The sequence below is a fragment of the Oncorhynchus mykiss genome, chromosome 4 (genome assembly GCF_057628025.1).
Source record: "Oncorhynchus mykiss isolate SJ-2025 chromosome 4, ASM5762802v1, whole genome shotgun sequence".
NCBI classification, from domain to species: Eukaryota; Metazoa; Chordata; class Actinopteri; order Salmoniformes; family Salmonidae; genus Oncorhynchus; species Oncorhynchus mykiss.
In genome coordinates this window covers 66,200-642,915 of record NC_143025.1, presented here as the reverse complement: position 1 = coordinate 642,915, position 576,716 = coordinate 66,200, and the positions used below count along the sequence as shown (strand labels likewise).

At 46.8% G+C, this 576,716-nt stretch overlaps 9 protein-coding genes and 1 long non-coding RNA gene across 21 annotated transcripts; 6 read left to right on the top strand and 4 right to left on the bottom strand.

Annotated features, from left to right (window-relative positions):
• Window positions 1-33,414: 33,414 nt before the first annotated feature.
• LOC110522680 (beta-1,3-galactosyl-O-glycosyl-glycoprotein beta-1,6-N-acetylglucosaminyltransferase 3-like) lies at window positions 33,415-35,647 on the top strand. The gene has a single exon (XM_036969409.2). The coding sequence runs from the start codon at window positions 33,541-33,543 to the stop codon at window positions 34,864-34,866; it is 1,326 nt and encodes a 441-aa protein (XP_036825304.1). The 5' UTR covers window positions 33,415-33,540; the 3' UTR covers window positions 34,867-35,647.
• Window positions 35,613-38,333, top strand: LOC118945827 (beta-1,3-galactosyl-O-glycosyl-glycoprotein beta-1,6-N-acetylglucosaminyltransferase 3-like). Its single transcript, XM_036969463.2, has one exon. It carries the CDS (start codon window positions 36,224-36,226, stop codon window positions 37,547-37,549), a length of 1,326 nt encoding a protein of 441 aa, XP_036825358.2. The 5' UTR covers window positions 35,613-36,223; the 3' UTR covers window positions 37,550-38,333.
• On the top strand, window positions 38,314-41,018 carry LOC110514559 (beta-1,3-galactosyl-O-glycosyl-glycoprotein beta-1,6-N-acetylglucosaminyltransferase 3-like). Its single transcript, XM_021593898.3, has one exon. It carries the CDS (start codon window positions 38,907-38,909, stop codon window positions 40,230-40,232), a length of 1,326 nt encoding a protein of 441 aa, XP_021449573.3. The 5' UTR covers window positions 38,314-38,906; the 3' UTR covers window positions 40,233-41,018.
• On the top strand, window positions 40,997-44,788 carry LOC110514560 (beta-1,3-galactosyl-O-glycosyl-glycoprotein beta-1,6-N-acetylglucosaminyltransferase 3). Its single transcript, XM_021593899.3, has one exon. The coding sequence runs from the start codon at window positions 41,590-41,592 to the stop codon at window positions 42,913-42,915; it is 1,326 nt and encodes a 441-aa protein (XP_021449574.3). The 5' UTR covers window positions 40,997-41,589; the 3' UTR covers window positions 42,916-44,788.
• On the bottom strand, window positions 44,745-103,462 carry bnip2 (BCL2 interacting protein 2). 3 transcript variants are annotated; one of them, XM_090230801.1, is made up of 10 exons: window positions 102,478-103,462; window positions 88,991-89,086; window positions 87,767-87,846; window positions 81,479-81,673; window positions 70,014-70,196; window positions 69,391-69,493; window positions 63,236-63,367; window positions 59,849-59,935; window positions 59,576-59,674; window positions 44,745-45,784 (listed from the first exon to the last, which is right to left on the bottom strand). In XM_090230801.1, exons 1-10 carry the CDS (start codon window positions 102,873-102,875, stop codon window positions 45,727-45,729), a joined length of 1,431 nt encoding a protein of 476 aa, XP_090086927.1. In that variant the 5' UTR covers window positions 102,876-103,462; the 3' UTR covers window positions 44,745-45,726. The 3 variants fall into 3 exon arrangements, with proteins under 3 accessions (XP_090086927.1, XP_090086928.1, XP_090086929.1); XM_090230802.1 differs by lacking the exons at window positions 44,745-45,784; window positions 59,576-59,674; window positions 59,849-59,935; window positions 63,236-63,367; window positions 69,391-69,493 and adding an exon at window positions 69,733-69,825; XM_090230803.1 differs by lacking the exons at window positions 44,745-45,784; window positions 59,576-59,674; window positions 59,849-59,935; ... (1 more) ...; window positions 69,391-69,493; window positions 70,014-70,196 and adding an exon at window positions 70,736-70,908.
• A 15,250-nt stretch (window positions 103,463-118,712) lies between these two features.
• Window positions 118,713-121,123, bottom strand: LOC149983647 (uncharacterized). The gene is made up of 2 exons (XR_016495569.1): window positions 121,055-121,123; window positions 118,713-119,896 (listed from the first exon to the last, which is right to left on the bottom strand). It is a non-coding gene; the product is annotated as an uncharacterized LOC149983647 (long non-coding RNA).
• Window positions 120,803-132,667, top strand: LOC110521129 (forkhead box protein B1-like). Its single transcript, XM_021598548.3, has 2 exons — window positions 120,803-121,178; window positions 130,588-132,667. Exon 2 carries the CDS (start codon window positions 130,665-130,667, stop codon window positions 131,586-131,588), a length of 924 nt encoding a protein of 307 aa, XP_021454223.2. The 5' UTR covers window positions 120,803-121,178; window positions 130,588-130,664; the 3' UTR covers window positions 131,589-132,667.
• Window positions 132,668-144,325: 11,658 nt separating this feature from the next.
• On the top strand, window positions 144,326-193,004 carry ice2 (interactor of little elongation complex ELL subunit 2). 8 transcript variants are annotated; one of them, XM_036968903.2, is made up of 15 exons: window positions 144,326-144,507; window positions 144,673-144,783; window positions 154,189-154,564; window positions 155,957-156,076; window positions 156,156-156,290; window positions 157,536-157,652; window positions 158,176-158,335; window positions 164,041-164,222; window positions 165,259-166,066; window positions 166,828-166,994; window positions 170,550-170,679; window positions 173,167-173,251; window positions 173,769-173,819; window positions 176,865-177,117; window positions 192,495-193,004. In XM_036968903.2, the coding sequence occupies exons 1-15, from the start codon at window positions 144,494-144,496 to the stop codon at window positions 192,675-192,677; spliced, it is 2,892 nt and encodes a 963-aa protein (XP_036824798.2). In that variant the 5' UTR covers window positions 144,326-144,493; the 3' UTR covers window positions 192,678-193,004. The 8 variants fall into 8 exon arrangements, 3 of the variants coding, with proteins under 3 accessions (XP_036824798.2, XP_090086925.1, XP_036824799.2); XR_016495007.1 differs by having other exon boundaries at window positions 144,327-144,507; window positions 173,769-173,841; XR_016495008.1 differs by having other exon boundaries at window positions 144,327-144,507; window positions 173,117-173,251.
• Window positions 193,005-207,885: 14,881 nt separating this feature from the next.
• On the bottom strand, window positions 207,886-230,409 carry cfap161 (cilia and flagella associated protein 161). Of its 2 annotated transcripts, XM_036969200.2 has the most exons (9): window positions 229,917-230,409; window positions 223,934-224,023; window positions 223,487-223,622; window positions 222,161-222,236; window positions 221,975-222,056; window positions 220,745-220,780; window positions 218,630-218,752; window positions 218,015-218,088; window positions 207,886-208,103 (listed from the first exon to the last, which is right to left on the bottom strand). In XM_036969200.2, the coding sequence occupies exons 1-9, from the start codon at window positions 229,986-229,988 to the stop codon at window positions 207,965-207,967; spliced, it is 828 nt and encodes a 275-aa protein (XP_036825095.2). In that variant the 5' UTR covers window positions 229,989-230,409; the 3' UTR covers window positions 207,886-207,964. The 2 variants fall into 2 exon arrangements, with proteins under 2 accessions (XP_036825095.2, XP_090086924.1); XM_090230798.1 differs by lacking the exons at window positions 207,886-208,103; window positions 218,015-218,088 and adding an exon at window positions 218,166-218,201.
• Window positions 230,410-234,954: 4,545 nt separating this feature from the next.
• On the bottom strand, window positions 234,955-570,332 carry LOC110522685 (anoctamin-1-like). 2 transcript variants are annotated; one of them, XM_090230797.1, is made up of 27 exons: window positions 570,107-570,332; window positions 551,440-551,594; window positions 549,522-549,827; window positions 428,987-429,085; window positions 428,619-428,785; window positions 428,447-428,501; window positions 424,135-424,186; window positions 419,105-419,160; window positions 418,969-419,016; window positions 418,791-418,855; window positions 418,149-418,283; window positions 416,847-417,007; window positions 394,664-394,746; window positions 387,266-387,343; window positions 385,288-385,347; window positions 292,440-292,514; window positions 280,735-280,936; window positions 279,523-279,634; window positions 258,812-258,869; window positions 258,623-258,723; window positions 253,022-253,176; window positions 252,778-252,930; window positions 248,872-248,924; window positions 248,299-248,477; window positions 247,748-247,853; window positions 239,143-239,650; window positions 234,955-236,522 (listed from the first exon to the last, which is right to left on the bottom strand). In XM_090230797.1, exons 1-27 carry the CDS (start codon window positions 570,129-570,131, stop codon window positions 235,903-235,905), a joined length of 3,867 nt encoding a protein of 1,288 aa, XP_090086923.1. In that variant the 5' UTR covers window positions 570,132-570,332; the 3' UTR covers window positions 234,955-235,902. The 2 variants fall into 2 exon arrangements, with proteins under 2 accessions (XP_090086923.1, XP_090086922.1); XM_090230796.1 differs by lacking the exons at window positions 394,664-394,746; window positions 416,847-417,007; window positions 418,149-418,283; ... (8 more) ...; window positions 551,440-551,594; window positions 570,107-570,332 and adding an exon at window positions 393,604-393,743.
• Between the last annotated feature and the right edge of the window lie 6,384 nt (window positions 570,333-576,716).

The following is a 576,716-nucleotide window of genomic DNA, read 5'->3' as shown; positions in this document are numbered from 1 at the left end:
GGTGAGACAGGCCAGGAATGACAGTGAACAGATTACAGGTGTAATCCAAGCACTTCGCTGATCCTCAACACTGGGGCCCCACAATGGTGCATGCTCAGCCCCCTCCTGTACTCCCTGTTCACCCATGACTGCGTGGCCACGCACCCCTCCATCTCAATCATCGAATTTGCAGACAACACAACAGTAGTAGGCCTGATTACCAACAATGACGAGACCGCCTACAAGGAGGAGGTGAGGGCCCTGGGAGTGTGGAGCCAGGAAAATAATCTCTCACTCATCGTCAACAAAAACAAAGGAGATGTTTATGGACTTCAGGAAACAGCAGAGGGATCACCCTCCTATCCACATCGACAGGACGGTAGTGGAGAAGGTGGAAAGTTTTAAGTTCCTCGGCATACACATCACTGACAAACTGAAATGGTCCCCCCACACAGACAGTGTGGTGAAGAAGGTGCAACAGCGCCTCTTCAACCTCAGAAAGCTGAAGAAATTTGGATTGGCATCTAAATCCCTCACAAACTTTTACAGATGCACAATTGAGAGCATCTTTTCGGGCTGTATCACCGACTGGTATGGTAATTGCCATGCCCGCAACCGCAGGGCTCTTCAAAGGGTGGTGCGGTCTGCCCAACGCATCACCGGGGGCAAACTACCTGCCCTCCAGGACACCTACACCACCCGATGTCACAGGAAGGCCAAAAAGATATTCAACCTGTTTTTAATTCTCATTTTCTTTATGAGCGTGTTTGTTAACGATACCACTGAAAATATAAAAAAAAGGTCCAAGCGTCTTTGACAGAGGTGATTATATACCAATTTACACAGGCCAGTTCATGAAGGAAGACTTGCTCATTAAAGTTTTTTTAGCATGCGTCTATGACAAATCAGGACAGGTCGTTTCTCTGAGCAGCCATTACGAACACAGGCTGTAAAACAGTGATCACTATGTTCTTTACAGAAAACACCACATTGATAACTATCAGGATTATTTGTCAGGATAACATCAAAGTAGCCTTTTCTGGGTGTTTGGAGTCATACCTTGTGGGATTGGTAATAATCTGAGAAATATTTAGGGAGTCCCATTGCTTTAGGACTTGGTCAGGTGGTTTCAGCATGTCCCAGTTTGGGTCACCTAGCAGGACAAATTCAGACTTGGTGTAAGGGGCCAGGAGAGAGTTTAGGGCAGGTAGGGTACAGGCTGGCGCTGATGGAGGACGATAGCACCCAGCAACCGTCAACAAAGAGTTATTTGAAAGTTTAATGCGTATAGCCAGCAAATCAAATTGTTTATGGGACAGACTTGGTGGAGACAACTGATCACTAAAGGGGATCCTTGGTAAAGATTGCCACTCCCCCACCTTTGGAAGATCAGTCTTGCTGGAAAAGGTTACAACCAGAAAGGTTAACATCAGTATTCAAAACACTCTTCCTTAACCACGTCTCAGTAATGACCAACACATCTGGATTGGAGCTGTGAACCCACACTTTAAATTGATACATTTTTAGGTAATAAGCATCTAGTGTTAACGTGCAGAAACCCCAGGCTTTTTACGAGAGCAGAAATCAGTGAAGCAGAAATTAGAATTGGGTCTAGCAACAGTACATGGGCCAGGGTGAGCATGGACATTTACAGATGTAATCAGCAGTTATACAATCAGGGCACGGCAGAGGACAGGGAGAGCTCTGCAGTGTTGATTTATAACATTTTAATGTGCATTAGATGGCAACAAGATCATATTGTACAGCAATTTCATCAGGTATCATGAATACAAAGCCAGCGAGAGGAGGTTAGAATAGGATGGGAGGCCAAGAGTCCGTGTAACCAATAGAGAGTCAGAGTCCCGAGTGTGGGATCAAACATAGAGTGTCCCATGGTTGGGTAGACAAGCAAGTTCATTGTCAACAAAGCACCCAGGAGTCATGAGGCAAATTGCATAAAGCACAAGGGAAAAATATAACAACTTGGGGCTAGCCATTGTAAATTCACTCGCCCCAACAGAGTCACTCGCCCCAACAGTGCATGTGTGCTGGAGGAGAGTGAAAGCTCGGGAGAGGTTGTGTGGCGGAGGTACTTCTACCAGACAGGGTGAGACAGGCCAGGAAAGACAGTGAACAGATCACCAGGTGTAATCCAAGCAGCAGTGCAGCAGGCAACGGTCACTTGGGAGCAGCTTTTTTCGGGAGGCAGATTCCTTGTAGAAAATCCCAGCTAGCTAGCTAACATAGCTAGCAAGTCTCTGCCCGTCTTTTCCACGTGGAAAAGGAGGTTGTTAGCTAGCTGTATCTTTTCATTATCGGCGAATGGTTCTTTACGACGTCCAAACAAAGTTGTCCTGTAGCCGTTGTATTTTGGGGATTCTGAGGAGGATATCTTCTCTGCACAGATGGAGGGGGCTTCAAAGGCCTCTGCATTTGAGTGAGGGGGCAGTGAAACTCTCCTGCCATTGTTAGGCTCAAGAGTTCACACCTCTCACTTCACACTTCAGTGCTAATTTCAGTCAGATTCTTTCCTAGCAGCTTGGTATTTTTTAAATATTTATTTATTTTTTTCACCTTTATTTTACCAGGTAGGCTAGTTGAGAACAAGTTCCCTTTATTTAACAAGGTAGGCTAGTTGAGAACAAGTTCCCTTTATTTTACCAGGTAGGCTAGTTGAGAACAAGTTCCCTTTATTTTACCAGGTAGGCTAGTTGAGAACAAGTTCCCTTTATTTAACCAGGTAGGCTAGTTGAGAACAAGTTCCCTTTATTTAACCAGGTAGGCTAGTTGAGAACAAGTTCCCTTTATTTAACCAGGTAGGCTAGTTGAGAACAAGTTCCCTTTATTTTACCAGGTAGGCTAGTTGAGAACAAGTTCCCTTTATTTAACAAGGTAGGCTAGTTGAGAACAAGTTCCCTTTATTTAACCAGGTAGGCTAGTTGAGAACAAGTTCCCTTTATTTAACCAGGTAGGCTAGTTGAGAACAAGTTCCCTTTATTTAACCAGGTAGGCTAGTTGAGAACAAGTTCTCATTTGCTACTGCGACCTGGCCAAGATAAAGTGTAGCAGTTCGACACATACAACAACACAGAGTTACACATGGAATAAACAAAACACACAGTCAATAATACAGTAGAACAAAACAAAACAAAAAGTCTATATACAGTGAGTGCAAATTAGGTAAGTTAAGGAAATAAATAGGCCATGGTGGCGAAGTAATTACAATATAGCAATTAAACACTGGAATGGTAGATGTGCAGAAGATGAATGTGCAAGTTGAGATACTGGGGTGCAAAGGAGCTAAATAAATAAATACCAGTATGGGGATGAGGTAGGTAGATAGATGGGCTGTTTACAGATAGGCTATGAACAGGTGCAGTGATCTGTAAACTGCTCTGACAGCTGGTGCTTAAAGCTAGTGAAGGAGATATGAGTCTCCAGCGTCAGAGATTTTTGCAGTTCATTCCAGTCATTGGCAGCAGAGAACTGGAAGGAAAGACGACCAAAGGAGGAATTGGCTTTGGGGGTGACCAGTGAGATATACCTGCTGGAGCGCGTGCTATGAGTGGGTGCTGTTATGGTGACCAGTGAGCTGAGATAAGGCAGAGCTTTACCTAGCAGAGACTTGTAGATAACCTGGAGCCTGGGTTTGGCGACGAGTATGAAGTGAGGGACAACCAACGAGAGCGTACAGGTCGCAATGGTGGGTAGTGTATGGGGCTTTGGTGACAAAACGGATGGCACTGTGATAGACTACATCCAGTTTGTTGAGCAGAGTGTTGGAGGCTATTTTATGGATGACACCACCGAAGTCGAGGATCGGTAGGATGATCAGTTTTACGAGGGTATGTTTGGCAGCATGAGTGAAGGATGCTTTATTGCGATATAGGAAGGCGATTCTAGCGAATCTAGGCGATTCTCCAATTTTGGATTGGAGATGCTTAATGTCAATCTGGAAGGAGAGTTTACAGAGTCTAACCAGACACCCAGGTATTCGTAGTTGTCCACGTATTCTAAGACAGAGCCGTCCAGAGTAGTGATGCTGGACAGGCAGGCAGGTGCAGGCAGCAATCGATTGAATAGCGTGGATTTAGATGTACTTTAATAATAAGTCAGAACGGTCCAGAGTAGTGATGCTAGTGGGGCGGGCGGGTAAGGGCAGCAGTCGGTTGAAGAGCATGCATTTAGTTTTACTAGCGTTTAAGAGTAGTTGCAGGCCACGGAAGGAGAGTTGTATGGCATTGAAGCTCGTCTGGAGGTTAGTTAACACAGTGTCCAAAGAGGGGCCAGAAGTATACAGAATGGTGTCGTCTGCGTAGAGGTGGATCAGAGCTTAGTAGCTTAGTAGCCTTATTTATGGCTATTTATTTACAAAATTACCTAGAGAATATTGTCTCTTACATTTTGGCTTCAGAAAGTAGGTTCAGACTGAATAGTACTCACTCAGTTTTGTGTTGGATGGTATTTCCAGGATCTGCTGTGTTTCTTCTGCAGGTTTTGGCTTGTTAGAAAGTTTTTTTCTTGACAATCCTCAGTAGTAACAGTACATTCAGGTCATTTTGTCCAAAATCAAGGACTTAGGTTTGGAATTGTGATTTGGAATGGTTTTGACGCTGAGGTTAGTACCCTGTTTAAGTCCTTGCAAGAAAATTCAAGCTTAACAACATTTATCCAACTCTAATTGTATATTTTTTGCAGAAGAACTCAGGAGCCCATGCTCTGGGTCTATTCACTCTCTCTGCTGTAATCACTGCCACAAGTAACAGTTAGACAAGTAGACAATATTGACCTGTGATATAGTAAGAACACTACTCCACTAACCAGAGTTCTACTGGGAAGGGAGACCAGAACACTACTCCTCTAACCAGAGTTCTACTGGGAAGGGAGACCAGAACACACTCCACTAACCAGAGTTCTACTGGGAAGAGAGACCAGAACACACTCCACTAACCAGAGTTCTACTGGGAAGAGAGACCAGAACACACTCCACTAACCAGAGTTCTACTGGGAAGGGAGACCAGAACACACTCCACTAACCAGAGTTCTACTGGGAAGAGAGACCAGAACACACTCCACTAACCAGAGTTCTACTGGGAAGAGAGACCAGAACACACTCCACTAACCAGAGTTCTACTGGGAAGAGAGACCAGAACACTACTCCTCTAACCAGAGTTTTACTGGGAAGAGAGACCAGAACACTACTCCTCTAACCAGAGAGAGAGAGACCAGAACACTACTCCTCTAACCAGAGTTCTACTGGGAAGGGAGACCAGAACACTACTCCACTAACCAGAGTTCTACTGGGAAGGGAGACCAGAACACTACTCCTCTAACCAGAGAGAGAGAGACCAGAACACTACTCCTCTAACCAGAGAGAGAGAGACCAGAACACTACTCCTCTAACCAGAGTTCTACTGGGAAGGGAGACCAGAACACACTCCACTAACCAGAGTTCTACTGGGAAGAGAGACCAGAACACACTCCACTAACCAGAGTTCTACTGGGAAGAGAGACCAGAACACACTCCACTAACCAGAGTTCTACTGGGAAGAGAGACCAGAACACTACTCCTCTAACCAGAGTTTTACTGGGAAGAGAGACCAGAACACTACTCCTCTAACCAGAGAGAGAGAGACCAGAACACTACTCCTCTAACCAGAGTTCTACTGGGAAGGGAGACCAGAACACTACTCCACTAACCAGAGTTCTACTGGGAAGGGAGACCAGAACACTACTCCTCTAACCAGAGAGAGAGAGACCAGAACACTACTCCTCTAACCAGAGAGAGAGAGACCAGAACACTACTCCTCTAACCAGAGTTCTACTGGGAAGGGAGACCAGAACACTACTCCTCTAACCAGAGTTCTACTGGGAAGAGAGACCAGAACACTACTCCTCTAACCAGAGTTCTACTAGGAAGGGAGACCAGAACACTACTCCTCTAACCAGAGTTCTACTGGGAAGGGAGACCAGAACACTACTCCTCTAACCAGAGAGAGAGAGACCAGAACACTACTCCTCTAACCAGAGAGAGAGAGACCAGAACACTACTCCTCTAACCAGAGTTCTACTGGGAAGGGAGACCAGAACACTACTCCACTAACCAGAGTTCTACTGGGAAGGGAGACCAGAACACTACTCCTCTAACCAGAGAGAGAGAGACCAGAACACTACTCCTCTAACCAGAGAGAGAGAGACCAGAACACTACTCCTCTAACCAGAGTTCTACTGGGAAGGGAGACCAGAACACTACTCCTCTAACCAGAGTTCTACTGGGAAGAGAGACCAGAACACTACTCCTCTAACCAGAGTTCTACTAGGAAGGGAGACCAGAACACTACTCCTCTAACCAGAGTTCTACTGGGAAGGGAGACCAGAACACTACTCCTCTAACCAGAGAGAGAGAGACCAGAACACTACTCCTCTAACCAGAGAGAGAGAGACCAGAACACTACTCCTCTAACCAGAGTTCTACTGGGAAGGGAGACCAGAACACTACTCCACTAACCAGAGTTCTACTGGGAAGGGAGACCAGAACACTACTCCTCTAACCAGAGAGAGAGAGACCAGAACACTACTCCTCTAACCAGAGAGAGAGAGACCAGAACACTACTCCTCTAACCAGAGTTCTACTGGGAAGGGAGACCAGAACACTACTCCTCTAACCAGAGTTCTACTGGGAAGAGAGACCAGAACACTACTCCTCTAACCAGAGTTCTACTAGGAAGGGAGACCAGAACACTACTCCTCTAACCAGAGAGAGAGAGACCAGAACACTACTCCTCTAACCAGAGAGAGAGAGACCAGAACACTACTCCTCTAACCAGAGTTCTACTGGGAAGGGAGACCAGAACACTACTCCTCTAACCAGAGTTCTACTGGGAAGAGAGACCAGAACACTACTCCTCTAACCAGAGTTCTACTAGGAAGGGAGACCAGAACACTACTCCTCTAACCAGAGAGAGAGAGACCAGAACACTACTCCTCTAACCAGAGTTCTACTGGGAAGGGAGACCAGAACACTACTCCACTAACCAGAGTTCTACTAGGAAGAGAGACCAGAACACTACTCCTCTAACCAGAGTTCTACTGGGAAGGGAGACCAGAACACTACTCCTCTAACCAGAGAGAGAGAGAGACCAGAACACTACTCCTCTAACCAGAGTTCTACTGGGAAGGGAGACCAGAACACTACTCCACTAACCAGAGTTCTACTGGGAAGGGAGACCAGAACACTACTCCTCTAACCAGAGAGAGAGAGACCAGAACACTACTCCTCTAACCAGAGAGACAGACCAGAACACTACTCCGCTAACCAGAGAGAGAGAGACCAGAACACTACTCCTCTAACCAGAGTTCTACTGGGAAGAGAGACCAGAACACTACTCCTCTAACCAGAGAGAGAGACCAGAACACTACTCCGCTAACCAGAGTTCTACTGGGAAGGGAGACCAGAACACTACTCCTCTAACCAGAGAGAGAGACCAGAACACTACTCCGCTAACCAGAGAGAGAGACCAGAACACTACTCCGCTAACCAGAGAGAGAGACCAGAACACTACTCCTCTAACCAGAGAGAGAGACCAGAACACTACTCCTCTAACCAGAGAGAGAGAGACCAGAACACTACTCCTCTAACCAGAGAGAGAGACCAGAACACTACTCCTCTAACCAGAGAGAGAGACCAGAACACTACTCCTCTAACCAGAGAGAGAGACCAGAACACTACTCCGCTAACCACAGAGAGAGACCAGAACACTACTCCGCTAACCAGAGAGAGAGACCAGAACACTACTCCTCTAACCAGAGAGAGAGACCAGAACACTACTCCTCTAACCAGAGAGAGAGACCAGAACACTACTCCTCTAACCAGAGAGAGAGACCAGAACACTACTCCGCTAACCAGAGTTCTACTGGGAAGGGAGACCAGAACACTACTCCACTAACCAGAGTTCTACTGGGAAGAGAGACCAGAACACTACTCCTCTAACCAGAGAGAGAGACCAGAACTCTACTCCTCTAACCAGAGAGAGAGACCAGAACACTACTCCTCTAACCAGAGAGAGAGAGACCAGAACACTACTCCGCTAACCAGAGTTCTACTGGGAAGAGAGACCAGAACACTACTCCTCTAACCAGAGTTCTACTGGGAAGGGAGACCAGAACACTACTCCTCTAACCAGAGAGAGAGAGACCAGAACACTACTCCTCTAACCAGAGTTCTACTGGGAAGGGAGACCAGAACACTACTCCACTAACCAGAGTTCTACTGGGAAGGGAGACCAGAACACTACTCCTCTAACCAGAGAGAGAGAGACCAGAACACTACTCCTCTAACCAGAGTTCTACTAGGAAGAGAGACCAGAACACTACTCCTCTAACCAGAGTTCTACTAGGAAGAGAGACCAGAACACTACTCCTCTAACCAGAGTTCTACTGGGAAGGGAGACCAGAACACTACTCCTCTAACCAGAGAGAGAGAGACCAGAACACTACTCCTCTAACCAGAGTTCTACTGGGAAGGGAGACCAGAACACTACTCCACTAACCAGAGTTCTACTGGGAAGGGAGACCAGAACACTACTCCTCTAACCAGAGAGAGAGAGACCAGAACACTACTCCTCTAACCAGAGAGACAGACCAGAACACTACTCCGCTAACCAGAGAGAGAGAGACCAGAACACTACTCCGCTAACCAGAGAGAGAGAGACCAGAACACTACTCCTCTAACCAGAGAGACAGACCAGAACACTAGTCCTCTAACCAGAGAGAGAGACCAGAACACTACTCCGCTAACCAGAGTTCTACTGGGAAGGGAGACCAGAACACTACTCCTCTAACCAGAGTTCTACTGGGAAGGGAGACCAGAACACTACTCCACTAACCAGAGTTCTACTGGGAAGAGAGACCAGAACACTACTCCACTAACCAGAGTTCTAGTGGGAAGGGAGACCAGAACACTACTCCTCTAACAAGAGAGAGAGAGACCAGAACACTACTCCTTGAACCAGAGAGAGAGAGACCAGAACACTACTCCTTGAACCAGAGAGAGAGACCAGAACACTACTCCTCTAACCAAAGAGAGAGACCAGAACACTACTCCTCTAACCAGAGTTCTACTGGGAAGGGAGACCAGAACACTACTCCTCTAACAAGAGAGAGAGAGACCAGAACACTACTCATTGAACCAGAGAGAGAGAGACCAGAACACTACTCCTCTAACCAGAGAGAGAGAGACCAGAACACTACTCCGCTAACCAGAGTTCTACTGGGAAGGGAGACCAGAACACTACTCCTCTAACCAGAGTTCTACTGGGAAAAGAGACCAGAACACTACTCCTCTAACAAGAGTTCTACTGGGAAGAGAGACCAGAACACTACTCCACTAACCAGAGTTCTACTGGGAAGACAGACCAGAACACTACTCCTCTAACTAGAGAGAGAGACCAGAACACTACTCCTCTAACCAGAGTTCTACTGGGAAGACAGACCAGAACACTACTCCTCTAACTAGAGAGAGAGACCAGAACACTACTCCTCTAACCAGAGTTCTACTGGGAAGAGAGACCAGAACACTACTCCTCTAAAAAGAGAGAGAGACCAGAACACTACTCCTCTAAACAGAGAGTGAGACCAGAACACTACTCCTCTAACCAGAGTTCTACTGGGAAGACAGACCAGAACACTACTCCTCTAACTAGAGAGAGAGACCAGAACACTACTCCTCTAACCAGAGTTCTACTGGGAAGAGAGACCAGAACACTACTCCTCTAACCAGAGTTCTTCTGGGAAGAGAGACCAGAACACTACTCCACTAACCAGAGAGAGAGACCAGAACACTACTCCTCTAACTAGAGAGAGAGACCAGAACACTACTCCTCTAACCAGAGTACTACTGGGAAGAGAGACCAGAACACTACTCCTCTAACCAGAGTTCTACTGGGAAGAGAGACCAGAACACTACTCCGCTAACCAGAGTTCTACTGGGAAGAGAGACCAGAATACTACTCCACTAACCAGAGTTCTACTGGGAAGAGAGACCAGAACACTACTCCACTAACCAGAGAGAGAGACCAGAACACTACTCCTCTAACCAGAGTTCTACTGGGAAGAGAGACCAGAACACTACTCCACTAACCAGAGAGAGAGACCAGAACACTACTCCTCTAACCAGAGTTCTACTGGGAAGAGAGACCAGAACACTACTCCTCTAACCAGAGAGAGACCAGAACACTACTCCTCTAACCAGAGTTCTACTGTGAAGAGAGACCAGAACACTACTCCACTAACCAGAGTTCTACTGGGAAGAGAGACCAGAACACTACTCCTCTAACCAGAGAGAGAGACCAGAACACTACTCCTCTAACCAGAGATCTACTGGGAAGAGAGACCAGAACACTAATCCTCTAACCAGAGAGAGAGTGACCAGAACACTACTCCACCAACCATAGTTCTACTGGGAAGAGAGACCAGAACACTACTCCGCTAACCAGAGATCTACTGGGAAGATAGACCAGAACACTACTCCACTAACCAGAGTTCTACTGGGAAGAGAGACCAGAACACTACTCCGCTAACCAGAGTTCTACTGGGAAGAGAGACCAGAACACTACTCCGCTAACCAGAGAGAGAGAGACCAGAACACTACTCCACCAACCATAGTTCTACTGGGAAAAGAGACCAGAACACTACTCCTCTAACCAGAGAGAGACCCCAGAACACTACTCCTCTAACCAGAGAGAGACCCCAGAACACTACTCCTCTAACCAGAGAGAGAGAGACCAGAACACTACTCCACTAACCAGAGAGAGAGACCAGAACACTACTCCTCTAACTAGAGAGAGAGACCAGAACACTACTCCTCTAACCAGAGTACTACTGGGAAGAGAGACCAGAACACTACTCCTCTAACCAGAGTTCTACTGGGAAGAGAGACCAGAACACTACTCCGCTAACCAGAGTTCTACTGGGAAGAGAGACCAGAATACTACTCCACTAACCAGAGTTCTACTGGGAAGAGAGACCAGAACACTACTCCACTAACCAGAGAGAGAGACCAGAACACTACTCCTCTAACCAGAGTTCTACTGGGAAGAGAGACCAGAACACTACTCCACTAACCAGAGAGAGAGACCAGAACACTACTCCTCTAACCAGAGTTCTACTGGGAAGAGAGACCAGAACACTACTCCTCTAACCAGAGAGAGACCAGAACACTACTCCTCTAACCAGAGTTCTACTGTGAAGAGAGACCAGAACACTACTCCACTAACCAGAGTTCTACTGGGAAGAGAGACCAGAACACTACTCCTCTAACCAGAGAGAGAGACCAGAACACTACTCCTCTAACCAGAGATCTACTGGGAAGAGAGACCAGAACACTAATCCTCTAACCAGAGAGAGAGTGACCAGAACACTACTCCACCAACCATAGTTCTACTGGGAAGAGAGACCAGAACACTACTCCGCTAACCAGAGATCTACTGGGAAGATAGACCAGAACACTACTCCACTAACCAGAGTTCTACTGGGAAGAGAGACCAGAACACTACTCCGCTAACCAGAGTTCTACTGGGAAGAGAGACCAGAACACTACTCCGCTAACCAGAGAGAGAGAGACCAGAACACTACTCCACCAACCATAGTTCTACTGGGAAAAGAGACCAGAACACTACTCCTCTAACCAGAGAGAGACCCCAGAACACTACTCCTCTAACCAGAGAGAGACCCCAGAACACTACTCCTCTAACCAGAGAGAGAGAGACCAGAACACTACTCCTCTAACCAGAGTTCTACTGGGAAGAGAGACCAGAACACTACTCCTCTAACCAGAGAGAGACCCCAGAACACTACTCCTCTAACCAGAGAGAGAGAGACCAGAACACTACTCCTCTAACCAGAGTTCTACTGGGAAGAGAGACCAGAACACTACTCCGCTAACCAGAGTGCTACTGGGAAGAGAGACCAGAACACTACTCCGCTAACCAGAGAGAGAGACCCCAGAACACTACTCCTCTAACCAGAGAGAGAGAGAACAGAACACTACTCCTTGAACCAGAGAGAGAGACCAGAACACTACTCCTTGAACCAGAGAGAGAGACAAGAACACTACTCTTCTAACCAGAGTTCTACTGGGAAGAGAGACCAGAACACTACTCCTCTAACCAGAGAGAGACCCCAGAACACTAATCCTCTAACCAGAGAGAGAGAGACCAGAACACTACTCCACCAACCATAGTTCTACTGGGAAGAGAGACCAGAACACTACTCCTCTAACCAGAGAGAGACCCCAGAACACTACTCCTCTAACCAGAGAGAGACCCCAGAACACTACTCCTCTAACCAGAGAGAGAGAGACCAGAACACTACTCCTCTAACCAGAGTTCTACTGGGAAGAGAGACCAGAACACTACTCCGCTAACCAGAGTTCTACTGGGAAGAGAGACCAGAACACTACTCCGCTAACCAGAGTTCTACTGGGAAGAGAGACCAGAACACTACTCCTCTAACCAAAGAGACAGACCAGAACACTACTCCTCTAACCAGAGAGACTCCAGAAAACTACTCCTCTAACCAGAGAGAGAGACACCAGAACACTACTCCTCTAACCAAAGAGAGAGACCAGAACACTACTCCGCTAACCAGAGTTCTACTGGGAAGGGAGACCAGAACACTACTCCGCTAACCAGAGTTCTACTGGGAAGAGAACCAGAACACTACTCCACTAACCAGAGTTCTACTGGGAAGAGAGGCGAGAGCACTACACCTCTGACCAGAGAGAGAGAGACCAAAACACTACTCCTCTAACCAGAGAGAGACCAGAACACTACTCCTCTAACCAGAGAGAGAGACCAGAACACTACTCCTCTAACCAAAGAGAGAGACCAGAACACTACTCAACTAACCAGAGTTCTACTGGGAAAAGAGAACAGAACACTACTCCTCTAACCAGAGTTCTACTGGGAAGAGAGACCAGAACACTACTCCTCTAACCAGAGTTCTACTGGGAAGGGAGACCAGAACACTACTCCTCTAACCAGAGAGAGAGAGAGACCAGAACACTACTCCTTGAACCAGAGAGAGAGACCAGAACACTACTCTTCTAACCAGAGAGAGAGACCAGAACACTACTCCTCTAACAAGAGTTCTACTGGGAAGACAGACCAGAAAACTACTCCTCTAACCAGAGAGAGAGACCAGAACACTACTCCTCTAACCAGAGAGAGAGACCAGAAGACTACTCCTCTAACCAGAGTTCTACGGGGAAGACAGACCAGAACACTACTCCTCTAACTAGAGAGAGAGACCAGAACACTACTCCTCTAACCAGAGTTCTACTAGGAAGAGAGACCAGAACACTACTCCACCAACCAGAGTTTTACTGGGAAGAGAGACCAGAACACTACTCCTCTAACCAGAGAGAGAGACCAGAACACTATTCCTCTAACCAGAGAGAGAGAGACCAGAACACTACTCCTCTAACCAGAGATAGAGACCAGAACACTACTCCTCTAACCAGCGTTCTACTGGGAAGAGAGACCAGAACACTACTCCTCTAACCAGAGTTCTACTGGGAAGAGAGACCAGAACACTACTCCTCTAACCAGAGTTCTACTGGGAAGAGAGACCAGAACTCTACTCCTCTAACCAGAGTTCTACTGGGAAGAGAGACCAGAACACTACTCCGCTAACCAGAGATCTACTGGGAAGAGAGACCAGAACACAACTCCTCTAACCAGAGAGAGACCAGAACACTACTCCTCTAACCAGAGTTCTACTGGGAAGAGAGACCAGAACACTACTCCTCTAACCAGAGAGAGACCAGAACACTACTCCTCTAACCAGAGTTCTACTGTGAAGAGAGACCAGAACACAACTCCTCTAACCAGAGAGAGACCAGAACACTACTCCTCTAACCAGAGATCTACTGGGAAGAGAGACCAGAACACTACTCCTCTAACCAGAGTTCTACTGGGAAGAGAGACCAGAACACTACTCCAATTACCAGAGTTCTACTGGGAAGAGAGACCAGAACACTACTCCTCTAACCAGAGTTCTACAGGGAAGAGATACCAGAACACTACTCCTTTAACCAGAGTTCTACTGGGAAGAGAGACCAGAACTCTACTCCTCTAACCAGAGTTCTACTGGGAAGAGAGACCAGAACACTACTCCGCTAACCAGAGTTCTACTGGGAAGAGAGACCAGAACACAACTCCTCTAACCAGAGAGAGACCAGAACACTACTCCTCTAACCAGAGTTCTACTGGGAAGAGAGACCAGAACACAACTCCTCTAACCAGAGAGAGACCAGAACACTACTCCTCTAACCAGAGTTCTACTGGGAAGAGAGACCAGAACACTACTCCTCTAACCAGAGTTCTACTGGGAAGAGAGACCAGAACACTACTCCAATTACCAGAGTTCTACTGGGAAGAGAGACCAGAACACTACTCCTCTAACCAGAGTTCTACTGGGAAGAGAGACCAGAACACTACTCCGCTAACCAGAGTTCTACTGGGAAGAGAGACCAGAACAATACTTCGCTAACCAGAGTTCTACTGGGAAGAGAGACCAGAACTCTACTCCTCTAACCAGAGTTATTCTGGGAAGAGAGACCAGAACACTACTCCTCTAACCAGAGAGAGAGACCAGAACACTACTCCGCTAACCAGAGTTCTACTGGGAAGAGAGACCAGAACACTACTCCTCTAACCAGAGTTCTACTGGGAAGAGAGACCAGAACACTACTCCTCTAACCAGAGAGAGAGACCAGAACACTACTCCACTAACCAGAGTTCTACTGGGAAGAGAGACCAGAACACTACTCCTCTAACCAGAGAGAGAGACCAGAACACTACTCCACTAACCAGAGTTCTACTGGGAAGAGAGACCAGAACACTACTCCAATTACCAGAGTTCTACTGGGAAGAGAGACCAGAACACTACTCCTCTAACCAGAGTTCTACTGGGAAGAGAGACCAGAACACTACTCCGCTAACCAGAGTTCTACTGGGAAGAGAGACCAGAACAATACTTCGCTAACCAGAGTTCTACTGGGAAGAGAGACCAGAACTCTACTCCTCTAACCAGAGTTATTCTGGGAAGAGAGACCAGAACACTACTCCTCTAACCAGAGAGAGAGACCAGAACACTACTCCGCTAACCAGAGTTCTACTGGGAAGGGAGACCAGAACACTACTCCTCTAACCAGAGAGAGAGACCAGAACACTACTCCACTAACCAGAGTTCTACTGGGAAGAGAGACCAGAACACTACTCCTCTAACCAGAGAGAGAGACCAGAACACTACTCCACTAACCAGAGTTCTACTGGGAAGAGAGACCAGAACTCTACTCCTCTAACCAGAGAGAGAGACCAGAACACTACTCCTCTAACCAGAGAGAGAGACCAGAACACTACTCCGCTAACCAGAGTTCTACTGGGAAGAGAGACCAGAACTCTACTCCTCTAACCAGAGAGAGAGACCAGAACACTACTCCTCTAACCAGAGAGAGAGACCAGAACACTACTCCGCTAACCAGAGTTCTACTGGGAAGAGAGACCAGAACACTACTCCTCTAACCAGAGTTCTACTGGGAAGAGAGACCAGAACACTACTCCTCTAACCAGAGTTTTACTGGGAAGAGAGACCAGAACACTACTCCTCTAACCAGAGTTCTACTGGGAAGAGAGACCAGAACACTACTCCACTAACCAGAGTTCTACTGGGAAGAGAGACCAGAACACTACTCCTCTAACCAGAGTTCTACTGGGAAGAGAGACCAGAACACTACTCCACTAACCAGAGTTTTACTGGGAAGAGAGACCAGAACACTACTCCACTAACCAGAGTTCTACTGGGAAGAGAGACCAGAACACTACTCCTCTAACCAGAGTTCTACTGGGAAGAGAGACCAGAACACTACTCCTCTAACCAGAGAGAGAGACCAGAACACTACTCCTCTAACCAGAGTTCTACTGGGAAGAGAGACCAGAACACTACTCCTCTAACCAGAGTTCTACTGGGAAGAGAGACCAGAACACTACTCCTCTAACCAAAGAGACAGACCAGAACACTACTCCTCTAACCAGAGTTCTACTGGGAAGAGAGACCAGAACACTACTCCTCTAACCAGAGAGAGAGACCAGAACACTACTCCACTAACCAGAGTTCTACTGGGAAGAGAGACCAGAACACTACTCCTCTAACCAGAGAGAGAGACCAGAACACTACTCAACTAACCAGAGTTCTACTGGGAAGAGAGACCAGAACACTACTCCTCTAACCAGAGTTCTACTGGGAAGAGAGACCAGAACACTACTCCTCTAACCAGAGAGAGAGACCAGAACACTACTCCTCTAACCAGAGAGAGAGACCAGAACACTACTCCTCTAACCAGAGTTAAGTCACTCTGTTTTTTGTCTTATACATGTTATTACAATTCAATGGTTATACAGTCCCAATACATCAATAATGCTCAATCAATCCTTAATGCGCTATGCTATGCCAAATAATATTGCAAAGGTAAATCGCTTACACACTTCTTTATAACTCTTTAAACAAAGCAAACACCCATATATTTACCTTGAAGCTCTATTCCCTTGGTCCTTCCCGAAACTGGTCTTTATAAGAGTAGTAATATTTTTGCATCCTCTGCTGTTTATACTACTATAATCTTCTTATTTAGTCTGAATTTCCTATGGTTTTTACTGCCTACTGTTTAGATATTGATTCCCTTTTATCGACCCTTGGCTACTACGAGGCTTTAACTATTTCTGGGCTTTTTCAATCATGCCAAACTGCAATTGTCACTGACACACCAAAGATGGAACTTATTGCTCTCAAGAGTTCTCTACGCCTCGCGCTGTTGAGGGGTGAAGTTCTCTCCTACACAATCTTGTTCACTTATTATTTTTATACGGTGTGAGATTCCAGTGTACAACACAATTCTTAAGATATACCAGTCTATAGTTTGCTCGCGCCTTGAGATCAAACTCTATGATGTCCAAATCATATGGGTTGAGGATCATGCCTAGGCACTGATCTCTCCTCCTTTTATACCTCTTTTAGACACTCAGTTTGGGGAAAGATGTTCGGGAGTGCAATCTATCTTAACACCATTACATTACCTATTAAGTAGCACTTAGTCCAATGTTAGTTCCTTCAGCACTGATGCCCATAGGTATTCTTCCGTTGGGGCGAGAGCAGTGACAGTACCTTTATATCAGGGGAGGTAGAACGGGAGCAGTGACAGTACCTCTATATCAGGGGAGGTAGAACGGGAGCAGTGACAGTACCTCTATATCAGGGGAGGTAGAACGGGAGCAGTGACAGTGACAGTACCTCTGTATCAGGGGAGGTAGAACGGGAGCAGTGACAGTACCTCTGTACCAGGGGAGGTAGAATGGGAGCAGTGACAGTGACAGTACCTCTATATCAGGGGAGGTAGAACGGGAGCAGTGAAAGTACCCGTTCTACATCCTCTACCTCCTTACCTCCTCTACTTCCTCCTCTACCTCTACATTCTCCTCTACCTCCTCCTTCTCTACCTCCTTACCTCCTCTACTTCCTCCTCTACCTCTACTTCCTCCTCTACCTCCTCCTTCTCCACCTCCTTACCTCCTCTACCTCCTCCTCTACTTCCTCCTCTACCTCTATATTCTCCTCTAGCTCCTCCTTCTCTACCTCCTTACCTCCTCTACCTCCTCCTCTACTTCCTCCTCTACCTCTACATTCTCCTCTACCTCCTCCTTCTCTACCTCCTTACCTCCTCTACCTCCTCCTCTACCTCTACATTCTCCTCTACCTCCTCCTTCTCTACCTCCTTACCTCTACTTCCTCCTCTACCTCTACATTCTCCTCTACCTCCTCCTTCTCTACCTCCTTACCTCCTCTACTTCCTCCTCTACCTCCTCCTTCTCTACCTCCTTACCTCCTCTACCTCCTCCTCTACCTCTACCTCCTCCTTCTCTACTTCCTTACCTCCTCCTCTACTTCCTCCTCTACCTCTACATCCTCCTCTACCTACTCCTCTACCTCCTAACCTCCTTTACCTCCTCCTCTACCTCCTTACCCCCTCTACCTCTACATCCCCCTCTACCTCCTCCTCCTCTACCTCCTAACCTCCTTTACCTCCTCCTCTACATCCTACTTTACCTCATCCTCTATCTCCTCCTCTTCTATGTCCATCCAAGAGCAAACATTGTCAATGCAGCTGACATCATTTTTTACATAATCTAAAACTCTGAATGATTTTACTGTCTGACTCTAACCCTGACCCTAACCCTGTTTCCTAAATCTGTATGAATCTACCTGCTCCTCCTCCACCTACTCCTCCACCTCCTTTACCTCTTCCTCCTCTAACCCCTTTACCTCTTCCTCCTCCTCTTTCTCCTCCTCCTTTACCTCCTCCTCCTCTACCTTCGTCCTCTACCTCCCTACCTCCTTTTTCTCCTCTGTCTCCCACTGTCCCACTGGGTGAGTCAGTAGCCCTAAACACCATCAGTCCACAAAAGTGTTTGACTATGTGAAAAGACAAACAGAAACGTCACCCACCTACAGTTGAAGTCAGAAGTTTACATATACTTAGGTTGGAGTCATTAAAACTCGTTTTTCAACCACTCCACACATTTCTTGTTAACAAACTATAGTTTTGGCAAGTTGGTTAGGACATCAACTTTGTGCATGACACAAGTAATTTTTCCAACAATTGTTTAGACAGATTATTTCACACACTGTATCACAATTCCAGTGGGTCAGAAGTTTACATACACTAAGTTGACTGTGCCTTTAAACAGCTTGGAAAATTCTAGAAAATTATGTCATGGCTTTAGAAGCTTCTGATAGGCTAATTGACACCATTTGAGTTAATTCGAGGTGTAACTGTGGATGTATTTCAAGGCCTACCTTCAAACTCAGTTCCTCTTTGCTTGACATCATGGGAAAATCAAAAGAAATCAGCCAAATTGATAGACCTCCACAAGTCTGGTTCATCCTTGGGAGCAATTTCCAAACGCCTGAAGGTACCACGTTCAACTGTACAAACAATAGTACGCAAGTATAAACACCATGGGACCACGCAGCCACCATACAGCTCAGGCAGGAGACGCGTTCTGTCTCCTAGAGATGAACGTACTTTGGTGCGAAAAGTGCACATCAATCCCAGAACAACAGCAAAGGACCTTGTGAAGATGCTGGAGGAAACAGGTATAAAAGTATCTAATATCCACAGTAAAACGAGTCCTATATCGACATAACCTGAAAGGCCGCTCAGCAAGGAAGAAGCCACTGCTCCAAAAACGCCATAAAAAAAACAAGACTACTGTGTGCAACTGCACATGGGGACAAAGATCGTACTTTTTGGAGAAATGTCCTCTGGTCTGATGAAACAAAAATAGAGCTTTTTGGCCATAATGACCATCGTAATTTTTGGAGGAAAAAGGGGGAAGCTTGCAAGCTGAAGAACACCATCCCAACCGTGAAGCACGGGAGTTGCAGCATCATGTTGTGGGGGTGATTTGCTGCAGGAGGGACTGGGTGCACTTCACAAAATAATCATGAGGATGGAAAATTATGCAGATATATTGAAACAACATCTCAAGACATCAGTCAGGAAGTTAAAGCTTGGTCGCAAATGGGTCATCCAAATGGACAATGACCCCAAGCATACTTCAAAAGTTGTGGCAAAATGGCTTAAGGACAACAAGGTCAAAGTATTGGAGAGGTCATCACAATGCCCTGACCACAATCCTATGGAAGATTTTTTGGCAGAACTGAAAAAGCATGTGCAAGCAAGGAGGCCTAAAAACCTGACTCAGTTACACCAGCTCTGTCAGGAGGAAGGGGACAAAATTCAACCAACTTATTGTGGGAAGCTTGTGCAAGGCTACCCTAAACGTTTGACCCAAGTCAAACAATTTAAAGGCAATGCTACCAAATACTAATTGAGTGTATGTAAACTTCTGACCCACTGGGAATGTGATGAAAGAAATAAAAGCTGAAATAAATCATTCTCTCTACCATTATTCTGACATTTCACATTCTTAAAATAAAGTGGTTATCCTAACTGACCTAAGACAGGGAATTTTTACTAGGATTAAATGTCGGGAATTGTGATAGACTGAGTTTAAATGTATTTGGCTAAGGTGTATGTAAACTTCCGACTTCAACTGTACCTCTCTCTCCACTGAGCTACATTCCTGGTGTTCCGTATCAGACAGGGAAATCTTTGTTTGGCACCATGCCAGTTAAAATAGTTTTGAAATACTGGAAGAGGTGGACAAACAAGGATATGAGTCAATGTTTGACGGTCTTTGATGGAAAGCGAGAACAATTTTACAACCTTGATTGGCTGATCACCAGGTTACTGTGATCATACATTGTTTATTGAGGATGTCCGCCCTGACTGACGTACTTTGTAACTTAATTTCAACTCCCTCAATCAACTGGCTTTCACTAATTCATTGACATCAACGTGTGCGTTTATAATTATCTGGCAGGGGAGACACCTTCATCACAAAAGAGGTTCACCCAAGGCGAGGCTTGGCCATTACACTCTGGTTGTGCTGACCCCTGTGAAAAAACAATACATTAAATAAATAACTACACAAGGACATTTCCTGAAGGAAATGTGGTGTGATATTAGTAGAAATGGTAGTGATAGTAGTGATAGTAATGGTAGTGTAGTAATATTAGTAGTAATGGTAGTGATAGTAGTAGTAATGGTAGTAATGGTAGTAGTAGTAGTAGTAGTAGTAGTAGGCTTGGCCATTACACTCTGGTTGTGCTGACCCCTGTGAAAAAATAATACATTAAATAAATAACTACACAAGGACAATTCCTGAAGGAAATGTGGTGTGCTTGCTGGTCCTGAAGTAATTATGGACGTAAAATAGTAGTAGTAGTGGTAGTGACAGCAGAGTATTGGTAGTAGTAGTAATAGTAGTAATGGTAGGCCTGATCACTGACAACAACGAGATAGACTATAGGGAGGAGGTCAAAGACCTGGCAGTGTGGTGCCAGGATAACAACTTCTCTCTCAACATGATCAAGACTAAGGTGATGATTGTGGACTACAGGAAAAAAAGGACCGAGCCCCTATTAACATCGACAGGGCGGTAGTGAAGCAGGTTGGGAGATTCAAGTTCCTTGGTGTCCACATCACCAACAAACTAACATGGTCCAGGCACACCAAGACAGTCCTGAAGAGGTCACGACAAAACCTATTCCCCCTCAGGAGACTGAAAAGACTTGTCATGGGTCCTCAGATCCTCAAAATGTTCTACAGCTGCACAATCGAGAGCAACTGGTTGCATCAATGCCTGCCTAGTATGGCAGCTGCTCGGCCTCCGACCGCAAGGCACTACAGAGTGTAGTGCATACGGCCCAGTACATCACTGGGGCCATGCTTTCTGCCGTCCAGGACCTCAATACCAGGCGGTGTCAGAGGAACGCCCTAAACATTGTCAAAGACTCCAGCCACCCTAATCATAGACTGTTCTCTCTGCTATCGCACGGCAAGCGGTACCGGAGCACCAAGTCTAGGTTCAAGAGGCTTCTAAACAGCTTCTACCCCCAAGCCATAAGACATTGTCCTCCCCTTTTTACACTGCTGCTGCTACTCTCTGTTATTATCTATGCATCGTCACTTTAATAACTCTACCTATATGTACATATTACCTCAATTACCTCGACTAACCGGTGCCCCCGCACATTGACTCTGTTACCGGTACCCCCTATATATAACCTCCACATTGACTCTGTTACCGGTACCCCCTATATATAACCTCCACATTGACTCTGTTACCGGTACCCCCTATATATAACCTCCACATTGACTCTGTTACCGGTACCCCCTATATATAACATCCACATTGACTCTGTTACCGGTACCCCCTATATATAACCTCCACATTGACTCTGTTACCGGTACCCCCTATATATAACCTCCACATTGACTCTGTTACCGGTACCCCCTATATATAACCTCCACATTGACTCTGTTACCGGTACCCCCTATATATAACCTCCACATTGACTCTGTTACCGGTACCCCCTATATATAACCTCCACATTGACTCTGTTACCGGTACCCCCTATATATAACCTCCACATTGACTCTGTTACCGGTACCCCCTATATATAACCTCCACATTGACTCTGTTACCGGTACCCCCTATATATAACCTCCACATTGACTCTGTTACCGGTACCCCCTATATATAACCTCCACATTGACTCTGTTACCGGTACCCCCTATATATAACCTCCACATTGACTCTGTTACCGGTACCCCCTATATATAACCTCCACATTGACTCTGTTACCGGTACCCCCTATATATAACCTCCACATTGACTCTGTTACCGGTACCCCCTATATATAACCTCCACATTGACTCTGTTACCGGTACCCCCTATATATAACCTCCACATTGACTCTGTAACCGGTACCCCCTATATATAACCTCCACATTGACTCTGTTACCGGTACCCCCTATATATAACCTCCACATTGACTCTGTTACCGGTACCCCCTATATATAACATCCACATTGACTCTGTTACCGGTACCCCCTATATATAACCTCCACATTGACTCTGTTACCGGTACCCCCTATATATAACCTCCACATTGACTCTGTTACCGGTACCCCCTATATATAACCTCCACATTGACTCTGTTACCGGTACCCCCTATATATAACCTCCACATTGACTCTGTTACCGGTACCCCCTATATATAACCTCCACATTGACTCTGTTACCGGTACCCCCTATATATAACCTCCACATTGACTCTGTTACCGGTACCCCCTATATATAACCTCCACATTGACTCTGTTACCGGTACCCCCTATATATAACCTCCACATTGACTCTGTTACCGGTACCCCCTATATATAACCTCCACATTGACTCTGTTACCGGTACCCCCTATATATTTCCTTGCTATTGTTATTTTATTGCTTTTTTAAGGTATTTTTTAAACTGCATTGTAAGGTCTTACAAGAGCTTGTAAGTAAGCAGTTCACTGTAAGGTCTACTACACCTGTTGTATTCAGCATTTCACTGTAAGGTCTACTACACCTGTTGTATTCAGCAGTTCACTGTAAGGTCTACCACATCTGTTGTATTCAGCATTTCACTGTAAGGTCTACTACACCTATTGTATTCAGCATTTCACTGTAAGGTCTACCACATCTGTTGTATTCAGCATTTCACTGTGAGGTCTACTACACCTGTTGTATTCAGCATTTTACTGTAAGGTCTACTACACCTGTTGTATTCAGCATTTCACTGTGAGGTCTACTACACCTGTTGTATTCAGCATTTCACTGTAAGGTCTACCACATCTGTTGTATTCGGCATTTCACTGTAAGGTCTACTACACCTGTTGTATACAGCATTTCACTGTAAGGTCTACTACACCTGTTGTATTCATCATTTCACTGTAAGGTCTACTACACCTGTTGTATTCAGCATTTCACTGTAAGGTCTACCTACACCTGTTGTATTCAGCATTTCACTGTAAGGTCTACCACATCTGTTGTATTCAGCATTTCACTGTAAGGTCTACTACACCTGTTGTATACAGCATTTCACTGTAAGGTCTACTACACCTGTTGTATTCAGCATTTCACTGTAAGGTCTACTACACCTGTTGTATTCAGCAGTTCACTGTAAGGTCTACTACACCTGTTGTATTCAGCATTTCACTGTGAGGTCTACTACACCTGTTGTATTCAGCATTTCACTGTAAGGTCTACTACACCTGTTGTATTCAGCATTTCACTGTAAGGTCTACTACACCTGTTGTATTCAGCATTTCACTGTGAGGTCTACTACACCTGTTGTATTCAGCATTTCACTGTAAGGTCTACCACACCTGTTGTATTCAGCATTTCACTGTAAGGTCTACTACACCTGTTGTATACAGCATTTCACTGTAAGGTCTACCACATCTGTTGTATTCAGCATTTTACTGTAAGGTCTACTACACCTGTTGTATTCAGCAGTTCACTGTAAGGTCTACCACATCTGTTGTATTCAGCATTTTACTGTAAGGTCTACTACACCTGTTGTATTCAGCAGTTCACTGTGAGGTCTACTACACCTGCTGTATTCAGCATTTCACTGTAAGGTCTACTACACCTGTTGTATTCAGCATTTCACTGTGAGGTCTACCACATCTGTTGTATTCAGCATTTTACTGTAAGGTCTACTACACCTGTTGTATTCAGCATTTCACTGTGAGGTCTACTACACCTGTTGTATTCAGCATTTCACTGTAAGGTCTACCACATCTGTTGTATTCAGCATTTCACTGTAAGGTCTACTACACCTGTTGTATACAGCATTTCACTGTAAGGTCTACTACACCTGTTGTATTCATCATTTCACTGTAAGGTCTACTACACCTGTTGTATTCAGCATTTCACTGTAAGGTCTACCTACACCTGTTGTATTCAGCATTTCACTGTAAGGTCTACCACATCTGTTGTATTCAGCATTTCACTGTAAGGTCTACTACACCTGTTGTATACAGCATTTCACTGTAAGGTCTACTACACCTGTTGTATTCAGCATTTCACTGTAAGGTCTACTACACCTGTTGTATTCAGCATTTCACTGTAAGGTCTACCACACCTGTTGTATTCAGCATTTCACTGTAAGGTCTACTACACCTGTTGTATACAGCATTTCACTGTAAGGTCTACCACATCTGTTGTATTCAGCATTTTACTGTAAGGTCTACTACACCTGTTGTATTCAGCAGTTCACTGTAAGGTCTACCACATCTGTTGTATTCAGCATTTTACTGTAAGGTCTACTACACCTGTTGTATTCAGCAGTTCACTGTAAGGTCTACCACATCTGTTGTATTCAGCATTTTACTGTAAGGTCTACTACACCTGCTGTATTCAGCATTTCACTGTGAGGTCTACTACACCTGTTGTAATCAGCATTTCACTGTAAGGTCTACTACACCTGCTGTATTCAGCATTTCACTGTGAGGTCTACTACACCTGTTGTAATCAGCATTTCACTGTAAGGTCTACTACACCTGTTGTATTCAGCATTTCACTGTAAGGTCTACTACACCTGTTGTATTCAGCAGTTCACTGTAAGGTCTACCACATCTGTTGTATTCAGCATTTTACTGTAAGGTCTACTACACCTGTTGTAATCAGCATTTCACTGTAAGGTCTACTACATCTGTTGTATTCAGCATTTCACTGTAAGGTCTACTACACCTGTTGTATTCATCATTTCACTGTGAGGTCTACTACACATGTTGTAATCAGCATTTCACTGTAAGGTCTACTACATCTGTTGTATTCAGCATTTCACTGTGAGGTCTAAGACACCTGTTGTATTCAGCATTTCACTGTGAGGTCTACTACACCTGTTGTATTCAGCATTTCACTGTAAGGTCTACTACACCTGTTGTATTCAGCAGTTCACTGTAAGGTCTACTACACCTGTTGTATTCAGCATTTCATTGTGAGGTCTACTACATCTGTTGTATTCAGCATTTCACTGTAAGGTCTACCACATCTGTTGTATTCAGCATTTCACTGTAAGGTCTACTACACCTATTGTATTCAGCATTTCACTGTGAGGTCTACTACACCTGTTGTATTCAGCATTTCACTGTAAGGTCTACTACACCTGTTGTATTCAGCATTTCACTGTAAGGTCTACTACACCTGTTGTATTCAGCATTTCACTGTGAGGTCTACTACACCTGTTGTATTCAGCATTTCACTGTAAGGTCTACTACACCTGTTGTATTCATCATTTCACTGTGAGGTCTACTACACCTGTTGTAATCAGCATTTCACTGTAAGGTCTACCACATCTGTTGTATTCAGCATTTCACTGTGAGGTCTACTACACCTGTTGTATTCAGCATTTCATTGTGAGGTCTACTACACCTGTTGTATTCAGCATTTCACTGTAAGGTCTACTACACCTGTTGTATTCAGCAGTTCACTGTAAGGTCTACTACACCTGTTGTATTCAGCATTTCACTGTAAGGTCTACCACATCTGTTGTATTCAGCATTTCACTGTAAGGTCTACTACACCTGTTGTATACAGCATTTCACTGTAAGGTCTACCACATCTGTTGTATTCAGCATTTTACTGTAAGGTCTACTACACCTGTTGTATTCAGCAGTTCACTGTAAGGTCTACCACATCTGTTGTATTCAGCATTTTACTGTAAGGTCTACTACACCTGTTGTATTCAGCAGTTCACTGTAAGGTCTACCACATCTGTTGTATTCAGCATTTTACTGTAAGGTCTACTACACCTGTTATATTCAGCAGTTCACTGTAAGGTCTACCACATCTGTTGTATTCAGCATTTTACTGTAAGGTCTACTACACCTGCTGTATTCAGCATTTCACTGTGAGGTCTACTACACCTGTTGTATTCAGCATTTCACTGTAAGGTCTACTACACCTGTTGTAATCAGCATTTCACTGTAAGGTCTACTACATCCGTTGTATGCAGCATTTCACTGTGAGGTCTACTACACCTGTTGTATTCAGCATTTCACTGTGAGGTCTACTACACCTGTTGTATTCAGCATTTCACTGTAAGGTCTACTACACCTGTTGTATTCAGCAGTTCACTGTAAGGTCTACCACATCTGTTGTATTCAGCATTTTACTGTAAGGTCTACTACACCTGTTGTAATCAGCATTTCACTGTAAGGTCTACTACATCTGTTGTATTCAGCATTTCACTGTAAGGTCTACTACACCTGTTGTATTCATCATTTCACTGTGAGGTCTACTACACCTGTTGTAATCAGCATTTCACTGTAAGGTCTACTACATCTGTTGTATTCAGCATTTCACTGTGAGGTCTACTACACCTGTTGTATTCAGCATTTCACTGTGAGGTCTACTACACCTGTTGTATTCAGCATTTCACTGTAAGGTCTACTACACCTGTTGTATTCAGCAGTTCACTGTAAGGTCTACTACACCTGTTGTATTCAGCATTTCACTGTAAGGTCTTCTACACCTGTTGTATTCAGCATTTCACTGTAAGGTCTACTACACCTGTTGTATTCAGCAGTTCACTGTAAGGTCTACTACACCTGTTGTATTCAGCATTTCATTGTGAGGTCTACTACACCTGTTGTATTCAGCATTTCACTGTAAGGTCTTCTACACCTGTTGTATTCAGCATTTCACTGTGAGGTCTACCACATCTGTTGTATTCAGCATTTCACTGTAAGGTCTACTACACCTATTGTATTCAGCATTTCACTGTGAGGTCTACTACACCTGTTGTATTCAGCATTTCACTGTAAGGTCTACTACACCTGTTGTATTCAGCATTTCACTGTAAGGTCTACTACACCTGTTGTATTCATCATTTCACTGTGAGGTCTACTACACCTGTTGTATTCAGCATTTCACTGTAAGGTCTACTACACCTGTTGTATTCATCATTTCACTGTAAGGTCTACTACACCTGTTGTATTCAGCATTTCATTGTGAGGTCTACTACACCTGTTGTATTCAGCATTTCACTGTAAGGTCTACCACATCTGTTGTATTCAGCATTTCACTGTAAGGTCTACTACACCTGTTGTATTCAGCATTTCACTGTAAGGTCTACTACACATGTTGTATTCAGCATTTCACTGTAAGGTCTACTACACCTATTGTATTCAGCATTTCACTGTGAGGTCTACTACACCTGTTGTATTCAGCATTTCACTGTAAGGTCTACCACATCTGTTGTATTCAGCATTTCACTGTAAGGTCTACTACACCTGTTGTATTCAGCATTTCACTGTAAGGTCTACTACATCTGTTGTATTCAGCATTTCACTGTGAGGTCTACTACACCTGTTGTATTCAACATTTCACTGTAAGGTCTACCACATCTGTTGTATTCAGCATTTCACTGTAAGGTCTACTACACCTGTTGTATTCAGCAGTTCACTGTAAGGTCTACCACATCTGTTGTATTCAGCATTTCACTGTAAGGTCTACTACACCTATTGTATTCAGCATTTCACTGTGAGGTCTACTACACCTGTTGTATTCAGCATTTCACTGTAAGGTCTACTACACCTGTTGTATTCATCATTTCACTGTGAGGTCTACTACACCTGTTGTATTCATCATTTCACTGTAAGGTCTACTACACCTGTTGTATTCAGCATTTCACTGTAAGGTCTACTACACCTGTTGTATTCAGCATTTCACTGTAAGGTCTACTACACCTGTTGTATTCAGCATTTCATTGTGAGGTCTACTACACCTGTTGTATTCAGCATTTCACTGTAAGGTCTACCACATCTGTTGTATTCAGCATTTCACTGTAAGGTCTACTACACCTGTTGTATTCAGCATTTCACTGTAAGGTCTACCACATCTGTTGTATTCAGCATTTCACTGTAAGGTCTACTACACCTGTTGTATTCAGCATTTCACTGTAAGGTCTACCACATCTGTTGTATTCAGCATTTCACTGTAAGGTCTACTACACCTGTTGTATTCAGCATTTCACTGTAAGGTCTACTACACCTGTTGTATTCAGCATTTCACTGTAAGGTCTACTACACATGTTGTATTCAGCATTTCACTGTAAGGTCTACTACATCTGTTGTATTCAGCATTTCACTGTGAGGTCTACTACACCTGTTGTATTCAACATTTCACTGTAAGGTCTACTACACATGTTGTATTCAGCATTTCACTGTAAGGTCTACTACACCTATTGTATTCAGCATTTCACTGTGAGGTCTACTACACCTGTTGTATTCAGCATTTCACTGTAAGGTCTACCACATCTGTTGTATTCAGCATTTCACTGTAAGGTCTACTACACCTGTTGTATTCAGCATTTCACTGTAAGGTCTACTACATCTGTTGTATTCAGCATTTCACTGTGAGGTCTACTACACCTGTTGTATTCAACATTTCACTGTAAGGTCTACCACATCTGTTGTATTCAGCATTTCACTGTAAGGTCTACTACACCTGTTGTATTCAGCAGTTCACTGTAAGGTCTACCACATCTGTTGTATTCAGCATTTCACTGTAAGGTCTACTACACCTATTGTATTCAGCATTTCACTGTGAGGTCTACTACACCTGTTGTATTCAGCATTTCACTGTAAGGTCTACTACACCTGTTGTATTCATCATTTCACTGTGAGGTCTACTACACCTGTTGTATTCATCATTTCACTGTAAGGTCTACTACACCTGTTGTATTCAGCATTTCACTGTGAGGTCTACTACACCTGTTGTATTCAGCATTTCACTGTAAGGTCTACTACACCTGTTGTATTCAGCATTTCACTGTGAGGTCTACTACACCTGTTGTATTCAGCATTTCACTGTAAGGTCTACTACACCTGTTGTATTCAGCATTTCACTGTGAGGTCTACTACACCTGTTGTATTCAGCATTTCACTGTAAGGTCTACTACACCTGTTGTATTCAGCATTTCACTGTGAGGTCTACTACACCTGTTGTATTCAGCATTTCACTGTAAGGTCTACTACACCTGTTGTATTCAGCATTTCACTAAGGTCTACTACACCTGTTGTATTCAGCATTTCACTGTGAGGTCTACTACACCTGTTGTATTCAGCATTTCACTGTAAGGTCTACTACACCTGTTGTATTCAGCATTTCACTGTGAGGTCTACTACACCTGTTGAATTCAGCATTTCACTGTGAGGTCTACTACACCTGTTGTATTCAGCATTTCACTGTGAGGTCTACTACACCTGTTGTATTCAGCATTTCACTGTGAGGTCTACTGCACCTGTTGTATTCAGCATTTCACTGTAAGGTCTACTACACCTGTTGTATTCAGCATTTCACTGTGAGGTCTACTACACCTGTTGAATTCAGCATTTCACTGTGAGGTCTACTACACCTGTTGTATTCAGCATTTCACTGTGAGGTCTACTACACCTGTTGAATTCAGCATTTCACTGTAAGGTCTACTGCACCTGTTGTATTCAGCATTTCACTGTAAGGTCTACTACACCTGTTGTATTCAGCATTTCACTGTAAGGTCTACCACATCTGTTGTATTCGGCGCAAGTGACAAATAAAATTAGATTTGATTTACCCGTATGTTCAGACATCATTTACCCATATGTTCAGACATCATTTACCCATATGTTCAGACATCATTTACCCATATTTACAGACATTTCAAACCATGTGAATTAAGTTAAAAGGAACAATCTAATGCACTCTTCACCATCCTGTCAAACCTGATCGACTGGTTGATCTCCAAAGCATTTAGATCCAATTTCCAAACATTTCTGTTTTGTCTCACACTGTTACTGGTAGATTATTCACCTGTCCTGCGTACCGGGTAGGCAAATTGTTGTCCCATTTTGAACCATTTCATGTGTCTGAAGGTTCTAACGCTGCCTTTCCGGCGAGCCCAGCAAATCCATCTATCGGCCTAACGCTGGCCAATCGGATGGATCAGATGACCGAGTCTGCAGTAATGTAGCAGGTATAAAAGGAAGCTACAGCAAAGTTGATACTGTGAGATTTCAAACCATGACTAGAGAGAGACTGTCAACGAATACAGCCAAGAGCAGCTGGTTTTATGTTTTTCTTACTCAGCACTGTCAACACTTTTATAAGCCTTAAAATGTGCCTTCTTCCTACTTCCACTCGCGCTACAACCAGCACTGTAGCTGTAGTGAATGAGTAGGAAAATGCATCGATAGGCTTGCATTGTTGTTATTAGCGGCATGGGTCTTTTTTAATAGCAAGGAATATTCCTCCTCTCATAGGAACATGAATAAGATGAATTTGTGCATGAGGAGACTCGAGTTTTGCAATCAGTTGGAAGACAGTGTCCCTTTTTGGTCAGTGTCAGTGGAGGAAAGGGAGTGCGAAGGGACGTTGAGAGACGGACCCTCAGTCTGCTGCTCTCTCCCTCCGCTGAGACTGGCCATCAGATGAGGCACCATCAGCCCAGTAAAATAAAAATCTAATTATATAAATGTATGCTCACTCAGCTGTGCCTCACCAGTACTAAAACAACAGATATATTACTGGTGTGATCATAAAGCCTACCTTACATTTCTATAGATTTTTTTTTTTTTTTAAATAGTCCAAACATGGCAATTCTATATGAGGTGACAATGTATTTGCCTATAGATTACTGCACAAACCTCATTGCTACAGTACTGTTTTTAATAGGTTAATGTTGCATAGGCTTACATTTTTTTAATTGTATTTTAAAAAATCTGAGTTTTAGATCTCGACTTGCATTTTATCTCAGAAAGTGATCTTGACCTAGAAAAGGTTGGTGACCGCTGATCTAGTGACTCACCAGACAACTGTGACACGGTAGATTATTGGTATTTAATCTGCTGTTGCTCATGGAAATATTCTTCACTCTCTCATGTATATGTTACCTGTTTATATTATATGTTACCTGTTTATATTATATGTTACATGTTTATATTATATGTTACAAGTTTATATTATATGTTACATGTTTATATTATATGTTACATGTTTATATTATATGCTACATGTTTATATACAGTGGGGAGACCAAGTATTTGGTACACTGCCGATTTTGCAGGTTTTCCTTCTTACAAACCATGTAGAGGTCTGTCATTTTTATCATAGGTACACTTCTGTGAGAGACGGAATCTAAAACAAAAATCCAGAAAATCACATTGTATGATTTTTAAGTAATTAATTTGCATTTTATTGCATGACATAAGTATTTGATCACCTACCAACCAGTAAGAATTCCGGCTCTCACAGACCTGTTAGTTTTTCTTTAAGAAGCCCTCCTGTTCTCCACTCATTACCTGTATTAACTGCACCTGTTTGAACTCGTTACCTGTATAAAAGACACCTGTCCACACACTCAATCAAACAGACTCCAACCTCTCCACAATGGCCAAGACCAGAGAGCTGTGTAAGGACATCAGGGATAAAATTGTAGACCTGCACAAGGCTGGGATGGGCTACAGGACAATAGGCAAGCAGCTTGGTGAGAAGGCAACAACTGTTGGCGCAATTATTAGAAAATGGAAAAAGTTCAAGATGACGGTCAATCACCCTCGGTCTGGGGCTCCATGCAAGATCTCACCTCGTGGGGCATCAATGATCATGAGGAAGGTGAGGGATCAGTCCAGAACTACACGGCAGGACCTGGTCAATGACCTGAAGAGAGCTGGGACCACAGTCTCAAAGAAAACCATCAGTAACACACTACGCCATCATGGATTAAAATCCTGCAGGGCACGCAAGGTCCCCCTGCTCAAGCCAGCGCATGTCGAGGCCCGTCTGAAGTTTGCCAATGACCATTTGGATGATCCAGAGGAGGAATGGGAGAAGGTCATGTGGTCTGATGAGACAAAAATAGAGCTTTTTGGTCTAAACTTTGAAGGAAGAAGAATGATGACTACAACCTCAAGAACACCATCCCAACCGTGAAGCATGGAGGTGGAAACATCATTCTTTGGGGATGCTTTTCTGCAAAGGGGACAGGACGACTGCACCATATTGAGGGGAGAATGGATGGGGCCATGTATCGCAAGATCTTGGCCAAAAAACTCTTTCCCTCAGTAAGAGCATTGAAGATGGGTCGTGGCTGGAAACACACAGCCAGGGTAACTAAGGAGTGGCTCCGTAAGAAGCATCTCAAGGTCCTGGAGTGGCCTAGCCAGTCTCCAGACCTGAACCCAATAGAAAATCTTTGGAGGGAGCTGAAAGTCTGTGTTGCTCAGCGACAGCCCCGAAACCTGAAGGATCTGTAGAAGGTCTGTTTGTAGGCCAAAATCCCTGCTGCAGTGTGTGCAAACCTGGTCAAGAACTACAGGAAACATATGATCTCTGTAATTGCAAACAAAGGTTTCTGTACCAAATATTAAGTTCTGCTTTTCTGATGTATCAAATACTTATGTCATGCAATAAAATGCAAAATAATTACTTAAAAATCATACCAATGTGATTTTCTGGATTTTTGTTTTAGATTCCGTCTCTCACAGTTGAAGTGTACCTATGATAAAAATTACAGACCTCTACATGCTTTGTAAGTAGGAAAACCTGCAAAATCGGCAGTGTTTCAAATACTTGTTCTCCCCACTGTATGTTACATGATTTATTCTCAACCTATTTTTCACTGTTTCTAAACGGGTTCCAGAGAAGTAAGAGGAACTTGATATGTCTGTTTACTTTACACTTTCAGTATCAATGTGCTACTAACGTGTCAAGATGTGGATTAGGAAACTATCCACATACAGGTGCCACAAGTTGAGCCACTCCCCGTGGATACAGTACGTTTCTACCAACTGGTGTATACACCATGCCTATAGACCATGCCCACTAAAGTTAATGATCACACCTCTCCTTTTAAACTGAGGTGTGAGAGATGTGCGTCATTTACTTGAGCTGAGGTCGAGGTGAGACACATTCAGTTGAGCAGTAGTCTTCTTCGTGGTGGTTTCCATTGATACTAATATCAGATAAAGAATACTAACAAGACATCATAGAAAGAGAATACCAGACTAGTAATGGCTGCAGTTTCCTTGTCCAGATCTCAGAGAATGTTCAGGAACTTGTCTCTGATCCTATTGAGTGGATCAGTCTCTCTGCTCCTGTGGATGGCTCTCAGACGTCCGCTGGGCTCAGACAGGGGTCCTCTCCCCGCTACAGACCTCCTCCCCTCGGACTACGCTGCCGACCTGCAGGCCTGCTCAGCCATAATCCGAGGAGACATGGAGGGTCTGGAGAGGGAGCAGCTCAGCCTCCTGCTGAAGACCAAGAAGAAGCAGCAGCTGCTTTCAGAGGAGTTCTACCACAATGTAACTCAGGACTGTCAGAGGTACGTTGCAGACAGAGGGTTCATCACTGTTCCTCTGAGCCAGGAGGAAAAGGAGTTCCCCATCGCCTACTCCATGGTCATCCACGAGAAGATTGAGATGTTTGAGAGGCTCCTGCGTGCTTTGTACACTCCTCAGAACGTCTACTGCGTCCACATCGACCAGAAATCATCAGAGGACTTCAGGAGTGCAGTGAGAGCTATTGTTTCCTGCCTACCCAATGTGTTTGTGGCCAGTAAGATAGAGAGCGTGATCTACGCCTCCTGGTCCAGAGTGCAGGCTGACCTGAACTGTATGGAGGACCTGCTAAAGTCACCTGTCCAGTGGAGGTACCTTCTCAACACCTGTGGAACCGACTTCCCCATTAAGACCAACGCTGAGATGGTTCAGGCCCTCAAGCTGCTGAACGGAAAGAACAGCATGGAGTCAGAGGTCACCAACGACTACAAGAAGGGCAGATGGCTGTTCCACCACAACGTCACCAACACTGTGGTCAGGACAGAGGTTAAGAAGACCCCTCCACCAATCAACACCCCCATGTTCTCTGGCAACGCCTACTTTGTGGTATCCAGAGCCTTCGTCCGTCACGTGATGAAGAGTCAGGAGGTCCGGGTTCTGCTGGAGTGGGAGAAGGACACCTATAGTCCTGATGAACACCTGTGGGCCACTCTGCAGCGCATGCCCGCTGTCCCAGGCTCCAACCCCCCCAACAGTAAGTTCCAGCAGTCTGATATGAACTCCATGGCCAGGGTAGTGAGGTGGAGCTACCTGGCTGGGGATGTGAGGAGCGGAGCCCCCTACCCCCACTGCTCCGGGACCTACAGGAGAGCTGTGTGTGTCTATGGAGCTGGAGACCTGCAGTGGCTCCTAAACCAACACCACCTTATTGCTAACAAGTTTGACCCTGAGGTGGATGATGTGGCGATCAGGTGTCTGGAGTCATACCTGCGCTTTAAAGCAACGTACAGTGTATCAGTAAGGACAGTGGAATCTGGGAATATCTTACAAAAACTATGAAAGGTTGTAAATACAATCGTGTAGCTGTTTTTACCCCTTTAACTCTATTCTCAAACGGCTAGAGCGTGTTTTATTTCTGATTATACTGTATATTTCTGATGTTAATGTAAGAGGGTTGTAAATAAAATGTAGTTTTTCTTAGATGTTGGGGTTGCACTGTATCGTTGTGATTGCTATGAATATTCCAGACATACACCCTCCTGTAGTCTTTAATTAGTACTGCATCTAGTCCAATGACTAGTTTCACTGAACACATCAATTCTGTAACAGTTATACCATCGTTATTACTGTTCTACATGTAGTCAACAATGCCAGGCTATAAAGTTGTAAGTGACGACTGCATCATATTGAGGGGAGAATGGATGGGGCCATGTATCGCAAGATCTTGGCCAAAAAACTATTTCCCTCAGTAAGAGCATTGAAGATGGGTCGTGGCTGGAAACACACAGCCAGGGTAACTAAGGAGTGGCTCCGTAAGAAGCATCTCAAGGTCCTGGAGTGGCCTAGCCAGTCTCCAGACCTGAACCCAATAGAAAATCTTTGGAGGGAGCTGAAAGTCTGTGTTGCCCAGCGACAGCCCCGAAACCTGAAGGATCTGTAGAAGGTCTGTTTGTAGGCCAAAATCCCTGCTGCAGTGTGTGCAAACCTGGTCAAGAACTACAGGAAACATATGATCTCTGTAATTGCAAACAAAGGTTTCTGTACCAAATATTAAGTTCTGCTTTTCTGATGTATCAAATACTTATGTCATGCAATAAAATGCAAAATAATTACTTAAAAATCATACCAATGTGATTTTCTGGATTTTTGTTTTAGATTCCGTCTCTCACAGTTGAAGTGTACCTATGATAAAAATTACAGACCTCTACATGCTTTGTAAGTAGGAAAACCTGCAAAATCGGCAGTGTTTCAAATACTTGTTCTCCCCACTGTATGTTACATGATTTATTCTCAACCTATTTTTCACTGTTTCTAAACGGGTTCCAGAGAAGTAAGAGGAACTTGATATGTCTGTTTACTTTACACTTTCAGTATCAATGTGCTACTAACGTGTCAAGATGTGGATTAGGAAACTATCCACATACAGGTGCCACAAGTTGAGCCACTCCCCGTGGATACAGTACGTTTCTACCAACTGGTGTATACACCATGCCTATAGACCATGCCCACTAAAGTTAATGATCACACCTCTCCTTTTAAACTGAGGTGTGAGAGATGTGCGTCATTTACTTGAGCTGAGGTCGAGGTGAGACACATTCAGTTGAGCAGTAGTCTTCTTCGCGGTGGTTTCCATTGATACTAATATCAGATAAAGAATACTAACAAGACATCATAGAAAGAGAATACCAGACTAGTAATGGCTGCAGTTTCCTTGTCCAGATCTCAGAGAATGTTCAGGAACTTGTCTCTGATCCTATTGAGTGGATCAGTCTCTCTGCTCCTGTGGATGGCTCTCAGACGTCCGCTGGGCTCAGACAGGGGTCCTCTCCCCGCTACAGACCTCCTCCCCTCGGACTACGCTGCCGACCTGCAGGCCTGCTCAGCCATAATCCGAGGAGACATGGAGGGTCTGGAGAGGGAGCAGCTCAGCCTCCTGCTGAAGACCAAGAAGAAGCAGCAGCTGCTTTCAGAGGAGTTCTACCACAATGTAACTCAGGACTGTCAGAGGTACGTTGCAGACAGAGGGTTCATCACCGTTCCTCTGAGCCAGGAGGAAAAGGAGTTCCCCATCGCCTACTCCATGGTCATCCACGAGAAGATTGAGATGTTTGAGAGGCTCCTGCGTGCTTTGTACACTCCTCAGAACGTCTACTGCGTCCACATCGACCAGAAATCATCAGAGGACTTCAGGAGTGCAGTGAGAGCTATTGTTTCCTGCCTACCCAATGTGTTTGTGGCCAGTAAGATAGAGAGCGTGATCTACGCCTCCTGGTCCAGAGTGCAGGCTGACCTGAACTGTATGGAGGACCTGCTAAAGTCACCTGTCCAGTGGAGGTACCTTCTCAACACCTGTGGAACCGACTTCCCCATTAAGACCAACGCTGAGATGGTTCAGGCCCTCAAGCTGCTGAACGGAAAGAACAGCATGGAGTCAGAGGTCACCAACGGCTACAAGAAGGGCAGATGGCTGTTCCACCACAACGTCACCAACACTGTGGTCAGGACAGAGGTTAAGAAGACCCCTCCACCAATCAACACCCCCATGTTCTCTGGCAACGCCTACTTTGTGGTATCCAGAGCCTTCGTCCGTCACGTGATGAAGAGTCAGGAGGTCCGTGTTCTGCTGGAGTGGGAGAAGGACACCTATAGTCCTGATGAACACCTGTGGGCCACTCTGCAGCGCATGCCCGCTGTCCCAGGCTCCAACCCCCCCAACAGTAAGTTCCAGCAGTCTGATATGAACTCCATGGCCAGGGTAGTGAGGTGGAGCTACCTGGCTGGGGATGTGAGGAGCGGAGCCCCCTACCCCCACTGCTCCGGGACCTACAGGAGAGCTGTGTGTGTCTATGGAGCTGGAGACCTGCAGTGGCTCCTAAACCAACACCACCTTATTGCTAACAAGTTTGACCCTGAGGTGGATGATGTGGCGATCAGGTGTCTGGAGTCATACCTGCGCTTTAAAGCAACGTACAGTGTATCAGTAAGGACAGTGGAATCTGGGAATATCTTACAAAAACTATGAAAGGTTGTAAATACAATCGTGTAGCTGTTTTTACCCCTTTAACTCTATTCTCAAACGGCTAGAGCGTGTTTTATTTCTGATTATACTGTATATTTCTGATGTTAATGTAAGAGGGTTGTAAATAAAATGTAGTTTTTCTTAGATGTTGGGGTTGCACTGTATCGTTGTGATTGCTATGAATATTCCAGACATACACCCTCCTGTAGTCTTTAATTAGTACTGCATCTAGTCCAATGACTAGTTTCACTGAACACATCAATTCTGTAACAGTTATACCATCGTTATTACTGTTCTACATGTAGTCAACAATGCCAGGCTATAAAGTTGTAAGTGACGACTGCATCATATTGAGGGGAGAATGGATGGGGCCATGTATCGCAAGATCTTGGCCAAAAAACTCTTTCCCTCAGTAAGAGCATTGAAGATGGGTCGTGGCTGGAAACACACAGCCAGGGTAACTAAGGAGTGGCTCCGTAAGAAGCATCTCAAGGTCCTGGAGTGGCCTAGCCAGTCTCCAGACCTGAACCCAATAGAAAATCTTTGGAGGGAGCTGAAAGTCTGTGTTGCCCAGCGACAGCCCCGAAACCTGAAGGATCTGTAGAAGGTCTGTTTGTAGGCCAAAATCCCTGCTGCAGTGTGTGCAAACCTGGTCAAGAACTACAGGAAACATATGATCTCTGTAATTGCAAACAAAGGTTTCTGTACCAAATATTAAGTTCTGCTTTTCTGATGTATCAAATACTTATGTCATGCAATAAAATGCAAAATAATTACTTAAAAATCATACCAATGTGATTTTCTGGATTTTTGTTTTAGATTCCGTCTCTCACAGTTGAAGTGTACCCATGATAAAAATTACAGACCACTACATGCTTTGTAAGTAGGAAAACCTGCAAAATTGGCAGTGTTTCAAATACTTGTTCTCCCCACTGTATGTTACATGATTTATTCTCAACCTATTTTTCACTGTTTCTAAACGGGTTCCAGAGAAGTAAGAGGAACTTGATATGTCTGTTTACTTTACACTTTCAGTATCAATGTGCTACTAACGTGTCAAGATGTGGATTAGGAAACTATCCACATACAGGTGCCACAAGTTGAGCCACTCCCCGTGGATACAGTACGTTTCTACCAACTGGTGTATACACCATGCCTATAGACCATGCCCACTAAAGTTAATGATCACACCTCTCCTTTTAAACTGAGGTGTGAGAGATGTGCGTCATTTACTTGAGCTGAGGTCGAGGTGAGACACATTCAGTTGAGCAGTAGTCTTCTTCGTGGTGGTTTCCATTGATACTAATATCAGATAAAGAATACTAACAAGACATCATAGAAAGAGAATACCAGACTAGTAATGGCTGCAGTTTCCTTGTCCAGATCTCAGAGAATGTTCAGGAACTTGTCTCTGATCCTATTGAGTGGATCAGTCTCTCTGCTCCTGTGGATGGCTCTCAGACGTCCGCTGGGCTCAGACAGGGGTCCTCTCCCCGCTACAGACCTCCTCCCCTCGGACTACGCTGCCGACCTGCAGGCCTGCTCAGCCATAATCCGAGGAGACATGGAGGGTCTGGAGAGGGAGCAGCTCAGCCTCCTGCTGAAGACCAAGAAGAAGCAGCAGCTGCTTTCAGAGGAGTTCTACCACAATGTAACTCAGGACTGTCAGAGGTACGTTGCAGACAGAGGGTTCATCACCGTTCCTCTGAGCCAGGAGGAAAAGGAGTTCCCCATCGCCTACTCCATGGTCATCCACGAGAAGATTGAGATGTTTGAGAGGCTCCTGCGTGCTTTGTACACTCCTCAGAACGTCTACTGCGTCCACATCGACCAGAAATCATCAGAGGACTTCAGGAGTGCAGTGAGAGCTATTGTTTCCTGCCTACCCAATGTGTTTGTGGCCAGTAAGATAGAGAGCGTGATCTACGCCTCCTGGTCCAGAGTGCAGGCTGACCTGAACTGTATGGAGGACCTGCTAAAGTCACCTGTCCAGTGGAGGTACCTTCTCAACACCTGTGGAACCGACTTCCCCATTAAGACCAACGCTGAGATGGTTCAGGCCCTCAAGCTGCTGAACGGAAAGAACAGCATGGAGTCAGAGGTCACCAACGGCTACAAGAAGGGCAGATGGCTGTTCCACCACAACGTCACCAACACTGTGGTCAGGACAGAGGTTAAGAAGACCCCTCCACCAATCAACACCCCCATGTTCTCTGGCAACGCCTACTTTGTGGTATCCAGAGCCTTCGTCCGTCACGTGATGAAGAGTCAGGAGGTCCGGGTTCTGCTGGAGTGGGAGAAGGACACCTATAGTCCTGATGAACACCTGTGGGCCACTCTGCAGCGCATGCCCGCTGTCCCAGGCTCCAACCCCCCCAACAGTAAGTTCCAGCAGTCTGATATGAACTCCATGGCCAGGGTAGTGAGGTGGAGCTACCTGGCTGGGGATGTGAGGAGCGGAGCCCCCTACCCCCACTGCTCCGGGACCTACAGGAGAGCTGTGTGTGTCTATGGAGCTGGAGACCTGCAGTGGCTCCTAAACCAACACCACCTTATTGCTAACAAGTTTGACCCTGAGGTGGATGATGTGGCGATCAGGTGTCTGGAGTCATACCTGCGCTTTAAAGCAACGTACAGTGTATCAGTAAGGACAGTGGAATCTGGGAATATCTTACAAAAACTATGAAAGGTTGTAAATACAATCGTGTAGCTGTTTTTACCCCTTTAACTCTATTCTCAAACGGCTAGAGCGTGTTTTATTTCTGATTATACTGTATATTTCTGATGTTAATGTAAGAGGGTTGTAAATAAAATGTAGTTTTTCTTAGATGTTGGGGTTGCACTGTATCGTTGTGATTGCTATGAATATTCCAGACATACACCCTCCTGTAGTCTTTAATTAGTACTGCATCTAGTCCAATGACTAGTTTCACTGAACACATCAATTCTGTAACAGTTATACCATCGTTATTACTGTTCTACATGTAGTCAACAATGCCAGGCTATAAAGTTGTAAGTGACGACTGCATCATATTGAGGGGAGAATGGATGGGGCCATGTATCGCAAGATCTTGGCCAAAAAACTCTTTCCCTCAGTAAGAGCATTGAAGATGGGTCGTGGCTGGAAACACACAGCCAGGGTAACTAAGGAGTGGCTCCGTAAGAAGCATCTCAAGGTCCTGGAGTGGCCTAGCCAGTCTCCAGACCTGAACCCAATAGAAAATCTTTGGAGGGAGCTGAAAGTCTGTGTTGCCCAGCGACAGCCCCGAAACCTGAAGGATCTGTAGAAGGTCTGTTTGTAGGCCAAAATCCCTGCTGCAGTGTGTGCAAACCTGGTCAAGAACTACAGGAAACATATGATCTCTGTAATTGCAAACAAAGGTTTCTGTACCAAATATTAAGTTCTGCTTTTCTGATGTATCAAATACTTATGTCATGCAATAAAATGCAAAATAATTACTTAAAAATCATACCAATGTGATTTTCTGGATTTTTGTTTTAGATTCCGTCTCTCACAGTTGAAGTGTACCCATGATAAAAATTACAGACCACTACATGCTTTGTAAGTAGGAAAACCTGCAAAATTGGCAGTGTTTCAAATACTTGTTCTCCCCACTGTATGTTACATGATTTATTCTCAACCTATTTTTCACTGTTTCTAAACGGGTTCCAGAGAAGTAAGAGGAACTTGATATGTCTGTTTACTTTACACTTTCAGTATCAATGTGCTACTAACGTGTCAAGATGTGGATTAGGAAACTATCCACATACAGGTGCCACAAGTTGAGCCACTCCCCGTGGATACAGTACGTTTCTACCAACTGGTGTATACACCATGCCTATAGACCATGCCCACTAAAGTTAATGATCACACCTCTCCTTTTAAACTGAGGTGTGAGAGATGTGCGTCATTTACTTGAGCTGAGGTCGAGGTGAGACACATTCAGTTGAGCAGTAGTCTTCTTCGTGGTGGTTTCCATTGATACTAATATCAGATAAAGAATACTAACAAGACATCATAGAAAGAGAATACCAGACTAGTAATGGCTGCAGTTTCCTTGTCCAGATCTCAGAGAATGTTCAGGAACTTGTCTCTGATCCTATTGAGTGGATCAGTCTCTCTGCTCCTGTGGATGGCTCTCAGACGTCCGCTGGGCTCAGACAGGGGTCCTCTCCCCGCTACAGACCTCCTCCCCTCGGACTACGCTGCCGACCTGCAGGCCTGCTCAGCCATAATCCGAGGAGACATGGAGGGTCTGGAGAGGGAGCAGCTCAGCCTCCTGCTGAAGACCAAGAAGAAGCAGCAGCTGCTTTCAGAGGAGTTCTACCACAATGTAACTCAGGACTGTCAGAGGTACGTTGCAGACAGAGGGTTCATCACCGTTCCTCTGAGCCAGGAGGAAAAGGAGTTCCCCATCGCCTACTCCATGGTCATCCACGAGAAGATTGAGATGTTTGAGAGGCTCCTGCGTGCTTTGTACACTCCTCAGAACGTCTACTGCGTCCACATCGACCAGAAATCATCAGAGGACTTCAGGAGTGCAGTGAGAGCTATTGTTTCCTGCCTACCCAATGTGTTTGTGGCCAGTAAGATAGAGAGCGTGATCTACGCCTCCTGGTCCAGAGTGCAGGCTGACCTGAACTGTATGGAGGACCTGCTAAAGTCACCTGTCCAGTGGAGGTACCTTCTCAACACCTGTGGAACCGACTTCCCCATTAAGACCAACGCTGAGATGGTTCAGGCCCTCAAGCTGCTGAACGGAAAGAACAGCATGGAGTCAGAGGTCACCAACGGCTACAAGAAGGGCAGATGGCTGTTCCACCACAACGTCACCAACACTGTGGTCAGGACAGAGGTTAAGAAGACCCCTCCACCAATCAACACCCCCATGTTCTCTGGCAACGCCTACTTTGTGGTATCCAGAGCCTTCGTCCGTCACGTGATGAAGAGTCAGGAGGTCCGGGTTCTGCTGGAGTGGGAGAAGGACACCTATAGTCCTGATGAACACCTGTGGGCCACTCTGCAGCGCATGCCCGCTGTCCCAGGCTCCAACCCCCCCAACAGTAAGTTCCAGCAGTCTGATATGAACTCCATGGCCAGGGTAGTGAGGTGGAGCTACCTGGCTGGGGATGTGAGGAGCGGAGCCCCCTACCCCCACTGCTCCGGGACCTACAGGAGAGCTGTGTGTGTCTATGGAGCTGGAGACCTGCAGTGGCTCCTAAACCAACACCACCTTATTGCTAACAAGTTTGACCCTGAGGTGGATGATGTGGCGATCAGGTGTCTGGAGTCATACCTGCGCTTTAAAGCAACGTACAGTGTATCAGTAAGGACAGTGGAATCTGGGAATATCTTACAAAAACTATGAAAGGTTGTAAATACAATAGTGTAGCTGTTTTTACCCCTTTAACTCTATTCTCAAACGGCTAGAGCGTGTTTTAGTTCTGATTATACTGTATATTTCTGATGTGTAAGACGGTTGTAAATAAAATGTAGTTTTTCTTAGATGTTGGGGTTGCACTGTATCGTTGTGATTGCTATGAATATTCCAGACATACACCCTCCTGTAGTCTTTAATTAGTACTACATCTAGTCCAATGACTAGTTTCACTGAACACATCAATTCTGTAACAGTTATACCACCGTTATTACTGTTCTACATGTAGTCAACAATGCCATGCTATAAAGTTTTATAACATTATATATACCTACTTGGTGTATGAGGGAATGACAAAACCTATGTGTATATATGACTAGTGTGCCTGGAGTCTTTCATGATTTTTAGGGCCTTCCTCTGCACCACTACCTGCTATGACAACTGCTCGGCCTCCGACCGCAAGGCACTACAGAGGGTAGTGCGTACGGCCCAGTACATCACTGGGGCCAAGCTTCCTGCCATCCAGGACATCTATATCAGGTGGTGTCAGAGGAAGACCATAGACTATTTGCACCCCCCCCATTTACACTGCTGCTACTCTGTTATCTATGCATAGTCACTTTAATAACTCTACCTACATATTACATAAATTACCTTGACTAACCGGTGCCCCGTCTACAGCCTCGCTATTGTTATTTTACTGCTGCTCTTTCATTATTTGTTACTTTTATTTATATTCTTCTTAAAATGGCACTATTGGTTAGCGCCTGTAAGTAAGCATTTCACTGTAAGGTCTACACCTGTTGTATTCGGTGCATGCGACAAATAAAAGCTGATTTGATTTATGTATTTTATATACACACATACACTGAACTATAATTAATATAAAACCAACATGCAACAATTTCAATGATTTTAATATAGTTCATAGAAGAAAATCAGGTTGTGAGGTCTGTTGGAAGTACTTCCACATTCTCTAAAACGACATTGGGAAGCAGCTTGTGGTAGAGAAATTAACATTCAACATTCACTCTGGAAATAGCTCATTCCTGCAGTCAGCATGCCAATTGCACGCTCCCTCAAAACTTGAGACATTTGTGGCATTGTGTTGTGTGACAAAACTGCACATTTTAGAGTGGCCATTTATTGTCCCCAGCACAAGGTGCACCTATGTAATGATCATGCTGTTTAATCAGCTTCTTGATATGCCACACCTGGCAGGTGGATGGATTATCTTGGCAAAGGAGAAATGCTCACTAACAGATGTAAAACTTTGTGCTCACAATTTGAGGGAAATAATATTTTTGTGCGTATGGAAAATGTCTGGGATCTTGTACTTCAGCTCATGAAACCAACACTTTACATGCTGAGTTGATATATTTTGTTCAGTATATTTATATATAGATTGAACAGAAATCTGCCATTCAGCACACGCCTTTATGCAAAGTGGGTTTAGTCAGAAATGTTCTAACTTACTCATTTAGAAGCAGCTCATCTTCTCTGTGTTTTAATTAAAGCCTCTCTAATGTAAAACAATATCTTAAGTAACACCAAGGTATTAAGGCAGCTTTTTCATTTGACTCCTCATTTAAGAGTAGTTTTTTTGTTGGAACCATGCCATTTTTTTTACTGTAGAATACCGAAGACATGATTGTAACTAATTTGAGTCAAACATGAAACTAAACCCAGTCTTACCATGTAATGTATTGTTAGTATAGTATATCATGTATTAACAATATGTTTTGTATGCCAACTACTGTGGTAAGTATGTGTGTTTTTCTGTTGTACTTGAAAAATTCTTCCTAATGAATAAAGACACATTTGGATGTGGATTTTTACTTTAGAGAAATAATGTACAAGAACGTCCCCTCCAAAAACACTTGACAAAAACCAACATCCTGATTGACAGTAAGACTGGTATCACATTTCAGCATCAACCAATATCTCTTTAGGTTCTCGGTTTTCACAACATATACCTTGTTGTCGCTACAGACAGACAGAATCTGGTCCTTCCAGACAGATGACAGTAACTTTTTCATGTAGGATTCTTTCAAAGACATTAGCAGTAAACCGTTTCCAGGTCATGCAAAACCTGCAGTAAAGAGTTTCATGGTGCTGTGAAACCTGCTCTATTTAACATCACTCTGTGGGGTCATGTGACCTAAAATAAGGATAAAAAAAAAAAAACATAAAAATATATATTAATCTTTGTCCTTTCTCACCTGTTGAATATAAATATATATTTAAATGTAATGAAGAACAAGCATCAACCCTCAGTAACAGAGTGCCTTAAATACATTGCAGATACAAAAAGTAACTATGACATCAACATTTCTATGTTTGGCTTGATACATAAAAGGTTACAGAGCACGGTGGAGAGATTGACCAGAGAGAGAGTGGGTTGCAACAATGAGTGGGAGAGAGAAGGTTGCAACAATGAGAGAGGGAGAGAGAGGGTTGCAACAATGAGAGTGGGAGAGAGATGGTTGCAACAATGAGAGAGGGAGAGAGAGGGTTGCAACAATGAGAGTGGGAGAGAGAGGGTTGCAACAATGAGAGAGGGAGAGAGAGGGTCGTAACAATGACAAACGGAGAGTTAGAGGGTTGTAACAAAGTAACAGGGAGAATGGTCTCAGAAAGGTACTTATCTTCTCTTACACCTGGGCTAGCTCTCTAAGTCTCTCAAGTTGCAACACACATTATCAACAGTAAAGGCTGATCAGCTGTGGTTCTGAACATTCGTCATCAGTCTGGAGCTGTGCAGGGCAGACAGAACAGAGCTAGCAAGCCGCCCAGGTAGTCTTACTCTGTCTCTGGCATGGCTGCCATCTCCACTCTGACGGGTTTCTCCTGGTCGAGCCTGTGGAAAGAGAATAATCGTCAGAGCTCTGGGACTGGAACCAAACCCCTAACTGGCCTCCACTATACTAAGTAGAACACCATGAGGACTGGAACCTAACCAACCTCCACTATACTAAGAAGTAAACACGGTCAGGACTGGAACCAAACCCCTAACTGACCCCCACTATACTAAGTAGAACACTGAGTACTGGAACCAAATCCCTAACCGACCTCCACTATACTAAGTAGAACACTGAGTACTGGAACCAAACCCCTAACTGACCCCCACTATACTAAGTATAACACCAAGAGGACTGGAACCAAACCCCTAACTGACATCCACTATACTAAGTATAACACCATGAGGACTGGAACCAAACCCCTAACTGACATCCACTATACTAAGAAGTAGAACACCATGAGGACTGGAACCAAACCCCTAACCGACCTCCACTATACTAAGTAGAACACTGAGTACTGGAACCAAACCCCTAACTGACCCCCACAATACTAAGTATAACACCATGAGTACTGGAACCAAACCCCTAACTGAACCCCACTATACTAAGAAGTAGAACACCGTGGGGACTGGAACCTAACAGTCATGGCCAAAAGTTGTATAAATATAAATTTTCACAAAGTCTGCTGCCTCAGTTTGTATGATGGCAATTTGCATATAGTCCAGAATGTTATGAAGAGTGATCAGATGAATTGCAAAGTCCCTCTGTGCCAATTAAATGAACTGAATCCCCACAAAACATTTCCACTGGATTTCAGCCCTGCCACAAAAGGACCAGCTGACATCATGTCAGTGATTCTCTTGTTAACACAGGTGTGAGTGTTGACGAGGACAAGGCTGGAGATCACTCTGTCATGCTGATTGAGTTCGAATAACAGACTGGAAGCTTCAAATGGAGGGTGGTGCTTGGAATCATTGTTCTTCCTCTGTCAACCATGGTTACCTGCAATGAAACACATGCCGTCATCATTGCTTTGCACAAAAAGGGCTTCACAGGCAAGGATATTGCTGCCAGTAAGATTGCACCTAATTCAACCAATTTATCGGATCATCAAGAACTTCAAGGAGAGCGGTTCAATTGTTGTGAAGAAGGCTTCAGGGTGCCCGAGAAAGTCCAGCAAGCGCTAGGGCTGTCTCCTAAAGTGGATTCAGCTGCGGGATCGGGGCACCACCAGTACAGAGCTTGCTCAGGAATGGCAGCAGGCAGGTGTGAGTGCATCTGCACGCACAGCGAGGTGAAGACTTTTGGAGAATGGCCTGGTGTCAAGAAGGCAGCAAAGAAGCCACTTCTCTCCAGGAAAAACATCAGGGACAGACTGATATTCTGCAAAAGGTACAGGGATTGGACTGCTGAGGAGGTAAAGTCATTTTCTCTGATGAATCCCCTTTCCGATGGTTTGGGACATCCGGAAAAATGCTTGTCCGGAGAAGACAAGGTGAGCGCTACCATCAGTCCTGTCTCATGCCAACAGTAAAGCATCTTGAGACCATTCATGTGTGGGGTTGCTTCTCAGCCAAGGGAGTGGGCTGTCTCACAATTTTGCCTAAGAACACAGCCATGAATAAAGAATGGTACCAACACATCCTCCGAGAGCAACTTCTCCCAACCATCCAGGAACAGTTTGGTGACCAATGCTTTTTCCAGCATGATGGAGCACCTTGCCAGGCAAAAGTGATAAATAAGTGGCTCTGGGAACAAAACATTGATATTTTGGGTGCATGGCCAGGAAACACCCCAGACCTTAATCCCATTGAGAACTTGTGGTCATTCCTCAAGAGGCGGGTGGACAAACAAAAACCCAAGACTCCAAGCAATGACTATGCAAGAATAGGCTGCCATCAGTCAGGTCTTGAAAAAGAGGGGTCAACACTGCAAATATTGACTCTTTGCATCAACTTAATTTAATTGTCAATAAAAGCCTTTGACACTTATGAAATGCTTGTAATTATACTTCAGTATTCCATAGTAACATCTGACAAAAATATCTAAAGACACTGAAGCAGCAAACTTTGTGGAAATTAATATTAGTGTCATTCTCAAAACATTTGGTCATGACTGTAGAGAGAATGATTTATTTCAGCTTTTATTTCTTTCATCACATTCCCAGTGGGTCAGAATTTTACATACACTCAATTAGTATTTGGTAGCATTACCTTTACATTGTTTAATGCAGTCTGTCACAGAGATATACTACATAGACCTACTCTTTAATGCAGTCTGGTATAGAGATATACTACATAGACCTACTCTTTAATGCAGTCTGGAATAGAGATAGACCTACTCTTTAATGCAGTCTGGTATAGAGATATACTACATAGACCTACTCTTTAATGCAGTCTGGTATAGAGATAGACCTACTCTTTAATGCAGTCTGGTATAGAGATATACTACATAGACCTACTCTTTAATGCAGTCTGGTATAGAGATATACCTACTCTTTAATGCAGTCTGGTATAGAGATATACTACATAGACCTACTCTTTAATGCAGTCTGGTATAGAGATAGACCTACTCTTTAATGCAGTCTGGTATAGAGATAGACCTACTCTTTAATGCAGTCTGGTATAGAGATATACTACATAGACCTACTCTTTAATGCAGTCTGGTATAGAGATATACCTACTCTTTAATGCAGTCTGGTATAGAGATAGACCTACTCTTTAATGCAGTCTGGTATAGAGATATACTACATAGACCTACTCTTTAATGCAGTCTGGTATAGAGATAGACCTACTCTTTAATGCAGTCTGGTATAGAGATATACTACATAGACCTACTCTTTAATGCAGTCTGGTATAGAGATAGACCTACTCTTTAATGCAGTCTGGTATAGAGATAGACCTACTCTTTAATGCAGTCTGGTATAGAGATATACTACATAGACCTACTCTTTAATGCAGTCTGGTATAGAGATATACTACATAGACCTACTCTTTAATGCAGTCTGGTATAGAGATATACTACATAGACCTACTCTTTAATGCAGTCTGGTATAGAGATATACTACATAGACCTACTATTTAATGCAGTCTGGTATAGAGATAGACCTACTCTTTAATGCAGTCTGGTATAGAGATATACCTACTCTTTAATGCAGTCTGGTATAGAGATAGACCTACTCTTTAATGCAGTCTGGCATAGAGATAGACCTACTCTTTAATGCAGTCTGGTATAGAGATATACTACATAGACCTACTATTTAATGCAGTCTGGTATAGAGATAGACCTACTCTTTAATGCAGTCTGGTATAGAGATATACTACATAGACCTACTCTTTAATGCAGTCTGGTATAGAGATAGACCTACTCTTTAATGCAGTCTGGTATAGAGATATACTACATAGACCTACTCTTTAATGCAGTCTGGTATAGAGATATACTACATAGACCTACTCTTTAATGCAGTCTGGTATAGAGATAGACCTACTCTTTAATGCAGTCTGGTATAGAGATATACTACATAGACCTACTCTTTAATGCAGTCTGGTATAGAGATAGACCTACTCTTTAATGCAGTCTGGTATAGAGATAGACCTACTCTTTAATGCAGTCTGGTATAGAGATAGACCTACTCTTTAATGCAGTCTGGTATAGAGATATACTACATAGACCTACTCTTTAATGCAGTCTGGTATAGAGATATACTACATAGACCTACTCTTTAATGCAGTCTGGTATAGAGATATACTACATAGACCTACTCTTTAATGCAGTCTGGTATAGAGATATACTACATAGACCTACTCTTTAATGCAGTCTGGTATAGAGATATACTACATAGACCTACTCTTTAATGCAGTCTGGTATAGAGATAGACCTACTCTTTAATGCAGTCTGGTATAGAGATATACTACATAGACCTACTCTTTAATGCAGTCTGGTATAGAGATAGACCTACTCTTTAATGCAGTCTGGTATAGAGATAGACCTACTCTTTAATGCAGTCTGGTATAGAGATATACTACATAGACCTACTCTTTAATGCAGTCTGGTATAGAGATAGACCTACTCTTTAATGCAGTCTGGTATAGAGATAGACCTACTCTTTAATGCAGTCTGGTATAGAGATATACTACATAGACCTACTCTTTAATGCAGTCTGGTATAGAGATATACTACATAGACCTACTCTTTAATGCAGTCTGGTATAGAGATAGACCTACTCTTTAATGCAGTCTGGTATAGAGATATACTACATAGACCTACTCTTTAATGCAGTCTGGTATAGAGATAGACCTACTCTTTAATGCAGTCTGGTATAGAGATAGACCTACTCTTTAATGCAGTCTGGTATAGAGATAGACCTACTCTTTAATGCAGTCTGGTATAGAGATATACTACATAGACCTACTCTTTAATGCAGTCTGGTATAGAGATAGACCTACTCTTTAATGCAGTCTGGTATAGAGATAGACCTACTCTTTAATGCAGTCTGGTATAGAGATAGACCTACTCTTTAATGCAGTCTGGTATAGAGATAGACCTACTCTTTAATGCAGTCTGGTATAGAGATATACTACATAGACCTACTCTTTAATGCAGTCTGGTATAGAGATAGACCTACTCTTTAATGCAGTCTGGTATAGAGATATACTACATAGACCTACTCTTTAATGCAGTCTGGTATAGAGATATACTACATAGACCTACTCTTTAATGCAGTCTGGTATAGAGATAGACCTACTCTTTAATGCAGTCTGGTATAGAGATATACTACATAGACCTACTCTTTAATGCAGTCTGGTATAGAGATATACCTACTCTTTAATGCAGTCTGGTATAGAGATAGACCTACTCTTTAATGCAGTCTGGTATAGAGATATACTACATAGACCTACTCTTTAATGCAGTCTGGTATAGAGATAGACCTACTCTTTAATGCAGTCTGGTATAGAGATATACTACATAGACCTACTCTTTAATGCAGTCTGGTATAGAGATAGACCTACTCTTTAATGCAGTCTGGTATAGAGATAGACCTACTCTTTAATGCAGTCTGGTATAGAGATAGACCTACTCTTTAATGCAGTCTGGTATAGAGATAGACCTACTCTTTAATGCAGTCTGGTATAGAGATAGACCTACTCTTTAATGCAGTCTGGTATAGAGATAGACCTACTCTTTAATGCAGTCTGGTATAGAGATATACTACATAGACCTACTCTTTAATGCAGTCTGGTATAGAGATATACTACATAGACCTACTCTTTAATGCAGTCTGGTATAGAGATAGACCTACTCTTTAATGCAGTCTGGTATAGAGATAGACCTACTCTTTAATGCAGTCTGGTATAGAGATAGACCTACTCTTTAATGCAGTCTGGTATAGAGATAGACCTACTCTTTAATGCAGTCTGGTATAGAGATATACTACATAGACCTATTCTTTAATGCAGTCTGGTATAGAGATATACTACATAGACCTACTCTTTAATGCAGTCTGGTATAGAGATAGACCTATTCTTTAATGCAGTCTGGTATAGAGATATACCTACTCTTTAATGCAGTCTGGTATAGAGATATACTACATAGACCTACTCTTTAATGCAGTCTGGTATAGAGATAGACCTACTCTTTAATGCAGTCTGGTATAGAGATCGACCTACTCTTTAATGCAGTCTGGTATAGAGATAGACCTACTCTTTAATGCAGTCTGGTATAGAGATAGACTTACTCTTTAATGCAGTCTGGTATAGAGATAGACCTACTCTTTAATGCAGTCTGGTATAGAGATATACTACATAGACCTACTCTTTAATGCAGTCTGGTATAGAGATAGACCTACTCTTTAATGCAGTCTGGTATAGAGATAGACCTACTCTTTAATGCAGTCTGGTATAGAGATATACTACATAGACCTACTCTTTAATGCAGTCTGGTATAGAGATAGACCTACTCTTTAATGCAGTCTGGTATAGAGATAGACCTACTCTTTAATGCAGTCTGGTATAGAGATATACTACATAGACCTACTCTTTAATGCAGTCTGGTATAGAGATATACTACATAGACCTACTCTTTAATGCAGTCTGGTATAGAGATAGACCTACTCTTTAATGCAGTCTGGTATAGAGATAGACCTACTCTTTAATGCAGTCTGGTATAGAGATAGACCTACTCTTTAATACAGTCTGGTATAGAGATATACTACATAGACCTACTCTTTAATGCAGTCTGGTATAGAGATAGACCTACTCTTTAATGCAGTCTGGTATAGAGATATACTACATAGACCTACTCTTTAATGCAGTCTGGTATAGAGATATACCTACTCTTTAATGCAGTCTGGTATAGAGATAGACCTACTCTTTAATGCAGTCTGGTATAGAGATAGACCTACTCTTTAATGCAGTCTGTCACAGAGATATACTACATAGACCTACTCTTTAATGCAGTCTGGTATAGAGATATACTACATAGACCTACTCTTTAATGCAGTCTGGTATAGAGATATACTACATAGACCTACTCTTTAATGCAGTCTGGTATAGAGATAGACCTACTCTTTAATGCAGTCTGGTATAGAGATAGACCTACTCTTTAATGCAGTCTGGTATAGAGATAGACCTACTCTTTAATGCAGTCTGGTATAGAGATAGACCTACTCTTTAATGCAGTCTGGTATAGAGATATACTACATAGACCTACTCTTTAATGCAGTCTGGTATAGAGATAGACCTACTCTTTAATGCAGTCTGGTATAGAGATAGACCTACTCTTTAATGCAGTCTGGTATAGAGATAGACCTACTCTTTAATGCAGTCTGGTATAGAGATATACTACATAGACCTACTCTTTAATGCAGTCTGGTATAGAGATAGACCTACTCTTTAATGCAGTCTGGTATAGAGATAGACCTACTCTTTAATGCAGTCTGGTATAGAGATATACTACATAGACCTACTCTTTAATGCAGTCTGGTATAGAGATATACTACATAGACCTACTCTTTAATGCAGTCTGGTATAGAGATATACTACATAGACCTACTCTTTAATGCAGTCTGGTATAGAGATATACTACATAGACCTACTCTTTAATGCAGTCTGGTATAGAGATAGACCTACTCTTTAATGCAGTCTGGTATAGAGATATACTACATAGACCTACTCTTTAATGCAGTCTGGTATAGAGATAGACCTACTCTTTAATGCAGTCTGGTATAGAGATATACTACATAGACCTACTCTTTAATGCAGTCTGGTATAGAGATAGACCTACTCTTTAATTCAGTCTGGTATAGAGATAGACCTACTCTTTAATGCAGTCTGGTATAGAGATAGACCTACTCTTTAATGCAGTCTGGTATAGAGATAGACCTACTCTTTAATGCAGTCTGGTATAGAGATATACTACATAGACCTACTCTTTAATGCAGTCTGGTATAGAGATAGACCTACTCTTTAATGCAGTCTGGTATAGAGATAGACCTACTCTTTAATGCAGTCTGGTATAGAGATAGACCTACTCTTTAATGCAGTCTGGTATAGAGATAGACCTACTCTTTAATGCAGTCTGGTATAGAGATAGACCTACTCTTTAATGCAGTCTGGTATAGAGATATACTACATAGACCTACTCTTTAATGCAGTCTGGTATAGAGATAGACCTACTCTTTAATGCAGTCTGGTATAGAGATAGACCTACTCTTTAATGCAGTCTGGTATAGAGATATACTACATAGACCTACTCTTTAATGCAGTCTGGTATAGAGATAGACCTACTCTTTAATGCAGTCTGGTATAGAGATAGACCTACTCTTTAATGCAGTCTGGTATAGAGATAGACCTACTCTTTAATGCAGTCTGGTATAGAGATATACTACATAGACCTACTCTTTAATGCAGTCTGGTATAGAGATAGACCTACTCTTTAATGCAGTCTGGTATAGAGATATACTACATAGACCTACTCTTTAATGCAGTCTGGTATAGAGATATACTACATAGACCTACTCTTTAATGCAGTCTGGTATAGAGATATACTACATAGACCTACTCTTTAATGCAGTCTGGTATAGAGATAGACCTACTCTTTAATGCAGTCTGGTATAGAGATATACTACATAGACCTACTCTTTAATGCAGTCTGGTATAGAGATAGACCTACTCTTTAATGCAGTCTGGTATAGAGATAGACCTACTCTTTAATGCAGTCTGGTATAGAGATAGACCTACTCTTTAATGCAGTCTGGTATAGAGATAGACCTACTCTTTAATGCAGTCTGGTATAGAGATAGACCTACTCTTTAATGCAGTCTGGTATAGAGATATACTACATAGACCTACTCTTTAATGCAGTCTGGTATAGAGATAGACCTACTCTTTAATGCAGTCTGGTATAGAGATATACTACATAGACCTACTCTTTAATGCAGTCTGGTATAGAGATAGACCTACTCTTTAATGCAGTCTGGTATAGAGATAGACCTACTCTTTAATGCAGTCTGGTATAGAGATATACTACATAGACCTACTCTTTAATGCAGTCTGGTATAGAGATATACTACATAGACCTACTCTTTAATGCAGTCTGGTATAGAGATAGACCTACTCTTTAATGCAGTCTGGTATAGAGATATACCTACTCTTTAATGCAGTCTGGTATAGAGATAGACCTACTCTTTAATGCAGTCTGGTATAGAGATATACTACATAGACCTACTCTTTAATGCAGTCTGGTATAGAGATATACTACATAGACCTACTCTTTAATGCAGTCTCGTATAGAGATATACTACATAGACCTACTCTTTAATGCAGTCTGGTATAGAGATAGACCTACTCTTTAATGCAGTCTGGTATAGAGATATACTACATAGACCTACTCTTTAATGCAGTCTGGTATAGAGATAGACCTACTCTTTAATGCAGTCTGGTATAGAGATAGACCTACTCTTTAATGCAGTCTGGTATAGAGATAGACCTACTCTTTAATGCAGTCTGGTATAGAGATAGACCTACTCTTTAATGCAGTCTGGTATAGAGATAGACCTACTCTTTAATGCAGTCTGGTATAGAGATATACTACATAGACCTACTCTTTAATGCAGTCTGGTATAGAGATATACTACATAGACCTACTCTTTAATGCAGTCTGGTATAGAGATAGACCTACTCTTTAATGCAGTCTGGTATAGAGATAGACCTACTCTTTAATGCAGTCTGGTATAGAGATATACCTACTCTTTAATGCAGTCTGGTATAGAGATAGACCTACTCTTTAATGCAGTCTGGTATAGAGATAGACCTACTCTTTAATGCAGTCTGGTATAGAGATAGACCTACTCTTTAATGCAGTCTGGTATAGAGATATACCTACTCTTTAATGCAGTCTGGTATAGAGATAGACCTACTCTTTAATGCAGTCTGGTATAGAGATAGACCTACTCTTTAATGCAGTCTGGTATAGAGATAGACCTACTCTTTAATGCAGTCTGGTATAGAGATAGACCTACTCTTTAATGCAGTCTGGTATAGAGATATACTACATAGACCTACTCTTTAATGCAGTCTGGTATAGAGATATACTACATAGACCTACTCTTTAATGCAGTCTGGTATAGAGATAGACGTATTCTTTAATGCAGTCTGGTATAGAGATATACTACATAGACCTACTCTTTAATGCAGTCTGGTATAGAGATATACTACATAGACCTACTCTTTAATGCAGTCTGGTATAGAGATAGACCTATTCTTTAATGCAGTCTGGTATAGAGATATACCTACTCTTTAATGCAGTCTGGTATAGAGATATACTACATAGACCTACTCTTTAATGCAGTCTGGTATAGAGATAGACCTACTCTTTAATGCAGTCTGGTATAGAGATCGACCTACTCTTTAATGCAGTCTGGTATAGAGATAGACCTACTCTTTAATGCAGTCTGGTATAGAGATAGACCTACTCCTTAATGCAGTCTGGTATAGAGATAGACCTACTCTTTAATGCAGTCTGGTATAGAGATATACTACATAGACCTACTCTTTAATGCAGTCTGGTATAGAGATAGACCTACTCTTTAATGCAGTCTGGTATAGAGATAGACCTACTCTTTAATGCAGTCTGGTATAGAGATATACTACATAGACCTACTCTTTAATGCAGTCTGGTATAGAGATAGACCTACTCTTTAATGCAGTCTGGTATAGAGATAGACCTACTCTTTAATGCAGTCTGGTATAGAGATATACCTACTCTTTAATGCAGTCTGGTATAGAGATATACTACATAGACCTACTCTTTAATGCAGTCTGGTATAGAGATAGACCTACTCTTTAATGCAGTCTGGTATAGAGATAGACCTACTCTTTAATGCAGTCTGGTATAGAGATATACTACATAGACCTACTCTTTAATGCAGTCTGGTATAGAGATAGACCTACTCTTTAATGCAGTCTGGTATAGAGATAGACCTACTCTTTAATGCAGTCTGGTATAGAGATAGACCTACTCTTTAATACAGTCTGGTATAGAGATATACTACATAGACCTACTCTTTAATGCAGTCTGGTATAGAGATAGACCTACTCTTTAATACAGTCTGGTATAGAGATATACTACATAGACCTACTCTTTAATGCAGTCTGGTATAGAGATATACTACATAGACCTACTCTTTAATGCAGTCTGGTATAGAGATAGACCTACTCTTTAATGCAGTCTGGTATAGAGATATACTACATAGACCTACTCTTTAATGCAGTCTGGTATAGAGATAGACCTACTCTTTAATGCAGTCTGGTATAGAGATATACTACATAGACCTACTCTTTAATGCAGTCTGGTATAGAGATAGACCTACTCTTTAATGCAGTCTGGTATAGAGATAGACCTACTCTTTAATGCAGTCTGGTATAGAGATATACTACATAGACCTACTCTTTAATGCAGTCTGGTATAGAGATAGACCTACTCTTTAATGCAGTCTGGTATAGAGATAGACCTACTCTTTAATGCAGTCTGGTATAGAGATATACTACATAGACCTACTCTTTAATGCAGTCTGGTATAGAGATATACTACATAGACCTACTCTTTAATGCAGTCTGGTATAGAGATAGACCTACTCTTTAATGCAGTCTGGTATAGAGATAGACCTACTCTTTAATACAGTCTGGTATAGAGATATACTACATAGACCTACTCTTTAATGCAGTCTGGTATAGAGATATACTACATAGACCTACTCTTTAATGCAGTCTGGTATAGAGATAGACCTACTCTTTAATGCAGTCTGGTATAGAGATATACTACATAGACCTACTCTTTAATGCAGTCTGGTATAGAGATAGACCTACTCTTTAATGCAGTCTGGTATAGAGATAGACCTACTCTTTAATGCAGTCTGGTATAGAGATAGACCTACTCTTTAATGCAGTCTGTCACAGAGATATACTACATAGACCTACTCTTTAATGCAGTCTGGTATAGAGATATACTACATAGACCTACTCTTTAATGCAGTCTGGTATAGAGATAGACGTATTCTTTAATGCAGTCTGGTATAGAGATATACTACATAGACCTACTCTTTAATGCAGTCTGGTATAGAGATATACTACATAGACCTACTCTTTAATGCAGTCTGGTATAGAGATAGACCTATTCTTTAATGCAGTCTGGTATAGAGATATACCTACTCTTTAATGCAGTCTGGTATAGAGATATACTACATAGACCTACTCTTTAATGCAGTCTGGTATAGAGATAGACCTACTCTTTAATGCAGTCTGGTATAGAGATCGACCTACTCTTTAATGCAGTCTGGTATAGAGATAGACCTACTCTTTAATGCAGTCTGGTATAGAGATAGACCTACTCCTTAATGCAGTCTGGTATAGAGATAGACCTACTCTTTAATGCAGTCTGGTATAGAGATATACTACATAGACCTACTCTTTAATGCAGTCTGGTATAGAGATAGACCTACTCTTTAATGCAGTCTGGTATAGAGATAGACCTACTCTTTAATGCAGTCTGGTATAGAGATATACTACATAGACCTACTCTTTAATGCAGTCTGGTATAGAGATAGACCTACTCTTTAATGCAGTCTGGTATAGAGATAGACCTACTCTTTAATGCAGTCTGGTATAGAGATATACCTACTCTTTAATGCAGTCTGGTATAGAGATATACTACATAGACCTACTCTTTAATGCAGTCTGGTATAGAGATAGACCTACTCTTTAATGCAGTCTGGTATAGAGATAGACCTACTCTTTAATGCAGTCTGGTATAGAGATATACTACATAGACCTACTCTTTAATGCAGTCTGGTATAGAGATAGACCTACTCTTTAATGCAGTCTGGTATAGAGATAGACCTACTCTTTAATGCAGTCTGGTATAGAGATAGACCTACTCTTTAATACAGTCTGGTATAGAGATATACTACATAGACCTACTCTTTAATGCAGTCTGGTATAGAGATAGACCTACTCTTTAATACAGTCTGGTATAGAGATATACTACATAGACCTACTCTTTAATGCAGTCTGGTATAGAGATATACTACATAGACCTACTCTTTAATGCAGTCTGGTATAGAGATAGACCTACTCTTTAATGCAGTCTGGTATAGAGATATACTACATAGACCTACTCTTTAATGCAGTCTGGTATAGAGATAGACCTACTCTTTAATGCAGTCTGGTATAGAGATATACTACATAGACCTACTCTTTAATGCAGTCTGGTATAGAGATAGACCTACTCTTTAATGCAGTCTGGTATAGAGATAGACCTACTCTTTAATGCAGTCTGGTATAGAGATATACTACATAGACCTACTCTTTAATGCAGTCTGGTATAGAGATAGACCTACTCTTTAATGCAGTCTGGTATAGAGATAGACCTACTCTTTAATGCAGTCTGGTATAGAGATATACTACATAGACCTACTCTTTAATGCAGTCTGGTATAGAGATATACTACATAGACCTACTCTTTAATGCAGTCTGGTATAGAGATAGACCTACTCTTTAATGCAGTCTGGTATAGAGATAGACCTACTCTTTAATACAGTCTGGTATAGAGATATACTACATAGACCTACTCTTTAATGCAGTCTGGTATAGAGATATACTACATAGACCTACTCTTTAATGCAGTCTGGTATAGAGATAGACCTACTCTTTAATGCAGTCTGGTATAGAGATATACTACATAGACCTACTCTTTAATGCAGTCTGGTATAGAGATAGACCTACTCTTTAATGCAGTCTGGTATAGAGATAGACCTACTCTTTAATGCAGTCTGGTATAGAGATAGACCTACTCTTTAATGCAGTCTGTCACAGAGATATACTACATAGACCTACTCTTTAATGCAGTCTGGTATAGAGATATACTACATAGACCTACTCTTTAATGCAGTCTGGTATAGAGATATACTACATAGACCTACTCTTTAATGCAGTCTGGTATAGAGATAGACCTACTCTTTAATGCAGTCTGGTATAGAGATAGACCTACTCTTTAATGCAGTCTGGTATAGAGATATACTACATAGACCTACTCTTTAATGCAGTCTGGTATAGAGATATACTACATAGACCTACTCTTTAATGCAGTCTGGTATAGAGATATACCTACTCTTTAATGCAGTCTGGTATAGAGATAGACCTACTCTTTAATGCAGTCTGGTATAGAGATATACTACATAGACTTACTCTTTAATGCAGTCTGGTATAGAGATATACCTACTCTTTAATGCAGTCTGGTATAGAGATAGACCTACTCTTTAATGCAGTCTGGTATAGAGATATACTACATAGACTTACTCTTTAATGCAGTCTGGAATAGAGACGTATTCCATAGGAACCAGTTCAGAAAGGTCTGTCAAGTTGAACACAAATTGGATCTTCTGGCTGAACTTTGAGCTGAAACAAGGAAAGCAGAAGACATTTAGGGAATGATGTGATAGGTCTTTATTTTCCAACATCTTAATTATGAAAACATAGAGGCACCTACTGTACCTTATGAAAGGTTATTACCTACCTCAGGAAGTGTTTGGTGACGGTTATGAAGAAGAGTTATAACACTTGACCACCTACCTTATAAAGGGTTTGGTGAGGGCCAGGAGGGTGCGGATAAACCAGGAGGGGTGGACGATAATCAAAGACTTCAAATTCTTCCTTAACCTGAAAGAGGAGAAAGGGCATGTCCTTAGTGAACATCCAATGGTTCGGCAATGGGCATCCCCGGCTGCTTAGGCAATGGGCATCCCCGGCTGCTTAGGCAATGGGCATCCCCGGCTGCTTAGGCAATGGGCATCCCCGGCTGCTTAGGCAATGGGCATCCCCGGCTGCTTAGGCAATGGGCATCACCAGTTGTTTAGGCAATGGGCATCCCCGGCTGCTTAGGCAATGGGCATCCCCGGCTGCTTGGGCAATGGGCATCCCCGGCTGCTTAGGCAATGGGCTCCCCGGCTGCTTAGGCAATGGGCATCCCCGGCTGCTTAGGCAATGGGCATCCCCGGCTGCTTAGGCAATGGGCATCCCCGGCTGCTTAGGCAATGGGCATCCCCGGCTGCTTAGGCAATGGGCATCACCAGTTGTTTAGGCAATGGGCATCCCCGGCTGCTTGGGCAATGGGCATCCCCGGCTGCTTGGGCAATGGGCATCCCCGGCTGCTTGGGCAATGGGCATCCCCGGCTGCTTGGGCAATGGGCATCCCCGGCTGCTTAGGCAATGGGCATCCCCGGCTGCTTAGGCAATGGGCATCCCCGGCTGCTTAGGCAATGGGCATCCCCGGCTGCTTAGGCAATGGGCATCCCCGGCTGCTTAGGCAATGGGCATCACCAGTTGCTTAGGCAATGGGCATCACCAGTTGTTTAGGCAATGGGCATCATAAATAGGCCATAGTGGTGAAAATAATTACAATTTAGCAATTAAACACGGGAGTGATAGATGTGCAGAAGATGTGCAAGTAGAGATACTGGGGTGCAAAAGAGCAAGAACCTAAATAACAATATGGGGATGAGGTAGTTGGGTGGGTTATTTACAGATTGGCTGTGTACAGGTACAGTGATCGGTAAGCTTCTCTGATAGCTGATGCTTAAAGTTAGAGAGGGAGATGTAAGTCTCCAGCTTCAGTGATTTTTGCAATTCGTTCCAGTCATTGGCAGCAGAGAACTGGAAGGAAAGGCAGCCAAAGGAAGTGTTGGCTTTGGGGGTGACCAGTAAAATACACCTGCCGCAGCGCATACTACAGGTGGGTGTTGCTATGGTGACCAGTGAGCTGAGATAAGGCGGTATCTTTACCTAGCAAAGACTTGTAGAAGACCTGGAGCCAGTGGGCTTGGCGACGAATATGTAGCGAGAGCCAGCCAACGAGAGCATACAGGTCACAGTGTATACAGGTAATTCGTAGTATATGGGGCTTTGGTGACAAAACGGATGGCACTGTGATAGACTACATCCAGTTTGCTGAGTAGAGTGTTGGAGGATATTTTGTAAATGACATCGCAGAAGTCAAGGATTGGTAGGATAGTCAGTTTTACGAGGGTATGTTTGGCAGCATGAGTGAAGGAGGCTTTGTTGCGAAATAGGAAGCCGATTCTAGATTTAATTTTGGATTGGAGATGTTTAATGTGAGTCTGGATGGAGAGTTTACAGTCTAACCAGACACCTAGGTATTTGTAGTTGTCCACATATTCTAAGTCAGAACGGTCCAGAGTAGTGATGCTAGTGGGGCGGGCGGGTAAGGGCAGCAGTCGGTTGAAGAGCATGCATTTAGTTTTACTAGCGTTTAAGAGTAGTTGGAGGCCACGGAAGGAGAGTTGTATGGCATTGAAGCTCGTTTGGAGGTTAGTTAACACAGTGTCCAAAGAAGGGCCAGAAGAATACAGAATGCTGTCGTCTACGTAGAGGTGGATCAGAGAATTACCAGCGGCAAGAGCGACATCATTGATGTATACAGAGAAAAAGTCAGCCTGAGAATTGAACCCTGTGGCACCTCCATAGAGACTGCCAGAGGTCCGGACAACAGGCCCTCTGATTTGACACACTGAACTCTATTTGATAAGAAGTTGGTGAACATGGCGAGGCAGTCATTTGAGAAAGGATATTGTGTACGCCGATAAGAATACGGTGATTGACAGAGTCGAAAGCCTTGGCCAGGTTGATGAAGACGGCTGCACAGTACTGTCTTTTATCGATGGCGGTTATGATATTGTTTAGGACCTTGAGCGTGGCTGATGTGCACCCATGACCAGTTCGGAAACCACATTGCATAGTGGAGAAGGACCGGTGGGATTCGAAATGGTTGGTGATCTGTTTTTTAACTTGGCTTTCAAAGATTTTAGAAAGGCAGGGTAGGATAGATAGATATAGGTCTGTAGCAGTTTGGGTCTAGAGTGTCTCCAACATTGAAGAGGGGAATGACCGCGGCAGCGTTCCAATCTCAGGCAATATGAAAGAGTTTGAACAGGCTAGTAATAGGGGTTGCAACAATGGACTTTACACACATACACCACTTATCTTAACGGTGTATGTTGTGGTAGAGTAGTGTGTTGTATTGTAGATATGTTGTGGTAGAGCAGTGTGTTGTAATGTAGATACAGTTGAAGTCAGAAGTTTACATACACTTAGTATGGAGTCATTAAAACTCATTTTTCAACCACTCCACAGATTTCTTGTTAACCTCTCTGCGCACGGTACCCGGTAGAGGGATGAAATTCGACAACATACGGTGATCGCTACATAAATAGTAATCTTGCTAATCCAACTGCGTTGTCAGATTTAAAAAAGGATTTGCTGCGAAAGAATACGGTGCGATTATCTGAGGATAGAGCACCATAAAAAACAACTATTTCAACCAGCACAGGCGTAACAAAATCACAAACTGTAATAAAATAAATGGTTTACCTTTGACGATCTTCCTCTGTTTGCAATCCCAATGCTCATTGTTACACAATGAATTGTCTATTGTTTGATCAAATCCGTTTTTATAGCCTAACACGAAACATTTTGTGAACCGCTTGTGTAGTGAATTCCGTCTCATTCCATTTGACGACACATTCCAGGTAAATCACCCACACAGAACGTGACTTTTCCAGTCATGTTTGGTTTCACTGCAATCAACTGGTTTGTTTGTAACACAATCAAACCTGATGGGCCATTTCGCGGGACGTATTGACTGAAAGAAACCGATTTGAAGACAACAAGTAATGACATCACAAAGCACCAATGATATGACCACTGTTTGGTTGATTGACAGTATTTTAACCCAATGACCACTGATCGTCTTGAAATCTAGCTGGGTAGATAGCCAATGAGCCGAGGTAAATGTTAATATGCAACGGTTGTGTTGGAAGACCAACCCATGTCGTAAACTCCGTAACTGGTCTACTGCGCAACAGGTACCATGGTAACAAAATAACTGGGCTACTGGGTAACAGGTCTACTGGGTACCAGAGTAACTGTGATACTATGTCTCACCTGCGGTCGATCTGCTGATAGCACTTCCTGAGCCAGCCCACACTGGGCATCTTCTTCCTGGACGTGGCGCCGTTCAGATACACTATCATATAGTTCTCTGCTACCAAGAGCTCCAAAGTGCCGATCACATACCTGATAACACACAACAACAGAGAGGGGTGAGGGTTAGGTTACAGAGAGGGGTGAGGGTTAGGTTACAGAGAGGGGTGAGGGTTAGGTTAAAGAGAGAGGTGAGGGCTAGGTTAAAGAGAGGGGTGAGGGTTAGGTTAAAGAGAGGGGTGAGGGTTAGGTTAAAGAGAGGGGTGGGGGCTAGGTTAAAGAGAGGGGTGAGGGTTGGGATAAAGAGAGGGGTGAGGGTTAGGATAAAGAGAGGGGTGAGGGTTAGGATAAAGAGAGGGGTGAGGGTTAGGATAAAGAGAGGGGTGAGGGTTAGGTTAAAGAGAGGGGTGAGGGCTAGGTGACAGAGAGGGGTGAGGGTTAGGTTAAAGAGTGGGGTGAGGGTTAGGTGACAGAGAGGGGTGAGGGTCAGGTGACAGAGAGGGGTGAGGGTTAGGATAAAGAGAGGGGTGAGGGTTAGGATAAAGAGAGGGGTGAGGGTTAGGTGACAGAGAGGGGTGAGGGTTAGGTGGCAGAGAGGGGTGAGGGTTAGGTGGCAGAGAGGGGTGAGGGTTAGGTTAAAGAGAGGGGTGAGGGTTAGGTTAAAGAGAGGGGTGGGGGCTAGGTGACAGAGAGGGGTGAGGGTTAGGATAAAGAGAGGGGTGAGGGTTAGGATAAAGAGAGGGGTGAGGGTTAGGATAAAGAGAGGGGTGAGGGTTAGGTTAAAGAGAGGGGTGAGGGCTAGGTGACAGAGAGGGGTGAGGGTTAGGTTAAAGAGAGGGGTGAGGGTTAGGTGACAGAGGGGTGAGGGCTAGGTGACAGAGGGGTGAGGGCTAGGTGACAGAGAGGGGTGAGGGTTAGGTGACAGAGAGGGGTGAGGGTTAGGTGACAGAGGGGTGAGGGTTAGGTGACAGAGAGGGGTGAGGGTTAGGTGACAGAGAGGGGTGAGGGTTAGGTGACAGAGGGGTGAGGGTTAGGTGACAGAGGGGTGAGGGCTAGGTGACAGAGGGGTGAGGGCTAGGTGACAGAGAGGGGTGAGGGTTAGGTGACAGAGAGGGGTGAGGGTTAGGTGACAGAGAGGGGTGAGGGTTAGGTGAGAGAGAGGGGTGAGGGTTAGGTGAGAGAGAGGGGTGAGGGCTAGGTGACAGAGAGGGGTGAGGGCTAGGTGACAGAGAGGGGTGAGGGTTAGGTGACAGAGAGGGGTGAGGGTTAGGTGACAGAGAGGGGTGAGGGTTAGGTGACAGAGAGGGGTGAGGGTTAGGTGACAGAGAGGGGTGAGGGTTAGGTGACAGAGAGGGGTGAGGGTTAGGTGACAGAGAGGGGTGAGGGTTAGGTGACAGAGAGGGGTGAGGGTTAGGTGACAGAGAGGGGTGAGGGTTAGGTGACAGAGAGGGGTGAGGGTTAGGTGACAGAGAGGGGTGAGGGTTAGGTGACAGAGAGGGGTGAGGGTTAGGTTACAGAGGGGTGAGGGTTAGGTTACAGAGAGGGGCGAGGGTCAGGTTACAGAGAGGGGCGAGGGTTAGGTTACAGAGAGGGGCGAGGGTTAGGTTACAGAGAGGGGCGAGGGTTAGGTTACAGAGAGGGGTGAGGGTTAGGTTACAGAGAGGGGTGAGGGTTAGGTTACAGAGGGGTGAGGGTTAGGTTACAGAGAGGGGCGAGGGTCAGGTTACAGAGAGGGGCGAGGGTTAGGTTACAGAGAGGGGCGAGGGTTAGGTTACAGAGAGGGGCGAGGGTTAGGTTACAGAGAGGGGTGAGGGTTAGGTTACAGAGAGGGGTGAGGGTTAAGTTATAGAGATAATTGTCCACATCTGTTCAGCTGTAGGAGACGTGAGCGTAAAATGCGTCAGGTAATTGACTGAATATAGGCCTATAGCACTAGGGATCCACTGCATATTAAATATATACATAGGCTACTACTACTACTAATAATAATATACAGATACAGGCTACTACTACTACTACTACTACTATACAGATACAGGCTACTACTACTACTACTACTACTACTACTACTACTACTACTACTACTACACAGATACAGGCTACTACTACCACTACTACTACACAGATACAGGCTACTACTACCACTACTACTACTACTACTACTACTATACAGATACACGCTACTACTACTACTACTACTACTACTATACAGACACAGGCTACTACTACACAGATACAGGCTACTACTACTACACAGATACAGGCTACTACTACTACTACTACTACTACACAGATACAGGCTACTACTACTACTACTACACAGATACAGACTACTACTACTACACAGATACAGGCTACTACTACTACTACTACACAGATACAGGCTACTACTGTTACTACTACACAGATACAGGCTACTACTACTACTACTACACAGATACAGGCTACTACTACTACTACTACTACACAGATACAGGCTACTACTACTACTACTACTACTACACAGATACAGGCTACTACTACTACTACTACACAGATACAGGCTACTACTACTACTACACAGATACAGGCTACTACTACTACTACTACACAGATACAGGCTACTACTACACAGATACAGGCTACTACTACTACTACTACACAGATACAGGCTACTACTACTACTACTACTACTACACAGATACAGGCTACTACTACTACTACTACACAGATACAGACTACTACTACTACACAGATACAGGCTACTACTACTACTACTACACAGATACAGGCTACTACTGTTACTACTACACAGATACAGGCTACTACTACTACTACACAGATACAGGCTACTACTACTACTACTACACAGATACAGGCTACTACTACTACTACTACTACACAGATACAGGCTACTACTACTACTACTACACAGATACAGGCTACTACTACTACTACACAGATACAGGCTACTACTACTACTACTACACAGATACAGGCTACTACTACACAGATACAGGCTACTACTACTACTACTACACAGATACAGGCTACTACTACTACTACTACTACTACTACACATATACAGGCTACTACTACACAGATACAGGCTACTACTACTACTACACAGATACAGGCTACTACTACTACTACACAGATACAGGCTGCTACTACTACTACTACTACACAGATACAGGCTACTACTACTACACAGATACAGGCTACTACTACTACTACTACTACACAGATACAGGCTACTACTACTACTACTACTACTACTACACAGATACAGGCTACTACCAATACTATACAGATATAGGCTCCTACTACTACACAGATACAGGCTACTACCAATACTATACAGATATAGGCTACTACTACTACTACTACTACTATACAGATATAGGCGTACAGAATGAGACTAATTTGTTAACTTTCTATCATAATATATTTTTTATAACGATAAGCATTATATAGTTAAATTAAAGTGGTAACTCTGGTTGGCCAAAAACAATCTTCCTCACCTCCAGTCCAACTGTCTGAGTCAGTTGGAGCACTGGTACGCACTGCCTTCCTAGGCCTGCATAGCTAAGCCTAATAATAGCAGGGCGGTGGTCACTGCCTTCCTAGGCCTGCATAGCTAAGCCTAATAATAGCCAGGCGGTGGTCACTGCCTTCATAGGCCTGCATAGCTAAGCCTAATAATAGCAGGGCGGTGGTCACTGCCTTCCTAGGCCTGCATAGCTAAGCCTAATAATAGCCAGTCGGTGGTCACTGCCTTCATAGCTAAGCCTAATGCCAGCCGGTGGTCACTGCCTTCCTAGGCCTGCATAGCTAAGCCTAATAATAGCCAGGCGGTGGTCACTGCCTTCATAGGCCTGCATAGCTAAGCCTAATGCCAGCCGGTGGTCACTGCCTTCATAGGCCTTCATAGCTAAGCCTAATGCCAGCCGGTGGTCACTGCCTTCCTAGGCCTGCTTAGCTAAGCCTAATAATAGCCAGTCGGTGGTCACTGCCTTCATAGGCCTGCATAGCTAAGCCTAATAATGGCCAGTCGGTGGTCACTGCCTTCATAGGCCTGCATAGCTAAGCCTAATGCCAGCCGGTGGTCACTGCCTTCATAGGCCTTCATAGCTAAGCCTAATGCCAGCCGGTGGTCACTGCCTTCCTAGGCCTGCTTAGCTAAGCCTAATAATAGCCAGTCGGTGGTCACTGCCTTCATAGGCCTGCATAGCTAAGCCTAATAATGGCCAGTCGGTGGTCACTGCCTTCATAGGCCTGCATAGCTAAGCCTAATAATAGCCAGTCGGTGGTCACTGCCTTCCTAGGCCTGCATAGCTAAGCCTAATGCCAGCCGGTGGTCACTGCCTTCATAGGCCTGCATAGCTAAGCCTAATAATGGCCAGTCGGTGGTCACTGCCTTCATAGGCCTGCATAGCTAAGCCTAATAATAGCCAGGCGGTGGTCACTGCCTTCATAGGCCTGCATAGCTAAGCCTAATAATGGCCAGTCGGTGGTCACTGCCTTCATAGGCCTGCATAGCTAAGCCTAATAATAGCCAGTCGGTGGTCACTGCCTTCCTAGGCCTGCATAGCTAAGCCTAATGCCAGCCGGTGGTCACTGCCTTCATAGGCCTGCATAGCTAAGCCTAATAATGGCCAGTCGGTGGTCACTGCCTTCATAGGCCTGCATAGCTAAGCCTAATGCCAGCCGGTGGTCACTGCCTTCCTAGGCCTGCATAGCTAAGCCTAATAATAGCCAGTCGGTGGTCACTGCCTTCCTAGGCCTGCATAGCTAAGCCTAATAATAGCCAGGCGGTGGTCACTGCCTTCATAGGCCTGCATAGCTAAGCCTAATAATAGCCAGGCGGTGGTCACTGCCTTCATAGGCCTGCATAGCTAAGCCTAATAATAGCCAGTCGGTGGTCACTGCCTTCCAAGGCCTGCATAGCTAAGCCTAATAATGGCCAGTCGGTGGTCACTGCCTTCATAGGCCTGCATATCTAAGCCTAATAATAGCCAGGCGGTGGTCACTGCCTTCATAGGCCTGCATAGCTAAGCCTAATAATAGCCAGGCGGTGGTCACTACCTTCATAGGCCTGCATAGCTAAGGCTAATAATGGCCAGTCGGTGGTCACTGCCTTCATAGGCCTGCATAGCTAAGCCTAATAATGGCCAGTCGGTGGTCACTGCCTTCCTAGGCCTGCATAGCTAAGCCTAATAAGGGCCAGTCGGTGGTCACTGCCTTCATAGGCCTGCATAGCTAAGCCTAATAATGGCCAGTCGGTGGTCACTGCCTTCATAGGTCTGCATAGCTAAGCCTAATAATAGCCAGGCGGTGGTCACTGCCTTCATAGGCCTGCATAGCTAAGCCTAATAATAGCCAGGCGGTGGTCACTGCCTTCATAGGCCTGCATAGCTAAGCCTAATAATAGCCAGCCGGTGGTCACTGCCTTCCTAGGCCTGCATAGCTAAGCCTAATAATAGCCAGGCGGTGGTCACTGCCTTCATAGGCCTGCATAGCTAAGCCTAATAATAGCCAGGCGGTGGTCACTGCCTTCATAGGCCTGCATAGCTAAGCCTAATAATAGCCAGGCGGTGGTCACTGCCTTCATAGGCCTGCATAGCTAAGGCTAATAATGGCCAGTCGGTGGTCACTGCCTTCATAGGCCTGCATAGCTAAGCCTAATAATGGCCAGTCGGTGGTCACTGCCTTCATAGGCCTGCATAGCTAAGCCTAATAATAGCCAGGCGGTGGTCACTGCCTTCATAGGCCTGCATAGCTAAGCCTAATAATAGCCAGTCGGTGGTCACTGCCTTCCTAGGCCTGCATAGCTAAGCCTAATAATAGCCAGGCGGTGGTCACTGCCTTCATAGGCCTGCATAGCTAAGCCTAATAATAGCCAGGCGGTGGTCACTGCCTTCATAGGCCTGCATAGCTAAGGCTAATAATGGCCAGTCGGTGGTCACTGCCTAAAATATAAAAATACCAGGTTACACAGGAGAAAAGTGATTTATTCTCGGGATTGAACATTTGTAAAATAGTGGGAAAATATTAAATATAATTTTAGCATTGGTGTCCAAAAACCAATGCAAGTCAATATTCCGTTTCACAGGGTTTGCACCAGTAGGACTCACTTGAAGAGGTTGTCCATGATGTAGCGGTAGTTGGGTTGGTTGCTCTCAGGCATGTAACACACGGCAAACACGATGATGGCATTCAGGCCATCTCCATAGTAACCTGGAACACATCAGAGGTTCAAACACGCCACAACACAACCTGCTCTGCATGGGGCATTGTTACTGTAAAAATGTTTATATAATTGGTCCAATACCCTCTTGAAGGAATAGGGTTATGTGTTAGGGTCTGGGGTCAGGGGTTACCTCCGTGGTTGATAACCCAAGTCCTACAAGAGGGTCATGAGTTAGGGTCTGGGGTCAGGGGTTACCTCCGTGGTTGATGACCCTCTTGTAAGACTAGGGTTATGTGTTAGGGTCTGGGGTCAGGGGTTACCTCTGTGGTTGATGACCCTCTTGTAGGACGAGGGTTATGGGTTAGGGGTCAGGGGTTACCTCCGTGGTTGATAACCCAAGTCCTACAAGAGGGTCATGAGTTAGGGTCTGGGGTCAGGGGTTACCTCCGTGGTTGATGACCCTCTTGTAGGACTAGGGTTATGTGTTAGGGTCTGGGGTTACCTCCGTGGTTGATAACCCAAGTCCTACAAGAGGGTCATGAGTTAGGGTCTGGGGTCAGGGGTTACCTCCGTGGTTGATGACCCTCTTGTAGGGTTCTATTGCCTTCATGTCGACTTTGTGTTCCTGGTCTCCTATACGGAACACTCTCCAGCGCCGCCCCTCCTCCCGCTCCTCGGAGGCCGAGTACACCTGGACCGACTCCACCCCCTTCTGCAGAACTTCCGTGGTCTTGGGCTTCGGCAGGTCGTCTGAGAAGAGAAGGTTCTTTAACTCTTTTCCTACCTTCCCTTTATCCAATAACACTCCATTTATATTTGAAATGCTTCATATTGTGGGGAATTATGACATGCTGAGTGCAACAAATAACCATTTAAATATAATATATGCCCCTGATCAACAGTAATGGCCAATCAGACGAACGATTCAGACAGTGATCATACGAATGGTACATCAAACATGCAACAATCAAAACGGAAATAATATGGAGGATTTGGTCTTCACATTGTGGACAGACAATGACATGGCATTGGTGCTCAACACTTAAGAAACACCTCACTACAGAATAGACTGCCTTTTATTTAAAGCCCTGTCTAAAGCGGGGGTATATGAAACATATAAAAAAATATAGAATTTACCCTAACCCTATTAGCCCAAACAAACACATTGAATAACAGATTGAGGTTTTCCTTTTAATATGTCACATCATAGAAACATAGCTAAATAAGAATAAGAACATGCTTGTACATGACCAACAATGTACACAAAAACGACTCAAAACAGAAGAAATTTCCCTTGATTTGTTCACGGTAAAACAGAAGAAATATCCCTTGATTTGTTCACATAGTTGATGCAAAGAAGCAAAAGTATATTTGGTTGATTGACCAGGCAGTATGTCCATGAGACCTTACCACACTTGTTGTTGACCTGGGAACTGTTGCCAAGACAACAAGGGTAACAGTCCTTCCAGATGACAGAGGCCGGCAGCAGAGCGGAAACACAGAAACAACACAACACCATTTAAACCTGAACCATTTAACTACAGTTAACTGGCCCCATACAACTGCCAGGGTTAGGTTCAACCATTTAAACCTTATTGGACTTAACTGGCCCCAGAACTATTGAACCAGGCTTAGTGGAGTCAGCTCCTAGGAAAGACCAGTGTCCTGTCCTGGGATAGACTATGTCCTGTCTTGGTGTATGTACCCAGGCAGTTAGCTGGATAGGTTCATGTACCCAGGCAGTTAGCTGGATAGGTTAATGTACCCAGGCAGTTAGCTGGATAGGTTGATGTACCCAGGCAGTTAGCTGGATAGGTTAATGTACCCAGGCAGTTAGCTGGATAGGTTAATGTACCCAGGCAGTTAGCTGGATAGGTTCATGTACCCAGGCAGTTAGCTGGATAGGTTGATGTACCCAGGCAGTTAGCTGGATAGGTTAATGTACCCAGGCAGTTAGCTGGATAGGTTGATGTACCCAGGCAGTTAGCTGGATAGGTTCATGTACCAAGGCAGTTAGCTGGATAGGTTCATGTACCCAGGCAGTTAGCTGGATAGGTTAATGTACCCAGGCAGTTAGCTGGATAGGTTCATGTACCCAGGCAGTTAGCTGGATAGGTTCATGTACCAAGGCAGTTAGCTGGATAGGTTCATGTACCAAGGCAGTTAGCTGTATAGGTTGATGTACCCAGGCAGTTAGCTGGATAGGTTCATGTACCCAGGCAGTTAGCTGGATAGGTTCATGTACCAAGGCAGTTAGCTGGATAGGTTAATGTACCCAGGCAGTTAGCTGGATAGGTTGATGTACCCAGGCAGTTAGCTGGATAGGTTCATGTACCCAGGCAGTTAGCTGGATAGGTTCATGTACCCAGGCAGTTAGCTGGATAGGTTCATGTACCAAGGCAGTTAGCTGGATAGGTTCATGTACCCAGGCAGTTAGCTGGATAGGTTGATGTACCCAGGCAGTTAGCTGGATAGGTTCATGTACCCAGGCAGTTAGCTGGATAGGTTGATGTACCCAGGCAGTTAGCTGGATAGGTTCATGTACCAAGGCAGTTAGCTGGATAGGTTCATGTACCCAGGCAGTTAGCTGGATAGGTTCATGTACCCAGGCAGTTAGCTGGATAGGTTCATGTACCCAGGCAGTTAGCTGGATAGGTTGATGTACCCAGGCAGTTAGCTGGATAGGTTCATGTACCCAGGCAGTTAGCTGGATAGGTTCATGTACCCAGGCAGTTAGCTGGATAGGTTAATGTACCCAGGCAGTTAGCTGGATAGGTTGATGTACCCAGGCAGTTAGCTGGATAGGTTCATGTACCAAGGCAGTTAGCTGGATAGGTTCATGTACCCAGGCAGTTAGCTGGATAGGTTCATGTATCCAGGCAGTTAGCTGGATAGGTTCATATACCCAGGCAGTTAGCTGGATAGGTTCATGTACCCAGGCAGTTAGCTGGATAGGTTCATGTACCCAGGCAGTTAGCTGGATTGGTTCATGTACCCAGGCAGTTAGCTGGATAGGTTCATATACCCAGGCAGTTAGCTGGATAGGTTCATGTACCCAGGCAGTTAGCTGGATAGGTTCATGTACCCAGGCAGTTAGCTGGATAGGTTCATGTACCCAGGCAGTTAGCTGGATAGGTTCATGTACCCAGGCAGTTAGCTGGATAGGTTCATGTACCCAGGCAGTTAGCTGGATAGGTTCATGTACCCAGGCAGTTAGCTGGATAGGTTTACAGTGGGGAAACAAGTATTTGATACACTGCCAATTTTGCAGGTTTTCCTACTTACAAAGCATGTAGAGGGCTGTAATTTTTTATCAAAAAAATTTGAGTTGTGCCGTGGCGGAGGTCTTTGTGGGCTATACTCAGCCTTGTCTCAGGATGGTATGTTGGTGGTTGAAGATATCCCTCTAGTGGTGTGGGGGCTGTGCTTTGGCAAAGTGGGTGGGGTTATATCCTTCCTGTTTGGCCCTGTCCGGGGGTGTCCTCGGAGTGGGCCACAGTGTCTCCTGACCCCTCCTGTCTCAGCCTCCAGTATTTATGCTGCAGTAGTTTGTGTCGGGGGGCTAGGGTCAGTTTGTTATATCTGGAGTACTTCTCCTGTCCTATTCGGTGTCCTGTGTGAATCTAAGTGTGCGTTCTCTAATTCTCTCCTTCTCTCTTTCTCTCTCTCGGAGGACCTGAGCCCTAGGACCATGCCCCAGGACTACCTGACATGATGACTCCTTGCTGTCCCCAGTCCACCTGGCTGTGCTGCTGCTCCAGTTTCAACTGTTCTGCCTTATTATTATTCGACCATGCTGATCATTTATGAACATTTGAACATCTTGGCCATGTTCTGTTATAATCTCCACCCGGCACAGCCAGAAGAGGACTGGCCATCCCACATATGCTCTCTCTAATTCTCTCTTTCTTTCTCTCTCTCGGAGGACCTGAGCCCTAGGACCATGCCCCAGGAATACCTGACATGATGACTCCTTGCTGTCCCCAGTCCACCTGACTGTGCTGCTGCTCCAGTTTCAACTATTCTGCCTTATTATTATTCGACCATGCTGGTCATTTATGAACATTTGAACATCTTGACCATGTTTTGTTATAATCTCCACCCGGCACAGCCAGAAGAGGACTGGCCACCCCACATAGCCTGGTTCCTCTCTAGGTTTCTTCCTAGGTTTTGGCCTTTCTAGGGAGTTTTTCCTAGCCACCGTGCTTCTTCACCTGCATTGCTTGCTGTTTGGGGTTTTAGGCTGGGTTTCTGTACAGCACTTTGAGATATCAGCTGATGTACAAAGGGCTATATAAAATAAATTTGATTGATTGATTGATCAAAGGTTGACTTCAACTGTGAGAGACGGAATCTAAAACAAAAATCCAGAAAATCACATTGTATGATTTAAGTAATTAATTAGCATTTTATTGCATGACATAAGTATTTGATACATCAGAAAAGCAGAACTTAATATTTGGTACAGAAACTTTTGTTTGCAATTATAGAGATCATACGTTTCCTTTAGTTCTTGACCAGGTTTGCAAACACTGCAAATGAATTACTTAAAAATCATACAATGAGACTTTCTGGATTTTTGTTTTAGATTCCGTCTCTCACAGTTGAAGTGTACCTATGATAAACATTACAGACCTGTACATGTTTTGTAAGTACGAAAACCTGAAAATCGGCAATGTATCAAATACTTGTTCTCTCCACTGTATGTACCCAGAGAATAAGTTGGATAGATAATTTTAACATGGCAGTTAGCGGGAGGGCCTTTTTCAACTCTAATGGCTAGGGTTGGATCCTCTGGAGTCCTAAAGCTGAGGGAGAACTTCACTGAGACTCACACACTACTACTATTTTCCCAGGTTAGGACATACAAAGTTAATTTACTGTTTAACAGATTTATTTACTTTTAATTGAGGCGAGCAAGTAATTTTTATATTTTTTAAGCATTATTAAAAATAAAAAAATGTGGACCCCTTGTAAAAAAAATACTGAACAACCGTATTACCACGCCTAGCGACCTTACCAAGAGATTTGAGCTTTTTTATAATGATTTTGAAATTACCAGTTTCAAATCAAATTGCTATTTGTCACATGCACCGAATACAACAGTGAAATGCTACTTACGAAGCCTTAACCAACAATGCAGTTAAAAAGTAAGATAAAACTAAATAAAAAGGAAATAGGAACACAAAAACAATAACGATGCTACTGAACAAAAATATAAAATGTAACAATTTCAAACATGTCACTGAGTTACAGATCATAAGGAAATCAGCCAATGTAAATGCATTCATAAGGCCCTAATCTATGGATTTTACAAGACTGGGAACACAGATATGCATGTCTTTAATGACTTGGATCAGAAAACAAGTCAGTATCTGCTGTGACCACCACTTGCCTCATGCAGCGTGACATCTTCGCATAGCGTTGATCAAGCTGTTGATTGTGGCCTGTGGAATGTTGTCCCACTCTTCAATGGCTGTGCAAAGTTGCTGGATATTGGCCGGAACTGGAACACGCTGTCGTACACGTCAATCCAGAGCATCCCAAACATGCTTAATGGGTGACATGCAGGCCATGGAAGAACTAGGTCATTTTCAGCTTCCAGGAAATGTGTACATGCAGTCATTGTAAATATGAATTTGTTCTTAACTGACTTGCCTAGTTAAATAAATACATGAAAATAATCATTATCATGCTGAAACATGAGGTGATGGAGGTGGATGAATGGCACGACAATGGGCCTCAGGGTCGTCACGGTATCTCTGTTCATTCAAATTGCCATCGTTAAAATGCAATTGTGTTAGTTGTCCGTAGCTTATGCCTGCCCATACCATAACCCCACAGCCACCATTGGGGTACTCTGTTCAAATCGTTGACATCAGCAAGCCTACACGACGCCATCTGCCCGGTAGAGTTGAGAGAACAGTTTATGAATTGGGTGGTTGGAGTCTAACAATTTTTGGGGCCATCCTCTGACACAGCCTGGTATAGAGGTCCTGGATGGCAGGAAGCTTGGCCCCAGTGATGTACTGGGCCGTACTCACTACCCTCTGTAGCACCTTCTGGTCGGATGCCGAGCAGTTGCCATACCAGGCAGCCAGTCAAGATGCTCATGATGGTGCAGCTGTAGAACTTTGAGGGTCCATGCCAAATCTTTTCAGCATCCGGAGGGGGAAGAGGAGTTGTCGTGCCCTCTTCACAACTGTGCTTGTCTGCTTGGACCATGGTAGATCCTTAGTGATGTGGACACAGAGGAACTTGAAGCTCTCAACCCACTCCATTACAGCCTCGTCAATGTGAAAGGGGGCGTGTTTGGCCCTCCTTTTCCTGAAGTCCACAATCATCTCCTTTGTCTTGCTCACGTTGAGGGAGAGGTTGTTGTTCTGGCACCACACTTCCAGGTCTCTGACCTCCTCCCTATAGGCTGTCTCATCGTCATCGGTGGTCAGGCCCACCACCGTTGTGTCGTCTGCAAACTTAATGATGGTGTTGGAGTCGTGTGCGGCCAGGGAGTACAGGAAGGGACTGAGCACACCCCCCCCCCCCCCCCCCCCGAGAGGCACCCGTGTTGAGGGTCAGCGTGGGGGATGTGCTGTTGTCTACCCTGTCCACCTGGGGGGCTTTGCACATGGTGATCTTAGGCTTGTGTGCGGCTGCTTGGCCAAGGAAACCTATTTCATGAAGCTCCCAACTAGCAGTTCTTGTGCTGAAGTTGATTCCAGAGGCAGTTTGGAACTCGGAAGTGAGTGTTGCAACCGAGGACAGACGATTTTTACGCGCTACACACTTCAGCACTCCCGAGCAATTACAATTGACCGGGGAAGCTCTAACAGGGCAGAAATTTGACCAACTTTTTGAAAAGGTAGCATCCTACGACAATGAAACTTTGAAAGTCTATGTGCTCTTCAGTAAGACCATTCTACTGCCAATGTTTGTCTATGGAGATTGAATGGCTGTATGCTCAACTTCATACACCTGTCAGCAATGGGGATGGCTGAAATAGCCAAATCCATTAATCTGAAGGTGTGTCCACATACTTTTGTATATATAGTGTACTTTGAACAAGGTTTCAGTTTCAATTAATCGAAAATGTGAAAAGGCAATCTGCATAAAGGCAAAGGGGCATTTTGAGCGTTCCTTTAATCTACTTGTGTATAAGTGAAGCTTTTAGAGAGAGGTTTAGTGCTTTTATATTTAATAATCTCAACCCACCCAGTTCATATTCATTATATAGATGGGCTGGTTTAGCATCCCAGATAAAGTGAAACAAAATGGAGCTCATGATTTGAAAAGCAAATCAGTAGTAGGCAGTAAGTGGGTAAACCAGTAGGCAGTAAGTGGGTAAAAAGATACGCGGTAGGCAGTAAGTGGGTAAACCAGTAGGCAGTAAGTGGGTAAACCGATACGCGGTAGGCAGTAAGTGGGTAAACCAGTAGGCAGTAAGTGGGTAAAAAGATACGCGGTAGGCAGTAAGTGGGTAAACCAGTAGGCAGTAAGTGGGTAAACCGATACGCGGTAGGCAGTAAGTGGGTAAACCAGTAGGCAGTAAGTGGGTAAACCGATACGTGGTAGGCAGTAAGTGGGTAAACCAGTAGGCAGTAAGTGGGTAAAAAGATACGCGGTAGGCAGTAAGTGGGTAAACCAGTAGGCAGTAAGTGGGTAAACCGATACGCGGTAGGCAGTAAGTGGGTAACCGGTATGCGGTAGGCAGTAAGTGGGTAAACCAGTAGGCAGTAAGTGGGTAAACCGATATGCGGTAGGCAGTAAGTGGGTAAACCGGTAGGCAGTAAGTGGGTAAACCAGTAGGCAGTAAGTGGGTAAACCAATACGGGGTAGGCAGTAAGTGGGTAAACCAGTAGGCAGTAAGTGGGTAAACCAATATGCGGTAGGCAGTAAGTGGGTAAACCGGTAGGCAGTAAGTGGGTAAACCAGTAGGCAGTAAGTGGGTAAACCAGTAGGCAGTAAGTAAGTAAACCGATATGCGGTAGGCAGTAAGTAGGTAAACCAGTAGGCAGTAAGTGGGTAAACCAGTAGGCAGTAAGTGGGTAAACCAGTAAGCAGTAAGTGGGTAAACCAGTAGGCAGTAAGTGGGTAAACCGATATGCGGTAGGCAGTAAGTGGGTAAACCGATACGCGGTAGGCAGTAAGTGGGTAAACTGATATGCGGTAGGCAGTAAGTGGGTAAACCAGTAGGCAGTAAGTGGGTAAACCGATACGCGGTAGGCAGTAAGTGGGTAAACCGGTAGACAGTAAGTGGGTAAACCGGTAGGCAGTAAGTGGGTAAACCGGTAGGCAGTAAGTGGGTAAACCAGTAGGCAGTAAGTAAGTAAACCGATATGCGGTAGGCAGTAAGTGGGTAAACCAGTAGGCAGTAAGTGGGTAAACCAGTAGGCAGTAAGTGGGTAAACCAGTAAGCAGTAAGTGGGTAAACCAGTAGGCAGTAAGTGGGTAAACCGATATGTGGTAGGCAGTAAGTGGGTAAACCGATACGTGGTAGGCAGTAAGTAGGTAAACTGATATGCGGTAGGCAGTAAGTGGGTAAACCAGTAGGCAGTAAGTGGGTAAACCGATACGCGGTAGGCAGTAAGTGGGTAAACCGGTAGACAGTAAGTGGGTAAACCGATACGCGGTAGGCAGTAAGTAGGTAAACCGGTAGGCAGTAAGTGGGTAAACCGGTAGGCAGTAAGTGGGTAAACCAGTAGGCAGTAAGTGGGTAAACCAGTAGGCAGTAAGTGGGTAAACCAGTAGGCAGTAAGTGGTAAACCGGTAGGCAGTAAGTGGGTAAACCGGTAGGCAGTAAGTGGGTAAACCGGTAGGCAGTAAGTGGGTAAACCGGTAGGCAGTAAGTGGGTAAACCGGTAGGCAGTAAGTGGGTAAACCAATATGCGGTAGGCAGTAAGTGGGTAAACCGATATGCGGTAGGCAGTAAGTGGGTAAACCGATATGCGGTAGGCAGTAAGTGGGTAAACCGATATGCGGTAGGCAGTAAGTGGGTAAACCGATATGCGGTAGGCAGTAGGTGGGTAAACTGATATGCGGTAGGCAGTAGGTGGGTAAACCGATATGACTATGGAGTTAATCGGTGTAATTGTTCTATAAATAAACCGGTATTTACCTCTCCGTGGTTGCAGGATGTCTATTTTTACTAGCTCATTTATATATATTTTGCAGTGGTGTAAAGTACTTAAGTAAAAATACTTTAAAGTACTACTTAAGTAGTGTTTTGGGGTGTGTGTACTTTACTATTTATAGTTTTGACTACTTTTACTTGACTACATTCCTAAGGAAATTATGTACTTTTTACTCCATACATGTTACCTGACACCCAAAAGTACTCGATACATTTTGAATGCTTAGCAGGACAGGAAAATGGACTGATTCACGGACTTATCAAGGCAACACACGGTCTTCCCTTCTGCTTGGCGGACTCACTAAACACAAACGCATCTTTTGTCAATGATGTCTGAGTGTTGGAGTGTGCCCCTGGCTATCCATACATTTTAAAAACAAGAAAAATCTGCTTTACTTTTGATACTTAAGAATATTTTAGCAATTACATTTACTTTTGATAAAGTACACTTAGAACCGAATACTTTTAGACTTACTCAAGTAGTATTTTACTGGGTGACTTTCACTTGAGAAACTTTCTATTAAAAAGGTATGTATACTTTTACTCAAGTATGACAATTGGGTACTTTTTCCACCACTGATCTTTTGGGATATGATTATCAAGTACAGTGCATTCAGAAATTATTCAGACCCCTTGACGTTTTCCACATTGTTATGTTACAGCCTTATTTAAATTATATATTTTTTTAACTCAATTTACACACAATACCCCCATAAAGACAAAGGGAAAACAGGTTTTATGAAATTTTTGGAAATGTATTAATAAAAACACCAAAATATCTTCCTTATATAAGTATTCAGTATCCCTTTGCCATGAGACTTGAAATTGAGCTCAGGTGCATCGTTTCCATTGATCAATCTTGAGATGTTTTTACAACTGGATTGGAGTCCACCTGTGGTAAATTCAATTGATTGGACATGATTTGGAAAGGCACACACCTGTCTATATAAAGGTACCACAGTTGACAGTGTATGTCAGAGCAAAAACCAAGCCATGAGGTCGAAGGAATTGACCGTAGAGCTCCGAGACAGGATTCTGTTGAGGCACAGATCTGGGGAAGGGTACCAAGAACACTGTGGCCTCCATCATTCTTAAATGGAAGAAGTTTAGAAGCACCAAGACTCTTCCTTGAGCTGGCCACCCGGACAAACTGAGCAATTGGGGGAGAAGGGCCTTGGTCAGGGAGGTGACCAAGAATCCGATGGTAACTCTGTGGAGATGGGAGAACCTTCCAGAGGGACAACCAGCTCTGCAGCACTCCACCAATCAGGCCTTTATGGAAGAGTGGCAAGACGGAGGTCACTCCTCAGTAAAAGGCATGACAGCCCGCTTGGAGTTTGCCAAAAGGCATCTAAACGACTCTCAGACCATGAGAAACAAGTTTCTCTGGTCTGATTAAACCAAGATTGAACTCTTTGGCCTGAATGCCAAGTGTCACATGGTGGTGGCAGCCTCATGCTGTGGGGATGTTTCTCAGCGGCAGGGACTGGGAGACTAGTCAGGATTGAGGGAAAGATGAAGAGAGCAAAGTTCAGAAAGATCCTTGATGAAAACTGTCTCCAGAGCACTCAGGATCTCTGGGGTGGGGCGAAGGTTCACCTTCCAACAGAACAACGACACTAAGCACACAGCCAAGACAATGCAGGAATGGCTTCAGGACAAGTCCCTGAATGTCCTTGAGTGGCCCAGCCAGAGCCTGGACTTGAAACCGATCGGACATCTCTGGAGACCTGAAAATAACTGTGCAGCAACGCTCCCCATCCAACCTGAGAGCTTGAGATGATCTGCAAGGAAGTATGGGAGAAACTCCCCAAATACAGGTGTGCTAAGCTTGTAGCGTCATACCAAAGAAGACTTGAGGCTGTAATCACTGCCAAAGGTACTTCAACAAAAGTACAGAGTAAAGGGTCTTGATACTTATGTAAATGTAATAAAATGCATTTTTATAGAGAGGAGAGAGAGGAGTCCGTGTTGGTCTGACATATAGCACGTTTCTGTCTATTTGAGCTGGTTAGTATGTGTAGTATGTCTAACATAGCTTTTTTTATTTTTATATATATAAAAATGTTAAAAAGCTATATATTGTTTAGAAGAACTGCACTTTCTGGAGAACCGAGTTAGGAAATCTGTGGAATTAGAGTATGATGAGAAAACACAAGGATCTGGATTACATCTTCAAACTAAGGGCAACCATGGCTTACGTGACAGGGAGAAGTGTCCAACCATGATGTATATGGGTAAGATGGTCTAGCTAGCTACATTTTCAGATATTACACAATTCTAATTTTGACAAAGTTGTTTCCTTTCCAAGTTAAAGTGTGCTGTTAGCTAGCTAGCTAACGTTAGTTGGCTGGCTCGCTAGCTAACGTTAAGTGTATGATCTTATTATTCGTATCTCAGAGGCATTTGCTTGGCTAGTTAAAGCCTGATGTTAGCTAGCTACATTGAACCTGATTGGTTATGCAAGTAACCATTTCGGGTACGTTTGTAATTCAGCCATGTACTTCAGAGCACTCTCGTCTGAGTGTGCCAGAGTGCAGAATAACTGATACATTTACGAATGCTGAATAACCATTAAATATGTCCAGTGTCAGTAAACATCGACAAAATAGCGTTAACAAAATGTTGCCAGCAGCACAGTTAGTCACAAACGCCCTGGATAACATGAAAACAGCCTAACCAGCTCTGCTAGGGCAGGTAAAATGGTCAGAGTGGGGTGTTCTCTCATTTGAGTCTAGCTAGCTAGCCAATTAGCTTGGGTGCTTGACTGCTGTTGGGAGGTCAGAACGTTCGGATCACCCCTACACAAAAAGGCCAGGGTTGGGTGGCACCATACTGGAGCATTCACATTATGTTACAAGTACCTAATGTTATACAAGTACATCATGTTACAGGTCCATACCTTCCCATTCAAACTCATTACTGTTGTCAGATGGTGTGTCTATATCATCCAGGTCTAGCTCTGTACTCTCCTCCTCCAGCTCATCAGACAGCAGAGATCCTTCACTCCGATCCAGAGTCAGGCTGATGTCTGGGGCAGCCAGCTTCTTCTTAGTCTTCTTACCACCACTCAGAGCAGAATAGCCCCCTGCAGAAGCTGGGAGGGGAGAGAGAAGTTAGATATAGGCTAGCCAAGATACCTTACCCCTCAGAAGCTAGAGAAAATATATACACATTACATAGCCTGCAGAAGCTGGAGAAAATAAACTCAGCAAAAAAAGAAACGTCCCCTTTTCAGGACCCTGTCTTTCAAAGAATTCACAAATCTTCATTGTAAAGGGTGTAACACTTTTTCCCATGCTTGTTCAATTAACCATAAACAATTAATAAACATGCACCTGTGGAACGGTCGTTAAGACAATAACAGCTTACAGACGGCCTTTCTATTGACACACACAAAAAAAAAATGCCCAGGATCCCTGCTCTTCTGCGTGAACGTGCCTTAGGCATGCTGCAAGGAGGCATGAAGACTGCAGATGTGGCCAGGGCAATAAACTGCAATGTCCGTACTGTGAGACGCCTAAGACAGCGCTACAGGGAGACAGGACGGACAGCAGATCGTCCTTGCAGCGGCAGACCACATGTAACAACACCTGCACAGGATCAGTATTTCTGAACATCACACCTGCGGGACAGGTACAGGATGGCAACAACACCTGCCTGAGTTACACCAAGAACGCACAATCCCTCCATCAGTGCCCCGACTGTCCGCAATAGGCTGGGAGAAGCTGGACTGAGGGGTTGTATGCCTGTTGTAAGGCAGGTCCTCACCAGACATCACCGGCAACAACGTTGCCTATGGGCACAAACTCACCGTCACTGACAAGTCGCGGTTTTGTCTCACCAGGGTTGATGGTCGGATTCGCGTTTATCGTCAAAGGAATGAGCGTTACACCGAGGCCTGTTCTCCAGAGCGGGATCGATTTGGAGGTGGAGGGTCCGTCATGGTCTGGGGTGGTGTGTCACAGCATCATCGGACTGCACTTGTTGTCATTGCAGGCAATCTCAACGCTGTGCGTTACAGGGAAGACATCCTCCTCCCTCATGTGGTACACTTCCTGCAGGCTCATACTGACATCACCCTCCAGCTTGACAACGCTACCAGCCATACAGCTCGTTCTGTGTATGATTTCCTGCAAGGTGGGAATGTCAGTCTTCTGGCATGGCCAGCGAAGAGCCCGGATCTCAATCCCAGTGAGCACATCTGAGACCTGTTGGATCAGAGGGTGAGGGCTAGGGCCATTTCTGCCAGAAATGTCTGGAACTTTCAGGTGCCTTGGTAGAAGAGTGGGGTAACATCTCACAGCAAGAACTGGGAAATCTGGTGCAGTCCATGAGGAGATGCACTGCAGTACTTAATGCAGCTGGTGACCACACCAGATACTGACTGTTACTTTTGATTTTGACCCCCCCTTTGTTCAGGGACACCTCATTCCATTTCTGTTAGTCACATGTCTGTGGAACTGGTTCAGTTTATGTCTCAGTTGTTGAATCTTGCTATGTTCATGTAAATATTTACACATGTTAAGTTTGCTGAAAACAAACGCCTCTGACAGTGAGAGGACGTTTCTGTTTTTGCTGTTTATTTCCTGTTTAAATTTAGTTAATATTGGTCTTACTTTTTAACTCTGCATTGTTGTGAACGGGCTCATAAGTAGCATTTCACGTAAAGGTCTACACCTAACATTTGATTCAATGTATTATTTGATTACATAGCCTGCAGAAGCTGGAGATAAAATATACATGACCATAAGTATGTGGACACCTGCTGGTCAAACACCTCATTCCAAAATCATGGGCATCAATATGGAGTTGGTGCCCCCTTTGCTGCTATAACAGCCTCCACTCTTCTGGGAAGGCTTTCCACTAGATGTTGGAACATTGCTGCTGTAACAGCCTCCACTCTTCTGGGAAGGCTTTCCACTAGATGTAGGAACATTGCTGCTACAACAGCCTCCACCCTCCTGGGAAGGCTTTCCACTAGATGTTGGAACATTGCTGCTATTCCATTCAGCCACAAGAGCGTTAGTCAGGTTGGGCACTGAGTTGTTGGGCCTGCCTCGCAGTCAGCTTTCCAATTTATTCCAAAGGTGTTCGATGGGGTTGAGGTCAGGGCTCTGTGCAGGCCAGTCAAGTTATTCCACACCAATCTCAACAAAAATATTTCTTCACATTTACAAACAGTCCATTTATATTTTCCAGTGGGGATATACATCTGGGTGAGTTTTTTTTCCTCGCCCGAGTAGCCTCGTTTCACTGCCAAAAATACAATGAAACCATCTAGTGTTCAGTGAAATAACAACACAATGCCAAATACAGGAAGCCTAGTCAAATAATTAACATCCAATCACATTAACCATTACTCTCTCGCGGGAATTCCACTAACGGTCTGCATGTAGCCAAACGTAGCTGCTGCTCATTCCATTTGCTCTAAAATTGATAAAATGGTTAAAAATAAGTAAGGCCCGCGTCCATCGAGACACATACCAGCTCTACTGGTACTACTGCTACTACCAGCAGTACGACACCTGCACCTATTGATGACAAGTTGTTCTGCTTCCACGAGCACATCCAATGCTAGCATCAGTAAATCTACATTTGTTGTAGCCCAGCTAGCATGGACACTGACAGTTGTGAATCTGATGCAGCCGAAGAGCTACTGCCCCCCTTACCCAGGAAAGCCCCGAACAACAGACAGGGACATTGGACCATCGAAGAGGCACAAATATGATGAGAACTACATTGACTTGGGGTTCACTTAGATTGGGAGTAGTGCCTTTCCTCAGCCAGAGCGTTTTATATGTGCAAAAGTACTATCTCACAACTCTTGCACAGACATTTAAAAACACATGGCAATTCGAAAAATAAAAATAAACCACAGGAGTTTTTTGAGCAATAATTAAGACGACTTTCGAGTAGTAAGACATGTATAAAAGCAACAGATATCATTAGTAAGAAGGGGCTAGAAGTGTTTTATATGGTGAGCTACGGAGTGGCTAGGACACGCAATCCCCATACTATTGTGGAGGACTTAATTCTTAATTATTCCTGCTGCCGAGAATATGGCAGGGGAAAAGGTCCAAAAAACTATACAGACAAACACTGTTTCACAATGCATCAGTGACATGGCAGGAGATGTTTTGAAACAATACTTTGCATGCAAGCCAGTGAATTGGCAGGCCTGGCACAGCTCCTGGTATATGTCCGTTACGTTTATGGGGGGTTAGTTAAGGAAGACATCCTCTTCTGCAAACCACAACAACAGGAGAGGATATTTTTTTAAGTACTGGACAGCTTTGTGACATCAAATGGACATTGGTGGTCAAGATGTGTTGGTATCTGTACTGATGGGGCAAAAGCCATGACAGGGAGACATAGTGGAGTGGTAACGTGTGTGCAAGCAGTTGCTCCCAACGCCCCTTGGGTACACTGCAACAACCATCGAGAGGCTCTTGCTGCCAAGGGAATGCCTGACAGCTTGAAAGACGTTTTGGACCCTACAGTGAAAATGGTTAACTTTCTTAAAGCAAGGCCCCTGAACTCTCGTGTATTTTCTGCATTATGCACTGATATGGGCAGGGACCATGTAACACTTTTACAACATACAGAAGGTTGCGCTGGTTATCAAGGGGCAAAGTATTGACACGTATTTTGGAATTGAGAGACGAGCTTAAAGTTCTCTTTACTGACCATCATTTTCACTTGTCTGAGCGCTTGATGATGACGAGTTTCTCACAGGACTGGCCTATCCGGGTGATGTTTTCTCTTGCCTGAATGATCCGAATCTAGGATTACAGGGACTCTCCGCAACTATATTCAATGTGTAGGACAAAATTGAGGCTATGATTTAGAAGCTGGAGCTCGTTGTCTGCATTAACAAGGACAACACACAGGTCTTTCCAACAGTGTATGATTTTTGTGTGCAAATGAACTCAAGCTTACAGACATGTCAAATGTGATACAGCGAAGCACCTGGGCGAGTTGGGTGCGCAATTACGCAGGTACTTTCCCAAAACGGATGACACAACAACTGGATTCGTTATCCCTTTCCTGCCCTGCCTCCAGTACACTTACCGATATCTGGACAAGAGAGCCTCATCAAAATTGCAACAAGTGGTTCTGTGAAAATTGAATTTAAATCAGAAGCCACTGGCAGATTTCTGGATTAGGCTGCGCTCAGAGTATCCTGCCTTGGCAGATCGTGCTGCTAAAACACTGATGCCCTTTGCAACCACGTACCTATGCGAGAGTGGATTCTCGGCCCTCACTAGCATAAAAACTAAATACAGGCACAGACTGTGTGTGGAAAATTATTTAAGACAGACTCTCTCCAATACAACCCAACATTGTAGAGTTATCTGCATCCTTTCAAGCACACCCTTCTCATTAACCTGTGGTGAGTTATTCACAATTTTCTATGAACAAATAAGGATTTATAAGCAAAATTATTGATTATTATTATATTATTATTTGTGCCCGGGTCCTATAAGAGCTCTTTGTCACTTCCCACGAGCCGGGTTGTGACAAAAACTCACTCATTCTAATATTTAATGAATGTATCATATAGTGTGTGTGTGGCAGGCTTACAATGACGGCAAAAAACAACATTTGAGAGTGTGCTGACCCTGGTGCTAGAGGGGGTACACTGACCCTGGTGCTAGAGGGGGTACGCTGACCCTGGTGCTAGAGGGGGTACAGCTGACCCTGGTGCTAGAGGGGGTACAGCTGGCCCTGGTGCTAGAGGGGGTACAGCTGACCCTGGTGCTAGAGGGGGTACAGCTGGCCCTGGTGCTAGAGGGGGTACAGCTGACCCTGGTGCTAGAGGGGGTACAGCTGACCCTGGTGCTAGAGGGGGTACGCAGCTGGAGGTTGAATGTTTGAAGGGGTACGGGACTATAAAAAGTTTGGGAACCACTGCTCTCCGGACGAACAGTTCTTGTGCTGATGTTGCTTCCACAGGCAGTTTGGAACTTGGTAGTGAGTGTTGCAACCAAGGACAGGCGAGTTTCATTTGAAGGGCTGGCCACATACAATATATAAACAAAAATATATACACATTACATAGCCTGTAGAAAATATACACACATTACATAGCCTGTAGAGCTGGAGATGAGATATAGGCCTGACATCACATACATTAGCTTGAAGAGGCTGGGATACGGCACATAACCTAGAGATGTGGCGGCACATAACCTAGAGATGTGGCGGCACATAACCTAGAGATGTGGCGGCACATAACCTAGAGATGTGGCGGCACATAACCTAGAGATGAGGCGGCACATAACCTAGAGATGAGGCGGCACATAACCTAGAGATGAGGCGGCACATAACCTAGAGATGAGGCGGCACATAACCTAGAGATGAGGCGGCACATAACCTAGAGATGAGGCGGCACATAACCTAGTGATGTGGCGGCACATAACCTAGAGATGAGGCGGCACATAACCTAGTGATGTGGCGGCACATAACCTAGTGATGTGGCGGCACATAACCTAGAGATGAGGCGGCACATAACCTAGAGATGAGGCGGCACATAACCTAGTGATGTGGCGGCACATAACCTAGTGATGTAGCAGCACATAACCTAGTGATGTAGCAGCACATAACCTAGTGATGTAGCAGCACATAACCTAGTGATGAGGCAGCACATAACCTAGTGATGAGGCAGCACATAACCTAGTGATGTGGCAGCACATAACCTAGTGATGTGGCAGCACATAACCTAGTGATGTGGCAGCACATAACCTAGTGATGTGGCAGCACATAACCTAGAGATGTAGCAGCACATAACCTAGAGATGTAGCAGCACATAACCTAGTGATGAGGCAGCACATAACCTAGTGATGTGGCAGCACATAACCTAGTGATGTGGCAGCACATAACCTAGAGATGTAGCAGCACATAACCTAGTGATGAGGCAGCACATAACCTAGAGATGTGGCAGCACATAACCTAGAGATGTGGCAGCACATAACCTAGAGATGTAGCAGCACATAACCTAGTGATGAGGCAGCACATAACCTAGTGATGTGGCAGCACATAACCTAGAGATGTAGCAGCACATAACCTAGTGATGAGGCAGCACATAACCTAGTGATGTGGCAGCACAGCCAAATGATGACATGAACAACATGCAACATCTGAGGTTTGGCAGATACTGATGAGCAGAGATACTGAATGGCTTTCTTACCAGACTGTCCTTCTCCAGAGGGTCCAGTGAAGAGATCTTCACCCAGCTGAATGTCCTCCTCTTCCTCCTCAGGTAGGGGCCTACAGACACACAACAGGTCATATATAACCCTTGCCCCGCACACAACAACAGTAGAGGATATAGCTGCTATTACCACTACTAACTGCTCGTTCAGTGTTGAAAGCATTATAATAACATATACACTACAAGTATGTGGACACCCCTTCAAATTAGTGGATTTGTCTAGCATTGGGAGTATAATGGCCTTACTGAAGAGCTCGTGACTTTTCAAATGTATACCCTGGTCAACTGTGTTGTTATTGTGGAAACGTCTAGCAGCAACAACGGCTCAGCCGCAAAGTAGTAGGCCTCACAAGCTCACAGAATGGGACCGCCGAGTGCTGAAGCGTGTAGCGTGTAAAAACCCTCCGTCCTCGGTTGCAACACTCACTTCAGTGTTCCAAACTGCCTCTGGAAGCAACGGCAGTACAATAACGTTTTGTCGCCCTTTAGTTCCAGTGAAGGGAAATCTTAACGCTACAGCATACAATGATGACCTTCTAGACAATTTTGTGCTTCCAACTTAGTGGAAGGCCCTTTCATATTTCAGCATGACAATGCCACAGTGCACAAAGCGAGGTCAATACATAAATGGTTTGTTGAGATCGGTGTGGAAGAACTTGACTGGCCTGCACAGAGCCCTGACCTCAACCCCATCAAACACCTTTGGGATGAATTGGAACGCTGACTGCGAGCTAGTCCTAATCATCCCAACGTCAGTGCCTCACTAATGCTCTGGTGGCTGAATGGAAGCAAGTCCACCTGCAGCAATGTTCCAACATCTAGTGGAAAGCCTTCCCAGAAGAGTGGATGCTGTTATAGCAGCAATGTTCCAACATCTAGTGGAAAGCCTTCCCAGAAGAGTGGAGGCTGTTATAGCAGCAATGTTCCAACATCTAGTGGAAAGCCTTCCCAGAAGACTAGAGGTTGTTATAGCAACAAAGAAGGGACCAACTCCATATTAATGGCCATGATTTTGGAATTATATGTTGGACGAGCAGGTGGCCACATACTTTTGGTCATGTAGTGTGCAAGACTACTACCCAGAAAAGAGAATACTACCTGGAGATCAGAGGGTTTATGAGTATTGACTGAGGTGCCTCTAATTACCACAGCTCAAGTCAGGTTGTTAGGTATGCCTGGTTGTCGGAAGACGCGTGTTACCTGGGGAAGTCCTCGTCCTGCCACTCCTCTTTAAGTTCCACCCCCTCCATGCGGAGACGAGCCTCTGTGGTCGCAACAGACTCCTGGCGCTCCAGACTGCAGAGAGAGAGACAGGTCAGTTTAATGCTACAGACTGCAGAGAGAGACAGGTCAGTTTAATGTTACAGACTGCAGAGAGAGAGACAGGTCAGAACAGTTTAATGCTACAGACTGCAGAGAGAGAGAGACAGGTCAGAACAGTTTAGTGTTACAGACTGCAGAGTCAAAGCAGTTTAATGCTACAGACTGCAGAGAGAGAGAGAGAGAGAGAGAGAGAGAGAGAGAAAGAGACAGGTCAAAACAGTTTAATGCTACAGACTACAGAGAGAGAGAGAGAGAGAGAGAGAGAGAGAGAGAGAGAGAGACAGGTCAAAACAGTTTAATGCTACAGACTACAGAGAGAGAGAGAGAGAGACAGGTCAAAACAGTTTAATGCTACAGACTGCAGAGAGAGAGAGGCAGGTCAGAACAGTTTAATGATACAGACTGCAGAGAGAGAGAGACAGGTCAGAACAGTTTAATGATACAGACTGCAGAGAGAGAGAGACAGGTCAGAACAGTTTAATGCTACAGACTGCAGAGAGAGAGAGACAGACAAGTCAAAACAGTTTAATGTTACAGACTGCAGAGAGAGAGACAGGTCAGAACAGTTTAGTGTTACAGACTGCAGAGAGAGAGAGAGGCAGGTCAAAACAGTTTAATGCTACAGACTGCAGAGAGACAGAACAGTTTAATGTTACAGACTGCAGGGAGACAGTCAGAACAGTTTGTTCCAGACCACAGAGAGAGACAGTCAGAACAGTTTGTTCCAGACTGCAGAGAGAAAGTCAGAACAGTTTGTTCCAGACCACAGAGAGAGACAGTCAGAACAGTTTAATGTTACAGACTGCAGAGAGACAGAACAGTTTAATGCTACAGACTGCAGGGAGACAGAACAGTTTAATGCTACAGACTGCAGAGAAAGAGTGGCAGAACAGTTTAATGCTACAGACTGCAGAGAGACAGTCAGAACAGTTTAATGCTACAGACTGCAGAGAGACAGTCAGAACAGTTTAATGCTACAGACTGCAGAGAGACAGTCAGAACAGTTTAATGTTCCAGACTGCAGGGAGAGTCAGAACAGTTTGTTCCAGACCACAGAGAGAGACAGAACAGTTTGTTCCAGACCACAGAGAGAGACAGAACAGTTTGTTCCAGACCACAGAGAGAGACAGTCAGAACAGTTTAATGTTACAGACTGCAGGGAGAGAAAGCGGGTCATCATGTTTTAGAAAGGAAGCACACCAGTACTATGAACGGTTCCAGACTGCAGGATAAGACACAGGTCATCCCAGTTGAATATCCTTTCAAAAGACCTCTCTGTGTTCCAGTCAGTGAACAGCAGCAAGCCAAGGAGTCAGAGATAATCTGACACAGAAAGCGGAACAAGACAATCATTTATCTGTACTGTGACTGGTAGCTCAATATCCTAGACATGACGGCAGTTCTCAGTTCATCCTACAACAGACGGAAATAAGAGATCCTCCACCCAACTGCCGCAACTGACCCTCAATAGATGGTTTGTGTACTTGGCTGTGCGTGTGGCTGTGTGCGTGTGGCTCTGCGTGTGGCCATGCTAATGCTAATCAAAAGTATTCATACAGTCTGAGTAAAAATGTATTAAAATACCATTTTATTCTCACATCTACACACAATACCCCATAAAGAAAAAGTGAAAACATGTTTTTTTTATGTTTGCAAATGTATTGAAAATGACAGAAATATCTCATTTACATAAGTATTGACACCCCTGAGTCGATACATTGTAGAAACACCTTTGGCAGTGATTACAGCTGTGAGTCTTTCCTGGGGAAGTCTAAGAGCTTTGCACACCTGGATTGTGCAATATTTGCCCATTATTCCTTTTCGAATTCTTCAAGCTCAGTCAAATTGGTTGTTGATCATTGCTAGACAACCATTTTTCAGGTCTTGCCATAGATTTAAGTCGGACACTTATGAACACTCAGACTCTTCTTGGTAAGCAACTCCTTTGTATGCATCGCGGAAGTTAGAGTAGCAATGATCCAGAATACTCTGATAAAATTTAGGGAGCCTTGTTTTCAGATTAGCTTTGTTAAAATCCCCAGCTACAATAAATGCAGCCTCAGGATAGTCCAATGAAGTTCTTTCAGGGCCGTCGAGGTGTCTGCTTGAGGGGGATATACACAGGTGTGATTATGATCAAAGAGAATTCTCTTGGTAGATAATGCGGTCGGCATTTGATTGTGAGCAATTCTAGGTCAGGTGAACAAAAGGACTTGAGTTCCTGTATGTTGTTATGATCACACCACGACTCGTTAATCATAAGGCATACACCCCCGCCCTTCTTCTTACCAGAGGGATGTTTGTTTCTGACGGCACGATGCGTGAAGAAGCCAGGTGGATGTACCGACTCTGATAACGTATCCCGAGTGAGCCATGTTTCCGTGAAACAAAGAACGTTACAATCTCTGATGTCTCTCTGGAAGACAACCCTTGCTCGGATTTCATCAAACTTGTTGTCAAGTGACTGGACATTGGCGAGTAGTATACTCGGGAGCGGTGAGCCCGTCTACGGAGCCTGACCAGAAGACCGCTCCGTCTGCCCCTTATGCGGCGCCGTTATTTTGGGTCGCCGACTGGGATCCGATCCATTGCCCTGGGTGGTGGACCAAACAGAGGATCCGCTTCGGGAAAGTCGTATTCCTGGTCGTAATGTTGGTGAATTGACGTTGTTCTTATATCCAATAGTTCCTCCCAGCTGTATGTAATACAACTTCAGATTTCCTGGGGTAAGAAATAAAAAATGTTTAAAAAAAATACTGCATAGTTTCCTAGGAATGCGAAGTGAGGCTGCCATCTCGTTCAGCGCTATCCCCGTCGTTACAAGCAGTGACAGCCATGGCTAGCGGAGGAGCTGAAGAACTAGAAAAGCCTCCCGCTTCATTTAAGTCTCATGGAGCATTTTGGCTTCCCTGTCAAATATGATGATGGAAGAAGGGTGGTGAACAACATCACTACGGTGTGTAGGCATTGTGCCACAAGAAAGCCGTATGATCATGGAAATACATCGAGCATGCCCACACATTTAAAGCGTCATCACCCTGGTGTGTTAGTGACGGGAGCCAAAAGACAACAACTTCTCATAGCGGCATTTAAGACGCCCTTTGCTGCAGAATCAGACCGGGCTAAATCCATCACCAAATCTATTGGGATGTTTATCTCTATAGACATGAGGCCATACTCTGTTGTGGAAAACAAAGGGTTTAAACATATGGTGAAAGTGCTTGAGCCACGCTAGGAAAGCAGATTGGAAGCTAGAGAGGCCCAATAGCAATATCCCAGCCAAGAACCATGTAAATGCAGTGATAAAGGACTGGGGCCACAGAAAGCTTGCTTTGCACTTGTGATCAATTTAGCATCTCAAAGGGGAATCTCAGTGAAGCAGATGGACCGCCTCCTTGGGAGGATCAGGAAGGTAGTTCATTTTTTCCACCGAAGCACAACAGCTGCTCACGTGCTTAAGACCAAGCAAGAAATGTTACAGCTACCGACCCACAAGCTCATACACCATGTCACAACAACATGGAACTCCACTTATGACATGTTGGAGAGCTATCTTGAGCAGCAGGCAGCTGTATACTCTGCACTAGAGGTCGACAGATTATGATTTTTCAACGCCGACACCGATTATTGGAGGAACAAAAAAAGCAGATACCGATTAATCGGCTGATTATATTTGTAATAACGCCTCTGTCCCAAAGCAAGCATCAGCTAGCCACGAGCTAGACCCATATACCAGCTAATTCTAGGGCTACAATACCTCCTTTGCCAATTGGCCTGGACCCTTTATTGTCAACAAGGAGCCCCGCCGATCCATCCCAACTGGACTGCCGACATGATCGCGCGATGTGTTCTCAACAGGCTATTCTGTTAAGATGTCGCCGAAGAACCATCTCCTAGCCCCAGCCTGCTAGCTTTTCTGAACACTGTGTCCCCTGCTCGCCTAGTGTAGTAGTGACTACCGAACGGCATCCTGACTCACCTAGCGTAGTAGTGATTACCGAACGGCACCCTGACTCACCTAGTGTAGTAGTGACTACCGAACGGCATCCTGACTCACCTAGTGTAGTAGTGATTACCGAACGGCATCCTGACTCACCTAGTGTAGTAGTGACTACCGAACGGCATCCTGACTCAAAATGCCTTAAATAGCTCTTTCGTCCCACCCCACACACCTGCGGTCACCTCACCTGACTTAACTGGTGCCTCCAGAGACAAAACCGCTCTCATCATCACTCAACGCCTAGGTTTACCTCCACTGTACTCACATCCTACCATACCATTGTCTGTACATTATGCCCTGAATCTATTCTACCACGCCCAGAAATCTGCTCCTCTTATTCTCTGTTCCCAACACACTGGACAGCCAGTCCTTATAGCCTTTAGCCGTACCCTCATCAAACTCCTCCTCTGGTGATGTAGAGGTTAACCCAGGCCCTGCAGCCCACAGTTCCACTCCAAAGGCTAGCTTTTTCAAACAGAAATTTGCATCCTGTTGCACAAACTCCAAAAAGTACTGGGACACTGTAAAGTCCATGGAGAATAAGAGCACCTCCTCCCAGCTGTCCACTGCACTGAGGCTAGGAAACTCTGTCACCACAGATAAATCTACGATAATCGAGAATTTCAATAAGCATTTTTCTACAGCTGGCCATGCCTTCCACCTGGCTACCCCTACCCCAGGCAACAGCTCTGCATCCCCCACAGCAACTTGCCCAAGACTTCCCCATTTCTCCTTCACCCAAATCCAGACAGCTGATGTTCTGAAAGAGCTGCAAAACCTGGACCTGTACAATCAAGCTGGGCTAAACAATCTGGACCATCTCTAAAATTATCCGCTGAAATTGTTGCAACCCCTATTACTAGCCTGTTTGACCTCTCATATCGTCTGAGATTGGAAAGCTGCCGCGGTCATCCCCCGCTTCAAATGGGGAGACACTCTAGACCCAAACTGTTACAGATCTATCCTACCCTGCCTTTCTAAAGTCTTCGAAAGCCAAGTTAACAAACAGATCACCGACCATTTCGAATCCCACTGTACCTTCTCCACTATGCAATCTGGTTTCTGAGCTCAGCCACGCTCAAGGTCCTAAACGATATCATAACCTCCATCGATAAAAGACAGTACTGTGCAGCCGTCTTCAACCTGGCTAACATGCTGACCAGACCGGACACGTCGCGTGCGCAAGTGGCACAAAATAAAGTTTGAAATCCAATTGAAATATCCAATTATTGCACCAACGAGCGTCTGTGATGCCAAGGGCTAAAATAGAACTCCTATTTCTGACGCAGATCACGCTAAAAGTCCTGCCTCTCCCATCTCCTCATTGGTTTATAGAAGCAGGTATCCACGCGCCATCTCCTCATTGGTTATACCCACGTGGGTGATTGAAAGACAAACTGTTTTGCCGGCCGTCGTGGTAATACTATGAAAGTTTAGATGCCGATCACCATATAAGTTCAAAGGTGAAAAAGCCTGGAAGGAGGAGAGATGACTAGAAACGATTCGGTTGGCCGTTTTATGTGTGGGTTAATTGTCGGATTAGAGGACCTTGTTCATTTCAGGTAAAATAACAACTCAATGTTTATATCCCAGGACAAATTAGCTAGCAAGTGCAAGCTAACTAGCTAAATTGCCATACGTGTTTCATGTTTAATGCTTTTCGACCTGTCCCCAAATGAATGTCATTGGTTCAGAGTTTGTGTTGACATTTTAACCTGCGTGTCATGATCATGTTTGGTGTAGGGAAACAAAATAAATGTGGTGCACGCGCACAGCTGGTTTGGGTTCCGTGTATAAGGCTTTCGACTCGGTCAATCACCGCATTGTTATTGGAAGACTCAATATCAAATCAAATCAAATTTATTTATATAGCCCTTTGTACATCAGCTGATATCTCAAAGTGCTGTACAGAAACCCAGCCTAAAACCCCAAACAGCAAGCAATGCAGGTGTAGAAGCACGGTGGATAGGAAAAACTCCCTAGAAAGGCCAAAACCTAGGAAGAAACCTAGAGAGGAACCAGGCTATGTGGGGTGGCCAGTCCTCTTCTGGCTGTGCCGGGTGGAGATTATAACAGAACATGGCCAAGATGTTCAAATGTTCATAAATGACCAGCATGGTCGAATAATAATAAGGCAGAACAGTTGAAACTGGAACAGTAGCACGGTCAGGTGGACTGGCGACAGCAAGGAGTCATCATGTCAGGTATTCCTGGGGCATGGTCCAAGGGCTCAGGTCCTCCGAGAGAGAGAAAGAAAGAGAGAATTAGAGAGAGCATATGTGGGATGGCCAGTCCTCTTCTGGCTGTGCCGGGTGGAGATTATAACAGAACATGGCCAAGATGTTCAAATGTTCATAAATGACCAGCATAGCCTTCACTTCTCAAATGACTGCCTCGCCTGGTTCACCAACTACTTCTCAAATAGAGTTCAAATCAGAGGGCCTGTTGTCCGGACCTCTGACAGTCTCTATGGGGGTGCCACAGGGCTCAATTCTCGGGTCGACTCTTTTCTCTGTATACATCAATGTCGCTCTTGCTGCGGGTGATTCTCTGATCCACCTTTACGCAGATGACACCATTCTGTATACTTCTGGCCATTCTTTGGACACTGTGTTAACAAACCTCAAGACCAGCTTCAATGCCATACAACTCTCCTTCCGTGGCCTCCAGCTGCTCTTAAATGCAAGTAAAACTAATTGCATGCTCTTCAACCAATCGCTGCCCGCACCCGCCTGCCCGTCTAGCATCACTACTCTGGACGGTTCTGACTTAGAATATGTGGACAACTACAAATACCTAGATGTCTGTTTAGACTGTAAACTCTCCCTCCAGGCTCACATTAAGCATCTCCAATCCAAAGTTAAATCTAGATTTGGCTTCCTATTTCGCAACAAAGCATCCTTCACTCATGCTGCCAAACATACCCTCGTAAAACTGACTATCCTTTCGATCCTTGACTTCGGCGATGTCATTTTCAAAATACTCTCCAACACTCTACTCAGCAAATGTAGTCTATGGATGTAGTCTATCACAGTACCATCCCATATACTACCCACCACTGGAACCTGTATGCTCTCGTTGGCTGGCCCTCGCTTCATATTCATCACCAAACCCACTGGCTCCAGGTCATCTATAATTCTTTGCTAGGTAAAGCCCCGCCTTATCTCAGCACCCAACCATAGTACGCGCTCCAGCAGATATATTTCACTGGTCATCCCCAAAACCAACTCCTCCTTTGGCCGCATTCTCTGCTGCCGATGACTGGAACGAATTGCAAAAATGACTGAAGCTGGAGACTTACATCTCCCTCTCTAACTTTTAAGCATCAGCTGTCAGAGCAACTTACCGATCATTGCACCTGTACACAGCCCATCTGTAAATAGCCCACCCAACTACCTCATCCCTATATTGTTGTTTTCTTTTTTGCTCCTTTGCACCCCAGTATTTCTACTTGCATTCATCTTCTGCACATCTGTCACTCCAGTGTTTAATTGCTAAATTGTAATTATTTTCACCACTATGGCCTATTTATTGCCTTACCTCCCCAATCTTACTACATTTGCACACACTGTATATAGATTTTTCTATTGTGTTGACTGTATGTTTGTTTATTCCATGTGTAACTCTGTGTTGTTGTTTGTGTCGCACTGCTTTGCTTTATCTTGGCCAGGTCACAGTTTTAAATGAGAACTTGTTCTCAACTGGCCTATCTGGTTAAATAAGGGTGAAATAAAAATATTTTTAAAAAATGACAATACTGAACGAACACTTATTTTAACTTAATATAATACATCGATAAAATAAATGTAGTTTCAAATAAATAATGAAACATGTTCAATTTGGTTTAAATAATGCATAAACAGTGTTGGAGAAGTAAAAGTGCAATATGTGCCATGTAAAAAAGCTAACGTTTCAGTTCCTTGCTCAGAACATGAGAACATATGAAAGCTGGTGGTTCCTTTTAACATGAGTCTTCAATATTCCCAGGTAAGAAGTTTTAGGTTGCAGTTATTCTCTCTATACCATTTGCATTTCATATACCTTTGACTATTGGATGTTCTTATAGGCACTATAGTATTTCCAGCCTAATCTCGGAAGTTGATAGGCTTGAAGTCATAAACAGCGCTGTGCTTCAAGCATTGCTAAGAGCTGCTGGCAAACGCAGTAAAGTGCTGTTTGAATGAATGCTGACGAGCCTGCTGCTGCCTACCACCGCTCAGTCAGACTGCTCTATCAAATAATGGAGTTAATTATAACATAATAAACACACAGAAATACGAGCCTTTGGTCATGAATATGGTCAAATCCGGAAACTATGATTTCTAAAATAAAACTTATTTTTTCTGTGAAATACGGAATCGTTACGTATTTTATCAAATGGGTGGCAACCCTAAGTCTAAATGTTGCTGTTACATTGGGTGGCAACCCTAAGTCTAAATGTTGCTGTTACATTGGGTGGCAACCCTAAGTCTAAATATTGCTGTTACATTGGGTGGCATCCATAAGTCTAAATATTGCTGTTACATTGGGTGGCATCCATAAGTCTAAATATTGCTGTTACATTGGGTGGCATCCATAAGTCTAAATATTGCGGTTACAATGGGTGGCAACCCTAAGTCTAAATATTGCTGTTACAATGGGTGGCATCCATAAGTCTAAATATTGCTGTTACAATGGGTGGCAACCCTAAGTCTAAATATTGCTGTTACATTGGGGGGCAACCCTAAGTCTAAATATTGCTGTTACAATGGGTGGCATCCATAAGTCTAAATATTGCTGTTACATTGGGGGGCAACCCTAAGTCTAAATATTGCTGTTACATTGCACAACGTTCAATGTTATGTCATAATTATGTAAAATTCTGGCAAATTAATTAAGGTCTTTGTTAGGAAGAAATGGTCTACACACAGTTCGCAAAGAGTCATGCAGCCCAAACTGCTGCATATACCGTGACTCTGCTTGCACTGAACGCAAGAGAAGTGACACAATTCCCGCAGTTAATATTGCCTGCTAACATTTATTATTTTATTTTAACTAGATATGCAGGTTTTAAAGAATATACTTCTGTGTACTGATTTTAAGAAAGGCATTGATGTTTATGGTTAGGTACATTTGCGCAATGTTTGTACTTTTGTGAAATCGTCACCCGTTTGGCGAAGTTGAAAAAGGCTGTGATTCGATGGTAAATTAACAGGCACCACATTGATTACATGCAACGCAGGACAAGCTAGATAAACTAGTAATATCATCAACCATGTGTAGTTAACTAGTGATTATGTGAAGATTGTTTTTTATAATATAAGTTTAAGTAATAAAAAAAAAATTATATATATTTTTTTTATTTCACCTTTATTTAACCAGGTAGGCAAGTTGAGAACAAGTTCTCACTTACAATTAGCCAAGATAAAGCAAAGCAGATTCGACACATACAACAGAGTTACACATGGAATAAACAAAACATACAGTCAATAATACAGTAGAAAAATAAGTCTAGATACAATGTGAGCAAGTGAGGTGAGATAAGGGAGGTAGAGGCAATAAATATTTAAAAAATAAATACAAATAAATACAATATAGCAAGTACACTGGAATGGTAGATTTGCAGTGGAAGAATGTGCAAAGTAGAGATATAATTAATGGGGAGCAAAATAAATCAATAAATCCAGTAATAAATAAGTAATAAATGGAAAGAAAAGCAATATTTGTTAAAGAGGCAGAATCAGGAGACAGGAGATGCAGAAAGGAGTAGACAGGAGGGAGAAGGATTTAGCAGAAGGTAGAGATGATAGGATAGAAGAGGAGAGAGTAGTGGGAGAGAGAGAGCGAAGATTGCGACTGCGCATGACCATCTGGGTAAGAGTGGCTAGGGTTGGCGGAATGCTAATATTATATTTTTCTAAATACACAAACAATTTCAGAACTTAAGAAAGTGCTGAAATGACATGGAATGACCCATATGCTACTGTTCTCCCCAAACAAAATTTTGAATCAATAACTTTTCAAGAGGGCACCTCACCTTGAGCTCCAATAAAACAGTGTTTTCTAGTGTTTCTCTCTCAACAGGGGAGGTGACAGAAGACAATAGTTTGGTTAAACAGTAGAAATACAACTTACGCAGATCGATCAAGAAACATATAGGAACAAAGTTGAGGAGCAATTCAGCGGGTCGTACACAAGGCGTAAGTGGCAGGGGCTCCTAAAGAGAATGGATTACAAAAAGAAAGCCAACCACATCGCGGTCACTAACGACACCCTACCGGAGGAGCTAAAAGACCATATCACCTCCTCCCTCCCAACACACTCAACCTTCAACCCGCCTACCGCACTGACAGATCCATGGATGACGCAATCACCACTGCACTGCACACGGCCCTTACCCACCTGGACAAAAGGAATGCATATGTGAGGATGCTGTTCATCGACTACAGCTCAGCCTTATCCATATTTTTATTTTACCAGGTATGTTGACTGAGAACACATTCTCATTTACAGCAACAACCTGGGGGATAGTTACGGTGGAGAGGAAGGGTGATGAATGAGCCAATTGTAAACTGGGGATGATTAGGTGACCATGATATACCCAGATTGGGTATTTAGTCAGGACATCAGGGTTAACACCCCTACTCTTACGATAAGTGACATGGGATCTTTAGTGACCACAGAAAGTCAGGACACCGAAAGACAGTACCCTACACAGTGCAACGTCCTCAATCACTGCCCTGGGGCAATGGGATAATTTTTTTAGACCAGAGGAAAGGGTGCCTCCTACTGGCCCTCCAACACCACTTCCTGCAGCATCTGGTCTCACATCCAGGGACCGACCAGGACCAACCCTCCATAGCTTCTGAAGCAAGCCAGCAGTGGGATGCAGGGTGGTATGCTGTTAGCCTTCAATACCATAGTGCCATATAAGCTCATTATAAAGCTCAAGCACTGGGTCTGAACTCCCCCTACGCAACTGGGTCCTGGACATCCTGACGGACCACCCCAGGTGGTGAAGGTAGGCAACATTACCGCCTCGACATTGATTCTCAAAACAGGGGCCCAACAAGGGTGCGTCCTCAGTCCCCTAATGTATTCCCTGTATACTCACGACTATACAGGGAATATAGTAGTACAGTTCGCTGTCGACAACAGTAGTAGACCTGATTACCAACAACAACGAGACAGCCTACAGGGAGGAGCTAGGCACTCTGTGTTGTGCCAGGTAAACAACCTCTCGCTCAACGTTAGCAAAACTAAGGAGCTGATTGTGGAGTTTAGGAGCAACCAGGCTGGACTCAACCCATCAACGCGGCCGCCAAGGAGCGTCAATAACTTCCAAATTCCTCAGCATATACATCTTAGAGAAGCTGAAATGGTCTAACCACACGGACACCGTGGTGAAGAAGGCAGATCAGCGACTCTTCCATCTCAGGATGCTGAAGAAATTGGGTGCACAATGCCTGCCCTTCAACACCAGTCACAGGAAGGCCATGAAGATCAACAGGGACCCCAGCCATGTCCTGTTCTCCCCGTTTCCATCACTCAGACGCGTTCAGTACAGGAGCATCATGGCAAAAACTGTCAAGACTGGCCAATAGCTTCTACCCTCAAACCATCAGGCAGCTTAATAGCCATCACTAGTCTGATACCTGCCCCCCTGTCACTCCCCCATGGACATTTCCCCCCACACCCCCTCAACAGTCACTTACTTTACCTGCTGCTCCCCCTACGGTCATTCCCCCACAACGGTCACACTGCTCCCCCTACGGTCATTCCCCCACAACGGTCACACTGCTCCACCTACGGTCACTCCCCCACAACAGTCACACTGCTCCCCCTACGGTCATTCCCCCACAACGGTCACACTGCTCCCCCTACGGTCATTCCCCCACAACGGTCACACTGCTCCCCCTACGGTCATTCCCCCACAACGGTCACACTGCTCCCCCTACGGTCATTCCCCCACAACGGTCACACTGCTCCCCTACGGTCATTCCCCCACAACGGTCACACTGCTCCCCCTACGGTCATTCCCCCACAACGGTCACACTGCTCCCCCTACGGTCATTCCCCCCTCAACGGTCATTCCCCCTCAACAGTCATTCCCCCTCAACAGTCATTCCCCCTCAACAGTCATTCCCCCTCAACAGTCATTCCCCCTCAACAGTCATTCCCCCTCAACAGTCATTCCCCCTCAACAGTCATTCCCCCTCAACAGTCATTCCCCCTCAACAGTCATTCCCCCTCAACAGTCATTCCCCCTCAACAGTCATTCCCCCTCAACAGTCATTCCCCCTCAACAGTCATTCCCCCTCAACAGTCATTCCCCCTCAACAGTCATTCCCCCTCAACAGTCATTCCCCCCCAACAGTCATTCCCCCCCAACAGTCATTCCCCCCCAACAGTCATTCCCCCCCAACAGTCATTCCCCCCCAACAGTCATTCCCCCTCAACAGTCATTCTCCCTCAACAGTCATTCTCCCTCAACAGTCATTCTCCCTCAACAGTCATTCTCCCTCTTTATTCTGCCTCCACCCCAATGTATTTATTAATCACTGCTACAGTTAGTGCTCTTTCTGTTCATACTGTTGGGTTTTTAATTACCATTTTCATTAGTTAATTTAACTTAGTCCTGCAAGTTGGAGCTCGGAGCATAAGATTTTCACTGTACCCTGCAACCATACCTGCAACCCTGTACACGTGACTATTAAACACTGAATCTGAAATCGCCACAGGAAGAGATGGACTCAACCATGACAGCCTCTAATGTGATTCTCTAAAACTAACTGTATAAATGCTGAGTAAATGACAGTTCAGTCTGCCAATTAATGAACTAAACTTAATGAAGTCAGAGACCTGTTTATTCAGCAGGCCTAATGTTATACACAGCAAGAGAAATCAGTGGTAGACAGAGTAAACTGATGCTGTCCACCGTGGTAGTATGTAGTAGTGTTGCTCATTGTGTGTGTGTGGTCTTGTTCTTCTATCCTCATAGGGAAATGAAATCCCCAAAGGTCCCCACAAGGATAGTTAAACAAGGAAAATCATCCCTGTGGGGTTGGGTTTAGGGTTACAATTAGGGTTAGAGTTTGGGGTTGGGTTTAGGAGTTAGGTTTTGGGGAAAATAGGATTTTGAATGGATGTGTGTTGGTATTTGTCAGGTTTGTGTTGTTGCAATTTCCTGGGATACCTGGCTGCGATATCAGGAACATGCATAATATTGATGCCATCACGCTGACAATAAAGGACATTAGCACAATAACATTGACAATAAGCAGCTCTAGGCAGACTGCAGTCTTCCTGTATAGGTATTGACATAAAACTGTTCTAACTAAAGTGTACAAGATAGCACAGTGGTGAGAAAGAAGTGAGCGCATACCTTCCATTATGTCCAGAGGTTGAGTATGTCTGGGGCATTCTGACGGGAGTGGAGCATGGCACCACCTCCACCCCTTCCTCCTGTTTTTCTCCATTGTCTGGAGTCACCGTTTCCTGCGCCGGACCTCCTGTTTGGGTTGGCCTCTGTAGCGCTGCTCCTGCGGCCTCTTCGCCATTTTCCAATGAAAGCTCTGTGCTGCTGTTTTGCAGGTCTTCTAAATCTTCTTCCTCTTCTCCTCCTGACACTGCCGAAGACGAAGGGCTCGGAGTGTCCCTGATATCTCCTCCCAGGCTCTCATAAATCCTGGGTGTGTCTAGGTCTGGGCTATTGTTCAGACTCATATCGTTATCACCCGCAGCCTTCAGCACTACCTCACTCTCGATCATATCCGTAGCCATCACAGCTGATCTGCTGCTGCCTTTCCAACAGGGTCTGGATCAAATGATTCAAACCCCAAAGCAACCGTTTATGAATATGATAATCTTGCTGGTTTGTTAGCTGATAGCTCTAGTAGTAGCTAAATACAACAAAAAAAGTCATACATTCACAATTATTTTCTTTGAAGTTAGTTGTCAAACTGAATGAGTCAGGTATAAAGAAACAACGTAACTAAGTTAGCTAAGTTACTAGCTAACAGCCCGCTAGCCGAGCAGTGCGTCAACTGTTCCCCTTCCTTCCTCCGTTGAGCAAAAAGATAATGCTAACCACAATGCTAACTAGTTAGCCAACTGTCCTTAGCAGCGCCAACTTAGATAAAGTGGATTTTGACGATGTCTTACGAGCCATGAAGACCGAATCAAACACATTCAATCGCTTTCCGTTAGATGTTTAGCATGATACACTTTGATGTCTGACGGTTCATAATGAATCTCTTGTCGTTTGAAAGTCCAATCCGTCTTCTCTCCCCGTTATTAAGATACACGTCGTCATCCCCCTCTCCCCCTCAGAGCTGACACATTCTCCCACAATGCCCTCTGTTGGTTATGGCCAGTGTTTCACAAAACTCCCCGAGTAGGCTACCCCTGCAAGTCTAATTATTTTATTTTTTCAATTTACATGTATTTTTATTTTAGTCATTTAGTAGACGCTCTAGGAGTATGATTTATAATACCCATACAACCTAGTGGTCAAACTCGGAAATGGTTCCAATCGTTTTTCCACACCATTATTTTTCCCCAAAGGGGATTTTAGAAACACTTCCATGTACTGTATGATTTGTTATTTTGATTTCCGAGTCAAAACGGAGAATGGAAAAACGACACATTTTTCATTTTCTGTTTCTAAATTTGAAAAACAACCCTTACAAAAATGTCCCACAGGATTCCTGTATGATTCTTCTGCAGGAGTCCTTCAGGAAATCCCACAGGATTCCTGCATGATTCTTCTGCAGGAGTCCTTCAGGAAATCCCACAGGATTTTTGTGATCATTTTCCTGTCAGACAACCATCAGGATTCCTGCAGGAATGGTTTTGCAGGACCAATCCTTCACGATTCTTACAATTCCTGCAGGATTCCTACACATAATTCTTGCAGGAAGTCCCTCAGAATTTAGTTTAGATGATTTCTGCAGGAATGGTTTTGCAGGACCAATTCTGCACGAGTCTTACTGTTCCTACAGGAATCATACACATAATACCTGCATTCTAATAATTTTTCTCGTAGGACTAACCTACAGGAGCAATACTGCACAATAATTTTATTTCTGCAGGATTGAAACTCAAATGTTTCCGCCTCTACCAAGGATCACATCACCTCTACCTTACCTGACACCCTAGACCCAATTCAATTTGCATACCACCCTATAGATCCACAGATGATGCAATCACCATCGCACTGCACACTGCCCTATCCAATATGAACAAGAGGAATACCTATGTAAGAATGCTGTTCATTGACTATAGCTCAGCCTTCAACACCATAGTATCCTCCAAGCTCATCTTTAAGCCCGGGGCCCTGGGTCTGAACCCCGCCCCATGCAACTGCGTCCTGGACTTCCTGACGGGCCGCCCCAGCTGCTGATGGTAGGAAACAACACCTCCACTTTGCTGATCCTCAACACAGGGGCCCCACAAGGGTGCGTGCTCAGCCCCCTCCTGTGCTCCCTGTTCACCCATGACTGCGTGGTCACGCACGCCTCCAACTCAATCATTAAGTTTGCAGATGGCACAACAGTAGTAGGCCTGATTACCAACAATGATGAGGGCCCTGGTGCCAGGAAAATAACCTCTCCCTTATTGTCAACAAAATGAAGGAGCTCATTGTGGACTTCAGGAAACAGCAGCGGGAGCACGTCCCTTTCCACATCAACGGGACTGCAGTGAAGAAGGTGAAAAGCTTCAAGTTCCTCGACGTCCACATCACAGACAATCTGAAATGTTCCAACCACACAGACAGTGTGGTGAAGAAGGCGCAACAGCCCCTCTCCAACCTCAGAGGGCTGAAGAAATTTGGCTTGACCTGTCAGGCTGTTTCACCGCCTGGTACGGCAACTGCACCGCCCTCAACCGCAGGGCTCTCCTGAGGGTGGTGAGGTCTGCTGAACGCATCACTGGGGGCACACTGCCAGCCCTCCAGGACACCTACAGCACCCGATGTCACAGGAAGGCCAAAAAGATCACCAAGGACATCAACCACCCGAACCACGGCCTGTTCACCCCGATGGCATCCAGAAAGCGAGGTCAGTACAGGTGCATTAAAGCTGGGACAGACAGGGAGACTGAAAAACAGCTTCTATCGCAAGGCCATCAGACTGTTAAATAGCCATCACTAGCTGGCTACCACCCGGTTACTCAACCCTGCACCCCATTGAATCACTGGTCACTTTAATAATGTTTACATACTGCTTTACTAATTTCATATGTGCATACTGTATTCTATTCTACTGTATTTTAGTCAATGCCACTCTGGCATTGCTCGTCCTAATATTTGTATATTTCTTAATTCCATTCTTTTACTTTTAGATGTGTGTATTGTTGTGAATTGTTAGATATTACTGCACTGTTGATGCTAGGAACACAAGCATTTCACTACAACCGCAATAACATCTGCTAAATATGTGTATGTGACAAATACAATTTGATTTTATTTTGTAATTCCTGCAGTAGGCCTATACGGTATATATATACTTTATATAGATAGGGAAAAAAGACAACACATCAAAAGTCAGATTAATGACGGCAACTTAATTAAATCAGCTAATTCAACGTGTGTATGAGTGCTTGTCCACCAACCATCCAGTCACGTAGCACAGCAGTTGCTAGGAGACAAAAAAAACTGCATCAGGAAAATGGGATATTGGTATTATGGCCTTGATCAAAAAAAAATTAAAGTGTAAAAAAATATATATTTTAAAGCAGCAATTCCCGATTAATCATCCCTTGTCTATATTTCATGATGTCACAAAAGTACATTTTAATGATGTATCACTTATCTTTAAGATTCAATGTCCAGACAAATATCCCCAACAGAGTCCTCTGTTATGAGGATCTCCTGGTGAAGAAATATAAGATCATTCATTTGTATTCAAACTAAAAGATAGGCTATCCAAATAGGGTCCATGATAAATAAACACCACATATTTTCATCATTGGGCAGAGTCATAATGACATTTAACGTGTTCTCTACCTGAGCTTGAAGTGGGCAGAGCTGGTTTTTGTGATGTTGTGGGGGAACCTCTGGTAGTGTCGAGGTATTGCTATGTGGAATACTGGGGGCAAATACACAATAAAAAGAAAACTCCATAAATCAACTGACAAAAGGAATTGATTAGATTTACTTATTATTTTGACACGCGTTTACATTTCATCCAAGATCTCACATCCAATTAGATCTGAATCCAATCAACCATGATCACAACACACTCACCTCGAGGGAGGGGTCAGTCCTTTTCCTCCGTATGCTCGAGAACAACCTTCTGGAGTTGCTTGGTCTCCATATTACCAGAGAGGTCTGTCAAACAGTTGATGGAGAGCAGAGGGAGTGTGAATGGAATCATATAAACACGTGTGTTCTTTTGTGGGGATTTTAGGCGAAGTGCAGGTCTATCACAAGTGGTGCATGTTAGGAACTAGGATAGTGGGAAAGGTCATTAAAGACCGTGTGTTTTTCCACCCAAGGGTTTTAAATAAGAAAGGAAGAAGATATACAGTGCCTTGCGAAAGTATTCGGCCCCCTTGAACTTTGCGACCTTTTGCCACATTTCAGGCTTCAAACATAAAGATATAAAACTGTATTTTTTTGTGAAGAATCAACAACAAGTGGGACACAATCATGAAGTGGAACGACATTTATTGGATATTTCAAACTTTTTTAACAAATCAAAAACTGAAAAATTGGGCGTGCAAAATTATTCAGCCCCCTTAAGTTAATACTTTGTAGCGCCACCTTTTGCTGCGATTACAGCTGTAAGTCGCTTGGGGTATGTCTCTATCAGTTTTGCACATCGAGAGACTGAATTTTTTCCCATTCCTCCTTGCAAAACAGCTCGAGCTCAGTGAGGTTGGATGGAGAGCATTTGTGAACAGCAGTTTTCAGTTCTTTCCACAGATTCTCGATTGGATTCAGGTCTGGACTTTGACTTGGCCATTCTAACACCTGGATATGTTTATTTTTGAACCATTCCATTGTAGATTTTGCTTTATGTTTTGGATCATTGTCTTGTTGGAAGACAAATCTCCGTCCCAGTCTCAGGTCTTTTGCAGACTCCATCAGGTTTTCTTCCAGAATGGTCCTGTATTTGGCTCCATCCATCTTCCCATCAATTTTAACCATCTTCCCTGTCCCTGCTGAAGAAAAGCAGGCCCAAACCATGATGCTGCCACCACCATGTTTGACAGTGGGGATGGTGTGTTCAGCTGTGTTGCTTTTACGCCAAACATAACGTTTTGCATTGTTGCCAAAAAGTTCAATTTTGGTTTCATCTGACCAGAGCACCTTCTTCCACGTTTGGTGTGTCTCCCAGGTGGCTTGTGAGAAACTTTAAACTACACTTTTTATGGATATCTTTAAGAAATGGCTTTCTTGCCACTCTTCCATAAAGGCCAGATTTGTGCAATATACGACTGATTGTTGTCCTATGGACAGAGTCTCCCACCTCAGCTGTAGATCTCTGCAGTTCATCCAGAGTGATCATGGGCCTCTTGGCTGCATCTCTGATCAGTCTTCTCCTTGTATGAGCTGAAAGTTTAGAGGGACGGCCAGGTCTTGGTAGATTTGCAGGGGTCTGATACTCCTTCCATTTCAATATTATCGCTTGCACAGTGCTCCTTGGGATGTTTAAAGCTTGGGAAATCTTTTTGTATCCAAATCCGGCTTTAAACTTCTTCACAACAGTATCTCGGACCTGCCTGGTGTGTTCCTTGTTCTTCATGATGCTCTCTGCGCTTTTAACGGACCTCTGAGACTATCACAGTGCAGGTGCATTTATACGGAGACTTGATTACACACAGGTGGATTGTATTTATCATCATTAGTCATTTAGGTCAACATTGGATCATTCAGAGATCCTCACTGAACTTCTGGAGAGAGTTTGCTGCACTGAAAGTGAAGGGGCTGAATAATTTTGCACGCCCAATTTTTCAGTTTTTGATTTGTTAAAAAAGTTTGAAATATCCAATAAATGTCGTTCCACTTCATGATTGTGTCCCACTTGTTGTTGATTCTTCACAAAAAAATACAGTTTTATATCTTTATGTTTGAAGCCTGAAATGTGGCAAAAGGTTGCAAAGTTCAAGGGGGCCGAATACTTTCGCAAGGCACTGTATTTTATATTAAAGAATTGATATTTAGTGTTGTATCATGATATATTCTATGTCTAATGTTGAGTGGATGTCTATGGTCCTATAGCAGCAATATAAACCCAATGTCTCTGTTCTTTAGTAGAGCAGTGAATTGACATGGCAGCGCCATAACAGTTTAATGTCTTCCTATTGGTTGAGTGGCTCTGAGCACACCAGCGTGCATAATTACCAGCGAATGCGACGTCCCCCGAGTCAGCCTGTCGTCTTTATTAGCTAGTTGTAATGCTGCAATGTTTTAATTGGCCGCTTTATTGTTGACCAAATTAGAGAACATGATATGCTAGGAAAAAAATTCCCCATGACCTGTTAATATTGTAAATAAAAGCCTCAGAGAGGTGAGCACCAGAACATCCTGTCTGTCTCCTCACTGTCCAATCCGCCACACCAGAACATCCTGTCTGTCTCCTCACTGTCCAATCCGCCGCACCAGAACATCCTGTCTCTCTCCTCACTGTCCAATCCACCGCACCAGAAAATCCTGTCTGTCTCCTCACTGTCCAATCCGCCACCCCAGAAAATCCTGTCTCTCTCCTCACTGTCCAATCCACCGCACCAGAAAATCCTGTCTGTCTCCTCACTGTCCAATCCACAGCATTGGTTTCTTCTTCACACACTGTACACCGAGACAGTCCTGTCTATGATTGTAGAAGCAGTACCTCTGTACACCGAGACAGTCCTGTCTATGGTTGTAGTAGCAGTACACCGAGACAGTCCTGTCCATGGTTGTAGTAGCAGTACACCAAGACAGTCCTGTCTATGGTTGTAGTAGTAGTACCACTGTACACCGAGACAGTCCTGTCTATGGTTGTAGTAGTAGTACCACTGTACACCGAGACAGTCCTGTCTATGGTTGTAGTAGCAGTGCCACTGTATATCGAGACAGTCCTGTCTATGGTTGTAGTAGCAGTACACCGAGACAGTCCTGTCTATGGTTGTAGTACCACTGTACACCGAGACAGTCCTGTCTATGGTTGTAGTAGTAGTACCACTGTACACCGAGACAGTCCTGTCTATGGTTGTAGTAGCAGTACACCGAGACAGTCCTGTCTATGGTGGTAGTAGCAGTACACCGAGACAGTCCTATCTATGGTTGTAGTAGTAGTACCACTGTACACCGAGACAGTCCTGTCTATGGTTGTAGTAGCAGTACACCGAGACAGTCCTGTCTATGGTTGTAGTAGCAGTACCACTGTACACCAAGACAGTCCTGTCTATGGTTGTAGTAGTAGTACCACTGTACACCAAGACAGTCCTGTCTATGGTTGTGTAGTAGTAGTACCACTGTACACCAAGACAGTCCTGTCTATGGTTGTAGTAGCAGTACACCGAGAAAGTCCTGTCTATGGTTGTAGTAGCAGTACACCGAGACAGTCCTGTCTATGGTTGTAGTAGCAGTACACCGAGACAGTCCTGTCTATGGTTGTAGTATCAGTACACCGAGACAGTCCTGTCTATGGTTGTAGTAGCAGTACACCGAGACAGTCCTGTCTATGGTTGTAGTAGCAGTACACCGAGACAGTCCTGTCTATGGTTGTAGTAGCAGTACACCGAGACAGTCCTGTCTATGGTTGTAGTAGCAGTACACCGAGACAGTCCTGTCTATAGTTGTAGTAGCAGTACACCGAGACAGTCCTGTCTATGGTTGTAGTATCAGTACACCGAGACAGTCCTGTCTATGGTTGTAGTAGCAGTACACCGAGACAGTCCTGTCTATGGTTGTAGTAGCAGTACACCGAGACAGTCCTGTCTATGGTTGTAGTAGCAGTACACCGAGACAGTCCTGTCTATGGTTGTAGTATCAGTACACCGAGACAGTCCTGTCTATGGTTGTAGTAGCAGTACACCGAGACAGTCCTGTCTATGGTTGTAGTAGCAGTACACCGAGACAGTCCTGTCTATAGTTGTAGTATCAGTACACCGAGACAGTCCTGTCTATGGTTGTAGTAGCAGTACCACTGTACACAGAGACAGTCCTGTCTATGGTTGTAGTAGCAGTACCACTGTACACCGAGACAGTACTGTCTATGGTTGTAGTAGTAGTAGTACCACTCTGTGTTCCACAGTAAAGTAGCTGGAGGTGATGATGACTCTGAGTGTCTGGGATTCTCAAGGACATGCTCTTTTCCCAGATCAAACAACATTCAGTCTGGCCCGCTAATATCCTGCTCTGCCTGGCTTTTTCCCCAATCCTCATTCCAACCACCTTTACTCCACACACAGAGATGAGTAAAAAGCTCTCCTGAACCCTCCATTTGGCAAATCTGACCATAATTCTATCCTCCTGATTCCTGCTTACAAGCAAAAATTAAAGCAGGAAGCACCAATGACTCAGTCAATAAAAAATTGGTCAGATGAAGCAGATGCTAAGCTACCGGACTGTTTTGCTAGCACAGACTGGAATATGTTCCGGGATTCTTCTGATGTCATTGAGGAGTACATCACATCATTCACTGGCTTCATCACTAAGTGCATCGATGAAATGGTCCCCACAGTGACCGTACGTACATACCCCAACCAGAAACCATGGATTACAGGCAACATCCGCACTGAGCTAAAGGGTAGAGCTGCCGCTTTCAAGGAACGGGACTCTAACTTGGAAGCTTATAAGAAATCCCGCTATGCACTCCGATGAACCATCAAACAGTCAAAGCATCAAAACAGGACTAAGATCGAATCATACTACACCGGCTCCAATGCTCGTCGGATGTGGCAGGGCTTGCAACCTATTACAGACTACAATGGGAAGCACAGAGCTGCCCAGTGACACGAGCCTACCAGATGAGCTAAATTACTTCTATGCTCACTTCGAGACAAGTAACACCAAAACATGCATGAGAGCACCAGTTGTTCCGGAAGACTGTGTGATCACGCTCTCCACAGCTGATGTGAGTAAAACCTTTAACCTCTCTCGTACAAGTGGAAATAGCGATTAAATTAATCATTAACCTTTGATGATCTTCATCAGATGGCACTCATAGGACTTCATGTTACACAATACATGTATGTTTTGTTCGATAAAGTTCATATTTATATCCAAAAATCTCAGTTTACATTGGCACGTTATGTTCAGAAATGCATTGTCTCAAACAAACATCCTGTGAAAGTGCAGAGAGCCACATCAAATTACAGAAATATTCATCACAAACATTGATCTAAGATACAAGTGTTTACTATACGATTAAAGATAAACTTTTCCTTAATGCAACCGTTGTGTCAGATTTCAAAAAGGCTTTATGGCAAAAGCACACCATGCGATTATGTTAGGTCAGCGCCTAGCCACAGAAAACCATACAGCCCTTTTCCAACCAAAGCGAGGTGTCACAAAAGTCAGAAATAGAGTTCAAATCAATCACTTACCTTTGATGATCATCATCTGATGGCACTCCCAGGTCTCCATGTTAAACAACCTTTTTTCGTTTTGTTCGATAAAGTTAATCTTTATGTCCAAATACCTCCTTTTTGTTCGCGAGTTTAGTCCAGTAATCCAAATGCACAAGGTGCGAGCACAAAGTCTAGACGAAAGGTCAAAAAAGTTCCATTACAGTTTGTAGAAACATGTCAAATGATGTTAAGAATCAATCTTTAGGATGTTTATATCATAAATCTTCAATGATATTCCAACCAGACAATTCCTTTGTCTTTAGAAATGAAAGGGAACGGAGCTCGTGCTCACAGCCGTGCGTGTGACTAAACTAAAGGCTTTCAGCCAGACCACTGGCTCAAACAGCTCTTATTCACTCCCCCTTCACAGTAGAAGCCTGTAACAACGTTCTAAAGACTGTTGACATCTAGTGGAAGCCGTAGGAAGTGCAATCTGACCCCATAGACACAGTATATTGGATATGCAATCACTTGAAACCCTAGTCATAGACTGTTCTCTCTGCTACAGCACGGCAAGCGATACCGCAGTGCCAAATCTAGGTCCAAAAGGCTTCTTAACAGCTTCTTCCCCCAAGACATAAGACTGCTGAAAACCTAATCAAATGGCTTACCGGACTATTTGCATTGAACCCCCCCTCCCTTTTTTTTATGTTGCTGCTACTCCCTGTTTAATTTCTCTGCATAGTCACTTTACCCCTACCCATATGTAAATATTACCTTAATTATCTCGACTAACCTGTACCTCCGCACATTGACTCTGTACCGGTACCCTCTGTATATAGCCTCATTACTAACCTGTACCTCCTGTATATAGCCTCATTACTAACCTGTACCCCCTGTATATAGCCTCATTATTAACCTGTACCCCCTGTATATAGCCTCATTACTAACCTGTACCCCCTGTATATAGCCTCATTATTAACCTGTACCCCTGTATATAGCCTCATTACTAACCTGTACCCCCTGTATATAGCCTCATTACTAACCTGTACCTCCGCACATTGACGCTGTACCGGTACCCTCTGTATATAGCCTCATCACTAACCTGCACCTCCGCACATTGACTCGGTAACGGTACCCCCAGTATATAGCCTCATTACTAACCTGTACCCTCTGTATATAGCCTCATTACTAACCTGTACCTCCGCACATTGACTCGGTAACGGTACCCCCAGTATATAACCTCCACATTGACTCTGTACCGGTACCCCCAGTATATAGCCTCATCACTAACCTGTACCTCCGCACATTGACTCGGTAACGGTACCCCCAGTATATAGCCTCCACATTGACTCGGTAACGGTACCCCCAGTATATAGCCTCCACATTGACTCGGTAACGGTACCCCCAGTATATAGCCTCCACATTGACTCGGTAACGGTACCCCCAGTATAGAGCCTCCACATTGACTCGGTACCGGTACCCCCTGTATATAGCCTCCACATTGACTCTGTACCGGTACCCCCTGTATATAGCCTCCACATTGACTCGGTAACGGTACCCCCTGTATATAGCCTCCACATTGACTCGGTAATGGTACCCCCAGTATATAGCCTCCACATTGACTCGGTAACGGTACCCCCTGTATATAGCCTCCACATTGACTCTGTACCGGTACCCCCTGTATATAGCCTCCACATTGACTCGGTAATGGTACCCCCAGTATATAGCCTCCACATTGACTCTGTACCGGTACTCCCTGTATATAGCCTCCACATTGACTCTGTACCGGTACCCCCTGTATATAGCCTCCACATTGACTCTGTACCGGTACCCCCTGTATATAGCCTCCACATTGACTCTGTACCGGTGCCCCCTGTATATAGCCTCCACATTGACTCTGTACCGGTACCCCCTGTATATAGCCTCCACATTGACTCTGTACCGGTACCCCCTGTATATAGCCTCCACATTGACTCTGTACCGGTACCCCCTGTATATAGCCTCCACATTGACTCTGTACCGGTACTCCCTGTATATAGCCTCCACATTGACTCTGTACCGGTAGTATATAGCCTCGTTATTGTTATTTTTATTGTGTTACTTTTGATTATTATTTTACTATTTCTACTTTAGTTTATTTAGTAAATATTTATCTTAACTCTTTCGTGAACTGCATTGTTGGTTTAGGGTTTGTAAGAAAACATTCCACGGTAAGGTCTACACCTGCATGTGACAAATAACTATTGATTTAATTTGATAATCCTGATCTACATGTTAAAACCTCTTCATCCAAACTCACTAATCTGGATCTACATGTTAAAATCTCACTAATCCTGATCTACATGTTAAAACCTCACTAATCCTGATCTGCATGTTAAAACCTCACTAATCTGGATCTACATGTTAAAACCTCTTCATCTAAGATCACTAATCCAGATCTACATGTTAAAACTTCACTAATCCTGATCTACATGTTGAAGCCTCACTAATCCTGAGCTACATATTAAAACCTCTTCATCCAAACTCACTAATCCTGATCTACATGTTAAAACCTCTTCATACAACCTCACTAATCCTGATCTACATGTTAAAACCTCACTAATCCTGATCTACATGTTAAAACCTCAATAATCCTGATCTACATGTTAAAACCTCACTAATCCTGATCTACATGTTAAAACCTCTTCATCTAAACTCACTAATCCTGATCTACATGTTAAAACCTCACTAATCCGGATCTACATGTTAAAACCTCACTAATCCGGATCTACATGTTAAAACCTCACTAATCCTGATCTACATGTTAAAACCTCACTAATCCTGATCTACATGTTAAAACCTCTTCATCTAAAATCACTAATCCTGATCTACATGTTGAAACCTCACTAATCCTGAGCTACATATTAAAACCTCTTCATCCAAACTCACTAATCCTGATCTACATGTTAAAACCTCTTCATACAACCTCACTAATCCTGATCTACATGTTAAAACCTCACTAATCCTGATCTACATGTTAAAACCTCAATAATCCTGATCTACATGTTAAAACCTCACTAATCCTGATCTACATGTTAAAACCTCTTCATCTAAACTCACTAATCCTGATCTACATGTTAAAACCTCACTAATCCGGATCTACATGTTAAAACCTCACTAATCCGGATCTACATGTTAAAACCTCACTAATCCTGATCTACATGTTAAAACCTCACTAATCCTGATCTACATGTTAAAACCTCTTCATCTAAAATCACTAATCCTGATCTACATGTTAAAACCTCACTAATCCAGAGCTATATATTAAAACCTCTTCATCCAAACTCACTAATCTTGATCTACATGTTAAAACCTCACTAATCCTGATCTACATGTTAAAACCTCACTAATCCAGATCTACATGTTAAAACTTCACTAATCCTGATCTACATGTTAAAATCTCACTAATCCTGATCTACATGTTGAAACCTTTTCATCCAAACTCACTAATCCTGATCTACATGTTAAAACCTCACTAATCCTGATCTACATGTTAAAACCTCTTCATCTAAGATCACTAATCCGTATCTACATGTTAAAACCTCACTAATCCTGATCTACATGTTAAAAACTCACTAATCCTGATCTACATGTTGAAACCTTTTCATCCAAACTCACTAATCCTGATCTACATGTTAAAATCTCACTAATCCTGATCTACATGTGAAAACCTCTTCATCTAAGCTCACTAATCCTGATCTACATGTTAAAACCTCACTAATCCTGATCTACATGTTAAAATCTCACTAATCCTGATCTACATGTTTAAACCTCACTAATCCTGATCTACATGTTGAAACCTCTTCATCCAAACTCACTAATCCTGATCTACATGTTAAAACCTCACTAATCCTGATCTACATGTTAAAACCTCACTAATCCTGATCTACATGTTAAAACCTCACTAATCCTGATCTACATGTTAAAACCTCTTCATCTAAACTCACTAATCCTGATCTACATGTTGAAACCTCTGCCAATCTCTGATGCCTTTTAACGAAATAGAGACATTAAACTGGGACTTTTTACAAGATTAACTCAATAAATCTGAATAAATTAACAAGGCATTACTAAAAATTTTACATAACATTTGCATAGTGTGTTTAATGAATATGCAACAGCAAGTGAAAAGGTCTGCTACTGTGAACCCTGTGAATTATCATAACTCCTTCCAGCATGTTCCTTAAATAATGCTCTCATTTGCACGTCATTGAGTTGGCTAATTCTAACTCTAGTAATAGTAACTCTAGTAATTAAGACTCAAGGTTTCATTTTTAATTACGTTTGTGTTACATCCATCCTGACAGTAACAAGGAGGCTCCTAATAATTAAATTGACTAACCAGTTAGAGGGATAATAACTCCTGGGGAGATGTTACATGACTCATTATTAATTCAACTGGCTCACTTAACTACTGTCCTGCTGCTGGGCAGAATAATGTCTCTGACTAGGCGAGAGTCCCAAAATGGCACCCTATTCCCTATGTAGTGTACTACGTTTGACCAGAGCTCTATGGGGAAACAGGGTACCATTTTTTGGAGGCATCCTTGAAGGTGTCAGTTTAGTTTTGTGTTAGATTAATCATGATGACACCTATGATGCGTCTTATTGGTGTGTCTTTATTGGTCTGTACTACATGAGTGCGTTTGTGGCCTGGAGAAGTTCATAGATGGGGTTGAGGGACGTAAACATAGTGATGATTGAACAGCACAAATATTATTTTCACATCAGAGGAGTTGTATAATGTAGCAGAGCCGAGTTAGGGCATTACCTCTCAGTAAAGATTTTTTTTAAACACTTGCAGCATTAAACACTTTTTTGTTAAACGGATCGAGAAAACCCCTTTGATAATGGATAATGAAACACATTTTATAATGGATAATGGAAACTCCTTTGATAATGGATCATGAAACCCCTTTGATAATGGATAATGGAAACCCCTTTTATAATGAATAATGGAAACCCCTTCACACAAACAAAAATACCTTCGGTCTGCTTTAGGACCATGCGGACGCCTCAGAGCGGTCGGGATGGCAGTTTGGCTGTTTTAACTGGTGGATTTAGGAACTGCCTGACACCACAGAACATGCAGGTAGGCAGTGTGAAGGCAAAGCTTCTGAAGTTGTAAAAGCAAGCAAATCAGAAATTGGCTGCTCTTAATTTGACTGACGTAGCTGGCAAGGTAACTGCTGTTTGACTTAACATAATGTTAGTTGTGTAACTGAGCTAGTAGTGTACCTGAGCTAGTAGTGGAACTGAGCTAGTAGTGTAACTGAGCTAATAGTGGAACTGAGCTAGTAGTGTACCTGAGCTAGTAGTGTAAATGAGCTAGTAGTGTAACTGAGCTAGTAGTGGAACTGAGCTAGTAGTGTAACTGAGCTAGTAGTGTACCTGAGCTAGTAGTGTAACTGAGCTAGTAGTGGAACTGAGATAGTAGTGGAACTGAGCTAGTAGTGGAACTGAGCTAGTAGTGTAACTGAGCTAGTAGTGCACCTGAGCTAGTAGTGTAACTGAGCTAGTAGTGTAACTGAGCTAGTAGTGGAACTGAGCTAGTAGTGTAACTGAGCTAGTAGTGCACCTGAGCTAGTAGTGTAACTGAGCTAGTAGTGTAACTGAGCTAGTAGTGTAACTGAGCTAGTAGTGTAACTGAGCTAGTAGTGTAACTGAGCTAGTAGTGGAACTGAGCTAGTAGTGTACCTGAGCTAGTAGTGTACCTGAGCTAGTAGTGTAACTGAGCTAGTAGTGGAACTGAGATAGTAGTGGAACTGAGCTAGTAGTGGAACTGAGCTAGGAGTGGAACTGAGCTAGTAGTGTACCTGAGCTAGTAGTGGAACTGAGCTAGTAGTGTAACTGAGCTAGTAGTGTAACCGAGCTAGTAGTTTAACTGAGCTAGTAGTGTAACTGAGCTAGTAGTGTAACTGAGCTAGTAGTGCACCTGAGCTAGTAGTGGAACTGAGCTAGTAGTGGAACTGAGCTAGTAGTGGAACTGAGCTAGTAGTGTACCTGAGCTAGTAGTGGAACTGAGCTAGTCGTGTACCTGAGCTAGTAGTGTAACTGAGCTAGTAGTGTACCTGAGCTAGTAGTGTACCTGAGCTAGTAGTGGAACTGAGCTAGTAGTGGAACTGAGCTAGTAGTGTAACTGAGCTAGTAGTGTAATTGAGCTAGTAGTGGAACTGAGCTAGTAGTGGAACTGAGCTAGTAGTGGAACTGAGCTAGTAGTGTAACTGAGCTAGTAGTGTAATTGAGATAGTAGTGTAACTGAGCTAGTAGTGTAGTGGTGGTGAAACTGAGCTAGTAGTGTACCTGAGCTAGTAGTGTACCTGAGCTAGTAGTGGAACTGAGCTAGTAGTGTAACTGAGCTAGTAGTGTAACTGAGCTAGTAGTGTAATTGAGCTAGTAGTGGAACTGAGCTAGTAGTGGAACTGAGCTAGTAGTGGATCTGAGCTAGTAGTGGATCTGAGCTAGTAGTGGAACTGAGCTAGTAGTGGAACTGAGCTAGTAGTGTACCTGAGCTAGTAGTGTAACTGAGCTAGTAGTGTAGTGGTGGTGGAACTGAGCTAGTAGTGTACCTGAGCTAGTAGTGTACCTGAGCTAGTAGTGTAACTGAGCTAGTAGTGTACTTGAGCTAGTAGTGTAACTGAGATAGTAGTGTAACTGAGCTAGTAGTGTACCTGAGCTAGTAGTGTACCTGAGCTAGTAGTGGAACTGAGCTAGTAGTGGAACTGAGCTAGTAGTTGACCTGAGCTAGTAGTGTAACGGAGCTAGTAGTGGAACTGAGCTAGTAGTGGAACTGACATGTAATGTTAGCTAATGTTCCATCCCCTCTCGACGGACGTTTTGTCTGAAGAGAATTAGCATGTAGCAGTATCTAACAGCTGTATGGAAATGTTTTGTGGCCTTTTTTGTCCGATTTCAACAGAAGTAAATGAACTTGGCTAGTTTTCGCCAGTTGATATACCATCAGAGCTAGCAAAAAATGGTAGCTAGCTAGCTCACAAACCTTTGTTCCATCACACTAGACCTAAATCAAACTATGAAACCAGCGGCCAAACGATTGATGACTGATATTCAGAATTTTTTTGACAACACAATGTGCATTTTTATTAGTCAGTATAGCAATGTAAAGTTATGTCAGTTTCCCTAACTAATTCCCTACTTTTCATACTGACACAGTATAAACAGCTCTACAGGCTACACTGTCATGGTGCAGTCAGTACAAAACACAGGATCATATGGTGACAGGTGTCCCAGCAGGGTCAGACAGCCAGGGAAGACCAGTCTGGTGAATTTTGCAGTATATAATAACAATTAGTGAATGGATACAAAACTCCATCTTGATTTGATGGGTACAGTCTGGGAATAATGGTCATTTCAATTATTGAACTATTAACTATATTCACGGATAATATAATGTATAAATGTACTCCTTGGTAATTCTTTGTCATGCCTCATCTGAGCAGGTTCAGATGGCAGGGGTCTCAGCAGGACCAGGGAAGGCCAGTCTGTGAGGGCGCTGAGGTGAACTTCTGCAGATACAACACTTTATTATATCTGTGCAGTGAACACTGGACAAGAGAGCATTTATTTAGTATTGGGGGAGAAGGGCCTTGGTCAGGGAGGTGACCAAGAAACCGATGGTCACTCTGACAGAGCTCTAGAGTTACTCTGAGATGGGAGAACCTTCCAGAAGGAAAACCATCTCTGCAGCACTTCACCAATCAGGCCTTTATGATAGAGTGGCCAGATGGAAGCCACTCCTCAGTAAAAGGTACATGACAGCCCGCTTGGAGTTTGCCAAAAGGCACCTAAAGAAACAAGATTCTCTGGTCTGAAGAAATTAAGATTTAACTCTTTGGCCTAAATGCCAAGCATCACATCTGGAGGAAACATGTCACCATCCCTACAGTGAAGCATGGTGGTGGCAGCATCACGCTGTGGGTATGTTTTTCAGCGTCAGGGACTGGGAGACTAGTCAGGATCGAGGCACAGATGAACAGAGCAATGTACAGAGAGATCCTTGATGAAAACCTGTTCCAGAGCGCTCAGGACCTCAGACGGGGGCGAATGTTCACCTTCCAACAGGACACGGCCCTAAGCACACAGCCAAGACAACGCAGGAGTTGCTTCGGGACAAGTCTCTATGTCCTTGAGTGGTCCAGCCAGAGTCCTGACTTGAACCCGATCAGACATCTCTGGAGAGACCTGAAAATAGCTGTGCAGCAACGCTCCCCATCCAAACTGACAGAGCTTTAGAGGATCTGCAAAGAATGGGAGAATCTCCTTAAATACAGGTGTGTAGCAACATACCCAAGAAGACTGTCACGTAGAGTAGGCTAAACTGGAAAACCTAACCTCTATCACGTAGAGTAGGCCAGAAGGTACTGGAAAACCTAACCTCTATCACGTAGAGTAGGCCAGAAGGTACTGGAAAACCTAACCTCTATCACGTAGAGTAGGCCAGAAGGTACTGGAAAACCTAACCTCTATCACGTAGAGTAGGCCAGAAGGTACTGGAAAACCTAACCTCTATCACGTAGAGTAGGCCAGAAGGTACTGGAAAACCTAACCTCTATCACGTAGAGTAGGCCAGAAGGTACTGGGAAACCTAACCTCTATCACGTAGAGCAGGCCAGAAGGCTAAACTGGAGAACCTAACCTCTATCACGTAGAGTAGGCCAGAAGGCTAAACTGGAAAACCTAACCTCTATCACGTAGAGTAGGCCAGAAGGCTAAACTGGAAAACCTAACCTCTCACGTAGAGTAGGCCAGAAGGCTAAACTGGAAAACCTAACCTCTATCAAAATAAAAATATGGCGGCACCGCAAAAGTTCTTCTGTGCTTCAGGGTGTTTATTAACATAGTGATTCCTGAACAAAAACAACAGTACTGCCATCAAACATATACCTTATGGGACAGTGAAAAACAATGCCCCATTCACAGCTCAATCCAAAATGGCCTCTTCATGAACTGAAAGAGAGGCTCCTTTTGTAGGGCTAGCCCCCCCTCAGAACAATTAACACCAATTAATTAAGCAATTAACTCGTCAAACCTACATTTTCCATATAACTAAACATACTAAAGTATATACATTGCAACATGTTTATGAAACAATATCACCACATAACATTTACAAAATGACTACTGACAATGTCTTTCAATATGCACATTGACATTAATGAGCCATTTGGGACAGGCACTACAAAGTCCGCCCAATTCCCTTAGCTCGGGTCCTTATCCAGCATACCCGGAAGCTACAGAGATAGAGAGAGGAACAGAACAAACAAACAAACAATGCGCTCATCAACAACATAGATAAGTATAATACATATTACTTATATTACAAATGAACACTGACAAGTGTGAAATGTATGTACTAAGACAGAGAAGTTAACTTGTGTGTCAACCCACATTGTTACCTTATCTGATAACGGAGCAGGGAGGAGTGATGAATGTGTGCCTGTGTTAAAGAACCAAATGCTGCCTGTGGCCAGTGACGGACTTCTACGTCACAAAGACTCGAGGCTGTACTCGCTGCCAAAGGTACTTCAACAAAGTAATGATTAAAGGGTCTGAATACTTATGTAAATGTGGTATTTTAGATATTTTTAAATAAATAAGCAACACATTTTTTTTTTTGCTTTGTCATTATGGGCTATTGTGGAGATTGATGAGGGAAGAAAACTATTTTATCAAATTTAGAATAAGGCTGTAACCTAAAAAAGTGTGGAAAAAGTAGAGGGGTCTGAATACTTTCCGAAGGCACTGTATTACAATAGGCATTTACCATCACAAATTGGACATGCTGTTACATTCCTGAAATGCCCAATTGTCTGCCTAGCAGGGATAGTGGTTCCTCTCACTCGCTCGTTGGTGTTGATTTCAGCCTGTCCATTTGGTGATGGTAAATCAATGCTTAAATATATTTGAAATGGACAGTGTCCAATTGGAGTATGAAATGTTGGCACTGGCAAAATATCATATGACCAATGGACACTTTCCATTAGCGATATACTGTATTACAATGGACATTCACCATCACAAATTGGCCATGCTGTTACATTGCTGAGATACCCAATTGTCTGGCTTGCTGAACCCGGGATGGCCTAGCAGTGATACTGGTTCCTCTCACTCACTCGTTGGTGTTGATTTCAGCCTGTCCATTTGGTGATGGTAAATCCCTAATTAAATGTATGTGTCCATTTGTAATATAACATATGGACAATGCCAATTTATCATACTGCAATTGGACAGTCAGCCATCAAGTCAGCCATCAATCAATATGATATCATATTGATACCAAACTAATAGATAATGACACCAAACTGACTTTGTCCAACTTGTTTAGAAGCCAACTATCACATATGTCAAAGCCAGGCTGAAATTCATAGCACATTCTTTTAAAACTTAAAAAATCCTTAACACATAGTTACATTCAAGCTCCAGGTCCAGTTCTGACATTATATGTAGGCCTAGCTGAGGCGACCCTGAATCCTGAGTTTCGGTTTGATAGGACATCCACTTTGTGCCAGGAGAGATTGACATGCATATTATTAATATTAGCTCTCTGTGTACATCCAAGGGCCAGCCATGCTGCCCTGTTATGATTCAATTGCAAGTCCTTTTTTGTGGCACCTGACCACACGACTGAACAGCAGTCAAGGTGCGACAAAACTAGGGCCTGTAGGACCTGCTTTGTTGATAATGCCATTAAGAAGGCAGAGCAGCGTTTTATTATGGACAGACTTCTCCCCATCTTCTCCCCAGTATCTCTACTTGCACATTCATCTTCTGCACATCTATCACTCCAGTGTTTAATTGCTAAATTGTAATTATTTCGCCACTATGGCCTATTTATTGCCTTTCCTCCCTAATCTTACTACATTTGCACACAGTGTATAGACATTTCTATTGTGTTATTGACTGTACATTTGTTAATTCCATGAGTAACTCTGTGTTTGTGTCGCACTGCTTTGCTTTATCTTGGCCAGGTCGCAGTTGTAAATGAGAACTTGATCTCAACTGGCCGACCTGGTTAAATAAAGGTGTTCTCAACTGGCCTACCTGGTTAAATAAAGGTGTTCTCAACTGGCCTCCCTGGTTAAATAAAGGTGTTCTCAACTGGCCTCCCTGGTTAAATAAAGGTGAAATAAAATTAAATAAACATCTTAGCTGCTGTTGTATCAATATGTTTTGATCAGATTACAACCCAGGGTTACTCCAAGCAGTTTAGTCACCTCAACTTGCTCAATTTCCACATTATTTACTACAATATTTAGTTGAGGTTTAGGGTTTAGTGAATGATTTGTCCCAAATACAATGCTTTTAGTTTTATAAATATTTAGGGCTAACTTATTCCTTGCCACTCACTCTGAAACTAAATGCATCTCTATGTTAAGTGTTGCAGTCATTTCAGTCACTGTAGTAGCTGTGTCAATCCCTGACCTTAGTATTCTTTGTTTTCTTTATTGTTTTGGTTAGGTCAGGGTGTGCCATGGGTGATGTATGTGTTTTAATACTGTCTAGGGGTTTTGTAGGTTTATGGGGTTGTTTACCATCTAGGTGTTTATGTATATCTATGGTTGTCTAGATTGTTCCTCAATTAGAGGCAGCTGTTTATCGTTGTCTCTGATTGGGAACCATATTTAGGCAGACATCTTCTTTGGGTATTTTTTGGGTTATTGTCTGTGTTAGTTGCCTGTGTCTGCACTTATCATATATAGCGTCACGTTGTTTTTGTAAGTTTGTTTAGTGTCCGTCTTCATTAAAAGTAACATGTATTCACATCACATCACATCTCCTCCGTACAACGAACGTGACAAGCTGACTTATATAGTGTTGAGTCAACCACATTTATAGACACTCTGGCTTTACTCAGTCAGTGGCATGTCGTTAGTAAAATTGAAAAAAAGCAAGGGGCCTAAACAGCTACCCTGGGGAAATCCTGATTCTACCTGGATTATATTTGAGAGGCTTCCATTGAAGAACACCCTCTGTGTTTCTGTTAGACAATTAGCTCTTTATCCACAATATAGCAGGGGGTGTAAAGCCATAACACATTACGTTTTTCCAGCATTAGACTATGATTGATAATGTCAAAAGCTGTAATGAAGTCTAACAAGACAGACCCCACAACAATTTGATCATCAATTTCTCTCAGCCAATCATCAGTCATTTGTGTAAGTGCTGTGCTTGTTGAGTGTCCTTCCCTATAAGCGTGCTGAAAGTCTGTTGTCAGTTTATTTACAGTGAAATTGCATTGTTTCTGGTCAAACACAATTTTTTCCAGAAGTTTACTAAGGGTTGGTATCAGGCTAATTGGTCGGCTATTTGAGCCAGTAAAGGGTGCTTTGATATTCTTAGGTAGCGGAATGACTTTAGCTTCCCTCCAGGCCCGAGGGCACACTTTCAAGTAGGCTTAAATTGAAGATGTAGAAAATAGGAGTGGCAATATCGTCTGCTATTATCCTCAGTATTTTTCTATCTAGATTGTCCGACCCTATTGGCTTGTCATTGTTGATAGACAACAATACTTTTTTTTTCACCTCTTCCACACTAACTTTACGGAACTCAAAAGTACAATGCTTGTTCTTCATAATTTGGTCAGATATACTTGGATGTGTAGTGTCAGTGTTTGTTGCTGGTATGTCATCCCTAAGTTTGCCAATGAAAAAGTAATTAAAGTAGTTGGCAATATCAGTGGGCTTTGTGATGAATAAGCCATCTGATTCAATGAATGAGGGAGCTGAATTGACATTTTTATGTGTTTTATATTGCCTATGATATTGTCTCTTACATCCTTAGTGAATAACATGAAGATGCTGCTAATTATGTCTAATCGATTAGGCTTAACGCATCATATGTTTTATAACATCAAAACATAATGCAAAGAAAAAGATTATCCCTGTATAATAGTTATTAGATGGTTACTTGTTTGTATATGTAACATCTCTATTTTCCACGGTGGTTCTGTCATCATATTTGATATATTATCTCTATTTTCCATGGTGGTTCTGTCATCATATTTGATATATTATCTCTATTTTCCATGGTGTGGTTCTGTCATCATATTTGATATATTATCTCTATTTTCCATGGTGGTTCTGTCATCATATTTGATATATTATCTCTATTTTCCACGGTGGTTCTGTCATCATATTTGATATATTATCTCTATTTTCCATGGTGGTTCTGTCATCATATTTTATATATTATCTCTATTTTCCACGGTGGTTCTGTCATCATATTGTAGGGTCTGGGTGGCAGCCGCATACCCCGAGTTGGTTCAGGCTGACAATATTGTGTGGCTATAATTTGCTGCTTTACAATGAATGGATTCAGTCCTCTTTTAACAACATTTGTTTCCTATTGTGAATCTCAGCATCAGCGGACTGATGACGTGTGACAGTGACAGTTTGATTCTCTTTTTCATCCGCGTGACCCTGGCTTTGTCCTGTGCGGCCCTGGGAATGTTCCGCCTCTCTACTCGACCAAGAGATGCTTCAGAACGGCCCTTTGTCTTCTTCCCTTTTTAGGCTCTAGGCTCCTTAGATATATTACTATACTATAGAGGACACTTCAGACTGGGGCTCAGTTCACAAGTGCAATGCAATTTGGCTTAGCGCAACCTTTGTTCGGCGTGTACAAATGACTCAGCATCTCATACATTACAGCTGATCTACTGCCGCTGGAACCCAGGAGTTTGGGAGCAGCAGGACCGGCGACGGCATCCTTTCAGAGACAGAGTCATGGTGGCATTTTCATTGAGGCTGAAACTACAATAGCCAAAGTTAGCATATTGTAGGCGGGGAAGTGGCACACATCTTCACAGAGATCTAACAAGCACTGCTCCTCCCAGCTCAATTCAGTTGGTTAACTGTTAACTCCGGTAACATCAGGATCATTTGCAGCTGGACGGGGACTTTATCCTTGTGGTGTTTAATGTGGTTGGGGGGAGATAGACTATATATGCAAACCCCTTCAAATGAGTGGATTCGGCAATCTCCATAGACAAACATTGGCAGTAGGATGGCCTTACTGAAGAGCTCAGTGAATTTTAATGTGGCACCGTCATAGGATGCCACCTTTCCAACAAGTCATTTTGTCAAATTTCTGCCCTGCTAGAGCTGTGCCGGTCAACTGTAAGTGCTGTTATTGTGAAGTGGAAACGTCTAGGAGCAACAACGGCTCAGCCATTCACATAATGAGACCGCTGAGTGCTGAAACATGTAGCACGTAAAAATCGTCTGTCCTCGGATGCAACACTCACTACCTAGTTCCAAACTGCTTCTGGAAGCAACATCAGCACAAGAACTGCTCGTTGGGAGCTTCATGAAATGGGTTTCCATTGCCAAGCAGCCTCACACAAGCCTAAGATCACCATGCGCAAAGCGTTGGCTGGAGTGGTCCAAAGCTCGCCGCCATTGGACTCTGGAGCAGTGGAAACGCTTCCTCTGGATTGATGAATCACACTTCACCAAATCCGGGATTGGCGGATGCCAGGAGAATGCTACCTGCCTAAATGCATAGTGCCAACTGTAAAGTTTGGTAGAGGAGGAATAATGGTCTGGGGCTGTTTTTCATAGTTCGGCCCCTTAGTTCCAGTGAAGGGAAATTTTAGCTCCACAGCATACAATGACATTCTAGTCGATTCTTGCTTCCAACTTTGTAGCAACAGTTTGGGGAGGCCCTTTCCTGTTTCAGCACGACAATGACCCTGTCACAAAGCGATGTCCATACAGAAATGGTTTGTTAAAATCGGTGTGATAGAACTTGACTGGCATGCACAAAGCCCTGACCTCAACACCACCGAACACCTTTGGGATGAATTGGAACGCTGACTGGGGGCCAGGCCTAATTGCCCAACATCAGTGCTTGACCTCACTAATGCTCTTGTGACTGAATGGAAGCAAGTCCCCACAGCAATGTTCCAACATCTAGTGGAAAGCCTTCCCAGAAGAGTGGAGGCTGTTTTTAATTTTTTTTTATTTCACCTTTATTTAACCAGGTAGGCTAGTTGAGAACAAGTTCTCATTTACAACTGTGCCCTGGCCAAGATAAAGCAAAGCAGTGCGACACAAACAACAACACAGAATTACACAAACAAACATAGTCAATAACGCAATAGAAAAAAGTATATATACAGTGTGTGCAAATTAGGTAAGATGAGGTAAGGCAATAAATAGGCCATAGTGGCGAAATAATTACAACATAGCAATTAAACACAGGAGTGAAAGATGTGCAGAAGATGAATGTGCAAGTTGAGATACTGGAGTGCAAAAAAATAGATTACATTATGGGGATGAGGTATTTGGATGGGCTATTTACAGATGGGCTATGTACAGGTGCAGTGATCTGTGAGTTGTTCTGACAGCTGGTGCTTAAAGTTAGTGAGGGAGATATGAATCTCCAGCTTCAGTGATTTTCGGGGCTTTAGTAACAAAACGGATGCCACTGTGATCGACTGCATCCAATTTGCTGAGTAGAGTGTTGGAGGCTATTTTGTAAATGACATCGCCGAAGTCAAGGATAGGTAGGATAGTCAGTTTTACAGGGGTATGTTTGGCAGCATGAGTAAAGGATGCTTATTTGCGAAATAGGAAGCAGATTCTAGATTTAATTTTGGATTGGAGATGTTTAATGTGAGTCTGGATGGAGAGTTTACAGTTAACCAGACACCTAGGTATTTGTAGATGTCCACATATTCTAAGTCAGAACCGTCCAGAGTGCAGGCAGGTGCTGGTAGCAATCGGTTGAAGAGCATGCATTTAGTTTTGCTTGCATTTAAGAGCAGTTGGAGGCCATGGAAGGATAGTTGTATGGCATTGACGCTCGTGTCCAAAGAAGTGCCAGAAGTATACAGAATGGTGTCGTCTGCATAGAGGTGGATCAGAGAATCACCAGCAGCCAGAGCGACATCATTGATATATACAGAGAAAATAGTCGGCCCGAGAATTTAACACTGTGGCACCCCTATAGAGACCGCCAGAGGGCCGGACAACACACCCTGTTATTGCAGCAAAGGGGGGACCAACGTCATAATAATGGGCATGATTTTGGAATGAAAGTTTGACTAGCAGGTGTCCACATACTTATGGTCATGTAGTGTATTTGGTCTGGTTGGGGTGGAGACATGTGGTCTGATTGGGGTGGAGACATGTGGTCTGATTGGGGTGGAGACATGTGGTCTGATTGGGGTGGAGACATGTGGTCTGATTGGGGTGGAGACATTTGGTCTGATTGGGGTGGAGACATTTGGTCTGATTGGGGTGGAGACATGTGGTCTGATTGGGGTGGAGACATGTGGTCTGACTGGGGTGGAGACATGTGGTCTGATTGGGGTGGAGTTACGCGGTCTGATTGGGGTGGAGTTACGCGGTCTGATTGGGGTGGAGTTACGCGGTCTGATTGGGGTGGAGTTACGCGGTCTGATTGGGGTGGAGTTACGCGGTCTGATTGGGGTGGAGTTACGCGGTCTGATTGGGGTGGAGTTACGCGGTCTGATTGGGGTGGAGTTACGTGGTCTGATTGGGGTGGAGTTACGTGGTCTGATTGAGGTGGTCTTCCTTCAGGTTTCTACTGTGTCTTTCTGATCATAGTAAACTGTGATAACATCCCAGAATGATTAGCCTGTAGAGTGAGCGCGCACTTTCGAGCCCACAATATGTCTGGAATTAGAATGCGTAACATTTTATATTATAGCCAGCCAAATATCAATGTGTCAATTGTGTTATAGGTCTGGATTTGTGGTTAAAAATAAAATAACATAAAAACAGTTTCGATCCATTATATTTCAGGGGAACCTCGGGGACAAGAAGACTGTTGTTAATTTGATCACCTCTCAGTGGGGAAGATAAAGAGGAAGACCAGTGAAAGATGTGTCAGGCAATCAGAGTGGCAGGTTTATGTGTGAATACTGTTGTCATAAAGGATCCTCATGGACCCGGGGCGCTCCAAGGCTCCCAGACAGATCACACTCCTTTCTGCCGATCACCAATAGAGGAATGACAAGTTAAAAGAAGCTTTTCACGCGGAATAAAACCCCATGGAAATAAAAAGCTGCTTCCATGCGCAGCGTGGAACTGATTTCCTAAAGTCTATTTTCTGTGGCAACCAAGGAAACCTAACAGTTTGGTTGGTACTTTTATTAACAACTTGGAGAGGATTGTTTTATAACCATAGTTTCCTCGAGTTCTTGATTTCCTACAGTAGTCGACAGGCCCATAACTGTGACCAGAGTCTTCCTTCCAGACCAGATTCTATTGCTAATCCGTCAGTCTGATGATGGACTGTATTGTGGAATTATGGAGCCTCATTAGCATAAATTATCACCAAATCCGCGTGCGCGTGTGTGGTCCCTGGCATTGGGAACCCGTCAAGCGGAAACGTGCTCCGTGGTGTGCCTGGTAAATAGTTTGAATGGCCATGTCTCAAAATTATATAATTTTGAGACATATAATTGACTTAACTATTTTATACAGTTTTCACCACGTTAGGTCAAAGGCTTTATTTGCATTTCTGAAGTACTTTTCGAATTTGTTTTACAAATACTAGTCACTTGCCTTATGAAATTTCAGTTTAAACCCGCGTTCGTTGCTTTGTGGAAATACTTACCCGTTTTCATAGACCACACTCCATCTCCTCTCATGTCCTGGACACGCAGAAAATGGAGTAGGTTGAGGCAGGTTCAAGTTTCATAACATTTTAGGTTTATTCATGAATTACTATAAATCAATGATGGTGGTTATTTTTTGGTTCAGTGAAGCATAATTGTGTAGGTCTATGGCATATTGCGATGATGATTTTATTTATAGTGCATTAATTAAATGGATGCAACATTTAATAGCAATATAATAATTTATTCGATATATTTGCAAGTGCTAAGTGTGTCTGCTAATTTGAAACGATTATTTTCCTGTCTGATTGTGGGTGGAAAAATGTACAGTTTCGCGTTTAAGCGGCATTACTCACCAATGTAAACCTTTACACACCTGCCTGAATGAATTGAACCCAGATTATCAGAACAGATCAGGTTGATAATATTCACACCGACTCACACTGAATACATTTATAGACGAATAGAAATACAAAACACATGTCTTCAAATTGTAAAACATATTGTTTTATAAAGAGCAAAATGATGGTCATTTAGCAGCAGGTTTTTAACATCCAACGTGATTTACAGAACTGTCAACATTGACAGTAGCATACAAAACAAAGGGAAAGTGATGTCATGAAACATTCTAACTGTAACTCTAACCCAAACAGCCAATTTCCATGTCAAACATCCCATAGCTCAGGAGCTCTAATTGTAGTGTGAATTGACGACTTTAAGCCCCCTGCGGAAAGGTTAGCGAATACCTCCACACTGTTCGCTACGTAGTGCCCTCGCGGTTCAATTCAGGGTCCCGAGACTTTTTCCCTTTGTACTATCTTCAGATGGAAAAGATTGGCCCAAGGTGTCCATGTAAATACAGTAGGTGTCAATGAAAACAGATTATGCATTTATCCCCCTCCTCCCTGAGTGACTGTCATGTGATATGAGGTGACACATTAGTGGAGCTGCTCTTGGGGGGGGGGGGGGGGGGGGGGTCTATTATACTGCTGTCCAGCTGCTATAACCACAACCCACTATCCCACGGCACCACAACCCACTATCACACGGCAGTGAGAGGAGGACATGGAAGTATTGCTGCTACTTAGCTCATCCGGACGGGATAAAACGGGGAGATGAGATCCGTTCCATTTAGCTTTCACGGAGAGAAAAGTTGACTGCCACTTTACTAAAGTCAAGACCACAGCTCACAGCTCGGCCAAGACAACCAGGCTGACTTTCCCAGGAAGAGAGAGCTGCAGCACAGTGTTCTGGAGAATGGATCGATATACCGCAACTTTCAAACGTTAAACTTTGTGTTTTTGATTTTATACATGTATAATATTTATTTTCATGCAGAGTGCTGAGAAGTGTTCACCACCGAGCCAAGCTAAGCGGAACGAGTTATTTGAAGTGTGTGAAAGAACACTGTCAGGATGCCCCGACCAGGGAGGAACACGTACAGCGACCAGAAACCTCCCTATTCCTACATCTCCCTCACCGCCATGGCCATCCAGTCCTGCCCGGAGAAGATGCTCCCTCTCAGCGAGATCTACAAGTTCATCATGGACAGGTTCCCTTACTACAGAGATAACACCCAGCGATGGCAGAACTCCTTACGGCACAACCTGTCCTTCAACGACTGTTTCATCAAGATCCCGCGGCGTCCGGACCAGCCCGGGAAGGGTAGCTTCTGGGCTCTGCACCCCAGCTGCGGGGACATGTTCGAGAACGGGAGTTTCTTGCGGCGCCGAAAACGGTTCAAGGTGATGATGATCATGGCGGCGCAGGAGCACCTGGCTCAGTCCAAGCTGTCTGACGCGGCCCATTACCTCCAACAGCAGGCTAAGCTCAGGCTTAGCGCCCTGGCTGCCACCAGCACACACCTCCCTCAGATCTCCAGCTATAACTTGGGAGTGTCGCAGCCATCAACTTTTAAACACCCATTTGCTATAGAGAACATCATTGCCAGAGAGTTTAAGGTGCCTGGGAGTCCGTCCATGTCTGCAGGCTACCCGATGCACAACCAGCTGACTGCGGCCTGGCCTCACATGTACAACACTATGGTGGACTCTGTTTCTCCTATCTCTATGCGCGGTGACTATGGGGCCTTCAGCATGCCCCTTAAATCAGTGTGTCACGGAGGACAGACCCTACCGGCCATCCCAGTGCCCATCAAACCCACCCCTACCCTGGTGGCTCTCCCGGGGGGGCTGACGCCCCACATCCCCGCCTTCCTCTCCAACTCTTACCAGTCTCTGAGCCCCACTTCCCCGCAGACAGCCACCAGCAGAAGCAGCCCCTCCACTCCCGGGGAGACTCACACCAACCCCACAGTGCAGTCCGTGGTGGTGCATTGACCAACAGAGGTATACTGAACCCTTTATGAATGAGACCAGCAGGCTCAGACCAAATCCTCAGTTTATTTTGACTCTTGCTGCTGACATCTTGTGCCGAGAATCACTACGATCAAGACAACATAGTCCCGTGTAGCAGTGTAGAGCCTACTTTGTGTATTTGCTTTGAATGCTCATTGTCTTATAACATGGGTCCAACAGAGTTATAGTGAAATATTGCTCTTCAGCTTATAAAGTATCTGTGTTTACAGTTTTGTCCGAGTTGTAAAGGAGTGAGGCACTGCAAACAGAGGCTCAGTCAGAAGAATGAGAGATAGTTACTTTTCTTTAGAAACATTATTCCATTTGTATCTGGGCTTCCAATACTTTAATTGCACCTGACAAACTATGGTTACATTAGGTAGGTCATGTCAGACTTTTTTTACTACATTATTGCAGTTATTATCAAGGACCTCGAAGTTAGTTATAGTGATTATAACTGAACAATGCAACGCCCCTCTGAACTACAACCTGACAATGACATATCTGATGACAACAAACACTTGATTAGAATGTCAATGTGTGTCAAGCAGATGAACCTCTGAATTTATCAATTGTTTTTAACAGATTGTTATTTTTGATAGTGGGTTGGTGGTTTCTGAATAACAAGCATTTTTTTCAACGGTCTCTGTAAAAACAAACGGACAGAATTATTACACTTTTTTCAATCTTAAAAAATAGTAATGTTAAGGGAACTATAGGGTTATAGGGTCCTTGATAAATGCAAAATAAATATGCGATTAAATGTGAATAATTGCGAATAAGTTGAAATGACAATGTTGTAAAACGCACTTTTAAACTGTTCTGTGAAGCGTTTAATTGAAAGCCCTGGTGACTAGTGGATTAAACGCTGTAAATGTATTTTTTTCTGTGTTAAAGGGACAGCATGCACAACCCTAAACTGTGTTTTTCTGACAGCATGCTCAACCCTAAACTGTGTTTTTCTGACAGCATGCGTGCGTTATAAACATTTGCATATAATCTGCATTGAATTAAAAACATGGTCATCGAAATATTTTCTCATTAAAATGGTGTAAACTTTATTGTAATGGTTGGTGTATTCTGTGATGGTTAACAACTGGTATAATACAGTCATGCAGTTATTCATAAAAAAAAGACTTCCAGACAAACAACATAATAACAGGTTAATTATAATAAAATAAGATGAATTATTATTACTAGTATTACTAGTATTACATCAAATGCCTTCATGTTCGAATATACCTATTTAATTTCAAGGTATATTGCTGTGTCTATCAGAGTACAGAACGTTGTGTACGGTGTCTCGGGTATATTGCTGTGTCTATCAGAGTACAGAACGCTGTGTACAGTGTGTGGCTACACCAGAACCCACAGTGAGAGAGGATCTTCCTCATGTCGCTCCCACAGGAGCAGTCATAACAGAATGAACAGAGAACAGAACGAAGGAACGGCTGAATCAGAATCACAATGCGGGTGCTTAGAATGCGTGGAGTTACTGCCATAGTCACAGCGCAGACAACCAGCCTCATTCATTCAGCTACACACTAATAGACACGTAGAGAAGAAAAACATTAACGCGAAGAGGAAACTACCTTAGGCTAATACTTAGTTATAACAACTTGAGATTTTGCTTAGAACTTCCCCAAAATATCAATCACAAACAGAGTAGGCCTAGCTCGTAATTATCGTAATGGTCATTTTAAGACATTTTAGAATCTCATAACGTTTTAGTGTTTTGCACTGACATAACTGCTACCAGTTAATTTAAGTTTCACTTTAAGGGCTATTTAGTAAGCCATCTCATAGCCTTTACAACACTGATATTATGGATTAGGTGGCAAGCAGATAACAAGTGAACTCTCCTTGATGCACTATCAACGTGATGTGTGAGGCCGGATTCCCAGCCACGGTGCTTCTACACCTGCATTGCTTGCTGTTTGGGGTTTTAGGCTGGGTTTCTGTATAGCACTTTGTGACATCAGCTGATGTGAAAAGGGCTTTATAAATACATTTGATTGATTTATGTGTCTCTGCATATCTATGTTTTCACAATGCAATAATCAAAGTAGATTATTAAACATTTTAAATATATTTAAATTACTAAAATAGACAAGTATTTCATATGTATTGTGTATATTCCTATTTATAAACAAACTGTTCTAGTGTGGTACATGTATATCTTGGTGTACTAAGGGGTAGCTAGCCCCCTGGGGTAACTGCCCCACCTGTAATTCACTGTACACAGAAGACACCATTCTGTATACACCTGGCCCTTCTTTGGACACTGTGCTAACAAACCTCCAAATGAGCTTCAATGCCATACAACTGCTTTTAAATGCAAGTAAAACTAAATGCATGCTCTTCAACCGACCGCTGCCCGCACCCTCCGCCCGATTAGCATCACTACTCTGGACGGTTCTGACTTAGAATATGTGCACAATTACAAATACCTAGGTGTCTGGTTAGACTGTAAACTCTTCTTTCAGACTCACATTAAGCATCTCCAGTCCAAAATTAAATCTAGAATCAGCTTCCTATTTCGCAACAAAGCCTCCTTCACTCATGCTGCCAAACATACCCTCGTAAAACTGACTATCCTACCGATCCTTGACTTCAGTGATGTCATTTAGAAAATAGCCTCCAACACTCTACTCCGCAAATTGGATGTAGTCTATCACAGTGCCATCTGTTTTGTTACCAAAGCCCCATATATCACCCACCACTGCGACCTGTATGCTCTCATTGGCTGGCCCTCGCTTCATACTCGTTGCCAAACCCACTGGCTCCAGGTAATCTATAAGTCTCTGCTAGGTAAAGCCCCACCTTATCTCAGCTCACTGGTCACCATAGCAACACCCACCTGTAGCACCCGCCCCCAAAGCCAATTCCTGCTTTGGCCGTCTTTCATTCCACTTCTCTGCTGCCAATGACTGGAATTACTTACCCTCTTACCCTCTTGCTTTTTTGCACCCCAGTATCTCTACTTGCACATCATCATCTGCTCATCTATTACTCCAGTATTAATGCTACATTGTAATTATTTTTGCCTGTAGGGCCTATTTATTGCCTTACCCCACTACTCTTCTACATTTGAACACACTGTACATATGTATTTTTTCTAATGTATTATTGACGGTACATTTGTTCATCCCATGTGTAACTCTGTGTTATTGTTTGTGTCGCACTGCTTTGCTTTATCTTGGCCAGGTCACAGTTGTAAATGAGAACTTGATCTCAACTGGCCTACCTGGTTAAATAAAGGTGGAATAAAATTAAAATAAAGACCAAAAGATGCCACCAAATTATTTTCCCAACACTTTCCCTGGCTGCCACTGTTCTTGCTCAAAAAATGTCCTCTGTGTCATAACACGTTTTGGAGATGTTTCAACAAATGATTTTGTGGTAAATTAATCCCCCAAAAATGTATGTTTTAAAAAGTTGTAGATATATTCCAATGAAGTTAGATCTATAATAGTTTTTTTTTAAATATACAAGTAGGAAAACATTTAGATAAATAATCCACTTGTTTAGAGTTAAAAATCTAGATAATTTTTGAGTAAAGTAGAAATATGTTGGATGAGTGTGTTTGGGGGCAACCTAATTGTAGTTGTAAATGTTTCCACTAGCGACTGATAGCCTTTCAGTTAATGTTACTTTAGAGCCTTTTAGATATTTTACACAGCATTTTATGTCATATTGCTGGATAGCTAGCTACGTTTTTATGAGAGATCTTTTCAGTCACAGGTGGTGGGGACAGGATTAGGTGTGAGCAGTGCAGGAGGTGGGCTCATGAGTTGTGCTTTATTTGTGACCTATGTACAAATTAAAATTGTGCAATAGCAGAGCGTCAGAGATTTGCCACATCAATGTTACACTGAATGTTATATTCCAATATTATTTAATGTTATTAGCTATATTCCATTCTAATTTTATATTCCAATTAATGTTTTTTTATGAATTAAAAACAATTGAAAACACTGCTCCTGAATGTCATTTTAAAAACTGCTGGGATTTAAACTCTTGCATTATTCATATACTATTTGGTGCAATTGGACATAATGGATTGTATGGAAAAGGAACAACAAAGAAAGAACAAAGAAAATGAATTTGCAGGTGAGTTAAAAAGAGGGACTTTGCATCACATCTCCTCATAGTGCTGATATTAATGGTGACATGTGCAACACCATTTCCCCCCCATATTTTTTAAAAAATAATTCAAATTAGACAGCTAGACTTAGCTTTTAAGTATTACTTACTAAAGAATTTCTAGATAAAACTGATCAAATGGATTTTAACACAGTTGTGTGAAACTAAGAAACGGGCTAGGAGACCTAACCCTAATGTCTGACTAGGAAACTAGGAAACGGGCTAGGAGACCTAACCCTAATGTCTGACTGGGAAACTAGGAAACGGGCTAGGAGACCTAACTCTAATGTCTGACTGGGAAACGGGCTAGGAGACCTAACCCTAATGTCTGACTGGGAAACTAGGAAACGGGCTAGGAGACCTAACTCTAATGTCTGCCTGGGAAACTAGGAAACGGGCTAGGAGACCTAACCCTAATGTCTGACTAGGAAACAGGCTAGGAGACCTAACCCTAATGTCTGACTGGGAAACGGGCTAGGAGACCTAACCCTAATGTCTGACTGGGAAACTAGGAAACAGGCTAGGAGACCTAACCCTAATGTCTGACTAGGAAACGGGCTAGGAGACCTAACCCTAATGTCTGACTGGGAAACGGGCTAGGAGACCTAACCCTAATGTCTGACTAGGAAACGGGCTAGGAGACCTAACCCTAATGTCTGACTAGGAAATGGGCTAGGAGACCTAACTCTAATGTCTGACTGGGAAACTAGGAAACGGGCTAGGAGACCTAACCCTAATGTCTGACTAGGAAACGGGCTAGGAGACCTAACCCTAATGTCTGACTAGGAAACAGGCTAGGAGACCCCTTTGGAATTTAATTCCACCCCTCCCCTCCCCCTGACACCCTGTTTGCCCAACAGTGCACAGGGTTTCCTGTTCTGGCATTGTGGATACACATTCATGTTTATTGAAACACAAGCAGTGAATTCCTAATTTTCTGTTTGCAATCTATTTGGCTGCGTTGACACAGGAGGCCCAATTCTGATATTTTGCCGAAGTATTGGCAAAATAGCTGATCTGATTGGTCAAAAAACAATTACTGGAAAAATCATAAGATTTGGGCTGCCTTTGTAAATGCAGCCTACACTATATTAATTGAATCTATTCACTCTTTATATTGAGTTCTATTTGCTGTCAGTGTAACGGTCGTCGGTGGAAGAAGTTGAGGACCAAAGCACAGCGTGGTACTTGTTCATGTTATTTATTTAAACAACATCTAACAAAGAAACACAACCGAAACAGCTCCGTCAGGTGCACCACACACTAAACAGAAAGTATAATCACCCACAACTCAAGGGTGAAAACAGGCTGCCTAAGTATGGTTCTCAATCAGGGACAACGATTGACAGCTGCCTCTGATTGACAACCATACCAGGCCAAACACAGAAATACCAAATCATAGAAAAAGGAACATAGACAACCCACCCAACTCACGCCCTGACCATACTAAAACAAAGACATAGCAAAAGAACTAAGGTCAGAACGTGTCCGTCAGTTCTCTATCCTAGCCAGTCAATTCCCAACCTCATCTCATCTACTATTACAACTGCCAATTTGTTTCTTGCTTTCTACTGCAGTACATGAAAGATGAGTTAACATGTAAACCGGTTTAGAGTTGTACAGTATAGCCTATCTTACTCAGCCTCTGCCATGCTAATATAACGGTTTACATTAGATTGCTGTTCCCACCAATTCACTCCCAGTTTATTTCTATCTGAAATAATGTTTAGAGAGGGATTATAATAAAAATATATTTGTATCCTGTCCAACTCACACACCTGTACACGTGTCCTGCTGATGTGTTTCCCGAAGAGTCTCTGTTTCTCAATTTATATCAGATGCTGGTTTTGTACTCAGATTCTAACTGTCTATTTTATGTTATTTCTAATCCTAGTTTAGATTTCTAATCCTAGTTTAGATTTCTAATCCCAGTTTAGCCTGTAGTGAGAGCTTCTGTCACTGTATTAGCTACAACATGAACTGCTGTCTTAATTGCATGCCACATACGTCAGAGAGAAGAAGGTCATGTTATATTATAGAGGATGAAATATAGACCACACACTTTACTAAACCACCACGTTGTCCTTAATTAACTAAGATAATTAATTAACGTGGAGCCCAATGCTAATAAGCATGTATAGTATAGGACGGTGTTAATGCAAGCAGGCGGCTCTGTGAGGCTCTAATGGCCTCCGTCATAAACTCAAGCAGGCGGCTCTGTGAGGCTCTAATGGCCTCCGTCATAAACTCAACTTAACCTCCGCTATAACAGACAGACAGACAGGCTGTCGCTGATTTTTTCTTTGTGTTTACTATGGGTTGTTGTTATTTACTGCCTGTTTACTATGGGTTGTTGTTATTTACTGCCTGTTTACTATGGGCTGTTGTTATTTAATGCCTGTTTACTATGGGTTGTTGTTATTTACTGCCTGTTTACTATGGGTTGTTGTTATTTACTGCCTGTTTACTATGGGTTGTTGTTATTTACTGCCTGTTTACTATGGGTTGTTGTTATTTACTGCCTGTTTACTATGGGTTGTTGTTATTTACTGCCTGTTTACTATGGGCTGTTGTTATTTACTGCCTGTTTACTATGGGCTGTTGTTATTTACTGCCTGTTTACTATGGGTTGTTGTTATTTACTGCCTGTTTACTATGGGTTGTTGTTATTTACTGCCTGTTTACTATGGTATGTTTTTTCAATTAAAATCAAACATTATTTGTCACATGAGCCAACAAGTGTAGGTAGACCTTACCATGAAATGCTGAATACAACAGGTGTAGGTAGACCTTACCGTGAAATGCTGAATACAACAGGTGTAGGTAGATCTTACCGTGAAATGCTGAATACAACAGGTGTAGGTAGACCTTACCGTGAAATGCTGAATACAACAGGTGTAGGTAGACCTTACCGTGAAATGCTGAATACAACAGGTGTAGGTAGACCTTACAGTGAAATGCTGAATACAACAGGTGTAGGTAGACCTTACAGTGAAATGCTGAATACAACAGGTGTAGGTAGACCTTACCGTGAAATGCTGAATACAACAGGTGTAGGTAGACCTTACAGTGAAATGCTGAATACAGCAGGTGTAGTAGACCTTACAGTGAAATGCTGAATACAACAGGTGTAGTAGACCTCACAGTGAAATGCTGAATACAACAGGTGTAGTAGACCTTACAGTGAAATGCTGAATACAGCAGGTGTAGTAGACCTCACAGTGAAATGCTGAATACAACAGGTGTAGTAGACCTTACAGTGAAATGATGAATACAACAGGTGTAGTAGACCTTACAATGAAATGCTGAATACAACAGGTGTAGTAGACCTTACAGTGAAATGCCAAATACAACAGGTGTAGTAGACCTTACAGTGAAATGCTGAATACAACAGGTGTAGTAGACCTCACAGTGAAATGCTGAATACAACAGGTGTAGTAGACCTTAAAGTGAAATTCTGAATACAACAGGTGTAGTAGACCTTACAGTGAAATGCTGAATACAACAGGTGTAGTAGACCTTACAGTGAAATGCTGAATACAACAGGTGTAGTAGACCTCACAGTGAAATGCTGAATACAACAGGTGTAGTAGACCTTACAGTGAAATGCTGAATACAACAGGTGTAGTAGACCTTAAAGTGAAATGCTGAATACAACAGGTGTAGTAGACCTTACAGTGAAATGCTGAATACAACAGGTGTAGTAGACCTTACAGTGAAATGCTGAATACAACAGGTGTAGTAGACCTCACAGTGAAATGCTGAATACAACAGGTGTAGTAGACCTTACAGTGAAATGCTGAATACAACAGGTGTAGTAGACCTCACAGTGAAATGCTGAATACAACAGGTGTAGTAGACCTTACAGTGAAATGCTGAATACAACAGGTGTAGTAGACCTCACAGTGAAATGCTGAATACAACAGGTGTAGTAGACCTCACAGTGAAATGCTGAATACAACAGGTGTAGTAGACCTCACAGTGAAATGCTGAATACAACAGGTGTAGTAGACCTTACAGTGAAATGCTGAATACAACAGGTGTAGTAGACCTTAAAGTGAAATGCTTAATACAACAGGTGTAGTAGACCTTACAGTGAAATGCTGAATACAACAGGTGTAGTAGACCTTACAGTGAAATGCTGAATACAACAGGTGTAGTAGACCTCACAGTGAAATGCTGAATACAACAGGTGTAGTAGACCTCACAGTGAAATGCTGAATACAACAGGTGTAGTAGACCTCACAGTGAAATGCTGAATACAACAGGTGTAGTAGACCTTACAGTGAAATGCTGAATACAACAGATGTGGTAGACCTTACAGTGAAATGCTGAATACAACAGGTGTAGTAGACCTCACAGTGAAATGCTGAATACAACAGATGTGGTAGACCTTACAGTGAAATGCTGAATACAACAGGTGTAGTAGACCTCACAGTGAAATGCTGAATACAACAGGTGTAGTAGACCTCACAGTGAAATGCTGAATACAACAGGTGTAGTAGACCTCACAGTGACATGCTGAATACAACAGGTGTAGTAGACCTGACAGTGAAATGCTGAATACAACAGGTGTAGTAGACCTCACAGTGAAATGCTGAATTAACCAAAAATCCAGTTCAAGAAATAAACCAAATTAACTAAAGTAAAAATAATAATAAAAAGAAACACAATAAAATAACAATAACTAGGCTATACAGGGGTACCAACCTCTGTCCAGGTAGCTCTGGTCCAGTACTATACCTATAATGTATTAAAACCAACAATGTGTTTATATTTGTAGTGAACTATTTGTACTTACATTGTATTTTGTAAAACTGATAGCAATCACATAAGAGAACAGTTAGTATCTGTAATTTGCAGGCAACAGATAGCATACATCCAGTGCATTCGGGAATCATTCAGACCCCTTCACTTTTTCCATATTTTGTTACGTTAGAGCCTTATTCTAAAAAAATAAAAATTCCCCAATCTACACAAACCTGTTTTTTAGCATTGTTTGCAAAAACTAAATACACAAAATATCACATTTACATTAGTATTCAGACCCTTTACTCAGTACTTTGTTGAAGCACCTTTGGAAGCGATTACATCCTTGAGTGTTCTTGGGTGTGAAGCTACAAGCTTGGCACACCTGTATTTCTAGAATGCTCTTCGAACCAACCAATAGTCATTTAAAACATTAACAAATGTCTACACTGTATTTCTGATAAATTTGATGTTATTTTAATGGACAAAAAAAACATGCTTTTCTTTCAAAAACAAGGACATTTCTAAGTGACCCCAAACTTTTGAACGGTAGTGTAAGTGTGATACGTGCTACTTTATTCTGGACCAACTGCAATTTACCGATGTCCTTCTTTTCCGCAAGTGACCGTTGGGCAGTATTCCAGGTGCAACAAAACTAGGGCCAGTAGGACCTGTCTTGTCGACTGAGATGTCAAGAAGGCAGAGCAAAGCCCTATCATGGACATAACTCTTCCCATTTTTAGCAACCACTGAGTCTACATATTTTGACCATGAAAGCTTGCTATCTAGGGTTACACCTAGCAGTGTAGTCTCCTCAATTTGCTCAATAACCACATTATTCAATAATAGATCTAAACGAGGTTTAGCGTTGAGTGAGTGATTTGTCCCAAAAATGATGCCTTTAGTTTTTGAGATATTTAGCACAAGCCTATTGCTAGTTAGCCATTCTAAAACTGACTGGAGCTCTGTGTTAAGTGTCTCAGTTATTTATTTGATTGTTGCAGCTGACGTGTTGAGCCGTCAGCGTACATAGACACACAAGCTATAGTCTCTAGAATGCAGACGCAATCTTCCTAGTAGGACTCTGCAATAATGAAATGGTGTGTACATGTGTGCGCATCCGTTTCAGCATGTTTTGGGAGTCAAGCAAGAGTCGACTCCTACAACTCCAACCACAGGAGTCGGACTCAACTCCAAAAATACAGGAGTCGGACTCAACTCTAAAAATACAGGAGTCGGACTCGACTCCAAAAATACAGGAGTCAGACTCGACTCCAAAAATACAGGACCCGTGTATCACTAGCAGCTGTGTTGTTGCCGACAAACCAACCCGTTGTTAGAACCCCGAGCTTAGGCTAAAATATATGTTAGCATTGTCAGAAACACACAATCCACAGGTAGGCTATGCCTTGTTATGGGACAACACGCAATCCACAGGTAGGCTACGCCTTGTTATGGGACAACACACAATCCACAGGTAGGCTATGCCTTGTTATGGGACAACACACAATCCACAGGTCCACAATCCACCACTAACACTGAGTGGCTGCTGCCAACACACTGACACTGACTCAACTCCAGCCACTTTAATAATGGGAATTGATGGGAAATGATGTAAATATATCACTAGCCACTTTAAACAATGCTACCTTATATAATGTTACTTACCCTACATTATTCATCTCATATGCATACGTATATACTGTACTCTATATCATTGACTGTATCCTTATGTAATACATGTATCACTAGCCACTTTAAACTATGCCACTTTGTTTACATACTCATCTCATTTGTACATACTGTACTCGATACCATCTACTGTATCTTGCCTATGCTGCTCTGTACCATCACTCATTCATATATCCTTATGTACATATTCTTTATCCCCTTACACTGTGTACAAGACAGTAGTTTTGGAATTGTTAGTTAGATTACTTGTTATTACTGCATTGTCGGAACTAGAAGCACAAGCATTTCGCTACACTCGCATTAACATCTGCTAACCATGTGTATGTGACAAATAAAATTTGATTTGATTTGATTTAGGTAGGCTATGCCTTGTTATGGGACAACACACAATCCACATGTAGGCCTTTTTTTTTTAAAGATATTGATCCTCTGTGGCTAAATCATAAGCCCACTGGTCTAGTATTCTGAATTATGGTCTAGTATTCTGAATTATTACATTTCTTTCAGAAAGGCTGGTAGGTAGCCTAGTAGTTAGATGAGGCAGGTAGCCTAGTTGTCACGACCGTCGTATAAATAATTAGACCAAGGCGCAGCGTGAGTAGAGTTCCACATTTTAATGATAGTGAAACTTCCAAAACAACAAAGATATAATGATCGTGAAATACGTAACCCTGAGGGCTCTCTATCGTCAGGGCTTGACACTAGTGGTTAGAGGTGGCAGGTAGCCTAGTGGTTAGACGGCAGGTAGCCTTGTGGTTAGAGGCGGCAGGTAGCCTCGTGGTTAGAGGCGGCAGGTAGCCTAGTGGTTAGAGGTGGTAGGTAGCCTTGTGGTTAGACATACATAACATACATAAGCCCATCAAATTGAGTGCACTGAGTTCTATCAGACAGATAGTTAGAAAACCATGCAACTGCATGCTCCGAAAGACCTACACTCGACAATCTCTGCCTTAGTATAGCATGATCAACTGTATCAAAAGCCTTAGAGAGATCAATAAAAAGTGAGACAGTGCTGTTTTTAGTCAATGGCTTCGGTGATATCATTTAAAACCTTCATGGCTGCTGTAATTGTGCTATGCTTCTTCCTGAAGCCCGATTGGTACATTGATAAAATAGAGTTAGTAAATAAAAACTCTTTGAGCTGTCCACTCACAAGGGTTTCAAGTATTTTCACCAGGGGTGACAGCTTTGAGATTGGCCTATAATTATATAAAAGAGTTGGATCTCCCCCTTTTAAAAGTGGTAGGATAAATGCTGATTTCCAGATCTTTGGAATTTCATTACATTCCAGGGTTAGATTGAACAGATATGTAAGTGGTTCAGCGATGAAATCAGCTGCCAGATTTAAAAAGCAGGGATCAAAAAGATCAGGACCTGCAGGCTTTCTCTGATCTAAGGATTTCAGGGCTTTATGTACCACCTGTACTGAGAATGGCAAAAAGCTAAAAGTTTGACCAGCTCTCACTGGTTCATCCACACAGGGTTGTACAGAGACAGAGGACACTGAATCAAACAGCCTACCAGATGATACAAAGTGCTCATTGAAACAATTCAACATTTCAGTTTTGTCATATATAGCTTACACCCAGAGAACCCCTGTTTTACTGTGACACAAAGAATAGATAATTGTGTACGGTGCAATAAATGTTAAGAACACACAAAAAGCATACAAAAAGCAATTACTTATCTTATAGCAATACTTTTAATTATTATTTGTATGATAACCAGTATAAAATATAATTTTTGCAGTAATTATTCACCAGCAAGTGGTACTGGAGCGTCTAGGACCGAAAGGCTCTGACCCCCAAGCCATCAGACTTCTGAATAATTAATAAAATGTCCCCCCCCATTGTTTTGTACACTACTGCTACTAGCTGTTTATTATCTATGCATGGTCACTTCACCCCTACCTACATGTACAAATTACCTTGACTAACCTGTACCACCATTGAATCTGTAGCGGTACCCCCTGTATATAGCCTCATTTTGTTTTGTTGTGCTAATTTTGTATATTTTAAACTTTTGTTTATTTGGTGAATATTTTCTACACATGTTGTATTCAGCGCATGTGTCAAATAAAGTTTGATTTGATTTTGATACAGGACATTTATTCTGAAGGATTCCAAAAGTCCTGACCCGGAAGCACTTAGTAGTTCTTGGCTGTATCACAGCGGTTTCAGGTTGAAGCTCACATCAATGCCATTCAATGCCATAACTGGCTACTAGTTAACTATTTATAGTTGTATTATCCTCAGCTACATCTTATCTCATAACCACGCCAACCTAAAACAGCGGTACATATGGAGCTGACATGGTGAGCTTGGTTTGTGATTAACCAGTTGGCGAAAATGTTTGGGGACATTTGGCGCTTAACTAACGATATTTAAACTATGTCAAGTTTGAGGTTTGCTAGCTGTAGAGATGTTAACGCTAGTTGTAACATAATCCTGATGAAACGCTGTTCCCTATCTCCTCGTAGGGAGGACGTCCCGCTCCCAGCCCCAGACGGTCTATTATTTAACAAAGACCTATATGATAAGTACTCCCTGGCGCCGACCATCAAGGGACTGTGGGCTATCGCTGTTGTAAGGTACAGTATGCAGCTAGCGTCAGTGGCTACCTAACGTAGCGTCAGTGGCTACCTAACGTAGCGTCAGTGGCTACCTAACGTAGCGTCAGTGGCTACCTAACGTAGCGTCAGTGGCTACCTAAGGTAGCGTCAGTGGCTACCTAACTTGGAGTCAGTGGCTACCTAACTTGGAGTCAGTGGCTACCTAACTTGGAGTCAGTGGCTACCTAACTTGGAGTCAGTAGCTACCTAACTTGGAGTCAGTAGCTACATAACTTGGAGTCAGTGGCTACCTAACTTGGAGTCAGTGGCTACCTAACTTGGAGTCAGTAGCTACCTAACTTGGAGTCAGTAGCTACATAACTTGGAGTCAGTAGCTACCTAACTTGGAGTCAGTAGCTACCTAACTTGGAGTCAGTGGCTACCTAACTTGGAGTCAGTGGCTACCTAACTTGGAGTCAGTAGCTACCTAACTTGGAGTCAGTAGCTACATAACTTGGAGTCAGTAGCTACCTAACGTGGCGTCAGTGGCTGCCTAACGTGGCGTCAGTGGCTACCTAACGTGGCGTCAGTGGCTACTGATAGTGTTCAAAAACTGGAGAGTTGAGACCAAATCACGGACGCTGGACAGAGTGGATTTCAGTTGTAACAAAAGACAGGTTTAATGAGTCAGAGATATCTTGTCCCGCAGTTTTACGTGCACGGACCTAGTTCACATAACTCGGCAAGGAGCCAGGTGAAAAAGAGGCCTTATACTACGGTTACATTCATTTTTATACATAGAATAAAGTAGGTGGAGTCTTGTCGTTTCGGTCTTCTTGACTGGTCGGAGGGTTGGAGGCGGGCCTTGCTCTAGCCAGAGCAGAAGCCCCATTGGTGCACAGCAGAGCCTTATCCTGAGCATCCGACCAATAGAGGGGGTCAGTCTTGTGGCTGGGTGTATGTGTTCTTACGACGGAATGTCTTTGTTTATGAGCTATGTGTATGAATACTTATATAACAAATCCCTCTCTTCACGTCTATTAGACGTGAAAACTATAGCAGAAAGGTGGCGGTTGCAATCGTGGGTATACATAAGGTGGTGCTCCTAACCTTGTCTGGTTTGCATGGTGGGTCTGTAGGTGTAGTGCTACGTTTGGGATGGGAGTGATTGGAGGGAGTGATATCAGGAAAAGAGTTAGGGACATGTGTAGGGGTTGGTGTACGTGATGTGGCAGGGTGAAATAGTTGTTCAATTAACCATGTGAAAGTCCTAGGGTTACTCCACATATCAGTAGGAATATCACAAATAAGGGACCAGATATCCCCAGCCTCACCCAGAGAGGGAGAAATTTCCCTCTAACTGGGCGAGGTTCCCTTCTCAGGGGAGGCAGAGTTTGATGCCGCATCACCTGAGGAAGGAGTGTCTTCATTTGGAATCGAATTTAGGCCGCTCAAATCAGCTCTGACTTCAGTCAGTGTTCTAGAAGGAATTGGGGCTGGGGTGCAATGTGTAAGGCGGTGCCAAGGTGTGCCTGATTTACCTTTGACCTGGACTGAGTGTGAAGTAACCTCCTTCACTTCGTACGGTCCAGTCCACCTGGGTTCCAGCCACTTTCTCTTGTGGACTGTAACCCTCACCCCGTCACCAACCTTTACCTTCAGTAGTGGCGTGTCCCCCGGCAGCTCCCCCTCCTGGACCTTGTGAACCTGGGTAGAGAGTGCTGCAGAGAGAACCGTCAGTTTTTTCACATAATTAGACATTACAATTTGTTGTACATCAAGGGCGGGCATATGACCTCCCTCCCTTGGTGGACCATGCATGACTCTACCAGTCATTATCCCATGAGGCACATACTTTAGCTATCTTAGCTTTTGCTTTTGGTTTGACGTTCCACCAGATTTTGGGATTGGGGCCTGTACTTAGATCCAAATCTGTGGGTTATGCCAAATCTTTCTTCCACCTGTCTCAGGTGTTTGTTAAATGTAAGCCATTTGTCAAATTTGATTCGTCTTGGGATGCCATACCTGGGTATTAGTTTGGTTTGTAGCCACTCAAAGACTGACCTAGCATCCTCCCCTTTTGTTATTATTGCCTCTACCCATTTGGAGAACCTATCTACTATGACTAGGAGATAGAGTTTGCCTTTAGATAAATTTTCGGGGCCCATGTCGGTGTAGTCTATACTAATATCCTGAAAACATGCATTAGGTATTAAGTATGAGCCCATTGGTGTTCGATATGGTTTCTTTGGGTTGTGTCTGTCACAACCATTGCATTCGTCACAAAATAAATCATCGTCATAAAATAAGTCAGTCATATTTTTTATGTGAGGGTGCCACCAGATGTGCGAGGCCTTTTTGGAGGGTCTTTAGTTTGCCTTCGTGTGTGGGGCCATGTGTTTCTCATAAAAGTTCTGGGTCCATCAGTGTGGCCTGCTTCATGGGCATGGGCTGAGTCTGTATAGATATTCAGTCTTTTCTTTTCCTCTGATGAGGACCTGCGTCAATCCGATGATTTCAGCTAATTTGGCCGATGCTGGTTGAGGGATGATGGCTGATTGAAGGGTGACATCACGAGGTGAGCTGTTTTTTCAATAGCTTTTGCTACTGCAGCAACGTATCTGGAGCATGTTGACTGTCCTACCTCAATGTGGTCAAGTTTGAAGAGTAGTACATCAAGACCCTTCTCTCCCCCTCTTGTTTCTGGAATAGGACGGATGAGGTGAATCCTTCCCTTTCAGAAACATCCAAATGGAACTTGTTCTTGTAGTCAGGTGCAGTCAGAGCTGCTGCCGCTGATAGATCTGTTTTCAGGAGTGCTATGGCTGTTGATGCTTCAGCCGTCCAGGCCAGGGGTGCATGGAGGTTCCTTGATCGTAGGATGACCGGTGCTGCCACCCCCTCTGGGCCACACCCAATGGTACAACACCTGATAGGTGGGGTCAGGTGCATCATGTCTTCGTCCCAGTCTGCAGTGTAGAGGCAGTCATCAGTTTCTGTTGCATTGAGTGTGCAATGGATCTCAGCTTGGGGAGTCTTATATGGGTGCAGAGTGTAGATTTGAGCTTTCAGTTGGTTGAACTTAAACTGGATGTGAGGGGTGGCAGGCCCTGTGGGTAGGCATTTTAGCCAGTACACTTCTTGGGCTTCAGACAGTGTGGTCATCGGCAGGAGTGGCATCCTCATCATTCTTACTGGGTGATCAGGTGTTGAAGTGGGAGGGTTGGTTGTAATGCTGCTCCTGCTGCATGTGGCTAGATTCTGGGTGGTTGTATGCTGGCTGTTGCTGATGCATGGGTGTGGGTCCTGGTTGCTGATGTTGCAGAGGTGGGTTTCCCCCACTTCCTCTTGCTCTCCATTGCTGTTGCTGCGGGGAGAGTGGTTTCATGCAATCTCTGGCAAAATGACCGGGAATTCCGCAGTTAAAACACTGGTAGTTTCCCCCTCTGTGTTGTCCAGTGTAGGGACCCCGTCGAGCCCATACTGGGTGTTGTTGTTGCAGGATATACTGCTGCGGGGGAGGGTATTGGGGTGGTTGGGCCCCCCTAGTGGCCGTGAGTGAGGCTGCCTGCTGTTGGATCATCTGAGCGACAGTCTGGGCCACTATTTGGGAGATGTCTGTTTTGGTTCCCGGCTCCTTCGTTTCTTCCGCCACCATCTGTTTCTTAGGTTTTTCTCCTTGTTGTGCTTCCTTCAATTGGAGTTTCAGGAGTTGTACCTGGAGGGACTGCACCTGGCTCTCAGCACCCCCTCTTTCCTTGTTGTGCTGGGTCACATGGTGGTGCACATGCGTATTGAATTGGGTCAGAGGAAGTGCAATCAACCCTACCGTTCCGAGTTTGGTTTTAACATCTCCAGGACACCCGTTGACCACCATTTCCTTCCACATGCTGAGTGTGGTATCAGTGTGATCGAATGGTTCTTCGTGGACCGATCTCCATGTGGTCTTAGCCCTGTCCAGGTATGCTGCAGGTTGCTCACCTGGGTTGATTGTGAAGGAGGATAAGGTGGCATGGTTTCTTTCTGTAGGGTATGCTCTCCGTAGAACTTCCCATAATCTGGTACGGAAGTGGTCTATGGGCAGTGTTGGGGCCCGCCATCCAAGGTCAGCTGCTGTCATGAGGGCCTCCATGGTACCGTGGTCGGTGGCTCTTGCTAGAAGTGCTTTCATGTCTCCTAGGCAGAGTTGCAGGCCTGACGTAAGTGTCTGCAGTTGAAGTAGCCACGCTGAAGCTCCTCCATGTAGGCTAGGCATCTGTCCCATCAGTGTTGTTAAATCAGTCATTTTCCAGGGCTGGTACTCCACAGTGTGTGCATCACCTGGTGTCGGTCGCAGGGGGTACTGTCCTGCCATCTCCTGCTCTCGCTCTCTTCTATCAGCAATTCTGGAGGACTGACGGAGTGTTTCGGACCCCATTGATTCGGTAACTTTGGTTACTGTTCCTCTCATTATGCCTTCCACACGGTAGGCTCCCTCTCTGTTGTTATCTTGGTTAGCTATTAGCTCCCTGAGTTCCTTAGCTCGAGCTATTGATGATTTCAGCAGCTCCTGCATCTTAGTCACGTTTGGAGCTCCCATCGGAGCTGGGGTGAGCACCATGTCAATTTCTTCTTCGTTTTCGATATCCATGTTCTGATGACAGTCCTCCCTATCCGTCTGATAGAAGTGGTTTGAATCTAATCTTGTTTGTAGGTGTCCTCTGGTTTCAGAGGTGAGAGAGTTCACAGAGGAGCATTGCGGCCTCCGTTCCTGGGGGAGGTCTCCTGCTCCTGGAATCCCAGTTTCGAACTGTTCACATACCATATGGCCAGCCGTTATCCCCAGGGTAATTTCCCCTTTTAACTCCCCTTGGTCTATTCTCAGAACTGGAGCCTGTATTGTGGGAGGTGCCCTGGGCAGGAATGGGTTGTGTGATGGGCTCCGGTGATTTTGTCCCTTTGAGTATGGCGGGGGCTGCACTGCCTCCATTGTCAATTGTGGATATAGTGAGGGAGAAACGGCTACAGGGGGAGCCGTGGGCAAGTTCTCAGGCGGAGCTTTAACATCCCCCGACGCCACAATAGCCACGCACATCATGTCTGGTGTGTTTTTTGGTAGTACCCTCCTACTCTCCTGTATGGCCCATGTACCTATCTTGAGCTCCCCCTCCACTCTCTCTCTCTCTCTCTTGTACCTACTTTTTTGAACCTGTGTATCTTGTTTCTCTCCGCCTCACTCGCTTTTGCATGCTCTACTGCGTCCTCTAATTCTGTCTGCATATCTTGGAGTTTCCCCCCTGTAGGTGGTCCTCCGCTAAAATAACCTGCTTGTGTCCATCTTATCCGTAATCCTTTCCACACTTTCTCCACTTTCCCATACTGTTCTTTACCTCCCGCTCTATCAATCATATTCTGATCTAAATATTTATTGAATTTTAGTTTGGGCGTGGTAGCTGCAGACATTTTATCTAGTTCGTCTGATAATGTGTATAATGCGTTATTTAGGTATATTCAATCCTTACTATGTGGTGTTTATTTCTATCGTTGTATGCTTAGATATACTGCTGTACTGGCAATGGCTTATCTCTTCTACCCCCACCCTCGCATACAAAGGGGGTTATCAGTATGTGACGCCCGCCACGTGTCTGTTTCTCCGGTATTTTATTTGAATTTGTTCAGCGATTCGTTTAGGTATTTTCTAAAAATGATTCGGCGATTTCCTTTTGGAACAATATATCAGTGAATATATGCGGTTCTATAACAATTTTCAGAGTAATTCTAGCTCTTTAGGAAATATAGATAGAATTTCTAGACAACTAAGAGTTGTTCAGTGAATTATTTAAATACTTTCTGTAAACAATTCGGTAAATTCCTTTATGAACTTATATCAGTAAATTCGAGCGATTCTATAGCAATTGTCAGAATAATTCTATATCTTTAGGAAATATGGATAGAATAGAAAAACCCAAAAATCAGTGTGTAGCTTTTAGCGTCTGTCAAAGTCTGTACTAAGCTCGGCGGCTTATTTAAATACTTTCTAGAAACAATTCAGTAAGTTCCTTTATGAACTTATATCAGTAAATTCCAGCGATTCTATAGCAATTGTCAGAATAATTTTAAACTTTAGGCAATATCAACAGGAATGAAAAAAGCGAAAATCAGTATTCCAGCCCGGCTGCTGTCAATCAAAGTTGCACGGCCATTCGATACTAAGGTGGCTTTGTCTATCAGCACGTGTGCCTAATAGCCCAGTTACGTATCCCAACCTACTCCGCGACAAACGTTTCTTTCAATTTAATTTCCCCCATCTCCAAATCATGGAATGTCAACTCTGGTTCATATTATGTTTATTGTTTGATGTGCAATAGCCACCTCATTCCCGATCTCTGTCTTGTGGAACGCCAAACTTACATATCCTGTATCTACTCGACTACACCTCTTACAAAACCTATTAAATAATACACAGCTTTTTTAATAGGGCATTTTTCATGCAGATTCATTCAATCCAACCACACCTCCACAAGACCTATTCGATGTTATATGTATCAACAGGAGATTTTACTTGCAGATCCGGTTCATCCATAATTCAACTATAACCACACCTCCACAAGACCTTTATTCGATAGTACAGAACGTATCAAAATAGGACATTTTTACTTGCAGATTCGGTTCATCTATAATTCAACTATAACCACACCTCCACAAGACCTTATTCGATAGTACAGAACGTATCAAAATAGGACATTTTTACTTGCAGATTCGGTTCATCTATAACCACACCTCCACAAGACCTTATTCGATAGTACAGAACGTATCAAAATAGGACATTTTTACTTGCAGATTCGATTCATCTATAACCAACTATAACCACACCTCCACAAGACCTTATTCGATAGTATAGAACGTATCAAAATAGGACATTTTTACTTGCAGATTCGGTTCATCTATCATTCATTCATTCGTATGAAATTCTCATTGAATTTCCAACATCCATAATTGTGTCCTTTACGTGTTAAAACACAGCCACTATTTAACGTCACCTCTATACACAACCCAATACATATATAATTAGGACAGTTTTCTATGCAGATTTCAGAACAAATAGGGTCCCTGGAGGAATTTAACACATTGGTCAATCACAATTCACACATTCCTATTAAAATAACTGAGTATAGGCCCATTAATAAGAATATATATATATATATATATATATATATATATATATATATATATATATATATATATATATATATATATATATATATATATATATATATATATATATATATATATATATATATTTATTTATTTATTTATTTATTTTTTTACAAAACAAGATATCTTTAATCAATGTCTTAGGTTCTTATGTAAAAAATTTGGGCACCGATTCATACTCACGCCCAGTACTTTCTGATCAAAATTTGGTTTAGGCTATAATACAATATGCAGATTTCGATATAACGGGCTCTGCTCACCTTTATATAGAGCGCTCCGATCAGATTTCCTGAGGCAAGATGAATGGCTGGGGAAGTCACTCTTCCGTCTGATTTTTTTAGCCGTGATCAGTCTCGTCCTCTCACACTAACTTATAATAGATCGAATTCAAGAACAACCAAACTCTGCTACCAAGTTCTGTTAGTGTTCAAATACTGGAGAGTTGAGACCAAATCACGGACGCTGGACAGAGTGGATTTCAGTTGTAACAAAAGACAGGTTTAATGAGTCAGAGATATCTTGTCCCGCAGTTTTACGTGCACGGACCTAGTTCACATAACTCGGCAAGGAGCCAGGTGAAAAAGAGGCCTTATACAACGGTTACATTCATTTTTATACATAGAATAAAGTAGGTGGAGTCTTGTCGTTTCGGTCTTCTTGACTGGTCGGAGGGTTGGAGGCGGGCCTTGCTCTAGCCAGAGCGGGCCCCATTGGTGCACAGCAAAAGTTCTTTGCTCTTGGGACCGGCCAGTTAGAGGGAGATGAGATGTGTGTTTATATAAGGAAGAGGGGGTCAGTCTTATGGCTGGGTGTATGTGTTCTTACGACGGAATGTCTTTGTTTATATGAGCTATGTGTATGAATATTTATATAACACTACCTAACGTGGCATCAGTGGCTACCTAACGTGGCGTCAGTGGCTGCCTAACGTGGCGTCAGTGGCTACCTAACGTGGCGTCAGTGGCTACCTAACGTGGCGTCAGTGGACAGCAGATTGAGGGGAGTTTTATCTCATTGTTAGAACTGGTAACCATTAGAACTGGTAACCATTAGATTGTTGAACTGGTAACCATTAGATTGTTGAACTGGTAACCATTAGATTGTTGAACTGGTAACCATTAGAATGATGAACTGGTAACCATTAGCACTGGTAACCATTAGAACTGGTAACCATTAGAATGTTGAACTGGTAACCATTAGAACTGGTAACCATTAGAACTGGTAACCATTAGAACTGGTAACCATTAGAACTGGTAACCATCAGAACTGGTAACCATTAGAATGATGAACTGGTAACCATTAGAACTGGTAACCATTAGAATGATGAACTGGTAACCATTAGAACTGGTAACCATTAGATTGTTGAACTGGTAACCATTAGAACTGGTAACCAATAGAATGATGAACTGGTAACCATTAGAACTGGTAACAATTAGCACTGGTAACCATTAGCACTGGTAACCATTAGAACTGGTAACCATTAGAACTGGTAACCATTAGAACTGGTAACCATTAGAATGTTGAACTGGTAACCATTAGAACTGGTAACCATTAGATTGATGACCTGGTAACCATTAGAACTGGTAACCATTAGAACTGGTAACCATTAGAATGTTGAACTGGTAACCATTAGAACTGGTAACCATTAGAATGATGAACTGGTAACCATTAGAACTGGTAACCATTAGAATGTTGAACTGGTAACCATTAGAACTGGTATACATTAGAACTGGTATACATTAGAATGTTGAACTGGTGACCATTAGAACTGGTAACCATTAGAACTGGTAACCATTAGAATGTTGAACTGGTAACCATTAGAACTGGTAACCATTAGAATGATGAACTGGTAACCATTAGAACTGGTAACCATTAGAACTGGTAACCATTAGCACTGGTAACCATTAGAACTGGTAACCATTAGAACTGGTGACCATTAGAACTGGTGACCATTAGAACTGGTGACCATTAGAATGTTGAACTGGTAACCATTAGAACTGGTAACCATTAGAATGATGAACTGGTAACCATTATAACTGGTAACCATTATAACTGGTAACCATTAGAACTGGTAACCATTAGAATGATGAACTGGTAACCATTAGAATGATGAACTGGTAACCATTAGAACTGGTAACCATTAGAATGATGAACTAGTAACCATTAGAACTGGTAACCATTAGAATGTTGAACTGGTAACCATTAGAACTGGTAACCATTAGAATGATGAGGAGTTGTTGTGGTATCCAGTCCCACAGTAAAGGTTGACGTGAAGGAGGAGTTAGAGGACACAACAGGACCAGCCAAGCACCCCTCTACACAGAACCAGTCAAACAGCAACAGTAACATAAATAATGAGAGGAGTGCCACCGGAGAACCCTGTTCTGACAGTCAGGATGAACACGGTGACCGTAAAGATGATCACCCGCCTGCTGGAGAGGGAGTCTCCAGACAGGAACTTAGTCACCCTAGGCCCTCCGGCCAGGACCCCAGCCTTCCCAGCCAGGTACCAGAGTTGTTCCCAGAGCCCAGGATTCCATACCCCTGTTTCTCCAGACTCACCAGTAAAGACCAGCTGACATATCTCCATGTGCTGACCAGCAAACAGCCCAGAGAGGCTTCTCAGGTAGGCTACCAACTGGCTCTTAACATTACCAATACAATACATTTGTATACAATACAAACAGAGAAGCTCCTCGTGCACATAATGCTCTCAACACTACTCTATGCTTTTGTCACACTGTGGCTGTTCCTGTTGGGTCAGAGCCTGTGACTGTGCCTGTAAGGTCAGAGCCTGTGACTGTGCCTGTAGGGTCAGAGCCTGTGACTGTGCCTGTAGGGTCAGAGCCTGTGACTGTGCCTGTAGGGTCAGAGCCTGTGACTGTGCCTGTAGGGTCAGAGCCTCTGACTGTGCCTGTAAGGTCAGAGCCTGTGACTGCCTGTAGGGTCAGAGCCTGTGACTGCCTTTAGGGTCAGAGCCTGTGACTGTGACTGTAGGGTCAGAGCCTGTGCCTGTAAGGTCAGAGCCTGTGACTGTGACTGTAGGGTCAGAGCCTGTGACTAAGGTCAGAGCCTGTGACTGTAGGGTCAGAGCCTGTGCCTGTAGGGTCAGAGCCTGTGACTGTGCCTGTAGGGTCAGAGCCTGTGACTGTGCCTGTAGGGTCAGAGCCTGTGACTGTGCCTGTAAGGTCAGAGCCTGTGCCTGTAAGGTCAGAGCCTGTGACTGTGCCTGTAAGGTCAGAGCCTGTGCCTGTAAGGTCAGAGCCTGTGACTGTGCCTGTAGGGTCAGAGCCTGTGACTGTGCCTGTAAGGTCAGAGCCTGTGACTGTGCCTGTAAGGTCAGAGCCTGTGACTGTGCCTGTAAGGTCAGAGCCTGTGCCTGTAAGGTCAGAGCCTGTGACTGTGCCTGTAGGGTCAGAGCCTGTGACTGTGCCTGTAGGGTCAGAGCCTGTGACTGTGCCTGTAGGGTCAGAGCCTGTGACTGTGCCTGTAGGGTCAGAGCCTGTGACTGTGCCTGTAAGGTCAGAGCCTGTGACTGTGCCTGTAAGGTCAGAGCCTGTGACTGTGCCTGTAAGGTCAGAGCCTGTGACTGTGCCTGTAAGGTCAGAGCCTGTGACTGTGCCTGTAAGGTCAGAGCCTGTGACTGTGCCTGTAAGGTCAGAGCCTGTGACTGTGCCTGTAAGGTCAGAGCCTGTGACTGTGCCTGTAAGGTCAGAGCCTGTGACTGTGCCTGTAAGGTCAGAGCCTGTGACTGTGCCTGTAAGGTCAGAGCCTGTGCCTGTAAGGTCAGAGCCTGTGACTGTGCCTGTAAGGTCAGAGCCTGTGCCTGTAAGGTCAGAGCCTGTTACTGTGCCTGTCGGGTCAGAGCCTTGGCATTCGGTCATTGTACTTAAAACATGCATTGACATTGACAGAACTCAATGTTGTGACCTGTGCCTCCCTCCTTGTCAGATTCTAATCGCAGCTTGCCTTCACCCTACCCGACCTAGCACTAACCCTGTTTATCTATGCCGATCAGACTCTGTTGCTGCATGTGAACAGTGAGAGGTCAGAGTTCATGAGGTACCTGCAGGAAGTGGCCAGGATGTGTCCCAACGACTACAACTACATATCCCAGGGGGCCGCTCTCTACTCAGAGGTAATGCACTGTTACTTCCTGGTTACTAGTCTGATGATGATACAACTCTGTATGGTACTCTCATCCTTTTCTGTTCCAGGAGTACCTGAGAGCCTGTCTAGACCAAATGAGGATGTATCCCCAACTCTATCAGATCCATGAGATAACCAGCCTCACAGGAGGAAACTTCTCTTCTAGCCTCCAGCTCAACTTTGAGAAACAGCTGCTCACTATGGTGAGATATACTAGAATAATGTATTCTATATAACAGTAATACTATGGTGAGATATACTAGAATAATGTATTCTATATAACAGTAATACTATGGTGAGATATACTAGAATAATGTATTCTATATAACAGTAATACTATGGTGAGATATACTAGAATAATGTATTCTATATAACAATAATACTATGGTGAGATATACTAGAATAATGTATTCTATATAACAGTAATACTATGGTGAGATATACTAGAATAATGTATTCTATATAACAATAATACTATGGTGAGATATACTAGAATAATGTATTCTATATAACAGTAATACTATGGTGAGATATACTAGAATAATGTATTCTATATAACAGTAATACTATGGTGAGATATACTAGAATAATGTATTCTATATAACAGTAATACTATGGTGAGATATACTAGGATAATGTATTCTATATAACAGTAATACTATGGTGAGATATACTAGAATAATGTATTCTATATAACAGTAATACTATGGTGAGATATTCTAAAATAATGTATTATATATAACAGTAATACTATGGTGAGATACTATGGTGAGATATACTAAAATAATGTATTATATATAACAGTAATACTATGGTGAGATACTATGGTGAGATATACTAGAATAATGTATTCTATATAACAGTAATACTATGGTGAGATATACTAAAATAATGTATTCCATATAACAGTAATACTATGGTGAGATATACTAGAATAATGTATTATATATAACAGTAATATTATGGTGAGATATACTAGAATAATGTATTCTATATAACAGTAATACTATGGTTAGATACTATGGTGAGATATACTAGAATAATGTATTCTATATAACAGTAATACTATGGTGAGATATACTAGAATGTATTATATATAACAGTAATACTATGGTGAGATATACTAGAATAATGTATTATATATAACAGTAATACTATGGTGAGATATACTAGAATAATGTATTCTATATAACAGTAATACTATGGTGAGATATACTAGAATAATGTATTATATATAACAGTAATACTATGGTGAGATATACTAGAATAATGTATTATATATAACAGTAATACTATGGTGAGATATACTAGAATAATGTATTATATATAACAGTAATACTATGGTGAGATATACTAGAATAATGTATTCTCTATAATAGTAGTACTATAAACTGTTATCCTTTGTACTTGTCACAGAACCTCTCTTCTCCTCCTGTGTGTGCCTGCAGGGCGAGGTGGTGATCACAGACCACAAAGTGGTGCCTAATGAAGCACAGTTGGCATTTGACTACGAGACTGTTTCATCAGATATTCCTCCAGTCAAGAAAGCAAAGCTCTCACACTCTGTAAGAATGATGCGTTACTTCTTAATTACTACAACAAAAAGAGACATCATTGGTTATTGTCAGGTTGGAACTCAGTCTTTGGGAGGCCTTTGTATTAGAGGTCGACCGATTATGATTTTTCAACGCCGATATCGATTATTGGAGGACCAAAGAAAGCTGATGCCGATTTATTTATTTGTAATAATGACAATTACAACAATACTGAATGAACACTTTTATTTTAACTTAATATAATACATCAATAAAATCTATTTAGCCTCAAATAAGTAATGAAACATGTTCAATTTGGTTTAAATAATGCAAAAACATGATCGGTGTCTAAAAATGCCAATTACCGATTATGAAAACTTGAAATCGGCCCCAATTAATCGGCCATTCCGATGAATCGGTCGACCTCTACTTTGTATATGAACTCAACTATTAAACACACTCCAGCAGCACTCTTCCGTTGATGTTTCTAAACAGTGTTATGACTTAGAATCCTCATTTTATACACTAATGTTGGTGTTTGTGTCACGTTTAGGGCGTCAGTACTGACAGTAATGCAGAGAAGCTGAGTGGTCGGTATGAACCCCATGTTGTCCTGAGTAGAGAAAGTCTGGTCAGACTGCTGGACAACCACGGTCCGGACTTCACTGATCCCTGGGAGTTACCTGTAGTGGTCAAAACCAACCCTGGGAGAGGTAGGATATCACCTAAGCCCTGACCTCTCATCCTGACCCTAACCCAGGGAGAGGTAGGATATAACCTAACCCCTCATCCTGACCCCTAACCCCTCATCCTGACCCCTAACCCCTCATCCTGACCCTAACCCAGGGAGAGGTAGGATATCACCTAAGCCCCCCTCGCTTTCTCATCCATTTGAGGTGGAGATGAAGCCCCGAGGAGCATGCAATGGAGTTATTCCAAATATCAACCGTGGGAGAGGACATTACCCTGAACCCTAACCAGGGCTCCCCAGATAGCATATAATATCGAAATGTGTAGAATGTCCGGAAATTTGCTTTACAACAGTTTCTCTCAGCCTCATGGCAAAATGTTAAGAATAGCATTATAAAACTGCAATTTTTTTCAAAACAACGTGTTGAAATCAATAATGTGCAGTTTATAAACCCTGGATGGATGATGCTTTGTATTGGCAAATGAGAGGCTTTAAAGCCGCCGGTCGGCAATATTGTCAAAGCAAATTTTATTTGTCACAAATACAACAGGTCAACGGGCGGGGGGTACCCGGCGCCGAGGCAACGGGCGGGGGGTACCGGATAATGACATGGCTGTATACAGGGAGTACCAGTACTGTCAGAGGTACTAGGTAATAACATGGCTGTATACAGGGAGTACCAGTACTGTCAGAGGTACTAGGTAATAACATGGCTGTATACAGGGAGTACCAGTACTGTCAGAGGTACTAGGTAATAACATGGCTACAGTGTGTTCGGGAAGTATTCAGACCCCTTTTCCACATTTTGTTAGGTTACAGCCTTACTCTAAGATGGATTCAATACTTTTTTTCTCTCATCAATTTACATACAATACCTCATCATTTCAAAGCAAAAACAGGTTTTTAGAAATGTTTGCAAATATATTAAAAATAAAAAACAGATACCTTATTTACATAAGTATTTATACCCTTTGCTATGAAACTCGAAATTGAGCTCAGGTGCATCCTGTTATCATTAATCATCCTTGAGATATTTTTACTTGATTGGAGTTCACCTGTGGTAAATTCAATTGATTGGACATGATTTGGAAAGGCACACACCTCTCTATATAAGGTCCCACACTTGACAGTGCATGTACGAGCAAAAACCAAGCCATGAGGTCGACATAATTTTTGTTTCGAGGTACAGACCTGGGTAAGGGTACCAAAACATTTGTGACTCATTTTTGGAAACTGGGCGTATGTTGCACGTCACTACTTCACAGGAGAGGCATTTGAACGTAAACTTTTTTTTAAAATCAAAATGTGTTTTTTGGCAGAATTGTCTTCTGGAACACGTGAACTTTCATGAGTCTTAATTACAAACGTGTATGCTATCTGTAAATACCAATACAGTTGTTAAATTACGAGCCTAGTTGGATTAGCCACGGAAAAATATGGCAACCTTCCCGCTAGCCATGATTGGCTGGGATAATGAATGGGTTGGACAAGCCAAGAGATGAGTTCGGATTGGTCTGCCATGTAGCGTGCATCTGTCTATAACATGAGCTGGTCAGTTTATGTAGGTAATCCTTTCGAATGCGGCTTTTTTGAAGGATATCATGTAGTAGAACTGCATAAGTGTTGCTCTCCACTTTCTGGAGGACCGAGTTTTGAAGTCAGTGGAATTAGAGTATGATAGCTGAGGGAGTCGAAAATACAACACACAGAAGGCTGTTGTAATCTGGAGACAGGTGTTTTATACATCTTCAAACTAAGGGCAACCATGGCATCCGTGACGGAGGGAGTAGCATCCATCCTTGTATACGGATAAGAGAATCTAGCTAGCTACATTTTCAGATATTACACGTTTCTAATTTTGTCAGTTTTTGTTTCAAGTTAGTGTGCTGCTGGCTAGCTAGCTAACGTTACGTGTATGATCTGTGTCGTAATATTATTTGTATCTCAGAGCCATTTGCATTGCTAGTTATAGCCTAATGTTAGCTAGCTAACATTGAACCTGGTTGGTTAGCTACCTGCAGATTCATGCAGGGTAGTGACGTTATGAGTTGGGATTATGGTTCGTTAGCTACATGTCTAAACAAAAGCCTCCATTATGCAATTAACTATTTCAATAGAATGTTTGATGTCACTGCCACAACTGTTGATAGACGTAGCTGGTAAATTCGCTCCGGCTATCTACTGCGATTTCAGAGCACTCTTGTCTGAGTGTGCCAGAGCGCAGAATAACTGACTCATTTACGAATGCTCAACACCCGTTGAATATGGCCGGTGTCAGTAAACATTGGCTTGAAAAGCGAAATAGCTATCCAGCTAGCCAACATTAGCCAGTTATCTTGGTTGCTTGACTGCTGTTGTTAGGTCAGAATGCTCGGATCATCCTTACTCCTCTGCCAGATCGTCCAGTGTGCGCTCTGAATGCTTCCGAGAGCGAAACGCTCTGAATTTACGATCTGACAATCTGACAACGCTCAGAGTTTATTGTGAGTAATTGGGCGTCACTCTAAAGCCGGAAGGTGGAATAAACGAGTCAGGAGTAGGTTTTCTTGATTGAACACAGTTCTCTATTGAGGGCATTGGGTCAACACAAACACTCCAACATAATCAATGAAAATCTTCCAAGGAAAAACATACATCTTCTTCTCCAGATGAAACAGGAACACAATAGGATTATCTTTAAACTACAACAAAAGTCACGGGATTGTCACCGTCTTAGTGGTTCTTCCTGGATAGCTCCTCTGTCTCGGGGGCCATCTTCCAGAGATAGTTTCTCTCTCCCCCCCCCTCTGCTGGTTCCATTCTCTCTCTTATAGGGGAAGGAGAGTATGTCATTAGTACCGTCAGCTGTGCTTAATTGCCTCTGGTTACCTTGTCTCCCATGCCTTGTTGGGCTACTATCCGTGAGCCCAGCCTGCCCTCTGGTGGTCCTTCCACATTATGAACTGACAATCTGACAACGCTTAGAGTTTATGAACGCCCAGAGCACACTCTGGCACTCCAGATAATATTCACAAACACACCCGTAGTATAAACTAGCCTTCAGCCTTGAAAATCTTTGGTTGTTTAGTACATAGCCTCACATGTGAATGCTGAGAGATGGGTGGTGCTAAAGCTTAGCTGGGTGTGAACGATGCTGAATGGGTGTCGACAAAGAAGAGCTGTCCACCATTTTCTCAAAAGTGAGGTTACAAGTTTGTCAACTTTCAAAGCAGAATTACTTTTCCATTGTTCCTCGACTGTTGTGTATGATATACCAATTTCTAGCTCTGAGTCTCTACTTTTATCCAATGTAAAAAATCACAATTTCAAATTTTGCTACATAAGACCGAATCGAGCCGGTCAGTTACATTTCTGCAGCATTGAAGAACAGTGAGTTGGTGTTCCATCATTCTTAAATGGAAGAGGTTTGGATCCCCCGAGACTCTTCCTAGAATTGCTTATTTGAGCTGTTCTTGCCATAATATGGACTTGGTCTTTTACCAAATAGGGCTATGTTCTGTATACCACCCCTACCTGGTCACAACACAATTGATTGGCTCAAACGCATTAAGAAAATAAATTGCACAAATTAACTTTTAACAAGGCACACCTTTTAATTGAAACGCATTCCAGGTGACAACGTCATGAAGCTGGTTGAGAGAATGCCAAGAGTGTGCAAAGCTGTCATCAAGGCAAATGGTGGCTACTTTGAAGAATTGTTTAACACATTTTTGGTTACTACATGATTCCATATGTTATTTCATAGTTTCAACACACCTGATTCTCTTTTTGTATTTATTTCTCGTATTATTATGTTTTCTATTATTTCAAAACATTTCTCTCTGCATTGTGTGGAAGGGCCCATAATTAAGCATTTCATTATTAGTCTACACCTGTTGTTTACGAAGCATGGGGCTAATAACATTTGATTTGACAGTGTATGAACAGAAAGGTGTGTACAGCACTAGTTACATTGGATGAGCCTTCACTAGAATACAGTATATACCTATAACGTGGGTAAAACAGTATGTAAACATTATTACATTGACCTTTGTTCAATGATTCTATGTACGTAGGGCAACATTCTCTAGGGTGCTGGGTAGAGTACTGGGTGGTAGCCGGCTAGTGACAGTGACTAAGGTTCAGGGTAGAGTACCGGGTGGTAGCCAGCTAGTGACAGTGACTAAGGTTCAGGGTAGAGTACCGGGTGGGAGCCGGCTAGTGACAGATGGTCTCAATGATGCATCTGTAGAATGGTCTTAGGGGCCAAGACACATTTTCTTTCTGGTGGTGTGAAGGGAACATTTCAGGTCCTCAGTGATGTGCATGCCGAGGAACTTGACGCTTTGACCCACTCCACATCAACGGCCAGCAATGGATGGGGACGTGCTCTCGCTGCTGTCTCCTGTAGTCCACAATCAGCTCCAGGGGACAGGAAGTTCAGGACCCAGTTCCACAGGGAGGAGTTCAGACCCAGACTACAGACCCAGCTTAGTGATGAGCTTGTCGGGCACTACAGTGTTGAAGGCTAATCTGTAGTCAATGAACAGCATTCTTACATATGTATTCCTCTTGTCCAGGTGGGAAAGGGCTTTGCAAAGGCGATTGCGTTGCCTGTGGATCTGTTGCAGTATGCAAATTGTAATGGATCTAGGGTGGCGTGTAAGGTGGAGCTGATGTGATCCTTAACTAGCCTTTTAAAGCAATTTGTTATGACAGAAGTGAGTGTTACAGGGCAACAGTCATTTAGTTCAGTTTCCTTTGCTTTCTTGGGAATAGAAACAATGGTGGATATCTTGAAGAAATTGGGGATAACAGACTGGTATTTGGAGAGATTGAATATGTCAATAAACACTCTAGCCAGTTGGTCTGCATATGCTCTGAGGACGCGGCTTTGAATGCCGTCTGGGCCAGCAGCCTTGCGATGGTTAACACGCTTAAATCACATACTCACGTCAGCGACAGAGATCGGTAGCACACAGTCTTCATGAGAGGCGGGGCCTGCGTTGGTGGCTCGGTGGTGTTTTCCTCAAAATTCCTCAAAATTCAAAATTTTGCATTTTGAATGCTGCCATCTATCCACATTTTTAGGTTTGGGTAAGTTTTAATCATCACAGTCGTAACAACATCCTCTATGCACTTCCTGGTGAACCCAGTCACAGTCAAAACAACATCCTCTATGTACTTCCTGGTGAACCCAGTCACAGTAGTAAGAACATCCTCTATGCACTTCCTGGTGAACCCAGTCACAGTCGTAACAACATCCTCTATGTACTTCCTGGTGAACCCAGTCACGGTAGTAACAACATCCTCTATGCACTTCCTGGTGAACCCAGTCACGGTAGTAACAACATCCTCTATGCACTTCCTGGTGAACCCAGTCACGGTAGTAACAACATCCTCTATGCACTTCCTGGTGAACCCAGTCACGATAGTAACAACATCCTCTATGCACTTCCTGGTGAACCCAGTCACGGTAGTAACAACATCCTCTATGCACTTCCTGGTGAACCCAGTCACAGAGTCAGTGTATATGTCCATACTATTCCCAGAGGTGACCCGGAACATTTCCCAGTCCAGGTGATCAAAACTGTTTTGAAGCATAGATTCCAATTGGTCAGACCAGTGTTGAACAGTCCAATGAGAGATCTACAATGTTCAGACCTGCCATAAAGTCAACATCTGTTTAATAAACTTGTTTTCGTGATGTGAACCAGCAGACCTGTAAGTAATGTGTCTGTATTGCAGGCAGTAGCCAGAGTAAGACGGTGTACATCGACCCTCCACTGCTGCAGACAGAGATGACTGTGAGAGAGAGGAGTCTGCTGTTCCATGAGGAGAGCATGAAGCTGTCAGTCAACAAGACTGGAACCAAGAATGTCTTCCACCTCATGACTGAGACTCCAGCTATGAACAAACAACTACCCGCTGTATGTAGCCTAACCCTGACCTTAACCCTACATCTCCTAGCTGTCTGTAGCCTAACCCTGACCTTAACCCTACATCTCCTAGCTGTCTGTACCCTAAACCCTAACCCTGACCTTAACCCTATATCTCCTAGCTGTCTGTAGCCTAACCCTGACCTTAACCCTACATCTCCTAGCTGTCTGTAGCCTAACCCTGACCTTAACCCTACATCTCCTAGCTGTCTGTAGCCTAACCCTGGCCTTAACCCTACATCTCCTAGCTGTCTGTACCCTAACCCTGGCCTTAACCCTACATCTCCTAGCTGTATGTACCCTAACCCCTAACCCTGACCATAACCCTACATCTCCTAGCTGTCTGTACCCTAACCCTGACCTTAACCCTACATCTCCTAGCTGTCTGTACCCTAACCCCTAACCCTGACCTTAACCCTACATCTCCTAGCTGTCTGTACCCTAACCCTGACCTTAACCCTACATCTCCTAGCTGTCTGTACCCTAACCCTGACCATAACCCTACATCTCCTAGCTGTCTGTACCCTAACCCTGACCTTAACCCTACATCTCCTTGCTGTATGTACCCTAACCCCTAACCCTGACCTTAACCCTACATCTCCTAGCTGTCTGTACCCTAACCCTGACCATAACCCTACATCTCCTAGCTGTCTGTACCCTAACCCCTAACCCTGACCTTAACCCTACATCTCCTAGCTGTCTGTACCCTAACCCCTAACCCTGACCTTAACCCTACATCTCCTAGCTGTATGTAGCCTAACCCTTAATTTGGTTTCATAGCAGATTTTTTGTAATTGTTTCCCTTGCTAGAGTAAATTTGGTTTCTAACTCAGTGTGCGCTCTACAGGAGAGCTCTAACTCAGTGTGCGCTCTACAGGAGAGCTCTAACTCAGTGTGCGCTCTACAGGAGAGCTCTAACTCAGTGTGCGCTCTACAGGAGAGCTCTAACTCAGTGTGCGCTCTACAGGAGAGCTCTAACTCAGTGTGCGCTCTACAGGAGAGCTCTAACTCAGTGTGTGTTCTACAGGAGAGCTCCCAGAGGAGGCTGGCCTCGTTTGAGACCTCTGGTCTGGACTTTGGACTTGATCTCACAGACTTAGAAACGTTTGGAGAAACGACTCAGTCCCCCAAGAGGCTGAAGACCCATAATCTACAGAAAGACTTGTTCAGTCAGCCTAAAACCAAGTCTAAACAGTACAGCAGAACTCAGGATGAAGAGGTGAACTTATTATGGACAAACACGAAGGTGGTTTCAGAGACAGAGGGGAGAGAGCTAAGAGAGCAGAGCTGTACTGAACAATCATTGGCTGCTACTGTCCCTTCAGCCAATCAGCTGAAACCTGGCTCTGTACAGGACTCTGAGGAACAGTTATCCTCAGGTGGAGACTCAGAAGACGAGCGCCTGGTGATTGATGACCCTGTATCCCCAGTCTCCACCACCAACAGGTTACCCCCAACCACAGCGACCCAACTCTCCCCAACACATCAACAGGACACCCCCCGATCCCCCTCTGCCTCCTCACCACCACCCCTCGCCACCGGGACAAGGAGAGTGGCCAGGAAGGCTAAGGTACCAGGGGGCTGTGACCAGCTGGGTCAGATCCTAGCCATGCAGAAGGCCATGCTCAAACCCAAACCCTCTAACAACCAGACCCAGGACCCAGCCAGACCCTGCTCCTCCCATCCCGCAGAACCCCTCTCCAACCCAAACCCCCAGTCGCTGGTGAAGCCATGTGTGTCCAACTACCTGGAGAGTACCCAGGATGGAGAGACGTATGTCGACGCCCCTTCTCAATCTGGACCAATAGACAACAGGAAGACTGTACAACAAAAACGTTAGTATTAACCATCAACATGGACAGATATAAATATATTCAGTATGTGAGACTGTAGCATGGTATGTGTGTAATGATTATAGCTGTGGTTGTGTTACATGTTAATGTGTCGTCCCGCAGGGCTGATGTGTTACATGTTAATGTGTCCCCCCCAGGGCGGATGTGTTACATGTTAATGTGTCCCCCAGGGCTGATGTGTTAAATGTAATGTGTCCCCCCCCCCAGGGCTGATGTGTTACATGTTAATGTGTTCCCCCCAGGGCGGATGTGTTACATGTTAATGTGTCCCCCAGGGCTGATGTGTTAAATGTAATGTGTCCCCCCCCCCAGGGCTGATGTTACATGTTAATGTGTCCCCCCCAGTGTTGCTGTGTTATATGTGAATGTGCCTCCCCCCTACCCAGAGCTGCTGTGTTACATGTTAATGTGTCCCCCCCCCTCCCAGGGCTTCTGTGTTACATGTTAATGTGTCCCCCCCCCTCCCAGGGCTTCTGTGTTACATGTTAATGTGTCCCTCCCCAGGGCTGATGTTACATGTTAATGTGTCCCTCCCCAGGGCTGATGTAAATGTGCCTCCCCCCTACCCAGAGCTGCTGTGTTACATGTTAATGTGTGTGTCCCCCCAGGGCTGATGTGTTACATGTTAATGTGTTACATGTTAACGTGTCCCCCCCCAGGGCTGCTGTGTTACATGTTAATGTCACCCCCATGGCTGCTGTGTTAAATGTTAATGCCCCCCCCCCCCCCCCCCCCCCCCCCAGGGCTGCTGTGTGATGATCTCATGGGGGGGGCTGAGGATGAGGAGGACTATTCCTCTCCAGAGGAAGGAAACCTGCTGTATAAACTGTACAGTCTACAGGACCTGCTGCTGCTGGTGCGGAGTGACATCTGTCTGGCACACACTCGCAGGCTGGGCACCAGCAACAAGGTCTGGAACACACACACACACACACACACACACACACACACACACACACACACACACTCGCAGGCTGGGCACCAGCAACAAGGTCTGGAACACAGATACACACGCAGGCTGGGCACCACAACCAGGTCTGGAACACCTTCACAGCCTTCAGAAAGTATTCACACCCCTTTACCTTTTCCACGTTTTGTTATTACAAGGTGGAATTCAAATCTAATTGTCATTTTTTTTGGTCAAGGATCTACACAAAATACTTGTTAATGTCAAAGTGGAAGAAACATTTGTGAATAATAAAACTAATATATCTTAAATACATAAGTATTCAACCCCCTGAGTCAACCCACCTGGCAGCGAGTCTTCTGGGTAAGTTGCTAAGAGATTTGCACACCTGGAATGTACAATATTTGTACTAAGACATACAGCTCGTTGAGTGCAAAGGCCGTAAGCTAACAAGAACATGCTCATCCAGAAGCAGCGCTCCTAGTGGCCGGGGGCTTTAATGCAGGAAAACTGTAGTCTGTTTTACCTCATTTCTACCAGCATGTCACATGTTCAATCAGAGGGGGGAAAAACTCTAGACCACCTTTACTCCACACACAGAGATGTGTACAAAGCTCTCCCTCACCCTCCATAATTCTATCATCCTGATTCCTGCTTACAAGCTAGAACTACAGCAGGAAGTACCAGCGACTCGCTCAGTATGGAAGTGGTCAGATGACGTGGATGCTAAGCTACAGGACTGTTTTGCTAGTACAGACTGGAATATGTTCCGGGATTCCTCCGATGGCATTGAGGAGTACACCACCACAGACATTGGCTTCATCAATAAGTGCATCGATGACGTCGTCCCCACGGTGACCATACGTACATACCCCAACCAGAAGCCATGGATTACAGGCAACATTCACACTGAGCTAAAGGCTAGAGCTGCCGCTTTCAAGGAGCTAATCCGGACGCCTATAAGAAATCCCGTTTCGGGAAAGCTCGTTTCGAGGAAAGCAACAAGGAAGCATGCATTAGAGCACCAGCTGTTACGGACGACTGTGTGATAATGCTCTCTGTAGCCGATGTGAGTAAGACCTTTAAACAGGTCAACATTCACAAGGCTGCAGGGCCAGGTGTATTACCAGGACGTCTACTCTAAGGTAACCTGCCTAAATGACTACCGCCCCGCAGCACTCACGTCGGTAGCCATGAAGTGCTTTGAAAGGCTGGTCATTACTCACATTACAACACCATCATCCCAGAAACCCGAGACCCACTCCAATTCACATACCGTCCCAACAAATCAACAGATGACACAATCTCAATCGCACTCCACACTGCCCTTTCCTACCTGGACAAAAGGAACAGATATGTGTGAATGCTATTCATTGACTACAGCTCAGCATTCAACACTATAGTGCCCTCAAAGCTCATCACTAAGCTAAGGACCCTGGGACTAAACCCCTCCCTCTGCAACTGGATCATGGACTTCCTGACAGGCCACCCCCAGGTGGTAAGGGTAGGCAACAACACATCTGCCACGCTGATCCTCAACACTGGAGTCCCTCAGGGGTGCGTGCTTTGTCCCCTCCTCCTGTACTCCCTAAGTTTTCTGACAACACAACGGTGGTAGGCCTGTTCAACGATGAGACAACCTTAAGTAGGAGGTCAGGTGTGGTGACAGGACATCAACGACCATCAGGATACAACCGAGTCCTGCCCCTATATGGCTATAGACCAGATCTACACCACAGATGGAGTTGATGGAGATCAGTGAAGACCAGAACTACTCCACAGATGGAGCTGACAGAGAGAGAGATCAGTGAAGACCAGAACTACACCACAGATGGAGCTGACAGAGAGAGAGATCAGTGAAGACCAGAACTACTCCACAGATGGAGCTGACAGAGCGAGAGATCAGTGAAGACCAGAACTACACCACAGATGGAGCTGATTGAGATCAGTGAAGACCAGAAATACACAACAGATGGAGCTGACGGAGATCAGTGAAGACCAGAACTACACCACAGATGGAGCTGATTGAGATCAGTGAAGACCAGAAATACACAACAGATGGAGCTGACGGAGATCAGTGAAGACCAGAACTACACCACAGATGGAGCTGACAGAGAGAGAGATCAGTGAAGACCAGAACTACTCCACAGATGGAGCTGACAGAGAGAGAGATCAGTGAAGACCAGAACTACACCACAGATGGAGCTGATTGAGATCAGTGAAGACCAGAAATACACAACAGATGGAGCTGACGGAGATCAGTGAAGACCAGAAATACACACCAGATGGAGCTGACGGAGATCAGTGAAGACCAGAACTAGCATGGTAACCTATAGGTCCTGTAGAGAGGAAGCATGGTAACCTATAGGCCCTGTAGAGAGGAAGCATGGTAACCTATAGGTCCTGTAGAGAGGAAGCATGGTAACCTATAGGTCCTGTCTGAACCCAATATAGTTTGTTAATATCTGAATATAGAGAGGAATCATGGTAACCTATAGGCCCTGTAGAGAGGAAGCATGGCAACCTATAGGCCCTGTAGAGAGGAAGCAAGGTAACCTATAGGCCCTGTAGAGAGGAAGCATGGTAACCTATAGGCCCTGTAGAGAGGAAGCATGGTAACCTATAGGTCCTGTAGAGAGGAAGCATGGTAACCTATAGGTCCTGTAGAGAGGAAGCATGGTAACCTATAGGTCCTGTCTGAACCCAATATAGTTTGTTAATATCTGAATATAGAGAGGAATCATGGTAACCTATAGGTCCTGTAGAGCGGAAGCATGGTAACCTATAGGTCCTGTAGAGAGGAAGCATGGTAACTTATAGGCCCTGTAGAGAGGAATCAAGGTAACCTATAGGTCCTGTAGAGAGGAATCATGGTAACCTATAGGTCCTGTAGAGAGGAAGCATGGTAACTTATAGGCCCTGTAGAGAGGAATCATGGTAACCTATAGGTCCTGTAGAGAGGAATCATGGTAACCTATAGGTCCTGTAGAGAGGAAGCATGGTAACCTATAGGTCCTGTAGAGAGGAAGCATGGTAACCTATAGGCCCTGTAGAGAGGAAGCATGGTAACCTATAGGCCCTGTAGAGAGGAAGCATGGTAACCTATAGGTCCTGTAGAGAGGAAGCATGGTAACCTATAGGTCCTGTAGAGAGGAAGCATGGTAACCTATAGGTCCTGTAGAGAGGAAGCATGGTAACCTATAGGTCCTGTAGAGAGGAAGCATGGTAACCTGTAGGTCCTGTAGAGAGGAAGCATGGTAACCTATAGGTCCTGTCTGAACCCAATATAGTCTGTTGTGTGAGTACATCTGTTGTTGCAGTACAGTAGATCAATAAAGGGACAGTAGTTGAGCTGCTGAAAAGCCTAGTTAGTGCGTAGGTCAAATTATCTTTTGAATTTCATGTGTTTTTCGGGCTTCAGACAAAAACTAATATTTCAACCAAAACAGTTTTTTGTTTTTAATATACTCCTTCTTTGTACACATGTACCACACATCTGGTATATGCTGTTCACTGTGTTGAGTAAACCCTTAGTAAACCTGCGTGTGTGTCCTGCAGGTGGTCCCTGTCTATGTCCTGTCCAAGATGGAGTACCAGCTTTCTTATGGAGTGGAGAGTCTAACTAAGACTGAGGCCTGCCGGCTGTGGGCCGAGACACTACTACACTCCAGCACTGTCCCCTATATAGGTAATATACTAGTATACTCCAGCACTGTCCCCTATATAGGTAAGATACTACTACACTGTCCCCTATATAGGTAAGATACTACTACACTAGAGCACTGTCCCCTATATATAGGTAAGATACTACTACACTAGAGCACTGTCCCCTATATAGGTAAGATACTACTACACTGTCCCCTATATAGGTAAGATACTACTACACTAGAGCACTGTCCCCTATATAGGTAAGATACTACTACACTGTCCCCTATATATAGATTAGATACTACACTGTTAGATACTAAGAGTGTAAGACACTACACTCCAGCGCTGTCCCCTATCTATAGGTAAAATACTACTACACTGTCCCCTATCTATAGGTAAAATACCACTACACTGTCCCCTATATATAGGTAACATACTACTACACTGTCCCCTATATATAGGTAAACTACTACTACACTCCAGCGCTGTCCCCTATATAGGCAAGATACTACTACACTGTCCCTTATATATAGGTAAGATACTACTACACTCCAGCGCTGTCCCCTATATATATTGGTAAGATACTACTACACTAGAGTACTGTCCCCTATATATAGGTAAGATACTACTGCACTAGAGCACTGTCCCCTATATAGGTAAGATACTACTACACTAGAGCACTGCCCCCTATATAGGTAAGATACTACTACACTAGAGCACTGTCCCCTATATAGGTAAGATACTACTACACTGTCCCCTATACAGTGGGGCAAAAAAATATTTAGTCAGCCACTAATTAGTCAGGTACACTTCAACTATGACAGACAAAATGAGAAAAAAAATCCTGAAAATCACATTGTAGGATTTTTAATGAATTTATTTGCAAATTATGGTGGAAAATAAGTATTTGGTCGCCTACAAACAAGCAAGATTTCTGGCTCTCACAGACCTGTACCTTCTTCTTTAAGAGGCTGCTCTGTCCTCCACTCATTACCTGTATTAATGGCACCTGTTTGAACTTGTTATCAGTATAAAAGACACATGTCCACAACCTCAAACAGTCACACTCCAAACTCCACTATGGCCAAGACCAAAGAGCTGTCAAAGGACACCAGAAACAAAATTGTAGACCTGCACCAGGCTGGGAAGACTGAATCTGCAATAGGTAAGCAGCTTGGTTTGAAGAAATCAACTGTGGGAGCAATTATTAGGAAATGGAAGACATACAAGACCACTGATAATCTCCCTCGATCTGGGACTCCACGCAAGATCTCACCCCGTGGGGTCAAAATGATCACAAGAACGGTGAGAAAAATCCCAGAACCACACTGGGGGACCTAGTGAATGACCTGCAGAGAGCTGGGACCAAAGTAACAAAGCCTACCATCAGTAACACACTACGCCGCCAGGGACTCAAATCCTGCAGTGCCAGACGTGTCCCCCTGCTTAAGCCAGTACATGTCCAGGCCCGTCTAGTTTGCTAGAGAGCATTTGGATGATCCAGAAGAAGATTGGGAGAATGTCATATGGTCAGATCAAACCAAAATAGAACCTTTTGGTAAAAACTCAACTCGTCCTGTTTGGAGGACAAAGAATGCTGAGTTGCATCCAAAGAACACCATACCTACTGTGAAGTATGGGGGTGGAAACATCATGCTTTGGGGCTGTTTTTCTGCAAAGGGACCAGGACAACTGATCCGTGTAAAGGAAAGGATGAATGGGGCCATGTATCGTGAGATTTTGAGTGAAAACTTGCTTCCATCAGCAAGGGCACTGAAGATGAAACGTGGCTAGGTCTTTCAGCATGACAATGATCCCAAACACACCGCCCGGGCAACGAAGGAGTGGCTTCGTAAGAAGTATTTCAAGGTCCTGGAGTGTATATATATATGTATATATATGTGTGTGTATAATATATATATAAATATGGCTGGTATGTATAATTGTGTTTGTTCTTCACTGGTTGCCCTTTTCTTCTGGCAAAAGGTCACATCTTGCTGCTGTGATGGCACACTGTGGTAATTCACCCAGTAGATATGGGAATTTATCAAAATAGATTTTTTCTAATTATTTTTGGATCTGTTTAATAGGAGGGTAATATGTGTATCTAATATGGTCATACATTTGGCAGGAGGTTAGGAAGTGCAGCTCAGTTTCCACCTAATTTTGTGGGCAGTGTGCACGGAGCCTGACTTCTCGAGAGCCAGGTCCGCCTACTGCGGCCTTTCTCAATAGCAAGGCTATGCTCACTGAGTCTGTACATAGTCACAGCTTTCCTTAAGTTTAGGTCAGTCATAGTGGTCAGGTATTCTGCCACTGTGTACTCTCTGTTTAGGGCCAAATAGCATTCTAGTTTTCTCTGTTTTTTTGTTAATTATTTCCAATGTGTCAAGTAATTATTTCTTTGTTTCCTCATGATTTGCTTGGGTCTAATTGTGTTGCTGTCCTGGGGCTCTGTGGGGTCTGTTTGTGAACAGAGCCCCAGGACCAGCTTGCTGAGGGGTCTCTTCTCCCTCTCTCTCTCTAGGTCATATCAGCGCCCACACTTCAAAGGTAGCTCTGCTCAGGAAGCTGCCAGAAAACTGGAAACCCAACGCTTCCTGTGACTTCAAGTGAGTGTCCTTAAGGACAGGAGAGCCATGCTACAGAAATGCATCTAATCATCACTAGCTGTCCTCAGTGATGTATGTTAGAATTAATTATCTCATGTCTATCGTCCTCAGTCCAACCTGATGTTGATCTATTCTCTCTACTCTGCTCTCTCTCTTATCCTCTATTATCCTCTACTCTCTCTTTCTCCTCTCTACTCTCTTCTGTCTCCTGTCTCTTCTCTCCTCTCCTACTCTACTCTGGTTTCCTCTTCAACTCTACTCTCCTGTCTCCTCTTTTCTCTCTCTCTAATCTTGTCTCTCTCCTCTCTCTCTCCTGTCCTCTACTCTACTCTCCACTCTCTCTAATCTTCTGTCTCTCCTCTCTCTCCTGTCCTCTCTACTCTACTCTCTCTAATCTTCCTCCTCTACTCTCGCCTATCTACTCATCTCTCTCTACTCTACTCTTCTCTCTCCTTGGTCTTCTCTCTCCTCTGTCTTCTCTCCTCTGTCTCCGCTCTCCTCTGTCTCTACCCTGCAGACCAGCCAAGTCCCTCAACATACTGCATCATCTGCTGAAGAAGATCACTGGGTGAGTTGACTTCCTCTTACTGGTGAGTTGACTTCCTCTTACTGGTGAGTTGACTTCCTCTTACTGGTGAGTTGACTTGCTAAAGATGTAAAGGTGGTGTATTTGTTGTAGTGTATTTATTGTGTAACATTCATTTTATTTTGTCACACACCGGATAGATGCAGTGAAATATATGGTTTTACAGGGTCAGCCATAGTAGTACGGTGTCCCTGGAGCAAATTAGGGTTCAGTGACTTGTTCAAGGGCACAGCAACAGATTATTCACCTTGGCGTCGCGGGTATTGGAACCAGCGATCTTTCGCTTACTGCCTCATCACCTAGTGTAGTTTTAGGGATGGGCATTTGAAATTATTTCAATATTCAATTAATATCATGATACAGTGCCTCAAGTCTTCACACCCCTTGACTTTTCCCCCCAAATGTTGTGTTATAGCCTGAATTTAAAATGGGTTGAATTGGGATTGTGTTTTCCTGGCCAACACACAGTAATACCCCATAATGTCAAAGTGGAATTAGATTTTTAAATTTATTTTTACAATTAATAAAAAAATCTAAATAAAGCTGAACTGTCTTAAGTCAATAAGTATTCAACCCTTTTGTTATGGCAAGTCTAAATAAGTTCAGGAGTAAAAATGTACCTCACAATATAATTTAAATGAGGCCTAACTGAATGATGAGGGAGAAGAGGTTGATTACTGCATACAATAGCTATGGGATCAGCAGTGGCATTCAGATGGACATAAATTAGGTTACTTACATTGTATCTTCCAATGCCCCTGGGATAATGTACAGTGCCTTGCGAAAGTATTCGGCCCCCTTGAACTTGGCGACCTTTTGCCACATTTCAGGCTTCAAACATAAAGATATAAAACTGTATTTTTTTGTGAAGAATCAACAACAAGTGGGACACAATCATGAAGTGGAACAACATTTATTGGATATTTCAAACTTTTTTAACAAATCAAAAACTTAAAAATTGGGCGTGCAAAATTATTCAGCCCCCTTAAGTTAATACTTTGTAGCGCCACCTTTTGCTGCGATTACAGCTGTAAGTCGCTTGGGGTATGTCTCTATCAGTTTTGCACATCGAGAGACTGACATTTTTTCCCATTCCTCCTTGCAAAACAGCTCGAGCTCAGTGAGGTTGGATGGAGAGCATTTGTGAACAGCAGTTTTCAGTTCTTTCCACAGATTCTCGATTGGATTCAGGTCTGGACTTTGACTTGGCCATTCTAACACCTGGATATGTTTATTTTTGAACCATTCCATTGTAGATTTTGCTTTATGTTTTGGATCATTGTCTTGTTGGAAGACAAATCTCCGTCCCAGTCTCAGGTCTTTTGCAGACTCCATCAGGTTTTCTTCCAGAATGGTCCTGTATTTGGCTCCATCCATCTTCCCATCAATTTTAACCATCTTCCCTGTCCCTGCTGAAGAAAAGCAGGCCCAAACCATGATGCTGCCACCACCATGTTTGACAGTGGGGATGGTGTGTTCAGCTGTGTTGCTTTTACGCCAAACATAACGTTTTGCATTGTTGCCAAAAAGTTCAATTTTGGTTTCATCTGACCAGAGCACCTTCTTCCACATGTTTGGTGTGTCTCCCAGGTGGCTTGTGGCAAACTTTAAACAACATTTTTTATGGATATTTTTAAGAAATGGCTTTCTTCTTGCCACTCTTCCATAAAGGCCAGATTTGTGCAATATACGACTGATTGTTGTCCTATGGACAGAGTCTCCCACCTCAGCTGTAGATCTCTGCAGTTCATCCAGAGTGATCATGGGCCTCTTGGCTGCATCTCTGATCAGTCTTCTCCTTGTATGAGCTGAAAGTTTAGAGGGACGGCCAGGTCTTGGTAGATTTGCAGTGGTCTGATACTCCTTCCATTTCAATATTATCGCTTGCACAGTGCTCCTTGGGATGTTTAAAGCTTGGGAAATCTTTTTGTATCCAAATCCGGCTTTAAACTTCTTCACAACAGTATCTCGGACCTGCCTGGTGTGTTCCTTGTTCTTCATGATGCTCTCTGCGCTTTTAACGGACCTCTGAGACTATCACAGTGCAGGTGCATTTATACGGAGACTTGATTACACACAGGTGGATTGTATTTATCATCATTAGTCATTTAGGTCAACATTGGATCATTCAGAGATCCTCACTGAACTTCTGGAGAAAGTTTGCTGCACTGAAAGTAAAGGGGCTGAATAATTTTGCACACCCAATTTTTCAGTTTTTGATTTGTTAAAAAAGTTTGAAATATCCAATAAATGTCGTTCCACTTCATGATTGTGTCCCACTTATGGTTGATTCTTCACAAAAAAATACAGTTTTATATCTTTATGTTTGAAGCCTGAAATGTGTCAAAAGGTCGCAAAGTTAAAGGGGGCCGAATACTTTCGCAAGGCACTGTACATTTGCTGAAGCATTATGACAACTCAGCAACACAATGGTAGGGAGTAACTGAGCTGTGCTTGGGTCATTGATAAGTCATTGTCGTAACGCAGAACTATAATGCTGTGAAAGGATCCAGGAACCCAAGTGATTTGTTTGGATCCCATCCTCCTTAGAAAATGAGCTTTGTTTCCAGAAGGTATCAGAATTGTCAATAAATGTCACACCCACAGAGCTGTAATAGTCTGGTAGTCAGTTATGGAGGGCTGAAAGTCTGCTGAACCGTTCAATACCACGATTTAGGGAGGGCAGAGGGACCGATATTATGGGGCATTTGTGGGTGTCAAGCACAGACCCAATCAGTTCTTTAAAATACATCTTCAGCTGTTCCGAGCTGCCCTTCATAATGTCTTTGAATCCCACATGAACTATCATGGCCTCACTTTCCTGGTGCTGTTAAAAATGTTTGGGAGCAGCTTATTGATGCCCTGTACTGTAAAGTTTTTGCTTTAGGGACTGAGGCATTTCTCACCATTCAACTGCCCAATACAACGGCCTGAAAAGGGAATGGAGAAATCCTCCCATTCCTACCCCTCACACAATTGTGTCTTTAGGTTATCTGAGGGCCACTATCTGATCTGTGTGTCTAATAGGTTATCTGAGGGTCACTATCTGATTGGTCATAAGGCAGGGGAGCCCTTCGTAACCATCTTCAAGGCGGCGGAGGGGCGGAGGATTGTCCGAGAGGCCTATAACCTGCACCAGACCCATAGCAGCGTGCCCCCTCCCTCTGCCCTCGGCCCTGTACCCTGGGTACCGCTAGACCCCACGCTGGTCCTACCCTTCCACCAGAAACACAGCCGGCCACCCTGTACCTTCCCCCCTCCAGACCTGCAACAACACAAGGTAACCTTAACCACTAACCAGACCTGCAGCAACACAAGGTAACCTTAACCCTTAATCTTAACCCCTAACCAGACCTGCAGCAACACAAGGTAATCTTAACCACTAACCAGACCTGCAGCAACACAAGGTAACCTTAACCCTTAATCTTAACCCCTAACCAGACCTGCAGCAACACAAGGTAATCTTAACCCCTAACCAGACCTGCAGCAACACAAGGTAACCTTAACCCTTAATCTTAACCCCTAACCAGACCTGCAGCAATACAAGGTAACCTTAACCCCTAATCTTAACCCCTAACCAGACCTGCAGCAACACAAGGTAACCTTAACCCCTAATCTTAACCCCTAACCAGACCTGCAGCAACACAAGGTAATCTTAACCCCTAACCAGACCTGCAGCAACACAAGGTAATCTTAACCCCTAAACAGACTTGCAAGCAACACGAGGTAACCTTAACCCCTAATCTTAACCCCCAACCAGACCTGCCGCATAGACAGAAGGTACAACAGATGTGAGAGGGGGAAAAAATGTTACATATCGCAATATTATACCAATACCAAGTATCAATTAATACAAATTAAAAAAACATGTCATCCTATAGCTTAACCCTAACCCCAACCCAAACCCTAACCCTATAGCTTGTTCTCCAGCTTCTTTTTAAATAGTGAGCCAACATGTTTTTGGCACTTATTTCCATGACTGATCAATATGCTCTGTCTCTCTTCAACAGACATATTTTTATTTTATTTTATTGAACCCTTATTTCACCAGGTGAGTTGACTGAGAACACAGTCTCATTTAGAGCAATGACCTGGGGAATAGTTACAGGGGAGAGGAGGAATGAGCAATATGTTTGGAACATCAAATTGCAATAAAATCACAGTAACGAATCAGTATACAAATAGAATCGTCAAAATGGCAACACAGTGCATTCGGAAACTATTCAGACCCCTTGACTCGTTTCACATTTTGTTACGCTACAGCCTTAGTCTAAGATTGATGAGGGAAAAAACTATTTAATCCAACTACACACAATACCCCATAATGACAAAGCAAAAACAGATTTTTTGAAATTGTTGCAAATAAAAAATGTATAATGTATTACAAATAAAAAACGATCACATTTGCATACAGCACCAGTCAAAAGTTGACACACCTACTCATTCCAGGGTTTTTCCTTTATTTTTACTGTTTTCTACATTGTCGAATAATAGCAAAGACATCAAAACTATGAAGTAACCAAAAAAGTGTTAACTTCACTAGGGTAGGGGGCACCATTTTCACCTCCGGATGAAAAGGGTGCCCAAAGTAAACTGCCTGCTACTCAGGCCCAGAAGCTAGGATATGCATATAATTGGTAGATTTGGATAGAAAACACTATTTGAACAGTTTTGTAAACTTTAATGTCTGTGAGTATAACAGAACTGATTTGGCAGGTGAAAACCTGAGAAAAATCCATCCAAGAAGTGGGATTTTTTTATGTTTGTAGTTTTCTATTGAATGCCATTACAGTATCCATTGACTTAGGACTCAAATTGCACTTCCTATGGCCTCCATTATATGTAAACAGTCTTTAGACTGTTTTTATTCTGAAAAATGAGAGAGTAAGACCACTCAATGAGTGGACCCTACAGTGTCCCAGAGATTTTTCATGCGTGCGACCGAGAGAGTGCCTTTCTTGTTTACCTTTTATTATGACGATGTTATTGTCCGGTTGAAATATTATCGATTATTTAGGCTAAAAACAACCTGAGGATTGATTATAAACATCATTTGACATGTTTCTACGAACTTTACGGATACTATTTAGATTTTTCGTCTGCCTGTTGTGACTGTGTTTGAGCCTGTGGATTAGTGAACACAACACGTTTTTTTTATATAAAGAGGGACTTTATCAAACAAAACAAACATTTATTGAGTAAATGGGAGTCTTGTGAGTGCAACCATATGAAGATCATCAAAGGTAAGTGATTCATTTTATTGCTATTTCTGACTTGTGTAACTCCTCTACTTGGCTGGTAACTGTTTGTAATGATTTGTCTGCTGGGCGCTGTTCTCAGATAATCGCATGGTATGCTTTTGCTGTAAAGCCTTTTTGAAATCTGACACCATGGTTGGATTAACAACAAGTTAATCTTTAAACCGATGTATAACACTTGTATGTTTTATGAATTTTTATAATAAGTACTTCTGTTTTTGAATTTGGCACTCTGCAATTTCACTGGATGTTGGCCAGGTGGGACGCTACCGTCCCACGTCCCCTAGTGAGGTTAACCTGTCTAGGACTGGGGTTCCGTCCCGCAACAGCTAGTGAAAGTGCTGTGCGCCAAATTCAAAACAACAAAAATCTCATAATTACAATACCTCAAGCATACAAGTATTTTACACCATTTTAAAGATACAATTCTCGTTAATCTAGCCACAGTGTCTGATTTCAAAAATAATTTACAGTGAAAGCACCACAAACCACCAAGCCACAGAAAAACACAGCTATTTTTTCCAGCCAAAGAGAGGAGTCACAAAAAGCAGAAATAGAGATAAAATCAGATGACACTGAAATCTTCATCAGATGACACTTCATGTTACACAATAATAATGTTTGATAAAGTTCATATTTTTTTCAACAAATCTGAGTTTACATTGGCGCGTTACGTTCAGTAGTTCTAAAACATGCAGTGATATTGCAGAGAGCCACATCAATTTACAGAAATACTCATAATAAACATTGATAAAGATACGACTATTATACATGGAACTTTAGATAAACTTCTCCTTAATGCAACCGCTGTGTCAGAGCGTTGCCATGCAATAATCTGAGTACAGCCTTTAGACAACAAAGCAGCCAAAATGATACCCGCCATATTGAGTAGTCAACATTACTCATATGAGTTCTGTTATACCCAGACATCATTCAAACAGTTTTAGAAACTTCAGAGTGTTTTTTTATCCAGTACGAATAATAATATGCATATATTAGCATCTGGGACAGAGTAGGAGGCAGTTCACTCTGGGCACGCTATTCATCCAAAAATGAAAAAAAAGTTCAAAGTTAAACAAATCAAACAAATCAAATATATTTTAGATTTTTGATTCTTCGAAGTAGTCACCCTTTGCACATTCTTGGCATTCTCTCAACCAGCTTTATGAGTTAGTCACCTGGAATGCATTTCAATTAACAGGTGTGCCTTGTTAAAAGTTCATTTGTGGAATTTCTTTCCTTCATTTGTTTGAGCCAATCAGGTGTTGTACAGAAGATAGCACTATTAAAGACCAAGTCCATATTATGGCAAGAACAGCTCAAATAAGCAAAGGGAAACGACAGTCCATCATTACTTTAAGAACTTTGAGTGCAGTTGCAAAAACCATCAAGTGCTATGATAAAACTGTCTCTCATGAGGACTGCCACAGGAAAGGAAGACCCAGAGTTACCTCTGCTGCAGAGGATAAGTTCATTAGAGTTACCAGCCTCAGAAATTGCAGCCCAAATAAATGCTTCAGAGTTCAAGTAACAAACACATCTCAACATCAACTGTTCAGAGGAGACTGCATGAGTTACTGCAAAGAAACCACTTTGCAGTAAAGGACACCAATAATAAGAAGAGACTTGCTTGGGCCAAGAAACATTAGACCGGTAGAAAACAATCCATTGGTCTGATGAATCCAAATGTCAGATTTTTGGTTCCAACCGCTGTCTCTTTGTGAGACGCAGAGTAGGTGAGCGGATGATCTCTGCATGTGTGGTTCCCACTGTGAGCATGGAAAAGTTGTGGGGGTGCTTTGCTGGTGACACTGTCAGTGATTTATTTAGAAGTCAAGGCACACTTAACCAGCATGGCTACCACAGCATTCTGCAACAATACCATCTCATCTGTTTTGGGTTTAGTGGGGTCATCATTTGTTTTTCAACAGGAAAATAACCCAACACACCTCCAGGCTGTGTAAGGGCTATTTGACCAAGAAGGAGAGTGATTGAGTGCTGCATCAGATGACCTGGCCTCCACAATCACCCGACCTCAACCCAATTGAGATTGTTTGGGATGAGAGTGTTTGTTTGGACCGCAGGATGAAGGAAAAACAGCCAACAAGTGCTCAGCATATGTGGAAACTCCTTCAAGACTGTTGGAAAAGCATTCCAGGTGAAGCTGGTTGAGTGAATGCCGAGAGTGTGCAAAGCTGCCATCAAGGCAAAGGATGGCTAATTTGAAGAATCTAAAATATATTTTGATTTGTTTAACACATGATGTATGTGTTATTTTATAGTTTTGATGTCTTCACTACTATTATTAGAAAATTGCCAAAGTAAAGGAAACCCCTTGAATGAGTAGGTGTGTCCAAACTTTTGACTGGTACTGTTCAGACCCTTTACTTAGTACTTTGTTGAAGCACCTTTTGGCAGTGATTACAAGTCTTCTTGGGTGTGACGCTACTAGCTTGGCACACCTTTATATGCAGAGTTTTCCCATTCTTCTCTGCAAATCCTCTCAAGCTTTGTCAGGTTGGATGGGGAGCTTCGCTGCACAGCTGTTTTCAGGTCTCTCCAGAGATGTTGGATCCGATCCAGGCTTTTACTGGGCCACTCATGGACATTGATACTTGCCTCGAAGCCACTGCGTTGTCTTGGCTGTGTGCTTAGAGTCATTGTCCAGTTGGAAGATGAACTAGACTAGTCTCCCAATCCCTGCCACTGAAAAACATCCCCACAGAATGATGCAGCCACCACCATGCTTCATGGTGTCAGGTTTCCTACAGACGTGACACTTGACATTCAGTCCAAAGAGTTCAATCTTGGTTTCATTAGACCAGAGAGTCTTTAGGTACCTTTACGGAAAAATCCAAGTGGGCTGTCATGCTCCTTTTACTAAGGAGTGACTTCCATCTTTCCACTTTAGCATAAAGGCCTGATTGGTGGAATGCTGCAGAGATTTGGTATTTTATTAGGATCCCCATTAGCTGTTGCAAAAACAAATTAACTAGGAAGTCGGGGCACCTAGGAAAAATATTCAGATTACAAAGTTAACAGTTCCTAAAATAACTTTTCAGATATTTTATCTGATCAATTAGTCTTCGAATTAATGAATTATTTACTGTTAGTCTCATTCCAAACGTCGTAAATTGTTGGTTATCTGCACGAACCCAGTCTTCACTATGAGTCATCCATACATCAATTGTCTTAAATCATTTATTTATTACTAAGTAATTCACAGAAATGCATAAACAAACAAACATGATAAATATGGTTACATGAAATGATAGGAGAATGTGCCCTAGTGGCTGAACCGGCATGGTGGCTTGTTAGACAAGAGGGGGAGTGGGGGTCGACTAAAGTCACTACAGTTAATGATTATAACAATTGAAATGCTAATCCTTTACACAAGAACGCTCACTCATTCGGGAACAATTGCAATCAATATATATATTACGCTCAGTGTGTCGTCTTGATCGCTGGTGAAAAGTTTGTGTCTTTGGTAGAATTGTCCGTCTCTCTACCTCCCTCTCTCTCTCGGTTGTGGTTAGAGGGGATAGTTCAAAATGACATTCATTAATTTGTTATAGAATGGATGTTTCGGCAGTTGTCGTTCTTCGCGTTCAATGATACCGAATTCCTAGCTGCAGACTAGTAATCAATATCAAAGACTTGTTCTTATTCTGTCGTTATCGATAGTCTAAGAGTTTAACCACGTGGTATGGTTAAAAGATTCAGGTCTACAACCTTTGTCCTCCTAATGGAGAAAAACATGGTCTGCAACCTTTAGCCATCTCGTAATTGAGGTAAGCTTAGTCTGGTGATAATTTCTCAAAGTTGGGTTTTATTCAGAATGGCAGAAAAGGGCTGTCCCAGGATGTCTGACCCTAACTGGGCTCAGGGGCGGTCCTCTGATTTAGTTCAAATCCAATTCCCTTTTTGAGTTTTCCTTCATTAAACAGTCCAAAATCACATTGTAAAATTGTGTGAACAGTATCATACTCACTCATTCATCTTATACAACAATTAGATGTAAACCTTATATCTGGGGCTATTATATAAACAGCGTTATGGTAATGTGGCCACACCGTCTCCCATGAGCTTTCTCAAGTTTTGAAAAACGGACCAGTTCGTAGCTGGATTCTTCGCCGATCTTTTATACTTTCTCCAGAACGTGAAATTTGTTCGTACCTCAAGTTCTGTGAGGTGGAAGGATTTCCTTTGTTCTCCATGAAAAACGACTCTCTATAACTGTGTGTCCATGAGGTCTTCTCAGGAATTTACGACCTCTGACCACAGCAGCCTAGTTGAAGGAGGCAAGGGGGAGGCAGGGAGAGGGGGATGGGCTTGCTATACCCAAAGAGGCCAACGTCATGACACATAATACAGAATGACATAAAAAAAACTCCTTTGCACCCCAGTATCTCTACTTGCACATTCATCTTCTGCACATCTATCACTCCAGTGTTTAAATTGCTAAATTGTAATTATTTCGCCACTATGGCCTATTTATTGCCTTACCTCCTTTGCACACACTGTACATAGACTTTAAAAAAAAATTATATTGCGTTATTGACTGTGTGTTTGTTTATTCCATGTGTAACTCTGTGTTGTTTGTGTCGCACTGCTTTGCTTTATCTTGGCCAGGTCACAGTTGTAAATGAGAACTTGTTCTCAACTAGCCTACCTGGTGAAATAAATAAATAAATAATACAGAACATCATTAGACAAGAACAGAACTACATACATTTTTTAAAAGGCAAACGTAGCCTACATATCAATGCATACACACAAACTATCTAGGTCAAACAGGGGAGAGGTGTTGTGCCGCGAGGTGTTGCTTTATCTGTTTTTTGAAACCAGGTTCGCTGTTTATTTGAGATGAAAGGAAGTTCCATGCAATAAGGTCTAGATACAGTGGCTTGCGAAAGTATTCACCCCTTGGTATTTTTCCTATTTTGTTGCCTTACAATCTGGAATTAAAATAGATTTTGGGGGGGATTGTATCATTTGATTTACACAACATGCCTACCACTTTGAAGATGCTAAATATTTTTTATTGTGAAACAAACAAGAAATAATGAAAAACTTGAGTGTGCATAACTATTCACCCCCTCAAAGTCAATACTATGTACCTTTTGCAGCAATTACAGCTGCAAGTCTCTTGGGGTATGTCTCTATAAGCTTGGCACAACTAGCCACTGGGATTTTTGCCCATTCTTCAAGGCAAACTGCTCCGGCTCCATCAAGTTGGATGGGTTCCGCTGGTGTACAGCAATCTTTAAGTCATACCACAGATTGTCAATTGGATTGAGGTTTGGGCTTTGATTAGGCCATTCCAAGACATTTAAATGTTTCCCTTTAAACCACTTGAGTGTTGCTTTAGCAGTATGCTTAGGGTCATTGTCCTGCTGGAAGGTGAAGGTCCCATTCTCAAATCTCTGGAAGGCTGAAACAGGTTTCCCTCAAGAATATCCTTGTATTTAGCGCCATCCTTCAATTCTGACCAGTGTCCCAGTCCCTGCCGATGAACAACATCCCCACAGCATGATGCTGCCACCACCATGCTTCACTGTGGGGATGGTATTATTGGGGTGATGAGAGGTGTTGGGTTTGAGCCAGACATAGCATTTTCCTTGATGACCAAAAAGCTAAATTTTTGTCTCATCTGACCAGAGTACCTTCTTCCATATGTTTGGGGAGTCTCTCACATGCTCTTTGACGAGCAGCAAACGTGTTTGCTTATTTCATTGTTTGCAATTGCTTTTTTCTGGCCACTCTTCCGTTAAGCCCAGCTCTGTGGAGTGTATGGCTTAAAGTGGTCCTATGGACAGATTCTCCAATCTCCGTTGTGGAGCTTTGCAGCTCCTTCAGGGGTATCTTTGTTGCCTCTCTGATTAATGCCCTCCTTGCCTGGTCCATGAGTTTTGGTGGGCGGCCCTCTCTTGGCAGGTTTGCTGTGGTGCCAAATTCTTTCCATTTTTTAAATAATGGATTTAATGGTGCTCCGTGGGATGTTGAAAGTTTTGGATATTTTTTTATAACCCAACCCTCATCTGTACTTCTCCACAACTTCATCCCTGACCTGTTTGGAGAGCTCCTTTTGTCTTCATGGTGCCGCTTGCTTGGTTGTGCCCCAGACTCTGGGGCCTTTCAGAACAGGTGTATGTATATACAGTGCCTTGCGAAAGTATTCGGCCCCCTTGAACTTTGCGACCTTTTGCCACATTTCAGGCTTCAAACATAAAGATATAAAACTGTATTTTTTTGTGAAGAATCAACAAGTGGGACACAATCATGAAGTGGAACGACATTTATTGGATATTTAAAACTTTTTTAACAAATCAAAAACTTAAAAATTGGGCGTGCAAAATTATTCAGCCCCTTTACTTTCAGTGCAGCAAACTCTCTCCAGAAGTTCAGTGAGGATCTCTGAATGATCCAATGTTGACCTAAATGACTAATGATACAATCCACCTGTGTGTAATCAAGTCTCCGTATAAATGCACCTGCACTGTGATAGTCTCAGAGGTCCGTTAAAAGCGCAGAGAGGAATTAAATGTATTGATCACATCTTTACTAATGCTGCAGAAATTTGCTTGAAAGCAGTATACAGATCCATCGGATGTAGTGATCATAATATAGTAACCATATCTTGAAAAACAACATTTTAAGGCTGGATCAAATATAGTGTATAAGAGGTAATATAAGAAGTTTTGTGGTGATTCCTGTTGTTGATGTGAAGAATGCATTGGTCCATGGTGTGTAATGAGGAGCAAACAGATGCTGCACTGGACACATTTATGTAATTGCTTATTCCAGTTACTAATAAGCATGCACGAAAATGACTGTAAAAACTGTTAAATTCCTGTGGATTGAGGAGGATTTGAAAAATTGTATGGAGAGGGATGAGGCAAAATGAATGGCAAATAAGTCTGCACAACCGATTGGCAAAATTATTGCAAATTGAGAAATCATGCGACTAAACTGAATGAAAATAAGAAACTACACTATGAAAGAAAGAAAGTATATGAAGAATGACAGTAAAAAGCTTTGGAGCCCCTTAAATGGCATTTTGGGGAAAAAGGCAAACTCAGCTCCATCATTAATTGAATCAGATGGCTCATTCATCACAAAACCAACTGATATTCCTAACTACTTTAATTTGTTTTTCATTGGCAAGATAAGCAAACTTAGGCATGACAAGCCAGCAACAAATGCTGACACTACACATCCAATTATGTTTGACCAAATTATTAAAGACAAGAATTGTAATTTTGAATTCCGTAAAGTGAGTGAAAGAGGTGATTTTGTTGTTGTCTATCAATAATGACAAGCCACCGGGGTCTGACTACTTGGATGGAAAATTACTGAGGATAATAATGGATGAAATTGCCACTTTTATTTGCCATATTGTCAATTTAAGCCTACTAGAAAGTGCATGCCCCCAGGCTTGGAGGGAAGCAAAAGTAATTCCGCTACCTAAAAATAGTAAAGCCCCTTTTACTGGCTCAAAAAGCCGACCAATCAGCCTGTTACCAACCCTTAGTAAACTTTTTGAAAAAATAGTTTGACCTGATACAATGCTATTTTACTGTAAACAAATTGACAACAAACTTTCAGCATCCATATAGGGAAGAACAAGTGTAGCACTTACACAAATGACTGATGATTGGCTTGATGATAAGATTCTGGGGTCTTTTTTGTTAGACTGAAGTGCGGCTTTTGATTATCAATCATAGTCTGCTGCTGGAAAAACATATGTGTTATGGCTTTACACCACCTGCTAAATTGTGGATAGTGTTACCTGTCTAACAGAACACAGAGGTTGTTCTTTAATGGAATCTTCTCCAACATAATCCAGATAGAATCTAGAATGCCCCAGGGCAGTTGTCCAGGCCCCTTACTTTTTTCAATCTTTACTAATAACATGCCACTCGCTTTGAGTAAAGCCAGTGTGTCTATGTTAGCGAATGACTGATTTATACGTCAGCTACTACAGCAACTGAAATGACTGCAACACTTAATTAACAAAGAGCTGCAGTTAGTTTCAGAGTGGGTGGCAAGGAATGTTAATCCTACATTTTTCTAAAACTAACAGCATTGTATTTGGGACAAGTCGTTAACTAATTCTTGTAATAAGTAATGTGAAAATTGAGCAAGTTGAGGTGACTAAGCTGCTTGGAGTAACCCTGGATTGTAAACTGTCATGGTAAAAACATATTGATACAACAATAGCTAAAATGGGGAAAAGTCTGTCCATAATAAAGCCCTTGGATGTACAGTACACAGATAACTAATATTAATAATATGCATGTCAATCTCTCCTGGCTCAAAGTGGAAGAGAGATTGAGTTCATCACTACTTGTATTTATGAGAGGTATTGACATGTTGAATTCACCGAGCTGTCTGTTTGAACTACTGACGCACAGCTCAGACACCCATGCATACCCCACAAGACATGTCACCAGAGGTCTCTTCACAGTCCCCAAGTCCAGAACAGGCTATGGAAGGCACACAGTACTACATAGAGCCATGACTGCATGGAACTCTATTCCACAGTACAACAGAGCCATGACTACATGGAACTCTATTCCACAGTACTACATAGAGACATGACTGCATGGAACTCTATTCCACAGTACTACATAGAGCCATGACTACATGGAACTCTATTCCACAGTACTACATAGAGCCATGACTACATGGAACTCTATTCCACAGTACTACATAGAGACATGACTGCATGGAACTCTATTCCACAGTACTACATAGAGCCATGACTACATGGAACTCTATTCCACAGTACTACATAGAGCCATGACTACATGGAACTCTATTCCACAGTACTACATAGAGCCATGACTACATGGAACTCTATTCCACAGTACTACATAGAGCCATGACTACATGGAACTCTATTCCACAGTACTACATAGAGCCATGACTACATGGAACTCTATTCCACAGTACTACATAGAGCCATGACTACATGGAACTCTATTCCACAGTACTACATAGAGCCATGACTACATGGAACTCTATTCCACAGTACTACATAGAGACATGACTACATGGAACTCTATTCCACAGTACTACATAGAGACATGACTGCATGGAACTCTATTCCACAGTACTACATAGAGCCATGACTACATGGAACTCTATTCCACAGTACTACATAGAGCCATGACTGCATGGAACTCTATTCCACAGTACAACATAGAGCCATGACTACATGGAACTCTATTCCACAGTACTACATAGAGACATGACTGCATGGAACTCTATTCCACAGTACTACATAGAGCCATGACTACATGGAACTCTATTCCACAGTACTACATAGAGCCATGACTACATGGAACTCTATTCCACAGTACTACATAGAGACATAACTGCTTGGAACTCTATTCCACAGTACTACATAGAGCCATGACTACATGGAACTCTATTCCACAGTACTACATAGAGCCATGACTACATGGAACTCTATTCCACAGTACTACATAGAGCCATGACTACATGGAACTCTATTCCACAGTACTACATAGAGCCATGACTACATGGAACTCTATTCCACAGTACTACATAGAGCCATGACTACATGGAACTCTATTCCACAGTACTACATAGAGCCATGACTACATGGAACTCTATTCCACAGTACTACATAGAGCCATGACTACATGGAACTCTATTCCACAGTACTACATAGAGACATGACTACATGGAACTCTATTCCACAGTACTACATAGAGACATGACTGCATGGAACTCTATTCCACAGTACTACATAGAGCCATGACTACATGGAACTCTATTCCACAGTACTACATAGAGCCATGACTACATGGAACTCTATTCCACAGTACTACATAGAGCCATGACTACATGGAACTCTATTCCACAGTACTACATAGAGCCATGACTACATGGAACTCTATTCCACAGTACTACATAGAGCCCTGACTACATGGAACTCTATTCCACAGTACTACATAGAGCCATGACTACATGGAACTCGATTCCACAGTACTACATAGAGCCATGACTACATGGAACTCTATTCCACAGTACTACATAGAAACATGACTACATGGAACTCTATTCCACAGTACTACATAGAGCCATGACTACATGGAACTCTATTCCACAGTACTACATAGAAACATGACTACATGGAACTCTATTCCACAGTACTACATAGAGCCATGACTACATGGAACTCTATTCCACAGTACTACATAGAGCCATGACTACATGGAACTCTATTCCACAGTACTACATAGAGCCATGACTACATGGAACTCTATTCCACAGTACTACATAGAGCCATGACTACATGGAACTCTATTCCACAGTACTACATAGAGCCATGACTACATGGAACTCTATTCCACAGTACTACATAGAGCCCTGACTACATGGAACTCTATTCCACAGTACTACATAGAGCCATGACTACATGGAACTCTATTCCACAGTACTACATAGAGCCATGACTACATGGAACTCTATTCCACAGTACTACATAGAGCCATGACTACATGGAACTCTATTCCACAGTACTACATAGAGCCATGACTACATGGAACTCTATTCCACAGTACTACATAGAGCCATGACTACATGGAACTCTATTCCACAGTACTACATAGAGCCATGACTACATGGAACTCTATTCCACAGTACTACATAGAGACATGACTACATGGAACTCTATTCCACAGTACTACATAGAGACATGACTGCATGGAACTCTATTCCACAGTACTACATAGAGCCATGACTACATGGAACTCTATTCCACAGTACTACATAGAGCCATGACTACATGGAACTCTATTCCACAGTACTACATAGAGCCATGACTACATGGAACTCTATTCCACAGTACTACATAGAGCCATGACTACATGGAACTCTATTCCACAGTACTACATAGAGCCCTGACTACATGGAACTCTATTCCACAGTACTACATAGAGCCATGACTACATGGAACTCGATTCCACAGTACTACATAGAGCCATGACTACATGGAACTCTATTCCACAGTACTACATAGAAACATGACTACATGGAACTCTATTCCACAGTACTACATAGAGCCATGACTACATGGAACTCTATTCCACAGTACTACATAGAAACATGACTACATGGAACTCTATTCCACAGTACTACATAGAGCCATGACTACATGGAACTCTATTCCACAGTACTACATAGAGCCATGACTACATGGAACTCTATTCCACAGTACTACATAGAGCCATGACTACATGGAACTCTATTCCACAGTACTACATAGAGCCATGACTACATGGAACTCTATTCCACAGTACTACATAGAGCCATGACTACATGGAACTCTATTCCACAGTACTACATAGAGCCCTGACTACATGGAACTCTATTCCACAGTACTACATAGAGCCATGACTACATGGAACTCTATTCCACAGTACTACATAGAGCCATGACTACATGGAACTCTATTCCACAGTACTACATAGAAACATGACTACATGGAACTCTATTCCACAGTACTACATAGAGCCATGACTACATGGAACTCTATTCCACAGTACTACATAGAAACATGACTACATGGAACTCTATTCCACAGTACTACATAGAGCCATGACTACATGGAACTCTATTCCACAGTACTACATAGAGCCATGACTACATGGAACTCTATTCCACAGTACTACATAGAGCCATGACTACATGGAACTCTATTCCACATCAAGTACCTGATGCAGCAGTAATATTATATTTAAAAAACAGATAAAAATATACCTTATGGAACAGCGGGGACTGTGAGGCAGCACAAACATTGGCATAGACACACACGATAACATACGCACTCTACACACACGTACACAGAGATTTTGTACTGTAGATATGTGGTGGAGTAGGGGCATGAGGGCACACCGTGTGTTGTGACATCTGTGAATGTATTTTAATGTTTTTTAAATGGTATAACTGCCTTCATTTTGCGGGAAGAGAAGCTGCTGGCTTGATGAGGATCCATAATAAATACAAATACCCAAGACTCAAGGCTGTAATCGCTGCCAAAGGTGCTTCAACAAAGTACTGAGTAAAGAGTCTGAATACTTATGTAAATGTAATATTCAATTTTTTTTTATTTTTATACATTTGCAAACATTTCTAAATACCTGTTTTTGCTTTGTCATTAGGGGGTATTGTGATGTCATTAGGGGGTATTGTGATGTCATTAGGGGGTATTGTGATGTCATTAGGGGGTATTGTGTGTAGATTGTGGGGGGGGGGACAATTTAATCCATTGTAGAATAAGGCTGTAACGTAACAAAATGTGGAAAAAGTCAAGGGCTCTGAATACTATACTTTTACTTTATTGTTACTAGCTTTTGAAATATTAATGGGAAAAATATATATGTTTCCTGGTTGCTAAAATTCGAATAGTTCGCCTACTTTCAGTTTGTGACAGCAAGCAAGTATAGTGTAGAGAATGTTTGTTCAAAAAAATGTAGGGGGTGGATCAACTTTAACATTGCATATAGATTGTGGCTTCCATCAATGTAATTGTTTGCATTTCCAATCCCCTTAAAATATATATTATGAATAATTTCCTTTATTATTTTCCCCTAACCGTACCATTTAGTAAACTAATGGACAACAACTCTTAGTATGTATAAGCTGGAAGTAGAAGCCTATGTATACACAGTATATTTTACAATAGTTATCGTTTGTTTGTAGTCCCATCCTTCAGCTACCCTCAACACCTCCCAGTTTTTATTTCTATTTGTCATATTTTTCAACTCTGCTGTGATGTTTCACACAAGTTCTGAACCTTTCTATTCTTGTAGTTTCTACAGATTGTAAATTTTAAAAAACATTTTTGCTTAGAGTGAAATTGACTGACTTTTTAGATTACCCAGCAGTACTATCTGCAGAGCTAGCTCCAGGTAAATGTTTCAATTCTTCTGTCATTCCTGGACCTTCGACCAAAAGCCGAAAATAAAATACGGAAAAACAAAACTTAAGAACGAGTGCATTGAAATAGCGCACATAGAACAGATCAACCCATTCTTAGACTCCCTTTCAATAAGAATATCAAAACTATTACTGACATTTCTGTGAATTTGGTCAGGTCGCCCAAAAAGTTGCTTTAATAAGTAGCTGTAGAACTCAACAGCAGGAAGGGTATCATCATGGTGGAAAGATGGAATCTGAAACATTCTATTCACCCTCAGAGTTTTCTGTTGTGCTGCTACAGGCCTTCAGGGTAACACCCTCTAACACACCCTAACATGTCTGTCATAACACACCCCTCTCATACAACACACCCTCTCATACAGCTAGTCTGCCCCCAGCAGCTCCCATAGCAGTTACTCTCTCCTCTCTCCTGTCCTCCCAGGCAAGGAAGGGCGGGGCTGGAGAACCAGGGACGCCAAAACCAAGTAAGGGGAAGGTAGGGCCAGCTAACCCCGCCTCCAGCCGGGGAGCGAAGAAGAAGAAGAATAAAGGGAAGAGAACACAGAGGCGAGACAAGTGGATGAAGAGGCAGATCCAACGCTCTATCCAGCAGAACAGCCCTTAGGACCACCTACAGAACCATCTATAAATCAAATGTTATTGGTCGCATACACATGTTTAGTAGATGTTATTGCGGGTGTAGCGAAATGCTTGTGTTTCTAGCTCCAACAGTGCAGTAATATTTAACAAATAATATTTAACAATTTCACAAGTGTTAGATATGCATGTATAGAACCATTATAGCATGGCGCTTGCAATGCCAGGTGTGTGGGTTCGATTGTCATGAGGGACCAGTACGAAAATGTATGCTCTGGATGAAAGCGTCTGCTAAAATCTTGAGTGGGGTTGGTGTACTTATTGTATTATTCAGATTAAAGAGTATAATAGTCACCTGTACAGGGTTGCAGGTGTTATTACAGGGTACAGTGTTTAATAGTCACATGTACAGGGTTACAGGTGTTATTACAGGGTTTAATAGTCACATGTACAGGGTTACAGGTGTTATTACAGGGTTTAATAGTCACATGTACAGGGTTACAGGTGTTATTACAGGGTTTAATAGTCACATGTACAGGGTTACAGGTGTTATTACAGGGTTTAATAGTCACATGTACAGGGTTACAGGTGTTATTACATTGTAATAGTCACCTGTACAGGGTTGCAGGTGTTATTACAGGGTTTAATACTCACATGTACAGGGTTACAGGTGTTATTACAGGGTTTAATAGTCACATGTACAGGGTTACAGGTGTTATTACAGGGTTTAATAGTCACATGTACAGGGTTACAGGTGTTATTACATTGTAATAGTCACATGTACAGGGTTGCAGGTGTTATTACAGGGTACAGTGTTTAATAGTCACATGTACAGGGTTACAGGTGTTATGACAGGGTACAGTGTTTAATAGTCACATGTACAGGGTTACAGGTGTTATTACAGTGTTTAATAGTCACATGTACACGGTAGCAGGTGTGATTACAGTGTTTAATAGTCACATGTACAGGGTTACAGGTGTTATGACAGGGTACAGTGTTTAATAGTCACATGTACAGGGTTACAGGTGTTATTACAGGGTTTAATAGTCACATGTACAGGGTTACAGGTGTTATTACATTGTAATAGTCACATGTACAGGGTTGCAGGTGTTATTACAGGGTACAGTGTTTAATAGTCACATGTACAGGGTTGCAGGTGTTATTACAGGGTTTAATAGTCACCTGTACAGGGTTACAGGTGTTATTACAGGGTTTAATAGTCACATGTACAGGGTTACAGGTGTTATTACAGGGTTTAATAGTCACATGTACAGGGTTACAGGTGTGATTACAGGGTTTAATAGTCACATGTACAGGGTTGTAGGTGTTATTACAGGGTTTAATAGTCACATGTACAGGGTTGCAGGTGTTATTACAGGGTTTAATAGTCACATGTACAGGGTTACAGGTGTTATTACAGGGTTTAATAGTCACATGTACAAGGTAGCAGGTGTTATTACAGTGTTTAATAGTCACATGTACAGGGTTACAGGTGTTATTACAGTGTAATAGTCACATGTACATGGTTGCAGGTGTTATTACAGGGTTTAATAGTCACATGTACAGGGTTGCAGGTGTTATTACAGGGTTTAATAGTCACATGTACAGGGTTACAGGTGTTATTACAGTGTTTAATAGTCACATGTACAGGGTTACAGGTGTTATTACAGGGTTTAATAGTCACATGTACAGGGTTACAGGTGTTATTACAGGGTTTAATAGTCACATGTACAGGGTTACAGGTGTGATTACAGGGTTTAATAGTCACATGTACAGGGTTGTAGGTGTTATTACAGGGTTTAATAGTCACATGTACAGGGTTGCAGGTGTTATTACAGGGTTTAATAGTCACATGTACAGGGTTACAGGTGTTATTACAGGGTTTAATAGTCACATGTACAAGGTAGCAGGTGTTATTACAGTGTTTAATAGTCACATGTACAGGGTTACAGGTGTTATTACAGGGTTTAATAGTCACATGTACAGGGTTACAGGTGTTATTACAGGGTTTAATAGTCACATGTACAGGGTTACAGGTGTTATTACAGGGTTTAATAGTCACATGTACAGGGTTGCAGGTGTTATTACAGGGTTTAATAGTCACATGTACAGGGTTACAGGTGTGATTACAGGGTTTAATAGTCACATGTACAGGGTTACAGGTGTTATTACAGGGTACAGTGTTTAATAGTCACATGTACAGGGTTGCAGGTGTTATTACAGGGTACAGGGTTTAATAGTCACATGTACAGGGTTACAGGTGTTATTACAGGGTACAGGGTTTAATAGTCACATGTACAGGGTTACAGGTGTTATTACAGGGTACAGGGTTTAATAGTCACATGTACAGGGTTGCAGGTGTTATTACAGGGTACAGTGTTTAATAGTCACATGTACAGGGTTGCAGGTGTTATTACAGGGTTTAATAGTCACATGTACAGGGTTACAGGTGTTATTACAGGGTTTAATAGTCACATGTACATGGTTGCAGGTGTTATTACAGTGTTTAATAGTCACATGTACAGGGTTACAGGTGTTATTACAGGGTTTAATAGTCACATGTACAGGGTTACAGGTGTTATTACATTGTAATAGTCACCTGTACAGGGTTGCAGGTGTTATTACAGGGTACAGTGTTTAATAGTCACATGTACAGGGTTATAGGTGTGATTACAGTGTTTAATAGTCACATGTACAAGGTAGCAGGTGTTATTACAGTGTAATAGTCACATGTACAGGGTTATAGGTGTGATTACAGTGTTTAATAGTCACATGTACAGGGTTGCAGGTGTTATTACAGGGTACAGTGTTTAATAGTCACATGTACAAGGTAGCAGGTGTTATTACAGTGTTTAATAGTCACATGTACAGGGTTACAGGTGTTATTACAGGGTTTAATAGTCACATGTACAGGGTTGTAGGTGTTATTACAGTGTTTAATAGTCACATGTACAGGGTTACAGGTGTTATTACAGGGTTTAATAGTCACATGTACAGGTTTACAGGTGTTATTACAGGGTTTAATAGTCACATGTACAGGGTTATAGGTGTTATTACAGTGTTTAATAGTCACATGTACAGGGTTACAGGTGTTATTACAGTGTTTAATAGTCACCTGTACAGGGTTGCAGGTGTTATTACATTGTAATAGTCACATGTACAGGGTTGCAGGTGTTATTACAGGGTACAGTGTTTAATAGTCACATGTACAGGGTTACAGGTGTTATTACAGGGTTTAATAGTCACATGTACAGGGTTACAGGTGTTATTACAGGGTTTAATAGTCACATGTACAAGGTAGCAGGTGTTATTACAGGGTTTAATAGTCACCTGTACAGGGTTGCAGGTGTTATTACATTGTAATAGTCACATGTACAGGGTTGCAGGTGTTATTACAGGGTACAGTGTTTAATAGTCACATGTACAGGGTTACAGGTGTTATTACAGGGTTTAATAGTCACATGTACAGGGTTACAGGTGTTATTACAGTGTTTAATAGTCACATGTACAGGGTTACAGGTGTTATTACAGGGTTTAATAGTCACATGTACAGGGTTGCAGGTGTTATTACAGGGTACAGTGTTTAATAGTCACATGTACAGGGTTACAGGTGTTATTACAGGGTACAGTGTTTAATAGTCACATGTACAGGGTTGCAGGTGTTATTACATTGTAATAGTCACATGTACAGGGTTACAGGTGTTATTACAGGGTACAGTGTTTAATAGTCACATGTACAGGGTTACAGGTGTGATTAGTGTTTAATAGTCACATGTGCAGGGTTACAGGTGTTATTACAGTGTAATAGTCACATGTACAGGGTTACAGGTGTGATTACAGTGTTTAATAGTCACATGTACAGGGTTGTAGGTGTTATTACAGTGTTTAATAGTCACATGTACAGGGTTACAGGTGTTATTACAGGGTTTAATAGTCACATGTACAGGGTTACAGGTGTGATTACAGTGTTTAATAGTCACATGTACAGGGTTGCAGGTGTTATTACAGGGTTTAATAGTCACACGTACAGGGTTGCAGGTGTGATTAGAGTACAGTGAAATTCTTGAGCTCCAATATATATATATATACACACACACACACATTAACTATCAAAATCATATATATATGTACCTTAAATGTCAAAATAATAATTTGATATACTTATACATGAACTGTGGCAATGAATAGGAACATTTAAAAACCTACAATGTTTTGAAGAACTTGAGGCGAGACGCCCCCCTTTGTAGTGAAAATACAGAAAGATAAACTATTGAATATTACATTTTGTTATGCTTTGGAGAAGCTCAATAGCATATGACTTTCAATATATTTTGATCGAATAAGAGCTTAAACGGTGTACCTTTTCCTTGGGAAAAGTCAAGAAGTGTGGTGGCTAGTCCTTGGGCCAGGGCTGGTCTGACTCAGAGGTGGAGACTAGTGGCAGAGTTTTATTATAGGCCCTAGACATTACATTTAGAAACATCCCTGTGGTATTTAAGCACTACAACCCTTCCAGTACAACACCACAGCTCAGCTCGCTTCAGTACAGTCAGGTAAGGTGCCAATTCCTTTACATGTCACTACAATAGATTTACCTACATAATGGATGCGAGTGGCATTTCCCGTATAGTTGATGAGAATCTCCCTCTTGCAAATGTATGGTCCCTTATTATACGCCTGCGGATGTTATTAAAATAGTCCTACGGCCCCAGATCGTCCCCCAGGGCCCGGAAAAAAAGTATCTCGGGCATTTGGTTTCGGCGTTGTAAAGTTTTCAAATTTTTCCGCTGTACTGGAAAATTCCACCAGATGGCAACTGCCTTTCTGCTGACTCTGAAAAACACCAAAAGAAAGATGCCCATGGTCCCTGCTCACCTGCGTGAATGTGCCTTATGCATGCTGCAAGGAGGCATGAGAACTACAGATGTGGCCAGGGCAATAAATTGCAATGTCCGTACTACAGAGAGACAGGACGACAGCTGATCGTCCTCGCAGTGTCAGACCACGTGTAACAACACCTGCATATGATCGGTGCATCCGAACATCACACCTGCGGGACAGGTACAGGATGGCAACAACTGCCCGAGCTACACCAGGACAATCCCTCCATCAGTGCTCAGACTGTCCGCAATAGGCTGAGAGAGGCTGGACTGAGGGCTTGTAGGCCTGTTGTAAGGCAGGTCCTCACCAGACATCACTGGCAACAACATCGCCTATGGGCACAAATCCACCATCACTGGACCAGACAGGACTGGCAAAAAGTGCTCTTCACTGACGAGTCGTGGTTTGGTCTCAACAGGGGTGATGGTTGGATTCGTGTTTATCGTCAAAGGAATGAGCATTACACCGATGCCTGTACTCTGGATTTGGAGGAGGAGGTTTGGATTTGGAGGCGGAGGTTCCGTCATGGTCTGGGGCGGTGTGTCACAGCATCATTGGACTGAGCTTGTTGTCATTGCAGGCAATCTCAACGCTGTGTGTTACAGGGAAGACATCCTCCTCCCTCATGTGGTACCTTTCCTGCAGGCTCATCCTGACATGACAATGGCACCAGCAATACTGCTCGTTCTGTGCCTGATTTCCTGCAAGACAAGAATGTCAGTGTTCTGCTATGGCCAGCGAAGAGCCCGGATCTCAATCCCATTGAGCACGTCTGGGACCTGTTGGATCGGAGGGTGTTGGCTAGGGCCATTCCCCCCAGAAATGTCTGGGAACTTGCAGGTGCCTTGGTGGAAGAGTGGGATAACATCTCACAGCAAGAACGGGAAAATCTGGTGCAGTCCATGAGGAGGAGATGCAATGCAGTGCTTAATGCAGCTGGTGGCCACATCAGATACTGTCTGTTACTTTTAACCCCCCCTTTGTTCAGGGACACATTATTCAATTTCTTTAAGTCACATGTCTGTGGAACTTGTTCAGTTTTTGTCTGTTGTTGAATCTTGTTATGTTCATACAAATATTTACACATGTTAAATTTGCCGAAAATAAACGCAGTTGACAGTGAGAGGAGTTTATGTGCATTGAGACCATCTCGGCCCATAGAGACAGACCCTAAAGTTTCTGTAGCAATGTAACTTGTGTTTTTGAAGGTTTTTATGGTTTTAAAAGAAGGCGCTATGAATTGTGGGCAGGCTCTGAAATATGTGATAGTTAATGAGGGATTTACCATCACCAAATGGACAGGCTGAAATCAACACCAACGAGCGATGGAGAGGAACCACTATCACTGCTCAACCATCCCGAGTTCAACGGGCCAGTCAATTGGGCATTTCTGCAGTATATTAGAGCATGTCCAATTCGTGATGGTAAATGCCCATTGTAAGACATTACAAATGGACAGCGTGCACCTGGTAATTGAACAGGTATTTTTAATATGGCTCTAAATTGCTTCAGGGGGGTTCCAGGGGTCCATGGCCGGGTAGGGAGCACACCCCCACCCGGGTCCAACCAACAGGGGGCGCCCCTGGTCATTTTTAACGTTTTCAACCACCAGCACCTGGGAACCCAATGTAAGTCAATGACAGAGCCGTGCACCTGGTGATTGAACAGGTTACCAGGAGTGTATTTTTAATATGGCTCTAAATGGCTTCAGGGGGAGCTAGGGGTCCATGACCGGGTAGGGAGCAACCCCCACCAGGTCCAACCAACATTCGTGATGGTAAATGCCCATTGTAAGACCTTGCAAATGGACAGTTTACATTTGTCCATTTCCAATGTATTTATTGAGGGATTTTCCATCACCAAATGGACAGGCTGAAATCAACACCAATGAGCGATTGTACAGTGTCCATCATACATATGCTAAATTGACAGTGTGAACATGCTCTTCTGCAAGTTGACAGTGTCCATTGCCAATGTATATCCAATAAGACTTTCCATTACAAAATGGACATGCTGAATCAACATCCGATGATCAAACATGACAAGTAGACCTTCTTGGTTGATTCAGGGCTTAACATATATCATTTGATCAGTATATATATGCCATTTGGATATTTCTTATGCCATTTGTACATGGTTCATTGACTTTTGGGTTCGGAAGCTGACTTCCTATGATCATATATGCAAATGGACAAAACATAGGCCTTATGGACAAACTCAATAAAATAAGAGAAATGTATGTCCATACAGTTATTACACGTAAAATTGACCAAAAAATAAATAAAAAAATGGTCCAAAAAGCACTTTTTATGAGGTTTTAAAATTGAGGGAAAAAATGATATTTCACCCTTGGGACCTGAAAGGGTGACCATTTGCCATATGAAAATCTACAGTGGAGCGTGCTCGCTATCTTTGGGATTTATGCAGTATGACACTTGGTATTTGCAATATGGTTTTGATGAACTGCTGTCCATTTGAGTAGTATTTGCGCATGTGTGTATGGTTCGCCCAATGCCAATAAATTGCCATTCATTTTTGCCCATTTCATGGCAATGACTTTGTAATCTTTCTATCATATGTAAAAACTACCAGTGAGGTTTGGCGTGTAGGGGAATAAACCCAAGTTAGATTCATAATGTTATTATTCATTGTGTCAGTTTATCTTGTGATTTATTCTGTCTGATAGAATTTCTAGATGTTCAAAATGCAGTCTTCTCTCTGTATGATCCGTCCTGATAAGGCAGTGATTCAGCTGTATTGAGGTAATTTGCTGCCAGCTCCAGGGTATGTCTGTGCTATAGTCCTGTAGCTGGGTTAAGGCATGTGTCGAACTCATTCCACAGAGGGACAAGTGTCTGTGGGGTTTCCTCCTTTGTACTTGATTGATAAATTAAGGTCAATAATTAGTAAAGAACTCCCCTCACCTGGTTGTCTAGGGCTGAGTGTGACACCCCTGAGATAGGGTTTAGAGGTTAGTTCTCTGTGCTAGATACTGTTTCATCAGGATGTGTCTAGATTGGTTAGGGTGTAGTAGTAGAGTTAATAGCCACTTGTCGTCGGATCCTCACAAGGCACCCTGATTTCTTTCCACTATATCTTTTCCATCTTTTTCTCCTGCGAATAATGGGGATGAGAGCGTCTTGAGTAAATCCCTCTCGTCCATTTCATTAAAGATACATTTTGGGCCTAGTCTCGAGTTTCAGGACTAGCCTCGAGTATATCCTTCGCGTCGAACTCATTAAATAAAAAATATTGTCCAGTTCGAGGTGAGTAATCACTGTTATGATGTCCAGAAGCTCTTTTCGGTCATAAAAGATGGTAGCAGCAACATTATGTACAAAATAAGTTCCAAACAATGCGAAAAAACAAACAAAATAGCAGTTGGTTAGGATCCCTACTGCGTGTCTACTGAGTGTGAATGATGGAAGAATATTGCCCCAGCTGTTGGTCTATTTGAGTGTGTGGTCACTTAACCCTTGTGTGATGTTTTTGTTATTCACCAAATGTTCGTGGGTCTGATGGACCCACAACAATATTGTATTTTTAAAACAACACAGCCATAACAATTTACATAAAAATACTTAATACTTAGATGTTGATATATCGATTACAAGCAATATAGACAGTATATATGGTTAATATTTGCCATTTACCTCTACTAGATCACATTTATCAATAAAAGCACTACTCCGATACACAGCGTGCGGGAGGCGATACCGTGTGCTGGCTAGTTTGATAGTTAGCTAGCTAGCACACAGTGTCAGTCCTGCTTGCTGTGTAACGGAGTCCTCCTTACGACTAGCTGGCTAAGCTAGCACACAGTGTTCTTTGCTCCCGCCTGCCGAAAACCTGCCCTCGTCGTCGTTAACAGCGCTAAGGGAAAACAGTGCCTGACAGGCAGGGGCGAAGGACGCTCTACCGGTGTGTGCTAACTATAGCTATCTACCGTTGTCGCCTTTTCTTCTTCTGTGGGGGTTTATCGGCGGTTGGCATTACCTCCATCTACAGTATTGGAGCGCTCCTGCCTCCTGCCTTTGTACTGGAGTCATATCTTAAAAATGGACCAATAGAAGTATAAAGAGGGGTTCCTGCAGATGCACTCTTCTAGCTTAAACAGGGAGTAGGGGAGATGCCGTGCGGTATGCTTCTGAGTAAAGAGGGGAGCAGGGAGGGGGACAGACCCGCGCTGGTAGACTAACTTATTGTTAGTTATTTATCATCTCATCTGATTACATAGTAACTGTCTTGACTGCATAAAACTGAGAGAAGCTAGTTAAGCTAGCCAGCTAGCTAGCTAACATTAGCTAGGTACATTTTTGACAATTAATCAAATTCAATCAAATGTATTTATAAATCCCTTTTTTACATCAACAAATGTCACAAAGTGCTATACAGAAACCCAGCCTAAAACCACAAATTGCAAGCAATGCAGATGTAGAAGCACGGTGGCTAGGAAAAACTCCCTAGAAAGGCCAAAACCTAGGAAGAAATGTAGAGAGGAACCAGGCTCTGAGGGGTGGCCAGTCCTCTTCTGGCCGTGCCGGGTGGAGATTATAAGAGTACATGGCCATTAAGGCCAGATTGTTCTTCAAGATGTTTGAATGTTCATAGATGACCAGCAGGGTCAAATAATAATCTGTGGTTGTAGAGGGTGCAACAAGTCAGTACCTCAGAAGTAAATGTCAGTTGGCTTTTCATAGCCGAGCATTCAGAGGTTGAGACAGCAGGTGCGGAACAGAGAGAGAGAGAGTCGAACACAGCAGGTCCGGGACAAGGTAGCACGTCCGGTGAACAGGTCAGGGTTCCATTGCTGCAGGAAGAAACTGGAGCAGCAGCATGACCAGGTGGACTGGGGAATGGTCCTAGGGCTCAGGTTCTCTGGGAGGGGAGGGAGAGAGAGAATTACAGGGAGCATAATTACATTTACACTTGACACCAGATAAGACAGGATGATTACACCAAATATAACAGACTGACCCTAGCCGTCTGCCACATAGACTATTGCAGCATAGATACTGGAGGCTGAGACAGGGGCTGGTCGGGGACACTGTGGCCTCGTACAACTATACCCCCGGACAGGGCCAACCAGACAGGATATAACACCACCCACGTTGCCAAAGCACAGTCCCCATACCACAAGAGGGATATCAACAGACCACCAAATTACTACCCTGAGACAAGGCTGCATATAGTCCACAAAGATCTCCGCCTGAGGAGCAAAAACAGACAGGAAGATCACGTCAGTGACTAAACCCACTCAAGTGACGCCCCCCTTCCTAGGGACGTTACTATTATTATTATTACTATTATTATTACTATTGGATAGAGAACACTCTGAAGTTTTTAAAACTGTTTAAATTATGTCTGTGAGTATAACAGAACTCATAGGGCAGGCAAACTTCCAAACAGGAAGTGAAATTCTGGGGCTGGTTGATTTTCAACTCATCGCCTATTCACATCCAAATAAGATTTGGATCTGTTCACACTTCCTACGCCTTCCACTAGATGTCAACAGTCAGTAGAACGTGGAATGAAGCCTCTACTGTGATGTGGGACTGGATGGCAGCTATTTGAGTCACTGGTCTGACAGAATGCCAGTTCCTGGTTATGCTCAGTAGTCACGCCTTGCGTTCCATTACTCTGTAGACAAAAACGAATGCACCGGTTGGAACGTTATTGGATATATATGATAATAGCATCCGGAAGATTGCTTAGTTTGACCAGTTTATTCGACCTGGAATATAACTTTTTGAAGTTTTCGTCCGAGTTCGCCTGGACCAGCACCAGCTTTTGGACATGTGAACTAAACGTGGTAGCAAAAGTAGCTAATTGGACACTAGTAATGGACATTATGGAACAAAACAATGATTTATTGCGGAACTAGGATTCCTTGCACTGCATTCTGATTAAAGATCATCAAAGGTAAGGAAATATTTATGATGGAATTTCGTATTTCTGTTGACTCCAACATGGCAGAGAAATATATTTACTTCTGAGCACCGTCTCAGATTATTGCATGGTATTCTTTTTTCGTAACGTTTAAAAAAAATCTGACACAGCGGTTGCATTAACAACCAGTGTATCTTTAATTATATGTAAAACATGTATCTTTCGTCAAAGTTTATGATGAGTATTTCTGTTATATGACATGGCTCTCTGTAATTACTCTGGATATTTTGGAGGCATTTCTGAACATGGCGCCAATGTAAACCGAGATTTGTGGATATAAATATGCATATTATTATCGAACAAAACATAAATGTATTGTGTAACATGATGTCATATGAGTGTCATCTGATGAAGATTATCAAAGGTTAGTGATTAATTTTTATCTCTAATTCTGCTTTTGTGATTATCTTTGGCTGGGAAAAATGGCTGTGTGTTTTTTTGGATTTGGTGGTGATCTAACATAAATATATTGTAACGGTTTTCTTTAGGTGAAGGAGAGGCGGACCAAAATGCTGCGTGGTTATGATACATGTTTAATAAAGAAGAAACACGAACAGTACAAAAAACAATAAATTAAAACCTATACAACCTATACAGCCTATCTGGTGCAAACTAACACAGAGACAGGAACAATCACCCACGAAACACTCAAAGAATATGGCTGCCTAAATATGGTTCCCAATCAGAGACAACGATAAACACCTGCCTCTGATTGAGAACCACTCCAGACAGCCATAGACTATGCTAGAAACCCCTACTGTAATACAAACCCAATACCTAACAAAAACCCCAAGACAAAACACACCACATACAAAACCCATGTCACACCCTGGCCTGAACAAATTAATAAAGAAAACACAAAATACTAAGACCAGGGCGTGACAGAACCCCCCCCCCCCCCCCCCCCCCCCCCAAGGTGCGGACTCCCGACCGCACAACTAAACCCATAGGGGAGGGTCCGGGTGGGCGTCTGTCCATGGTGGCGGCTCCGGCGCGGGACGTGGACCCCACTCCAACAAAGTCTTAGTCCCTTTACCTTGCGTCCTTAGATAGGCGATCCTCTCCACCGACCTTGGCCTAGTAGTCCTCACCAAGGACCCCACTGGACTGAGGGGCAGCTCGGGACTGAGGTAGCACGGGACTGAGGGGTAGCTCGGGACTGAGGGGTAGCTCGGGACTGAGAGGAAGCTCAGCACTGAGAGGAAGCTCAGGCAGGTAGTTGGCTCTGGCAGATCCTGGCTGGCTGGCAGTTCTGGCAGATCCTGGCTGACTGGCGGATCCTGGCTGAATGGCGGATGCTGGCTGAATAGCGGATCCTGGCTGACTGGCGGATCTGGAAGATCCTGGCTGACTGGCAGCTCTGGCTGCTCCATGCTGACTGGCAGCTCTGGCTGCTCCATGCTGACTGGCTGCTCTGGCTGCTCCATGCTGACTGGCTGCTCTGGCTGCTCCATGCTGACTGGCTGCTCCATGCTGACTGGCGGCTCTGGCTGCTCCATGCTGACTGGCGGCTCTGGCTGCTCCATGCTGACTGGCGGCTCTGGCTGCTCCATGCTGACTGGCGGCTCTGGCTGCTCCATGCTGACTGGCGGCTCTGGCTGCTCCATGCTGACTGGCGGCTCTGGCTGCTCCATGCTGACTGGCGGCTCTGGCTGCTCCATGCTGACTGGCGGCTCTGGCGAATCCATGCTGACTGGCGGCTCTGGCGAATCCATGCTGACTGGCGGCTCTGGCGAATCCATGCTGACTGGCGGCTCTGGCGAATCCATGCTGACTGGCGGCTCTGGCGGCTCCTTGCAGACTGGCAGCTCTGGCGGCTCCTTGCAGACTGGCAGCTCCTTGCAGACTGGCAGCTCCTTGCAGACTGGCAGCTCTGAACAGGCAGGAGACTCCGGCAACGCTGTAGAGGCGGAAGGCTCTGGCAGCGCTAAACAGGCGGGAGACTCCGACAGCGCTGTAGAGGAGGAAGGCTCTGACTGCGCTGAACAGGCGGGAGACTCCGGCAGCGCTGTAGAGGAGGAAGGCTCTGGCAGCGCTGTAGAGGAGGAAGGCTCTGATTGCGCTGAACAGGCGGGAGACTCCGGCAGCGCTGGAGAGGAGGAAGGCTCTGGAAGCGCTGGACAGGCGAGGCGCACTGTAGGCCTGATGCGTGGTGCTGGCACTGGTGGTACTGGGCCGAGAACACGCACAGGAAGCCTGGTGCGGGGAGCTGCCACCGGAGGGCTGGTGCGTGGAGGTGGTACTGGGTAGACCGGACCGTGCAGGCACACTGGAGCTCTTGAGCACCGAGCCTGCCCAACCTTACCTGGTTGAATGCTCCCGGTCGCCCTGCCAGTGCGGCGAGGTGGAATAGCCCGCACTGGGCTATGCAGGCGAACCGGAGACACCGAGCACAAGGCTGGTGCCATGTAAGCCGGCCCAAGGATGGCACTTGGCTCATGGCACTTGGCTCGATGCTCACTCTAGCCCGGCCGATACGCGGAGCTGGAATGTACCGCACCGGGCTATGCACCCGCACTGGAGACACCGTGCGCACCACAGCATAACACGGTGCCTGTCCGGTCTCTCTAGCCCCCCGGTAAGCACAGGAAGTTTACGCAGGTCTCCTACCTGGCGTAGCCATACTACCTGTGAGCCTCCCCCCAATACATTTTTGGGGCTGACTCTCGGGCTTCCATCCGTGTCGCCGTGCTGCCTCCTCATACCAGCGCCTCTCCGCTTTCGCCGCCTCCAGTTCTTCTTTGGGGCGGCGATATTCTCCAGGCTGAGCTCCAGTTCTTCTTTGGGGCGGCGATATTCTCCAGGCTGAGCCCAGAGTCCTTCTCCGTCCAATTCGTCCTCCCATGTCCATTCCTCTCGCTGCTCCTGCTGCCGTTTCTCCTGCTGCACCTTGGGGCGGCGACACTCCCCTGGCTTTGCCCAGGGTCCTCTCCCGTCGAGGATTTCTTCCCAAGTCCAGAAATCCTTATTACGCTGCTCCTGCTGCTGCCCGTTACCACGCCGCTTGGTCCTGTTGTGGTGGGTGATTCTGTAACGGTTTTCTTTAGGTGAAGGAGAGGCGGACCAAAATGCGGCGTGGTTATTCTGATACAGTTTTAATAAAAAAGAAACACGAACAGTACGAAAAACAACAAACGTAACGTGAAAACCTATACAGCTTATCTGGTGCAAACTAACACAGAGACAGGAACAATCACCCACGAAACACTCAAAGAATATGGCTGCTTAAATATGGTTCCCAATCAGAGACAACGATAAACACCTGCCTCTGATTGAGAACCACTCCAGACAGCCATAGACTATGCTAGAAACCCCTACTATAATACAAACCCAATACCTAACAAAAACCCCAAGACAAAACACATCACATACAAAACCCATGTCACACCCTGGCCTGACCAAATTATTAATGAAAACACAAAATACTAAGACCAGGACATTTTAAAAATTGTGTATATATAATAATAATGTGTGAAAGTTTAATATTTCTACAAAATATTTTTGAATTTCCCGCGCTGCCTTTTGGAATGTTGGGGGGGACATTCCGTTAGCGGAACCTGTGTCCTAGACAGGTTAAATGTTAGTAACACCTCCGCCTTTGTGGGATGCAGGTGGGATATGGTCACAAGTGTAACCAGGAGGTGAGGCCTCATTTAACACAGTAAATTCATCAGACTTAAGCCATATTTCAGTCAGGCCAATCACATCAAGATTATGAATAGTGATTAGTTCATTGACTATAACTGCCTTGGAAGTGAGGGATCTAACATTAAATAGCCCTATTTTGAGATGTGCAACATCATAATCTCTTTCAGTAATGACAGGAATGGAGGAGGTCTTTATTCCAGTGAGATTACTAAGGCGAACACCGGATTGTTTAGTTTTGCCCAACCTAGCACAGACCTGGTCTCAATGGGGATAGCTGAGCTGACTAAACTGCCTGTACTAGTGGCAGACTCCACTAAGCTGGCAGGCTGGTTAGCTAACACTGTACTAACCCAGTAACCCTTTACACTGTACTAACCCAGTAACCCTTTACACTGTACTAACCCAGTAACCCGTTACATTGTACTAACCCAGTAACCCTTTACACTGTACTAACCCAGTAATGCTTTACACTGTACTAACCCAGTAACCCTTTACAATGTACTAACCCAGTAACCCTTTACACTGTACTAACCCAGTAACCCTTTACACTGTACTAACCCAGTAACCCTTTACACTGTACTAACCCAGTAACCCGGTACACTGTACTAACCCAGTAACCCTTTACACTGTACTAACCCAGTAACCCTTTACACTGTACTAACCCAGTAACCCGGTACACTGTACTATGATGACTGTGGTGGTGATGATGATGGTGGTGACGTTCCCACTTTCTGAGAGCAGTAATAAAAACGAGATGATCAGAATCAAACCTTTATTGAGACTGTGCCACTTAATTTAATATTCCCTTGTGTGTGTGTGTTAAGTGCCATTGTGTGTCTATGGGTGGTCCAGTAGAGTAAGCCCGGCCCCTGCAGGGTCAGCGGTCAGCAGCAGCCAATGGTTGATGTCTCGCTCGGCCTTATGGGAGTCCAGGAAGGTGTGGGCTGTCACCTCATATTCTTTACCATACGGAGTCCTGCAGGAATATACAGTATAATATTACTTCTACACTATTACAATACTACTACTACTACAATAGTACTAATACTACACTATTACAATACTACTACTACTACAATAGTACTAATACTACACTATTACAATACTACTACTACTACAATAGTACTAATACTACACTATTACAATACTACTACTACTACAATAGTACTAATACTACACTATTACAATACTACTACTACTACAATAGTACTACTACTACACTATTACAATACTACTACTACTACAATAGTACTACTACTACACTATTACAATACTACTACTACTGCCACCTCGTATTATTTGCCATACAGAGTCCTGCAACAATATATAATATTACTACTACATCAATACCACTACTACTACACTATGACTATTGTCACATCATATTCTTTACCATGCAGAGTCCTGTTAGAGACAATAATACTAGCACTACTACTACACTACTGCCACCTCATATTCTTTACCATACGGAGTCATGTCAGACACAGTTATACACAATATTACTACTATACTGCTACAATCCCGTGCCTCTAAATTGAAGATGCTTTTCATAATTTGACGACATTCAGAAACAAATTCACCAATGGAAAGACGGTTCATATTTTTTTCCAATCTCAAAGCAGACAGATTTTAACAGTAAATTATCAACACATTGAAAGGGTGGCCTCTTATCTTGGTATCTGGATAGATTAAAAATGTCGTTTTAAACAGCACATACAATTTGTATCTCAAAAGTTGGGTTTTATTTCAGGAATAAATCTTGTTTCTTTATGTGTCAGGAAAGACCTAATATAGTTTACATGTGTCATGACGTGGCCCTTTCTGGGTATAGATCATGGCTTCCCCCTCTCTCACTCTCTCCTACACCCAGGTTCTGTTATCTCAGGTCGTAAATTCCTGGCGGAGACTCTCTCCCCCTGGCCATGCAGAGAGAGAGACCACAGAGTGAACACAGGATTTCACGTGGACGAACTCCTAAATCCCCAAAATGGGAAAAGTAAACTATATGTCCACTTGTAAGAATGTGGGAAGGGTCCGTGGACACTTAAGGGACAGCTATGTTGAGTGTGTTTCATTTGGTGACCTCACGAAGGACAGAATACCACGTGGAGCATTGCCCACACGGCTGGAAATGGTTAAACTCCGAGACTATCGATTCCTTCAGAATAAGAGCAAATCTTAGATACTAATTACTAGTCTGCAGCTAAAAATGAGGTAACCCTGGGATGCGAATACCGACAACCGCCGAAACACCTAGTCTATGAGATCATTTCTGAATGGTTCTCTGAAGTATCCATTCTAACCACGAAATACTTTGATCTTCAGGGAAACAGAAAGAAAGACTTGGATGAACTCTCCAGCAGACGGACTGGATTCCAAAAGAGAAGACAACAATGACATACACCATAAATATGTACTTGCAATTATTCCCGAATGAGCGGCCGTTCACGTGTGAAGGATTAGCATTTCAATGTATATAATTATAGACTGTGTAATGAATCCATTTTTGTCTTTCCCGCTCTTTCTCAGTCCCACCCCCTTCCCTTTGTCCACCAAGCCGTCATATCAGTTTAGCCCACTAGGGAATCTTCTCTATCATTTTTAGTAACCAATATCTACTGTTTGTGCATTTCTGTGATTATTTAGTTAGTAAATAAATGATTAAGCCAACTGGTGTATGGATGATTTAGAGTAAAGGCTGGGTTCATGCAGATAACCAACAATTTACGACATTCAGATGAGACTGATATAATAATTCATTAATAGAAGACTAATAATAATTCATTAATAGAAGACTAATTGATCAGATATTAAAATATCTGAAGAGTTATATTCGGAAAAGCATAACTGTAATCTGAAGATTGTCCGTGGTGCCCCGACTTCCTAGTTAATAAAATGTACATTATTAGTTAAATCACGTAATAATAATAATAATAATAATAATAATAATAATTTCAGAGAATCGATTTGATAAAATAAGTCTTCACTTTTAATGATGCCAAAGACAAGACACATGCAAACCTCAGCCAGCATCCTTCAGATACTGGGCACTGTGTATCACAAGTCACTTAGATTTAGAACTAATGCAAGACCACACACCCATCACTGTGATCTACAGAACATGGTGAGGTGGCCCTACCCTCCAACAAGAAGCCTGAAACACTGAAACATCTTTTGTGCTTGGATTATTGCCTACTTATCTGTGCTCCTCACTTACAAAGTCATTGACTTTCCCGAAGTGGATCCAGTGTTTTGCCCACCACCCAGGACAATGGATCAGATCCCAGCCGGCGAACCAAAACAACGATGCCGTAAAAGGGGCAGACGAAGCAGTCTTCTGGTCAGGCTCCGGAGACGGGCACAAAGCGCACCACTCCTGAGCATACTACTTGCCAATGTCCAGTCTCTTGACAACAAGGTTGGTGAAATCCGAGCAAGGGTTGTCTTCCAGAGAGACATAAGAGACTGTAACGTTCTATGCTTCACGGAAACATGGCTCACTCGAGACACGCAATCGGAGTCGGGACAGCCAGCTGGTTTCTTCACGCATTGCGCCGACAGAAACAAGCATCTTTCTGGTAAGAAGAGGGGCGGGGGGGGGGGGTATGCCTTATGATTAACAAGACGTGGTGTGATCATAACAACATACAGGAACTCAAGTCCTTCTGTTCACCTGACTTCACAATCAAATGTCGACCGCATTATCTACCAAGAGAATTCTCTTCGATTATAATCACAGCCGCATATATTCTCCCCCAAGCAGACACATCGATGGCAGAGACTAAAACAGGAAGCTCTCACGCTCAGGTCTGATCAACGCTGGTCCGACCATTCTGATTCCACGCTTCAAGATTGCTTCGATCACGTGGATTGGGATATGTTCCGCATTAAGTCAAACAACAACATTGATGAATACACTGATTCGGTGAGCGAGTTTATTAGCAAGTGCACCGGCGATGTCGTACCCACAACAAACATTAAAACATTCCCAAACCAGAAACCGCGGATTGACCGCGGATTCGCGCGAAACTGAAAGCACGAACCACTGCTTTTAATCAGGGCAAGGTGACCGGAAACATGACCGAATACAAACAGTGTAGCTATTCCCTCCGCAAGGCAATCAAACAAGCTGAGCGTCAGTATAGAGACAAAGTAGAGTCGCAATTCAAAGGCTCAGACACAAGAGGTATGTGGCAGGGTTTACAGTCAATCACAGACTACAAAAAGAAAACCAGCCCCGTCACGGACCAGGATTTTGCTCCCAGACGGACTGAACAACTTCTTTGCTCGCTTTGAGGACAATACAGTGCCACCGCTACCAAAACCTGCGGACTCTCCTTCACTGCAGCCAACGTGAGTAAAACATTTAAACATGTTAACCCTCGCAAGGCTGCAGGCCCCGACGGCATCCCCAGCTGCATCCTCAGGGCATGCGCAGACCAGCTGGCTGGTGTGTCTACGGACATATTCAATCAATCCTTATCCCAGTCTGCTGTTCCCACATGCTTCAAGAGGGCCACCATTGTTCCTGTTCTCAAGAAAGCTAAGGTAACTGAGCTAAATGACTACCACCCCGTAGCACTCACTTCCGTCATCATGAAGTGCTTTGAGAGACTAGTCAAGGAACATATCACCTCCACCCTACCTGACACCCTAGACCCACTCCAATTTGCTTACCGCCCCAATAGGTCTACAGACGACACAATCACAATCACACTGCCCTAACCCATCTGAACAAGAGGAATACCTATGTAAGTATGCTGTTCATCGACTACAGCTCAGCATTTAACACCATAGTACCTTCCATACTCATCATTAAGCTCGAGACCCTGGGTCCTGGAGTTCCTGACGGGTCGCCCCCAGGTGGTGAGGGTAGGTAACAACATCTTCACCCCGCTGATCCTCAACACTGGGGCACCACAAGGGTGCGTTCTGAGCCCTCTCCTGTACTCCCTTGTTCACCTATGACCGTGTGGCCATGCACGCCTCCAACACAATCATCAAGTTTGCAGACGACACCACAGTGGTATGCTTGATTACCAACAACGACGAGACGGCCTACAGGGAGGAGGTGAGGGCCCTCGGAGTGTGGTGTCAGGAAAATAACCTCACACTCAATGTCAGCAAAACAAAGGAGATGATCGTGGACTTCAGGAAACAGCAGAGGGAGCAGCCCCCTATCCACATTGATGGGACAGTAGTGGAGAAGGTGGAAAGTTTTGAAGTTCCTCTGTGTACACATCACGGACAAACTGAAATCATCCACCCACACAGACAGCGTTGTGAAGAAGGGACAGCAGCAGCGATTATGGCGGAATACAGCTCATTCAATGCTGTCTTAGTGCCAGCTGTGTCATGTTCTGACTTATTCCTTTGTTTTGTTTTTATTTAGTATGGTCAGGGCGTGAGTTGGGGTGGGCAGTCTATGTTAGTTTTTCTATGTTTGGTTTCTGTTTCGGCCTAGTATGGTTCTCAATCAGAGGCAGGTGTTGTTAGTTGTCTCTGATTGAGAATCATACTTAGGTAGCCTGGGTTTCACTGTTGGGGTGGGTGGTTCTGGTCCGATCCTTACTCCTCTTCAGACGACGAGGAGATCTGCCGTTACAGAACCACCCACCAACAAAGGACCAAGCAGCGTGGTAACGGGCAGCAGCAGGAGAGGACTTGGGAGGAGATTCTGGACGGCAAAGGACCCTGGACTCAGCCAGGGGAATATCGCCGTCCCAAAGCAGAACTGGAGGCAGCAAAAGCAGAGAGGCGCCGGTATGAGGAGGCAGCACGGCAGCGCGGCTGGAAGCCCGAGAGGCAGCCCCAAAAATGTATTGGGGGAGGCACATGGGGAGTGTGGCGAGTTCAGGTAGGAGACCTGCGCCAACTTCCCGTGCTTACCGGAGAGCGAGAGGGACCGTGCAGGCACCGTGTTATGCGGTGGAGCGCACGGTCCCCGGTGCGTGTGCATAGCCCGGTGCGGTACATTCCAGCTCCTCGTATCGGCCGGGCTAGAGTGGGCATCGAGCCAGGTGCCATGAAGCCAGCTCTACGCATCTGGTCTCCAGTGCGTCTCCTCGGGCCGGCATACATGGCACCAGCCTTATGCATGGTGTCCCCGGTTCGCCAGCACAGCACAGTGCGGGCTATTCCACCTCTCCGCACTGGCCTGGCTACGGGGAGCATTCAAACAGGTAAGGTTGGGCAGGCTCGGTGCTTAAGAGCTCCAGTGCGCCTGCATGCTCCGGTCTATCCGGTGCCACCTCCACGCACCAGCCCTCCGGCGGCAGCCCCCCGCACCAGGCTGTCTCTCCGTCTTCTCCCTACAGGTGCTCCCGCCTGTCCTGAGCCGCCAGAGTCTACCGTCTGTCCTGAGCCGCCACAGTCTCCCGTCTGTCCTGAGCCGCCACAGTCTCCCGTCTGTCCTGAGCCGCCACAGCCTCCCGTCTGTCCTGAGCCGCCAGAGCCTCCCGTCTGTCCTGAGCCGCCAGAGCCTCCTGTCTGTCCTGAGCCGCCAGAGCCGCCAGTCTGTCCTGAGCCGCCAGAGCCGCCAGTCTGTCCTGAGCCGCCAGAGCCGCCAGTCTGTCCTGAGCCGCCAGAGCCACCAGTCTGTCCTGAGAGGCCAGTCAGCCAGGAGCTGTGATCTACAGAACATGGTGAGGTGGCCCTACCCTCCAACAAGAAGCCTGAAACACTGAAACATCTTTTGTGCTTGGATTATTGCCTACTTATCTGTGCTCCTCACTTACAAAGTCATTGACTTTCCCGAAGTGGATCCAGTGTTTTGCCCACCACCCAGGACAATGGATCAGATCCCAGCCGGCGAACCAAAACAACGATGCCGTAAAAGGGGCAGACGAAGCAGTCTTCTGGTCAGGCTCCGGAGACGGGCACAAAGCGCACCACTCCTGAGCATACTACTTGCCAATGTCCAGTCTCTTGACAACAAGGTTGGTGAAATCCGAGCAAGGGTTGTCTTCCAGAGAGACATAAGAGACTGTAACGTTCTATGCTTCACGGAAACATGGCTCACTCGAGACACGCAATCGGAGTCGGGACAGCCAGCTGGTTTCTTCACGCATTGCGCCGACAGAAACAAGCATCTTTCTGGTAAGAAGAGGGGCGGGGGGGGGGGGTATGCCTTATGATTAACAAGACGTGGTGTGATCATAACAACATACAGGAACTCAAGTCCTTCTGTTCACCTGACTTCACAATCAAATGTCGACCGCATTATCTACCAAGAGAATTCTCTTCGATTATAATCACAGCCGCATATATTCTCCCCCAAGCAGACACATCGATGGCAGAGACTAAAACAGGAAGCTCTCACGCTCAGGTCTGATCAACGCTGGTCCGACCATTCTGATTCCACGCTTCAAGATTGCTTCGATCACGTGGATTGGGATATGTTCCGCATTAAGTCAAACAACAACATTGATGAATACACTGATTCGGTGAGCGAGTTTATTAGCAAGTGCACCGGCGATGTCGTACCCACAACAAACATTAAAACATTCCCAAACCAGAAACCGCGGATTGACCGCGGATTCGCGCGAAACTGAAAGCACGAACCACTGCTTTTAATCAGGGCAAGGTGACCGGAAACATGACCGAATACAAACAGTGTAGCTATCTTCTCCCTACAGGTGCTCCCGCCTGTCCTGAGCCGCCAGAGTCTACCGTCTGTCCTGAGCCGCCACAGTCTCCCGTCTGTCCTGAGCCGCCACAGTCTCCCGTCTGTCCTGAGCCGCCAGAGCCGTCAGCCAGCCAGGAGCTGCCAGAGCCGTCAGCCAGCCAGGAGCTGCCAGAGCCGTCAGCCAGCCAGGAGCTGCCAGAGCCGTCCTTCACTCCGTCCTTCACTCCGGAGTCTCCCGTCTGTCCGGTGCTGCCGGAATCTCCCGTCCATTCGGTCGGCGGCGAGGGTCGCCGCTCATAATAGGCCACAGGGGCGGTGGAGGAGGCGGACAAAAACTGTGGTGAAGTGCCGCGCCAGAGCCGCCACCACGGACAAACGCCCACTCAGACCCTCCCCTATAGGTTCAGGTTTTGCGGCCGGAGTCCGCACCTTTGAGGGGGGGGGGGGGGGGGTACTGTCACGTTCTGACCTTTATTCCTTTGTTTGGACTTTATTAAGTATGGTCAGGGTGTGAGTTGGGGTGGGCAGTCTGTTAGTTTTTCTATATTTTCTATTTCTGTGTTTGGCTGATATGGTTCTCAATCAGAGGCAGCTGTCTATCGTTGTCCCTGATTGAGAACCATATTTAGGTAGCCTGTTTTCCTTTGTGTTTTGTGGGTGGTTATTTTCAGTCTTTGTGTGTCTGCACCAGATAGAACTGTTTCGGTTTTCACTTTGTTGTTTTGTATTTTGAAGTGTTCAGTTTCATTAAAAAAAGATGAACACTTACCACGCTGCGCTTTGGTCCTCTCTTTCCACCGATGACAACCGTTACAAGCTGACTGTGGTGGTATGTAAACAGTTACGAAAAATACAGATGAAAACTCTCTAGGTAGACAGTGTGGTCTACAGCTTATCATGAGATAGTCTTCCTCAGGCGAGCAAAACCTTGAGACTTCCTTAGATATCGTGCACCAGCTGTTGTTTACAAAAATACATAGTCCGCCGCTGTTCTATCCTGCCGATGTGGCGTATAACCAGCCAGCTGTATGTTGATAGTGTCGTCGTTCAGCCACGACTCCGTGAAGGATAAGATACAGTTTTGAATGACCTGTTTAGTTTATTAATTCAACCATTTTAAAAAACAAGCACACATTAAACTTAAAAGCCATACATGCACATGAATAAAATCATTGAGGATAACACACAATAAAGTCTGGGACTTTTTTCCATTGTGGTCCTCTTGAGACAAGATCGAACACAGTATGGCAGTGAAATAATAAAACAAGAACATCTATCTCGTCATTCCAGTTACATCATAGGGGTTATTTATATGGGCATAGAAGACATCAAACATATTTTTTACTTTACTTTTAAAGCTGTCCAGAGAGAACGTTGTTTTTATTGGCAGAGGCAACTCATTCCATTCTGAGGCTCCAGTATACAAGAAAGTACCTTGGTAGTTTAATCTTCCACGTAGGTCCTCTTTTTCTCCGCCTTCTCTTCACGCAAATCACGGGGATCTGGGCCTGTTCCTGAGAAAGCAGTATATAGTACGCGTTGTCCCCGTCAGACTCGTTAAAGGAAGTCCGTGGTGAGTAATTGCAGTCCTGATGTCCAGAAGTTATTTTCGGTCATAAGAGACGGTAGCGGCAACATTATGTACAAAATAAGTAAAAAACAACGCAGATAAATGAACAAAAAAACACAATAGGTTGGGGGCATGTAAAACATCTGCCTTCTTCTCCGGCGCCATTTTAGGGATTACTACTACTTCTGCTGTCTCGTATTCTTTACCATATGGAGCCCTGTTAGCCACAATAATCCACAATATTACTACTGTAGTACTACTACTTACTACTACTACAAAAATACTACTACTATTACTGCTACTACTACCAGTGTAATCTTTACCATATGGAGCCCTGTTAGACACAATAATACACAATATTACTACTATAATACTGCTTTTACTACTGCTACTACAACACTAATTCTACTAATAAAATACTAATACTACTAATTCTACTACTAGATACTGCTACTACTATAGTAAAACTACTACTACTACAGTAAAACTAGACTACTACTACTACTGCCACCTTATATTCTTTACCATACAGAGTCCTGTTAGACACAATATATTACTACTGTAGTACTACTAGCTACTCCAACACTACTACTGCCACCTCGTATTCTTTTCCATACATAGTTATGCTAGACACATTAATACACAATATTACAACTGTAGTACTACTAGCTACTACTACAACACTATTGTCACCTCATATTCTTTACCATATGGACTCCTGTTAGGTACAATAATAAACAATAATACAACTGTAGTACTACTAGCTACAACTACAACTACACCTGCATTGCTTGCTGTTTGGGGTTTTAGGCTGGGTTTCTGTACAGCACTTTGAGATATCAGCTGATGTACGAAGGGCTATATAAATAAATTTGATTTGATTTGATTAGATTTAATAATACTACAACTACAACTACTAGGGTTGGGCTCCCGAGTGGCAAAGTGTTCTAAGGCACTACATCTCAGTGCTTGAGACGTCACTACAGACACCCTGGTTCGAATCCAGGCTGTATCACAATCGGCCGTGATTGGGAGTCCCATAGGGTGGCTGGCGCACAATTGGCCCAGGTTTGGCCGGTGTAGGCCGTCATTGTAAATAAGAATTTGTTCTTAACTGACTTGCCTAGTTAAATAAAGGTTAAATTAAAAAAATACTACCATACTTACTACTACTACTATCCCTCATATGGAGTTCTGATGAAATAATACACTATATAACTAATACTACTACTGTCACCTCATATTCTTTACCAAATGGAGTTTTGTAAAAACAAAATACACAATGTAACTACTATACTACTAACGCTTCATATTCTTTACCATATGGAGTTATGTTGAAATAATACACTAACTACTAATATTACTACTACTAGTAGTAGTACTGTTTTCACCTCATATTATTTACCATATGGAGTTATGTTGAAATAATACACTATATAACTAATACTACTACTACTACTGTCACCTCATATTCTTTACCAAATGGAGTCCTGCATTATATACTATTACTACGCTACTACCACTACTAATACTACTACATTCTTTACCATACAGAGTCCTGCAGGAATATGTTTAATATTAGATACTAGTAGTGCTATTACTACTACAAAATACAACATAGACTACTGCTGATTCTATCCTGTGTAACTTTACAGGGTTCTCTAATGTGAAATGTCAAGTAAAGTTTTACCACAGGATGTGTTGTCCTAGAACAGCCAGAGCCTGGTTGGTCTTGCAGTGGGAGATGAGCACTTTACTGTTGGCCTGTAGAGACACAGAGTTACATCACTTTACTGTTGGCCTGTAGAGAGACACAGAGTTACATCACTTTACTGTTGGCCTGTAGAGACACAGATTTACATAACTTTACTGTTGGCCTGTAGAGAGACAGATCAGAAGTTCCTGACCGCACCTGGAGGTAGACAGGGGCCCATTGTGTCTGGAAATCTAACAAGTGTAAACAGATCTGGATGGTCAAACCATCATTATAGTGCCCTCAAATCATTGACAGGTGGCACCATTGACATATAGCATCAATAAGTGTCTTAAATTAAAAAAAACATATTTTCAAAGAATATCTGTCAAATGATTTGCATATAGAGAGGGACCAGGAAGTCTGGTCACAAGGTGGACACAGTAGACAGAAAAGGGACACATTTTACAACAAAGGGTAGACACGTCAAATGTTGATCAGATAGTGATTGGATAATGTTGATCGGATCACAAATACCCCATGCTACCACAAGGTATAAACTGGTCTACTGATAACAGAACTGTGTGTGTGTGTGTTGTTTTCTTTACGTACAGGAACAGGCAGCCCCTCATGCTCCAGTCTTTCCTGAGGGTCATTGTGTAGAACCTTCCACCAGGACAGGAAGTTAGCCTGATGCTCCATGATCACTTCCTGGAGGCGGGACTTCTTGGCACACTTCAAATCACAGCAAAGCATATTTCATAACCTAGCTAAAATATACCTCACAGAAACGATAAGAAAGAAAACTGAGATAAAAATAAAGTAAGAAAAAAATGAAGATTAAGTGAAGAATGCCTGAACACAATCCAGGAGACATGAATGAAGCAGTCCTTCAATGAAAGAAAGAGTTACATGTCTGTTAGGGGTCAGGGATACATGTCTGTTAGGGGTCAGGGATACATGTCTGTTAGGGGTCGGGGATACATGTCTGTTAGGGGTCAGAGATACATGTCTGTTAGGGGTCAGGGATACATGTCTGTTAGGGGTCAGAGATACATGTCTGTTAGGGGTCAGGGATACATGTCTGTTAGGGGTCAGGGGTCAGGGATACATGTCTGTCAGGGGTCTGGGATACATGTCTGTCAGGGGTCGGGGATACATGTCTGTCAGGGGTCGGAGATACATGTCTGTTAGGGGTCAGAGACACATGTCTGTTAAGGGTCAGGGATACATGTATGTCAGGGGTCAGGGATACATGTCTGTTGGGGGTCAGGGGTCCGGGATACAAGTCTGTTAGGGGTCAGGGATACATGTCTGTTAGGGGTCAGGGATACAAGTCTGTTAGGGGTCAGGGAGACATGTCTGTCAGGGGTCAGGGATACATGTCTGTTAGGGGTCAGAGATACATGTCTGTTAGGGGTCAGGGATACATGTCTGTTAGGGGTCAGGGGTCAGGGATACATGTCTGTCAGGGGTCAGGGATACATGTCTGTCAGGGGTCGGGGATACATGTCTGTCAGGGGTCGGAGATACATGTCTGTTAGGGGTCAGAGATACATGTCTGTCAGGGGTCAGGGATACATGTCTGTTAGGGGTCAGGGGTCAGGGATACATGTCTGTCAGGGGTCAGGGATACATGTCTGTCAGGGGTCGGGGATACATGTCTGTTAGGGGTCAGAGATACATGTCTGTTAGGGGTCGGGGATACATGTCTGTTAGGGGTCAGAGATCCATGTCTGTTAGGGGTCAGGGATACATGTCTGTCAGGGGTCAGGGATACATGTCTGTCAGGGGTCGGGGATACATGTCTGTCAGGGGTCGGAGATACATGTCTGTTAGGGGTCAGAGATACATGTCTGTCAGGGGTCAGGGATACATGTCTGTTAGGGGTCAGGGGTCAGGGATACATGTCTGTCAGGGGTCAGGGATACATGTCTGTCAGGGGTCGGGGATACATGTCTGTTAGGGGTCAGAGATACATGTCTGTTAGGGGTCGGGGATACATGTCTGTTAGGGGTCAGAGATCCATGTCTGTTAGGGGTCAGGGATACATGTCTGTCAGGGGTCGGGGATACATGTCTGTCAGTGGTCGGGGATACATGTCTGTCAGGGGTCGGGGATACATGTCTGTTAGGGGTCGGGGATACATGTCTGTCAGGGGTCAGGGATCCATGTCTGTTAGGGGTCAGAGATCCATGTCTGTTAGGGGTCAGGGGTCAGGGATACATGTCTGTCAGGGGTCAGGGATACATATCTGTTAGGGGTCGGGGATACATGTCTGTTAGGGGTCAGAGATCCATGTCTGTTAAGGGTCAGGGATACATGTCTGTCAGGGGTCAGGGATACATGTCTGTTAAGGGTCAGGGATACATGTCTGTCAGGGGTCAGGGATACATGTCTGTTAGGGGTCAGAGATCCATGTCTGTTAGGGGTCAGGGATACATGTCTGTTAGGGGTCAGAGATCCATGTCTGTTAAGGGTCAGGGATACATGTCTGTCAGGGGTCAGGGATACATGTCTGTTAGGGGTCAGAGATCCATGTCTGTTAGGGGTCAGAGATACATGTCTGTCAGGGGTCAGGGATACATGTCTGTTAGGGGTCAGAGATCCATGTCTGTTAAGGGTCAGGGATACATGTCTGTTAAGGGTCAGGGATACATGTCTGTTAAGGGTCAGGGATACATGTCTGTTAAGGGTCAGTCCTTCAATGAAAAAAAAAGCAATCACCTTCTGGAAGGTCTTGTGGTCACTCGTCAGATACAACTGTAAAACACACACACACATTCAGTAAGCATAGTATTAAAGCTGGTGCTTTCTCTAGTTCCATGGTACGAGTTTGTTAGGGGTTAGGGGTCAGACAAACATGTATTTTAAGGGTTAGGGGTCAGGGATACATGTCGGTTAGGGTTAGGGGTCAGGGTTACATGTCGGTTAGGGTTAGGGGTCAGGGATACATGTCGGTTAGGGTTAGGGGTCAGGGTTACATGTCTGTTAGGGGTCAGGGATACATGTTTGTTAGGGGTCAGGGATACATGTCGGTTAGGGTTAGGGGTCAGGGATACATGTCTGTTTGGGGTCAGGGGTCAGGGATACATGTCTGTTTGTGGTCAGGGATACATGTCTGTTAGGGGTCAGGGTTACATGCCTGTAAGGGGTCAGGGATACATGTCGGTTAGGGTTAGGGTTACATGTCTGTTAGGGGTTAAGGGTCAGGGTTACATGTCTGTTAGGGGTCAGGGATACATGTCTGTAAGGGGTTAGGGGTCAGGGATACATGTCTGTAAGGGGTTAGGGGTCAGGGTTACATGTCTGTTAGGGGTTAGGGGTCAGGAATACATGCCTGTTAGGGGTCAGGGGTACAAGTCTGTTAGGGGTCAGGGAGACATGTCTGTCAGGGGTCAGGGATACATGTCGGTTAGGGTTAGGGTTACATGTCTGTTAGGGGTTAAGGGTCAGGTTTACATGTCTGTTAGGGGTCAGGGATACATGTCTGTAAGGGGTTAGGGGTCAGGGATACATGTCTGTAAGGGGTTAGGGGTCAGGGTTACATGTCTGTTAGGGGTTAGGGGTCAGGAATACATGCCTGTTAGGGGTCAGGGGTACATGTCTGTTAGAGGTTAGGGGTACTCTCCCACAGAGATCATATTAAAGATAATTTAAATGTATGTACTGTATATTAGAGTTCTAATTGTATATTAGAGTTCTAATATGTAATTCTATGGGTTAGGTTAAATGTATACATTATATTATAGAGGTACAATATGTAGTTCTATGGATTGGGGTTATGTATTATATTATAGAGGTACAATATGTAGTTCTATGGATTGGGGTTATGTATTATATTATAGAGGTATATAATGTAGTTCTATGGGTTACGGTTAGGTTCATGTATTTTTCTTATAGAGGTCTAATATGTATAGTGTTAGATGTTTATGTGTGTGTGTCTCTGGAACTCACCCCTCCAGCAAAGCCACTAGTTGTTCTGAGGGCGAAACTCTGATTATAGCGCAGAGGCTCTCCCTCTGCACTGCCATCCACACTGGACACACACCGCAATGTTAAAAAACACCTATTCCTGTGTGTGTGTGTGTGTGTGTGTGTGTGTGTGTGTGTGTGTGTGTGTGTGTGTGTGTGTGTGTGTACCTGCTGATGATGAATGCGTTGCGTGTGCATGGCTGCAGACTCCTCCCCCCACTGACCCCACAGGGAGCCTGAATGGCTAAAGAGACAAACAGGGTTTATATTATCATCATCACCACCATCATTATCATCATCACTATCATCATCATCGTCACTGTCATCACCACTATCATCATCATCACCATCATCGTCACTATCGTCACTATCATCATTGTCACTATCATCATTGCTATCATTGCTATCATCATTATCATCACTATCAATATCATCAGCATCACTATCATCATTGCTATCATCGCTGTCATCACTGCTATCAATACTGTCATCACTAGCATCATCACTATCATGGTCATCATCACAATCATCACTATCAATATCATCACTATCACCATCATCAGCATCACTATCATTATCCCTATCATCACTATCATCATCATCACCACTATCATCACCATCATCATCACTATCACCACTATCATCATCATCATCATCACCATCATATTCATCATCACTATCATCATCATCACTATCAACACGGTCATCATCGTCGCCACTATCATCACCATTACTATCACCACTATCATCATCATCATCATCACTATCATCATCATCACCACTATCATCATCATCATCATCATCATCATCATCATCATCACCACTATCACCAGCATCACTATCATCATCATCACTATCATCATCATCATCATCACCACTATCACCACTATCATCATCACCACTAGCATCATCATCATCATCACCACTATCACCACTATCATCATCATCACCATCACTATCATCATCACTATCACCACTATCATCATCATCATCATCATCACTATCATCATCATCATCACCACTATCATCATAATCACTATCACCACTATCATCATCATCACTATCACCACTATCATCATCATCATCATCATCACTATCATCATCATCACTATCATCATCATCATCACCACTATCATCATCATCACTATCATCATCACTATCACCACTATCATCACTATCATCATCATCACTATCACCACTATGATCATCATCACTATCATCATTACCACTATCATCATCATCATCATCATCATCATCATCATCATCATCATCATCATCACTATCACCACTATCATCATCACTATCACCACTATCATCATCACTGTCATCACTATTACTACTATCATCATCATCACTATCATCATCATCATCACTATCATTGGACAGTATCCACATTGGTGACATGGATGAAGCTTGTCTTTTGAAAATCCTAAATATTACTTCTGGCTTAGTGACTTTCCCTCAGGGATAGAGTTATGGCACACGTGTGTGTACCTGGACTAGGCCCCTCCCCCACGTTGGTCAGGTCAGCGTAGATGCTGACTGAGCAGCTGTTGTCTCCGCACACATTCACCAGCATCACAACATCACCAAAACACACTGCACCTCCCACAGAAACAGACAGGTTAACCTAAACACACACACACACACACACACACACACACACACACACACACACACACACACACACACACACACACACACACACACACACACACACATTACATTACATTTGAGTTATTTAGCAGAAACTTATCCAGAGTGATACAGATTAATGCATTCATCTAGATGGAACAACTACATATCTCAGTCATAGTAAGTACATTTGTCCTCAATAAAGTAGCTTTCAGAAATGTCAGCTAGTAGGAAAAGACAAGTGGGGACGTGGGACGGGGACGGGGGGTATAAGACTGACTGATGTCTTATTTAAGATACTCTGACCTGTTTGAGGATGTTTTGTTTGAGGAACCCAGTTTTCTGCACCATCAGCTCTCCCCTCTCCTTCCTATCCAAGAAGTCCTTCAGTGTGTCCTGTGTGGAGAGACACAGCTCAGTGTGTGTGTGTGTGTGTGTGTGTGTGGAGAGACACAGCTCAGTGTGTGTGTGTGTGTGTGTGCGTGCGTGCGTGCGTGCGTGTGTGTGTGTGCGCGCCAAGGACAGAGACATCAGTGAAGTCCCCAAACAAAAATAATATTGTATAAAAACTAGACGGTAACTTTACAAGTAAAGTTGTAAGTTGTAATGAAAGTTGGTGGAGCTAGCTAAAGCTCTTTACAAGTAAAGTTGTAAGTTGTAATGAAAGTCGGTGGAGCTAGCTAAAGCTCTTTACAAGTAAAGTTGTAAGTTGTAATGAAAGTCGGTGGAGCTAGCTAAAGCTCTTTACAAGTAAAGTTGTAAGTTGTAATGAAAGTCGGTGGAGCTAGCTAAAGCTCTTTACAAGTAAAGTTGTAAGTTGTAATGAAAGTTGGTGGAGCTAGCTAAAGCTCTTTACAAGTAAAGTTGTAAGTTGTAATGAAAGTTGGTGGAGCTAGCTAAAGCTCTTTACAAGTAAAGTTGTAAGTTGTAATGAAAGTTGGTGGAGCTAGCTAAAGCTCTTTATACGTTTGTTTGTGAAAGTGAAAGAAGTGTAAAAATGTCATTTTTAAATACCATCGAAATTCATTTGATTTAGTCAGAAGTTGTGGTCGGTAGTTTGGATATGGTCAATAGTTAAATGTGTGGTTGTGGTATGTAATTGTGTGGTTGTTGTCACTAGATATGGTAAGCAGTTGTGTGGTTGCTGTCAGATTGTTGTATGTGGTTGTGGTCAAAACGGCAGCTGTTTGGGAAAGTTTGAAAAACATGTGGTAATGCAGTTACAAAAACAACTGTACCATAAGTTCCGTATTGAATATTTTGATTCCGTAGACGAATAGCCCATACACTAACTTTTCGTGGTAGTGGTCAAAATTGACGTTGTTTGCAAAAATGTTACAGAAAATGTTGATGTGGTTACTTAAATTGCTGTAAATATTGATCCGAATGTTAAGTTTGGTCCAAACGCCAGATTTGAGTAGCAGAGAAGTATACGAAGCTGGTAAGCTTGGAATATTTTGTCTAAGTGGTTGCAAATTAGGAATAATTAGCTGATTTGGGTCAAAAGTTGCATGAGAAAATGACGGTTGGAAGTGATGTCACAATAGGAAGCCTTAGAATCTTAATGAAATGCCATGAAAGCGGATGGGGGGGGGCAACAAAATGGATTCCATAAAACCTACAGCAGACATAAAACATTTACCACACATCATAAAACCTATAGCACACATCATAAAACCTATAGCACACATCATAAAACCTATACCACACATCATAAATCCTATACCACACATCATAAAACCTATAGCACACATCATAAAACCTATACCACACATCATAAATCCTATACCACACATCATAAATCCTATACCACACATCATAAAACCTATAGCACACATCATAAAACCTTTACCACACATCATAAAACCTATAGCACACATCATAAAACCTATAGCACACATCATAAAACCTATACCACACATCATAAAACCTATACCACACATCATAAAACCTATACCACACATCATAAAACCTATACCACACATCATAAAACCTATACCACACATCATAAAACCTATACCACACATCATAAAACCTATACCACACATCATAAAACCTATACCACGCATCATAAAACCTATACCACACATCATAAAACCTATACCACACATCATAAAACCTATACCACACATCATAAAACCTATACCACACATCATAAAACCTATACCACACATCATAAAACCTATACCACACATCATAAAACCTATACCACACATCATAAAACCTATAGCACACATCATAAAATCTATAGCACACATAAAACCTATACCACACATCATAAAACCTATACCACACATCATAAAACCTATACCACACATCATAAAACCTATACCACGCATCATAAAACCTATACCACACATAAAACCTATACCACACATCATAAAACCTATAGCACACATCATAAAACCTATACCACGCATCATAAAACCTATACCACACATCATAAAACCTATACCACACATCATAAATCCTATACCACACATCATAAAACCTATACCACACATCATAAAACCTATAGCACACATCATAAAACCTATACCACACATCATAAAACCTATAGCACACATAAAACCTTTACCACGCATCATAAAACCTATACCACACATCATAAAACCTATACCACACATCATAAAACCTATAGCACACATCATAAAACCTATACCACACATCATAAAACCTATACCACACATCATAAATCCTATACCACACATCATAAATCCTATACCACACATCATAAAACCTATACCACACATCATAAAACCTATAGCACACATCATAAAACCTATACCACACATCATAAAACCTATAGCACACATAAAACCTTTACCACGCATCATAAAACCTATACCACACATCATAAAACCTATACCACACATCATAAAACCTATACCACACATCATAAAACCTATAGCACACATCATAAAACCTATACCACACATCATAAAACCTATACCACACATCATAAAACCTATACCACACATCATAAAACCTATACCACACATCATAAAACCTATAGCACACATCATAAAACCTATACCACACATCATAAAACCTATACCACACATCATAAAACCTATACCACACATCATAAAACCTATACCACACATCATAAAACCTATACCACACATCATAAAACCTATACCACACATCATAAAACCTATAGCACACATCATAAAACCTATACCACACATCATAAAACCTATACCACACATCATAAAACCTATAGCACACATCATAAAACCTATAGCACGCATCATAAAACCTATAGCACACATAAAACCTATACCACACATCATAAAACCTATACCACACATCATAAAACCTATACCACACATCATAAAACCTATACCACACATCATAAAACCTATAGCACACATCATAAAACCTATACCACACATCATAAAACCTATACCACACATCATAAAACCTATAGCACACATCATAAAACATATACCACACATCATAAAACCTATAGCACACATCATAAAACATATACCACACATCATAAAACCTATACCACACATCATAAAACCTATACCACACATCATAAAACCTATACCACACATCATAAAACCTATAGCACACATCATCAAACCTATACCACACATCATAAAACCTATACCACACATCATAAAACCTATACCACACATCATAAAACCTATACCACACATCATAAAACCTATACCACACATCATAAAACCTATACCACACATCATAAAACCTATACCACACATCATAAAACCTATACCACACATCATAAAACCTATAGCACACATCATAAAACCTATACCACACATCATAAAACCTATAGCACACATAAAACCTTTACCACGCATCATAAAACCTATACCACGCATCATAAAACCTATACCACACATCATAAAACCTATAGCACACATAAAACCTATAGCACGCATCATAAAACCTATACCACGCATCATAAAACCTATACCACACATCATAAAACCTATACCACGCATCATAAAACCTATACCACGCATCATAAAACCTATACCACACATCATAAAACCTATACCACACATCATAAAACCTATAGCACACATCATAAAACCTATACCACGCATCATAAAACCTATACCACGCATCATAAAACCTATACCACACATCATAAAACCTATAGCACACATAAAACCTTTACCACGCATCATAAAACCTATACCACGCATCATAAAACCTATAGCACGCATCATAAAACCTATACCACGCATAAAACCTATACCACGCATCATAAAACCTATAGCACACATAAAACCTATACCACGCATCATAAAACCTATACCACGCATCATAAAACCTATACCACGCATAAAACCTATACCACGCATCATAAAACCTATACCACGCATCATAAAACCTATAGCACACATAAAACCTTTACCACGCATCATAAAACCTATACCACACATCATAAAACCTATACCACGCATAAAACCTATAGCACACATCATAAAACCTATACCACACATCATAAAACCTATAGCACACATCATAAAACCTATAGCACGCATCATAAAACCTATAGCACACATAAAACCTATACCACACATCATAAAACCTATACCACACATCATAAAACCTATACCACACATCATAAAACCTATACCACACATCATAAAACCTATAGCACACATCATAAAACCTATACCACACATCATAAAACCTATACCACACATCATAAAACCTATAGCACACATCATAAAACATATACCACACATCATAAAACCTATAGCACACATCATAAAACATATACCACACATCATAAAACCTATACCACACATCATAAAACCTATACCACACATCATAAAACCTATACCACACATCATAAAACCTATAGCACACATCATCAAACCTATACCACACATCATAAAACCTATACCACACATCATAAAACCTATACCACACATCATAAAACCTATACCACACATCATAAAACCTATACCACACATCATAAAACCTATACCACACATCATAAAACCTATACCACACATCATAAAACCTATACCACACATCATAAAACCTATAGCACACATCATAAAACCTATACCACACATCATAAAACCTATAGCACACATAAAACCTTTACCACGCATCATAAAACCTATACCACACATCATAAAACCTATAGCACACATAAAACCTATAGCACACATAAAACCTATAGCACGCATCATAAAACCTATAGCACACATAAAACCTATACCACACATCATAAAACCTATACCACGCATCATAAAACCTATACCACACATCATAAAACCTATACCATGCATCAAACCTATAGCACACATCATAAAACCTATAGCACACATAAAACCTATACCACACATCATAAAACCTATAGCACACATCATAAAACCTATAGCACACATAAAACCTATAGCACGCATCATAAAACCTATACCACGCATCATAAAACCTATACCACACATCATAAAACCTATAGCACACATAAAACCTATAGCACGCATCATAAAACCTATACCACGCATCATAAAACCTATACCACACATCATAAAACCTATACCACGCATCATAAAACCTATACCACGCATCATAAAACCTATACCACACATCATAAAACCTATACCACACATCATAAAACCTATAGCACACATCATAAAACCTATACCACGCATCATAAAACCTATACCACGCATCATAAAACCTATACCACACATCATAAAACCTATAGCACACATAAAACCTTTACCACGCATCATAAAACCTATACCACGCATCATAAAACCTATAGCACGCATCATAAAACCTATACCACGCATAAAACCTATACCACGCATCATAAAACCTATAGCACACATAAAACCTATACCACGCATCATAAAACCTATACCACGCATCATAAAACCTATAGCACACATAAAACCTTTACCACGCATCATAAAACCTATACCACACATCATAAAACCTATAGCACACATAAAACCTTTACCACGCATCATAAAACCTATACCACGCATCAAAAAGTGGTATACAAGCAACTCGATCCAAACCATTCCGCACCTTCTGAAGTTAGAATGGCGTTTCTAGCATAAAGGCTGTAGGAGGCGCTGGAATAATAATAATAATAATAATAATAAGTAGTATGTCGAATATCTAAGCACCAACTAATATTGCTTTAACGCCAACTTCACATTGTGCCAATATATATACCCGTGCCAATATATCCTTCCAACACCGGCTTCTCTGGCATCATCATTTAATTAGCTAGCCATGCCCGTAGCAACTGTGCTCTTCTGGAGACACTCACCTCCTCCAATGTAACGTCCTCCCTCCAGTTTCCAACACGGACGTCTGGTCTGTATGTCCTAACGTGAGCCATGGTGGTGCAGATGCTTGTTATGTTTGTGTACTTATTGTAAGTTAGCTAGGTAACTGGCTAGTATTTATCCTCTAGCTAGCCAAGCTCTCCAACCAAAACAACTAGACAAGCTTTGTTGAGTGGTCTCCACGGTAACTGTAATGCGGTGACAGTTACGCTGTAGTCCACCAGGGGGTGGACTCTTACCGGGAGATCTGGACCTGGAGCGCCAGCGGTGTTTGACTTGTCTATGTGGTGACTTTACACATTACATTTACAGTAAAAGAGACACAAATACATCAAAAACACTCTTTAAAATGTCAGTGTTCCCTCACCTCCCGTTTAGCAACATTTGGAAGACATGGAAGGTGTCAGGATGAACTATACTTGTTCTCTTTTAAAAGGCAGTTGTCAACAGTGTTGGGGAGTGTGGAACTATGTTACCCACTACTTTTTCTGTAAAAAGAAAGGAAAATATGGGTGAAGGAGGCGATAATTTCCTTTCTGTTTTGGCATCAGACGTTCCTTATTTTCACTTTAAACATCATTTTTGTTTATCGGCTGAATTACACATTCTGACTCCAGAGTGATCCATTCTTATAATTTGTAGTCTACGATATTTCATATGATACATTTTCACAAAGTAGTTTGTATATAGTGAACTGCTTTTTCAAAGTAACTTCAGTTAAGTAAACAATATTTTTCTTAAGGGTAGCTTTAGTGTAGCTACTTCTTCTAGTGTGGCATAATTGGTAGTTTGGTAAACCACATTTTCAGAGTAGTTTCCCCAACACTGGTTGTCAGATATATTCAAAAGCTATACCAGTACTGGACCTTGGTTGTTGACAAGAGAAAACTCATAACAAAAATGTTTTTTTTTTAATAGATTTTTTTCTTATGAACAAAAGTAATGATTTTCATATTATCAAAATGTCACAGTTGTAATATAATAAATCTACAAGCATAGCTCTGTTATTACTGTTGATCTAAATACTAAATAGAGGGTCTACTGGGAGTAGATGGCACCCTATTGCCCTATATAGTGTAGTTATTTTGGCCAGAGCCTGATAGGGAATAGGGTGCCATTTTAGATTGGCCCTGTGTCTTCTGGGGGAGGGGAGCTGGCTCTGTCTGGTGTGGTCTTGTTTGGTCTGGTCCAGTTCAGCCCGGTTTGGTCCAGTTTCGTCTGGCAGTAACAATACAGTGTGAGCGGCAGCAGTGTCTTCTTATTGGCTGAGAGAGTTAGAACACTGGGACATTCTCAGTCTGAGGCCTTAAAGGTCGTTATCAACAAAATGTCTCAATAAGGTGCAGAGCGTTCGATTTGCCTGCTGAGGGAGCAAGGTCCACTAAAACCATTGACAACTGCGTGCCGTTTGAAAGGGATTGTTATTTGAATGTTAACTATTTGGTTGTAATATCATCACCTCTTGAAGAGCATAGTCAGATCTACACATTTCAGACTATTCCATGCAAAACAATTTAGCACATTTAGCTCTATCAGAGTTATACAGCAGGTATCTGCATGTTTTTAATGATCATTAAACATCAATTGATCATGTAATTTCAGCTACGTCAGGGTAGCCTCACGATATCTCTCAATATTGACCACCATTAATTGGATATTTGAGTGATATAATATACAGTGCCTTGCGAAAGTATTCAGCCCCCTTGAACTTTGTGACCTTTTGCCACATTTCAGGCATCAAACATAAAGATATAAAACTGTATTTTTTGTGAAGAATCAACAACAAGTGGGACACAACCATGAAGTGGAACGACATTTATTGGATATTTCAAACTTTTTTAACAAATCAAAAACTGAAAAATTGGGCGTGCAAAATTATTCAGCCCCCTTAAGTTACCTTAAGTTACCTTAAGTTACCCTTAAGTTGCTACGATTACAGCTGTAAGTCGCTTGGGGTATGTCTCTATCAGTTTTGCACATCGAGAGACTGACATTTTTTCCCATTCCTCCTTGCAAAACAGCTCGAGCTCAGTGAGGTTGGATGGAGAGCATTTGTGAACAGCAGTTTTCAGTTCTTTCCACAGATTCTCGATTGGATTCAGGTCTGGACTTTGACTTGGCCATTCTAACACCTGGATATGTTTATTTTTGAACCATTCCATTGTAGATTTTACTTTATGTTTTGGATCATTGTCTTGTTGGAAGACAAATCTCCGTCCCAGTCTCAGGTCTTTTGCAGACTCCATCAGGTTTTCTTCCAGAATGGTCCTGTATTTGGCTCCATCCATCTTCCCATCAATTTTAACCATCTTCCCTGTCCCTGCTGAAGAAAAGCAGGCCCAAACCATGATGCTGCCACCACCATGTTTGACAGTGGGGATGGTGTGTTCAGCTGTGTTGCTTTTACGCCAAACATAACGTTTTGCATTGTTGCCAAAAAGTTCAATTTTGGTTTCATCTGACCAGAGCACCTTCTTCCACATGTTTGGTGTGTCTCCCAGGTGGCTTGTGGCAAACTTTAAACAACACTTTTTATGGATGTCTTTAAGAAATGGCTTTCTTCTTGCCACTCTTCCATAAAGGCCAGATTTGTGCAATATACGACTGATTGTTGTCCTATGGACAGAGTCTCCCACCTCAGCTGTAGATCTCTGCAGTTCATCCAGAGTGATCATGGGCCTCTTGGCTGCATCTCTGATCAGTCTTCTCCTTGTATGAGCTGAAAGTTTAGAGGGACGGCCAGGTCTTGGTAGATTTGCAGTGGTCTGATACTCCTTCCATTTCAATATTATCGCTTGCACAGTGCTCCTTGGGATGTTTAAAGCTTGGGAAATCTTTTTGTATCCAAATCCGGCTTTAAACTTCTTCACAACAGTATCTCGGACCTGCCTGGTGTGTTCCTTGTTCTTCATGATGCTCTCTGCGCTTTTAACGGACCTCTGAGACTATCACAGTGCAGGTGCATTTATACGGAGACTTGATTACACACAGGTGGATTGTATTTATCATCATTAGTCATTTAGGTCAACATTGGATCATTCAGAGATCCTCACTGAACTTCCGGAGAGAGTTTGCTGCACTGAAAGTAAAGGGGCTGAATAATTTTGCACGCCCAATTTTTCAGTTTTTGATTTGTTAAAAAAGTTTGAAATATCCAATAAATGTCGTTCCACTTCATGATTGTGTCCCACTTGTTGTTCATTCTTCACAAAAAAATACAGTTTTATATCTTTATGTTTGAAGCCTGAAATGTGGCAAAAGGTCGCAAAGTTCAAGGGGGCCGAATACTTTCGCAAGGCACTGTAACTATACCTGACAAGTATGAGTGGTTAAGGTTCATTTCCCATCCTTTGTGGGGTCTGGCTGTCAAGCAGCAGAAGGGCCCATATGCCAATGTAACATTACTGTTAGCTGATAATGTTTACTTTTCTAGCTACCGGTAGACCTAGTGTACTTTTTTCTCCAACCAACGTAGGCCTACTTAGCAAACTTAGCTAACATTATCCCCTTTTCAACATTGTTTTTAAGAGTGTTTAATCCCAATTGCTGCTGACAGACATGATATTGATGGACCACATCAAATTGGCTAGCTAGCTAACAACAGATCACAGAAATATGGCTAGTTAACAAGCTAATAACAGATCACAGCAATATGGCTAGTTAACAAGCCAACTTTCAGGGGATAAACTAGTTGGCTAAATCCAAATATTGTTTAATTTGCTTGACATCTATAGTGGTGATGACAGTAGTCCGACTGACAATGTAAAACTCTTTCCAAAACCCTAATCTCTGATGAAGCAGGCTAAATGACACGTTGTCTGCTTTAGCTAGCTAGCTACATACCAAATGAATCTGGCTACCTTCACATAGCTGAAAAAACATGATCAATTGATGTTTACCGATTGCTGTAAAACTCTGATGGAGCTAAATGGGGAATAATAGTTAACATTTATTTAACAATCCCTTGAAAACAGCATATTGTTGTCAATGGTTTTAGCAGAGCTGCGGATCACCTTGCCCCCCAGCAGCAAAATCAAATTATATTGTGACATTTTATCGATAACGAACTGTTGTCTCAGAATCACCAAAACCTGTTCTCCTTTATTCTCCTTTATTCTCATTTATCCTAATTTATTTTCCTTTATCCTGGTTTATTCTCCTTTATTCTCATTTTGTCACGACTTCCGCCGAATTCGGTTCCTCTCCTTGTTCGGGTGGCGTTCGGCGGTCGACGTCACTGGTCTTCTAGCCATCGCCGATCCACCTTTCATTTTCCATTTGTTTTGTCTTGTTTTCCCACACACCTGGTTTACATTCCCTCATTACGTGACGTGTATAATACCCTCTGTTCCCCCTATGTATGTGTGTGGAATTGTTTGTTGTAAAATGTGTGTGCATTATAGACTGGTTTGCGACAGGTTATTTAGTCGGTTTTTCCTCATTAAACTGCTCCGGTTATTACCCAGTTCTGCTCTCCTGCGCCTGACTTCCCTGCAGCCCGTTACGAACCTCTTACACATTTATCCTTGTTTATTGTCATTTGTTCTGGTTTATTCTCATTTATCCTGGATTTTTGCATCCTTTATTCTCATTTGTCCATTGTCCTGGGTTTTTCTCTTTTATTATCCTTTAATCTCCTTTATTATACTTGAATGTACTTTATTCTCATTTATCCTGGTTTAATCTCCTTTAATGTACTTTATTCTCCTTTATCCTGGTTTATACTCCTCTATTCTTCTTTGTTCTGGTTTATTCTCCTTTATCCTGGTTTGTTCTCCTTTAGTCTCCTTTATCCTGGTTTGTTCTCCTTTGTTCTCCTTTATTCTCCTTTATCCTGGTTTGTTCTCCTTTAGTCTCCTTTATCCTGGTTTGTTCTCCTTTATTCCCCCTTTATCCGGGTTTATACTCCTCTATTCTTCTTTGTTCTGGTTTATTCTCCTTTATCCTGGTTTGTTCTCCTTTATTCTCCTTTATCCTGGTTTATACTCCTCTATTCTTCTTTGTTCTGGTTTATTCTCCTTTATCCTGGTTTATACTCCTCTATTCTTCTTTGTTCTGGTTTATTCTCCTTTATCCTGGTTTGTTCTCCTTTAGTCTCCTTTATCCTGGTTTGTTCTCCTTTATTCTCCTTTATCCTGGTTTATACTCCTCTATTCTTCTTTGTTCTGGTTTATTCTCCTTTATCCTGGTTTGTTCTCCTTTAGTCTCCTTTATCCTGGTTTGTTCTCCTTTGTTATTTTTTGTTGTGGTTTATTCTCCGTTGTCCCGGTATATTTAAGCAATAATACACACGGAGGTGTGGTATATGGCCAATATACCACAGCTAAGGGCTGTTCTTTTGCAAGACGCAACGAGGAGTGCCTGAATATAGCCCTTAGCCATGGTATATTGGCCACATACCACAAACCCCTGAGTTGCCTTATTGCTATTATAAACTGGTTACCAACGTAATTAGAGCTGTAAAAATATATGTTTTGTCATACCCGTAGTATACGGTCTGATATACCATGGCTGTCAGCCAATCAGCATTCAGGGCTCGAACCACCCAGTTTATAATCTCCTTAATTCTCATTTATCCTGGTTTATTCTCCTTTATTCTAATTTATTTTGGTTTATTATACTTTATTCCCCATTATTCTTGTTTATTCTCCTTCATTCTATTTTAGTCTCTTTTATTTTTCTTTATTATCCTTTAATACATTTTATTATGCTTTATTCTCCTCTACTCTCTTTTATCCTGGTTTATTCCGCTTCATTCTCCTTTATAAACCCAGTGAATCGACCTGAGCTATTAACTGATGCGTTAGAAGAAGAACAGGTTCATTTGGTTTCTACAACCAAGTCAGTGTTGCATCTGAGCTGTCATATGAGATGGGTGGATGAAGACGGAGAGATGGACGGATCAATTTCTCTGATGATGAGACTCAGCTGTCCCTCTCTAATCCTCCCCCTCTATTTCCCCTCTCCTCACACCGGGGTGTCTTGTTTTAGTTCACTGGGGGATGGGGGGATACGGTCTTCCTGCCGGGTGAAGCTGGAAGAATGGCTCGGTCTGGACGAGCTCTCCCCAGCCTCCGGACCTCGCTGGCGGGCAGGCAGAGTGGAGCAGCGCCCCTTAGCACTGGAGCCTCCTGGTTCTCTTCTGGGAGGCCCCTTCAGCATGAACAGTTCACTGTGAGACAGGGGCTTGGGAGGGGGTGACTGAGGGGTGTTTGTAGGGGAAGGTGAGGGGGCCAGAGGAGGTAGAGGTGGAAGGTGGAACTTCGTGAGACTGGTTGAGTGGCTGGGTCGGGGCCGGCTGTGCCCTGGCTCAGGCCCTCTCTGTTTGGGAGGCAGGGTGGAGCAGCGGCCCTTGGTCCTGGAGTATGCTGAATCTATGAGGGGAGGGCCTCTGGAGAACAGCCTGCTGTCTGCAGCCTTCAGGCCTGCTGGGTGGGTCTTGGCCAGGGGCGTCTCGGGGGAGGCTGTGTCCCCTACTGGGGCAGCTGGAGGGCTGTCTGGGCCTGGTGGCTCGTCCTCCTGCTCCAGTCGGGCAGCTCCAGAGACAGGCAGCTCCATGTCAGCTAGGCTCTGGGACGGCTCTGGGTCTGCAGCAAATCAAATCCAAATGTATTTAAGTTACACTGTACAACAACATAGACATATTAATACAAGTGAAGAGAAAAGTAAAGGATAGACTCTTAGCACCTTTTTTCCTATCAATAACCTAAAAGGGTTCTTTGGCTTTCCCCATAGGAGAACCCTTTGAAGAACCATTTTTGATTCCAGATAGAACCCCTTTTAATTCCATGTTGAACCTTTTCTACAGAGGGTTCTACATGGAACCCAAAGGGATTCTACCTGGAACCAAAAAGGGCTCTGAATGGAACCAAAAAGGATTATCCTATGGAGACAGGAGTAGAACCCTTTTGGAACCCTTTTTTCCTAAGAGTATAGATTTGAAACCAATGAGTGTTTTAAGAAGATGAAACTAGAAAACATGCTCATCATAGGTACCTGACAGATTCAGCAGGTAACTAGGGATTAGGGGTCAGGGTTTAGTGTTATTACCTGACAGATTCAGCAGGTAACTATGGATTAGGGGTTAGTGTTATTACCTGACAGATTCAGCAGGTAACTAGGGATTACGGGTTAGTGTTATTACCTGACAGATTCAGCAGGTAACTAGGGATTAGGGGTCAGGGGTTAGTGTTATTTCCTGACAGATTCAGCAGGTAACTAGGGATTAGTGGTCAGGGGTTAGTGTTATTTCCTGACAGATTCAGAAGGTAACTAGGGATTAGGGGTCAGGGGTTAGTGTTATTTCCTGACAGACACAGCAGGTAACTAGGGATTAGGGGTCAGGGGTTAGTGTTATTACTTGACAGATTCAGCAGGTAACTAGGGATTAGGGGTCAGGGGTTAGTGGTATTACCTGACAGACACAGCAGGTAACTAGGGATTAGGGGTCGGGGGTTAGTGTTATTACTTGACAGATTCAGCAGGTAACTAGGGATTAGGGGTCAGGGGTTAGTGTTATTTCCTGACAGATTCAGCAGGTAACTAGGGATTAGGGGTTAGTGTTATTTCCTGACAGATTCAGCAAGTAACTAGGGATTAGGGGTCAGGGGTTAGTGGTATTACCTGACAGACACAGCAGGTAACTAGGGGTTAAGGGTTAGTGGTATTACCTGACAGACACAACAGGTAACTAGGGATTAGGGGTCAGGGGTTAGTGTTATTACCTGACAGATTCAGCAGGTAACTAGGGATTAGGGGTCAGGGGTTAGTGTTATTTCCTGACAGACACAGCAGGTAACTAGGGATTAGGGGTCAGGGGTTAGTGTTATTACCTGACAGATTCAGCAGGTAACTATGGATTAGGGGTTAGGGTTTAGTGTTATTACCTGACAGATTCAGCAGGTAACTATGGATTAGGGGTTAGTGTTATTACCTGACAGATTCAGCAGGTAACTAGGGATTAGGGGTCAGGGTTTAGTGTTATTTCCTGACAGACACAGCAGGTAACTAGGGATTAGGGGTCAGGGGTTAGTGTTATTTCCTGACAGATTCAGCAGGTAACTAGGGATTAGGGGTCAGGGGTTAGTGTTATTTCCTGACAGATTCAGCAGGTAACTAGGGATTAGGGGTCAGGGGTTAGTGTTATTTCCTGACAGACACAGCAGGTAACTAGGGATTAGGGGTCAGGGGTTAGTGTTATTACTTGACAGACACAGCAGGTAACTAGGGATTAGGGGTCGGGGGTTAGTGTTATTACTTGACTGATTCAGCAGGTAACTAGGGATTAGGGGTCAGGGGTTAGTGTTATTTCCTGACAGATTCAGCAGGTAACTAGGGATTGGGGGTCAGGGGTTAGTGGTATTACCTGACAGACACAGCAGGTAACTAGGGGTTAAGGGTTAGTGGTATTACCTGACAGACACAACAGGTAACTAGGGATTAGGGGTCAGGGGTTAGTGTTATTACCTGACAGATTCAGCAGGTAACTATGGATTAGGGGTTAGTGTTATTACCTGACAGATTCAGCAGGTAACTAGGGATTAGGGGTCAGGGGTTAGTGTTATTTCCTGACAGATTCAGCAGGTAACTAGGGATTAGGGGTCAGGGGTTAGTGTTATTTCCTGACAGATTCAGCAGGTAACTAGGGATTAGGGGTCAGGGGTTAGTGTTATTTCCTGACAGACACAGCAGGTAACTAGGGATTAGGGGTCAGGGGTTAGTGTTATTACTTGACAGATTCAGCAGGTAACTAGGGATTAGGGGTCAGGGGTTAGTGTTATTACCTGACAGACACAGCAGGTAACTAGGGATTAGGGGTCGGGGGTTAGTGTTATTACTTGACAGATTCAGCAGGTAACTAGGGATTAGGGGTCAGGGGTTAGTGGTATTTCCTGACAGATTCAGCAGGTAACTAGGGATTAGGGGTCAGGGGTTAGTGGTATTACCTGACAGACACAGCAGGTAACTAGGGGTTAAGGGTTAGTGGTATTACCTGACAGACACAACAGGTAACTAGGGATTAGGGGTCAGGGGTTAGTGTTATTACCTGACAGATTCAGCAGGTAACTAGGGGTTAAGGGTCAGGGTTTAGTGTTATTACCTCACAGATTCAGCAGGTAACTAGGGATTAGGGTCAGGGGTTAGTGTTATTACCTGACAGATTCAGCAGGTAACTAGGGGTTAAGGGTCAGGGTTTAGTGTTATTACCTGGCAGATACAGCTGGTCCATAACAGAGTCCAGATCCACAACGGAGACTTCCTCCTGGTCTGGCCCTTCTCCTTCTCTGTCTCCTTCTGCTCCTTCTCTCCCGTCTTCTCCTCCTTCTCCCACTCCTTCGCTCTGCTCTTCTGACTCTTCTTCTTTCCCCTCTTCTCCTCTCCCATCTTTTCCCCCTCCTTCTTCTCCTCCTTCTGCTGGGTCAGTGCTATCTGGGCTCTCCAGGGTTTGTCCTGATCTGTCCATATTCTCCTCCTCCGCCCCCTCTTCTCCCACTGACCCCTCCACCACTATGTCAATGTGTGAGTGTATGTTATGTGTTTGTGCAGGTTGTCGTGTGGGGGAGCGGTGTGGAAGTCTGGAGCGTAGGGCCTCCTGTTCATCCTGAACAAGGAACTCCATCAGCAACATGTTCTCTTTCCTGACCTGTTCTCTAAGAGAACGAGGAACATCAGGGATCAACCAGGCCACCAGCATGCTCAGGAACATCGCCAGGTTCTACAACAGAAAGGGTCTACATTAGATCCATTACCATAGGTTCTTCATAAAATACAACAGAAAGGTTCTACATGAAATACAACAGAAAGGTTCTACATGAAATACAACAGAAATGTTCTACATGAAATACAGCAGAAAGGTTCTACATGAAATACAACAGAAAGGTTCTACATGAAATACAACAGAAAGGTTCTACATTAGATCCAACAGAAAGGTTCTACATTAGATCCATCAAAAAGGTTCTACATTAGATACAACAGAAAGGTAGATACAACAGAAAGGTTGTTTCTTTGTGTTCTGGAACGCAGCCCTGTTTCTTTGTGTTCTGGAACGTAGACCTGTTTCCTTGTGTTCTGGAACGTAGTCCTGTTTCTTTGTGTTCTGGAACGTAGCCCTGTTTCTTTGTGTTCTGGAACTTAGTCCTGTTTCTTTGTGTTCTGGAACGTAGCCCTGTTTCTTTGTGTTCTGGAACGTAGCCCGGTTTCTTTGTGTTCTGGAACGTAGCCCTGGTTCTTTGTGTTCTGGAACGTAGCCCTGTTTCTTTGTGTTCTGGAACGTAGCCCTGTTTCTTTGTGTTCTGGAACGTAGCCCTGTTTCTTTGTGTTCTGGAACGTAGCCCTGTTTCTTTGTGTTCTGGAACGTAGCCCTGTTTCTTTGTGTTCTGGAACGTAGCCCTGTTTCTATGTGTTCTTGAAGGTAGCCCTGTCTTTCATTTTTGTTCATTGATTTCACCTGTGTTTGTTTCTCACCTGGTCTCATCAGCTCCTTATTTAGTTCAGGCATTGTTTGTTTGACCATTGCCTGCCTGTGTTTGACCATTGCCTGCCAGTGTTTGACCATTTCCTGCCTGTGGTTGACCATTGCCTGCCTGTGGTTGACCATTGCCTACCTGTGGTTGACCATTGCCTGCCTTCTGCAAAGGCTTAAAAATCTGCCGTGTTCTGCTCACATTTTTCTCCCCGAGTAGTGAATCTACACCCTTTTCTCCCCGAGTAGTGAATCTACACCCTGTTCTCCCCGAGTAATGAATCTACACCCTGTTTTCCCCGAGTAGTGAATCTACACCTTGTTCTCCCCGAGTAGTGAATCTACACCATGTTCTCCCCGAGTAATGAATCTACACCTTGTTCTCCCCGAGTAGTGAATCTACACCTTGTTCTCCCCGAGTAGTGAATCTACACCCTGTTCTCCCATAGTAGTGAATCTACACCCTGTTCTCCCGATTAATGAATCTACACCCTGTTCTCCCCGACTAGTGAATCTACACCCTGTTCTCCCCGAGTAGTGAATCTACACCCTGTTCTCCCCGAGTAATGAATCTACACCCTGTTCTCCCCGAGTAGTGAATCTACACCCTGTTCTCCCCGAGTAGTGAATCTACACCCTGTTCTCACCGAGTAGTAAATCTATACCCTGTTCTCCCCGAGTAGTGAATCTACACCCTGTTCTCCCCGAGTAATGAATCTACACCCTGTTCTCCCCGAGTAATGAATCTACACCATGTTCTCCCCGAGTAATGAATCTACACCCTGTTCTCCCCGAGTAGTGAATCTACACCCTGTTCTCCCCGAGTAGTGAATCTACACTCTGTTCTCCCCGGGTAGAGAATCTACACCCTGTTCTCCCCGAGTAGTGAATCTACACCCTGTTCTCCCCGAGTAATGAATCTACACCCTGTTCTCCCCGAGTAATGAATCTACACCCTGTTCTCCCCGAGTAATGAATCTACACCCTGTTCTCCCCGAGTAATGAATCTACACCCTGTTCTCCCCGAGTAATGAATCTACACCCTGTTCTCCCCGAGTAGTGAATCTACACCCTGTTCTCCCCGAGTAGTGAATCTACACCCTGTTCTCCCCGAGTAGTGAATTTACACCCTGTTCTCCCCGAGTAATGAATCTACACCTTGTTTTCCCCGAGTAATGAATCTACACCCCTGTTCTCCCCTTTGACTTCCGGCGCCGACAGAGATGGCCGCCTCGCTTCGCGTTCCTAGGAAACTATGCAGTTTTTTGTTTTTTTACGTGTTATTTCTTACATTAGTACCCCAGGTCATCTTAGGTTTCATTACATACAGTCGAGAAGAACTACTGAATATAAGATCAGCATCAACTCACCATCAGTACTACCAAGAATATGTTTTTCGCGACGCGGATCCTGTGTTCTGCCTTACAAACAGGACAACGGAGTGGATTCCATGCAGCGACCCAAAAAAAAAACAACTCCGAAAAAGAGGGAAACGAGGCGGTCTTCTGGTCAGACTCCGGAGACGGGCACACCGTGCACCACTCCCTAGCATTCTTCTTGCCAATGTCCAGTCTCTTGACAACAAGGTTGATGAAATCCGAGCAAGGGTAGCATTCCAGAGGGACATCAGAGACTGTAACGTTCTTTGCTTCACGGAAACGTGGCTCACTGGAGAGACTCTATCCGAAGCGGTGCAGCCAGCGGGTTTCTCCACGCATCGCGCAGACAGAAACAAACATCTTTCTGGTAAGTAGAGGGGCGGGGGCGTATGCCTTATGACTAACGTGACATGGTGTGATGAAAGAAACATACAGGAACTCAAATCCTTCTGTTCACCTGATTTAGAATTCCTCACAATCAAATGTAGACCGCATTATCTACCAAGAGAATTCTCTTCGATTATAATCACAGCCGTATATATCCCCCCCCCAAGCAGACACATCGATGGCTCTGAACGAACTTTATTTAACTCTTTGCAAACTGGAAACCATTCATCCGGAGGCTGCATTCATTGTAGCTGGGTATTTTAACAAGGTTAATCTGAAAACAAGACTCCCTAAATTTTATCAGCATATCGATTGCGCAACCAGGGGTGGAAAGACCTTGGATCATTGTTACTCTAACTTCCGCGACGCATATAAGGCCCTGCCCCGCCCCCCTTTCGGAAAAGCTGACCACGACTCCATTTTGTTGATCCCTGCCTACAGACAGAAACTAAAACAAGAGGCTCCCACGCTGAGGTCTGTCCAACGCTGGTCCGACCAAGCTGACTCCACACTCCAAGACTGCTTCCACCACGTGGACTGGGACATGTTTCGTATTGCGTCAGACAACAACATTGACGAATACGCTGATTCGGTGTGTGAGTTCATTAGAACGTGCGTTGAAGATGTCGTTCCCATAGCAACGATTAAAACATTCCCTAACCAGAAACCGTGGATTGATGGCAGCATTCGCGTGAAACTGAAAGCGCGAACCACTGCTTTTAATCAGGGCAAGGTGTCTGGTAACATGACCGAATACAAACAGTGCAGCTATTCCCTCCGCAAGGCTATCAAACAAGCTAAGCGTCAGTACAGAGACAAAGTAGAATCTCAATTCAACGGCTCAGACACAAGAGGCATGTGGCAGGGTCTACAGTCAATCACGGACTACAGGAAGAAATCCAGCCCAGTCACGGACCAGGATGTCCTGCTCCCAGGCAGACTAAATAACTTTTTTGCCCGCTTTGAGGACAATACAGTGCCACTGACACGGCCTGCTACGAAAACATGCGGTCTCTCCTTCACTGCAGCCGAGGTGAGTAAGACATTTAAACGTGTTAACCCTCGCAAGGCTGCAGGCCCAGACGGCATCCCCAGCCGCGCCCTCAGAGCATGCGCAGACCAGCTGGCCGGTGTGTTTACGGACATATTCAATCAATCCCTATACCAGTCTGCTGTTCCCACATGCTTCAAGAGGGCCACCATTGTTCCTGTTCCCAAGAAAGCTAAGGTAACTGAGCTAAACGACTACCGCCCCGTAGCACTCACTTCCGTCATCATGAAGTGCTTTGAGAGACTAGTCAAGGACCATATCACCTCCACCCTACCTGACACCCTAGACCCACTCCAATTTGCTTACCGCCCAAATAGGTCCACAGACAATGCAATCTCAACCACACTGCACACCGCCCTAACCCATCTGGACAAGAGGAATACCTATGTGAGAATGCTGTTCATTGACTACAGCTCGGCATTCAACACCATAGTACCCTCCAAGCTCGTCATCAAGCTCGAGACCCTGGGTCTCGACCACGCCCTGTGCAACTGGGTACTGGACTTCCTGACGGGCCGCCCCCAGGTGGTGAGGGTAGGCAACAACATCTCCTCCCCGCTGATCCTCAACACTGGGGCCCCACAAGGGTGCGTTCTGAGCCCTCTCCTGTACTCCCTGTTCACCCACGACTGCGTGGCCACGCACGCCTCCAACTCAATCATCAAGTTTGCGGACGACACAACAGTGGTAGGCTTGATTACCAACAACGACGAGACGGCCTACAGGGAGGAGGTGAGGGCCCTCGGAGTGTGGTGTCAGGAAAATAACCTCACACTCAACGTCAACAAAACTAAGGAGATGATTGTGGACTTCAGGAAACAGCAGAGGGAACACCCCCCTATCCACATCGATGGAACAGTAGTGGAGAGGGTAGCAAGTTTTAAGTTCCTCGGCATACACATCACAGACAAACTGAATTGGTCCACTCACACAGACAGCATTGTGAAGAAGGCGCAGCAGCGCCTCTTCAACCTCAGGAGGCTGAAGAAATTCGGCTTGTCACCAAAAGCACTCACAAACTTCTACAGATGCACAATCGAGAGCATCCTGGCGGGCTGTATCACCGCCTGGTACGGCAACTGCTCCGCCCTCAACCGTAAGGCTCTCCAGAGGGTGGTGAGGTCTGCACAACGCATCACCGGGGGCAAACTACCTGCCCTCCAGGACACCTACACCACCCGATGTCACAGGAAGGCCATAAAGATCATCAAGGACATCAACCACCCGAGCCACTGCCTGTTCACCCCGCTATCATCCAGAAGGCGAGGTCGGTACAGGTGCATCAAAGCTGGGACCGAGAGACTGAAAAACAGCTTCTATCTCAAGGCCATCAGACTGTTAAACAGCCACCACTAACATTGAGTGGCTGCTGCCAACACACTGACACTGACTCAACTCCAGCCACTTTAATAATGGGAATTGATGGGAAATGATGTAAATGTATCACTAGCCACTTTAAACAATGCTACCTTATATAATGTTACTTACCTTACATTATTCATCTCATATGCATATGTATATACTGTACTCTATATCATTGACTGTATCCTTATGTAATACATGTATCACTAGCCACTTTAACTATGCCACTTTGTTTACATACTCATCTCATATGTATATACTGTACTCGATACCATCTACTGTATCTTGGCTATGCTGCTCTGTACCATCACTCATTCATATATCCTTATGTACATATTCTTTATCCCCTTACACTGTGTACAAGACAGTAGTTTTGGAATTGTTAGTTAGATTACTTGTTGGTTATTACTGCATTGTCGGAACTAGAAGCACAAGCATTTCGCTACACTCGCATTAACATCTGCTAACCATGTGTATGTGACAAATAAAATTTGATTTGATTTGATTTGATTTAATGAATCTACACCCTGTTCTCCCCGAGTAATGAATCTACACCCTGTTCTCCCCGAGTAGTGAATCTACACCCTGTTCTCCCCGAGTAGTGAATCTACACCCTGTTCTCCCCGGGTAGAGAATCTACACCCTGTTCTCCCCGAGTAGTGAATCTACACCATGTTCTCCCCGAGTAGTGAATCTACACCCTGTTCTCCCCGAGTAGTGAATCTACACCCTGTTCTCCCCGAGTAGTGAATCTACACCATGTTCTCCCCGAGTAGTGAATCTACACCCTGTTCTCCCCGAGTAGTGAATCTACACCCTGTTCTCCCCGAGTAGTGAATCTACACCATGTTCTCCCCGAGTAGTGAATCTACACCCTGTTCTCCCCGAGTAGTGAATCTACACCTTGTTCTCCCCGAGTAGTGAATCTACACCTTGTTCTCCCCGAGTAGTGAATCTACACCCTGTTCTCCCCGAGTAGTGAATCTACACCTTGTTCTCCCCGAGTAGTGAATCTACACCTTGTTCTCCCCGAGTAGTGAATCTACACCTTGTTCTCCCCGATTAGTGAATCTACACCCTGTCCTCCCCGAGTAGTGAATCTACACCTTGTTCTCCCCGAGTAGTGAATCTACACCTTGTTCTCCCCGAGTAGTGAATCTACACCTTTTTCTCCCCGAGTAGTGAATCTACACCTTGTTCTCCCCGAGTAGTGAATCTACACCTTGTTCTCCCCGAGTAGTGAATCTACACCTTGTTCTCCCCGAGTAGTGAATCTACACCTTGTTCTCCCCGAGTAGTGAATCTACACCATGTTCTCCCCGAGTAGTGAATCTACACCATGTTCTCCCCGAGTAGTGAATCTACACCATGTTCTCCCCGAGTAGTGAATCTACACCATGTTCTCCCCGAGTAGTGAATCTACACCTTGTTCTCCCCGAGTAGTGAATCTACACCTTGTTCTCCCCGAGTAATGAATCTACATCCTGTTCTCCCCGAGTAGTGAATCTACACCTTGTTCTCCCCGAGTAGTGAATCTACACCTTGTTCTCCCCGAGTAATGAATCTACATCCTGTTCTCCCCGAGTAGTGAATCTACACCTTGTTCTCCCCGAGTAGTGAATCTACACCCTGTTCTCCCCGAGTAGTGAATCTACACCTTGTTCTCCCCGAGTAATGAATCTACACCCTGTTCTCCCCGAGTAATGAATCTACACCCTGTTCTCCCCGAGTAGTGAATCTACACCCTGTTCTCCCCGAGTAGTGAATCTACACCATGTTCTCCCCGAGTAGTGAATCTACACCATGTTCTCCCCGAGTAGTGAATCTACACCTTGTTCTCCCCGAGTAGTGAATCTACACCATGTTCTCCCCGAGTAGTGAATCTACACCCTGTTCTCCCCGAGTAGTGAATCTACACCCTGTTCTCCCCGAGTAGTGAATCTACACCATGTTCTCCCCGAGTAGTGAATCTACACCCTGTTCTCCCCGAGTAGTGAATCTACACCCTGTTCTCCCCGAGTAGTGAATCTACACCCTGTTCTCCCCGAGTAGTGAATCTACACCCTGTTCTCCCCGAGTAGTGAATCTACACCCTGTTCTCCCCGAGTAGTGAATCTACACCCTGTTCTCCCCGAGTAGTGAATCTACACCCTGTTCTCCCCGAGTAGTGAATCTACACCCTGTTCTCCCCGAGTAGTGAATCTACACCCTGTTCTCCCCGAGTAGTGAATCTACACCCTGTTCTCCCCGAGTAGTGAATCTACACCTTGTTCTCCCCGAGTAGTGAATCTACACCCTGTTCTCCCCGAGTAGTGAATCTACACCTTGTTCTCCCCGAGTAGTGAATCTACACCCTGTTCTCCCCGAGTAGTGAATCTACACCATGTTCTCCCCGAGTAGTGAATCTACACCTTGTTCTCCCCGAGTAGTGAATCTACACCCTGTTCTCCCCGAGTAGTGAATCTACACCATGTTCTCCCCGAGTAGTGAATCTACACCCTGTTCTCCCCGAGTAGTGAATCTACACCATGTTCTCCCCGAGTAGTGAATCTACACCATGTTCTCCCCGAGTAGTGAATCTACACCCTGTTCTCCCCGAGTAATGAATCTACACCCTGTTCTCCCCGAGTAGTGAATCTACACCCTGTTCTCCCCGAGTAGTGAATCTACACCATGTTCTCCCCGAGTAGTGAATCTACACCTTGTTCTCCCCGAGTAGTGAATCTACACCATGTTCTCCCCGAGTAGTGAATCTACACCCTGTTCTCCCCGAGTAGTGAATCTACACCCTGTTCTCCCCGAGTAGTGAATCTACACCATGTTCTCCCCGAGTAGTGAATCTACACCCTGTTCTCCCCGAGTAATGAATCTACACCCTGTTCTCCCCGAGTAGTGAATCTACACCCTGTTCTCCCCGAGTAGTGAATCTACACCCTGTTCTCCCCGAGTATTCATTACAAAAGGTTTTACATTATGATACAACAGGTTATTTAACAGAAAGGTTCTACATCATCACCACTTTCAGGTTACAGGCTTTGGATTGATGATTAAGTCAGGGATTGGGCTCAGAAGACAGGGCTGGATTGATACTGAGGTCAGGGGTTAGGGTCAGGGGTTAGGGTCAAGGGTTAGGGTCAAGGGTTAGGGTCAGGGGTTAGCAGTGGTCTGTACCTGAAAGAAGATGACAAAGGCCAATCGAGCTGCCAGGACAGACCAGTACTGTTTAGAGAAGGAGTAGGGCTGAGCTCCCCAAGGTGGATCCCTGTAGTCTTTATATCTGAGAGACAAAGGTCAGGGCTAGAGGTTAGAAGCAGTAGGGATGAGCTCCCCAAGGTGGATCCCTGTAGTCTTTATATCTGAGAGACAAAGGTCAGGGTTAGAGGTTAGAAGCAGTAGGGCTGAGCTCCCCAAGGTGGATCCCTGTAGTCTTTACATCTGAGAGACAGAGACATTACAGTTCAGGGTTAGAGAACAGCATTAGAGGTCAGGGTTAGAGAACAGCATTAGAGGTCAGGGTTAGAGAACAGCATTAGAGGTCAGGGTTAGAGAACAGCAATAGAGGTCAGGGTTAGAGGACAGCATTAGAGGTCAGGGAACAGCATTAGAGGTCAGGGTTAGAGAACAGCATTAGAGGTCAGGGTTAGAGAACAGCATTAGAGGTCAGGGTTAGAGAACAGCATTAGAGGTCAGGATTAGAGAACAGCATTAGAGGTTATAGTTACCTGCATATGGTGACTCCAGTAAATAGTGTAGAGGAGGGGGAGGAATCAGCCTCAAAGTTGGACACGTTAAAGTAGGACAGGGAGTGTTCTGTGAATCCGTGCATGCTGCCAGTCTGACTGTACATGTACTGGTACACCGTCCGAGGAATGAAGTCAGAGGTGAACGAGATCACAAAGGCCTGAAGAAGAGAGCAACAAACAGACTGACAAGCTGAATACCAGGTCTCTCTCTCTCTCTCTAAAATTATTTATTGGCATGAGAAATATATGGTGGAACAAATTCAACAGACAATAAACAAGGGAAACATCAGTAAACATTACAATCACAAAGGTTTTAATAAGAAATAGACATTTACAATCTCTCCGTCACACACACACACACACACACACACACACACACACACACACACACACACACACACACACACACACACACAAAGTGAAGGATATCGCATCAAAATAATGAATTATCTACAAAAAACACACACACACACACGTGCACACACACGCGCACACACGTGCACACACACACACACACACACACACACACGCAGACACACACACGAGACTTACATTTGTAATGACAGAAAACTTGCTGATACCAATGAGAATGTTGAACCAAATACCTGGAGAGATGAGAGGGAGAGGAGGAGAGGAGGAGAGAAGGAGAGAAGGAGAGGAGGAGAGAAGGAGAGGAGGAGAGGGAGGATAGAAGGAGAGGAGGAGAGGAGGAGGGGAGGAGAGGAGGAGAGTGACAGAGACCGAAGGAGAGGAGGAATGTGACAGAGACCGAAGGAGAGGAGGAGAGTGACAGACACCAAAGGAGAGGAGGAATGTGACAGAGACCAAAGGAGAGGAGGAATGTGACAGAGACCAAAGGAGAGGAGGAATGTGACAGAGACCGAAGGAGAGGAGAAATGTGACAGAGAAAGTGGAGGAGGAGAAATGTGACAGAGACCGAAGGAGAGGAGGAATGTGACAGAGAAAGAGAGAGAAGGAATGTGACAGAGAAAGAGAAGGAATGTGACAGAGACCGAAGGAGAGGAAGAATGTGACAGAGAAGGAGAGGAGGAATGTGACAGAGAAAGAGAAGGAATGTGACAGAGAAAGAGGAGGAATGTGACAGAGAAGGAGAGAGAAGGAATGTGACAGAGAAGGAGAGGAGGAATGTGATAGAGAGGGAGAGGAGGAATGTGACAGAGAGGGAGAGGAGGAATGTGACAGAAGGAGAGGAAGAATGTGACAGAGAAGGAGAGGAGGAATGTGACAGAGAAGGAGAGGAGGAATGAATGTGACAGAGAAGGAGAGGAAGCATGTGACAGAGAAGGAGAGGAGGAATGTGACAGAGAAGGAGAGGAGGAATGTGACAGAGAAGGAGAGGAAGAATGTGACAGAGAAGGAGAGGAGGAATGTGACAGAGAAGGAGAGGAGGAATGTGACAGAGAAGGAGAGGAGGAATGTGACAGAGAAGGAGAGGAGGAATGTGACAGAGAAGGAGAGGAAGAATGTGACAGAGAAGGAGAGGAAGAATGTGACAGAGAAGGAGAGGAGGAATGTGACAGAGAAGGAGAGGAAGAATGTAACAGAGAAGGAGAGGAGGAATGTGACAGAGAAGGAGAGGAGGAATGTGACAGAGAAGGAGAGGAGGAATGTGACAGAGAAGGAGAGGAAGAATTTGACAGAAAAAGAGAATGAGAGGGGGAATGTGACAGAGACCGAAGGAGAGGAGGAATGTGACAGAGAGGGAGAGGAGGAATGTGACAGAGAAGGAGAGGAAGAATGTGACAGAGAATGAGAGGGGGAATATGACAGAGAGGGAGAGGAGGAATGAATGTGACAGAGAAGGAGAGGAGGAATGTGACAGAGACCGAAGGAGAGGAAGAATGTGACAGAGAGGGAGAGGAGGAATGTGACAGAGAAGGAGAGGAAGAATGTGACAGAGAATGAGAGGGGGAATATGACAGAGAGGGAGAGGAGGAATGAATGTGACAGAGAAGGAGAGGAAGAATGTGACAGAGAAGGAGAGGAAGAATGTGACAGAGAAGGAGAGGAGGAATGTGACAGAGAAGGAGAGGAAGAATGTGACAGAGAAGGAGAGGATGAATGTGACAGAGAAGGAGTGGAAGAATGTGACAGAGAAGGAGAGGAGGAATGTGACAGAGAAGGAGAGGAGGAATGAATGTGACAGAGAAGGAAAGGAAGAATGTGACAGAGAAGGAGAGGATGAATGTGACAGAGAAGGAGAGGAAGAATGTGACAGAGAAGGAGAGGATGAATGTGACAGAGAAGGAGTGGAAGAATGTGACAGAGAAGGAGAGGAGGAATGTGACAGAGAAGGAGAGGAGGAATGAATGTGACAGAGAAGGAGAGGAAGAATGTGACAGAGAAGGAGAGGAAGAATGTGACAGAGAAGGAGAGGAGGAATGTGACAGAGACCGAAGGAGAGGGGGAATATGACAGAGACAGAAGGAGAGGGGGAATATGACAGAGACCGAAGGAGAGGAGGAATGTGACAGAGACCAAAGGAGAGGAGAAATGTGACAGAGAAAGAGGAGGAGGAGAAATGTGACAGAGACCGAAGGAGAGGAGGAATGTGACAGAGAAGGAGAGGAAGAATGTGACAGAGAAGGAGAGGATGAATGTGACAGAGAAGGAGTGGAAGAATGTGACAGAGAAGGAGAGGAGGAATGTGACAGAGAAGGAGAGGAGGAATGAATGTGACAGAGAAGGAGAGGAAGAATGTGACAGAGAAGGAGAGGAAGAATTTGACAGAAAAAGAGAATGAGAGGGGGAATGTGACAGAGACCGAAGGAGAGGAGGAATGTGACAGAGACCGAAGGAGAGGAAGAATGTGACAGAGAAGGAGAGGAGGAATGTGACAGAGAAGGAGAGGAAGAATGTGACAGAGAATGAGAGGGGGAATGTGACAGAGACCGAAGGAGAGGAGGAATGTGACAGAGACCAAAGGAGAGGAGAAATGTGACAGAGAAAGAGGAGGAGGAGGAATGTGACAGAGAAAGAGAGAGAAGGAATGTGACAGAGAAAGAGAAGGAATGTGACAGAGAAATAGAAGGAATGTGAGAGAAATAGAAGGAATGTGACAGAGAAAGAAAGAGAATGAATGTGACAGAGAAAGAGAGAGAAGGAATGTGATAGAGACCGAAGGAGAGGAGGAATGTGACAGAGAAATAGAAGGAATGTGACAGAGAAAGAGAGAGAAGGAATGTGACAGAGAAAGAGAAGGAATGTGACAGAGAAAGAGAGAGAAGGAATGTGATAGAGACCGAAGGAGAGGAGGAATGTGACAGAGAAAGAGAAGGAATGTGACAGAGAAAGAGAGAGAAGGAATGTGACAGAGAAAGAGAAGGAATGTGACAGAGAAAGAGAAGGAATGTGACAGAGAAAGAGAAGGAATGTGACAGAGAAAGAGAGAGAAGGAATGTGACAGAGAAAGAGAAGGAATGTGACAGAGAAAGAGAGAGAAGGAATGTGACAGAGAAAGGGAAGGAATTTGACAGAGAAAGAGAGAGAAGGAATGTGACAGAGAAAGAGAAGGAATGTGACAGAGAAAGAGAGAGAAGGAATGTGACAGAGAAAGAGAAGGAATGTGATAGAGAAAGAGAGAGAAGGAATGTGACAGAGAAAGAGAAGGAATGTGACAGAGAAAGAGAGAGAAGGAATGTGACAGAGAAAGAGAAGGAATGTGACAGAGAAAGAGAGAGAAGGAATGTGACAGAGAAAGAGAAGGAATTTGACAGAGAAAGAGAGAGAAGGAATGTGACAGAGAAAGAGAGGAATGTGACAGAGAAAGAGAAGGAATGTGACAGAGAAAGAGAGAGAAGGAATGTGACAGAGAAAGAGAGAGAAGGAATGTGACAGAGAAAGAGAGAGAAGGAATGTGATAGAGAAAGAGAGAGAAGGAATGTGACAGAGAAGGAGAGGAGGAATTTGACAGAGAAGGAGAGGAGGAATTTGACAGAGAAGGAGAGGAGGAATGTGACAGAGAGGGAGAGGAGGAATGTGACAGAGAGGGAGAGGGGGAATGTGACAGAGAAGGAGAGGAAGAATGTGACAGAGAAGGAGAGGAAGAATTTGACAGAAAAAGAGAATGAGAGGGGGAATGTGACAGAGACAGAAAGAGAGGGGTAATGTGACAGAGAAAGAGAGGAGAGGGGTAATGTGACAGAGAAAGAGAGAAGGAATGTGACAGAGAAGGAGAGGAGGAATGTGACAGAGAAGGAGAGGAGGAATGTGACAGAGAAATAGAATAAGAAGAGGAATGTGAAGGAGAGAGAAGGAGAGGAGGAATGTGACAGAAAAGGAGAGGGGGAATGTGACAGAGAAGGAGAGGAGGAATGTGAGATTGTGTTACAGTTCGAAGTTGTTTGATTGTGGTTCATGTATGGTTACGTCATGATTGTCTTGCAGTTGACTGTGAGGTGGCTGAGGTGGCTGAGGTGGCTGTGTTGTGGTCAGTACCTATGTCTTTGCAGCGCACAGCATCTGGGCGACGGATCTCTGTGGTGAACTTGGCAGCGTCGAGGCGGATCTCAATCACGTTGTTGAGCAGAGCAAAGAGAGGAGCCAGAGGGAACGATGCCACGAAGATGGTGACAAACCCATACTGGATTACTGCACACACACATACACACTGTTTGTTAATTGTTCACTTTCCATGTACACTTTGGTTGCGGGTGCGTGTGTGTGCGCGTGCTTGACTCACTCATCTCCATGTATTCCGGGCTAAGCCCCTCATAGGGATCAAGAGAGAAGTCTTTGTCCCACTGTTGCTTTGGCCTCTTCGTCTCCTCCTCATCCTCATCTTCCTCTCCTCCTTTATCCTTCTCCTTGTATGTTCTGTACATTTTTTTTAGCTTACTGCAGAGAGAGAAAGTGATAGAGACAGAGAGAGAATTAAAGTAGTTATACAGTGCAGTAGACATTACAGTGCATTCAGACAGTATTCAGACCATGACTTTTTGTTACGTTACAGCCTTATTCTAAAATTAATTAAATTGTTTTAATTTACACACAATACCCCATAATGACATCACAATACCCCATAATGACATCACAATACCCCATAATGACATCACAATACCCCATAATGACATCACAATACCCCATAATGACAAAGAAAAAACAGGTTTAAGAAATGTTTGCAAATGTAAAAAGAAAAAAATGAAATATCACATTTACATAAGTATTCAGACCCTTTACTCAGTACCTCTGGCAGCGATTACGGCCTCGAGTCTTCATGGGTATGACGCTACAAACTTGGCACAGCTGTATTTGGGGAGTTTCTCCCATTCTTCTCTGCAGATCCTCTCAAGCTCTGTCAGGTTGGATGGGGATGCGTCGCTGCACAGCTATTTTCAGATCTCTCCAGAGATGTTCGATTGGGTTCAAGTCCAGGTTCTGGGTGGGCAACTCAAGGACATTCAGAGAATTGTCCCGAAGCCACTCCTGCGTTGTGGCTTCGGCTGTGTGCTGAGGGTTGTTTTCCAGTTGGAAGATGAACCTTTGGCCCAGTCTGAGGTCCTGAGCACTCTGAAGCAGGTTTTCATCAAGGATCTCTCTGTACTTTGCTTTGTTCATCTTTCCCTCGATCCTGACTAGTCTCCCAGTCCCTGCTGCTGATTAGTGCCTTTTGTCCAGCTCTATACCATAAAGGCCTGATTGGTGGAGTGCTGCAGAGATGGTTTTCCTTCTGGAACGTTCTCCGATCTCCCCAGAGGAATTCTGGAACTCTGTCAGCGTGACCATTGGGTTCTTCAACTCCCTGACCAAGGCCCTTCTCCCCGATTGCTGAGTTTGGCTGGGTCGCCAGCTCTAGGAAGGGTCTTGGTGCTTCCAAACTTCTTCCATTTAAGAATGATGGAGGCCACTGTGTTCTGGGGACCTTCAATGCTGCAGAAATGTTTTGGTACCCTTCCCCAGATCTGTGCCTCGACTCCTTCCTGTCTCAGAGCTCTACGGACAACTCCTTTGACCCCATTGCTTGGTTTTTGCTCTGACATGCACTGTCAACTCTGAGACCTTATATAGACAGGTGTGTGCCTTTCCAAATCATGTCCAATCAATTGAATGTACCACAGGTGGACTCCTATGAAGTTGTAGAAACCTCTCAAGGATGATCAATGGAAACAGGATGATTCCCGAGCTCAATTTCCAGTCTCATAGCAAAGGCTCTGAATATGTAAATAATGTATTTCTGTTTAAAAAATAAAAAATAAAAAGTGTTTTTGCTTTTACATTATGGGGTATTGTGAGGAAAAATGATTATTTATTCAATTAAGGCTGGAAGGTAACAACATCTGGAATAAGGGAAGGGGTCTGAATACTTTTCGAATGCCCTGTATATATTTTTTTAGCTGTAAGCTGTATTTACTTTGGGTTATGTAGGGTATATATATGTATATATATATATATATATATATAGGGTTATGCAGGGTATATATATGTATATATATGTATATATATATATATATATAGGGTTATGTAGAGTATATATATATATATATATATATATATATATATAGGGTTATGTAGAGTATATATATATATATATATATAGGGTTATGTAGGGTATATATGTGTATATATATATATATATATATAGGGTTATATATGTATATATATATATATATATATATATATAGGGTTATGCAGGGTATATATATGTATATATATATATAGGGTTATGTAGAGTATATATATATATATATATGTATATATATAGGGTTATGTAGGGTATATATATGTATATATATAGGGTTATATAGGGTATATATGTGTATATATATATATATATATAGGGTTATATATGTATATATATATATATATATATATATATATATATATATATAGGGATATGTAGGGTATATATATGTATATACACTGCTCAAAAAAATAAAGGGAACACTAAAATAACACATCCTAGATCTGAACGAATGAAATATTCTTATTAAATACTTTTTTTTTCTTTACATATTTGAATGTGCTGACAACAAAATCACACAAAATTATCAACGGAAATCAAATTTATCAACCCATGGAGGTCTGGATTTGGAGTCACACTCAAAATTAAAGTGGAAAACCACACTACAGGCTGATCCAAATTTGATGTAATGTCCTTAAAACAAGTCAAAATGAGGTTCAGTAGTGTGTGTGGCCTCCACGTGCCTGTATGACCTCCCTACAACGCCTGGGCATGCTCCTGATGAGGTGGCGGATGGTCTCCTGAGGGATCTCCTCCCAGACCTGTACTAAAGCATCCGCCAACTCCTGGACAGTCTGTGGTGCAACGTGGCGTTGATGGATGGAGCGAGACATGATGTCCCAGATGTGCTCAATTGGATTCAGGTCTGGGGAACGGGCGGGCCAGTCCATAGCATCAATGCCGTCCTCTTGCAGGAACTGCTGACACACTCCAGCCACATGAGGTCTAGCATTGTCTTGCATTAGGAGGAACCCAGGGCCAACCGCACCAGCATATGGTCTCACAAAGGGTCTGAGGATCTCATCTCGGTACCTAATGGCAGTCAGGCTACCTCTGGCGAACACATGGAGGGCGGTGCGGCCCCCCAAAGAAATGCCACCCCACACCATGACTGACCCATCGCCAAACCGGTCATGCTGGAGGATGTTGCAGGCAGCAGAACGTTCTCCACGGAGTCTCCAGACTCTGTCACGTCTGTCACATGTGCTCAGTGTGAACCTGCTTTCATCTGTGAAGAGCACAGGGCGCCAGTGGCGAATTTGCCAATCTTGGTGTTCTCTGGCAAATGCCAAACGTCTTGCACAGTGTTGGGCTGTAAGCACAACCCCCACCTGTGGACGTTGGGCCCTCATTACCACCCTCATGGAGTCTGTTTCTGACCGTTTGAGCAGACACATGCACATTTGTGGCCTGCTGGAGATAATTTTGCAGGGCTCCGGCAGTGGTCCTCCTGCTCCTCCTTGCACAAAGGCGGAGGTAGCGGTCCTGCTGCTGGGTTGTTGCCCTCCTCCACGTCTCCTGATGTACTGGCCTGTCTCCTGGTAGCGCCTCCATGCTCTGGACACTACGCTGACAGACACAGCAAACCTTCTTGCCACAGCTCGCATTGATGTGCCATCCTGGATGAGCTGCACTACCTGAGCCACTTGTGTGGGTTGTAGACTCCATCTCATGCTACCACTAGAGTGAAAGCACCGCCAGCATTCAAAAGTGACCAAAACATCATGCCAGGAAGCATAGGAACTGAGAAGTGGTCTGTGGTCACCACCTGCAGAACCACTCCTTTATTGGGGGTGTCTTGCTAATTGCCTATAATTTCCACCTGTTGTCTATTCCATTTGCACAACATCATGTGAAATTTATTGTCAATCAGTGTTGCTTCCTAAGTGGACAGTTTGATTTCACAGAAGTGTAATTGACTTGGAGTTACATTGTGTTGTTTAAGTGTTCCCTTTATTTTTTTGAGTAGTGTATATATAGGGTTATGTAGGGTATATATACAGTGGGGCAAGAAAGTATTTAGTCAGCCACCAATTGTGCAAGTTCTCCCACTTAAAAAGATGAGAGAGGCCTGTAATTTTCATCATAGGTACACTTCAACTATAACAGACTAAATGAGAAAAAAAATCCAGAAAATCACATTGTAGGATTTTTAATGAATTTATTTGCAAATTATGGTGGAAAATAAGTATTTGGTCACCTACAAACAAGCAAGATTTCTGGCTCTGTGGATCTGTTGGGGCGGTATGCAAATTGGAGTGGTTCTAGAGTTTCTGGGATAATGGTGTTGATGTGAGCCATGACCAGCCTTTCAAAGCATTTCATGGCTAGAGACGTGAGTGCTAAGGTTGGTAGTCATTTATGCAGGTTAGCTTAGTGTTCTTGGGCACAGGGACTATGGTGGTCTGCTTGAAACATGTTGGTATTACAGACTCGGATAGGGAGAGGTTGAAAATGTCAGTGAAGACACTTGCCAGTTGGTCAGCGCATGCTCGCGGTACACGTCCTGGTAATCCGTCTGGCCCTGCAGCCTTGTGAATGTTGACCTGTTTAAAGGGCTTACTCACATCGGCTGTGGAGAGCATGATCACACAGTGGTCCGGAACAGCTGATGCTCTCATGCATGTTTCAATGTTCCTTGCCTCGAATCGAGCATAGAAGCTATTTAGCTTGTCTGGTTGGCTTGTGTCACTGGGTAGCTCTCAGCTGTGCTTCCCTTTGTAGTCTGTAATAGTTTGCAAGCTCTACCACATCCGACGAGAGTCAGAGCCGGCTATAGTACGATTCGATCTAAGTCCTGTATTGAAGCTTCTGGGTTAGAGTCCCGCTCCTTGAAAGTGGCAGCTCTACCCTTTAGCTCAGTGCAAATGTTGCCTGTAATCCACTGCTTCTGGTTGGGGTATGTACGTATGGTCACTGTGGGGACGATGTCATCAATGCACTTATTGATGAAGTCAGTACTGATGCGGTATACTACTCAATGCCATCGGAAGAATTCCGGAACATATTCCAGTCTGTGATAGCAAAACAGTCCTGTAGCATAGCATCTGCTTCATCTGACCACTTTTTTATAGACTGAGTCACTGGTGCTTCCTGCTTTAATTTTTGCTTGTAAGCAAGAATCAGGAGGATACAATAATGGTCAGATTTGCCAAATGGAGGGCGAGGGAGAGCTTTGTACGCATCTCTGTGTGTGGAGTAAAGGAGGTCTAGATTTTTCCCCTCTGGTTGCACATTTAACATGCTGATAGAGATGAAGTAAAACTGATTTAAGTTTCCCTGCATTAAAGTCCCCGGCCACTAGGTGCGCCGCCTCTGGATGAGCGTTGTCCTGTTTGCTTAAGCCCTATACAGCTCATTGAGTGCGTTCTTAGTGCCAGCATCGGTCTGTGGTGGTATGTAGACAGCTACAAAAAATACAGATGAAATCTCTCTCGGTAAATATTGTGGTCTATAACTTATCATGAGATCCTCTACCTCAGGCGAGCAAAACCCTGAGACTTCCTTAGATATCGTGCACCAGCTGTTGTTTACAAATATGCATAGGCCCCCGCCCCATGTCTTACCAGAGGCTGCTGTTGTATGCTGCCGATAGTGTATAACCCGCCAGCTGTTTGTTCTTAATGTCGCCGTTCAGCCATTTTAAGATAGTTATATATTTACAGATATGAACTAGCTAACTACTAATGTAGTAACCTAGGTAACGTCTAGGTAACCTAATCTAGGTAACGTTAAAGCTACCTCTCAGACTGCTCCAAACTGTAATTGACATAAGCGATAGTATGTGTGTGTGTGTTTGTGTGTGTGTGTGTATATACATACGGTATAACAATCTCGAACACGTTGTTCTGGATGAGTTGTTTTCCCAACATGATCATACTAAGCTGGATACACAGCTCTATCAGACAGCCTGGTGGGGCACACTGTGGAGAAAATACGCACACACGCAAACAACATTAGTGTGTGTGTGTTTGTGTGCACATGTGTGTGTGTGTGTTGTAGTGAACCCACCTCCTCCATGCGGAAGTGGCCAAACAAGTAGACATAGTCCCCTGGAGGTCCAGCAAACCTACAGAGCAAGAGGGAGGAGGGGAGAGAGGCACATACAGTGGGAAAGCATTCAGACCCCTTGACTTTTTCCACATTTTGTTTTACGTTACAGCCTTATTCAGACGTATTTACTCAACTTTTACCCTCAATCTAAACACAATACCCCGAACTCATCAATAAGCTAAGAACCCTGGAACTAAACACCTCCCTCTGCAACTGGATCCTGGACTTCCTGAAGGGCCGCCCCCAGGTGGTAAGGGTAGGTTACAACACATCCGCAATGTTGATCCTCACACAATACTCCACAATGACAAAGCAAAAACAGGTTTTAATAAATGTTGCAAATGTATAAAAAAAATAAAAAATGAAATAACTTATTTACATAAGTAATCAGACCCTTTGTTATGAGACTCAAAATTGAGCTCAGGTGCATCCTGTTTCCATTGATCATCCTTGAGATGTTTCTACAACTTGATTGGAGTCCACCTGTGGTAAATTCAATTGATTGGACATGATTTGGAAAGACACACACCTGTCTATATAAGGTCCCACAGTGCATGTTGACAGTGCATGTCAGAGCAAAAACCAAGCAATGAAGTCGAAGGAATTGTCAAGGCACAGATCTAGAGAATGGTACCAAAAGATTTTTGCTGCATTGAATGTCCCCAAGAACACAGTGGCCTCCATCATTCTCATTCTAGAGCTGGCCACCCGGCCAAACTAAGCAATTGGGTGAGAAGGGCCTTGGTCAGAGAGGTGACCAAGAACCTGATGGTCATTCTGACAGAGCGCCAGTGTTCCTCTGTGGAGTTGGGAGAACCTGCCAGAAGGACAACCATCTCTGCAGCACTCTATCAATGAAGCCTTTATGGTAGAGTGGCCAGACGGAAGCTACTCCTCAGTAAAAGGCACATGACAAGATTGAACACTTTGGCCTTAATGCCAAGCATCACATCTGGCATCATCCCTACATTTGACGCATGGGGGTGCCAGCATCATGGTGTAATTATGTTTTTCAGCAGCAGGGACTAGGAGGCTAGTCAGGATCGAGGGAAGATGAATGGAGCAAAGTACGGAGAGATCCTTGATGAAAACCTTCTCCAGAGCGCTCAGGACCTCAGACTGGGGCGAAGGTTCACCTTCCAACAGGACAACGACCCTAAGCAAACATTCAAGACAACGCAGGCATGGCTTCGGGACAAGTCTCTGAATGTCCTTGAGTGGCCCAGCCAGAACCCAGACTTGAACCCGATCTAACATCTCTGGAGAGACCTGAAAATAGCTGTGCAGCAACACTCCCCATCCAACCTGACAGAGATTGAGGATCTGCAGAGAAGAATGGGAGAAACTCCCCAAAATACAGGTGTGCCAGGCTGCAATCGCTGCCAAATGTGCTTGAGTAAAGGGTCTAAATACTTACTTAAATGTGAAATTTCCGTTTTATTTCAGAAATTAGCCAAAATAAACAACTGTTTTTGGTTTGTCATTATGGGGTATTGTGTGTAGATTGATGAAAAAAAAAAACATTTTAATACATTTTAGAAGAAGTTGTAATGTAACAAAATGTGGAAAAACTCAAGGGGTCTGAATACTTTCTGAAGGCAATGTAATTAGGTACCTAGCTAAGTAAACAACATGCATAATTTAGCCTGTTTCATCAGCTTTTGGAAAGAGTTTGGCATTGTCAGCTGGTCCACTTTCATCACCACTATAGCTGTCAAGCAAATGAAACAATATTTGGATTTAGTCCCAAACACAATGCTTTTAGTTTTTAAAAATATTTAGAACAAATGTATTCCTTGCCATCCACGCAGTCATTTCAGTCGCTGTAGTAGCTGACTTATATACTATATACATAAATAGACACTCTGGCTTTACTCACAGTCAGTGGCATGTCGTTAGTAAAGACTTAAAAAGTAAGGGGTGTAGACAGCTACCTTGGGGAATTCCTGATTCTACCTGGATTATGTTGGAGAGGCTTCCATTGAAGAACACCCTCTGTGTTTCTGTTAGACAGGTAACTCTTTAGCAGGGGGTCTAGAGCCATAATGTTTTTCCAGCAGCAGACTATGACCAGCACCGAAGTCTAACAGCCCCCATAATCTTTTCATCATCAACTTCTCTCAGCCAATTATCAGTAATTTGTGTAAGTGCTGTGCGTGTTGAATGTCCTTCCCTATAAATGTGCTGAAAATCTGTTTTAAATTATTTTAATGTAAAATAGCATTGTATCTGGTCAAATACAATTTTTTCCAAAAGTTATCAAAAAAGGGTTAGTAACAGGTTGATTGGTTGACTATTTGAGCCAGTAAAGGGGGCTTTACTATTCTTAGGTAGCAGAATGAAAGGGCACACACGTTCTAGTAGGCTTAAATTGAAAATATGGCAAATAGGAGTGGCAATATAGTCTGCTATTATCCTCAGTAATTTTCCATCCAATTTGTCAGACCCTGGTCATTGTTTTTTTTGTTTTTATTTTACTGTTTTTTAAACTTTTTATTATATCCAAGCCGCACTGCTTCTTGACACACTGCCCGCTTAACCCGGAAGCCAGCCGCACCAATGTGTTGGAGGAAACACTGTACAACTGGCAACCATGTCAGCATGCATGCGCCCGGCCCGCCACAGTAATTGATAGAGCGCGAAATAACAAGGACATCCCGGCCGGCCAATTTATTATTATAATTTTATTTCACCTTTATTTAACCAAGTAGGCCAGTTGAGAACAAGTTCTCATTTACAACTGCGACCTGGCCAAGATAAAGCAAAGCAGTGCGACAAAAACAAGAGATTTACACATGGGATAAACAAACGTACAGTCAATAACACAATAGAAAATCTGTATACAGTGTGTGCAAATGAAGTAAGGAGATAAGGCAATAAATAGGCCATAGTGGCGAAGAAATTATAATTTAGCAATTAACACTGGAGTGATAGATGTGCAGATGAGGATGTGCAAGTAGAAATACTGGTGCGCAAAAGAGCAGAAAAAAAAACAAATATGGGGATGAGGTAGGCAGTTGGTTGGATGGGCTATTTACAGATGGGCTGTGTACAGCTGCAGTGATCGGTAAGCTGCTCTGACAGCCGATGCTAGAAGTTAGTGAGGGAGATACAGTGGGGCAAAAAAGTATTTAGTCAGCCACCAATTGTGCAAGTTCTCCCACTTAAAAAGATGAGAGAGGCCTGTAATTTTCATCATAGGTACAGTTCAACTATGACAGACAAAATGAGAGAAATCACATTGTAGGATTTTTAATGAATTTAATTGCAAATTATGGTGGAAAATAAGTATTTGGTCAATAACAAAAGTTTATCTCAATACTTTGTTATATACCCTTTGTTGGCAATGACAGAGGTCAAACGTTTTCTGTAAGTCTTCACAAGGTTTTCACACACTGTTGCTGGTATTTTGGCCCATTCCTCCATGCAGATCTCCTCTAGAGCAGTGAAGTTTTGGGGCTGTTGCTGGGCAACACGGACTTTCAACTCCCTCCAAAGATTTTCTATGGGGTTGAGATCTGGAGACAGGCTAGGCCACTCCAGGACCTTGAAATGCTTCTTACGAAGCCACTCCTTCGTAGCCTGGGCGGTGTGTTTGGGATCATTGTCATGCTGAAAGACCCAGCCATGTTTCATCTTCAATGCCCTTGCTGATGGAAGGAGGTTTTCACTCAAAATCTCACGATACATGGCCCCATTCATTCTTTCCTTTACACGGATCAGTCGTCCTGGTCCCGTTGCAGAAAAACAGCCCCAAAGCATGATGTTTCCACCCCCATGCTTCACAGTAGGTATGGTGTTCTTTGGATGCAACTCAGCATTCTTTGTCCTGCAAACACGAAGAGTTGAGTTTTTACCAAAAAGTTATATTTTCGTTTCATCTGACCATATGACATTCTCCCAATCTTCTTCTGGATCATCCAAATGCTCTCTAGCAAACTTCAGACAGGACTGGACATGTACTGGCTTAAGCAGGGGGACACGTCTGGCACTGCAGGATTTGAGTCCCTGGCGGCGTAGTGTGTTACTGATGGTAGGCTTTGTTACTTTGGTCCCAGCTCTCTGCAGGTCATTCACTAGGTCCCCCCGTGTGGTTCTGTGATTTTTGCTCACCGTTGTTGTAATCATTTTGACCCCACGGGGTGAGATCTTGCATGGAGGCCCAGACCGAGGGAGATTATCAGTGGTCTTGTATGTCTTCCATTTCCTAATAATTGCTCCCACAGTTGATTTCTTCAAACCAAGCTGCTTACCTATTGCAGATTCGGTCTTCCCAGCCTGGTGCAGGTCTACAATTTTGTTTCTGGTGTCCTTTGACAGCTCTTTGGTCTTGGCCATAGTGGAGCTTGGAGTGTGACTGTTTGAGGTTGTGGACAGGTGTCTTTTATTCTGATAACAAGTTCAAACAGGTGCCATTAATACAGGTAACGAGTGGAGGACAGAGGAGCCTCTTAAAGAAGAAGTTACAGGTCTGTGAGAGCCAGAAATCTTGCTTGTTTGTAGGAGACCAAATACTTATTTTCCACCATAATTTGCAAATAAATTCATTAAAGATCCTACAATGTGATTTTCTGGATTTTTTTCTCTCATTTTGTCTGTCATAGTTGAAGTGTACCTATGATGAAAATTACAGGCCTCTCATCTTTTTAAGTGGGAGAACATGCACAATTGGTGGCTGACTAAATACTTTTTTGCCCCACTGTATAAGTCTCCAACTTCAGTGATTTTTGCAATTTGTTCCAGTCATTGTCAGCAGAGAACTGGAAGGAAAGGCGGCCAATTTGAGGAGTTGGCTTTGGGTATGACCAGTGAAATATACCTGCTAAAACGCGTGTTATGGGTGGGTGTTGCTATGGTGACCAGTGAGCTGAGATATGGCAGAGCTTTACCTAGCAAAGCCTTATAGATGACCTGGAGCCAGTGGGTTTGGTGACGAATATGTAGCGAGGACAAGCCAATGAGAGCATACAGGTCGCAATGGTGGGTAGTGTATGGGGCTTTGGTGACAAAACGGATGGCACTGTGATAGACTGCATCCAATTTGCTGAGTAGCGTGTTGGAGGCTATTTTGTAAATGACAGCGCTGAAGTTTAGGATCGGTAGGATAATCAGTTTTACGAGGGCATGTTTGGCAGCATGAGTAAAGGAGGCTTTGTTGTGAAATAGGAAGTGTTCTATGGCATTGAAGCGTTGTTTGGTGGTTGGTTAACCCAGTGTCCAAAGAAGTGCCAGATGTATACATAATGGTGTCGTCTGCGTAGAGGTGAATCAAAGAATCACCAGTAGCAAGAGTGACATCATTAATATATACAGAGAAAAGAGTTGGCCGAGAATTGAACCCTGTGGCACCCCCATAGAGATTACCAGAGGTCCGGGAAACAGGCCCTCAGATTTGACACACTGAACTCTATTTGAGAAGTAGTTAGTGAACCAGACGAGGTAGTCATTAGAGAAACCAAGGCTATTGAGTCTGCCTATAAGAATACGGTGATTGACAGAGTCGAAAGCCTTGACCAGGTTGATGAAGATGGCTGCACAGTACTGTTTTTATCGATGGTGGTTATGATATCGTTTAGGACCTTGAGCACGGCTGAGGTATACTCATGACCAGCTCGGAAACGGGATTGCATAGCGGAGAAGATACGGTGGGATTCGAGATGGTCGGTGATCTGTTTGTTCACTTGGCTTTCAAAGACTTTAGAAAGGCAGCGCAGGATGGATGATATTTCTGTATCAGTTTGGGTCTAGATTGTCTCCCACTTTGAAGAGGGGGATGACCTCGGCCGCTTTCAAATCTTTAAGAATATCAGACGATACGAAAGAGAGGTTTAACAGATTAGTAATAGGGGTTGCAACAATTTGGGTTGATAATTTTAGGAAGAGACCATCCAGAATGTCTAGCCCAACTGTTTTGTAGGGATACAGATTTTGCAGCTCTTTCAGAACATCAGCTGTCTGGATTTGGGTGAAGGAGAAATGGGGGAGGCTTGGGCCAGTTGCTGCGGGGGGTGTAGAGCTGTTGGCCCAGGGTTGGGGTTTCCAGGTGGAAAGCGTGGCCAGCCGTAGCAAAATTCTTATTGAAATTCTCGATCATAGTGGATTTATCGGAGTTTCCTAGCCTCAGTGCAGTGGGCAGCTGGGAGGAGGTGCTCTTATTTTCCATGGACTTTACAGTTTCCCAAAACTTTCTGGAATTTGTGCTGCAGGATGCAAATATCTGTTTGAAAAAGCTAGCCTTTGCTTTCCTAACGGACTGTGTATATTGGTTCCTGACTTCCCTGAAAAGTTGCATATCGCGGGGACTATTAGTGCAGTGAGCCACAGGATGTTTTTGTGCTGGTCAAGGGCAGTCAAGTCTGGAGTGAACCAAGGGCTATATCTATTCTTAGTTCATTTTTGGAATGGGGCATGCTTATTTAAGAATAATGCACTTTTGAAGAATAACCAGGCATCCTCTACTGACAGAATGAGGTCAATATCCTTCCAGGATACCCGGGCCAGGTCGATTAGAAAGGCCTGCTTGCTGAAGTGTTTTAGGGAGCAACTGACAGTGATGAGAGGTGGTTGATTGACTGCAGACCCATTACGGATGCAGGCAATGAGGCAGTGATTGCTGAGATCCTGGTTGAAGACAGCAGAGGTGTCTCTCTTCACGACTGTCTTGTGTTTGGACCATGTTAGTTTATTGGTGACGTGGACACCAAGGAGCTTGAAGCTCGCAACCTGCTCCACTGCAGCCCCGTCGATGAGAATGGGGTGTGCTCGGTCCTCCTTTTCCTGTAGTCCACAATCATCTCCTTAGTCTTGGTTACTTTGAGGGATAGGTTGTTATTCTGGCACCTCCCGGTCAGGTCTCTGACCTCCTCCCTGTAGGCCGTCTCGTCGTTGTCGGTGATCAGGCCTACCACCGTTGTGTCGTCTGCAAATGTAATGATGGTGTTGAGAGTCGTGCCTGGCCATGCGGTCGTGGGTGAACAGGGAGTACAGGAGGGGACTGAGTGTAACAGTACTCGTCTTGCGTTGTGTACAATCAGTCATCGACACGGAACTCCAACATGTAGCACCAGTCATGTAGCTTTATTCTGATAAGAACGACACAAAATTGCACGTCATGCAATGCACGTCTCACCATCCAACTCTGCACTCACGCACGCTGGTTTGGTGCTTGTTCACTGGGACAGTTACCAAAATAATACAATTACAATATAATATATTTAACAATGTACCTGATAAGAACGACACAAAATTGCACGTCATGCAATGCACGTCTCACCATCCAACTCTGCACTCACGCACTGCACAAAATATATGAACCCCCCCCACCAGACACAGTAAGTTTCTAGCTAATACTGGCGGGAATTCTCTACAACAAAATGCACAACAAATATTCTCCAAAAACCGCTGCATCTTATCGAATAACATTTACAAACAATTTGATATAAATTGTACATTTAAATTATCACTTGAGAGTATAAAAATCACTTTTGATGTACAGTGCTTTGCAACCAACAACTTACCGCTGGTTTGGTGCTTGTTCACTGGGACGATTCTAACTGGAACATCCCCCCTCGTAAGCAAGCTACGCAAACCAGCCAATAAGATGCCATGTTGAGTAGGTGAAGGCAAAACAAACTCAAACCAAAAACCCATTGGCTTAACAATAAAGTGGCAAGTGGAATCACCAATATAACCCTGTTACACTCCCCCCTACTGAATTCCACTTGCCAAGAAAAATAACAAAATACAAAACGGCACTGTGCAAACATACCAGATACAGAGACACTCAACATATGTACAGAATAATCCAGAGAAAAAAAAAATATATACTACCTAATAGAGAGAACTAAAAGGTAAAGCTGTGTATATCAAGGATGCAGACCCTGCTTTAAATCAGTCACTAAATATTCCAGTCATTAGACTATTCTCCTTGAGAATTAGAGTGAAAAGCAGTTTATCAAACCCCTTAGCCCTCATAGGTAAACATGCCTGTCACATGTTAAGTACACTCAGTGACTTTAAAACATCCAAGTAATAAAATAAACCACCATAAGAGACTATCATATCCGTCCATTACCATCCTGCAACCTCTAATCATGGTCACAATGATGTAAAAGCAAAACAAATAAAAGATGTCAATACCATTGACCCTCTATTCACATATTTAACCTTCAAGAGCTAACTTTCTGCTGATTCATAATCTCAATCAGTCTTGACACTGGTTTAAATAGCCTTCCTGCCCTTGACCTAATATGACCCCGACTACCTTCCAGCTGCAGTATATCATCCACGGAATCCAAAGGTGAAATATCCTGAGCATCCAAGGATCGCACATCACCCTCCAGGCTTGTGTCACCTGTTCCTTCAGAAGACAACTCTGACACCCACACTCTGGTTCTGTACTCAGCACCATCATCCACTGCAGTGTCCATGGCAGCTGAGACCACAAGGCTGTCATTCATGTCCTCAGACATGTCTGTTCTCTCCTCAACAGCAGCATGGGGAAGAGGAAGAAAGTTGACTGGCATTATCAGGTTGCGATGTACCGTCTTCTCCCGTCCAGTGGAGCTGTTCTGAATCTTAAAAGTGTGACTGACAGCATTCAATCCAGTGACAAGGTAGACAGTATCCTCCCAACGGTCAGCGAGCTTCCGCCGTCCCCGCTCCCCCTTGTTAGCCAGCAATACTCGATCCCCAATCTCCACTGGTGCTCCTCTGACTCTTCTGTCATAAAGGTCAGCATGCCTCTTCAACTGCTTCGCTGCAGATGCCTGTGCTGCATTCATGGCTTCTTTCAGATCTCTCCTCAAAGACTGAACAAACTGGTCATAGTCGACAACTTCTGGGTTCTCTATGACAGAGCCAAAGACTATGTCAACAGGCAGTCTTGGCGTCCTCCCAAACATTAGCAGGAAAGGGGCAAAGCCTGTGGTCTCGTGGATTGTACAATTGTATGCAAACGTAAGGGACTTCAGCGCCTGAGGCCATCTGTGCTTTGCTCTCGTTGGCAGGGCCCGGATCATATTTCCCAAAGTCCTATTCATCCTTTCGCAGGACCCGTTCCCCATCGGATGGTATGGCGTGGTGTGAGACTTCTGAACGCCTGCAACACTCAACAGTTCGGCTATTAAAGCGCTCTCAAAGTTGGCTCCCTGGTCTGAGTGTATACGGCGAGGCATCCCGTAGACACAGAAATAGTTGTTCCACAACTGATGAGCTACTGACTTAGCAGACTGGTTCGGACACAAGAAGGCATGCGCCAATTTGGTAAAGTGGTCAGTAACAACGAGCACATCCAAGGATTTGTTTGAAGAATCTTCTGCAGACCAGAAGTCTATGCACACTAGTTCAAGAGGCTCAGTTGTTATTATGCTCTCAAGAGGAGCTCTTGCTTCCGGATCAGGAGTCTTGCTCACCACGCATCTCCTGCAGCACTTCACATAAGCTTTTACCTCCCTCTCCAGGCCATGCCAGAAGAACCTCTGTCTTGTCAGGTAGACTGTTCTCTGTTGGCCCTGGTGGCCAGCTTCATCATGGACACCCTTCAATACCATTGCTTTCATGGAGGCTGGAACCACATACAGATACATTTTCCTCTTTGTAACCACATTCTTCGAAACACGATACAGTACACCCATCTTCATGGTCAACTTGTCCCAACTTCTGAGAAGATACAAAACCTCAACACTCTCATGGGCACGCTCTCTCCGGGATGGTCTTCTCCCCCTCTCCACAAAGAAGATGACTTTGCTGATCACGTTGTCATCACGCTGCTTACTCATCAGTAAGTCGTGTGGCAGAACATCGACATCGGTCTGCTCTGATGGCATAACAGCCTGTGGGAGCTGTGGCAACAGCAGTGCATGTGAGCCCACTTCACCCACCCAGCACCTGTGTGAATGAAGAACAGCTGCAACTTCATGTCTTGATAAAGCACCAGATGGGGGGTCAACAGTAGCCTGACAGCTAATGACCACTTCGTTGGAGTCAGAGGCTTTGTCAAAGGGGTGGCTGGACCAGCGAAACACATCTTGCACTCTGTCTGTGCGCACAGCGTCGGCTTCAGCTAGTAAGGTCTCGTACGGAACCCTTGTCAGGCGATGGAGTGCACTGGGTCGTACGAAGGGCTCTCTGCTCAAAGCATCTGCAACAACATTTATTTTTCCAGGGATGTACTTGATGTCAAAATCGTACGGTGCCAGCTTGGCGACCCATCTCTGTTCACAAGCATCAAGCTTTGCTTTGGTCAGAATGTATGTCAAGGGATTATTATCCGTCCATACCGTGAACTGCTGTCCCCGTAGCCAGTGGTGGAACTTGTCACAGATAGCCCATTTCATGGCAAAGAACTCGAGCCTGTGCGCAGGATACCTCGACTGTGCATAACTGAGGGACTTGCTCGCGAAGGCTATAGGTCTCGCTGTAGTTCCCGGTTCCTGCACCTGAGATAGCACAGCACCTAAGCCATTGCTGGATGCATCCACCGAGAGTAGAAAGGGTTTTTCGAAGTTGGGGTGGGCCAACAAAACCTGGTCCAGTAAGGCTTGCTTTAGCTGGAATAAGGCCTGTCTGCATTCTGTTGTCCAGTCGGCAGCCGTCAACTTCCTGACAGGTGAGCTTCGCTTCTTTTTCCAGCGTGGAGCCTTGTGTCCAGTAGTCAATCCAAAGAGAGGCTTTGCAATGGTCGAGCAACCTTCAATGAACTGTTGATAATACACCACCATCCCAAGGAATGACCTCAATTTCTTCTGAGATGGAATGTCAGTGCCATCTTTCATCAGATCGGCTTCTGTTACTCCTGTAATGGCCCTCACCTTCTCAGGGTCTGTAGCTACACCATCCGCACTAATGATATGCCCCAGAAACTTCACAGACCTCTGCAGAAAGTTACACTTTTTTGGCGCCAACTTCAGGTTGTGAGCCTTGAGACGCTCAAAAACCATTTCCAGGCGCTGTATAGCCAGATCTTCAGTGGGCGCATAGACCAAGACATCATCAAGGTAACACAGCAGGCTAAGAAAGTTCTGATCCCCAAAGATGTTTAGCATCATCCTCATAAAGGTTGCCGGACTATTACATAACCCCTGTGGCATTCGATTGTATTCGTACAATCCAAATGGTGACGTAAAAGCTGTGAATCTCCGGTCATCCTCATGCACTTCCACATTGTAGTAGCCAGAGGTAAGGTCCATTGTCGAGAAAAAGGCATTTCCACCTAACGCAGCCAGCGCGTCAGCCTGGTGAGGGAGTGGGTGGGCGTCTTTGATGGTGCGAGCATTGAGCAAACGAAAATCAGTACAGAGTCTCAGGTCTCCAGACTTCTTCCATACAAGGACAAGGGGAGAGGCGAACTCACTACTAGACTTCCTTATGATATCACGTTCTTCCATCTCATTCAATGCTTGTTTGAGCTTCTCATAATTATTTGGTGAAAGGCGTCGGTAGGGCATCCGAAAGGGTTTCTCATCACTCAGTTGAATGCGGTGAAGACATCCGGAAGCTTTTCCACAATCCAACTTGTGCCTGGAAAAAATAGACTGATACTCAGCTATGAGCTGGATGAGTTTCTTCTTACCAGCAGGAGACGCTTGACAGGAGGAGACATCAATATCGGTCAAACCTAAGTCACGTAAGACCTCAGGATCGCTTGAACTGTCCGGTCCGTCAGTATCGTGAAGTTGGCTGGAACCGTCAGTCAGTGTCAAGTCATCTTGGCAGTCAGTGAGTATATCAGCCGTTCTCTGCACTTGCTGCTGGAAAGCTGCTGATGAATCATCATTCACACACGAACAGTCAAAGTCCTCTAGAGCCATGCAAGGAAAGACATCGGCTAGAGTGGCGTTTCGTCTCAATGTCACTGTCTTCTGAGAAGGGTTAATCACTCTGACAGGGAGCCACCCATCCCCCCGCAATAGAGCTACTGTCCTCCCTACCAGTATTGACCTTGGTGTTGACCTTGAACTGCTGGGCTCAATGACAACAGCACTGCCAGCTGATAGATTCTGAGTGTTTCGTAGTCTGCCCCAGACTAAGTGCTCCTGCATAGGCTCTAGAGTCACAGCCCCTTTTAGTCTCACAGTTCCAACTTTGTCAGGTACTTCACTGTCTCTCCATCTCTCCACATTAGCCATCATATCGATTAGCTTGCTCTCCTCACCCCCGTCACACACAGGAGTATAAACCCTCTTCCAGAGATCTCCATCCGTCTTCAGGTGGCGAATCAAGTGCTTTAGGAGATTGCTGCCCAAGATGAGGTCATCACTCTGGCCTTCCACCACCAGTGTAGGCACAGCCACTCTACATCCGTACACCTCCATCTCCAGCTCACATACTCCCAAAGGCCTCGTCTTCAACCCACCACAACCAACCAAGACTACCTCTGTAGGACTCAATGATGGACTTTTCAACACTCCTGCATGCAACAGTTCAGGTAAGACCCTAGAGCTCAAGGTACAAGCCATGGATCCACTGTCAAGCATAGCTCTCACTTCTACTTCTCCTCCTATTAACACCTTGGCATAGAATAAATCGTCATACGGGGTAAGTCTCTGTGTGTTCTGCATTATGATACTCTTCTCAGTCTCCATTTCGTCACAAACACTTTTATATACAGACTCCAAATCAACAGCTCTCACTGATGGGGACTCTACAAAAGGCCCAACACTCTCCCCTTCTACATGCAGGCCTACTAGTTTTCCGGAAGCTGAGCAGTTATTACTGTAGGGACTCCACCAGCTGTGCTCAGAGCTGCGGCCTTGGGGCACTGAGAGCGTGCGTGGCCAGCTACATGACAAAGAAAGCAGAGGTGATTGGCCCTGCAGTGAAAGTAAGTATCATGTCCAGCATCCCCGCACACGTTACATGGCCCATTAGACTTCACTTTGCTCCTATTCCCTTTTTGGAACTTATGGTCAGACTGTTGTGGCCTCTGCTCCAGCACACGCTCCAGCATGGCAAGGATACGTTCCATCGGCTCAGCTGAGCCCTGAATAGTCTGGGCTGGGAAAGGCAACGTATTGGGTACTTCCATGTGGGTTCTCACAGCAGGCATGGTGATTGGCATGACAGCACCAACTTCCTGCTTCATTGTTGCGATGGCTGGGGTCAACTTAGATAAGTGAGAGCACCTCCGCTCCCTCCTGTATTCATCCAGCCTCTCATGAACATCTGCAGCAGTCCACTGCTGTAATGGCTTGCACTTAAAGATAAGCGACAGTTCAGCATTAGGGCAATGTCTGATAAACATGACTGTGAGCTCACGAGATGGGTCTTCAACACTTTTTCCCTGTCTCTTTAGACAATCTTCAGCAACCTCCATAGCCCTGTTCAGTCTGAGCCAATATTCAAATGGTTGTTCATCAGTCAGAGATAATGTGGCATAAAAGTCAGCAAGGGGCATGCTTGAAAAAACAGTGTCACTAAAATGTTGTTTCAGTATGTCAAAGATGGGACTCGGGCCTTTAGATAAATCAATGGAGGGATTGCTGCGTATGCCAACTTTAACAACATCGCGGGCCCTTCCCATTAGCCTGCCCATAACCTCAACTGCTTGGTCCATCACAGACACGCCCCTCTTACGCATGTAAACCATTACCATATCCTCCCACTCGTGCACTGTGCACTTTTCAGAGCCATCCCCCCGAAAGTACACCGGTTCCCTGATATCAGACTTCAATACCAGGTTCAGGCCTGACACATCCATACCCCTCGAGCTGCATACACTCCCCATAACATTGTCCCCAACATGCCCAACAATTGCCTTTGACTCCAAACAGGAGGCAATGTTCTCCCCAATGGAATGACCAATCTGCTGTACTAAGTCTGCTATCAAATCCATGGAGACCTCCCCACTCCCTGTATTTGGCAAAACTCTTTCATACACATCCCTGGGCGTGTCCATGGGTAACCTATCATCAAAACCCTCCAATTTGGGCATAGGTGTAGAAGTAACTGGAATTTTGGCTGAACCCCTACCAACAGATGGTGACATATTAAATGACAGGAAACCCCTACCTCTCCCAACACCTTCCATTTTAACAATGGGAAATCAACACCCTAATAAAAATTTAAATAGCAAAACATATATATATATATATATATATATATATATATTTTAAACCTCACATCAAAATCTAACCTATATCTAGTACACTGGTAAAACTCACCCTACTTATATCAGATATACATTAGAATTGCAATTAAACAAGTAACACAAAAGTTCATCAATTTCGATAATAAAACGTTCTAGTGGCGCCCTCTTGTGGCGAAATGCGATATCGCTATAAACTGCACCAGCAACGTCTTATCTGATTCTTCAACAGCAACCACGGCGAAGTTCTGAGATAGAAATCCAGCGAAGGATGATCCGATCCAGAAGAACGGTAACGGCACCACTGTAACAGTACTCGTCTTGCGTTGTGTACAATCAGTCATCGACACGGAACTCCAACATGTAGCACCAGTCATGTAGCTTTATTCTGATAAGAACGACACAAAATTGCACGTCATGCAATGCACGTCTCACCATCCAACTCTGCACTCACGCACGCTGGTTTGGTGCTTGTTCACTGGGACAGTTACCAAAATAATACAATTACAATATAATATATTTAACAATGTACCTGATAAGAACGACACAAAATTGCACGTCATGCAATGCACGTCTCACCATCCAACTCTGCACTCACGCACTGCACAAAATATATGAACCCCCCCCACCAGACACAGTAAGTTGCTAGCTAATACTGGCGGGAATTCTCTACAACAAAATGCACAACAAATATTCTCCAAAAACCGCTGCATCTTATCGAATAACATTTACAAACAATTTGATATAAATTGTACATTTAAATTATCACTTGAGAGTATAAAAATCACTTTTGATGTACAGTGCTTTGCAACCAACAACTTACCGCTGGTTTGGTGCTTGTTCACTGGGACGATTCTAACTGGAACATCCCCCCTCGTAAGCAAGCTACGCAAACCAGCCAATAAGATGCCATGTTGAGTAGGTGAAGGCAAAACAAACTCAAACCAAAAACCCATTGGCTTAACAATAAAGTGGCAAGTGGAATCACCAATATAACCCTGTTACATAAGCATGCACCTCTGTGGAGCTCCAGCGTTGAGGATCAGCACGGCAGATGTGTTGCCACCTACCCTCACCACCTGGGGGCGGCCCGTCAGGAAGTCCAGGATCCAGTTGCAGAGGGAGGTGTTTAGTTCCAGGATCTTTAGCTTAGTGATGAGCTTTGAGGGTATTATGATGTTGAACACTGAGCTATTGTCAATGAATAGCATTCTGACATAAGTGTTACCTTTTGTCCAGGTGGGAAAGGGCAGTGTGGAGGCGGTATGCCCAATCTGTTTGGGCGGTATGCAAATTGGAGTGGGTCTAGGGTTTCTGGGATAATGGTGTTAATGTGAGCCATGACCATCCTTTCAAAGCACTTCATAGTTACGGATGTGAGTTCTACGGTTCTGTAGTCATTTAGGGAGGTTGCCTTTGTGTTCTTGGGCACAGGGACTATGGTGGTCTGCTTGAAACATGTTGGTATTACAGACTCAATCAGGGACATGTTGAAAATGTCAGTGAAGACACCTGCCAGTTGGTCAGCACATGCCCGGAACACATGTCCTGGTAATCCGTCTGGCCCTGCAGCCTTGTGTATGTTGACCTGTTTAAATGTCTTACTCACGTCGGCTACGGAGAGCGTGATCTCACAGTCATCCGGAACAGCTGATGCTCTCATGCATGCCTCAGTGTTGCTTGCTTCAAAGCGAGCATAGAAGTGATTTTGCTCATCTGGTAGGCTCGTGTCACTGGACAGCTCACAGCTGTGCTTCCCTTTGTAGTCTGTAATAGTTTGCAAGCCCTGCCACATAAAATGAGCGTCGGAGCCGGTGTAGTATGATTTTATCTTAGCCCTGTATTGACGCTCTTCCTGTTTGATGGTTCGTCGCAGGGCATAGCGGGATTTCTTGTAAGCTTCCGGGTTAGAGTCCCACACCTTGAAAGCTGCAGCTCTACCCTTTAGCTCAGTGTGAAAGTTGCCTGTAATCCATGGCTTCTGGTTGGGGTATGTACATACAGTCGCTGTGGGAACAACGTCCTCGAAGCACGTATTGATAAAGCCAGTGATGGATGTGGTGTACTCCTCAAGGCCATCGGAAGAATCCCGGAACATGTTCCAGTCTGTGATAGCAAAACAGTCCTGTAGTTTATCATCTGCTTCATCTGACCACTTTTTTAATAGACCGAGTCACTGGTGCTTCCTGCTTAAATTTTTGCTTGTAAGCAGGAAGAAGCAGGAGGATAGAGTTGTGGTCGGATTTACCAAATGGGGGGAGAGGGAGAGCTTTGTTTGTGTCTCTGTGTGTGGAGTAAAGGTGATCAAGAATTGTTTTCCCTCTGGTTGCACATTTAACATGTTGATAGAAATTTGGTAGAACTGATTTAGGTTTCCCTGCATTAAAGTCTCCGGCCACTAGGAGGGCCGCCTCTGGGTGAGTGGTTTCTTGTTTGCTTATTTCCATATACATCTGACTGAGTGCGGTCTTAGTGCCAGAATCTGTCTGTGGTGGTAAATAAACAGCCACGAAAAGTATAGCTGAAAACTCTCTAGGCAAGTAGTGTGGCCTGCAATTTATCACAATATACTCTTCTTCAGGCGAGCAAAATCTAGAGACTTCCATAGATTTTATGCACTAGTTGTTGTTTACAAATATGCACAGACCGATCCCCCCTTGTCTTACCGGAGTGCGATGTTCTATCTTGCTGGTGCAGCGTATATCCCGCTAGCTGAATATCCATGTCGTCATTCAGTCACGATTCCGTGAAACATAGGATATTACAGTTTTTGATGTCCCGTTGGTAGGATATTCGTGATCGTATCTCGTCTAATTTATTGTCCAATGATTGCACGTTGGCGAGTAGTATTGACGGTAACGGCAGCTTTCCCAGTCACCTTCTCTGGATCCTGACCAGGCATCCGGCTCTTCGTCCTCTGTACCTGCGTCACTTCCTCTTGCGAACAACTGGGATGTCGGCCCTGTTGGGTGGTTGGAGAATGTCTTGTGCATCGTCCTTGTTGTAGAAAAAATCTTTGTCTAATCTGAGGTGAGTGATCACTGTCCTGATATCCAGAAGCTCTTATCTGCCTTAAGATACGGTTGTAGAAACATATAAGCTTTATAAGCTGTGTAGCCGAGTGATCATAGGGTCAGGATCATAGGATCATAGGGTCAGAAAAGCAGCAATAGGTGAGTCAGGGTGCCATTCGGTAGTCACTACAATGCTAGGCGAGCAGGGGACACAGCATTCAGAAAAGCGAGCGGGCCGTGGCTAGTAGATGGGTCTTCGGCAACATCATAACAGAATAGCCTGTTGAGACCACATCGGGCCATCACTTCGGCAGTCCAGTCGACAATAATTTGGCCAATTGCCAAAGGAAGTATTTTAGCTCGAGGCTAGCTCAATGTTAGCTGGTGCTTGCTTTGGTACATGGGCGTTAGCTAACAGTAGCCACTCGTTTTCAGCTTGCTAGCTGCGATGATCCGGTGTAATAATCCAGAGCGGCAGGAATCTGGTGATATTGTAGAGAGAAGCAGTCCGATAGTCTCTAGGTTGATATCGAGTTGTGCAGACTGGCAGGTGATGTCCGATCTAAGGCTGGCTGATGACGGGGAAAAAGGCGAAGACCGCTAGCCATGGCCAACAAAGGCTTGTTAGCTGGCTAGCTCCTGATGGAAGTTCCAGTTATAAGGAATAAAAATAGCAGATCCGTACCACATTGGGTGAGGCGGGTTGCAGGAAAGTATATTTAGTTTGTAGATAGAAAGTGATATTAAGATATATATATGAAAAAGACTGGCTATATACACGGGATAAGACACGGGATAAGACAAAGACAGATACACACGTCCTACTGCAACGGCATCTTGGATTTTTCAATTAATGTTGTCTGTTTCTAGCAAGATATTGATTTCATGAACCTTGTTTCTTAGACTACATATGCTAATATGTTAATATGGGCTATTTTTAGCACTTTCCTGGAATGCTTGATCTATTTTTATTGATTTACTGGGAAGCTTATCAGAAGTAGACATGACAATGTTATTTATGTTTCAGCTGATGGGTGAGAACGAGAAAGTTCCAATTTGCGTTTTCCCCAAAAGTCTGTGCAGAATTGAAATTTGCTTGCTAAGGAATGCCACCTCATTCCTGTAATCCTCCATAAGCAAACAATTGCCACATTGGAACTCCAGATTGTCAATATTGTCCCGGACAAGAGCGCAATAAACACAGCTTCTACAGTGCTGGAAAAGTTTGTTAGCTATTCTAGGTTGAAGCGGGATCCATTGCAACCTAGCTGGCTACCTGGCTACTTGGTAGCAGGTTTTGACACAAACACTTATGAAAAAAAATAAAAAATAAAGCAAAATAAAACATCTGAAACAACAGACTGAAACAAAAAGGTTGAGCTGCAGGTTGAGTTTGTGCCTTGTGACTGCCTTGTGACTGCCAATGCCCCTACATTTGCTGCAGAATTATGACAACTCAGCAACACAATGGTAAGGATTATCTGAGATGGGCTTGGGCCATTGATAAGTCATTGTTTGAACGTGGCCTTAAAATGCGTGGACAGAGTCCAGGAGTCAAGATGATTTGGATGGACTCCAATCCTGTAGAGCATCTTCTGTTTCCTGGTTTCAAAGTTATCTATAAAAGTTATTCCAACAGAGCTACAGTAATATTTTAGCCAGGTATCTAATGCCAGAAGCCTGCTGAATCTTTCACGGTACATCGTTGGTACCGGACCTGAAATGATTGGTCGCTTTTTGGAATCTTTAATCTAGAATCAGTTCTTTAAAATTCATTTTCAGGAGTTCCGTGCTAGCCCTCTTAATGTTGTTTGACCCCACATGGTCTACAACAGTGTCAGCACCCGGCATCTGTCGTAGAATGGTAGAAAGCAGCCTTGTAATGTCCTGTATTCGTGTTCCAGGATCGCACAGGGTTTTTGCCCCGGAACCAAAATGTTTCTTACATAGAGCTGCCTATGACGACAGCTGGTGCAATGGCTGAGGAGGTCTTGCCGTTCTTTTGCCTCGAGTGGTTTCGCAAACCCCCCGAGGACCAAAGGGCGGTGGGGCCTGATGGACCCTAGCCAGCTGTGGTATCCATTGTGGATGATGATGAATGGGTCGGAGTCTTAGACAGCCTCACGGTCCGACGAGGGCTGAGCTCTGAGGATCTGAACCCAAGGTAGAAGCCACCGGAGAGGGAGACAAAATAGAGGATGAAGGCGCAGGTACCTCTGTATCCGATCTCAAATCTTAAGCCCCCAGGGAAGGCGGCGCCGTAACCTCTGGAACCAGGGCATCGAAGCCGTTTCTAGTCTGTGTCCGGTCCGGGCTCACCTTCGCCAAGGAGGCCCCCATTGCCAGAGGTCTCTGTTTTCAACTTCCACGGCGAGTGACATGTCTCCATGGCTGGTTGGTAGGATTCAGAATAGGAACATCCTACTAACTCCATTATCCAGGAAAGGGGAAGACCCCTTCTGGGAGGGATCCCTGCAGAGTAACGGCCAGTCGGCTGTAGAGAGCCGACACAGCGGAGACACTTCCACTAGGCCAGAGCGGTATCTGACTACTGGGGTAGAAAACAAAGAAGAAGTAGGCGGGTGTGGATTCCCTAGTAGCTTGTGTACGTTCACTACTTGTTTGCTAAAAGTAGCCACTTTGCACCTGTAGGCCTCCGCAAGCAAATAGCAGCTACATTGGAAGTCCTGGCAGACCACATTGTCCCGGGTAAACCAAACACAGAATTAAACATTTTGTGAAATTTACGTTGTGATAAATGAATGGCGGAGTATTGTAATTCAGGCTAGCAAAACACGTTTCATCAACACACTCACTGACATTGGGGGGCGTGTCGCGCTGATGATATTACATGTGTTGTAGTGATGATATTACAACCAGATAGTTAACATTTATTTAACAATCCCTTGAAAATGGCACGAAGTTGTCAATGATTTAGTGGAGCTGGGGGTCTCCTTGCCCCGGGAATGAAAATGGATTGCTCTGCACCTTGTGATGTTTTATTGATAACGACCTGTAGACACCGTCTGGAACACAATTTTAACCAATCAGCATCCAGGATTAGACCCACCCGTTGTATAAAAGTAATTACATTGCTCTTTTTTCATTCATAAAGCTCTTTTGCAAAAACTCCCTCTGTACCTAACATCATGAATAACCTTTACACGTAGGAGTTACCACACCCGGTGTCAGGGATGGCTAACTCTGGAAATGAATTGGGTCTCTACAGAGTTAGGTAAATCAGATTTTAGTTTTATTGCATTTAACTTGTGGAATAATCTCCAAAAGTAAAAAAAAAAAAAAAAAATGATTTGGTGCCTGTAGAGCAATTCAGATGAATGATTGAGGACCTTTATGCTGAAACATGGGTTAATTTTCTATGATTGTGTATGTGTATCTCTGTTTGGCTTTTCCTAGTGAACTGATGTGTATAATGTTTTATTATTTGGTATTGTGGTGCTATACAGGGCTCATTTGGAAAGGAGACCTTGGTCTCAACATCACTCCCTGTCAATATAAAGGTTCAATAAAAATAAATAAATAAAACACACACACACACACACCCTCACCTGCCCTTGAAGAAAGCCACATAGAAGACGGGAGCAAAGGTGTTCATGGACTTCAACAGAAACGATTTCAGAATCAGACGCTCCTCAAACTCCGCTTCTGTCTTAGGAACCTCTGACAGACAAGACAAGCAGCCAATCACATTATTAGACGTTATCAGAAGTGTGCTAAACAGTTCAGTGAGCCAGACAGTGACAGGTTGAGGGTTAGTGTTAGGGTTAAGGTTAAGGTGAGGGTTAGTGTTACCCAGTTTAGTGAGCCAGACAGCGATAGGGTTAGTGTTAGGGTCAGGGTCAGTGTTAGTGTTACCCAGACAGCGATAGGGTCAGTGTTACCCAGTTTAGTGAGCCAGACAGCGATAGGGTTAGTGTCAGTGTTACCCAGACAGCGATAGGGTCAGTGTTACCCAGTTTAGTGAGCCAGACAGCGATAGGGTCAGTGTTAGGGTCAGGTTAGTGTTACCCAGGTTAGTGTTAGGGTTACCCAGTTTAGTCAGCCAGACAGCGATAGGGTTAGTGTTAGGGTCAGGGTTAGTGTTAACCAGTTCAGTGAGCCAGACAGCAATACGGTTAGTGTTAGGGTGAGGGTCAGTGTTAGGGTCAGTGTTATCCAGTTCAGTTTATTTATTTATTTTTATTTTACCTTTATTTAACTAGGCAAGTCAGTTAAGAACAAATTCTTATTTTCAATGACGGCCTAGAAACAGTGGGTTAACTGCCTGGTCAGGGGCAGAACGACAGATGTGTACCTTGTCAGCTCAGGGATTTGAACTTGCAACCTTCCGGTTACTAGTCCAACGCTCTAACCACTGCCGCCCCGCTCAGTGAGCCAGGCAGTGATAGGGTGAGGGTCAGTGTTAGTATTAGGGTTAGGGTCAGTGTTACCCAGTTCAGTCAGCCAGACAGCGATAGGGTCAGTGTCAGGGTTAGTGTTAGGGTGAGGGTCAGTGTTAGGGTCAGGTTAGTGTTACCCAGTTTAGTGAGCCAGACAGCGATAAGGTCAGTGTTAGTGTTAGGGTGAGGGTCAGTGTTAGGGTCAGGTTAGTGTTACCCAGTTTGGTCAGCCAGACAGCCAGACAGCGATAGGGTGAGGGTCAGTGTTAGGGTGAGGGTCAGTGTTAGGGTCATGTTAGTGTTACCCAGTTTAGTCAGCCACACAGCCAGACAGTGTTAGGGTCAGTGTTAGGGTGAGGGTCAGGTTAGTGTTAGTGTTACCCAGTTTAGTGAGCCAGACAGCGATAGCACCGTAGATCTCATCCAGTATCAATACAACAAGCAGGTTGATGATGATGGCAGTGGTGGTGACGGTCATCCTAACAGAGGCCTTGGCCTCAGGGTCTGGGTTCATGGACCAGATAGACAGCATGGTGATACGATACAGGATCACTCCAAACACTGCGGAAAACGTTACCCCCATCTAACACAAACACACATACAGTAAATTATCAACCAAAATACAGGATAGAGTGATATATAGCTAACTATTGTAATTAGCCTGTATAAGCATTGTTCGCTATCTAATCAAATTAAACTTTATTTGTCAAATGCGCCGAATACAACAAGTGTAGACCTTTTTTATTTTACTTCACCTTTATTTAACCAGGTAGGCTAGTTGAGAACAAGTTCCCTTTATTTAACCAGGTAGGCTAGTTGAGAACAAGTTCCCTTTATTTAACCAGGTAGGCTAGTTGAGAACAAGTTCCCTTTATTTAACCAGGTAGGCTAGTTGAGAACAAGTTCTCTTTATTTAACCAGGTAGGCTAGTTGAGAACAAGTTCCCTTTATTTAACCAGGTAGGCTAGTTGAGAACAAGTTCCCTTTATTTAACCAGGTAGGCTAGTTGAGAACAAGTTCCCTTTATTTAACCAGGTAGGCTAGTTGAGAACAAGTTCCCTTTATTTAACCAGGTAGGCTAGTTGAGAACAAGTTCCCTTTATTTAACCAGGTAGGCTAGTTGAGAACACCTTTATTTAACCAGGTAGGCTAGTTGAGAACACCTTTATTTAACCAGGTAGGCTAGTTGAGAACAAGTTCTCTTTATTTAACCAGGTAGGCTAGTTGAGAACAAGTTCCCTTTATTTAACCAGGTAGGCTAGTTGAGAACAAGTTCCCTTTATTTAACCAGGTAGGCTAGTTGAGAACAAGTTCCCTTTATTTAACCAGGTAGGCTAGTTGAGAACAAGTTCTCATTTGCAACTGCGACCTGGCCAAGATAAAGCGAAGCAGTTCGACACATACAACAACACAGAGTTACACATGGAATAAACAAACATACAATCAATAATAGAGTAGAAAAATCTATAAAGAGCGTGTGCAAATGAGGTAGGATAAGGGGGGTAAGACAATAAATAGGCCATAGTGGCGAAATAATTACAATATAGAAATTAAACACTGGAATAGTAGGATGTGCAGAAGATGAATGTGCAAGTTGAGATACTGGGGTGCAAAGGAGCAAGAAAAATAAATACAGTATGGGGATGAGGTAGTTGGATGGGCTGTTTACAGGTGGGCTATGTACAGGTGCAGAGATCTGTGAGCTGCTCTGACAGCTGGTGCTCAAAGCTAGTAAGGGAGGTAAGAGTCTCCAGCTTCAGAGATTTTTGCAGTTCGTTCCAGTCATTGGCAGCAGAGAACTGGAAGGAGAGGCGGCCAAAGGAAGAATTGGCTTTGGGGGTGACTAGTGAGATATACCTGCTGGAGCTCGTGCTACGGGTGGGTGCTGCTATGGTGACCAGTGAGCTGAGGTAAGGCTGGGCTTTACCTAGCAGAGACTTGTAGATGACACCTTACTGTGAAATGCTTACTTACAAGCTCTTAACCATCAGTGTAGTTCAAGAGTTAAGAAAATATTTACCAAATAAACTAAAGTAAAAAAGAATATAAATTAACACAATAACATAACAATAACGAGGCAATATACAGGTTAGTGTTAGGGTGAGGGTTAGTGTTAAGGTGAGGGTTAGTGTTAAGGTGTGGGTTAGTGTTAAGGTGTGGGTTAGTGTTAAGGTCAGGGTTAGTGTCAGGGTGAGGGTTAGTGTCAGGGTGAGGGTTAGTGTCAGGGTGAGGGTTAGTGTTAAGGTGTGGGTTAGTGTTAAGGTGTGGGTTAGTGTTAAGGTCAGGGTTAGTGTCAGGGTGAGGGTTAGTGTTAAGGTGTGGGTTAGTGTTAAGGTCAGGGTTATTGTCAGGGTGAGGGTTAGTGTTAAGGTGTGGGTTAGTGTTAAGGTCAGGATTAGTGCTAATGTGAGGATGTGTTACACAATTCAGTGAGCCAGGGTTTTGGTTAAAACAAATTGGTGTGGGGTAAATGTAATAGTCCGGTGGCCATCTGATTAATTGTTCAGCAGTCTTATGGCTTGGGGGTAGAAGCTGTAAAGGAGCCTTTTGGTCTTAGACTTAGAGCTCCGGTACCACTTGTCGTGTGGTAGCAGAGAAAACAGTCTATGACTTGGGTGACTGGAGAATTTTATGGGCTTTCCTCTCACACCACCTATTATATAGTTCCTGTCCTGGATTGCAGGAAGCTTGGCCCCGGTGATTTACTGGGCCGTACGCACTACCCTCTGTAGCGCCTTGTGGTCAGATGCCGAGCAGTTGCCATACCAGGTGGTGATGCAACCGGTCAGGATGCTCTCGATGGTGCAGCTACTTCTGAGGATCTGGGGACCCATGCCAAATCTTTTCAGTCTCCCGAGGGGCAAAAGGTTTTGTCATGCTATCTTCATGACTGTCTTGGTTTGTTTGGACCATGATAGTTTGTTGATGATGTGGACACCAAGGAACTTGTACCTCACTCCACTACAGCCCCATTGATGTTAATGGGGGCCTGTTCGGTCCACCTTTTCCTGTCATCCATGATCAGCTCCTTTGTCTTGCTCACATTGAGGGAGAGGTTGTTGTCCTGCACCACACTACCAGTTCTCTGACCTCCTTCCTACAGGCTGTCTCATCATTGTCGGTGATCAGGCCTACCACTGTTGTGTCGTCAACAAACTTAATGGTGTTGGAGTCGTGTTTGGCCACGCAGTTGTGGGTGAACAGGGAGTACAGGAGGGGACTAAGTACAAACCCCTGAGGGGCCCCAGTGTTGAGGATCAGTGTGGCAGATGTGTTGTTGCCTACCCTTACCACATGGGGGTGGCCCCCTCAGGAAGTCCAGGATCCATTTGCAGAGAGAGGTGTTTAGTCCCAGGGTCCTTAGCTTAGTGATGAGCTTCATGGGCACTATGGTGTTGAACTTTGAGCTGTAGTCAATGAACAGAATTCTCACATAGGTGTTCCTTATGTCGCGGTATGCAAATTGGAGATGTTCTAAAGTATCCGGGAGGATGCTGTTGATGTGAGCCATGACCAGCCTTTCAAAGCACTTTATGGCTACTGACGTGAGGGCTATGGGGCGGTAATCATTTAGGCAGGTTACCTTCGCTTCATTGGGCACAGGGACTATGGTGGGTGCTTGAAACATGTAGGTATTACAGACTCAGTCAGGCAAAGGTTGAAAATGTCAGTGAAGACACCTGCCAGTTGGTCCACGCATGTTTTGAGTACACCTCCTGGTAATCCATCTGGCCCCGCGGCTTTGTGAATGACCTGTTTAAAGGTCTTGCTCACATCGGCTACCGAGAGTGTTATCGCACTCTCCTGGTGCTCTCCTGCATGCTTCAGTGTTGCTTGCCTTGAAGCGAGCATAAAAGGCATTTAGCTCGTCTGGTAGGCTCGCGTCTGGGTTTCCCTTTTTAGCCAGTAATAGTTTTCAAGCCCTACCACTTACGACGAGCGTCAGAGCCGGTGTAGTAGTATTCAATCTTAATCCTGTATTGACGCTTTGATGGTTCGTCGGAGGGCATAGTGGGATTTCTTATAGGCGTCTAGATTAGTGTCCCTCTCTTTGAAAGCAGCAGCTCTAGCCTTTAGCTCGATACCGATGTTGCCTGTAATCCATGGCTTCTGGTTGGGATATGTATTTACGGTCATTGTGGGGGGGACGTCGTCGATGCACTTATTGATGAAGCTTGTGATTGAGGTTGTATACTCTTCAATGCCATTGGATGAATCCCGGAACATATTCCAGTCTGCGCTAGCAAAACAATTCTGTAGTGTAGCATCCACATCATCTGACCACTTATTGAGTGAGTCACTGGTACTTCCTGCTTTAGTTTTTGCTTGTAAGCAGGAATCAGGAGGATATCATTATAGTCAGATTTGCCAAGGGAGGGCGGGGGAGAGCTTTGTGCTCATCTCTGTGTGTGGAGTAAAGGTGGTCAAGAGTTTTATTCCTCTGGTTGCACATGTGACATGCTGGCAAAAAACTGGTAAAACTGATTTAAGTTTGACTGCATTAAAGTCCCCGGCCACTAGGAGAGCCACTTCTGGGTGAGCATTTTCTTGTTTGCTTATGGCCTTATAGAGTTGCTTGAGTGCAGTCTTAGTGCCAGCATCGGTCTATGGTGGTAAATAGACGGCTAGGAATAAAATAGATGAGAACTCTTGGTAGACAGTGTGGTCTACAGCTTATCATAAGTTACTCTACCTCAGGCAAGCAATACCTTGAGACTTCTTTAATATTAGACGTCGCGCACCAGCTGTTATTGACAAAAACACACCCCCACCCCTTGTCTTACCAGCAATAGCTTCTCTGTTCTCTCTTTAAAGGAAAGGTTTTCTTCCAGTTCGTGGTGAGTAACCCCAGTTCTGATGTCCAGAAGATATTTTCGGTCATAAGAGATGGTAGCAGCAACATTATGTACAAAATACATTTTTAAAATAATTTACAAACAACGCAAAAAAACAAACAAAATAGCACAATTCGTTACGGGCATGTAAAACGTCAACCTCTTTGGCGCCATCTCATCATTATTAACTTGTATTAGCATTGTTAGCTATCTAACTATTATTACTAGTCGGTATTGTAGATAGGTAACTTGTATTAGCAAATGTCCTGTGGTACTCTGTGATTGTCCAGTGGTATTCATGGGAAATGTAAACCAGAAAGTACCACAAAGATCCATGATTGAGTCTTTGAGTGTTTCAATGAAGAGATTGAGATGAAACTGTCCAGTTTGAGTGTTTGTTGCAGCTTGTTCCAGTCGCTAGCTGCAGAGAACTGAAAAGAGGAATGACCCAGGGATTTTTTTTATTTTTTATTTTTTTATATTTTTTTTTTACCTTTATTTTACTAGGCAAGTCAGTTAAGAACAAATTCTTATTTTCAATGACGGCCTAGGAACAGTGGGTTAACTGCCTGTTCAGGGGCAGAACGACAGATTTGTACCTTGTCAGCTCGGGGATTTGAACTTGCAACCTTTCGGTTACTAGTCCAACACTCTAACCACTAGGCTACGCTGCCGCCCCAGGATGTGTCTGCTTTGAGGACCTTAAACAGAATGTGACTGGCAGAACGGGTGTTGTATGTGGAGGATGAGGGCTGCAGTAGATATCTCAGATAGGGGGGAGTGAGGAGTACTGGGGGGAGTCTGGAGTACTTCTCCTGTCTTATCCGGTGTCCTGTGTGAATTTAAGTATGCTCTCTCTAATTCTCTCTTTCTCTCTTTCTTTCTCTCTCTCGGATGACCTGAGCCGTAGGACCATGCCTCAGGACTACCTGGCATGATGACTCCTTGCTGTCCCCAGTCCACCTGGCCGTGCTGCTGCTCCAGTTTAAACTGTTCTGCCTGCGGCTATGGAATCCTGACCAGTTCACCGGACGGGCTACCTGTCCCAGACCTATTATTTGACCATGCTGGTCATTTTTGAACATTTTAACATCTTGGTCATGTTCTGTTATAATCTCCACCTGGCAGAGCCAGAAGAGGGCTGGCCACCCCTCATAGCCTGGTTCCTCTCTAGGTTTCTTCCTAGGTTTTGGCCTTTCTAGGGAGTTTTTCCTAGCCAACGTGCTTCAACACCTGCATTGCTTGCTGTTTGGGGTTTTAGGCTGGGTTTCTGTACAGCACTTTGAGATGTCAGCTGATGTACGAAGGGCTATATAAATACATTTGATTTGATTTGATTTTGATTTGAGTGAGGCTTAAGAGGGTTTAATAAATAAGCATCAACCAGTGGGTCTTGCAACGGGTACACAGAGATGACCAGTTTACAGAGGAGTATAGAGTGCAGTGATGTGTCCTATAAGGAGCATTGGTGGCAAATCTGATGGCCAAATGGTAAAGTACATCTAGCCGCTCGAGAACACACTTACCTGCCGATCTATAAATTATGTCTCCGTAATCTAGCATGGGAAGAATGGTCATTTGAATCAGGGTTAGTTTGGCAGCTGTTGTGAAAGAGGAGCGATTACGATTGAGGAAACCAAGTCTAGATTTAACTTAAGCCTGCAGCTTTGATATGTGCTGAGAGAAGGACAGTGCACCGTCTAGCCATACTCCCAAGTACTTGCATGAGGTGACTACGTCAAACTCTAAACCCTCAGAGGTAGTAATCACACCTGTGGGGAGAGGGGCATTCTTCTTATCAAACCACATGACCTTTGTTTTGGAGGTGTCAGAACAAGGTTAAGGGTCGAGAAACCTTGTTGGACACTAAGAAAGCTTTGTTGTAGAGCATTTAACACAGAATCCGGGGAGGGGCCAACTGAGTATACGACTGTATCATCTGCATATAAATGGATGAGAGAGCTTCCTACTGCCTGAGCTATGTTGTTGATGTAAATTGAGAAGAGCGTGGGGCCTAGGATGGAGCCTTGGGGTACTCCCTTGGTGACAGGCAGTGGCTGAGGCAGCAGATTTTCTGAGAGGTACCTCAGAGGTAGTTAGCAAACCAGGCCAAAGACACCTCAGAGACACCAATACTCCTTAGCCAGCCCACAAGAACGGAATGGTCTACCGTATCAAAAGCTTTGGCCAAGTCAATAAAAATAGCAGAACAACATTGATTAGAATCAAGGGCAATGATGACATCATTGAGGACCTTTAAGGTTGCAGTGACACATCCATAACCTGAGTGTAAACCAGATTGCATACCATAGAGAATACTATAGACATCAAGAAAGCCAGTCAGTTGATTATTGACACGTTTTTCCAACACGTTTGATAAACAGGGGAAAATAGAAATAAGCCTATAACAGTTAGGATCAGCTTGATCTCCCCCTTTAAATAAAGGACAAACCGTGGCTGCCTTCCAAGCAATGGGAACCTCCTCAGAAAGGAGAGACAGGTTAAACAGGTCAGAGATAGGCTTGGTGATGATAGGGGCAGCAAGTTTCAGGGGCTCCTCTAGCCACATCAGACTCAGTGACTGCCTGCAGGGAGAAACTTTGTAGCGGGGCAGGGGAAAAAGAGAGAGATGCATCGGGGATAGTTGCATTACAAGGGGTGGGAGATGAGGAAATGTTGGCTTTGAAAGTTTAATGCTTAAAACCAGCAAATCAAATTGTTTGGGGACAGACTTGGTGGAGACAACCGATCACTGACGGTGATCCTTGATAAAGATTGCCACTCCCACACCTTTGGAAGATCTGTCTTGCCGAAAAAGGTTATAACCAGAAAGGTTAACATCAGTATTCAAAACACTCTTCCTTAACCACGTCTCAGTAACGACCAACACATCTGGATTGGAGCTGTGAACCCACACTTTCAATTGATCCATTTTAGGTAATAAGCTTCTAGTGTTAACGTGCAGGAAACCCAGGCTTTTACAAGAGCAGAAATCAGTGATATCAGAGCACCAGTCAGAATTGGATCTAGCAACAGTAGATGGGCCAGGGTGAACATGCACATTTCCAGATATCATCAACAGGAATACAATCAAGGCACGGCATAGTACAGGGAGATCTCCGCAGTGCTGATTTATGACATCTGAATGTGCATTAGATGGCAACAAGGTCATATTGTACAGAAATTTCATCAGGTAACATGAATACAAAGCCAGCGAGAGGTGGTTAGAATAGGATGGGAGGCCAAGAGTCTGTGTAACCAATAGAGAATCAGAGTCCCGAGTGTGGGAACAAACAGTCTGTCCCACGGATTGGTAAAGAAAATTCGTAGTCAACAAAGCACCCAGGAGTCATGAGACAAAAAGAAAAACACACAAGAACATTTTAAAATGTATAAAGACATTATAAACCATATAGGGCCAGAGTTTAAAACCTGTGCTGTTTGTAACTACTTGTGATAGAAGTATAGAAGGATGGTGATATATAGAGTGATAATTATCAGTATAGAAGGATAGAATGGTAATTAGAGGAATAAAGGTAAATAGCGATGGAGTGATAGATTGAGGTATAGCAGGATAATTTGAGGTATAGAAGGATAGAGTGATTGACGTATCAAAGATAGTAATAGATAGAAGTACAAAAGGATAGAGAAGGATAGAGGTATAAAAGGATAGATTGATAGATATAGGTATTGATTGAGGTATAGAAGGATAGAGCACTAGATAGAGGTATGAAAGGAAAGCGTAATATTTAGAGGTATAGAGTGATATATACATGTATAGAGTGATGAGGTGTAAAAGGATAGATTGATAAATGTATAAAAAGAGTGATTATAAATGGAGGTATATATTCATGCTTAGAGGTATAGATGGACAGAGTGTTAGATGGAGGTATAGAAGGGTAGAGTGCTAGATGGAGGTATAGAAGGGTAGAGTGCTAGATGGAGGTATAGAAGGATAGTGTGCTAGATGGAGGTATAGAAGGATAGTGTGCTAGATGGGGGTATAGAAGGATAGTGTGCTAGTTGGGGGTATAGAAGGATAGCGTGCTAGATGGGGGTATAGAAGGATATAGTGCTAGATGGAGGTATAGAGGGATATAATGCTAGATGGAGGTATGGAAGGGTAGAGTGCCACAGAGGTATAGATGGACAGTGCTAGATAGAGGTATAAAAGGATAGAATGCTAGATGGAGGTACAGTGCCTTGCGAAAGTATTCGGCCCCCTTGAACTTTGCGACCTTTTGCCACATTTCAGGCTTCAAACATAAAGATATAAAACTGTATTTTTTTGTGAAGAATCAACAAGTGGGACACAATCATGAAGTGGAACGACATTCATTGGATATTTCAAACTTTTTTAACAAATCAAAAACTGAAAAATTGGGCGTGCAAAATTATTCAGCCCCCTTAAGTTAATACTTTGTAGCGCCACCTTTTGCTGCGATTACAGCTGTAAGTCGCTTGGGGTATGTCTCTATCAGTTTTGCACATCGAGAGACTGACATTTTTTCCCATTCCTCCTTGCAAAACAGCTCGAGCTCAGTGAGGTTGGATGGAGAGCATTTGTGAACAGCAGTTTTCAGTTCTTTCCACAGATTCTCGATTGGATTCAGGTCTGGACTTTGACTTGGCCATTCTAACACCTGGATATGTTTATTTTTGAACCATTCCATTGTAGATTTTGCTTTATGTTTTGGATCATTGTCTTGTTGGAAGACAAATCTCCGTCCCAGTCTCAGGTCTTTTGCAGACTCCATCAGGTCTTCTTCCAGAATGGTCCTGTATTTGGCTCCATCCATCTTCCCATCAATTTTAACCATCTTCCCTGTCCCTGCTGAAGAAAAGCAGGCCCAAACCATGATGCTGCCACCACCATGTTTGACAGTGGGGATGGTGTGTTCAGTGTGATGAGCTGTGTTGCTTTTATGCCTAACATAACGTTTTGCATTGTTGCCAAAAAGTTCAATTTTGGTTTCATCTGACCAGAGCACCTTCTTCCACATGTTTGGTGTGTCTCCCAGGTGGCTTGTGGCAAACTTTAAACAACACTTTTTATGGATATCTTTAAGAAATAGCTTTCTTCTTGCCACTCTTCCATAAAGGCCAGATTTGTGCAATATACGACTGATTGTTGTCCTATGGACAGAGTCTCCCACCTCAGCTGTAGATCTCTGCAGTTCATCCAGAGTGATCATGGGCCTCTTGGCTGCATCTCTGATCAGTCTTCTCCTTGTATGAGCTGAAAGTTTAGAGGGACAGCCAGGTCTTGGTAGATTTGCAGTGGTCTGATACTCCTTCCATTTCAATATTATCGCTTGCACAGTGCTCCTTGGGATGTTTAAAGCTTGGGAAATCTTTTTGTATCCAAATCCGGCTTTAAACTTCTTCACAACAGTATCTCGGACCTGCCTGGTGTGTTCCTTGTTCTTCATGATGCTCTCTGCGCTTTTAACGTACCTCTGAGACTATCACAGTGCAGGTGCATTTATACGGAGACTTGATTACACACAGGTGGATTGTATTTATCATCATTAGTCATTTAGGTCAACATTGGATCATTCAGAGATCCTCACTGAACTTCTGGAGAGAGTTTGCTGCACTGAAAGTAAAGAGGCTGAATAATTTTGCACGCCCAATTTTTCAGTTTTTGATTTGTTAAAAAAGTTTGAAATATCCAATAAATGTCGTTCCACTTCATGATTGTGTCCCACTTGTTGTTGATTCTTCACAAAAAATACAGTTTTATATCTTTATGTTTGAAGCCTGAAATGTGGCAAAAGGTCGCAAAGTTCAAGGGGGGCGAATACTTTCGCAAGGTACTGTATAGAAGGATAGCGTGCTAGATGGAGGTATAGAAGGATAGTGTGCTAGATAGAGGTATAGAAGGACAGTGCTAGACAGAGGTATAGAAGGACAGTGCTAGATGGGGGTATTGAAGGACAGTGCTAGGTGGGGTTATAGAAGGATAGTGCTAGATGAGGTTATAGAAGGATATAGTGCTAGATGGAGGTATAGAAGGACAGATTGCTAGATAGAGTTATAGAAGGACAGAGTGCTAGATAGAGGTATAGAGGGATAGAGTGCTAGGTAGAGGTATATAATGCAAGATACAGGTATAGAAGGATATAGTGCTAGATAGAGGTATAGAAGGATATAATGCTAGGTGGAGGTATAGAAGGATATAATTCTAGATAGAGGTATAGAAGGATATAATTCTAGATGTAGGTATAGAAGGATATAGTGCTAGATGGAGGTGTAGACAGATAGAGTGGTAGATAGGAGTATAGAAGGATATAATGCTAGATAGAGGGATATAATTCTAGATGGAGGTATGGAAGGATATAATTCTAGATAGAAGTATAGAAGGATATAATTCTAGATGGAGGTATGGAAAGATATAATTCTAGATGGAGGTATAGAGGGATATAATTCTAGATGGAGGTATAGAGGGATATAATTCTAGATGGAGGTATAGACGGATAGAGTGGTAGATAGGGGTATAGAAGGATATAATGCTAGATAGAGGTATAGAAGGATAGAGCGCTAAATAGAGGTGTAGAGAGATATAATGCTAGATAGAGGTATAGGATATCATTCTAGATGGAGGTATAGAAGGATATCATTCTAGATGGAGGTAGAAGGTTATAATGCTAGATAGAGGTATAGAAGGATATCATTTTAGATAGAGGTATAAAAGGATATAATTCTAGATAGAGGAATAGATGCACAGTGCTAGATATAGGTATAGAAGGACAGAGCGATACTTAGAGGTATAGAGAGATAGAGTGATAAATAGAGGTATAGAGTTATACTTAGAGGTTTTGAATGATAGCGGTATAGAGGTATACAAGGATAGGGTGATATACAGATAGATGTATAGAAGGATAGGGTGATAATTAGAGGTATAGAATGAACTTAGATGTATTGAATGATAGAGGTATAGCTGGATAGTGATAATTAGAGGTATAGAAGGATAGTGATAATTAGAGGTATAGACGGATAGTGATGATTAGAGATATAGACTGGTGGTTATAATTAGAGGTATTGAAGGATAGAGTGATAGAGCTATATGGATAGAGGTATAGAAGGATAGTGATAATTAGAGGTATAGAGTGATAGCTAGTTCTAGAGCTGTGGATAGAGGTATAGAAGGATAGATTGATAGATTGATAATTGGAGGTATAGAATGATAGAAGTATAGAATGATAGTGATGGATAGGGGTAAAAAGGAAAGTGTGATAGTGACAGTACCATCATTAGAACGACGGACACGTTGATCATGTATCCTGGCAACCGATCCTCCAAGGTCAATGACTCTTGCTCCCTCTGCCAGAGGAACACAAACAAACACACAAACACACACACACGTTTAGCAACTACTGTTGTTAATACAGCTAAATCAAAGTAACCATTATGAAAATGTTTAGATTACCATAACTACCACGGTGAATACAGCTAGATCACAGTAACCACGGTGAATACAGTTACATCACAGTAACCATGGTGAATACAGCTACATCACAGTAACCATGGTAAATACAGCTAGATCACAGTAACCATGGTTATTATAGCTAAATCACAGTAACCATTGTGAATACAGCTAGATCACAGTAACCATGGTTATTAAAGCTAAATCCCAGTAACCATGGTGAATACAGCTTCATCACAGTAATCAGGGTGAATATTCAGAAACTGTTTTTCTTCCTGTAAGCATGGCAACACAGGAATTTTGATAGTGCACAGAAGGTTGTGGGTTCGCAGACCACTGTGTACAAGAGTAGGGACGGAAAGATCACCTTTATAGTAAAGCATTGCATGAATCTATCATTGTATTTGCAGTTTCAAGAAAAAACTGCCGTTCATAAGTATTATATGCAGGTCTTGGTTTTAATTTAACAGCCCGTCACTGACAAGGAAGAAGGCTATTTAAAGAGTGCATGGTGGGTGGAGGATTTTTTATTAATTTTATTTTTTATTTCACCTTTCTTTAACCAGGTAGGCTAGTTGAGAACAAGTTCTCATTTACAACTGTGACCTGGCCAAAATAAAGCAAAAACGTGTGACAAAAACAAGAGTTACACATGGGATAAACAAACGTACAGTCAATAACACAATATCAAAATCTATATACAGTGTGTGGAAAGTTAGTAAGATTAGGGAGATAAGGCAATAAATAGGCCAGAGTGGCGAGATAATTCCAATGAAGCATTAACATCTGAATGATAGATGTGCAGATGATGATGTGCAAGTAGAGATACTGGGGTGAAAAAGAGCAAAAATAAATAACAATATGGGGATGAGGTAGTTGGATGGGCTATTTACAGGCGGGCTGTGAACAGGTGCAATGATCAGTAAGCTGCACTTACAGCTGATGTTTGAAGTTAGTGAGGGAGATTTAAGTTTCCAGCTTCAGTGATTTTTGCTATTCGTTCCAGTCATTGGCAGCAGAGAACTGGAAGGAAAGGCTGCCAAAGTACGAGTTGGCGTTGGGGATGACCAGTGAAATATACCTGCTGGAGCAGGTGCTGCGGGTGGGTGTTGTTATGGTGACCAGTGAGCTGAGATAAGGCAGGCCTTTACCTAGCAAAGACTATAGACTATAGATGACCAGGAGGTCGCAGTGGTGGGTAGTATATGGGGCTTTGGAGACAAAATGGAAGTAACTGTGATAGCAAATTGAATGCAGTCTGAGTAGAGTGTTGGAGGCAATTTTGTAAATGACATCGCTAAAGTGAGGGATCGGAAGGATAGTCAGTTTTACGAGGGTATGTTTGGCGGCGTGAGTGAAGGAGGCTTTGTTGCGAAATAGGAAGCCGATTCTAGATTTAATTTTGGACTGGAGATGCTGTGAGTCTGGAAGGAGAGTTTACAGTCTAACCAGACAACTAGGTATTTGTAGTTGTCCACATATTCTAAGTCAGAACCGTCCAGAGCAGTGATGCTAGGCAGGTGGAGGAAGCGATCGGTTGAAGAGCATTCATTTAGTTTTACTTGCAATTAAGAGCAGTTGGAGGCCATGGAAGAGTATTGTATGGCATTGAAGCTCGTCTGGAGGTTTGTTAACAGTGTCCAAAGAAGGGCCAGAAGTATACAGAATGGTATCGTCTGCGTAGAGTTGGATCAGAGAGTCAACAGCAGCAAGAGCGACATCATTGATGTATAGAGAGAAAAGAGTTTAGAATTTAGAGTTTAGAATTTAACCCTCTGGCACCTCCATAGAGACTACCAGAGGTCCGGGCAACAGGCCCTCCAATTTCAGGGTTACGGTTGGAGTCACTGACAGGGTTACGGTTGGACTCACACTGACGGGGTTACGGTTGGAGTCACTGACAGGGTTACTGTTGGAGTCACTGACAGGGTTACGGTTGGACTCGCACTGACAGGGTTATGGTTGGACTCACACTGACAGGGTTACGGTTGGACTCGCACTGACAGGGTTACGGTTGGAGTCACTGACAGGGTTACGGTTGGAGTCACTGACAGGGTTACGGTTGGACTCACACTGACAGGGTTGGACTCGCACTGACAGGGTTGGACTCGCACCGTCAGGGTTAGACTCACACTGACAGGGTTACGGTTGGACTCACACTGACAGGATTACGGTTGGACTCACACTGACAGGATTACGGTTGGACTCACACTGACAGGGTTACGGTTGGACTCACACTGACAGGGTTACGGTTGGACTCACACTGACAGGGTTACGGTTGGAGTCACTGACAGGGTTACGGTTGGAGTCACTGACAGGGTTACGGTTGGAGTCACTGACAGGGTTACGGTTGGAGTCACTGACAGGGTTACGGTTGGAGTCACTGACAGGGTTACGGTTGGAGTTACTGACAGGGTTACGGTTGGACTCACACTGACGGGGTTACGGTTGGAGTCACTGACAGGGTTACGGTTGGAGTCACTGACAGGGTTACGGTTGGACTCACACTGACAGGGTTACGGTTGGACTCACACTGACAGGGTTACGGTTGGACTCGCACTGACGGGGTTATGGTTGGAGTCACTGACAGGGTTACGGTTGGAGTCACTGACAGGGTTACGGTTGGACTCACACTGACAGGGTTATGGTTGGACTCAAACTGACAGGGTTACGGTTGGACTCGCACTGACAGGGTTACGGTTGGACTCGAACTGACAGGGTTACGGTTGGAGTCACTGACAGGGTTAAGGTTGGACTCGCACTGACAGGGTTATGGTTGGACTCAAACTGACAGGGTTACGGTTGGACTCGCACTGAAAGGGTTACGGTTGGACTCGAACTGACAGGGTTACGGTTGGAGTCACTGACAGGGTTACGGTTGGACTCACACTGACAGGGTTAAGGTTGGAGTCACTGACAGGGTTACGGTTGGACTCACACTGACAGGGTTACGGTTGGACTCGCACTGACGGGGTTATGGTTGGAATCACTGACAGGGTTACGGTTGGAGTCACTGACAGGGTTACGGTTGGACTCGCACTGACGGGGTTATGGTTGGAATCACTGACAGGGTTACGGTTGGAGTCACTGACAGGGTTACGGTTGGACTCACACTGACAGGGTTACGGTTGGACTCACACTGACAGGGTTACGGTTGGACTCACACTGACGGGGTTACGGTTGGAGTCACTGACAGGGTTACGGTTTTAGTCACTGACAGGGTTACGGTTGGACTCGCACTGACAGGGTTACGGTTGGACTCGCAATGACAGGGTTACGGTTGGACTCACACTGACAGGGTTACGGTTGGACTCGCACTGACAGGGTTACGGTTGGACTCACACTGACAGGGTTACGGTTGGACTCGCACTGACGGGGTTGTGGTTGGAGTCAAAGACAGTGTTACGGTTGGAGTCACTGACAGGGTTACGGTTGGACTCACATTGACATGGTTACGGTTGGACTCACACTGACAGGGTTACGGTTGGACTCGCACTGACAGGGTTACGGTCACACTAATAGGGTTACGGTTGGACTCACACTGACAGGGTTACGGTTGGACTCACACTGACAGGGTTACGGTTGGACTCACACTGACAGGGTTACGGTTGGACTCGCACTGACGGGGTTGTGGTTGGAGTCAAAGACAGTGTTACGGTTGGAGTCACTGACAGGGTTACGGTTGGACTCACATTGACATGGTTACGGTTGGACTCACACTGACAGGGTTACGGTTGGACTCGCACTGGCGGGGTTATGGTTGGAATCACTGACAGGGTTACGGTTGGAGTCACTGACAGGGTTACGGTTGGAGTCACACTGACAGGGTTACGGTTGGACTCACACTGACGGGGTTACGGTTGGAGTCACTGACAGGGTTACGGTTGGAGTCACTGACAGGGTTACGGTTGGACTCGCACTGACAGGGTTAATGTTGGACTCAAACTGACAGGGTTACGGTTGGACTCGCACTGACAGGGTTACGGTTGGACTCGCACTGAAAGGGTTACGGTTGGACTCACACTGACAGGGTTACGGTTGGACTCACACTGACAGGGTTACGGTTGGACTCACACTGACAGGGTTAAGGTTGGACTCGCACTGACAGGGTTACGGTTGGACTCGCACTGACAGGGTTACGGTTGGACTCACACAGACAGGGTTACGGTTGGACTCACACTGACAGGGTTACGGTTGGACTCGCACTGACGGGGTTGTGGTTGGAGTCAAAGACAGTGTTACGGTTGGAGTCACTGACAGGGTTACGTTTGGACTCACATTGACATGGTTACGGTTGGACTCACACTGACAGGGTTACGGTTGGACTCGCACTGGCGGGGTTATGGTTGGAATCACTGACAGGGTTACGGTTGGAGTCACTGACAGGGTTACGGTTGGAGTCACACTGACAGGGTTACGGTTGGACTCACACTGACGGGGTTACGGTTGGAGTCACTGACAGGGTTACGGTTGGAGTCACTGACAGGGTTACGGTTGGACTCGCACTGACAGGGTTATGGTTGGACTCAAACTGACAGGGTTACGGTTGGACTCGCACTGACAGGGTTACGGTTGGACTCGCACTGAAAGGGTTACGGTTGGACTCGCACTGACAGGGTTACGGTTGGACTCACACAGACAGGGTTACGGTTGGACTCACACTGACAGGGTTACGGTTGGAGTTACTTACAGGGTTACGGTTGGACTCACACTGACAGAGTTATGGTTGGAGGCACTGACAGGGTTACGGTTGGAGTCACTGACAGGGTTAAGGTTGGAGTCACTGACAGGGTTACGGTTGGAGTCGCACTGACAGGGTTATGGTTGGAGTCACTGACAGGGTTACGGTTGGACTCGCACTGACAGGGTTACGGTTGGACTCACACTGACGGGGTTACGGTTGGAGTCACTGACAGGGTTGGACTCGCACCGTCAGGGTTAGACTCACACTGACAGGGTTACGGTTGGACTCACACTGACAGGGTTACGGTTGGAGTTACTTACAGGGTTACGGTTGGACTCACACTGACAGAGTTATGGTTGGAGGCACTGACAGGGTTACGGTTGGAGTCACTGACAGGGTTAAGGTTGGAGTCACTGACAGGGTTACGGTTGGAGTCGCACTGACAGGGTTATGGTTGGAGTCACTGACAGGGTTACGGTTGGACTCACACTGACAGGGTTACGGTTGGACTCACACTGACGGGGTTACGGTTGGAGTCACTGACAGGGTTACGGTTTTAGTCACTGACAGGGTTACGGTTGAACTCGCACTGACAGGGTTACGGTTGGACTCGCAATGACAGGGTTACGGTTGGACTCACACTGACAGGGTTACGGTTGGACTCGCACTGACAGGGTTACGGTTGGACTCACACTGACAGGGTTACGGTTGGACTCGCACTGACGGGGTTGTGGTTGGAGTCAAAGACAGTGTTACGGTTGGAGTCACTGACAGGGTTACGGTTGGACTCACATTGACATGGTTACGGTTGGACTCACACTGACAGGGTTACGGTTGGACTCGCACTGACAGGGTTACGGTCACACTAATAGGGTTACGGTTGGACTCACACTGACAGGGTTACGGTTGGACTCACACTGACAGGGTTACGGTTGGACTCACACTGACAGGGTTACGGTTGGACTCGCACTGACGGGGTTGTGGTTGGAGTCAAAGACAGTGTTACGGTTGGAGTCACTGACAGGGTTACGGTTGGACTCACATTGACATGGTTACGGTTGGACTCACACTGACAGGGTTACGGTTGGACTCGCACTGGCGGGGTTATGGTTGGAATCACTGACAGGGTTACGGTTGGAGTCACTGACAGGGTTACGGTTGGAGTCACACTGACAGGGTTACGGTTGGACTCACACTGAGGGGTTACGGTTGGAGTCACTGACAGGGTTACGGTTGGAGTCACTGACAGGGTTACGGTTGGACTCGCACTGACAGGGTTATGGTTGGACTCAAACTGACAGGGTTACGGTTGGACTCGCACTGACAGGGTTACGGTTGGACTCGCACTGAAAGGGTTACGGTTGGACTCACACTGACAGGGTTACGGTTGGACTCACACTGACAGGGTTACGGTTGGACTCACACTGACAGGGTTAAGGTTGGACTCGCACTGACAGGGTTACGGTTGGACTCGCACTGACAGGGTTACGGTTGGACTCACACAGACAGGGTTACGGTTGGACTCACACTGACAGGGTTACGGTTGGACTCACACTGACAGGGTTGGACTCGCACCGTCAGGGTTAGACTCACACTGACAGGGTTACGGTTGGACTCACACTGACAGGGTTACGGTTGGAGTTACTTACAGGGTTACGGTTGGACTCACACTGACAGAGTTATGGTTGGAGGCACTGACAGGGTTACGGTTGGAGTCACTGACAGGGTTAAGGTTGGAGTCACTGACAGGGTTACGGTTGGAGTCGCACTGACAGGGTTATGGTTGGAGTCACTGACAGGGTTACGGTTGGACTCGCACTGACAGGGTTACGGTTGGAGTTAGTGACAGGGTTACGGTTGGACTCACACTGACAGGGTTACGGTTGGAGTCACTGACAGGGTTACGTTTGGACTCACACTGACAGGGTTAGGGTTGGAGTCACTGACAGGGTTACGGTTGGAGTCACTGACAGGGTTACGGTTGGACTCACACTGACAGGGTTACGGTTGGAGTCACTGACAGGGTTACGGATGGAGTCACTGACAGGGTTACGGTTGGACTCGCACTGACAGGGTTACGGTTGGAGTCACTGACAGGGTTACGGTGGGAATCACACTGACAGGGTTACGGTTGGAGTCACTGAAAGGGTTCAGGTTGGACTCACACTGACAGGGTTACAGTTGGAGTCACTGACAGGGTTATGGTTGGAGTCACTGACAGGGTTACGGTTGGACTCGCACTGACAGGGTTACGGTTGGAGTTAGTGACAGGGTTACGGTTGGACTCACACTGACAGGGTTACGGTTGGAGTCACTGACAGGGTTACGTTTGGACTCACACTGACAGGGTTAGGGTTGGAGTCACTGACAGGGTTACGGTTGGAGTCACTGACAGGGTTACGGTTGGAGTCACTGACAGGGTTACGGATGGAGTCACTGACAGGGTTACGGTTGGACTCGCACTGACAGGGTTACGGTTGGAGTCACTGACAGGGTTATGGTGGGACTCACACTGACAGGGTTACGGTTGGACTCACACTGACAGGGTTACGGTGGGACTCACACTGACAGGGTTACGGTTGGACTCACACTGACAGGGTTACGGTTGGACTCACACTGACAGGATTACGGTTGGACTCACACTGACAGGATTACGGTTGGACTCACACTGACAGGGTTACGGTTGGACTCGCACTGACGGGGTTATGGTTGGAGTCACTGACAGGGTTACGGTTGGAGTCACTGACAGGGTTACGGTTGGACTCACACTGACAGGGTTATGGTTGGACTCAAACTGACAGGGTTACGGTTGGACTCGCACTGACAGGGTTACGGTTGGACTCGAACTGACAGGGTTACGGTTGGAGTCACTGACAGGGTTAAGGTTGGACTCGCACTGACAGGGTTATGGTTGGACTCAAACTGACAGGGTTACGGTTGGACTCGCACTGAAAGGGTTACGGTTGGACTCGAACTGACAGGGTTACGGTTGGAGTCACTGACAGGGTTACGGTTGGACTCACACTGACAGGGTTAAGGTTGGAGTCACTGACAGGGTTACGGTTGGACTCACACTGACAGGGTTACGGTTGGACTCGCACTGACGGGGTTATGGTTGGAATCACTGACAGGGTTACGGTTGGAGTCACTGACAGGGTTACGGTTGGACTCGCACTGACGGGGTTATGGTTGGAATCACTGACAGGGTTACGGTTGGAGTCACTGACAGGGTTACGGTTGGACTCACACTGACAGGGTTACGGTTGGACTCACACTGACAGGGTTACGGTTGGACTCACACTGACGGGGTTACGGTTGGAGTCACTGACAGGGTTACGGTTTTAGTCACTGACAGGGTTACGGTTGGACTCGCACTGACAGGGTTACGGTTGGACTCGCAATGACAGGGTTACGGTTGGACTCACACTGACAGGGTTACGGTTGGACTCGCACTGACAGGGTTACGGTTGGACTCACACTGACAGGGTTACGGTTGGACTCGCACTGACGGGGTTGTGGTTGGAGTCAAAGACAGTGTTACGGTTGGAGTCACTGACAGGGTTACGGTTGGACTCACATTGACATGGTTACGGTTGGACTCACACTGACAGGGTTACGGTTGGACTCGCACTGACAGGGTTACGGTCACACTAATAGGGTTACGGTTGGACTCACACTGACAGGGTTACGGTTGGACTCACACTGACAGGGTTACGGTTGGACTCACACTGACAGGGTTACGGTTGGACTCGCACTGACGGGGTTGTGGTTGGAGTCAAAGACAGTGTTACGGTTGGAGTCACTGACAGGGTTACGGTTGGACTCACATTGACATGGTTACGGTTGGACTCACACTGACAGGGTTACGGTTGGACTCGCACTGGCGGGGTTATGGTTGGAATCACTGACAGGGTTACGGTTGGAGTCACTGACAGGGTTACGGTTGGAGTCACACTGACAGGGTTACGGTTGGACTCACACTGACGGGGTTACGGTTGGAGTCACTGACAGGGTTACGGTTGGAGTCACTGACAGGGTTACGGTTGGACTCGCACTGACAGGGTTATGGTTGGACTCAAACTGACAGGGTTACGGTTGGACTCGCACTGACAGGGTTACGGTTGGACTCGCACTGAAAGGGTTACGGTTGGACTCACACTGACAGGGTTACGGTTGGACTCACACTGACAGGGTTACGGTTGGACTCACACTGACAGGGTTAAGGTTGGACTCGCACTGACAGGGTTACGGTTGGACTCGCACTGACAGGGTTACGGTTGGACTCACACAGACAGGGTTACGGTTGGACTCACACTGACAGGGTTACGGTTGGACTCGCACTGACGGGGTTGTGGTTGGAGTCAAAGACAGTGTTACGGTTGGAGTCACTGACAGGGTTACGGTTGGACTCATATTGACATGGTTACGGTTGGACTCACACTGACAGGGTTACGGTTGGACTCGCACTGGCGGGGTTATGGTTGGAATCACTGACAGGGTTACGGTTGGAGTCACTGACAGGGTTACGGTTGGAGTCACACTGACAGGGTTACGGTTGGACTCACACTGACGGGGTTACGGTTGGAGTCACTGACAGGGTTACGGTTGGAGTCACTGACAGGGTTACGGTTGGACTCGCACTGACAGGGTTATGGTTGGACTCAAACTGACAGGGTTACGGTTGGACTCGCACTGACAGGGTTACGGTTGGACTCGCACTGAAAGGGTTACGGTTGGACTCACACTGACAGGGTTACGGTTGGACTCACACTGACAGGGTTACGGTTGGACTCACACTGACAGGGTTAAGGTTGGACTCGCACTGACAGGGTTACGGTTGGACTCGCACTGACAGGGTTACGGTTGGACTCACACAGACAGGGTTACGGTTGGACTCACACTGACAGGGTTACGGTTGGACTCACACTGACAGGGTTACGGTTGGACTCACACTGACAGGGTTGGACTCGCACCGTCAGGGTTAGACTCACACTGACAGGGTTACGGTTGGACTCACACTGACAGGGTTACGGTTGGAGTTACTTACAGGGTTACGGTTGGACTCACACTGACAGAGTTATGGTTGGAGGCACTGACAGGGTTACGGTTGGAGTCACTGACAGGGTTAAGGTTGGAGTCACTGACAGGGTTACGGTTGGAGTCGCACTGACAGGGTTATGGTTGGAGTCACTGACAGGGTTACGGTTGGACTCGCACTGACAGGGTTACGGTTGGACTCACACTGACGGGGTTACGGTTGGAGTCACTGACAGGGTTACGGTTTTAGTCACTGACAGGGTTACGGTTGAACTCGCACTGACAGGGTTACGGTTGGACTCGCAATGACAGGGTTACGGTTGGACTCACACTGACAGGGTTACGGTTGGACTCGCACTGACAGGGTTACGGTTGGACTCACACTGACAGGGTTACGGTTGGACTCGCACTGACGGGGTTGTGGTTGGAGTCAAAGACAGTGTTACGGTTGGAGTCACTGACAGGGTTACGGTTGGACTCACATTGACATGGTTACGGTTGGACTCACACTGACAGGGTTACGGTTGGACTCGCACTGACAGGGTTACGGTCACACTAATAGGGTTACGGTTGGACTCACACTGACAGGGTTACGGTTGGACTCACACTGACAGGGTTACGGTTGGACTCACACTGACAGGGTTACGGTTGGACTCGCACTGACGGGGTTGTGGTTGGAGTCAAAGACAGTGTTACGGTTGGAGTCACTGACAGGGTTACGGTTGGACTCACATTGACATGGTTACGGTTGGACTCACACTGACAGGGTTACGGTTGGACTCGCACTGGCGGGGTTACGTTTGGACTCACACTGACAGGGTTAGGGTTGGAGTCACTGACAGGGTTACGGTTGGAGTCACTGACAGGGTTACGGTTGGACTCACACTGACAGGGTTACGGTTGGAGTCACTGACAGGGTTACGGATGGAGTCACTGACAGGGTTACGGTTGGACTCGCACTGACAGGGTTACGGTTGGAGTCACTGACAGGGTTACGGTGGGAATCACACTGACAGGGTTACGGTTGGAGTCACTGAAAGGGTTCAGGTTGGACTCACACTGACAGGGTTACAGTTGGAGTCACTGACAGGGTTATGGTTGGAGTCACTGACAGGGTTACGGTTGGACTCGCACTGACAGGGTTACGGTTGGAGTTAGTGACAGGGTTACGGTTGGACTCACACTGACAGGGTTACGGTTGGAGTCACTGACAGGGTTACGTTTGGACTCACACTGACAGGGTTAGGGTTGGAGTCACTGACAGGGTTACGGTTGGAGTCACTGACAGGGTTACGGATGGAGTCACTGACAGGGTTACGGTTGGACTCGCACTGACAGGGTTACGGTTGGAGTCACTGACAGGGTTATGGTGGGACTCACACTGACAGGGTTACGGTTGGACTCACACTGACAGGGTTACGGTGGGACTCACACTGACAGGGTTACGGTTGGACTCACACTGACAGGGTTACGGTTGGACTCACACTGACAGGATTACGGTTGGACTCACACTGACAGGATTACGGTTGGACTCACACTGACAGGGTTACGGTTGGACTCACACTGACAGGGTTACGGTTGGACTCACACTGACAGGGTTACGGTTGGAGTCACTGACAGGGTTACGGTTGGAGTCACTGACAGGGTTACGGTTGGAGTCACTGACAGGGTTACGGTTGGAGTCACTGACAGGGTTACGGTTGGAGTCACTGACAGGGTTACGGTTGGAGTCACTGACAGGGTTACGGTTGGAGTTACTGACAGGGTTACGGTTGGACTCACACTGACGGGGTTACGGTTGGAGTCACTGACAGGGTTACGGTTGGAGTCACTGACAGGGTTACGGTTGGACTCACACTGACAGGGTTACGGTTGGACTCACACTCACAGGGTTACGGTTGGACTCGCACTGACGGGGTTATGGTTGGAGTCACTGACCGGGTTACGGTTGGAGTCACTGACAGGGTTACGGTTGGACTCACACTGACAGGGTTATGGTTGGACTCAAACTGACAGGGTTACGGTTGGACTCGCACTGACAGGGTTACGGTTGGACTCGAACTGACAGGGTTACGGTTGGAGTCACTGACAGGCTTAAGGTTGGACTCGCACTGACAGGGTTATGGTTGGACTCAAACTGACAGGGTTACGGTTGGACTCGCACTGAAAGGGTTACGGTTGGACTCGAACTGACAGGGTTACGGTTGGAGTCACTGACAGGGTTACGGTTGGACTCACACTGACAGGGTTAAGGTTGGAGTCACTGACAGGGTTACGGTTGGACTCACACTGACAGGGTTACGGTTGGACTCGCACTGACGGGGTTATGGTTGGAATCACTGACAGGGTTACGGTTGGAGTCACTGACAGGGTTACGGTTGGACTCGCACTGACGGGGTTATGGTTGGAATCACTGACAGGGTTACGGTTGGAGTCACTGACAGGGTTACGGTTGGACTCAAACTGACAGGGTTACGGTTGGACTCACACTGACAGGGTTACGGTTGGACTCACACTGACGGGGTTACGGTTGGAGACACTGACAGGGTTACGGTTTTAGTCACTGACAGGGTTACGGTTGGACTCGCACTGACAGGGTTACGGTTGGACTCGCAATGACAGGGTTACGGTTGGACTCACACTGACAGGGTTACGGTTGGACTCGCACTGACAGGGTTACGGTTGGACTCGCACTGACAGGGTTACGGTTGGACTCGCACTGACAGGGTTACGGTCACACTAATAGGGTTACGGTTGGACTCACACTGACAGGGTTACGGTTGGACTCACACTGACAGGGTTACGGTTGGACTCACACTGACAGGGTTACGGTTGGACTCGCACTGACGGGGTTGTGGTTGGAGTCAAAGACAGTGTTACGGTTGGAGTCACTGACAGGGTTACGGTTGGACTCGCATTGACATGGTTACGGTTGGACTCACACTGACAGGGTTACGGTTGGACTCGCACTGACGGGGTTATGGTTGGAATCACTGACAGGGTTACGGTTGGAGTCACTGACAGGGTTACGGTTGGAGTCACACTGACAGGGTTACGGTTGGACTCACACTGACGGGGTTACGGTTGGAGTCACTGACAGGGTTACGGTTGGAGTCACTGACAGGGTTACGGTTGGACTCGCACTGACAGGGTTACGGTTGGACTCAAACTGACAGGGTTACGGTTGGACTCGCACTGACAGGGTTACGGTTGGACTCGCACTGAAAGGGTTACGGTTGGACTCACACTGACAGGGTTACGGTTGGACTCACACTGACAGGGTTACGGTTGGACTCACACTGACAGGGTTAAGGTTGGACTCGCACTGACAGGGTTACGGTTGGACTCGCACTGACAGGGTTACGGTTGGACTCACACAGACAGGGTTACGGTTGGACTCACACTGACAGGGTTACGGTTGGACTCACACTGACAGGGTTGGACTCGCACCGTCAGGGTTAGACTCACACTGACAGGGTTACGGTTGGACTCACACTGACAGGGTTACGGTTGGAGTTACTTACAGGGTTACGGTTGGACTCACACTGACAGAGTTATGGTTGGAGTCACTGACAGGGTTACGGTTGGAGTCACTGACAGGGTTAAGGTTGGAGTCACTGACAGGGTTACGGTTGGAGTCGCACTGACAGGGTTATGGTTGGAGTCACTGACAGGGTTACGGTTGGACTCGCACTGACAGGGTTACGGTTGGAGTTAGTGACAGGGTTACGGTTGGACTCACACTGACAGAGTTACGGTTGGAGTCACTGACAGGGTTACGTTTGGACTCACACTGACAGGGTTAGGGTTGGAGTCACTGACAGGGTTACGGTTGGAGTCACTGACAGGGTTACGGTTGGACTCACACTGACAGGGTTACGGTTGGAGTCACTGACAGGGTTACGGATGGAGTCACTGACAGGGTTACGGTTGGACTCGCACTGACAGGGTTACGGTTGGAGTCACTGACAGGGTTACGGTGGGACTCACACTGACAGGGTTACGGTTGGAGTCACTGAAAGGGTTCAGGTTGGACTCACACTGACAGGGTTACAGTTGGAGTCACTGACAGGGTTATGGTTGGAGTCACTGACAGGGTTACGGTTGGACTCGCACTGACAGGGTTACGGTTGGAGTTAGTGACAGGGTTACGGTTGGACTCACACTGACAGGGTTACGGTTGGACTCGCACTGACAGGGTTACGGTTGGAGTTAGTGACAGGGTTACGGTTGGACTCACACTGACAGGGTTACGGTTGCAGTCACTGACAGGGTTACGTTTGGACTCACACTGACAGGGTTAGGGTTGGAGTCACTGACAGGGTTACGGTTGGAGTCACTGACAGGGTTACGGTTGGAGTCACTGACAGGGTTACGGATGGAGTCACTGACAGGGTTACGGTTGGACTCGCACTGACAGGGTTACGGTTGGAGTCACTGACAGGGTTACGGTGGGACTCACACTGACAGGGTTACGGTTGGAGTCACTGAAAGGGTTCAGGTTGGACTCACACTGACAGGGTTACAGTTGGAGTCACTGACAGGGTTATGGTGGGACTCACACTGACAGGGTTACGGTTGGACTCACACTGACAGGGTTACGGTGGGACTCACACTGACAGGGTTACGGTGGGACTCACACTGACAAGGTTACGGTTGGACTCACACTGACAGGATTACGGTTGGACTCACACTGACAGGGTTGGACTCGCACCGTCAGGGTTAGACTCACACTGACAGGGTTACGATTGGAGTTACTGACAGGGTTACGGTTGGAGTCACTGACAGGGTTACGGTTGGACTCACACTGACAGGGTTACGTTTGGAGTCACTGACAGGGTTGGACTCGCACCGTCAGGGTTAGACTCACACTGACAGGGTTACGGTTGGACTCACACAGACAGGGTTACGGTTGGACTCACACAGACAGGGTTACGGTTGGACTCACACTGACAGGGTTACGGTTGGACTCACACTGACAGGGTTGGACTCGCACCGTCAGGGTTAGACTCACACTGACAGGGTTACGGTTGGACTCACACTGACAGGGTAACGGTTGGAGTTACTTACAGGGTTACGGTTGGACTCACACTGACAGGGTTATGGTTAGAGTCACTAACAGGGTTACGGTTGGAGTCACTGACAGGGTTAAGGTTGGAGTCACTGACAGGGTTACGGTTGGAGTCGCACTGACAGGGTTATGGTTGGAGTCACTGACAGGGTTACGGTTGGACTCGCACTGACAGGGTTACGGTTGGAGTTAGTGACAGGGTTACGGTTGGACTCACACTGACAGGGTTACGGTTGGATTCACTGACAGGGTTACGTTTGGACTCACACTGACAGGGTTAGGGTTGGAGTCACTGACAGGGTTAAGGTTGGACTCGCACTGACAGGGTTACGGTTGGACTCGCACTGACAGGGTTACGGTTGGACTCACACAGACAGGGTTACGGTTGGACTCACACTGACAGGGTTACGGTTGGACTCACACTGACAGGGTTGGACTCGCACCGTCAGGGTTAGACTCACACTGACAGGGTTACGGTTGGACTCACACTGACAGGGTTACGGTTGGAGTTACTTACAGGGTTACGGTTGGACTCACACTGACAGAGTTATGGTTGGAGTCACTGACAGGGTTACGGTTGGAGTCACTGACAGGGTTAAGGTTGGAGTCACTGACAGGGTTACGGTTGGAGTCGCACTGACAGGGTTATGGTTGGAGTCACTGACAGGGTTACGGTTGGACTCGCACTGACAGGGTTACGGTTGGAGTTAGTGACAGGGTTACGGTTGGACTCACACTGACAGAGTTACGGTTGGAGTCACTGACAGGGTTACGTTTGGACTCACACTGACAGGGTTAGGGTTGGAGTCACTGACAGGGTTACGGTTGGAGTCACTGACAGGGTTACGGTTGGACTCACACTGACAGGGTTACGGTTGGAGTCACTGACAGGGTTACGGATGGAGTCACTGACAGGGTTACGGTTGGACTCGCACTGACAGGGTTACGGTTGGAGTCACTGACAGGGTTACGGTGGGACTCACACTGACAGGGTTACGGTTGGAGTCACTGAAAGGGTTCAGGTTGGACTCACACTGACAGGGTTACAGTTGGAGTCACTGACAGGGTTATGGTTGGAGTCACTGACAGGGTTACGGTTGGACTCGCACTGACAGGGTTACGGTTGGAGTTAGTGACAGGGTTACGGTTGGACTCACACTGACAGGGTTACGGTTGGACTCGCACTGACAGGGTTACGGTTGGAGTTAGTGACAGGGTTACGGTTGGACTCACACTGACAGGGTTACGGTTGCAGTCACTGACAGGGTTACGTTTGGACTCACACTGACAGGGTTAGGGTTGGAGTCACTGACAGGGTTACGGTTGGAGTCACTGACAGGGTTACGGTTGGAGTCACTGACAGGGTTACGGATGGAGTCACTGACAGGGTTACGGTTGGACTCGCACTGACAGGGTTACGGTTGGAGTCACTGACAGGGTTACGGTGGGACTCACACTGACAGGGTTACGGTTGGAGTCACTGAAAGGGTTCAGGTTGGACTCACACTGACAGGGTTACAGTTGGAGTCACTGACAGGGTTATGGTGGGACTCACACTGACAGGGTTACGGTTGGACTCACACTGACAGGGTTACGGTGGGACTCACACTGACAAGGTTACGGTTGGACTCACACTGACAGGATTACGGTTGGACTCACACTGACAGGGTTGGACTCGCACCGTCAGGGTTAGACTCACACTGACAGGGTTACGATTGGAGTTACTGACAGGGTTACGGTTGGAGTCACTGACAGGGTTACGGTTGGACTCACACTGACAGGGTTACGTTTGGAGTCACTGACAGGGTTGGACTCGCACCGTCAGGGTTAGACTCACACTGACAGGGTTACGGTTGGACTCACACAGACAGGGTTACGGTTGGACTCACACAGACAGGGTTACGGTTGGACTCACACTGACAGGGTTACGGTTGGACTCACACTGACAGGGTTGGACTCGCACCGTCAGGGTTAGACTCACACTGACAGGGTTACGGTTGGACTCACACTGACAGGGTAACGGTTGGAGTTACTTACAGGGTTACGGTTGGACTCACACTGACAGGGTTATGGTTAGAGTCACTAACAGGGTTACGGTTGGAGTCACTGACAGGGTTAAGGTTGGAGTCACTGACAGGGTTACGGTTGGAGTCGCACTGACAGGGTTATGGTTGGAGTCACTGACAGGGTTACGGTTGGACTCGCACTGACAGGGTTACGGTTGGAGTTAGTGACAGGGTTACGGTTGGACTCACACTGACAGGGTTACGGTTGGATTCACTGACAGGGTTACGTTTGGACTCACACTGACAGGGTTAGGGTTGGAGTCACTGACAGGGTTACGGTTGGAGTCACTGACAGGGTTACGGTTGGACTCACACTGACAGGGTTACGGTTGGAGTCACTGACAGGGTTACGGATGGAGTCACTGACAGGGTTACGGTTGGACTCGCACTGACAGGGTTACGGTTGGAGTCACTGACAGGGTTACGGTGGGACTCACACTGACAGGGTTACGGTTGGAGTCACTGAAAGGGTTCAGGTTGGACTCACACTGACAGGGTTACAGTTGGAGTCACTGACAGGGTTATGGTGGGACTCACACTGACAGGGTTACGGTTGGAGTCACACTGACAGGGTTACGGTTGGAGTCACTGACAGGGTTACGGTTGGAGTCACTGACAGGGTTACGGTTGGACTCGCAATGACAGGGTTACGGTTGGACTCAAACTGACAGGTTTACGGTTGGACTCGCACTGACAGGGTTACGGTTGGAGTCACTGATAGGGTTACGGTTGGACTCACACTGACAGGGTTACGGTTGGACACACACTGACAGGGTTACGGTTGGACTCACACTGACAGGGTTACGGTTGGACTCACACTGACAGGGTTACTGTGGGACTCACACTGACAGGGTTACGGTGGGACTCACACTGACAGGGTTACGGTTGGAGTCACTGACAGGGTTACGGTTGGACTCGCACTGACAGGGTTACGGTTGGACTCGCACTGACAGGGTTACGGTTGGACTCGCACTGACAGGGATGAGGTTGGACTCGCACTGACAGGGTTACGGTTGGACTCGCACTGACAGGGTTACGGTTGGACTCGCACTGACAGGGTTACGGTTGGAGTCACTGACAGGGTTACGGTTTTAGTCACTGACAGGGTTACGGTTGGACTCGCACTGACAGGGTTATGGTTGGACTCAAACTGACAGGGTTACGGTTGGACTCGCAATGACAGGGTTACGGTTGGACTCACACTGACAGGGTTACGGTTGGACTCGCACTGACAGGGTTACGGTTGGACTCGCACTGACAGGGTTACGGTTGGACTCGCACTGACAGGGTTACGGTCACACTAATAGGGTTACGGTTGGACTCACACTGACAGGGTTACGGTTGGACTCACACTGACAGGGTTACGGTTGGACTCAAACTGACAGGGTTACGGTTGGACTCGCACTGACGGGGTTGTGGTTGGAGTCACTGACAGTGTTACGGTTGGAGTCACTGACAGGGTTACGGTTGGACTCATATTGACATGGTTACGGTTGGACTCACACTGACAGGGTTACGGTTGGACTCGCACTGACGGGGTTATGGTTGGAATCACTGACAGGGTTACGGTTGGAGTCACTGACAGGGTTACGGTTGGAGTCACACTGACAGGGTTACGGTTGGACTCACACTGACGGGGTTACGGTTGGAGTCACTGACAGGGTTACGGTTGGAGTCACTGACAGGGTTATGGTTGGACTCGCACTGACAGGGTTACGGTTGGACTCGCACTGACAGGGTTACGGTTGGACTCGCACTGAAAGGGTTACGGTTGGACTCGCACTGACAGGGTTACAGTTGGACTCAAACTGACAGGTTTACGGTTGGACTCGCACTGACAGGGTTACGGTTGGAGTCACTGATAGGGTTACGGTTGGACTCACACTGACAGGGTTACGGTTGGACACACACTGACAGGGTTACGGTTGGACTCACACTGACAGGGTTACGGTTGGACTCACACTGACAGGGTTACTGTGGGACTCACACTGACAGGGTTACGGTGGGACTCACACTGACAGGGTTACGGTTGGAGTCACTGACAGGGTTACGGTTGGAGTCACTGATAGGGTTACGGTTGGACTCACACTGACAGGGTTACGGTTGGACACACACTGACAGGGTTACGGTTGGACTCACACTGACAGGGTTACGGTTGGACTCACACTGACAGGGTTACTGTGGGACTCACACTGACAGGGTTACGGTGGGACTCACACTGACAGGGTTACGGTTGGAGTCACTGACAGGGTTACGGTTGGACTCGCACTGACAGGGTTACGGTTGGACTCGCACTGACAGGGTTACGGTTGGACTCGCACTGACAGGGTTGAGGTTGGACTCGCACTGACAGGGTTACGGTTGGACTCGCACTGACAGGGTTACGGTTGGACTCGCACTGACAGGGTTACGGTTGGAGTCACTGACAGGGTTACGGTTTTAGTCACTGACAGGGTTACGGTTGGACTCGCACTGACAGGGTTATGGTTGGACTCAAACTGACAGGGTTACGGTTGGACTCGCAATGACAGGGTTACGGTTGGACTCACACTGACAGGGTTACGGTTGGACTCGCACTGACAGGGTTACGGTTGGACTCGCACTGACAGGGTTACGGTTGGACTCGCACTGACAGGGTTACGGTCACACTAATAGGGTTACGGTTGGACTCACACTGACAGGGTTACGGTTGGACTGACACTGACAGGGTTACGGTTGGACTCGCACTGACGGGGTTGTGGTTGGAGTCACTGACAGTGTTACGGTTGGAGTCACTGACAGGGTTACGGTTGGACTCATATTGACATGGTTACGGTTGGACTCACACTGACAGGGTTACTGTTGGACTCGCACTGACGGGGTTATGGTTGGAATCACTGACAGGGTTACGGTTGGAGTCACTGACAGGGTTACGGTTGGAGTCACACTGACAGGGTTACGGTTGGACTCACACTGACGGGGTTACGGTTGGAGTCACTGACAGGGTTACGGTTGGACTCGCACTGACAGGGTTACGGTTGGACTCACACTGACAGGGTTACGGTTGGACTCGCACTGACAGGGTTACGGTTGGACTCGCACTGACAGGGTTACGGTTGGACTCGCACTGACAGGGTTACGGTTGGACTCGCACTGACAGGGTTACGGTTGGACTCGCACTGACAGGGTTACGGTTGGACTCGCACTGACAGGGTTACGGTTGGAGTCACTGACAGGGTTACGGTTGGACTCGCACTGACAAGGTTACGGTTGGACTCACACTGACAGGGTTACGGGTGGACTCACACTGACAGGGTTGGACTCGCACCGTCAGGGTTAGACTCACACTGACAGGGTTACGGTTGGACTCACACTGACAGGGTTACAGTTGGAGTTACTGACAGGGTTACGGTTGGAGTCACTGACAGGGTTACGGTTGGAGTCACTGACAGGGTTAAGGTTGGACTCGCACTGACAGGGTTACGGTTGGACTCGCACTGACAGGGTTACGGTTGGACTCGCACTGACAGGGTTACGGTTGGACTCGCACTGACAGGGTTACGGTTGGACTCGCACTGACAGGGTTACGGTTGGAGTCAATGACAGGGTTACGGTTGGACTCGCCCTGACAGGGTTACGGTTGGAGTCACTGACAGGGTTACGGTTGGAGTCACACTGACAGGGTTACGGTTGGACTCACACTGACGGGGTTACGGTTGGAGTCACTAACAGGGTTACGGTTGGAGTCACTGACAGGGTTACGGTTGGACTCGCACTGACAGGGTTATGGTTGGACTCAAACTGACAGGGTTACGGTTGGACTCGCACTGACAGGGTTACGGTTGGACTCGCACTGAAAGGGTTACGGTTGGACTCACACTGACAGGGTTACGGTTGGACTCACACTGACAGGGTTACGGTTGGACTCACACTGACAGGGTTAAGGTTGGACTCGCACTGACAGGGTTACGGTTGGACTCGCACTGACAGGGTTACGGTTAGACTCGCACTGACAGGGTTACGGTTGGACTCGCACTGACAGGGTTACGGTTGGAGTCACTGACAGGGTTACGGTTGGACTCGCACTGACAGGGTTACGGTTGGACTCGCACTGACAGGGTTACGGTTGGACTCGCACTGACAGGGTTGAGGTTGGACTCGCACTGACAGGGTTACGGTTGGACTCGCACTGACAGGGTTACGGTTGGACTCGCACTGACAGGGTTACGGTTGGAGTCACTGACAGGGTTTACGGTTTTAGTCACTGACAGGGTTACGGTTGGACTCGCACTGACAGGGTTATGGTTGGACTCAAACTGACAGGGTTACGGTTGGACTCGCAATGACAGGGTTACGGTTGGACTCACACTGACAGGGTTACGGTTGGACTCGCACTGACAGGGTTACGGTTGGACTCGCACTGACAGGGTTACGGTTGGACTCGCACTGACAGGGTTACGGTCACACTAATAGGGTTACGGTTGGACTCACACTGACAGGGTTACGGTTGGACTCACACTGACAGGGTTACGGTTGGACTCACACTGACAGGGTTACGGTTGGACTCGCACTGACGGGGTTGTGGTTGGAGTCACTGACAGTGTTACGGTTGGAGTCACTGACAGGGTTACGGTTGGACTCATATTGACATGGTTACGGTTGGACTCACACTGACAGGGTTACGGTTGGACTCGCACTGACGGGGTTATGGTTGGAATCACTGACAGGGTTACGGTTGGAGTCACTGACAGGGTTACGGTTGGAGTCACACTGACAGGGTTACGGTTGGACTCACACTGACGGGGTTACGGTTGGAGTCACTGACAGGGTTACGGTTGGAGTCACTGACAGGGTTATGGTTGGACTCAAACTGACAGGGTTACGGTTGGACTCGCACTGACAGGGTTACGGTTGGACTCGCACTGAAAGGGTTACGGTTGGACTCGCACTGACAGGGTTACGGTTGGACTCACACTGACAGGGTTACGGTTGGACTCGCACTGACAGGGTTACGGTTGGACTCGCACTGACAGGGTTACGGTTGGACTCGCACTGACAGGGTTACGGTTGGACTCGCACTGACAGGGTTACGGTTGGACTCGCACTGACAGGGTTACGGTTGGACTCGCACTGACAGGGTTACGGTTGGAGTCACTGACAGGGTTACGGTTGGACTCGCACTGACAGGGTTACGGTTGGACTCACACTGACAGGGTTACGGGTGGACTCACACTGACAGGGTTGGACTCGCACCGTCAGGGTTAGACTCACACTGACAGGGTTACGGTTGGACTCACACTGACAGGGTTACAGTTGGAGTTACTGACAGGGTTACGGTTGGAGTCACTGACAGGGTTACGGTTGGAGTCACTGACAGGGTTAAGGTTGGACTCGCACTGACAGGGTTACGGTTGGACTCGCACTGACAGGGTTACGGTTGGACTCGCACTGACAGGGTTACGGTTGGACTCGCACTGACAGGGTTACGGTTGGAGTCAATGACAGGGTTACGGTTGGACTCGCCCTGACAGGGTTACGGTTGGAGTCACTGACAGGGTTACGGTTGGAGTCACACTGACAGGGTTACGGTTGGACTCACACTGACGGGGTTACGGTTGGAGTCACTGACAGGGTTACGGTTGGAGTCACTGACAGGGTTACGGTTGGACTCGCACTGACAGGGTTATGGTTGGACTCAAACTGACAGGGTTACGGTTGGACTCGCACTGACAGGGTTACGGTTGGACTCGCACTGAAAGGGTTACGGTTGGACTCACACTGACAGGGTTACGGTTGGACTCACACTGACAGGGTTACGGTTGGACTCACACTGACAGGGTTAAGGTTGGACTCGCACTGACAGGGTTACGGTTGGACTCGCACTGACAGGGTTACGGTTAGACTCGCACTGACAGGGTTACGGTTGGACTCGCACTGACAGGGTTACGGTTGGAGTCACTGACAGGGTTACGGTTGGACTCGCACTGACAGGGTTACGGTTGGACTCGCACTGACAGGGTTACGGTTGGACTCGCACTGACAGGGTTACGGTTGGAGTCACTGACAGGGTTACGGTTGGACTCGCACTGACAGGGTTACGGTTGGACTCGCACTGACAGGGTTACGGTTGGACTCACACTGACAGGGTTACGGGTGGACTCACACTGACAGGGTTGGACTCGCACCGTCAGGGTTAGACTCACACTGACAGGGTTACGGTTGGACTCACACTGACAGGGTTACAGTTGGAGTTACTGACAGGGTTACGGTTGGAGTCACTGACAGGGTTACGGTTGGAGTCACTGACAGGGTTAAGGTTGGACTCGCACTGACAGGGTTACGGTTGGACTCGCACTGACAGGGTTACGGTTGGACTCGCACTGACAGGGTTACGGTTGGACTCGCACTGACAGGGTTACAGTTGGAGTCAATGACAGGGTTACGGTTGGACTCGCCCTGACAGGGTTACGGTTGGAGTCACTGACAGGGTTACGGTTGGAGTCACACTGACAGGGTTACGGTTGGACTCACACTGACGGGGTTACGGTTGGAGTCACTGACAGGGTTACGGTTGGAGTCACTGACAGGGTTACGGTTGGACTCGCACTGACAGGGTTATGGTTGGACTCAAACTGACAGGGTTACGGTTGGACTCGCACTGACAGGGTTACGGTTGGACTCGCACTGAAAGGGTTACGGTTGGACTCACACTGACAGGGTTACGGTTGGACTCACACTGACAGGGTTAAGGTTGGACTCGCACTGACAGGGTTACGGTTGGACTCGCACTGACAGGGTTACGGTTAGACTCGCACTGACAGGGTTACGGTTGGACTCGCACTGACAGGGTTACGGTTGGAGTCACTGACAGGGTTACGGTTGGACTCGCACTGACAGGGTTACGGTTGGACTCACACTGACAGGGTTACGGGTGGACTCACACTGACAGGGTTACGGTTGGAGTCACTGACAGGGTTACAGTTGGAGTCACTGACAGGGTTACAGTTGGACTCACACTGACAGGGTAACGGTTGGACTCACACTGACAGGGTTGGACTCGCACCGTCAGGGTTAGACTCACACTGACAGGGTTACGGTTGGACTCACACTGACAGGGTTACGGTTGGAGTTACTGACAGGGTTACGGTTGGACTCGCACTGACAGGGTTGAGGTTGGACTCGCACTGACAGGGTTACGGTTGGACTCGCACTGACAGGGTTGAGGTTGGACTCGCACTGACAGGGTTACGGTTGGACTCACACTGACAGGGTTACGGTTGGACTCACACTGACAGGGTTACGGTTGGAGTTACTGACAGGGTTACGGTTGGACTCGCACTGACAGGGTTGAGGTTGGACTCGCACTGACAGGGTTACGGTTGGACTCGCACTGACAGGGTTACGGTTGGAGTCACTGATAGGGTTACGTTTGGACTCACACTGACAGGGTTCTGGTTGGACTCACACTGACAGGGTTACGGTTGGACTCACACTGACAGGGTTTCGGTTGGATTCACACTGACAGGGTTGGACTCGCACCGTCAGGGTTAGACTCACACTGACAGGGTTACGTTTGGACTCACACTGACAGGGTTACGGTTGGAGTTACTGACAGGGTTACGGTTGGAGTCACTGACAGGGTTACGGTTGGACTCACACTGACAGGGTTACGTTTGGAGTCACTGACAGGGTTGGACTCGCACCGTCAGGGTTAGACTCACACTGACAGGGTTACGGTTGGACTCACACAGACAGGGTTACGGTTGGACTCACACAGACAGGGTTACGGTTGGACTCACACTGACAGGGTTACGGTTGGACTCACACTGACAGGGTTACGGTTGGAGTTACTGACAGGGTTACGGTTGGACTCACACTGACAGAGTTACGGTTGGAGTCACTGACAGGGTTACGGTTGGAGTCACTGACAGGGTTACGGTTGGAGTCACTGACAGGGTTAAGGTTGGAGTCACTGACAGGGTTACGGTTGGAGTCGCACTGACAGGGTTATGGTTGGAGTCACTGAAAGGGTTACGGTTGGACTCACACTGACAGGGTTACGGATGGAGTCACTGACAGGGTTACGGTTGGACTCACACTGACAGGGTTACGGATGGAGTCACTGACAGGGTTACGGTTGGATTCGCACTGACAGGGTTACGGATGGAGTCACTGACAGGGTTACGGTTGGACTCGCACTGACAGGGTTACGGTTGGAGTTACTGACAGGGTTACGGTTGGACTCACACTGACAGGGTTAGGGTTGGAGTCACTGACAGGGTTACGGATGGAGTCACTGACAGGGTTACGGTTGGACTCGCACTGACAGGGTTACGGTTGGAGTCACTGACAGGGTTACGGTGGGACTCACACTGACAGGGTTACGGTTGGAGTCACACTGACAGGGTTACGGTTGGACTCACACTGACAGGGTTATGGTTGGACTCACACTGACAGGGTTGGAATCGTACCGTCAGGGTTAGACTCACACTGACAGGGTTACGGTTGGACTCAAACTGACAGGGTTACGGTTGGAGTTACTGACAGGGTTACGGTTGGACTCGCACTGACAGGGTTACGGTTGGAGTCACTGACAGGGTTACGGTTGGACTCACACTGACAGGGTTACGGTTGGACTCACACTGACAGGGTTACGGTTGGACTCACACTGACAGGGTTACGGTTGGACTCACACTGACAGGGTTACGGTTGGACTCGCACTGACAAGGTTACGGTTGGACTCGCACTGACAGGGTTACGGTTGGACTCACACTGACAGGGTTACGGTGGGACTCACACTGACAAGGTTACGGTTGGACTCACACTGACAGGATTACGGTTGGACTCACACTGACAGGGTTGGACTCGCACCGTCAGGGTTAGACTCACACTGACAGGGTTACGGTTGGACTCACACTGACAGGGTTACGGTTGGAGTTACTGACAGGGTTACGGTTGGAGTCACTGACAGGGTTACGGTTGGACTCACACTGACAGGGTTACCTTTGGAGTCACTGACAGGGTTGGACTCGCACCGTCAGGGTTAGACTCACACTGACAGGGTTACGGTTAGACTCACACAGACAGGGTTACGGTTGGACTCACACAGACAGGGTTACGGTTGGACTCACACTGACAGGGTTACGGTTGGACTCACACTGACAGGGTTGGACTCGCACCGTCAGGGTTATGGTTGGAGTTACTGACAGGGTTACGGTTGGACTCACACTGACAGGGTTACGGTTGGAGTCACTGACAGGGTTACGTTTGGACTCACACTGACAGGGTTAGGGTTGGAGTCACTGACAGGGTTACGGTTGGAGTCACTGACAGGGTTGGACTCGCACCGTCAGGGTTAGACTCACACTGACAGGGTTACGGTTGGACTCACACTGACAGGGTTACGGTTGGATTCACACTGACAGGGTTGGACTCGCACCGTCAGGGTTAGACTCACACTGACAGGGTTACGGTTGGACTCACACTGACAGGGTTACGGTTGGAGTTACTGACAGGGTTACGGTTGGAGTCACTGACAGGGTTACGGTTGGACTCACACTGACAGGGTTACGTTTGGAGTCACTGACAGGGTTGGACTCGCACCGTCAGGGTTAGACTCACACTGACAGGGTTACGGTTGGACTCACACAGACAGGGTTACGGTTGGACTCACACAGACAGGGTTACGGTTGGACTCACACTGACAGGGTTACGGTTGGACTCACACTGACAGGGTTACGGTTGGAGTTACTGCCAGGGTTACGGTTGGACTCACACTGACAGAGTTACGGTTGGAGTCACTGACAGGGTTACGGTTGGAGTCACTGACAGGGTTAAGGTTGGAGTCACTGACAGGGTTACGGTTGGAGTCGCACTGACAGGGTTATGGTTGGAGTCACTGACAGGGTTACGGTTGGACTCACACTGACAGGGTTACGGATGGAGTCACTGACAGGGTTACGGTTGGACTCACACTGACAGGGTTACGGATGGAGTCACTGACAGGGTTAAGGTTGGACTCGCACTGACAGGGTTACGGATGGAGTCACTGACAGGGTTACGGTTGGACTCGCACTGACAGGGTTACGGTTGGAGTTACTGACAGGGTTAAGGTTGGACTCACACTGACAGGGTTAGGGTTGGAGTCACTGACAGGGTTACGGATGGAGTCACTGACAGGGTTACGGTTGGACTCGCACTGACAGGGTTACGGTTGGAGTCACTGACAGGGTTACGGTGGGACTCACACTGACAGGGTTACGGTTGGAGTCACACTGACAGGGTTACGGTTGGACTCACACTGACAGGGTTATGGTTGGACTCACACTGACAGGGTTGGAATCGTACCGTCAGGGTTAGACTCACACTGACAGGGTTACGGTTGGACTCACACTGACAGGGTTACGGTTGGAGTTACTGACAGGGTTACGGTTGGACTCGCACTGACATGGTTACGGTTGGAGTCACTGACAGGGTTACGGTTGGACTCACACTGACAGGGTTACGGTTGGACTCACACTAACAGGGTTACGGTTGGACTCACACTGACAGGGTTACGGTTGGAGTTACTGACAGGGTTACGGTTGGAGTCACTGACAGGGTTACGGTTGGACTCACACTGACAGGGTTACCTTTGGAGTCACTGACAGGGTTGGACTCGCACCGTCAGGGTTAGACTCACACTGACAGGGTTACGGTTAGACTCACACAGACAGGGTTACGGTTGGACTCACACAGACAGGGTTACGGTTGGACTCACACTGACAGGGTTACGGTTGGACTCACACTGACAGGGTTGGACTCGCACCGTCAGGGTTATGGTTGGAGTTACTGACAGGGTTACGGTTGGACTCACACTGACAGGGTTACGGTTGGAGTCACTGACAGGGTTACGTTTGGACTCACACTGACAGGGTTAGGGTTGGAGTCACTGACAGGGTTACGGTTGGAGTCACTGACAGGGTTGGACTCGCACCGTCAGGGTTAGACTCACACTGACAGGGTTACGGTTGGACTCACACTGACAGGGTTACGGTTGGATTCACACTGACAGGGTTGGACTCGCACCGTCAGGGTTAGACTCACACTGACAGGGTTACGGTTGGACTCACACTAACAGGGTTACGGTTGGAGTTACTGACAGGGTTACGGTTGGAGTCACTGACAGGGTTACGGTTGGACTCACACTGACAGGGTTACGTTTGGAGACACTGACAGGGTTGGACTCGCACCGTCAGGGTTAGACTCACACTGACAGGGTTACGGTTGGACTCACACAGACAGGGTTACGGTTGGACTCACACAGACAGGGTTACGGTTGGACTCACACTGACAGGGTTACGGTTGGACTCACACTGACAGGGTTACGGTTGGAGTTACTGACAGGGTTACGGTTGGACTCACACTGACAGAGTTACGGTTGGAGTCACTGACAGGGTTACGGTTGGAGTCACTGACAGGGTTAAGGTTGGAGTCACTGACAGGGTTACGGTTGGAGTCGCACTGACAGGGTTATGGTTGGAGTCACTGACAGGGTTACGGTTGGACTCACACTGACAGGGTTACGGATGGAGTCACTGACAGGGTTACGGTTGGACTCACACTGACAGGGTTACGGATGGAGTCACTGACAGGGTTACGGTTGGACTCGCACTGACAGGGTTACGGATGGAGTCACTGACAGGGTTACGGTTGGACTCGCACTGACAGGGTTACGGTTGGAGTTACTGACAGGGTTACGGTTGGACTCACACTGACAGGGTTAGGGTTGGAGTCACTGACAGGGTTACGGATGGAGTCACTGACAGGGTTACGGTTGGACTCGCACTGACAGGGTTACGGTTGGAGTCACTGACAGGGTTACGGTGGGACTCACACTGACAGGGTTACGGTTGGAGTCACACTGACAGGGTTACGGTTGGACTCACACTGACAGGGTTATGGTTGGACTCACACTGACAGGGTTGGAATCGTACCGTCAGGGTTAGACTCACACTGACAGGGTTACGGTTGGACTCACACTGACAGGGTTACGGTTGGAGTTACTGACAGGGTTACGGTTGGACTCGCACTGACATGGTTACGGTTGGAGTCACTGACAGGGTTACGGTTGGACTCACACTGACAGGGTTACGGTTGGACTCACACTAACAGGGTTACGGTTGGACTCTGTCTCACACTGACAGGGTTACGGTTGGAGTTACTGACAGGGTTACGGTTGGACTCACACTGACAGAGTTACGGTTGGAGTCACTGACAGGGTTACGGTTGGAGTCACTGACAGGGTTACGGTTGGAGTCGCACTGACAGGGTTACGGATGGAGTCACTGACAGGGTTACGGTTGGACTCGCACTGACAGGGTTACGGTTGGAGTTACTGACAGTGTTACGGTTGGACTCACACTGACAGGGTTACGGTTGGAGTCACTGACAGGTTTACGTTTGGACTCACACTGACAGGGTTAGGGTTGGAGTCACTGACAGGGTTACGGTTGGACTCACTGACAGGGTTACGGTTGGACTCACACTGACAGGGTTACGGTTGGAGTCACTGACAGGGTTACGGATGGAGTCACTGACGAGGTTACGGTTGGACTCGCACTGACAGGGTTACGGTTGGAGTCACTGACAGGGTTACGGTGGGACTCACACTGACAGGGTTACGGTTGGAGTCACTGACAGGGTTAAGGTTGGACTCACACGGACAGGTTTACAGTTGGAGTCACTGACAGGGTTATGGTGGGACTCACACTGACAGGGTTACGGTTGGAGTCACACTGACAGGGTTACGGTTGGAGTCACTGACAGGGTTACGGTTGGAGTCACTGACAGGGTTACGGTTGGACTCGCACTGACAGGGTTACGGTTGGACTCAAACTGACAGGTTTACGGTTGGACTCGCACTGACAGGGTTACGGTTGGACTCGCACTGACAGGGTTACGGTTGGAGTCACACTGACAGGGTTACGGCTGGAGTCACTGACAGGGTTACGGTTGGAGTCACTGACAGGGTTACGGTTGGACTCGCATTGACAGGGTTACAGTTGGACTCAAACTGACAGGCTTACGGTTGGACTCACACTGACAGGGTTACGGTTGGACTCGCACTGACAGGGTTACGGTTGGACTCGCACTTACAGGGTTACGGTTGGACTCGCACTGACAGGGTTGAGGTTGGACTCGCACTGACAGGGTTACGGTTGGACTCGAACTGACAGGGTTACGGATGGAGTCACTGACAGGGTTACGGTTGGACTCACACTGACAGGGTTACGGTTGGACTCAAACTGACAGGTTTACAGTTGGACTCGCACTGACAGGGTTACGGTTGGACTCACACTGACAGGGTTACGGTTGGACTCACACTGACAGGGTTACGGTTGGACTCAAACTGACAGGTTTACGGTTGGACTCGCACTGACAGGGTTACGGTTGGACTCGCACTGACAGGGTTACGGTTGGACTCGCACTTACAGGGTTACGGTTGGACTCGCACTGACAGGGTTACGGTTGGAGTTACTGACAGTGTTACGGTTGGACTCACACTGACAGGGTTACGGTTGGAGTCACTGACAGGGTTACGTTTGGACTCACACTGACAGGGTTAGGGTTGGAGTCACTGACAGGGTTACGGTTGGACTCACTGACAGGGTTACGGTTGGACTCACACTGACAGGGTTACGGTTGGAGTCACTGACAGGGTTACGGATGGAGTCACTGACGAGGTTACGGTTGGACTCGCACTGACAGGGTTACGGTTGGAGTCACTGACAGGGTTACGGTGGGACTCACACTGACAGGGTTACGGTTGGAGTCACTGACAGGGTTAAGGTTGGACTCACACTGACAGGTTTACAGTTGGAGTCACTGACAGGGTTATGGTGGGACTCACACTGACAGGGTTACGGTTGGAGTCACACTGACAGGGTTACGGTTGGAGTCACTGACAGGGTTACGGTTGGACTCGCACTGACAGGGTTACGGTTGGACTCAAACTGACAGGTTTACGGTTGGACTCACACTGACAGGGTTACGGTTGGACTCGCACTGACAGGGTTACGGTTGGAGTCACACTGACAGGGTTACGGCTGGAGTCACTGACAGGGTTACGGTTGGAGTCACTGACAGGGTTACGGTTGGACTCGCATTGACAGGGTTACAGTTGGACTCAAACTGACAGGTTTACGGTTGGACTCACACTGACAGGGTTACGGTTGGACTCGCACTGACAGGGTTACGGTTGGACTCGCACTTACAGGGTTACGGTTGGACTCGCACTGACAGGGTTGAGGTTGGACTCGCACTGACAGGGTTACGGTTGGACTCGCACTGACAGGGTTACGGTTGGACTCGCACTTACAGGGTTACGGTTGGACTCGCACTGACAGGGTTGAGGTTGGACTCGCACTGACAGGGTTACGGTTGGACTCGAACTGAAAGGGTTACGGATGGAGTCACTGACAGGGTTACGGTTGGACTCACACTGACAGGGTTACGGTTGGACTCACACTGACAGGGTTACGGTTGGACTCACACTGACAGGGTTACGGTGGGACTCACACTGACAGGGTTACGGTGGGACTCACACTGACAGGGTTAAGGTGGGACTCACACTGACAGGGTTACGGTTGGACTCACACTGACAGGGTTATGGTTGGACTCACAATGACAGGGTTGGACTCGCACCGGCAGGGTTAGACTCAAACTGACAGGGTTACGGTTGGACTCACACTGACAGGGTTACGGTTGGAGTTAATGACAGGGTTACGGTTGGACTCGCACTGACAGGGTTACGGTTGGAGTCACTGACAGGGTTACGGTTGGACTCACACTGACAGGGTTACGGTTGGACTCACACTGACAGGGTTACGGTTGGACTCACACTGACAGGGTTGGACTCGCACCGTCAGGGTTAGACTCACACTGACAGGGTTACGGTTGGACTCACACTGACAGGGTTACGGTTGGAGTTACTGACAGGGTTACGGTTGGACTTGCACTGACAGGGTTACGGTTGGAGTCACTGACAGGGTTACGGTTGGACTCACACTGACAGGGTTACGGTTGGACTCGCACTGACAGGGTTACGGTTGGACTCGCACTGACAGGGTTACGGTTGGACTCAAACTGACAGGGTTACGGTTGGACTCGCACTGACAAGGTTACGGTTGGACTCGCACTGACAGGGTTACGGTTGGACTCGCACTGACAGGGTTACGGTTGGATTCACCCTGACAGGGTTACGGTTGGACTCGCACTGACAGGGTTGAGGTTGGACTCGCACTGACAGGGTTACGGTTGGACTCGCACTGACAGGGTTACGGTTGGAGTCACTGATAGGGTTACGTTTGGACTCACACTGACAGGGTTATGGTTGGACTCACACTGACAGGGTTACGGTTGGACTCACACTGACATTGTTACGGTTGGATTCACACTGACAGGGTTGGACTCGCACCGTCAGGGTTAGACTCACACTGACAGGGTTACGGTTGGACTCACACTGACAGGGTTACGGTTGGAGTTACTGACAGGGTTACGGTTGGAGTCACTGACAGGGTTACGGTTGGACTCACACTGACAGGGTTACGTTTGGAGTCACTGACAGGGTTGGACTCGCACCGTCAGGGTTAGACTCACACTGACAGGGTTACGGTTGGACTCACACAGACAGGGTTACGGTTGGACTCACACAGACAGGGTTACGGTTGGACTCACACTAACAGGGTTACGGTTGGACTCACACTGACAGGGTTACGGTTGGACTCACACTGACAGGGTTACGGTTGGAGTTACTGACAGGGTTACGGTTGGACTCACACTGACAGAGTTACGGTTGGAGTCACTGAAAGGGTTACGGTTGGAGTCACTGACAGGGTTAAGGTTGGAGTCACTGACAGGGTTACGGTTGGAGTCGCACTGACAGGGTTATGGTTGGAGTCACTGACAGGGTTACGGTTGGACTCACACTGACAGGGTTACGGTTGGAGTCACTGACAGGGTTACGGATGGAGTCACTGACGAGGTTACGGTTGGACTCGCACTGACAGGGTTACGGTTGGAGTCACTGACAGGGTTACGGTGGGACTCACACTGACAGGGTTACGGTTGGAGTCACTGACAGGGTTAAGGTTGGACTCACACTGACAGGTTTACAGTTGGAGTCACTGACAGGGTTATGGTGGGACTCACACTGACAGGGTTACGGTTGGAGTCACACTGACAGGGTTACGGTTGGAGTCACTGACAGGGTTACGGTTGGACTCGCACTGACAGGGTTACGGTTGGACTCAAACTGACAGGTTTACGGTTGGACTCGCACTGACAGGGTTACGGTTGGACTCGCACTGACAGGGTTACGGTTGGAGTCACACTGACAGGGTTACGGCTGGAGTCACTGACAGGGTTACGGTTGGAGTCACTGACAGGGTTACGGTTGGACTCGCATTGACAGGGTTACAGTTGGACTCAAACTGACAGGTTTACGGTTGGACTCACACTGACAGGGTTACGGTTGGACTCGCACTGACAGGGTTACGGTTGGACTCGCACTTACAGGGTTACGGTTGGACTCGCACTTACAGGGTTACGGTTGGACTCGCACTGACAGGGTTGAGGTTGGACTCGCACTGACAGGGTTACGGTTGGACTCGAACTGAAAGGGTTACGGATGGAGTCACTGACAGGGTTACGGTTGGACTCACACTGACAGGGTTACGGTTGGACTCACACTGACAGGGTTACGGTTGGACTCACACTGACAGGGTTACGGTGGGACTCACACTGACAGGGTTACGGTGGGACTCACACTGACAGGGTTACGGTGGGACTCACACTGACAGGGTTACGGTTGGACTCACACTGACAGGGTTATGGTTGGACTCACAATGACAGGGTTGGACTCGCACCGTCAGGGTTAGACTCAAACTGACAGGGTTACGGTTGGACTCACACTGACAGGGTTACGGTTGGAGTTAATGACAGGGTTACGGTTGGACTCGCACTGACAGGGTTACGGTTGGAGTCACTGACAGGGTTACGGTTGGACTCACACTGACAGGGTTACGGTTGGACTCACACTGACAGGGTTACGGTTGGACTCATACTGACAGGGTTGGACTCGCACCGTCTAGGTTAGACTCACACTGACAGGGTTACGGTTGGACTCACACTGACAGGGTTACGGTTGGAGTTACTGACAGGGTTACGGTTGGACTTGCACTGACAGGGTTACGGTTGGAGTCACTGACAGGGTTACGGTTGGACTCACACTGACAGGGTTACGGTTGGACTCGCACTGACAGGGTTACGGTTGGACTCGCACTGACAGGGTTACGGTTGGACTCAAACTGACAGGGTTACGGTTGGACTCGCACTGACAGGGTTACGGTTGGACTCGCACTGACAGGGTTACGGTTGGACTCGCACTGACAGGGTTACGGTTGGATTCACACTGACAGGGTTACGGTTGGACTCGCACTGACAGGGTTGAGGTTGGACTCGCACTGACAGGGTTACGGTTGGACTCGCACTGACAGGGTTACGGTTGGAGTCACTGATAGGGTTACGTTTGGACTCACACTGACAGGGTTATGGTTGGACTCACACTGACAGGGTTACGGTTGGACTCACACTGACATTGTTACGGTTGGATTCACACTGACAGGGTTGGACTCGCACCGTCAGGGTTAGACTCACACTGACAGGGTTACGGTTGGACTCACACTGACAGGGTTACGGTTGGAGTTACTGACAGGGTTACGGTTGGAGTCACTGACAGGGTTACGGTTGGACTCACACTGACAGGGTTACGTTTGGAGTCACTGACAGGGTTGGACTCGCACCGTCAGGGTTAGACTCACACTGACAGGGTTACGGTTGGACTCACACAGACAGGGTTACGGTTGGACTCACACAGACAGGGTTACGGTTGGACTCACACTGACAGGGTTACGGTTGGACTCACACTGACAGGGTTACGGTTGGAGTTACTGACAGGGTTACGGTTGGACTCACACTGACAGAGTTACGGTTGGAGTCACTGACAGGGTTACGGTTGGAGTCACTGACAGGGTTAAGGTTGGAGTCACTGACAGGGTTACGGTTGGAGTCGCACTGACAGGGTTATGGTTGGAGTCACTGACAGGGTTACGGTTGGACTCACACACACAGGGTTACGGTTGGACTCACACAGACAGGGTTACGGTTGGACTCACACTGACAGGGTTACGGTTGGACTCACACTGACAGGGTTACGGTTGGAGTTACTGACAGGGTTACGGTTGGACTCACACTGACAGAGTTACGGTTGGAGTCACTGACAGGGTTACGGTTGGAGTCACTGACAGGGTTAAGGTTGGAGTCACTGACAGGGTTACGGTTGGAGTCGCACTGACAGGGTTATGGTTGGAGTCACTGACAGGGTTACGGTTGGACTCGCACTGACAGGGTTAAGGTTGGAGTCACTGAAAGGGTTACGGTTGGAGTCACTGACAGGGTTAAGGTTGGAGTCACTGACAGGGTTACGGTTGGAGTCGCACTGACAGGGTTATGGTTGGAGTCACTGACAGGGTTACGGTTGGACTCACACTGACAGGGTTACGGTTGGAGTCACTGACAGGGTTACGGATGGAGTCACTGACGAGGTTACGGTTGGACTCGCACTGACAGGGTTACGGTTGGAGTCACTGACAGGGTTACGGTGGGACTCACACTGACAGGGTTACGGTTGGAGTCACTGACAGGGTTAAGGTTGGACTCACACTGACAGGTTTACAGTTGGAGTCACTGACAGGGTTATGGTGGGACTCACACTGACAGGGTTACGGTTGGAGTCACACTGACAGGGTTACGGTTGGAGTCACTGACAGGGTTACGGTTGGACTCGCACTGACAGGGTTACGGTTGGACTCAAACTGACAGGTTTACGGTTGGACTCGCACTGACAGGGTTACGGTTGGACTCGCACTGACAGGGTTACGGTTGGAGTCACACTGACAGGGTTACGGCTGGAGTCACTGACAGGGTTACGGTTGGAGTCACTGACAGGGTTACGGTTGGACTCGCATTGACAGGGTTACAGTTGGACTCAAACTGACAGGTTTACGGTTGGACTCACACTGACAGGGTTACGGTTGGACTCGCACTGACAGGGTTACGGTTGGACTCGCAATTACAGGGTTACGGTTGGACTCGCACTGACAGGGTTGAGGTTGGACTCGCACTGACAGGGTTACGGTTGGACTCGAACTGAAAGGGTTACGGATGGAGTCACTGACAGGGTTACGGTTGGACTCACACTGACAGGGTTACGGTTGGACTCACACTGACAGGGTTACGGTTGGACTCACACTGACAGGGTTACGGTGGGACTCACACTGACAGGGTTACGGTGGGACTCACACTGACAGGGTTACGGTGGGACTCACACTGACAGGGTTACGGTTGGACTCACACTGACAGGGTTATGGTTGGACTCACAATGACAGGGTTGGACTCGCACCGTCAGGGTTAGACTCAAACTGACAGGGTTACGGTTGGACTCACACTGACAGGGTTACGGTTGGAGTTAATGACAGGGTTACGGTTGGACTCGCACTGACAGGGTTACGGTTGGAGTCACTGACAGGGTTACGGTTGGACTCACACTGACAGGGTTACGGTTGGACTCACACTGACAGGGTTACGGTTGGACTCATACTGACAGGGTTGGACTCGCACCGTCTAGGTTAGACTCACACTGACAGGGTTACGGTTGGACTCACACTGACAGGGTTACGGTTGGAGTTACTGACAGGGTTACGGTTGGACTTGCACTGACAGGGTTACGGTTGGAGTCACTGACAGGGTTACGGTTGGACTCACACTGACAGGGTTACGGTTGGACTCGCACTGACAGGGTTACGGTTGGACTCGCACTGACAGGGTTACGGTTGGACTCAAACTGACAGGGTTACGGTTGGACTCGCACTGACAGGGTTACGGTTGGACTCGCACTGACAGGGTTACGGTTGGACTCGCACTGACAGGGTTACGGTTGGATTCACACTGACAGGGTTACGGTTGGACTCGCACTGACAGGGTTGAGGTTGGACTCGCACTGACAGGGTTACGGTTGGAGTCACTGATAGGGTTACGTTTGGACTCACACTGACAGGGTTATGGTTGGACTCACACTGACAGGGTTACGGTTGGACTCACACTGACATTGTTACGGTTGGATTCACACTGACAGGGTTGGACTCGCACCGTCAGGGTTAGACTCACACTGACAGGGTTACGGTTGGACTCACAATGACAGGGTTACGGTTGGAGTTACTGACAGGGTTACGGTTGGAGTCACTGACAGGGTTACGGTTGGACTCACACTGACAGGGTTACGTTTGGAGTCACTGACAGGGTTGGACTCGCACCGTCAGGGTTAGACTCACACTGACAGGGTTACGGTTGGACTCACACAGACAGGGTTACGGTTGGACTCACACAGACAGGGTTACGGTTGGACTCACACTGACAGGGTTACGGTTGGACTCACACTGACAGGGTTACGGTTGGAGTTACTGACAGGGTTACGGTTGGACTCACACTGACAGAGTTACGGTTGGAGTCACTGACAGGGTTACGGTTGGAGTCACTGACAGGGTTAAGGTTGGAGTCACTGACAGGGTTACGGTTGGAGTCGCACTGACAGGGTTATGGTTGGAGTCACTGACAGGGTTACGGTTGGACTCACACACACAGGGTTACGGTTGGACTCACACAGACAGGGTTACGGTTGGACTCACACTGACAGGGTTACGGTTGGACTCACACTGACAGGGTTACGGTTGGAGTTACTGACAGGGTTACGGTTGGACTCACACTGACAGAGTTACGGTTGGAGTCACTGACAGGGTTACGGTTGGAGTCACTGACAGGGTTAAGGTTGGAGTCACTGACAGGGTTACGGTTGGAGTCGCACTGACAGGGTTACGGTTGGACTCGCACTGACAGGGTTACGGTTGGACTCAAACTGACAGGGTTACGGTTGGACTCGCACTGACAGGGTTACGGTTGGACTCGCACTGACAGGGTTACGGTTGGACTCGCACTGACAGGGTTACGGTTGGATTCACACTGACAGGGTTACGGTTGGACTCGCACTGACAGGGTTGAGGTTGGACTCGCACTGACAGGGTTACGGTTGGACTCGCACTGACAGGGTTACGGTTGGAGTCACTGATAGGGTTACGTTTGGACTCACACTGACAGGGTTATGGTTGGACTCACACTGACAGGGTTACGGTTGGACTCACACTGACATTGTTACGGTTGGATTCACACTGACAGGGTTGGACTCGCACCGTCAGGGTTAGACTCACACTGACAGGGTTACGGTTGGACTCACACTGACAGGGTTACGGTTGGAGTTACTGACAGGGTTACGGTTGGAGTCACTGACAGGGTTACGGTTGGACTCACACTGACAGGGTTACGTTTGGAGTCACTGACAGGGTTGGACTCGCACCGTCAGGGTTAGACTCACACTGACAGGGTTACGGTTGGACTCACACAGACAGGGTTACGGTTGGACTCACACAGACAGGGTTACGGTTGGACTCACACTGACAGGGTTACGGTTGGACTCACACTGACAGGGTTACGGTTGGAGTTACTGACAGGGTTACGGTTGGACTCACACTGACAGAGTTACGGTTGGAGTCACTGACAGGGTTACGGTTGGAGTCACTGACAGGGTTAAGGTTGGAGTCACTGACAGGGTTACGGTTGGAGTCGCACTGACAGGGTTATGGTTGGAGTCACTGACAGGGTTACGGTTGGACTCACACACACAGGGTTACGGTTGGACTCACACAGACAGGGTTACGGTTGGACTCACACTGACAGGGTTACGGTTGGACTCACACTGACAGGGTTACGGTTGGAGTTACTGACAGGGTTACGGTTGGACTCACGCTGACAGAGTTACGGTTGGAGTCACTGACAGGGTTACGGTTGGAGTCACTGACAGGGTTAAGGTTGGAGTCACTGACAGGGTTACGGTTGGAGTCGCACTGACAGGGTTATGGTTGGAGTCACTGACAGGGTTACGGTTGGACTCACACTGACAGGGTTACGGATGGATTCACTGACAGGGTTACAGTTGGACTCGCACTGACAGGGTTACGGTTGGAGTTACTGACAGGGTTACGGTTGGACTCACACTGACAGGGTTACGGTTGGAGTCACTGACAGGGTTACGTTTGGACTCACACTGACAGGGTTAGGGTTGGAGTCACTGACAGGGTTACGGTTGGAGTCACTGACAGGGTTGGACTCGCACCGTCAGGGTTAGACTCACACTGACAGGGTTACGGTTGGACTCACACTGACAGGGTTACGGTTGGAGTTACTGACAGGGTTACGGTTGGACTCACACTGACAGAGTTACGGTTGGAGTCACTGACAGGGTTACGGTTGGAGTCACTGACAGGGTTAAGGTTGGAGTCACTGACAGGGTTACGGTTGGAGTCGCACTGACAGGGTTATGGTTGGAGTCACTGACAGGGTTACAGTTGGACTCACACAGACAGGGTTACGGTTGGACTCACACAGACAGGGTTACGGTTGGACTCACACTGACAGGGTTACGGTTGGACTCACACTGACAGTGTTGGACTCGCACCATCAGGGTTAGACTCACACTGACAGGGTTACGGTTGGACTCACACTGACAGGGTTACGGTTGGAGTTACTGACAGGGTTACGGTTGGACTCACACTGACAGAGTTACGGTTGGAGTCACTGACAGGGTTACGGTTGGAGTCACTGACAGGGTTAAGGTTGGAGTCACTGACAGGGTTACTGTTGGAGTCGCACTGACAGGGTTATGGTTGGAGTCACTGACAGGGTTACGGTTGGACTCACACTGACAGGGTTACGGTTGGAGTCACTGACAGGGTTACGTTTGGACTCACACTGACAGGGTTAGGGTTGGAGTCACTGACAGGGTTACGGTTGGAGTCACTGACAGGGTTACGGTTGGACTCACACTGACAGGGTTACGGTTGGAGTCACTGACAGGGTTACGGATGGAGTCACTGACAGGGTTACGGTTGGACTCGCACTGACAGGGTTACTGATGGAGTCACTGACAAGGTTACGGTTGGACTCGCACTGACAGGGTTACGGTTGGAGTTACTGACAGGGTTACGGTTGGACTCACACTGACAGGGTTACGGTTGGAGTCACTGACAGGGTTACGTTTGGACTCACACTGACAGGGTTAGGGTTGGAGTCACTGACAGGGTTACGGTTGGAGTCACTGACAGGGTTACGGTTGGACTCACACTGACAGGGTTACGGTTGGAGTCACTGACAGGGTTACGGATGGAGTCACTGACAGGGTTACGGTTGGACTCGCACTGACAGGGTTACGGTTGGAGTCACTGACAGGGTTACGGTGGGACTCACACTGGCAGGGTTACGGTTGGAGTCACTGACAGGGTTAAGGTTGGACTCACACTGACAGGGTTACAGTTGGAGTCACTGACAGGGTTATGGTGGGACTCACACTGACAGGGTTACGGTTGGAGTCACACTGACAGGGTTACGGTTGGAGTCACTGACAGGGTTACGGATGGAGTCACTGACAGGGTTACGGTTGGACTCGCACTGACACGGTTACGGTTGGAGTCACTGACAGGGTTACGGTTGGAGTCACTGACAGGGTTACGGTTGGAGTCACTGACAGGGTTACGGTTGGACTCACACTGACAGGGTTATGGTTGGACTCAAACTGACAGGTTTACGGTTGGACTCGCACTGACAAGGTTACGGTTGGACTCGCACTGACAGGGTTACGGTTGGACTCGCACTGACAGGGTTACGGATGGACTCGCACTGACAGGGTTACGGTTGGAGTCACTGACAGGGTTACGGTTGGAGTCACTGACAGGGTTACGGTTGGACTCGCACTGACAGGGTTACGGATGGAGTCACTCACAGGGTTACGGTTGGACTCGCACTGACAGGGTTGAGGTTGGACTCGCACTGACAGGGTTACGGTTGGACTCGCACTGACAGGGTTACGGTTGGAGTCACTGATAGGGTTACGTTTGGACTCACACTGACAGGGTTATGGTTGGACTCACACTGACAGGGTTACGGTTGGACTCACACTGACATTGTTACGGTTGGATTCACACTGACAGGGTTGGACTCGCACCGTCAGGGTTAGACTCACACTGACAGGGTTACGGTTGGACTCACACTGACAGGGTTACGGTTGGAGTTACTGACAGGGTTACGGTTGGAGTCACTGACAGGGTTACGGTTGGACTCACACTGACAGGGTTACGTTTGGAGTCACTGACAGGGTTGGACTCGCACCGTCAGGGTTAGACTCACACTGACAGGGTTACGGTTGGACTCACACAGACAGGGTTACGGTTGGACTCACACAGACAGGGTTACGGTTGGACTCACACTGACAGGGTTACGGTTGGACTCACACTGACAGGGTTACGGTTGGAGTTACTGACAGGGTTACGGTTGGACTCACACTGACAGAGTTACGGTTGGAGTCACTGACAGGGTTACGGTTGGAGTCACTGACAGGGTTAAGGTTGGAGTCACTGACAGGGTTACGGTTGGAGTCGCACTGACAGGGTTATGGTTGGAGTCACTGACAGGGTTACGGTTGGACTCACACAGACCGGGTTACGGTTGGACTCACACAGACAGGGTTACGGTTGGACTCACACTGACAGGGTTACGGTTGGACTCACACTGACAGGGTTACGGTTGGAGTTACTGACAGGGTTACGGTTGGACTCACACTGACAGAGTTACGGTTGGAGTCACTGACAGGGTTACGGTTGGAGTCACTGACAGGGTTAAGGTTGGAGTCACTGACAGGGTTACGGTTGGAGTCGCACTGACAGGGTTATGGTTGGAGTCACTGACAGGGTTACGGTTGGACTCACACTAACAGGGTTACGGATGGAGTCACTGACAGGGTTACAGTTGGACTCGCACTGACAGGGTTACGGTTGGAGTTACTGACAGGGTTACGGTTGGACTCACACTGACAGGGTTACGGTTGGAGTCACTGACAGGGTTACGTTTGGACTCACACTGACAGGGTTAGGGTTGGAGTCACTGACAGGGTTACGGTTGGAGTCACTGACAGGGTTGGACTCGCACCGTCAGGGTTAGACTCACACTGACAGGGTTACGGTTGGACTCACACTGACAGGGTTACGGTTGGAGTTACTGACAGGGTTACGGTTGGACTCACACTGACAGAGTTACGGTTGGAGTCACTGACAGGGTTACGGTTGGAGTCACTGACAGGGTTAAGGTTGGAGTCACTGACAGGGTTACGGTTGGAGTCGCACTGACAGGGTTATGGTTGGAGTCACTGACAGGGTTACAGTTGGACTCACACAGACAGGGTTACGGTTGGACTCACACAGACAGGGTTACGGTTGGACTCACACTGACAGGGTTACGGTTGGACTCACACTGACAGTGTTGGACTCGCACCATCAGGGTTAGACTCACACTGACAGGGTTACGGTTGGACTCACACTGACAGGGTTACGGTTGGAGTTACTGACAGGGTTACGGTTGGACTCACACTGACAGAGTTACGGTTGGAGTCACTGACAGGGTTACGGTTGGAGTCACTGACAGGGTTAAGGTTGGAGTCACTGACAGGGTTACTGTTGGAGTCGCACTGACAGGGTTATGGTTGGAGTCACTGACAGGGTTACGGTTGGACTCACACTGACAGCGTTACGGATGGAGTCATTGACAGGGTTACGGTTGGACTCGCACTGACAGGGTTACGGATGGAGTCACTGACAGGGTTACGGTTGGACTCGCACTGACAGGGTTACGGTTGGAGTTACTGACAGGGTTACGGTTGGACTCACACTGACAGGGTTACGGTTGGAGTCACTGACAGGGTTACGTTTGGACTCACACTGACAGGGTTAGGGTTGGAGTCACTGACAGGGTTACGGTTGGAGTCACTGACAGGGTTACGGTTGGACTCACACTGACAGGGTTACGGTTGGAGTCACTGACAGGGTTACGGATGGGAGTCACTGACAGGGTTACGGTTGGACTCGCACTGACAGGGTTACGGTTGGAGTCACTGACAGGGTTACGGTGGGACTCACACTGACAGGGTTACGGTTGGAGTCACTGACAGGGTTAAGGTTGGACTCACACTGACAGGGTTACAGTTGGAGTCACTGACAGGGTTATGGTGGGACTCACACTGACAGGGTTACGGTTGGAGTCACACTGACAGGGTTACGGTTGGAGTCACTGACAGGGTTACGGATGGAGTCACTGACAGGGTTACGGTTGGACTCGCACTGACAGGGTTACGGTTGGAGTCACTGACAGGGTTACGGTGGGACTCACACTGACAGGGTTACGGTTGGAGTCACTGACAGGGTTAAGGTTGGACTCACACTGACAGGGTTACAGTTGGAGTCACTGACAGGGTTATGGTGGGACTCACACTGACAGGGTTACGGTTGGAGTCACACTGACAGGGTTACGGTTGGACTCACACTGACAGGGTTACGGTTGGACTCACACTGACAGTGTTGGACTCGCACCATCAGGGTTAGACTCACACTGACAGGGTTACGGTTGGACTCACACTGACAGGGTTACGGTTGGAGTTACTGACAGGGTTACGGTTGGACTCACACTGACAGAGTTACGGTTGGAGTCACTGACAGGGTTACGGTTGGAGTCACTGACAGGGTTAAGGTTGGAGTCACTGACAGGGTTACTGTTGGAGTCGCACTGACAGGGTTATGGTTGGAGTCACTGACAGGGTTACGGTTGGACTCACACTGACAGCGTTACGGATGGAGTCATTGACAGGGTTACGGTTGGACTCGCACTGACAGGGTTACGGATGGAGTCACTGACAGGGTTACGGTTGGACTCGCACTGACAGGGTTACGGTTGGAGTTACTGACAGGGTTACGGTTGGACTCACACTGACAGGGTTACGGTTGGAGTCACTGACAGGGTTACGTTTGGACTCACACTGACAGGGTTAGGGTTGGAGTCACTGACAGGGTTACGGTTGGAGTCACTGACAGGGTTACGGTTGGACTCACACTGACAGGGTTACGGTTGGAGTCACTGACAGGGTTACGGATGGGAGTCACTGACAGGGTTACGGTTGGACTCGCACTGACAGGGTTACGGTTGGAGTCACTGACAGGGTTACGGTGGGACTCACACTGACAGGGTTACGGTTGGAGTCACTGACAGGGTTAAGGTTGGACTCACACTGACAGGGTTACAGTTGGAGTCACTGACAGGGTTATGGTGGGACTCACACTGACAGGGTTACGGTTGGAGTCACACTGACAGGGTTACGGTTGGAGTCACTGACAGGGTTACGGATGGAGTCACTGACAGGGTTACGGTTGGACTCGCACTGACAGGGTTACGGTTGGAGTCACTGACAGGGTTACGGTGGGACTCACACTGACAGGGTTACGGTTGGAGTCACTGACAGGGTTAAGGTTGGACTCACACTGACAGGGTTACAGTTGGAGTCACTGACAGGGTTATGGTGGGACTCACACTGACAGGGTTACGGTTGGAGTCACACTGACAGGGTTACGGTTGGAGTCACTGACAGGGTTACGGTTGGAGTCACTGACAGGGTTACGGTTGGACTCACACTGACAGGGTTATGGTTGGACTCAAACTGACAGGTTTACGGTTGGACTCGCACTGACAAGGTTACGGTTGGACTCGCACTGACAGGGTTACGGTTGGACTCGCACTGACAGGGTTACGGATGGACTCGCACTGACAGGGTTACGGTTGGAGTCACTGACAGGGTTACGGTTGGAGTCACTGACAGGGTTACGGTTGGACTCGCACTGACAGGGTTACGGATGGAGTCACTGACAGGGTTACGGTTGGACTCGCACTGACAGGGTTACGGTTGGAGTTACTGACAGGGTTACGGTTGGACTCACACTGACAGGGTTACGGTTGGAGTCACTGACAGGGTTACGTTTGGACTCACACTGACAGGGTTAGGGTTGGAGTCACTGACAGGGTTACGGTTGGAGTCACTGACAGGGTTACGGTTGGACTCACACTGACAGGGTTACGGTTGGAGTCACTGACAGGGTTACGGATGGAGTCACTGACAGGGTTACGGTTGGACTCGCACTGACAGGGTTACGGTTGGAGTCACACTGACAGGGTTACGGTTGGAGTCACTGACAGGGTTACGGTTGGAGTCACTGACAGGGTTACGGTTGGACTCGCACTGACAGGGTTATGGTTGGACTCAAACTGACAGGTTTACGGTTGGACTCGCACTGACAAGGTTACGGTTGGACTCACACTGACAGGGTTACGGTTGGAGTCACACTGACAGGGTTACGGTTGGAGTCACTGACAGGGTTACGGTTGGAGTCACTGAAAGGGTTACGGTTGGACTCGCACTGACAGGGTTATGGTTGGACTCAAACTGACAGGTTTACGGTTGGACTCGCACTGACAAGGTTACGGTTGGACTCGCACTGACAGGGTTACGGTTGTACTCGCACTGACAGGGTTACGGTTGGACTCGCACTGACAGGGTTACGGTTGGAGTCACTGACAGGGTTACGGTTGGAGTCACTGACAGGGTTACGGTTGGACTAGCACTGACAGGGTTACAGTTGGAGTCACTGACAGGGTTATGGTGGGACTCACACTGACAGGGTTACGGTTGGAGTCACACTGACAGGGTTACGGTTGGAGTCACTGACAGGGTTACGGTTGGAGTCACTGACAGGGTTACGGTTGGACTCGCACTGACAGGGTTATGGTTGGACTCAAACTGACAGGTTTACGGTTGGACTCGCACTGACAAGGTAACGGTTGGACTCGCACTGACAGGGTTACGGTTGGACTCGCACTGACAGGGTTACGGTTGTACTCGCACTGACAGGGTTACGGTTGGAGTCACTGACAGGGTTACGGTTGGAGTCACTGACAGGGTTACGGTTGGACTCGCACTGACAGGGTTACAGATGGAGTCACTGACAGGGTTACGGTTGGACTCGCACTGACAGGGTTACGGTTGGAGTCACTGACAGGGTTACGGTTGGACTCACACTGACAGGGTTACGGTTGGAGTCACTGACAGGGTTACGTTTGGACTCACACTGACAGGGTTAGGGTTGGAGTCACTGACAGGGTTACGGTTGGAGTCACTGACAGGGTTACCGTTGGACTCACACTGACAGGGTTACGGTTGGAGTCACTGACAGGGTTACGGATGGAGTCACTGACAGGGTTACGGTTGGACTCGCACTGACAGGGTTACGGTTGGAGTCACTGACAGGGTTACGGTGGGACTCACACTGACAGGGTTACGGTTGGAGTCACTGACAGGGTTAAGGTTGGACTCACACTGACAGGGTTACAGTTGGAGTCACTGACAGGGTTTTGGTGGGACTCACACTGACAGGGTTACGGTTGGAGTCACACTGACAGGGTTACGGTTGGAGTCACTGACAGGGTTACGGTTGGAGTCACTGACAGGGTTACGGTTGGACTCGCACTGACAGGGTTATGGTTGGACTCAAACTGACAGGTTTACGGTTGGACTCGCACTGACAAGGTTACGGTTGGACTCGCACTGACAGTGTTAAAGTTGGACTCGCACTGACAGGGTTACGGTTGGACTCGCACTGACAGGGTTGAGGTTGGACTCGCACTGACAGGGTTGAGGTTGGACTCGCACTGACAGGGTTACGGTTGGAGTCACTGACCGGGTTACGGTTGGACTCACACTGACAGGGTTACGGTTGGAATCACACTGACAGGGTTACGGTTGGACTCACACTGACAGGGTTACGGTGGGACTCACACTGACAGGGTTACGGTGGGACTCACACTGACAGGGTTACGGTTGGACTCACACTGACAGGGTTATGGTTGGACTCACACTGACAGGGTTGGACTCGCACCGTCAGGGTTAGACTCACACTGACAGGGTTACGGTTGGACTCACACTGACAGGGTTACGGTTGGAGTTACTGACAGGGTTACGGTTGGACTCGCACTGACAGGGTTACGGTTGGAGTCACTGACAGGGTTACGGTTGGACTCACACTGACAGGGTTACGGTTGGACTCACACTGACAGGGTTACGGTTGGACTCGCACTGACACGGTTACGGTTGGACTCGCACTGACAGGGTTACGTTTGGACTCACACTGACAGGGTTACGGTTGGACTCACACTGACAGGGTTGGACTCGCACCGTCAGGGTTAGACTCACACTGACAGGGTTACGGTTGGACTCACACTGACAGGGTTACGGTTGGAGTTACTGACAAGGTTACGGTTGGACTCGCACTGACAGGGTTACGGTTGGAGTCACTGACAGGGTTACGGTTGGACTCACACTGACAGGGTTACGGTTGGACTAACACTGACAGGGTTACGGTTGGACTCGCACTGACAGGGTTACGGTTTGACTAGCACTGACAGGGTTACGGTTGGACTCACACTGACAGGGTTACGGTTGGAGTCACTGACAGGGTTACGGTTGGACTTGCACAGACAGGGTTACGGTTGAAGTTACTGACAGGGTTACGGTTGGACTCACACTGACAGGGTTAGGGTTGGAGTCACTGACAGGGTTACGGTTGGAGTCACTGACAGGGTTACGGTTGGACTCACACTGACAGGGTTACGGTTGGAGTCACTGACAGGGTTACGGATGGAGTCACTGACAGGGTTACAGTTGGACTCGCACTGACAGGGTTACGGTTGGAGTCACTGACAGGGTTACGGTGGGACTCACACTGACAGGGTTACGGTTGGAGTCACTGACAGGGTTAAGGTTGGACTCACACTGACAGGGTTACAGTTGGAGTCACTGACAGGGTTATGGTGGGACTCACACTGACAGGGTTACGGTTGGAGTCACACTGACAGGGTTACGGTTGGAGTCACTGACAGGGTTACGGTTGGAGTCACTGACAGGGTTACGGTTGGACTCGCACTGACAGGGTTATGGTTGGACTCAAACTGACAGGTTTACGGTTGGACTCAAACTGACAGGTTTACGGTTGGACTCGCACTGACAAGGTTACGGTTGGACTCGCACTGACAGGGTTACAGTTGGACTCGCACTGACAGGGTTACGGTTGGACTCGCACTGACAGGGTTACGGTTGGACTCACACTTACAGGGTTACGGTTGGACTCGCACTGACAGGGTTGAGGTTGGACTCGCACTGACAGGGTTGAGGTTGGACTCGCACTGACAGGGTTACGGTTGGAGTCACTGACCGGGTTACGGTTGGACTCACACTGACAGGGTTACGGTTGGAATCACACTGACAGGGTTACGGTTGGACTCACACTGACAGGGTTACGATGGGACTCACACTGACAGGGTTACGGTGGGACTCACACTGACAGGGTTACGGTTGGACTCACACTGACAGGGTTATGGTTGGACTCACACTGACAGGGTTGGACTCGCGCCGTCAGGGTTAGACTCACACTGACAGGGTTATGGTTGGACTCACACTGACAGGGTTACGGTTGGAGTTACTGACAGGGTTACGGTTGTACTCGCACTGACAGGGTTACGGTTGGAGTCACTGACAGGGTTACGGTTGGACTCACACTGACAGGGTTACGGTTGGACTCGCACTGACAGGGTTACGTTTGGACTCACACTGACAGGGTTACGGTTGGACTCACACTGACAGGGTTGGACTCGCACCGTCAGGGTTAGACTCACACTGACAGGGTTACGGTTGGACTCACACTGACAGGGTTACGGTTGGAGTTACTGACAAGGTTACGGTTGGACTCGCACTGACAGGGTTACGGTTGGAGTCACTGACAGGGTTACGGTTGGACTCACACTGACAGGGTTACGGTTGGACTAACACTGACAGGGTTACGGTTGGACTCGCACTGACAGGGTTACGGTTTGACTCGCACTGACAGGGTTACGGTTGGACTCACACTGACAGGGTTACGGTTGGAGTCACTGACAGGGTTACGGTTGGACTTGCACTGACAGGGTTACGGTTGGAGTTACTGACAGGGTTACGGTTGGACTCACACTGACAGGGTTACGGTTGGAGTCACTGACAGGGTTACGGTTGGAGTCTCACTGACAGGGTTACGGATGGAGTCACTGACAGGTTTACGGTTGGACTCGCACTGACAGGGTTACGGTTGGACTCACACTGACAGGGTTACGGTTGGAGTCACACTGACAGGGTTACGGTTGGAGTCACTGACAGGGTTACGGTTGGAGTCACTGACAGGGTTAAGGTTGGAGTCGCACTGACAGGTTTATGGTTGGAGTCACTGACAGGGTTACGGTTGGACTCACACTGACAGGGTTACGGATGGAGTCACTGACAGGGTTACGGTTGGACTCGCACTGACGGGGTTACGGTCGGAGTTACTGACAGGGTTATGGTTGGACTCACACTGACAGGGTTACGGTTGGAGTCACTGACATGGTTACGGTTAGACTCATACTGACAGGGTTACGGTTGGACTCATACTGACAGGGTTATGGTTGGAGTCACTGACAGGGTTACGGATGGAGTCACTGACAGGGTTACGGTTGGACTCGCACTGACAGGGTTACGGTTGGAGTCACTGACAGGGTTACGGTGGGACTCACACTGACAGGGTTACGGTTGGAGTCACTGACAGGGTTAAGGTTGGACTCACACTGACAGGGTTACAGTTGGAGTCACTGACAGGGTTATGGTGGGACTCACACTGACAGGGTTACGGTTGGAGTCACACTGACAGGGTTACGGTTGGAGTCACTGACAGGGTTACGGTTGGAGTCACTGACAGGGTTACGGTTGGACTCGCACTGACAGGGTTATGGTTGGACTCAAACTGACAGGTTTACGGTTGGACTCAAACTGACAGGTTTACGGTTGGACTCGCACTGACAAGGTTACGGTTGGACTCGCACTGACAGGGTTACAGTTGGACTCGCACTGACAGGGTTACGGTTGGACTCGCACTGACAGGGTTACGGTTGGACTCACACTTACAGGGTTACGGTTGGACTCGCACTGACAGGGTTGAGGTTGGACTCGCACTGACAGGGTTGAGGTTGGACTCGCACTGACAGGGTTACGGTTGGAGTCACTGACCGGGTTACGGTTGGACTCACACTGACAGGGTTACGGTTGGAATCACACTGACAGGGTTACGGTTGGACTCACACTGACAGGGTTACGATGGGACTCACACTGACAGGGTTACGGTGGGACTCACACTGACAGGGTTACGGTTGGACTCACACTGACAGGGTTATGGTTGGACTCACACTGACAGGGTTGGACTCGCGCCGTCAGGGTTAGACTCACACTGACAGGGTTATGGTTGGACTCACACTGACAGGGTTACGGTTGGAGTTACTGACAGGGTTACGGTTGTACTCGCACTGACAGGGTTACGGTTGGAGTCACTGACAGGGTTACGGTTGGACTCACACTGACAGGGTTACGGTTGGACTCACACTGACAGGGTTACGGTTGGACTCGCACTGACAGGGTTACGGTTGGACTCGCACTGACAGGGTTACGTTTGGACTCACACTGACAGGGTTACGGTTGGACTCACACTGACAGGGTTGGACTCGCACCGTCAGGGTTAGACTCACACTGACAGGGTTACGGTTGGACTCACACTGACAGGGTTACGGTTGGAGTTACTGACAAGGTTACGGTTGGACTCGCACTGACAGGGTTACGGTTGGAGTCACTGACAGGGTTACGGTTGGACTCACACTGACAGGGTTACGGTTGGACTAACACTGACAGGGTTACGGTTGGACTCGCACTGACAGGGTTACGGTTTGACTCGCACTGACAGGGTTACGGTTGGACTCACACTGACAGGGTTACGGTTGGAGTCACTGACAGGGTTACGGTTGGACTTGCACTGACAGGGTTACGGTTGGAGTTACTGACAGGGTTACGGTTGGACTCACACTGACAGGGTTACGGATGGAGTCACTGACAGGGTTACGGTTGGACTCGCACTGACAGGGTTACGGTTGGAGTCACTGACAGGGTTACGGTTGGACTCACACTGACAGGGTTACGGTTGGAGTCACTGACAGGGTTACGTTTGGACTCACACTGACAGGGTTAGGGTTGGAGTCACTGACAGGGTTACGGTTGGAGTCACTGACAGGGTTACCGTTGGACTCACACTGACAGGGTTACGGTTGGAGTCACTGACAGGGTTACGGATGGAGTCACTGACAGGGTTACGGTTGGACTCGCACTGACAGGGTTACGGTTGGAGTCACTGACAGGGTTACGGTGGGACTCACACTGACAGGGTTACGGTTGGAGTCACTGACAGGGTTACGGTTGGACTCACACTGACAGGGTTACAGTTGGAGTCACTGACAGGGTTTTGGTGGGACTCACACTGACAGGGTTACGGTTGGAGTCACACTGACAGGGTTACGGTTGGAGTCACTGACAGGGTTACGGTTGGAGTCACTGACAGGGTTACGGTTGGACTCGCACTGACAGGGTTATGGTTGGACTCAAACTGACAGGTTTACGGTTGGACTCGCACTGACAAGGTTACGGTTGGACTCGCACTGACAGTGTTAAAGTTGGACTCGCACTGACAGGGTTACGGTTGGACTCGCACTGACAGGGTTGAGGTTGGACTCGCACTGACAGGGTTGAGGTTGGACTCGCACTGACAGGGTTACGGTTGGAGTCACTGACCGGGTTACGGTTGGACTCACACTGACAGGGTTACGGTTGGAATCACACTGACAGGGTTACGGTTGGACTCACACTGACAGGGTTACGGTGGGACTCACACTGACAGGGTTACGGTGGGACTCACACTGACAGGGTTACGGTTGGACTCACACTGACAGGGTTATGGTTGGACTCACACTGACAGGGTTGGACTCGCACCGTCAGGGTTAGACTCACACTGACAGGGTTACGGTTGGACTCACACTGACAGGGTTACGGTTGGAGTTACTGACAGGGTTACGGTTGGACTCGCACTGACAGGGTTACGGTTGGAGTCACTGACAGGGTTACGGTTGGACTCACACTGACAGGGTTACGGTTGGACTCACACTGACAGGGTTACGGTTGGACTCGCACTGACACGGTTACGGTTGGACTCGCACTGACAGGGTTACGTTTGGACTCACACTGACAGGGTTACGGTTGGACTCACACTGACAGGGTTGGACTCGCACCGTCAGGGTTAGACTCACACTGACAGGGTTACGGTTGGACTCACACTGACAGGGTTACGGTTGGAGTTACTGACAAGGTTACGGTTGGACTCGCACTGACAGGGTTACGGTTGGAGTCACTGACAGGGTTACGGTTGGACTCACACTGACAGGGTTACGGTTGGACTAACACTGACAGGGTTACGGTTGGACTCGCACTGACAGGGTTACGGTTTGACTAGCACTGACAGGGTTACGGTTGGACTCACACTGACAGGGTTACGGTTGGAGTCACTGACAGGGTTACGGTTGGACTTGCACTGACAGGGTTACGGTTGAAGTTACTGACAGGGTTACGGTTGGACTCACACTGACAGGGTTAGGGTTGGAGTCACTGACAGGGTTACGGTTGGAGTCACTGACAGGGTTACGGTTGGACTCACACTGACAGGGTTACGGTTGGAGTCACTGACAGGGTTACGGATGGAGTCACTGACAGGGTTACAGTTGGACTCGCACTGACAGGGTTACGGTTGGAGTCACTGACAGGGTTACGGTGGGACTCACACTGACAGGGTTACGGTTGGAGTCACTGACAGGGTTAAGGTTGGACTCACACTGACAGGGTTACAGTTGGAGTCACTGACAGGGTTATGGTGGGACTCACACTGACAGGGTTACGGTTGGAGTCACACTGACAGGGTTACGGTTGGAGTCACTGACAGGGTTACGGTTGGAGTCACTGACAGGGTTACGGTTGGACTCGCACTGACAGGGTTATGGTTGGACTCAAACTGACAGGTTTACGGTTGGACTCAAACTGACAGGTTTACGGTTGGACTCGCACTGACAAGGTTACGGTTGGACTCGCACTGACAGGGTTACAGTTGGACTCGCACTGACAGGGTTACGGTTGGACTCGCACTGACAGGGTTACGGTTGGACTCACACTTACAGGGTTACGGTTGGACTCGCACTGACAGGGTTGAGGTTGGACTCGCACTGACAGGGTTGAGGTTGGACTCGCACTGACAGGGTTACGGTTGGAGTCACTGACCGGGTTACGGTTGGACTCACACTGACAGGGTTACGGTTGGAATCACACTGACAGGGTTACGGTTGGACTCACACTGACAGGGTTACGATGGGACTCACACTGACAGGGTTACGGTGGGACTCACACTGACAGGGTTACGGTTGGACTCACACTGACAGGGTTATGGTTGGACTCACACTGACAGGGTTGGACTCGCGCCGTCAGGGTTAGACTCACACTGACAGGGTTATGGTTGGACTCACACTGACAGGGTTACGGTTGGAGTTACTGACAGGGTTACGGTTGTACTCGCACTGACAGGGTTACGGTTGGAGTCACTGACAGGGTTACGGTTGGACTCACACTGACAGGGTTACGGTTGGACTCACACTGACAGGGTTACGGTTGGACTCGCACTGACAGGGTTACGGTTGGACTCGCACTGACAGGGTTACGTTTGGACTCACACTGACAGGGTTACGGTTGGACTCACACTGACAGGGTTGGACTCGCACCGTCAGGGTTAGACTCACACTGACAGGGTTACGGTTGGACTCACACTGACAGGGTTACGGTTGGAGTTACTGACAAGGTTACGGTTGGACTCGCACTGACAGGGTTACGGTTGGAGTCACTGACAGGGTTACGGTTGGACTCACACTGACAGGGTTACGGTTGGACTAACACTGACAGGGTTACGGTTGGACTCGCACTGACAGGGTTACGGTTTGACTCGCACTGACAGGGTTACGGTTGGACTCACACTGACAGGGTTACGGTTGGAGTCACTGACAGGGTTACGGTTGGACTTGCACTGACAGGGTTACGGTTGGAGTTACTGACAGGGTTACGGTTGGACTCACACTGACAGGGTTACGGTTGGAGTCACTGACAGGGTTACGGTTGGAGTCTCACTGACAGGGTTACGGATGGAGTCACTGACAGGTTTACGGTTGGACTCGCACTGACAGGGTTACGGTTGGACTCACACTGACAGGGTTACGGTTGGAGTCACACTGACAGGGTTACGGTTGGAGTCACTGACAGGGTTACGGTTGGAGTCACTGACAGGGTTAAGGTTGGAGTCGCACTGACAGGTTTATGGTTGGAGTCACTGACAGGGTTACGGTTGGACTCACACTGACAGGGTTACGGATGGAGTCACTGACAGGGTTACGGTTGGACTCGCACTGACGGGGTTACGGTCGGAGTTACTGACAGGGTTACGGCTGGACTCACACTGACAGGGTTACGGTTGGAGTCACTGACATGGTTACGGTTAGACTCATACTGACAGGGTTACGGTTGGACTCATACTGACAGGGTTATGGTTGGACTCACACTGACAGGGTTACGGTTGGACTCACACTGACAGGGTTACGGTTGGACTCGCACTGACAGGGTTACGGTTGGACTCGCACTGACAGGGTTACGGTTGGACTCACACTGACAGGGTTATGGTTGGAGTCACTGACAGGGTTACGGTTGGACTCACACTGACAGGGTTATGGTTGGAGTCACTGACAGGGTTACGGTTGGACTCGCACTGACAGGGTTACGGTTGGACTCGCACTGACAGGGTTACGGTTGGACTCACACTGACAGGGTTACGGTTGGAGTCACTGACAGGGTTACGGTTGGACTTGCACTGACAGGGTTACGGTTGGAGTTACTGACAGGGTTATGGTTGGAGTTACTGACAGGGTTACGGTTGGACTCACACTGAAAGGGTTACGGTTGGAGTCACTGACAGGGTTACGGTTGGAGTTGCACTGACAGGGTTACGGATGGAGTCACTGACAGGTTTACGGTTGGACTCGCACTGACAGGGTTACGGTTGGACTCACACTGACAGGGTTACGGTTGGAGTCACACTGACAGGGTTACGGTTGGAGTCACTGACAGGGTTACGGTTGGAGTCACTGACAGGGTTACGGTTGGAGTCGCACTGACAGGGTTATGGTTGGAGTCACTGACAGGGTTACGGTTGGACTCGCACTGACAGGGTTACGGTCGGAGTCACTGACAGGGTTACGGTTGGACTCACACTGACAGGGTTACGGTTGTAGTCACTGACAGGGTTACGGTTAGACTCATACTGACAGGGTTACGGTTGGACTCACACTGACAGGGTTATGGTTGGACTCACACTGACAGGGTTACGGTTGGACTCACACTGACAGGGTTACGGTTGGACTCGCACTGACAGGGTTACGGTTGGACTCGCACTGACAGGGTTACGGTTGGACTCACACTGACAGGGTTACGGTTGGAGTCACTGACAGGGTTACGGTTGGAGTCGCACTGACAGGGTTATGGTTGGAGTCACTGACAGGGTTACGGTTGGACTCGCACTGACAGGGTTACGGTCGGAGTCACTGACAGGGTTACGGTTGGACTCACACTGACAGGGTTACGGATGGAGTCACTGACAGGGTTACGGTTGGACTCGCACTGACAGGGTTACGGTTGGAGTTACTGACAGGGTTACGGTTGGACTCACACTGACAGGGTTACGGTTGGAGTCACTGACAGGGTTACGGTTAGACTCACACTGACAGGGTTACGGTTGGACTCACACTGACAGGGTTATGGTTGGACTCACACTGACAGGGTTGGACTCACACTGACAGGGTTGGACTCACACTGACAGGGTTGGACTCACACTGACAGGGTTGGACTCACACCGACAGGGTTGGACTCACACTGACAGGGTTACGGTTGGAGTCACTGACAGGGTTACGGTTGGAGTCAATGACAGGGTTACGGTTGGAGTCACTGACAGGGTTACGGTTGGACTCACACTGACAGGGTTACGGTTGGACTCACATTGACAGGGTTACGGTGGGACTCACACTGACAGGGTTATTGTGGGACTCACACTGACAGGGTTACGGTGGGACTCACACTGACAGGGTTACGGTTGGACTCACACTGACAGGGTTACGGTTGGACTCACACTGACAGGGTTGGACTCGCACCGTCAGGGTTAGACTCACACTGACAGGGTTACGGTTGGACTCACACTGACAGGGTTACGGTTGGAGTTACTGACAGGGTTACGGTTGGAGTCACTGACAGGGTTACGGTTGGACTCACACTGACAGGGTTACGTTTGGAGTCACTGACAGGGTTGGACTCGCACCGTCAGGGATAGACCCACACTGACAGGGTTACGGTTGGACTCACTGACAGGGTTACGGATGGACTCACACAGACAGGGTTACGGTTGGAGTTACTGACAGGGTTATGGTTGGACTCACACTGACAGGGTTACGGTTGGAGTCACTGACAGGGTTACGGTTGGAGTCTCACTGACAGGGTTACGGATGGAGTCACTGACAGGTTTACGGTTGGACTCGCACTGACAGGGTTACGGTTGGACTCACACTGACAGGGTTACGGTTGGAGTCACACTGACAGGGTTACGGTTGGAGTCACTGACAGGGTTACGGTTGGAGTCACTGACAGGGTTAAGGTTGGAGTCGCACTGACAGGTTTATGGTTGGAGTCACTGACAGGGTTACGGTTGGACTCACACTGACAGGGTTACGGATGGAGTCACTGACAGGGTTACGGTTGGACTCGCACTGACGGGGTTACGGTCGGAGTTACTGACAGGGTTACGGTTGGACTCACACTGACAGGGTTACGGTTGGAGTCACTGACATGGTTACGGTTAGACTCATACTGACAGGGTTACGGTCGGAGTTACTGACAGGGTTACGGTTGGACTCACACTGACAGGGTTACGGTTGGAGTCACTGACAGGGTTACGGTTGGACTCACACTGACAGGGTTATGGTTGGAGTCACTGACAGGGTTACGGTTGGACTCACACTGACAGGGTTATGGTTGGAGTCACTGACAGGGTTACGGTTGGACTCGCACTGACAGGGTTACGGTTGGACTCGCACTGACAGGGTTACGGTTGGACTCACATTGACAGGGTTACGGTTGGAGTCACTGACAGGGTTACGGTTGGACTTGCACTGACAGGGTTACGGTTGGAGTTACTGACAGGGTTATGGTTGGAGTTACTGACAGGGTTACGGTTGGACTCACACTGAAAGGGTTACGGTTGGAGTCACTGACAGGGTTACGGTTGGAGTTGCACTGACAGGGTTACGGATGGAGTCACTGACAGGTTTACGGTTGGACTCGCACTGACAGGGTTACGGTTGGACTCACACTGACAGGGTTACGGTTGGAGTCACACTGACAGGGTTACGGTTGGAGTCACTGACAGGGTTACGGTTGGAGTCACTGACAGGGTTACGGTTGGAGTCGCACTGACAGGGTTATGGTTGGAGTCACTGACAGGGTTACGGTTGGACTCGCACTGACAGGGTTACGGTCGGAGTCACTGACAGGGTTACGGTTGGACTCACACTGACAGGGTTACGGTTGTAGTCACTGACAGGGTTACGGTTAGACTCATACTGACAGGGTTACGGTTGGACTCACACTGACAGGGTTATGGTTGGACTCACACTGACAGGGTTACGGTTGGACTCACACTGACAGGGTTACGGTTGGACTCGCACTGACAGGGTTACGGTTGGACTCGCACTGACAGGGTTACGGTTGGACTCACACTGACAGGGTTACGGTTGGAGTCACTGACAGGGTTACGGTTGGAGTCGCACTGACAGGGTTATGGTTGGAGTCACTGACAGGGTTACGGTTGGACTCGCACTGACAGGGTTACGGTCGGAGTCACTGACAGGGTTACGGTTGGACTCACACTGACAGGGTTACGGATGGAGTCACTGACAGGGTTACGGTTGGACTCGCACTGACAGGGTTACGGTTGGAGTTACTGACAGGGTTACGGTTGGACTCACACTGACAGGGTTACGGTTGGAGTCACTGACAGGGTTACGGTTAGACTCACACTGACAGGGTTACGGTTGGACTCACACTGACAGGGTTATGGTTGGACTCACACTGACAGGGTTGGACTCACACTGACAGGGTTGGACTCACACTGACAGGGTTGGACTCACACTGACAGGGTTGGACTCACACCGACAGGGTTGGACTCACACTGACAAGGTTACGGTTGGAGTCACTGACAGGGTTACGGTTGGAGTCAATGACAGGGTTACGGTTGGAGTCACTGACAGGGTTACGGTTGGACTCACACTGACAGGGTTACGGTTGGACTCACATTGACAGGGTTACGGTGGGACTCACACTGACAGGGTTATTGTGGGACTCACACTGACAGGGTTACGGTGGGACTCACACTGACAGGGTTACGGTTGGACTCACACTGACAGGGTTACGGTTGGACTCACACTGACAGGGTTGGACTCGCACCGTCAGGGTTAGACTCACACTGACAGGGTTACGGTTGGACTCACACTGACAGGGTTACGGTTGGAGTTACTGACAGGGTTACGGTTGGAGTCACTGACAGGGTTACGGTTGGACTCACACTGACAGGGTTACGTTTGGAGTCACTGACAGGGTTGGACTCGCACCGTCAGGGATAGACCCACACTGACAGGGTTACGGTTGGACTCACTGACAGGGTTACGGTTGGACTCACACAGACAGGGTTACGGTTGGACTCACACTGACAGGGTTACGGTTGGACTCACACTGACAGGGTTGGACTCGCACCGTCAGGGTTAGACTCACACTGACAGGGTTACGGTTGGACTCACACTGACAGGGTTAAGGTTGGAGTCACTGACAGGTTTACGGTTGGAGTCGCACTGACAGGGTTATGGTTGGAGTCACTGACAGGGTTTCGGTTGGACTCACACTGACAGGGTTACGGATGGAGTCACTGACAGGGTTACGGTTGGACTCACACTGACAGGGTTACGGTTGGAGTCACTGACAGGGTTACGTTTGGACTCACACTGACAGGGTTATGGTTGGACTCACACTGACAGGGTTGGACTCACACTGACAGGGTTGGACTCACACTGACAGGGTTGGACTCACACTGACAGGGTTGGACTCACACCGACAGGGTTGGACTCACACTGACAGGGTTACGGTTGGAGTCACTGACAGGGTTACGGTTGGAGTCAATGACAGGGTTACGGTTGGAGTCACTGACAGGGTTACGGTTGGACTCACACTGACAGGGTTACGGTTGGACTCACATTGACAGGGTTACGGTGGGACTCACACTGACAGGGTTATTGTGGGACTCACACTGACAGGGTTACGGTGGGACTCACACTGACAGGGTTACGGTTGGACTCACACTGACAGGGTTACGGTTGGACTCACACTGACAGGGTTGGACTCGCACCGTCAGGGTTAGACTCACACTGACAGGGTTACGGTTGGACTCACACTGACAGGGTTACGGTTGGAGTTACTGACAGGGTTACGGTTGGAGTCACTGACAGGGTTACGGTTGGACTCACACTGACAGGGTTACGTTTGGAGTCACTGACAGGGTTGGACTCGCACCGTCAGGGATAGACCCACACTGACAGGGTTACGGTTGGACTCACTGACAGGGTTACGGATGGACTCACACAGACAGGGTTACGGTTGGAGTTACTGACAGGGTTACGGTTGGACTCACACTGACAGGGTTACGGTTGGAGTCACTGACAGGGTTACGGTTAGACTCACACTGACAGGGTTACGGTTGGACTCACACTGACAGGGTTATGGTTGGACTCACACTGACAGGGTTGGACTCACACTGACAGGGTTGGACTCACACTGACAGGGTTGGACTCACACTGACAGGGTTGGACTCACACCGACAGGGTTGGACTCACACTGACAAGGTTACGGTTGGAGTCACTGACAGGGTTACGGTTGGAGTCAATGACAGGGTTACGGTTGGAGTCACTGACAGGGTTACGGTTGGACTCACACTGACAGGGTTACGGTTGGACTCACATTGACAGGGTTACGGTGGGACTCACACTGACAGGGTTATTGTGGGACTCACACTGACAGGGTTACGGTGGGACTCACACTGACAGGGTTACGGTTGGACTCACACTGACAGGGTTACGGTTGGACTCACACTGACAGGGTTGGACTCGCACCGTCAGGGTTAGACTCACACTGACAGGGTTACGGTTGGACTCACACTGACAGGGTTACGGTTGGAGTTACTGACAGGGTTACGGTTGGAGTCACTGACAGGGTTACGGTTGGACTCACACTGACAGGGTTACGTTTGGAGTCACTGACAGGGTTGGACTCGCACCGTCAGGGATAGACCCACACTGACAGGGTTACGGTTGGACTCACTGACAGGGTTACGGTTGGACTCACACAGACAGGGTTACGGTTGGACTCACACTGACAGGGTTACGGTTGGACTCACACTGACAGGGTTGGACTCGCACCGTCAGGGTTAGACTCACACTGACAGGGTTACGGTTGGACTCACACTGACAGGGTTAAGGTTGGAGTCACTGACAGGTTTACGGTTGGAGTCGCACTGACAGGGTTATGGTTGGAGTCACTGACAGGGTTTCGGTTGGACTCACACTGACAGGGTTACGGATGGAGTCACTGACAGGGTTACGGTTGGACTCACACTGACAGGGTTACGGTTGGAGTCACTGACAGGGTTACGTTTGGACTCACACTGACAGGGTTATGGTTGGACTCACACTGACAGGGTTGGACTCACACTGACAGGGTTGGACTCACACTGACAGGGTTGGACTCACACTGACAGGGTTGGACTCACACCGACAGGGTTGGACTCACACTGACAGGGTTACGGTTGGAGTCACTGACAGGGTTACGGTTGGAGTCAATGACAGGGTTACGGTTGGAGTCACTGACAGGGTTACGGTTGGACTCACACTGACAGGGTTACGGTTGGACTCACATTGACAGGGTTACGGTGGGACTCACACTGACAGGGTTATTGTGGGACTCACACTGACAGGGTTACGGTGGGACTCACACTGACAGGGTTACGGTTGGACTCACACTGACAGGGTTACGGTTGGACTCACACTGACAGGGTTGGACTCGCACCGTCAGGGTTAGACTCACACTGACAGGGTTACGGTTGGACTCACACTGACAGGGTTACGGTTGGAGTTACTGACAGGGTTACGGTTGGAGTCACTGACAGGGTTACGGTTGGACTCACACTGACAGGGTTACGTTTGGAGTCACTGACAGGGTTGGACTCGCACCGTCAGGGATAGACCCACACTGACAGGGTTACGGTTGGACTCACTGACAGGGTTACGGATGGACTCACACAGACAGGGTTACGGTTGGAGTTACTGACAGGGTTATGGTTGGACTCACACTGACAGGGTTACGGTTGGAGTCACTGACAGGGTTACGGTTGGAGTCTCACTGACAGGGTTACGGATGGAGTCACTGACAGGTTTACGGTTGGACTCGCACTGACAGGGTTACGGTTGGACTCACACTGACAGGGTTACGGTTGGAGTCACACTGACAGGGTTACGGTTGGAGTCACTGACAGGGTTACGGTTGGAGTCACTGACAGGGTTAAGGTTGGAGTCGCACTGACAGGTTTATGGTTGGAGTCACTGACAGGGTTACGGTTGGACTCACACTGACAGGGTTACGGATGGAGTCACTGACAGGGTTACGGTTGGACTCGCACTGACGGGGTTACGGTCGGAGTTACTGACAGGGTTACGGTTGGACTCACACTGACAGGGTTACGGTTGGAGTCACTGACATGGTTACGGTTAGACTCATACTGACAGGGTTACGGTCGGAGTTACTGACAGGGTTACGGTTGGACTCACACTGACAGGGTTACGGTTGGAGTCACTGACAGGGTTACGGTTGGACTCACACTGACAGGGTTATGGTTGGAGTCACTGACAGGGTTACGGTTGGACTCACACTGACAGGGTTATGGTTGGAGTCACTGACAGGGTTACGGTTGGACTCGCACTGACAGGGTTACGGTTGGACTCGCACTGACAGGGTTACGGTTGGACTCACATTGACAGGGTTACGGTTGGAGTCACTGACAGGGTTACGGTTGGACTTGCACTGACAGGGTTACGGTTGGAGTTACTGACAGGGTTATGGTTGGAGTTACTGACAGGGTTACGGTTGGACTCACACTGAAAGGGTTACGGTTGGAGTCACTGACAGGGTTACGGTTGGAGTTGCACTGACAGGGTTACGGATGGAGTCACTGACAGGTTTACGGTTGGACTCGCACTGACAGGGTTACGGTTGGACTCACACTGACAGGGTTACGGTTGGAGTCACACTGACAGGGTTACGGTTGGAGTCACTGACAGGGTTACGGTTGGAGTCACTGACAGGGTTACGGTTGGAGTCGCACTGACAGGGTTATGGTTGGAGTCACTGACAGGGTTACGGTTGGACTCGCACTGACAGGGTTACGGTCGGAGTCACTGACAGGGTTACGGTTGGACTCACACTGACAGGGTTACGGTTGTAGTCACTGACAGGGTTACGGTTAGACTCATACTGACAGGGTTACGGTTGGACTCACACTGACAGGGTTATGGTTGGACTCACACTGACAGGGTTACGGTTGGACTCACACTGACAGGGTTACGGTTGGACTCGCACTGACAGGGTTACGGTTGGACTCGCACTGACAGGGTTACGGTTGGACTCACACTGACAGGGTTACGGTTGGAGTCACTGACAGGGTTACGGTTGGAGTCGCACTGACAGGGTTATGGTTGGAGTCACTGACAGGGTTACGGTTGGACTCGCACTGACAGGGTTACGGTCGGAGTCACTGACAGGGTTACGGTTGGACTCACACTGACAGGGTTACGGATGGAGTCACTGACAGGGTTACGGTTGGACTCGCACTGACAGGGTTACGGTTGGAGTTACTGACAGGGTTACGGTTGGACTCACACTGACAGGGTTACGGTTGGAGTCACTGACAGGGTTACGGTTAGACTCACACTGACAGGGTTACGGTTGGACTCACACTGACAGGGTTATGGTTGGACTCACACTGACAGGGTTGGACTCACACTGACAGGGTTGGACTCACACTGACAGGGTTGGACTCACACTGACAGGGTTGGACTCACACCGACAGGGTTGGACTCACACTGACAAGGTTACGGTTGGAGTCACTGACAGGGTTACGGTTGGAGTCAATGACAGGGTTACGGTTGGAGTCACTGACAGGGTTACGGTTGGACTCACACTGACAGGGTTACGGTTGGACTCACATTGACAGGGTTACGGTGGGACTCACACTGACAGGGTTATTGTGGGACTCACACTGACAGGGTTACGGTGGGACTCACACTGACAGGGTTACGGTTGGACTCACACTGACAGGGTTACGGTTGGACTCACACTGACAGGGTTGGACTCGCACCGTCAGGGTTAGACTCACACTGACAGGGTTACGGTTGGACTCACACTGACAGGGTTACGGTTGGAGTTACTGACAGGGTTACGGTTGGAGTCACTGACAGGGTTACGGTTGGACTCACACTGACAGGGTTACGTTTGGAGTCACTGACAGGGTTGGACTCGCACCGTCAGGGATAGACCCACACTGACAGGGTTACGGTTGGACTCACTGACAGGGTTACGGTTGGACTCACACAGACAGGGTTACGGTTGGACTCACACTGACAGGGTTACGGTTGGACTCACACTGACAGGGTTGGACTCGCACCGTCAGGGTTAGACTCACACTGACAGGGTTACGGTTGGACTCACACTGACAGGGTTAAGGTTGGAGTCACTGACAGGTTTACGGTTGGAGTCGCACTGACAGGGTTATGGTTGGAGTCACTGACAGGGTTTCGGTTGGACTCACACTGACAGGGTTACGGATGGAGTCACTGACAGGGTTACGGTTGGACTCACACTGACAGGGTTACGGTTGGAGTCACTGACAGGGTTACGTTTGGACTCACACTGACAGGGTTACGGTTGGAGTCACTGACAGGGTTACGGTTGGAGTCACTGACAGGGTTACGGTTGGAGTCACTGACAGGGTTACGGTTGGAGTCACTGACAGGGTTACGGTTGGACTCACACTGACAGGGTTACGGTTGGAGTCACTGACAGGGTTACGGTGGGACTCACACTGACAGGGTTACGGTTGGAGTCACTGACAGGGTTAAGGTTGGACTCACACTGACAGGGTTACGGTTGGACTCACACTGACAGGGTTACGGTTGGACTCACACTGACAGGGTTACGGTGGGGCTCACACTGACAGGGTTACGGTGGGACTCACACTGACAGGGTTACGGTTGGACTCACACTGACAGGGTTACGGTTGGACTCACACTGACAGGGTTGGACTCGCACCGTCAGGGTTAGACTCACACTGACAGGGTTACGGTTGGACTCACACTGACAGGGTTACGGTTGGAGTTACTGACAGGGTTACGGTTGGAGTCACTGACAGGGTTACGGTTGGACTCACACTGACAGGGTTACGTTTGGAGTCACTGACAGGGTTGGACTCGCACCGTCAGGGTTTGAGTTTGAGTTTGAGTTTATTTTTATTTTTACAGGGACAGTGCACATTAATCAACGTTTTAGTAAAAGTGACGGTTTTAGCCAGCCGGCTAATTTTCAACCGCAGTCCCTGGGCAGGTTATTAAAAACAATTACAATATAGACAATAGCAGCATAGAACAAGCAAGACATAGCAACATAGGACAAGCAAGACATAGCATACAGAGCAACATAGGACAAGCAAGACGTAGCATACAGACAGAGCAACATAAAACAAAAAGCAGCAAGACAAAATTCATAAAAGCAACAAAGTGTTTCCACACCTCACAAGCTACAGACAACAGACAACATGGAAAGCGGCAACACACAGCTAGGGACCATGTTCACAAATCTGATTGACCTTTAGCCATGTCTTCAAGCATTTTGTGAAAGTGTGATATGTGGTGCAGTTATGTGTGTCTGATGGCAGTGTATTCCAGACATGGGAAGCTCTCACAGAGAATGCAGATTTACTAAAGGTGCTTTTCCTTAAGGGAACTATACAGTCACCTCTCATGGCAGACCTTGTGGATCTGCTGCCATATGTCTGGATTTTCTGTTTAACAAAAATATTGAGTGGAGGGGGAGCCAGGCCATTAATGTTACGGTGCGTGAATGAGGACCCAAAAGCGAATTAACGTAAACAGAACTTCTTTAATAACAAAACATAGGTAGGCTCAGATGGACCGGCAGATTCCGACAGGACAGGACAAGGTTGCAGCAAACATGACGATAGTCTGGTTCAGGCATGAAAAACACAAACAAGAATCCGACAAAGACAGGAACAAAAACAGAGAGAGATATAGAGGACTAATCAGAGGGAAAAAAGGGAACAGGTGGGAAAAGGGGTGACGAGGTAGTTAGGAGGAGACAAGGAACAGCTGGGGGAAAGAGGGGGAGAAAAGGTAACCTAATAACGACCAGCAGAGGGAGACAGGGTGAAGGGAAAGGACAGAAACAAGACACAACATGACAATACATGACAGTACCCCCCCACTCACCGAGCGCCTCCTGGCGCACTCGAGGAGGAAACCTGGCGGCAACGGAGGAAATCATCGATCAGCGCACGGTCCAGCACGTCCCGAGAGGGAACCCAACTCCTCTCCTCAGGACCGTACCCCTCCCAATCTACTAGGTACTGATGACCACGGCCCTGAGGACGCATGTCCAAAATCCTACGGACCCTGTAGATGGGTGCGCCCTCGACAAGGATGGGGGGGGGGGGAAGACGAGCGGGGGCGCGAAGAACGGGCTTGACACAGGAGACATGGAAGACCGGGTGGACGCGACGAAGATATCGCGGAAGAAGAAGTCGCACTGCGACAGGATTAATGATCCGAGAAATACGGAACGGACCAATGAACCGCGGGGTCAACTTGCGAGAAGCGGTCTTAAGGGGAAGGTTCTGAGTGGAGAGCCAAACTCTCTGACCGCGACAATATCTAGGACTCTTAGTTCTACGCTTATTAGCAGCTCTCACAGTCGCCCCCTCCAACCACTGTCGCCATTCGCCTAGGGCTAAGCGGATGGCGAGCAGTTCGCGGTTTCCCACATCATAGTTACGTTCCGACGGCGACAGGCGATGAGAAAAATACGCGCAAGGGTGGACCTTGTCGTCAGAGAGGGAGCGCTGAGAAAGAATGGCTCCCACGCCCACCTCTGACGCGTCAACCTCGACAACGAACTGTCTAGTGACGTCAGGTGTAACAAGGATAGGTGCGGATGTAAAACGATTCTTGAGGAGATCAAAAGCTCCCTGGGCGGAAACGGACCACTTAAAGCACGTCTTGACAGAAGTAAGGGCTGTGAGAGGAGCTGCCACCTGACCGAAATTACGGATGAAACGACGATAGAAGTTCGCGAAGCCGAGAAAGCGCTGCAGCTCGACACGTGACTTAGGGACGGGCCAATCAATGACAGCTTGGACCTTAGCGGGATCCATCTTAATGCCTTCAGCGGAAATAACAGAACCGAGAAATGTGACGGAGGAGGCATGAAAAGAGCACTTCTCAGCCTTCACAAAAAGACAATTCTCTAAAAGGCGCTGGAGGACACGTCGAACGTGCTGAACATGAATCTGGAGTGACGGTGAAAAAATCAGGATATCGTCAAGGTAAACGAAAACAAAGATGTTCAGCATGTCTCTCAGGACATCATTGACTAATGCCTGAAAGACAGCTGGAGCGTTAGCGAGGCCGAAAGGAAGAACCCGGTATTCAAAGTGCCCTAACGGAGTGTTAAACGCCGTCTTCCACTCGTCCCCCTCCCTGATGCGCACGAGATGGTAAGCGTTACGAAGGTCCAACTTAGTGAAAAACCTGGCTCCCTGCAGGATCTCGAAGGCTGAAGACATAAGAGGAAGCGGATAACGATTCTTCACTGTTATGTCATTCAGCCCTCGATAATCTATGCAGGGGCGCAGAGACCCGTCCTTCTTCTTAACAAAAAAAAACCCCGCTCCGGCGGGAGAGGAGGAGGGGACTATGGTACCGGCGGCAAGAGCTACAGACAAATAATCTTCGAGAGCCTTACGTTCGGGAGCCGACAGAGAGTATAGTCTACCCCGGGGGGGAGTGGTTCCCGGAAGGAGATCAATACTACAATCATACGACCGGTGTGGGGGAAGAGAGGTGGCCCTGGACCGACTGAACACCGTGCGCAGATCGTGATATTCCTCCGGCACCCCTGTCAAATCACCAGGCTCCTCCTGTGAAGAAGAGACAGAGGAAACAGGAGGGATAGCAGACATTAAACATTTCACATGACAAGAGACGTTCCAGGAGAGGATAGAATTACTAGACCAATTAATGGAAGGATTATGACAAACTAGCCAGGGATGGCCCAAAACAACAGGTGTAAAAGGTGAACGAAAAATTAAAAAAGAAATGGTTTCGCTATGATTACCAGAAACAGTGAGGGTTAAAGGTAGCGTCTCACGCTGAATCCTGGGGAGAGTACTACCATCCAGGGCGAACAAGGCCGTGGACTCCCTTAACTGTCTGAGAGGAATGTCATGTTCCCGAGCCCAGGTCTCGTCCATAAAACAGCCCTCCGCCCCAGAGTCTATTAAGGCACTGCAGGAAGCTGACGAACCGGTCCAGCGTAGATGGACCGACAAGGTAGTGCAGGATCTTGAAGGAGAGACAGGAGTAGTAGCGCTCACCAGTAGCCCTCCGCTTACTGATGAGCTCTGGCTTTTACTGGACATGAAGTGACAAAATGACCAGCAGAACTGCAATAGAGACAGAGGCGGTTGGTGATTCTCCGTTCCCTCTCCTTAGTCGAGATGCGGATACCTCCCAGCTGCATAGGCTCAGCACCCGAGCCGGCAGAGGAAGATGGTAGTGATGCGGAGAGGGGGGCAACGGAGAACGCGAGCTCCTTTCCACGAGCTCGGTGACGAAGATCAACCCGTCGCTCAATGCGAATAGCGAGTTCAATCAAGGAATCCACGCTGGAAGGAACCTCCCGGGAGAGAATCTCATCCTTTACCTCTGCGCGGAGACCCTCCAGAAAACGAGCGAGCAAAGCCGGCTCGTTCCAGCCACTGGAGGCAGCAAGAGTGCGAAACTCAATAGAGTAGTCTGTTATGGATCGATTACCTTGACATAGGGAAGACAGGGCCCTGGAAGCCTCCTCCCCAAAAACAGATCGATCAAAAACCCGTATCATCTCCTCCTTAAAGTCCTGATACTGGTTAGTACACTCAGCCCTTGCCTCCCAGATTGCCGTGCCCCACTCACGAGCCCGTCCAGTAAGGAGAGATATGACGTAGGCGACACGAGCAGTGCTCCTGGAGTAAGTGTTGGGCTGGAGAGAAAACACAATATCACACTGGGTGAGGAACGAGCGGCATTCAGTGGGCTCCCCAGAGTAACACGGCGGGTTATTGATTCTGGGCTCCGGAGATTCGAAAGCCCTGGAAGTGGCCGGTGGATCGAGGCGGAGATGGTGAACCTGTTCTGTGAGGTTGGAGACTTGGGTGGCCAGGGTCTCAACGGCATGTCGAGCAGCAGACAATTCCTGCTCGTGTCTGCCTAGCATCGCTCCCTGGATCTCGACGGCTGAGTGGAGAGGATCCGAAGTCGCTGGGTCCATTCTTGGTCGGATTCTTCTGTTACGGTGCGTGAATGAGGACCCAAAAGCGAATTAACGTAAACAGAACTTCTTTAATAACAAAACATAGGTAGGCTCAGATGGACCGGCAGATTCCGACAGGACAGGACAAGGTTGCAGCAAACATGACGATAGTCTGGTTCAGGCATGAAAAACACAAACAAGAATCCGACAAAGACAGGAACAAAAACAGAGAGAGATATAGAGGACTAATCAGAGGGAAAAAAGGGAACAGGTGGGAAAGGGTGACGAGGTAGTTAGGAGGAGACAAGGAACAGCTGGGGGAAAGAGGGGGAGAAAAGGTAACCTAATAACGACCAGCAGAGGGAGACAGGGTGAAGGGAAAGGACAGAAACAAGACACAACATGACAATACATGACAATTAAGGATCTTGAATGTATTGCACAAGATTTTCCCAACTCAAGAGCTCATGCTTTCTAAGAATGTGACAATGATGATGGCTATTGGGCTTCCTATCAAGCACTTTGAGAGCCTGTTTGTAGACAGACTGAATAGGTTTTAATGTTGTACAGCAAGCTTGGGCCCAACTAGTCAAGCAGTATGTTAAGTGGGGGAGTATCATAGTTTCGAAGTACAGTTTTGCTACCTCTGTAGTCAAACAATTTCGTATAAATCGGAAATTAGCTAGGTTGAATTTGGTCATTTGAATTACTTTTTTCACATGCTTTTTAAAAGAGAGGTTGGAATCAAGTATGATGCCAAGGTACTTAAAATCGGATACCACCTGGAGCTTCTCCCCTGACACATAGACATCTGGCTCAGTAGCATCTGTTGCCCTCTTTGTGAAGAACATGCAAACAGTTTTTTTCACATTGAGATGCAAACACGAGTCACTGAGCCACTTTGTAACCTGGACCATTACAGTAGTGAGTTCTTGTGCAGCTTGTTGTTTGCTCTTTGCATGCACATATATCACTGTATCATCTGCATACATTTGAACTTCAGACCCAGTACAGACAGAAGGCAGATCATTAATGTACAGGCTGAACAGGAGGGGCCCCAGTATTGACCCTTGGGGCACGCCCACATCATAGCTACGAGTGGGCGACAGCTCATTGCTCACTCTGACACACTGAGTTCTGCCTTCAAGGTATGATTTCATCCATCTCAAGGCATCAGGGGAAAAGTTGAACTTGGACAATTTTGTGATGAGAATCTCATGGTTAACAGTATCATGGTTAACAGTATCAAAAGCCTTCCTTAGGTCCAGAAACACAGCCCCCACAACACCCCCTTAGACCCACACTGACAGGGTTACGGTTGGACTCACTGACAGGGTTACGGTTGGACTCACACAGACAGGGTTACGGTTGGACTCACACTGACAGGGTTACGGTTGGACTCACACTGACAGGGTTGGACTCGCACCGTCAGGGTTAGACTCACACTGACAGGGTTACGGTTGGACTCACACTGACAGGGTTAAGGTTGGAGTCACTGACAGGGTTACGGTTGGAGTCGCACTGACAGGGTTATGGTTGGAGTCACTGACAGGGTTACGGTTGGACTCACACTGACAGGGTTACGGATGGAGTCACTGACAGGGTTACGGTTGGACTCACACTGACAGGGTTACGGTTGGAGTCAATGACAGGGTTACGTTTGGACTCACACTGACAGGGTTACGGTTGGAGTCACTGACAGGGTTACGGTTGGAGTCACTGACAGGGTTACGGTTGGACTCACACTGACAGGGTTACGGTTGGAGTCACTGACAGGGTTACGGTTGGAGTCACTGACAGGGTTACGGTTGGACTCACACTGACAGGGTTACGGTTGGAGTCACTGACAGGGTTACGTTGGGACTCACACTGACAGGGTTACGGTTGGATTCACTGACAGGGTTAAGGTTGGACTCACACTGACAGGGTTACGGTTGGAGTCACTGACAGGGTTATGGTGGGACTCACACTGACAGGGTTACGGTTGGAGTCACACTGACAGGGTTACGGTTGGAGTCACTGACAGGGTTACGGTTGGAGTCACTGACAGGGTTACGGTTGGACTCAAACTGACAGGTTTACGGTTGGACTCGCACTGACAAGGTTACGGTTGGACTCGCACTGACAGGGTTATGGTTGGACTCGCACTGACAGGGTTACGGTTGGACTCACACTGACAGGGTTACGGTTGGACTCGCACTGACAGGGTTGAGGTTGGACTCGCACTGACAGGGTTACGGTTGGACTCGCACTGACAGGGTTACGGTTGGAGTCACTGACATGGTTACGGTTGGACTCACGCTGACATGGCTACGGTTGGACTCACACTGACAGGGTTACGGTTGGACTCACACTGACAAGGTTACGGTGGGACTCACACTGACAGGGTTACGGTGGGACTAACACTGACAGGGTTACGGTTGGACTCACACTGACAGGGTTGGACTCGCACCGTCAGGGTTAGACTCACACTGACAGGGTTTACGGTTGGACTCACACTGACAGGGTTACGGTTGGAGTTACTGACAGGGTTACGGTTGGAGTCACTGACAGGGTTACGGTTGGACTCACACTGACAGGGTTACGTTTGGAGTCACTGACAGGGTTGGACTCGCACCGTCAGGGTTAGACCAACACTGACAGGGTTACGGTTGGACTCACTGACAAGGTTACGGTTGGACTCACACAGACAGGGTTACGGTTGGACTCACACTGACAGGGTTACGGTTGGACTCACACTGACAGGGTTACGGTTGGACTCACACTGACAGGGTTACGGTTGGAGTTACTGACAGGGTTACGGTTGGACTCACACTGACAGGGTTACGGTTGGAGTCACTGACAGGGTTACGGTTGGACTCACACTGACGGGGTTACGGTTGGAGTCACTGACAGGGTTACGGTTGGAGTCGCACTGACAGGGTTATGGTTGGAGTCACTGACAGGGTTACGGTTGGACTCACACTGACAGGGTTACGGATGGAGTCACTGACAGGGTTACGGTTGGACTCACACTGACAGGGTTACGGTTGGAGTCACTGACAGGGTTAAGGTTGGAGTCACTGACAGGGTTACGGTTGGACTCACACTGACCGGGTTACGGTTGGAGTCACTGACAGGGTTACGGTGGGACTCACACTGACAGGGTTACGGTTGGAGTCACTGACAGGGTTAAGGTTGGACTCACACTGAGAGGGTTACGGTTGGAGTCACTGACAGGGTTATGGTGGGACTCACACTGACAGGGTTACGGTTGGAGTCACACTGACAGGGTTACGGTTGGAGTCACTGACAGGGTTACGTTTGGAGTCACTGACAGGGTTACGGTTGGACTCACACTGACAGGGTTATGGTTGGTCTCGCACTGACAGGGTTACGGTTGGACTCACACTGACAGGGTTACGGTTGGACTCGCACTGACAGGGTTGAGGTTGGACTCATACTGACAGGGTTACGGTTGGACTCGCACTGACAGGGTTACGGTTGGAGTCACTGACATGGTTACGGTTGGACTCACGCTGACATGGCTACGGTTGGACTCACACTGACAGGGTTACGGTTGGACTCACACTGACAGGGTTACGGTGGGACTCACACTGACAGGGTTACGGTGGGACTAACACTGACAGGGTTACGGTTGGACTCACACTGACAGGGTTGGACTCGCACCGTCAGGGTTAGACTCACACTGACAGGGTTACGGTTGGACTCACACTGACAGGGTTACGGTTGGAGTTACTGACAGGGTTACGGTTGGAGTCACTGACAGGGTTACGGTTGGACTCACACTGACATGGTTACGGTTGGACTCACACTGACAGGGTTACTGTGGGACTCACACTGACAGGGTTACGGTTGGACTCCCACTGACAGGGTTACGGTTGGAGTCACTGACAGGGTTACGGTTGGACTCACACTGACATGGTTACGGTTGGACTCACACTGACAGGGTTACTGTGGGACTCACACTGACAGGGTTACGGTGGGACTCACACTGACAGGGTTACGGTTGGACTCCCACTGACAGGGTTACGGTTGGACTCACACTGACAGGGTTGGACTCACACCGTCAGGGTTAGACTCACACTGACAGGGTTACGGTTGGACTCGCACTGACAGGGTTACGGTTGGAGTCACTGACAGGGTTACGGTGGGACTCACACTGACAGGGTTACGGTTGGAGTCACTGACAGGGTTACGGTGGGACTCACACTGACAGGGTTACGGTTGGAGTCAATGACAGGGTTAAGGTTGGACTCACACTGACAGGGTTACGGTTGGAGTCACTGACAGGGTTATGGTGGGACTCACACTGACAGGGTTACGGTTGGAGTCACACTGACAGGGTTACGGTTGGAGTCACTGACAGGGTTACGGTTGGAGTCACTGACAGGGTTACGGTTGGACTCGCACTGACAGGGTTATGGTTGGACTCAAACTGACAGGTTTACGGTTGGACTCGCACTGACAAGGTTACGGTTGGACTCGCACTGACAGGGTTACGGTTGGACTCGCACTGACAGGGTTACGGTTGGACTCACACTGACAGGGTTACGGTTGGACTCGCACTGACAGGGTTGAGGTTGGACTCGCACTGACAGGGTTACGGTTGGACTCGCACTGACAGGGTTACGGTTGGAGTCACTGACAGGGTTACGGTTGGACTCACACTGACATGGTTACGGTTGGACTCACACTGACAGGGTTACTGTGGGACTCACACTGACAGGGTTACGGTGGGACTCACACTGACAGGGTTACGGTTGGACTCCCACTGACAGGGTTACGGTTGGACTCACACTGACAGGGTTGGACTCACACCGTCAGGGTTAGACTCACACTGACAGGGTTACGGTTGGACTCGCACTGACAGGGTTACGGTTGGAGTCACTGACAGGGTTACGGTTGGACTCACACTGACAGGGTTACGGTTGGACTCGCACTGACAGGGTTAAGGTTGGACTCGCACTGACAGGGTTACGGTTGGACTCGCACTGACAGGGTTACGGTTGGACTCGCACTGACAGGGTTACGGTTGGACACACACTGATAGGGTTGGACTCGCACCGTCAGGGTTAGACTCACACTGACAGGGTTACGGTTGGACTCACACTGACAGGGTTACGGTTGGAGTTACTGACAGGGTTACGGTTGGACTCGCACTGACAGGGTTATGGTTGGACTCAAACTGACAGGTTTACGGTTGGACTCGCACTGACAAGGTTACGGTTGGACTCGCACTGACAGGGTTACGGTTGGACTCGCACTGACAGGGTTACGGTTGGACTCACACTGACAGGGTTACGGTTGGACTCGCACTGACAGGGTTGAGGTTGGACTCGCACTGACAGGGTTACGGTTGGACTCGCACTGACAGGGTTACGGTTGGAGTCACTGACAGGGTTACGGTTGGACTCACACTGACATGGTTACGGTTGGACTCACACTGACAGGGTTACTGTGGGACTCACACTGACAGTGTTACGGTGGGACTCACAGTGACAGGGTTACGGTTGGACTCCCACTGACAGGGTTACGGTTGGACTCACACTGACAGGGTTGGACTCACACCGTCAGGGTTAGGCTCACACTGACAGGGTTACGGTTGGACTCGCACTGACAGGGTTACGGTTGGAGTCACTGACAGGGTTACGGTTTGACTCACACTGACAGGGTTACGGTTGGACTCGCACTGACAGGGTTAAGGTTGGACTCGCACTGACAGGGTTACGGTTGGACTCGCACTGACAGGGTTACGGTTGGACTCGCACTGACAGGGTTACGGTTGGACACACACTGATAGGGTTGGACTCGCACCGTCAGGGTTAGACTCACACTGACAGGGTTACGGTTGGACTCACACTGACAGGGTTACGGTTGGAGTTACTGACAGGGTTACGGTTGGACTCGCACTGACAGGGTTACGGTTGGAGTCACTGACAGGGTTACGGTTGGACTCACACTGACAGGGTTACGGTTGGAGTTACTGACAGGGTTATGGTTGGAGTTACTGACAGGGTTACGGTTGGACTCACACTGACAGGGTTACGGTTGGAGTCACTGACAGGGTTACGGTTGGAGTCACTGACAGGGTTACGGTTGGAGTCACTGACAGGGTTACCTTTGGAGTCGCACTGACAGGGTTATGGTTGGAGTCACTGACAGGGTTAGGGTTGGAGTCACACTGACAGGGTTACGGATGGAGTCACTGACAGGGTTACGGTTGGACTCGCACTGACAGGGTTACGGTTGGAGTTACTGACAGGGTTATGGTTGGAGTTACTGACAGGGTTACGGTTGGACTCACACTGACAGGGTTACGGTTGGAGTCACTGACAGGGTTACGGTTGGAGTCACTGACAGGGTTACGGTTGGAGTCACTGACAGGGTTACCTTTGGAGTCGCACTGACAGGGTTATGGTTGGAGTCACTGACAGGGTTAGGGTTGGAGTCACACTGACAGGGTTACGGATGGAGTCACTGACAGGGTTACGGTTGGACTCGCACTGACAGGGTTACGGTAGGAGTTACTCACAGGGTTACGGTTAGACTCACACTGACAGGGTTACGGTTGGACTCACACTGACAGGGTTACGGTTGGACTCACACTGACAGGGTTACGGTTGGACTCGCACTGACAGAGTTATGGTTGGACTCAAACTGACAGGTTTACGGTTGGACTCACACTGACAGGTTTACGGTTGGACTCACACTGACAGGGTTACGGTTGGACTCACACTGACAGGGTTACGGTTGGACTCACACTGACAGGGTTACGGTTGGACTCGCACTGACAGAGTTACGGTTGGACTCGCACTGACAGTGTTACGGTTGGACTTGCACTGACAGGGTTACGGTTGGACTCACACTGACAGGGTTACGGTTGGAGTCACTGACAGGGTTACGGTTAGACTCACACTGACAGGGTTACGGTTGGACTCACACTGACAGGGTTGGACTCACACTGACAGGGTTGGACTCGCACCGACAGGTTTGGACTCACACTGACAGGGTTACGGTTGGAGTCACTGACAGGGTTACGGTTGGAGTCAATGACAGGGTTACGGTTGGAGTCGCACTGACAGGGTTATGGTTGGAGTCACTGACAGGGTTACGGTTGAACTCATACTGACAGGGTTACGGATGGAGTCACTGACAGGGTTACGGTTGGACTCGCACTGACAGGGTTACGGTCGGAGTTACTGACAGGATTACGGTTAGACTCACACTGACAGGGTTACGGTTGGACTCGCACTGACAGGGTTACGTTTGGACTCACACTGACAGGGTTATGGTTTGAGTCACTGACAGGGTTACGGTTGGACTCACACTGACAGGCTTATGGATGGAGTCAATGACAGGGTTATGGTGAGACTCAAACTGACAGGGTTACGGTTGGAGTCACACTGACAGGGTTACGGTTGGAGTCACTGACAGGGTTACGGTTGGACTCGCACTGACAGAGTTATGGTTGGACTCAAACTGACAGGTTTACGGTTGGACTCGCACTGACAAGGTTACGGTTGGACTCGCACTGACAGTGTTACGGTTGGACTCGCACTGACAGGGTTACGGTTGGACTCGCACTGACAGGGTTACGGTTGGACTCGCACTGACAGGGTTGAGGTTGGACTCGCACTGACAGGGTTACGGTTGGAATCGCACTGACAGGGTTATGGTTGGAGTCACTGACAGGGTTACGGTTGGACTCACACTGACATGGTTACGGTTGGACTCACACTGACAGGGTTACGGTTGGACTCACACTGACAGGGTTACTGTGGGACTCACACTGACAGGGTTACGGTGGGACTCACACTGACAGGGTTACGGTTTGACTCCCACTGACAGGGTTACGGTTGGACTCACACTGACAGGGTTGGACTCACACCGTCACTGTTAGACTCACACTGACAGGGTTACGGTTGGACTCGCACTGACAGGGTTACGGTTGGAGTCACTGACAGGGTTACGGTTGGACTCACACTGACAGGGTTACGGTTGGACTCACACTGACAGGGTTAAGGTTGGACTCGCACTGACAGGGTTACGGTTGGACTCGCACTGACAGGGTTACGGTTGGACTCACACTGACAGGGTTACGGTTGGACACACACTGATAGGGTTGGACTCGCACCGTCAGGGTTAGACTCACACTGACAGGGTTACGGTTGGACTCACACTGACAGGGTTGGACTCACACCGTCACTGTTAGACTCACACTGACAGGGTTACGGTTGGACTCGCACTGACAGGGTTACGGTTGGAGTCACTGACATGGTTACGGTTGGACTCACACTGACAGGGTTACGGTTGGACTCACACTGACAGGGTTTAGGTTGGACTCGCACTGACAGGGTTACGGTTGGACTCGCACTGACAGGGTTACGGTTGGACTCACACTGACAGGGTTACGGTTGGACACACACTGATAGGGTTGGACTCGCACCGTCAGGGTTAGACTCACACTGACAGGGTTACGGTTGGACTCACACTGACAGGGTTACGGTTGGAGTTACTGACAGGGTTACGGTTGGACTCGCACTGACAGGGTTACGGTTGGAGTCACTGACAGGGTTACGGTTGGACTCACACTGACAGGGTTACGGTTGGACTCACACTGACAGGGTTACGGTTGGAGTCACTGACAGGGTTACGGTTGGACTCACACTGACAGGGTTACGGTTGGACTTGCACTTACAGGGTTACGGTTGGAGTTACTGACAGGGTTATGGTTGGAGTTACTGACAGGGTTACGGTTGGACTCACACTGACAGGGTTACGGTTGGAGTCACTGACAGGGTTACGGTTGGAGTCACTGACAGGGTTACGGTTGGAGTCACTGACAGGGTTACCTTTGGAGTCGCACTGACAGGGTTATGGTTGGAGTCACTGACAGGGTTAGGGTTGGACTCACACTGACAGGGTTACGGATGGAGTCACTGACAGGGTTACGGTTGGACTCACACTGACAGGGTTACGGTTGGACTCGCACTGACAGAGTTATGGTTGGACTCAAACTGACAGGTTTACGGTTGGACTCACACTGACAGGTTTACGGTTGGACTCACACTGACAGGGTTACGGTTGGACTCACACTGACAGGGTTACGGTTGGACTCACACTGACAGGGTTACGGTTGGACTCGCACTGACAGAGTTACGGTTGGACTCGCACTGACAGTGTTACGGTTGGACTTGCACTGACAGGGTTACGGTTGGACTCACACTGACAGGGTTACGGTTGGAGTCACTGACAGGGTTACGGTTAGACTCACACTGACAGGGTTACGGTTGGACTCACACTGACAGGGTTGGACTCACACTGACAGGGTTGGACTCGCACTGACAGGGTTGGACTCGCACCGACAGGTTTGGACTCCCACTGACAGGGTTACGGTTGGAGTCACTGACAGGGTTACGGTTGGAGTCAATGACAGGGTTACGGTTGGAGTCGCACTGACAGGGTTATGGTTGGAGTCACTGACAGGGTTACGGTTGAACTCATACTGACAGGGTTACGGAAGGAGTCACTGACAGGGTTACGTTTGGACTCGCACTGACAGGGTTACGGTCGGAGTTACTGACAGGGTTACGGTTAGACTCACACTGACAGGGTTACGGTTGGACTCGCACTGACAGGGTTACGTTTGGACTCACACTGACAGGGTTATGGTTTGAGTCACTGACAGGGTTACGGTTGGACTCACACTGACAGGCTTATGGATGGAGTCAATGACAGGGTTATGGTGAGACTCACACTGACAGGGTTACGGTTGGAGTCACACTGACAGGGTTACGGTTGGAGTCACTGACAGGGTTACGGTTGGAGTCACTGACAGGGTTACGGTTGGACTCGCACTGACAGAGTTATGGTTGGACTCAAACTGACAGGTTTACGGTTGGACTCGCACTGACAAGGTTACGGTTGGACTCGCACTGACAGTGTTACGGTTGGACTCGCACTGACAGGGTTACGGTTGGACTCGCACTGACAGGGTTACGGTTGGACTCGCACTGACAGGGTTGAGGTTGGACTCGCACTGACAGGGTTACGGTTGGAATCGCACTGACAGGGTTACGGTTGGAGTCACTGACAGGGTTACGGTTGGACTCACACTGACATGGTTACGGTTGGACTCACACTGACAGGGTTACGGTTGGACTCACACTGACAGGGTTACTGTGGGACTCACACTGACAGGGTTACGGTGGGACTCACACTGACAGGGTTACGGTTTGACTCCCACTGACAGGGTTACGGTTGGACTCACACTGACAGGGTTGGACTCACACCGTCACTGTTAGACTCACACTGACAGGGTTACGGTTGGACTCGCACTGACAGGGTTACGGTTGGAGTCACTGACAGGGTTACGGTTGGACTCACACTGACAGGGTTACGGTTGGACTCACACTGACAGGGTTAAGGTCGGACTCGCACTGACAGGGTTACGGTTGGACTCGCACTGACAGGGTTACGGTTGGACTCACACTGACAGGGTTACGGTTGGACACACACTGATAGGGTTGGACTCGCACCGTCAGGGTTAGACACACACTGACAGGGTTACGGTTGGACTCACACTGACAGGGTTGGACTCACACCGTCACTGTTAGACTCACACTGACAGGGTTACGGTTGGACTCGCACTGACAGGGTTACGGTTGGAGTCACTGACATGGTTACGGTTGGACTCACACTGACAGGGTTACGGTTGGACTCACACTGACAGGGTTAAGGTTGGACTCGCACTGACAGGGTTACGGTTGGACTCGCACTGACAGGGTTACTGTTGGACTCACACTGACAGGGTTACGGTTGGACACACACTGATAGGGTTGGACTCGCACCGTCAGGGTTAGACTCACACTGACAGGGTTACGGTTGGACTCACACTGACAGGGTTACGGTTGGAGTTACTGACAGGGTTACGGTTGGACTCGCACTGACAGGGTTACGGTTGGAGTCACTGACAGGGTTACGGTTGGACTCACACTGACAGGGTTACGGTTGGACTCACACTGACAGGGTTACGGTTGGAGTCACTGACAGGGTTACGGTTGGACTCACACTGACAGGGTTACGGTTGGACTCACACTGACAGGGTTACGGTTGGAGTCACTGACAGGGTTACGGTTGGACTTGCACTTACAGGGTTACGGTTGGAGTTACTGACAGGGTTATGGTTGGAGTTACTGACAGGGTTACGGTTGGACTCACACTGACAGGGTTACGGTTGGAGTCACTGACAGGGTTACGGTTGGAGTCACTGACAGGGTTACGGTTGGAGTCACTGACAGGGTTACCTTTGGAGTCGCACTGACAGGGTTATGGTTGGAGTCACTGACAGGGTTAGGGTTGGACTCACACTGACAGGGTTATGGATGGAGTCACTGACAGGGTTACGGTTAGACTCACACTGACAGGGTTACGGTTGGACTCACACTGACAGGGTTACGGTTGGACTCACACTGACAGGGTTATGGTTGGACTCACACTGACAGGGTTACGGTTGGACTCACACTGACAGGGTTACGGTTGGACTCGCACTGACAGGGTTACGTTTGGACTCACACTGACAGGGTTACGGTTGGAGTCACTGACAGGGTTACGGTTAGACTCACACTGACAGGGTCACGGTTGGACTCACACTGACAGGGTTATGGTTGGACTCACACTGACAGGGTTACGGTTGGACTCACACTGACAGGGTTACGGTGGGACTCACACTGACAGGGTTACGGTTGGACTCACACTGACAGGGTTACGGTTGGACTCACACTGACAGGGTTGGACTCACACTGACAGGGTTGGACTCGCACCGACAGGGTTGGACTCACACTGACAGGGTTATGGTTGGACTCACACTGACAGGGTTACGGTTGGAGTTACTGACAGGGTTACGGTTGGAGTCACTGACAGGGTTACGGTTGGACTTGCACTTACAGGGTTACGGTTGGAGTTACTGACAGGGTTATGGTTGGAGTTACTGACAGGGTTACGGTTGGACTCACACTGACAGGGTTACGGTTGGAGTCACTGACAGGGTTACGGTTGGAGTCACTGACAGGGTTACGGTTGGAGTCACTGACAGGGTTAGGGTTGGACTCACACTGACAGGGTTACGGATGGAGTCACTGACAGGGTTACGGTTGGACTCGCACTGACAGGGTTACGGTAGGAGTTACTCACAGGGTTACGGTTAGACTCACACTGACAGGGTTACGGTTGGACTCACACTGACAGGGTTACGGTTGGACTCACACTGACAGGGTTACGGTTGGACTCACACTGACAGGGTTACGGTTGGACTCACACTGACAGGGTTATGGTTGGAGTCACTGACAGGGTTACGGTTAGACTCACACTGACAGGGTTACGGTTGGACTCACACTGACAGGGTTGGACTCACACTGACAGGGTTGGACTCGCACTGACAGGGTTGGACTCGCACCGACAGGTTTGGACTCACACTGACAGGGTTACAGTTGGAGTCACTGACAGGGTTACGGTTGGACTCACACTGACAGGGTTACAGTTGGAGTCACTGACAGGGTTATGGTTGGACTCACACTGACAGGGTTACGGTTGGAGTCACTGACAGGGTTACGGTTGGACTCACACTGACAGGGTTACAGTTGGAGTCACTGACAGGGTTACGGTTGGAGTCACTGACAGGGTTACGGTTGGAGTCACTGACAGGGTTACGGTTGGAGTCGCACTGACAGGGTTATGGTTGGAGTCACTGACAGGGTTACGGTTGGACTCATACTGACAGGGTTACCGATGGAGTCACTGACAGGGTTACGGTTGGACTCGCACTGACAGGGTTACGGTCGGAGTTACTGACAGGGTTACGGTTAGACTCACACTGACAGGGTTACGGTTGGACTCGCACTGACAGGGTTACGTTTGAACTCACACTGACAGAGTTATGGTTGGAGTCACTGACAGGGTTACGGTTGGACTCACACTGACAGGGTTACGGTTGGACTCACACTGACAGGGTTACGGTTGGACTCACACTGACAGGGTTATGGTTGGACTCACACTGACAGGGTTACGGTTGGACTCACACTGACAGGGTTACGGTTGGACTCGCACTGACAGGGTTACGTTTGGACTCACACTGACAGGGTTACGGTTGGAGTCACTGACAGGGTTACGGTTAGACTCACACTGACAGGGTCACGGTTGGACTCACACTGACAGGGTTATGGTTGGACTCACACTGACAGGGTTACGGTTGGACTCACACTGACAGGGTTACGGTGGGACTCACACTGACAGGGTTACGGTTGGACTCACACTGACAGGGTTACGGTTGGACTCACACTGACAGGGTTGGACTCACACTGACAGGGTTGGACTCACACTGACAGGGTTGGACTCGCACCGACAGGGTTGGACTCACACTGACAGGGTTATGGTTGGACTCACACTGACAGGGTTACGGTTGGAGTTACTGACAGGGTTACGGTTGGAGTCACTGACAGGGTTACGGTTGGACTTGCACTTACAGGGTTACGGTTGGAGTTACTGACAGGGTTATGGTTGGAGTTACTGACAGGGTTACGGTTGGACTCACACTGACAGGGTTACGGTTGGAGTCACTGACAGGGTTACGGTTGGAGTCACTGACAGGGTTACGGTTGGAGTCACTGACAGGGTTAGGGTTGGACTCACACTGACAGGGTTACGGATGGAGTCACTGACAGGGTTACGGTTGGACTCGCACTGACAGGGTTACGGTAGGAGTTACTCACAGGGTTACGGTTAGACTCACACTGACAGGGTTACGGTTGGACTCACACTGACAGGGTTACGGTTGGACTCACACTGACAGGGTTACGGTTGGACTCACACTGACAGGGTTACGGTTGGACTCACACTGACAGGGTTATGGTTGGAGTCACTGACAGGGTTACGGTTAGACTCACACTGACAGGGTTACGGTTGGACTCACACTGACAGGGTTGGACTCACACTGACAGGGTTGGACTCGCACTGACAGGGTTGGACTCGCACCGACAGGTTTGGACTCACACTGACAGGGTTACAGTTGGAGTCACTGACAGGGTTACGGTTGGACTCACACTGACAGGGTTACAGTTGGAGTCACTGACAGGGTTATGGTTGGACTCACACTGACAGGGTTACGGTTGGAGTCACTGACAGGGTTACGGTTGGACTCACACTGACAGGGTTACAGTTGGAGTCACTGACAGGGTTACGGTTGGAGTCACTGACAGGGTTACGGTTGGAGTCACTGACAGGGTTACGGTTGGAGTCGCACTGACAGGGTTATGGTTGGAGTCACTGACAGGGTTACGGTTGGACTCATACTGACAGGGTTACCGATGGAGTCACTGACAGGGTTACGGTTGGACTCGCACTGACAGGGTTACGGTCGGAGTTACTGACAGGGTTACGGTTAGACTCACACTGACAGGGTTACGGTTGGACTCGCACTGACAGGGTTACGTTTGGACTCACACTGACAGAGTTATGGTTGGAGTCACTGACAGGGTTACGGTTGGACTCACACTGACAGGGTTACGGTTGGACTCACACTGACAGGGTTACGGTTGGACTCACACTGACAGGGTTATGGTTGGACTCACACTGACAGGGTTACGGTTGGACTCACACTGACAGGGTTACGGTTGGACTCGCACTGACAGGGTTACGTTTGGACTCACACTGACAGGGTTACGGTTGGAGTCACTGACAGGGTTACGGTTAGACTCACACTGACAGGGTCACGGTTGGACTCACACTGACAGGGTTATGGTTGGACTCACACTGACAGGGTTACGGTTGGACTCACACTGACAGGGTTACGGTGGGACTCACACTGACAGGGTTACGGTTGGACTCACACTGACAGGGTTACGGTTGGACTCACACTGACAGGGTTGGACTCACACTGACAGGGTTGGACTCGCACCGACAGGGTTGGACTCACACTGACAGGGTTATGGTTGGACTCACACTGACAGGGTTACGGTTGGAGTTACTGACAGGGTTACGGTTGGAGTCACTGACAGGGTTACGGTTGGACTTGCACTTACAGGGTTACGGTTGGAGTTACTGACAGGGTTATGGTTGGAGTTACTGACAGGGTTACGGTTGGACTCACACTGACAGGGTTACGGTTGGAGTCACTGACAGGGTTACGGTTGGAGTCACTGACAGGGTTACGGTTGGAGTCACTGACAGGGTTAGGGTTGGACTCACACTGACAGGGTTACGGATGGAGTCACTGACAGGGTTACGGTTGGACTCGCACTGACAGGGTTACGGTAGGAGTTACTCACAGGGTTACGGTTAGACTCACACTGACAGGGTTACGGTTGGACTCACACTGACAGGGTTACGGTTGGACTCACACTGACAGGGTTACGGTTGGACTCACACTGACAGGGTTACGGTTGGACTCACACTGACAGGGTTATGGTTGGAGTCACTGACAGGGTTACGGTTAGACTCACACTGACAGGGTTACGGTTGGACTCACACTGACAGGGTTGGACTCACACTGACAGGGTTGGACTCGCACTGACAGGGTTGGACTCGCACCGACAGGTTTGGACTCACACTGACAGGGTTACAGTTGGAGTCACTGACAGGGTTACGGTTGGACTCACACTGACAGGGTTACAGTTGGAGTCACTGACAGGGTTATGGTTGGACTCACACTGACAGGGTTACGGTTGGAGTCACTGACAGGGTTACGGTTGGACTCACACTGACAGGGTTACAGTTGGAGTCACTGACAGGGTTACGGTTGGAGTCACTGACAGGGTTACGGTTGGAGTCACTGACAGGGTTACGGTTGGAGTCGCACTGACAGGGTTATGGTTGGAGTCACTGACAGGGTTACGGTTGGACTCATACTGACAGGGTTACCGATGGAGTCACTGACAGGGTTACGGTTGGACTCGCACTGACAGGGTTACGGTCGGAGTTACTGACAGGGTTACGGTTAGACTCACACTGACAGGGTTACGGTTGGACTCGCACTGACAGGGTTACGTTTGGACTCACACTGACAGAGTTATGGTTGGAGTCACTGACAGGGTTACGGTTGGACTCTCACTGACAGGGTTATGGATGGAGTCACTGACAGGGTTACGGTTAGACTCACACTGACAGGGTTACGGTTGGACTCACACTGACAGGGTTACGGTTAGACTCACACTGACAGGGTTACGGTTGGACTCACACTGACAGGGTTACGGTTGGACTCACACTGACCGGGTTATGGTTGGACTCACACTGACAGGGTTACGGTTGGACTCACACTGACAGGGTTACGGTTGGACTCGCACTGACAGGGTTACGTTTGGACTCACACTGACAGGGTTACGGTTGGAGTCACTGACAGGGTTACGGTTAGACTCACACTGACAGGGTCACGGTTGGACTCACACTGACAGGGTTATGGTTGGACTCACACTGACAGGGTTACGAGTTGGACTCACACTGACAGGGTTACGGTGGGACTCACACTGACAGGGTTACGGTTGGACTCACACTGACAGGGTTACGGTTGGACTCACACTGACAGGGTTGGACTCACACTGACAGGGTTGGACTCGCACCGACAGGGTTGGACTCGCACCGACAGGGTTGGACTCACACTGACAGGGTTAGACTCGCACCGTCAGGGTTAGACTCACACTGACAGGGTTACGGTTGGACTCACACTGACAGGGTTACGGTTGGAGTCACTGACAGGGTTACGTTTGGACTCACACTGACAGGGTTACGGTTGGACTCACACTGACAGGGTTATGGTTGGACTCACACTGACAGGGTTACGGTTGGACTCACACTGACAGGGTTACGGTTGGACTCGCACTGACAGGGTTACGTTTGGACTCACACTGACAGGGTTACGGTTGGAGTCACTGACAGGGTTACGGTTAGACTCACACTGACAGGGTCACGGTTGGACTCACACTGACAGGGTTATGGTTGGACTCACACTGACAGGGTTACGGTTGGACTCACACTGACAGGGTTACGGTGGGACTCACACTGACAGGGTTACGGTTGGACTCACACTGACAGGGTTACGGTTGGACTCACACTGACAGGGTTGGACTCACACCGACAGGGTTGGACTCACACTGACAGGGTTAGACTCGCACCGTCAGGGTTAGACTCACACTGACAGGGTTACGGTTGGACTCACACTGACAGGGTTACGGTTGGAGTCACTGACAGGGTTACGGTTGGACTCACACTGACAGGGTTACGGTTGGACTCACACTGACAGGGTTACGGTTGGAGTCACTGACAGGGTTACGGTTGGACTTGCACTGACAGGGTTACGGTTGGACTCGCACTGACAGGGTTACGGTTGGACTCGCACTGACAGGGTTACGGTTGGACTCGCACTGACAGGGTTACGGTTGGACTCGCACTGACAGGGTTACGGTTGGACTCGCACTGACAGGGTTACGGTTGGACTCACACTGACAGGGTTACAGTTGGAGTCACTGACAGGGTTACGGTTGGAGTTACTGACAGGGTTACGGTTGGAGTTACTGACAGGGTTATGGTTGGGATTACTGACAGGGTTACGGTTGGACTCACACTGACAGGGTTACGGTTGGAGTCACTGACAGGGTTACGGTTGGAGTCACTGACAGGGTTACGGTTGGAGTCACACTGACAGGGTGACGGTCGGAGTTACTGACAGGGTTACGGTTGGACTCACACTGACAGGGTTACGGTTGGAGTCACTGACAGGGTTACGGTTAGACTCACACTGACAGGGTTACGGTTGGACTCACACTGACAGGGTTACGGTTGGACTCACACTGACAGGGTTACGGTTGGACTCACACTGACAGGGTTACGGTTGGACTCACACTGACAGGGTTACGGTTGGACTCACACTGACAGGGTTATGGTTGGACTCACACTGACAGGGTTATGGTTGGACTCACACTGACAGGGTTACTGTTGGACTCACACTGACAGGGTTACGGTTGGACTCGCACTGACAGGGTTACGGTTGGACTCGCGCTGACAGGGTTATGGTTGGACTCACACTGACAGGGTTACGGTTGGAGTCACTGACAGGGTTACGGTTGGACTCACTCTGACAGGGTTACGGTTGGAGTCACACTGACAGGGTTATGGTTGGAGTTACTGACAGGGTTACGGTTGGAGTTACTGACAGGGTTACGGTTGGACTCACACTGTCAGGGTTACGGTTGGAGTCACTGATAGGGTTACGGTTGGAGTCACTGACAGGGTTACGGTTGGAGTTACTGACAGGGTTACGGTTGGAGTTACTGACAGGTTTACGGTTGGAGTTACTGACAGGGTTCCAGTTGGACTCGCACTGACCGGGTTAGTCCCCTCTACCACACGGAACCCCTCTAATCTACCGACGAAAACGCATGGGGTGGCTATAAACAGACCTCCATCTTCTGCTAGCTTGCTACCGATGGCTCGGCTAGCTGTCTGAATCGCCGTTATCCCAACCAACCTCACTACTCACTGGACCCTTATGATCACTCGACTAAGCATGCCTCTCCTTAATGTCAATATGCCTTGTCCATTGCTCTTCTGGTTAGTGTTTATTGGCTTATTTCACTGCAGAGCCTCTAGCCCTGTTCATTATACCTTATCCAACCCTTCAGTTCCTCCACCCACACATGCGATGACATCACCTGGTTTCAATTATATTTCTAGAGACAATATCTCTTTCATCATCACTAAATGACTATGTTTACCTCCACTGTATTCACATCCTACCATACCTTTGTCTGTACACTATACCTTGAATCTATTTTATCGAAACTTGCTCCTTTTACTCTGTTCCGGACTTCCTAAACGTTCAATTCTCATAGCTTTTTGCCGTACCCTTATCCTACTCCTCCTCTGTTCCTCTGGTGATGTAGAGGTGAATCAAGGCCCTATTCCCCAGGAGCTCTCTTTTGATGACTTCTGTAATTATAAAAGCCTTGGTTTCATGCATGTTAACATTAGAAGCCTCCTCCCTAAGTTTTATTCACTGCTTTAGCACACTCTGCCAACCCGGATGTATTAGCCGTGTCTGAATCCTGGCTTAGGTAGACCACCAATAACTCTGACATCTCCATCCCTAACTACAACATTTTCAGACAAGATAGAACGGCCAAAGGGGGCGGTGTTGCAATCTACTGCAGAGATAGCCTGCAGAGTTCTGTCCTGCTATCCATGTTTGTATCCAAACCATTTGAACTTCTACTTTTAAAAATCCAACTCTCTAAAAACAAGTCTCTCACAAGAGCCGCCTGCAATAGACCACCCTCTGCCCCCAGCTGTGCTCTGGATACCATATGTGAACTGATTTTCCCCATCTATCTTCAGAGCTCGTGCTGCTAGGTGACCTAAACTGTGACATGCTTAACACCCCGGCCATCCTACAATCTAAACTTGATGCCTTCAATCTCACACAAATTATCAATGAACCAACCAGGTACAACCCCAAAGCCGTAAACATGGGCACCCTCATAGATATCATCCTAACCAACTTTCAACCAAGATCTCAGCGATCACTGCCTCATTGCCTGCATCCGTAATGGGTCAGCGGTCACACAACCTCCACTCATCACTATCAAACGCTCCCTGAAACACTTCAGCGAGCAGGCCTTTCTAATCGACCTGGCCCAGGTATCCTAGAAGGATATTGACCTCATCCCGTCAGTAGAGGATGCCTGGTTATTCTTTAAAAATGCCTTCCTCACCATCTTAAATAAGCATGCCCCATTCAAGAAATTTAAAACCAGGAACAGATACAGCCTTAGGTTCTCTCCAGACCTGACTGCCCTTAACCAACACAAAAACATCCTGTGGCGTTCTGCATTGGCATTGAACAGCCCCCATGAAATGAAACTTTTCAGGGAAGCTAGAAACCAATATACACAGGCAGTTAGAAAAGCCAGGGCTAGCTTTTTCAAGCAGAAATTTGCTTCCTACAACACAAACTCAAAAACGTTCTAGGACATCGTAAACTCCATGGAGAATAAGTGCACCTCCTCCCAGCTGCCCACTGCACTGAAGATAGGAAACACTGTCACCACTGATAAATCCATCATAATTGAGAATTTCAATAAGCATTTTTCTACGGCTGGCCTTGCTTTCCACCTGGCTACCCCGGTCAACAGCACTGCACCCCCACAGCAACTCGCCCAAGCCTTCCCCATTTCTCCTTCTCCCAAATCCAGTCAGCTGATGTTCTGAAAGATCTGCAAAATCTGGACCCCCACAAATCAGCCGGGCTAGACATATTGGACCCTTTCTTTCTAAAATTATCTGCCACAATTGTTGCAACCCCTATTACTAGCCTGTTCAACCTCTCTTTCGTGTTGTCTGAGATTCCCAAAGATTGGAAAGCAACTGCTGTCATCCCCCTCTTCAAAGTTGCGGACGCTCTTGACCCAAACTACTACAGACCTATATCTATCCTACCCTGCCTTTCTAAGGTCTTCAAAAGCCAAGTTAACAGACAGATCACCGACCATTTTGAATCCTACTGTACCTTCTCCGCTATGCAATCTAGTTTCAGAGCTGGTCATGGATGCACCTCAGCCACGCTCAAGGTCCTAAACGATATCTTTATCCGCCATCGATAAGAAACAATACTGTGCAGCCGTCTTCATTGACCTGGCCAAGGCTTCGACTCTGTTAATCACCACATCCTCATCGGCAGACTCGATAGCCTTGGTTTCTCAAATGATTGTCTCGCCTGGTTCACCAACTACTTCTCCGACAGAGTTCAGTCTGTCAAATCTGAGGGCCTGTTGTCTGGGCCTCTGGCAATCTCTATGGGGATGCCACAGGGTTAAATTCTTGGGCCGACTCTCTTCTCTGTATACATCAATGATGTCGCTCTTGCTGCTGGTGATTCTCTGATCCACCTCTACGCAGACGACACCATTATGTATATTTCTGGCCCTTCTTTGGACACTGTTAACAACCCTCCAAATGAGCTTCAATGCCATACAACTCTCCTTCCTTGGCCTCCAACTGCTCTTAAATACAAGTCAAACACACAAAACATCCTTCACCCATGCTGCCAAATATACCCCCGTAAAACTGACCATCTTACAGATCCTTGACTTCGGCGATGTAATTTACAAAATAGCCTCCAACACCCTACTCAACAAATTGGATGCAGCCTATCACAGTGCCATCCGTTTTGTCACCAAAGCCCCATATACTACCCACCACTGCGACCTGTACACTCCGGTTGGCTGGCCCTCGCTTCATACTCGTCGCCAAACCTACTGGCTCCAGGTCATCTACAAGACTCTGCTAGGTAAAGTCCCGCCTTATCTCTGCTCGCTGGTCACCATAGCAGCACCCACCTGTAGCACGCGCTCCAGCAGGTATATCCCACTTGTCACCCCCAAATTCCTCCTTTGGCCGCCTCTCCTTCCAGTTCTCTGCTGCAATTGACTGGAACGAACTACAAAAATCTCTGAAACTGGAAACACATATCTCCCTCACTAGCTTTAAGCACCAGCTGTCAGAGCAGCTCACAGATCACTACACATAGCCCATCTATAAATAGACCAAACAACTACCTCTTCCCCTACTGTATTTATTTATTTTGCTCCTTTGCACCCCAGTATTACTACTTTGCACACTCATCTACTGTCAAATCTACGATTCCAGTGCTATATTTTACTTCGCCACCATGGCCTATTTATTGCCTTTACCTCCCTTTTCTCACCTCATTTGCTCACATTGTATATAGACTTATTTTTCTACTGTATTATTGACTGTATGTTTGTTTTAATCCATGTGTAACTGTGTTGTTATATGTGTCGAACTGCTTTACTTTATCTTGCTTTATCTTGGCCAGGTCGCAGTTGTAAATGAGAACTTGTTCTCAACTTGCCTACCTGGTTAAATAAAGGTTAAATAAAATAAAAAATACTGACAGGGTTAGACTCACACAGACAGGTTTAGGGTTAGACGCATACTGACATGGAAATCATGTGCCTGTTTACTGAAAGTCTCAACATCTCTCTAGCTAGTCTACCTTCTCTCTCTATATATAATCTGAGGTAATCTGCGGAAGGTAAGCAGCTTTTGGCTAAACCAACCAGAGCAGGGGTTCCCACACACCCTCGCACGTGCACACACACACGCACGTACACACACACACGCACGTACACACACACACACGCACGTACACACACACACACGCACGTACACACACACAGGTTTATTTACTAAATTGCAGTTAAGCCTTAGCATTAGCATCCTTAGCATTAGCATCCTTCAGTTCATCCTTCAGATAAAAACAATGGAAGCTCTGCTAGCATCCTTCAGATAAAAACAATGGAAGCTCTGTTAGCTTGATCTGTAACAAAACAGTAGGAGCTCGTCAGCATGCTTTGTTTAAGAAATTCAATGGAACTCCTCCCTCTCTCTTCCCTCCCAACCTCTCTCCAGCCCACCACTTCTCCCTCCCTCCCTCCCTCCCTCCCTCCCTCCCTCCCTCCCTCCCTCCCTCCCTCCTTCAACTTCTCTGTCCCTCCCTCCCCTCCCACAACTTCTTTCCCTCCCTCCCTGCCTCCCTCTCTCTCTCTCCTTCCCTCCCACCACTTCTCTCCTTCCCTCCCTCCACTCCCACAACTTCTTTCTTTCCCTCTCCCTCCTTGCTTCTCTCTTTCCCTCCCACCACTTATCTCCTTCCCTCCCTCCACTCCACCACTTCTCTCCCCTCTCCCTCCTTGCTTCTCTCCTTCCCTCCTAGCATTTCTTTCTTTTCCTCCCTTTCTCTCTTTCCCTCCCTCCCTCCTCTCCTCCTTCCCTCGCACCACTTCTCTCCCCCCTCCCTCACCCTCTTTCCTTCCACTACTTCTCTTTTCCTTCCTTCCTTCCTTCCTTCCTTCCTTCCTTCCTTCCTTCCTTCCTTCCTTCCTTCCTTCCTTCCTTCCTTCCTTCCCACCACAGCTCTCCTTCCCTCCCTCCCACCACTTTCTTTACCTCCTTCCCTCCCTCTCTCCTCCCCTCCCACCACTTCTCTTTCCCTCCCTCCCTTTCTCTCTCCTTCCCTGCTTCCCTCCCCCTCTTTCCCTACCTCCCTCCCCCTCTCTCTTTCCCTCCCACTACTTCTTTCTTTCCCTCCCTCTCCTTCCCTCACCCTCCCTCCATTTCTCCATCCTTCCCTATCTCCTTCTCTCCTTCCCTTGCTCCCTCCCACCACTTATCTCCCCCTCCCTCCCTCGCTCCTTCCATAACTCCCTCCCTCACTCGCTCTTTCCATTCCTCCCTCCCTCTGCTCTTTCCATTCCTCCCTCCCTCCTCTCCCTCCATTCCTCCCTCCCTCCCTCCTCTCCTTCGATTCCTCCCTCCCTCCCTCCTTTCATGCCTCCCTCCATTCCCCCCCTCCTCTCCTTCCATTCCTCCCTCCTCTCCTTCCATTCCTCCCTCCCTCCTTTCATGCCTCCCTCCATTCCCCCCTCCTCTCCTTCCATTCCTCCCTCCTTCCATTCCTCCCCCCCTCCTCTCCTTCCATTTCTCCCTCCCTCCCCTCCTTCCATTCCTCCTTCCATCCTCTGCTTCCATTCCTCCCTCTCTCCTCTCCTTCCATTCCTCCTTCCCGCCCCTCCTCTCCTTCCATTCCTCCCTCCCTCCTCTCCTTCCATTCCTCCCTCCCTCCATTCCTCCTTCCCTCCTTCCCTCGCTCCCTCCTTCCCTCGCTCCCTCCTTCCCATCCCATCCATCCTCTCCTTCCATTCCTCCCTCCCTCCCCTCCTTCCATTCCTTCCTCTCTCTGTCCATCAGTTGTACCTGTGAGAGCATCGTGTCTTTCCCTCCTTCCATTCCATTCCTCCCTCCCTCCATTCCCCCCTCCCACCCTCCATCAGTTGTACCTGTGAGAGCATCATGTCTTTCCCTCCCTCCTCTCCTTCCATTCCCCCCTCCCACCCTCCATCAGTTGTACCTGTGAGAGCATCTTGTCCTTCTCTCCCTCCTCTGCTTCGCCATACCCCACTCCACCCAGCTGCAAATAATAGGAGGCATAATGTCATCACACACACACCTGTATGCTAACACACACCATATATACTTACAGTACCAGTCAAAAGTTTGGAGACACCCACTCATTCAAGGGTTCTTATTTATTTTACTATTGTCTACATTGTAGAATAATAGTGAAGACATCAAAACTATGAAATAACACACATGGAACCATGTAGCAATCAAAAAGTGTTAAACAAATAAAAATATATTTTATATTTGAAATTCTTCAAAGTTTTTTTGCCTTGATGACAGCTTTGCTCACTCTTGGCATTCTCTCAACCAGCTTCATGAGGTAGTTGATGCTACATGAAGCTGGTTGAGAGAATGTCAAGTGTGCAAAGCTGTCATCAAGACAAAGGGTGGCTATTTGAAGAATCTCAAATATAAAATATATTTTGATTTGTTTAACACTTTTTTGGTTAGTACATAATTCCATATGTGTTTTACAATGTAGAAAATAGTAAAAATAAAGAAAAAACCTTTGAATGAGTAGGTGTTCTAAAACATTTGACCGGTAGTCTAGCTCTATATATCTCTATCTATAACTATATCTACAGTATATATCAATCTATGTCTATATACAGTGCCTTGCAAAAGTATTTATTCCCCTTGGAGTTTTTCCTATTTTGTTGCATTACAACCCGTAATTTAAATGGCTTTTTATTTGGATTTCATGTAATGGACATATATACACAAAATAGTCAAAATTGGTGAAGCGAAATGAAAAAAATAACTTATTTAAAAAAAATCTAAAATTGAAAAGTGGTGTGTGCATATGTATTCACCCCCTTTGCTATGAAGCCCCTAAATAAGATCTGGTGCCATCAATTACCTTCAGAAGTCACATAATTAGTTAAATAAAGTGCACCTGTGTGCAATCTAAGTGTCACATGATCTCACATGATCTATATATATTAATCAGAGGCAACAAAGAGACCAAAGATAACCCTGAAGGAGCTGCAAAGCTCCACAGCGGAGATTGGAGTATCTGTCCCTAGGTCCACTTTAAGTCATACACTCCACAAAGCTGGGCTTTACAGAAAAGTGGCCAGAAAAAAAGCCATTGCTTAAAGTGTTGTGGGAAAAAGCCATGTGGGAAACTCCTCAAACATATGGAAGAAGGTACTCTGGTCAGATGTGACTAACATTGAGTTTTTTGGCCATCAAGATATACGCTATGTCTGGCGCAAACCCATCACCTCTCATCACCACGAGAACACCATCCCCATGTTTTTCATTGGCAGGGACTGGGAAACTGGTCAGAATTGAAGGAATGATGGATGGCGCTAAATACAGGGAAATTCTTGAGGGAAACCTGTTTCTGTCTTCCAGAGATGTGAGACTGGGACGGAGGTTCACCTTCCAGCAGGACAATGATCCTAAGCATACTGCTAATGCAACACTCAAGTGGTTTATGGGGAAACAATTAAATGTATTGGAATGGCCTAGTCAAATCCCAGACCTCAATCCAATTGAGAATCTGTAGTGTGACTTAAAGATTGCTGTACACCACCGGAACAAATCCAACTTGAAGGAGCTGGAGCAGTTTGGCTTGAAGAATGGGCAACAATCCCAGTGGCTAGATGTGCCAAGCTTATAGAGACATACCCCAAGAGACTTGCAACTGTAATTGCTGAAAAAGGTTGCTCTACAAAGTAGATCATGCACGCTCAAGTTCTGTTTTTTTTGTCTTATTTCTTGCTTGTTTCACAATAATATTTTGCCTTTTCTAAGTGGTAGGCATGTTGTGTAAATCAAATGATACAACCCCCCCCCCCAAAAAAAAATATATTTGAATTCCAGGTTGTAAGGTAACACAATAGGAAAAATTCCAAGGGAGGTGAATACTTTTGCAAGCCACTGTATCTCTCTATCTATATAGATATTATAATAAATACCTCACTCCTCCTTTTTGTCCCGCTCTTATTCCGTCTCTTCTCTTGTAGGATTTGATCATACTCTGGCCTGGGGGTTTCCTGAGACACACAAACAAACACACTGAAGGCACACAAACACACAGACAACATATACTGTATCTCACACTATGATCACTAAAAGGTGCAACAATGACGTCTAGTTGATTATCCATTTATAGATCAAACGTGCTCAGTTAAAGATTAAAAATGTAAAAAGATTTAAAAATGTAACTAGGCAAGTCAGTTTAGAACAAATTCTTATTTATAATGACGGCCTACTCCGGCCAAACACTCATGACGCTGGGCCAATTGTGCGCCGCCCTATGGGACTCCCAATCACGGCCGGTTGTGATACAGCCCTGGATCGAACCCGGGTCTGTAGTGCCTTAGACCCTTGCGCCACTCAGGATCCCCAAAGATAATAGATAAATAAGGTACAAAATGCTCATTTATAGATAATCAGGTCAAACATACCCAGTTATCAATAATCAGGTAAAACATGCCCATCAGGTAAATTAAATCAAACTTTATTTGTCACCTGCGCCGAATACAACATGTGTAGACCTTACTGTGAAATGCTTACTTACAAGCCCTTAACCAACAGTACATGGTGGTCTGCTTGAAATATGTTGTTATTACAGACTCGGTCAGGGAGAGGTTGAAAATGTCAGTGAAGACACTTGCCAGTTGATCAGCGCATGCTCAGAGTACACGTCCTGGTAATCCGTCTGGCCCAGCGGCTGTGTGAATGTTGACCTGTTTAAATGTCTTACTCACATCGGCTATGGAGAGCGTGATCACACAGTCGTCCGGAGCAGCTGATGCTCTCATGCATGCTTCAGTGTTGCTTGCCTCAAAGCAAGCAGAGAAGTTATTTAACTCATCTGGTAGGCTCGTGTCACTGGGCAGCTCGCAGCTGTGCTTCCCTTTGCAGTCCGTAATAGTTTGTAAGTCCTGCCACATCCGACGAGCGTTGGAGCCGGTGTAGTACGATTCGATCATAGTCCTGCATTGACGCTTTGCCTGGAATTTCTTCTAACCGTCCCGGTTAGAGTCCTGCTCCTTGAAAACGGCAGCTCTACCCTTTAGCTCAATGTGGATGTTGCCTGTGATTGCCATTGCTTCTGGTTGGGGTATTTTACGTACAGTCACTGTGGGGATGACGCCATAAATACACTTATTGATGAAGCCAGTACTGATGCGATGTACTCCTCAATGCCGTCAGAAGAATCCTGGTACACATTCCAGTCTGTGCTAGCAAAACATTCCTGTAGATTAGCATCTGAGTCATCTGATAACTTCCTTATTGAGCGAGTCACCGGTACTTCCTGCTATAATTTTCGCTTGTAAGCAGGATTCAGGAGAATACAGTTATGGTCAGATTTGCCAAATGGAGGGCGAGGGAGAGCTTTGTAAGCGTCTCTGTGTGTGGAGTAAAGGTGGTCTAGAGTTTTTTTTCCCTGTTTGCACATTTAACATGCTGGTAGAAATGAGGTAAAACAGATTTAAGTTTACCTGCATTAAAGTCCCCGGCCACTAGGAGTGCCGCCTCTGAATGAGCATTTTCTTCTTTGCTTATGGCCTTATACAGCTTGTTGAGTGCCATCTTAGTGCCAGCATTGGTTTGTGGTGGTAAATAGACAGCTACAAAAAATATAGATGAAAACTCTCTTGGTAAATACTGTGGTCTACAGCTTATCATGAGATACTCTACCTCAGGCGAGCAAAACCTTGAGACTTCCTTAATATTAGATTTTGTGCACCAGCTGTTATTTACACATAGACACAGACCACCACCCCTTTCCTTGCCGGAGGCAGCTGTTCTATCTTGCTGATGGACTGAAAACCCAGCCAGCTGTATGTTATCTATGTCGTCGTTCAGCCACGACTTGGTTGAACATAAGATATTACAGTTTTTATTATCCCGTTGGTAGGATATTCGTGATTGGAAATCATCCATTTTTTTATCCAATGATTGCACATTGGCTAATAGGACGGATGGTAGAGGGGGATTACTCACTCACCGTCGGATCCTTACAAAGCACCCCGACCTACGTCCCCGATATATCTGTCTCTTCTTCATGTGAATGATGGGATTTGGACCTTGTCGGGTGTCTGAAGTAAATCCTTCGCATCCGACTCGTTAAAGAAAAAATGTTCATCCAGTTCGAGGCGAGTAATCGCTGTTCTGATATCCAGAAGCTCTTTTCGGTCATAAGAGACTGTGGCAGAAACATTATGTACAAAATAAGTTACAAATAATGTGAAAAAACACACACAAAAGCACAATTGGTTAGGTGAGCGTAAAATGGCAGCCATCTCTTCTGGCGCCATCATAATATGCATGCTGTTAAATCAGCTTCTTGATATGCCACACCTGTCAAGTGGATGGATTATATTAGCAAAGAAGAAATGCTCTTTAACAGGGATGTAAACAAATTTGTGCACAACATTTGAGAGAAATTAGCTTTTTGTGCATATGGAACATTTCTGGGATCTTTTATTTCCACTCATGAAACATTGGGCCAACACTTTACATGTTGCGTTTATATTTTTATTTAGTATGCATATGAAGTGGGTAAAACAGGGTGTAAACATTAAAGGGACCAGTGTTCAATTACTATATACATAGGGCAGGGTCTCTAAGGTGCAGTGTAGAGTCCCGGGTGGTAGCTGAATAGCAACAATTTCACTTCTATCACTCCAGTGTTAACTTGCTAAACTGTAATTACTTTGCTACTATGGCCTATTTATTGCCTTACCTCCTCATGCAATTTGCACACACTGTATATAGACTTTCTTTTTTTCTATTGTGTTGTTGACTGTACGTTTGTTTATTCCATGTATAACTCTGTATAACTCTTGTTTCTGTCGCACTGCTTTGCTTTATCTTGGCCAAATCGCATTTGTAAATGAGAACTTCTTCTCAACTAGCCTAGCCTTAAATAAAGCCTTAAATAAAGGTGAAATAAAAAAAATTATGACTAAGTTCATGGCAGGGTGCTGACTATAACAGTCTGATGGCCTGGAGATAGAAGAATCAAACCGAGAGACTGAAAAACAGCAACTGTACTGTCTCTGCCTTTTAGATGGTACTGTGGTGAACAGGCCGTTCATGGGTGGCTGAGGTCCTTGATGATCTTCTTGACCCTGGTGTAGATCTTCTTGCCCCCAGTGTAAAGCGTTGGGCTGACTGCGCCACCCTCTGGAGAGCCCTGCAATTGCGGACAGTGTAATTGCCATGCCAGACAGTGATACAGTCAGACAGGATGCTCTCATTGGTGCATCTGTAGAAGTTTGTGAGGGTCTTAAGGGCCAAGCCAAATTCCTTCAGGCCCCTGAGGTTGAAGAGGCGCTGGACCATTTCAGGTTGTCGGTGATGTGCCGAGGAGCAGATAGCACACTGCTTAAATAGACCCTGAAGAGCTTAACCACAGCGTGGCCAGTAATAAACTGCTTCTGAACATTTCTAAAACCTAAGAGCAGTGTATTTGGTACAAATCATTCCCTAAGCTCTAGACCTCAACTGAATCTGGTAATGAATGGTGTGGCTGTTGAAGTAGAGGAAACTAAACTAATTAGTGTTAACTTCACTTGTAAACTGTCATGTCAAATAATATAGATTCAATGGTTATAAAGATGGGGAAAGGTTTGTCCATAATAAAGAGATTGGCTGCTTTTTTTGACATCACACTCCAAAAAGCAAATCCTGCAGGCTCTAGTTTTATCTTATCTTGATTATTGTCCAGATATGTGGTCAATTGCTGCAAGGAAATACCTAATTAAGCAGCTGCTGCCCCAGAACAGAGTGGAACATCTTGCTCTTCATTGTAATCAGAGGGTTAATATAAATACAATCCATTCCAGTCTCTTCTTTTTATAAGACTCATTAATGTGTTAAAAATTCCAAATTATTTGCATAGTCACCTTACACACAGCTCTGACACACACTTATCGCACTAAATATGCCACCAGGGGTCTTTTCAGTCCCCAAATCCAGACCAAATTCAAGAAAGTGTGCAATATTATATAGAGCAATTACTGCATGCTGTGGACCACAGGAAGAAGAGAGGTTGCTTTTGTAACAGCTAATGGGGATTCCAATAAAATAACAAATACAGAAGCAGCTCTTTCTCCAGCTAACTCACTGCATTAACAGACCTTGAAGCAGCTCTTTATCCAGCTCACTGCTTTAACAGACCCCAAAACAGCTCTTTATCCAGCTCACTACTTTAACAGACCCTAAAACAGCTCTTTATCCAGCTCACTACTTTAACAGACCATAAAGCAGCTCTTTATCCAGCTCACTGCATTAACAGACCTTGAAGCAGCTCTTTATCCAGCTCACTGCTTTAACAGACCCTAAAGCATCTCTTTATCTAGCTCACTGCTTTAACAGACCCTAAAGCAGCTCTTTATCCAGCTCACTGCTTTAACAGACCCTAAAGCAGCTCTTTATCCAGCTCACTGCTTTAACAGACCCTAAAACAGCTCTTTATCCAGCTCACTACTTTAGCAGACCCTAAAACAGCTCTTTATCCAGCTCACTACTTTAACAGACCCTGAAGCAGCTCTTTATCCAGCTATCGTACCACTTTAACAGAACCTGAAGCACTTACCTATACTAACCACTGATTTAACAGACCCTGAAACAGCTCCTTTTCCAGCTCACTGCTTTAACAAACCCTGAAACAACTCTTTATACAACTAGCTAACTGTTTTAATAGACCCGGAAGCAGCTCTTTTTCCAGCTAGCTCAATGTTTTAACAGACTATGAAGCAGCTATTTATCCAGCTAGCTCACAAATTTAACAGACCCTGAAACAGCTCTTTATTTAGCCAGGCCACTGCTTTAAAACACTCTAAAGCAGCTTTTTACCCAGCTAGCTCACTGCTTTAATCAAACCTTAATCCAGCTAGCTTCTTTAACAGACCTAGAAGCAGCTTTTTATCCAGCCAGTTCACTGGTTTAAAACCTCTCTGGGATAGGCTGGACGTAAATGTCCCACTTGGCCAATTGCCAGGGAAATGCAGAGCGCCAGATTCAAATAAAATACTATAAAATTCAAACGCCTGACCAGCATCACCACCCTGGATGGTTCCGACCTTGAATATGTGGACATCTATAAGTACCTAGGTGTCTGGCTAGACTCTAAACTCTCCTTCCAGACCCATATCAAACATCTCCAATCGAAAATCAAATCAAGAGTCGGCTTTCTATTCCGCAACAAAGCCTCCTTCACTCACGCCACCAAACTTACCCTAGTAAAACTGACTATCCTACCGATCCTCGACTTTGGCGATGTCATCTACAAAATTGCTTCCAACACTCTACTCAGCAAACTGGATGCAGTTTATCACAGTGCCATCCGCTTTGTCACTAAAGCACCTTATACCACCCACCACTGCGACTTGTATGCTCTAGTCGGCTGGCCCTCGCTACATATTCGTCGCCAGACCCACTGGCTCCAGGTCATCTACAAGTCCATGCTAGGTAAAGCTCCGCCTTATCTCAGTTCACTGGTTACGATGGCAACACCCATCCGTAGCACGCGCTCCAGCAGGTGTATCTCACTGATCATCCCTAAAGCCAACACCTCATTTGGCCGCCTTTCGTTCCAGTTCTCTGCTGCCTATGATTGGAACGAATTGCAAAAATCGCTGAAGTTGGAGACTTTTATCTCCCTCACCAACTTCAAACATCTGCTATCTGAGCAGCTAACCGATCGCTGCAGCTGTACATAGTCTATTGGTAAATAGCCCACCCATTTTCACCTACCTCATCCCCATACTGTTTTTTATTTATTTATTTTTCTGCTCTTTTGCACACCAATATCTCTACCTTTACATAACCATCTGATCATTTATCACTCCAGTGTTAATCTGCATAATTGTAATTATTTGCCTACCTTCTCATGCCTTTTGCACACAATGTATATATAGACTCCCCTTTTTTCTACTGTATTATTGACTTGTTAATTGTTTACTCCATGTGTAACTCTGTGTTGTCTGTTCACACTGCTATGCCTTATCTTGGCCAGGTCGCAGTTGCAAATGAGAACTTGTTCTCAACTAGCCTACCTGGTTAAATAAAGGTGAAATAAAAATAAAAAATAAAAAAATCACACATGTAAGATACCAAATTAAAGATACACTCGTTGTGAATCCAGCCAACATGTCAGATTTCAAAAAGGCTTTTCGGCGAAAGCATAAGAAGCTATTATCTGATGATAGCACAACAGTAAACAAAGATAGAAATAATATTTCAACCCTGCAGGCGCTACACAAAACACAGAAATAAAATATAAATCATGCCTTACCTTGGACGAGCTTCTTTTGTTGGCACTTTTGTTGGCACAATATGTCCCATAAACATCACAAATGGTCCTTTTGTTCTATTAATTCCGTCCATATATATCCAAAATGTCCATTTATTTGGCGCGTTTGATCCAGAAAAAAACAGCTTCCAATTTGCGCAACTTCACTTCAAAATATCTCAAAAGTTACCTGTAAACTTTGCCAAAACATTTCAAACTACTTTTGTAATAAAACTTTAGGTATTTTTAAACGTTAATAATCGATCAAATTGAAGACGGGTCTATCTGTTTTCAATACAGGACAACAACAAACTGACGCTACTTTTCTAGTCTTGCCCAACTCTCAACAGTGTTACACTGTTTCAAGATGGCCGTACTTCTTCATTTCACAAAGGAATAACCTCAACCATTTTCCAAAGACTGGTGACATCCAGTGGAAGCGGTAGGAACTGCAAACAAGTGCCTGAGAAATCCAGTTCCCCAATGGAATATCATTGAATAGACAGTGACCTCAATGTTTTTTTTCTGAATGGTTAGTCCTCAGGGTTTTGCCTACTACATAAGTTCTGTTATACTCACAGACATGATTCAAACAGTTTTAGAAACCTCCAAGGGTTTTCTATCCAAATCTACTAATAATATGCATATCTTATATTCTTGGCATGAGTAGCAGGAAGTTGAAATTGGGCACGCTATTTATCCAAAAGTGAAAATGCTGCCCCCTATCCCAAAGAGGCAAGAAAACTCAATCTCAGGTAGGGGTATTTTTTTATTTAGTTTATTTAGTAAACATTTCACGGTAAGGTCTACACCAATAAGGTCTACACCGCTTGTATTCAGCGCATGTGACAAATACAATTTGATTTGATATAAGCATGCTGACAGAGAGATGACAGTGTGTAGTGTGGGGTGTGTGTGTGTTTGGGTGTGTGTGTGTGTGTTCGGGTTTAAGAGGATAATCTGCAAAGATGGGGAGCTGGTATCACCTCTTGACATCATAGAGCAGCAGGTCATGACCCTAGTAACGCTAACATGCCATTTAAGTCAGTGTGTCTGGTCCTACCTCCTCGTCCTCTAGACTGGTCAGATCCCAGGCATGTTTCAGACACATCTGCCTCCTCTTCCAGTGCTCCAGAAAAAAAGCAGCTAAACACACACACAAAAACGTTAAAAGGACCTGAAATGTATTAGAACTCTCAGTGGCCAAAGCCCCTAAAAGCTATGTAGCTTAATTTGTTGCTAGTAAGTAGGGGCAGTAGTGGGTTAAGTAGGGGCAGGCAGTGGGGCAGGCAGGTAGGGGAAGTAAGGGGGCAGGCAGTGGGGCAGGCAGGTAGGGGAAGTAAGGGGGCAGGCAGTGGGGCAGGCAGGTAGGGGAAGTAAGGGGGCAGGCAGTGGGGCAGGAAGGTAGGGGAAGTAAGGGGGCAGGCAGTGGGGCAGGCAGGTAGGGGAAGTAAGGGGGCAGGCAGTGGGGCAGGAAGGTAGGGGAAGTAAGGGGGCAGGCAGGTAGGGGAAGTAAGGGGGCAGGCAGTGGAGGTAGGGGAACGGTAGGAGCAGTAGTGGGTAGAGGTCGACCGATTATGATTTTTCAACGCCGATACCGATTATTGGAGGACCCCCCCCCAAAAAAACGATACCGATACCGATTATTGGAGGACCAAAAAAAAGGCAGATACCGATTATTGGAGGACCCAATATGAACACTTATTTTAACTTAATATAATACATCAATAAAGTCAATTTAGCCTCAAATAAATAATGAAACATGTTCAATTTGGTTTAAATAATGCAAAAACAAAGTGTTGCAGAAGAAAGTAAAAGTGCAATATGTGCCATGTAAGAAAGCTAACGTTTAAGTTCCTTGCTCAGAACATGTGAAAGCTGGTGGCTCCTTTTAACATGAGTCTTCAATATTCCCAGGTAAGAAGTTTTAGGTTGTAGTTATTATAGGAATTATAGGACTATTTCTCTCTATACGATTTGTATTTCATATACCTTTGACTATTGGATGTTCTTATAGGCACTTTAGTATTGCCAGTGTAACAGTATGGCTTCCATCCCTCTCCTCACCGCTACCTGGGCTCGAACCAGGAACACATCGACAACAGCCACCCTCGAAGCAGCATTACCCATGCAGAGCAAGGGGAACAACTACTCCAAGTCTCAGAGCGAGTGATGTTTGAAACGCTATTAGCGCGCACCCCGCTAACTAGCTAGCCATTTCACATCGGTTACACCAGCCTAATCTCAGGAGTTGATAGGCTTGAAGTCATAAACAGCGCAATGCTTGGAGCACAACGAAGAGCTGCTGGCAAAACGCACAAAAGTGCTATTTGAATGAATGCTTACGAGCCTGCTGGTGCCTACCATCGCTCAGTCAGACTGCCCTATCAAATCATAGACTTAATTATAACATAATAACATACAGAAATATGAGCCTTAGGTCAAAATTGGTCAATCCGGAAAATATCATTTCGAAAACAAAGCGTTTATTCTTTCAGTGAAATACTGAACCGTTCCCTATTTTATCTAACGGAAGGCAACCCTAAGTCTAAATATTGCTGTTACATAGCACAACCTTCAAGGTTATGTCATAATTATGTAATATTCTGTAAATTTAGTTCTCAATGAGCCAGGTGGTCAAACTGTTGCATATACCCTGACCCCGAAGAGAAGTGACACAATTTCACCTGGTTAATATTGCCTGCTAACCTTTCTTTTAGCTAATATGCAGGTTTAAAAATATATACTTCTGTGTATTGATTTTAAGAAAGGCATTGATGTTTATGGTTAGGTACACGTTGGAGCAACGACAGTCCTTTTTCGCGAATGCGCACCACATAGATTATATGCAACGCAGGACACGCTAGATGAACTAGTAATATCATCAACCATGTGTAGTTAACTAGTGATTATGATTGATTGATTGTTTTTTATAAGATAAGTTTAATGCCAGCTAGCAACTTACCTTGGCTTCTTACTGCATTCATGTAACAGGCTGGCTCCTCGTGAGGCAGGTGGTTAGAGCGTTGGACTAGTTAACCGTAAGGTTGCAAGATTGAATCCCTGAGCTGACAAGGTAAAAATCTGCCATTCTGCCCCTGAACACGGCAGTTAACCCACCGTTCCTAGGCCGTCATTAAAATAATAATGTGTTCTTAACTGACTTGCCTAGTTAAATAAAATAATATTATAAAATAAAATAAAATAAATTTAGAAAATGGCAAAATCGGCGTCCAAAAATACCGATTTCCGATTGTTATGAAAGGGGGTAGTTAGGGGAAGTAAGGAGGATAGTTAGGGGCAGGTAGGGGTGGTAGGGGGAAGTAAGGGGGTAGTTAGGGGCAGATAGGGGTGGTAGGGGAAAGTAAGGGGGTAGTTAGGGGAAGTAAGGAGGATAGTTAGGGACAGGTTGGGGTGGTAGGGGAAATTAAGGGGGTAGTTAGGGGCAGGTAGGGGTGGTAGGGGAAAGTAAGGGGGTAGTTAGTGGCAGTAAGAGGATAGTTAGGGGCAGTATTATTATAGAGTTGAAGGCTGAAGTTTACATACACCTTAGCCAAATACATTTAAACTCTGTTTTTCACAATTCCTGACATTTAATCCTAATAAAAATGTCCTGTCTTAGGTCAGTTAGGATCACCACTTTATTTTAGGAATGTGAAATGTCAGAACAATAGTTGAGAGAATGATTTATTTCAGCTTTTATTTCTTTCATCACATTTCCAATGGGTCAGAAGTTTACATACACTCAATTAGTATTTTGTAGCATTGCCTTAAAAAAATGTCAATTGGGTCAAACATTTCGGGAAGCCTTCCACAATCTTCCCACAATAAGTTGGGTGAATTTTGGCCCATTCCTCCTGACAGAGCTGTGTAACTGAATCAGGTTTGCAGGCCTCCTTGCTTGCACATGCTTTTTAAGTTCTGCCCACACATTTTCTATAGGATTGAGGTCAAGGCTTTGTGATGTCCACTCCAATACCTTGACTTAGTTGTACTTAAGCCATTTTGCCACAACTTTGGAAGTATGCTTGAGGTCATTGTCCATTTGGAAGACCCATTTGCGACCAAGCTTTATCTTCCGGACTGATGTCTTGAGATGTTGCTTCAATATAGCCACAATTTTCCCCCCTCCTGATGCCATCTATTTTGTGAGGTGCACCAGTTCCTCCTGCAGCAAAGCACCCCCACAACATGATGCTGCCACCCCCGTGCTTCACAGTTGGGATGGTGTTCTTCGGCTTGCAAGACTCCCCCTTTTTCCTCCAAACATAACGATGGTCATTATGGCCAAACAGTTCCATTTTTGTTTCATCAGACCAGAGGACATTTCTCCAAAAAGTAAGATCTTTGTCCTCATGTGCAGTTTCAATCCATAGTCTGGCTTTTTTATGGCGGTTTTGGAGCAGTGGCTTCTTCCTTGCTGAGCGGCCTTTCAGGTTGTGTCGATATAGGACTTGTTTTACTGTGGATAAAGATACTTTTGTAACTGTTTCCTCCAGCATCTTCACAAGGTCCTTTGCTGTTGTTCTGGGATTGATTTGCACTTTCCTCACCAAAGTATGTTCATCTCTAGGAGACAGAACACGTCTCCTTCCTGAGCGGGATGACGGCTGCGTGGTCCCATGGTGTTTATGCTTGCGTACTATTGTTTGTACAGATGAACGTGGTACCTTCAGGCGTTTGGAAATTGCTCCCAAGGGTGAACCAGACTTGTGGTCTACAATTTGTTTATGAGTTCTAGGCTGATTTATTTTTATTGTCCCATGATGTCAAGTAGAGAGGCACTGAGTTTGAAGGTAGGCCTTGAAATACATCCACAGGTACACCTCCAATTGACTCAAATTATGTCAATTAGCCTATCAGTAGCTTCTAAAGCCATGACATAATTTTTTGACATTTTCCAAGCTGTTTAAAGGCACAGTCAACTTAGTGTATGTAAACGTCTGAACCACTGGAATTGTGACACAGTGAATTATGTGAAATAATCTGTCTGTAAACAATTGTTGGAAAAATGACTTGTGTCATGCACAAAGTAGATGTTCTAACCGACTTGCCAAAATCTTAGTTTGTTAACAAGAGTGTGGAGTGGTTGAAAAATGAGTTTCAATGACTCCAACCTAAGTGTATATAAACTTCTGAATTGTTTAAACCTTTATTTAACTAGGCAAGTCAGTTAAGAACAAATTCTTATTTTCAAAGACAGCCTAGGAACAGTGGGTGAACTGCCTTGTTCAGAACAACAGATGTTTTTTTACCCTGTCAACTCAGGGATTCGTTCTTGCAATCTTTCGGTTACTAGTCCAGCGCTCTAACCACTAGGCTACCTGTCACCCCATGAGGTAGGTGTGGGTAGGAGCATTAGGGGGCAGGTAGGGGTAGGAGGAATAGGGGGGTAGGTAGTGGCAATAGGAGGTCATTAGGGGCAGTCGGGGGTAGGAAGGGGAAGTAGAACAATAATTAGGGGGAGTAGGTTGAAATTAGGGGCAGTATGGGACAAGTAGGGGCAGTGGTGGGTAGGTAGAGGCAGTATGGGACAGGTAGGGGCAGTATGGGACAGGTAGGGGCAGTGCAAGTGTAGGTAGGGGTAGTATGGGACAGGCAGGGGCAGTAGAGTGTAGGTAGGGTCAGTAGGGGCTAGGTAGGGGCAGTAGGGGGTAGGTAGGGTCAGTAGGGGTTAGGTAGGGTCAGTAGGGGGTAAGTCGGGTCAGTAGGGGGTAGGTAGGGTCAGTAGGGGACAGGTAGGGGCAGTAGAGGGGTAGAAGGGAGTATGTGGGGCATTAGGGAGATGGGGCAGTAAGGGATTAGGAAGGGGTAGTAGTGGATATGTAGGTGCAGTAAGGGGGTATGTATGGGGAGTAAGGGGGATAGATAGTTGCGGTAGGGGGTAGGTAGGGGCAGTATGGGACAGGTAGGGGCAGTATGGGACAGGTAGGGGCAGTATGGGACAGGTAGGGGCAGTGCAAGTGTAGGTAGGGGCAGTATGGGACAGTCAGGGGCAGTAGAGTGTAGTTAGCGTCAGTAGGGGCTAGGTAGGGGCAGTAGGGGGTAGGTAGGGTCAGTAGTGGCTAGGTAGGGGCAGTAGGTAGGGTCAGTAGGGGGTAGGTAGGGGCAGTATGGGACAGGTAGAGGCAGTAGAGGGGTAGAAGGGAGTATGTGGGGCACTAGGGAGATGGGGCAGTAAGGGTTAGGAAGGGGTAGTAGTGGATATGCAGGTGCAGTAAGGGGGTATGGGACAGGTAGGGTCAGTATGGGACAGGTAGGGGCAGTACGTGGGTAGGTAGGGGCAGTACGTGGGTAGGTAGGGACAGTATGGGACAGGTAGGGGCAGTATGGGACAGGTAGGAGCTGTATGGGACAGGTAGGGGCAGTATGGAACAGGTAGGGGCAGTAGAGGGGTAGAAGGGAGTATGTGGGGAATTAGGGAGGTGGGGCAGTAAGGGATTAGGAAGGGGTAGTAGTGGATATGTAGGTTCAGTAAGGGGGTATGGAACAGGTAGGGTCAGTAGAGGGGTAGAAGGGAGTATGTGGGGCATTAGGGAGGTGGGGCAGTAAGGGATTAGGAAGGGGTAGTAGTGGATATGTAGGTGCAGTAAGGGGGTATGTATGGGGAGTAAGGGGGATAGATAGTTGCGGTAGGGGTAGGTAGGGGCAGTATGGGACAGGTAGGGGCAGTATGGGACAGGTAGGGGCAGTACGTGGGTAGGTAGGGGCAGTACGTGGGTAGGTAGGGACACTATGGGACAGGTAGGGGCAGAATGGGACAGGTGGGACAGATAGTTGCGGTAGGGGGTAGGTAGGGGCAGTATGGGACAGGTAGGGGCAGTATGGGACAGGTAGGGGCAGTACGTGGGTAGGTAGGGGCAGTACGTGGGTAGGTAGGGACACTATGGGACAGGTAGGGGCAGATTGGGACAGGTGGGACAGATAGTTGCGGTAGGGGGTAGGTAGGGGCAGTATGGGACAGGTAGGGGCAGTATGGGACAGGTAGGGGCAGTACGTGGGTAGGTAGGAGCAGTACGTGGGTAGGTAGGAACAGTATGGGACAGGTAGGGGCAGTATGGGACTGGTAGGAGCTGTATGGGACAGGTAGGGGCAGTATGGAACAGGTAGGGGCAGTAGAGGGGTAGAAGGGAGTATGTGGGTGTCACACCCTGGTCAAAGTATTTTGTGTTTCTTTATTTATTTGGTCAGGCCAGGGTGTGGCATGGGTTTTTGTATGTGGTGTGTATTTATGGGGATTGTAGCTAGTGGGGTGTTCTAGCTAAGTCTATGGCTGTCTGAAGTGGTTCTCAATCAGAGGCAGGTGTTTATCGTTGTCTCTGATTGGGAACCATATTTAGGCAGCCATATTCTTTGAGTTTGTCGTGGGTGATTGTCCTTAGTGTCATTGTTCTGTGTTAGGTTACACAAGTATAGGCTGTTTCGGTTTTCGTTAAGTTTATTGTTTTGATAGTGTTTGTGTTTAGTGTGTTACTTCATTAAACATGGATTGCAATAGACACGCCGCATTTTGGTCCGACTCTCCTTCTCACCTAGAAAACCGTTACAGTGGGGAATTAGGGAGGTGGGGTAGTAAGGGATTAGGAAGGGGTAGTAGTGGATATGTAGGTTCAGTAAGGGGGTATGGAACAGGTCAGTAGAGGGGTAGAAGGGAGTATGTGGGGCATTAGAGAGGTGGGGCAGTAAGGGATTAGGAAGGGGTAGTAGTGGATATGTAGGTGCAGTAAGGGGGTATGTATGGGGAGTAAAGGGGATAGATAGTTGCGGTAGGGGGTAGGTAGGGGCAGTATGGGACAGGTAGGGCAGTATGGGACAGGTAGGGGCAGTATGGGACAGGTCGGGGCAGTGCAAGTGTAGGTAGGGGCAGCATGGGACAGTCAGGGGCAGTAGAGTGTAGGTAGCGTCAGTAGGGGCTAGGTAGGGGCAGTAGGGGGTAGGTAGGGTCAGTCGTGGCTAGGTAGGGGCAGTAGGTAGGGTCAGTAGGGGGTAGGTAGGGGCAGTATGGGACAGGTAGAGGCAGTAGAGGGGTAGAAGGGAGTATGTGGAGCACTAGGGAGATGGTGCAGTAAGGGTTAGGAAGGGGTAGTAGTGGATATGTAGGTGCAGTAAGGGGGTATGTATGGGGAGTAAGGGGGATAGATAGTTGCGGTAGGGGGTAGGTAGGGGCAGTATGGGACAGGTAGGGGCTGTATGGGACAGGTAGGGGCAGTACGTGGGTAGGTAGGGACAGTATGGGACAGGTAGGGGCAGTATGGGACAGGTAGGAGCTGTATGGGACAGGTAGGGGCAGTATGGAACAGGTAGGGGCAGTAGAGGGGTAGAAGGGAGTATGTGGGGAATTAGGGAGGTGGGGCAGTAAGGGATTAGGAAGGGGTAGTAGTGGATATGTAGGTGCAGTAAGGGGGTATGGAACAGGTAGGGTCAGTAGAGGGGTAGAAGGGAGTATGTGGGGCATTAGGGAGGTGGGGCAGTAAGGGATTAGGAAGGGGGAGTAGTGGATATGTAGGTGCAGTAAGGGGGTATGCATGGGGAGTAAGGGGGATAGATAGTTGCGGTAGGGGGTAGGTAGGGGCAGTATGGGACAGGTAGGGGCAGTATGGGACAGGTAGGGGCAGTACGTGGGTAGGAAGGGGCAGTACGTGGGTAGGTAGGGACACTATGGGACAGGTAGGGTCAGTAGAGGGGTAGAAGGGAGTATGTGGGGCATTAGGGAGGTGGGGCAGTAAGGGATTTGGAAGGGGTAGTAGTGGATATGTAGGTGCAGTAAGGCGGTATGGGACAGGTAGGGGCAGTACGTGGGTAGGAAGGGGCAGTACGTGGGTAGGTAGGGACACTATGGGACAGGTAGGGTCAGTAGAGGGGTAGAAGGGAGTATGTGGGGCATTAGGGAGGTGGGGCAGTAAGGGATTAGGAAGGGGTAGTAGTGGATATGTAGGTGCAGTAAGGGGGTATGTATGGGGAGTAAGGGGGATAGATAGTTGCGGTAGGGGGTAGGTAGGGGCAGTATGGGACAGGTAGGGGCAGTATGGGACAGGTAGGGACAGTACGTGGGTAGGTAGGGGCAGTACGTGGGTAGGTAGGGACAGTATGGGACAGGTAGGGGCAGAATGGGACAGGTAGGAGCTGTATGGGACAGGTAGGGGCAGTATGGAACAGGTAGGGGCAGTAGAGGGGTAGAAGGGAGTATGTGGGGAATTAGGGAGGTGGGGTAGTAAGGGATTAGGAAGGGGTAGTAGTGGATATGTAGGTTCAGTAAGGGGGTATGGAACAGGTAGGGTCAGTAGAGGGGTAGAAGGGAGTATGTGGGGCATTAGGGAGGTGGGGCAGTAAGGGATTAGGAAGGGGTAGTAGTGGATATGTAGGTGCAATAAGGGGGTATGCCTGGGGAGTAAGGGGGATAGATAGTTGCGGTAGGGGGTAGGTAGGGGCAGTATGGGACAGGTAGGGGCAGTATGTGGGTAGGTAGGGGCAGTACGTGGGTAGGTAGGGACAGTATGGGACAGGTAGGGGCAGTATGGGACAGTTAGGGGCAGTATGGGACAGGTAGGGGCAGTATGGAACAGGTAGGGGCAGTAGAGGGGTAGAAGGGAGTATGTGGGGCATTAGGGAGGTGGGGCAGGAAGGGATTAGGAAGTGGTAGTAGTGGATATGTAGGTGCAGTAAGGGGTATGTATGGGGAGTAAGGGGGATAGATAGTTGCGGTAGGGGGTAGGTAGGGGCAGTATGGGACAGGTAGGGACAGTATGGGACAGGTAGGGGCAGTACGTGGGTAGGTAGGGGCAGTATGGGACAGGTAGGGGCAGTATGGGACAGGTAGGGGCAGTGCAAGTGTAGGTAGGGGCAGTATGGGACAGTCAGGGGCAGTAGAGTGTAGTTAGCGTCAGTAGGGGCTAGGTAGGGGCAGTAGGGGGTAGGTAGGGGCAGTAGGGTCAGTAGGGGGTAGGTAGGGGCAGTATGGGACAGGTAGAGGCTGTAGAGGGGTAGAAGGGAGTATGTGGGGCACTAGGGAGATGGGGCAGTAAGGGTTAGGAAGGGGTAGTAGTGGATATGTAGGTGCAGTAAGGGGGTATGGGACAGGTAGGGTCAGTAGAGGGGTAGAAGGGAGTATGTGGCACATTAGGGAGGTGGGGCAGTAAGGGATTAGGAAGGGGTAGTAGTGGATATGTAGGTGCAGTAAGGAGGTATGTATGGGGAGTAAGGGGCATAGATAGTTGTGGTAGGGGGTAGGTAGGGGCAGTATGGGATAGGTAGGGGCAGTATGGGACAGGTAGGGGCAGTATGGGACAGGTAGGGGCAGTACGTGGGTAGGTAGGGGCAGTACGCGGGTAGGTAGGGACAGTATGGGACAGGTAGGGGCAGTATGGGACAGGTAGGAGCTGTATGGGACAGGTAGGGCAGTATGGAACAGGTAGGGGCAGTAGAGGGGTAGAAGGGAGTATGTGGGGAATTAGGGAGGTTGGGCAGTAAGGGATTAGGAAGGGGTAGTAGTGGATATGTAGGTTCAGTAAGGGGGTATGGAACAGGTAGGGTCAGTAGAGGGGTAGAAGGGAGTATGTGGGGCATTAGGGAGGTGGGGCAGTAAGGGATTAGGAAGGGGTAGTAGTGGATATGTAGGTGCAGTAAGGGGGTATGCTGGGGAGTAAGGGGGATAGATAGTTGTGGTAGGGGGTAGGTAGGGGCAGTATGGGACAGGTAGGGGCAGTACGTGGGTAGGTAGGGGCAGTACGTGGGTAGGTAGGGACAGTATGGGACAGGTAGGGGCAGTATGTGACAGGTAGGGGTTGTATGGGACAGGTAGGGGCAGTATGGAACAGGTAGCGGCAGTAGAGGGGTAGAAGGGAGTATGTGGGGCATTAGGGAGGTGGGGCAGTAAGGGATTAGGAAGGGGTAGTAGTGGATATGTAGGTGCAGTAAGGGGGTATGTATGGGGAGTAAGGGGGATAGATAGTTGCGGTAGGGGGTAGGTAGGGCCAGTATGGGACAGGTAGGGGCAGTATGGGACAGGTAGGGGCAGTACGTGGGTAGGTAGGGGCAGTACGTGGGTAGGTAGGGACACTATGGGACAGGTAGGGGCAGTATGGGACAGGTAGGGGTTGTATGGGACAGGTAGGGGCAGTATGGAACAGGTAGGGGCAGTAGAGAGGTAGAAGGGAGTATGTGGGGCATTAGGGAGGTGGGGCAGTAAGGGATTAGGAAGGGGTAGTAGTGGATATGTAGGTGCAGTAAGGGGGTATGTATGGGGAGTAAGGGGAATAGATAGTTGCGGTAGGGGGTAGGTAGGGGCAGTATGGGACAGGTATGGGCAGTATGGGACAGGTAGGGTCAGTAGTGGCTAGGTAGGGGCAGTAGGGGCAGTAGGGGGTAGGTAGGGGCAGTATGGGACAGGTAGAGGCAGTAGAGGGGTAGAAGGGAGTATGTGGGGCACTAGGGAGATGGGGCAGTAAGGGTTAGGAAGGGGTAGTAGAGGATATGTAGGTGCAGTAAGGGGGTATGGGACAGGTAGGGTCAGTAGAGGGGTAGAAGGGAGTATGTGGCGCATTAGGGAGGTGGGGCAGTAAGGGATTAGGAAGGGGTAGTAGTGGATATGTAGGTGCAGTAAGGAGGTATGTATGGGGAGTAAGGGGCATAGATAGTTGCGGTAGGGGGTAGGTAGGGGCAGTATGGGATAGGTAGGGGCAGTATGGGACAGGTAGGGGCAGTATGGGACAGGTAGGGGCAGTACGTGGGTAGGTAGGGGCAGTACGCGGGTAGGTAGGGACAGTATGGGACAGGTAGGGGCAGTATGGGACAGGTAGGAGCTGTATGGGACAGGTAGGGCAGTATGGAACAGATAGGGGCAGTAGAGGGGTAGAAGGGAGTATGTGGGGAATTAGGGAGGTTGGGCAGTAAGGGATTAGGAAGGGGTAGTAGTGGATATGTAGGTTCAGTAAGGCGGTATGGAACAGGTAGGGTCAGTAGAGGGGTAGAAGGGAGTATGTGGGGCATTAGGGAGGTGGGGCAGTAAGGGATTAGGAAGGGGTAGTAGTGGATATGTAGGTGCAGTAAGGGGGTATGCTGGGGAGTAAGGGGGATAGATAGTTGTGGTAGGGGGTAGGTAGGGGCAGTATGGGACAGGTAGGGGCAGTACGTGGGTAGGTAGGGGCAGTACGTGGGTAGGTAGGGACAGTATGGGACAGGTAGGGGCAGTATGGGACAGGTAGGGGTTGTATGGGACAGGTAGGGGCAGTATGGAACAGGTAGCGGCAGTAGAGGGGTAGAAGGGAGTATGTGGGGCATTAGGGAGGTGGGGCAGTAAGGGATTAGGAAGGGGTAGTAGTGGATATGTAGGTTCAGTAAGGGGGTATGGAACAGGTAGGGGCAGTAGAGGGGTAGAAGGGAGTATGTGGGGCATTAGGGAGGTGGGGCAGTAAGGGATTAGGAAGGGGTAGTAGTGGATATGTAGGTGCAGTAAGGGGGTATGTATGGGGAGTAAGGGGGATAGATAGTTGCGGTAGGGGGTAGGTAGGGGCAGTATGGGACAGGTTGCGGTAGGGGGTAGGTAGGGGCAGTATGGGACAGGTAGTGGACGTATGGGACAGGTAGGGGCAGTATGGGACAGGTAGGGGCAGTACGTGGGTAGGTAGGGGCACTATGGGACAGGTAGGGGCAGTATGGAACAGGTAGGGGCAGTATGGAACAGGTAGGGGCAGTAGAGGGGTAGAAGGGAGTACAGTGCCTTGCGAAAGTATTCGTCCCCCTTGAACTTTGTGACCTTTTGCCACATTTCAGGCTTCAAACATAAAGATATAAAACAAAAGGTGGGGCTACAAAGTATTAACTTAAGGGGGCTGAATAATTTTGCACGCCCAATTTTTCAGTTTTTGATTTGTTAAAAAAGTTTGAAATATCCAATAAATGTCGTTCCACTTCATGATTGTGTCCCACTTGTTGTTGATTCTTCACAAAAAATACAGTTTTATATCCTTATGTTTGAAGCCTGAAATGTGGCAAAAGGTCGCAAAGTTCAAGGGGGCCGAATACTTTCGCAAGGCACTGTATGTGGGGCATTAGGGAGGTGGGGCAGTAAGGGATTAGGAAGGGGTAGTAGTGGATATGTAGGTTCAGTAAGGGGGTATGGGACAGGTAGGTTCAGTAGAGGGGTAGAAGGGAGTATGTGGGGCATTAGGGAGGTGGGGCAGTAAGGGATTAGGAAGGGGTAGTAGTGGATATGTAGGTTCAGTAAGGGGGTATGGGACAGGTAGGGTCAGTAGAGGGGTAGAAGGGAGTATGTGGGGCATTAGGGAGGTAGGGCAGTAAGAGATTAGGAAGGGGTAGTAGTGGATATGTAGGTGCAGTAAGGGGGTATGTATGGGGAGTAAGGGGGATAGATAGTTGCGGTAGGGGGTAGGTAGGGGCAGTATGGGACAGGTAGGGGCCGTATGGGACAGGTAGGGGCAGTATGGGACAGGTAGGGGCAGTACGTGGGTAGGTAGGGGCAGTACGTGGGTACGTAGGGACACTATGGGACAGGTAGGGGCAGTATGGGACAGGTAGGGGTTGAATGGGACAGGTAGGGGCAGTATGGAACAGGTAGGGGCAGTAGAGGGGTAGAAGGGAGTATGTGGGGCATTAGGGAGGTGGGGCAGTAAGGGATTAGGAAGGGGTAGTAGTGGATATGTAGGTGCAGTAAGGGGGTATGTATGGGGAGTAAGGGGGATAGATAGTTGCGGTTGGGGGTAGGTAGGGGCAGTATGGGACAGGTAGGGGCTGTATGGGACAGGTAGGGGCAGTACGTGGGTAGGTAGAGGCAGTAGGGGGTAGGTAGGATCAGTAGGAGGTAGGTAGGGGCAGTAGGGGGTAGGTAGGGGCAGTAGGGGGTAGGTAGGGTCAGTAAGGGACAGATAGGGGCAGTAAAGGTAGGTAGGGGCAGTACAAGGTAGGTAGAGGCAGTAGGGGGTAGGTAGGATCAGTAGGAGGTAGGTAGGGGCAGTAGGGGGTAGGTAGGGCAGTAGGGGGTAGGTAGGGTCAGTAGGGGACAGATAGGGGCAGTACGTGGGTAGGTAGGGGGCAGTACGTGGGTAGGTAGGGGCAGTATGGGACAGGTAGGGGCAGTATGGGACAGGTAGGGGAAGTATGGGACAGGTAGGGGCAGTACGTGGGTAGGTAGGGGCAGTATGGGACGGGTAGGGGCAGTATGGGAAAGGTAGGGGTAGTACGTGGGTAGGTAGGGGCAGTATGGGATATGTAGGGGCAGTACGCGGGTAGGTAGGGAAAGTGGTGGGTAGGTAGGGGCAGTGGTAGGTAGGTAGGGGCAGTGGTGGGTAGTTAGGGGAAGTAGGGGACAGGTAGGGGCAGTATGGGACAGGTAGGGGCAGTACGTGGGTAGGTAGGGGCAGTATGGGACAGGTAGGCGCAGTATGGGACAGGTAGGGGCAGTACGTGGGTAGGTAGGGGCAGTATGGGACAGGTAGGGGCAGTATGGGGCGGGTAGGGGCAGTATGGGACAGGTAGGGGCAGTACGTGGGTAGGTAGGGGCAGTATGGGACAGGTAGGGGCAGTACGTGGATAGGTAGGGGCAGTGGTGGGTAGGTAGGGGCTGTAGTGGGTAGGTAGGGGCAGTGGTGGGTAGGTAGGGGCAGTGGTGGGTAGTTAGGGGAGGTAGGGGACAGGTAGAGGCAGTAGGGGGTAGGTAGGATCAGTAGGAGGTAGGTAGGGGCAGTAGGGGGTAGGTAGGGCAGTAGGGGGTAGGTAGGGTCAGTAGGGGACAGATAGGGGCAGTACGTGGGTAGGTAGGGGGCAGTACGTGGGTAGGTAGGGGCAGTATGGGACAGGTAGGGGCAGTATGGGACAGGTAGGGGAAGTATGGGACAGGTAGGGGCAGTACGTGGGTAGGTAGGGGCAGTATGGGACGGGTAGGGGCAGTATGGGAAAGGTAGGGGTAGTACGTGGGTAGGTAGGGGCAGTATGGGATATGTAGGGGCAGTACGCGGGTAGGTAGGGAAAGTGGTGGGTAGGTAGGGGCAGTGGTAGGTAGGTAGGGGCAGTGGTGGGTAGTTAGGGGAAGTAGGGGACAGGTAGGGGCAGTATGGGACAGGTAGGGGCAGTACGTGGGTAGGTAGGGGCAGTATGGGACAGGTAGGCGCAGTATGGGACAGGTAGGGGCAGTACGTGGGTAGGTAGGGGCAGTATGGGACAGGTAGGGGCAGTATGGGGCGGGTAGGGGCAGTATGGGACAGGTAGGGGCAGTACGTGGGTAGGTAGGGGCAGTATGGGACAGGTAGGGGCAGTACGTGGATAGGTAGGGGCAGTGGTGGGTAGGTAGGGGCTGTAGTGGGTAGGTAGGGGCAGTATGGGACAGGTAGGGGCAGTACGTGGGTAGGTAGGGGCAGTATGGGACAGGTAGGGGCAGTATGGGACAGGTAGGGGCAGTACGTGGGTAGGTAGGGGCAGTATGGGACAGGTAGGGGCAGTATGGGGCGGGTAGGGGCAGTATGGGACAGGTAGAGGCAGTAGGGGGGTATGTATGGGCAGTAGGGGCAGTAAAGGTAGGTAGGGGCAGTACGAGGTAGGTAGGGTCAGAAGGGGTAGGTAGGGGCAGTAGGAGGTAGGTAGGATCAGTAGGAGGTAGGTAGGGGCAGTAGGGGGTATGCAGGGGCGGTAAGGGGTAGGTAGGGTCAGTAGGGGACAGGTAGGTGCAGTACGTGGGTAGGTAGGGGCAGTACGTGGGTAGGTAGGGGCAGTATGGGACAGGTAGGGGCAGTATGGGACAGGTAGTGGCAGTACGTGGTAGGTAGGGGCAGTATGGGACAGGTAGGGGCAGTACGTGGGTAGGTAGGGAAAGTGGTGGGTAGGTAGGGGCAGTGGTGGGTAGGTAGGGGAAGTGGTGGGTAGGTAGGGGAAGTGGTGGGTAGTTAGGGGAAGTAGGGGACAGGTAGAGGCAGTAGGGGGGTATGTATGGGCAGTAGAGTGGTAAATAGGGGCAGTAAAGGTAGGTAGGGGCAGTACGTGGGTAGTTAGGGGAAGTGGGGGGTAGTTAGGGGAAGTGGTGGGTAGTTAGGGGAAGTGGTGGGTAGTTAGGGGAAGTAGGGGACAGGTAGAGGCAGTAGGGGGGTATGTATGGGCAGTAGAGTGGTAAATAGGGGCAGTAAAGGTACGTAGGGGCAGTACGAGGTAGGTAGGGGCAGTAGGGGGTAGGTAGGGGCAGTAGGAGGTAGGTAGAGCAGTAGGGGGTAGGTAGGGGCAGTAGGGGGTAGGTAGGGTCAGTAGGGGATAGGTAGGGGCAGTACGTGGGTAGGTAGAGGCAGTAGGGGGTAGGTAGGATCAGTAGGAGGTAGGTAGGGGCAGTAGGGGGTAGGTAGGGCAGTAGGGGGTAGGTAGGGTCAGTAAGGGACAGATAGGGGCAGTAAAGGTAGGTAGGGGCAGTACAAGGTAGGTAGAGGCAGTAGGGGGTAGGTAGGATCAGTAGGAGGTAGGTAGGGGCAGTAGGGGGTAGGTAGGGCAGTAGGGGGTAGGTAGGGTCAGTAGGGGACAGATAAGGGCAGTACGTGGGTAGGTAGGGGGCAGTACGTGGGTAGGTAGGGGCAGTATGGGACAGGTAGGGGCAGTATGGGACAGGTAGGGGAAGTATGGGACAGGTAGGGGCAGTACGTGGGTAGGTAGGGGCAGTATGGGACGGGTAGGGGCAGTATGGGAAAGGTAGGGGTAGTACGTGGGTAGGTAGGGGCAGTATGGGATATGTAGGGGCAGTACGCGGGTAGGTAGGGAAAGTGGTGGGTAGGTAGGGGCAGTGGTAGGTAGGTAGGGGCAGTGGTGGGTAGTTAGGGGAAGTAGGGGACAGGTAGGGGCAGTATGGGACAGGTAGGGGCAGTACGTGGGTAGGTAGGGGCAGTATGGGACAGGTAGGCGCAGTATGGGACAGGTAGGGGCAGTACGTGGGTAAGTAGGGGCAGTATGGGACAGGTAGGGGCAGTATGGGGCGGGTAGGGGCAGTATGGGACAGGTAGGGGCAGTACGTGGGTAGGTAGGGGCAGTATGGGACAAGTAGGGGCAGTACGTGGATAGGTAGGGGCAGTGGTGGGTAGGTAGGGGCTGTAGTGGGTAGGTAGGGGCAGTGGTGGGTAGGTAGGGGCAGTGGTGGGTAGTTAGGGGAGGTAGAGGACAGGTAGAGGCAGTAGGGGGGTATGTATGGGCAGTAGGGGCAGTAAAGGTAGGTAGGGGCAGTACGAGGTAGGTAGGGTCAGAAGGGGTAGGTAGGGGCAGTAGGAGGTAGGTAGGATCAGTAGGAGGTAGGTAGGGGCAGTAGGGGGTATGCAGGGGCGGTAAGGGGTAGGTAGGGTCAGTAGGGGACAGGTAGGTGCAGTACGTGGGTAGGTAGGGGCAGTACGTGGGTAGGTAGGGGCAGTATGGGACAGGTAGGGGCAGTATGGGACAGGTAGTGGCAGTACGTGGTAGGTAGGGGCAGTATGGGACAGGTAGGGGCAGTATGTGGGTAGGTAGGGAAAGTGGTGGGTAGGTAGGGGCAGTGGTGGGTAGGTAGGGGAAGTGGTGGGTAGGTAGGGGAAGTGGTGGGTAGTTAGGGGAAGTAGGGGACAGGTAGAGGCAGTAGGGGGGTATGTATGGGCAGTAGAGTGGTAAATAGGGGCAGTAAAGGTAGGTAGGGGCAGTACGTGGGTAGTTAGGGGAAGTGGGGGGTAGTTAGGGGAAGTGGTGGGTAGTTAGGGGAAGTGGTGGGTAGTTAGGGGAAGTAGGGGACAGGTAGGGGCAGTATGGGACAGGTAGGGGCAGTACGTGGGTAGGTAGGGGCAGTATGGGACAGGTAGGCGCAGTATGGGACAGGTAGGGGCAGTACGTGGGTAAGTAGGGGCAGTATGGGACAGGTAGGGGCAGTATGGGGCGGGTAGGGGCAGTATGGGACAGGTAGGGGCAGTACGTGGGTAGGTAGGGGCAGTATGGGACAAGTAGGGGCAGTACGTGGATAGGTAGGGGCAGTGGTGGGTAGGTAGGGGCTGTAGTGGGTAGGTAGGGGCAGTGGTGGGTAGGTAGGGGCAGTGGTGGGTAGTTAGGGGAGGTAGAGGACAGGTAGAGGCAGTAGGGGGGTATGTATGGGCAGTAGGGGCAGTAAAGGTAGGTAGGGGCAGTACGAGGTAGGTAGGGTCAGAAGGGGTAGGTAGGGGCAGTAGGAGGTAGGTAGGATCAGTAGGAGGTAGGTAGGGGCAGTAGGGGGTATGCAGGGGCGGTAAGGGGTAGGTAGGGTCAGTAGGGGACAGGTAGGTGCAGTACGTGGGTAGGTAGGGGCAGTACGTGGGTAGGTAGGGGCAGTATGGGACAGGTAGGGGCAGTATGGGACAGGTAGTGGCAGTACGTGGTAGGTAGGGGCAGTATGGGACAGGTAGGGGCAGTATGTGGGTAGGTAGGGAAAGTGGTGGGTAGGTAGGGGCAGTGGTGGGTAGGTAGGGGAAGTGGTGGGTAGGTAGGGGAAGTGGTGGGTAGTTAGGGGAAGTAGGGGACAGGTAGAGGCAGTAGGGGGGTATGTATGGGCAGTAGAGTGGTAAATAGGGGCAGTAAAGGTAGGTAGGGGCAGTACGTGGGTAGTTAGGGGAAGTGGGGGGTAGTTAGGGGAAGTGGTGGGTAGTTAGGGGAAGTGGTGGGTAGTTAGGGGAAGTAGGGGACAGGTAGAGGCAGTAGGGGGGTATGTATGGGCAGTAGAGTGGTAAATAGGGGCAGTAAAGGTACGTAGGGGCAGTACGAGGTAGGTAGGGGCAGTAGGGGGTAGGTAGGGGCAGTAGGAGGTAGGTAGAGCAGTAGGGGGTAGGTAGGGGCAGTAGGGGGTAGGTAGGGTCAGTAGGGGATAGGTAGGGGCAGTACGTGGGTAGGTAGGGGGCAGTACGTGGGTAGGTAGGGTCAGTATGGGACAGGTAGGGGCAGTATGGGGCAGGTAGGGGCAGTATGGGACAGGTAGGGGCAGTACGTGGGTAGGTAGGGGCAGTATGGGACGGGTAGGGGCAGTATGGGACAGGTAGGGGCAGTACGTGGGTAGGTAGGGGCAGTATGGGATAGGTAGGGGCAGGACGTGGGTAGGTAGGGAAAGTGGTGGGTAGTTAGGGGAAGTAGGGGACAGGTAGGGGCAGTAGGGGGTGGGTAGGGGCAGTATGGGACGGGTAGGGGCAGTATGGGACAGGTAGGGGCAGTACGTGGGTAGGTAGGGGCAGTATGGGATAGGTAGGGGCAGTACGTGGGTAGGTAGGGAAAGTGGTGGGTAGGTAGGGGCAGTGGTGGGTAGGTAGGGGCAGTGGTGGGTAGTTAGGGGAAGTAGGGGACAGGTAGGGGCAGTATGGGATAGGTAGGGGCAGTACGTGGGTAGGTAGGGGCAGTATGGGACAGGTAGGGGCAGTATGGGGCAGGTAGGGGCAGTATGAGACAGGTAGGGGCAGTACGTGGGTAGGTAGGGGCAGTATGGGACGGGTAGGGGCAGTATGGGACAGGTAGGGGCAGTACGTGGGTAGGTGGGGGCAGTATGGGACAGGTAGGGGCAGTATGGGGCGGGTAGGGGCAGTATGGGACAGGTAGGGGCAGTACGTGGGTAGGTAGGGGCAGTATGGGACAAGTAGGGGCAGTACGTGGATAGGTAGGGGCAGTGGTGGGTAGGTAGGGGCTGTAGTGGGTAGGTAGGGGCAGTGGTGGGTAGGTAGGGGCAGTGGTGGGTAGTTAGGGGAGGTAGAGGACAGGTAGAGGCAGTAGGGGGGTATGTATGGGCAGTAGGGGCAGTAAAGGTAGGTAGGGGCAGTACGAGGTAGGTAGGGTCAGAAGGGGTAGGTAGGGGCAGTAGGAGGTAGGTAGGATCAGTAGGAGGTAGGTAGGGGCAGTAGGGGGTATGCAGGGGCGGTAAGGGGTAGGTAGGGTCAGTAGGGGACAGGTAGGTGCAGTACGTGGGTAGGTAGGGGCAGTACGTGGGTAGGTAGGGGCAGTATGGGACAGGTAGGGGCAGTATGGGACAGGTAGTGGCAGTACGTGGTAGGTAGGGGCAGTATGGGACAGGTAGGGGCAGTACGTGGGTAGGTAGGGAAAGTGGTGGGTAGGTAGGGGCAGTGGTGGGTAGGTAGGGGAAGTGGTGGGTAGGTAGGGGAAGTGGTGGGTAGTTAGGGGAAGTAGGGGACAGGTAGAGGCAGTAGGGGGGTATGTATGGGCAGTAGAGTGGTAAATAGGGGCAGTAAAGGTAGGTAGGGGCAGTACGTGGGTAGTTAGGGGAAGTGGGGGGTAGTTAGGGGAAGTGGTGGGTAGTTAGGGGAAGTGGTGGGTAGTTAGGGGAAGTAGGGGACAGGTAGAGGCAGTAGGGGGGTATGTATGGGCAGTAGAGTGGTAAATAGGGGCAGTAAAGGTACGTAGGGGCAGTACGAGGTAGGTAGGGGCAGTAGGGGGTAGGTAGGGGCAGTAGGAGGTAGGTAGAGCAGTAGGGGGTAGGTAGGGGCAGTAGGGGGTAGGTAGGGTCAGTAGGGGATAGGTAGGGGCAGTACGTGGGTAGGTAGGGGGCAGTACGTGGGTAGGTAGGGGCAGTATGGGACAGGTAGGGGCAGTATGGGGCAGGTAGGGGCAGTATGGGACAGGTAGGGGCAGTACGTGGGTAGGTAGGGGCAGTATGGGACGGGTAGGGGCAGTATGGGACAGGTAGGGGCAGTACGTGGGTAGGTAGGGGCAGTATGGGATAGGTAGGGGCAGGACGTGGGTAGGTAGGGAAAGTGGTGGGTAGTTAGGGGAAGTAGGGGACAGGTAGGGGCAGTAGGGGGTGGGTAGGGGCAGTATGGGACGGGTAGGGGCAGTATGGGACAGGTAGGGGCAGTACGTGGGTAGGTAGGGGCAGTATGGGATAGGTAGGGGCAGTACGTGGGTAGGTAGGGAAAGTGGTGGGTAGGTAGGGGCAGTGGTGGGTAGGTAGGGGCAGTGGTGGGTAGTTAGGGGAAGTAGGGGACAGGTAGGGGCAGTATGGGATAGGTAGGGGCAGTACGTGGGTAGGTAGGGGCAGTATGGGACAGGTAGGGGCAGTATGGGGCAGGTAGGGGCAGTATGAGACAGGTAGGGGCAGTACGTGGGTAGGTAGGGGCAGTATGGGACGGGTAGGGGCAGTATGGGACAGGTAGGGGCAGTACGTGGGTAGGTAGGGGCAGTATGGGATAGGTAGGGGCAGGACGTGGGTAGGTAGGGAAAGTGGTGGGTAGGTAGGGGCAGTGGTGGGTAGGTAGGGGCAGTGGTGGGTAGTTAGGGGAAGTAGGGGACAGGTAGGGGCAGTATGGGACAGGTAGGGGTAGAGATAGATGGGGTAATAAGTGATTAGGAAGGGGTAGGTGGAGTAGCAGGGGGGTAGTTAGGGGCAGTAGGGGTAGATAGGGTCATTAGGGTTAGGTAGCAGCAGTAGGGGTTAGGTAAGGACAGTAGGGTTGTAGGTAGTTGTAGAAGGGGGTACTTAGGGGCAGTAGGGGATAGTTAGGTGCAGTAGGGGGTAGTTAGGTGCATTATGGGTTAGTTAGGGGCAGTATGGGGTCAGGTAAGGATAGTAGGGTTGTAGGTAGTTGTAGTAGGGTGTAGTTAGTACCAGTAGGGGTTAGTTGGGGGCAGTAGAGTGTAGGGGGCAGTGGGGTGTCAGTTAGCAGGCAGTAGGGTGTCAGTTAGCGGGCAGTAGGGTGTCAGTTAGGGGGCAGTAGGGTGTCAGTTAGGGGGCAGTAGGGTGTCAGTTAGGGGGCAGTGGGGTGTCAGTTAGGGGTGCAGTAGAGTGTCAGTTAGGGGGCAGTGGGGTGTCAGTTAGGGGACAGTAGGGTGTCAGTTAGGGGCAGTAGGGTGTCAGTTAGAGGCAGTAGGGTGTCAGTTAGGGGGCAGTAGGGTGTCAGTTAGGGGGCAGTAGGGTGTCAGTTAGGGGCAGTAGGGTGTCAGTTAGGGGGCAGTAGGGTGTCAGTTAGGGGGCAGTGGGGTGTCAGTTAGGGGCAGTAAGGTGTCAGTTAGGGGGCAGTAGGTTGCCAGTTAGGGGCAGTAGGGTGTCAGTTAGGGGGCAGTAGGGAGTCATTTAGAGGGCAGTAGGGTGTCAGTTAGGGGGCAGTAGGGTGTCAGTTAGGGGGCAGTAGGGTGTCAGTTAGGTGGCAGTAGGGTGTCAGTTAGGGAGCAATAGGGTGTCAGTTAGGGGGCAGTAGGGTGTCAGTTAGGGGGCAGTAGGTTGCCAGTTAGGGGCAGTAGGGGTAGGTAGGGTCATTAAGGGTTAGGTTTCAGCGGTAGGGGTTAGGTAAGGACTGTAGAGTTGTAGGTAGTTGTAGTAGGGATTGGGTAGTGGCAGTAAGGGGAAGTTAGGGGAAGTAGGGGGCAGTTAGGGGCAGTTAGGGGTCAGTTAGGGGCAATAGGGGTCAGTTAGGGGCAGGTAGGGGTAGAAGGGGGTAGGTAGTTGTAGAAGGGGGTGGTTAGGGCCATTATGGGGTAGTTAGGGCCTGTATGGGTTAGGTAGGGATAGTATGGGGTAGGTAGGGCCAGTAGGGGGTGGGTAGGGGCAGTAGGGGGTAGGTAGGGGCAGTAGGGGGTAAGTAGGGGCAGTAGGGGGTAGTTATGAGCAGTAGGGGGTAGTTATGAGCAGTATGGTGTAGTTAGGGTCATTAGGGGTTAGGTAGTTGTAGTAGGGGGATTCAGGGGACGCATGGGATAGTTAGGGGCAGTAGGGGGTAGGTCGGGGCAGTAGGGCATATTTAGGGCCAGTAATGGCTATTTAGGGGCAGTAGGGGATAGGTAGGGACATTAGAGTTTAGGTAGCAGCTGTATGGGTTAGGTAAGGACAGTAGGGTTGTAGGTAGTTGTAGTAGGAGGTAGTAAGGGGCAGTATGGGGTAGATAGGGGTAGTAGGGGGCAGTATGCGGTGGTTAGAGGCAATATGGGGTAGTTAAGGGCAATATGGCGTAGTTATGAGCAGTATGGGGTAGATAGGGATAGTAGGGGGCAGTATGCGGTGGTTAGAGGCAATATGGGGTAGTTATGAGCAGTATGGGGTAGATAGGGGTAGTAGGGGGCAGTATGCGGTGGTTAGAGGCAATATGAGGTAGTTAGGGGCAATATGGGGTAGTTATGAGCAGTATGGGGTAGATAGGGGTAGTAGGGGGCAGTATGCAGTGGTTAGAGGCAATATGAGGTAGTTAGGGGCAGTAGGGGGGCCCAATAAGGGGTAGGTAGGGCAATAGGTAGGAGCAATAGTGGTGTAGGTATGGGCAGGAAAGTAGTTATATATATATATATATATATATTGATACCCCAGAGGGACATGAAGATGGCGAAGAGGGTGGTAGCTCCGTTGTCAAACAGGTAAGAGGCTCGAGTCAATGAACAGACTGAACTCAGCTTCCAGTAGTCACACACCGCATCACACAGTGGACACATCGTGAAGTTCAGACTGTCATCACACATCTCCTGGCTGAAACACACGAGAACAAAACATAAACACAGCCTGAAGTAATGATTGATTATGGTAACTGACGTAATGATTGTGGTAACTGACGTAATGATCGTGGTAACTGATGTAATGATCGTGGTAACTGACGTAATGATCGTGGTAACTGACATAATGATCGTGGTAACTGACATAATGATCGTGGTAACTGACAAAATGATCGTGGTAACTGACGTAATGATCGTGGTAACTGACGTAATGATCGTGGTAACTGACGTAATGATCGTGGTAACTGATGTAATGATCGTGGTAACTGACGTAATGATCGTGGTAACTGACGTAATGATCGTGGTAACTGATGTAATGATCGTGGTAACTGACGTACTGATCGTGGTAACTGACGTAATGATCGTGGTAACTGACGTATTGATCGTGGTAACTGATGTATTGATCGTGGTAACTGACGTAATGATCGTGGTAACTGAAGTAATGATTGATTATGGTAACTGACGTAATGATCGTGGTAACTGACGTAATGATCGTGGTAACTGATGTAATGATCGTGGTAACTGACGTAATGATCGTGGTAGCTGACGTAATGATCGTGGTAACTGATGTAATGATCGTGGTAACTGATGTAATAATCGTGGTAACAGATGTAATGATCGTGGTAACTGATGTAATGATTGTGGTAACTGACTTAATGATCGTGGTAACTGACGTAATGATCGTGGTAACTGAAGTAATGATCGTGGTAACTGATGTAATGATCGTGGTAACTGATGTAATGATCGTGGTAACTGACGTAATGATCGTGGTAACTGACGTAATGATCGTGGTAACTGACGTAATGATCGTGGTAACTGACGTAATGATCGTGGTAACTGACGTAATGATCGTGGTAACTGATGTAATGATCGTGGTAACTGACGTAATGATCGTGGTAACTGACGTAATGATCGTGGTAACTGACGTAATGATCGTGGTAACTGACGTAATGATCGTGGTAACTGACGTAATGATCATGCTAACTGAAGTTATTGGAAAATTGTTATGAAGAGTAACTAAGGGCAGGATTCAACAATCAGTAAAATAAAGAGAGACACATTGATGTACAGAAAGCATGGGAGAGAGAATGAGGACTGTGTGTGGTGTGTATGTGTACCTGGGCACATTAGTGTTGACAGTGAGGACACCATAGAGGAACACTATAAGGCCCAGTAGAGAGGGCGGGACCAACATCCGGGTGTAAACTCCCATCCAGGCAAAGTACAGACCAATCGCCTCCCCAAAATACTTCCTGTTAGTGGTCAGAGTCAATATAGTACTTCTTATTACAGGTCAAACAGGCAGACAGATACATTTTAGGTTATACCTGATTAGGTCCAGACAGACACACTTTAGGTTATACCTGATTAGGTCCAGACAGACACACTTTAGGTTATACCTGATTAGGTGCAGACAGACACACTTTAGGTTATACCTGATTAGGTGCAGACAGACACACTTTAGGTTATACCTGATTAGGTCCAGACAGACACACTTTAGGTTATACCTGATTAGGTCCAGACAGACACACTTTAGGTTATACCTGATTAGGTCCAGACAGACACACTTTAGGTTATACCTGATTAGGTCCAGACAGACACACTTTAGGTTATACCTGATTAGGTGCAGACAGACACACTTTAGGTTATACCTGATTAGGTCCAGACAGACACACTTTAGGTTATACCTGATTAGGTCCAGACAGACACACTTTAGGTTATACCTGATTAGGTCCAGACAGACACACTTTAGGTTATACCTGATTAGGTCCAATGGCTGGTATTTGAACATCACTCCATAGTTGGCCCACTCCTCATATAGGAGCTGAAACACACACACACACACACACACACACACACACAGCCTTAACTAGATGTTGCTTCTCTGGAATCATAAGACATGCTAAAGGACACTGCTGACCAATCACATGAGCTCACCTGTCTGTCGTTCCTCTGATCCCGCCCTCCTTTCCTGGTGAATGACCCCTGAGGACAGAACAGTGTTACCTCTAACCCCCTCACCTTAACTTCTGAACGTTTCACCATGTTATCATGGGGATGGAATCATACTCACATCGTGTGGAGGAAAGGCAGAGTTATAGACACCAGTAGCTAATAACGATGAGATACCTGATAGAGAGAGAGACAGAGTTATAGACACCAGTAGCTAATAACGATGGCATACCTGATAGAGAGAGAGTTATACACACCAGTACCTAATAACGATGAGATACCTGATAGATCTAAGCTGGTGCCGGGGCAAGGCAGACGTTTTACGTTCCCCCAGCCGAATGGGTTATTTGTTTGTTTATTTGCGTTGTTTGTAACTTCTTTTGTAGATAATGTTGCCGCTACCGTCTCTTATGACCGAAAATAACTTCTAGACATCAGGACTGCGATTTCTCACCACTGACTGGCAGAATAATTTTTTTCCCTTTCACGACTCTGACGAGCTCGACATGAAGGATATACTGCTTCCTCAGGAACAGGCCCGGATCCCCGTGATCCGTGTGAAGTGGAGGCAGAGGAAGAGGTGCCGAAGAGCTGGCTGAGATTGAATAAACCCCCACTTCCCTCCATTCTGCAAACGTCCTTGGAGAATAAAATCGACGAGTTACGCGGAAGATTAAACTACCAACTGGACATTAAAAACTGTAACATCTTATGCTTCACAGGAGTAGTGGCTGAACGACGACATTATCAACATACAGCTGGCCGGTTATACATTGTACCGGCAGGATACAACAGCGGCGTCTGGTAAGACAAGCAGACTATGTATTTTTGTAAAAAAACTGCTGGTGCACGATATCTAAGGAAGTCTATTGCTCGCCAGAGGGAGAGTATCTCATGAAAATCTGTCAACCACATTACCTACCAAGAGAGTTTTCCTCTGTATTATTCGTAGCTGTTTACATACCACTACAGTCAGAGGATGGCACTAAGACAGCATTGAATGAGATGTTTGCTTATGGCCGAATACAAGAAAACACTCACCCAGGCAGCGCTCCTAGTAGCCGGGGACTTTAATGCAGGGAAACTTAATTTAGTTTTACCAAATTTCTATCAGCATGTTAAATGTGCAACCAGAGGAAAAATAACTCTGGACCACCTATACTCCACACACAGAGACGCATAAAAATCGTCCTCCATTTGGCAAATCTGACGATAATTCTATCCTCCTGATTCCTACTTACAAGCAAAAATTAAAGCAGGAAGCACCAGTGACTAGATCAATAAAAAAGTGATCAGATGAAGCAGATGCTATGCTACGCTACAGGACTGTTTTGCTAGCACAGACTGGAATATGTTCTGGGATTCCTCCGATGGCATTGAGGAGTACACCACATCAGTCATTGGCTTCATCAATAAGTGCATTGATGACGTCGTCCCCACAGTGACCGTACGTACATATCCCAACTAGAAGCCATGGATTACAGGCAACATCCACACTGAGCTAAAGGCTAGAGCTGCCGCTTTCAAGGAGCGGGACTCTAACCCTGAAGCTTATAAGAAAAACTGATATGCCCTCCGATGAACCATCAAACAGGCAAAGCATTAATACAGGACAAAGATCGAATCGTACTACACCGGCTCTGATGCTCGTCGGAAGTGGCAGGGCTTGCAAACCATTACAGAATACAAAGGGCCCAATGACACAAGCCTACCAGACGAGCTAAACTACATCTATGCTCGCTTCGAGGCAAATAACACTGAAACATTCATTAGAGCACCAGCTGTTCCAGACGACTGTGTGATCACGCTCTCGTCAGCCGATTTGAGTAAGACCTTTAAACAGGTCAACATTCACAAGGCTGTAGGGCCAAACGGATTACCAGGACGTGTACTGCAAGCATGTGCTGACCAACTGGCAAGTGTCTTCACTGACATACCTTAAGGGAACATTTTGACATTTGGTGTATAGTTGTGAGAATGGCCATATTGCAAATGTACGGTCCCTTACTAGACGTCTGAAAACGTTTGTAAAATTCGCGGTCGGCGTCGGGCCATGCGGTAGGGCCGGACCTACCGGGAAGTCATCAAACAAACTTTCTCGGACATTCGGTTTCTGTTTTATAAAATAATCAAATTTTGGTCATTTTTCCGCTGTCCCGGAAATTCCCACAAGAGGGCATAAGCAATCATATTGCAATTGTGCAAAACATCACGAATCACGACGGGGCCTTATCTCCAAAACGGAAAATATTTCGAAGCCGAAACTTGGTGAGCGTAGGTTTGGCATAATGGGCAGTTGGCCCCGAACAAGATGGCGTCTAGAAACATATGCCTTATGCACAAGTAAAAATAAAAAAATGATGATAATAAAATATGACTAAAGTATGTTGATACAGTTCTTATACATGTGTAATTGACACAAACATCGAAAGAATTTTGAAAAACGGTCCAGAAAGCACTTTTTTAAGGGTTTGTGAAGTTTTTTACAAAATTTTGACATTTTTGACTTTTGACTTTTGACTTCCTATGAAATCATATTGCAAATGGACAAAACATATGCCTTATGCGCAAGTAATAATTAAAAAAAAAATTATGATAATAAAATTGGACAAAAGTATATTCATACAGTTCTTACACATGTGTAATTGACAAAAAAAATTGAAAGAATTTCGAAAAACGGTCCAGAAAGCACTTTTTTAAGGGGTGCTAAGGTTTTGACAAAAAAATATTTTTTTCAAAATTTTGCTTTTGGATGTTGACTTGGGTTGCATTTCCAATATGAAAAACCAAGGTGGAGCGCACTCGCCACCTGTTGGATTTTTGCAGTGTTACAACTGGCATTTGCCATATGGCATTTGCAATCAACTTTACATGAATCAACGCCACATTGGGTGGTATTGGACACCGTGTATAAGGTTTGTCCAATGCCAATGTTTTGCCATTCATTTTTGTCCATTTCAGGGGGGTATTCCCTTACATTTCAACCTTTCCCTGTCCGAGTCTGTATTACCAACATGTTTCAAGTAGACCCAAGTAGACCACCATAGTGCCTGTGCCCAAGAACTCTAAGGTAACCTGCCTAAATGACTACCGACCCGTAATTCTCAAGTCTGTAGCCATGAAGTGCTTTGAAAGACTGGTCATGGCTCACATCAACACCATTAGCCCAGAAACCCTAGACCCACTCCAATTTGCATACCGCCCCAACAGATCCACAGATGATGCAATCTCTATTGCACTCTACACTGCCCTTTCCCACCTGGACAAAAGGAACACCTATGTGAGAATGCTATTCATTGACTACAGCTCAGCATTCAACACCATAGTGCCCTCGAAGCTCATCAATAAGCTAAGGATTAAACACCTCACTCTGCAACTGGATCCTGGACATCCTGACGGGCCGCCCCAGGTGGTATGGGTAGGTAACAACGCTGATCCTTAACACAACCTCTCCCTTAACATGATCTAGACAAAGGAGATGATTGTGGACTCCCCCATTCTCATCGACGGGGCTGCAGCGGAGCAGTTTGAGAGCTTCAATTTCCTTGGATTCCACATCACCAACAAACAAACATTGTCCAAGCACATCAAGACAGTCGTGAAGAGGGCACGACAAAACCTTTTCCCCCTCAGGAGACTGAAAAGATTTGGCATGTGTCCTCAGATCCTCAAAAAGCTTCTAAAGCTGCACCATCGAGAGCATCCTGACTGGATGCATCACTGCCTGGTATGTCAACTGCTTGGCCTCTGACCGTAAGGCACTACATAGGGTAGTGCGAACGGCCCAGTACATGGGGTCAAACTTCCTGCCATCCAGGACCTCTACACCAGGCGGTGTCAGAGGAAGGCCCTAAAAATTGTCAAAGACTCCAGCCACCCTAGTCATAGACTGTTCTCTCTGCTACCGCATGGCAAGCAGTACCGGAGCGCCAAGTCTAGGTTCAAGAGGCTTCTAAACAGCTTCTACCCAATGGCTACCCAGAGTATTTGCATTGCCCCCCCCTTCTACTCTGCTGCTACTCTGTTATTATCTATGCATAGTCACTTTAATAACTCTACCGACATGTACCTATTACGTCAATTACCTGGACACCGGTGCACCCGCACATTGACTCTGTACCGTTACCCCCTGTATATAGTCCCTCTATTGTTCTTTTTCTGTTGCTCTTTAATTATTTGTTATTCTTACCAAGTTTCAAAAGGTTTCAAAAAATATTTTCTTTTTTTTGTGAATTTTACCCCCTTTTTCTCCCCAATTTCGTGGTATCCAATTGTTAGTAGCTACTATCTTGTCTCATCGCTACAACTCTCGTACGGGCTCAGGAGAGACGAAGGTTGAAAGTCATGGGTCCTCCGAAACACAACCAAACCAAGCCGCACTGCTTCTTAACACAGCACGCAACCAACCCGGAAGCCACCCGCACCAATGTGTCGGAGGAAACACTGTGCACCTGGCAACCTTGGCTAGCGTGCACTGCCCCCGGCCTGCCACAGGAGTCACTGGAGCGCGATGAGACAAGGATCTCCCTACTGGCCAAACCCTCCCTAACGACGCTATGCCAATTGTGCGTCGCCCCACGGACCTCACGGTCGCGGCCGGTCGCGGCCGGTTAACCCAGGGTCTCTGGTGGCACAGCTGGCGCTGCAGTACAGCGCCCTTAACCACTGCTTCACCCGGGAGGCCTCAAAAAGCTTTTGATTCAATTGGGCACAAGGGTCTGCTACACAAATTGATGAAAAGTGGTGTGGGAAAAACATTCAACATTCAAAACATTCAACATTACAAAATCCATGTACACAATCAACAAGTGTGTGTACATCAGCGCCACGTGTAACTTCCACAATGCCGTGAACGATCTGAGAGACAAGGCAAGAAGGGTCTTCTACGCCATCATGTTGCTCGTGGTTAAGTGGCAGCGCGCTCCGAGAATAAATTCTGTTACCTATTATTGAAAGACTGGTCTACATCTATTTTATGCAAACAAGAATCTTACAAATTCTCATAAAATAGATTAAGGGTTTTCAATTAATGAAAACACATTGGCATAATTAAATTACAGTAACAGATATACAGATACAGTGAGGGAGAGAGACAGATACAGAGAGAGATATACAGAGCGAGAGGGAGATACAAAGAAAGATAGTGCTCACCAGTGGCTTGGCAAGTCTGTGTACAGGCGGTGCGTGTCAATATCTCCTTGACCTAGACACAGGTACACACAAACAAACACAAACATAGGAAATGAAGGTGGTGACTCCTTGACTGATGCTCTTGTTATGACATGTTTCCATGCACTGTGATAATTTCATATTAAACTGATTATGACAGTAGGTAGATAATAGTTAAAATTGAAGTAAGCAAAAGCCAGTTAAAACACCTGTTTTTCAAAATATTAGGACATGTAAACCCCTTAATCGGCATTCCAGCTGTGTATATTTTATTGATCCATTTTTTGCTCATGTCACTGCTCTTTATTAAGCTTTACGCATCTGCCACAAGGCCTTCGTCAGAGCTTTATTAACATGATTTCTCCCAATAGGCCGAAAAAGCTATTTCAAGTCCGCAAAGTCCCAATGGATTCTTTCAGTAAACAGCATCTCGACAGATGATCAAGCACCTCTTCAACCACTTCATTGGTTGCAAAGTTCAATTTGTGAACTGGTTCCAAGTCCTGAATAGCCCTCCCCATTTAATCTCATCCTCTTTGATACAATGCCTCTAAGTATTTTATCTAATAAACTATAGTGGTTTGGTGCCTTCTCCCTCCTGTAGTAAGGTAATACTGTGTGTATTTGATCCGCACATGTATTTGATCTGCGTGTATTTGATCTGCGTGTATTTGATCCGCGAGTGTATTTGATCTGCGTGTATTTGATCCGCACGTGTATTTGATCCGCACGTGTATTTGATCCGCGTGTATTTGATCCGCGTGTATTTGATCTGCGTGTATTTGATCTGCGTGTATTTGATCTACGTGTATTTGGTCTGCGTGTATTTGATCTGCGTGTATTTGATCTGCGTGTATTTGATCTGCGTGTATTTGATCTGCGTGTATTTGATCTGCGTGTATTTGATATGCGTGTATTTGATATGCGTGTATTTGATCCGCGCGTGTATTTGATCCGCACGTGTATTTGATCCGCGCGTGTATTTGATCTGCGTGTATTTGATCCGCACGTGTATTTGATCTGCGTGTATTTGATCCGCGCGTGTATTTGATCCGCGCGTGTATTTGATCTGCGTGTATTTGATCCGCGCGTGTATTTGATCCGCGCGTGTATTTGATCTGCGTGTATTTGATCCGCACGTGTATTTGATCTGCGTGTATTTGATCTGCGTGTATTTGATCCGCGCGTGTATTTGATCCGCGCGTGTATTTGATCTGCGTGTATTTGATCCGCGCGTGTATTTGATCTTCATGTATTTGATCCGCGTGTATTTGATCCGCGCGTGTGCTAGCATCAACCGTGCAAGCCCTCTTTTGCGTGAGTGAAATGAAATCGGAACAACTGAATGTTTTAAAAGTAGTTTTCAAATGCAAACTATATATGCTTCCCAAAAAAAACATGGTTGCTGTGGTACAACTTTAGGTTTGATTGCCGTTTTTGATTTATTTTGATTGCCGTGTCCATGTAAACAGGATTATTAGGGGAAATGTTCATCTAGCAAGCATCTAAATATTTCATTTGAACTATTAAATGAATCTGACTATCCACAATAATCACATGATTAATCATTACCTTATCCACAATCACATGATCAACCCTATTAACCCATAACCTAGCCATAATAATGACATGATCAACCCTATAAACCCCTATTACTAGTCTGTTCAACCTCTCTTTTGTATCGTCTGAGATCCCCCAGAGATTTGAAAGCTGCTGCGGTCACCCCTCTTCAAAGGGGAGACAATCTAGACCCTAACTGTTACAGACCTATGTCTATATTACCCTGCCTTTCTAAGGTCTTCGAAAGCCAAGTTAACAAAAAGATCACCGACCATTTCAAATCCCACCGTACCTTCTTCGCTATGCAATCTGGTTTCCGAGCTGGTCATGGGTGCACCTCAGCCACGCTCAAAGTCCTAAACGATATCATATCTGCCATCGACAAAAGACAGTACTGTGCAGCCGTATTCATCGATCTGGCCAAGGCCTTCGACTCCGTCAATCACTGTATTCCTATAGACAGCCTTGGTTTCTCAAATGACTGCCTCTCCTGTTTCACCAACTACTTCTCAGATAGAGTTCAGTGTGTCAAATCAGAGGACCTCTTGCCCGGACCTCTGGCAGTCTCTATGGGGGTGCCACAGGGTTCAATTCTCTGACTCTTTTCTCTGTATACACCAATGATGTCGCTCTTGCGGCTGGTGATTCTCTGATCCACCTCTATGCGACGACACCATTTTGTATACTTCTGGCCCTTCTTTGGACACTGTGTTAACTAACCTACAGACAAGTTTCAATGCCATACAACTCTCCTTCCGTGGCCTCCAACTTCTCTTAAATACAAGTAAAACTAAATGCATGCTCTTCAATCGATCACTGCCCACACCCGCCTGCCCGTCTAGCATCACTACTCTGAACGGTTCTGACTTAGAATATGTGGACAACTACAAATACCTAGGTGTCTGGTTAGACTGTAAACTCTCCTTCCAGACTCACATTAAGCATATCCGATCCAACATTAAATCTAGAATCGGCTTCCTATTTCGCAACAAAGCCTCGTTCACTCACGCCGACAAACATACCCTCGTAAAACAGACTATCCCACCAATCCTCGACTTCGGCGATGTCATTTACAAAATAGCTTCCAACACTCTACTCAGCAAATTGGATGCAGTCGATCACAATGCCATCACGCCCCATATACTACCCACCACTGCGACCTGTTTGCTCTCGTTGGCTGGCCCTCGCTTCATATTCTTCGCCAAACCCACTGGATCCAGGTCATCTACAAGTCTCTGCTAGGTAAAGCCCAGCTTTACCTTATCTCAGCTCACTGGTCACCATAGCAACACCCACCCATAGCACGCGCTCCAGCAGGTATATTTCACTGGTTGAAAGCCAACTCCTCATTTGGCCGCCTTTCCATCCAGTTCTCTGCTGCCAATGACTGGAACGAACTGCAAAAATCTCTGAAGCTGGAGACTCATATCTCCCTCACTAACTTTAAGCACAAGCTGTCAGAGCAGCTTTCAGATCATTGCACCTGTACACACCCCATCTGTAAATAGCCCATCCAACTACCCTCATCCCCATATTGTTATTTATTTTAATCATTTTTTTGCCTCCTTTGCACCCCAGTATCTCTACTTGCACATTCATCTTCTGCACTTCTATCACTCCAGTGTTTATTTGCTAAATTGTAATTATTTCGCTACTATGGCCTATTTTTTGCCTTACCTCCCTAATCTTACTTCATTTGCACACACTGTGTATAGACTTTTCTATTGTGTTATTGACTGTACATTTGTTTATCCTATGTGTAACTCTGTGTTGTCTTTGTCACACCACTTTGCTTTATATTGGCCAGGTCGCAGTTGTAAATGAGAACTTGTTCTCAGCAAGCTTACCTGGTTAAATAGAGGTGCATTTTTTTTCTTCTCATGATTAACCCTATGAACCCTATCCAAAATAATCACGATTAACCCTGTTAATCTTCACCTTATCCACATTACTCATATGATTAACCCTAACCCTATCCAAAAGAATCACATGATTAACCCTATTTACCCTACCCACAATAATCACATGATTAACCCTATCCACAATAATCACATGATTAACCCTATTTACCCTATCCACAATAATCACATGATTAACCCTATCCACAATAATCACATGATTAACCCTATCCACAATAATCACATGATTAACCCTATTTACCCTATCCACAATAATCACATGATTAACCCTATTTACCCTACCCACAATAATCACATGATTAACCCTATTTACCCTACCCACAAAAATCACATGATTAACCCTATTGACCCTACCCACAAAAATCACATGATTAACCCTATTGACCCTACCCACAAAAATCACATGATTAACCCTATTTACCCTACCCACAAAAATCACATGATTAACCCTATTTACCCTACCCACAATAATCACATGATTAACCCTATTTACCCTACCCAAAATAATCAAATGATTAACCCTATTTACCCTACCCACAATAATCACATGATTAACCCTATTTACCCTACCCACAATAATCACGATTAACCTTATCTACCCTACCCACAATAATCACGATTAACCCTATTTACCCTACCTACAATAATCACGATTAACCTTATTTACCCTACCCACAATAATCACGGTTAACCTTATTTACCCTACCCACAATAATCACATGATTAACCCTATTTGTAACCACAATAGTCAAATTATTGTGTGCATGTAACCGTACTCAGTAAGAAAGTGTTATTGAGAGGTGTGTGTGACTCACTATTCTGCTGCGTACGGAGTAGTCAAATAGAATGTCCTGTGACTTGATTTCAAACCTGTAGAGGATGACAGACATGGTTAGAAAGCATGAGTGAATATGTGTGTAAGCGTTTGTATGTATGTGCAAGCATGTGTGTTTGTATGCATGTGTGTGAGCATGGGTTGGTACTCACAGGTGTAGCTTGTCTCTGGAGAAGGGGTGTGAGAGGGTCTTTGTTCGGTTCTGGTGGGACTGTGTGTTTAGTGTTTCTGGGACATCAGGTCGGAAGGGTTTGATCAGGGTTTGATACAACAATGCTATTTTCCCCGCGATGCCCTGAGGCTGCCGCAACTCATAACTCTGTCCAATCAGAGAACACAACACTCATAACTCTGTCCAATCAGAGAACTCAACACTCATAACTCTGTCCAATCAAAGAACACAACACTCATAACTCTGTCCAATCAGAGAACACAACACATGTAACAACATCAGCTCAATCACAAGATTACTCAAAAAGCTACCAGGTGTGCATGTGTGTTGCTGTGGTAACAGGCATACCTTTTTGACTGGCACTTTGATCTTCTGTAGCTCAGCCTCTCTGCTCAGCGTCGCCCAGGGAACATGCAGCCGGATAAACCCTATACCCTGGGACCTAGACTACACGCACACGCACACACACACACACACACACACACACACACACACACACACACACACACACACACACACACACACACACACACACACACACACACACACACAAATCAGGGATCTTCAATGATGCATTTAGGTTGCGTGAGAAATAGGTTGAATTTCAACACTCAGGCTAGTAACGACGATCAAGACGAGTACAGAGGATGATCAACAAGTCATCCCAACCCAATCTTTGATTCTGTACACAACACGTCTTAAAGGGATGTTGAACGGAGTGAAAAGCTAAAAACAAAGGTGAAAAAATATTAGACTACAGTAAATGGACAAATCCCTCTGTAGACCCTGACTTTGATGGGCCGCCCCGAGGTGGTGAAGGTCGGAAACAACATCTCCACCTCGCTGATCCTGGAGCCCCAAAAGATGCGTGCTCAGCCCCCTCCTGTAATCACTGTTCACCAATGACTGCTTGGCCATGCACACCTCCAACTCAATCATCATCAAGTTTGCAGATAACACAACAGTAGTGGGCTTGATCACAACAATGACAAGGCAGCCTATAGGGAGGAAGTGAGGGCACTCGGAGTGTGGTGTCAGGAAAACAACCTCACACTCAACGTCAACAAAACAAAGGAGATGATCGTGGACTTCAGGAAACAGAGGGAGAACCCCCCTATCCACACGAATGGGACAGCAGTGGAGAAGGTGGAAAGTTTTAAGATCCTTGGCGTACACACCAACGATAGACTGAAATGGTCCACCCACAAAGACACTGTGGTTAAGAAGGCACAACAGCGCCTCTTCAACCTCAGGAGGCTGAAGAAATTTGGCGTGTCACCTAAAACCCTCAAACTTTTACAGATGCACAATTGAGAGCATACGGTCAGGCTGTATCACCGCCTGGTATGGCAACTGCACTGCCCACAGCCTCAGGGCTCACCAGAGGGTGGTGTGATCTGCACAACGCATCACCAGGGGCAAACTACCTGCCCACCAGGTTACCTATAGCACCCGATGTCACAGGAAGGCCGAAAAGATCATCAAGGACAACAACCACCCGAGCCACTGCCTGTTCAACCGCTACCATCCAGAAGGCGAGGTCAGTACAAGTGCCTCAAAGCTGTGACCGAGAGACTGAAAAATATTTTCTATCTCAAGGCCATCAGACTGTTAAACAGCCATCGCTAACACAATCATTGGCCACTCTAACAAATGGATCACTAGTCACTTTATTAATGCAACTTTAATAATGATGTCTACATATCTTGCATTACTCATCCCAGATGTATATACTGTATTTTATACCATCTATTGAATCTTGACTATGTTGCTAACACATTGCTCATCCACATTTCATATGTATATATTCTTATTCCATACCTTTACTTAGATGTGTGTATTAGGTAGTGGTTGTGGAATTGTTAGATTGCTTGTTAGACATTAATGCACTAAACATATAATATTATATATTTGATACAACCTAGCTGACTAGCAGCTGATGCTGGCAAGAAGAAGACACAACCTAGCTGATGCTGACTAGTAGCTGACAACCTAGCCAACGCTAGCTAGCAGCTGACACAACCTAGCTGACTAGCAGCTAGCACAACCTAGCTGACGAGTAGCTGACAACCTAGCTGACAAGTAGCTGAAAAAACCTAGATGACACAACCTAGCTGACGCTGACTAGCAGCTGACGCAACCTAGCTGACGAGTAGCTGACACAACCTAGCTGACAAGTAGCTGACGAGTAGCTGACGCAACCTAGCTGATGAGTAGCTGACGCAATCTAGCTGACACAACCCAGCCGACAAGCAGCTGACACAACCCAGCTGAAAAGAAGCTGACGCAACCTAGCTGACGAGTAGATGATGCAACCTAGCTGATGCAACCTAGCTGACTAGTAGTGTAAATACAATGTAGCTGACACAACCCAGCCGACAAGCAGCTGACAAAACCCAGCTGACGAGTAGCTGACGCGACCTAGCTGACAAGCAGCTGACACAACCCAGCTGACGAGCAGCTGACACAACCTACCTGACAAGTAGCTGACGAAACCTAAAAAGTAGCTGAAACATTCTAGATGACACAACCTAGCTGATGCTGACTAGTAGCTGTCACAACCTCGCCGACAAGTAGATGAAGAGTAGCTGACGCAACCTCGCTGACAAACCTAGCTGACGCTGACTAGTAGCTGACGCAACCTCGCCAAAAACTAGATGACAAGTAGCTGACGCAACCTTGCTGACGAGTAGCTGAGGCAACATCGCTGACAACCTAGCTGATGCAACCTAGCTGACAACACAGCTGATGAGCAGCTGACGCAACCTAGTTGACGAGCAGCTGATGCAACCTAGCTGACGAGCAGCTGACAAGTAGCTGACACAGCCCAGCTGCCACAACCTACCTGATGCAAAGCTAACAACCTAGCTGACAAGCAGCTGAAAAATCCTAGATGACACAACCTAGCTGACGCTGACTAGTAGCTGACGCAACCTAGCTGACACGCAGCTGACACAACCCAGCTGAAAAGAAGCTGGCGCAAACTAGCTGACGAGTAGATGACGTATCCTAGCTGATGCAACCTAACTGACTAGTAGTGTAAATACAATCTAGCTGACACAACTCAGCCGACAAGCAGCTGACACAACCCAGCTGACGAGTAGCTGACGCGACCTAGCTGACAAGCAGCTGACATGCAGCTGACACAACCTATCTGACGAGTAGCTGATGCAACCTAATTGACAAGTAGCTGAAACAACCTAGATGACACAACCTAGCTGACGCTGACTAGTAGCTGTCACAACCTCGCCGACAAGAAGATGAAGAGTAGCTGACGCAACCTCGCTGACAAACCTAGCTGACGCTGACTAGTAGCTGACGCAACCTCGCCAAAAACTAGATGACAAGTAGCTGACGCAACCTTGCTGACGAGTAGCTGAGGCAACATCGCTGACAACCTAGCTGATGCAACCTAGCTGACAACCCAGCTGATGAGCAGCTGACGCAACCTAGTTGACGAGCAGCTGATGCAACCTAGCTGACGAGCAGCTGACAAGTAGCTGACACAGCCCAGCTGCCACAACCTACCTGATGCGAAGCTAACAACCTAGCTGACAAGCAGCTGAAAAATCCTAGATGACACAACCTAGCTGACGCTGACTAGCAGCTGACACAACCCAGCTGAAAAGAAGCTGGCGCAAACTAGCTGACGAGTAGATGACGTATCCTAGCTGATGCAACCTAACTGACTAGTAATGTAAATACAATCTAGCTGACACAACTCAGCCGACAAGCAGCTGACACAACCCAGCTGACGAGTAGCTGACGCGACCTAGCTGACAAGCAGCTGACGTGAAGCTGACACAACCTATCTGACGAGTAGCTGATGCAACCTAATTGACAAGTAGCTGAAACAACCTAGATGACACAACCTAGCTGACGCTGACTAGTAGATGACACAACCTCACCGACAAGTATATGAAGAGTAGCTGAGGCAACCTCGCTGACAAACCTAGCTGACGCTGACTAGTAGCTGACACAACCTAGCTGACGAGTAGCTGACACAACCTAGCTGACGCAACCTAACTGATGAGAAGCTGACGCAACCTAGCTGACCCAACTTAGCTGACGAGTAGCTGACGCAACCTAGCTAACGAGTAGCTGACAACCTAGCTGACAAGTAGCTGAAAAAACCTAGATGACACAACCTAGCTGACGCTGACTAGCAGCTGACGCAACCTAGCTGACGAGTAGCTGACGCAACCTAGCTGACGAGTAGCTGACGAGTAGCTGACGCAACCTAGCTGATGAGTAGCTGACGCAACCTAGCTGATGAGAAGCTGACGCAACCTAGCTGACCCAACCTAGCTGACGAGTAGCTGACGCAACCTAGCTGACCCAACTTAGCTGACGAGTAGCTGACGCAACCTAGCTGACGCAACCAAGTTGATGAATAGCTGACGCAACCTAGCTGACCCAACCAAGCTGACTGGTAGTGTACACACAATCTAGCTGACAACCAAGCTGACACAACCCAGCTGAAAAGTAGATAACGCAAACCATGCTGACACAACCCAGACGACAAGCAGCTGACACAACCCAGCTGAAAAGAAGCTGACGCAACCTAGCTGACGAGTAGATGATGCAACCTAGCTGATGCAACCTAGCTGACTAGTAGTGTAAATACAATGTAGCTGACACAACCCAGCCGACAAGCAGCTGACACAACCCAGCTGACGAGTAGCTGACGCGACCTAGCTGACAAGCGCTGATACAACCCAGCTGACGAGCAGCTGACACAACCTACCTGACAAGTAGCTGACGAAACCTAAAAAGTAGCTGAAATATTCTAGATGACACAACCTAGCTGATGCTGACTAGTAGCTGTCACAACCTCGCCGACAACCTAGCTGACGAGTAGCTGACACACAACCTAGCTGATGAGCATCTGACGAGCAGCTGACACACAACCTAGTTGACGAGTAGCTAACACACAACCGAGCTGAAGAGCTGCTGAAAAACAACCTAGCTGACGAGTAGCTGACACACAACCTAGCTCACGAGCAGCTGACACACAACCTAGCTAACGAGCAGCTGACACACAACCTAGTTGACGAGCAGCTGACACACAACCTAGCTGACGAGCAGCTGACACACAACCTAGCTGACGAGCAGCTGACACGATCTAGCTGATGAGTAGCTGACAAAACCCCTCTGACGAGTAGCTGACGCAACCTAGCTTAAGTTTAGCTGACTCACAACCTAGCTGAAGAGAAGCTGACACACAACCTAGCTGACAAGCAGCTGAAACACAACCTAGCTGATGAGCAGCTGACGAGTAGCTGACACAACCTAGCTGACACAACCTAGCTGACGAGTAGCTGACACACAACCTAGCTGACGAGCAGCTGACACACAACCTAGCTGACGAGCAGCTGACGAGTAGCTAACACATAACCTAGCTTACTAGCAGCCAGTAGACAACCTAGCCGACAATAATCTGACAAACAACCTAGCTGACGAATAGCTGACACACAACTAGCTTTTGAGCAGCTGACACACAACCTAGCTTTTGAGCAGCTGAAACACAACCTAGCTGATGAGCAGCTGATGAGTAGCTGACACACATCCTAGCTGACGAGCAGCTGACGAGTAGCTGACACACAACATGGCTGTCGAGCTGCTGACGATCAGCTGACCCACAACCTAGCTGATGAGCAGCTGAAGAGCAGCTGACACACAACCTAGCTGACGAGCAGCTGACACACAACCTAGCTGAAGAGCAGCTGACACCGCACCTAACTGACGAGCAGCTGACACAACACCTAGCTGACGAGCATCTGACGAGTATCTGACAAAACCTAGCTGACGAGCAGCTGACACACAACCTAGCTGACGAGCAGCTGACGAGTATCTGTCAAAACCTAGCTGACGAGCAGCTGACACATAACCCAGCTTACTAGCAGCTAATAGACATCCTAGCCGACAAGAACCTGACAAACAACCTAGCTGACGAATAGCTGATACACAACCTAGCTGATGAGCATCTGACGAATAGCTGACACAACCTAGCTGACGAGCAGCTGACACACAACCTACCTGACGAGCAGCTGACACACAATCTAGCTGATGAGCATCTGACGAGCAGCTGACACACAACCTAGCTGACGAGCAGCTGACACACAACCTAGCTGAAGAGCAGCTGACACACAACCTAGCTGACGAGCAGCTGACACGCAACCTGGCTGACGAGCAGCTGATGAGTAGCTGACACAACCTAGCTGACGAGTAGCTGACACACAACCTAGCTGAAGAGCAGCTGACACACAACCTAGCTGAAGAGCAGCTGACACACAACCTAGCTGACGAGTAGCTGACACACAACCTAGCTGATGAGCATCTGACGAGCAGCTGACACACAACCTAGTTGACGAGTAGCTAACACACAACCGAGCTGAAGAGCTGCTGAAAAACAACCTAGCTGACGAGTAGCTGACACACAACCTTGCTGACGAGCAGCTGACACACAACCTAGCTGACGAGAAGCTGAAACACAACCTAGCTGACGAGCAGCTGACGAGTAGCTCACACATAACCTAGCTTACTAGCAGCTAATAGACAACCTAGCCGACAAGGACCTGACAAACAACCTAGCTGACGAATAGCTGATACACAACCTAGCTGATGATTATCTGACGAGTAGCTGACACACAACATAGCTTTAGAGCAGCTGACACACAACCTAGCTGACGAGCAGCTGACACAACGTAGCTGACGAGCAGCTGATGAGTAGCTGACACACATCCTAGCTGACGAGCAGCTGACACACAACCTAGCTGTCGAGCTGCTGACGAGTAGCTGACACACATCCTAGCTGACGAGCATCTGACGAGTAGCTGACACATAACCTAGCTGACCATCAGCTGACACACAACCTAGCTGATGAGTAGCTGACACAACCCCTATGACGAGTAGCTGACGCAACCTAGCTGAAGTGAAGCTGACGCACAACCTAGCTGACAAGCAGCTAATGAGTAGCTGACACACAACCTTAATGACGAGCAGCTGAAACACAACCGAGCTGACGGGCATCTGACGAATAGCTGACACAACCTAGCTGACGAGCAGCTGACACACAATCTACCTGACGAGCAGCTGACACACAACCTAGCTGATGAGCAGCTGACGAGCAGCTGATACACAACCTAGCTGACGAGCAGCTGACACACAACCTAGCTGACGAGCAGCTGACACACAACCTAGATGACGAGCAGCTGACACACAACCTAGCTGACGAGCAGCTGACACACAACCTAGCTGACGAGCATCTGACGAATAGCTGACACAACCTAGCTGACGAGCAGCTGACACACAACCTACCTCACGAGCAGCTGACACACAACCTAGCTGACGAGCAGCTGACACACAACCTAGCTGACGAGCAGCTGATGAGTAGCTGACACAACCTAGCTGACGAGTATCTGACACACAACCTAGCTGACGAGCATCTGACGGGTATCTGACAAAACCTAGCTGACGAGCATCTGACACACAACCTAGCTGACGAGCATCTGACGAGTAGCTGACACACAACCTAGCTGACCATCAGTTGACACACAACCTAGCTGATGGATAGCTGACACAACCTAGCTTACGAGTAAATGACGAGCAGCTGAAACACAACCTAGCTGATGAGCAGCTGACGGGTAGCTGAAACACAATCTAGCTGACCATCAGCTGACACACAACCTAGCTGACGAGCAGCTGACACAACACCTACCTGAAGAGGAGCTGACACACAACCTAGCTGACGAGCATCTGACGATTTGCTGACACACAACCTAGCTGACGAGCATCTGACGAGTAGCTGACACAACCTAGCTGACGAGCAGCTGACACAAAACCTAGCTGACGAGCATCTGACGAATAGCTGACACAACCTAGCTGACGAGGAGCTGACACACAACCTACCTCACGAGCAGCTGACACACAACCTAGCTGACGAGCAGCTGATGAGTAGCTGACACAACCTAGCTGACGAGTAGCTGACACACAACCTAGCTGAAGAGCAGCTGACACACAACCTAGCTGACGAGCAGCTGACACACAACCTAGCTGACGAGCAGCTGATGAGTAGTTGACACAACCTAGCTGACGAGTAGCTGACACACAACCTAGCTGACGAGCAGCTGACACACAACCTAGCTGATGAGCATCTGACGAGTAGCTGACACACAACCTAGCTTTCGAGCAACTGACACACGACCTAGCTGACGAGCAGCTGACAAAACGTAGCTGACGAGCAGCTGATGAGTAGCTGACACACAAGCTAGCTGACGAGCAGCTGACACACAACCTGGCTGACGAGCAGCTGACACACAACCTAGCTGACGAGCATCTGACGAGTATCTGACACAACCTAGCTGACGAGCAGCTGACACACAACCTAGATGACGAGCATCTGACGAGTATCTGACACACAACCTAGCTGACCATCAGCTGACACACAACCTAGCTGATGGATAGCTGACACGCCCTAGCTTACGAGTAAATGACGAGCAGCTGACACACAACCTAGCTGATGAGCAGCTGACACACAACCTCGCTGACGAGCAGCTGACACAAAACCTCGCTGACGAGCAGCTGGCACACAACCTAGCTCACAAGCAGCTTACACACAACCTAGCTCACGAGCAGCTGACACACAACCTAGCTGACAAGCAGCTGAAACACAACCTAGTTGACGAGCAGCTGACAAGATAGCTGATGAGCTGCTGTCACACACCCTAGCTGACGAGCAGCTGACACACAACCCAGCTGACGAGCATCTGACAATAAGCTGACACAACCTAGCTGACGAGCAGCTGACACAAAACCTACCTGAAGAGGAGCTGACAGACAACCTAGCTGACGAGCATCTGACGATTTGCTGACACACAACCTAGCTGACGAGCATCTGACGAGTTGCTGACAAACAACCTAGCTGACGAGCATATGACACAACACCTAGCTGATGAGCAACTGACACAATACCTAGCTGACGAGCAGCTGACACACAACCTAGCTGACGAGCAGCTGACACACAACCTAGCTCACGAGCAGCTGACACACAACCTAGTTGACGAGCAGCTGACAGACAACCTTGCTGACGAGCAGCTGACACACAACCTAGCTGACAGGCAGCTGACGAGTAGCTGACACACAACCTAGCTGACGAGCAGCTGACACGATCTAGCTGATGAGTAGCTGACAAAGCTGACGAGCATCTGACGAGTATCTGACAAAACCTAGCTGACGAGCAGCTGACACACAACCTATCTGACAAGCAGCTGACACACAACCTAGCTGACGAGCAGCTGACGAGTATCTGACAAAACCTAGCTGACGAGCAGCTGACACAAAACCTAGCTTACTAGCAGCTAATAGACATCCTAGCCGACAAGAACCTGACAAACAAACTAGCTGACGAATAGCTGACACACAACCTAGCTGATGAGCATCTGACGAATAGCTGACACAACCTAGCTGACGAGCAGCTGACACACAACCTACCTGACGAGCAGCTGACACACAATCTAGCTGATGAGCATCTGACGAGCAGCTGACACACAACCTAGCTGACGAGCAGCTGACACACAACCTAGCTGAAGAGCAGCTGACACACAACCTAGCTGACGAGCAGCTGACACACAACCTAGCTGACGAGCATCTGATGAATAGCTGACACAACCTAGATGACGAGCAGCTGACACACAACCTAGCTGACGAGCAGCTGACACACAACCTAGCTGACGAGCATCTGACGAATAGCTGACACACAACCTAGCTGACGAGCAGCTGACACACAACCTACCTCACGAGCAGCTGACACACAACCTAGCTGACGAGCAGCTGACACACAACCTAGCTGACGAGCAGCTGATGAGTAGCTGACACAACCTAGCTGACGAGTATCTGACACACAACCTAGCTGACGAGCATCTGACGGGTATCTGACAAAACCTAGCTGACGAGCATCTGACACACAACCTAGCTGACGAGCATCTGACGAGTAGCTGACACACAACCTAGCTGACCATCAGTTGACACACAACCTAGCTGATGGATAGCTGACACAACCTAGCTTACGAGTAAATGACGAGCAGCTGAAACACAACCTAGCTGATGAGCAGCTGACGGGTAGCTGAAACACAATCTAGCTGACCATCAGCTGACACACAACCTAGCTGACGAGCAGCTGACACAACACCTACCTGAAGAGGAGCTGACACACAACCTAGCTGACGAGCATCTGACGATTTGCTGACACACAACCTAGCTGACGAGCATCTGACGAGTAGCTGACACAACCTAGCTGACGAGCAGCTGACACAAAACCTAGCTGACGAGCATCTGACGAATAGCTGACACAACCTAGCTGACGAGGAGCTGACACACAACCTACCTCACGAGCAGCTGACACACAACCTAGCTGACGAGCAGCTGATGAGTAGCTGACACAACCTAGCTGACGAGTAGCTGACACACAACCTAGCTGAAGAGCAGCTGACACACAACCTAGCTGACGAGCAGCTGACACACAACCTAGCTGACGAGCAGCTGATGAGTAGCTGACACAACCTAGCTGACGAGTAGCTGACACACAACCTAGCTGACGAGCAGCTGACACACAACCTAGCTGATGAGCATCTGACGAGTAGCTGACACACAACCTAGCTTTCGAGCAACTGACACACGACCTAGCTGACGAGCAGCTGACACAACGTAGCTGACGAGCAGCTGATGAGTAGCTGACACAACCTAGCTGGCGAGTAGCTGAAACACAACCTAGCTGATGAGCAGCTGATGAGCAGCTGACACACAAGCTAGCTGACGAGCAGCTGACACACAACCTGGCTGACGAGCAGCTGACACACAACCTAGCTGACGAGCATCTGACGAGTATCTGACACAACCTAGCTGACGAGCAGCTGACACACAACCTAGATGACGAGCATCTGACGAGTATCTGACACACAACCTAGCTGACCATCAGCTGACACACAACCTAGCTGATGGATAGCTGACACGCCCTAGCTTACGAGTAAATGACGAGCAGCTGACACACAACCTAGCTGATGAGCAGCTGACGGGTAGCTGAAACACAATCTAGCTGACCATCAGCTGACACACAACCTAGCTGACGAGCAGCTGACACAACACCTACCTGAAGAGGAGCTGACACACAACCTAGCTGACGAGCATCTGACGATTTGCTGACACACAACCTAGCTGACGAGCATCTGACGAGTAGCTGACACAACCTAGCTGACGAGCAGCTGACACAAAACCTAGCTGACGAGCATCTGACGAATAGCTGACACAACCTAGCTGACGAGGAGCTGACACACAACCTACCTCACGAGCAGCTGACACACAACCTAGCTGACGAGCAGCTGATGAGTAGCTGACACAACCTAGCTGACGAGTAGCTGACACACAACCTAGCTGAAGAGCAGCTGACACACAACCTAGCTGACGAGCAGCTGACACACAACCTAGCTGACGAGCAGCTGATGAGTAGCTGACACAACCTAGCTGACGAGTAGCTGACACACAACCTAGCTGACGAGCAGCTGACACACAACCTAGCTGATGAGCATCTGACGAGTAGCTGACACACAACCTAGCTTTCGAGCAACTGACACACGACCTAGCTGACGAGCAGCTGACACAACGTAGCTGACGAGCAGCTGATGAGTAGCTGACACAACCTAGCTGGCGAGTAGCTGAAACACAACCTAGCTGATGAGCAGCTGATGAGCAGCTGACACACAAGCTAGCTGACGAGCAGCTGACACACAACCTGGCTGACGAGCAGCTGACACACAACCTAGCTGACGAGCATCTGACGAGTATCTGACACAACCTAGCTGACGAGCAGCTGACACACAACCTAGATGACGAGCATCTGACGAGTATCTGACACACAACCTAGCTGACCATCAGCTGACACACAACCTAGCTGATGGATAGCTGACACGCCCTAGCTTACGAGTAAATGACGAGCAGCTGACACACAACCTAGCTGATGAGCAGCTGACACACAACCTCGCTGACGAGCAGCTGACACAAAACCTCGCTGACGAGCAGCTGGCACACAACCTAGCTCACAAGCAGCTTACACACAACCTAGCTCACGAGCAGCTGACACACAACCTAGCTGACAAGCAGCTGAAACACAACCTAGTTGACGAGCAGCTGACAAGATAGCTGATGAGCTGCTGTCACACACCCTAGCTGACGAGCAGCTGACACACAACCTAGCTGACGAGCATCTGACAATAAGCTGACACAACCTAGCTGACGAGCAGCTGACACAAAACCTACCTGAAGAGGAGCTGACAGACAACCTAGCTGACGAGCATCTGACGATTTGCTGACACACAACCTAGCTGACGAGCATCTGACGAGTTGCTGACAAACAACCTAGCTGACGAGCATATGACACAATACCTAGCTGACGAGCAGCTGACACACAACCTAGCTGACGAGCAGCTGACACACAACCTAGCTCACGAGCAGCTGACACACAACCTAGTTGACGAGCAGCTGACAGACAACCTTGCTGACGAGCAGCTGACACACAACCTAGCTGACAGGCAGCTGACGAGTAGCTGACACACAACCTAGCTGACGAGCAGCTGACACGATCTAGCTGATGAGTAGCTGACAAAGCTGACGAGCATCTGACGAGTATCTGACAAAACCTAGCTGACGAGCAGCTGACACACAACCTATCTGACAAGCAGCTGACACACAACCTAGCTGACGAGCAGCTGACGAGTATCTGACAAAACCTAGCTGACGAGCAGCTGACACAAAACCTAGCTTACTAGCAGCTAATAGACATCCTAGCCGACAAGAACCTGACAAACAAACTAGCTGACGAATAGCTGACACACAACCTAGCTGATGAGCATCTGACGAATAGCTGACACAACCAAGCTGACGAGCAGCTGACACACAACCTACCTGACGAGCAGCTGACACACAATCTAGCTGATGAGCATCTGACGAGCAGCTGACACACAACCTAGCTGACGAGCAGCTGACACACAACCTAGCTGAAGAGCAGCTGACACACAACCTAGCTGACGAGCAGCTGACACACAACCTAGCTGACGAGCATCTGATGAATAGCTGACACAACCTAGCTGACGAGGAGCTGACACACAACCTACCTCACGAGCAGCTGACACACAACCTAGCTGAAGAGCAGCTGACACACAACCTAGCTGACGAGCAGCTGACACAAAACCTAGCTGACGAGCAGCTGATGAGTAGCTGACACAACCTAGCTGACGAGTAGCTGACACACAACCTAGCTGACGAGCAGCTGACACACAACCTAGCTGACGAGCATCTGACGAATAGCTGACACAACCTAGCTGATGAGCAGCTGGCACACAACCTACCTGACGAGCAGCTGACACACAACCTAGCTGACGAGCAGCTGACACACAACCTAGTTTGAGCAGCTGACGAGTAGCTTACACATAACCTAGCTGACGAGTAGATGACACAACCGAGCTGAAGAGCAGCTGAAACACAACCTAGCTGACGAGCAGCTGAAACACAACCTAGCTGACGAGCAGCTGACAAGCAAGCTGATTAGCCGCTGACACACTACCTAGCTGACGAGCAGCTGAAACACAACCTAGCTGATGAGCAGCTGATGAGTAGCTGACACACATCCTAGCTGACGAGCAGCTGACGAGTAGCTGACACACATCCTAGCTGATGAGCAGCTGACGAGCAGCTGACACACAACATGGCTGTCGAGCTGCTGACGATCAGCTGACCCACAACCTAGCTGATGAGCAGCTGATGAGCAGCTGACACACAACCTAGCTGACGAGCAGCTGACACACAACCTAGCTGAAGAGAAGCTGACACCGCACCTAACTGACGAGCAGCTGACACAACACCTAGCTGATGAGCATCTGACGAGTATCTGACAAAAGCTAGCTGACGAGCAGCTGACACACAACCTATCTGACAAACAGCTGACACACAACCTAGCTGACGAGCAGCTGACGAGTATCTGACAAAACCTAGCTGACGAGCAGCTGACACATAACCCAGCTTACTAGCAGCTAATAGACATCCTAGCCGACAAGAACCTGACAAACAACCTAGCTGACGAATAGCTGACACACAACCTAGCTGATGAGCATCTGACGAATAGCTGACACAACCTAGCTGACGAGCAGCTGACACACAACCTACCTGACGAGCAGCTGACACACAATCTAGCTGATGAGCATCTGACAAGCAGCTGACACACAACCTAGCTGACGAGCAGCTGACACACAACCTAGCTGAAGAGCAGCTGACACACAACCTAGCTGACGAGCAGCTGACACACAACCTAGCTGAAGAGCATCTGACGAATAGCTGACACAACCTAGCTGACGAGTAGCTGACACACAACCTAGCTGAAGAGCAGCTGACACACAACCTAGCTGACGAGTAGCTGACACACAACCTAGCTGATGAGCATCTGACGAGCAGCTGACACACAACCTAGTTGACGAGTAGGTAACACACAACCGAGCTGAAGAGCTGCTGAAAAACAACCTAGCTGACGAGTAGCTGACACACAACCTTGCTGACGAGCAGCTGACACACAACCTAGCTGACGAGAAGCTGAAACACAACCTAGCTGACGAGCAGCTGACGAGTAGCTCACACATAACCTAGCTTACTAGCAGCTAATAGACAACCTAGCCGACATTGACCTGACAAACAAACTAGCTGACGAATAGCTGACACACAACCTAGCTGATGAGCATCTGACGAGTAGCTGACACACAACATAGCTTTAGAGCAGCTGACACACAACCTAGCTGACGAGCAGCTGACACAACGTAGCTGACGAGCAGCTGATGAGTAGCTGACACATATCCTAGCTGACTTGCTGCTGACACACAACCTAGCTGTCGAGCTGCTGACGAGTAGCTGACACACATCCTAGCTGACGAGCATCTGACGAGTAGCTGACACATAACCTAGCTGACCATCAGCTGACACAACCTAGCTGATGAGTAGCTGAAACAACCCCTATGACGAGTAGCTGACGCAACCTAGCTGATGAGCATCTGACGAGTAGCTGACACACAACATAGCTTTAGAGCAGCTGACACACAACCTAGCTGACGAGCAGCTGACACAACGTAGCTGACAAGCAGCTGATGAGTAGCTGACACACATCCTAGCTGACTTGCTACACATCCTAGCTGACTTGTGAAGCTGACGCACAACCTAGCTGACAAGCAGCTAATGAGTAGCTGACACACAACCTTAATGACGAGCAGCTGACACACAACCTAGCTGACGGGCATCTGATGAATAGCTGACACAACCTAGCTGACGAGCAGCTGACACAAAATCTAGCTGACGAGCAGCTGACACAAAACCTAGCTGACGAGCAGCTGACACAAATCCTAGCTGACGAGCAGCTGACACACAACCTAGCTGACGAGTAGCCAACACAACCTAGCTGACGAGTAGCCGACACAACCTAGCTGACGCGCAGCTGACGAGCAGCTGACACACAACCTAGCTGACGAGCAGCTGACAGACAACCTAGCTGACGAGTAGCTGACACACAACCTAGCTGATGAGCATCTGACGAGTAGCTGACACACAACATAGCTTTCGAACAGCTGACACACAACCTAGCTGACGAGCAGCTGACACACAACCTAGCTGACGAGCATCTGACGAATAGCTGACACAACCTAGCTGATGAGCAGCTGACACACAACCTACCTGACGAGCAGCTGACACACAACCTAGCTGACGAGCAGCTGACACACAACCTAGCTGACGAGCAGCTGATGAGTAGCTGACACAACCTAGCTGACGAGTAGCTGACACACAACCTAGCTGAAGAGCAGCTGACACACAACCTAGCTGACGAGTAGCTGACACACAACCTAGCTGATGAGCATCTGACGAGCAGCTGACACACAACCTAGTTGACGAGTAGCTGACGAATAGCTGACACAACCTACCTCACGAGCCGCTGACACACTACCTAGCTGACGAGCAGCTGAAACACAACCTAGCTGATGAGCAGCTGATGAGTAGCTGACACACATCCTAGCTGACGAGCAGCTGACGAGTAGCTGACACACATCCTAGCTGATGAGCAGCTGACGAGCAGCTGACACACAACATGGCTGTCGAGCTGCTGACGATCAGCTGACCCACAACCTAGCTGATGAGCAGCTGATGAGCAGCTGACACACAACCTAGCTGACGAGCAGCTGACACACAACCTAGCTGATGAGCATCTGACGAGTAGCTGACACACAACATAGCTTTCGAACAGCTGACACACAACCTAGCTGACGAGCAGCTGACACACAACCTAGCTGACGAGCATCTGACGAATAGCTGACACAACCTAGCTGATGAGCAGCTGACACACAACCTACCTGACGAGCAGCTGACACACAACCTAGCTGACGAGCAGCTGACACACAACCTAGCTGACGAGCAGCTGATGAGTAGCTGACACAACCTAGCTGACGAGTAGCTGACACACAACCTAGCTGAAGAGCAGCTGACACACAACCTAGCTGACGAGTAGCTGACACACAACCTAGCTGATGAGCATCTGACGAGCAGCTGACACACAACCTAGTTGACGAGTAGCTGACGAATAGCTGACACAACCTACCTCACGAGCCGCTGACACACTACCTAGCTGACGAGCAGCTGAAACACAACCTAGCTGATGAGCAGCTGATGAGTAGCTGACATACATCCTAGCTGACGAGCAGCTGACGAGTAGCTGACACACATCCTAGCTGATGAGCAGCTGACGAGCAGCTGACACACAACATGGCTGTCGAGCTGCTGACGATCAGCTGACCCACAACCTAGCTGATGAGCAGCTGATGAGCAGCTGACACACAACCTAGCTGACGAGCAGCTGACACACAACCTAGCTGAAGAGAAGCTGACACCGCACCTAGCTGATGAGCATCTGACGAGTATCTGACAAAAGCTAGCTGACGAGCAGCTGACACACAACCTATCTGACAAGCAGCTGACACACAACCTAGCTGACGAGCAGCTGACGAGTATCTGACAAAACCTAGCTGACGAGCAGCTGACACATAACCCAGCTTACTAGCAGCTAATAGACATCCTAGCCGACAAGAACCTGACAAACAACCTAGCTGACGAATAGCTGACACACAACCTAGCTGATGAGCATCTGACGAATAGCTGACACAACCTAGCTGACGAGCAGCTGACACACAACCTACCTGACGAGCAGCTGACACACAATCTAGCTGATGAGCATCTGACAAGCAGCTGACACACAACCTAGCTGACGAGCAGCTGACACACAACCTAGCTGAAGAGCAGCTGACACACAACCTAGCTGACGAGCAGCTGACACACAACCTAGCTGAAGAGCATCTGACGAATAGCTGACACAACCTAGCTGACGAGTAGCTGACACACAACCTAGCTGAAGAGCAGCTGACACACAACCTAGCTGACGAGTAGCTGACACACAACCTAGCTGATGAGCATCTGACGAGCAGCTGACACACAACCTAGTTGACGAGTAGGTAACACACAACCGAGCTGAAGAGCTGCTGAAAAACAACCTAGCTGACGAGTAGCTGACACACAACCTTGCTGACGAGCAGCTGACACACAACCTAGCTGACGAGAAGCTGAAACACAACCTAGCTGACGAGCAGCTGACGAGTAGCTCACACATAACCTAGCTTACTAGCAGCTAATAGACAACCTAGCCGACATTGACCTGACAAACAAACTAGCTGACGAATAGCTGACACACAACCTAGCTGATGAGCATCTGACGAGTAGCTGACACACAACATAGCTTTAGAGCAGCTGACACACAACCTAGCTGACGAGCAGCTGACACAACGTAGCTGACAAGCAGCTGATGAGTAGCTGACACACATCCTAGCTGACTTGCTACACATCCTAGCTGACTTGTGAAGCTGACGCACAACCTAGCTGACAAGCAGCTAATGAGTAGCTGACACACAACCTTAATGACGAGCAGCTGACACACAACCTAGCTGACGGGCATCTGATGAATAGCTGACACAACCTAGCTGACGAGCAGCTGACACAAAATCTAGCTGACGAGCAGCTGACACAAAACCTAGCTGACGAGCAGCTGACACAAATCCTAGCTGACGAGCAGCTGACACACAACCTAGCTGACGAGTAGCCAACACAACCTAGCTGACGAGTAGCCGACACAACCTAGCTGACGCGCAGCTGACGAGCAGCTGACACACAACCTAGCTGACGAGCAGCTGACAGACAACCTAGCTGACGAGTAGCTGACACACAACCTAGCTGATGAGCATCTGACGAGTAGCTGACACACAACATAGCTTTCGAACAGCTGACACACAACCTAGCTGACGAGCAGCTGACACACAACCTAGCTGACGAGCATCTGACGAATAGCTGACACAACCTAGCTGATGAGCAGCTGACACACAACCTACCTGACGAGCAGCTGACACACAACCTAGCTGACGAGCAGCTGACACACAACCTAGCTGACGAGCAGCTGATGAGTAGCTGACACAACCTAGCTGACGAGTAGCTGACACACAACCTAGCTGAAGAGCAGCTGACAAACAACCTAGCTGACGAGTAGCTGACACACAACCTAGCTGATGAGCATCTGACGAGCAGCTGACACACAACCTAGTTGACGAGTAGCTGACGAATAGCTGACACAACCTACCTCACGAGCAGCTGACACACAACCTAGCTGACGAGCAGCTGACACACAACCTAGCTGACGAGCATCTGACGAATAGCTGACACAACCTAGCTGATGAGCAGCTGACACACAACCTACCTGACGAGCAGCTGACACACAACCTAGCTGACGAGCAGCTGACACACAACCTAGCTGACGAGTAGCTGACACACAACCTAGCTGATGAGCATCTGACGAGCAGCTGACACACAACCTAGTTGACGAGTAGCTAACACACAACCGAGCTGAAGAGCTGCTGAAAAACAACCTAGCTGACGAGTAGCTGACACACAACCTTGCTGACGAGCAGCTGACACACAACCTAGCTGACGAGAAGCTGAAACACAACCTAGCTGACGAGCAGCTGACGAGTAGCTCACACATAACCTAGCTTACTAGCAGCTAATAGACAACCTAGCCGACATTGACCTGACAAACAACCTAGCTGACGAATAGCTGACACACAACCTAGCTGATGAGCATCTGACGAGTAGCTGACACACAACATAGCTTTAGAGCAGCTGACACACAACCTAGCTGACGAGCAGCTGACACAACGTAGCTGACAAGTAGCTGATGAGTAGCTGACACACATCCTAGCTGACTTGCTGCTGACACACAACCTAGCTGTCGAGCTGCTGAGGAGTAGCTGACACACATCCTAGCTGACGAGCATCTGACGAGTAGCTGACACATAACCTAGCTGACCATCAGCTGACACACAACCTAGCTGATGAGTAGCTGACACAACCCCTATGACGAGTAGCTGACGCAACCTAGCTGAAGCGAAGCTGACGCACAACCTAGCTGACAAGCAGCTAATGAGTAGCTGACACACAACCTTAATGACGAGCAGCTGACACACAACCTAGCTGACGGGCATCTGACGAGTAGCTGACACAACCTAGCTGACGAGCAGCTGACACACAATCTACCTGAAGAGCAGCTGACACACAACCTAGCTGATGAGCAGCTGACGAGCAGCTGACACACAACCTAGCTGACGAGCAGCTGACACACAACCTAGCTGACGAGCAGCTGACACACAACCTATCTGACGAGCAGCTGACGAATAGCTGACACAACCTAGCTGATGAGCAGCTGACACACAACCTACCTCACGAGCAGCTGACACACAACCTAGCTGACGAGCAGCTGACACACAAAATAGCTGACGAGCATCTGACGAATAGCTGACACAACCTAGCTGATGAGCAGCTGACACACAACCTACCTGACGAGCAGCTGACACACAACCTAGCTGACGAGCAGCTGACACACAACCTAGCTGACGAGCAGCTGATGAGTTGCTGACACAACCTAGCTGAAGAGCAGCTGACACACAACCTAGCTAACGAGTAGCTGGCACACAACCTAGCTGATGAGCATCTGACGAGCAGCTGACACACAACCTAGTTGACGAGTAGCTAACACACAACCGAGCTGAAGAGCTGCTGAAAAACAACCTAGCTGACGAGTAGCTGACACAAAACCTTGCTGACGAGCAGCTGACACACAACCTAGCTGTCGAGCTGCTGACGAGTAGCTGACACACATCCTAGCTGACGAGCATCTGACGAGTAGCTGACACATAACCTAGCTGACCATCAGCTGACACACAACCTAGCTGATGAGTAGCTGAAACAACCCCTGTGACGAGTAGCTGACGCAACCTAGCTGAAGTGAAGCTGACGCACAACCTAGCTGACAAGCAGCTAATGAGTAGCTGACACACAACCTTAATGACGAGCAGCTGACACACAACCTAGCTGACGGGCATCTGACGAATAGCTGACACAACCTAGCTGACGAGCAGCTGACACACAATCTACCTGACGAGCAGCTGACACACAACCTAGCTGATGAGCAGCTGACGAGCAGCTGACACACAACCTAGCTGACGAGCAGCTGACACACAACCTAGCTGACGAGCAGCTGACACACAACCTAGCTGACGAGCAGCTGACAAACAACCTAGCTGACGAGCATCTGACGAGCTGCTGAAACACAACCTAGCTGACGAGCAGCTGACACAAAATCTAGCTGACGAGCAGCTGACACAAAACCTAGCTGACGAGCAGCTGACACAAATCCTAGCTGACGAGCAGCTGACACACAACCTAGCTGACGAGTAGCCAACACAACCTAGCTGACGAGTAGCCGACACAACCTAGCTGACGCGCAGCTGACGAGCAGCTGACACACAACCTAGCTGACGAGCAGCTGACAGACAACCTAGCCGACAAGAACCTGACAAACAACATAGCTGACGAATAGCTGACACACAACCTAGCTGATGAGCATCTGACGAGTAGCTGACACACAACATAGCTTTCGAGCAGCTGACACACAACCTAGCTGACGAGCAGCTGACACACAACCTAGCTGACGAGCATCTGACGAATAGCTGACACAACTTAGCTGATGAGCAGCTGACACACAACCTAGCTGAAGAGCAGCTGACACACAACCTAGCTGACGAGTAGCTGACACACAACCTAGCTGATGAGCATCTGACGAGCAGCTGACACACAACCTAGTTGACGAGTAGCTAACACACAACCGAGCTGAAGAGCTGCTGAAAAACAACCTAGCTGACGAGTAGCTGACACAGAACCTTGCTGACGAGCAGCTGACACACAACCTAGCTGACGAGAAGCTGAAACACAACCTAGCTGACGAGCAGCTGACGAGTAGCTCACACATAACCTAGCTTACTAGCAGCTAATAGACAACCTAGCCGACATTGACCTGACAAACAACCTAGCTGACGAGTAGCTGACACACAACATAGCTTTAGAGCAGCTGACACACAACCTAGCTGACGAGCAGCTGACACAACGTAGCTGACAAGCAGCTGATGAGTAGCTGACACACATCCTAGCTGACTTGCTGATGACACACAACCTAGCTGTCGAGCTGCTGAGGAGTAGCTGACACACATCCTAGCTGACGAGCATCTGACGAGTAGCTGACACATAACCTAGCTGACCATCAGCTGACACACAACCTAGCTGATGAGTAGCTGACACAACCCCTATGACGAGTAGCTGACGCAACCTAGCTGAAGCGAAGCTGAAGCACAACCTAGCTGACAAGCAGCTAATGAGTAGCTGACACACAACCTTAATGACGAGCAGCTGACACACAACCTAGCTGACGGGCATCTGACGAATAGCTGACACAACCTAGCTGACGAGCAGCTGACACACAATCTACCTGAAGAGCAGCTGACACACAACCTAGCTGACGAGCAGCTGACACACAACCTAGCTGACGAGCAGCTGACACACAACCTAGCTGACGAGCAGCTGACGAATAGCTGACACAACCTAGCTGACGAGCAGCTGACACACAACCTACCTCACGAGCAGCTGACACACAACCTAGCTGACGAGCAGCTGACACACAACCTAGCTGACGAGCATCTGACGAATAGCTGACACAACCTAGCTGATGAGCAGCTGACACACAACCTACCTGACGAGCAGCTGACACACAACCTAGCTGACGAGCAGCTGACACACAACCTAGCTGACGAGTAGCTGACACACAACCTAGCTGATGAGCATCTGACGAGCAGCTGACACACAACCTAGTTGACGAGTAGCTAACACACAACCGAGCTGAAGAGCTGCTGAAAAACAACCTAGCTGACGAGTAGCTGACACAGAACCTTGCTGACGAGCAGCTGACACACAACCTAGCTGACGAGAAGCTGAAACACAACCTAGCTGACGAGCAGCTGACGAGTAGCTCACACATAACCTAGCTTACTAGCAGCTAATAGACAACCTAGCCGACATTGACCTGACAAACAACCTAGCTGACGAATAGCTGACACACAACCTAGCTGATGAGCATCTGACGAGTAGCTGACACACAACATAGCTTTAGAGCAGCTGACACACAACCTAGCTGACGAGCAGCTGACACAACGTAGCTGACAAGCAGCTGATGAGTAGCTGACACACATCCTAGCTGACGAGCAGCTGACACAACGTAGCTGTCGAGCTGCTGAGGAGTAGCTGACACACATCCTAGCTGACGAGCATCTGACGAGTAGCTGACACATAACCTAGCTGACCATCAGCTGACACACAACCTAGCTGATGAGTAGCTGACACAACCCCTATGACGAGTAGCTGACGCAACCTAGCTGAAGCGAAGCTGACGCACAACCTAGCTGACAAGCAGCTAATGAGTAGCTGACACACAACCTTAATGACGAGCAGCTGACACACAACCTAGCTGACGGGCATCTGACGAATAGCTGACACAACCTAGCTGACGAGCAGCTGACACACAATCTACCTGAAGAGCAGCTGACACACAACCTAGCTGATGAGCAGCTGACGAGCAGCTGACACACAACCTAGCTGATGAGCAGCTGACACACAACCTAGCTGACGAGCAGCTGACACACAACCTATCTGACGAGCAGCTGACGAATAGCTGACACAACCTAGCTGATGAGCAGCTGACACACAACCTACCTCACGAGCAGCTGACACACAACCTAGCTGACGAGCAGCTGACACACAACCTAGCTGACGAGCAGCTGAAACACAACCTATCTGACGAGCAGCTGACGAATAGCTGACACAACCTAGCTGATGAGCAGCTGACACACAACCTACCTGACGAGCAGCTGACACACAACCTAGCTGACGAGCAGCTGACACACAACCTAGCTGACGAGCAGCTGATGAGTTGCTGACACAACCTAGCTGAAGAGCAGCTGACACACAACCTAGCTAACGAGTAGCTGACACACAACCTAGCTGATGAGCATCTGACGAGCAGCTGACACACAACCTAGTTGACGAGCAGCTGACACACAACCTAGCTGACGAGCAGCTGACACACAACCTATCTGACGAGCAGCTGACGAATAGCTGACACACAACCTAGTTGACGAGTAGCTAACACACAACCGAGCTGAAGAGCTGCTGAAAAACAACCTAGCTGACGAGTAGCTGACACAAAACCTTGCTGACGAGCAGCTGACACACAACCTAGCTGTCGAGCTGCTGACGAGTAGCTGACACACATCCTAGCTGACGAGCATCTGACGAGTAGCTGACACATAACCTAGCTGACCATCAGCTGACACACAACCTAGCTGATGAGTAGCTGAAACAACCCCTGTGACGAGTAGCTGACGCAACCTAGCTGAAGTGAAGCTGACGCACAACCTAGCTGACAAGCAGCTAATGAGTAGCTGACACACAACCTTAATGACGAGCAGCTGACACACAACCTAGCTGACGGGCATCTGACGAATAGCTGACACAACCTAGCTGACGAGCAGCTGACACACAATCTACCTGACGAGCAGCTGACACACAACCTAGCTGATGAGCAGCTGACGAGCAGCTGACACACAACCTAGCTGACGAGCAGCTGACACACAACCTAGCTGACGAGCAGCTGACACACAACCTAGCTGACGAGCAGCTGACAAACAACCTAGCTGACGAGCATCTGACGAGCTGCTGAAACACAACCTAGCTGACGAGCAGCTGACACAAAATCTAGCTGACGAGCAGCTGACACAAAACCTAGCTGACGAGCAGCTGACACAAATCCTAGCTGACGAGCAGCTGACACACAACCTAGCTGACGAGTAGCCAACACAACCTAGCTGACGAGTAGCCGACACAACCTAGCTGACGCGCAGCTGACGAGCAGCTGACACACAACCTAGCTGACGAGCAGATGACAGACAACCTAGCCGACAAGAACCTGACAAACAACATAGCTGACGAATAGCTGACACACAACCTAGCTGATGAGCATCTGACGAGTAGCTGACACACAACATAGCTTTCGAGCAGCTGACACACAACCTAGCTGACGAGCAGCTGACACACAACCTAGCTGACGAGCATCTGACGAATAGCTGACACAACTTAGCTGATGAGCAGCTGACACACAACCTAGCTGAAGAGCAGCTGACACACAACCTAGCTGACGAGTAGCTGACACACAACCTAGCTGATGAGCATCTGACGAGCAGCTGACACACAACCTAGTTGACGAGTAGCTAACACACAACCGAGCTGAGGAGCTGCTGAAAAACAACCTAGCTGACGAGTAGCTGACACAGAACCTTGCTGACGAGCAGCTGACACACAACCTAGCTGACGAGAAGCTGAAACACAACCTAGCTGACGAGCAGCTGACGAGTAGCTCACACATAACCTAGCTTACTAGCAGCTAATAGACAACCTAGCCGACATTCACCTGACAAACAACCTAGCTGACGAATAGCTGACACACAACCTAGCTGATGAGCATCTGACGAGTAGCTGACACACAACATAGCTTTAGAGCAGCTGACACACAACCTAGCTGACGAGCAGCTGACACAACGTAGCTGACAAGCAGCTGATGAGTAGCTGACACACATCCTAGCTGACTTGCTGATGACACACAACCTAGCTGTCGAGCTGCTGAGGAGTAGCTGACACACATCCTAGCTGACGAGCATCTGACGAGCAGCTGACACACAACCTAGCTGACGAGCAGCTGACGAATAGCTGACACACAACCTAGTTGACGAGTAGCTAACACACAACCGAGCTGAAGAGCTGCTGAAAAACAACCTAGCTGACGAGTAGCTGACACAAAACCTTGCTGACGAGCAGCTGACACACAACCTAGCTGTCGAGCTGCTGACGAGTAGCTGACACACATCCTAGCTGACGAGCATCTGACGAGTAGCTGACACATAACCTAGCTGACCATCAGCTGACACACAACCTAGCTGATGAGTAGCTGAAACAACCCCTGTGACGAGTAGCTGACGCAACCTAGCTGAAGTGAAGCTGACGCACAACCTAGCTGACAAGCAGCTAATGAGTAGCTGACACACAACCTTAATGACGAGCAGCTGACACACAACCTAGCTGACGGGCATCTGACGAATAGCTGACACAACCTAGCTGACGAGCAGCTGACACACAATCTACCTGACGAGCAGCTGACACACAACCTAGCTGATGAGCAGCTGACGAGCAGCTGACACACAACCTAGCTGACGAGCAGCTGACACACAACCTAGCTGACGAGCAGCTGACACACAACCTAGCTGACGAGCAGCTGACAAACAACCTAGCTGACGAGCATCTGACGAGCTGCTGAAACACAACCTAGCTGACGAGCAGCTGACACAAAATCTAGCTGACGAGCAGCTGACACAAAACCTAGCTGACGAGCAGCTGACACAAATCCTAGCTGACGAGCAGCTGACACACAACCTAGCTGACGAGTAGCCAACACAACCTAGCTGACGAGTAGCCGACACAACCTAGCTGACGCGCAGCTGACGAGCAGCTGACACACAACCTAGCTGACGAGCAGATGACAGACAACCTAGCCGACAAGAACCTGACAAACAACATAGCTGACGAATAGCTGACACACAACCTAGCTGATGAGCATCTGACGAGTAGCTGACACACAACATAGCTTTCGAGCAGCTGACACACAACCTAGCTGACGAGCAGCTGACACACAACCTAGCTGACGAGCATCTGACGAATAGCTGACACAACTTAGCTGATGAGCAGCTGACACACAACCTAGCTGAAGAGCAGCTGACACACAACCTAGCTGACGAGTAGCTGACACACAACCTAGCTGATGAGCATCTGACGAGCAGCTGACACACAACCTAGTTGACGAGTAGCTAACACACAACCGAGCTGAGGAGCTGCTGAAAAACAACCTAGCTGACGAGTAGCTGACACAGAACCTTGCTGACGAGCAGCTGACACACAACCTAGCTGACGAGAAGCTGAAACACAACCTAGCTGACGAGCAGCTGACGAGTAGCTCACACATAACCTAGCTTACTAGCAGCTAATAGACAACCTAGCCGACATTCACCTGACAAACAACCTAGCTGACGAATAGCTGACACACAACCTAGCTGATGAGCATCTGACGAGTAGCTGACACACAACATAGCTTTAGAGCAGCTGACACACAACCTAGCTGACGAGCAGCTGACACAACGTAGCTGACAAGCAGCTGATGAGTAGCTGACACACATCCTAGCTGACTTGCTGATGACACACAACCTAGCTGTCGAGCTGCTGAGGAGTAGCTGACACACATCCTAGCTGACGAGCATCTGACGAGCAGCTGACACACAACCTAGCTGACGAGCAGCTGACGAATAGCTGACACAACCTAGCTGACGAGCAGCTGACACACAACCTACCTCACGAGCAGCTGACACACAACCTAGCTGACGAGCAGCTGACACACAACCTAGCTGACGAGCATCTGACGAATAGCTGACACAACCTAGCTGATGAGCAGCTGACACACAACCTACCTGACGAGCAGCTGACACACAACCTAGCTGACGAGCAGCTGACACACAACCTAGCTGACGAGTAGCTGACACACAACCTAGCTGATGAGCATCTGACGAGCAGCTGACACACAACCTAGTTGACGAGTAGCTAACACACAACCGAGCTGAAGAGCTGCTGAAAAACAACCTAGCTGACGAGTAGCTGACACAGAACCTTGCTGACGAGCAGCTGACACACAACCTAGCTGACGAGAAGCTGAAACACAACCTAGCTGACGAGCAGCTGACGAGTAGCTCACACATAACCTAGCTTACTAGCAGCTAATAGACAACCTAGCCGACATTCACCTGACAAACAACCTAGCTGACGAATAGCTGACACACAACCTAGCTGATGAGCATCTGACGAGTAGCTGACACACAACATAGCTTTAGAGCAGCTGACACACAACCTAGCTGACGAGCAGCTGACACAACGTAGCTGACAAGCAGCTGATGAGTAGCTGACACACATCCTAGCTGACTTGCTGATGACACACAACCTAGCTGTCGAGCTGCTGAGGAGTAGCTGACACACATCCTAGCTGACGAGCATCTGACGAGCAGCTGACACACAACCTAGCTGACGAGCAGCTGACGAATAGCTGACACAACCTAGCTGACGAGCAGCTGACACACAACCTACCTCACGAGCAGCTGACACACAACCTAGCTGACGAGCAGCTGACACACAACCTAGCTGACGAGCATCTGACGAATAGCTGACACAACCTAGCTGATGAGCAGCTGACACACAACCTACCTGATGAGCAGCTGACACACAACCTAGCTGACGAGCAGCTGACACACAACCTAGCTGACGAGTAGCTGACACACAACCTAGCTGATGAGCATCTGACGAGCAGCTGACACACAACCTAGTTGACGAGTAGCTAACACACAACCGAGCTGAAGAGCTGCTGAAAAACAACCTAGCTGACGAGTAGCTGACACAGAACCTTGCTGACGAGCAGCTGACACACAACCTAGCTGACGAGAAGCTGAAACACAACCTAGCTGACGAGCAGCTGACGAGTAGCTCACACATAACCTAGCTTACTAGCAGCTAATAGACAACCTAGCCGACATTGACCTGACAAACAACCTAGCTGACGAATAGCTGACACACAACCTAGCTGATGAGCATCTGACGAGTAGCTGACACACAACATAGCTTTAGAGCAGCTGACACACAACCTAGCTGACGAGCAGCTGACACAACGTAGCTGACAAGCAGCTGATGAGTAGCTGACACACATCCTAGCTGACTTGCTGCTGACACACAACCTAGCTGTCGAGCTGCTGAGGAGTAGCTGACACACATCCTAGCTGACGAGCATCTGACGAGTAGCTGACACATAACCTAGCTGACCATCAGCTGACACACAACCTAGCTGATGAGTAGCTGACACAACCCCTATGACGAGTAGCTGACGCAACCTAGCTGAAGCGAAGCTGACGCACAACCTAGCTGACAAGCAGCTAATGAGTAGCTGACACACAACCTTAATGACGAGCAGATGACACACAACCTAGCTGACGGGCATCTGACGAATAGCTGACACAACCTAGCTGACGAGCAGCTGACACACAACCTAGCTGACGAGCAGCTGACACACAACCTAGCTGACGAGCAGCTGACGAATAGCTGACACAACCTAGCTGACGAGCAGCTGACACACAACCTACCTCACGAGCAGCTGACACACAACCTAGCTGACGAGCAGCTGACACACAACCTAGCTGACGAGCATCTGACGAATAGCTGACACAACCTAGCTGATGAGCAGCTGACACACAACCTACCTGACGAGCAGCTGACACACAACCTAGCTGACGAGCAGCTGACACACAACCTAGCTGACGAGCAGCTGATGAGTAGCTGACACAACCTAGCTGACGAGTAGCTGACACACAACCTAGCTGAAGAGCAGCTGACACACAACCTAGCTGACGAGTAGCTGACACACAACCTAGCTGATGAGCATCTGACGAGCAGCTGACACACAACCTAGTTGACGAGTAGCTAACACACAACCGAGCTGAAGAGCTGCTGAAAAACAACCTAGCTGACGAGTAGCTGACACAGAACCTTGCTGACGAGCAGCTGACACACAACCTAGCTGACGAGAAGCTGAAACACAACCTAGCTGACGAGCAGCTGACGAGTAGCTCACACATAACCTAGCTTACTAGCAGCTAATAGACAACCTAGCCGACATTGACCTGACAAACAACCTAGCTGACGAATAGCTGACACACAACCTAGCTGATGAGCATCTGACGAGTAGCTGACACACAACATAGCTTTAGAGCAGCTGACACACAACCTAGCTGACGAGCAGCTGACACAACGTAGCTGACAAGCAGCTGATGAGTAGCTGACACACATCCTAGCTGACTTGCTGCTGACACACAACCTAGCTGTCGAGCTGCTGAGGAGTAGCTGACACACATCCTAGCTGACGAGCATCTGACGAGTAGCTGACACATAACCTAGCTGACCATCAGCTGACACACAACCTAGCTGATGAGTAGCTGACACAACCCCTATGACGAGTAGCTGACGCAACATAGCTGAAGCGAAGCTGACGCACAACCTAGCTGACAATCAGCTAATGAGTAGCTGACACACAACCTTAATGACGAGCAGCTGACACACAACCTAGCTGACGGGCATCTGACGAATAGCTGACACAACCTAGCTGACTAGCAGCTGACACACAACCTAGCTGACGAGCAGCTGACACACAACCTATCTGACGAGCAGCTGACGAATAGCTGACACAACCTAGCTGACGAGCAGCTGACACACAACCTACCTCACGAGCAGCTGACACACAACCTAGCTGACGAGCAGCTGACACACAACCTAGCTGACGAGCATCTGACGAATAGCTGACACAACCTAGCTGATGAGCAGCTGACACACAACCTACCTGACGAGCAGCTGACACACAACCTAGCTGACGAGCAGCTGACACACAACCTAGCTGACGAGCAGCTGATGAGTAGCTGACACAACCTAGCTGACGAGTAGCTGACACACAACCTAGCTGAAGAGCAGCTGACACACAACCTAGCTGACGAGTAGCTGACACACAACCTAGCTGATGAGCATCTGACGAGCAGCTGACACACAACCTAGTTGACGAGTAGCTAACACACAACCGAGCTGAAGAGCTGCTGAAAAACAACCTAGCTGACGAGTAGCTGACACAGAACCTTGCTGACGAGCAGCTGACACACAACCTAGCTGACGAGAAGCTGAAACACAACCTAGCTGACGAGCAGCTGACGAGTAGCTCACACATAACCTAGCTTACTAGCAGCTAATAGACAACCTAGCCGACATTGACCTGACAAACAACCTAGCTGACGAATAGCTGACACACAACCTAGCTGATGAGCATCTGACGAGTAGCTGACACACAACATAGCTTTAGAGCAGCTGACACACAACCTAGCTGACGAGCAGCTGACACAACGTAGCTGACAAGCAGCTGATGAGTAGCTGACACACATCCTAGCTGACTTGCTGCTGACACACAACCTAGCTGTCGAGCTGCTGAGGAGTAGCTGACACACATCCTAGCTGACGAGCATCTGACGAGTAGCTGACACATAACCTAGCTGACCATCAGCTGACACACAACCTAGCTGATGAGTAGCTGACACAACCCCTATGACGAGTAGCTGACGCAACATAGCTGAAGCGAAGCTGACGCACAACCTAGCTGACAATCAGCTAATGAGTAGCTGACACACAACCTTAATGACGAGCAGCTGACACACAACCTAGCTGACGGGCATCTGACGAATAGCTGACACAACCTAGCTGACGAGCAGCTGACACACAACCTAGCTGACGAGCAGCTGACACACAACCTAGCTGACGAGCAGCTGACGAATAGCTGACACAACCTAGCTGACGAGCAGCTGACACACAACCTACCTCACGAGCAGCTGACACACAACCTAGCTGACGAGCAGCTGACACACAACCTAGCTGACGAGCATCTGACGAATAGCTGACACAACCTAGCTGATGAGCAGCTGACACACAACCTACCTGACGAGCAGCTGACACACAACCTAGCTGACGAGCAGCTGACACACAACCTAGCTGACGAGCAGCTGATGAGTAGCTGACACAACCTAGCTGACGAGTAGCTGACACACAACCTAGCTGAAGAGCAGCTGACACACAACCTAGCTGACGAGTAGCTGACACACAACCTAGCTGATGAGCATCTGACGAGCAGCTGACACACAACCTAGTTGACGAGTAGCTAACACACAACCGAGCTGAAGAGCTGCTGAAAAACAACCTAGCTGACGAGTAGCTGACACAGAACCTTGCTGACGAGCAGCTGACACACAACCTAGCTGACGAGAAGCTGAAACACAACCTAGCTGACGAGCAGCTGACGAGTAGCTCACACATAACCTAGCTTACTAGCAGCTAATAGACAACCTAGCCGACATTGACCTGACAAACAACCTAGCTGACGAATAGCTGACACACAACCTAGCTGATGAGCATCTGACGAGTAGCTGACACACAACATAGCTTTAGAGCAGCTGACACACAACCTAGCTGACGAGCAGCTGACACAACGTAGCTGACAAGCAGCTGATGAGTAGCTGACACACATCCTAGCTGACTTGCTGCTGACACACAACCTAGCTGTCGAGCTGCTGAGGAGTAGCTGACACACATCCTAGCTGACGAGCATCTGACGAGTAGCTGACACATAACCTAGCTGACCATCAGCTGACACACAACCTAGCTGATGAGTAGCTGACACAACCCCTATGATGAGTAGCTGACGCAACCTAGCTGAAGCGAAGCTGACGCACAACCTAGCTGACAAGCAGCTAATGAGTAGCTGACACAACCTAGCTGACGAGTAGCTGACACACAACCTAGCTGAAGAGCAGCTGACACACAACCTAGCTGACGAGTAGCTGACACACAACCTACCTGACGAGCAGCTGACACACAACCTAGCTGATGAGCAGCTGACGAGCAGCTGACACACAACCTAGCTGACGAGCAGCTGACACACAACCTAGCTGACGAGCAGCTGACACACAACCTAGCTGACGAGCAGCTGACGAATAGCTGACACAACCTAGCTGACGAGCAGCTGACACACAACCTACCTCACGAGCAGCTGACACACAACCTAGCTGACGAGCAGCTGACACACAACCTAGCTGACGAGCAGCTGATGAGTAGCTGACACAACCTAGCTGACGAGTAGCTGACACACAACCTAGCTGAAGAGCAGCTGACACACAACCTAGCTGACGAGTAGCTGACACACAAACTAGCTGATGAGCTGCTGACACAAAACCTAGCTGACGAGCAGCTGACACAAAACCTAGCTGACGAGCAGCTGACAAACAACCTAGCTGACGAGCATCTGACGAGCTGCTGAAACACAACCTAGCTGACGAGCAGCTGACACAAAATCTAGCTGACGAGCAGCTGACACAAAACCTAGATGACGAGCAGCTGACACAAATCCTAGCTGACGAGCAGCTGACACACAACCTAGCTGACGAGTAGCCAACACAACCTAGCTGACGAGTAGCCGACACAACCTAGCTGACGCGCAGCTGACGAGCAGCTGACACACAACCTAGCTGACGAGCAGCTGACAGACAACCTAGCCGACAAGAACCTGACAAACAACATAGCTGACGAAAAGCTGACACACAACCTAGCTGATGAGCATCTGACGAGTAGCTGACACACAACATAGCTTTCGAGCAGCTGACACACAACCTAGCTGACGAGCAGCTGACACACAACCTAGCTGACGAGCATCTGACGAATAGCTGACACAACCTAGCTGATGAGCAGCTGACACACAACCTACCTGACGAGCAGCTGACACACAACCTAGCTGACGAGCAGCTGATGAGTAGCTGACACAACCTAGCTGACGAGTAGCTGACACACAACCTAGCTGAAGAGCAGCTGACACACAACCTAGCTGACGAGTAGCTGACACACAACCTAGCTGATGAGCATCTGACGAGCAGCTGACACACAACCTAGTTGACGAGTAGCTGACACACAACCTAGCTGACGAGCAGCTGACACACAACCTAGCTGACGAGTAGCTGACACACAACCTAGCTGATGAGCATCTGACGAGCAGCTGACACACAACCTAGTTGACGAGTAGCTAACACACAACCGAGCTGAAGAGCTGCTGAAAAACAACCTAGCTGACGAGTAGCTGACACAGAACCTTGCTGACGAGCAGCTGACACACAACCTAGCTGACGAGAAGCTGAAACACAACCTAGCTGACGAGCAACTGACGAGTAGCTCACACATAACCTAGCTTACTAGCAGCTAATAGACAACCTAGCCGACATTGACCTGACAAACAACCTAGCTGACGAATAGCTGACACACAACCTAGCTGATGAGCATCTGACGAGTAGCTGACACACAACATAGCTTTAGAGCAGCTGACACACAACCTAGCTGACGAGCAGCTGACACAACGTAGCTGACAAGCAGCTGATGAGTAGCTGACACACATCCTAGCTGACGAGCAGCTGACACAACGTAGCTGTCGAGCTGCTGAGGAGTAGCTGACACACATCCTAGCTGACGAGCATCTGACGAGTAGCTGACACATAACCTAGCTGACCATCAGCTGACACACAACCTAGCTGATGAGTAGCTGACACAACCCCTATGACGAGTAGCTGACGCAACCTAGCTGAAGCGAAGCTGACGCACAACCTAGCTGACAAGCAGCTAATGAGTAGCTGACACACAACCTTAATGACGAGCAGCTGACACACAACCTAGCTGACGGGCATCTGACGAATAGCTGACACAACCTAGCTGACGAGCAGCTGACACACAATCTACCTGAAGAGCAGCTGACACACAACCTAGCTGATGAGCAGCTGACGAGCAGCTGACACACAACCTAGCTGACGAGCAGCTGACACACAACCTAGCTGACGAGCAGCTGACACACAACCTATCTGACGAGCAGCTGACGAATAGCTGACACAACCTAGCTGATGAGCAGCTGACACACAACCTACCTCACGAGCAGCTGACACACAACCTAGCTGACGAGCAGCTGACACACAACCTAGCTGACGAGCATCTGACGAATAGCTGACACAACCTAGCTGATGAGCAGCTGACACACAACCTACCTGACGAGCAGCTGACACACAACCTAGCTGACGAGCAGCTGACACACAACCTAGCTGACGAGCAGCTGATGAGTTGCTGACACAACCTAGCTGAAGAGCAGCTGACACACAACCTAGCTAACGAGTAGCTGACACACAACCTAGCTGATGAGCATCTGACGAGCAGCTGACACACAACCTAGTTGACGAGTAGCTAACACACAACCGAGCTGAAGAGCTGCTGAAAAACAACCTAGCTGACGAGTAGCTGACACAAAACCTTGCTGACGAGCAGCTGACACACAACCTAGCTGTCGAGCTGCTGACGAGTAGCTGACACACATCCTAGCTGACGAGCATCTGACGAGTAGCTGACACATAACCTAGCTGACCATCAGCTGACACACAACCTAGCTGATGAGTAGCTGAAACAACCCCTGTGACGAGTAGCTGACGCAACCTAGCTGAAGTGAAGCTGACGCACAACCTAGCTGACAAGCAGCTAATGAGTAGCTGACACACAACCTTAATGACGAGCAGCTGACACACAACCTAGCTGACGGGCATCTGACGAATAGCTGACACAACCTAGCTGACGAGCAGCTGACACACAATCTACCTGACGAGCAGCTGACACACAACCTAGCTGATGAGCAGCTGACGAGCAGCTGACACACAACCTAGCTGACGAGCAGCTGACACACAACCTAGCTGACGAGCAGCTGACACACAACCTAGCTGACGAGCAGCTGACAAACAACCTAGCTGACGAGCATCTGACGAGCTGCTGAAACACAACCTAGCTGACGAGCAGCTGACACAAAATCTAGCTGACGAGCAGCTGACACAAAACCTAGCTGACGAGCAGCTGACACAAATCCTAGCTGACGAGCAGCTGACACACAACCTAGCTGACGAGTAGCCAACACAACCTAGCTGACGAGTAGCCGACACAACCTAGCTGACGCGCAGCTGACGAGCAGCTGACACACAACCTAGCTGACGAGCAGCTGACAGACAACCTAGCCGACAAGAACCTGACAAACAACATAGCTGACGAATAGCTGACACACAAACTAGCTGATGAGCATCTGACGAGTAGCTGACACACAACATAGCTTTCGAGCAGCTGACACACAACCTAGCTGACGAGCAGCTGACACACAACCTAGCTGACGAGCATCTGACGAATAGCTGACACAACTTAGCTGATGAGCAGCTGACACACAACCTAGCTGAAGAGCAGCTGACACACAACCTAGCTGACGAGTAGCTGACACACAACCTAGCTGATGAGCATCTGACGAGCAGCTGACACACAACCTAGTTGACGAGTAGCTAACACACAACCGAGCTGAAGAGCTGCTGAAAAACAACCTAGCTGACGAGTAGCTGACACAGAACCTTGCTGACGAGCAGCTGACACACAACCTAGCTGACGAGAAGCTGAAACACAACCTAGCTGACGAGCAGCTGACGAGTAGCTCACACATAACCTAGCTTACTAGCAGCTAATAGACAACCTAGCCGACATTCACCTGACAAACAACCTAGCTGACGAATAGCTGACACACAACCTAGCTGATGAGCATCTGACGAGTAGCTGACACACAACATAGCTTTAGAGCAGCTGACACACAACCTAGCTGACGAGCAGCTGACACAACGTAGCTGACAAGCAGCTGATGAGTAGCTGACACACATCCTAGCTGACTTGCTGATGACACACAACCTAGCTGTCGAGCTGCTGAGGAGTAGCTGACACACATCCTAGCTGACGAGCATCTGACGAGCAGCTGACACACAACCTAGCTGACGAGCAGCTGACGAATAGCTGACACAACCTAGCTGACGAGCAGCTGACACACAACCTACCTCACGAGCAGCTGACACACAACCTAGCTGACGAGCAGCTGACACACAACCTAGCTGACGAGCATCTGACGAATAGCTGACACAACCTAGCTGATGAGCAGCTGACACACAACCTACCTGACGAGCAGCTGACACACAACCTAGCTGACGAGCAGCTGACACACAACCTAGCTGACGAGTAGCTGACACACAACCTAGCTGATGAGCATCTGACGAGCAGCTGACACACAACCTAGTTGACGAGTAGCTAACACACAACCGAGCTGAAGAGCTGCTGAAAAACAACCTAGCTGACGAGTAGCTGACACAGAACCTTGCTGACGAGCAGCTGACACACAACCTAGCTGACGAGAAGCTGAAACACAACCTAGCTGACGAGCAGCTGACGAGTAGCTCACACATAACCTAGCTTACTAGCAGCTAATAGACAACCTAGCCGACATTGACCTGACAAACAACCTAGCTGACGAATAGCTGACACACAACCTAGCTGATGAGCATCTGACGAGTAGCTGACACACAACATAGCTTTAGAGCTGCTGACACACAACCTAGCTGACGAGCAGCTGACACAACGTAGCTGACAAGCAGCTGATGAGTAGCTGACACACATCCTAGCTGACTTGCTGCTGACACACAACCTAGCTGTCGAGCTGCTGAGGAGTAGCTGACACACATCCTAGCTGACGAGCATCTGACGAGTAGCTGACACATAACCTAGCTGACCATCAGCTGACACACAACCTAGCTGATGAGTAGCTGACACAACCCCTATGACGAGTAGCTGACGCAACCTAGCTGAAGCGAAGCTGACGCACAACCTAGCTGACAAGCAGCTAATGAGTAGCTGACACACAACCTTAATGACGAGCAGCTGACACACAACCTAGCTGACGGGCATCTGACGAATAGCTGACACAACCTAGCTGACGAGCAGCTGACACACAACCTAGCTGACGAGCAGCTGACACACAACCTAGCTGACGAGCAGCTGACGAATAGCTGACACAACCTAGCTGACGAGCAGCTGACACACAACCTACCTCACGAGCAGCTGACACACAACCTAGCTGACGAGCAGCTGACACACAACCTAGCTGACGAGCATCTGACGAATAGCTGACACAACCTAGCTGATGAGCAGCTGACACACAACCTACCTGACGAGCAGCTGACACACAACCTAGCTGACGAGCAGCTGACACACAACCTAGCTGACGAGCAGCTGATGAGTAGCTGACACAACCTAGCTGACGAGTAGCTGACACACAACCTAGCTGAAGAGCAGCTGACACACAACCTAGCTGACGAGTAGCTGACACACAACCTAGCTGATGAGCATCTGACGAGCAGCTGACACACAACCTAGTTGACGAGTAGCTAACACACAACCGAGCTGAAGAGCTGCTGAAAAACAACCTAGCTGACGAGTAGCTGACACAGAACCTTGCTGACGAGCAGCTGACACACAACCTAGCTGACGAGAAGCTGAAACACAACCTAGCTGACGAGCAGCTGACGAGTAGCTCACACATAACCTAGCTTACTAGCAGCTAATAGACAACCTAGCCGACATTGACCTGACAAACAACCTAGCTGACGAATAGCTGACACACAACCTAGCTGATGAGCATCTGACGAGTAGCTGACACACAACATAGCTTTAGAGCAGCTGACACACAACCTAGCTGACGAGCAGCTGACACAACGTAGCTGACAAGCAGCTGATGAGTAGCTGACACACATCCTAGCTGACTTGCTGCTGACACACAACCTAGCTGTCGAGCTGCTGAGGAGTAGCTGACACACATCCTAGCTGACGAGCATCTGACGAGTAGCTGACACATAACCTAGCTGACCATCAGCTGACACACAACCTAGCTGATGAGTAGCTGACACAACGTAGCTGACAAGCAGCTGATGAGTAGCTGACACACATCCTAGCTGACGAGCAGCTGACACAACGTAGCTGTCGAGCTGCTGAGGAGTAGCTGACACACATCCTAGCTGACGAGCATCTGACGAGTAGCTGACACATAACCTAGCTGACCATCAGCTGACACACAACCTAGCTGATGAGTAGCTGACACAACCCCTATGACGAGTAGCTGACGCAACCTAGCTGAAGCGAAGCTGACGCACAACCTAGCTGACAAGCAGCTAATGAGTAGCTGACACACAACCTTAATGACGAGCAGCTGACACACAACCTAGCTGACGGGCATCTGACGAATAGCTGACACAACCTAGCTGACGAGCAGCTGACACACAATCTACCTGAAGAGCAGCTGACACACAACCTAGCTGATGAGCAGCTGACGAGCAGCTGACACACAACCTAGCTGACGTGCAGCTGACACACAACCTAGCTGACGAGCAGCTGACACACAACCTATCTGACGAGCAGCTGACGAATAGCTGACACAACCTAGCTGATGAGCAGCTGACACACAACCTACCTCACGAGCAGCTGACACACAACCTAGCTGACGAGCAGCTGACACACAACCTAGCTGACGAGCATCTGACGAATAGCTGACACAACCTAGCTGATGAGCAGCTGACACACAACCTACCTGACGAGCAGCTGACACACAACCTAGCTGACGAGCAGCTGACACACAACCTAGCTGACGAGCAGCTGATGAGTTGCTGACACAACCTAGCTGAAGAGCAGCTGACACACAACCTAGCTAACGAGTAGCTGACACACAACCTAGCTGATGAGCATCTGACGAGCAGCTGACACACAACCTAGTTGACGAGTAGCTAACACACAACCGAGCTGAAGAGCTGCTGAAAAACAACCTAGCTGACGAGTAGCTGACACAAAACCTTGCTGACGAGCAGCTGACACACAACCTAGCTGTCGAGCTGCTGACGAGTAGCTGACACACATCCTAGCTGACGAGCATCTGACGAGTAGCTGACACATAACCTAGCTGGCCATCAGCTGACACACAACCTAGCTGATGAGTAGCTGAAACAACCCCTGTGACGAGTAGCTGACGCAACCTAGCTGAAGTGAAGCTGACGCACAACCTAGCTGACAAGCAGCTAATGAGTAGCTGACACACAACCTTAATGACGAGCAGCTGACACACAACCTAGCTGACGGGCATCTGACGAATAGCTGACACAACCTAGCTGACGAGCAGCTGACACACAATCTACCTGACGAGCAGCTGACACACAACCTAGCTGATGAGCAGCTGACGAGCAGCTGACACACAACCTAGCTGACGAGCAGCTGACACACAACCTAGCTGACGAGCAGCTGACACACAACCTAGCTGACGAGCAGCTGACAAACAACCTAGCTGACGAGCATCTGACGAGCTGCTGAAACACAACCTAGCTGACGAGCAGCTGACACAAAATCTAGCTGACGAGCAGCTGACACAAAACCTAGCTGACGAGCAGCTGACACAAATCCTAGCTGACGAGCAGCTGAAACACAACCTAGCTGACGAGTAGCCAACACAACCTAGCTGACGAGTAGCCGACACAACCTAGCTGACGCGCAGCTGACGAGCAGCTGACACACAACCTAGCTGACGAGCAGCTGACAGACAACCTAGCCGACAAGAACCTGACAAACAACATAGCTGACGAATAGCTGACACACAACCTAGCTGATGAGCATCTGACGAGTAGCTGACACACAACATAGCTTTCGAGCAGCTGACACACAACCTAGCTGACGAGCAGCTGACACACAACCTAGCTGACGAGCATCTGACGAATAGCTGACACAACTTAGCTGATGAGCAGCTGACACACAACCTAGCTGAAGAGCAGCTGACACACAACCTAGCTGACGAGTAGCTGACACACAACCTAGCTGATGAGCATCTGACGAGCAGCTGACACACAACCTAGTTGACGAGTAGCTAACACACAACCGAGCTGAAGAGCTGCTGAAAAACAACCTAGCTGACGAGTAGCTGACACAGAACCTTGCTGACGAGCAGCTGACACACAACCTAGCTGACGAGCAGCTGACACACAACCTAGCTGACGAGCAGCTGACAAACAACCTAGCTGACGAGCATCTGACGAGCTGCTGAAACACAACCTAGCTGACGAGCAGCTGACACAAAATCTAGCTGACGAGCAGCTGACACAAAACCTAGCTGACGAGCAGCTGACACAAATCCTAGCTGACGAGCAGCTGAAACACAACCTAGCTGACGAGTAGCCAACACAACCTAGCTGACGAGTAGCCGACACAACCTAGCTGACGCGCAGCTGACGAGCAGCTGACACACAACCTAGCTGACGAGCAGCTGACAGACAACCTAGCCGACAAGAACCTGACAAACAACATAGCTGACGAATAGCTGACACACAACCTAGCTGATGAGCATCTGACGAGTAGCTGACACACAACATAGCTTTCGAGCAGCTGACACACAACCTAGCTGACGAGCAGCTGACACACAACCTAGCTGACGAGCATCTGACGAGTAGCTCACACATAACCTAGCTTACTAGCAGCTAATAGACAACCTAGCCGACATTGACCTGACAAACAACTTAGCTGACGAATAGCTGACACACAACCTAGCTGATGAGCATCTGACGAGTAGCTGACACACAACATAGCTTTAGAGCAGCTGACACACAACCTAGCTGACGAGCAGCTGACACAACGTAGCTGACAAGCAGCTGATGAGTAGCTGACACACATCCTAGCTGACTTGCTGCTGACACACAACCTAGCTGTCGAGCTGCTGAGGAGTAGCTGACACACATCCTAGCTGACGAGCATCTGACGAGTAGCTGACACATAACCTAGCTGACCATCAGCTGACACACAACCTAGCTGATGAGTAGCTGACACAACATAGCTGACAAGCAGCTGATGAGTAGCTGACACACATCCTAGCTGACGAGCAGCTGACACAACGTAGCTGTCGAGCTGCTGAGGAGTAGCTGACACACATCCTAGCTGACGAGCATCTGACGAGTAGCTGACACATAACCTAGCTGACCATCAGCTGACACACAACCTAGCTGATGAGTAGCTGACACAACCCCTATGACGAGTAGCTGACGCAACCTAGCTGAAGCGAAGCTGACGCACAACCTAGCTGACAAGCAGCTAATGAGTAGCTGACACACAACCTTAATGACGAGCAGCTGACACACAACCTAGCTGACGGGCATCTGACGAATAGCTGACACAACCTAGCTGACGAGCAGCTGACACACAATCTACCTGAAGAGCAGCTGACACACAACCTAGCTGATGAGCAGCTGACGAGCAGCTGACACACAACCTAGCTGACGAGCAGCTGACACACAACCTAGCTGACGAGCAGCTGACACACAACCTATCTGACGAGCAGCTGACGAATAGCTGACACAACCTAGCTGATGAGCAGCTGACACACAACCTACCTCACGAGCAGCTGACACACAACCTAGCTGACGAGCAGCTGACACACAACCTAGCTGACGAGCATCTGACGAATAGCTTACACAACCTAGCTGATGAGCAGCTGACACACAACCTACCTGACGAGCAGCTGACACACAACCTAGCTGACGAGCAGCTGACACACAACCTAGCTGACGAGCAGCTGATGAGTTGCTGACACAACCTAGCTGAAGAGCAGCTGACACACAACCTAGCTAACGAGTAGCTGACACACAACCTAGCTGATGAGCATCTGACGAGCAGCTGACACACAACCTAGTTGACGAGTAGCTAACACACAACCGAGCTGAAGAGCTGCTGAAAAACAACCTAGCTGACGAGTAGCTGACACAAAACCTTGCTGACGAGCAGCTGACACACAACCTAGCTGTCGAGCTGCTGACGAGTAGCTGACACACATCCTAGCTGACGAGCATCTGACGAGTAGCTGACACATAACCTAGCTGACCATCAGCTGACACACAACCTAGCTGATGAGTAGCTGAAACAACCCCTGTGACGAGTAGCTGACGCAACCTAGCTGAAGTGAAGCTGACGCACAACCTAGCTGACAAGCAGCTAATGAGTAGCTGACACACAACCTTAATGACGAGCAGCTGACACACAACCTAGCTGACGGGCATCTGACGAATAGCTGACACAACCTAGCTGACGAGCAGCTGACACACAATCTACCTGACGAGCAGCTGACACACAACCTAGCTGATGAGCAGCTGACGAGCAGCTGACACACAACCTAGCTGACGAGCAGCTGACACACAACCTAGCTGACGAGCAGCTGACGAGCAGCTGACACACAACCTAGCTGACGAGCAGCTGACACACAACCTAGCTGACGAGCAGCTGACAAACAACCTAGCTGACGAGCATCTGACGAGCTGCTGAAACACAACCTAGCTGACGAGCAGCTGACACAAAATCTAGCTGACGAGCAGCTGACACAAAACCTAGCTGACGAGCAGCTGACACAAATCCTAGCTGACGAGCAGCTGAAACACAACCTAGCTGACGAGTAGCCAACACAACCTAGCTGACGAGTAGCCGACACAACCTAGCTGACGCGCAGCTGACGAGCAGCTGACACACAACCTAGCTGACGAGCAGCTGACAGACAACCTAGCCGACAAGAACCTGACAAACAACATAGCTGACGAATAGCTGACACACAACCTAGCTGATGAGCATCTGACGAGTAGCTGACACACAACATAGCTTTCGAGCAGCTGACACACAACCTAGCTGACGAGCAGCTGACACACAACCTAGCTGACGAGCATCTGACGAGTAGCTCACACATAACCTAGCTTACTAGCAGCTAATAGACAACCTAGCCGACATTGACCTGACAAACAACTTAGCTGACGAATAGCTGACACACAACCTAGCTGATGAGCATCTGACGAGTAGCTGACACACAACATAGCTTTAGAGCAGCTGACACACAACCTAGCTGACGAGCAGCTGACACAACGTAGCTGACAAGCAGCTGATGAGTAGCTGACACACATCCTAGCTGACTTGCTGCTGACACACAACCTAGCTGTCGAGCTGCTGAGGAGTAGCTGACACACATCCTAGCTGACGAGCATCTGACGAGTAGCTGACACATAACCTAGCTGACCATCAGCTGACACACAACCTAGCTGATGAGTAGCTGACACAACGTAGCTGACAAGCAGCTGATGAGTAGCTGACACACATCCTAGCTGACGAGCAGCTGACACAACGTAGCTGTCGAGCTGCTGAGGAGTAGCTGACACACATCCTAGCTGACGAGCATCTGACGAGTAGCTGACACATAACCTAGCTGACCATCAGCTGACACACAACCTAGCTGATGAGTAGCTGACACAACCCCTATGACGAGTAGCTGACGCAACCTAGCTGAAGCGAAGCTGACGCACAACCTAGCTGACAAGCAGCTAATGAGTAGCTGACACACAACCTTAATGACGAGCAGCTGACACACAACCTAGCTGACGGGCATCTGACGAATAGCTGACACAACCTAGCTGACGAGCAGCTGACACACAATCTACCTGAAGAGCAGCTGACACACAACCTAGCTGATGAGCAGCTGACGAGCAGCTGACACACAACCTAGCTGACGAGCAGCTGACACACAACCTAGCTGACGAGCAGCTGACACACAACCTATCTGACGAGCAGCTGACGAATAGCTGACACAACCTAGCTGATGAGCAGCTGACACACAACCTACCTCACGAGCAGCTGACACACAACCTAGCTGACGAGCAGCTGACACACAACCTAGCTGACGAGCATCTGACGAATAGCTTACACAACCTAGCTGATGAGCAGCTGACACACAACCTACCTGACGAGCAGCTGACACACAACCTAGCTGACGAGCAGCTGACACACAACCTAGCTGACGAGCAGCTGATGAGTTGCTGACACAACCTAGCTGAAGAGCAGCTGACACACAACCTAGCTAACGAGTAGCTGACACACAACCTAGCTGATGAGCATCTGACGAGCAGCTGACACACAACCTAGTTGACGAGTAGCTAACACACAACCGAGCTGAAGAGCTGCTGAAAAACAACCTAGCTGACGAGTAGCTGACACAAAACCTTGCTGACGAGCAGCTGACACACAACCTAGCTGTCGAGCTGCTGACGAGTAGCTGACACACATCCTAGCTGACGAGCATCTGACGAGTAGCTGACACATAACCTAGCTGACCATCAGCTGACACACAACCTAGCTGATGAGTAGCTGAAACAACCCCTGTGACGAGTAGCTGACGCAACCTAGCTGAAGTGAAGCTGACGCACAACCTAGCTGACAAGCAGCTAATGAGTAGCTGACACACAACCTTAATGACGAGCAGCTGACACACAACCTAGCTGACGGGCATCTGACGAATAGCTGACACAACCTAGCTGACGAGCAGCTGACACACAATCTACCTGACGAGCAGCTGACACACAACCTAGCTGATGAGCAGCTGACGAGCAGCTGACACACAACCTAGCTGACGAGCAGCTGACACACAACCTAGCTGACGAGCAGCTGACGAGCAGCTGACACACAACCTAGCTGACGAGCAGCTGACACACAACCTAGCTGACGAGCAGCTGACACACAACCTAGCTGACGAGCAGCTGACAAACAACCTAGCTGACGAGCATCTGACGAGCTGCTGAAACACAACCTAGCTGACGAGCAGCTGACACAAAATCTAGCTGACGAGCAGCTGACACAAAACCTAGCTGACGAGCAGCTGACACAAATCCTAGCTGACGAGCAGCTGAAACACAACCTAGCTGACGAGTAGCCAACACAACCTAGCTGACGAGTAGCCGACACAACCTAGCTGACGCGCAGCTGACGAGCAGCTGACACACAACCTAGCTGACGAGCAGCTGACAGACAACCTAGCCGACAAGAACCTGACAAACAACATAGCTGACGAATAGCTGACACACAACCTAGCTGATGAGCATCTGACGAGTAGCTGACACACAACATAGCTTTCGAGCAGCTGACACACAACCTAGCTGACGAGCAGCTGACACACAACCTAGCTGACGAGCATCTGACGAATAGCTGACACAACTTAGCTGATGAGCAGCTGACACACAACCTAGCTGAAGAGCAGCTGACACACAACCTAGCTGACGAGTAGCTGACACACAACCTAGCTGATGAGCATCTGACGAGCAGCTGACACACAACCTAGTTGACGAGTAGCTAACACACAACCGAGCTGAAGAGCTGCTGAAAAACAACCTAGCTGACGAGTAGCTGACACAGAACCTTGCTGACGAGCAGCTGACACACAACCTAGCTGACGAGCAGCTGACACACAACCTAGCTGACGAGCAGCTGACAAACAACCTAGCTGACGAGCATCTGACGAGCTGCTGAAACACAACCTAGCTGACGAGCAGCTGACACAAAATCTAGCTGACGAGCAGCTGACACAAAACCTAGCTGACGAGCAGCTGACACAAATCCTAGCTGACGAGCAGCTGAAACACAACCTAGCTGACGAGTAGCCAACACAACCTAGCTGACGAGTAGCCGACACAACCTAGCTGACGCGCAGCTGACGAGCAGCTGACACACAACCTAGCTGACGAGCAGCTGACAGACAACCTAGCCGACAAGAACCTGACAAACAACTTAGCTGACGAATAGCTGACACACAACCTAGCTGATGAGCATCTGACGAGTAGCTGACACACAACATAGCTTTCGAGCAGCTGACACACAACCTAGCTGACGAGCAGCTGACACACAACCTAGCTGACGAGCATCTGACGAATAGCTGACACAACTTAGCTGATGAGCAGCTGACACACAACCTAGCTGAAGAGCAGCTGACACACAACCTAGCTGACGAGTAGCTGACACACAACCTAGCTGATGAGCATCTGACGAGCAGCTGACACACAACCTAGTTGACGAGTAGCTAACACACAACCGAGCTGAAGAGCTGCTGAAAAACAACCTAGCTGACGAGTAGCTGACACAGAACCTTGCTGACGAGCAGCTGACACACAACCTAGCTGACGAGAAGCTGAAACACAACCTAGCTGACGAGCAGCTGACGAGTAGCTCACACATAACCTAGCTTACTAGCAGCTAATAGACAACCTAGCCGACATTCACCTGACAAACAACCTAGCTGACGAATAGCTGACACACAACCTAGCTGATGAGCATCTGACGAGTAGCTGACACACAACATAGCTTTAGAGCAGCTGACACACAACCTAGCTGACGAGCAGCTGACACAACGTAGCTGACAAGCAGCTGATGAGTAGCTGACACACATCCTAGCTGACTTGCTGATGACACACAACCTAGCTGTCGAGCTGCTGAGGAGTAGCTGACACACATCCTAGCTGACGAGCATCTGACGAGCAGCTGACACACAACCTAGCTGACGAGCAGCTGACGAATAGCTGACACAACCTAGCTGACGAGCAGCTGACACAGAACCTACCTCACGAGCAGCTGACACACAACCTAGCTGACGAGCAGCTGACACACAACCTAGCTGACGAGCATCTGACGAATAGCTGACACAACCTAGCTGATGAGCAGCTGACACACAACCTACCTGACGAGCAGCTGACACACAACCTAGCTGACGAGCAGCTGACACACAACCTAGCTGACGAGTAGCTGACACACAACCTAGCTGATGAGCATCTGACGAGCAGCTGACACACAACCTAGTTGACGAGTAGCTAACACACAACCGAGCTGAAGAGCTGCTGAAAAACAACCTAGCTGACGAGTAGCTGACACAGAACCTTGCTGACGAGCAGCTGACACACAACCTAGCTGACGAGAAGCTGAAACACAACCTAGCTGACGAGCAGCTGACGAGTAGCTCACACATAACCTAGCTTACTAGCAGCTAATAGACAACCTAGCCGACATTGACCTGACAAACAACCTAGCTGACGAATAGCTGACACACAACCTAGCTGATGAGCATCTGACGAGTAGCTGACACACAACATAGCTTTAGAGCAGCTGACACACAACCTAGCTGACGAGCAGCTGACACAACGTAGCTGACAAGCAGCTGATGAGTAGCTGACACACATCCTAGCTGACTTGCTGCTGACACACAACCTAGCTGTCGAGCTGCTGAGGAGTAGCTGACACACATCCTAGCTGACGAGCATCTGACGAGTAGCTGACACATAACCTAGCTGACCATCAGCTGACACACAACCTAGCTGATGAGTAGCTGACACAACCCCTATGACGAGTAGCTGACGCAACATAGCTGAAGCGAAGCTGACGCACAACCTAGCTGACAATCAGCTAATGAGTAGCTGACACACAACCTTAATGACGAGCAGCTGACACACAACCTAGCTGACGGGCATCTGACGAATAGCTGACACAACCTAGCTGACGAGCAGCTGACACACAACCTAGCTGACGAGCAGCTGACACACAACCTAGCTGACGAGCAGCTGACGAATAGCTGACACAACCTAGCTGACGAGCAGCTGACACACAACCTACCTCACGAGCAGCTGACACACAACCTAGCTGACGAGCAGCTGACACACAACCTAGCTGACGAGCATCTGACGAATAGCTGACACAACCTAGCTGATGAGCAGCTGACACACAACCTACCTGACGAGCAGCTGACACACAACCTAGCTGACGAGCAGCTGACACACAACCTAGCTGACGAGCAGCTGATGAGTAGCTGACACAACCTAGCTGACGAGTAGCTGACACACAACCTAGCTGAAGAGCAGCTGACACACAACCTAGCTGACGAGTAGCTGACACACAACCTAGCTGATGAGCATCTGACGAGCAGCTGACACACAACCTAGTTGACGAGTAGCTAACACACAACCGAGCTGAAGAGCTGCTGAAAAACAACCTAGCTGACGAGTAGCTGACACAGAACCTTGCTGACGAGCAGCTGACACACAACCTAGCTGACGAGAAGCTGAAACACAACCTAGCTGACGAGCAGCTGACGAGTAGCTCACACATAACCTAGCTTACTAGCAGCTAATAGACAACCTAGCCGACATTGACCTGACAAACAACCTAGCTGACGAATAGCTGACACACAACCTAGCTGATGAGCATCTGACGAGTAGCTGACACACAACATAGCTTTAGAGCAGCTGACACACAACCTAGCTGACGAGCAGCTGACACAACGTAGCTGACAAGCAGCTGATGAGTAGCTGACACACATCCTAGCTGACTTGCTGCTGACACACAACCTAGCTGTCGAGCTGCTGAGGAGTAGCTGACACACATCCTAGCTGACGAGCATCTGACGAGTAGCTGACACATAACCTAGCTGACCATCAGCTGACACACAACCTAGCTGATGAGTAGCTGACACAACCCCTATGACGAGTAGCTGACGCAACATAGCTGAAGCGAAGCTGACGCACAACCTAGCTGACAATCAGCTAATGAGTAGCTGACACACAACCTTAATGACGAGCAGCTGACACACAACCTAGCTGACGGGCATCTGACGAATAGCTGACACAACCTAGCTGACGAGCAGCTGACACACAACCTAGCTGACGAGCAGCTGACACACAACCTAGCTGACGAGCAGCTGACGAATAGCTGACACAACCTAGCTGACGAGCAGCTGACACACAACCTACCTCACGAGCAGCTGACACACAACCTAGCTGACGAGCAGCTGACACACAACCTAGCTGACGAGCATCTGACGAATAGCTGACACAACCTAGCTGATGAGCAGCTGACACACAACCTACCTGACGAGCAGCTGACACACAACCTAGCTGACGAGCAGCTGACACACAACCTAGCTGACGAGCAGCTGATGAGTAGCTGACACAACCTAGCTGACGAGTAGCTGACACACAACCTAGCTGAAGAGCAGCTGACACACAACCTAGCTGACGAGTAGCTGACACACAACCTAGCTGATGAGCATCTGACGAGCAGCTGACACACAACCTAGTTGACGAGTAGCTAACACACAACCGAGCTGAAGAGCTGCTGAAAAACAACCTAGCTGACGAGTAGCTGACACAGAACCTTGCTGACGAGCAGCTGACACACAACCTAGCTGACGAGAAGCTGAAACACAACCTAGCTGACGAGCAGCTGACGAGTAGCTCACACATAACCTAGCTTACTAGCAGCTAATAGACAACCTAGCCGACATTGACCTGACAAACAACCTAGCTGACGAATAGCTGACACACAACCTAGCTGATGAGCATCTGACGAGTAGCTGACACACAACATAGCTTTAGAGCAGCTGACACACAACCTAGCTGACGAGCAGCTGACACAACGTAGCTGACAAGCAGCTGATGAGTAGCTGAGACACATCCTAGCTGACTTGCTGCTGACACACAACCTAGCTGTCGAGCTGCTGAGGAGTAGCTGACACACATCCTAGCTGACGAGCATCTGACGAGTAGCTGACACATAACCTAGCTGACCATCAGCTGACACACAACCTAGCTGATGAGTAGCTGACACAACCACTATGATGAGTAGCTGACGCAACCTAGCTGAAGCGAAGCTGACGCACAACCTAGCTGACAAGCAGCTAATGAGTAGCTGACACACAACCTTAATGACGAGCAGCTGACACACAACCTAGCTGACGGGCATCTGACGAATAGCTGACACAACCTAGCTGACGAGCAGCTGACACACAATCTACCTGAAGAGCAGCTGACACACAACCTAGCTGATGAGCAGCTGACGAGCAGCTGACACACAACCTAGCTGACGAGCAGCTGACACACAACCTAGCTGACGAGCAGCTGACACACAACCTAGCTGACGAGCAGCTGACGAATAGCTGACACAACCTAGCTGACGAGCAGCTGACACACAACCTACCTCACGAGCAGCTGACACACAACCTAGCTGACAAGCAGCTGACACACAACCTAGCTGACGAGCAGCTGATGAGTAGCTGACACAACCTAGCTGACGAGTAGCTGACACACAACCTAGCTGAAGAGCAGCTGATGCACAACCTAGCTGACGAGTAGCTGACACACAAACTAGCTGATGAGCTGCTGACACAAAACCTAGCTGACGAGCAGCTGACACAAAACCTAGCTGACGAGCAGCTGACAAACAACCTAGCTGACGAGCATCTGACGAGCTGCTGAAACACAACCTAGCTGACGAGCAGCTGACACAAAATCTAGCTGACGAGCAGCTGACACAAAACCTAGCTGACGAGCAGCTGACACAAATCCTAGCTGACGAGCAGCTGACACACAACCTAGCTGACGAGTAGCCAACACAACCTAGCTGACGAGTAGCCGACACAACCTAGCTGACGCGCAGCTGACGAGCAGCTGACACACAACCTAGCTGACGAGCAGCTGACAGACAACCTAGCCGACAAGAACCTGACAAACAACATAGCTGACGAAAAGCTGACACACAACCTAGCTGATGAGCATCTGACGAGTAGCTGACACACAACATAGCTTTCGAGCAGCTGACACACAACCTAGCTGACGAGCAGCTGACACACAACCTAGCTGACGAGCATCTGACGAATAGCTGACACAACCTAGCTGATGAGCAGCTGACACACAACCTACCTGACGAGCAGCTGACACACAACCTAGCTGACGAGCAGCTGATGAGTAGCTGACACAACCTAGCTGACGAGTAGCTGACACACAACCTAGCTGAAGAGCAGCTGACACACAACAATGCTGACGAGTAGCTGACACACAACCTAGCTGATGAGCATCTGACGAGCAGCTGACACACAACCTAGTTGACGAGTAGCTAACACACAACCGAGCTGAAGAGCTGCTGAAAAACAACCTAGCTGACGAGTAGCTGACACACAACCTTGCTGACGAGCAGCTGACACACAACCTAGCTGACGAGAAGCTGAAACACAACCTAGCTGACGAGCAGCTGACGAGTAGCTCACACATAACCTAGCTTACTAGCAGCTAATAGACAACCTAGCCGACATTGACCTGACAAACAACCTAGCTGACGAATAGCTGACACACAACCTAGCTGATGAGCATCTGACGAGTAGCTGACACACAACATAGCTTTAGAGCAGCTGACACACAACCTAGCTGACGAGCAGCTGACACAACGTAGCTGACGAGCAGCTGATGAGTAGCTGACACACATCCTAGCTGACTTGCTGCTGACAAACAACCTAGCTGTCGAGCAGCTGACGAGTAGCTGACACACATCCTAGCTGACGAGCATCTGACGAGTAGCTGACACATAACCTAGCTGACCATCAGCTGACACACAACCTAGCTGATGAGTAGCTGACACAACCCCTATGACGAGTAGCTGACGCAACCTAGCTGAAGTGAAGCTGACGCACAACCTAGCTGACAAGCAGCTAATGAGTAGCTGACACACAACCTTAATGACAAGCAGCTGACACACAACCTAGCTGACGGGCATCTGACGAATAGCTGACACAACCTAGCTGACGAGCAGCTGACACACAATCTACCTGACGAGCAGCTGACACACAACCTAGCTGATGAGCAGCTGATGAGCAGCTGACACACAACCTAGCTGACGAGCAGCTGACACACAACCTAGCTGACGAGCAGCTGACACACAACCTAGCTGACGAGCAGCTGACACACAACCTAGCTGACGAGCATCTGACGAATAGCTGACACAACCTAGCTGACGAGCAGCTGACACACAACCTACCTCACGAGCAGCTGACACACAACCTAGCTGACGAGCAGCTGATGAGTAGCTGACACAACCTAGCTGACGAGTAGCTGACACACAACCTAGCTGAAGAGCAGCTGACACACAACCTAGCTGACGAGTAGCTGACACACAAACTAGCTGATGAGCTGCTGACACAAAACCTAGCTGACGAGCAGCTGACACAAAACCTAGCTGACGAGCAGCTGACAAACAACCTAGCTGACGAGCATCTGACGAGCTGCTGAAACACAACCTAGCTGACGAGCAGCTGACACAAAATCTAGCTGACGAGCAGCTGATACAAAACCTAGCTGACGAGCAGCTGACACAAATCCTAGCTGACGAGCAGCTGACACACAACCTAGCTGACGAGTAGCCAACACAACCTAGCTGACGAGTAGCCGACACAACCTAGCTGACACGCAGCTGACGAGCAGCTGACACACAACCTAGCTGACGAGCAGCTGACAGACAACCTAGCCGACAATAACCTGACAAACAACATAGCTGACGAATAGCTGACACACAACCTAGCTGATGAGCATCTGACGAGTAGCTGACACATAACCTAGCTGACGAGTAGATGACACAACCGAGCTGAAGAGCTGCTGAAACACAACCTAGCTGACGAGCAGCTGAAACACAACCTAGCTGACGAGCAGCTGACAAGCAAGCTGATTAGACGCTGACACACTACCTAGTTTACGAGCAGCTGTCACACAACCTAGCTGACGAGCATTTGACGAGTAGCTGACACAAAACCTACCTGACGAGTTGCTGACACACAACCTATGTGACAAGCATCTGACACAAAACCTAGCTGACGAGCAGTTGACACACAACCCAGCTGACGAGTAGCTTACACATAACCTAGCTTACTAGAAGCTAATAGACAACCTAGCCGACAAGAACCTGACAAACAACCTAGCTGACGAATAGCTGACACACAAACTAGCGGATGAGCATCTGACGAGTAGCTGACACACATCCTAGCTTTCGAGCAGCTGACACACAACCTAGCTGACAAGTAGCTGACCCAACGTAGCTGATGAGCAGCTGATGAGTAGCTGACACAACCTAGCTGACGAGTAGCTGACACACAACCTAGCTGAAGAGCAGCTGACACACAACCTAGCTGACGAGTAGCTGACACACAACTGAGCTGAAGAGCTGCTGAAACAACCTAGCTGACAAGTAGCTGACACACAACCTTGATAACGAGCAGCTGACATACAACTGAGCTGAAGAGCTGCTGAAACAACCTAGCTGACGAGTAGCTGACACACAACCTTGATAACGAGCAGCTGACACACAACCTAGCTGACGAGAAGCTTACACATAACCTAGCTTACTAGCAGCTAACAGACAACCTAGCCGACAAGATTCTGACAAACCTAGCTGACGAGCATCTGACGAGTAGCTGACACAAAACCTACCTGACGAGGAGGTGACACACAACCTAGCTGACGAGCAGCTGACACAAAACCTAGCTGACGAGCAGCTGACACACAACCTAGCTGAAGAGCAGCTGACACAACACCTAGCTGACGAGCAGCTGACACAACACCTAGCTGACGAGCATCTGATGAGTATCTGACACAACCTAGCTGACGAGCAGCTGACACACAACCTACCTGACGAGCAGCTGACACACAACCTAGCTGACGAGAATCTGACGAGTTGCTGACACACAACCTAGCTGTCGAGCAGCTGACAAAAACTTAGCCGATGAGCAGCTGACACAAATCTAGTCGACGAGCAGCTAACACACAACCTAGCTGACGAGCAGCTAATGAGTAGCTGACACAACCTAGCTTACGAGTAGCTGACACACAACCTAGCTGACGAGCAGCTGACACACAACCTAGCTGACGAGCAGCTGACGAGTAGCTTACACATAACCTAGCTTACTAGCAGCTAACAGACAACCTAGCCGACAAGAATCTGACAAACCTAGCTGACGAATAGCTGAAACACAATCTAGCTGATGAGCATCTGATGAGTACCTGACACACAACCTAGCTGACGAGTAGCTGACACACAACCTGGCTGACGAGTAGCTGACACACAACCGAGCTGAAGAGCTGCTGAAACACAACCTTGCTGACGAGCAGCTGACACACAACCTAGCTGACGAGCAGCTGAAACACAACCTAGCTGACGTGCAGCTGACGACACCATTCTATATACTTCCGGCCCGTCCTTGGACACTGTGCTATCTAACCTCCAAACGAGCTTCAATGCCATACAGCACTCCTTCCGTGGCCTCCAACTGCTCTTAAACGCTAGTAAAACCAAATGCATGCTTTTCAACCGTTCGCTGCCTGCACCCGCACGCCTGACCAGCATCACCACCCTGGATGGTTCCGACCTTGAATATGTGGACATCTATAAGTACCTAGGTGTCTGGCTAGACTCTAAACTCTCCTTCCAGACCCATATCAAACATCTCCAATCGAAAATCAAATCAAGAGTCCGCTTTCTATTCCGCAACAAAGCCTCCTTCACTCACTCCGCCAAACTTACCCTAGTAAAACTGACTATCCTACCGATCCTCGACTTCGGCGATGTCATCTACAAAATTGCTTCCAACTCTCTACTCAGCAAACTGGATGCAGTTTATCACAGTGCCATCCGTTTTGTCACTAAAGCACCTTATACCACCCACCACTGCGACTTGTATGCTCTAGTCGGCTGGCCCTCGCTACATATTCGTCGCCAGACCCACTGGCTCCAGGTCATCTACAAGTCCATGCTAGGTAAAGCTCCGCCTTATCTCAGTTCACTGGTTACGATGGCAACACCCATCCGTAGCACGCGCTCCAGCAGGTGTATCTCACTGATCATCCCTAAAGCCAACACCTCATTTGGCCGCCTTTCGTTCCAGTTCTCTGCTGCCTGTGACTGGAACGAATTGCAAAAATCGCTGAAGTTGGAGACTTTTATCTCCCTCACCAACTTCAAACATCTGCTATCTGAGCAGCTAACCGATCGCTGCAGCTGTACATAGTCTATTGGTAAATAGCCCACCCATTTTCACCTACCTCATCCCCATACTGTTTTTATTTATTTATTTTTCTGCTCTTTTGCACACCAATATCTCTACCTGTACATAACCATCTGATCATTTATCACTCCAGTGTTAATCTGCATAATTGTAATTATTTGCCTACCTTCTCATGCCTTTTGCACACAATGTATATATAGACTCCCCTTTTTTCTACTGTGTTATTGACTTGTTAATTGTTTACTCCATGTGTAACTCTGTGTTGTCTGTTCACACTGCTATGCCTTATCTTGGCCAGGTCGCAGTTGCAAATGAGAACTTGTTCTCAACTAGCCTACCTGGTTAAATAAAGGTGAAATAAAAAAATAAATAAATTAAAAAATTAGCCGCTGACGAGCAGCTGTCACACAACCTAGCTGACGAGCAGCTGACACACAACCTAGCTGACGAGCAGCTGACGAGTAGCTTACACATAACCTAGCTTTCGAGCAGCTGACACACAACCTAGCTGACGAGCAGCTGACACAACGTAGCTGATGAGCAGCTGATGAGTAGCTGACACACATCCTAGCTGATGAGCAGCTGACGGGTAGCTGAAACACAATCTAGCTGACCATCAGCTGACACACAACCTAGATGATAAGCAGCTGACACACAACCTAGCTGACGAATAGCAGACGCAACCTAGCTGAAGTGTAGCTGACGCACAACTTAGCTGACAAGCAGCTAATGAGTAGCTGACACACAACCTAGCTGACGAGCAGCTGACACACAATCTAGCTGATGAGCAGCTGACGAGCAGCTGACACACAACCTAGCTGAAGAACAGCTGACACACAACCTAGCTGACGAGCAGCTGACACAGAACCTAGCTGACGGGCATCTGACGAATAGCTGACACAACCTAGCTGATGAGCAGCTGTCAGACAACCTACCTGACGAGCAGCTGACACACAATCTAGCTGATGAGCAGCTGACGAGCAGCTGACACACAACCTAGCTGACGAGCAGATGACACACAACCTAGCTAAAGAGCAGCTGACACACAACCTAGCTGAAGAGCAGCTGACACACAACCTAGCTGATGAGCAGCAGACACACAACCTAGCTGACGAGCAGCTGACACACAAACTAGCTGGAGCAGCTGACGAGTAGCTTACACATAACCTAGCTGACGAGTAGATGACACAAAACCTAGCTTACTAGCAGCTGAAACACAACCTTGAAGACACACAACCTAACTAACGAGCAGCTGAAACACAACCTAGCTGATGAGCAGCTGTCAGACAACCTACCTGACGAGCAGCTGACACACAATCTAGCTGATGAGCAGCTGACGAGCAACTGTCACACAACCTAACTGACGAGCATTTGACGAGTAGCTGACACACAACATAGCTGACGAGCATCTGACGAGTTGCTGACACACAACCTAGCTGACGAGCAGCTGACACAAAACCTAGCTGATGAGCAGTTGACACAAAACCTAGCTGACGAGCAGCTGACACACAACCTAGCTCACGAGCAGCTGATGAGTAGCTGACACAACCTAGCTGACGAGTAGCTGACACACAACCTAGCTCACGAGCAGCTGATGAGTAGCTGACACAACACCTAGCTGACGAGTAGCAGACACACAACCTAGCTGACGAGCAGCTGACACACAACCTAGCTCACGAGCAGCTGATGAGTAGCTGACACAACCTAGCTGATGAGTAGCTGACACACAACCTAGCTGACGAGCAGCTGACACACAACCTAGCTGACTAGCAGCTGACGAGTAGCTTACACATAACCAAGCTTACTAGCAGCTAACAGACAACCTAGCCGACAAGAATCTGACAAACCTAGCTGACGAATAGCTGAAACACAACCTAGCTGATGAGCATCTGATGAGTAGCTGACACACAACCTAGCTGACGAGTAGCTGACACACAACCTAGCTAACGAGTAGCTGACACAAAACCGAGCTGAAGAGCTGCTGAAACACAACCTTGCTGACAAGCAGCTGACACACAACCTAGCTGACGAGCAGCTGACACACAACCTAGCTGAAGAACAGCTGACACAACACCTAGCTGACAAGCAGCTGACACAGAACCTAGCTGACGAGCATCTGACGAAGAGCTGACACAACCTAGCTGACGAGCAGCTGACACACAACCTACCTGACGAGCAGCTGACGAGCAGCTGACACACAACCTAGCTGAAGAGCAGCTGACACTCAACCTAGCTGACAAGCAGCTGACACAGAACCTAGCTGACGAGCATCTGACGAATAGCTGACACAACCTAGCTGACGAGCAGCTGACACACAACCTACCTTTCGAGCTGCTGACACACAACCTAGCTGACGAGCAGCTGACACACAACCTAGCTGACGAGCAGCTCACACACAACCTAGCTGACGAGCAGCTGACACACAACCTAGCTGGAGCAGCTGACAAGTAGCGTACACATAACCTAGCTGACGAGCAGCTGAAACACAACCTAGCTGACGAGCAGCTGACAAGCAAGCTGATTAGCCGCTGACACACAACCTAGCTGATGAGCAGCTGACGAGCAGCTGACACACAACCTAGCTGAAGAGCTGCTGAAACACAACCTTGATGACACACAACCTAGCTGACGAGCAGCTGAAACACAACCTAGCTGATGAGCAGCTCACAAGCAAGCTGATTAGCCGCTGACACACAACCTAGCTGACGAGAAGCTGTCACACAACCTAGCTGACGAGCATTTGACGAGTAGCTGACACAAAACCTACCTGACTAGTTGCTGACACACAACCTATGTGACAAGCATCTGACACAAAACCTAGCTGACGAGCAGTTGACAAACAACCTAGCTGACGAGTAGCTGATGAGTAGCTGGCACAACCTAGCTGACGAGTAGCTGACACACAACCTAGCTGAAGAGCAGCTGACTCACAACCTAGCTGACGTTAAGCAGAAGAGTAGCTTACACATAACCTAGCTTACTAGCAGCTAACAGACAACCTAGCCAAAAAGAATCTGACAAACCTAGCTGACGAGCATCTGACGAGCAGCTGACACAAAACCTACCTGACGAGGAGGTGACACACAACCTAGCTGAAGAGCATCTGACGAGTTGCTGAAACACAACCTAGCTGACGAGCAGCTGACACAAAACCTAGCTGACGAGCAGCTGACACACAACCTAGCTGACGAGTAGCCGACACAACCTAGCTGACGAGTAGCCGACACAACCTAGCTGACGAGCAGCTGACACACAACCTAGCTGAAGAACAGATGACACAACACCTAGCTGACAAGCAGCTGACACAACACCTAGCTGACGAGCATCTGATGAGTAGCTTACACAACCTAGCTAGCGAGTAGCTGACACACAACCTAGCTGAAGAGCACCTGACACACAACCTAGCTGACGAGTAGCTGACACACAACTGAGCTGAAGAGCTGCTGAAACAACCTAGCTGACGAGTAGCTGACACACAACCTTGATAACGAGCAGCTGACACACAACCTAGCTGACGAGCAGCAGGCGAGTAGCTTACACATAACCTAGCTTACTAGCAGCTAACAGACAACCTAGCCGACAAGAATCTGACAAACCTAGCTGACGAGCATCTGACCAGTAGCTGACACAAAACCTACCTGACGAGGAGGTGACACACAACCTAGCTGACGAGCATCTGACGAGTTGCTGAAACACAACCTAGCTGACGAGCAGCTGACACAAAACCTAGCTGATGAGCAGTTGACACAAAACCTAGCTGACGAGCAGCTGACACACAACCTAGCTCACGAGCAGCTGATGAGTAGCTGACACAACCTAGCTGACAAGTAGCTGACACAAAACCTAGCTGACGAGCAGCTGACACACAACCTAGCTCACGAGCAGCTGATGAGTAGCTGACACAACCTAGCTGACAAGTAGCTGACACACAACCTAGCTCACGAGCAGCTGACACACAACCTAGCTGACCCAACGTAGCTGACGAGCAGCTGATGAGTAGCTGACACAACCTAGCTGACGAGTAGCTGACACACAACCTAGCTGAAGAGCAGCTGACGAGTAGCTGACACAAAACCTACCTGACTAGTTGCTGACACACAACCTATGTGACAAGCATCTGACACAAAACCTAGCTGACGAGCAGTTGACAAACAACCTAGCTGACGAGTAGCTGATGAGTAGCTGGCACAACCTAGCTGACGAGTAGCTGACACACAACCTAGCTGAAGAGCAGCTGACTCACAACCTAGCTGACGAGTAGCTGACACACAACTGAGCTGAAGAGCTGCTGAAGCCACCTAGCTGACGAGTAGCTGACACAAAAACTTGATAACGAGCAGCTGACACACAACCTAGCTGACGTTAAGCAGAAGAGTAGCTTACACATAACCTAGCTTACTAGCAGCTAACAGACAACCTAGCCGAAAAGAATCTGACAAACCTAGCTGACGAGCATCTGACGAGTAGCTGACACAAAACCTACCTGACGAGGAGGTGACACACAACCTAGCTGAAGAGCATCTGACGAGTTGCTGAAACACAACCTAGCTGACGAGCAGCTGACACAAAACCTAGCTGACGAGCAGCTGACACACAACCTAGCTGACGAGTAGCCGACACAACCTAGCTGACGAGTAGCCGACACAACCTAGCTGACGAGCAGCTGACACACAACCTAGCTGAAGAACAGATGACACAACACCTAGCTGACAAGCAGCTGACACAACACCTAGCTGACGAGCATCTGATGAGTAGCTTACACAACCTAGCTGGCGAGTAGCTGACACACAACCTAGCTGAAGAGCACCTGACACACAACCTAGCTGACGAGTAGCTGACACACAACTGAGCTGAAGAGCTGCTGAAACAACCTAGCTGACGAGTAGCTGACACACAACCTTGATAACGAGCAGCTGACACACAACCTAGCTGACGAGCAGCAGGCGAGTAGCTTACACATAACCTAGCTTACTAGCAGCTAACAGACAACCTAGCCGACAAGAATCTGACAAACCTAGCTGACGAGCATCTGACCAGTAGCTGACACAAAACCTACCTGACGAGGAGGTGACACACAACCTAGCTGACGAGCAGCTGACACACAACCTAGCTGACGAGCTGCTAATGAGTAGCTGTCACAACCTAGCTGATGAGTAGCTGACACACAACCTAGCTGACGAGCAGCTGACACACAACCTAGCTGACGAGCAGCTGATGAGTAGCTGACACACATCCTAGCTGACGAGCAGCTGACGAGTAGCTGACACACAACCTAGCTGATGAGCAGCTGACACACAACCTAGCTGACGAGTAGCTGACGCAACCTAGCTGACGAGCAGCTGACACACAACCTAGCTGATGAGCAGCTGACACACAACCTAGCTGAAGAGCAGCTGACACACAACCTAGCTGACGAGCTGCTGACACAACACCTAGCTGACGAGCATCTGATGAGTATCTGACTCAACCTAGCTGACGAGCAGCTGACACACAACCTAGCTGACGAGCAGCTGACACACAACCTAGCTGACGAGCTGCTAATGAGTAGCTGTCACAACCTAGCTGACGAGTAGCTGACACACAACCTAGCTAACGAGCAGCTGACACACAACCTAGCTGACGAGCAGCTGATGAGTAGCTGACACACAACCTAGCTGATGAGCAGCTGACACACAACCTAGCTGACGAGTAGCTGACGCAACCTAGCTGAATTGTAGCTGACGAACAACCTAGCTGACAAGCAGCTAATGAGTAGCTGACACACAACTTAGCTGATGAGCAGCTGACACACAATCTAGCTGATGAGCAGCTGACGAGCAGCTGACACAACCTAGCTGACGAGTAGCCGACACAACCTAGCTGACGAGTAGCCGACACAACCTAGCTGACGAGCAGCTAACACACAACCTAGCTGACGAGCAGCTGACACACAACCTAGCTGAAGAGCAGCTGACACAACACCTAGCTGACGAGCAGCTGACACAACACCTAGCTGACGAGTATCTGATGATTATCTGACTCAACCTAGCTGACGAGCAGATGACACACAACCTAGCTGACGAGCAGCTGACACACAACCTAGCTGACGAGCTGCTAATGAGTAGCTGTCACAACCTAGCTGATGAGTAGCTGACACACAACCTAGCTGACGAGCAGCTGACACACAACCTAGCTGACGAGCAGCTGATGAGTAGCTGACACACATCCTAGCTGACGAGCAGCTGACGAGTAGCTGACACACAACCTAGCTGATGAGCAGCTGACACACAACCTAGCTGACGAGTAGCTGACGCAACCTAGCTGACGAGCAGCTGACACACAACCTAGCTGATGAGCAGCTGACACACAACCTAGCTGAAGAGCAGCTGACACACAACCTAGCTGACGAGCTGCTGACACAACACCTAGCTGACGAGCATCTGATGAGTATCTGACTCAACCTAGCTGACGAGCAGCTGACACACAACCTAGCTGACGAGCAGCTGACACACAACCTAGCTGACGAGCTGCTAATGAGTAGCTGTCACAACCTAGCTGACGAGTAGCTGACACACAACCTAGCTAACGAGCAGCTGACACACAACCTAGCTGACGAGCAGCTGATGAGTAGCTGACACACAACCTAGCTGATGAGCAGCTGACACACAACCTAGCTGAAGTGTAGCTGACGAACAACCTAGCTGACAAGCAGCTAATGAGTAGCTGACACACAACTTAGCTGATGAGCAGCTGACACACAATCTAGCTGATGAGCAGCTGACGAGCAGCTGACACACAACCTAGCTGACGAGCAGCTGACACACAACCTAGCTGAAGAGCAGCCGACACAACCTAGCTGACGAGTAGCCGACACAACCTAGCTGACGAGTAGCCGACACAACCTAGCTGACGAGCAGCTGACACACAACCTAGCTGACGAGCAGCTGACACACAACCTAGCTGAAGAGCAGCTGACACAACACCTAGCTGACAAGCAGCTGACACAACACCTAGCTGACGAGCATCTGATGAGTATCTGACTCAACCTAGCTGACGAGCAGCTGACACACAACCTAGCTGACGAGCTACTAATGAGTAGCTGTCACAACCTAGCTGACGAGTAGCTGACACACAACCTAGCTGACGAGCAGCTGACACACAACCTAGCTGACGAGCAGCTGATGAGTAGCTGACACACATCCTAGCTGACGAGCAGCTGACGAGTAGCTTACACACAACCTAGCTGATGAGCAGCTGACACACAACCTAGCTGACGAGTAGCTGACGCAACCTAGCTGAAGTGTAGCTGACGAACAACCTAGCTGACAAACAGCTAATGAGCAGCTGACACACAATCTAGCTGATGAGCAGCTGACGAGCAGCTGACACACAACCTAGCTGACGAGCAGCTGACACACAACCTAGCTGAAGAGCAGCTGACACACAACCTAGCTGACGAGCAGCTGACACAGAACCTAGCTGACTGGCATCTGACGAATAGCTGACACAACCTAGCTGACGAGCAGCTGACAGACAACCTACCTGACGAGCAGCTGACACACAACCTAGCTGACGAGCAGCTGACACACAACCTAGCTGACGAGCAGCTGACACACAACCTAGCTGACGAGCATCTGATGAATAGCTGACACAACCTAACTGACGAACAGCTGACACACAACCTACCTGACAAGCAGCTGACACACAACCTAGCTGATGAGTAGCCGACACAACCTAGCTGACGAGCAGCTGACACACAACCTAGCTGACGAGCATCTGATTAGTATCTGACTCAACGTAGCTGACGAGCACCTGACACACAACCTAGCTGAAGAGCAGCTGACACACAACCTAGCTGACGAGCTGCTAATGAGTAGCTGTCACAACCTAGCTGACGAGTAGCTGACACACAACCTAGCTGACGAGCAGCTAACACACAACCTTGCTGACGAGCAGCTGATGAGTAGCTGAAACAACCTAGCTGACGAGTAGCTGACACACAACCTTGATAACGAGTAGCTGACACACAAACTAGCTGATGAGCAGCAGACGAGTAGCTTACACATAACCTAGCTTACTAGCAGCTAACAGACAACCTAGCCGACAAGAATCTGACAAAACTAGCTGACGAGCATCTGACGAGTAGCTGACACAAAACCTACCTGACGAGGGGGTGACACACAACCTAGCTGACGAGCATCTGACGAGTTGCTGAAACACAACCTAGCTGACAATCAGCTAACACACAACCTAGCTGACGAGCAGCTGACACAAAACCTAGCTGACGAGCAGCCGACACAACCTAGCTGACGAGTAGCCGACACAACCTAGCTGACGAGTAGCCGACACAACCTAGCTGACGAGCAGCTGACACACAACCTAGCTGACGAGCAGCTGACACACAACCTAGCTGAAGAGCAGCTGACACAACACCTAGCTGACGAGCTGCTAATGAGTAGCTGTCACAACCTAGCTGACGAGTAGCTGACACACAACCTAGCTGACGAGCAGCTGACACACAACCTAGCTGACGAGCAGCCGACACAACCTAGCTGACGAGTAGCCGACACAACCTAGCTGACGAGTAGCCGACACAACCTAGCTGACGAGCAGCTGACACACAACCTAGCTGACGAGCAGCTGACACACAACCTAGCTGAAGAGCAGCTGACACAATACCTAGCTGACAAGCAGCTGACACAACACCTAGCTGACGAGCATCTGATGAGTATCTGACTCAACCTAGCTGACGAGCAGCTGACACACAACCTAGCTGACGAGCTACTAATGAGTAGCTGTCACAACCTAGCTGACGAGTAGCTGACACACAACCTAGCTGACGAGCAGCTGACACACAACCTAGCTGACGAGCAGCTGATGAGTAGCTGACACACATCCTAGCTGACGAGCAGCTGACGAGTAGCTTACACACAACCTAGCTGATGAGCAGCTGACACACAACCTAGCTGACGAGTAGCTGACGCAACCTAGCTGAAGTGTAGCTGACGAACAACCTAGCTGACAAACAGCTAATGAGCAGCTGACACACAATCTAGCTGATGAGCAGCTGACGAGCAGCTGACACACAACCTAGCTGACGAGCAGCTGACACACAACCTAGCTGAAGAGCAGCTGACACACAACCTAGCTGACGAGCAGCTGACACAGAACCTAGCTGACTGGCATCTGACGAATAGCTGACACAACCTAGCTGACGAGCAGCTGACAGACAACCTACCTGACGAGCAGCTGACACACAACCTAGCTGACGAGCAGCTGACACACAACCTAGCTGACGAGCAGCTGACACACAACCTAGCTGACGAGCATCTGATGAATAGCTGACGAGCAGCTGACACACAACCTAGCTGAAGAGCAGCTGACACAATACCTAGCTGACAAGCAGCTGACACAACACCTAGCTGACGAGCATCTGATGAGTATCTGACTCAACCTAGCTGACGAGCAGCTGACACACAACCTAGCTGACGAGCTACTAATGAGTAGCTGTCACAACCTAGCTGACGAGTAGCTGACACACAACCTAGCTGACGAGCAGCCGACACACAACCTAGCTGACGAGCAGCTGATGAGTAGCTGACACACATCCTAGCTGACGAGCAGCTGACTAGTAGCTTACACACAACCTAGCTGATGAGCAGCTGACACACAACCTAGCTGACGAGTAGGTGACGCAACCTAGCTGAAGTGTAGCTGACGAACAACCTAGCTGACAAACAGCTAATGAGCAGCTGACACACAATCTAGCTGATGAGCAGCTGACGAGCAGCTGACACACAACCTAGCTGACGAGCAGCTGACACACAACCTAGCTGAAGAGCAGCTGACACACAACCTAGCTGACGAGCAGCTGACACAGAACCTAGCTGACTGGCATCTGACGAATAGCTGACACAACCTAGCTGACGAGCAGCTGACAGACAACCTACCTGACGAGCAGCTGACACACAACCTAGCTGACGAGCAGCTGACACACAACCTAGCTGACGAGCAGCTGACACACAACCTAGCTGACGAGCATCTGATGAATAGCTGACACAACCTAACTGACGAACAGCTGACACACAACCTACCTGACGAGCAGCTGACACACAACCTAGCTGACGAGTAGCCGACACAACCTAGCTGACGAGCAGCTGACACACAACCTAGCTGACGAGCATCTGATTAGTATCTGACTCAACGTAGCTGACGAGCACCTGACACACAACCTAGCTGAAGAGCAGCTGACACACAACCTAGCTGACGAGCTGCTAATGAGTAGCTGTCACAACCTAGCTGACGAGTAGCTGACACACAACCTAGCTGACGAGCAGCTAACACACAACCTTGCTGACGAGCAGCTGATGAGTAGCTGAAACAACCTAGCTGACGAGTAGCTGACACACAACCTTGATAACGAGTAGCTGACACACAAACTAGCTGATGAGCAGCAGACGAGTAGCTTACACATAACCTAGCTTACTAGCAGCTAACAGACAACCTAGCCGACAAGAATCTGACAAAACTAGCTGACGAGCATCTGACGAGTAGCTGACACAAAACCTACCTGACGAGGAGGTGACACACAACCTAGCTGACGAGCATCTGACGAGTTGCTGAAACACAACCTAGCTGACAATCAGCTAACACACAACCTAGCTGACGAGCAGCTGACACAAAACCTAGCTGACGAGCAGCCGACACAACCTAGCTGACGAGTAGCCGACACAACCTAGCTGACGAGTAGCCGACACAACCTAGCTGACGAGCAGCTGACACACAACCTAGCTGACGAGCAGCTGACACACAACCTAGCTGAAGAGCAGCTGACACAACACCTAGCTGACGAGCTGCTAATGAGTAGCTGTCACAACCTAGCTGACGAGTAGCTGACACACAACCTAGCTGACGAGCAGCTGACACACAACCTAGCTGACGAGCAGCTGACACACAACCTAGCTGACGAGCTGCTAATGAGTAGCTGTCACAACCTAGCTGACGAGTAGCTGACACACAACCTAGCTGACGAGCAGCTGACACACAACCTAGCTGACGAGCAGCTGATGAGTAGCTGACACACATCCTAGCTGACGAGCAGCTGACAAGTTGCTGAAACACAACCTAGCTGACAATCAGCTAACACACAACCTAGCTGACGAGCAGCTGACACAAAACCTAGCTGACGAGCAGCCGACACAACCTAGCTGACGAGTAGCCGACACAACCTAGCTGACGAGTAGCCGACACAACCTAGCTGACGAGCAGCTGACACACACCCTAGCTGACGAGCAGCTGACACACAACCTTGCTGAAGAGCAGCTGACACAACACCTAGCTGACGAGCAGCTGACACAACACCTAGCTGACGAGTATCTGATGATTATCTGACTCAACCTAGCTGACGAGCAGCTGACACACAACCTAGCTGACGAGCAGCTGACACACAACCTAGCTGACGAGCTGCTAATGAGTAGCTGTCACAACCTAGCTGATGAGCAGCTGACACACAACCTAGCTGACGAGCAGCTGACACACAACCTAGCTGACGAGCAGCTGATGAGTAGCTGACACACATCCTAGCTGACGAGCAGCTGACGAGTAGCTGACACACAACCTAGCTGATGAGCAGCTGACACACAACCTAGCTGACGAGTAGCTGACGCAACCTAGCTGACGAGCAGCTGACACACAACCTAGCTGATGAGCAGCTGACACACAACCTAGCTGAAGAGCAGCTGACACACAACCTAGCTGACGAGCTGCTGACACAACACCTAGCTGACGAGCATCTGATGAGTATCTGACTCAACCTAGCTGACGAGCAGCTGACACACAACCTAGCTGACGAGCAGCTGACACACAACCTAGCTGACGAGCTGCTAATGAGTAGCTGTCACAACCTAGCTGACGAGTAGCTGACACACAACCTAGCTAACGAGCAGCTGACACACAACCTAGCTGACGAGCAGCTGATGAGTAGCTGACACACAACCTAGCTGATGAGCAGCTGACACACAACCTAGCTGACGAGTAGCTGACGCAACCTAGCTGAATTGTAGCTGACGAACAACCTAGCTGACAAGCAGCTAATGAGTAGCTGACACACAACTTAGCTGATGAGCAGCTGACACACAATCTAGCTGATGAGCAGCTGACGAGCAGCTGACACAACCTAGCTGACGAGTAGCCGACACAACCTAGCTGACGAGTAGCCGACACAACCTAGCTGACGAGCAGCTGACACACAACCTAGCTGACGAGCAGCTGACACACAACCTAGCTGAAGAGCAGCTGACACAACACCTAGCTGACGAGCAGCTGACACAACACCTAGCTGACGAGTATCTGATGATTATCTGACTCAACCTAGCTGACGAGCAGATGACACACAACCTAGCTGACGAGCAGCTGACACACAACCTAGCTGACGAGCTGCTAATGAGTAGCTGTCACAACCTAGCTGATGAGTAGCTGACACACAACCTAGCTGACGAGCAGCTGACACACAACCTAGCTGACGAGCAGCTGATGAGTAGCTGACACACATCCTAGCTGACGAGCAGCTGACGAGTAGCTGACACACAACCTAGCTGATGAGCAGCTGACACACAACCTAGCTGACGAGTAGCTGACGCAACCTAGCTGACGAGCAGCTGACACACAACCTAGCTGATGAGCAGCTGACACACAACCTAGCTGAAGAGCAGCTGACACACAACCTAGCTGACGAGCTGCTGACACAACACCTAGCTGACGAGCATCTGATGAGTATCTGACTCAACCTAGCTGACGAGCAGCTGACACACAACCTAGCTGACGAGCAGCTGACACACAACCTAGCTGACGAGCTGCTAATGAGTAGCTGTCACAACCTAGCTGACGAGTAGCTGACACACAACCTAGCTAACGAGCAGCTGACACACAACCTAGCTGACGAGCAGCTGATGAGTAGCTGACACACAACCTAGCTTATGAGCAGCTGACACACAACCTAGCTGACGAGTAGCTGACGCAACCTAGCTGAAGTGTAGCTGACGAACAACCTAGCTGACAAGCAGCTAATGAGTAGCTGACACACAACTTAGCTGATGAGCAGCTGACACACAATCTAGCTGATGAGCAGCTGACGAGCAGCTGACACACAACCTAGCTGACGAGCAGCTGACACACAACCTAGCTGAAGAGCAGCCGACACAACCTAGCTGACGAGTAGCCGACACAACCTAGCTGACGAGTAGCCGACACAACCTAGCTGACGAGCAGCTGACACACAACCTAGCTGACGAGCAGCTGACACACAACCTAGCTGAAGAGCAGCTGACACAACACCTAGCTGACAAGCAGCTGACACAACACCTAGCTGACGAGCATCTGATGAGTATCTGACTCAACCTAGCTGACGAGCAGCTGACACACAACCTAGCTGACGAGCTACTAATGAGTAGCTGTCACAACCTAGCTGACGAGTAGCTGACACACAACCTAGCTGACGAGCAGCTGACACACAACCTAGCTGACGAGCAGCTGATGAGTAGCTGACACACATCCTAGCTGACGAGCAGCTGACGAGTAGCTTAAACACAACCTAGCTGATGAGCAGCTGACACACAACCTAGCTGACGAGTAGCTGACGCAACCTAGCTGAAGTGTAGCTGACGAACAACCTAGCTGACAAACAGCTAATGAGCAGCTGACACACAATCTAGCTGATGAGCAGCTGACAAGCAGCTGACACACAACCTAGCTGACGAGCAGCTGACACACAACCTAGCTGAAGAGCAGCTGACACACAACCTAGCTGACGAGCAGCTGACACAGAACCTAGCTGACTGGCATCTGACGAATAGCTGACACAACCTAACTGACGAACAGCTGACACACAACCTACCTGACGAGCAGCTGACACACAACCTAGCTGACGAGCAGCTGACACACAACCCAGCTGACGAGCAGCTGACACACAAACTAGCTGGAGCAGCTGACGAGTAGCTTACACATAACCTAGCTGACGAGTCGATGACACACAACCGAGCTGAAGAGCTGCTGAAACACAACCTTGCTAACACACAACCTAGCTGACGAGCAGCTGAAACACAACCTAGCTGACGAGCATCTGACGAATAGCTGACACAACCTAGCTGACGAACAGCTGACACACAACCTACCTGACGAGCAGCTGACACACAACCTAGCTGACGAGCAGCTGACACACAAACTAGCTGGAGCAGCTGACGAGTAGCTTACACATAACCTAGCTGACGAGTAGATGACACACAAACGAGCTGAAGAGCTGCTGAAACACAACCTTGCTGACACACAACCTAGCTGACGAGCAGCTGACAAGCAAGCTGATTAGCCGCTGACACACAACCTAGCTGACGAGCAGCTGTCACACATCCTAGCTGACGAGCATCTGAAGAGCAGCTGACACAAAACCTAGCTGACGAGCAGTTGACACACAACCTAGCTCACGAGCAGCTGATGAGTAGCTGACAACAACCTAGCTGACGAGTAGCTGACACACAACCTAGCTGAAGAGCAGCTGACACAAAACCTAGCTCACGAGCAGCTGATGAGTAGCTGACACAACCTGGCTGACGAGTAGCTGACACACAACCTAGCTGACGAGCAGCTGACACACAACCTAGCTGACTAGCAGCTGACGAGTAGCTTACACATAACCTAGCTTACTAGCAGCTAACAGACAACCTAGCCGACAAGAATCTGACGATCCTAGCTGACGAATAGCTGAAACACAACCTAGCTGATGAGCATCTGATGAGTAGCTGACACACAACCTTGCTGACGAGCAGCTGACACACATCCTATCTGACGAGCAGCTGAAACACAACCTAGCTGACGAGTAGCCGACACAACCTAGCTGACGAGTAGCCGACACAACCTAGCTGACGAGCAGCTGACACACAACCTAGCTGACGAGCAGCTGACACACAACCTAGCTGAAGAGCAGCTGACACAACACCTAGCTGACGAGCAGCTGACACAACACCTAGCTGACGAGTATCTGATGATTATCTGACTCAACCTAGCTGACGAGCAGCTGACACACAACCTAGCTGACGAGCAGCTGACACACAACCTAGCTGACGAGCTGCTAATGAGTAGCTGTCACAACCTAGCTGATGAGTAGCTGACACACAACCTAGCTGACGAGCAGCTGACACACAACCTAGCTGACGAGCAGCTGATGAGTAGCTGACACACATCCTAGCTGACGAGCAGCTGACGAGTAGCTGACACACAACCTAGCTGATGAGCAGCTGACACACAACCTAGCTGACGAGTAGCTTACGCAACCTAGCTGACGAGCAGCTGACACACAACCTAGCTGATGAGCAGCTGACACACAACCTAGCTGAAGAGCAGCTGACACACAACCTAGCTGACGAGCTGCTGACACAACACCTAGCTGACGAGCATCTGATGAGTATCTGACTCAACCTAGCTGACGAGCAGCTGACACACAACCTAGCTGACGAGCAGCTGACACACAACCTAGCTGACGAGCTGCTAATGAGTAGCTGTCACAACCTAGCTGACGAGTAGCTGACACACAACCTAGCTAACGAGCAGCTGACACACAACCTAGCTGACGAGCAGCTGATGAGTAGCTGACACACAACCTAGCTGATGAGCAGCTGACACACAACCTAGCTGACGAGTAGCTGACGCAACCTAGATGAAGTGTAGCTGACGAACAACCTAGCTGACAAGCAGCTAATGAGCAGCTGACACACAACCTAGCTGACGAGCTGCTAATGAGTAGCTGTCACAACCTAGCTGACGAGTAGCTGACACACAACCTAGCTAACGAGCAGCTGACACACAACCTAGCTGACGAGCAGCTGATGAGTAGCTGACACACATCCTAGCTGATGAGCAGCTGACACACAACCTAGCTGACGAGTAGCTGACGCAACCTAGATGAAGTGTAGCTGACGAACAACCTAGCTGACAAGCAGCTAATGAGTAGCTGACACACAACTTAGCTGATGAGCAGCTGACACACAATCTAGCTGATGAGCAGCTGACGAGCAGCTGACACACAACCTAGCTGACGAGCAGCTGACACACAACCTAGCTGAAGAGCAGTCGACACAACCTAGCTGACGAGTAGCCGACACAACCTAGCTGACGAGTAGCCGACACAACCTAGCTGACGAGCAGCTGACACACAACCTAGCTGACGAGCAGCTGACACACAACCTAGCTGAAGAGCAGCTGACACAACACCTAGCTGACAAGCAGCTGACACAACACCTAGCTGACGAGCATCTGATGAGTATCTGACTCAACCTAGCTGACGAGCAGCTGACACACAACCTAGCTGACGAGCAGCTGACACACAACCTAGCTGACGAGCTACTAATGAGTAGCTGTCACAACCTAGCTGACGAGTAGCTGACACACAACCTAGCTGACGAGCAGCTGACACACAACCTAGCTGACGAGCAGCTGATGAGTAGCTGACACACATCCTAGCTGACGAGCAGCTGACGAGTAGCTTACACACAACCTAGCTGATGAGCAGCTGACACACAACCTAGCTGACGAGTAGCTGACGCAACCTAGCTGAAGTGTAGCTGACGAACAATCTAGCTGACAAACAGCTAATGAGCAGCTGACACACAATCTAGCTGATGAGCAGCTGACGAGCAGCTGACACACAACCTAGCTGACGAGCAGCTGACACGCAACCTAGCTGACTGGGATCTGACGAATAGCTGACACAACCTAGCTGACGAGCAGCTGACAGACAACCTACCTGACGAGCAGCTGACACACAATCTAGCTGATGAGCAGCTGACGAGCAGCTGACACACAACCTAGCTGACGAGCAGCTGACACACAACCTAGCTGACGAGCATCTGACGAATAGCTGACACAACCTAGCTGACGAACAGCTGACACACAACCTACCTGACGAGCAGCTGACACACAACCCAGCTGACGAGCAGCTGACACACAACCCAGCTGACGAGTAGCTGACACACAAACTAGCTGGAGCAGCTGACGAGTAGCTTACACATAACCTAGCTGACGAGTAGATGACACACAACCGAGCTGAAGAGCTGCTGAAACACAACCTTGCTAACACACAACCTAGCTGACGAGCAGCTGAAACACAACCTAACTGACGAGCATCTGACGAATAGCTGACACAACCTAGCTGACGAACAGCTGACACACAACCTACCTGACGAGCAGCTGACACACAACCTAGCTGACGAGCAGCTGACACACAACCTAGCTGACGAGCAGCTGACACACAAACTAGCTGGAGCAGCTGACGATTAGCTTACACATAACCTAGCTGACGAGTAGATGACACACAACCGAGCTGAAGAGCTGCTGAAACACAACCTTGCTGACACACAACCTAGCTGACGAGCAGCAGAAACACAACCTAGCTGACGAGCAGCTGACAAGCAAGCTGATTAGCCGCTGACACACAACCTAGCTGACGAGCAGCTGTCACACATCCTAGCTGACGAGCATCTGAAGAGCAGCTGACACAAAACCTAGCTGACGAGCAGCTGACACACAACCTAGCTCACGAGCAGCTGATGAGTAGCTGACAACAACCTAGCTGACGAGTAGCTGACACACAACCTAGCTGAAGAGCAGCTGACACAAAACCTAGCTCACGAGCAGCTGATGAGTAGCTGACACAACCTGGCTGATGAGTAGCTGACACACAACCTAGCTGACGAGCAGCTGACACACAACCTAGCTGACTAGCAGCTGACGAGTAGCTTACACATAACCTAGCTTACTAGCAGCTAACAGACAACCTAGCCGACAAGAATCTGACGATCCTAGCTGACGAATAGCTGAAACACAACCTAGCTGATGAGCATCTGATGAGTAGCTGACACACAACCTTGCTGACGAGCAGCTGACACACATCCTAGCTGACGAGCAGCTGAAACACAACCTAGCTGTCGTGCAGCTGACAAGCTAGCATATTAGCTGCTGACACACAACCTAGCTGACGAGCAGCTGTCACGCAACCTAGCTGACGAGCAGCTGTCACACAATCTAGCTGATGAGCAGCTGACGAGAAGCTGACACACGACCTAGCTGATGAGCAGCTGACACACAACCTAGCTGGAGCAGCTGACGAGTAGCTTACACATAACCTAGCTGACGAGCAGCTGAAACACAACCTAGCTGACGAGCAGCTGTCACACAATCTAGCTGATGAGCAGCTGACGAGAAGCTGACACACGACCTAGCTGATGAGCAGCTGACACACAACCTAGCTGGAGCAGCTGACGAGTAGCTTACACATAACCTAGCTGACGAGCAGCTGAAACACAACCTAGCTGACGAGCAGCTGACACACAACCTAGCTGAAGAGCAGCTGACACAACACCTAGCTGACGAGCAGCTGACACAACACCTAGCTGACGAGCATCTGATGAATATCTGACTCAACCTAGCTGACGAGCAGCTGACACACAACCTAGCTGACGAGCAGCTGTCACACAACCTAGCTGACAAGCTGCTAATGAGTAGCTGTCACAACCTAGCTGACTAGCTGACACACAACCTAGCTGACGAGCAGCCGACACACAACCTAGCTGACGAGCAGCTGATGAGTAGCTGTCACACAACCTAGCTGACGAGCAGCTGATGAGTAGCTGTCACAACCTAGCTGACGAGCAGCTGACACACAACCTAGCTGATGAGCAGCTGACACACAACCTAGCTGACGAGTAGCTGACACAACCTGGCTGAAGTGTAGCTGACGAACAACCTAGCTGACAAGCAGCAAATGAGTAGCTGACACACAACTTAGCTGATGAGCAGCTGACACACAATCTAGCTGATGAGCAGCTGACGAGCAGCTGACACACAACCTAGCTGACCAGCAGCTGACACACAACCTAGCTGAAGAGCAGCTGACACACAACCTAGCTGACAAGCAGCAAATGAGTAGCTGACACACAACTTAGCTGATGAGCAGCTGACACAGAACCTAGCTGACGGGCATCTGACGAATAGCTGACACAACCTACCTGACGAGCAGCTGACACACAATCTAGCTGATGAGCAGCTGATGAGCAGCTGACACACAACCTAGCTGACGAGCAGCTGACACACAACCTAGCTGACGAGCAGCTGACACACATCCTAGCTGACGAGCATCTGACGAATAGCTGACACAACCTAGCTGACGAACAGCTGACACACAACCTACCTGACGAGCAGCTGACACACAACCTAGCTGACGAGCAGCTGACACACAACCTAGCTGACGAGCAGCTGACACACAAACTAGCTGGAGCAGCTGACGAGTAGCTTACACAAAACCTAGCTGACGAGTAGATGACACACAACCGAGCTGAAGAGCTGCTGAAACACAACCTTGCTGACACACAACCTAGCTGACGAGCAGCTGAAACACAACCTAGCTGACGAGCAGCTGACAAGCAAGCTGATTAGCCGCTGACACACAACCTAGCTGACGAGCAGCTGTCACACATCCTAGCTGACGAGCATCTGACGAGCAGCTGACACAAAACCTAGCTGACGAGCAGTTGACACAGAACCTAGCTGACGAGCAGCTGACACACAACCTAGCTCACGAGCAGCTGACACACAACCTAGCTCACGAGCAGCTGATGAGTAGCTGACAACAACCTAGCTGACGAGTAGCTGACACACAACCTAGCTGAAGAGCAGCTGACACAAAACCTAGCTCACGAGCAGCTGATGAGTAGCTGACACAACCTGGCTGATGAGTAGCTGACACACAACCTAGCTGACGAGCAGCTGACACACAACCTAGCTGACTAGCAGCTGACGAGTAGCTTACACATAACCTAGCTTACTAGCAGCTAACAGACAACCTAGCCGACAAGAATCTGACGATCCTTTTTTTTATTTGATTTATTTTACCTTTATTTAACCAGGCAAGTCAGTTAAGAACAAATTCTTATTTTCAATGACGGCCTGGGAACAGTGGGTTAACTGCCTGTTCAGGGGCAGAACGACAGATTTGTACCTTGTCAGCTCGGGGGTTTGAACTCACAACCTTCCGGTTACTAGTCCAACGCTCTAACCACTAGGCTACCCTGCCGCCCCAGCTAGAATCTGACGATCCTAGCTGACGAATAGCTGAAACACAACCTAGCTGATGAGCATCTGATGAGTAGCTGACACACAACCTTGCTGACGAGCAGCTGACACACATCCTAGCTGACGAGCAGCTGAAACACAACCTAGCTGTCGTGCAGCTGACAAGCTAGCATATTAGCTGCTGACACACAACCTAGCTGACGAGCAGCTGTCACGCAACCTAGCTGACGAGCAGCTGTCACACAATCTAGCTGATGAGCAGCTGACGAGAAGCTGACACACGACCTAGCTGATGAGCAGCTGACACACAACCTAGCTGGAGCAGCTGACGAGTAGCTTACACATAACCTAGCTGACGAGCAGCTGAAACACAACCTAGCTGACGAGCAGCTGTCACACAATCTAGCTGATGAGCAGCTGACGAGAAGCTGACACACGACCTAGCTGATGAGCAGCTGACACACAACCTAGCTGGAGCAGCTGACGAGTAGCTTACACATAACCTAGCTGACGAGCAGCTGAAACACAACCTAGCTGACGAGCAGCTGACACACAACCTAGCTGAAGAGCAGCTGACACAACACCTAGCTGACGAGCAGCTGACACAACACCTAGCTGACGAGCATCTGATGAATATCTGACTCAACCTAGCTGACGAGCAGCTGACACACAACCTAGCTGACGAGCAGCTGTCACACAACCTAGCTGACAAGCTGCTAATGAGTAGCTGTCACAACCTAGCTGACTAGCTGACACACAACCTAGCTGACGAGCAGCCGACACACAACCTAGCTGACGAGCAGCTGATGAGTAGCTGTCACACAACCTAGCTGACGAGCAGCTGATGAGTAGCTGTCACAACCTAGCTGACGAGCAGCTGACACACAACCTAGCTGATGAGCAGCTGACACACAACCTAGCTGACGAGTAGCTGACACAACCTGGCTGAAGTGTAGCTGACGAACAACCTAGCTGACAAGCAGCAAATGAGTAGCTGACACACAACTTAGCTGATGAGCAGCTGACACACAATCTAGCTGATGAGCAGCTGACGAGCAGCTGACACACAACCTAGCTGACCAGCAGCTGACACACAACCTAGCTGAAGAGCAGCTGACACACAACCTAGCTGACAAGCAGCAAATGAGTAGCTGACACACAACTTAGCTGATGAGCAGCTGACACAGAACCTAGCTGACGGGCATCTGACGAATAGCTGACACAACCTACCTGACGAGCAGCTGACACACAATCTAGCTGATGAGCAGCTGATGAGCAGCTGACACACAACCTAGCTGACGAGCAGCTGACACACAACCTAGCTGACGAGCAGCTGACACACATCCTAGCTGACGAGCATCTGACGAATAGCTGACACAACCTAGCTGACGAACAGCTGACACACAACCTACCTGACGAGCAGCTGACACACAACCTAGCTGACGAGCAGCTGACACACAACCTAGCTGACGAGCAGCTGACACACAAACTAGCTGGAGCAGCTGACGAGTAGCTTACACAAAACCTAGCTGACGAGTAGATGACACACAACCGAGCTGAAGAGCTGCTGAAACACAACCTTGCTGACACACAACCTAGCTGACGAGCAGCTGAAACACAACCTAGCTGACGAGCAGCTGACAAGCAAGCTGATTAGCCGCTGACACACAACCTAGCTGACGAGCAGCTGTCACACATCCTAGCTGACGAGCATCTGACGAGCAGCTGACACAAAACCTAGCTGACGAGCAGTTGACACAGAACCTAGCTGACGAGCAGCTGACACACAACCTAGCTCACGAGCAGCTGACACACAACCTAGCTCACGAGCAGCTGATGAGTAGCTGACAACAACCTAGCTGACGAGTAGCTGACACACAACCTAGCTGAAGAGCAGCTGACACAAAACCTAGCTCACGAGCAGCTGATGAGTAGCTGACACAACCTGGCTGATGAGTAGCTGACACACAACCTAGCTGACGAGCAGCTGACACACAACCTAGCTGACTAGCAGCTGACGAGTAGCTTACACATAACCTAGCTTACTAGCAGCTAACAGACAACCTAGCCGACAAGAATCTGACGATCCTTTTTTTTATTTGATTTATTTTACCTTTATTTAACCAGGCAAGTCAGTTAAGAACAAATTCTTATTTTCAATGACGGCCTGGGAACAGTGGGTTAACTGCCTGTTCAGGGGCAGAACGACAGATTTGTACCTTGTCAGCTCGGGGGTTTGAACTCACAACCTTCCGGTTACTAGTCCAACGCTCTAACCACTAGGCTACCCTGCCGCCCCAGCTAGAATCTGACGATCCTAGCTGACGAATAGCTGAAACACAACCTAGCTGATGAGCATCTGATGAGTAGCTGACACACAACCTTGCTGACGAGCAGCTGACACACATCCTAGCTGACGAGCAGCTGAAACACAACCTAGCTGTCGTGCAGCTGACAAGCTAGCATATTAGCTGCTGACACACAACCTAGCTGACGAGCAGCTGTCACGCAACCTAGCTGACGAGCAGCTGTCACACAATCTAGCTGATGAGCAGCTGACGAGAAGCTGACACACGACCTAGCTGATGAGCAGCTGACACACAACCTAGCTGGAGCAGCCGACGAGTAGCTTACACATAACCTAGCTGACGAGCAGCTGAAACACAACCTAGCTGACGAGCAGCTGTCACACAATCTAGCTGATGAGCAGCTGACGAGAAGCTGACACACGACCTAGCTGATGAGCAGCTGACACACAACCTAGCTGGAGCAGCTGACGAGTAGCTTACACATAACCTAGCTGACGAGCAGCTGAAACACAACCTAGCTGACGAGCAGCTGACACACAACATAGCTGAAGAGCAGCTGACACAACACCTAGCTGACGAGCAGCTGACACAACACCTAGCTGACGAGCATCTGATGAATATCTGACTCAACCTAGCTGACGAGCAGCTGACACACAACCTAGCTGACGAGCAGCTGTCACACAACCTAGCTGACAAGCTGCTAATGAGTAGCTGTCACAACCTAGCTGACTAGCTGACACACAACCTAGCTGACGAGCAGCCGACACACAACCTAGCTGACGAGCAGCTGATGAGTAGCTGACACACAACCTAGCTGACGAGCAGCTGATGAGTAGCTGTCACAACCTAGCTGACGAGCAGCTGACACACAACCTAGCTGATGAGCAGCTGACACACAACCTAGCTGACGAGTAGCTGACGCAACCTGGCTGAAGTGTAGCTGACGAACAACCTAGCTGACAAGCAGCAAATGAGTAGCTGACACACAACTTAGCTGATGAGCAGCTGACACACAATCTAGCTGATGAGCAGCTGACGAGCAGCTGACACACAACCTAGCTGACCAGCAGCTGACACACAACCTAGCTGAAGAGCAGCTGACACACAACCTAGCTGACAAGCAGCAAATGAGTAGCTGACACACAACTTAGCTGATGAGCAGCTGACACAGAACCTAGCTGACGGGCATCTGACGAATAGCTGACACAACCTACCTGACGAGCAGCTGACACACAACCTAGCTGACGAGCAGCTGACACACAACCTAGCTGACGAGCAGCTGACACACAAACTAGCTGGAGCAGCTGACGAGTAGCTTACACAAAACCTAGCTGACGAGTAGATGACACACAACCGAGCTGAAGAGCTGCTGAAACACAACCTTGCTGACACACAACCTAGCTGACGAGCAGCTGAAACACAACCTAGCTGACGAGCAGCTGACAAGCAAGCTGATTAGCCGCTGACACACAACCTAGCTGACGAGCAGCTGTCACACATCCTAGCTGACGAGCATCTGACGAGCAGCTGACACAAAACCTAGCTGACGAGCAGTTGACACAGAACCTAGCTGACGAGCAGCTGACACACAACCTAGCTCACGAGCAGCTGATGAGTAGCTGACACAACCTGGCTGACGAGTAGCTGACACACAACCTAGCTGACGAGCAGTTGACACACAACCTAGCTGACTAGCAGCTGTTGAGTAGCTTACACATAACCTAGCTTACTAGCAGCTAACAGACAACCTAGCCGACAAGAATCTGACGAACCTAGCTGACGAATACCTGAAACACAAACTAGCTGATGAGCATCTGATGAGTAGCTGACACACAACCTTGCTGACGAGCAGCTGACACACAACCTAGCTGACGAGCAGCTGAAACACAACCTAGCTGACGTGCAGCTGACAAGCTAGCATATTAGCTGCTGACACAAAACCTAGCTGACGAGCAGCTGTCACGCAACCTAGCTGACGAGCAGCTGAAACACAACCTAGCTGGAGCAGCTGACGAGTAGCTTACACATAACCTAGCTGACGAGCAGCTGAAACACAACCTAGCTGACGAGCAGCTGACACACAAACTAGCTGACGAGCAGCTGACACACAACCTAGCTGACGAGCAGCTGACGAGTAGCTTACAGATAACCTAGCTTTCGAATAGCTGACACATAATCTAGCTGACGAGCAGCTGACACACAACCTAGCTGACGAGCAGCTGATGAGTAGCTGACACACATCCTAGCTGACGAGCAGCTGACGAGTAGCTGACACACAACCTAGCTGATGAGCAGCTGACACACAACCTAGCTGACGAGTAGCTGACGCAACCTAGCTGAAGTGTAGCTGACGAACAACCTAGCTGACAAGCAGCTAATGAGTAGCTGACACACAACTTAGCTGACGAGCAGCTGGCACACAACCTAGCTGACGAGCAGCTGACACACAACCTAGCTGAAGAGCAGCTGACACACAACCTAGCTGACGAGCAGCTGACACAGAACCTAGCTGACGGGCATCTGACGAATAGCTGACACAACCTAGCTGACGAGCAGCTGACAGACAACCTACCTGACGAGCAGCTGACACACAATCTAGCTGATGAGCAGCTGACGAGCAGCTGACACACAACCTATCTGAAGAGCAGCTGACACACAACCTAGCTCACGAGCAGCTGATGAGTAGCTGACACAACCTGGCTGACGAGTAGCTGACACACAACCTAGCTGACGAGCAGCTGACACACAACCTAGCTGACTAGCAGCTGACGAGTAGCTTACACATAACCTAGCTTACTAGCAGCTAACAGACAACCTAGCCGACAAGAATCTGACGAACCTAGCTGACGAATAGCTGAAACACAACCTAGCTGATGAGCATCTGATGAGTAGCTGACACACAACCTAGCTGACGAGCAGCTGAAACACAACCTAGCTGACGTGCAGCTGACAAGCTAGCTGATTAGCTGCTGACACACAACCTAGCTGACGAGCAGCTGTCACACAATCTAGCTGATGAGCAGCTGACGAGAAGCTGACACACGACCTAGCTGATGAGCAGCTGACACACAACCTAGCTGACGAGCAGCTGACACACAATCTAGCTGATGAGCAGCTGACGAGCAGCTGACACACAACCTAGCTGAAGAGCAGCTGACACACAACCTACCTGACGAGCAGCTGACACACAACCTACTTGACGAGCAGCTGACGAGCAGCTGACACACAACCTAGCTGACGAGCAGCTGACACACAACCTAGCTGACGAGCAGCTGACACACAACCTAGCTGGAGCAGCTGACGAGTAGCTTACACATAACCTAGCTGACGAGTAGATGACACACAACCGAGCTGAAGAGCTGCTGAAACACAACCTTGCTGACACACAACCTAGCTGACGAGCAGCTAAAACACAACCTAGCTGACGCGCAGCTGACAAGCAAGCTGATTAGCCGCTGACACACAACCTAGCTGACGAGCAGCTGTCACACAACCTAGCTGACGAGCATTTGACGAGTAGCTGACAAAAACCTACCTGACGAGTTGCTGACACACAACCTATGTGACAAGCATCTGACACAAAACCTAGCTGACCAGCAGTTGACACACAACCTAGCTGACGAGTAGCTTACACATAACCTACGTTACTAGAAGCTAATAGACAACCTAGCTGACGAATAGCTGACACAAAACCTAACTGATGAGCATCTGACGAGTAGCTGACACACAACCTAGCTTTCGAGAAGTTGACACACAACCTAGCTGACGAGCAGCCGTCCCAACGTAGCTGACGAGCAGCTGATGAGTAGCTGACACAACATAGCTGACGAGTAGCTGACACACAACCTTGATAACGAGCAGCTGACACACGACCTAGCTGACGAGCAGCAGACGAGTAGCTTACACATAACCTAGCTTACTAGCAGCTAACAGACAACCAAGCCAACAAGAATCTGACAAACCTAGCTGACGAGCATCTGACCAGTAGCTGACACAAAACCTACTTGACGAGGAGGTGACACACAACCTAGCTGACGAGCATCTGACGAGTTGCTGAAACACAACCTAGCTGACAATCAGCTAACACACAACCTAGCTGACGAGCAGCTGACACAAAACCTAGCTGACGAGCAGCTGACACAAAACATAGCTGACGAGCAGCCGACACAACCTAGCTGACGAGTAGCCGACACAACCTAGCTGACGAGCAGCTGACACACAACCTAGCTGACGAGCATCTGATGAGTATCTGAAACAACCTAGCTGACGAGCAGATGACACACAACCTAGTTGACGAGCATCTGACGAGTTGCTGACACACAATGTAGCTGACGAGCAGCTAACACACAACCTAGCTGACGAGCAGCTGAAACACAACCTAGCTGACGTACAGCTGACACAAAACCTAGCTGAAGATCAGCTGACACACAACCTAGCTGACGAGTAGCTGACGCAACCTAGCTGACAAGAAGCTAATGAGTAGCTGACACATAACCTAGCTGACGAGCAGCTGACACACAATCTAGCTGACGAGCAGCTGACGCAACCTAGCTGACAAGAAGCTAATGAGTAGCTGACACACAACCTAGCTGACGAGCAGCTGACACACAATCTAGCTGACGAGCAGCTGACGAGTAGCTTACACATCACCTAGCTTTCGAGCAGCTGACACACAACCTAGCTGACGAGCAGCTGACACAACGTAGCTGACGAGCAGCTGATGAGTAGCTGACACACATCCTAGCTGACGAGTAGCTGACACACAACCTAGCTGATGAGCAGCTGACGGGTAGCTGAAACACAATCTAGCTGACCATCAACTGACACACAACCTAGCTGAAGAGCAGCTGACACACAACCTAGCTGAAGAGCAGCTGACACACAACCTAGCTGACGAGCAGCTGACACACAACCTAGCTGACGAGTAGCTGACACACAACCTTGATAACGAGCAGCTGACACACAACCTAGCTGACGAGCAGCAGACGAGTAGCTTACACATAACCTAGCTTACTAGCAGCTAACAGACAACCAAGCCAACAAGAATCTGACAAACCTAGCTGACGAGCATCTGACCAGTAGCTGACACAAAACCTACTTGACGAGGAGGTGACACACAACCTAGCTGACGAGCATCTGACGAGTTGCTGAAACACAACCTAGCTGACAATCAGCTAACACACAACCTAGCTGACGAGCAGCTGACACAAAACCTAGCTGATTAGCAGCTGACACAAAACATAGCTGACGAGCAGCCTACACAACCTAGCTGACGAGTAGCCGACACAACCTAGCTGACGAGCAGCTGACACACAACCTAGCTGACGAGCATCTGATGAGTATCTGACACAACCTAGCTGACGAGCAGATGACACACAACCTAGTTGACGAGCATCTGACGAGTTGCTGACACACAACGTAGCTGACGAGCAGCTGACACAAATCTAGCTGACGAGCAGCTAACACACAACCTAGCTGACGAGCAGCTGAAACACAACCTAGCTGACGTACAGCTGACACACAACCTAGCTGAAGAGCAGCTGACACACAACCTAGCTGACGAGTAGCTGACGCAACCTAGCTGACAAGAAGCTAATGATTAGCTGACACATAACCTAGCTGACGAGCAGCTGACACACAATCTAGCTGACGAGCAGCTGACGCAACCTAGCTGACAAGAAGCTAATGAGTAGCTGACACACAACCTAGCTGACGAGCAGCTGACACACAATCTAGCTGACGAGCAGCTGACGAGTAGCTTACACATCACCTAGCTTTCGAGCAGCTGACACACAACCTAGCTGACGAGCAGCTGACACAACGTAGCTGACGAGCAGCTGATGAGTAGCTGACACACATCCTAGCTGACGAGTAGCTGACACACAACCTAGCTGATGAGCAGCTGACGGGTAGCTGAAACACAATCTAGCTGACCATCAGCTGACACACAACCTAGCTGAAGAGCAGCTGACACACAACCTAGCTGAAGAGCAGCTGACACACAACCTAGCTGACGAGCAGCTGACACACAACCTAGCTGAGGAGCATCTGACGAATTTCTGACACACAACCTAGCTAACGAGCAGCTGTATCAAAACCTAGCTGATGAGCAGTTGACACAAAACCTAGCTGACGAGCAGCTGACAAACAACATAGCTCACGAGCAGCTGATGAGTAGCTGACACAACCTAGCTGACGAGTAGCTGACACAACCTAGCTGACGAGTAGCTGACACACAAGCTAGCTGACGAGCAGCTGACACACAACCTAGCTGACTAGCAGCTGACGAGTAGCTTACACATAACCTAGCTTACTAGCAGATAACAGACAACCTAGCCGACAAGAATCTGACAAACCTAGCTGACGAATAGCTGAAACACAACCTAGCTGATGAGCATCTGATGAGTAGCTGACACACAACCGAGCTGACGAGCATCTGTCGAATAGCTGACACAACCTAGCTGACGAACAGCTGACACACAACCTACCTGACGAGCAGCTGACACACAACCCAGCTGACGAGCAGCTGACACACAACCTAGCTGACGAGCAGCTGACACACAAACTAGCTGGAGCAGCTGACGAGTAGCTCACACATAACCTAGCTGATGAGTAGATGACACACAACCGAGCTGAAGAGCTGCTGAAACACAACCTTGCTGATACAACCTAGCTGACGAGCAGCTGAAACAAAACCTAGCTGACGAGCAGCTGACAAGCAAGCTGATTAGCCGCTGACACACAACCTAGCTGACGAGCAGCTGTCACACAACCTAACTGACGAGCGTTTGATGAGTAGCTGACACAAAACCTACCTGGCGAGGAGCTGACACACAACCTAGCTGACGAGCATCTGACGAGTTGCTGACACACAACCTAGCTGACAAGCAGCTGTATCAAAACCTAGCTTACGAGCAGTTGACACAAAACCTAGCTGACGAGCAGCTGACACACAACCTAGCTGACGAGCAGCTGACACAGAACCTAGCTGACGGGCATCTGACGAATAGCTGACACAACCTAGCTGACGAGCAGCTGACAGACAACCTACCTGACGAGCAGCTGACACACAATCTAGCTGATGAGCAGCTGACGAGCAGCTGACACACAACCTATCTGAAGAGCAGCTGACACACAACCTAGCTCACGAGCAGCTGATGAGTAGCTGACACAACCTGGCTGACGAGTAGCTGACACACAACCTAGCTGACGAGCAGCTGACACACAACCTAGCTGACTAGCAGCTGACGAGTAGCTTACACATAACCTAGCTTACTAGCAGCTAACAGACAACCTAGCCGACAAGAATCTGACGAACCTAGCTGACGAATAGCTGAAACACAACCTAGCTGATGAGCATCTGATGAGTAGCTGACACACAACCTAGCTGACGAGCAGCTGAAACACAACCTAGCTGACGTGCAGCTGACAAGCTAGCTGATTAGCTGCTGACACACAACCTAGCTGACGAGCAGCTGTCACACAATCTAGCTGATGAGCAGCTGACGAGAAGCTGACACACGACCTAGCTGATGAGCAGCTGACACACAACCTAGCTGACGAGCAGCTGACACACAATCTAGCTGATGAGCAGCTGACGAGCAGCTGACACACAACCTAGCTGAAGAGCAGCTGACACACAACCTACCTGACGAGCAGCTGACACACAACCTACCTGACGAGCAGCTGACGAGCAGCTGACACACAACCTAGCTGATGAGCAGCTGACACACAACCTAGCTGACGAGCAGCTGACACACAACCTAGCTGGAGCAGCTGACGAGTAGCTTACACATAACCTAGCTGACGAGTAGATGACACACAACCGAGCTGAAGAGCTGCTGAAACACAACCTTGCTGACACACAACCTAGCTGACGAGCAGCTAAAACACAACCTAGCTGACGCGCAGCTGACAAGCAAGCTGATTAGCCGCTGACACACAACCTAGCTGACGAGCAGCTGTCACACAACCTAGCTGACGAGCATTTGACGAGTAGCTGACAAAAACCTACCTGACGAGTTGCTGACACACAACCTATGTGACAAGCATCTGACACAAAACCTAGCTGACCAGCAGTTGACACACAACCTAGCTGACGAGTAGCTTACACATAACCTACGTTACTAGAAGCTAATAGACAACCTAGCTGACGAATAGCTGACACAAAACCTAACTGATGAGCATCTGACGAGTAGCTGACACACAACCTAGCTTTCGAGAAGTTGACACACAACCTAGCTGACGAGCAGCCGTCCCAACGTAGCTGACGAGCAGCTGATGAGTAGCTGACACAACATAGCTGACGAGTAGCTGACACACAACCTTGATAACGAGCAGCTGACACACGACCTAGCTGACGAGCAGCAGACGAGTAGCTTACACATAACCTAGCTTACTAGCAGCTAACAGACAACCAAGCCAACAAGAATCTGACAAACCTAGCTGACGAGCATCTGACCAGTAGCTGACACAAAACCTACTTGACGAGGAGGTGACACACAACCTAGCTGACGAGCATCTGACGAGTTGCTGAAACACAACCTAGCTGACAATCAGCTAACACACAACCTAGCTGACGAGCAGCTGACACAAAACCTAGCTGACGAGCAGCTGACACAAAACATAGCTGACGAGCAGCCGACACAACCTAGCTGACGAGTAGCCGACACAACCTAGCTGACGAGCAGCTGACACACAACCTAGCTGACGAGCATCTGATGAGTATCTGAAACAACCTAGCTGACGAGCAGATGACACACAACCTAGTTGACGAGCATCTGACGAGTTGCTGACACACAATGTAGCTGACGAGCAGCTAACACACAACCTAGCTGACGAGCAGCTGAAACACAACCTAGCTGACGTACAGCTGACACAAAACCTAGCTGAAGATCAGCTGACACACAACCTAGCTGACGAGTAGCTGACGCAACCTAGCTGACAAGAAGCTAATGAGTAGCTGACACATAACCTAGCTGACGAGCAGCTGACACACAATCTAGCTGACGAGCAGCTGACGCAACCTAGCTGACAAGAAGCTAATGAGTAGCTGACACACAACCTAGCTGACGAGCAGCTGACACACAATCTAGCTGACGAGCAGCTGACGAGTAGCTTACACATCACCTAGCTTTCGAGCAGCTGACACACAACCTAGCTGACGAGCAGCTGACACAACGTAGCTGACGAGCAGCTGATGAGTAGCTGACACACATCCTAGCTGACGAGTAGCTGACACACAACCTAGCTGATGAGCAGCTGACGGTTAGCTGAAACACAATCTAGCTGACCATCAACTGACACACAACCTAGCTGAAGAGCAGCTGACACACAACCTAGCTGAAGAGCAGCTGACACACAACCTAGCTGACGAGCAGCTGACACACAACCTAGCTGACGAGTAGCTGACACACAACCTTGATAACGAGCAGCTGACACACAACCTAGCTGACGAGCAGCAGACGAGTAGCTTACACATAACCTAGCTTACTAGCAGCTAACAGACAACCAAGCCAACAAGAATCTGACAAACCTAGCTGACGAGCATCTGACCAGTAGCTGACACAAAACCTACTTGACGAGGAGGTGACACACAACCTAGCTGACGAGCATCTGACGAGTTGCTGAAACACAACCTAGCTGACAATCAGCTAACACACAACCTAGCTGACGAGCAGCTGACACAAAACCTAGCTGATTAGCAGCTGACACAAAACATAGCTGACGAGCAGCCTACACAACCTAGCTGACGAGTAGCCGACACAACCTAGCTGACGAGCAGCTGACACACAACCTAGCTGACGAGCATCTGATGAGTATCTGACACAACCTAGCTGACGAGCAGATGACACACAACCTAGTTGACGAGCAGCAGACGAGTAGCTTACACATAACCTAGCTTACTAGCAGCTAACAGACAACCAAGCCAACAAGAATCTGACAAACCTAGCTGACGAGCATCTGACCAGTAGCTGACACAAAACCTACTTGACGAGGAGGTGACACACAACCTAGCTGACGAGCATCTGACGAGTTGCTGAAACACAACCTAGCTGACAATCAGCTAACACACAACCTAGCTGACGAGCAGCTGACACAAAACCTAGCTGATTAGCAGCTGACACAAAACATAGCTGACGAGCAGCCTACACAACCTAGCTGACGAGTAGCCGACACAACCTAGCTGACGAGCAGCTGACACACAACCTAGCTGACGAGCATCTGATGAGTATCTGACACAACCTAGCTGACGAGCAGATGACACACAACCTAGTTGACGAGCATCTGACGAGTTGCTGACACACAACGTAGCTGACGAGCAGCTGACACAAATCTAGCTGACGAGCAGCTAACACACAACCTAGCTGACGAGCAGCTGAAACACAACCTAGCTGACGTACAGCTGACACACAACCTAGCTGAAGAGCAGCTGACACACAACCTAGCTGACGAGTAGCTGACGCAACCTAGCTGACAAGAAGCTAATGATTAGCTGACACATAACCTAGCTGACGAGCAGCTGACACACAATCTAGCTGACGAGCAGCTGACGCAACCTAGCTGACAAGAAGCTAATGAGTAGCTGACACACAACCTAGCTGACGAGCAGCTGACACACAATCTAGCTGACGAGCAGCTGACGAGTAGCTTACACATCACCTAGCTTTCGAGCAGCTGACACACAACCTAGCTGACGAGCAGCTGACACAACATAGCTGACGAGCAGCTGATGAGTAGCTGACACACATCCTAGCTGACGAGTAGCTGACACACAACCTAGCTGATGAGCAGCTGACGGGTAGCTGAAACACAATCTAGCTGACCATCAGCTGACACACAACCTAGCTGAAGAGCAGCTGACACACAACCTAGCTGAAGAGCAGCTGACACACAACCTAGCTGACGAGCAGCTGACACACAACCTAGCTGAGGAGCATCTGACGAATTTCTGACACACAACCTAGCTAACGAGCAGCTGTATCAAAACCTAGCTGATGAGCAGTTGACACAAAACCTAGCTGACGAGCAGCTGACAAACAACATAGCTCACGAGCAGCTGATGAGTAGCTGACACAACCTAGCTGACGAGTAGCTGACACAACCTAGCTGACGAGTAGCTGACACACAAGCTAGCTGACGAGCAGCTGACACACAACCTAGCTGACTAGCAGCTGACGAGTAGCTTACACATAACCTAGCTTACTAGCAGATAACAGACAACCTAGCCGACAAGAATCTGACAAACCTAGCTGACGAATAGCTGAAACACAACCTAGCTGATGAGCATCTGATGAGTAGCTGACACACAACCGAGCTGACGAGCATCTGTCGAATAGCTGACACAACCTAACTGACGAACAGCTGACACACAACCTACCTGACGAGCAGCTGACACACAACCCAGCTGACGAGCAGCTGACACACAACCTAGCTGACGAGCAGCTGACACACAAACTAGCTGGAGCAGCTGACGAGTAGCTCACACATAACCTAGCTGATGAGTAGATGACACACAACCGAGCTGAAGAGCTGCTGAAACACAACCTTGCTGATACAACCTAGCTGACGAGCAGCTGAAACAAAACCTAGCTGACGAGCAGCTGACAAGCAAGCTGATTAGCCGCTGACACACAACCTAGCTGACGAGCAGCTGTCACACAACCTAACTGACGAGCGTTTGACGAGTAGCTGACACAAAACCTACCTGGCGAGGAGCTGACACACAACCTAGCTGACGAGCATCTGACGAGTTGCTGACACACAACCTAGCTGACAAGCAGCTGTATCAAAACCTAGCTTACGAGCAGTTGACACAAAACCTAGCTGACGAGCAGCTGACACAAATCTAGCTGACGAGCAGCTAACACACAACCTAGCTGACGAGCAGCTGAAACACAACCTAGCTGACGTACAGCTGACACACAACCTAGCTGAAGAGCAGCTGACACACAACCTAGCTGACGAGTAGCTGACGCAACCTAGCTGACAAGAAGCTAATGATTAGCTGACACATAACCTAGCTGACGAGCAGCTGACACACAATCTAGCTGACGAGCAGCTGACGCAACCTAGCTGACAAGAAGCTAATGAGTAGCTGACACACAACCTAGCTGACGAGCAGCTGACACACAATCTAGCTGACGAGCAGCTGACGAGTAGCTTACACATCACCTAGCTTTCGAGCAGCTGACACACAACCTAGCTGACGAGCAGCTGACACAACGTAGCTGACGAGCAGCTGATGAGTAGCTGACACACATCCTAGCTGACGAGTAGCTGACACACAACCTAGCTGATGAGCAGCTGACGGGTAGCTGAAACACAATCTAGCTGACCATCAGCTGACACACAACCTAGCTGAAGAGCAGCTGACACACAACCTAGCTGAAGAGCAGCTGACACACAACCTAGCTGACGAGCAGCTGACGAGTTGCTGAAACACAACCTAGCTGACAATCAGCTAACACACAACCTAGCTGACGAGCAGCTGACACAAAACCTAGCTGATTAGCAGCTGACACAAAACATAGCTGACGAGCAGCCTACACAACCTAGCTGACGAGTAGCCGACACAACCTAGCTGACGAGCAGCTGACACACAACCTAGCTGACGAGCATCTGATGAGTATCTGACACAACCTAGCTGACGAGCAGATGACACACAACCTAGTTGACGAGCATCTGACGAGTTGCTGACACACAACGTAGCTGACGAGCAGCTGACACAAATCTAGCTGACGAGCAGCTAACACACAACCTAGCTGACGAGCAGCTGAAACACAACCTAGCTGACGTACAGCTGACACACAACCTAGCTGAAGAGCAGCTGACACACAACCTAGCTGACGAGTAGCTGACGCAACCTAGCTGACAAGAAGCTAATGATTAGCTGACACATAACCTAGCTGACGAGCAGCTGACACACAATCTAGCTGACGAGCAGCTGACGCAACCTAGCTGACAAGAAGCTAATGAGTAGCTGACACACAACCTAGCTGACGAGCAGCTGACACACAATCTAGCTGACGAGCAGCTGACGAGTAGCTTACACATCACCTAGCTTTCGAGCAGCTGACACACAACCTAGCTGACGAGCAGCTGACACAACATAGCTGACGAGCAGCTGATGAGTAGCTGACACACATCCTAGCTGACGAGTAGCTGACACACAACCTAGCTGATGAGCAGCTGACGGGTAGCTGAAACACAATCTAGCTGACCATCAGCTGACACACAACCTAGCTGAAGAGCAGCTGACACACAACCTAGCTGAAGAGCAGCTGACACACAACCTAGCTGACGAGCAGCTGACACACAACCTAGCTGAGGAGCATCTGACGAATTTCTGACACACAACCTAGCTAACGAGCAGCTGTATCAAAACCTAGCTGATGAGCAGTTGACACAAAACCTAGCTGACGAGCAGCTGACAAACAACATAGCTCACGAGCAGCTGATGAGTAGCTGACACAACCTAGCTGACGAGTAGCTGACACAACCTAGCTGACGAGTAGCTGACACACAAGCTAGCTGACGAGCAGCTGACACACAACCTAGCTGACTAGCAGCTGACGAGTAGCTTACACATAACCTAGCTTACTAGCAGATAACAGACAACCTAGCCGACAAGAATCTGACAAACCTAGCTGACGAATAGCTGAAACACAACCTAGCTGATGAGCATCTGATGAGTAGCTGACACACAACCGAGCTGACGAGCATCTGTCGAATAGCTGACACAACCTAACTGACGAACAGCTGACACACAACCTACCTGACGAGCAGCTGACACACAACCCAGCTGACGAGCAGCTGACACACAACCTAGCTGACGAGCAGCTGACACACAAACTAGCTGGAGCAGCTGACGAGTAGCTCACACATAACCTAGCTGATGAGTAGATGACACACAACCGAGCTGAAGAGCTGCTGAAACACAACCTTGCTGATACAACCTAGCTGACGAGCAGCTGAAACAAAACCTAGCTGACGAGCAGCTGACAAGCAAGCTGATTAGCCGCTGACACACAACCTAGCTGACGAGCAGCTGTCACACAACCTAACTGACGAGCGTTTGACGAGTAGCTGACACAAAACCTACCTGGCGAGGAGCTGACACACAACCTAGCTGACGAGCATCTGACGAGTTGCTGACACACAACCTAGCTGACAAGCAGCTGTATCAAAACCTAGCTTACGAGCAGTTGACACAAAACCTAGCTGACGAGCAGCTGACACAAATCTAGCTGACGAGCAGCTAACACACAACCTAGCTGACGAGCAGCTGAAACACAACCTAGCTGACGTACAGCTGACACACAACCTAGCTGAAGAGCAGCTGACACACAACCTAGCTGACGAGTAGCTGACGCAACCTAGCTGACAAGAAGCTAATGATTAGCTGACACATAACCTAGCTGACGAGCAGCTGACACACAATCTAGCTGACGAGCAGCTGACGCAACCTAGCTGACAAGAAGCTAATGAGTAGCTGACACACAACCTAGCTGACGAGCAGCTGACACACAATCTAGCTGACGAGCAGCTGACGAGTAGCTTACACATCACCTAGCTTTCGAGCAGCTGACACACAACCTAGCTGACGAGCAGCTGACACAACGTAGCTGACGAGCAGCTGATGAGTAGCTGACACACATCCTAGCTGACGAGTAGCTGACACACAACCTAGCTGATGAGCAGCTGACGGGTAGCTGAAACACAATCTAGCTGACCATCAGCTGACACACAACCTAGCTGAAGAGCAGCTGACACACAACCTAGCTGAAGAGCAGCTGACACACAACCTAGCTGACGAGCAGCTGACACACAACCTAGCTGAGGAGCATCTGACGAATTTCTGACACACAACCTAGCTAACGAGCAGCTGTATCAAAACCTAGCTGATGAGCAGTTGACACAAAACCTAGCTGACGAGCAGCTGACAAACAACATAGCTCACGAGCAGCTGATGAGTAGCTGACACAACCTAGCTGACGAGTAGCTGACACAACCTAGCTGACGAGTAGCTGACACACAAGCTAGCTGACGAGCAGCTGACACACAACCTAGCTGACTAGCAGCTGACGAGTAGCTTACACATAACCTAGCTTACTAGCAGATAACAGACAACCTAGCCGACAAGAATCTGACAAACCTAGCTGACGAATAGCTGAAACACAACCTAGCTGATGAGCATCTGATGAGTAGCTGACACACAACCGAGCTGACGAGCATCTGTCGAATAGCTGACACAACCTAGCTGACGAACAGCTGACACACAACCTACCTGACGAGCAGCTGACACACAACCCAGCTGACGAGCAGCTGACACACAACCTAGCTGACGAGCAGCTGACACACAAACTAGCTGGAGCAGCTGACGAGTAGCTCACACATAACCTAGCTGATGAGTAGATGACACACAACCGAGCTGAAGAGCTGCTGAAACACAACCTTGCTGATACAACCTAGCTGACGAGCAGCTGAAACAAAACCTAGCTGACGAGCAGCTGACAAGCAAGCTGATTAGCCGCTGACACACAACCTAGCTGACGAGCAGCTGTCACACAACCTAACTGACGAGCGTTTGACGAGTAGCTGACACAAAACCTACCTGGCGAGGAGCTGACACACAACCTAGCTGACGAGCATCTGACGAGTTGCTGACACACAACCTAGCTGACAAGCAGCTGTATCAAAACCTAGCTTACGAGCAGTTGACACAAAACCTAGCTGACGAGCAGCTGACACACAACCTAGCTCACGAGCAGCTGATGAGTAGCTGACACAACCTAGCTGACGAGTAGCTGACACACAACCTAGCTGACGAGCAGCTGACACACAACCTAGCTCACGAGCGCTGATGAGTAGCTGACACAACATAGCTGACGAGCAGCTGACACACAACCTAGCTGACTAGCAGCTGACGAGTAGCTTACACATAACCTAGCTTACTAGCAGATAACAGACAACCGAAACAACAAGAATCTGACAAACCAGCTGACGAATAGCTGAAACACAACCTAGCTGATGAGCATCTGATGAGTAGCTGACACACAACCAAGCTGACGAGCAGCTGAAACACAACCTAGCTGACGTACAGCTGACACACAACCTAGCTGACGAGCAGCTGACACACAATCTAGCTGACGAGCAGCTGACGCAACCTAGCTGAAGTGTAGCTGACGCACAACCTAGCTGACAAGAAACTAATGAGTAGCTGACACACAACCTAGCTGACGAGCAGCTGACACACAATCTAGCTGACGAGCAGCTGACGAGTAGCTTACACATCACCTAGCTTTCGAGCAGCTGACACACAACCTAGCTGATGAGCAGCTGACACAATGTAGCTGACGAGCAGCTGATGAGTAGCTGACACACATCCTAGCTGACGAGTAGCTGACACACAACCTAGCTGATGAGCAGCTGACGGGTAGCTGAAACACAATCTAGCTGACCATCAGCTGACACACAACCTAGCTGATGAGCAGCTTACACACAACCTAGCTGACGATCAGCTGACGTAACCTAGCTGAAGTGTAGCTGACGCACAACCTAGCTGACAAGAAGCTAATGAGTAGCTGACACACAACCTAGCTGACGATTAGCTGACACACAATCTAGCTGATGAGCAGCTGACACACAACCAAGCTGACGAGCAGCTAACAGACAACCTAGCCGACAAGAATCTGACAAACCTAACTGACGAGCATCTGACGAGTAGCTGACACAAAACCTACCTGACGAGGAGGTGACACACAACCTAGCTGACGAGCATCAAACGAGTTGCTAAAACACAACCTAGCTGACGATCAGCTAACACACAACCTAGCTGACGAGTAGCTGACACACAACCTAGCTGACGAGTAGCCGACACAACCTAGCTGACGAGTAGCCGACACAACCTAGCTGACGAGCAGCTGAAACACAACCTAGCTGATGAGCATCTGATGAGTAGCTGACACACAACCTAGCTGACGAGCAGCTGAAACACAACCTAGCTGAGGTATAGCTGACACACAACCTAGCTGAAGAGCAGCTGAAACACAACCTAGCTGACGAGTAGCTAACGCAACCTAGCTGACAAGAAGCTAATGAGTAGCTGACACACAACCTAGCTGACGAGCAGCTGACACAAAATCTAGCTGACGAGCAGTTGACGCAACCTAGCTGAAGTGTAGCTGACGCACAACCTAGCTGACAAGAAGCTAATGAGTAGCTGACACACAATCTAGCTGACGAGCAGCTGACGAGTAGCTTACACATCACCTAGCTTTTGAGCAGCTGACACACAACCGAGCTGACGAGCAGCTCACACAATGTAGCTGACGAGCAGCTGATGAGTAGCTGACACACATCCTAGCTGACGAGTAGCTGACACACAACCTAGATGATGAGCAGCTGACGGGTAGCTGAAACACAATCTAGCTGACCATCACCTGACACACAACCTAGCTGACGAGCAGCTGATACATAATCTAGCTGACGAGCAGCTGAAGCAACCTAGCTGAAGTGTAGCTGACGCACAACCTAGCTGATGAGCAGCTGACGGGTAGCTGAAACACAATCTAGCTGACCATCAGCTGACACACAACCTAGCTGAAGAGCAGCTGACACACAACCTAGCTGAAGAGCAGCTGACACACAACCTAGCTGACGAGCAGCTGACACAAAACCTAGCTGACGAGCATCTGACGAATAGCTGACACAACCTAGCTGACGAACAGCTGACACACAACCTACCTGACGAGCAGCTGACACACAACCTAGCTGACGAGCAGCTGACACACAACCTAGCTGACGAGCAGCTGTCACACAAACTAGCTGGAGCAGCTGACGAGTAGCTTACACATAACCTAGCTGACGAGTAGATGACACACAACCGAGCTGAAGAGCTGCTGAAACAAAACCTTGCTGACACACAACCTAGCTGACGAGCAGCTGAAACACAACCTAGCTGACGAGCAGCTGACAAGCAAGCTGATTAGCCGCTGACACACAACCTAGCTGACGAGCAGCTGTCACACAACCTAACTGACGAGCATTTGAAGTGTAGCTGACACAAAACCTACCTGGCGAGGAGCTGACACACAACCTAGCTGACAAGCATCTGACGAGTTGCTGACACACAACCTAGCTAACGAGCAGCTGTATCAAAACCTAGGTGATGAGCAGTTGATACAAAACCTAGCTGACGAGCAGCTGACACACAACCTAGCTCACGAGCAGCTGATGAGTAGCTGACACAACCTAGCTGACGAGTAGCTGACACAACCTAGCTGACGAGTAGCTGACACACAAGCTAGATGAAGAGCAGCTGACACACAACCTAGCTGAATAGCAGCTGACGAGTAGCTTACACATAACCTAGCTTACTAGCAGATAACAGACAACCTAAACAACAAGAATCTGACAAACCAGCTGACGAATAGCTGAAACACAACCTAGCTGATGAGCATCTGATGAGTAGCTGACACACAACCTAGCTGACGAGCAGCTGAAACACAACCTAGCTGACGTACAGCTGACACACAACCTAGCTGACGAGCAGCTGACACACAATCTAGCTGACGAGCAGCTGACGCAACCTAGCTGACGAGCATCAAACGAGTTGCTAAAACACAACCTAGCTGACGATCAGCTAACACACAACCTAGCTGACCAGTAGCTGACACACAACCTAGCTAACGAGTAGCCGACACAACCTAGCTGACGAGTAGCCGACACAACCTAGCTCACGAATAGCTGAAACACAACCTAGCTGATGAGCATCTGATGAGTAGCTGACACACAACCTAGCTGACGAGTAGCTGACACACAACCGAGCTGACGAGCATCTGCCGAATAGCTGACACAACCTAGCTGACGAACAGCTGACACACAACCTAGCTGACTAGCAGCTGACGAGTAGCTTACACCTAACCTAGCTTACTAGCAGATAACAGACAACCTAAACAACAAGAATCTGACAAACCAGCTGACGAATAGCTGAAACACAACCTAGCTGATGAGCATCTGATGAGTAGCTGACACACAACCTAGCTGACGAGCAGCTGAAACACAACCTAGCTGACGTACAGCTGACACACAACCTAGCTGACGAGCAGCTGACACACAATCTAGCTGACGAGCAGCTGACGCAACCTAGCTGACGAGCATCAAACGAGTTGCTAAAACACAACCTAGCTGACGATCAGCTAACACACAACCTAGCTGACCAGTAGCTGACACACAACCTAGCTAACGAGTAGCCGACACAACCTAGCTGACGAGTAGCCGACACAACCTAGCTCACGAGCAGCTGAAACACAACCTAGCTGATGAGCATCTGATGAGTAGCTGACACACAACCTAGCTGACGAGCAGCTGAAACACAACCTAGCTGAGGTACAGCTGACACACAACCTAGCTGAAGAGCAGCTGACACACAACCTAGCTGACGAGTAGCTGACGCAACCTAGCTGACAAGAAGCTAATGAGTAGCTGACACACAACCTAGCTGACGAGCAGCTGACACACAATCTAGCTGACGAGCAGCTGACGCAACCTAGCTGAAGTGTAGCTGACGCACAACCTAGCTGACAAGAAGCTAATGAGTAGCTGACACACAACCTAGCTGACGAGCAGCTGACACACAATCTAGCTGACGAGCAGCTGACGACTATCTTACACATCACCTAGCTTTTGAGCAGCTGACACACAACCGAGCTGACGAGTAGCTGACGCACAACCTAGCTGACAAGAAGCTAATGAGTAGCTGACACACAACCTAGCTGACGATTAGCTGACACACAATCTAGCTGATGAGCAGCTGACGAGCAGCTGACACACAACCTAGCTGACGAGCAGCTAACAGACAACCTAGCCGACAAGAATCTGACAAACCTAGCTGACGAGCATCTGACGAGTAGCTGACACAAAACCTACCTGACGAGGAGGTGACACACAACCTAGCTGACAGGCATCAAACTAGTTGCTAAAACACAACCTAGCTGACGATCAGCTAACACACAACCTAGCTCACGAGTAGCTGACACACAACCTAGCTGACGAGCAGCTGACACACAACCTAGCTGACGGGCATCTGACGAATAGCTGACACACAACCTAGCTGACGAGCAGCTGACACACAACCTAGCTGAAGAGCAGCTGACACACAACCTAGCTGGCGAGCAGCTGACACACAACCTAGCTGACGGGCATCTGACGAATAGCTGACACAACCTAACTGACGAGCAGCTGACAGACAACCTACCTGACGAGCAGCTGACACACAATCTAGCTGATGAGCAGCTGACGAGCAGCTGACACACAACCTAGCAAACGAGCAGCTGACACACAACCTAGCTGAAGAGCAGCTGACACACAACCTAGCTGAAGAGCAGCTGACACACAACCTAGCTGAAGAGCAGCTGACACACAATCTAGCTGACGAGCAGCTGACACACAACCTAGCTGACGAGCATCTGACGAGTTGCTGACACACAACCTAGCTGACGAGTAGCTGACAAAAACTTAGATGATGAGCAGCTGACACAAATCTAGCTGACGAGCAGCTAATGAGTAGCTGACACAACCTAGCTGACGAGTAGCTGACACACAACCTAGCTGACGAGCAGCTGACACACAACCTAGCTGACGAGCAGCTGACACAAAGTAGCTGATGAGCAGCTGATGAGTAGCTGACACACATCCTAGCTGACGAGTATCTGACACACAACCTAGCTGATGAGCAGCTAACGGGTAGCTGAAACACAATCTAGCTGACGATCAGCTGACACACAACCTAGCTGACGAGCAGCTGACGAGTAGCTTACACATCACCTAGCTGATGAGCAGCTGACACACAACCTAGCTGACGAGTAGCTGACGCAACCTAGCTGAAGTGTAGCTGACGCACAACCTAGCTGAGGGGAAGCTAATGATTAGCTGACACACAACCTAGCTGACGAGCAGCTGACACACAATCTAGCTGACGAGCAGCTGACGAATAGCTTACACATCACCTAGCTTTCGAGCAGCTGACACACAACCTAGCTGACGAGCAGCTGACACAACGTAGCTGACGAGCAGCTGATGAGTAGCTGACACACATACTAGCTGACGAGTAGCTGACACACAACCTAGCTGATGAGCAGCTGACGGGTAGCTGAAACACAATCTAGCTGACCATCAGCTGACACACAACCTAGCTGACGAGCAGCTGACACACAACCTAGCTGAAGAGCAGCTGACACACAACCTAGCTGACGAGCAGCTGACACACAACCTAGCTGACGGGCATCTGACGAATAGCTGACACACAACCTAGCTGACGAGCAGCTGACACACAACCTAGCTGAAGAGCAGCTGACACACAACCTAGCTGAAGAGCAGCTGACACACAACCTAGCTGAAGAGCAGCTGACACACAACCTATCTGACGAATAGCTGACACAACCGAGCTGACGAACAGCTGACACACAACCTACCTGACGAGCAGCTGACACACAACCTAGCTGATGAGCAGCTGACACACAGCCTAGCTGACGAGCAGCTGACACACAAACTAGCTGGAGCAGCTGACGAGTAGCTTACACATAACCTAGCTGACGAGGAGATGACACACAACCGAGCTGAAGAGCTGCTGAAACACAACCTTGCTGACACACAACCTAGCTGACGAGCAGCTGAAACACAACCTAGCTGACGAGCAGCTGACAAGCAAGCTGATTAGCCGCTGACACACAACCTAGCTGACGAGCAGCTGTCACACAACCTAGCTGACGAGCATCTGAAACAAAACCTAGCTGAAGACCAGTTGACACACAATCTAGCTGACGAGTAGCTTACACATAACCTAGCTTACTAGAAGCTAATAGACAACCTAGCCGACAAGAACCTGACAAACAACCTAGCTGACGAATAGCTGACACACAACCTAGCTGATGAGCATCTGACAAGTAGCTGACACACAACCTAGCTTTCGAGCAGCTGACACACAACCTAGCTGACGAGCAGCTGACCCAACGTAGCTGAAGACCAGTTGACACACAACCTAGCTGACGAGTAGCTTACACATAACCTAGCTTACTAGAAGCTAATAGACAACCTAGCCGACAAGAACCTGACAAACAACCTAGCTGACGAATAGCTGACACACAACCTAGCTGATGAGCATCTGACAAGTAGCTGACACACAACCTAGCTTTCGAGCAGCTGACACACAACCTAGCTGACGAGCAGCTGACCCAACGTAGCTGACGAGCAGCTGATGAGTAGCTGACACAACCTAGCTGACGAGTAGCTGACACACAACCTAGCTGAAGAGCAGCTGACACAACCTAGCTGACGAGTAGCTGACACACAACTGAGCTGAATAGCTGCTGAAACAACCTAGCTGACGAGTAGCTGACACACAACCTTGATAACGAGCAGCTGACACACAACCTAGCTGACGAGCAGCAGACGAGTAGCTTACACATAACCTAGCTTACTAGCAGCTAACAGACAACCTAGCCGACAAGAATCTGACAAACCTAGCTGTATGGCAGCTGACGAGTAGCTTACACATAACCTAGCTTACTAGCAGCTAACAGACAACCTAAACGACAAGAATCTGACAAACCTAGCTGACGAATAGCTGAAACACAACCTAGCTGATGAGCATCTGATGAGTAGCTGACACACAACCTAGCTGACGAGTAGCTGACACACAACCGAGCTGATGAGCATCTGACGAATAGCTGACACAACCTAGCAGCTGACACACAACCTACCTGACGAGCAGCTGACACACAACCTACCTGACGAGCAGCTGACACACAACCTAGCTGACGAGCAGCTGACACACAAACTAGCTGGAGCAGCTGACGAGTAGCTTACACATAACCTAGCTGACGAGTAGATGACACACAACCGAGCTGAAGAGCTGCTGAAACACAACCTTGCTGACACACAACCTAGCTGACGAGCAGCTGAAACACAACCTAGCTGACGAGCAGCTGACAAGCAAGCTGATTAGCCGCTGACACACAACCTAGCTGACGAGCAGCTGTCACACAACCTAACTGACGAGCATTTGACGAGTAGCTGACACAAAACCTACCTGGCGAGGAGCTGACACACAAACTAGCTGACGAGCATCTGACGAGTTGCTGACACACAACCTAGCTGACGAGCAGCTGTATCAAAACCTAGCTGACGAGCAGTTGACACAAAACCTAGCTGACGAGCAGCTGACACACAACCTAGCTCACGAGCAGCTGATGAGTAGCTGACACAACCTAGCTGACGAGTAGCTGACAAATAACCTAGCTGACGAGCAGCTGACACACAACCTAGCTCACGAGCAGCTGATGAGTAGCTGACACAACCTAGCTGACGAGTAGCTGACACAACCTAGCTGACTAGCAGCTGACGAGTAGCTTACACATAACCTAGCTTACTAGCAGCTGATGAGTAGCTAACACAACCTACCTGACGAGTTGCTGACACACAACCTATGTGACAAGCATCTGAAACAAAACCTAGCTGACGACCAGTTGACACACAACCTAGCTGACGAGTAGCTTACACACAACCTAGCTCACGAGCAGCTGATGAGTAGCTGACACAACCTAGCTGACGAGTAGCTGACACAACCTAGCTGACTAGCAGCTGACGAGTAGCTTACACATAACCTAGCTTACTAGCAGCTGATGAGTAGCTAACACAACCTACCTGACGAGTTGCTGACACACAACCTATGTGACAAGCATCTGAAACAAAACCTAGCTGACGACCAGTTGACACACAACCTAGCTGACGAGTAGCTTACACATAACCTAGCTTACAAGAACCTGACAAACAACCTAGCTGACGAATAACTGACAAGCAAGCTGATTAGCCGCTGACACACAACCTAGCTGACGAGCAGCTGTCACACAACCTAACTGACGAGCATTTGACGAGTAGCTGACACAAAACCTACTTGACGAGGAGGTGACACACAACCTAGCTGACGAGCATCTGACGAGATGCTGAAACACAACCTATCTGACGATCAGCTAACACACAACCTAGCTGACGAGCAGCTGACACAAAACCGAGCTGACGAGCAGCCGACACAACCTAGCTGACGAGTAGCCGACACAACCTAGCTGACGAGCAGCTGACACACAACCTATCTGACGAGCAGCTGACACACAACCTAGCTGAAGAGCAGCTGACACACAACCTAGCTGACGAGCAGCTGTCACACAACCTAACTGACGAGCATTTGACGAGTAGCTGACACAACCTAGCTGACGAGTAGCTGACACACAACCTAGCTGACGAGCAGCTGACACACAACATAGCTGACTAGCAGCTGACGAATAGCTTACACATAACCTAGCTTACTAGCAGATAACAGACAACCTAGCCGACAAGAATCTGACAAACCTAGCTGACGAATAGCTGAAACACAACCTAGCTGATGAGCATCTGATGAGTAGCTGACACACAACCTAGCTGACGAGTAGCTGACACACAACGGAGCTGACGAGCATCTGACGAATAGCTGACAGAACCTAGCTGACGAACAGCTGACACACAACCTACCTGACGAGCAGCTGACACACAACCTACCTGACGAGCAGCTGACACACAACCTAGCTGACGAGCAGCTGACACACAAACTAGCTGGAGCAGCTGACGAGTAGCTTACACATAACCTAGCTGACGAGTAGATGACACACAACCGAGCTGAAGAGCTGCTGAAACACAACCTTGCTGACACACAACCTAGCTGACAAGCAGCTGAAACACAACCTAGCTGACGAGCAGCTGACAAGCAAGCTGATTAGCCGCTGACACACAACTTAGCTGACGAGCAGCTGTCACACAACCTAACTGACGAGCATTTGACGAGTAGCTGACACAAAACCTACCTGGCGAGGAGCTGACACTCAACCTAGCCGACGAGCATCTGACGAGTTGCTGACACACAACCTAGCTCACGAGCAGCTGATGAGTAGCTGACACAACCTAGCTGACGAGTAGCTTTACACAACCTAGCTGACGAGCAGCTGAGACACAACTTAGCTGACTAGCAGCTGACGAGTAGCTTACACATAACCTAGCTTACTAGCAGCTAACAGACAACCTAGCCGACAAGAATCTGACAAACCTAGCTGTATGGCAGCTGACGAGTAGCTTACACATAACCTAGCTTACAAGAACCTGACAAACAACCTAGCTGACGAATAACTGACAAGCAAGCTGATTAGCCGCTGACACACAACCTAGCTGACGAGCAGCTGTCACACAACCTAACTGACGAGCATTTGACGAGTAGCTGACACAAAACCTACTTGACGAGGAGGTGACACACAACCTAGCTGACGAGCATCTGACGAGATGCTGAAACACAACCTATCTGACGATCAGCTAACACACAACCTAGCTGACGAGCAGCTGACACAAAACCGAGCTGACGAGCAGCCGACACAACCTAGCTGACGAGTAGCCGACACAACCTAGCTGACGAGCAGCTGACACACAACCTATCTGACGAGCAGCTGACACACAACCTAGCTGAAGAGCAGCTGACACACAACCTAGCTGACGAGCAGCTGTCACACAACCTAACTGACGAGCATTTGACGAGTAGCTGACACAACCTAGCTGACGAGTAGCTGACACACAACCTAGCTGACGAGCAGCTGACACACAACATAGCTGACTAGCAGCTGACGAATAGCTTACACATAACCTAGCTTACGAGCAGATAACAGACAACCTAGCCGACAAGAATCTGACAAACCTAGCTGACGAATAGCTGAAACACAACCTAGCTGATGAGCATCTGATGAGTAGCTGACACACAACCTAGCTGACGAGTAGCTGACACACAACGGAGCTGACGAGCATCTGACGAATAGCTGACAGAACCTAGCTGACGAACAGCTGACACACAACCTACCTGACGAGCAGCTGACACACAACCTACCTGACGAGCAGCTGACACACAACCTAGCTGACGAGCAGCTGACACACAAACTAGCTGGAGCAGCTGATGAGTAGCTTACACATAACCTAGCTGACGAGTAGATGACACACAACCGAGCTGAAGAGCTGCTGAAACACAACCTTGCTGACACACAACCTAGCTGACGAGCAGCTGAAACACAACCTAGCTGACGAGCAGCTGACAAGCAAGCTGATTAGCCGCTGACACACAACTTAGCTGACGAGCAGCTGTCACACAACCTAACTGACGAGCATTTGACGAGTAGCTGACACAAAACCTACCTGGCGAGGAGCTGACACTCAACCTAGCCGACGAGCATCTGACGAGTTGCTGACACACAACCTAGCTCACGAGCAGCTGATGAGTAGCTGACACAACCTAGCTGACGAGTAGCTTTACACAACCTAGCTGACGAGCAGCTGAGACACAACCTAGCTGACTAGCAGCTGACGAGTAGCTTACACATAACCTAGCTTACTAGCAGCTAACAGACAACCTAGCCGACAAGAATCTAACAAACCTAGCTGTATGGCAGCTGACGAGTAGCTTACACATAACCTAGCTTACTAGCAGCTAACAGACAACCTAAACGACAAGAATCTGACAAACCTAGCTGACGAATAGCTGAAACACAACCTAGCTGATGAGCATCTGATGAGTAGCTGACACACAACCTAGCTGACGAGTAGCTGACACACAACCGAGCTGATGAGCATCTGACGAATAGCTGACACAACCTAGCAGCTGACACACAACCTACCTGACGAGCAGCTGACACACAACCTACCTGACGAGCAGCTGACACACAACCTAGCTGACGAGCAGCTGACACACAAACTAGCTGGAGCAGCTGACGAGTAGCTTACACATAACCTAGCTGACGAGTAGATGACACACAACCGAGCTGAAGAGCTGCTGAAACACAACCTTGCTGACACACAACCTAGCTGACGAGCAGCTGAAACACAACCTAGCTGACGAGCAGCTGACAAGCAAGCTGATTAGCCGCTGACACACAACCTAGCTGACGAGCAGCTGTCACACAACCTAACTGACGAGCATTTGACGAGTAGCTGACACAAAACCTACCTGGCGAGGAGCTGACACACAAACTAGCTGACGAGCATCTGACGAGTTGCTGACACACAACCTAGCTGACGAGCAGCTGTATCAAAACCTAGCTGACGAGCAGTTGACACAAAACCTAGCTGACGAGCAGCTGACACACAACCTAGCTCACGAGCAGCTGATGAGTAGCTGACACAACCTAGCTGACGAGTAGCTGACAAACAACCTAGCTGACGAGCAGCTGACACACAACCTAGCTCACGAGCAGCTGATGAGTAGCTGACACAACCTAGCTGACGAGTAGCTGACACAACCTAGCTGACTAGCAGCTGACGAGTAGCTTACACATAACCTAGCTTACTAGCAGCTGATGAGTAGCTAACACAACCTACCTGACGAGTTGCTGACACACAACCTATGTGACAAGCATCTGAAACAAAACCTAGCTGACGACCAGTTGACACACAACCTAGCTGACGAGTAGCTTACACATAACCTAGCTTACAAGAACCTGACAAACAACCTAGCTGACGAATAACTGACAAGCAAGCTGATTAGCCGCTGACACACAACCTAGCTGACGAGCAGCTGTCACACAACCTAACTGACGAGCATTTGACGAGTAGCTGACACAAAACCTACTTGACGAGGAGGTGACACACAACCTAGCTGACGAGCATCTGACGAGATGCTGAAACACAACCTATCTGACGATCAGCTAATACACAACCTAGCTGACGAGCAGCTGACACAAAACCGAGCTGACGAGCAGCCGACACAACCTAGCTGACGAGTAGCCTACACAACCTAGCTGACGAGCAGCTGACACACAACCTATCTGACGAGCAGCTGACACACAACCTAGCTGAAGAGCAGCTGACACACAACCTAGCTGACGAGCAGCTGTCACACAACCTAACTGACGAGCATTTGACGAGTAGCTGACACAACCTAGCTGACGAGTAGCTGACACACAACCTAGCTGACGAGCAGCTGACACACAACATAGCTGACTAGCAGCTGACGAATAGCTTACACATAACCTAGCTTACTAGCAGATAACAGACAACCTAGCCGACAAGAATCTGACAAACCTAGCTGACGAATAGCTGAAACACAACCTAGCTGATGAGCATCTGATGAGTAGCTGACACACAACCTAGCTGACGAGTAGCTGACACACAACGGAGCTGACGAGCATCTGACGAATAGCTGACAGAACCTAGCTGACGAACAGCTGACACACAACCTACCTGACGAGCAGCTGACACACAACCTACCTGACGAGCAGCTGACACACAACCTAGCTGACGAGCAGCTGACACACAAACTAGCTGGAGCAGCTGACGAGTAGCTTACACATAACCTAGCTGACGAGTAGATGACACACAACCGAGCTGAAGAGCTGCTGAAACACAACCTTGCTGACACACAACCTAGCTGACGAGCAGCTGAAACACAACCTAGCTGACGAGCAGCTGACAAGCAAGCTGATTAGCCGCTGACACACAACTTAGCTGACGAGCAGCTGTCACACAACCTAACTGACGAGCATTTGACGAGTAGCTGACACAAAACCTACCTGGCGAGGAGCTGACACTCAACCTAGCCGACGAGCATCTGACGAGTTGCTGACACACAACCTAGCTCACGAGCAGCTGATGAGTAGCTGACACAACCTAGCTGACGAGTAGCTTTACACAACCTAGCTGACGAGCAGCTGAGACACAACCTAGCTGACTAGCAGCTGACGAGTAGCTTACACACAACCTAGCTCACGAGCAGCTGATGAGTAGCTGACACAACCTAGCTGACGAGTAGCTGACAAACAACCTAGCTGACGAGCAGCTGACACACAACCTAGCTCACGAGCAGCTGATGAGTAGCTGACAACCTAGCTGACGAGTAGCTGGCACACAACCTAGCTGATGAGTAGCTGACACACAACCTAGCTGACTAGCAGCTGACGAGTAGCTTACACATAACCTAGCTTACTAGCAGCTGATGAGTAGCTGACACAACCTAGATGACGAGTAGCTGACACACAACCTAATTGACGAGCAGCTGACACAGAACCTAGCTCACGAGCAGCTGATGAGAAGCTGACACAACCTAGCTGACGAGTAGCTGACACACAACCTAGCTGACGAGCAGCTGTATCAAAACCTAGCTGACGAGCAGTTGACACAAAACCTAGCTTTCGAGCAGCTGACACACAACCTAGCTCACGAGCAGCTGATGAGTAGCTGACACAACCTAGCTGACGAGCAGCTGAGACACAACCTAGCTGATTAGCAGCTGACGAGTAGCTTACACATAACCTAGCTTACTAGCAGATAACAGACAACCTAAACGACAAGAATCTGACAAACCTAGCTGACGAATAGCTGAAACACAACCTAGCTGATGAGCATCTGATGAGTAGCTGACACACAACCTAGCTGACGAGTAGCTGACACACAACCGAGCTGAAGAGCTGCTGAAACACAACCTAGCTGACGAGTAGCTGACACACAACCTAGCTGAAGAGCAGCTGACACACAACCTAGCTGACGAGCAGCTGACACACAACCTAGCTGACGAGCACCTGACGAAAGGCTGACACAACCTAGCTGAGTATCTGACACAAAACCTACCTGACGAGGAGGTGACACACAGCCTAGCTGACGAGCATCTGACGAGTTGCTGAAACACAACCTAGCTGACGATCAGCTAACACACAACCTAGCTGATGAGCAGCTGACACACAACCTAGCTGACGAGCAGCTGATACACAACCTACCTGACGAGCAGCTGACACACAACCTAGCTGACGAGCAGCTGACACACAACCTAGCTGACGAGCATCTGACGAGTTGCTGACACACAACCTAGCTGACGATCAGCTAACACACAACCTAGCAGACGAGCAGCCGACACAAACTAGCTGACGAGTTGCCGACACAACCTATCTGACGAGCAGCTGACACACAACCTATCTGACGAGCAGCTGACACACAACCTAGCTGAAGAGCAGCTGACACAACACCTAGCTGACGAGCAGCTGACACAACACCTAGCTGACGAGCATCTGATGAGTATATGACACAACCTAGCTGACGAGCAGATGACACACAACCTAGTTGACGAGCATCTGACGAGTTCCTGACACACAACCTAGCTGACGAGCAGCTGACAAAAACTTAGCTGATGAGCAGCTAATGAGTAGCTGACACAACCTAGCTGACGAGTAGCTGACACACAACCTAGCTGACGAACAGCTGACACACAACCTAGCTGACGAGCAGCTGACGGGTAGCTTACACATAACCTAGCTTTCGAGCAGCTGACACACAACCTAGCTGACGAGCAGCTGACAGAACATAGCTGATGAGTAGCTGACACACATCCTAGCTGACGAGCAGCTGACGAGTAGCTGACACACAACCTAGCTGATGAGCAGCTGACAGGTAGCTGAAACACAATCTAGCTGACACACAAACTATCTGATGAGCAGCTGACACACAACCTAGCTGACGAGCAGCTGACACACAATCTAGCTGATGAGCAGCTGACGAGCAGATGACACACAACCTAGCTTACGAGCAGCTGACACACAACCTAGCTTAAGAGCAGCTGACACACAACCTAGCTGATGAGCAGCTGACACACAATCTAGCTGATGAGCAGCTGACGAGCAGATGACACACAACCTAGCTGACGAGCAGCTGACACACAACCTAGCTGAAGAGCAGCTGACACACAACCTAGCTGATGAGCAACTGACAAGCAAGCTGATTAGCTGCTGACACACAACCTAACTGACGAGCAGCTGTCACACAACCTAACTGACGAACATTTGACGAGTAGCTGACACAAAACCTACCTGGCGAGGAGCTGACACACAACCTAGCTGACGAGCATCTGACGAGTTGCTGACACACAACCTAGCTGACGAGCAGCTGTATCAAAACCTAGCTGACGAGCAGTTGACACAAAACCTAGCTGACGAGCAGCTGACACACAACCTAGCTCACGAGCAGCTGATGAGTAGCTGACACAACCTAGCTGACGAGTAGCTGACAAAGAACCTAGCTGACGAGCAGCTGACACACAACCTAGCTCACGAGCAGCTGATGAGTAGCTGACACAACCTAGCTGACGAGTAGCTGACACACAACCTAGCTGACGAGCAGCTGAAACACAACCTAGCTGACTAGCAGCTGACGAGTAGCTTACACATACCCTAGCTTACTAGCAGATAACAGACAACCTAGCCGACAAGAATCGGACAAACCTAGCTGACGAATAGCTGAAACACAACCTAGCTGACGAGCAGCTGACACACAACCTAGCTCACGAGCAGCTGATGAGTAGCTGACACAACCTAGCTGACGAGTAGCTTACACATAACCTAGATTACTAGCAGCTGATGAGTAGCTGACACAACCTAGCTGACGAGTAGCTGACACACAACCTAATTGACGAGCAGCTGACACACAACCTAGCTCACGAGCAGCTGATGAGTAGCTGACACAACCTAGCTGACGAGTAGCTGACACACAACCTAGCTGACGAGCAGCTGACACACAACCTAGCTGACTAGCAGCTGACGAGTAGCTTACACATACCCTAGCTTACTAGCAGATAACAGACAACCTAGCCGACAAGAATCTGACAAACCTAGCTGACGAATAGCTGAAACACAACCTAGCTGATGAGCATCTGATGAGTAGCTGACACACAACCTAGCTGACGAGTAGCTGACACACAACCGAGCTGACGAGCATCTGACGAATAGCTGACACAACCTAGCTGACGTACAGTTGACACACAATCTACCTGACGAGCAGCTGACACACAACCTAGCTGACGAGCAGCTGACACACAAACTAGCTGGAGCAGCTGACGAGTAGCTTACACATAACCTAGCTGACGAGTAGATGACACACAACCGAGCTGAAGAGCTGCTCAAACACAACCTTGCTGACACACAACCTAGCTGACGAGCAGCTGAAACACAACCTAGCTGACGAGCAGTTGACAAGCAAGCTGATTAGCCGCTGACACACAACCTAGCTGACGAGCAGCTGTCACACAACCTAACTGACGAGCATTTGACGAGTAGCTGACACAAAACCTACCTGGCGAGGAGCTGACACTCAACCTAGCCGACGAGCATCTGACGAGTTGCTGACACACAACCTAGCTGACGAGCAGCTGTATCAAAACCTAGCTGACGAGCAGTTGACACAAAACCTAGCTTTTGAGCAGCTGACACACAACCTAGCTCACGAGCAGCTGATGAGTAGCTGACACAACCTAGCTGACGAGTAGCTGACACACAACCTAGCTGAAGAGCAGCTGACACACAACCTAGCTCACGAGCAGCTGATGAGTAGCTGACACAACCTAGCTGACGAGTAGCTGACACACAACCTAGCTGACGAGCAGCTGACACACAACCTAGCTGACTAGCAGCTGACGAGTAGCTTACACATACCCTAGCTTACTAGCAGATAACAGACAACCTAGCCGACAAGAATCTGACAAACCTAGCTGACGAATAGCTGAAACACAACCTAGCTGACGAGCAGCTGACACACAACCTAGCTCACAAGCAGCTGATGAGTAGCTGACACAACCTAGCTGACGAGTAGCTTACACATAACCTAGATTACTAGCAGCTGATGAGTAGCTGACACAACCTAGCTGACGAGTAGCTGACACACAACCTAATTGACGAGCAGCTGACACACAACCTAGCTCACGAGCAGCTGATGAGTAGCTGACACAACCTAGCTGACGAGTAGCTGACACACAACCTAGCTGACGAGCAGCTGACACACAACCTAGCTGACTAGCAGCTGACGAGTAGCTTACACATACCCTAGCTTACTAGCAGATAACAGACAACCTAGCCGACAAGAATCTGACAAACCTAGCTGACGAATAGCTGAAACACAACCTAGCTGATGAGCATCTGATGAGTAGCTGACACACAACCTAGCTGACGAGTAGCTGACACACAACCGAGCTGACGAGCATCTGACGAATAGCTGACACAACCTAGCTGACGTACAGTTGACACACAATCTACCTGACGAGCAGCTGACACACAACCTAGCTGACGAGCAGCTGACACACAAACTAGCTGGAGCAGCTGACGAGTAGCTTACACATAACCTAGCTGACGAGTAGATGACACACAACCGAGCTGAAGAGCTGCTCAAACACAACCTTGCTGACACACAACCTAGCTGACGAGCAGCTGAAACACAACCTAGCTGACGAGCAGTTGACAAGCAAGCTGATTAGCCGCTGACACACAACCTAGCTGACGAGCAGCTGTCACACAACCTAACTGACGAGCATTTGACGAGTAGCTGACACAAAACCTACCTGGCGAGGAGCTGACACTCAACCTAGCCGACGAGCATCTGACGAGTTGCTGACACACAACCTAGCTGACGAGCAGCTGTATCAAAACCTAGCTGACGAGCAGTTGACACAAAACCTAGCTTTTGAGCAGCTGACACACAACCTAGCTCACGAGCAGCTGATGAGTAGCTGACACAACCTAGCTGACGAGTAGCTGACACACAACCTAGCTGAAGAGCAGCTGACACACAACCTAGCTCACGAGCAGCTGATGAGTAGCTGACACAACCTAGCTGACGAGTAGCTGACACACAACCTAGCTGACGAGCAGCTGACACACAACCTAGCTCACGAGCAGCTGATGAGTAGCTGAAACAACCTAGCTGACGAGTAGCTGACACACAACCTAGCTGACGAGCAGCTGACACACAACCTAGCTGACTAGCAGCTGACGAGTAGCTTACACATAACCTAGCTTACAACAGACAACCTAGCCGACAAGAATCTGACAAACCTAGCTGACGAATAGCTGAAACACAACCTAGCTGATAAGCATCTGATGAGTAGCTGACACACAACCTAGCTGATGAGTAGCTGACACACAACCGAGCTGAAGAGCTGCTGAAACACAACCTAGCTGACGAGTAGCTGACACACAACCTTGCTGCGAGCAGCTGACACACAACCTAGCTGACGAGCAGCTGAAACACAACCTAGCTGACGTGCAGCTGACAAGCTAGCTGATTAGCCGCTGACACACAACCTAGCTGACGAGCAGCTGTCACAAAACCTAGCTGACGAGCAGCTGACACACAATCTAGCTGATGAGCAGCTGACGAGCAGCTGACACACAACCTAGCTGATGAGCAGCAGACACACAACCTAGCTGACGAGCAGCTAACACAGAACCTAGCTGACAGGCATCTGACGAATAGCTGACACAACCTAGCTGACGCGCAGCTGACACACAACCTACCTGACGAGCAGCTGACACACAACCTAGCTCACGAGCAGCTGATGAGTAGCTGAAACAACATAGCTGACGAGTAGCTGACACACAACCTAGCTGACGCGCAGCTGACACACAACCTAGCTGACTAGCAGCTGACGAGTAGCTTACACATAACCTAGCTTACTAGCAGATAACAGACAACCTAGCCGACAAGAATCTGACAAACCTAGCTGACGAATAGCTGAAACACAACCTAGCTGATAAGCATCTGATGAGTAGCTGACACACAACCTAGCTGACGAGTAGCTGACACACAACCGAGCTGAAGAGCTGCTGAAACACAACCTAGCTGACGAGTAGCTGACACACAACCTTGCTGCGAGCAGCTGACACACAATCTAGCTGATGAGCAGCTGACGAGCAGCTGACACACAACCTAGCTGATGAGCAGCAGACACACAACCTAGCTGACGAGCAGCTAACACAGAACCTAGCTGACGGGCATCTGACGAATAGCTGACACAACCTAGCTGACGCGCAGCTGACACACAACCTAGCTGACGAGCAGCTGACACACAACCTAGCTGACGAGCAGCTGACACACAACCTAGGTGAAGAGCAGCTGACACACAACCTAGCTGGAGCAGCTGACGAATAGCTTACACATAACCTAGCTGACGAGTAGATGACACACAACCGAGCTGAAGAGCTGCTGAAACACAACCTTGCTGACACACAACCTAGCTGAAGAGCAGCTGAAACACAACCTAGCTGACGAGCAGCTGTCACACAACCTAGCTGACGAGCAGCTAACACACAACCTAGCTGACGAGCAGCTGACACACAACCTAGCTGAAGAGCAGCTGACACAATCTAGCTGACGAGCAGCTGACACAGAACCTAGCTGACGGGCATCTGACGAACAGCTGACACAACCTAGCTGACGAGCAGCTGACAGACAACCTACCTGACGAGCAGCTGACACACAATCTTGCTGCGAGCAGCTGACACACAACCTAGCTGACGAGCAGCTGAAACACAACCTAGCTGACGTGCAGCTGACAAGCTAGCTGATTAGCTGCTGACACACAACCTAGCTGACGAGCAGCTGTCACACAACCTAGCTGACGAGCAGCTGACACACAATCTAGCTGATGAGCAGCTGACGAGCAGCTGACACACAACCTAGCTGATGAGCAGCAGACACACAACCTAGCTGACGAGCAGCTAACACAGAACCTAGCTGACGGGCATCTGACGAATAGCTGACACAACCTAGCTGACGAGCAGCTGACACACAACCTAGCTGACGAGCAGCTGATACACAACCTAGCTGACGAGCAGCTGAAACACAACCTAGCTGACGAGCAGCTGTCACACAACCTAGCTGACGAGCAGCTAACACACAACCTTGCTGACACACAACCTAGCTGACGAGCAACTAACACACAACCTAGCTGACGAGCAGCTGACACACAACCTAGCTGAAGAGCAGCTGACACAATCTAGCTGACGAGCAGCTGACACAGAACCTAGCTGACGGGCATCTGACGAACAGCTGACACAACCTAGCTGACGAGCAGCTGACAGACAACCTACCTGACGAGCAGCTGACACACAATCTAGCTGATGAGCAGCTGACGAGCAGCTGACTCACAACCTAGCTGAAGAGCAGCTGACACACAACCTAGCTGAAGAGCAGCTGACACACAACCTAGCTGACGAGCAGCTGACACACAACCTAGCTGACGAGCATCTGACGAATAGCTGACACAACCTAGCTGACGAACAGCTGACACACAACCTAACTGACGAGCAGCTGACACACAACCTAGCTGACGAGCAGCTGACACACAACCTAGCTGACGAGCAGCTGACGAGTAGCTTAGACATAAAATAGCTGACGAGTAGATGACACACAACCGAGCTGAAGAGCTGCAGCATCACAACCTTGCTGACACACAACCTAGCTGACGAGCAGCTGAACACAACCTAGCTGACGAGCAGCTGACAAGCAAGCTGATTAGCCGCAGACACACATCCTAGCTGACGAGCAGCTGTCACACAACCTAACTGACGAGCATTTGACGAGTAGCTGACACAAAACCTACCTGACGAGCAGCTGACACACAACCTAGCTGATGAGCAGCAGACACACAACCTAGCTGACGAGCAGCTAACACAGAACCTAGCTGACGGGCATCTGACGAATAGCTGACACAACCTAGCTGACGCGCAGCTGACACACAACCTAGCTGACGAGCAGCTGACACACAACCTAGCTGACGAGCAGCTGACACACAACCTAGGTGAAGAGCAGCTGACACACAACCTAGCTGGAGCAGCTGACGAATAGCTTACACATAACCTAGCTGACGAGTAGATGACACACAACCGAGCTGAAGAGCTGCTGAAACACAACCTTGCTGACACACAACCTAGCTGAAGAGCAGCTGAAACACAACCTAGCTGACGAGCAGCTGTCACTCAACCTAGCTGACGAGCATTTGACGAGTAGCTGACACAAAACCTACCTGATGAGGAGCTGACACACAACCTAAATGACGAGCATCTGACGAGTTGCTGACACACAACCTAGCTGACGAGCAGCTGACACACAACCTAGCTGACGAGCAGCTGACACAAAACCTAGCTGACGAGCAGCTGACACAAAACCTAGCTGACGAGCAGCTGACACAAAACCTAGCTCACGAGCAGCTGACACACAACCTAGCTGACGAGCAGCTGACGAGTAGCTTACACATAACCTAGCTTACTAGCAGCTAACAGACAACCTAGCGGACAAGAATCTGGCAAACAACCTAGCTGACGAATAGCTGACACACAACCTAGCTGATGAGCCTCTCACGAGTAGCTGACACACAACCAAGCTGAAGAGCTGCTGAAAGACAACCTTGCTGACCAGCAGCTGACACACAACCTAGCTGATGAGCAGCTGAAACACAACTTAGCTGACGAGCAGCTGACAAGCTCGCTGATTAGCCGCTGACACACAACCTACCTGACGAGGAGCTGACACACAACCTTGCTGACGAGAAGCTGACACACAACCTAGCTGACGAGCAGCTGACACACAACCTACCTGACGAGGAGCTGACACACGACCTAGCTGACGAGCATCTGACGAGTTGCTGAAACACAACCTAGCTTACGATCAGCTAACACACAACCTAGCTGACGAGCAGCTGACACATGACCTAGCTGACGAACAGCTGACTCACAACCTAGCTGACGAGTAGCCGACACAACCTAGCTGACGAGTAGCTGACACACCACCTATCTGACGAGCAGCTGTGACACAACCTAGCAGCTGACGAGTAGCTTACACATAACTTAGCTTACTAGCAGCTAACAGACAACCTAGCCGACAAGAATCTGACACACAACCTAGCTGACAAGCTGCTGAAACACAACCTAGCTGACGAGTAGCCGACACAACCTAGCTGACGAGTAGCTTACACACAACCTAGCTGACGAGTAGCCGACACAACCTAGCTGACGAGTAGCTGACACACAACCGAGCTGAAGAGCTGCTGAAACACAACCTAGCTGACGAGTAGCTGACACACAACCTTGCTGCGAGCAGCTGACACACAACCTAGCTGACGAGCAGCTGAAACACAACCTAGCTGACGTGCAGCTGACAAGCTAGCTGATTAGCCGCTGACACACAACCTAGCTGACGAGCAGCTGTCACACAACCTAGCTGACGAGCAGCTGACACACAATCTAGCTGATGAGCAGCTGACGAGCAGCTGACACACAACCTAGCTGATGAGCAGCAGACACACAACCTAGCTGACGAGCAGCTAACACAGAACCTAGCTGACGGGCATCTGACGAATAGCTGACACAACCTAGCTGACGAGCAGCTGACACACAACCTACCTGACGAGCAGCTGACACACAACCTACCTGACGAGCAGCTGACGAGCAGCTGACACACAACCTAGCTGACGAATAGCTGACACACAACCTAGCTAATGAGCATCTCACGAGTAGCTGACACACAACCGAGCTGAAGAGCTGCTGAAAGACAACCTTGCTGACCAGCAGCTGACACACAACCTAGCTGACAGGCAGCTGAAACACAACTTAGCTGACGAGCAGCAGACAAGCTCGCTGATTAGCCGCTGACACACAACCTAGCTGACGAGCAGCTGTCACACCTCCTAGCTGACGAGCATTTGACGAGTAGCTGACACAAAACCTACCTGACGAGGAGCTGACACACAACCTTGCTGACGAGAAGCTGACACACCACCTATCTGACGAGCAGCTGTGACACAACCTAGCAGCTGACGAGTAGCTTACACATAACTTAGCTTACTAGCAGCTAACAGACAACCTAGCCGACAAGAATCTGACACACAACCTAGCTGACAAGCTGCTGAAACACAACCTAGCTGACGAGTAGCCGACACAACCTAGCTGACGAGTAGCTTACACACAACCTAGCTGACGAGTAGCCGACACAACCTAGCTGACGAGTAGCTGACACACCACCTAGCTGACGAGCAGCTGTAACACAACCTAGCTGACGAGTAGCTTACACATAACCTAGCTTACTAGCAGCTAACAGACAACCTAGCCGACAAGAATCTGACAAACTACCTAGCTGACGAGCAGCTGACGAGTAGCCGACACACCACCTTGCTGACGAGCAGCTGACACACAACTTTTTATCTTATTTTTTTTTTTACCTTTATTTAAAAAGGCAAGTCAGTTAAGAAAAAAATCTTATTTTCAATGACGGCCTAGGAACAGTCCCTGTTCAGGGGCAGAACAACAGATTTGTACCTTGTCAGCTTGGGGATTTGAACTTGCAACTTTTTGGTTATTAGTCCAACTCTCTAACCACTAGGGTACCCTGCCGGCCCTAGCTGACGAGCAGCTGAAACACAACCTAACTGACGAGCAGCTGACAACCTAGCTGATGAGCCACTGACACACAACCAGCTCTTTTGCAAGAGATAATGCAAGAAGCAGGACAACTTAATCTTAGGTCAAAGCTGGACTGGAACAATGATGTATTTGAGACATTAAAAAAAGGAATGCTAACAGCACGAGCCCTAGCGGCCACAGATTACACTAAACCACTTTTGCTATATGTAGCAAACAGGTGTGACAAATATGCAGCAGCAGTACTGCATAATGTAGTGGAAGATGGAAACAGCACATTGCATACTACAGTACTAAATTAGACCCAGTTGCTCAAGGTTACCCACCATATTATCAGGGTTTGGGTGCATTACTATATGCGTATGATAAAGCATCAACCATAACCATGGGATATCCTGTAATGATACATACACATCATAATATAGTGGAGCTGATAGAACAGGGAACATTTGAATTAAAACCTTTTTGGGATAGGGGGCAGCATTTTCACTTTTGGATGAATAGCGTGCCCAGAGTGAACTGCCTCCTACTCTGTCCCAGATTCTAATATGTGCATATTATTAGTAGTATTGGATAGAAAACACTCTTAAGTTTCTAAAACTGTTTGAATGATGTCTGTGAGTATAACAGAACTCGTATGGCAGGTGAAAACCTGTGAAAATTCAACCAGGAAGTGGGACATCTGAGGTTTATAGTTTTTCAAGCTTGGCCTTCTGAATACACATTGAGATATGGATAAAGTTGCACTTCCTACAGCTTCCACTAGATGTCAACCATCTATAGAAACTTGAATGACGATTCTACTATAAAGGAGGGGCTCAGAGGCCTCTTTGAGTCAGTGGTCTGGCAGAGTGCCTTGGTCTCATGATGCGCACTCCCGACAGAATTACCTCTCGTTCCAGTGTTTTTCTTCAGACAAAGGAATTTCCCGGTGGGAACATTATTGATGTTTTATGTTACATTGTTTGGCTTGTTTCTATGACCTGTAACGGAACATTTTAAGTTTTTGTCTGGACGAAATGCTCGCGCCTCATGAAGATGGATTACTGGGCAGAACACGCTAACAACAAGTGACTATTTGGACATAAATGATGGACTTTATGGAACTTTATGGAGCAAATCAGTCATTTATTGTCGAACTGGGATTCCTGGGAGTGCCTTCTGATGAAGATATTCAAAGGTAAGTGAATATTTAAGGTGCTATTTCTAACTTCTGTTGATTCCAAAATGGCAGATATTCCTCTGGCTGTTTAGGGTTCTGAGCGCCGTTCTCAGATTATGCTTTTTCCGTAAACTTTTTTAAAAGTCTGACACAGCGGTTGCATTAAGGAGAAGCCTATCTTTAATTCTGTGAATAACAGTTGTATCTTTTATCAATGTTTATTATGAGTATTTCTGCAACAGAATGTTGCAGAATGTTTTGGAATCAAAACATTACTGCACGTAAGGCGCCAATGTAAACTGAGATTTTGGATATAAATATGCACATTATCGAACACAACATACATGTATTGTGTAACATAATGTCCTATGAATGTCACCTGATGAAGATAATCAAAGGTTAGTGATTAATTTTATCGATATTTCTGCTTTTTGTTACTCTTCTCTTTGGCTGGAAAAATGTCTGTGTTTTTTTGACTTGGCTATGACCTAACATAATCATATGTTGTGCTTTCGCTGTAAAGCATTTTTTGAAATCGGACACGATGGGTAGATTAACAAGATGTGTATCTTTCATTTGCTGTATTGGACCTGTTAATGTGTGAAAGTTACATATTTCTAAAAAATATTTTTGAATTTCGCGCGCTGCCTTTTCAGCGGAATGTTGTGGAGGGGTTCAGCTAGCAGAACGCCTGCCCTAGAAAGGTTAACTAATGCAAGAACTTTGGAATACATGACCCTACTAACTTATCCAGGTGTATCCATTAAAAGCTGTACTACAGTAAATCCAGCTGAAAGAGTTCCATTGGAATTTGAAGGGAAATTACATGATTGTGTAGCAGAATCTAATGTTTACTAACCTGCATCCAGACCTTTAATCTATACCATTGCTAGACAGGGAAGGAGTTGATTTGGAAGACTGTTATAAAGACTATACAGGAAACCATGCAGGGTGTTCAGTGGTAGGAAAACAAGGAAAATTATTTAGAGGAAAATCTTGAGTATTGTCCTCAACTGTGTTCAGCCAAATTGGCAGGACTTAAGGCATTGACTGGAGCATGTGTGCTAGGGAAAGGAAAGACAGTTAATATCTATACTGATTCAGCACATGCACACAGAATATGTCTTGTTTGTAGCTGTTTGGAAACAAAGAGAAGTTAAGAAAAGTGATGGTACACCCATACAACATCACGCACAAATTGCAAAGTTAATGACGGCATTGATGTATCCTAAAACAAATTGCGATAATAAAATGTCAAGCACATAAAAAAGGAAATGATTTTGTTGTTCGGGTAAACAATGCAGAGATGAAGCAGCAAAAAAGGCATACAAATGCACTGTTCCAATATTAACAGCCTCTACGATTAGTCTTGTATCTTCACCATATCCTGATGATATAATTAATATCCAAGCTCGAGCCAGGATCAATGAACAATCCGTGTGGAAACAAAAGGGGGCCTCCACAGACAGGAAAGGACTATGGAGATCCTATAAAGGAACCATAGTAGCGCCCACTACTTTGCTGAGTTTACTTATTAATGATGCCCATGGTCATGACCATTGTGCAAGGGGGGAGATAATAAGGAAAATGTAAAAACAAGGATACTGGTCACCATAGCTGCAGGTGCATTGATTTGATTTGATTTGATTTGGTAACAGTAGATGAGGCATTCATGAGATGTGAAATATGTGCACAAAATAACATACGTAAAGGGATACTACACCTATAGGCCACATACCGGTCCCTGAAGGACCATTTCAACACATTGTAATGGACTATGTGGATATGATATAACCAGTACGTGGCAAGAGGTACATGCTAGTTATTATAGACATATTTAGCTGGATAGCAGCAATACCATCTGCAGATCAGGGAGCAGGAACAGTGATAAAGTTCTTGACCAGAGAAGTAATACCAAGTTTTGGGATACCAACAGAAATCAGCTCAGATAATGGATCAGCATTTGTGCGAAAAAGAGTAAAACTGGTGACACAACAGTTAAGAATGAAGCAAAGGCTGGGATGTGTTTATCATCCCCAGTTGCAAGGGATGGTTGAAAGGGCAAATGGAACCCTCAAGGATTAGATAAATAAAATCTGTGCAACTTCAGGGCTGAATTGGGTAGATGCATTACCGCTTGCTTTAATGAGTTGTCACATGGAAACTAACAGAAGCACGCGCCTATGGTATGAATGGGCTCAATATACAGCGTCTAAATTAAGACTGACAAATTGCTTACAAACTAGCCGACTGGCAGCCGATGCAACCTAGCCGACCGGCAGCCGACGCAACCTAGCCGACGCGACTGGTAGCCGACACAACCTAGCATACGCGACTGGTAGCCGACACAACCTAGCATACGCGACTGGTAGCCGACGCAACCTAGCAGACGCGACTTGTAGCAGACGCAACCTAGCCGACTAGCAGCCGACGCAACCTAGCTGACTAGTAGTGTATATATAACCTAGCTGACTAGTAGCTGATCAATATCAAATCAAAGTTTATTTGTCATTTGCGCCAAATACAACAGGTGAAATGTGAAATGCTTACCTACAGGCTTTAACCAACAGTGGAAAAAAATACAACCTAGCTGTCTAGAAGCTGACTAGTAGCTAACAGTAGCATGGAAAGTAACTTCTCACCGTCATACGTTTTGCTAGCTAGGCAATCAGATAGCCAACCCATTGTTGTGTAATTCAAAACAAAGCCTTATATTCTTTCTATCTATGAGGAAGGAGACTTTGGTTAGCATGCTAATAGCTAACAATCAGCTAGCTTCCTAAACAGTTAGCATTACTAGTGTCAGATAGCCAACATTACAAAAAAAGTTAGTATCTAGCATTCAGTTAGCTACCTAAACATTTAGCAATACTAGAAGCTAACAATCAGCTAGCTTTCAAAACACTTAGCAATGCTAAGTGTAGCACACATGACAAAACAAGCTAGCAAATAGCAATCAGCTAGCTACCTAAACAATTAGCAATAATTTAGCTAACAATGTGTTATCTCTCTGGGATTTCATTGTACTTTTAAATTGTTTTAAACTGTACTAACTATTTACCAAATCAATGAATAGATGTTTTCATTTATTAAGAAAAGTAGCATTGGACAGATACCTTAACATACACAGCTCTAATCTCTTGTCCAGAGATAGATTATAATATATTACCTCCTTGTCTCTCTCCAGCTGCAGGCCCTGCTCCAACAGCCCAGACTCAAACTCCTCCCTCATCATAGCTTTCTCTTCCTCACTCAGTTGAGACTCCTCCCCCTCTGGCAACCCTGCCTCCAGCTCAGGCTGCGTATCTCGTCTCAGCATGCTGGGTAGCGGAAGGCTCCCATTGGATGCTTGAGAGGTGAGGGAGAGACGATGCAGGGAGATCCTCCTCTTCTTATAGTTATAGCACAGAATATAGTCCACCTTCCTCTGGCCGTCTGCAAAGAATGTTCCTTTACCAAGCTCTATGGTGGGCTCCTACACGCACGCGCACACACACAAATCCCAATGAGGTTTTCTTGTTTTAGGGTTAGGGGTGAGAGGGGAATGTTAAGGTGGGCAAGACATAGTGCTGGTAGCTTTGTCACAGATTTGGTTCTGCTCTCTTGCCAACTCAAAGCATGTTTGGTATGACAATTATATACAGAGTTGGACAAGACAGAGATGCTAGTTCTAGGTCCCAAGAAACAAAGAGATCTGTTGAATCTGACAATTAATCTTGATGGTTGTACTGTCGTCTCAAATAAAACTGTGAAGGACCTCAGCGTTAATCTGGACCCTAATCTCTCTTTTGACGAACATATCAAGACTGTTTCAAGGACAGCTTTTTTCCATCTACGTAACATTGCAAAAATCTGAAATTTTCTGTCCAAAATTGATGCAGAAAAATGAATCCATGCTTTTGTCACTTCTAGGTTAGACTACTGCAATACTCTACTTTCCAACTACCCGGATAAAGCACTAAATAAACTTCAGTTAAACACGGCTGCTAAACACGGCTGCTAGAATCTTGACTTGAACCCAAAAATGTGATCACATTACTCCAGTGCTAGCCTCTCTACACTGGCTTAAGGGTTGATTTCAAGGTTTTACTGCTAACCTACAAAGCATTACATGGGCTTGCTCCCACCTCTCTTTCCGATTTGGTCCTGCCGTACATACCTACACGTACGCTACGGTCACAAGACGCAGGCCTCCTTACTGTCCCTAGAATTTCTAAACAAATAGCTGGTGGTAGGGCTTTCGCCTATAGACCTCCATTTTTATCGAATGGTCTGCCTACCCATGTGAGAGACGCAGACTCAGTCTCAACCTTTAAGTCTTTATTGAAGACTCATCTCTTCAGTAGGTCCTATGATTGAGTGTGGTCTGGCCCAGGAGTGTGAAGGTGAACGGAAAGGCACTGGTGCAACGAACTGCCCTTGCTGTCTCTGCCTCTCTCCACTGGGATTCTCTGCCTCTAACCCTATTACATGGGCTGAGTCACTGGCTTACTGGTGCTCTTCCATGCCGTCCCTGGGAGGGGTGCGTCACTTGAGTGTTTGAGTCACTAACGTGATCTTCCTTCTAGGCTACCCTGCCGCCCCAGGGCTTTATAAGGGCTTTATAAATACATTTGATTTGATTTGAGTTGAGTTGTCAAGAGAGCAGACAATCAGATTTGGGAACAGATTTTGAAAATACCTAAAAGATAAAAGATAACAGTACACCTGTTTCAATAATAGCTGAAAGATAACAGTACAGACTATCACTAAGGCTGTCTGAAAAGGTTATCAGACATCAAATCCTTGTATCCTCTGTCCTGATTTCCTCCAATTCCTCACCTCCCTCTTAATGCGCATTTGAGGAGAGGATTCAAGGTCCCTCCAATGAACCTCCTCTTCCAAATAGTTTTGAGAAGGAGGTGAGGAAACAAGGACGGAGCAAACAAGTAATGGTTGGTAATATCTTCAGTAAAGCAGATGCCTAGTATTTAGTAAAACAGCAATGGAGTCTCCAAATTGAAGATACATGAGAAGGGTTAGGGGTCAGGGGTTAGAGGTCAGAGACTAGAGGTCAAAGGTCAGGAGTTAGGGATTAAAGATTGTACCGTGGTAGGCTGCTTCGCGCTGCCCGGGGGATTTCCATTATCCAATCCCATCTCAGAGAGCGAGCAAGCCAATGAGCGAAGCTTCTCAGATTGGACAGATGATGAATCACCCATCGCCCTGGCAACACGCATACGCTCCGTGCCGTTCCACGCTTCTGTCAGGGTGACACACACACACACACACACGCGCGCACGCACACACAAATAGTTGATAGACAGCCAATATCTGAACTGTTGTTTTTGTTATCCATCCCTGTGTCTCAGTTGGGACCGGAACCCTGCTCTCCAAAGTATTTACCATTAGGCCAACTGGAGAAACCAATGTATTTATCATTAGGCCAAATGGAGAAACCAACGTACAGTATTTACCATTTGTCCAAGTGAAAATTGCATCTTGGGAGAAAGGTGACACTGAGTGTTTCTCAAAATGCATTCTTCCTAAATTGGAGAATGGAACGATCGCAGTATCAGTCCAATTCAAAGTATGTAAAATGGGGAACGGAGGCAAATTTTTAGATGCATACTTTGTTTGTACACATTTCAAAGCATCAAAGCTTCAACTGAAATATTCCCAGGATTGTTTACATAATGTGACGCAACCACACAAAAAAAATGAATAATTTATTGAAAACAATCCCGGCTGGTTTTGTGCTGAAGTGAGACAATGTGAACTCAGAATGAGAATGTTGTCCATCCACATATCATATGTTGCCTGACTACAATAGTTTATAATGATATATTAATAAATACATTGTGTTCATTTTGGGATGTTTAACTGCACAGAAAACCAATTTTGGTGTTGTAGATCACAGTCTAACTGACAAGGAATTGGAAGCTAGCTTGCTAATGTAAGAATTTGTAGCTAACGTTGGCCATCTACGTAAACAACATTAGTTTTAGGTAGCTGGCTAGCTAGATTATTCCGATTCACATATACAGTTGAATTCGGAAGTTTACATACACCTTAGCCAAATACATTTAAATTCAGTATTTCACATTTCCTGACATTTATCCTAGTAAAAATGCCCTCTCTTAGGTCAGTTAAGATTACCACTTTATTTTAAGAATGTGAAATGTCAGAATAATAGAGCGAATGATATACACTTAAACAACACAATGTAACTCCAAGTCAATCACACTTCTGTGAAATCAAACTGTCCACTTAGGAAGCAACACTGATTGACATTAAATTTCACATGCTGTTGTGCAAATGGAATTGACAACAGGTGGAAATTATAGACAATTAGCAAGACACCCCCAATAAAGGAGTGGTTCTGCAGGTGATAACCACAGACCACTTCTCAGTGTAGGAGTAAGACTGCAACAGTCCAACTTCACATTCAGAGAGCAGCACCCATGGGTTCTGCCCAATAACTACAGATACTCAGAAATGCTGATACAGTACCACCATGAGAAGGTGATGCATTCTGGAGCAGCTGATACTCAGCACCCAACGTTAAACAAGGGGGGAATGACATGCAGATGGAAGTACAGGCAGAGACTTGTGACCAGTTTCTGGAACAGTTGGCGAAGAGACTACTTGCTGGATCTAAAGTAAGCACACCGCTGTGACACCCCACAGCCCACTGAAAGCTGAAAGCAGGTGACGTTGTACTCATTGGAGAAGATAACACACCCAGACAAACCTGGAAACTAGGAAAGATTGAGAAACTGTTTCCAGGCCGAGATGGCCTAGTTAGATCATGTTCAGTTCGTACTGCTTCAGGGACTTTGTTGAGGAAATCGATTCAGTTGATATACTGCCTAGAGATCTAGATGAACACAGTTGTTCATCGGGGGGGGTGGTGTAACTTTAATGTGTTACAGAGTTAATGTTTAAGTTAATTCATTGAGCTGTATCTAAAGACATTTCTTTACAGCTATTAACATACGTAATTGTATTGGTTAGTATTGAATTACTCTTTTGACTGCAAGCTCCAGAATGCCTTGCGACAGGAATGAGAGAGAACGCGCCAGTTATGTGCAGGTGCAAGGTGATTAAGCTGATTTTCCGCTAGCATCTTGCTTGCATTGCTCTGTAGAATCTAAAGTTGTTAAATGTAACGTGAACAAGTATTATTACTAAAAGAAGCTTTCATATCAAACCCCGACGTCCCGGGTCATTACTTTGAAGACAGTTAATCTAACACTATCCACCCAACAGGAAACCAGTTCGAAACTAACTTTAATTCAAACCAACAGGAAACCATATCTAACTTTTAACACCCAAAATAAATCCAGTCGAGCAGCTCTAACTCTATCTACACAACAGGAAACCAGCACTAACTCTATCCAGCCAACATTAAACCAGCTCTAAATTGAACCACTTAACCAAAAGCAGCTCAAACTCTCTCCATCCAACAGGAAGCAGCCAGCTGAAAGTATATCTACACAACAGGATAGCAGCTCTAACTCAATCCACTCAACAAGGTTCCAGCCAGCTCTACCTCTATCCACCCAACAAGTTATCAGTTTTAAATCTATCAACCAATCAGGAAACAAGATTTAACTCCAGCCACCCAAAATGAACCCAACTCTAAACCCCCTAACATGGAACCAGCACTCCTTCTATCCAACCAATAGGAAACAAGGAATCTCTAACTTTAGCCACCCAAAAGGAAACCAGTACTAACTCTAACCACCTCACAGGAAACCAGCTATTTCTTTATCCACCCAACAGGAAACTAGTCATCTCTAACTCTGTCCACCAAACAAATAAACAGCGCTAACTCTAACCACTAAACTTGAATCCAGCTCTATCTCTAACCACCAAAATGGAATCCAGCCCTAACTCTAACCACCAAAATGGAATCCAGCCTTAACTCTAACCACCCAATGTTAAACCAGTCATATTTCTCACTCCAGGAAACCAGGGGAGCAGCTCGAACTCTATCCACCCAACAGGAAACCTGCTCTAACTCTCTAAACCCAGAAGGAAACCAGCCAGCTCTAACTCCATCCACCCATTTGGAAACAAGATATAATTCTAGCCACCCAACAGAAACCTGCTCTAACTCTATCCACAAAACAGGAAACGAGCCTTACCTCCATCCACCCAAAAGGAAACCAGCTCTCGCTCTATCCACCCAACAGGAATGTATTGGAGGCATCTCTAACTTTAGCCAACCAACAGGAAACCAGTTCTAAATCTAACCACCCAACAGGAAACCAGCTCTAACTTTATCAACCAACAAGAAACCAAGTTAGGGGTTAGGGTTAGGGTTAGGGTTAGGTTAGGGTTAGGCTAGGGGTAGTGTTTAGATTTAGGTTTAGGGGTTAGGAGCGAGCTCGAACTCCATCCACCAACAAGAAACCAGCCAGCTCGAATTCTATCCCCAACAAGAAACCAGCCAGCACTAATTCTATCCACCAACAAGAAACCAGCGAGCTCTAACTCTATCCACCAACAAGAAACCAGCCAGCTCTAACTCTATCCACCAACAAGAAACCAGCCAGCACTAATTCTATCCACCAACAAGAAACCAGCGAGCTCTAACTCTATCCACCAACAAGAAACCAGCCAGCTCTAACTCTATCCACCAACAAGAAACCAGCCAGCTCTAATTCTATCCGCCAACAAGAAACCAGCCAGCACTAACTCTGTCCACCAAACAAGAAAGCTGCTCCAACTCTCTCCTTCCAACAGGAAGACAGCTCTAAATCTATCCACCTAACAGGACTCCAGCAGGCTTGAACTTTATCCTCACAACAGGAAACAACCCAGCTCTTTCTCTAACAACCCAACAGGAAACCAGCTCTCACTCTATCCAACCAACAGGAAACTAGCTGTAATTCTAGCCACCCAACAGCAAACCAGTTCTAAATCTAACTACCAAAAAGGAAACTCAAACTCTGTCCATCCATCAGGAAGCCAGCTGGAACTATATTCACCCAACAAGAAACAAGCCAGCTCTGTCTCTATACACCCAACAGGAAACCAGACAGCTCTATCTCAATACACCCAACAGGAAACCAGCCAGCTCTATCTCTATACACCCAACAAGAAACCAGCCAGCTCTATCTCTGTACAACCAACAGGAAACCAGCTCTAAATATATTAAAGAAATATGAAACCAGTTCCAAATCTAACCAACAAACAGGAAAGCAGCACCAACTCTGTCCACACAGCATGAAACCAGCTGTAACTCTATCCATAAAACAAGAAACCAGCTTAACCTCTATCCACCCAACAATAAAGGAGCTCCAAGTCTAACCACCCAACAGGAAGCCAGTTTTAACTCTAACCATCCAACAGGAAGCCAGGTCTAATGCTATCCATCCAACAGTACACCAGCCCGCTCTAACTGTATCCACCAAACGCTAACCACCCATGAGGAAACCATATCTATTTCTATCCACCAGAAAATAAAAAAAGTAGAGCAGGTCTAAATATCCACTCAACAGGAAACCAGCTCTACCTCTATCCACCCAACAAGTAAACAGTTCTAAATCAACCACCCAACAGGAAACAAGGTCTAAATCAAACACCCAACTGGAAAGCAGCTCCAACTCTCTCCTTCCAACAGGAAACCAGCTGTAACTCTTTCCACCCAACAGGAAACCAGCTCCAACTTTATCAAACAACAAGAAAGCCCTAACCCAGCTCTAACTTTATCCACCCAAAAGTAAACCAGCCAGCTCTAACTCTATCCACCCAACAGTAAACCAGCCAGCTCTCACTCGATCCACCCAATAGGAAACCAGCTATAACTCTATCCACCCAATAGGAAACCAGCTCTAACTCTATCCACCAACAAGAAACCAACCAGCTCTAACTCTATCCACCCAACAAGAAACCAACCAGCTCTAATTCTATCCACCCAACAGTAAACCAGCCAGCTCTCACTCTATACACCCAACAGAAAACCAGCTATAACTCTTTCCACCCAATAGGAAACCAGCTATAACTCTATCCACCCAATAGGAAACCAGCTATAACTCTATCCACCCAATAGGAAACCAGCTATAACTCTATCCACCCAACAAGAAACCAACCAGCTCTAACCCTGTCCACCAACAGTAAACCAGCCACCTCTAGCTCTATCTACCCAACAGAAAACCAGTTATAACTCTATCCACCCAATAGGGAACCAGCTATAACTCTATCCACCCAATAGGAACCAGCTATAACTCTATCCACCCAGTAGGAAACCAGCTCTAACTCTATCCACCCAACAAGAGACCAGCCAGCTCTAAATCTATCCACCAACAAGACACCAACCAGCTCTAATTCTATCCACCGATAAGTAATCCAGCTCTATCTCTAACCACCCAAAAGGAAACCAGTTCTATCTCTCACCTCCAACAGGAAGGTTGGCTGGGTAATGGGTAAAACAAATAGCAAATAGGCAAATAGTAGACATGGGTCAACAAACAACAAATAGTAGATATGGGTCAACAAACAACAAATAGTAGAGATGGGTCAACAAACAACAAATAGTAGAAATGGGTCAACAAACAACAAATAGTAGATATGGGTCAACAAACAACAAATAGTAGAGATGGGTCAACAAACAACAAATAGTAGAGATGGGTCAACAAATAGTAGAGATGAGTCAACAAATAGTAGAGATGGGTCAACAAACAACATAGTAGAGATGGGTCAACAAACAACAAATAGTAGAGATGGGTCAACAAACAACAAATAGTAGAGATGGGTCAACAAATAGTAGAGATGGGTCAACAAACAACAAATAGTAGAGATGTGTCAACAAATAGTAGAGATGGGTCAACAAATAGTAGAGATGGGTCAACAAACAACAAATAGTAGAGATGGGTCAACAAACAACAAATAGTAGAGATGGGTCAACAAACAACAAATAGTAGAGATGGGTCAACAAACAACAAACAATAGAGATGGGTCAACAAACAACAAATAGTAGAGATGGGTCAACAAACAACAAATAGTACAGATGGGTCAACAAATAGTAGAGATGGGTCAACATAGTAGATATGGGTCAACAAACAACAAATAGTAGAGATGGGTCAACAAACAACAAATAGTGGACATGGGTCAACAAATAGTAGAGATCGGTCAACAAACAACAAACAGTAGAGATGGGTCAACAAACAACAAACAGTAGAGATGGGTCAACAAACAACAAATAGTAGAGATGGGTCAACAAACAACAAATAGTAGAGATGGGTCAACAAACAACAAATAGTAGAGATGGGTCAACAAACAACAAATAGTAGAGATGGGTCAACAAACAACAAATAGTAGAGATGGGTCAACAAACAACAAACAGTAGAGATGGGTCAACAAACAACAAATAGTAGAGATGGGTCAACAAACAACAAATAGTAGAGATGGGTCAACAAATAGTAGAGATGGGTCAACATAGTAGACATGGGTCAACAAACAACAAATAGTAGAGATGGGTCAACAAATAGTAGAGATGGGTCAACAAACAGTAGAGATGGGTCAACAAACAACAAACAGTAGAGATGGGTCAACAAACAACAAACAGTAGAGATGGGTCAACAAACAACAAATAGTAGAGATGGGTCAACAAACAACAAATAGTAGAGATGGGTCAACAAACAACAAATAGTAGAGATGGGTCAACAAACAACAAATAATAGAGATGGGTCAGCAAATAGTAGAGATGGGTCAACATAGTAGATATGGGTCAACAAACAACAAATAGTAGAGATGGGTCAACAAACAGTAGACATGGGTCAACAAATAGTAGAGATGGGTCAACAAACAACAAACAGTAGAGATGGGTCAACAAACAACAAATAGTAGAGATGGGTCAACAAACAACAAATAGTAGAGATGGGTCAACAAACAACAAATAGTAGAGATGGGTCAACAAACAACAAATAGTAGAGATGGGTCAACAAACAACAAATAGTAGAGATGGGTCAACAAACAACAAACAGTAGAGATGGGTCAACAAACAACAAATAGTAGAGATGGGTCAACAAACAACAAATAGTAGAGATGGGTCAACAAATAGTAGAGATGGGTCAACATAGTAGACATGGGTCAACAAACAACAAATAGTAGAGATGGGTCAACAAATAGTAGAGATGGGTCAACAAACAGTAGAGATGGGTCAACAAACAACAAACAGTAGAGATGGGTCAACAAACAACAAACAGTAGAGATGGGTCAACAAACAACAAATAGTAGAGATGGGTCAACAAACAACAAATAGTAGAGATGGGTCAACAAACAACAAATAGTATAGATGGGTCAACAAACAACAAATAGTAGAGATGGGTCAGCAAATAGTAGAGATGGGTCAACATAGTAGATATGGGTCAACAAACAACAAATAGTAGAGATGGGTCAACAAACAGTAGACATGGGTCAACAAATAGTAGAGATGGGTCAACAAACAACAAACAGTAGAGATGGGTCAACAAACAACAAATAGTAGAGATGGGTCAACAAACAACAAATAGTAGAGATGGGTCAACAAACAACAAACAGTAGAGATGGGTCAACAAACAACAAATAGTAGAGATGGGTCAACAAACAACAAATAGTAGAGATGGGTCAACAAATAGTAGAGATGGGTCAACAAACAGTAGAGATGGGTCAACAAACAACATAGTAGAGATGGGTCAACAAACAACAAACAGTAGAGATGGGTCAACAAACAACAAACAGTAGAGATGGGTCAACAAACAACAAATAGTAGAGATGGGTCAACAAACAACAAATAGTAGAGATGGGTCAACAAATAGTAGAGATGGGTCAACATAGTAGATATGGGTCAACAAACAACAAATAGTAGAGATGGGTCAACAAACAGTAGACATGGGTCAACAAATAGTAGAGATGGATCAACAAATAGTAGAGATGGGTCAACAAACAACAAACAGTAGAGATGGGTCAACAAACAACAAACAGTAGAGATGGGTCAACAAACAACAAATAGTAGAGATGGGTCAACAAATAGTAGAGATGGGTCAACAAACAACAAATAGTAGAGATGGGTCAACAAATAGTAGAGATGGGTCAACAAACAACAAATAGTAGAGATGGGTCAACAAACAACAAATAGTAGAGATGGGTCAACAAACAAAAAATAGTAGAGATGGGTCAACAAACAACAAATAGTAGAGATGGGTCAACAAACAACAAATAGTAGAGATGGGTCAACAAACAACAAATAGTAGAGATGGGTCAACAAACAACAAATAGTAGAGATGGGTCAACAAACAACAAACAGTAGAGATGGGTCAACAAACAACAAATAGTAGAGATGGGTCAACAAACAACAAATAGTAGAGATGGGTCAACAAACAACAAATAGTATAGATGGGTCAACAAACAACAAATAGTAGAGATGGGTCAGCAAATAGTAGAGATGGGTCAACATAGTAGATGTGGGTCAACAAACAACAAATAGTAGAGATGGGTCAACAAACAGTAGACATGGGTCAACAAATAGTAGAGATGGGTCAACAAACAACAAACAGTAGAGATGGGTCAACAAACAACAAATAGTAGAGATGGGTCAACAAACAACAAATAGTAGAGATGGGTCAACAAACAGCAAACAGTAGAGATGGGTCAACAAACAACAAATAGTAGAGATGGGTCAACAAACAACAAATAGTAGAGATGGGTCAACAAATAGTAGTGATGGGTCAACATAGTAGATATGGGTCAACAAACAACAAATAGTAGAGATGGGTCAACAAACAACAAATAGTAGAGATGGGTCAACAAACAACAAACAATAGAGATGGGTCAACAAACAACAAATAGTAGAGATGGGTCAACAAACAACAAATAGTACAGATGGGTCAACAAATAGTAGAGATGGGTCAACATAGTAGATATGGGTCAACAAACAACAAATAGTAGAGATGGGTCAACAAACAACAAATAGTGGACATGGGTCAACAAATAGTAGAGATCGGTCAACAAACAACAAACAGTAGAGATGGGTCAACAAACAACAAACAGTAGAGATGGGTCAACAAACAACAAATAGTAGAGATGGGTCAACAAACAACAAATAGTAGAGATGGGTCAACAAACAACAAATAGTAGAGATGGGTCAACAAACAACAAATAGTAGAGATGGGTCAACAAACAACAAATAGTAGAGATGGGTCAACAAACAACAAATAGTAGAGATGGGTCAACAAACAACAAACAGTAGAGATGGGTCAACAAACAACAAATAGTAGAGATGGGTCAACAAACAACAAATAGTAGAGATGGGTCAACAAATAGTAGAGATGGGTCAACATAGTAGACATGGGTCAACAAACAACAAATAGTAGAGATGGGTCAACAAATAGTAGAGATGGGTCAACAAACAGTAGAGATGGGTCAACAAACAACAAACAGTAGAGATGGGTCAACAAACAACAAACAGTAGAGATGGGTCAACAAACAACAAATAGTAGAGATGGGTCAACAAACAACAAATAGTAGAGATGGGTCAACAAACAACAAATAGTAGAGATGGGTCAACAAACAACAAATAGTAGAGATGGGTCAGCAAATAGTAGAGATGGGTCAACATAGTAGATATGGGTCAACAAACAACAAATAGTAGAGATGGGTCAACAAACAGTAGACATGGGTCAACAAATAGTAGAGATGGGTCAACAAACAACAAACAGTAGAGATGGGTCAACAAACAACAAATAGTAGAGATGGGTCAACAAACAACAAATAGTAGAGATGGGTCAACAAACAACAAATAGTAGAGATGGGTCAACAAACAACAAATAGTAGAGATGGGTCAACAAACAACAAATAGTAGAGATGGGTCAACAAACAACAAACAGTAGAGATGGGTCAACAAACAACAAATAGTAGAGATGGGTCAACAAACAACAAATAGTAGAGATGGGTCAACAAACAACAAATAGTATAGATGGGTCAACAAACAACAAATAGTAGAGATGGGTCAGCAAATAGTAGAGATGGGTCAACATAGTAGATGTGGGTCAACAAACAACAAATAGTAGAGATGGGTCAACAAACAGTAGACATGGGTCAACAAACAACAAATAGTAGAGATGGGTCAACAAATAGTAGAGATGGGTCAACAAACAACAAATAGTAGAGATGGGTCAACAAACAACAAATAGTAGAGATGGGTCAACAAATAGTAGAGATGGGTCAACATAGTAGAGATGGGTCAACAAACAACAAATAGTAGAGATGGGTCAACAAATAGTAGAGATGGGTCAACAAACAGTAGAGATGGGTCAACAAACAACATAGTAGAGATGGGTCAACAAACAACAAACAGTAGAGATGGGTCAACAAACAACAAACAGTAGAGATGGGTCAACAAACAACAAATAGTAGAGATGGGTCAACAAACAACAAATAGTAGAGATGGGTCAACAAATAGTAGAGATGGGTCAACATAGTAGATATGGGTCAACAAACAACAAATAGTAGAGATGGGTCAACAAACAGTAGACATGGGTCAACAAATAGTAGAGATGGGTCAACAAATAGTAGAGATGGGTCAACAAACAACAAACAGTAGAGATGGGTCAACAAACAACAAACAGTAGAGATGGGTCAACAAACAACAAATAGTAGAGATGGGTCAACAAATAGTAGAGATGGGTCAACAAACAACAAATAGTAGAGATGGGTCAACAAACAACAAATAGTAGAGATGGGTCAACAAACAACAAATAGTAGAGATGGGTCAACAAACAAAAAATAGTAGAGATGGGTCAACAAACAACAAATAGTAGAGATGGGTCAACAAACAACAAATAGTAGAGATGGGTCAACAAACAACAAATAGTAGAGATGGGTCAACAAACAACAAATAGTAGAGATGGGTCAACAAACAACAAACGGTAGAGATGGGTCAACAAACAACAAATAGTAGAGATGGGTCAACAAACAACAAATAGTAGAGATGGGTCAACAAACAACAAATAGTATAGATGGGTCAACAAACAACAAATAGTAGAGATGGGTCAGCAAATAGTAGAGATGGGTCAACATAGTAGATGTGGGTCAACAAACAACAAATAGTAGAGATGGGTCAACAAACAGTAGACATGGGTCAACAAATAGTAGAGATGGGTCAACAAACAACAAACAGTAGAGATGGGTCAACAAACAACAAATAGTAGAGATGGGTCAACAAACAACAAATAGTAGAGATGGGTCAACAAACAACAAACAGTAGAGATGGGTCAACAAACAACAAATAGTAGAGATGGGTCAACAAACAACAAATAGTAGAGATGGGTCAACAAATAGTAGAGATGGGTCAACATAGTAGAGATGGGTCAACAAACAACAAATAGTAGAGATGGGTCAACAAATAGTAGAGATGGGTCAACAAACAGTAGAGATGGGTCAACAAACAACATAGTAGAGATGGGTCAACAAACAACAAACAGTAGAGATGGGTCAACAAACAACAAACAGTAGAGATGGGTCAACAAACAACAAATAGTAGAGATGGGTCAACAAACAACAAATAGTAGAGATGGGTCAACAAATAGTAGAGATGGGTCAACATAGTAGATATGGGTCAACAAACAACAAATAGTAGAGATGGGTCAACAAACAGTAGACATGGGTCAACAAATAGTAGAGATGGGTCAACAAATAGTAGAGATGGGTCAACAAACAACAAACTGTAGAGATGGGTCAACAAACAACAAACAGTAGAGATGGGTCAACAAACAACAAATAGTAGAGATGGGTCAACAAATAGTAGAGATGGGTCAACAAACAACAAATAGTAGAGATGGGTCAACAAATAGTAGAGATGGGTCAACAAACAACAAATAGTAGAGATGGGTCAACAAACAACAAATAGTAGAGATGGGTCAACAAACAAAAAATAGTAGAGATGGGTCAACAAACAACAAATAGTAGAGATGGGTCAACAAACAACAAATAGTAGAGATGGGTCAACAAACAACAAATAGTAGACATGGGTCAACAAACAACAAATAGTAGAGATGGGTCAACAAACAACAAACAGTAGAGATGGGTCAACAAACAACAAATAGTAGAGATGGGTCAACAAACAACAAATAGTAGAGATGGGTCAACAAATAGTAGAGATGGGTCAACATAGTAGAGATGGGTCAACAAACAACAAATAGTAGAGATGGGTCAACAAATAGTAGAGATGGGTCAACAAACAGTAGAGATGGGTCAACAAACAACATAGTAGAGATGGGTCAACAAACAACAAACAGTAGAGATGGGTCAACAAACAACAAACAGTAGAGATGGGTCAACAAACAACAAATAGTAGAGATGGGTCAACAAACAACAAATAGTAGAGATGGGTCAAGAAATAGTAGAGATGGGTCAACATAGTAGATATGGGTCAACAAACAACAAATAGTAGAGATGGGTCAACAAACAGTAGACATGGGTCAACAAATAGTAGAGATGGGTCAACAAATAGTAGAGATGGGTCAACAAACAACAAACAGTAGAGATGGGTCAACAAACAACAAACAGTAGAGATGGGTCAACAAACAACAAATAGTAGAGATGGGTCAACAAATAGTAGAGATGGGTCAACAAACAACAAATAGTAGAGATGGGTCAACAAATAGTAGAGATGGGTCAACAAACAACAAATAGTAGAGATGGGTCAACAAACAACAAATTGGCAAATGTGATTAGAGTTGTTGTGGTTTGTGTGTGTGGGGTGGGGGCTCAATAGTGTGTGTGCGTGTTTGTGTTTGTGTGTGATAACCTATAAGCGTCTTTACCCTCTGCCTTAGGGGAAGTTAACTAATTGTCACAGCAGGAGTTTTAACTCTTTATCACCACATGCAAACACACCCACACACAATTACACGCATGCATACACACCCACACATGTCATCACACAGCAGAGCAGAGGTTGTATCCCAGTATTAGAGGGGAAGAGAGCAGCAGCATTCTCCTGGAATAGAGAAGATTAACTCACACACACCCTGCTGCTATTAACAGACACGGAACCCTGCTCATAGTCAATAATATTAACTCACACACACCCTGCTACTATTAACAGACACGGAACCCTGCTCATAGTCAATAATATTAACTCACACACACCCTGCTGCTATTAACAGACACGGAACCCTGCTCATAGTCAATATCATTAACTCACACACAGAGTGGGTAGTTTCCCTAAAGATACTGTAATCTGTGACACCAGCCATGAGTCCAGGACTGTACAATATTCTACATCAACACCTGAGAGACACTAAGGCATAGATTCAATCAGAACAAGCATCAACCGGCGACAGCAGACACCTGCATAGCGGATGTTTTGTGGCCTGCGTTGGAGCTGTGAATTCGGTGAGCAGCTGCTCTTGCTAACATTGCCAAGCCACATCCATTCCACTCCTGTTAGGGTTAGTGTAGGATACATATAAATAATTACACTCAAATGAAACATCATTACACTAAATAATGAGGATTTCTATCATCCTAATGGAGGAGTAGGTACTCCTATCATCCTAATGGAAGTGTAGATTACATCTATCATCCTAATGGAAGGGTAGATTACATCTATCATCCTAATGGAGGTGGAGATTACATCTGTCATCCTAATGGAGGAGTATATTTCATCTGTCATCCTAATGGAGGAGTAGATTACATCTATCATCCTAATGGAGGAGTAGATTACATCTATCATCCTAATGGAGGAGTAGATTACATCTATCATCCTAATGGAGGTGGAGATTACATCTATCATCCTAATGGAGGAGTAGATTACATCTATCATCCTAATGGAGGAGTAGATTACATCTATCATCCTAATGGAGGTGGAGATTACATCTGTCATCCTAATGGAGGAGTAGATTACATCTATCATCCTAATGGAGGTGGAGATTACATCTGTCATCCTAATGGAGGAGTAGATTACATCTATCATCCTAATGGAGGTGGAGATTACATCTGTCATCCTAATGGAGGAGTAGATTACATCTATCATCCTAATGGAGGTGGAGATTACATCTGTCATCCTAATGGAGGAGTAGATTACATCTATCATCCTAATGGAGGTGGAGATTACATCTGTCATCCTAATGGAGGAGTAGATTACATCTATCATCCTAATGGAGGTGGAGATTACATCTATCATCCTAATGGAGGAGTAGATTACATCTATCATCCTAATGGAGGTGGAGATTACATCTATCATCCTAATGGAGGAGTAGATTACATCCATCATCATAATGGAGGAGTAGATTACATCTATCATCCTAATGGAGGAGTAGATTACATCTATCATCCTAATGGAGGAGTAGATTACATCTATCATCCTAATGGAGGAGTAGATTACATCTATCATATATCATCCTAATGGAGGAGTAGATTACATCTATCATCCTAATGGAGGAGTAGATTACATCTATCATATATCATCCTAATGGAGGAGTAGATTACATCTATCATCCTAATGGAGGAGTAGATTACATCTGTCATCCTAATGGAGGAGTAGATTACATCTATCATCCTAATGGAGGAGTAGATTACATCTATCATCCTAATGGAGGAGTAGATTACATCTATCATCCTAATGGAGGAGTAGATTACATCTATCATATATCATCCTAATGGAGGAGTAGATTACATCTATCATCCTAATGGAGGAGTAGATTACATCTATCATCCTAATGGAGGAGTAGATTACATCTATCATCCTAATGGAGGAGTAGATTACATCTATCATCCTAATGGAGGAGTAGATTACATCTATCATCCTAATGGAGGTGGAGATTACATCTATCATCCTAATGGAGGAGTAGATTACATCTATCATCCTAATGGAGGAGTAGATTACATCTATCATCCTAATGGAGGAGTAGATTACATCTATCATCCTAATGGAGGAGTAGATTACATCTGTCATCCTAATGGAGGAGTAGATTACATCTATCATCCTAATGGAGGTGGAGATTACATCTGTCATCCTAATGGAGGAGTAGATTACATCTGTCATCCTAATGGAGGAGTAGATTACATCTATCATCCTAATGGAGGAGTAGATTACAACTCACGTTCCAGTGTTCAAATTTGTAAAAAATAAAAACAATTTAAAAAAGGCTGCATAGGATTTCTGTTAATGTGAATAGCAATGTTGTGTTAAGTATAATGCAGGGAGCAACCTGTGGATTTCACATATATTTATGAATATAGTACCAGTATAGTACTGTAAGGTGTATTTAGTATGCTGTAGTTCTGTAGCTAACCCTGTGTCCCTGTAGGGTCTAGGATGTTTCCGGACATATATTTATTAATATAGTACCAGTATAGTACTGTAAGGTGTAGTTAGTATGCTGTAGTTCTGTAGCTAACCCTGTGTTTCTGTAGGGTCTGGATGTTTCCAGACATATATTTATTAATGTTCTGATCCAAGATGGCGTAGCAGTGCAGACGTGGATTGTTGTCCTCTCGTTTACTTTTTGTATTTTTCGTCTATTTTGAATATATTCCATTTTATTTTTCAATATCCTTTTCCATTTTTAAATTAAATATACCTTCCGGTAACCCGCCTCACTCAATGTGACACGGCCCCCAAAACAATTTAGACCCTATAGCCAAAACTTTCATCAGAAGGTAGCCAGCTAATTAGCTAAGTTACTAGCTATTTAGTCATTGTTAGCCACTGCTAGCGGCCTTTACCCTCTGCACAGACCCCAGCCATTTATTTTGCCTGGATAATACGTGCCAGCCTCGGACTGTTTTTCTCCACTACGACACCAGATTCCTGCCGTAAACCCTGGACCATTGATCATCACAGCTAGCTAGCTGCCACTGAGTGACCCAGCCCCGAAGCTAGCCCTGAGCCAGGCGCATCTCCCGGCTAGCAAATGAAATTACCACAACTACAATACCTCTTTCCCCATCTGGCCCGGTCCCTTCGTCTATACGGCGCCCCGCCGTACCACCACGACTGGTCCGCAGACGTAATTCCATCAGCTGTGCCTTCAACCGGCCTTTGCCGGATGTTGGAGCAGAAGCTTCTACCTACCCGGCCTGCTAACTTTAAACGCTGTGTCTCCCGCGTGCTAGTGTAGCAACGCCTACCTAGCGGCTTCCCTGTTCCTTCTATTGCTGCCCCTGATGCCTGCTGGACTGTTAATTTATCACGGTACTTCACTTTGTTTCTTTGTTTATCTGTCGGCCCCAGCCTCAAACTCAGGCCCTAAGTGTAGTTCACCGACACTCTCTGTCCATTCATCGCCATTTTACCTGTTGTTGTTGACTTTAGCTGATTTGCTGTTGTTCTCTTACCCGTTGTTGACTTAGCTAGCTCTCCCAATCAACACATGTGATTGCTTTATGCCTCGCTTTATGTCTCTCTTAAATGTCAATATGCCTTGTATACTGTTGTTTAGGATAGTTATTATTGTTTTAGTTTACTGCAGAGCCCCTAGTCCCACTGTACATGCCTCAGATACCTCCTTTGTCCCAATTCCCACACATGCAGTGACCTCACCCAGTATAACCAGCGTGTCCAGAGATGCAACCTCTCTTATTGTCACCCAGTACCTGGGTTTACCTCCACTGTACCCACACCCTACCATACCCCTGTCTGCACATTATGCCCTGAATCTATTCTACCATGCCCAGAAATCTGCTCCTTTTATTCTCTGTCCCCAACGAACTAGATGACCAGTTTTGCTAGCCTTTAGCCGTACCCTCATCCTACTCCTCCTCTGTTCTTCGAGTGATGTGGAGGTAAACCCAGGCCCTGCGTGTCCCCAGGCAATCTCATTCGTTGACTTCTTTAATCGAAAAAGCCTTGGTTTCATGCATGTTAACATCAGAAGCCTCCTCCCTAAGTTTGTTTTACTCACTGCTTTAGAACACTCCGCCAACCCTGATGTCCTTGCCGTGTCTGAATCCTGGCTTAGGAAGGCCACCAAAAATTCTGAGATTTCCATACCCAATACATACCCAACATTTTTCGTCAAGATAGAACTGCCAAAGGGGGAGGAGTTGCAATCTACTGCAGAGATAGCCTGCAAAGTTCTGTCATACTTTCCAGGTCTATAACCAAATAGTTTGAGCTTCTAATTTTAACAATTAATCTCTCCAGAAATAAGTCTCTCACTGTTGCCGCCTGTTATAGACCCCCCTCAGCTCCCAACTGTGCCCTGGACACCATATGTGAATTGATTGCCCCACATCTATCTTCAGAGTTCGTTCTGTTAGGTGACCTAAACTGGAATATGCTTAACACCCCAGCAGTCCTACAATCTAAGCTAGAGGCCCTCAATCTCAGACAAAATATCAAGGAAACCACCAAGGTACAACCCTAAATCCGTAAACATGGGCACCCTCATAGATATTATCCTGACCAACTTGCCCACCAAATACACCAATGCTGTTTTCAATCAGGATCTCAGCGATCACTGCCTCATTGCCTGCATCTGCTATGGGTCCGCGGTCAAACGACCACCCTGTCAAACGCTCCCAAAAACACATCTGCGAGAAGGCCTTTATAATCGACCTGGTCCCGGTATCCTGGAAGGATATTGACCTCATCTCATCAGTCGAGGATGCCTGGTAGTTCTTTAAAAGTAATTTCCTCACCATCTTAAATAAGCATGCCCTTTTCAAAAAAAGGGCAGCTAACCGATCGCTGCAGCTGTACATAGTCCATCTGTAAATAGCCCACCCACCCTACCTCCTCATCCCCATACCTCATCCCCATATTGTTTTTATTTACTTTGCTGCTCTTTTGCACACCAGTATCACTACTTACACACCATCATCTGCTCATCATCATCTGCTCATCTATCACTTCCTCCAGTGTTAATCTGCTAAATTGTAATAACTTTGCTACTATGGCCTATTCATTGCCTTACCACCTCATGCCATTTGCACACACTGTATATAGACTTTCTTTTATTATATTGTGTTATTGACTGTACGGTTGATTATTCCATGTGTAACTCTGTGTTGTTTCTGTCGCACTGCTTTGCTTTATCTTGGCTAGGTCGCAGATGTAAATGAGAACTTGTTCTCAACTAGCCTACCTGGTTAAAAAAAGGTTAAATAAATACATAATAATAATAATAATATAGTACCAGTATAGTACTGTAAGGTGTAGTTAGTATGCTATAGTCCTGTAGCTAACCCTGTCACTGTAGGGTCTAGGATGCTTCTAGACTTATATTTATTAATATAGTACCAGTATAGTACTTACTGTAAGGTGTAGTTAGTATGCTGTAGTTCTGTAGTTAACCCTGTGTTCCTGAGTGGTCTGGATGTTTCCAGACATATATTTATTAATATAGTACCAGTATAGTACTGTAAGGTGTAGTTAGTATGCTGTAGTTCTGTAGTTAACCCTGTGTCCCTGTAGGGTCTGGATGTTTCCAGACATATATCTAGTAATACAGCTTTAATTTAACACCACCATAACAGGTGTCTTGGTCACCACGGTAACAGGTCTGTGTCTGTATGCAGGCAGATGGCTGGATCAGCACCCTGCTGCACCTGGCCTCTCTCACCAAGTCTCACCTCCCTCTCTCTCTTCCTTGCCCTCTCCTTCCCTTCCCCGTCCTGTCACTAACACTAACCCTCACCCAGCCCCGAAGGATTTAAACAACTACAGCCAGAACACACCCAAACTGACAGTCTCCATTCCTTTCTTTATCTAAAGTGAAAAAAGGAGAGGAGAGAGGGAGCGAAAGAGGAGAAGAGAAAGGCACAAGGAGTACTCACCAGAGCGCAAGGAGGACCTGTTCATTGCGATGGTGACGCAGAGAGAGAAGCGTGAGGCAAAATGAGATGGAGGACAAACTGCTCGCTCCCGTCAGATGGCTTAACGAGGCGCGGTCTGGAGGCTAATTCCCCTGGGGGGATTAGGAGTAGACTGGACACACAGACAACACCTACACACTACCCCCAACACACTACACCCTACACAATTATACTTCCCCTACACACTACCCCTTACACTCTACCCTACACACTACTACACACCACCCCCTACATACTTATACTACCACTACACACCACCCCTACACACGACCCTACAAACCACACCCTACATACTTATACTACCACTACACACTACCCCCTACCCCCTACACACTACTCCCTACCCTACACACCACCCCCTACATACTTATACTACCACTGCACACTACCCCCTACACACTACCCTACACAGTACTACACACCACCCCCTACATACTTATACTACCACTACACACCACCCCTACACACGACCCTACAAACCACACCCTACATACTTATACTACCACTACACACTACCCCCTACCCCCTACACACTACCCCCTACCCTAAACACCACCCCCTACATACTTATACTACCACTGCACACTACCCCCTACACACTACCCTACACAGTACTACACACCACCCCCTACACACTACCCCCTACACACTTATAATACACCGACACACTATCACTACACACTACACCTACACACTTATTCTACCCCTAAACACTACCCCCTACACACTTATACTACCCCCTACACACTACCCCCTACACAATATCCCCCTGCACACTTATACTACCCCCTGCACACTTATACTACCCCCTGCACACTACCCTTTACACACTTATACTACCTCCTACACACTACCCTTTGCACACTACCTCTTACTCACTTATACTACCCCCTACACACTACCCCCTGCACACTTTTAAAAAAAATGTACCTTTATTTAACTAGGCAAGTCAGTTACAATGACGGCCTACCAAAAGGCAAAAGACCTCCTGCGGGGACAGAGGCTGGGATTAAAAATTAAAAATATATAACATATACAGTAAATATCGGACAAAAAATACATCACGACAAGAGAGACAACACAACACTACATAAAGAGACACCATGACACTACATAAAGAGAGACCTAAGACAACAACATAGCAAGGCAGCAACACATGACAACACAGCATGGTAGGAGCACAACATGGTAGCAGCACAAAACATGGTACAAACATTATTGGGCACAGTCAACAGCACAAAGGGCAAGAAGGTAGAGGCAACAGTACATCACGCAAAGCAGCCACAACTGTCAGTAAGAGTGTCCATGATTGAGTCTTTAAATGAAGAGATTGAGGTAAAACTGTCCAGTTTGAGTGTTTGTTGCAGCTCGTTCCCGTCGCTAGCTGCAGAGAACTGAAAAGACGAGCGACCCAGGGATGTGAGTACTTTGGGGACCTTTAACAGAATGTGACTGGCAGAACAGATGTTGTATGTGGAGGATGAGGGCTGCAGTAGATATCTCAGATAGGGGGGAGTGAGGCCTAAGAGGGTTTAATAAATAAGCATCAACCAGTGGGTCTTGCAACGGGTATACAGAGATGACCAGTTTACAGAGGAGTATAGAGTGCAGTGATGTGTCCTATAAGGAGCATTGGTAGCAAATCTGATTGCCGAATGGTAAAGAACATCTAGCCTCTCGAGAGCACCCTTACCTGCTGATCTATGGTCATCTGAATTAGGGTTAGTTTGGCAGCTGGGGTGAAAGAGGAGCAATTACAATAGAGGAAACGCCTGCAGCGTTGATATGTGCTGAGAGAAGGACAGTGTACTGTCTAGCCATACTCCCAAGTACTTGTATGCGGTGACTACCTCAAGCTCTAAACCCTCAGAGGTAGTAATCACACCTGTGGGGAGAGGGGCATTCTTCTTACCAAACTACATTACCTTTGTTTTGGAGGTGTTCAGAACAAGGTTATGGGTAGAGAAAGCTTGTTGGACACTAAGAAAGCTTTGTTGTAGAGCATTTAACACAAAATCCGGGGAGGGGCCAGTTGAGTATAAGACTGTATCATCTGCATAAACTGTTGAAGTCGGAAGTTTACAAACACTTTAGCCAAATATATTTAAACTCAGTTTCACAATTCCTGACATTTAATCCTAGTAAAATTCCCTGTATTAGGTAATTTAGGATCACCAATTTATTTTAAGAATTTGAAATGTCAGAATAATACAAGAGAAAATGATTTATTTCAGCTTTTATTTCTTTCATCACATTCCCAGTGGGTCAGAAGTTTACATACACTCAATTAGTATTTGGTAGTATTGCCTTTAAATTGTTTAACTTGGGTCAAACGTTTCGGGTAGCCTTCCACATGCTTCCCACAATAAGTTGGGTGAATTTTGGCCCATTCCTCCTGACCCAGCGGGTGTAACTGAGTCAGGTTTGTAGACCTCGTTGCTCGCACTAGCTTTTTCAGTTCTGACCACACATTTTCTATAAGAACTGAGGTCAGGGCTTGTGATGGTCACTCCAATACCTTGACTTTGTTGTCCATTTTGCCACAACTTTGGAAGTACTGTATGCTTGGGGTCATTGTCAATTTGGAAGACCCACTTGACACCAAGCTTCCTGAATGATGTCTTGAGATGTTGTTTCAATATATCCACATAATTTTCCATCTTCCTGATGCCATCTATTTTGTGAAGTGCACCAGTCCCTCCTGCAGCAAAGCACCCCAACAAAATGATGCTGCCACCCCCGTGCTTCACGGTTGGGATGGTGTTCTTCGGCTTGCAAGCCTCCCGTTTTTTCCTCCACACATAATGATGGTCATTATGGCCAAACAGTTCTATTTTTGTTTAATCAGACCAGAGGACATTTCTCCAGTTACAAACCGGAGTCTGGCTTTTATGGCAGTTTTGGAGCAGTGGCTTCTTTCTTGCTGAGCGGCTTTCAGGTTATGTCGATATAGGACTCATTTTACTGTGCATAAAGATACTGTTGTACTTGTTTCCTCCAGCATCTTCACAAGGTCATTTGCTGTTGTTCTGGGATTGATTTGCACTTTTCGCACCAAAGTACGTTAATCTCTAGGAGACAGAACACATCTCCTTCCTGAGGGGTGTGACAGCTGGGTGGTACCATGGGGTTTATACTTGCGTACTATTGTTTGTACAGATGAACGTGGTACCTTCAGGCATTTGGAAATTGCTCCCAAGGATGAACCAGACTTGTGGATGTCTACATTTTTTTTCTTTGGTCTTGGCTGATTTCTTTTGATTTTCCCATGATGTCAAGCAATGCGGCACTGAGTTTGAAGGTAGGCCTTGAGATACATCCACAGGTACACCTCCAATTGACTCAAATGATGTCAATTAGCCTATCAGAAGCTTATAAAGCCATGACATCAAGTTAGTGTCTGTAAACTTCTCACCCACTGGGATTGTGATACAGTGAAATAATGTGTCTGTAAACAATTGTTGGAAAAATTACTTGTCATGATTAGAGTAGATGTCCTAACCAACTTGCCAAAACTTTAGTTCGTAAGAAATTTGTGGAGTGGTTGAAAAACTAGATTGAATGACTCCAACCTGTACGTTAACTTCCGACTTCAACTGTAGCTAGCTGATAACTATGAAGTAAAATGCTTGAATTGTGTAAATACCTTGGCAGCACCTAATGAGGATCCATAATAATACAAATACAAATACCCAATAGGAAACCAGTTCTAAATCTAACCACCCAACGGGAGACCAGTTCTAACTCTATCCACCAATAAGAAACCAGCCAGCACTAACTCTATCCACCCAAAAAGAAACCAGCCAGCTTTAACTCTATCCACCAACAAGAAACCAGCCAGCCCTATCTCTATCCATCAACAAGAAACTAGCCAGCTCTAACTCTATCCACCAACAAGAAACCAGCCAGCCCTATCTCTATCCATCAACAAGAAACTAGCCAGCACTAACTCTATCCAATCAACAAGCAAACAGCTTTAAATCTATCGACCCAAAAGGAAACAAGTTCTAACTTTATAGAAACAACTGAAAAACAGATCTAACTCTAACCACCCAACTGTAAAGCAGCCCTAACTCTAACCACCAATAGGAAACCACTTCTAACTCTGTCCACCAAACAAAAGAACAGCTCTAACTCTAACCAGCCAACACAAAAGCAGCTCTAACTACAACCACTCAAATGGTATTTTCACGCTGGTATGAAGTGTATGTAAACTTCCGACTTCAACTGTAAATGGATGAGAGAACTTCCTACTGCCTGAGGGATGTTGTTGATGTAAAATGAGAAGAGCGTGGGGCCTAGGATTGCACCTTGGGGTACTCCCTTGGTGACAGGCAGTGGCTGAAGCAGCAGATTTTCTTACTTTATACACTGCACTCTTTGAGAGAGGTAGTTAGTAAACCAGGCCAAAGACACCTCAGAGACACCAATATTCCTTAGGCGGCCCACAAGAATGGAATGGTCTACCGTATCAAATGCTTTGGTCAAGTCAAAAAAAATAGCAGCACAACATTGCTTAGAATCAAGGGCAATGATGACATCATTGAGGACCTTTACACATCCATAACCTGAGCGAAAACCAGATTGCATACCATAGAGAATACTATAGACATCAAGAAAGCCAGTCAGTTGATTATTGACATTTTTCCAACACTTTTGATAAACAGGGCAAAATAGAAATAGGCTAGTACAAACCGTGACTGCCTTCCAAGCAATGGGAACCTCCCCAGAAAGGAGAGACAGGTTAAAAAGGTCGGAGATAGGCTTGGCGATGATATGGGCAGCAACCTTAAAGAAGAAAGGGTCTAAACCATCTGACCCAGATGGCTTTTTGGGGTCAAGTTTCAGGAGCTCCTCTAGCACCTCGGACTCAGTGACTGCCTGCAGGGAGAAACTTTGTAGTGGGGCAGGGGAAAAAGAGGGAGAAGCATCGGGGATAGTTGCATTACAAGGGGTGGGAGATGAGGAAATGTTGGACGGGCAAGTAGGCATGGCCGAGTCAAATAGGAATACTGACTTAATGAAGTGGTGATTAAAGAGCTCTGCCAAGTGCTTCTTGTCAGTAACAACCACATCATCAACTTTAAGGGACATGGGCAGCTGTGAGGAGGAGGGTTTATTCTCCAGGTCTTTAACCATTTTCCAGAACTTCTTGGGGCTAGGCTCACAGAGAGAGAACTGCTCCTTAAAGTGGCTAACTTTGGCCTTCCGGATAGCCTGAGTGCACTTATTTCTCATTTTCCTGAACGAGATCCAGTCAGCCTGAGTATGCCTGCGCCAAGCCTTTTGCCAAATGCAATTCTTGAGGTGGAGTAACTCTGCGAGATCACGGTCGAACCATTAGTTGAACCTGTTTTAAATTATTATTTTCTTTATGGGGGTGTGTTTGTTAACAATACCGCTGAAAATATCAAAAAAGAATCCAAGCTGATTCTATACCATTTTACAGAGGCCAGTTCATGAAGGAAGACTTGCTCATTAAAGTTTTTTAAGCAAGCGTCTATGACAAATCAGGACAGGTCGTTTCACTGAGCAGCCATTACAAACACAGGTTGTAAAACAATGATCACTAAGTTCATTACAGAAAACACCAGACTGATACCTAACATCATGATAACATCAAGGAGAGTAGGCTTTTCTGGGTGAATGGAGTCATACCTTGGGATTGGTAATAATCTGAGAAAGATTTCGGGAGTCCCATTGCTTAAGGACCTGGTCAGGTGGTTTAAGCATGTTCCAGTTTAGGTTACTACCACTACACACCACCCCTACACACGACCCTACAAACCACACCCTACATACTTATACTACCACTACACACTACCCCCTACCCCCTACACACTACCCCCTACCCTAAACACCACCCCCTACATACTTATACTACCACTGCACACTACCCCCTACACACTACCCTACACAGTACTACACACCACCCCCTACACACTACCCCCTACACACTTATAATACACCGACACACTATCACTACACACTACACCTACACACTTATTCTACCCCTAAACACTACCCCCTACACACTTATACTACCCCCTACACACTACCCCCTACACAATATCCCCCTGCACACTTATACTACCCCCTGCACACTTATACTACCCCCTGCACACTACCCTTTACACACTTATACTACCTCCTACACACTACCCTTTGCACACTACCTCTTACTCACTTATACTACCCCCTACACACTACCCCCTGCACACTTTTAAAAAAAATGTACCTTTATTTAACTAGGCAAGTCAGTTACAATGACGGCCTACCAAAAGGCAAAAGACCTCCTGCGGGGACAGAGGCTGGGATTAAAAATTAAAAATATATAACATATACAGTAAATATCGGACAAAAAATACATCACGACAAGAGAGACAACACAACACTACATAAAGAGACACCATGACACTACATAAAGAGAGACCTAAGACAACAACATAGCAAGGCAGCAACACATGACAACACAGCATGGTAGGAGCACAACATGGTAGCAGCACAAAACATGGTACAAACATTATTGGGCACAGTCAACAGCACAAAGGGCAAGAAGGTAGAGGCAACA

Excerpts from the sequence above, each read along its gene's own strand:
- LOC110522680 (XM_036969409.2), top strand. The coding sequence starts at position 33,541 with ATGGCTGCAGTTTCCTTGTCCAGATCTCAGAGAATGTTCAGGAACTTG.
- LOC118945827 (XM_036969463.2), top strand. The coding sequence starts at position 36,224 with ATGGCTGCAGTTTCCTTGTCCAGATCTCAGAGAATGTTCAGGAACTTG.
- LOC110514559 (XM_021593898.3), top strand. The coding sequence starts at position 38,907 with ATGGCTGCAGTTTCCTTGTCCAGATCTCAGAGAATGTTCAGGAACTTG.
- LOC110514560 (XM_021593899.3), top strand. The coding sequence starts at position 41,590 with ATGGCTGCAGTTTCCTTGTCCAGATCTCAGAGAATGTTCAGGAACTTG.
- bnip2 (XM_090230801.1), bottom strand. The coding sequence starts at position 102,875 with ATGGCTACGGATATGATCGAGAGTGAGGTAGTGCTGAAGGCTGCGGGT. Across the intron at positions 81,674-87,766 it reads CTCTGGAGAAGGACAGTCTG|CTTCTGCAGGGGGCTATTCT; the intron begins GTAAGAAAGCCA and ends CTCCCCTCCCAG. Across the intron at positions 59,675-59,848 it reads CTCACCAAACCCTTTATAAG|CTCAAAGTTCAGCCAGAAGA; the intron begins GTAGGTGGTCAA and ends TCCTTGTTTCAG.
- LOC110521129 (XM_021598548.3), top strand. The coding sequence starts at position 130,665 with ATGCCCCGACCAGGGAGGAACACGTACAGCGACCAGAAACCTCCCTAT.
- ice2 (XM_090230799.1), top strand. Across the intron at positions 166,067-166,827 it reads GAAGACTGTACAACAAAAAC|GGCTGCTGTGTGATGATCTC; the intron begins GTTAGTATTAAC and ends CCCCCCCCCCAG. Across the intron at positions 177,118-192,494 it reads CAGACCTGCAACAACACAAG|GCAAGGAAGGGCGGGGCTGG; the intron begins GTAACCTTAACC and ends CTGTCCTCCCAG.
- cfap161 (XM_036969200.2), bottom strand. The coding sequence starts at position 229,988 with ATGGCTCACGTTAGGACATACAGACCAGACGTCCGTGTTGGAAACTGG. Across the intron at positions 222,057-222,160 it reads AACGCATTCATCATCAGCAG|TGTGGATGGCAGTGCAGAGG; the intron begins GTACACACACAC and ends GTGTGTGTCCAG. Across the intron at positions 218,753-220,744 it reads ACCACAAGACCTTCCAGAAG|TGTGCCAAGAAGTCCCGCCT; the intron begins GTGATTGCTTTT and ends TGTGATTTGAAG.
- LOC110522685 (XM_090230797.1), bottom strand. The coding sequence starts at position 570,131 with ATGAACAGGTCCTCCTTGCGCTCTG. Across the intron at positions 429,086-549,521 it reads AGCTGGAGAGAGACAAGGAG|TCTAGGTCCCAGGGTATAGG; the intron begins GTAATATATTAT and ends GTGTGCGTGTAG. Across the intron at positions 236,523-239,142 it reads GGACCAGCTGTATCTGCCAG|ACCCAGAGCCGTCCCAGAGC; the intron begins GTAATAACACTA and ends GATTTGCTGCAG.